The sequence below is a fragment of the Pan paniscus genome, chromosome 2 (assembly GCF_029289425.2).
Source record: "Pan paniscus chromosome 2, NHGRI_mPanPan1-v2.0_pri, whole genome shotgun sequence".
NCBI lineage: Eukaryota > Metazoa > Chordata > Mammalia > Primates > Hominidae > Pan > Pan paniscus.
In genome coordinates, this window is record NC_085926.1 from 181496804 (window position 1) to 182026818 (window position 530015).

A 530015-nucleotide genomic window follows, 5' to 3' on the forward strand; every position below is an offset into this window, starting at 1 on the left:
CCATAGAGTTACTAGGAAAAAAATTTTTACTCTGGGTTTGTTTTTATTTCACGTGACTTTGCAAAGTATTACCATATTATAATACCATATTATAATAACAGATAATGGTAATACTTTGCTAACTCACATCAAACAAAAACAAACCCAGGGTAAAATTTTTATGAGAACTATAAAGCAGAAATCTTTTTGTTTGTTTGTTTTATTTTCCATTAATACGGCAATTTTCACAAGTCTTGCATTATGAAATATTAACTCTGGCATTTGAATTAATAAATAAAAAGCAAGGTGCCCTCCAACTTCTTACTAGTCTTCGGGACAAAGATCACTCGGAGTTCATCCTGAAAAGCATCTAAATTTAGAGATTTGCTGCCGGAGCAAAACTTTCATGTACCAGCAATAGAACCAGGCAGGCTTTCCAAAATATGTCAGGCATGTGCTTGCGATGCTGTCACAAGCGGGGTCAAGAGGCTCTGTCCCTGTGTGCTGGTGACCTGGGAGCCCTCCTTGTTTTCTAGGCCAGTCTCAGAGCACTCTGGGGTTGGAAGCAAAAGAGATTGTGCAATAGTGAATACAGGCGCTTATTTTGATCACGAATCAGGCCAAAAAAAATTAAATATTTAAAAAAAAATTTGAATACTATATATATGCACATAGTTTTTGGGTTTTTGTGGTTGTTTTTTTTAATGTGAAAAGCTTACTGAAAGAAATGTAGGTTTCCTCAATCCATGACTCCTCATTCCTTGGTTGGCAACCCAGAGGCAATCAAATTTAAGCTCAGTTATTTGGCCTTTGAGTGTAGATATTTTAAGAACAGAGGCGATTGCTTCTCTCCACCTGGTTGACAATCTCTCTTTAGAGGGTAGGATCCTGGATGGGTGTTCAGAGAAGCTGGCTTTGGTTTCTAGGTTTTAAAATCATTTCATTTCTCCAGGGTTGTTTTTCAAATGTATATAATAGAGGTTATATATCCTTTTACTTTTCATTTCTGTCTTTCTTTGCCTCTCTTGTTCTTAAAGCAAAGGACAAATCATAGAGGACATAGAATTGGTGGAGGAGAAGATAACAACAACAATTTTGGTTGTTATTGAGCATTTGTTATAACCTAGGCATGAGATATATTTTTTCTTTTCATTTAATCCTCATAACAATTCTATAAAGTGTTTTGTTTTCTTTTGTTTTGTTATTTGGGGTTTTTTTTGTTTGTTTTTTTAAGACAGAGTCTCACTCTGTTGCCCGGCTGGAGTGCAGTGGTGCAATCTCGGCTCACTGCAAGCTCCGCCTCCCGGGTTCAAGTGGTTCTCCTGCCTCAGCCTCCTGAGTAGCTGGGACTACAAGTGCCCACCACCATGCCCGGCTAATTTTTTGTATTTTTAGTAGAGACGGGGTTTCACCATGTTGGCCAGGATGGTCTCAATCTCTTGACCTCGTGATCCACCCGCCTCGGCCTCCAAAGTGCTGAGATTACAGGTGTGAGCCACGGTGCCTGACCTATAAAGTGTTTTTAGCCCATTTTAGAGATGATAAAACTAAGGCTGAGAAAGATTGAGTAATTTACTCGGGGATGTATAGCTACTAGAAGTAAAGCTAAGTTTTGAGCCTAGACTCTTCAACTTTAAAGCTAAACTAGGAACACTGAGATTTTAAGTCTTTAGAGGGAGACAGAGGATATGAGTGTCAAATTGCTGAGTTTATGTAAGAGTGAAAAATGGCACCACATAGACTAGGGTAGTCCCTGGACTATCAGTGTGTGGAAACTGCTCTCAGATATGCACTGGAGGTTTTGGGTGGTTGCATTGTTCTGAATGGGTGCTTCAGAGGGAGCCTCTGATAAGCACAGCCCCAGGTGAGATTACTAAATTGATCATTCTTGGGCCAGAGATTGTTGTTTCAGCCTTAACAGATGATTTCTTAAGAAAATGGATGGGGTCTTTCAAGAACAGAAGAGGAGGTCAGCTGCAGATACCCTTGGATAGGTCCAATCCCTTCCCTTCATACCTACTGCAGGATTCCTGGGAGGGCTCCTGAAGCAATCAAGACCACAGGTGGATATGACACACTCTCAGAAACTGCAAGCAGTTGGAGGGAGAGCAGTGCCAGGCGCAGCAAAGAAAAATCAAGTTAAAGTTAGTGCATTCCTCCTAAGTGTCATGGCAGGCAGGGAGCCTTGGAGGCAAGAAACTGGGGATAGTCAAAGCCTGCTGGGATTCCAGCAGCAGGAATTCTTTTTTTTTTTTTTTTTTTTTGAGATAGAGTCTCGCTCTGTCACCCAGGCTGGAGTGCAGTGGTATGATCTCGGCTCACTGAAAGCTCCACCTCCCCGGTTCATGCCATTCTCCCGCCTCAGCCTCCCGAGTAGCTGGGACTACAGGCACCCACCCTCACGCCTGGCTAATTGTTTGTATTTTTAATAGAGACGGGGTTTCACCGTGTTAGCCAGGATGGTCTCGATCTCCTGACCTCGTGATCCACCCACCTCAGTCTCCCAAAGTGCTGGGATTACAGGCGTGAGCCACCACACCCGGCCAGGAATTCTATATGGAGATGAAATCAGATGTCCGTGGGGCAGAATAAAAGAGTGTAGCTAGGCCTGGCATCACAGTGGAGGAAGCATGCAGGTATGCCTTACCCCTCTGAAGTCAGAACTCGGGGCTCATGGTGATGACCACCACCTTATCTGCATCTAGATAGGTTTGGTCACACACAAAATCATGAGGCCACTGAGGCACCAATCGCCTGGCACCTCATCAACCTGTGAAGGACAGTTTTAGGGACAAACCAAGGATTGCCACTTCCCTCCCCTCCCCATGAGATGGAAAGGCCCACTTCCTTCAGTTGTGAGGAAGGACACCCTGTGGCAGATGGCACCCTTGAGGGAAAAAGCTCAGTGAAGGAGTCGGGGGAGCTCACCTTCCAGGTGGCAGATTTCCTTGTTACCCAGATCTCAACACAGAAAAATTTCCAGCTATGTCTTTCGTTCTTGAAATTTAATGTTGGTATCTCTGATCACAAGCTTTGCCTGGCCTAGTGGGGCTGTAAGTGGCTGGGCTGGAGTGGGAGTGAGGTCCCAGAAGGACAATTCAAATTTTTCCTGGAATCTACACAGCTAGGAAGGGTCAAACCTCTTCATCCAATAGGGCTTCAGAAATGCATCACCTGACCTCACCAGAGAAGAAAGGAGGGAGGGGTGGCCCTCAAGACTGAAGAGGCTCTGGTGCCTGCTACACAATACTCCCCTCTCCAGAGTGTTGAGCAACTAGGGTATTGTGTTTGCTTTCCCCTTCACTCAACACTCTGGAGAGGGGAGTATTGTGTAGCAGGCTTGCTGAGATGTTAAATATGTTTGAAGGAAAATGGGGTGGGGGTGGGGTGGGCAGGGATAATTTTATTTATGATGTTCTTTGGAGCTCTTGTTTGCAAGGTGATGAGTGTGAAAATATGTATTACAGAAATGGAGATGGGAGGAGGGAGTGTGTTTGGGAAGAAGGTGGCAGAGAACACGGAAAGGGAGGAAACCCAAGCGTGAGGTTGGAGAGAGGCCCAGAGAGAGAGTATCAGTGGGAAAAGAGGAGCGCTGAGGTAAGGAAGCAGAGGTGGGGATTGCTACAGAGTTTTGTAGCATGAGATGCCATGTAATTCTCTCTTCATGAAGCCTTCAGTAAAATCTCCATTCACCAATGCTTTTCAGCTGGGATTTGTTGTGAGAGAGGAGCTCAAAGTGCTGACCTTGTAGCCCATCAAAGGACCCTGGGTGAAAACAGTGCGGGTGCCACTTTCTAAAGGACTGGAAGGTGTGCACTGCTTCGTAGCAGGTCGGGGAGAGAGGAGTGAATCAAGAAGACCCCACCAAAGAGATGGCACCCGAGATGGGCCTTAAAGGATGACCAATGTTTCTGCTACAATTGGGGATAGGGGAGACCTTGGCTGGAGGCCAAGAGGGGAGGCAGGGAAGTCTGAAAGTATTGGGGATGCCTAAGAAGTGGTTCAGTCCACTGCATGGGGAAGAGGCTGCAGCGGGGAGAAATGAGTGGCTGGTGGAACTATGGATGCTTGGCCACCTTCAAATCTTAAGGGCTGTCATGGATGCTATGGAAAGCAAAACAAGGACTACTCTGAGGGGTTTGCAAGAAGACACAATATGGCATGATATACTCTATTCCTGAAAGGAGAGGGAATAGGTCTGAAGACCTTCTGGTTCCCCTGACTCCAACCGTCTACCTCCAGGCAGACTTGGGTTGTAAACATTGCACAAAATAAATCACATTATGGCTTCATCTCACTTGATTTCAGCAGATTCCCTCTGGACTTGACAGCTCTGCTTCTGTTCCAGCCCCAGCTGAGGAAGAGGCTGCTACCCAACCACATTAACTGAATTCTGGGGTAGGCATAACCCCAGGGCCCTCCACCAATGCCAAGACCACCCATATTCTGGCTGCCTGAGGAGCCCCCACCCGCTGGAGAGGCCCCTGCCTATGTGCCAGGCCTTCCGGTCTCCAAGGCTGCTTGCTTGTAGGTCCTCTTCCTCCCTCTGTCAGAGTTGTTTGATGACCCTGCACTGTCTGAGGACCTCATCGGGTAGGTGAGCCCCAAGTTGATCCCAAAGGGCCTACTGGCACTTTCTCGCTCTCTCAGTTCCCTTTAAGAAGTAGAGATCAGGGCTGGGCGCGGTGGCTTATGCCTGTAATCCCAGCACTTTGGGAGGCTGAGGCGGGCAGATCACAAGGTCAGGAGTTCGAGACCAGCCTGGCCAGCATGGTGAAACCCCGTCTCTACTAAAAATACAAAAAATTAACCGGGCGTGGTTGCAGGCACCTGTAATCCCAGCTACTCAGGAGGATGAGGCAGGAGAATGGCCTGAACCCGGGAGGCGGAGCTTGCAGTGAGCCGAGATCTTGCCACTGCACTCCAGCCTGGGCGACAGAGCAAGAGCGAGACTCTGTCTCAAAAAAAAAAAAAAAAAAAATTAGCCGGGCATGGTGGTGTGCGCCTGTAATCCCAGCTACTCGGGAGGCTGAGGCAGGAGAATTGCTTGAACCTAGGAGGTAGAAGTTGCAGTAAGCTGAGATCGCACCACTACACTCTGGCCTGGGTGACAAGAGTAAGACTCCTTCTCAAAAAAAATACAAAAAACAAGTAGAGATCATTCCATCAGTTAACAGATACATATTGAACACCTACTAGGTGCACTGGGATACAAAATGAATAAGATGATCCCTGACCTCAGAGGATCATCAGTTGGGAAAGGCACATAAATAAAGCTGGACAGGCTGGGCAAGGTGGTTCACACCTGTAATCCCAACACTTTGGAAGGCTGAGGCAGGAGGTTCACTTGAGGCCAGGAGTTTGAGACCAGCCTGGCCAACATAGCAAGACCCCCATCTTTAAAAAAATTTTTTTTAATTAGCTAAGCAAGGTGGCATGCACCTGTGGTTCTAACTGTTCAGGAAGCTGGGAGAGGAGGATCACTTGAGCACAGGGGTTCAAGGTTTCAGTGAGCCAAGATCATGGCACTGCACTCCAGCCTGGGCAACAGAGCAAGAACCTGTCTCCAAAAAATAATAAAATAAAATACAACAAACCTGGACAATTAGTGTGATAACTGCTGGGAAAGAGGTAAAGACAGGCTACTGTGGGAAGATAGAAGGAAGATACTTAGCCCAGGGGGAAATGGGGGGAAAGGAGAGTTCCCAGGAGAGCAATTTCCAAGCTGCCTCCTGGAAGGAGGGGCAGGAGCTAGCCTAGTGAATGGGGTGAAGGGAAGGAGGGGGCATAATACGCAAAGGGAGCAGGCTATGGCCGAGAATGGTCTGGAGACAGAGAGAGCAACAGTCCTCTGGGCAACTGTAGATAGTCCACTGAGGCTGTGTTCCAGCTGCAGAGGTAGGCCCTAGGGTGCATCAAGAAGGACCTTGTATGTATTGTCAGAGAGTTGGGACTTTATGAAGGTAGAGATGACCCACTAGGTGCTTTGTGGCCTCTCTCTCACCCCAAGACCCTCGCCCAGCTTAACGCCATGTACCTCTGCACATCCCCAGGCGTTCCTGCTCCCTGAGTCCCTTTAAAGTAAAAGTCACAAAGGCACACCTCAACCTGGCTTGAGCCAAAGCACATTCTTATTCTGTCGCTTACATCACCAGATTTTCCCACAAAGAATCCTGAGGTGTTAAGTCAAGATCTTCCTACGACCCTCAAATTCCTATGCAGGAGGACTATAAACTTCTGGCCTATACCACAATGAAGAAATATATGCATAAAAGTAAACAGGTGGAGAACAAGATAAAGTGTGACAACATCAGCAACATCCAGGTCAGCTGTGACTATTCAAAACTGGAAGGATCAAGTTCCAAAGGCCAGGCCGGGCGCAGTGGCTCACACCTGTAATCTCAGCACTTTGGGAGGCCAAGGCGGGTGGATCACCTGAGGTCAGGAGTTCAAGACCAGCCTGACCAATATGGTGAAACCCTGTCTCTATTAAAAATACAAAAATTAGCTGGGCGTGGTGGCAGGCACCTGTAGTCCCAGGTACTCAGGAGGCTGAGACACAAGAATTGCTTGAACCCGGGAGGTGGAAGTTGCAGTGAGCCGAGATCACGCCACTGCACGCTAGCCTGGGCAACAGAGCAAGACTCCATCTCAAAAATAAAAATAAATTTAAAATAAATAAATAAGTAAATAAAAAGTTACAGGCCGGGCGCAGTGGCTCAGGCCTGTAATCCCAGCACTTTGGGAGGCTGAGATGGGCGGATCACGAGGTCAGGAGATCGAGACCATCCTGGCTAACATGGTGAAACCCCGTTTCTACTAAAAATACAAAAAATTAGCCGGGCGTGGTGGCGGGTGCCTGTGGTCCCAGCTGCTCGGGAGGCTGAGGCAGGAGAATGGTGTGAGCCCAGGAGGCGGAGCTTTCAGTGAGCCGAGATTGCACCACTGCACTCCAGCCTAGGCGACAGAGCGAGACTACGTCACACACACACACACAAAAGTTCCAAAGTCCAGAAATTGTCTTAAATCACAAGGAATAACAAAACTGAAGAAGGCTAATCCGTGAGCCTGGGGTGCTCATAAGGAGCTGCTAAGAGAAGACCACGTGAACCTATTCAGCAGCTACCTCCTGAGGAGTGGGAATTATTAAGCATACATCAACAGATATAAAAAATCAGTATAAGAACAGCATTGTACTTCTCGACAGCAATACCAGAATCTAGGTGTTAATAAAGCAGTATCTTCGAAATCCTGAAAAAATATAATTTATAATCTAGATTGTATGATTATGCAACATCATCATTCAAAGGTAAAATAGAGTGATGATATTTTTAGACATGAAAAGTTCAAAAATATTTACTTCTCATGGACCTTTTCTTAGGAAGCTATTTAAGAGGAATGTGCTCTACCAAAATATGAGGCAATGCTCGAAATCACAGAAGAAAATGCTAGGATGCTGGAGAAGGGAAGACCCAAGACAGAGAAGCAAGCTTCCCAAACAGTCATTGGAACTGCGGACCAATGACTCTAAGAAAAAAGTACATACATACACACACACACACACACACACAAACACACGATGGATTATCTGATGGGTTTGATTATATGGAGTTGTATTGAAAGCATTTTATCGTTTTAGAAAAACTAAGAGGACATTGTGATAGATCCATAATAAAATAAGCAAAGAAAGAGGATAATTATTAAAACTCCAAGGAAAACCAAAAGCCATACAAGATGGGAAATTGTATACGATTTGTCTCAACAATGAATAATAAATACATGGTCTCATTAGCGTAAACATTAATGATTTAACCAGATTATGAGAAGGATAGCTTCCTTAATAGGAAATAGTCATACATTATTTGGAAATATATAAATACCAGAAGAAATAGCTCAAATAATTGAATAAGAGATGGAAAAGAGGCCTAAAAAGTATGTTTAAAAGGCCTGTATATAGGCCTTCCATATTATTTCCACCTCTGGTCATCAGAACACAACGCCTAATTTAATAGAGGCATGACTGTATTCATGACATGTAGAAGATAGAGATTTTTAAATTTGGTATCAGAAACCAAAAACTAGTTAAATGGTTGCAATCATCCTTTAAAAGAATACCTGCAGGCGGGGCGCAGTGGCTCATGCCTGTAATCCTAGTACTGTGGGAGGCCAAGGCAGGCGGATCACTTGAGGCCAGAAGTTCGAGACCAGCCTGGCTAACACAGCCTCTACTAAAAATACAAAACATTACCTGGGCGTGGTGGCGGGCACCTGTAGTCTCAGCTACTCGGGAGGCTAAGGCGGGAGAATCGCCTGAACCCGGGAGGCAGAGGTTGCAGTGGGCCGAGATTGCGCCACTGCACTCCACCCTGAGTGGCAGAGCGAAACTCTGTCTCAAAACGAAACAAAACAAAAAGCTTGCAGACACAAAACGACAACACAATGTCCTTTAGGAACTCCATCTACCTTGGAAAACAGGGATTTGTGACAGCTTTGGTCGACGTGCATGTGCGTTTAAAATAAAAAGGTAACCTAGGATTTGATACCAGGGACAGTAACAGCTTTATCAAAAAAAAGAGGTGGTTTTCCTTGCTCCTTATAAGGACTAGGGTTTTAGTCTCGTCCACCCTGCAGGCCCTCAGGCCTGATTTCCGATTGTCTATCAAAGGGTCAAATAAAAAGCTCTCTAAGCTTCGACCCAAGCTTTAAAGTCGAAGGGCTGATCGCGGGCTTTTTCCTTGGGACGTGGCAGGGGCCTTTGAAGGAAGGAAAGAAACGACTCTGGCTTCTCACTCGGCTCCTTACACAAGAGGCATTTTTTTAACTGTCTCTGCTTAAAACAAAGTGTTTTTGAGTCAGCAGCCCTTTGGGTGGGTCTCGTCCTCTTGGGCACCCGACACCCACCCCACGGCGGGAGCCCCAGGTGGCCCCGGAGGCCACCGGAAAGCGTGAACTACATCTCCCAGGGTTCCCCGGGGCGGAGGACGCCCACCCGGATTGGCCAGGGGTCGGTGACGCTCAGTGTTTTGGCCCGGACGGTCACATGTTTCCTTTGTTGTGAGCTGCGGCAGAGACTGGTGGCTGGAGGAGACGCCGGCGCTGGAGAGTGCGCTGCGCCGCCGGCCGCTGAGGGACCGCGGGGTTCGCCACTGCTGGCTGCTTCCAGTGTTCGCCGAGAGGTACCGGGGGTGACAGCTCCGGGACCGGCCGAAAGGCGAGGAACCGGCCAGAGTCTGAGTCCTCGGGGGCGGAGGGGCGACGGCGGTCCTGACCACCGGGGTGTCTGCGGGAGGGCAGCCAGCGGCGGCCGGCCTCTCAGAGCCAGACTGGCGGTCTGCGGAGAGGCTGCAGCTGGGCTGCAGGGCCCCTTTCTGAGGCGAGGGGCCTCCAGGGTTCACCTGGGGGGTCTTCCTCCCCCGCTTGGTAGCTACAGCCCTGAGGGAGGGCGCGCGCGCCTCCTGGCACTACGGCCCGGAATCGCGGCGCGGCTGGTGCGGCCTGGCGAGGGCGGGGTGGGAGGGGGTGGTTGCCGGGACTGGGGGTAGCCGCAGGTGCGGTAGGCTAGTCGCCGCGGGGCCGGGCGCCGCCGGGGGAGGCGGCTGGGCAGACGGGTGCTGCTCGTTGCCGATGGGCTGCGAACGGGGCGCTGCTTTTTATTTCAGGAAGCGCGGGGGAGTGCGACCGCCTCAAATCCAGCCTTCTTGTTTGGTGGGACGACCGTCGGTTCTGTCCGGGAGGAATGACGGGGTCAAGGTGGGGTCCCCAGGGCCGCGGGCCCGTGAAGCCCCATTAAAGCGATTGCGAAATGCGCTCGGCACTGTCACCTGACCGTTACCCCCGCCCCCGTCCCCTGCGAGCCTTTGTTTACCACGATCGCGACACCCGGCCCGCTGCGGCCGTCCCCGGGGAGCCGGGGCGGGCGGGGGAGCGGGCGTTCCGCCGGCGCAGTCCCCGCCTAACCTCCCCACCTTCTTACCACTCCAGGACTCAGTTTCTTAATTTAGTTCCTAATGGACCCGCCCTCAAGTTCTGGACACCCCGGGTGAAGACTGTTAACGCGGCGGGGATTGGGCGCCTGCGGCAGCTTGTGGGCGGTACCCGAGGGAGAGTTCGAGTTTTTATTGGCGAGTTTTTATTGTCACTAGGTGGGCCTGCCCTGGGCCATTCTTCCCGCCCCCTTGAAGGTGATCTGGAGGACGCGCGGGAGCGCGCGCTGTCGCTGCTTTTGCAGCTGCGGCCCGAGTGGAGCCGGGTGGCGCGGGTGCGGGAGGCGCGAGCTCCCGCCCCTGCTGCGGGCGGCTGGTAGCCTCGGTGGCCGCCGCCGCCGCTGCTGCTGCCGCCTGATCCTGCAGGCAGTTCTGGGCACGCAGCGATCAGCTACCGTGGCCCGCCCTCCGAGGACCGGAAAATTAACACCCTTTAACTAGTGTCGCGTTATCTGCCGGGTGGTTCGCAGGAAGTCCTGCGAATACGTTGTTGCCAGTTCTGTAAACGTGTTTAGATAGCTAAATATAGATCACAGTGCCACATCTTAGGGGGCCCCACGGTCACCCCTGAGGCAGTGGCTGTTCACAGTTGATTTTAGTGGATTTTAATGATTAATCACTTGCTTTTGTGGGCAGCTTTTGAAAAATCACGTCTTTGTATTTGCAGCTACAGACTGGGTCCACCAGCTAAGAGGTTGGTTTTTATTAGGGTTGTAAAATAGATTTAAAATCTGCTTGTTGTTGGCTGAGATTTAAAAGCAGATTTCTATTTAAAAAAGATAGTTTGAAGATACTCCCCTAAAAAGTAAAGATTCTTCCATACTCGGCTTGGATGAGTTGTTTTCATTGTTTGAGGGATTCTAGGTCACACACTTCTATGTTTTAATTCCCGTGGTAATTGAAAATGTTTGAGAAGTGGGTTGCGACTGTGTCGTTTTAAAATTGTACATTAAGCTGACGGTAATAAAATCTTCAAGACCAATCATTTTTAGCCATAGTGTGTTGAAAATGGTTTTTCTAATCGCTTGAGTTAATAGGGTATTTGCGTTTTGTCAGATTTTCTTCTGCAGATGTAGGAATTCACTCAAGACTTAATACACTTGTTTTGTTTTTGAGACAGGGTCTCACATTCTGTCACCCAGGCTGGAGTGGAGTGGTCTCACTCCGTCACCCAGGCCATCTCAGCTCACTGCAATCTCCGCCTCCCGAGTTCAAGCGATTCTCCTGCCTTAGTTTCCCGAGTAGCTGGGATTACAGGCGCCCGCCACTACGCCCGGCTAGTTTTTGTATGTTTAGTAGGGACGGGGTTTCACCATGTTGACCAGGCTAGTCTTGAACTCCTGACCTCAGGTGATCCGCCCGCCTCAGCCTCCCAAAGTGCTGGGATTGCAGGCGTGAGCCACCGTGCCTGGCAAAGACAATACATTTTTGTAGAAGGAAGTTTGAGCTCCCCTGGATGAAGCAGGAATTGAATATGAACAGTTCCTATTGGTTATGCATTCTTTAAAATTCCAGAGGAGATGGTTACACCGGAATGAGCATCTCCTGTGATCAGAACCGCCTCATCACTTGTGCATTGAGAGTATTTAATGTATCTAAATGAGTACAAAATGCAATCGTCTAACCTTTTGAAAAAGTAAAACCATCACTCAGTAAAGGCTTGCTTATTCAAACAAAGCCAGCAACCTAAGTCTCTAAACAGGAAGAAGAAATAAATTCTGCGTTAGGGCTGACTACCAGCTTTAACTTAAACTTTCCTGGCTTTTGTCCAAGTTGTTGAACCTTAATGCTTTTTCAATAACTTTTTTTAACTTCCTTTTCTCCCATTTCATTAAAACCCAAAGGTCAAGCCTGTGAAAAATAAATACTATTAATCAAATAAGTGACCACAGTTATTTTTGTCTATTTGACAAAAATTTGGGACACTTTTTTCAATAAATATTTGGGTATGGACTGTATAATGGAAAAATGTAAGTAAATATCTTCACAAGTATACGTATGAAAAATATATTTTTGTATGATTTTATTTCTGGTGTGACTGAAACAACTAGAGAGTATATAGCCACTTGACAACTGTTGACATTTAAAAACCGCTATTGTTTCTCCTATTAAAAACACATTAAGTGCTTGCCTGTCATCCCAGCTACTCCAGAGGCTGAGGCAGGAGAATCTCTTGAGCTCTGGAGTTTGAGAACAGAATGGGCAACATAGTGAGACCCTGTCTCAAAAAATAAACAATAAAACAATCGCTAAGCAAACTGTTTTAAATTGAAGAGTTTGGCACTCTGCCTATATTCGTCATCCCAGAGTTAAAATATTTCAACATTTGGCACATCTTAAAGACAACTAAACTGGTGTTTTAAAAGTAGGCTTTGGCTGGGTGCGGTGGCTCACGCCTGTAATCTCAGTACTTTCGGAGGCTGAGGCGGGTGGATCACCTGAGGTCAGGAGTTCAAGATCAGCCTGGCCAACGTGGTGAAACCCCGTCTCTACTAAAAATACAAAAATTAGCCGGGTGTGGCTGCGGGCGGCTGTAATCCCAGCTACTTAGGAGGCTGAGGCAGGAGAATCACTTGAACCGGGAGGCGGAGGTTGCAGTGAGCTGAGATCGCGCCATTGCACTCCGGCCTGGGCAACAGGAGCAAAACTCCGTCTCAAAAAAAAAAAGTGGGCTTTACTCTTAACTGAGGTTTCCAAAGGCTACCACTGTAAATAATTCGTGTCACTACTAAGATAAATATAAACCACTGACTATGTGCTTTTATTCATAGAGAAGTCATGTAAAATATTAGATCTCAAATTTGTGGCCGGGCGCGGTGGCTCACGCCTGTAATCCCAGCACTTTGGGAGGCCAAGGCGGGCAGATCACAAAGTCAGGAGATCAAGACCATCCTGGCTAACACGGAGAAACCCCGTCTCTACTAAAAATACAAAAAATTGCCGGCCGTAGCGGCGGGCGCCTGTAGTCCCAGCTACTCGGGAGGCTGAGGCAGGAGAATGGCGTGAACCCAGGAGGCGGAGCTTGCAGTGAGCCAAGGTAGCGCTGCTGCACCCCAGCCTGGGTGACAGAGCAAGACTCTGTCTCAAAAAAAAAAAAAAAAAAAAAAAAAAATCTCAAATTTGTTCAGGTGGCAGAGCTCCTTGCTGGCATCCTTGCAGATTTAATTTTAATTAAAAAACCAAAACCGGGCTGGGCGTGGTGACTCACGCTTGTAATCCCAGCACTTTGGGAGGCCGGGCCAGGTGGATCACCAGGTCAGGAGTTCGAGACCAGCCTGGCCAACATAGTGAAACCCCCCCATCTCCACTAAAAAACAAACAAACAAACAAACAAACCCAGAAAATATTAGCCTGGTGTGGTAGCACGCTCCTGTAATCCCAGCTACTCGGGAGGCTGAGGCAGGAGAATCACTCGAACCCGGAAGGTGGGGGTTGCAGTGAGCCAAGATTGTGCCACTGCACTCAATCCTGGGTGACAGAGCGAGACTCCATCTCAATAAATAAATAACCAAAACCATTTTTCTAACAGAAAACATAACTATATCATATATCTATAGGTGTTTTGATTATCAAATAAAACAATGCATTAAATACCTAAAATAAACATGTTAGCAAGATAAAACCAAACAACAGTAAATTTACACATCAAGTCTAGTCAGAAGCATGAGTAGGCTCAATAGGGCAGCTTGGTATACCACGTGTGATGTCTGATGGTTAACAAGTTTTTTTCTTCCTTTAGGGTTGGGGAATATCAGTAGCCAGAAGTTTTAAGTCGAGGGAGAGAAACACTGGAGAAATTCATATTTTTTTTCCTGTGATTTAAGAGACAATAGTATTCTTTTTTAGTTAAAGAACCATATTGTTTAGTCTGACACATTGTTTAAGCTTTCCTAAATTTGTCATCAACAGCTATCTGTTTTGTTTCTCATCAAGCAAAGTCATATAGTATATTGCCCATTTGAGGTTCTAATAAATATGGGGTAATCCCTAGTTGCTATCATTCTATCCAAAGAAACTCAAGGTTTTAGTTGGTTTCTGTTACCTTTTCTTTTTTTTCTTTTTTCTTTTCTTTTCTTTTTTTTTTTTTTTTTTTGAGACAGTCTTGCTCTGTCGCCCAGGCTGGAGTGTGGTGGTGCCATCTTGGCTCACTGCAACCTCCGCCTCCTGGGTTCAAGCGTTTCTGCTGCCTCAGCCTCCTGAGTAGCTGGGATTACAGGTGCCTGCCACCACACCCGGCTAATTTTTTTGTATTTTTAGTAGAAACGGGGTTTCACTATGTTGGCCAGGCTGGTCTCGAACCCTTGACCTCGTGATCCGCCTGCCTCAGCCTCTCAAAGTGCTGGGACTGCAGGCGTGAGCCACCTCGGCCAGCCAGTTTCTGTTATCTTGTGGTGGGTAAATATGGTCTTGGTGGTTCCATTAAGAAACTGGAAATGTTGAAAATAGCTTGAAGGCTGGGCTTTAAACATTACATTTGTAAAACATGGTCCAGGAACCACTGCTGCAGAGTAATTCTTTAAACTGAAATTTTGATAGTGCAAGTTTATGATTTTTAAAAAGTCATCAAATAAATTAGCTTTTGAGACTACAGGGTGAAAATATCTGAAATGTATAAAAATTGCTTGGTTTTGTATAGTACCTTATTATATATGATTTTCTGGTTATTTTTTAAATAAAAGATGTACTGGCGGGGCACAGTGGCTCACGCCTGTAATCCCAGCACTTTGGGAGGTCGAGGCGGGTGGATCACAAGATCAAGAGATCGAGGCCATCCTGGCCAACATGGTGAAACCCCGTCTCTACTAAAAATACATGGTGGCGCACACCTGTAGTCCCAGCTACGTGGGAGGCTGAGGCAGGAGAATCGCTTGAACCCAGGAGGTGAAGGTTGCAGTGAGCTGAGATCATGCCACTGCACTCCAGCCTGGCAACAGAGTGAGACTGTCTCAAAAAAAAAAAAAAAGATTTACTATATTGCAATTATTTTCTGACTTTCTTTCTTTTGAGTTACTATATATCTTTCAAGATAAACCTCTTGGTTAACCTTTCTTGTCATCTCCTGTGGTGTTCTTTCAAGGTGAAATTTGAGAAAATGGAGTAGCATAGAACATAGTATGCAGCAGTTCTCTACTACAAGTTTTAGGGGCCATGCTAGTCAGGATGTTGTTGGTTCCTTTGTTTTCTGGTATTAGTTTTTAGAAGCCCCTCATTAATCCATACTATCTTTAAGGATGTTAGTAACCTCATCGTATAGAATTTCTGCATTCTAAAGGAAACATAAGCTTGTTTCAGTACACTCACGCTGTAGATTAATTCTGATATTACATATCTCCATCAGACTTTGTACCCTCTCTCTTCCATCCCTTACCCTTACCAATTAGGTTGGTATTACCTAAAAATCCATAGAAAATGTCCAGGTGAATTGCCTTATGCTTTCTACCCCATAAGGTATAATTCTAGACCAGATCGGTTATGAGAGGCTCTATTCCAGTCTGCACCTGCTAAGAATTTGAATCTATTTTAGTACCAATCTTGGAGTTCTTGTTTGGCTCTACTCTTAGCCAACCCCACAGAGTCTAAAATTGGATCTGAATCCAGTATTTGCCAGCCAGTGACAGACATAAACTAGGTTCTTTATAAATGTTTCATGAATTGACCTGCATCCCTACATTGATTCAGGATCTTATTGTCCATTGGGAAGGAAGATTTACTTAGCTAGGAGTAACAATTCCCAAATTTGCCCTAGTTGCAATATTTTTTTTACCAAGGGTACATACAAGTCAGGTTCACTTCTGAAAGTAAGGAAACACAGGATAGCATTCACTTCATGATCATAACACAGTCTGGGTATACATATGTGTTTGTGTGTATGCATTTAAAAAAAAGGTCGTTTATATTTGGTTTTGGAATCAACTTTTGAATTTGTCTAAACTTGTTAAGAATTTACAAGTTCTATTTAAAGATATCTGGGCCAGAAACCAGAACCACTTGTGTTTAAATACTATTGCTATTCTGTACACAGCTCAAGGTTCTGGTATTTTCTCTTAAGCATTCCTCTTCTCCCCTTCCACCAAAAAAAAAAAAAAAAAAAAGGAATTGTGCCGAATTAGTTGGTTTCTATGGGGATATGGGGATTAAGTTTCTACAAGATTCAAGGCAGAAGAAATATACATTTATATATTAAAAGATAAAAAAATTATTTGCTAACTCTTAGAATTTTTTAATGGCCCCAAACTTGGATGAAACATCAATTTCCAGACACTCTTCAAATATCCAAAGCAGAATTATCACAGAGTGTATGTTTTTTCAGTGCTACCATTAGCTTGCTAGTGACATTAATTTTCTTTTACTCATTTTTCACTCAAGAAATTTTACTGCAGGATAAAACTCCAGGATAAAACTGTCAAGTGCCAGGCACGGTGGCTCATGCCTGTAATCCCAGCACTTTGGGAGGCCGAGGCGGGCGGATCACCTGAGGTCAGGAGTTTGAGACCAGCCTGACTAACATGGAGAAACCCTGTCTCTGCTAAAAATACAAAATTAGCTGGGCATGGCGGCACATACGTGTAATCCCAACTACTAGGGAGGCTGAGGCAGGAGAATCGCTTGAACCTGGGAGGCGGAGGTTGCGGTGAGCCGAGATTGCGCCATTGCACTCCAGTCTGGGCAATAAGAGCAAAACTCAGTCTCAAAAAACAAACAAAAAAACTGTCAAGTAAGGAAGTTGATAAATAAGAAAAACTAGTTATGTAAAATAGCATTAAATTATTAATTTACTTTAAGGAGATGTTATTCACTAATTATTTTTAAACAAAAACGAACTTCAGTTGGAAACTAGAAATTACTAAAAACTTTGTTCAACATATTAGTAAATAATGCCAGCTGTACATGAACTGACAACTATCTGATTTATATGTTGCTATTCTTCCTTTATTTTAGGTGTGGAAATTAAAAGAACACACATATTTTGACTGGGGCTTTGATCAACCAAATGCTAAAAAGGTATAATATTTATAAACTATCTAAATGTTGTTATTAGAGAATTTAAACCATTTTCCTTTCTTTAACCAGGGATCACTTAAGCCAATCAGATAACAAGGCACAACTCTATCCTTAAGATCACAAAAGATGGCAGTGTGACAATCATTTCTGTTACTAAGTATTTACCCACTCTTCTGTGCTTTCCTGAGAGCCTCATTCATGTCTGATCAACTTATATCCATTAACTCATGTAGATATAACTTTCAGTCATTATGTTTGTTTGGAAAGAAGCTTTTCCTACTTATTTTGTCTAGAGATGCCTACTTAGTTGTTTACTTTTTCCTGATGGGAATAATTCTGCTGTGATATTTGCAAAAATGTTATAATGGTTCAATCTGTAATCTTACGTTTTGTTTGCTTGATTATGCATTATGAGTTCATTTTGATCAATCTTGAACCTATATTAGTCACCGTACTTTGAGATAGGATAACATTTTTCTTTCCTTTTTTTTTTTTTTTTTTTTTTTTTTTTTGAGACGGAGTCTTGCTCTGTTTCCAGGCTGGAGTGCAATGGTGCGATCTCGGCTCACTGCAACCTCCGCCTCCTGGGTTCAAGTGATTCTCCTGTCTCCCGGGTTCAAGTGATTCTCCTGCCTCAGCCTCCTGAGTAGCTGGGACTACAGGCGCCCACAACCACGCCCAGCTAATCTTTGTATTACTTTATTGTATAAAATTGGAAGGCAAAAGCTAGCAAATTTCATGTGGAAGCCCAAAAGATACATTCTGAATGCATCTCACACTGCTAAGATGCCCTCCTGCAAATCATTTATACATAGGAAGTGTTTGCATTTGGTGTAGTTACGGAGACCAGTAATGGGAGAGTTCCCAGAAAATCCAGAGGAAGTCAAGATGCCCAAAAGTCAGGAGGCAGCAGGCTGAAGCTGTTTGGAAAGATCTATGAGATAGTCTCTCTTACATACAGAGCAGTAAACAAATATCTCATTGCTGTTGAAGACTTTGTAATACAAGGTGATTTTATAGGTGTTCTAGTCCAGGATTTTCCATTTTGTATTGGGTAAAAGTAGTGGAGAGGAAGACCTCTTTTGTCAGTGAACAAATCAAGGAGCCAACTATGAAAATAAGGGGCAGATAATAGCATAAAAAGACAGACCCTTAATTGATACAAAGCTTAATCAATTTTATATTAATACTTAACTCACTGTTCTCAAATTTATCTAATAAATATTAGATAGAATAAAATCATTGGATACATAAAACAAAGTATACTTTTATATTTGTTTTTCTACTTGTCCATTCTAGCCAGAGGGAAATTCTTAGTTCTTACAATGTGCTATTTTGTTTTGTATTCTGAACAAATTTTCATTTAAACATTGAGAAAGTGAAAATGTATGCAGGAAGAAGCTCACGATTTCCATTGTTGTTAATACCAATAATTGTATCACTAGTCAAAGTCACAATCACTTGTGTGAATTTTTTGAACCTGAAATGCAATAAGAATTTAAACTAGATTAAGCTGGAATGAATAGTAGGTTCTTGATTTGGGTACCTGACTTGTAGCTAATTCAACCATAATTTGAATCTAGATTAATAAGGCATTAAGATTAAAATATGAGTTATATTCCATGTCATCACAGTTTATGTTTATCATAATTGAAATGTTCCCTTTTTTAATTACTTGTGATATTACATACATTGAACTTTTTGAAGTTTCACCAACAACAAAAAATTGACATTCAGGTACAGTAGTGGTCTCTCTTGATATGGGGGATACATTTCTGTTTATAAAATGGTTATTGAGATAACTTCAAATTAAAAGCATATTTGATAGATACGCTACTGCTCATGTGTGGGAGCCTGGAATTTGGAAGTCATTCTATGCATTGTAAATGGAGTTGTAAATGTTAAGCTGTGTGTATGCACATGCATCCAGACATGCACACAAATATATGGGCAACTGTAACCCAAGTTGGGTGACGTATAATGAAGCAAACATGAACTCTGAGTAATCAGAAAAATCTTAAAAGAGATGGGAAGAAATCCATTTTTTTTTAGTTAGTGATAATAAATTTTAAAACTAATAAAATATTTTAGACTCAGATATATTTTTATTCATTTAGATATTAAAATTAATAAAATGAAATAGAGCTTTTATTTGTTCTCAGGCAAGTCTGTTACCTAAAATCTGCAAAACATAATTGGGTCGAAGTTAAAAATCTAGCTTGTTTGGACCATAACATACATGTAGAGGAAAATATTTCCTCAAATTTAAGAGAAACTAATTTTCCTAACTAAATTTGTGGGAGTTACTTTGTTGACATTTACTCCGAAACCAGCCATTGGTAAGCATTGTCTTGTGTTTATCTTTACTTTTATATGTGTTCATTTAAATAGGCCTTCTCCATGAGCTTCCATTGCCATAACTATTATATTACATCACAAAGCTTTGTTATATATTTAGAAAATGCATGTATATTTGTACATTTGAAATTTTCTGGGTTTTTTGTTTGTTTTTTTTTTTTAACTTAGAAATGAGGGTGGCCAGGTGTGGTGGCTTATGCCTGTAATCCCAGCACTCTGGGAGGCTGAGGCAGATGGACCACTTGAGGTCAGTTCAAGACCAGCCTGGCCAACATAGTGAAACCCCGTCTCTTCCAAAAGTACAAAAATTAGCCCGGCATGGTGGCATGCGCCTGTAGTCCCACCCGCTTGGACAGCTGAGGCAGGAGAATAGCTTGAACCTGGGAGGTGGAGGTTGCAGTGAGCCGAGATTGTGCCACTGCACTCCAGCCTGGGTGACAGAACAAGACTCCATCTCAAAAAAAAAAAAAAAAAAAAAAAATCAACATACTGCCTCTGACTCTCCACCCTAGTGATTTCAAATGAAAATATTATTTATTTCACTTTAGTCTTTATTCCATTTGACTGATAAAATTGCTTGGATTTTTTCTGACTTTACCTGCACATTTGGGGGATAGACAGAGAAACAGAAAAGATCCTGTATAGCATGCAAGCATTTAGGTGTCCTTCAGATGTTGTTATAGCCAGGTATTTTTCCCTGAATGGTCAGAATAACCTGGCATATATCTGTCCAGAGAAAATCCTATCACCTAGACTTCAGGAAGGTTAAGTGCTAATTGATATGAAGAGAATTTTTAAAATGTAATAGAAGTTTAAGGAGGAACTAGGCTGTCTGTACCAATGGGACATATTGTCTGTGCTACTTTATGTTATTATTTATGTTGTTTGAATATGTTTTATTGCAACTCTTTTTTGTTGTTTTTTTGATGGAGTCTCGCTCTGTCACCCAGGCTGGAGTGCAGTGGCGCGATCTAGGCTCGCTGCAAGCTCCACCTCCCGGGTTCACGCCATTCTCCTGTCTCAGCCTCCCAAGTAGCTGGGACTACAGGCGCCTGCCACCATGCCCAGCTAATTTTTTTTTTTTTTTTTTTTTTTTTAGTAGAGACGGGGTTTCACTGTTAGCTAGGATGGTCTCGATTTCCTGACCTTGTGATCCACCCGCCTCGGTCTTCCAAAGTGCTGGGATTGCAGGCGTCAGCCACCGCGCCCGGCCTTGTGGCAACTCTTAAAAAAAAAAAAAAGCTGGGCGCAGTGGCTTATGCCTGTAATCCTAGCACTTTGGGAGGACAAGGCGGGTGGATCACGAGGTCATATCGAGACCATCCTGCCCAACATGGTGAAACGTCATCTCTACTAAGAATATACAAGTTAGCTGGGTGTGGTGGTGCACGCCTGTAGTCCCAGTTACTCAGGAGGCTGAGGCAGGAGAATCGCTTGAACCTGGGAGGTGGAGGTTGCAGTGAGCTGAGATCGTGCCACTGCACTCCAGCCTGGCGACAGAGCGAGACTCCGTCTCAAAAAAAATTAAAAAATAAAAAATGAAAAGGATCACGCCTGTAATCCCAGCACTTGGGGAAGCTGAGGCGGGTGGATCACGAGGTCAGGAGATTTAGACCATCCTGGTCAACATGGTGAAACCCCGTCTCTACTAAAATACAAAAAATTATCCAGGCGTGCTGGCGCGTGCCTGTAGTCCCAGCTACTTGGGAGGTTGAAGCAGGAGAATCACTTGAGCCTGGGAGGTGGAGGTTACAGTGAGCCAAGATGGCGCCACTACACTCCAGCCTGGCAACAGAGCATCTGAAACAAAACAAAACATAACAGGCTGAGCGCAGTGGCTCACGCCTGTAATCCCAGCACTTTGGGAGGCCAAGGCAGGAGAATTGCTTGAGCTCAGGAGTTCAAGACCAGCCTAGCTAACATGGCAAAACCTGTCTCTACTAAAAAAGTACAAAAATTAGCCAGGCGTGGTGGCATGCGCCTGTAATCCCAGTTACTCGGGAGGCTGAGGCACGAAAATCGCTTGAACCCGGGAGGCGGAGGTTGCAGTGAGCCGAGGTCATGGCACTGTACTCTCCAGCCTGGGCAACACAAGGAGACCCTGTCTCAAAAAAGCAAAAACAAAAACAAAAAACTCCAATAACAATATCTTACATCTCTGTAAACCCTAGGCCTAGTACAGTATCTTGACAATAGTGGGCATATAATAAATATTTGTTGTTGATGATGATGGTAAAAGCTGCAATATTAAGTAAATTCAGTGAGAGAATTCATGAAAATTGCAAGTATCTAGTGAATATTGGAAGTAGGATATCTGGGGCATTAGAGTGAGAAGAGAGGATGGACATAAATAGGAACATGAAAAAGAAGAGAATACTATATATAAGAGAATGAGTTGCTTCTTGATTTTGATATTACGTATTTTATTTCCCTTTGTGTCACTTAAAAAGTGGGGTACAATTTAATATGCGACAGGGTACACAAAATGCAGCCTTAAGATGTTAACTTTCAAGTCTCAGTTTTATTTGTGGCTTGCGAATGTAGGATGGCATCTCATTTTTTAGATTATATTATCTGTGACATCCTTTAGCTGACTTCTTTTTGCTGCCAGTCTTAGGCCTGAATGTCTGACTTGAAATATTTCAAGAAGTTGGGAATGGTAGAAGGGATGTGTATGAAATTCTGAGAGTATGGCAATAGATGAGGTACCCTGAGTGATCTTAAACCAATTACTAATACACTTTGAATCATGTATCAGCTTCTGAAAATGTGGAAAGGGAGTAGAAGAATCGCCTTCAAATTAACCTTAAAGAGAATTGGGCTGGGCACCATGCCTCATACCTATAATTCCAGCACTTTGGGAGGCCAAGGTGGGCAGATCCCTTGAGGCCAGGAGTTCAAGACCAGCCTGGGCAACATGGCAAAACCCCTTCTCTACCAAAAATACAAAAATTAGCCGGGTGTGGTGGGTACGTGCCTGTAGTCCCAGCTACTCGGGAGGCTGAGGTAGCAGAATCCCTTGAACCTAGGAGGTGGAGATTGCAGTGAGTCAAGATCGCGCCATTGCACTTCAGCCTGGGTGACAGAATGAGACCTTGCTTCTAAAAAAAAAGAGACACAGAGAGAGAATTGATGGCTATAGCCAAGTGCCTCAATCCATCAGTTACTTACTGAAAGTCATTTCTGAGGGGGTTTTGGGATGTTTCTTATTAGTGAAAGGGAACAAGACCTAGATAACACACATGAAATTTTTTAAAATGAATATTAAATTTTATAATAGAAATTTTGGTAGAAAATAGAGAAGATAAATAAAACATTTTAGCATATGTACATCCTATCCCTAGATTCACAGATACATTATTTTTTCTGTTGGCATATGTTTTGTGATCTACTGTTTCACTTACTGTGTGGTTACTACTTCCCCATGTCGTTAAATAGTCATATATAATTTTTAATGGCTGCATAGACTTTGTTCTAGCCAGAAGATGTACTGTGGTTTGACCAATCCCCTCTTATAGGGCATTTAGGTTATTTTGAGTATTTTCTATCAGTACAGCATTGGACATCTGCATAGATAAATCTGTCGACATAATTCTGATTATTTCCTTAGGAGAGAGTGCTAAAAAAAAAAAGGACTTGCTGGTCAAACAATGTACATATTTTTAAAGGCTATTGATAGATACAGCTAAATTCCTCTCTAGGAATTCTATATTAAGATAATAATTATTTCACCAGGCATGATGGCTCATGCCTGTAATCCCAGTACTTTGAGAGGCTGAGGTGAGAGGATCACTTGAGGCCAGGAGTTCCAGATCCCATCTCTACAAAAAGTAAAAAAAAAAAATAGCCAGGCATGGTGGTACGCACACGTAGTCACAGCTACTCAGGAGGCTGAGGCAGGAAGATCGCTTGAGCCTAGGAGTTTGAGGTTACAGTGAGCTATGATCATGTCACTTTACTCCAAACTTGGTGACAGAGTGAGACCCTGTCTCAAAATAAAAAAGATTCTTAAAAAGAAAGATAACTGTTAGAATTCTAACTGTAGTCAAATTGTGTCTTACACCATTCTGACTTAACTCTACAGTCAATAGTATGAAACTCAGCTCTGTAAATGGGGAGGAAACGGAAGGTTATTAGTAACTCACGAAGTACATAGTATCCTTTCAGCTAGAAAAGGGGAGCTTAAGGAGTACTATTGCAAATTACCCCAATGTTCTAATTGTTCAAATGCAAATTTTTGTTGATCAGTTTTTATTAACATGAGATAGTGCTGTGTACCCTATATGAAATCTATTATGTGATTTTGTTGTAGTGTTTATATTAAAATGAAATTATGTGATTTGAATACTGAATTTTTTGCATATTGAAATGTTTTCCTTTTTTTACTTTTAGCCACATAAAGAAGATCCCTAATAGTCATTTCTCAACAATTATATAGTCAACTGATGTAACAATGGTACTAATATTGGGACGCAGACTAAACAGAGAGGATCTTGGGGTGCGTGATTCCCCAGCAACTAAGCGTAAAGTTTTTGAAATGGACCCCAAATCTCTGACAGGTCATGAGTTTTTTGACTTCTCTTCAGGATCATCCCATGCCGAAAACATACTCCAGATATTTAATGAATTTCGTGATAGCCGCTTATTCACAGATGTTATCATTTGTGTGGAAGGAAAAGAATTTCCTTGCCATAGAGCTGTGCTCTCAGCCTGTAGCAGCTACTTCAGAGCTATGTTTTGTAATGACCACAGGGAAAGCCGAGAAATGTTGGTTGAGATCAATGGTATTTTAGCTGAAGCTATGGAATGTTTTTTGCAGTATGTTTATACTGGAAAGGTGAAGATCACTACAGAGAATGTACAGTATCTCTTTGAGACATCAAGCCTCTTTCAGATTAGTGTTCTCCGTGATGCATGTGCCAAGTTCTTGGAGGAGCAACTTGATCCTTGTAATTGCTTAGGAATCCAGCGCTTTGCTGATACCCATTCACTCAAAACACTCTTCACAAAATGCAAAAATTTTGCGTTACAGACTTTTGAGGATGTATCCCAGCACGAAGAATTTCTTGAGCTTGACAAAGATGAACTTATTGATTATATTTGTAGTGATGAACTTGTTATTGGTAAAGAGGAGATGGTTTTTGAAGCCGTCATGCGTTGGGTCTATCGTGCCGTTGATCTGAGAAGACCACTGTTACATGAGCTCCTGACACATGTGAGACTCCCTCTGTTGCATCCCAACTACTTTGTTCAAACAGTTGAAGTGGACCAATTGATCCAGAATTCTCCTGAGTGTTATCAGTTGTTGCATGAAGCAAGACGGTACCACATACTTGGGAATGAAATGATGTCCCCAAGGACTAGGCCACGCAGGTGAGAAGACTGTTTTCAAATATAGTTAACAAAAGTTTTTAATATATCTTTAAACCTCCTGAATGCAATCTCAGTCTACCTGTGGCTGCTACAGGTAGACAGCCACTGTCTACCTGTGGCTGTATATAATTTTAGATTTATTTTGGATTGTATGTCACTAGAATGTCTTTCCTAGTGAATTCTAGATTCAACAGTAGCATTTTTTGTTATTGTTGTTTTGTGCTATCAAACAGTGTAGCAAAGGGTCTTTGCAACTGTGCATATCTCAACATATTTCTACTAATTTCTCTTAACCTTTGTAGGGCCCCAAACCATTCCACTTTTCTTTCCAAAGAGTCTTTGGATACAGGGTAGCTAAGACTTTAGTAGGCTCTCTTGGACTGCCTCTACTTATAAAAAAACAATTTGCTCCTGGGCACAGGGGCTCATGCCTATAATCCCAGTACTTTGGGAGGCCAAGGTGGAGGAGCGCTTGAGCTCAGGAGTTCGAGACCAGCCTGGGCAACATAGCGAGACCTCATCGCTACTAAAAATAATTAGCCAGGCATGGTGGCACGGACCTGTAGTCCCAGTTACTCAGAAGGTTGAGGTGGGAGGACTGCTTGAGCCCAGGAGTTTGAGGATGCTATGAGCCATGCTCTTACTGCTCTCCAGCCTGGGCAACAGAGTGAGACTCTGTCTCAAAAAAAAAAGAAAAAAAAATGTTTGCACATCCACAGACTGGCCTTTGTCCTAACACAGAAGCATGAAATATAGAGGTGAATTAAATAAGCTGGTATACATTGAGTGAATTCTGAGATGTAAAATCCAGGCCTCAAATATTACTTAATTGTCACAGTTATTATATTTAATGTCAATCTCAATTTTAAAAAATCTTTTTTCTGAATGTGAAAATTACATCATCATTATAGAGAATTTGGAAAATGTGTGCTTAGGGGGTAGAATGCAGTTAAATATTGTAGCATATTTGTATCTTCTTCCAGTATATTATTTCTATAAAATACTTATCGATTTTAATTCATAAACTATAGAAAAATAATCTCCATGCCTTAATAGTGGAAGGAATATTTATTGTGAATAAGCAAGAAATGCTTGTTATGAGAAATATGACAGTAAATTATCCTTTTAATCCTTTTAATATTTTTCTAACAAAGCTAATGTTGGTGTTGGTTTTTTTTTAATTGTGGTAAAAAACACATAACATAAACTTTACTGTCTTAATCATTTTTAATTATACATTTCAGTAATGTTAAGTATATTTACATTGTTGTGAAACTAGTATTTTTATTAGTTTATTATTGGTTTATTATTAAGCCATCTCCATTTTTTCTGTGAATTTACTATAGCATAGCTCATAAACCACATTTTTACTTAAATTTTGACTATCATTGTTTCGGAATGTTAAAAGTCAGCATACTGTGAGATAGCTTGTTTTTAAAATTTATACTAGTTTGAATAATGTATTAAGAAAACTAAACAGCTTCAGAGCTGTGTGACTATTAGTTCTTCGAGAACTTTTATGAACACACAGTATCCCTCTAAAGGGAAAATCACTCCTTTTTCCAAGACAAATACCCCTGTAGCAGACTGAATGGTCTGAGGTCAGATGTGGCTAATAATACTCAGCCTGCATATCTCATAGGATTAGAGTAGGAACCAAGGGTTATATGTTGTAAAATCAAAATAAGACATTGATTACTAATATTTATAAAGACATAATTTGAATGCAATCAGATTGCAGCCTAAGGGTCCCATCACTCCTTTGAAGAGATACTTCTCCTAACTTACTTAATTATTTGATTTCCAAAAATGTATTTTATATCCAATTTTTAAGGGAATGAATCTATTTCCACAGTGAAACATCTATTTATAAATTGCAGTATCACCGTTCTTTAAGAGACAAGTATAAAAACCAAACTATAGTTCTGTTGAATTTGCAGACTCTTAAAAATACGATAGCAGATATTTATTTTATGTGGGCATTACATGAGTAATCCTTTATTTTATAACTCTGCTATCACCTTCTGTCCCTTACATTTATCTTTCACTTATCTGTTACTGCATGTTTGCTGTGGGAATTAGGAGACTGGAGACACCACTGGGTGAAACAGGAGGATTTTATTTAGGTGGCCACCAACTTAGTGGATTAACACCTAAAGGCTGAGCAATGAACAAAGACAGGGCTTGACTTTTATTTATGCTGCTGAAGTGGAGTGGCTAGCCAGTGGCGCAAAATTTGCAGGGCAGGGAAACCAGGCTTGCAGAAGCAGAACAAAGGCAGTTAATTATACTGTGACAGGTTTTTGCAATTTAGGCATGTTTTGTGACTTTGCTGTGTTACAGAGAGAAAAACAGGAATGTATAAAACCTTTGCAAACTTGTAAAAATAGTTACAAAGCTAGTTAATGAGAGCAGAACAAAGAATGATGGTATGGGGAGAGAATTTTAGGGGGAGACTGATAAGAACTTGTTTTTCTCATACTTGCTTTTGGAACCCATTTTTGGGGGGCCTTTGCCTGGTTTTGCAGATAATGTTATTATAGCTCCAGCTGGACTTTGGATGTTGATCTGCTGAGTTGGTGGCCGCCTAAATAAATCCTCCTGTTTCACCCAGTGACCTCTCCAGTCTCCTGATTGCCACAACATGTTGGCATTAATCACTAGGAATTTCATTATCTGAACAATGTGTATTATTTGTACAGGTTCTCATCTTTCTGAGAAACTCCAAACTTCTTTGAAAGAGGAGTGATGTCTCTCTCCACTTCTTCGACAGCAGTTCATTCCTCTGACTTCTGCTCCAGTCACTCTACTGAAACTCCTCTCAATCAGGTCATCACTGACCTTCTATTTGTTATTTGCTAGCCTCTCTTCGGTCTTTATCCAGCTTGAGCTCTTTCGAATTTGATATTATTAATTGCCTTATCCATCTTGAAATACCTCCATTGGCTTCTGGAATGCCATTCTCCTCATGGTCCTCCTATTTCTCCAGTTGCTCTTTTTCAATTTAATGGTTCTTACTCCTACATCTAGTTTGAAATATTATCTGCCTGATTCACATCTCTTTGTCTTCCCTTATGTACTTGCCTAGGTGACCTTATCTCATCTATTTTCATGGTTTTAATTACCATGCATGCTGTTGACTACCAAACCAGCCCAGACTTTTCTCTTTCATTCATTCATTTATATTTCTTTTTCAAATTTTATATATCTTATTTATTTTTTATTGCATGTATATATTTCTTTTTAAATTTTTATATATGTTTTTTAGTTGACTGTGCATCTTTTTAAAATAACAGGCAAAATAACATTAGCACATTTAAACTTAATAATAATAATTCATATTATCTAATACGCAATCTGTATTCAGACTCCCCCAGTCTTCCAAACTGTTCTTTAATAAACCTGGATCCAAGCTAGGATTACTCATTACATCAGGTTATTTCTGTGAAATCTCTTTTACTTCAAAACAGTTTCTTTTTTATGATTCTGACTTGTCAATGGGGAAGTTGTCCAGAAAAATCTTCTACCTTTTGGATCAGTCTCATTGCTTCCTTATGGCATCATTTAGCTGTGTTTCCTGGAAACTGGAAGTTGGTTCTATGAGCTTCAGTTAGATGAATATAAGTTAAATATTTATAGCTAGAATTAATCCTATGTAATGTGTATAATATATTGCATCATATTAGGAGTCACAGCATATCTGGGTATCCCACCATTAGTGATGCAGAGATTAACTCTGGTTTAGGGTGGTGGCAGTCTGATCCCTCCAATGTACAGTTAAGTTATATGCTCTATATCAGCCAGTGTTCCTTTAGTATCTATTCTGTGCCAAGTATTGTCCAGAGCTCAACCCATAATAGAAATTCTCCCTATATACCCACGTGTCTCTTAAATGACAGAGAAATCCCGAAAATGCATTATATTAAAAACAGTGTGGTGGTAGTTTCCCAGAAAGAGGACATAGGCCAATTTAAGAGCACGAAAGCTTTGATAATCTGCCCTGCCAGTTGTAAACCCTTAGGTGTGTGGAAAAAACAGTAGAGACTAATCACAGAAGGAGTAAAGCTTAGAAACAATGGCTGTAGGCCAGGTGTGGTAGCTCACACCTGTAATCAAGCACTTTGGGAGGCCAAGGCATGGGGGTTGCTTGAGCCCAGGAGTTTAAGACCAGTCTGGGCAACATAATGACACCCTGTTCCTACAGAAAAAAAAGAAAAAATTAGCTAGGCATTGTAGCATGTACCTGTAGTCCCAGCTGCTTGGGAGGTTGAGGCAAGAGGATCACTTGAGCCTAGGAGTTTGGGGTTACAGTGAGCCATGAGCAGGCCACTGCATTCCAGCCTGGGTAGCAGAGCAATACCCTGACTCAAAAAAATTCTACTGGCCAGGTGCAGTGTCTCACACCTGTAATCTCAGCACTTTGGGAGGCCGAGGCGGGCAGATCATGAGGTCAGGAGATTGAGACCATCCTGGCCAACATGGTGAAACCCCATCTCTACTAAAATGCAAAAAATTAGCGGGCATGGTGGAGCGTGCCTGTAGTCCCATCTACTTGGGAGGCTGAGGAGGCTGAGGCAGGGGAATCACTTGAACCTGGGAGGCGGAGATTGCAGTGAGCCGAGATTGCGCCACGGTACTCCAGCCTGGCAACAGAGAGAGACTCCTTTAAAAAAAATTATTATTAATTAAAATTTTAAAAATTGACATTCTGCAAAAATGCTGATACTATATAACTGCACTACATCCTCTGCCTTTATTCAGAGTGCCCTTAGCATCTTTTTTTTTTTTTTTTTTTTTTTTTCCTGAAACAGGGTCTCACTCTGTTACTCAGACTGGTGTGTAGTGGTGCCATCATGGCTCACTGAGCCTAGGCTCAGGTGATTCTCCCACCTTAGCCTCCCAAGTAGCTGGGACTACAGGTGTGCATCACCATCCCTGGCTTATTTTTTGTAGAAATGGGGTTTCCCCATGTTGCTCAGGCTTGTCCTGAACTCCTGGGCTCAAGAGATCCTCCCACCTTGGCTTCCCAAAGTGCTAGGATTACAAGCATGAGCCACCATGCCAAACCGCCCATGGCATTCATAATTTCCTCTCTTTCCTCCTTTCTTCCTTCGGCCCTCTTCCTGACTCCCCAACATAATTTTGAAACTTGTTTCTAGGTCAAAAGTTTAATATTAGTATGGAAAACATTTGAGGTAGAAAAAGTTCATATTAATACTTAGATGCATGTTTGGGCTCAGAAATACTTTTGAACTCTGTAGAGAATTAATATGGTAGCTAACTTAAACAGGTCTTAAATTTCATCTAATAAATACTTGAGTTACCTTTATGTGCCATCTCAGTATGCTAAGTGCTAGGCTTCAACCCTTTTCATCTGGAGAAAAGTAACTTACCTTTCTGCTTGTGATGGGCCTCTCTGCCCCAACCTCATCCCAATTCATGAATAAACTGATATTTACTCTGTGGTCCCTGACTGATGTTTCACATTCCTGACTATTGTTTAACAATCTGATTCTGGGCCAGGCGCAGTGGCTCATGCCTGTAATCCCAGCTCTCAGGGAGGCAAGAGGCGGGAGGATAGCTTGAGCCCAGGAGTTCGAGACCTGCCTGGGCAATATAGCGAGACCCCGTTCTCCAGAAAAAGGAAAAAAAAAAAAAAGACAAAAAAAAATAAGCGTAACAATCTGATTCTGATCTCTAGTACACCTAATTTCCATTTCTTGCCCCTGCTTTACTCCAAATACTGATTTCCATATTTCCCATACCAGCCTAAATATCAAACTTTTAAACTCATGATTGCTTGGTAGTGTGGTTCTGATGCTGCTGCTTTTGCATCCTGTCCTGATCCACATCCTTAGCACCTACCATAATGATTCCCTGGAAAGAGTCATTTCCCCTGATAGATGCTAATTTTCCATTTTGGTAGGCCTGGGCTGCCTACAAAATGAGGTTCCCAAGAGGAAACATGGATGGCACTAAACTGGGCAAGTGTCTTCTGATATATTGACCATATATGGCAAGTTGTTCGTGTCTATGAAAAAAATTGATGCCCTTTGCCAGACTCCACTGAGCAATAGACATAGCTAAGACTTAATAAGTTCATCATTTTGAGGTTGGAATCAGCCATTAAGTACTTGTCTCTTCTTTCTGCTATCTCTTACCTGATAATCAGTTACTATATAGTGAATATAGGAATCTAATGGCCGTAATGAGGGCAAGCCTCAAGTTCTGTTGAAAACAAATGAGAAGACCAAGGGAGTTCTAAATATATTTTTCCTTAAGAAATGGTGTTTGTGATTATTTAATAAATCCCTTCATTCCATATTTTGCAGGTGATAAAACTGAGGCACAGTTAACTCACTTGCTCCTAGTCACAAAGCTAGTTAGAACCAGAGCCAGGGCTAGAAGTTAGTGTTCTGAATTCCTATTCCAATCCCACTGAAGAATACTGTTCTCCTATATTATAGGATGAGTAGCCTACCATTTATTGTTCATTGTTTTGAACTCGTTGAATTGTTTGAATTCATTGTTTTGAACTCAAATATTTTTACATAAAGAGTATACATTGTAAATCTCCCTCTTCTTAACCCTTCAGAGAACCATTGATTCTGCTTTCAAAGGATACCTTTATTACTAGTTTTTTGAACCTCTTTTAGAAGTATTCTTTGTCTAGCTGGGCATGGTGGCTCACGCCTGTAATCCTAGCACTTTGGGAGGCCGAGGTGGGCAGATCACCTGAGGTCACGAGTTCGAGACCAGCCTGACCAACATGGTGAAACCCCGTCTCTACTAAAAATACAAAAATTAGCTGGGTGTGGTGGTGGACACCTGTAATCACAGCTACTTGGGAGGCTGAGGCTGGAGAATTGCTTGAACCCAGGACTCAGAGGTTGCAGTGAGCTGAGATCGCACCATTGCACTCTAGCCTGGATGACAGAGCGAGACTCTGTCTCAAAAAAAAAAAAAAAAATTCTTTGCATAGTTGTAGATGAATGCCTCCCTACTTTTATGCAGATAGTAGGGTACAGCACTCACAGTTCTGCACCTTGCATTTCCCACTTAACAGTATCTTGGAAACTGTTCTATATCATCACACATAGATCTCATTATTATTACTATTATAGAACATTTCAAACTTGTTCTTTTGAAAGAGCTATATGGTATCCTATTTATGGATATACCATAATTTATTTTATTTAATCAATCTCTTTATGGATATTTAGGTTGTTTCTAATTCATTTTTTTGCCATTGCAAATGATACTTAGTGAATATTCTTGTACATTGTCTTTGCATACATACACTGTTAATTTATAGTTTGAATTACTGGAAGTAGACTTGCTCAGTCATAGGATATGTGCATTTTAAATCTTTACAGATATTATAAAAATTGCCTTTCAATTTATACTTCAACAAAAATATGAAAGTGCCTACTTCTGCACTCCTTTGCCAATATAATTTGTTTACATTAGTTTTTGTAAATCTTTGCTACTCTGCAAAGTGAAAGTGGTATCTCATAATTTTCATTTACATTTCCTTCCTTCCTCCCATTTTTTTTTTTTTTCAGGTTCTCGCTCTGGTCGCCCAAGCTGGAGTACAGTGACACAGTCGTAGCTCACTGCAGCCTCAATCTCACAGACTCCAGCAAACCTCCTGCCTCAGCCTCTCTCTCGAGTAGCTGGAACTACAGGCATGGGTCACCATGCCCTGCTAATTATTATTTATTTTTTGTAGAGACAGAGTCTCACTTTGTTGCTCATGCTGGTCTCAAACTCCTGGGCTCAAGTGATCCTCCCACCTTGGTCTCCCAAAGTGTGCATTTACTTTTTTAGTGTAGATGATTGAGCATCTTTTCCTGAGTTTGAAAGCCATTTGTAGGTTGTTGGTTTTTTTCTGCAATCCATTGAACTCTAATGTATCCAAATTCTGATTGCAAATAGAAACAAACTCACCAGCTCAAGCATAAAAGGGAAATTTATTAACAGGATACAAGAGGCCGGGCACAGTGGCTCACACCTACCTGTAATCCCAGCAATTTGGGAGGCCGAGATGGGTGGATCACTTGAGGTCAGGAGTTCGAGACCAGCCTGGCCAACATGGTGAAACCCCGTCTCTATTAAAAATACAAAAATTAGCTGGGCATGGTGGTGCATGCCTATAATCCCAGCTGCTGCAGAGACTGAGGCAGGAGAATGGCTTGAACCCGGGAAGAGGCAGAGATTGCAAGATCGTGTCACTGTACTCCAGCTTGAGCAACAGAGTGAGACTCCGTCTCAAGGAAGAAAAGGATACGAGAATCAGTGTCTTGTAGGACGTAAGAGCAAAAATTCAATAAGACCTCAAAGAAGACTGGAACAGGCTACTAAAAAGCTATCAGAAACCAAGCTGTGCCTTCTCTCTACCTCTTGCCTCTGCTTTTCTCTGCATGTCTGCATCATTCCCTCCCATTAGTCTGGCAGAATATGGCCACACATAGGTTTGGGGTTGACATATTACAAGTTCAGTCAGTCAGAGAGAATGAATCTCTCCTTCTCTTGGGGAGACATAATCTCTGATGTAGCCAGACAACATTTTGTGGATATTTACCTATGGTCATGGGAGCAGAATCACGTAGCAGAAATGTGATGACTGAAAATCCCATCCTGTGCTAGGTTGAGCAGATGCCCAATAGTAACCGTTAATAGTAAGGTGGTGGTGGTGGTTTTTTTTCTTTTGTTCTTTCTTAACTTGCAGCAGGGTGGGAAAGGAGCAATATGTTAATTGGAGAAAATTTAGAGAATGGGAGAAGCAAAAAATGCTAATTAACAAATTAGCAAATTTTCAGCTCGAAGAGGTAACATTGTAAACCTTTGGCGTTTTTCTTTCTTTCTTTTTTTTTTGAGACAAGGTCTCCCTCTGTCACCCAGGCTACAGTGCAGTGGCGCGATCATGGCTTGTTGCAGCTTAAGACTTCCCTGGCTCAAGGGATTTTCCCACCTCAGCCTCCTGAGTAGCTGGGACTATAGGCACGCCACCATGCCTGACTAATTTTTGTATTTTTTATAGAGACAGGATCTCACTGTGTTGCTTAGGCTGGTCTCAAACCCCTGGGCTCAAGTGATCCTCCCCCTGTTTTAGCCTACCAAAGTATTCTCTCTTTTTTTCTGTATGAATTTATTATTTCATTTACAGGGTTGTAATCTATTTCATAGTCTGTTTTTACCAGTTAGTGTATGGTGTCTTTCCATAACATGAGTATTCCATAACCCACCCTTCCCAACATTTGTTTTTAATTTTCTACCATTAAGTAAGATGAGCATCTTTGGTGGCTACATATTTAAGCATGTCTGTGATTAGTTTCTGATGATAAATTCTTAGATAATTGCCAATTTTGAAAAGTTGGCATTTTTAGTCTTTTGATCAATACAGCCATTTTCATATAGAAGCAGTCCTACCTATTGCCGTTTCAGGTGGAAAGCCTTACCACACAAATTGATACTGTGTCCTCACCAAGTTTAAAAGATCTGGCCGGGAGCCGCAGCTCACGCCTGTAATCCCAGCACTTTGGGAGGCCGAGGCGGGCGGATCACGAGGTCAGGAGATCGAAACCATGTGTTAGGAGGCTAACACAGTGAAACCCTGTCTCTACTAAAAATACAAAAGCAATTAGCCGGGCGTGGTGGCGGGCTCCTGTAGTCCCAGCTACTTGGGAGGCTGAGGCAGGAGAATGGCGTGAACCCGGGAGGCGGAACTTGCAGTGAGCCGAGATCGTGCCACTGCACTCCAGCCTGGGTGACAGAGCGAGACTCCGTCTCAAAAAAAAAAAAAAAAAAATTAAAAAAAGCCCTAAGGCTTATGGCTGGTATAAGTGTCTAATGGGGTCATTTATATTGGTGAATTCACCATGATCCAGTGATTCCTCTAGGCTCAGGAACTTTTTCTTTTTATACAGTAAGAATAGATCAGACTATTAGAGGCAGATTTAACATTAAGTATGACAGACCAATTAACTCATCTCCTAGTCTGTATATATCTGTTTGCAATAAGAAATGGAATTATCAAGGAGACTACCTATTTTAAGTCAACCTGCCCAGTAATATTCTCTAACTATGGACAAGTCACTACATGGGAAGCCAAAGTTTTCAAAGGTCATTTGGCAAGCAAGGAATTCAAACAGAGTTAGTAGACCTTTAGAACTGAAGTTCTCTCAGCTAGTATAGCTTGAGGAAGTCTCACCCACCATCAAAATATTCTTGCCAAAAAACCAATACTATTCAAGGTAGCTTAGCTTAGATTGTCTCTCCCTTGGATAATAATCTGAATGGGCACAGCAAATGTTTGCCTCGGTGATTATCATCTCTTTGATTCATTTCTTTATTCATTTACTTATGGCTTCTACAGCTGACCCATCCCCTTTTTTGATACATAGTTTCTTTTAGATAAATTAGTACATTGAGTTTGGTAACTGTCATATCTTACAGACTAGAGAACCATTCTGTCTCTTTAAGGCTTAAAGCCTCATATCTCTATTTTAGTTCATTATTTTGATTTGATGGTTTGATTTTCAGGTATTTCTGGGTTTTAGAATGGTGAACAGACTATATCACTAGTATCTCTCCCTTATCCTTCCCAATTTCATACTACATGGAAACATTTCCTTTCCTATTGTATATATTTTAAAAATATATATTCAGATATTCTTATTAGCCAGGATCACTTTTCAACCCTTTTCTTTTGGGCACTCCCCATGTCTAGCATATTTGGCATTAATTACAAGTAGGTCAGTTATTTCAGCCAGCAATTCCTCTGTTTCACCTTTCAAGATATTTAAACTGAATCCAATAATTATTTATTACATTTTAAAATGTGGTTTAGAATATCCTATGGATTTTTTTTTTTTCCCCTGCTCTGTCACCCAGGCTGGAGTGCAGTGGCACAATCTCGGCTCACTGCACCTTCCACCTCCCGGGTTCAAGCACTTCTGCCTCAGCCTCCAGAGTAGCTGGGATAACAGGTGCCCACCACCACACCTGGCTAATTTTTGTATTCTTAGTAGAGACGGAGGTTTCACCGTGTTGGCCAGGCTGGTCTTGAACTCTTGACCTCATGATCTGCCCGCCTGGGCCTCCCAAAGTGCTGGGATTACAGGCGTGAGCCACCACGCCCGGCCCTATCCTGTGGATTTATGATTGTTTTATCTTTCACGTAAATCAAAGAACATGAACTTTTAATTTGATATTTTCTCAAATTAATGATAAAAGAAGATTTTTTTTAGATGTATTACCATTGTAAAAAGGATAATTTGGTCATCACACTTTCTTAAAAGCAAGTGGAGATAATTAATCCTAAAGTAACAAATATTTGTTATTGCATCATAGCAAAAAATCAGATTTCTTTTTTTTTTTTTTTTGAGATGGAGTCTCGCTCTGTCACCAGGCTGGAGTGCAGTGGCACGATCTCGACTCACTGCAACCTCCTCCTCCTGGGTTCAAGAAATCCACCTGCCTCAGCCTCCCGAGTAGCTGGGACTACAGGCGCACGCCACCACACTCAGCTAATTTTTATATTTTTAGTAGAAATGGGGTTTCACCAGGTTGGCCAGGATGGTCTCGATCTCTTGACCTCATGATCCGCCCACCTTGGCCTCCCAAAGTGCCGGGATTACAGGTATGAGCCACTGCACCCGGGCTGGATTTTTTACTTTAAAGAATTAATGAAGCTGGGCATGGTGACTCATTCGGTAATCTTCGTGCTTTGGGAGTCCAAGGCAGGAGAATGGCTTGAGTGCATGAGCTTGAGACCAGCCTGGGCAACATTGTGACCCTGTCTCTACAAAAAAAAAAAAAAATGTAAATTCACTAGATGTGGTGGCATGTGCCTGTAGTCCCGACTACCTGGGAGGCTGAGGTGAGAGGCTCACTTCAGCCAGGAGTTGGAGTTGCAGTGAGCCACAATCTCGCCACTGCACTCCAGCCTTGGCAATAGAGTAAGACCTTGTCTCTATTTGAAAGAAAGAAAAAAAAAGAATTAATGAAATAGAGTGACAATGACATTCACTCTCTAGAAATAGATTACATGGGTGTCCAGAATTTTATTTATGCTATACTATCATCTTTCCTGCCATTTTGTTTTACTTGCCGTTATCAGCTGGAGTAACCTATTTCCTTAAAGGCCATTAGCTCCCTGCCTGAGATAAGTATTTCTCCAAGCTCAAGAAATAATGCTTTTATTGGGTTAACAGTCTGTGATGAGAACATCAGATATATCTAATTAAGCTAAAAACCATTTGGTTGCAAATAGGATATTTAATACAGGCAAAACTACTAGCTTGCTAATCCTTTCAGATAGACACACATTCTAGCAGACATTGAAGTTACCCTTTATTTATTGGTACTAAATGTTTTAGCAATTAGCTTCTCATGCTGTTTTCTCTTTCTGTTCCAAAGTACAAAAACAGATAACATATGTTTATTGGGCTAAGAAGTCTTGAAAAAGGCAAGCGAATTTAAGCAAAGGGAAAGTATAAACCAAGTAATGTACAATAAGGAAAGGATAAAACAAAATCCTATGATATATAATCATTACTCTGGATTTTATATTAAGACAGAAGTGATTTAACTTCAGTGACTAGCAGTGTTTGTTTTGATTGATTAATAAATAAGACTTTGAGGAATATCACCTTTTTTGAGGATTTGTCTTAGATTTTAAGTGTGTTTTAGGAAATACTTATATGGAAAGAATGATAGATAAGTCAGTAGTTATACTACTAAAGTATCTGGTGCTGTGCTCTCTTTATTTTTAATACTTTTATTTTGGAATTACTTGGAAAATAGTAAATATTACTGATAATATTTAGGTCCTTCTGTTAATGTTTTACTAAATACTAGGTAAAGGTTATATAATTTCCTGGATTCCTAAAAGTACTTTTGGTTGCATGTATAGAGAAAATTCTTTTCTCCCATATTTATTTCTGATTTTATAATGGAAAAAGTATGCCTGGCATAGAATAGGTACATGATTTGGTTAGTTGACATAGGTCTGAGTAAATGTAGCTAGAATAGCTCTGTTAAAAGAGACACGCCAATATTGCTTGTTTTTTCCTACTGTAATTGTGTAACAGCACACTGACTAAAATTACAAATCAGTGTCCTGATGTGGGTTTTTTTTTCCCCTCTATATTTAAGTAAGAGAAGAAGGATTGTTGGCATTTTTCTTTGTGAGACTTAACTTGTAGCAACCATAAAATGTAACTATAAAACATTTTCATTTAGATTATATTTGTGAAAAATATAAAAGCTAAAGAATTTTTAAATTCCTAAACTATCAATCGAATCTTATGAACAAAAAATTGTGGATAAGCTTTTGGTTATTCCTGTCTCTATTTTAAATCTAAAAAATGAGAGAAGCCAGTGATTAACAGAAACATTAGAATTCTTTTAGTGGTGTTAAATGCTGTTTTTTGCATTCTAAAAATAGCTCAGGCTCATTATTGGTTTGGAAATTTGTAATGATAGAAATGGGGGGAGCCAAACAATTCAGAGACAACTATCTTTAGCATTTTGGTATTTTCTTTCCAGATACATTTTTTAGATAGTATTGAATATGCCTAATGTACAGTTTTTCATCTTGCTTTTCTCCTTTAACATTCTTGTTATAAACTGTTAGCCTTTTTAGTGATTGCCCAACATTTTGAGTTGTATTACCTTAATTTACTTGACTTTGTATTTTAAAAATTAATTTCTGAACAAGTACATATACATATTCCTTTAAAGGGTGCTTGGATTATACTATGAATTAGTTTTTTAGAACTAGCAAGCTGATGAAAGAGCACCATTTTCCTACAGTTAGAAAAAAATGCATTATCTTACCTTGTGTGGTTATGCATATCTGAATCACTGCAAAACTGCATTTGAAAGTCATCCTTAATATTGCCAGGATTCTGATTGGGTTAGATAGGATCTTTGGACTTTTTTACAATTTTCAGGTCAAAACCAATAGAAAAAAATACCAAAAGAAATTTTCTGTGGAATAATGATGTCACTAGCTCCCCTATAAAGGTTCTCAAAGTAAGTAATTTCCAGGCTGTACCGTTTGGCACATGCACAGAGAAGAAACTTAACTGTTTATAATAGTGCGTGGTTTGTTTTTAGAGTTTTAAGAAAAAATCTGGAGTATATTTTAATGTAATATTATTATATTATTTATGTACGCTAATAATTATTATTTTAGGTCCACTGGCTATTCTGAGGTGATAGTTGTCGTTGGAGGATGTGAGCGAGTTGGAGGATTTAATCTTCCATACACTGAGTGCTACGATCCTGTAACAGGAGAATGGAAGTCTTTGGCTAAGCTTCCAGAATTTACCAAATCAGAGTATGCAGTCTGTGCTCTAAGGAATGACATTCTTGTTTCAGGTAAATATAGAATTATTACAGTAGCTACTTTTAATTTGGACACAGCTTCATTATTTTAAACATCAACAGTGTCTTAAAATAGTGAAATGTGAATACTCCCACTTGAGGAAGATCAGTTTACAACAAATAAAACCAAGAATGACTTTTTGCTCTTAAAAACAGGTACAAGGCCAGGCGCGGTGGCTCACGCCTGTAATCCCAGCACTTTGGGAGGCCGAGGCAAGCAGATCACCGGGTCAGGAGATCGAGACCATCCTGGCCAACATGGTGAAACCCCATCTCTACTAAAAAATACAAAAATTAGCCAGGTGTGGTAGTGGGCAACTGTAGTCCCAGCTACTCGGGAGGCTGAGGCAGGAGAATCACTTGAACTCGGGAGGCGGAGATTGCAGTAAGCCGAGATCGCGCCACTGCACTCCAGCCTGGTGACAAAGCAAGACTCCGCCTCAAAAACAAAAAACAAACAAAAAGCAACAACAAAAAAAACACAGGTACAAGATGACATGGAATGATTTACAAAAGATCCACCAGAAGATACCTTTAATCATGTCATATTTTAAATGCTCTCAAATGCATGTAGAATATGCTGTAATTTTTTAAACTTTACCTCTTTGCAAGTCAGAAGTACTCATAGAATTAAGCATTTCTAATTCACCCATGTTTTCTGAAATTCTCCGCAAAGTTTATGAAATAGGATTTGCTTTAAAATTCTTAACTTGAACTTCTTTATGATTGTGATATGTTACCTTTAAAATTAGAAAATAAAATGACAGACTTGTACAAAGTATAACTATAGTATCTATGATGGGAAGTCTGTTAATTGGTAAAATAATTTCACCAGCTTTGCAGATTATTTTATATATTATCCACACTGAGAAATATAACAATATATACTTTATTTTTTACAATAGTATGCTTTATGAAAAATCGATGAATTAAAAAAAAAACCTTTAGAATAATACCATTATTTGCATGCTTCTGATGTCTTACTCTTAAATTAACAATCTTTTATGTTTGTAAAATTCACATCCTATATTTAATTATTTTGGATCTATAATTATCACTTATCAAGATAACAACTGGTAAAGTTTAAATTTGCTCTGTAGAACTATTTCCATTAAATTTCAAGAGGTCTTTATTTATTGAGCTGAATTCTCAAATTCTTGAATTAGATGAATGAATTCCATGTTTTCTTTACCTATGCCTTGGTGGCACAGATCTCTTGGTGACAGCTATATCATGATAAATTATCGTGTGTGCATTGTTTTGCATTTCAAGGTGGAAGAATCAACAGCCGTGATGTCTGGATTTATAACTCACAGTTAAATATTTGGATCAGAGTTGCCTCTCTCAATAAAGGCAGATGGCGTCACAAAATGGCTGTCCTCCTTGGTAAAGTAAGAGAAACCACTTTTTATTACTATTGCTGGTACCTTTCCAAAGTAAATACCACAGCTGAATCTTTCATTTTACTCACCCTCTGGGTATTTTGGATTCAAATTGTATTTCCTTCCATTTCTAACCTCAATAGATAAACCAAAGATATAAACAATATGACACTGTACTTTTGAATGGATATTTTGTTCTCCTAATTTGGAATTCATGGCAGTGTAGCACATTTCTCTTCTCATGCATCACTGAAGTCCAAATGCCTAAGAAGCATTGGAAAATAAAGGAGTTACATCAAATACAGACAGGCCAATGTCTAACCCACGCAGTTTGTTTTCTTTTTACTAACTTTGCAAGTCAGGCAGAGATATATTTGTCCAAAGTCATGTATTTTATCTTTTTTATTTTAAATAAATATTAAGATAAACTCACTAACAGGCCAGGCACGTTGGCTCACGCCTGTAATCCCAGCACTTTGGGTGGCTGAGGCGGGCGGATCATGAGGTCAGGAGATCGAGACCATCCTGGCCAATGTGGTGAAACCCCATCTCTACTAAAAATACAAAAAATAAGCTGGGGTTGGTGGCGGGCACCTGTAGTCCCAGCTACTCAAGAGGCTGAGGCAGGAGAATCGCTTGAACCCGGGAGGCGGAGGTTGCAGTGAGCCAAGATCGCACCACTACACTCCAGCCTGGCAACAGAGCGAGACTCCATCTCAAAAAAATAAAAATAAAAATTAAAAAACTCACATTTTTAAAGAAAACCTATTTTTGACTGTAGCTAATGATTATTATAAACAATATATTATATGGGTTCTGAACCATCTACTGTCTGTAGGAACCTGAGAATCAAACTTTTTTTTTTTTTTTTTTTTTGAGACAAGGTCTCTTACTCTATTGCCCAAGCTGGAGTACAGTGGCATTATCTAGCTCACTGCAACTTCTGCCTCCCCAGTGCAAGTGATTCTCCTGCCTCCCCAGTGCAAGTGATTCTCCTGCCTCAGACACCTGAGTAGCTGGGATTACAGGTGTTCGCCACCACACCTGGCTAATTTTTGTATTTTTAGTAGAGGCAGGGTTTCGCCATGTTGGCCAGGCTGGTCTCCAACTCCTGAGCTCGTGATCCTCCCACCTCGGCCTCCCAGAGGGCTGGGATTATAGGTATGAGCCACCGCACCTAGCCAGTTTCCAAACTTTTTAAAAGCAACTACAGGTGGAGTTTCCAAAATGCTTGGGACCAGAAGTGTTTCTGATTTTGGATATTTTTTTTTCTTTTGTTTTTAGACAGGTTCTCACTCTGTTGCCCAGGCTGGAGTACAGTGGTGCCATCACTGCTCACTACAGCCTTGACCTCCTGGACCCAAACTATCCCTTCTACGTCAGCCTCCCAAGTAGCCAAGGCCACAGGTGTACACCACAATGCCTAGCTAATTTTGTATTTTTTGTAGAGATGGGGTTTCTCCATATTGCCCAGGCTGGTGTTGAACTCCTGGGCTCAAGTGATCTGCCTGCCTCAGCCTCCCAAAGTGCTGGGATTACAGGCATGAGCCACTGCACTGGGCCAAATATTTTGGATTTTTTTCATATTTTGGAATATTTTCATTATATTCGTTGAGCATCCCAAATCAAAAAATCCAAGATCTGAAATGTTCCAATGAGCATTTCCTTTGAGCATTAATGTCATCACTCATAAAGTTTCAGATTTGGAACATTTTGGATTTCAGATTTTTTAAGATTTGGAAAGTTCAACCTGTATATTGTCTTTTAAAAAGTCATATCTAATACAAAAATTTATTACATAACAGATGAAAATACAACAGTTGTACCAAGGATTACCTTGGAGTCTTTAGCTTCTCCCTGCCCCCATCTCCATCTGCTCGTCCAAAACCACCTCAAATTAATGAACAACTAAAAGCAGCACACTTGCTTTCGCATATATCTTTGGCTGATCTCCTAGCACCCCTTTCTAAGAAGATTGCTGTCTCATAGGCCCTCCTATGGAGACAGTTAAGTACCACCAATAAAAAAACAAAGCTCTAGCTGAGACAGAAATGGTGACCAGGAACCCTTCTTGGTCAGCCTCTTACTAGTCCTCCTTCCTCTCTTTCCCCACAGGGGTTTCTTAAAACTTCTATACTAGGCCAGTCGTGGTGGCTCACACCTGTAATCCCAGCACTTTGGGAGGCCAAGGTAGGTGGATCACGAGGTCAAGAGATCGAGACCATCCTGGCCAACATGGTGAAACCCTGTCTACTAAAAATACACAAATTAGCCGGGCATGGTGGTCTGCACCAGTAGTCCCAGCTACTCGGGAGGCTGAGGCAGAAGAATCGCTTCTGGCGGAGTTTGCAGTGAGCCAAGATTTTGCCACTGCAGTCAGCGTTCTGTTAGGAATCTAATTGCACAGCAGTAGGTGAGCAGCCACTGAGCGAGCTTTACCGCCTCAACTCCACCTCCTGTCAGATCAGCGCACATTAGGTTCTCATAGGAGCATGGACAGCACATATGAGGGATATCTAGGTTGTGGCTGCTTATGAGAATCTAATGCCTGATGATCTGAGGTGGAACAGTTACATCCCCAAACCATCCCATCCCCGACCAGTCCCCCACCAGCCCCCCACCCAGACCTGTGGGAAAATTGTCTTCCATTAAACTGCTCCCTGGTGCCAAAAAGGTTGGGGACTGCTGCGTAGAATACTAGAGCTTCTCAAAACAGTTTATATATTTTTATTTTTTGAGATAGGGTCTTGCTGTGTTGCTGAGGCTGTAGTGCAGCAGCACAGTCATGGCTCACTGCAGCCTCGACATCCTGGGCTCAAGTGATCCTTCTACCTCAGCCTCCCTAGTAGCTAAGACTGCAGGCACACACCATCACACCTAATTTTGGTATTTTTTGTGGAGATAATGTTTTATCCTGTTGCCTGGGCTGGTTTCAAACTCCTGGTTTTAAGCCATCCTCTTGCTTCAGCCTCCCGAAGTGCTGAGATTACAGGCATGAGCCACCATGCCCAGCTCAAAACACAGTTTAAAAGCTGTTAATTCCTAACGACCTGGATCTAGTGTGCTGCTGCTGTCTGCAAGGCCAATGAAATAATGAGGACCTTGAGACAGATTTACTGGAAATAAAATATTAATAGAATCTTTTCTAAAACCGTTTGGTTTGTTAGTACTTACTATATTATATATAGTGTTTGAGGCTGTGCCTCAAGAAGGACAAAATATTACTGGAAAAGAGGGGCTAAAATAATCCAGGGGTTGGAAGGAGATGCTGATACAAAGGCAAATGAAAAGTACTGATGTCTCGAAAACCGTGTATGTATTGGTAAACTCAAATTTATTTGACAAAATAGTGTACTTGACTTGAAGATACCCAAAGCTTAGAAGCACTGAATCAATAAAGAAAAGGAATCATTCCTATCTTACACAGCAAGTACTCAATTCATGGAAGTCATTTTGCTAAAATTACAATATAGATTTAATTCAAGCTTATAAAACATACTTAAATTTATAAATACTCTGTTTAAGGAAACCTGGGATGGTTTAGAATATAGAATCTTAGGGGAGCACTCCCCAGTGTAACTTAGAAGTGTGTCTTAGGCTGCAATTCTCAAGAAAAAATAAAAAATTACCGGGTGCGGTGGCTCACGCTTGTAATCCCAGCACTTTGGGAGGCCGAGGCAGGCAAATCACAAGGTCAGGAGTTCAAGACCAGCCTGGCCAACATGGTGAAACCCTGTCTCTACAAAAATAAAAAAAATTAGCTGGGCATAGTGGTGGACACCTGTAATCCCGGCTACTTGGGAGGCTGAGGCAGGAGAATCACTTGAGCCTGAGAGGCAGAGGCTGCAGTGAGCTGCCTGCTGCACTCCAGCCCGGTGACAGAGTGAGACTCTGTCAAAAAAAAGAAAAGGAAAAAAATCTTAGAGTAGGAAGGGATGATGGAATAATGGAGAATATTTAATATAACTTGGTCATCTTATACATAACCCCAAAGAGATCAAGTCACTTCCCAAGATTACACAAAAAATGATAAAGCAGAGGCAAAAGCTCAGACTTTTCTTAATCTAGAGGCCTTTTATCTTGATGCTCATGGCATGTATTATATTTTAATTTACACATGTAGGAATACGTATTAAAGTTTAATCCTCAAAATTATGCCATGTGATAGATACTATTATTGTCTACATTTTAAAATTGAGGAAATATAGCCAAGCATGGTGGCAGGCACCTGTAATCCCAGCTACTCAGGAGGCTGAGGCAGGAGAATTCCTTGAAGCCAGGAGGCAGACATTGCAGTGAGCTGAGATCACGCCATTGCACTCCAGCCTGGGCAACAAGAGCGAAACTCCGCCTCAAAAAAAAAAAATTATAAAATTGAGGAAATAAATTTGAGTCTCCAAAAGGGTAGATAAATTGCCCTTACATTGGATGGCAGAGCTGGTGATCAAAGCCTGTGCCCTTAATTGCTACATCGTGCCACAGGTTCCATACTCCATATAGCTGTGTGGACTTTTGTAAGTTACTTAACCTGTCTGAGCTGCATAGTGTTGGGGACACAAACTCACCAACAGATTATTTTAACATAATGTGAGAAATGCATGATAGAAGTGGCATTGAGTACTGTGGAAATTTGGGGGTGCACAGAAAGATAAATTGTGGACAAATTTGAAGGACAAGTTATGAAATGTGGCCTTGACCCTTAGACATTCATTGTTGAAATATTAAGAGGAACTGATAAAGTATTTTAGGAAGAATAATCTGTGGTTTAGAGAGAACAAGAGTGGAGGCCAGGAGGTTATTTGAGAGGAATGAAATGTTGTGGACCCTCAAGTGGGTGATGGCAGCGGGAAACGTAAAGGAAGGGGTATATGTGAAAGATGCTGTGGAAGAAGACTCAGTGGGACTTAATAGTTAATTAGCTATGGAGGGAAGAGTTAATGATGACAGTCCATTAAGAGAAATGTGAGCTGGGCGTGATGGCTCACGCCTGTAATCCCAACACTTTGGGAGGCTGAGGCAGGAGGATGGCTTGAGAGTGGGAGAATGGCTTGAGGCCGAGAGTTAGAGACCAGCCTGGGCAACAGAGGGAGACCCTGTCTCTGTGAAAAATAAAAATAAATTAGTAGGGTGTGGTGATACACACCTGTGGTTTCAGCTACTTGGGAGGTTGAGGTGAGAGGATTACTTGAACCTCGGAGGTTGAGGCTGTAGTGAGCTGTGATCATGCCACTGCACTCCAGCCTGAGCAACAGAATGAGACCCATCTCCAAAAAAAGAAAAAGAGAGAGAGAGAAACGTGGATGTTAAGCTGCTGGAGAGCTTTGTTAGGTTGAAAGTTCCCTATATAAACCATGGATTTTTTGTATATAAGCCATTTAATAAATATCTTACTGATTGGTTCACCTGTCATATAAAGATACTAATTTGCCCTACCTTTCTCATATTTGTGAAAAGAAAATGTACATAAAAGCTCTGTGAACTTTAAAGTTCATTTTGTGTCAAGTACTTTTCTAGGTATTGTACGGACTAAAAGAAAGGCCTGACCAGCACTCTCATAGTCTAGTAATTCTTTCCTAATATTTTAGTTTCACAGCTCTAATACTTTATAATAATCAAATATTTCATTACCCATAAGTGTGAATATTTAAGCTAAATTGTACCATTCTCAGTGTGAGCAATATTACCCCCAAGGGGGCAAAGATTGTTTCTTAGAAGATGAAAAAAAAATGTACCCTTTCATGTATAAAGAACAGATATACATACATTAAGGTAAATAGATACACAATTTCTCTGTGGTATTACAATTTTATTGAGGGAAGACTATTAGGAAGAAAATACCTAAAAAGGCTCCGTGGATTGTGATGGTGGTAGGGGATGATGATTTTTTAAAAGGTTCAGAAACTCTGAGCTAAATATATTGCAATTATATTTATTTAGCAAGGGCATTTTAAAGAGAAGAGATCCCTTAATTCTTTAACCAACTACTTCAAAATTCAGACTTTTGATAATTAAGATTTTTCCATGTATTTTCATATAGGTATATGTTGTCGGTGGCTATGATGGGCAAAACAGACTCAGCAGCGTAGAATGTTATGATTCCTTTTCAAATCGATGGACTGAAGTTGCTCCCCTTAAGGAAGCCGTGAGTTCTCCTGCAGTGACTAGCTGTGTAGGCAAACTGTTTGTGATTGGTGGAGGACCTGATGATAATACTTGTTCTGATAAGGTAAGCCATGCACTTTTAAAGAAATTACCAATATTAAGTACAAGAAGGGAAATACAGAAGGCTTATCAAGTAGGTAGCCAGGTCACTCAGTGTGAGGGGTCTTTTAAAAATTTTCTGGTACTATATGCTTTTGGAGAAAAACATTGAATTCTGGGTTGCTAAAGTGAGACTCTAGTATATCTAACAATTTGCTCTAACAAATGTGATCCAATCTTTTTGAAATGAGACTATCTGTGTAGAAATTTTCTACTAAATTGTTCTGAGCCTTTGCTGTCATCTACAAAATCTAAAAACTATTTATACAAAACACAGTTGAGAAGTGAATTAGCAAAGGGTAAGACATAGTAACTAAATATGCTGCTTCCAACTGGGTCATTTTCTACATACTTTTGAAGTATTTTTCAGAAAAAAGAAAAGGAAAGGAAACCTCCATAGTGTAAATAGAGGATGGCTCAAAGTTGTTCCGGTTCAGTAAACTTCTGGGACGAAAGAATATGTGCTATCCTGACATCTCAGGAAATGTTTATTCTGGAAAAAAGCATCTAATGCCTAGCTGGTTTAGCACTGTTAACTGAATTTTGTCAATCTATTAATTCTTTTTCTAAATTCAGTTTAAAATAATGTGATCAAATGTTACTTATTTAGAATTTGTTATTTCAGAATTTGTGATAATTCAGAGCATACTGACTGAATTGAGGTTTACTTGTTCTCTTTTGAAGAAAGGACTCCCTAAAAGCATTAAGAAGTTATATTCAGATGTGAGGCATAGTTATCCTACATAACACAATTGTGAAAAAATTTAGACTGTTAATTTTAGTGGACAAACCTGGTAGCCATTCATTCTAGAAACAATCTGTGTGTTTGGTACTCTATTCTGCTTGATAGTAATAAATTTGCATTTTATTTGAGAATGTTCATAATTCAGACATTTCACTATCAGGCTAACCTCTCTTAATTCTCTGAATTAATAGGATTTTATTTTAAATAATGTTTGTAGGTATTGGTAGATTCTTTATTAAGTACATTTCCATTTTTGTTTAGAAATTTTAATTATATATTTTTATATGTTATTAGGTTCAATCTTATGATCCAGAAACCAATTCTTGGCTACTTCGTGCAGCTATCCCAATTGCCAAAAGGTGTATAACAGCTGTATCCCTAAACAACCTGATCTATGTTGCCGGTGGACTGACCAAGGCAATATACTGTTACGATCCAGTTGAAGATTACTGGATGCACGTACAGAATACATTCAGCCGTCAGGTAATAACATAAAGCAGTACAAAAGAAAAATAAATCTAAGAGGGACCAAGTACATAATCATTATTAATACACTGGAATTTCAATTTTAAAATATTTCAGGCTGGGCGTGGTGGCTCACGCCTGTAATCCCAGCACTTTGGGAGGCCGAGGTGGCTAGATCACTTGAGGTCAGGAGTTCAAGACCAGCCTGGCTAATATGGTGAAACCCCGTCTCTACTAAAAAATTATGGCCAGGCGTGGTGGTTCATGCCTGTAATCCCAGCACTTTGGGAGGCTGAGGCAGGCCGATCACCTGAGGTCGGGAGTTCGAGACCAGCCTGACCAACATGGAGAAACCCCGTCTCTGCTAAAAATACAAAATTAGCTGGGCCTGGTGGCGCATTGCCTGTAATCCCAGCTACTAGGGAGGCTGAGGCAGGAGAATTGCTTGAACCCGGGAGGCGGAGGTCACGGTGAGCCGAGATCGAGCCATTGCACTCCAGCCTGGACAGCAAGAGTGAAACTCCGTCTCAAAAATAAATAAATAAATAAAAATAAAATAAAACAAAATAAAATAAAAAATTAGCTGGGTGTGGTGGCACACGCCTGTAATCCCAGCTGCTCAGGAGGCTGAGGCGGGAGAATCACTTGAACCTGGGAGGCAGAGGTTGCAGTGAGCCGAGATCATGCCACTTGCACTCCAGCCTGGGCAACAGAGCGAGACTCCGTCTCAAAAAAGTAAATAAATAAGTAAAATAAAATATTTCATGTTTGCTTGAATTATTTTATATATTTTTCAAAACTCCACATAAAGCATATGGTAACCTGTTTTGAACTCCTTCCAAGGGGTCATTTTATTAAAATAACTTCCTTTTTACCATCCCGTGGAGAAGTATCTGTTACACTTGGGCTGTTCTTTTTTTTTTTCTCTTGACTTTTCACAATCCTACTCCAGTATTTATCCCCTCTCTTTCATATTTCAGAAGAGAAGAATGTTCCCAAACTTGTTGTTTCTTTGGTTAGAGGCTGGGAAATCTGTTATTTCTGTTATAAAGGAAATGGCTGTGCTCACCTTTCTTTCATCCATGTATTCTACCCGGAGCCCTACTCCCTACCCACACTGCCACCTCCCAAAAGGCCTTTTCCCCACCTTTTGATTCATGGCTCCTTTTCCTTCCACCCCCAAAATGCTTGATGGTTCTGATGCTGAAAATCTGGCTCTACACATACCACTCTAGAGATGTACTCTCAAAGGTCACTGCTAATAATCTCCTCACTCTTGTTCATACTCTCTTGTTTTTCTACCCAGTCCTTAAATATGTTCCTTGAGCCTGTCCTCTGTCCTCTTCCCAGTTTATACTCTTTCCTGAATCATCTCATTTACTGCTCAGCACTGATGTCTTCCAAGTCTGTATCGCCATCAAAGCCTCTCTCCTGTGTTCCAAACTCAAATTTCTAACTGCCTATTTGATATTTTATTTGATATTTTACATGGGTATTTCAAGATTTTAAATTTCAAATAGAACTCACCTTCTTCCCCAAACCTATTTTTTCTATATTTCCAAATAACCTAGAAACTTAATTTATTAGATTATCTTTTTCTTCTCTTAAATTGGATTAATCTAGCCTATCAGTTCTCCTATTTTTTCCATTCCTATTGTTTCTATTTTTTGTTCAAGTTCTTACCAAGTTTTACCTAAACAAACAAAAATACTCTAATTAGTCTTCCTTTCTCTAATAGCTTGTCTTGCTAGCTCATTTAGCATCAATTTTCTTTCTTTCTTTCTTTCCTTCTTTCTTTCCTTTCTTTCTTCCTTCCTTCCTTCCTTCCCTTCTTTCCTTCTTTTCTTTCCTTCCTTCCTTCCTTTCTTTCTTTTTTTGAGACGGAGTTTCACTCTTGTCGCCCAGGCTGAAGTGCAATGGCGCGATCTCCGCACACTGCAAACTCCGCCTCCTGGGTTCAAGTGATTCTCCTGCCTCAGCCTCCCGAGTAGCTGGAATTACAGGCGCCCACCACCAAGCCCAGCTAATTTTTTGTACTTTTAGTAGAAACGGGGTTTCACTATGTTGACCAGGCTGGTCTCAAACTCCTGACCTTGTGATCCACCTGCCTCAGCCTCCCAAAGTGCTGGGATTACAGGCATGAGCCACCATGCCCAGCCTATTATTTTTCAATAAATCTACTTATTGTCTCTTCTTTGATTGGAAACCTATTAAATAAAATCCAAAACTTTTACCACTTCATTCTAGACCTTCTATTGCCTGACCTTCATTTGACCTTTCAGCTTCACATTCTATAACTTTACCTCAGGTACCTTAAGTATCTGTCATTTGTAGTCTCTAAACAGATCATAAATGTTCTTGCCCTGGTTCATGCTGTCTTCTTATCCTGTAATGCCTGTTTTACCTTCTCTACTTGTAATTCTACTTATCTTTCAAGGACCACTTCAGTACAACAGAGTTTAACTGGGGCAGAATGGATCTATTTTGCTTTCTGATCTGTTAAAGCACTCATACCTCTTATGGCAATTGTATATTCCCTTATGGGTATAAATGTTTATTTCCTATACTAGAATTTAGTCTTCTTGAGGACACTATTTCTTCTAACTCATCTTGTATGTATCTTGCATTTATTTCTGCATAGTAAATATATATATATTGAATAAGTAAACAAATGAGGAAGTACCAGAGGGACTTAATTTTAAGATAATCTTATTTGCAAGATACATTAGAGATACAGCATAGATTATAAGGATAGTGAATAGGGTTTGAATGTAAAACCACTTTTCTAAAGTTGTTGACATTGAGGTATAGTCTCCAATTAGTAATATATATGGAGTAACATTGCCCCAGTTAATGAAAGGGACATAATAGGCACTTCAGCTTCATGGTACAGAATGAGTATTATGTTTTCTCCCTCTCATATCACATGTAAGTAAAAATAAATCACATTTCTCCAGCTCAGGGACCTCCCCTGGAAAACCATTCTCCAGCCCTCCAGAGGTGACAGTGTACCCTACTTGCATGAGAATCCTCGTATGGTCAAGTATTGAGACTTATTTCTAATTTTTAAAAAATCGAAGCTGCTTTTTATTGGTTTATTTCAGTGAAGATTGTAAAGAATGATGCATTTTTATTAAGAATTACTGCTCAAGCTGGGTGCAGTGGCTCATGCATATAATCCCAGCACCTTGGGAAGCTGAGGCAGGAGGATCACCTGAGGCCAAGAGTTACGGACCAGCCTGGGTGACACAGTGAGACCCTGTCTCAAAAAAAATTTTTTTTAAAAAGAAAGAAAAAAGAAAAAGAATTACCATTTATTCGGAACTTTGCTATATTGTATAAAACGATAACAGTTTAGGAAGATAATTGCCAGTATGTAGCATATTGCAGGGCATACATGAATATTTTTTAACTAGGTTATTGAGATAAAACTGAGAAAAAAAATAATAATAGGACACACATGGCACATTTTCTCTAATTAAACAACATTCATTGACTTTAGAAATTTAAAGAAAATAAACATTTGGATCAGAAGTATATTAAGTCTAACAAAGACAAATCATTGAAGTTCAAATCTAGTACTGGGATTTAGGTGATTATTTTCTCTCCTCTGTTTATTGTTACCACCAATGCTACTAAATACATCTATGCACACATTGATCTCGGCTCACTGCAACCTCCGCCTCCCGGGTTCAAGTGATTCTCCTGCCTCAGTCTCCCAAGTAGCTGGGATTACAGGCGCATGCCACCACACCCAGCTAATTTTTGTATTTTTAGTGGAGACAGGGTTTTGCCATGTTGGTCAGGCTGGTCTTGAACTCTTGACCTTAGGTGATCCGCCTGCCTCGGCCTCCCAGAGTGCTGGGATTACAGGCGTGAGCCACGGCACCTGGCCTTATGCACATGTTATTGATAGGTAATTTTTGAGCCATGTGTGATTGTTTACGCTTTTAATGCCAACTGATGAAAAAGGATAAATCAAACTAATTTCATTGTATACAGTTAAATGAACCCAATACTGTTGCTTTTTTAAATGCTTAGAATATTAAATGCAAAAAAGAGCTGAAAAAAATGAGGTCTTTATTTTTTATAGTCCTAATGGACCCTGCCTATTTCTCTGTTTGTCCTTCACCATTTCCACGCCTCTTTTGACTTTGCATAATTCCTAAAAACACAGCTTATTATTCGAAACATATTTTGCTTTTTAACCTGTGTCAGGAACATCCTTTAAAAAAAATTGTGGGATTTTTTAAAAAGTCAATGATGAAGACTTTTTTTCTCTCTCTTCAGTAGACCAGGTATTTAAAATACCATTAAAGATTAGAATAATTAAATGAAATCTGATTCTTTTTGTCTATTGTTGACAGTTTAACATTTTAAGCATACAAAAATAACGAGAGGGTTTTTTGGTTTTTTTTTTTTCTTTGCAATGTTAGGATCATGTTTCGTTTCAGTCTTTAAAAATAACATTAAAACTTTATATATTGATAAATTATTGTTCCTACTAGCTGCCCTTACTCCTGAATGAAGAGTAAGTTTTTCATACAGTATAAACAAACAGAGTAAATGGTATTTTACTAGCATGAAATAAGCTATTATATCGGATAGAGGTAATTTCCTGATATGAATACTTGGTTTCAAGGTTCTTTGCTTTATTTAACTCTCAGCATTATTATCTGAAATGGTATTAATTACCAGACCATGTAATTATATATTGTTTTAGAATCATCCTCAAAATAACTAGAGGTTCAATAGTGGGAACTAGCTTATACCTGAAAACTAAGGTTTTTGTTTGTTTTTATTATATTCAGAACTTGAAGAATTTATAGAAAGCGCTTATTGTGCTTTAAATGAAAAATATTAGAGTTTGTTCCATAATTGGTGCAATTCATGGGGGTGTGGTATTCTGAATTAAAGTGTCTTTCACTATATGATAATAGGCTAAGTCATTCTGGGTGTCTATAAATTCTAATATAGGCATTTTTAAGTACTCACAAATTATTTCAGACCTAAAGATAGTATCCTTCTATTATATAAAGCCATCAAGATTTAATTTCTTCTATAAGAGCAAAATTTATATAAAGCAAATTTGGTCAAGTAAAAATGCTTATTGAACTCATTGGTAGAAACTATTTCATTGTTGGTTATGTGGAACCAGGATAATAAGGTGCAATAACTCTCTGAATTAAAGTGAAACTTTAATTGGAAATGGAAGAATATCTGGCCTGCAGTATAACCAGATGCATGTAATAGTGAGTCAGTTGTTAATGTAGGGTTTTTTTTTGTTTGTTTGTTTTGAGACGGAGTTTCGCTCTTATCACCCAGACTGGAGTGCAGTGGCACAACCTCAGCTCCCTGCAACCTCCGCCTCCCGGGTTTGAGCAATTCTCCTGCCTCAGCCTCCCGAGTAGCAGGGATTACAAGCACCCCCCACCACGTCCAGCTAATTTTTTGTATTTTTAGTAGAGATGGTGTTTCACTGTGTTGACCAGACTGGTCTCGAACTCTTGACCTCAAGTGATCCACCTGCCTCGGCCTCCCAAAGTGCTGGGATTACAGGCATGAGCCACCATGCCCAGCCAGGTTTTGTTTTTGAAGAATCACTCTCATCCTTGCAAGAATATTTGTTTTATATAGTAACTGTATTATTGACAGAGAATAATAAAATTTAGCTTAGAATCCCATTGTGTGGGAAGTTAACTGTAAGATGTTATTTGAGACATTTCTATGGCCCAGCCAAGGCTCCTAATAACAGTGTTTTGTTAACTTAGTTATAAATTTTTTCCTCATTCATTCATTCAATTTTTGGGTAATCCCATATAATGAATATTGTTCCTACTCCTTGGTCATGTAACCGCCACTTTCTATAATAACCTTCCTGTAATAGGAGAAGCAAGCCAGGCTCTTAAAAGATGCTTTTGCTTAACTACCATTAAGTTAAAACCCTTTTATCAGTCGACATCCTACCTCCCACATCTTGGCCCCAATTACTAACATATAATCTTTTTTTTTTTTAACTTTTATTTTAAGTTCAGGGGCACAAGTGCAGGTTTGTTACATAGGTACACTGTGTCATGGGGGTTTGTTGTACAGATTGTTTCATCATTCAGTTATTAAGCCCTAGTACCCATTAATTTTCCTGATCCTCTTCCTCCCCCAACTCTCCACCTTCTGAAAGGCCCTAGTGTATCTTGTTTCCCTCTATGTGTCCCTGTGTTGTCATCATTTGGCTCCCACTTATAAGTGAGAACATGCAGTATTTGGTTTTCTGTTCCTGTGTAAGTTTGCTAAGGGTAATGGCCTCCAGCTCCATCCACGTCCCTACAAAGGACATGATCTCGTTATTTCTTGTGGCTGCTACTGACATAGCATCTATCTTGAAATTCATTTCATTCATGCAAAGTTATCCAGCACTCACACAGAGAACAGAGTTGGGCCAAAGGACCTTAGCTTTTATCATGTCTCCCTTTTTTTTGACTGTGCTAAAGCATTATTTTGCTTTTCTGTTTGTTACCAAATCCTTTATCTTCAATGGTTAATTTTTTGTTTATATATTTGGTTAAACAGGAAAACTGTGGTATGTCTGTGTGTAATGGTAAAATATATATCCTGGGCGGAAGACGGGAAAATGGAGAAGCCACAGACACTATTCTCTGTTATGATCCTGCAACAAGTATCATCACAGGGGTAGCTGCAATGCCCAGGCCAGTGTCCTATCATGGCTGTGTGACTATTCATAGATACAATGAGAAATGCTTTAAACTCTGAAGACAGGATACCTCACCGAAGAAGCCACACTGATCCAAGATGGGAGGTTTTAAAAACTCTAGAGTGGGAACTTCACATATCTCCTTTGTGCCATATGCAAAAAATAGTAAAAATAATAATTTGGTGCCTTTCTCCTCAAAATATCAATCTTTCAAACTATAATAAAGCCTTTCCTATAATTGAAAAAAAACTTTTTTGTTAAAGGTAATGGTGGTTGTTACTTGGCCTTTGAAGAGTGTACCTTTGTAAGTATTTGTAAGAAGTCTATGTGAATTAGGAAATGTCTGTCTGCATACCTTTTAGGAACGTGTGAATGGTGTCTTCACTTATTATGTATGTTTATCTGTATGTATATTCCTTATTTTGTCATATATGTAGAGAAAATTGCATGACTTGAGGCATCATTTAGGTTGAAGAAGTTAATGCTTAGAATGCATTCTAGGAGAAAAAATCAGCTTTAAAAACCTTTGTTGTTAACAAAGTATATCCAGATTGGTTAATTTTATTGAAGGGTTTTTTTCTGTAATTGATAAAAATGTAATGACAACAATTCAGGCATCATAAAATACTGAACTATTGTGACTTTATTCTTAGAATTGCTGTCTTACATTAAACATGTTTTTAGGGGGAAGTTAGGTAGGAGATAGAAAAATAAGTGCCCCTACAAGGGGGATTAAAATTACAAGTTAATTCCTAAGAGAAAAATGGAATGGCCTTTGAAGGAAAAATGACCCACTATGGCTCTCAAAGTTTTTATGCATCATCTCTTCAATCCTCTAAGAAAGCTTCTTTTCTTAACTTGATAAAGCAGTTGAAACCCATTTTGCAATATTGTTTTGTGAAAAACAGGGACAGACAGCCAGGCACAGAGACTCACACCTGTACTCCCAACTACTCAGCAGGCTGGGGCAGGAAGATTGCTTGAGCCCAGGAGTCTGAGGCTGCAGTGAGCTATGAACGCACACGGCACCCTAGCCTGGGCAACAGGGTGCGACACTGTCTCAAGAGAAAAGAAAAAGAAAAATAGGGATAGGTTTTCCTTCCTAGCCCAGTAGAGTTTGACCTCATTAGTATGGTGCTTTGGGTGAGGACCTCTTCCTTGATTATCCCACTTTCTAGTGAACAGCTAAAATTCCTGAGAGTCTCTACTGTTAAGGTACCTTTAATAGGATAAAGCAGGGACCACCTATCTCAGTGGGTCCATTTTTCTTTTAAAATTAGTTATCTGAAAAAACTTAGCAGTAGTTCCCATCTTTAAGGTAAGTCTTTCATTTGGTCCCCATTGTGTAAAATACTAATCAACATTTTCAAGCTTCTGTACAACAGACTGCTTTTGTCTAGATTCTCAACTCCACTTTATAAAGCTTATCAGTTTTCAGAGAGGAATGTGAATTTTTTTTCTAATGCAAATAGATGGATATGGCAGGAACTACAGCATAAGTGATTATTGTGATTCTGGGTGGACGGATATAATTTACAACATTTAGGGATGTTCTAGGTAGCCTGCTGTAGTTTGACTTCCAGTCACTGTTGTCTTTCACATTATAATTTGTATATTTCTTGTGATAGAAGGGATGATGCAAATATGTAATTAGAGTGTCACCAGATTTCTGTTAAAACCAAGGTTGAAATAAAAAGCCTAACATTGGTAAGCTACATTGTTTTCTCATTTTAGAATGATTCAGAGATTTCAGATAGACATTTTTTAAACTTTAATGCTTAGCTAGAATCTACATTCTGAGGAAAACTCTAAAAAACTTAAAAATTTTTAGGGAATTTTTATTTTTCAAATCATAATTTTAAAATGATAGATACCATTTTGTGATAACAACAATTCAGAAAACAATTTTCTATCCTCTTAGTTGAAAGAATGTAGGTACAGTTTGGATACTTGTACTTTAATTTTAGAGTAAACATCTGCATTATACTCTTACAGATAATAGAATTATTTAGTTAAGAAATTCTTTACAGTAAATGAGATAATGTGTGAAAAAGTATTTTGTAAATGCTGAGGATTCTACAAATGATAGTTGTTATTTTCATGTGTATTTGTAAGATCATGTCCATTTCATGAATATAGGACTTCACATAAAAAAAGACTTTCTCAAGATAACTTTATATTCTAGTATTTTTCTGTTGTAAAAAGTATTAACTATTTACTTTTATTTTGTTATACATTTATTTTAATATCCATGTGTTTATTATAGTAAATTTGAAATGAAATCCTGAAAAACAGAATTTTTTTAAACACAGACCTCACACCAATATTAATTTTTTCTGTACATAATTTAAAACTACATAAATTAAGTACTTAAAATTTATATTGAAGGCCACCAAGAACTTAGGTTGAATCTTAGAAAATTTAAATAACTATTTTTAAAGTTACCCAACTTAATATTTTAATTTTTTAATATTTATCTTCCTTTACTAATTCTTGATAAAAATAGCATTAGACTTGATAAAATAAAAAAGAATTTTAGAGTAGAATTAATATATCAAAAGGGGTATATCAACCAAATTGGTGTCAGATTGTATTCATTCTCTCATCACATAAAGATTTTTCTTTTGATAGGTGATGCTCATATGAACCTTTGGTTCAGAATCTATATATGTACATGTGTATGTATGTAGATAGTATGGTTGTATATGCACATATATACCAAACACCATGAATTTTAGCAGTCTGTGATGATCAGCAAAAAAGCACATAAAGTAAAAATTAGTTGACCATGCTAAATTCAATTCTGGAAGATTTTTTTATTTGGGCATTTCTAGAACTTTTTACATTTGAAAGTATATGATGAGTATTAGTAACGATGACTTATGTATAATCAGAATCTTTGTGACAATTTAGTTTTACAAGGTCAGAAGAGATGAGTTTGCTAAACCCAGCTGTGATACCTCAGTTGGAAAGGGAATTCAAAGGTATGCTTTGTAGAACAGAAAAGTACAGTTTTTTTTCATGAACTTTAATCATGTTCCGTGTTTCCTCTGTGTGAGTCAGCTACAAAAGTGGTCTAATTTTTACAACAGTAGAACTTCCTCCTTTTCTACTCTAATCTTCCCACTGACTTTACTGCACAGGTATGAAATACTAGTGTATTGGATCTTCAGTAACCTTTTTATTTCCTAGATGATTGAAAGATAGGTATTTACTCCATTTAAACCAGGTGATAAGATGATGTAAATACTCAGGGAGGGTATTAACTTGTTACTTTTGCTCGTTTGGGGTGTAAAGTGCCATGACTGAATAATCTTCAATTCATGATTCTAGAGTAAGTTTAATTTGGAAAAAGGGGCTTCACACATGGTGGTGGTTGAACATTGATTCTTTTATACTTAAAAAGATGAAAATGTTTTGTGGACTGATACATTTTATCTTACTGAATATGAATTGTTTATGTATCTCTACTGTCAAATAGCCTTTTTGAAACTCAGGAAAGACAAAGGTTCAATTACACCACTTTTGTCAATAAGCAAACCAGGTATTTTTTTTTTCTCCTGTTGTCTGGATATGGCAATAGATTTTTTAAATTGCTGTGAGAATCCATATATGAAAAGAGAGGAGTTGAATCGTGTGTGCCTTTTATGTCTTGAGATTTATATGTGGAAAAGACGACATCTACTTCAAACTGTATTTTCTTTTTCGTTTTTTTTTTTTTTGTGGGGGTGGAGGACGGGGTCTTGCTCTGTCGCCCAGGCTGGAGTGCAGTGGCGCTATCTCAGCTGACTGCAACCTCCACCTCCCGGGTTCAAGGGATTCTGCCTCAGCCTCCCGAGTAGCTGAGACCACAGGTGCGTGCCACCACACCCGGCTAATTTTTTTGTATTTTTAGTAGAGACGGGGTTTAGTAGAGACGGATCACTCCTGACCACGTGATCCGCCCGCCTCGGCCTCCCAAAGTGCTGGGATTACAGGCGTGAGCCACCACCCCCGGCCTGTATTTTCAGAGAGGAGAGCTTGGTGTTTCTGTGGTGCCAAGTGGTAAGATAATGTCTCTTCGAGGCTTCCTATGGACTGCCTTTATTTTAGTAAACTCAAGACACCAGTTAACCTCAACAGAGTTTTGGCCTTATTAGAATTTGTTGTGCATCTTATTGAAAGCCAGGTTTACATCACCTCACCCCATTATTCTTTTTAGTTAAATAAATTTACCATGCCAAGTAACCAGAATGGAGCAAATTGGTTGATCTTTAAGGCAGTAGGTTTGACTAGCTAGCTATCATTATTGTCACATCTAATGCTAGGCACCAGAAACCATTTGAGCCAGGAGTGTGAATGAATGATTCCAGAGACACTTTAGACATTTTTTAATGTTTTATATGAACATTTTACATTTGTGTGATTGCCTTAGATATTAAATTTTCCTAGTGCTGAAAGTTATCATAAATAAATTTTTTAAAAACAGCAACATTCATAACTTATTTTATATATTGTTCCAAAGAAAAGAATTTGTTTTAATGGTTTCAAAATAACTGCACCTGAATTTGTTTATGTGCCTTAAGTTCTCTAGTGCTATTTCAACTTTTTTTTCAATCTAAATGAAGCTTACCTTAGATAAGGTTCATATTTGTTTCCTATAGAGTAAATAAACTTCCCCTTCTTAAATTGTGTAATAAGCACCAACGTGTGGTTGCTTGGCAGAATGAGAATGTTAAGGGAGATTGTTGGATGTTTGGAGTCTCATTATATTTTTTGTTTTTATTTTTTGATACCTAGGTGCTTTTTAAAATATTCAGACAAATATCTATCTTACATTGATTAAACCCGTGTAAATTCATTTGCAGTGTCTACATCGAATGTCAAAAAAGTATACTTATTTTTGTTCCATACTTATGTACAATTTTTTCCCTCTTCAGGCTTTTTCATTTAACTTTCTTGAAAAAGCACTTACTCTCCCCTTCCCTATCACCCCTCCCCCAAGGTTTCTTTATTTAAATTTTTATTGAGAGTTGTTGGAGCTCTAAGACAATACAAATTTAGAGTTGAACAAAAGTATAATCTGCTTTACAACTAGTATAGACCTAAGGTCATTTGCTTTCAATTAGAGGCTCCAGAGTCTTCATAGTGGAAAGAATGCTTTGTATTTAATTGTTCTTAGTTAAGTTGTAGCACGTGAATACTTACTTACATGTTTTGTTTAAATATACTTCTTGCATAGTTTAATTTTTTAAAAGTTGTATCTAATAAAATGTCTTTTAACCATTATTACTTGACTATATGGTTGTATTAAATTTCGTTTACCAAAAATTTGTTGTTCTGTTTTATTTTAAATATATTTAAGGGGTTGTGCAAAAAAGAGATGGGGAAAATACTGGATATATTAATATATGTGTGTATTTACTGGTATGTCCATAAAATAACTGGAAGGATAAATAAGAAACTGAAAATATTAGTGTGTAAGAGGAAAGGAAATGGTGGCTGAAGGACAAGTAAAAATGAAACTTTACTGCATACGTATATGTGTGTAATTATAAATACATATAAAATCAGTTTTTTAGTCTGAAACACACGAAAGTATTCCCTATTCAAAAAAAAAATTTTTTTTTTTTCTTTTTTTGAGACGGAGTCTCACTCTGTCACCCAGGCTGGAGAGCAGTGGCACAGTCTTGGCTTACTGCAACCTCTGCCTCCTGGGTTCAAGCGATTCTCGTGCTTCAGCCTCCTGAGTAGCTGGGACTACAGGTGCATGCCACCATGCACGGCTAATTTTTGTATTTTTAGTAGAGACGGGGTTTCATCATGTTGGTCAGGCTGGTCTCAAACTCCTGACCTTGTGATCTGCCTGCCTTGGCCTCCCAAAGTGCTGGGATTACAGGCATGAGCCCCCGCGCCTGGCCTAAAAATTTTTTTAATTAACACAAGGTAACCTATAACATTTGCAACCTAACGTTCTTTTGATTTGGTTCTCACATTGACGGGACTTAATTTATTTCAAAGAAAATTTTTTAAAAAGCATAGAGTTATCTTTTTTTTTTTTTTTGAGACAGGGTCTCACTGTGTCATCCATGGGCTGGAGTGCGGCGGCACCGTCATTGCTAACTGTAGCCTGAACTCTTGGGGTCCCAAGTAGCTGGAATTGCAGGTGTGTGCCACCACGCCTGGCTAATTATTTTTTGTAGAGACAAGCTTATATTGCCCAGGCTGGTCTCCAACTCCTGGCCTTAAGTGATGCTTCTGCCTCCCAAAGCACTGGGATTACAGACATGAGACCCCACATCCAGCCTAGGGTTATTATTTACTGGAGAGGCAATGTCTGAATTTGCATTGGCAAAAGTATATTTTTGAAAATACATAAAAACATTATAGAAGCACATAATATGCTTAGATTTTATGCTTAGTTTTAGAGTTTTGCCATCAAAATAAAATGGCAATTAGGGTTTTCATCTTGTTGTTATTATTTTTGAGACAAGGTCTCACTCCTGTCACCCAGGCTGGAGTGCCGTGGTACGATCATGGCTCACTGCAGCCTTAACTTGCCAGGCTTAAGCAATCCTCCCACCTCAGCCACACAAGTACTTGGGACTACAGGTGAGCGCCGCCACACCTGGCCTTTATTTTTATTTATTTATTCTTTTTGTAGAGATGGGGTCTCGCCATGTTGTCCAGGCTGGTCTCAAACTCCCGGGCTCCAGTGATCTGCCCGCTTCAGCCTCCCAAAGTGCTGGGATTACAAGTGTGAGCCACTGTGCCCAGCCCCTAGAGTGGTTTTTAATGTTACAGGTATTTTCATTTGACTTAATGCCTCTGTAGACATCTGTAAAATGCACGGGCTTCATCAGACCTGATTCCAACCAGTTCTCCGCTGTAGAGCCATTTACCTCTCTCAGTCTCACTCTTTTGGTTCTAGGAAATGTAACCATAATACTTACCTTACAGGCTTCTTGTAAGGAGATGAGATTATGCAGTGTATACTGAAGGGTGAACATAGTTCTCACACACAAGAGCAGCACATAACTTCATGCAGCTGGCCCAGGACAAAAATGCAAAGTGCAAAGGCAGGGAAGGAATTGAAAGAATTAAAAGTATTCATTGGATCATATTTGAGAAACCTTGGACAATGGATAAATAGGAGCCTCTTGGTTTTTTTTGTTTGTTTGTTTTTTTGAGTCAGAGTCTCACTCTGTCGCCCAGGCTGGAATGCAGTGGCGCGATCTCGGCTCACTACAAGCTCCGCCTCCTGGGTTCACGCCATTCTGCCCCAGCCTCCTGAGTAGCTGGGACTACAGGCACCCACCACCACGCCCGGCTAATTTTTCTTTTTATATTTTTAGTAGAGACAGGGTTTCACCGTGTTAGCCAGGATGGTCTCGCTCTCCTGACCTCGTGATCCTCCCGCCTCAGCCTCCCAAAGTGCTGGGATTACAGGTGTGAGCCACTGCACCCAGCCTCTTGTATTATACTTTAAATTTTCTGTTTTTAAAAAAATGACCTGGCTGGGCACAGTGGCTCACTCCTGTATTCCCAGCACTTTGGGAGGCCAAGGCGGGAGGATCACGAGGTCAAGGGATTGAGAACATCCTGGCCAACATGGTGAAACCCCATCTCTACTAAAAATACAAAAATTAGCTAGGCATGGTGGTGTGTGCCTGTAGTCCCAGCTACTTGGGGAGGCTGAGGCAGGAGAATCGCTTGAACCCAGGAGGCGGAGGTTGCAGTGAGCCAAGATCGAGCCACTGCACTCCAGCCTGGGCAACAGAGCGAGACTCTGTCTCAAAACAAACAAAAATAACCTGCTGTCTTAATGGAATGTGGAGGGAAATGGACTATACCTGTCTTCTGCTTCTCTGCTATTTATTAACTGATAATGGAGACAGAAGGGATAGTTTCCTCCTAATTATGTTAGGATCTTTTTTTTTTTTTTTTCGAGACAGGATCTCACTATGTCACCCAGATTGAACTGCAGTGGCACAATCATGGCTCATGGCAGCCTCAATTTCCTGGACTCAGGTGATTCTCCTACCTTAGCATCCCTAGTAGCTATAGGACTACAGATTCATGCCACCACGCCTAGCTAATTTTTAAATTTTTTGTAGATACAGGGGGTCTTGCTATGTTGCCCAGGCTGCTCTCAAACTCCTGACTTCAAGTGATCCTTCTGCCTTGGCCTCCCAAAGTGCTGGGATTACAGGCATGAGCCACAATGCCCAGCTCACATAAATCTCCTATACAAAATATAGATATCAACATTGTACAAGGAGTACAAATTAAGAGTCAGAAAAATCATATGAGCCTTCCCAGCTATCAGATTATCATATCAATCAATATTAAGATTTTTTCCTTTAAAACAGACTGCCTGCATTTTGGGTCACAAAAACTCAGACTCATTCAATATACAAACTCTGGTTACCCAAATACTCTACATGGTCTTATCTATAGCAAATAGAATACAAAGCAGCAAGGAAAATTCTCTGATAGTTTCTTCTCTTTTTGTTTTTGTTTTTGTTTTTTTTATAATGAGAACAGTTCTTTAGGCACATTTATGATGTAGGGTCCAAGGGAAAACAAAAGGGAGATTAATAGGAGAAAAGGCATACACGTTTATTAATGTGCACAGGGAAGAATCACAACGTAATTACCCCACTATGCAATGGGGTAGAGAATGTCATATACCCTTCTTAGGGGAAAGGGAGATAGGAAGTGTGGGTGATTTCAGGGAGGTAGTAAATGATTTTTTTTTTTTTTTTTTTTGGGACGGAGTCTCTTTCTGTCACCCAGGCTGGAGTGCAGTGGCACGATCTTGGCTCACTGCAACCTCAGCCTCCTGGGTTCAAGCGATTCTTCTGTCTCAGCCTCCCAAGTAGCTGGGATTACAGGCATGCACCACCATGCCTGGCTAATTTTTGTAGAGATAGGGTTTTAGTAGAGATGGGGTTTCACCATATTTGCCAGGCTGGTCTCGAACTCCTGACCTCGTGATCCACCTGCCTTGGCCTCCCAAAGTGCTGGGATTACAGGTGTGAGCAGTAAATGATTTTTAAGGGAATTCAATGGGTTTGTAGAACTTTGAATGGCCTGGGACAAAAGTCTGTTGGGCCTGCAGAGTAGACAATGGTTTGTGACAAAAGTCTGTTCAGTGTGTTAACAGACTTCAGTCTTTCTTCCTGCAATATGAGTTCACTTAACGAAAACTCGGGGAAGGGACGAGCGGTAATTGTTTTCATCTTTGGTGGGTCCAGACTTTAGGTAGATAAGGGAACTTCAGAGAACAACTTCATCTTGTGCTTTGGGAGAGACAAAGGATTGAGAGACAGAGACCTTGAGGCTTCTTCTTCAGTTCAGCATGTCAAAGTGCCATATTTTGGCACTTTGAGCCCCAACAATGACTGTTCTGACATTATCTGCTGCTCAATTGGGGAACACCAAATCTAGATGAGTTTATTCTGAACATATGAATAAAGCAGAGAAGGAGGAACATAATGGTCATACAAAAAAGGATTTTGGAGATGTTTGTAGATATAAAAGTCATCATACATGAAGTGTATCTCCCTGCCAAAGTCAAGTTATGGAAGAGTGTTCTTCCCAACCACAATCCCTTGTTTGCTGGCACTGGAGGAATCTGAGATATGATTATGCAGCAACATCCCACAAATCTGCCATTGGGTGGCCAATTGTGAAGATAGAGTAAGACTTCTAGGAACAGGGGCAACAGAATTGTACTCTGGGCAGTAATGAATTCATGAAACCTGATAAATGCAACATTATTTGTTTTGGACACACTCAAGTCTAGGCCACGAAACTCTTCTCATATTGGGAATCAGGGCTATTTACAGTCAGGACTATACCCCTTGACTGGGGAATTTATGGCCTATCTAGGCCATAAAATAAGAAAAGATTATGATGAAAGTTATCATAGGGTAACACAAGTAAATACCACCAAGGATATTAAAACTTCTGCCAACAAACAAACTCAGCAATAGTGTCAGTATCTTTCACAAAACAGAGCTGAAGTCCAATCTAAAATAATTGATATGGTTTTGTTGTGTCCCCACCCAAATCTCATCTTGAATTGTAACTCCCACAATTTCCATGTGTCGTGGGAGGAACCTGGTGGGAGGTGATTGAATCATGGGGGCGGGTCTTTCCCATGTTGGTCTCATGAGAATGAATAAGTCTCATGAGATCTGATGGTTTTAAAAAACGGGAGTTTCCCTGCACAAGCTCTCTTGTCTCCTGCTATGTAAGACATGCCTTTTACCTTCCGGCATGATTGTAAGGCCTCCCCAGCCACGTGGAACTGTAAGTCTAATAAACTTTCTTTTGTAAATTACCCAGTCTCAGGTATGTCTTTATTAGCAGTGTGAAAACTAATACTAATACAATACTAATACAATAATAAATGAATATATCTCAGTATTATATTAACTGGACACTTAAAAGCTGATTAAAGATGTAAATAATTGTAACCAAATTAAAATCAGAAGTCTTCAGTCTTTAAAGACTTGACCCAAATGTTTAAGTAAACCCATTTTTGTACACTCCCTGTTTTTACATCATCCATATTCCACCAGAACCAACTCATAAGAGACATGCTATTACAGCTAAAATTTCCTATTTTACCTTACATTTAGAAGTAATTTTCAGACATTTTTTAGTCCACGTCCACAGGCTTCTTTTTTTATTTGTTTCTGAGACAGAGTTCAGCTCTTATTGCCCAGGCTAGAGTGCCATGGCACGATCTTGGCTTACTGCAGCCTCCACATCCCCGGTTCAAGCGATTCTCCTGCCTCAGCCTCCCGAGTAGCTGGGATTACAGGCATGTGCCACCACACCCAGCTTGTTTTGTATTTTTAGTAGAGATGGGGTTTCTCCATGTTGGTCAGGCTGGTCTCAAACTCCCAACCTCAGGTGACCTGCCTGTCTCGGCCTCCCAAAGTGCTGGGATTACAGCCATGAGCCAAAGAGCCCAGACTTCTTTCTTTCTTTCTTTCTTTTTTTTTTGAGACGGAATCTTGCTCTGTCGCCCAGGCTGGAGTGCAGTGGTGCAATCTCGGCTCACTGCAAGCTCCGCCTCCTGGGTTCACGCCATTCTCCTGCCTCAGCCTCCCAAGTAGCTGGGACTACAGGCGCCCCCCCACCACACCCAGCTAATATTTTTGTATTTTCAGTAGAGACAGGATTTCACCGTGTTAGCCAGGATGGTCTCGATCTGCTGACCTCATGATCTGCCCGCCTTGGCCTCCCAAAGTGCTGGGATTACACGCGTGAGCCACCGTGCCTGGCCGGCATTCTTTTTTTTTTTTTTTAACAACTCCATTGAGATACAACTTTTTGCTATGAACATTTGTGTACAAACTTTGTGTGGACATATGCTTTCATTTCTCTTGGATATTTACATAGGCATGAAACTGCTGAGTCACATGGTAACTACATGCTTAACATTTTGAGAAACTGCCAAGCTGTTTGCCAAAGTGGCTGTGCCCTTTTATATTCCTATCAGCAATAAATGACATTCTTGACATCTAGCGGCTCTATTTTTATGTAAAACAAATGCAGAGAAACCAACTAGTTCTAGCTATAGAAAGATTCCTTCTGGGATAAATATCCATTTTTTAAAAAATAAATAATAACATGCCCTGCCCCCAGTGTTTGTATTCTGTGGATACTGCACAATCCACATGGAGGATGTCTTAGTCCATTTGGGCTTCTACAACCAAAAACCCTAGACTGAGTGGCTTATAAACAACAGAAATTTCTCACAGTTTTGGAGGCTGGGAAGTCCAATATCAAGGCACCAGCAGATTCAGTGTCTGGTGAGGGCCCTTCTCCTAATTCACAGACAGCCATTTTCTTGCTGTGTCTGCACCTGGCAGAAGGGGTAAGGGGGTACTCTGGGACCTTTTAAATAAGGGCATTAGGCCAGCCATGGTAGCTTATGCCTGTAATCCCAGCACTTTGGGAAGCTGAGGTAGGAGGATCACTTGAAGCCAGGACTTTGAGACCAGCCTGGGTAACATAGTGAGACCTCGCCTCTACCAAAAAATTTTTTAAAATTAGTTGGGCGTGGTGGTGCACACTTGTGGTCCCAGCTACTTGGGAGGCTGAGGGGGAGGATCGCTTGAGTCCAGGAGGTCGAGGTTGCAGTGAGCCATGATTGCACCACTGCATGCCTGCCTGGGCAACAAAGCAAGACCCTACAGTAAAAAAAATTAAGGCAGGCTGAGTGTGGTGGCTCACCCCTGTAATCCCAGCACTTTGGGAGGCTGAGGTGGGTGGATCACCTGAGGTTGGGAGTTCGAGACCAGCCTGACCAACATGGAGAAACCCCATCTCTACCAAAAAACACACAATTAGCCAGGCATGGTGGCGCATGCCTGTAATCCCAGCTACTCGGGAGGCTGAGGCAGGAGAATTGCTTGAACCCGGGAGGCAGAGGTTGCGTTGAGCCGAGGTCACACCACTGCACTCCAGCCTGGGCAACAAGAGGGAAACTCTGTCTCAAAAAAAAAAAAAAAAAAATTAAAGCTGGGCAAGGTGGTTCATGCCTGTAACCCCAGCACTTTGGGAGGCCAAGGCAGACAGATCACCTAAGGTCAGGAGTTCAAGACCAACCTGGACAACATGGTGAAACCCTATCTCTACTAAAAATACAAAAAAAATGAGCCAAGCATGGTGCCGTGTGTCTGTAATCCCAGCTACTTGGGAGGCTGAGGCAGGAGAATCACTTGAACTCAGGAGGTGGAGGTTGCAGTGAGCCGAGATTGTGCCACTGCACTCCAGCCTGAGTGACAGAGTGAGACTCCATCTCAAATTAAAAAAAAAATTTTTTTTTTAATTTAAAAGGGTGGCCAGGCACAGTGCCTCACGCCTGTAATCCTAGCACTTTGGGATGCCGAAGTGGACGGATCACCTGAGGTCAGGAGCTGGAGACCGGCCCGGCCAACATGGTGAAGCCCCGTCTCTACTAAAAATACAGAAATTAGCTGGAAATCACTTGAGCCCGGGAGACGGAGGTTGCAGTCAGCTGAGATCATGCTACTGCACTCCAGCCTAGGCAACAGAGCGAGACTCTGTCTCAAAAAAAAAAAAAAAAAAAAAAATTTAGAAAGGGCACTCCACCCTGAAGACCTTAATCACCACCCAGAGGCCCCACCTGCAAATACTGTCACATTGGGGTTTAGGTTTCAACATAGGAAGTTTGGAGGGCACAAACATTCAGTATATAGCATAGGAGAAGCACATTGCATGGCTCTTTTGGGGTATGATAGGGTCCATCTACAAGGGTGGGATATGGTTTTGCCAAAATCTTAATAGGCCAACTAGACATTTGGTTTCTCATTTGGGCCTAGTTGGGCACAATCATTTATTTTTAACAGCCTGATTGTAATTCCTAGGCACTAACTTTTAACAGTTTTTTTTTTTTTGAGATGGAGTCTCGCTGTGTTGCCCAGGTTCGAGTGCAATGGCATAATCTCAGCTCACTGCAACCTCCGCCTCCCGGGTTCAAGCGATTCTCCTGCCTCAGCCTCCTGAGTAGCTGGGATTATAGGGCGCCCACCACCATGCCCGGCTAATTTTTGTATTTTTAGTAGAGACAGGGTTGCACCCTTTTGGCCAGGCTGGTCTCAAACTCCTGACCTCGTGATCTGCCCACCTCAGCCTCCCAAAGTGTTGGGATTACAGGCGTGAGCCACCAAGCCCAGACAACAGTTTTATTGGGGGTATTAAGAAGTGGAGTTCTCATTTTACAAGTCTAATTAGTATCTGCATTCAGGTGGGGGTATTTCAGCACCTTAAGTGTCCCCGGGGGTCCCATTCCTGTGAAACTTAGAAAGGGACGTTGGTCTTCCCAGGAAGGAGGCTGGGATACTGGGTACTTCTGGGTCAGAGTCTAGCAACAATTTTCCAACTGAGCCAGCCTCCCCCTCCCACTGTCAGGCAGAGCTTTGGATCCACCATCCTTCTCAAGCTTTCCTAGTTCCTCTGATGCCCTCTTCCCCGCACGTTGAGGCCCTCAATCTGTTGGGCAGCAGCTCCCAGCAGAAGGACTCCCAGCCACCGGACTTCTTTTCCAGGGTCAGCGTCAGCATTCCTGGAACCTTCTGTACTAAATTTAATAACAGTTACTTTTCCACTGGATGTGGTGGCTCAAGCCTGTAATCCTAGCACTTTGGGAGGCCGAGGCGGATAGATCACCTGAGGTTAGGAGTTTGGGACCAGCCTGGCCAACATGTTGAAACCCCGTCTCTACGAAAAAGACAAAAATTAGCAGGGCATAGTGACGCACGCCTGTAATCCCAGCACTTTGGGAGGCCGAGGCGGGCGGATCACAAGGTCAGGAGATCGAGACCATCCTGGCTAACACGGTGAAACCCCGTCTCTACTAAAAAATGCAAAAAATTAGCCGGGTGTGGTGGCGGGCGCCGGTAATCCCAGCTACTCGGGAGGCTGAGGCAGGAGAATGGTGTGAACCCGGGAGGCGGAGCTTGCAGTGAGCCGAGATCGTGCCACTGCACTCCAGCCTGGGCGACAAAGTGAGACTCTATCTCAAAATAAATAAATAAATAAATAAATAAATAATAAAAACATTCACCCTCCCCACCCCACTCTCACCGTTTACTAACAGACTGGTGAGCAATCGGAACCACCCATTCTCCTTTCCCAGTTAAGAGTCTACAAGAGAAGCTGGGCACGATGGCAAGGACCTGTAGTCTCAGCTACACAGGAGGCTGAGACATGGAGGATCTCCCGGGCTCAGGAGTTCGATTCTAGCCTGCATTACATGGCAAGAGCTCTGTCTCTTAAAAAAAAAAAAAGTCTGTAAGACAAGAATCAGCCAGGTGCAGTGGCTCATGCCTGTAATCCCAATACTCTGGGAGGTCAAGGCGGGAGGACTGCTTGAGCCCAGGAGTTCAAGACCACCCTGGCAATCAATCCTAGCTACTCCGGAGGCTGAGGTGGGAGGATTGCTTGAGTCTGGGACGTTGAGGCTGCAGTGAGCACTGATTTTCAGCACTTTGGGAGGCCGAGGTGGGCGGATCACGAGGTCAGGAGATTGAGACCATCCTGGCTAACACAGTGAAACCTGTCTCTACTAAAAAATACAAAAAAATTGGCTGGGTGTGGTGGCGGGCGCCTGTAGTCCCAGCTACTGAGGAGGCTGAGGCAGGAGAATGGCGTGAACCCGGGAGGCGGAGCTCGCAGTGAGCCGAGATCACACCACCGCACTCCAGCCTGGGCGACAGAGCGAGACTCCATCTCAAAAAAAAAAAAAAAAAAAAAAAAAAAAGAGATAGGGTCTCTCACTATATTGCCCAGGGTGGCCTGGAACTCCTGGGCTCAAGCGATCTTCCTGCCCCAGCCTCCGGAGTAACTGGGACTACATGCACACACCACCACTCCCAGCTGTATCTTAATTGAATATTTTTCATTTTCTACTTGTCATGGGTATAGAGACATAATTCTCTGGTATCAGAAAACAGCAGTGTGAGTAAAACAAACTCACGCTCAGACTGGGATGGAGGAAGGTGTTAGGAAAACACTAGGGCTTGGTATGGGACCTTTGCCCTGAAGGTAATGGGGCTTCTCTAAGTAGGACTGCAGCTTTCCAGCTGCTTCCTGGTATGGCCGCTAAACTCTCAGGCCCTGGGGGCAGACTGCCTGGGTCTACAACCCAGCTCCACTCTTAGCTGTCTGACACAGCTAAATTACTCAACCTTTTCATGCTTCATTTTTCTCTTATTTAAAATAGGAATGATGGCCGGGCGCGGAGGCTCACGCCTGTAATCTCAGCACTTTGGGAGGCCGAGGCCGAGGCCGAGGCAGGCGGATCACGAGGTCAAGAGATTGAGACCATCCTGGCCAACATGGTGAAACCCCGTCTCTATTAAAAATATATTTTAAAAATTAGCTGGGCGTGGTGGCGCGCGCCTGTAGTCCCAGCTACTCGGGAGGCTGAGGCAGAAGAATCGCTTGAACCCAGGAGGCGGAGGTTGCAGTGAGCCGAGATCACACCATTGCACTCCAGCCTGGGAGACAGAGCGAGACGCCGTCTCAAAAAATAAATAAATAAAATAAATAAAAAATAAAATAAAATAAAGTAGGAATGATAATAATAAAGTTGTTACAAAGATTAAATTTGTGAAGTGCTTGGAGCACTGCCTGGTAAGTAGTGTTATTAATAGCTAATATCCAATTATAACAATGTATGGGCTGGGAGCGGTGGCTCACGCCTGTAATCTCAGCACTTTGGGAGGCCGAGGTGGGCGGATCACCTGAGGTCAGGAGTTCAAGACCAGCCTGGCCAACATGGCGAAACCCCTTCTCTACTAAAAATACAAAAATTAGCCAGATGTGGTGGCATGCCTGTAATCCCATCTACTCGAGAGGCTGAAGCAGGAGAATTGCTTGAACCTGGGAGAAAGAGGTTGCGGTGAGCCGAGATCGTGCCACTGCACTCCAGCCTGGGTTACAGAGCAAGACTTCATCCCCCCAAAAATAACAATAAAATAAAAAATAACAATGTATGGCCAGGTTACCACAGTTTCTGATTTTCCATAGAAGCAGAAATTCAGGGTATTATGTGAAATTTGTCAATGTTTGAAATGTTCGCTCATTTAAAACAAAATGTGACATCTGTAGGCTGTGACTATGCAATCTCTCTGAACTGTACTCTTTCACGGCAACCTCACCAGTGTTCATTAACTACCTGTTGACAACAGTACGTTGACAGTGCCACCCATCAGGTCTCTTCTGAGCCCCAAAGCCTTATGTACAGATTTAATATCTTCAGGGCTAGGTGTGGTGGCTCATGCCTGTAATCCCAGCACGTTGGGAGGCCAAGGCAGTTGGATCACCTGAGGTCAGGAGTTCGAGACCAGCCTGGCCAACATGGTAAAACCCTGTCTCTACTAAAAATATGAAAATTAGCCGGGTGTGGTAGTACACGCCTGTAATCCCAGATACTTGGGAGGCTGAGGCATGAGAATCGCTTGAGCCCGGGAGGCAGAGGTTGCAGTGAGCCAAGATCACACCACTGCACTCCAGCCTCGGCAACAGAGCGAGACTCTGTCTCAAAAAAAAAAAAAAAAAAAAAAGTCTTCGAGTGGATGCCTCAAACTTAAAATGTCCTAAAGGGAATTCTTGATTCTCCCACCCCCAACATTCAAATCTGTTCTTCCTTCAGTCTCCCTCCTTTCAGGAAATGACACCATCATCCACCATCAGCCACTGCTGGAAACGTATGAGCCAACCCCAGTTCTCCCTCCAGGCCCACCTCCAGTGGCTGTGCAGGTGAGTGCTGCCTAAGGGAGCCTGGCTAGCCAGGAGCCTAAAACCAGCCTCTAAACACTTGCCAAGCTCCAGAGCAGAGCTGAGTCTGCCTGGAGGAAGGGGCAGTTTATCTAAGAGGCCATTTTGACTTAGCAGAGGCCAGTCCCCTTCCCTTCTCTCCCCAGTCTCCTCCCAGTTCATCGTCATCAAGTCTTCTGGTATTTTCTCCATAGTTCTTGTATCTATCTCCTTCCCACCATCTCCACTGCCAGGGTAAGCCATCCTCATTTTTTTTTTTTTTTGAGATGGAGTTTCCCTTTTATTGCCCAGACTGGAGTGCAATGGCATGATCTTGGCTCACTGCAACCTCTGCTTCCTGGGCTCAAGCGATTCTCCTGTCTCAGCCTCCCGAGTAACTGGGATTACAAGCCACCACGACCAGCTAATTTTTTTGTATTTTTAGTAGAAACGGGATTTCACCATATTGGTCAAGCTGGTCTTGAATTCTTGACCTCAGGTGATCTGCCCATCTCCGTCTCCCAAAGTGCTGGGATTACAGGTGTGAGCCACCACGACCAGTGCCACCCTCAATTTTTGCTTGGATGACTGAAATTGCTTTCCAACTGTCTCACTGCTTCTATGTTCACACACCTCTTCAGTCATTCCCCACCTACTCATTGGGGCAAATGATTTTTTTTTTTTTTGAGACAGAGTCTCACTCTGTCACCTAGGCTGGAGAGCAGTGGCATGATCTCGGCTCACTGCAACCTCCACCTGCCAGGTTCAAGCCTCCGGAGTAGCTGGGATTACAGACATGTGTCACCACGCCCAGCTAATTTTTGTATTTTTTTTTTAGTACAGATGGGGTTTCACCATGTTGGCCAGGCTGGTTTCGAACTCCCGACCTCAGATGATCCACCCGCCTCGGCCTCCCAAAATGCTGGGATTACAGGCGTGAGCCACCGTGCCCGGCTGCAAGTGATGTTTTTAAAAGGGCAAATAGGCCGGGTGCGGTGTCTCACGCCTGTAATCCCAGCACTTTGGGAGGCTGAGGTGGGCAGATTACAAGATGAGGAGATCGAGACCATTCTGGCTAACGCGGTGAAACCCCGTCTCTACTAAAAATACAGAAAATTAGCGGGGCATGGTGGCACGCGCCTGTAGTCCCAGCTACTCGGGAGGGTGAGGCAGGAGAATCACTTAAACCCAGGAGGCGGAGGTTGCAGTGAGCCAAGATCATACCACTGCACTCCAGCCTGGGCGATAGAGCGAGACTCAGTCTCAAAAGAAAAAAAAAAGTTTCATTTTGGTGAATATTTGGGTAAACAGTTCAAAGTTGCAGTCTTATCAGAACTTTACCCTTCTCCCCCTTGACTTCCCAAGGTGGCCTACAGGATACAGGGGAAGCCTCAAGGCAGTGGTGGGAGGGGAGATCTGTGTGCAGGATTGCGAGCTATGGCCTGGGTTCTCACTGGCCTCTGCTGCTATGTCTCTGGTGACTTCTGGTCTCCACTGCCTTGCAGGCATCAGCTGCTGAGGTGGTTGGCTGGCAAGCTCATGACCTGTTGCTTTAGCAACTTCAGAGTTTGATATCTCATCTTTCATCCCCACTGCTCCATCCCCGCTCCTCTCACCAGCTGACTTAGGGGTGCTTCAGTTCCACTGGTATCTTCAGTACTGCCTATCCTTGGGGTCTTAGCTACATTCTGTAGCCATTCCCTGGCCATCAGCCCACCACAAGGCCTCTGCTTTAGGAAACCTGCCCCCTGGCACAGTGCCTATTGGTCTGTCCATGGCTCTTAACCATGCTACTTTCTGCACGCCAGGCAGGGAGCAACAAGAGAAGTCTGGAATTCTGACATACCTAAATGTGCAAGCTGCAGCGCTCCAGCAGCACTATTGCAGACTCCTCCCAACGCCATGGCCTGCTCCCAAGCCCTACTGTGTGAGCCTTCTCACAGACTTGGACAGCCTTCCAAGCTACACCAAGGGAAGTCAACTTCTAGCTTTCTTGGCACTTATCTGGGTATTTCTATGCTTTCCACCTCACTGTTAAACCCTAAGAGTAGGGGAACACCAACACACTCATCCTGACCTCTGACCTCACCCCTTCTCCATGAAATTTATGTTTATCTCCCCAGTTCTTATTATCTCTTGAGTCTTAGCTTAAGATTCAACGAAGCCTTTCTTAGTTTTTTTTTTTTTTTTGAGATGGAGTTTCACTTTTGTTGCCCATGCTGGAGTGCAATGGCTCACTGCAACCTCCATCTCCCAAGTTCAAGCGATTCTCCTGCCTCAGCTTCCCAAGTAGTTAGGATTACAGGCATGCCCAACTACGCCTGGCTAATTTTTGTATTTTTAGTGGAGATGGGGTTTCACCATGTTGGCCAGGTTGGTCTTGAACTCCTGACCTCAGGTGATCCGCCCGCCTCAGCCTCCCAAAGTGCTGGGATTACAGGCGTGAGCCACCGTGCCCAGCCAGGAGGATCTCTCGAGCCCGGAAGTGTGAGACTAGCTGTGGTGACAGTGAGACCTGTCTAAAAAAACCAAAATTAGGCTGGGGGTGGTGGTTCACGCCTGTAATCCCAGCACTTTGGGAGGCTGAGGCGGGCGGATCACCTGAGGTCAGGAGTTTGAGAGCAGCCTGGCCAACATGGTGAAACCCTGTCTCTACTAAAAATACAAAAATGAGTCAGGCGTGGTGGTGCGCGCCTTGTAATCCCAGCTACTTGGGAGGCTGAGGCAGGAGAATCGCTTGAACCCGGGAGGCGGAGGCTGCAGTGAGCCAAGATCATGCCACTGCACTCCAGCCTGGCAACAGAGGGAGACTCTGTCTCAAAAAAAAAAAACACAAAAAACAAAACACCATTTACATTTATTATGCGTTGATAAAAACATTAAATACATTAAAAATTTGGTAACATGTATGTAAAGTATAAAAAAAAAAGTGAACTTCCTAAACCCACCACTCAGCTCCAGTAGTAAATCGTTATACAGTGAGAAGGGATTGAAGGGGAACAGAAGATCCCCGAAGACCAGTTGGGAGGCTATTCATAGTCTTGGGCAGAGAGATTACAGGGTCGTGGGTAGGGTGGTAGAGTTACAACGGAAGAGAATGTTGGCCTCAAGAGATATTTAGATGGAAAACTGGACTTGGATTGTCACTAGCTAGTGTGACTGAGATAAGTCTCAAGCCTTCCCTGCCTCAGTTTCTTCATCTGTAAAATGGGCTAGCAATAACTATTGTTATTTTGTATACCCAGCACTTAGCACATGGGTTGGCACAAAGATGGCACACACAAACATCATAGTTACTATTGTGATTAATAGGGAAGCTCATACATGCCGGCAGAATGAATATTCTGTCAAACTTGGGGTTGAAATTCGCCATCTTCTGGGGCAGGAAAGTGATGGACGACTGTGCCTTTGCAAGAATCGACGCCCACACTGCCCAGGAAGTGCCCTCGCGGGCCGGGGTCGCCGCCCGGACCAGCCCCGCCCCGCCCCGCCCCGCCCCGCCCTCATCCCTGGGAGCTCCGCCCCGAGGCCGCGCGCGCCACCGCGCGCGCCCCGACGCGCCCAGCTGCTGACGTGCGGGGCGGAACGGGCCGGGCGGGCTTCGCCGCGCCGTGTGCTTCCGCGGGTTGCGGGGGTCGCTGGGGCCTCGTGGCGGGGCAGCTCCGCGGGACTTCGCCCGCTCTCTCACCTCGCCGTGCTCTCTCGCGGCGGCCGGCGGGGCCTGCGCTGCAGCCGGAGACCCGGAGAAAGGGTGAGTGTTGGCGGGCGCAGGAAGGGACCGGCCGGGAGCGCGCCCCGCTCTCCGGGGCATTGTTTGGGCGGGGGCGGCGCGGGCACGTGCGCGCCCCTCCCCCATCGGCAGGCAGCGCGGCAGCGGGACCCGGTGAGGCCCCGGGGCCGAGGGGAGGGCAGGGAGGATCCCAGGTGCGGGCCGGGGAGCCGCAGAAGCGGGAGCCTGGCATTGGAACGTGAGTTGGGGGCTTCCTCTTCAGCGGGGCGCTGCGCTGAGGGGATACGGGACCCCGAGCCACAGCGGCCGGAGCTTTTAGGATGTTAAGCTCTTGGCCTTGGAGGCAAGATTTGGCCCCAGCACCAGAAAGTCGTGGGTTTACCGAAAGGATCCTGGAATGCCCCTCCAACCTGTCGCCATCCCCACCGGGCCTCCCTGGGATGGAGGGGAGGTGTCAGAGTGGCTTTGGGGGTCCAGGGATGGGGCCGGGGCCAACGCGCCGGAGCTGCGGGCAGTGCGGGGCGGAGTGGAAGCCTCGGAAAGTGAGGACTCCTGCAGGAAAGGCTGGCTTGAAGGGCTGTGGCCAGACTGCAGAAGACAATGAGGTTTTCTCCATCATGAATGTGATTATGTTAAGAAATAGAAACCAGAGGAAGAGAAATGCCATCAGCAATCTTACAGGCCTGACACATCATTTTTTTTAGTTTGATGTTGGCTAGTATTTTCATCTAAGCATTCAGCAGTTACAGAGTTGACCCACGTTTTCCATTCCCTTTTCTCGCTCACATGTAAAAAATGCGGTATAATATTATATAGAATTCAGCAATATCATTTCCCCTTTCTTAATAAGTAGAGGGTATTCAGCGTAGAAAAATTTAAAAATACAAGCAAAGCCAGAGAAAAATGCCCGCAGTTTTACGATCTAGAGATACTACCCTTGGATGTATATTCCTGTTTGTGTATACTCTTTAAAAGATAGGGCAGATGATGCCCTGATAAGGAGTTTAGTTTTTCCCGGGAAGCCTTTGAAGGTTTTGAGAAGGCGAGTAGCATGATCCGACTGCTGTGTAGAGGAAGAGGGCTGGGGAGGAACCTACGAGGTCAGTTACTGTGCTCTTTGCAGTAGCTTGGACTAGGCCCGTGGCAGGGAGATGGGGAAGTATAAACAGATTTTTAAATGTTTTAAGGTAGAATGAACAAGACTTGGATTGGTGAGGGAATGGTGGGAATCTTTGCTTTTTTGATTTTTGTTTTGAGCAACTGAGTAGGTGGTGGTGCTGTTTACTGAGATGAAGAATGGAAGAGAGAAATTTGAGGTGGGAAAAACGAATTCTATTTTAGATGTATTAAATTTTAGATGCATGTTAGTTATGAAGTCGGTGTGTTGAGGCAGTTGGATGTAGAGGGCTGGAACTCAAGGAGGAGAGAGGCTAGAGCTAGAGATAAAAATCTGGGAGTGGCTGGGCGCGGTGCTCACACCTGAAATCCCAGCACTTTGGGAGACCGAGGCGAGTCGCTTGAGCCCAGATATTCTAGACCAGCCTTGGCTACAAGGCAGGAAGGACCCCGTCTCTTAAAAAAAAAAAAAAAATTGGGAGTGATCTGTACGTAGATGATATTCAAAGGTATGGTGCTGTGTGAGATCACTGAGGGGAAAGAGTGTAGAGAAGTGAAAAGGGCTCAGACACTCAAATACCTCTAGGTCTGGTAGAGGAAGAAGGTTGAGGAAAGGACGCAGGAAACAGCAAGTGAGGTAGGAGAAAAAGCTCCTACCAAAATGGCATGTATCATGGCAGCCAAAAGAGGTGTTTCTGGAAGATGTTGAATTGGTCCTTTTATCAGGGCTTCTGAGATGTTCATTAAGATTGTCAATTGGATTTAGCAACACGGTGGTTATTGGTTTTGGTCATTGGTCTTACTGTCCGTAGTTCTGGAAGTGGGAGGTGGGAACCAGATTAGAATAGTTTAATGGGATGTGAGGAAATGAAACTAATGAGTGCAAATTAGAAAAAAAGTGCCCCATTTCCATCTGCCCCAAAACTAAACTTAATCGATGAAAAATGGTGTCTTGTGTTTTTTCATTTATTGATTACTAGTATGTTTGAACATTTTTTTCCCATTTATTGGCTGTTTGTGAATTTCTTTTCCTGTTCTCTGTCATCTTTTGTTATTTCCTAATTGATTGTCAAAAGTTCTTTAGATATTAAAAATAGGTAGCTTGACATACAGCATGCAGAGTTCTCCCCACATGTTTCTCAGTTTCAAATGCTTCATGTTCATTCAGCGGATGCATGATAGTTTACTGTGGGTTTTTTAAATTATAAAATCCATAGGAAGAGGAGAATTAACATTTAGATTGTAGATCTCTGAGTGTAGCCCACATACGATGTACATTACCCTGTATTTTCTTAGGATAGATTCTCAGAAATAGTTGGTCCTGTCCTCTTCTCATCAACTACGGATTTTTATTTGAATGTTCATTGCCACGTTCTTGGATTGTTCCCTATCTCCCTGCCTTTGGTCCTGCTCTGCTTTCAGTCTGTTTTCTGTCGTGATACCCAGTAGATGGTGGGAGTTGATGCAGTTTTCTCACAGAAAGCAAGACTTGTGAAGCAGATTTTTTCTTTTTCTTTTCTTTTTTTTTTTTTTTTTTGAGACAGAGTCACAGTCTGTTGCCCAGGCCTGTAATCCCAGCTACTCGGGAGGCTGAGGCAGGGGAATTGCTTGAACCCGGGAGGTGGAGGTTGCAGTGAGCGGAGATCGCGCCACTGCACTCCAGCCTGGGCGACAGAGGGAGACTTCGTCTCAAAAAAAAAAAAAAAAAAAAAAGGGCAGATACAAAAAGCCACGTGCTGTATGATTCTATTTATACGAAATGTCCAGAAACAGGCAAGTTTATCCACACAAAAAGTAGTTGCCAGGGGGATGAAGGGAGAGGAGAATTGAGAGTGACAATTAAGAGGTAAGTGGTTGCTTTTTGGAGTGATGAAAACATTATGGAATTAGATAGTGGTGATTGTTGTGCAGCTTTGTGAATATACTGAAATCCACTGAATTGCACTCTTTTAACTGGTGTGTGTATATATATACGTGTGTGTGTGTATATATATATATATATAAATTTTTTTTTTTTTTTTTTTTTTTTGAGAAGGAGTCTCGCTCTGTCGCCCAGGCTGGAGTGCAGTGGCGCGATCTCAGCTCTCTGCAAGCTCTGCCTCCCGGGTTCACGCCTTTTCCTGCCTCGGCCTCCTGGGTAGCTGGGACTACAGGCACCCACCACCACGCCTGGCTAATTTTTTTTGTTTTGTATTTTTATTAGAGACGGGGTTTCACCATGTTAGCCAGGATGATCTCGATCTCCTGACGTCGTGATCTGCCTGCCTTGGCCTCCCAGTGCTGGGATTACAGGCTTGAGCCACCGCGCCCGGCCGGTCAATATATATATTTTTTGAGACAGGGTCTGTCTCTGTCGCCCAGGCTGGAGTGCGGTGATGCAGCCGTAGGTCATTGCAGCCTTGAACTCCTGGGCTCAAGCGAGCCTCCCACCTCAGCCTACCAAGTAGCTGGGACTGCAGGTACACACCACCATGCCCAGCTAATTTTTTTCTTTTTCTTTTTCAGTAGAGACAAGGTCTCCCTATGTTGTCCAGGCCAATCTTAAACTCCTGGGTTCAAGCAATCTTCCTGCTTTGGCCTCCCAAAGTGCTGAGATTACAGGCACATGAGCCACCGTGCCTGGCCTAAAACAGTACCTTTTAAGTTAAGTGAATTATATTTCAATTAAAAAAGTATATCCACACTCTCAAATAAATTAAAACTTAAAAACAAAATACATAACAATCGCCAGTAGAAGCACTGCAGGTAAAGTTCAAGCCCCTCCCCACTGCATTCTCCTCACCCTCAGCTTTCATTACAACCACTTGACAGGTTCCCCCACAGCTCACTCCTCAGACAAGCAGGATAAACAGCCCTTGCCTAGAACTAGTTCTACCTCTCCATGTCTGCAGTCATCAAAGTTCACATGCCTGAACATCTCACAGTTACTTTCCAATGGGCTCATATTTCACCTCTACCTTCTCCGCTTACCGAAATGCTCTTCATCCTTCAAGAATCAAATACCGACTCATCCATGAAGTGAACTCCAGCCTTCGAAAGCTTTTTTTCCCCCTAACTACTACAGAACAGATGATATGGAAACAATCTGCATCAGGCCAGCCGCGGTGGCTCATACCTGTAGTCCCAGCACTTTGGGAGGCCAAGGCGGGTGGATCATTTGAGGTCAAGCATTCGAGACCAGCCTGGCCAACATGGAGAAACCCCGTCTCTACTAAAAATACAAAAATGAGCCGGGTGTGGTGGTGCGTGCCTGTAACTCCAGCTACTTGGGAGGCTGAGGCTGGAGAATCACTTGAACACGGGAGGCAGAGGTTGCAGTGAGCCAAGTTCGTGCCATTGCACTCCAGCCTGGGCGACATAGTGAGACACTGTCTCAAAAAATTAAAAAAATTACCTTAAAAATCTCAAACCCCTTAAACATCCCACATGCCTCATTCTTCCAGAAAAAGTAAGTTGAACCGGTGGGGTAAAGGAATGGTAAAAGTGGCCGGTCGCTGTGGCTCACGCCTATAATCTCAGCACTTTGGGAGGCTGAGGCGGGTGGATCACCTGAGGTCAGGAGTTCGAGACCAGACTGACCAATATGGTGAAACCCCGTCTCTACTAAAAATACAAAAAAATTAGTCAGACGTGGTGGCGTGCGCCTGTAGTCCCAGCTACTCGGAAGCTGAGACAGGAGAATTTCTTGAACCCGGGAGGCGGAGGTTGCAGTGAGCCAAGATTGCGCCACTGCACTCCATCCTGGGTGACAGCAAGACTCTCTCTCTCAAAAAAAAAAAAAAAGGGGGGGGAATGGTAAAAGTTACCTAAAGTCAGCTCTCCAGGTGCATTAATGGAGCGAAGCAGTGGCATGGATAATTTAGAGGAGCCGTTTTATCCTACAGTCTTCTGTGTGCTAGTTTGCAAGGTTGTAGACAGCGTACTGGCCAGAATGGATTCTGGGGGCTGACCATATTAGCAAATTGTGTAGTCTTAAAGCCGTTTTATTTATACGAGAGTTGGTGTTTTTGACCTGGAAATATATAAGACTGAAATAATGAGACAGTGTTTTTGAGCTCAGCTGTCTTTTGCTCAGCTCTTTACATGTTATTAGAAATGTCCCACATCACGTCAGTCCTAATGACCAGATCTCTCAGCTTCTCGCCATTCAGGTCTAGTATAAAATTTTGATTATTTTTACTTTAAAGACCTGTTTTTGTTTTGGATGCCAGATGAGTTAAAGAAAAAGTGATACGTTAGCCAGCAAATGGGAACATATTCAAAAGGTTTTGTGTGTCAGACCTGACTTAGAATAATTAGGATAGCATTTTTTTTGTCGGTACTAACTCTGGTGAAAATCATAACAGAATCTTCTGTCTCCTAGAGTTCCCTTGGTCTGAGTCTGTCCTTTAATAGAGGTTGGTGCAAAAGTAGTTGTGGTTTTTACTTTTGCACTAACCTAATAGATAACTTCTCGTTCCTTCTGTTACAAAATGAGCATAATTTTGGAAAGACGATCAGGTGTATTTTATTTTTTCAGTTCTTTGTATCAAAGGGAGGTGACAGTGTTATGAATAATGTTTAAATAGGTGGAGAAATTTTAATTGACATTGAAATATAGATTTTGATTTTTTTGGTAGGGCTTCTGCATGCCTAATGATTTTCTCAGTATAATATTAAAATGGATATATATCCTTAGAGTGTACATTGAACAGTCTTTGGGAAGAGTGGATGGTGTTGGGGTGAAGCTGCTGCCATATTTAGTTTTCAAAATAGAATTCAGGAAATGGATCATATGTATTTGGATTCCTGAAAGTCAGTTTCATTAAAATGTTCCTAAAGGGGCCAGGCGTAGTGGCTCACGCTTGTAATCCCAGCACTTTGGGAGGCTGAGGCAGGCGGATCACCTGAGGTCAGGAGTTCAAGACCAGCCTGGCCAACATGGCAAAACCCTCTCTCTACTAAAAAAATAAAATAAAATAAAATAAAAAATAGCCAGATGTGGTGGTGGGTGCCTGCAGTCCCAGCTACTTAGGAGGCTGAGGCAGGAGAATCACTCCAACCTGGGAGGCTTGGGCAACAGAGTGAGACTCCATCTCAAAAAAAAAAAAAAGCTTCCTAAAGCTTCAACAGTAGACTTGTGTAGTACAAATCCCCTTCATTCTAGATCTCCCCACTTTGGTTTTAGGATTTAGCCTTTGTTCGTTCTGCTTGTTTCTTTTTCTGTTGCTGGCAATAAAACTTTCCAGTTATGATGCATTATGCTTTTAATACCCTGCTGGATTGGATTTGTATGTGTATTTGCAGTGAAAGCTTGTTTGCCATTTTCCTCTGATGGTGACTTTTGACCACATTTCCGTAGGTTTGGACATACTGTGTTCTCATTGTTGTTAGTTTTTAAATAGTCTGTTACTTTAGTTTTAATTTCTTCTTTGAGTCATGAGTTATTAGAAGAGTGTCTTATTTTCCATATCATGGTGAGCTAATATTAATTTTTATTAAGATCAGAATGTGGCTGTAATATTTCTACATTTTGCAGTAATTGAGACTTTCTTCATATCTTATTGTATGATTTACATTTTATGAACTTTTTTTTTTGAGACAGAGTCTCACTCTGTTGCCTAGGCTGGAGTGCAGTGGCGTGATTTCGGCTCACTGCAACCTCCACTTCCTGGGTTCAGCAGTTCTCCTGCCTCAGCCTCCCAAGTAGCTGGGATTACAGGTATCCACAACTATGCCCAGCTAATTTTTGTATTTTTAGTAGAGACGGGGTTTTACCACATTGGCCAGGCTAGTTTCAAACTCCTGTCCTCAAGTGATCCACCCACCTTGGACTCCCAAAATGCTGGGATTACAGGCATGAGCCACTGCGTCCGACCTTAATGAACTTTTATAGATATTTTTAAAAGATTTTTTTCTGTTGGGTTCAGAGTTGTGTGTATTTGTTAAATCTGGCTTGTTAATTACCAGATATATATCTATATCATCTTTTTTGTTTGTTGTGTTTGTTTTGTTTGAGACGGGGTCTGGCTCTGTCACCCAGGCTGTAGGTGCAACGGCGCGATCTCAGCTTAACTGCAGGCTCCATCTCCTGGGCTCAAGCAATCCTCCTACCTCAGCTGCCCAAGTAGCTGGGAGTACAGGTGCTCGCCACTACTCCTAACTAATTTTTGTATTGTTTGTAGAGACAGGGTTTCACTGTGTTGCCCAGGCTGGTCTTGAACTCCTGAGCTCAAGCGAGTCACCTGCCTCAACTTCCCAAACTGCTGGGATTACAAGCGTGAGCCACCACGCCCGGCCTATCATCTGTATTTTTATAAATTGTCTTAATCTTTTAAATTTTATATAGAGATGTGTGATTTCTTAAACTTTCCTTTTTCTGTTTGTGTGTATGTATTTTGATACTATATTGTTGGATGTATAGTTTAAGATGTATTTTTGTGATTGTGCCTTTAATAACATCATCTTTATCATATTATTTTTTTTGCCTTGAATTCTGTTATTAATATTGCCTTGCTTACTGTCTTTTTGTTTGCATGTGTCTGTGTATAATAACTTTGTACATTCTTTTAAACATTTAGCTAAAGAGCCTTTAAAGATGTAGCAATATCAACAAATAGATTAATGATGAAAACTAATGTAAGGTAGTAGTTATGTTCCCTGTGGTCATTTATATTTTGGCAGATATTTTAGTTAATCCTTCATTTATGGCTGGGCGCAGTGGCTCACGCCTGTAATCTCAGCACTTTGGGAGGCCGGGGCAGGCAGATCACGAGTTGAGGAGATCGAGACCATCCTGGCTAACATGGTGGAACTCCATCTTTACTAAAAATACAAAAAAATTAGCCGGGCATGGTGGCGGGCGCCTGTAGTCCCAGCTACTTGGGAGGCTGAGGCAGGAGAATGGCCTGACCCGGGAGGCGGAGCTTGTAGTGAGCCAAGATCGCACCACTGCACTCCATCCTGGGTGACAGAGCAAGACTGTTTCAAAAAAAAAAAAAAAAAAATCCTTCATTTATTTTTCCAGATAGTAATATTGAGCACTTCCAGGAACTTTGGAGGGAGAAGGTAGGGAGAGCTGTGTTGGATGGGGCACGGTCAAGGAAGGCCCCTGATAAGGGGGAGATTTCAGCTGGAATCTGATTAAGCTAACCTAAGAAAAGAGCATTCCAGGTAGAAGGAACCATGATTCCAAAAGCTCAAAGGAAAATTGGGAGTATATTTGAGGGATAGAAAACCAACCTGTCTGGATCTTAAAGATTAAGGATGGAGAGGGAGACAGGGTGCAGTTCACATCTCTTAGGTCATGTTAAGGAATGGAAATTTGTTCTAAATGTTATGAAAAGCTATTTGAAGGATTCAAGCAGGGGATGACATGATCAGAAAAATATTCTTATTGTCCTTTTCTAAAGTGAGGTATAGTTTACAGACAGTGAAATACAGATTTTGCGTGTACAGTTGGGTGTTTTTGCAATTGGATATACATACCCATCTAACCTACGCTCTTATTAAGATTAGTGGAGCACTGTGGGAGGCCAAGACGGGCAGATCACCTGAGATTGGGAGTTCGAGACCAGCATGACCAACATGGAGAAACCCCGTCTCTACTAAAAATACAAAATTAGCCCGGCGCGGTGGCGCATACTTGTAATCCCAGCTACCCAGGAGGCTGAGGCAGGAGAATCACTTGAACCCGGGAGGCGGAGGTTGCCGCGAGCTGAGATTGTGCCATTGCACTCCAGCCTGGACAACAAGAGCGAAACTCTGTCTCAAAAAAAAAAAAGTTAGGTGGAGCATTGGTAATCCAAAAATCTGAATCTTAAACGCTCCAAAATCTGAAACTTCTTAAGCACTAACATGATGCCACAGTGGAAAATTTCACACCTGACCTTGTGACTGGTCAGTTAAAACATAGTCAAAACTTTGTGTTATGTTTTGAATTATTTAAAATGTTGTATAAAATTACCTTCAGGCTCTGTGTGTAAGATATTTATGAAGCGTAAATGAATTTCATGTTTAGATTTGGGTTCCTTCCCAAAGATATCTTACTATGTATATGCAAATATTCCAAAATCCAAAACAGTATGAAATCTGAACCAGTTCTGGTCCCAGGCATCTTGGGTAAGGAATACTCAACCTGAATAAAATATTTCTAAGAAAAAGCCTTCATTCCTCTTCCCAGTCAGTCCCTAACACCAGCACCTCCAACTATGATTCTCATTTCTTTCACTATAGATTAATTTGTCTCTTCTAGAACTTAAGTGGGATAATTTAGCTTGTACTCTTGTGTTTGCCTTCTTTGGCTTGCCATAATGATTTTGAGGTTCATTTCTGTTGTTGCCTGCATCAAGAGTTCATTGAGTATACCACGATTTGTTCGTCCATTCTTCTGGTTTGGACTTTTGAGACATTTTTGAAATATCATTGGCTAATGGAAAATGGATTGTAGAGTCTTATTCAGATATTTAATAAAGGAACACTGGTTGTCTTGTTTACAAAAGAGAATATATTTTCTTTTAAGACTGTAGAAAGGACAGGGCCGGGAACTATAAAATCATTATCAGCATCTTAGGAATGCCTGTCTGTATGGAAGCAGATAGAAAATGATTGTACTATTCCCCTTCCCCACCTATTTTTTTTTTTTTTTTTTTTTGAGACAAAGTCTCACTCTGTCACCCAGGCTGGAGTGCAGTGGCGCAATCTCGGATCACTGCACCCTCTGCCTCCCGGGTTCAAGCAATTCTCCTGCCCTGAGTAGCTGGGATTACAGCGCATGCCACCATGCCCAGCTAATTTTTTGTATTTTTGGTAGAGACGGGGTTTTACTGTGTTGATCAGGCCGGTCTCGAACTCCTGACCTCGCGATCCACCCGCCTCGGCCTCCCAAAGTGCTCAGATTATAGGCGTGAGCAGCCAGCATGCCCGGCGTTCCCCTCCCCAACTTTAAACCAGATGGGAAGTCTTGAGTGAGAGCCCCAAGTTCAGTGGTTCTGATATTCAAATGATGTGAGGCGCATAGAATTATTGAGATGATACCTCATATGATATATGGCAAATCTTTCAAGTGTCTAATTTATCAGATTTTACTCCTTTCTCCTCAAGAATTGGCCACTTTTTTTTTTTTTTTTTTTTTTTGATACGGAGTCTTGCTCTGTCACCAGGCTGGAGTGCAGTGGCACGATCTCGGCTCACTGCAACCTCTGCCTCCTGGGTTCAAGAAGTTCTCCTGACTCAGCCTCCCGAGCAGCTGGGACTACAGGCACTCGCCACCACATCCAGCTAATTTTTGTATTTTTAGTAGAGATGGGGTTTCACCATGTTGTTGGCCACATCTTATATGACGTGTTTGCAAAACACAATGGTAGAGTTCTAGGACTGGCTTCTGGGGTTCTACATCTTCCCTGACTCGAGAGCTAAGACCTCGAATTTCCCGTGACTGTGCATTACATCATCTTTATGGTTTTTATTATACAATTTTCTTTTCAAAATTATTTTTCTCTTGGGTTTTATTTTAAAGTATAAAACATTAAATGTTTTGTTTGGGGCCAGGGGTGGTGGCTTACAAATCTCAGCACTTTGGAAGGCCAAGGCCAGAGGATCTCTTGAGGCCAGGAGTTCAAGACCACTCTGGGCAACATAGTGAGACCCCCGTCTCTTCAAAAAATAAAAAGATTAGCAGGTATGGGCACACACCTGTAGTCCCAGCTACTCGGGAGGCTGAGGCAGGAGGATCACTTGAGCCCAGGATTCCAAGGTTGCAGTGAGCTATGCTTGTGCCACTGTACTCCAGTCTGGATGGCAGAGTAAGACTCTGTCTCTAAAAAAATTTTTTTTGGCCAGGCGCGGTGGCTCACACTTGTAATCCCAGCACTTTGGGAGGCCAAGGTGGGCGGATCACAAGGTCAGAGATTCGAGACCAGCCTGGCCAACATAGTGAAATCCCGTCTCTTCTAAAAATAAAAAAATGAGCTGAGAGTGGTGGCACACACCAGTAATCCCAGCTACTCAGACAGTTGAGGCAGGAGAATAGCTTGAACCCAGGAGGCAGAGGTTGCAGTGAGCCAAGATCGTGCCATTGCAGTCCAGCCTGGGCGACAAAAGTGAGACTCTGTCTCAAAAAAAAAAAAGTTTGATTTTCTTTTTGGTTTCTAACCTTTGTCAAAAACTCAGACTTGGTTATGTTATTTGAATGGATATGGTATGTTTTAATTGATGGCATTTACTTCTATAAAGCTTTGTTTTCTTGTGTTACTTATGGAAAAAATCATTTATTTTCTATATTTAAATTGAAAGCATTTACTCTTTTTTTGAGATAAAGTTTCTGTCACCCAGGCTGGTGTGCAGTGGCGTGATCTCGGCTCACTGCAACCTCTGCCTCCTCACAGGTTCAGGAGATTCTCGTGCCTCAGCCTCCCGAGTAGCTGGGACTATAGGCATGCACTACCATGGCCGGCTAATTTTTGTGTTTTTAGTAGAGATGGGGTTTCACCATGTTGGCCAGGTGGGTTTCAAGCTCCTAACCTCAAGTGATCCACCTGCCTTGGCCTCCCAAAGTGCTGAGATTACAGGCCTGAGCCTCTGCATCTTGCCCACATTTACTTTTTATAATGAGGCTGTTTTAATGAGATAATTTTTTTTTTTTTTTTTTTGAGACAGAGTCTTGCTCTGTCGCCCAGGCTGGAGTGCAGTGGCGTGATCTCGGCTCACTGCAAGCTCCACCTTCCGGGTTCATACCATTCTCCTGCCTTAGCCTCCGGAGTAGCTAGGACTACAGGTGCCCGCCACCACGCCCGGCTAATTTTTTGTATTTTTTTTAGTAGAGACGGGGTTTCCCCATGTTAGCCAGGATGGTCTTCATCTCCTGACCTTGTGATCCGCCCACCTCGGCCTCCCAAAGTGCTGGGATTACAGGCGTGAGCCACCACGCCCGGCCCGAGATAAAAAGTTTAAATTGGAGAAATGGATGACAGTAGTCTTATTTTAGTTGCAGCATTACATTTATTTCCGTATTCAGTTTTTGTCTCAGAGTATAGAGAAAATTCTTTCTCACAGTCAAATTGTATATGGTAACAGATTTTTTTCCTAACAGTTCCTAGTACCATCTCAGTATTTTCAATTTCAACTGATTCAGAAGCTATAGAGGATTAGCTGGACATTTTGTTTCAAAGTTGAATTGACCATATCTAACAACTGCTCATGTTTCCTTTTCATAAAATCTACAAGTCAGACAAGAAGAGTCCAGAAGGTAATATTATCATTGGTCATTTGTTACACATTCTGTTCACTTATTTATTATATCATCATGAGAGCATGCCTCAGCAGATGTGCCTAGTCTTAGCTAGCTAGCAGTTACTTGCATGTGACATGTGCACATTACACATTATTATTCTTGTGAGACAGAAGCAGACCTGGATTATTTTTAAATGCCCAGTATAGAGCTTAATCCTCTTAAATGTGTTTATAAGAAGCTCAAATATATGCCCACATGCAACAAGAAAAGCTTTATTCTAAAGGCTGTGTAAAAAATGAATTATCTTGGCAGCACAAATGAACTCATTGTTGGTTTCTTCCTTTCTGCCCACCCCCTCCCCAAATTCCTCTCTTTTCTCTTCCTAGTCTTCCAGTTTTACACCAAAAGTCAAAGAGAGGGTTTTTTTTTTAAGTCCCTTAAGTGAGGATAAAATAAAAATAACTTTTCTTCAAGGATCCCCAGCCATTTTAGTGGGAGCCACCGTTATTCTTGAGATTACTTGGGAGGTAGGATAAGAATATACAGATTATGAAGTCTGTAGAATGGATAAGTGAGGATGATGCTGGAGGGGGACTCATCTTTGTAGATAATCTCCTATGACTCTTGGCAAACTGTGGAAGACAGGTGCCTGATGAGGAAGTAGTATGGTACAAGGACAAGTTTAGGTATCTGCTGGGCTATATCCACCTCTGATTCTAGGTTTATGTATAATTAGGTGTTTTTAGATTCCTATCTGCATTAAGGAAGAATAAATTAAGTTTATTTTTTTTAAGGTTGTCTTTTTTATGTAACAGCCCAAGATTTTCTGAGGCTGTCTAAAATTAATTGCAGACCAAATGGAGAAGGCTGAAGAAACAAGACCTTACTTTTACTTTTTAAAAGCTTTAAACAGCCGGGTGCAGTGGCTCATGCCTGTAATCCCAGCACTTTGGGAGGCCAAGGTGGGCGGATCACGAGGTCAGGAGATTGAGACCATCCTGGCTAACACGGTAAAACCCCGTCTCCACAAAAATACAAAAAAAAAAATCAGCCGGTCGTGGTGGAGGGTACCTGTAGTCCCAGCTACTCGGGAGGCTGAGGCAGGAGAATGGCGTGAACCCAGGAGGTGGAGCTTGTAGTGAGCTGAGATCGCGCCACTGCACTCCAGCCTGGGAGACAGCGAGACTCTGTCTCAAAAAAAAAAAAAAAGCTTTAAACATAAAACATAATAGTTGGGTTCTGGGCCTGTCCAAAAATAGTCATTTATATTCTGAATTGTAGCAGGTAACGGATGAATATGAACAAACATTAAATGGCTTGATTCATGATGTTTATAAATTCTGGGGGTTTTAGAATATTTTTAAGATTAGTGATATAACAGCAGATAACAGCTATAGGAAAAGTGTTCTCTCAGATGTGGGACTTCCATATGTAACATTACATAATGAGCCACTCTCCTAGCTGAGTCAAGTGAGTCTGTTTCTGAGATGGGTGAAAGAACTGGACTAAGAGCTGAGGGACTTTTAAATAGTGTGGTTTTTTTTTTCTTTGTTTTTTGAGATGGAGTCTTGCTTTGTCACCCAGGCTGGAGTGCAATGGCATGATCTCGGCTCACTGCAGCCTCCACTTCCCGGGTTCAAGCGATTCTCCTGCCTCATCCTCCTGAGTAGCTGGGATTACAGGCTCACGTGACCACGTCTGGCTAATTTTTGTATTTTTAGTAGAGATGGATTTTCACCATGTTGGCTAGGCTGGTCTCAAACTCCTGACCTCATGATCCGCCTTCCTTGCCCTCCCAAAGTGCTGGGATTACAGGCATGAGCCACTGCACCCGGCCTAAATTGTTATTTTTGTTTTAACTTTGAGTGAATACAAAATGAGTATTTTTAGTTAGCATTTTATGTTATGTTATTTTATTTTATTTTATTTTATTTTTTGAGACAGAGTCTCACCCTGTCTCCCAGGCTGGAGTGCAGTGGTACAATCTCGGCTCACTGCAACCTGTGTTCTGGGTTCAAGCGATTCTCATGCCTCAGCGTCCCGAGTAGCTGGGATTACTGGCATGAGCCACCATGCCCAGCTAATTTTTTTGTATTTTTAGTAGAGACGAGGTTTCACCATGTTGGCCAGCCTGGTCTTGAACTCCTGACCTCAGGTGATCCACCTGCCTGAGCCTCCTAGAATGCTGGGATTACAGGCGTGAGTTACCGCAGCCAGCCTAATTTTATTTTAAAACATGTTGTTACCTCAGTAATTCTGCCTCTGGCTAGGCAGTCTTCCTTAGTGGTAGAACAGAGATTTGGAAATCAGAGAGCTATTCTGGTCTCTTTCATAGATTAACACTGTAAGGGATAATCTAACCACCCTGGACCTGTTTCCTTATCTTAATCAATAGATCCAGGCTGTGAAGAAAGGGAGCCACCAGCCACAAGTAGTTATTGAGCCTTAGGATTGTGGCTAATACTAATACAAAATTTTTTTTTTTTTTCGAGAGAGAGTTTCGCTCTTGTTGCCCAGGCCGGAGTGCAGTGGTGTGATCTTGGCTCGCTGCAACCTCTGCCTCCTGGGTTCAAGTGATTCTCCTGCCTTAGCCTCACAAGTAGCTGGGATTACAGGAGCCCGCCACCATGCCCAGCTAATTTTTGTATTTTTAGTGGAGACGGGGTTTCACCATGTTGGCCAGGGTGGTCTGGAACCCCTGACCTCTAATGATCTGCCTGCCTCAGCCTCCTAATGTGCTGGGATTACAGGCGTGAGCCCCCTTGCCTGTACATGGCCTGTACAGGCCGCTAATACAAATTAAGATGTCCTGTAAGTGTAAAATACACACCAGATTTTAAAAACTTGGTAAAAATATAACGTAAAATCTAATTGCTGATTTATTTATATCAATTACATTGTTGGGGTGATAATATTTTAGATATATTGGTTAGGTAAAATATATTGTTAAAATTGGTTTCACCCATTTCACTTCCCTTTTTCAAACGTGGCTGTGGCTGGGCATGGTGGCTCACACCTGTAATCCCAGAACTTTGGGAGGCCAAGGCAGGTGGATCATGAGGTCAGGAGTTTGAGACTAGCCTGGCCAACAAGGTGAAACCTTGTCTATACAGAAATTACAGAAATGAGCTGGGTGTGGTGGTGCATGCCTGTAATCTTAGCTACTCAGGAGGCTGAGGCAGGAGAATTGCTTGAACCCGGGAGGCGGAGGCTGCAGTGAGCCGAGATTGCACCACTGCACTCCAGCCTGGGCAATAGAGTGAGACTCCGTCTCAATCAATCAATCAATCAATCAATAAGAAACCTGGCAGCTAGAAAATTTAAATTCTGTATGTGGCTCATGTTATATTTTTATTGGACAACACTAGTCTGGATGATATTTCTGAAACTGACTCATGAAATATGTATCATTGCTTAATGAAGCACTTTGGAAGAGGAGCACTGTCCAATAAACTCGTGCAGTGATGTGAATGTTTCATATCTACACTGAACAATGTAGTTGCTACTAGCCACGGTGACTCTCGAGCACTAATTTTTTTGAGACGGAGTATTGCTCTGTCGCCCACACTGGCGTGCAGTGGCATGATCTCGGCTCACTGCAACCGCTGCCTCCCGGGTTCAAGCAATTCTTCTGCCTCAGCTCCTGAGTAGCTGGGACTGCAGGTGCCCACCATTATGCCCGGCTAATTTTTGTAGTTTTAGTAGAGATGGGGTTTCACCATACTGGCCAGGCTGGTCTCGAACTCCTGACCTCGTGATCCATCCACCTTTTATTCCCAAAGTGCTGGGATTACAGGCATGAGCGACCACACCTGGCCCATAATTTTAAATTTTTTTAAATTTTAATTTAAACAGCCACATAAGGCTAGTGGTTAATGTACTGGGACAGTGAAGGTCTAGAGGATTTATGGGATTTTTTTTTTTTTTTTTTGAGATGGAGTCTCGCTCTGTCTCCCAGGCTGGAGTGCAGTGGCGCGATCTCAGCTCACTGCAAGCTCTGCCTCCCGGGTTCACGCCATTTTCCTGCCTCAGCCTCCCGAGTAGCTGGGACTACAGGTGCCTGCCACCACGCCCGTCTTTTTTTTTGTATTTTTAGTAGAGACGGGTTTTCACCGTGTTATCCAGGATGGTCTCGATCTCCTGACCTCGTGATCCGCCCACCTCGGCCTCCCAAAGTGCTGGGATTACAGGCGTGAGCCACCGTGCCCGGCCGGGATTTTTTTTTTAATGGGATTGTTTTATTCAAAGACTTGTGTATGCGGGACTTGTTTACCGTATTGCAGACTTGTTAATTAGTTTAATATAAGTCTATAGATTTGTGTTTATTGTAATAATGATCAGTAATAGTGATACCTGCTAAGTACCAGAGAAAGGATCTGTATAATCAATTATTTATTGAGCCTTTAACTATGTTGCTTATATTTTCTAATATGCTGAATGCTTAGTGAATTCTAAGACACTGTGTGGGCTAACCATGTTTTCATCAAAGTCTGGTTCCTTTTCTTTCCTTATGAGGGCTCTTCCGTGAAAGCCAGGCTCCTTTTGAAAAGTCTGAACAATGTGCTACTTTGTTCAAGGATTTTTCTCTTGAAAGGGAAACCCATGCTTGTTAACAGATGATTATGATTTTTTTTTTTTTGGTGGAAACTTTTAAACTTAGGCTTTTGGCCTTAAAAGAAATATGTATATGTGTGTATATACACATACCCACAGACTTGCAAGTACCAGTATTATGTAATATTTATTTATTTATTTTGTTTGTACACATACATTTGTAAGTACTGGTATGCAGTGTTACTACAACCCAACTATTTAACTTAATAATTAAAAATTATTAATTTATCATTGCTTCACAGTGAAGAACTGAATGTCATCATGTCTGGAATCAAGCGAACCATCAAAGAAACCGACCCTGATTACGAGGATGTATCTGTGGCCCTTCCAAATAAGCGGCATAAAGCAATTGAGAATTCAGGTAGAAATCCTGCCTTAGGAAATTATTTCTTTATTGATATATGCCTCCGCTAGAAAACTTACAGAAACTAGAATGAAATGAATTTCCATTGTTATGTATAATTTGAAGGGGTTCGTGAGAGAGATTAGCTAAGGGATCTGTTTAATAGTAATACACCATGTGTGCTGTAAAAAGTGGAAGAAGATCTGGCAGGAACATGATCAAGCAGACAGTGAAAGCGAGACAAACTGTGAGTTTTAGCGATCACTGTATGTTAGGTGTAATCATAAAGTCTATGATATGTATAAAGGTGTGCTATAATCGTGAGATGGTCATAGGTGGTACATGGATTAAGGTTTTTAATTTTAATAGGTAACATTTTAATGTATATAGAAAAAAGAATGATCTCATCAAACTTGTAGTTTCATAGCTACAAGGATAAAGCTAAAATTATTTTTAAATGCTTGTGTTAATTAAATGTGTCATATGGTTCTCAGATGTGGTAGGTATCTTGAAGGCATATGAATGGTAGAAGATTAGGAAACATCGATCTAGTTCAACCCCTGTACTTAGCTAATAGTAGATAAATTAAGGTTCAGAGACATCAGGTTACTTACCTAACATCATATAAGTAGTTGAAGAGCAAATCATCAACTGGGTGTCTGTTGTTCCTCAGAATGTCTTAAGCAAGCTTAAAAAAATTGCTAACTTTACTTTTTTATTTATTTATTTATTTTTTGAGACAGAGTCTTGCTCTGTCCCCCAGGCTGGAGTGCAGTGGCGTGATCTCGGCTCACTGCAAGCTCTGCTTCCCCGGTTCGCGCCATTCTCCTGCCTCAGCCTGCCGAGTAGCTGGGACTACAGGCACCCGCCACCACGCCTGGCTAATGTTTTGTATTTTTAGTAGAGACGGGGTTTCACCGTGTTAGCCAGGATGGTCTCCATCTCCTGACCTCCTGATCCACCCGCCTCGGCCTCCCAAAGTGCTGGGATTACAGGCGTGAGCCACCACGCCCGGCAACACTAAATTTACATTATTAAAACAAATTATTACTGAACTTCATTAATGTTTATTTAAATAATCTACCTAAGTTAATACTTTTAACAGGGTAAAGAAGGCGTCAGTCATAGCTCAGATGTTGCAGTTCCACATAGGATCCGTAGAGTGGAAGTGGTGAAGAAAATTCCTATTTCTGTAAGAGCAGTGAAGTCCTACATATCCCCAGAAGATCTGTATAGAAGGAAAATTGTTAAATCCAATCCCAAATAGTGAAAACATTTTGCTGCAACTTTCCCTCCTCATTCAGCTGTAATTTTAGAGGAAATACCGTTTCCTTTCAATAACAAGCCAAATAAATGTTAGAGTGTTATGTAACTTAATTCATTGCCCAAGAGCTTCACATGGCATAACTTTTTAAAATAAAAACAAGAACAGGGAAAAGTGATTGTTTTAATAACACTGTAACTCAGTTTAAATTGAATGTAAGTTCCAAAATACCCCCATTCAAGCAGGGGCAGTTTTTTGTCTGTTACTGAGTGACAATCTGCTATTCTTTTTCTTTGTGTCCATGCTCTACCTAATGCTAACCTTTCTCCCCCCACCAGAATTTTTCTCAAAGTAGATTTGGTGGGATGCTTCTCTTTGCATATGTTATTTTGTTTTGTTTGTGTCTTTTTTTTTTTCGCTCTGTCACCCAGGCTGGAGTGCGGTGGCACAATCTCGGCTCACTGCCACCTCTGCCTCCCAAGTTCAAGCGATTCTCCTGCCTCAGCCTCCCAAGTAGCTGGGATTACAGGTGCCCCCCACTATGCCCAGCTAATTTTTGTATTTTTGGTAGAGACGAGGTTTCACCATGTTGTCCAGGCTGGTCTCAAACTCCTGACCTCAGGTAATCCACCTGTCTGGGCCTCCTAGAGTGCTGGGATAACGGGTGCGAGCCACCATGCCTGGCCCCCAGTGTTGTATTTTATAGCTATTTCCCTCCCCGCAGGATCCAGTCCAGGACATACAGGGCATTTAGCTGTCATATCTCTTTAGTCTCTCTCAGTCTCCTCAACCCTTTCCTTGTCTTTCTTTCTTGTCTTTAATATTTAAATAGAATAGGCCAATAATTTTATAGAATGTCTTTCAGTTTGAGTTTGTCTAATCTTTCCTTGTGAGTAGATTCAGCATTTTTGACAAGAATACCATAGAATGGTGTCTTTTTAGGGCATGATACTAGAAAGTACACGAGATCACTTTACGCCAATATTAGTGATTTCAGTTTTTCATCACTTGGTTAAGGTGATGTCCACTAGGTTTCTCCACTTTAGAGTTACTATTTCTTGGATTTCTTTTGTTGCTTGCTGACTTAAATAAAGACAGTCACTGATTAATTAGGCCTTGGATGTATTTTATGTTCTTTGTACAGCTCGAGATGCTGCTGTGCAGAAGATTGAGACTATTATCAAAGAACAGTTTGCTCTTGAAATGAAGAATAAGGAACATGAAATTGAAGTCATTGACCAGGTATAATGATGATAAATTGAAATAAACACCAAAGCCATTGAAAAAAATGTATACATGATTGAAAAATAATCTATTGAGATGGAGTCACAGTTTGCTTTATCCTCCTTTTTTTTTTTTTGAATAGCTTTCTTGTTTTGGGGAGAGAAAAATGCTATTTTTTAAATAATGCAATTGCAGAAAGGATTGAAGAAATATTACCTGGAATTCCATTCAAAAAGATAATCTTCTGATAGCACAGCAGGGTGACTTCAGTCAACAATAACTTATTGTACATTTAAAAATAATTAAAAGAGTAAAATTGGATTGTTTGTAACATAGAGAAAGGATAAATGCTTGAGGTAATGAGTATCCCATTTACCCGGATGTGATTATTATGCATTGTATGCCTCTATCAGAATATCTTACGTGTCCCATAAACGTGTGCACTGTGTACCCACAACAGTTAAAAAGTGTTTTTAAAAAAGATAATCCCTCTTTGCTCTTGTGTTCAGTGTCTTTGTGGATTTTTCTCAGTGAATATACACATAAATGTACATATTCATTGCAACACTTTTGTCTTTCTCTTAAATCTTTGCGAATCTGATGGGTGGAAAAGGTCACTTTTATTTGTTTTTCTTTTGATTGTTAGAGAAGTTGAGCTTTTTTTTTCACTCATTCATGTTTCTTATTTTGTGAATTGTTTGTACATCTCTTTTATAATTGCCATTTTTTAAAGTAATGAGTTAACATTTGTTTTTAGCGACTGATTGAAGCAAGGAGGATGATGGATAAACTGCGTGCCTGCATTGTAGCAAACTACTATGCTTCTGCAGGTCTTCTAAAAGTTTCTGAGGTAAGCATTCCTCATACCCAGTCATTTTCCAGCCACTCATATTTGTTGTCTGAGGGGAAGTTATGTCAATATGGAATCCCTGCATCTGAAACATTTCTTTCTGTTTGTTTTTTGTTTTTTTTTTTTGAGACGGAGTCTCGCTGTGTCACCCAGGCTGGAGTGCAGTGGCACTTGCTCACTGCAACCTCTGCCTCCCAAGTTCAGGCGATTCTCCTGCCTCAGCCTCCTGAGTAGCTGGGATTACAGGCGTGTGCCACCATGCCCAGCTCATTTTTGTATTTTTAGTAGAGACAAGGTTTCACCATTTTGACCAGTCTGTTCTTGAACTCCTGACCTCAGGTGATCCACCCACCTTGGCCTCCCCAAGTGCTGGGATTACAAGCATGAGCCACCGTGCCTGGCCTGAAATACTTCTTACATTGACCTTCAGAATCCAAGAAGCCTAGCCTACTTCCTGGGAATATACATAGACTATACATAGACTTATCAGTCATTGTGTCCAACCATAGTCCTTCAGTTGTGACTTTCCGCATTGTCAATAATCCTAAGTAATATTTTTTCCTTTTTTTTTTTGTTTGTTTTTTTGAGACAGAGTTTCGCTCTTGTTGCCCAGGCTAGAGTGCAGTGGCCTCCCAGGTTCAAGTGATTCTTCTGCCTCAGCCTCCCAAGTAGCTGGGATTACAGGCATGCGCCAACATGCCTGGCTAATTTTTTTGTACTTTACTAGAGACGGGGTTTCTCCATGTTGGTCAGGCTGGTCTTGAACTCCCAACTTCATGTGATCTGCCTGCCTTGGCCTCCCAAAGTGCTGGGATTACAGGCGTGAGCCACCGGGCCCAGCCTTTCATTTTTACGTAACTCTTTTCCTCCTAATTGTTAGCATTATGCTAGGCTTTGCAGATACAAAGATGATTGAGACCTCATTGAACTGGCCCTAGTGCCTCACTTGATTGTGGCCTACTTTGGAGTAATTTATAAATTGATTGAGTTTTCTTTGACCTTTTAGTCTAGTGAATGGCAATTTTTAGTTTCAGATTTACCCTGTTTAATGAGCCCTGAGTTCTACTTTTTGTTTTCTTTCTTTTTTTTTTTAAAAGAGACATGGTATGTGGCCAGGCTGGAGTGCAGTGGCTATTCACAAGCACGATCATAGCTTCACTTATAGCCTCCAACTCCACATAGCCTCCACCTTCACATAGCCTCCAACTCCTGGGCTCAAGCAGTCTTCCTGCCTCAGCCTCCTGAGTAGCTAGGACTGCAGCTTTGTTTCTCTAGTTTTTTAAGATTTAAAATGGTCCTCCTACCTTTTTCCCTCCATGATCCTGACTTTTCGGAGAAACCAGGCCATTTATGAATATCTCAAATTTTGGATTTATGTTTTCCTTGGATTACTTTTTCATCCTATTTTCTTGTAAACTGGAAGTTAAGTCTAAAGGCTTGGTTATTATATATATTATATATAGATTTGGGTTAAATATTTCTGGCAAGAATACTTCGTAGTGATGCTGTGTACTTGATATTCTAGCATATCAGCAGGCACCTAGTTCCAGGTTGTCCTGCTGGTGATACTAAGTTTGACCACTTGGTTAATGTGATCACCACTAGATTATTCCAATTATAAAGGAATGTTTTTTCCCAATTTAGTTTTTGACATGTAAATGAAAAATATCTGCTCTTTTATCCTAGTAATCTGTCTAAATTCAGGCATAGGGGTTAGGATTGACCTGAAATAGGAGTATTTCTTCCTATTTGATATTTTGATAATTTCAGCATAACTTTCGTTTTTTTCTCTTTTTACTTTCTTTTTCCTAAGTGTTTTCAGCTGGAGTTAGTCTCAGCTGAATCACCTCTGGAGGAGTGCTGGCTCACTGGGAACCAGGGAAGGGCTGGAGGGTAACAGTAAATGGTGCTTGTCATGTTTAGGCCTTCATGTTACCCTTGGTGCTCTAGGGACACCTGGTATTGGTGCTGCTCCTAATGCTGTCTTATAGAAACTAGAGCATTATTTGAGTTGAATTTTAAACGGTAGACAGGTGCTTCTTTTAGTGTGGCACAGTTTCCCAGATGCATGTTAGAATCGTATTCATTTTCCTAGGGCTACCATAACAAATTACCTACCATAAGCTTCGTGATGTAAAAGGACGGGTTTATTATCTCACTATTATGAAGTCTAGAAGTCCAAAATCAAGGTGTCAACAGGGCAGCGCTCCCTCCTAAGGCTCCGGGGAAGAATCTTTCCTTGCCTCTTCCTAGCTTCTTGAGGTTGCTGCCAATCCTTAGTATTTCCCGGCTGTAATTTCTGCCTGTGATGATGTGGCTGTTTTCCCTCTGTGTGTGTCTTCTCTGTGTGTCTGTGTCCAAGTTTCCCTCTTCTTATAAGTGAGGAGGACTTCATTGACTTCACCTTAACTTGATTACATGAGCAATGATTCTGTCTTTGAATTGTTAGCAGTTCTGATCTGTGCTATTTGATAGTCTGGAAATATGCTGATTTTATCCTCTTATGTTTTGATTAGGATTTATTCAGGGATATTTAGGTATGCTTTTGTCTCATGATCAACCATTTAATTATTTTTAGTTTTCAGTGGCAAAACATTTATAGCTCTGAAAAACCTTTATTTTTGAAATTCAAGAACTTTGTTGCTTTGAAACACTAGCTTCTACCTCCTTTTTTCTCTCTAGAACCATTAGTTTAATAACACAGTTTTTAAAAGCTAGGCTTCCTAGGAACATAACTACAGTGTTATCACATAATAACAGAATACACTGTATTTTGTATGCAAGTAACTAAGACACAGAAAAATTCCATAGATGTCTATACTGAACTGAAGGCAAACTTCATACAATCAGTATTAGTCATTCAAAAATATTCTCTATTACATTTTACTCTTATGTGCGGACCATTTTATATATACAGCTTTTTATTTGTATTTTTATATTTCTTTCAGGGATATTTTATTTAGAGCAGTTGATATGTTTGTGTAAAGCAATATGAGACTTTTAAAGTCATTTTATTTTCTGTGTTAACATATATTATTTCTCATTTACCTCCGGAAGACCCTACATCTCTAGCTGTTAGTGTTAGAAACTTTACATAATTATTCATCATTCTAGTTTTTGTTTGGTTGGTTCAGGCTGTGCTAAGGGGTTGGGATATCATTTTATGGATGTGGGGAGATTTTGAAAGATTTTAAGCATGATCCTGTAATAGATAAGGTTTTGGAGAGATCAGATTTTTGCCTGCTTTTGATGGATTTGATTAAAAATTTATTTGCTTGCTTTCATTTTTTGTAGGGATCAAAGACATGTGATACAATGGTTTTTAATCATCCTGCTATCAAGAAATTTTTGGAATCACCATCTAGGTCATCATCTCCTGCCAATCAGAGAGCAGAAACACCATCAGCCAATCATTCAGAAAGTGATTCTTTATCTCAGCACAATGACTTCTTATCTGACAAAGATAATAACAGCAATATGGATATAGAGGAAAGACTCTCAAACAACATGGAGCAGAAACCAAGCCGAAATACTGGAAGGGTATGTAGATGGGTGGATGTGGGAGGGAGCCACAGGAGAAGGGAACTAGTATTTACTAAAGTATGCGCTTGTTATCTCACTGAACTGTCACAGGAATCTTAGGAAATAGGTTTGTTTTCCTTTTATAATGGGGAAACCAAATCTTTTTTTTTTTTTTTTTTTTTTTTTTTTGAGACAGAGTTTTGCTCTGTTGCCCAGGCTGGAGTGCAGTGGCAGGATCATGGCTCACTGCAACCTCCGCCTCCCGGGTTCACGCCATTCTCCTGCTTCAGCCTCCTGAGTAGCTGAGACCACAGGCGTGTGCCACCACGCCCGGCTAATTTTTTTGTATTTTTAGTAGAGACGAGATTTCACCGTGTTAGCCAGGATGGTCTCGATCTCCTGACCTCGTGATCTTCCCGCCTCGGCCTCCCAAAGTGCTGGGATTATAGGCGTGAGCCACTGCACCCAGCGGGAAACCAAATCTTGATGTGGTTTTACTTGCCCAAAAGTGTCAGAACTGCGAATTAAACCTAAGTGTTTCTTTTTTTTTTCTGAGACGGAGTCTCGCTTTATCACCCAGGCTGGAGTGCAGTGGCGCAATCTCGGCTCATTGCCACCTCTGCCTCCCAGGTTCAAGCTATTTTCCTGTCTCAGTCTCCCAAGTAGCTGGGATTAGAGGCATGTGCTACCACGCCTGGCTAATTTTTTGTATTTTTAGTAGAGACGAGGTTTCACCATGTTGGCCAGACTGGTCTCGAACTCCTGACTTCATGATCCGCCTGCCTCGGCCTCCCAAAGTGCTGGGATTATAGGTGTGAGCCACCGCGCCCAACTTAAACCTGAGTGTTTCTAATTTTACAGCCTGGAGATTCTGTGCACAGCACAGCTCCTGGATGCTGTTTACGTAGGTGTGAAAGAAATCTTCCAGCTCGGCAATTCTGTGATCTTGCTCAAGGTCTTTCCACTCTGTCATGTTTATTCTCTCGAGAGCAGCCGTTCTTCAACGGTTTCCTCTGTGAGACTTTATATTCTAAGATGCTTTAGTACTTTAGTAGATGGAGGAAATTTGACAAATAAACAGAATTGAAAAACATTGCTCTTTGATCCTGCCAGTTTGTAATTTGAGCTCCCATCTCAAGCTACTCTGAACTTCTTGAAAAATATTTGGCTATAGAGTCATTATTGGATTAGAGCAGCGATTTTTCTCAGCCAGGTGTTCTGTGATACAGAAAATTTCCAAGTTACTTTCCACATACTTAGACGTCAAGGGTTTGATTTATTTTTGATAAAAATAAGTTTGTATTTATTTTTCAGATTATAAATTCATATGTGTTCATTTTTTGAAAATTGTTAAATACAGAAAAGTAAAAAAGAATAGAAAAGTTCATTCGTGAGGCTGCCACCCCCAAAATCAGAACTCTTCACTGTTTGGATTTACCTTACCTTTCCAGTATTATTCCTGAGCAAATATTACATGTGTTTTTCTTTTTTTTAGTTAAAAAGAATTTAGGAGGCTGGGCGCGGTGGCTCACGCCTGTAATCCCAGCACTTTGGGAGCCCAAGTGGGGGATCACCAGAGGTCAGGAGTTCGAGACCAGCCTGACTAACATGGTGAAACTCCATTTCTACTAAAAATACAAAAATTACCCGGGCTTAATGGCCGGTACCTGTAATCCCATCTACTCGAGAGGCTGAGGCAGGAGAATCGCTTGAACCCAGGAGGCAGAGGTTGCAATGAGCCAAGATCATGCCATTGCATTCCAGCCTGGTTGACAGAGCGAGATTCTGTCTCAAAAAATAGAATTTAGGGCATAATGGTCATAGAAACTTAACATGTTTTATACAATATGTGGTCATTTCTATATGTATTTATATAGCAAACATTTAGCATTTACTATGTACCAGGCACTTATTTCTCATTGAACAGTTTTGAATATTACAAAAGGTTAAAAAGAGGGTAAATTCCATTGACCCCTTTCTCTCTTTCTATTCCTGTTTCCCAGAAGTAACCACTGTAATAGTTTTCTGTGTATCCTTCCAAATCCTATTTGCATATTCAAAGCAGATGTATATGACTATTAAAAACACACCGGGAGTTACAGTATATAAACTTTGTATAAATTAAGGCAGCATTTATAGTAACTTTTTTAATGCTTTGAGAGGTGCTATGAAGCCAGAAAATTTTGTAATTTTTTAAAAAAACTTAGTTATTCCATTTATACTTTTTACAATTCTGTGGTTTCTGTCCTATTGAAAGTTGTTCAAAATGAGAATGGATGTTGATTATGATTTTTTTCAGGATACTTCTAGTGTTACTGGCTCCCATAAAACAGAACAGCGGAATGCTGATCTCACAGATGAGACTTCACGACTTTTTGTAAAGAAAACAATAGTAGTGGGCAATGTGTCCAAGTGAGTATCCAGTTGAATTTATTTTTATTTGTCCATTTGTGTTAATATTTTGGCATTAATACTCTTATAATGTTACAGTAGGAAGCAGCCTCAGGGATTCTTTTTCCCAAGCCCTTAGTTGTTTAAAAAGTAAACCACAGTCTAGAGACTTTATTAGGGTAATTTTTCTCCTTAGTGAGCAAAGTCAGAATTTGAATCTAGGTCTCCTATTTTTCTTTTCCTTTTTTTGAGACAGAGTTTCGCTCTTGTTGTCCAGACCAGAGTGCAATGGCATGATCTTGGTTCACCGCAACCTCCCCCCTTCCCGAGTTCAAGCGATTCTCCTGCCTTAGCCTACCGAGTAGCTGGGATTGCAGGCATATGCCACCACGCCTGGCTAATTTTGTATTTTTAGTAGAGACGGGGTTTCTCCATGTTGGTCAGGCTGGTCTTGAACTCCCGACCTCAGGTGATCCATCCGCCTTGGCCTCGCAAAGTGCTGGAATTACAGGTGTGAGCCACCGTGCCGGCCTTTTTTTTTTTTTTTTATTGTTTTATTAGTCTTTTTATACAAATAGCCAGGGGACCTAGGTATCCTATTTTTCATTTGGATATTATTTTCTCTGTACTGCCTCTATACTGTGACATTTTGCCTTGCCTTGCACAATATCCACAAAGGATAAATAAGGGGAAGATGTTTGTTCCAGAATATTGCTAGAGAAGAGGCAGTATAATAACCCCTACCCTTGCTTGTGTAGTTTGTAGAATATGCTAATTGTTAGGTATTTGAAAGCCAGTAGAGAATGGTAAATCCTCAGATACTGCCCTCAGCTGGAATGTTCAAATCTTCATTTTGTCTCTCCATTTACATTCCTGCATTTGCCATTGTATTAGTCTGTTTTCACACTGCTAATAAAGACATACTTGAGACTGGGTAATTTATAAAGGAAAGAGGTTTGATTGACTCACAGTGCCACATGGCTAGGGAGGCCTCACAATCCTGGCGGAAGGCAAGGGAGAGGCAAAGCCATGTCTTAAGTGGAGGCAGGCAAGAGAGCTTGTGTAGGAGAACTACCCCTTATAAAACCGTCAGATCTTGTGAGACTGATTTATTATCACGAGAACAGCATGGGAAAGACTCACCCCCATGATTCAGTTACCTCCCACTGGGTCCCTTCCAGGACGTGTGGGAATTCTGCAAGCTACAATTGAAGATGAGATTTGGGTGGGGACACAGCCAAACCATATCGGCCATTTACTTGTGATTGGCACGTCCAAAGCTGAAACCAGATTCTTCTCCCTGGAAAACCTATTTCCTGTTCTTTTGTTTTGTTTTGAAATGGGAGGATGTAAGTGTGATGGGTTCCTTTGACTTTTTGTTCTTCTTCAAAATCTTACTTCAGGTCTTTTTCTGGGACTCTTAAGGCAAACCAGAGAGGTTTGTATCTAACAAGTCATTGGGACATGAGAATAAAGTAGATAAGTCTTTTCGGTCACCCATTTATGTTAATACTTGGGCGTAATACTCTTATTATCCTGGTGTTACAGTAGGAGGAGGCCTCAGGGAGTGTTTTTTCAAGCTCTTTGTTGCTTCAAAAGTGAACCAAGGTCCAGAGATTGGAGTCTCTGCATTAGTGTGTCTGTCAGTCTTTCCCTGAGAATAAAATAGGGCTTGGTAAAAATTTCTAAGACATGAGCTCTTACACAAATATATTTCACCAATTGTGTCAATGTGTGTAAGTTTGGAAGAACTTTTGACTACTCTGAACCAGTTCTGTCTTTAGGGGCCTTAGCGAATTCCTAAAACTGTTGATTTGCTTGCCCAAACTGAGATGTTTTTAGTTCATAACAAAAGGTTGCTGAGCAGATCTTAAAGGCAGAATTCCTCCAAGCTCCAGAGCCATGTACTTGAACAGTATGATCTCAGGCTGTCTTGGAGCAGCTTCATCATTTTTGCCAAGTGTCTAGGGGTAGATTAGGACGTTATAAATCCTCTAAAAACATAAAAATGTTAAGTAAATATTTGGCCCAGATGTAAATAGATGGAAGGGATTAAATTAATTTGATGGAGGAAAATCGATTGGCTAGGATTCTAACTGGTAACGTTTTAAACTAATTTTCTCATGAAGTTTTATTTGCTGATCCCCTCCCTCATTAGGCATATTCCCTCTATGCTCTCTCTGTGATTTTTATCATATTATATGGCCATTTTCTATTTTCGTATATTTTTCTCAAATCAGACTGGAATCTCTTTAGGGTAGAAACTATGTCTTGTCTGGTTTTGTTTTGTTTTGTTTTTCCAAGACGGAGTTTTACTCTTGTTGCCCGGGTTGGAGTGCAATGGCGCGATCTCAGCTCACTGTACCCTCTACCTCCAGGGTTCAAGTGATTCTCCTGCCTCAGCCTCCCAAGTAGTTGGGATTACAGGCATGCACCGCCACACCTGGATAATTTTGTATTCTTAGTAGAGATGGGGTTTCACTGTGTTGATCAGGCTAGTCTTGAACTCATGAATTTGGGTGATCTACCTGCCTTGGCCTCCAAAAGTGCTGAGATTACAGGCATGAGCCACCACGCCTGGCCTTGTCTGGCTTTGTACCTTAACAGTATATATTTAGTAAGTATTTGATTGATGAATACATTGATATACGTATGAAAGGAAAAAATAAACATAACATACACAAACCTGGCGAAATTAATTTTAAAAATTACTCAAAAAAAGAGAAGGCACAAATAATATTAGAAATACAAAAGAAGACGTAACTACAGATGCTGTACTATTAAAGAGATAAGAAACTATTAACTTCTTTATGCCAATACATTTAAAAATTTAGATGAAATGATTGTTTAGCCCCAATTTTCTTGTGGCCTAGTGGGTCTGCCTGAACTTCCAGGCCTGGTTTTCTCTGGGCTGACCTGTCTTGTAAAGTTGTCATCTCTCCCCAAATCGATCTGTAGGTATTCCTGTAAAAATCCCAACAGGGTTCATGACTTTCATAGGCTGGAAGAGTAAAGGGCCAAGATTGGTCAAGAACACTCCTCAAGAGCTAGGCTGGGCAACTTGGCCCCCCCATATCACTAAGGATTAGCACTAGGCATAGATGAGCATATAGAAGGCCTGACTATATTTTCTACATGAATCTAAGAAGGGGGCCTCATACTGAAATAAAGACAGGGCCCATAAAGGGGAGCGCTAAAGATGCTAATTTTACCATGATCAGGGTTTAAGGGAAATGGCACGTTTTGGCTTTCAGAGGGCAGGAAACTAGGTGCAGTCTTCTTGGCAACCATGAAAGTCACCAGAAAGGCGCAGAGCTCTAGCACCCTGAAACCTGAATGAAATCAACCCGAAGGCTAGAGGTTCCCTAACCTAAGAATAAAAATATGCCAGTTTATTTCCACCTTATGTCTTTATCTGGCAGGAAAAACAAGTTTGCCTTTTTTTTTTTTAATTGCACACCGAATAAGTAGAACAACACAAACTTTTAACAGAATGTCCCTTAAACCAAATTCATGTTTTATTTATTTTATTATTTTATTTTAGTTCATTAATTTTATTTTAATTTTTTGAGATAGGGTCTTGCTTTGTCACCTAGACTGAAGTACAGTGATGTGATTGTAGCTCACTTCAGCTTCGAACTCCTGGGCTCAGGCAGTCCTCCCACCTCATCAGCCTCCCAGCAAGCTGGGACTACAGGTGTGGGCCACCATGTCCAGCTGAGTTTAAAATTTTAGGTGGGATGATTGTAGTTGTAGTTTACTCTTTGAGATTACTGTCTCACTAAGCAGGCATTGTCTTCTTCTATCCAATTGTTACCACACTATATTAGCTGATTTTGCTCCCCTCTGGAAATAGCTAAACATGGTGATGGGGTCTTGCTATGTTGCCCAGGCTGATCTCTAACTCCTGACCTCAAGCAGTCCTCCCGTTTCAGCCTCCTGAAGTGCTGGCATTACAGTGTGAGCCAGCCACTGCATCCAGCCCCAACTATGTTTTAGAAAGAAAGAAAAACAAAATGATTAACTTGCAAAGACTCATTTTGCTTGTTTAGGTGATGTAGTTGTTAAATATTGCAGGAATTTTAACCTTGTTTTTAAATTTAAGTAGGACTTAATTATTTAGTTAGGTTTTTGAAGGACGAAAAGAATTCAGGTTTCTTTTTTCTTCTTCCCTAGGTATATACCTCCGGATAAGAGGGAAGAAAATGACCAGTCAACTCATAAGTGGATGGTATATGTCCGAGGGTCCCGTAGAGAACCCAGCATTAATCATTTTGTCAAGAAGGTTTGGTTCTTCCTTCATCCCAGCTATAAACCAAATGACCTTGTGGAAGTTAGGTAAGCACGCTTGAGGTATTTAACCTAAATTGAAATGCAGACTTATTTTTGAAGTGGAAGAAAAGTGATTTAACTTCAAAACATTTCCTGGAAATGCAATAGTAATTGAGAATTGGTTCTTAGTCAAAATGTAGTTGGAGGCCGGGTGGGGTGGCTCACGCCTATAATCCAAGCACTTTGGGAGGCCAAGGCAGGCGGATCATGAGGTCAGGAGATTGAGACCATCCTGGCTAACACGGTGAAACCCGGTCTCCACTAAAAATACAAAAAATTAGCTGGGCGTGGTGGCGGGCGCCTGTAGTCCCAGCCACTAGGGAGGCTGAGGCAGGAGAATGGCGTGAACCCGGGAGGCGGAGCTTGCAGTGAGCTGAGATTGCGCCACTGCACTCCAGCCTGGGCGACAGAGCGAGACTCTGTCTCAAAAAAAAAAAAAAGGTAGTTGTAGTTCACTCTCTCAGATTACTGTCTCGCTGAGCAGGCATTGTCTTCTATCCAATTGTTACCACACTAATTATATTAACTGGTTTTGCTCCCCTCTGGAAACAGCTAAACTTGTTTATATAGATACAGATGCATATGAAAATGTTACTTCTTTTTATGAATATCAGAATGTAACAGAATTAAATATAGTATTCTAACATGGTAGACTAATTAATGTTGAAAGTTTCCCATGATCTCACTCTCTTAGAAGTAACTCCCAATCATATTTCTTCTGTGCATATTTGAATATAGTTGTTTCTTGTGATTATTTCACCAAGATGGAATGATTATATATATTGTTGTGAAATTTGCTTGTACCATTTAGGTGTGTTCTTTACATTTTTTTTTTTTTTGAGACGGAGTTTCACTCTTGTCACACAGGCTAGAGTGCAGTGGTGCGCTCTTGGCTCACTGCAACCTCTGCTTCAGGTTCAACCTCTGCTTCAGGTTCAAGCGATTCTTCTGCCTCAGCCTCCCGAGTAGCTGGGATTACAGGTGCCCGCCACCACACCCAGCTAATTTTTTTGTGTTTTTAGTAGAGACGGGCTTTCACCATGTTGGCCAGGCTGGTCTCGAACTCCTGACCTCAGGTGATCTGCCCGCCTTGGCCACCCAAAGTGCTGGGATTACAGGTGTGAGTCACCATGCCCGGCCTTATTCTTTACATCTTTATATGATGTTACACACATATATATTAATTGTGTGGTTTTTTGTTTGTTTATTTTATTTTATTTTTTTTTTGGAGACACAACCTGTCGTCCATGCTGGAGTGCAGTGGCACGATCTTGGCTCACTGCAACCTCCACCCCCCGGGTTCAAGCAGTTCTCATGCTTCAGCCTCCCAAGTAGCTGTGATTACAGGTCCACGCCACCATGCCCAGCTAATTTTTGTATATTTTGTAGAGACGGGGTTTTGCCATGTTGGCCAGGCTGGTCTTGAACTCCTGAGCTCAAGCCCCCTGCCCGCCTTGGCCTCCCAAAGTGCTGAGATTATAGGCATGAGCCACCATGTCCGGCCCATATTGATTGTATAAATGCACTGTGGAAGTGGTTGTTGGTTATTATCAGTGAAATCTCTATTCTCTGCTCTGTTCAGAGCCTTTCTTCACCCCCGACTCTTAAACAAAACATGGCTGCCTCCTGAGAACTCTGCTTCTTCTTTAACCGTTTCAAGCGATGGTGGCTGTTTTTTTTGCTGCCACACACCACTGGGCCTGGGGGTAGGGTGGATGTCTTCCTTGATCACATTTATGGCTTCCAGACCACCTTTCCCTGCCAAGGGTGACTGGGGAAATTAGTAGATAATTGCAACAGAGGACAAGCAGCAGCCTCAAAGGAGTTGAGGGTTTTTGGAAAAGGGGGAAAGGTTTCAGCACCTGGTTGACTGATTTTCTCTCTACCATAACTCTTGCTGTCATTCTTAACATCCATATAGACAATTCATCCAAAACCCTGGTCTCTTGGTTCTTTGATTTCTTCACTTTGATGCTTAGGTTATTGTAGTGATATATCATAGACTGTAAGCTGAGTAAGGAGAGAATATACGTATATAAGAGCAGTGATGGCTGGTGAAAAGTTTTGTGGGCAAGAAATAGAAGTCTCCATGAAGTCAAAGAATAGTTGGATTGGGGTGAAACTGGAAAGATAAGGGTTGGTGGTCAGAAAGTGGAATAGGCTGGGCGCGGTGGCTCAGGCCTGTAATTCCAGAACTTTGGGAGGCTGAGGCGGGCGGATCACGAGGTCAGGAGATCGAGACCATCCTGGGCAACATGGTGAAACCCATCTCTACTAAAAATACAAAAATTAGCTGGGCGTGGTGGCTCATGCCTGTAATCCTAGCTACTCAGGAGGCTGAGGCAGGAGAATGGCTTGAACCAGGGAGTCAAAGGTTGCAGTGAGCCAAAATCGTGCCACTGCACTCCAGCCTGGAGGCAGAGTGAGACTCTGTCTCAAAAAAAAAAAAAAAAAAAAAAAAAAGCGGAATATTTGGAAATAAGATTTTTGTAGGTAGGTACAGTATGTTTTTCTTCTTATGTATTATATTTTTATTGATGATAGAAATCTAATATACCCAAAAGGGTGGGATTAAAAACTAATTACATAAAATACTTAAAAATGCAACACAAGTGCCTGTTTTATTTCTCTGTTCTCATACCATAAATGAGAATTTGTAAAACACATTATTTCTTTTAAATTGCAAAGACTATCCCTGCAGTAATTTATGAGATTTATTTGCTAAGAAGTCTTTACTAATCTGCGGGCAGAGGTGTGGCAAGTCACTTATCAAGATGTATTATAACAGTGAGAAAATCCAAAGAAAGGATTGTGCTGCAGCTCCTTATCCAGTTTCTCTTTCATCCTGGACACCTGGAGTGTTTTCTGTTAATAGTAAATGAACTTTGTTTCATTACGTGTATGAGGTTTGACATCATCGAAATAGCCTGTGTCTTGTTTTCAGCCTGATCTGTGCCACTCTGACAGTGTTGCAAAGATTGTCTGCTGTGCCACGCCTGAGCAGTTAGCTGTTCACAGCCTGGCGGCACATACCTTTACCACATACTTTTCCCATAGCAAACCAAACTTTATTAACAACAATGTTAGGATTTGTAAATAGTATTTTAAAAGAGATTATTGCTTACGTGCTTCTGGTTTTTAAAATTCCTGGAGAAATCATATGCTGTGATCAACCATAGCGCTGTTTTTTTTTTTTAATAGCAGGAAATGTATATAAGTCTATTACTGCATTTACTTATTTACATGTATGTCTCACCAGATTTAGAACTTCTCGATGTTTAGGACCTTATCTTGTCTTAATATCCCCAGGGTCAGCTGGGCACGGTGGCTCAAGCCTGTAATCCCAGCACTTTGGGAGACTGAGGCAGGTGGATCACGAGGTCAGGAGTTCGAGACCAGCCTTGCCAACATGGTGAAACCTTGTCTCTACTAAAAATACAAAAAAAAATTAGCCATGCCCGGTGGCGTGTGCCTGTAGTCCCAGCTACTCGAGAGGCTGAGGCAGGAGAGTTGCTTGAACCCGGGAGGCACAGGTTGCAGTGAGCCAAGATCATGCCACTGCACTCCAGCCTAGGTGACAGAGCAAGACTCTGTCTCAAAATAAATAAATAATAAATAAATAAATAAATAAATATCCCTAGGGTCTATCATAGTTCCTAGCATGTAGTAAATGCTCATTTTGTGTTTTTTAAAATTTTATTTTTTATTTTTATTTTTATGTTTTTTGAGACAGAGTCTCGCTCTGCTGCCCAGGCTGGAGTGCAGTGGCGCAGTCTTGGCTCACTGCAAGCTCCGCCTCCCGGGTTCACGCCGTTCTCCTGCCTCAGCCTCCTGAGTAACTGGGACTACAGGCGCCCGCCACCACTCCCGGCTAACGTTTTTGTATTTTTAGTAGAGATGGGGTTTCACTTATTAGCCACGATGGTCTCGATCTCCTGACCTCATGATCTGCCCACCTCGGCCTCCCAAAGTGCTGGGATTACAGGCGTGAGCCACTGCACCCGGCCAATTTTGTTTATTTTTTTAGAGACAAGAGTCTTGCTCTGGCACCCGGGTGGGAGAACAGTGCCATGATTATAGCTCACTGCAGCCTCGAACTCCTGGGCTCAAACTATCCTCCCACTTTAGCCTCCTGGGTAGCTAGGACTATAGGTGTGTGCCACCTATGTCCAGCTAATTTTTTTACCCAGGCTGGTCTCGAACTCCTGGCCTCAAGCAGTCCTCCCGCCTTGGCTTCCTAAAGTGCTGGGATTACAGGCGTGAGCCTTGTACCCAGCCTCATTTCATGTTTGATACTGAGTGAATTATTGAATTCATGAAATGGGCCATTCCATTTGGAGGTGGCTGGTTTTGTTTGGAAGTTTTTAATTATATTGAGCAGAGATCTCACTTCCTCTAACTTCTAAACAGTAAGCTTTTCATATGCTTTATGTACCACTCAGAATCATCATAATCCCTTTTCCTTGTACAGTTGTTTAGATACTTGAAAACTGTTATTGGGTCTCATCCATATTTGTTTCAGTTGTCACTTGTGTGACTTTGTTTTATGTTCCTTTGCCATTCAGGTTATATTCTTTGGTATACTCCAGTTTATCTATATTCCTTTTAAAATAACCTTTTTAGAACTGAACCTAAAACTCCAGATGTGGTATAACCAATATAAAGTAGGTGAGGACTATTAACAAAAGTCCTAGGTTTAATTATAACTCTTAGTTCTTTGCAGGACTCTTAAGATATTTGTTGTGTTAGGTATCTAAAGTAATTTAACGAATAAGGGAGGATTTTTGCAGCTGCCTTCAAACTTGGGGTTAATCTTATTTCTGGATCAAAGCACAAACGTTTTTCTTACACACCCTGAATCTCTTCATCACAGCACATTACCTGACAAAGAGGTGGGTGGATTCTGCTCTTGTTGAAGCACTTTTTTCCACGTTTGTTCAGTTGTCAGGACGACCCTTAGCCAACTTCCTAAAAGCCGTGATTGTAAACTTTGCTTTTTTTTTTTTTAGGTACAAGATAGTGACTATAGGTACAAGATAGTGACTAGATATGTGCTAGGCTCAGGGCTTGATAGAGGGATTGTGAAGATGAGCACGGGGCCTTGGCTTTGGGAAACCCCCTGGAGTCTTCCTGCCCTTGGTGTGTGTGAAACTGGAGCGGGCCAGCTCCCCAGAGGAATCCTAGTGAGCCTCTTCCAAACCTTCGTATCTGTTTTATTTCACTCAAATGTAGAACTCTCTAGAGCAGCACTGTCCAATAGAAACATACTGTGAGCCACATCTGTAATTTGAAATTTTCGAGTAGCCACATTAGAGAAGTAAGTACCCAGAAGAAGTGATTTGACATTCTATGCCCTGCACAGTCGGACAGTGCCCAGTCATATTACTGTGCGTAATGGGGAGAGTGGTCTGGGAAGTGAGGTCTGTCACCTTGGGGACATGGACTAGCACACAGTGGCTAAAGCATGGCCCTGGAGCCTATTGCTTGAGTTTGAATTCTGGTTCCATTGCTTATTTGCTGTGTGACCTTGGCAAGTTAGTTATTCAGCCTCACTGTGTCTCAGAGGGGCTATTTCATAGAGTGGTTATAAGGATTAGGTAAGTTAATAGTTCTAAAGGGCTTAGAACACTGATTGGGTCATAGCAAACAGTGAAACGTAGGAATGCAGTGTTTGCTGCTACTGCTGTTGTGAGGAACAGAGATTTTCATTCCGAAAAGACTTGAGGGAATGCTTTGGTTCTTTTAAAGGGCTTTCATGTGGAGGAAGAATTTACTCCTTGTGATTCCAAATGGCATCTCTAGAATTAACATGCAGGAGGTAGAAGAAGTCATTTTGTAATAGAGCTGTTCAGAAACGTAACACAGGGTCTCATGAAGTGGTGAGTTCAGGGTCACTCGGAGTGATGCTAAAAGAATGATTGGCCATATGAATAAATTAGTCGAGCAGGGAGCTGTACTCCATTCTGTGTTTCTAATAAAGCCATTTTTGTTTAATCCCCATAGTCTTACGGTTTTTCCCTCTTGGTGTCAATGGTTTATTTCACCTTCTATGAGGAATCTAGAAGTATTGAAGTTTGTTCGGGGGAGGCAGTCCTTTATTGTGTGAAGTAACGTCTTTTGAAGTATACCATTTCCATAAATAATGTTGTTGTAGGTCTTAGATTCTTTTTTTGCTTCTAAAAATATGGTTATGGAGGAATTTCCTGTTAAAAACCATTGTTCATTTTTCCTGACTTTGTGCTGTTTGTCTGTCTTCTCTGGCAGCAGTCTTTCCTGTCTATTCACTAAAGGTTAGGCCATGTACATAAATTGAGAAACATACCTAATTTATCATAGTCATTGTGAGAGAAGTTCAGCATTCAGTGTGATTGAGGCATATTGCAAATGAGTTTAGACTTACCATTTAGCTTTACTGGAATTTAAATGACCAAACTTCACATCAGTAGAATTTCCATTAATTGACTCAAGTCCACCATGCCTCTAGGCTACACTGTATCTCTGGCTGTGGGTCCCGTTTCAGACTGTCTCAAGTCTACCTTCTCCTTTGACCCCAAGCGTGAATCTATACCAGCGTCACAGCTGCTTCTCTTAGCTCCTTTGCAGCTGATTTCTTCCATCCAGGGCACTCTAGTTTTCTTTGCTTTCTTTTCTCTTTGGTTTATAAGGTATTTATTAATTTCTCTGCTTTCTAGGCTCCCCTCATATCTCAGGGATTTTTCCTGTCCTGGGCTCCGTTGTTAGCTGCTGGCTCTGTGCTCGTTAATTCACATCTGTTACACTCTTCTCAGGTTGTGTTCTTGAACTCTGCACTCACTCAATTCAATTTTCCAAAAACACTATCTGTTGAGTTTCTTTCTCCTTGTCATTTTCTTTTTTTTTTTTGAGATGGAGTCTTGTTCTGTCTCAGGCTGGAGTGCAGTGGTGTGATCTCAGCTCACTGCTGCCTCTGTCCCCCGGGTTCAAGCGATTGTCGTGGCCTCTCAAAGTGCTGGGATTACAGGCATGAGCCACCGCACCCAGCCTCCTTGTAATTTTGATATCTTCTCTCATTACTAATTCTAAGCCAGTATTCATAACAAATGTTTTCATTTTAAAAGCATTCTCTCTCTTCCCTATGCACTTAAACCATATTGTTTTGAGTACTTAATGATATATCAATTAAATTTCTAAATTTTTTTATTATGGAAAATTTCAGACATATATGGAAGTAAAGAATATAATGAACCCTCATGTGCCCATCACCAGTTATTAACAATTTGCTCTTTTCCATCAATTCCCGCCCCTCCTTTTTTCTTCCTTCACAAATTACATTGTGCTGAGAATTCTCCAATCCAGTTAGCATGCACACACATTCCTTTCTGCCCACTAAAATCAGTCATAGTCACTATTCAGGGAAGGTCATATTGTGAACATACGATCTTTCTTTAAGTCTTCTTAGCAGAGAGTTTCAAATAAATTGTCTCAATTAAGCATGTTCATGATTTGTTTTGTTTCTGCCTCAGTGGAGGAATAAATACAAGGGTTTAGGGTAGGGAGCATACCTCATGGCCTGTATCTGTCAAATGCCAATTAAAGATCCTCGCTCTCTAGTGACATTCATCAGATCAACCTAGTTCCCTCGTCTGTGAAAATGACATTGGATTATATGGTCTAAGTTTACTCTAGCTGTTAGCATTCAATAATTGAAAGTTTAATAGAGGTTTGAGTTGAATTTTTTCTTTTATAATTTAGCATTTTAGCAAACAAAATTCGGCATGTTGATTTAGTTTTAAATGAGGAAATCTAAATGATTCTCAGAAGACAGTGAATTTCTGATTTATGCATTATCAGGAAACTTTTTCTGTGTAGGATGAGAGAGTGAACATGGATGAACGTGTTAATATCTGCTTTTCCATAGAGAGCCTCCTTTTCACCTGACCAGAAGAGGCTGGGGTGAGTTTCCCGTCAGAGTTCAAGTTCATTTTAAGGACAGCCAGAACAAGCGGATAGATATCATACATAATCTGAAGGTATTGTAACAAAACATTGCTCCCTAGTTTTGAAGTCTCTTTTTACCAGCTACAATTGATCCTTGAATAGCATGGCGGTTAAGGACCCCCTCGCATTAAAAAATTCACATACAACTTTCAACTCCCCCAAAACTTAACTATTAATAGCCTACTGTTAACTGCAAGCCTTACTAATAATGTAAACAGTCAATTAACACATATTTTGTATCTTATATATATTATGGACTATATTCTTACAATAAAGTAAGCTGGAGAAAAGAACTGTTATTAAGAAAATTATAAGGAATAGAAAATATATTTATTATTCATTAAATGGAAGTGGATCATCTTAAAGATCTTTATCCTCGCCATCTTCACATTGAGTAGGCTGAGGAAGAGGAGGGATTGGTCTTGCTGCCTCGGGTGGCAGAGGTGGAAGAAAATCCATGTATAAGCAGATCTGTGCAGGTCAAACCCATGTTCAAAGGTCAGCTGTATTCAAAGTGGGAGTGTTAGGTCTTCTGCAAGAAGTGGCTAAGAATAGTGGGGGGAAGAGATACTATTTCTGAGTATGTTTATGCTTACTGCTACAACACTACTTTGTCCTCTGATGCAACCATCAGAGAGAGAGAGACTCAGTTTAGAGGACAATGCATATCCTTTAAAAAGATGAACAAAGTGGTCAGATAATCAGAACACATGAATCTTTCATCAGACCTCACCATCAATGTGTTTCTTGGGGCTAAGTTACTGAAATCTTTTTAAAATCTGTTTACTTTTCTATAAAGTGGGGCAAATAATAATGTTTGTCTGTAAAGACAGAAATGAACGTGTTTTGGAACTGATAAAGTACTATACAAGATTATAATGCTTTTGTATTGTAAGAAATCCTTTAATGATAAATGTAGCCATGTGGTTTATGGTGCAGCCATTGTAAATTATATCTTATGAAGTGTTGTCTTTCCACGGGGAGAACTGCCCTTATAAGAAGTGAAACACAGAGTACAGGCATACTTTGTTTCATTGCACTTTGCTTATTGCTCTCAGTAGATACTTGATTTTTTAAAAAATTGAAGATTTGTGGCAACCCTATGTCAGACAACTCTGTGAGTACCATTTTTCCAACATCATGTGCTCATTTTTGTCTCTCTGTCACATTTTGGTAATTCCTAAAATATTTCAAGCTTTTTTTTAATTAAATCTGTTTTGATGATCCTGTGATCAGTGGTCTTTGATGTTACTATTATTTTGGGGCACGACAAACCATGCTTATAGGAGGATGAAAGTAATTGATCAGTGTTGTGTGGATTCTGACTGTTTCAGCAACCAGTCATTCCCCCATCTCATTCCCTCTTTTGGGGCCTTCCTATCCTCTGAGAACAACAATATTGAAATTAGGCCAATTAATAACCTTATAATAGTTTCCAAGGGTTGAAGTAGAAGGAAGAGTCACACATCTCTCACTTTAAATTAAAAGCTAGAAAGGATTAAGCTTAGTGAAAAAAGCATGTTGAAAGCCAAGATAGGCTAAAAGCGAGGCCTCTGTGCCAAACAGCCAAGTTGTAAATGCAAAGGAAAAGTTCTTAAAGGAAATTAAAAGTGCTACTCCAGTGAACACACAAATGATAAGAAAGCAAAACAGCCTTCTTGCTGATTTGGAGAAAGTCTCAGTGATCTGTATAGAAGATCATACCAGCCATAACATTCCCTTAAGCCAAATGCTATTCTAGGGCAAGGCCCTAGCTCTTCAATTCTGTCAAGACTGAGAGGGGTGAGGAAGCTTCAGAGGAAAAGTTTGAAGCTAGCAGATGTTGGTTCGTGAGGTTTAAGGAAAGATGCCGTTTCCATAACATACAATTGCAAGGTGAAGCAGCAAGTGCTGATGGAGAAGCTGCAGCAAGTTATCCAGAAGATCCAGCTAAGATCATTGATGAAGGTGGCTACACCAAACAACATATTTTCACTGTAGGTGAAACAGGCTTCTGTTGGAAGAAGATGCCATCTAGGACTTTCATAGCTAGAGAGGAGAAGTCAATGCCTGGCTTCAGAGCATAGGATTGACTTCTTGTTAGGGGCTGGTGACTTTATTTATTTTTATTTTTATTTTTTGAGATAGAGTCTTGGTCTGTGACCCACGCTGAAGTATAGTGGCGTGATCTCGGCTCACTGCAACCTTTGTGTCCTGGGTTCAAGCAATCCTCCCACCTCAGCCTCCCAAGTAGCTAGGATTACAGACGCCTGCCACCACGCGCGGATAATTTTTGTATTTTTAGTAGAAATAGGGTTTCACCGTGTGTTGTCCTGGCTGGTCTCAAACTCCTGAACTCAAGTGATCCACCCGCCTCAGCCTCCCAAAGTGCTGGGATTACAGGCATGAGCCACTGTGCTTGGCCACAGCTGGTAACTTTAAATTGAAACCAGCGCTTATTTACCATCCAGTAAATCCTAGGGCCCTTAATAATGATGCTAAATCTACTCTGCCTGTGCTTTATAAATGGAACAAAAAAGCCTGGGTGACAACACATCTGTTTATAGCATGGTTTACTGAAAATTTTAAGCCCACTGTTGAGACCAACTGCTCAGAGAAAGGGATTCCTTTCAAAATATTATTGCTCATTGATAATTCATCTGGTCACTTAAGAGCTCTGATGGAGGCCAGGCATGGTGGTTATGCCTGTAATCCCAGCACTTTGGGAGGCCGAGGCGAGTGAATCACTTGAGGCCAGGGGTTCGAGACCAGCCTGGCCAACGTGGCAAAACCCCGTCTCTACTAAAAATACAAAAAGCAGCTGGGCGTGGTGGGTCACACCTGTAGTCCCAGCTACTAGGGAGGCTGAGGCAGGAGAATCGCTTGAACCCAGGAGGCGAAGTTTGCAGTGAGCCGAGATCGTGCCACTGCACTCCAGCCTGGTGACAGAGCGAGACTCCATCTCAAAAAAAAAAAAATAGCTTTGATGGAGATGTATAAGGAGATTAATGTTGTATTCATGCCTGCTAACACAATATCCATTCTGCATCCATGAGATCAAGGAGTAATTTCAACATTCAAGTCTTACTGTTTTAAGAAATATATTTTGTGGCCAGGCACAGTGGCTCATGCCTGTAATCCCAGCCCTTTGGGAGGCCAAGGAGGAAGGATTGTGTGAGCCCAGGAGTTTGAGACCAACCTGGGCAACATAATAAGACCTCATCTCTACAAAAAAAAAAAAAAAAAAAAAAAAATTAGCTGGACATGGTGGTGCTTGCCTGTAGACCCAGCTACTTGGGAGGCTGAGGTAGGAGAATCAGCTTCATGGTCCCAGGAGGTTGAGGCTGCTGTGAGCCACGATCAAGCCACTGCCCTCCAGCTTGGGTGAGAGAGCAAGCCCCATGTCAAAAAATAAAAAATAAAAAAAAGGAAAAAAAATATATTTTGTAAGGCTATGGATGCCATAAATAGTGATTTCTCAGATGGATTTGGTCAAAGTAAATTGAAAACCTTCTGGAAAGGACTAACCATTCTAGATGCCATTGAGAACATTTGTGATTCATGAGAGGAGGTCAAAGTAGCAACATTAACAGGAGTTTGGAAGAAGTTGATTCCAACCTTCGTGGGTGACTTAAGTTCAAGACTTCAGCGGAGGAATTAGCTGCAGGTATGGTGAAAATAGCAGGAGTACAAGAATTAGAAGTAGAGCCTGACAATGTGACTGAATTGCTGCAGTTTTATGATTAAACCTTAATGCATGAGGATTTGCTTCTTACGGATAAGGAAAGTAAGTGGCTTCTTGAGATGGCATCCACTCCTGGTGATGATGCTGTGAACACTGTTGAAATTGACAACAAAGGATTTAGAATATTACATAAACTTACTTAATAAAGCAGCTACAGGGTTTGAGAAGATTGACTCCAATTTTGAAAGAACTTCTCTTGTGGATAAAACACTGTCAAACAGCATTGCATGCTACAGAGAAATCTTTCATAAAAGGAAGTCAGTCGAGGCAGCAGAATTCATTGTTGTCTTGTTTTAAGAAATTGCCGTAGCCACCCAAACCTTCAACAAACAGCCATCAGCATCAAGGCAAGACCCTCCACCAACAAAGAGATTAGTTCACTCAAGGCTCAAGGTGATCATTAGCACTTTTAAGCAAGAAAGTATTTTTAAATTAAGTTATGTATATTATTTTGTTAAACATAATGCTGTTACATACTTAATAGATGATAGCATAGTATAAACATAATTTTTATAAGCACTGGGAAACAGATTCATTGTGACTTGCTTTATTGCAGTATTCACTTTATTGCAGTAGTCTAGAATTGAATCTGCAGTTATCTCTGAGGTATGTTTGTATAAAACTGTATGTACATGAAGTCAACCACGATCTTTGAAAGGTAGAAAAAAAACAAACAAAAGAAATATACCAAAAAGTTGGAGCAACTGAAATAATGACATTGTGAACTATTTCTCATGCCCTGTTTTTGGTTGGTTTTCTCAAATATTTTTGCAATTTTATATAAATAAACGTTTATTTTTTATTTTTTTTGAGACAGAGTCTCACTGTTGCCCAGGCTAGAGTGCGGTGGCGTGATCACGGCTCACTGCATCCTTGACCTCCCCCGGCTCAGGTGATCCTCTTATCTCAGCCTCCCAGGTAGCTGGACCACAAGCGCATGCCACTACACTCAGTTAATTTTTTTATTTTTTGTAGAGATGGAGTTTTTTTTCCACTGTGTTGCCCAGGCTGGTCTCAAACTCCTGAACTAAAACAATCTACCCTCCTCAGCCTCCCAAAGTGCTGGCATTAGAGGCGTGAACCACCTTGCCCGGCCCATATTTAATTTTTATAATGGAAAGACCATTTCTTAGTGTTCCCTTAGACCCTTTTTATAGTATTATAGTTTTGTGTACATTTTCTCTACATGTGACATAATCCTGATACTGTACATCTCCAAAGCACCCTTACTTTGTGGTTTATCACATTGTTCCCACTAATGGCTTCCAAAACTGGGCTAACTGAAGCTGAGTATATCTGTAGAATTCCTTTTTCATTCCCTTTCTTCTACAAATGGACCTCTTTCAAGCTTAAGGCATGCTGAAATTTCTCTTCCATTGGTGATAGGTGGGACTGCTTAACCTGCGGCTTAAGTTATTTTCCAAAGATTAGCGTAAGACTAGGTTGCCTTATGACCTCAGAGAAGCACTGGAACCAAATAAAAGGGCACACAGCCACTTTATTAAGGGGCAGAGTACTGTCCTGTTACTTAGAGGAAAGTCTTTTAGTTGTGCCTTTTTTTTTTTTTTTTTTTTTTTTTGAGACAGAATCTCGGTCTGTTGCCCAGGCTGGAGGGCAGTGGTGCAATCTCGGCTCACTGCAACCTCCGCCTCCCAGGTTCAAGCGATTCTTCTGCCTCACCCTCCCAATTAGCTGAGATTACAGGTGCCCGCCACCACGCACGGCTAATTTTTTTTTGTATTTTTAGTAGAGACGGGGTTTCATCATGTTGGCTAGGCTGGTCTCAAACTCCTGACCTCAGGTGATCCACTCACCTCGGCCTCCCAAAGTGCTGGGATTACAGGCATGAGCCACTGCGCCTGGCCAGTTTTACTTTCTTTTAATCTTATTTTTAACACAGCACATACTACCTTATGTTGCACTGGGCTCAGACCTAGTCTCTAAACAAAAGGAATTCTTTACATACTTTTCACATCTTATATTGTACCTATCACTTAGAGCTTTTGGTGGAAGATTATTGGAGACAGTGTTTTAAAATGACAATAAAATGTTTCTTACCAGTTTTCTGGAAAACATCATTTTATTGTTTTGCTGTGTATTGGCCTTGAGACCCTAAACACCTGTGTTGTAGCCTTGTGATCCTTATTTGCACTGTAGTATTATTTTTCCTGTCATTTTTTAGTTAACTCTTGGAGCCATCTTTGATTCTTCCCTCTTCTAAATATTTGTTTAGTTGCAGACCATTATTCTTTCTTCATAATCTCTTTTACATTCCGTCCTCCGCCCTTCCCACTATTCTTTTTTTTGTTGTTTTTTGTTTTGAGGCAGAATCTCACTCTGTCACCCAGGTTGGAGTGCAGTGGCGCAATTTCGGCTCACTGCAACCTCTACCTTCTGGGTTTAAGCGATTCTCCTGCCTCAGTCTCCCAAATAGCTGGGACTACAGGTGCACGCCACCATGCCCAGCTAATTTTTGTGTTCTTAGTAAGAGAGGGTTTCACCATGTTGGTCAGGCTGGTCTCAAACTCCTGGCCTCCAGTGATCCATCTGCCTTGGCCTCCCAAAGTGCTGGGATGGCATGAGCCACCGCGCCCTGGCCCCTGCCCACTATTCCTAGGCTGCTATTCTGCTGTCTCCTGATAGGCTTTTAAAAATCCATCTCCTTTCTTCATAGGGCATCCTACACAACGGTATCTGATCAGTCTGCTTAAAACCGCAGAACCTTTCTGCTATCCCTTTCAGAAAACTTGATTGAATTCCTGTTAAAGTGCGAACACCCCCGCCTGCTCTCAGGGCTCATTTTGACTCGATTTACTTCCCCTAGATTGTCTCGCACAAGTCCCCTGATGAACATTCTGCTCTAGCCATGGCAGTCTATTCATGTCATAGAGATGCCTTGGGCCGTCTTTCCTTGGGTCTTTTTTAATGCTCTTCTCCTCCTCAGATGCTTGTCTGAATTCTTTGCATTCTTCAAGTTCTTATGTAGCTTTTCCTGGCTGTTAAAGCCTGAAGTGATCTTTGTATTTTGTACAGTAAATAATGATGTATATTTGATTCTGTAAATATACATTAAATATTAAATACTCTAAATATTAGAGTTACATAAAATTTAAAGTTCCTAGAATGTGTGAAATTACTATATCCTGCATTTCTGACAGGTAGTCATTTACTCTCTCCTTACCCATCACCCTAGAGCACAGCACTTCCCAAGCCAACACATTGATCCATTTAGTAAAACCTTGACCCCGTTTGTCCTTTTGTCCTAGTGTTTCTTTTTTCTGTTTTGTTTGTTTGTTTGTTTGTTTTGAGACAGGATCTCGCTTTGTCACCCATGCTGAAGTGCGGTGATGCAAACACGGTTCACTGCAGTCTCAACTTCCTGGATTCAAGCAATCCTCCCGCATCATCCTCCTGAGTAGTTGGGACCACAGGCATGCGCCACCATGCCTGGCTAATTGTTTAATTATTTTTGTAGAGTTGAGGTCTCGCCATGTTGCCCAGGCTGGTTTTTTTGTTTGTTCGTTTGTTTGTTTTTTGTAGATGGGATCTCCCTTTTTCACCCAGGCTGGTGTGCAGTGGGGCGATCATGGCTCACTGCAACCTCAACCTTCTGGGCTCAAGAGATCCTCCTGCGTCAGCCTCCTGAGTAGCTGAGACTACGGGAACATGCCACCACACCTGGCTAATTTTTGTATTTTTTGTAGAGACAGGATTTCACCATGTTGTCCAGGCTGGTATTAAACTCCTGGACTCAAGCAGTCAGTCTGCCTTAGTCTCCTAAAGTTCTGGGACTACAGAAGTGAGCCACCAAGCCCGGCCTCAGGCTGTTGATTTTTGAAATAATACAGAATAAGGCTTAGTTTTATAAGAACGCTAAAAATGTTTAATGATAGCCTTCATGTCTCCTGAAATCATCTCTACTCCAGGCAAAACCTGTTCCTGTTACATTTCTTGTATGCTTTGTTTTCCAGTTCCTCTTCTTGTTTTGATACTAGTTCTGTCCTATCCAATGTCCCTCTTGAAATTTGGTCCCAACAATGAAAGATACACCCGTGCGGATTACAGAGAGACTATTATTTCTATGCTCTGGAGACTGTGAAAATGGATGTAACCTAAAATTGCCTTTTTTTTTTTTAGCAGTCATACTGTTAGCTAAGGTTTAAATATTAAAACTCCAGATTTCTTCCATGGAACCACTATTAATCCACCCTGTATTGCTTTTTATCTTGTGAACACTAACTCTTATAACTGACTGAGTTGTCCTCTCTGTGTTGGCTGCTAAGAAACTCAGCCAGATGTGACACCTACCTCTCATAAGCCTTTAAAACCTTGTATTTACTAACCTACCCTGGCTTCATTTTTTCCCTCTCCTTTTTTTTCTACCCAATTTAATACTTTTCCCTGTTAATCTTATTGTATGTTTATATTGTTATCACAAGTTCTTTTTTTAGTGGTGGAATATAAATTTACAAATAAGAACTTAACCTTTTTCTGTGTAATTGTAAACTCGTTTATATTATTAACATTCCCTCAGTTTGTATTCCTCTCTCAAAAAACAAATCATGATGCCAGTATATTTGAAGTCATTAGCATAGCCTCTACTGCCTATGTTTTCATTCTTTTTTTTAAGTGCTTAGTAAATATACTCTGAGTATATAATTGTGTCCAAGAATGTATGCATTTAAAATACGTATAGCCTGTCATTTAAAATATCTGTACACAGTCTTTGCAAACCTCATCTATGTGGCTGCATGATATTTCAGAGATTGATGGTCCATGGTTTACTTACACATTCCTTTATTCTGGATTTTTATGTTGTTTTTAGTTTGGTTATAGATAATGCTGCAGTAAACATCTTTTTGTGTAAAACTTCCTCCATTTTTACATTGTCCTTAGAATAGGTTTTTTAAAATGTATAATTTATATTAAAAATATAGTAACTATATGTCTGAGGTTTTTATTGATTTTACTCAACTTTTTATTGAAGTGATGAATTTATATTTTACATTATGAAAAAGTAGATCCTATGGTATGAAGACTTGCAAAACAGCTGTAGATAAAGATTGTATCCTATGATAATATGTAAGTAAGTGCAGTGAAATTTAACACTCTCCCTTTTGTCTTTCCATAGCTGGATAGAACTTATACTGGCTTGCAGACTCTTGGAGCAGAGACGGTAGGTTTTTTTCCTACAGTATTATCTGGGAATGAGTAGGATGAAAATTGATCTTCATTTTTTGTTTGTTTGTTTGTTTTGAGACGGGGTCTTCGCTCTGTCACCCAGGCTGGAGTGCAGTGGCATGATCTCGGCTCACTGCAACCTCTTCCTCCCAGGATCAAGTGATTCTCCTACCTCAGCCTCCCAAGTAGCTGGGATTACAGGCACGCACCACCATGCCTGGCGAATTTTTATATTTTTAGTAGAGACAGGGTTTCACAGGTGTGTGCCACTGCACCTGGCCGATCTTCATTTTTAATTAGGGAAAAGATTAGTGTTAGTTTTTTTTTTTTAAAGTTTGCCTTTCTGTGTTAGTCCATTCTCACACTATTATAAATAACTACCGAAGACTGGGTAATCTATGAAGAGGTTTAATAGACTCACAGTTCCACAGGCTTACCAGGAAACTTGTGGCTCCTCTCCCCTTGTCTCCCCTCCTTCCTCTTCCCTTCCTCCTCCCTTCCCTTTCCCCTTCACCTTCCCCCCTCCCCTTCCCCTCCTTTTTTTTTTTTTTTGAGAGGGAGTGACGCTCTGTTGCCCAGGCTGGAGTGCAATGGAGCAATCTTGGCTCACTGCAACCTCCTCCTGGGTTCAAGCGATTCTCCTGCCTCAGCCTCCCAAGTAGCTGTGACTACAGGCACGTGCCACCACACCCAGCTAATTTTTGTATTCATAGTAGAGATGGGGTTTCACCATGTTGGTCAGGCTGCTCTCGAACTGCTGACTGCTCTCGAACTGCCTGACCTCAGGTGATCCACCCGCCTTGGCCTCCCAAAGTGCTGGGATTACAGGCGTGAGCCACCACACCAGGCTTTCTCCTTTTCTCTTCTCTTTTCTTCTTTTTCTCTTCTCTTTTTCTTAATTGAGACAGGGTCTTACTCTGTCAGCCAGGCTGGAGTACAGTAACATCATGGCTCACTGCAACCTTGAATTCCTAGACTCCAGCCATTCTCCCACCTCAGCCTCCCAAGTAGCTAGGACTGTACACCTGCACTAGCAAGCCCAGCTAATTTTTACATTTTTTATAGAGACAGTGTCTTACTATGTTCACAGGCTGGTCTCGAATTCTTGGCTTCAAGCAGTCCTCCCGCCTCAGCATCCAAAAGCACTGGGATTACAGGCATGAGTCACTGCGCCCAGCCTTGGTTCATATATATATGTGTGTGTGTGTGTGTGTGTATATATCTATATATATATTTTTTTTTTTTCTTGAGACAGAGTCTCACTCTGTCGCCCAGGCTGGAGTGCGGTGGTGTGATCTCCGCTCACTGCAAGCTCCGCCTCCCGGGTTCACGCCATTCTCCTGCTTCAGCCTCCCAAGTAGCTGGGACCACCGGCGCCCGGCACCACGCCCGGCTAATTTTTTGTATTTTTGGTAGAGATGGGGTTTCACCGAGTTAGACCAGGATGGTCTCGATATCCTGACCTTGTGATCCACCCACCTCGGCCTCCCAAAGTGCTGGGATTACAGGCGTGAGCCACGGCGCCCGGCGGGTTCATATATTTTTTTAAAATTGTGCTTAAAAAACACGTAACACAAAATTTACCGTCTTACCGATTTTTCAGTGTACGGTCTAGTGGCATTAAGTATATTCACATTATTGTGCAGCCATGACCTTAGTCCATCTTTAGAACTGTTTTCATCTTGCAGAGCTGAAACTCTGTACCCATTAAAAATGACCACCCACTCCTCCCGCCCCCCAGCACTGGCAACTGCTGCTCTACTTTCTGTCTGTGTGAATTTGACTACTCTAGGGTACCTCATATAAGTGGAATCATACCATATGTGTCTCTTTGGGATTGCCTTATTTCGCTTTGCATAATGTCCTCAGATTTCATCCATGTTGTAACGTATGTCAGAGTTTCCTTCCTTTGTAAAAAAATTTATTTTTATTTATTTATTTTTGAGAAAGGGTCTTGCTCTCTCTCACCCAGCCTGGAGTGCAATCACGGCTCACTGCAGCTTTGAACTCCTGGGCTTGTAATCTGTCCTTAGCCTGTCAGGTAGCTGGGACTGCGGGCGTGTGCCACCATGACCAGCTAATTTATTTACTTACTCGTTTATTTATTTATTTATTTTTTGAGACGGAGTCTCGCTCTGTTGCCCAGGTTGGAGTGCAGTGGCTCGATCTTGGCTCACTGCAAGCTCCACCTCCCGGGTTCACGCCATTCTCCTGCCTCAGCCTCCTGAGTAGCTGGGACTACAGGCACCTGCCACCACGCCCGGCTAATTTTTTTTTTTTGTATTTTTAGTAGAGACGGGGTTTCACTGTTAGCCAGGATGGTCTTGATCTCCTGACCTCATGATCTGCCTGCCTCGGCCTCCCAAAGTGCTGGGATTATAGGCATGAGCCACCGCGCCCGGCCTACTTGTTTATTTTTTGTAGAGACAGGGTCTCACTATGTTGTCCAGGCTTGTCTTCAACTCCTGGGCTCAAGCTATCTGCCTGCCTTGGCCTCCCAAAGTGTTGGGATTATAGGCATGAGCCATTGTGCCCCGCCCCTCTTCCTGTTTTAGGCTGAATAATACTGCATTGTATGTATATACCACATTTTGTTTATCCGTTCACCTGCTGATGGACACTTGCGTTGCTTCCAGCTTTTGGCTGTTGTTAATAGTGCTGCTATGAACGTAGGTGTATAGGTATCTATTCAAATCCTTGCTTTCAGTTCTTTTGGGTATATATCCAGAAATGGAATTGGCTGGATCCTATGGGAATTCTGTTTTTAGAGGAACCACTGCTATATTTTTTCGTGGTAGCCGCACCATTTTACATTCCCACCAGCAGTGCACACGTATTCCAGTTTATCCACGTCTTCACCAGCATTTGTTAATTTTTTTTGTATTTTAATTTATAGTAGTTATTCTGTTGTTTGTGATGTGATATCTTGTGGTTTTGATCTGTGTTTCTCTAATCATTAGTGATGTTGAGGATCCATTCATGTGTTTGGTGACCATGTGTTTATCTTCTTTGGAGAAATGTCTATTCAAAGACGTTCAGAAAATGTCTTTGCCCATTTTTAAATTAGGTGGTTTGGTTTTTGTTGTTGCTGAGTCACAGGAGTTATTCATATATTCTGGATAGTAACCCCTTACCAGATAGATGATTTGCAAATATTTACTTCCATTCCGTGATATATTTTTGCCTTTTCACTCTGTTGATTGTGTCCTTCGATGCACAGAAGTTTTTAAGTTTGATGTCCCATTTGTCTATTTTTTATTTTGTTGCCTATGCTTTTGGTGTCGTGTCCAAGAAACCATTACCAAATTCAGTGTCATGAAGCTTTTCCCTTATATTTTCTTCTAGGAGTTTTATTGTTTTAGCTTTTATGTTTCGTTCTTTGATCCTGAGTTAATTTTGGTATATAGTGTAAGGTAAGGGTCCAATTGCATTCTTTGGTATATGGATATCCAGTTTCCCTAGCACCATTTGCTGAAAATACTGTCTTTTCCCCCACTGAATGGTCTTGGGACCCTTGTCAAAGATCATTTGACCATATATGTGAGGATTTATTCTGTTCCATTGGTCTGTATGTCTGTCTTTATGCCAGCAGCATACTGTTTTGATTACTATAGCTTTGTAATAAATTTTGAAATCAGGAGTCTGAGACCTCCAACTTTGTTCTTCACCTTCGCTCCCTTTTTTGGTATTCATCATATAATATCAGCAATAGCCATTTAATCAGAGTTCACTAATTAAATCTTACTCTGTCTAGAGAAATCTGCTGTATTATGTCAGAAGGTACTTATTGAGCACTGGTCCAGGTGCTGGGAATACAGAAATGAACACAGTAGCTTCTTCCTTCAGAGTCAAATTCTTAGTGGCATTGAAAATGGGGAGGGTAGACAGTAAACACAAAAGCAAATAAAATTACTTCAGTTACAAATAAGTGCTGTGAAGATAAGAGTAGCTGGGGGATAAGGAAGTAGCTTATTCTTGGGTGCTTAGGCATGCTCTCTCTGAGAAGGTGATACTTCATTGAGACCTGCTGGTGAGAAAGGCAGCCATGCAAAGATTTGGAGGAATACTGTTGTAAGGAGTAGCAACAGCAAAATCAAGAGGCCCCAATTTTGTGAATCATTTCACTGAGATTTGTATGTTAAACCAGATTAGATTTTCACTGAGGTATGTGTCTGTTAAGCCAGATTAGATTACCTTCTAGAATAATTCCTTTAGTTCTTCAGATTGAAATTGTCTTTGAAGTGTGATTAGAAGTTATCTCTCACATCCCTGAGATTACATTCTTGGACGGGACTTGAGCTTTCTGTGACATTGATGATGGACTCATGAGCCTGATTGTTGCCCAATTGTCTAGGTAGTGGATGTTGAACTCCATCGCCATTCTCTCGGAGAAGACTGTATCTATCCTCAGTCCTCGGAGTCTGACATCTCTGATGCCCCTCCATCTTTGCCTTTGACCATTCCAGCCCCAGTGAAAGCTTCTTCACCAATAAAGCAGTCACATGAGCCAGTACCCGATACCTCTGTGGAGAAAGGTAATACAGCAGTTTTCCTTGCATAACGTTGTTCTGAGGCATTCCTTTCCCATTTGCTGCTTTCAGAGACCTATAGTATATGGAAAATAACTTTGCTATAAGTAGACATGCTGCCTCTACTACACAGTTCTGTTATGAAAGCCAAATTTCCACTCGTGTCAAAAATATTTTTCCGGCTGGGCACTGTGGTTCACACCTGTAATCCCAGCACTTTGGGAGGCCAAGGCGGGTGGATCATGAGGTCAGGAGATTAAGACCATCCTGACTAACACGGTGAAACCCCATCTCTACTAAAAATACAAAAATTTAGCTGGGTGTGATGGTGGGTGCCTGTAGTCCCAGCTACTCGGGAGGCTGAGGCAGGAGAATGGCTTGAACCCGGGAGGTGGAGCTTGCAGTGAGCTGAGATGGCACCACTGCACTCCAGCCTGGACAACAGAGCGAGACTCCATCTCAAAAAAAAAAAAAAAAATTTCCATGAAGTTTTACTGACATTTTATAAAATGTAAAAGTCGCTAAAAAATATTAGATTTTTAAATTTATTTTTATTTTATTTTATTTTGAGATGGAGTCTTGCTCTGTTGCCCAGACTGGAGTGCAGTGGCGTGATCTCGTCTCACTGCAACCTCCACCTCCTGGGTTCAAGCAATTCTCCTGCCTCAGCCTCCCTAGGAGCTAGGATTACAGGCGTCCACCACCGCTCTCGGCTAATTTTTGTATTTTTAGTAGAGATGGGTTTTCACCATGTTGGCCAGGCTGGTCTCGAACTCATGACCTCAGACGATCCACCCACCTTGGCCTCCCAAAGTGTTGGGATTACAGGCATGACCCACCACGCCTGGCCTAAAACAGATTTTTATCACTTGATAATTCCTTATAATGTATTACAGGAAGACTTTCTGGTTCAGCTTCTGATTGTGCGAGCAAGAAACTTGAATATTAAATACCTGATTTTACTTAAAAAAAGATTCATCACCAACAATGTATTTTGACCATGCCATTTTTAAATTTAACAAATATATGTGTATAAATACATATTTAAATGTTCCCATATATAAGCATAAAAGATATAAAATTGATCTTAAATGTTTTATTTCTAAGCCTATATTTTAATGTGGTTAGTATTACAGTTCTTTTATAAAATCTCAACTTTATTCCTCTTTAGATTTCAATTGCATCTTTTTTATGGGCATTTAATAAGATACAAGAGGGGCCGGGCACGGTGGCCCATGCCTGTAATTCCCAGCCTTTTGGGAGGCTGAAACCATCGGATCACCTGAGGTCAGGAGTTCAAGACCAGCCTGGCCAACATGGCGAAACCCCGTCTCTACTAAAAATACAAAAATTAGCCAGGGATGGTGGTGCATACCTGTAGTCCCAGCTATTCCGGAGGCTGAGGCACAAGAATCGCTTGAACCCGGGAGGTGGAGGTAGCAGTGAGCTGAGATCACACCACTGCACTCTAGCCTGGGTGACGAGTGAAACGATGTCTCAAAAATAAGTAAATAAATAAGAGAGGAGGATATCATTAGATTTAGTGAATGCTTTCTAAGATTTTTTCTTCTCTAAACAGTTTTTCAGTTTATATATTAAAAAATGGAGGAACATAAGAACTTTTGTTCTTTTTATGTTATATATGGTTTATAGTTAATAATGTTTTCAAGTTTTTTTAAAAAAGCACTTTAAACATTATTCTAAGCATATATATTTTTCACCAAAAATATGAAGGGCTGATTGATTGTATTTATTTTGCTACCAGTACATGGTTTAAAATGGGTGTTGAAATAATGCATTTTTATTCTTTTTCCACAATGGTAAGGTTTTATTTCAAAGCGATTGATGACTTGCCATTTGCCTGTTTCATCTCAAGCAGGATTCCCAGCTAGCACTGAAGCTGAACGACACACTCCGTTTTATGCTTTGCCATCTTCATTGGAAAGAACACCCACCAAAATGACTACAGCCCAGAAAGTTACCTTTTGTTCCCATGGCAATTCAGCTTTCCAGCCAATAGCATCAAGCTGTAAAATTGTTCCACAAAGTCAGGTTCCTAATCCTGAGTCACCTGGAAAATCCTTCCAGCCCATCACCATGAGCTGCAAGATTGTGTCAGGTATGCAGATGTTTTGAAGACAGTGTATATGGAGTTGACTGGTTGTTAAAATTGTTGGAACAACAAAACAAAATACTTGGCTTTTTTTCTCTTAAGTTCTTCTAAGCAGTGTTTGTTTAACAAAAGGAAATTTATCACTGTTGATTGGCAAAGCTGTCACAAGGCAAAAACAAAGCTCATTCATACGGAAATGAATGGAGGAGATAAATGAAACTCAAATGGTCAAATTTTTGTCTGCTAGAATCAGCACAGGTAAAATGTTTGCTAGGATATATGGCTGAAACTAAGGTGTAGGAATCGTGTTTGGGGATTATATACATGGAAACCACAGTGACTAGTAATAGAAAAAATTTAGAGGCCTTTGGCATGGAGTTAAATTTTAAGGGTTAGAGTTGGTTGGGAATTGAAATGCTTTATTCTGTCTGTAACCACACTAGAAAATTATTCATTCCTATTGTCAGTAGGTAGTTCTGAGTTGTCTTGTTCACTAAGATTGGATTATCTTTTGCCTTGTGACAGTTTCATTTTATGTTAAGTAAAATTTAGTAGGAATATATACTTTATGGTTTTGACTGTTCCACCTTAGAACAAAACATGTTTGTTAAAAGGCAATTGGAAATACCCAGGAAGTATGAGGACTTCTGTATAATACTTAAATGAAGGGGGGAAAAAAGAATGTTTGGTGTTATAAGTAGACAGCTAAGCAGAAATAGGATCCAAATCTTTGATGAGAGATAAATAGCTTCTAATTGGTAGGCAGTTTTTTTTTTTTTGAGATGGAGTTTTACTCTTGTCACCCGGGCTGGAGTGCAGTGGCGCGATCTCAGCTCACTGCAGCCTCCACCTCTCTCAGGTTCAAGTGATTCCCCTGGCTCAGCCTCCCAAGTAGCTGGGACTACAGGCACGTGCCACCACTCCCAGCTAATTTTGTATTTTTAGTAGAGACGGAGTTTCACCATATTGGCCAGGCTGGTCTTGAACTCCTGACCTCGGGTGATCCACCTACCTCAGCCTCCCAAAGTGCTCCGGTTACAGGCGTGAGCCACCGTCCCCTGCCATTGGTAGGCAATTTTACCTACCAGGTAGAAAAATTTTGGAACTTGCTACTTCAGAGGTGGAATAGGCTGAACATATAAATTGATTTGAAGTTTAAAGAAATTCATGGATGACAAGTTTGATCAATAAAATACAGTAGAGGATGTTTAACTGTCAGTAACTTTTGAGAGTATTTTGCGGGAACATGAATCTTTCTGGGTTATGGCTGTGACATAGTATTGACAGAGACTTTTGCTCTGGGTAGGTGAATTTCATATTTTCCTATTCAAAACAAGACACCAGGTTCTTAAATCCAGCTGTTTACTTACTGATTTTCTTCCTTTTTTTTTTTTTTTTTTTTTTTTTGAGACAGAGTTTTGCTCTTGTTGCCCAGGCTGGAGTGCGATGGCGCCATCTCGGCTCACTCCGCCACCCGGGTTCAAGCGATTCTCCCGCCTCAGCCTCTCGAGGAGCCGGGATTACAGGCATGCACCACCACACCCAGCTAATTTTGTATTTTTAGTAGAGACAGGGTTTCTCCATGTTAGTCAGGCTGGTCTCGAACTCACAACCTCAGGTGATCCGCCTGCCTCGGCCTCCCAAAGTGCTGGGATTACAGGCACGAGCCACTGCACCCGGTGTCTCATGCCCGGTCTCTAATTTTAGTGTCTTTGAGTATAACCAGTACTATAAAAGCCTGCCTATGGTGTTAAAAGATTTATCATATCAAGATTCAGCAGTTACAAAAAAAGGTTCAGCAGTTTCGCACTGCTGTGTAAAGTACTGCTTTCTGAACTATAACGTGCATACCAGGAGATCTTGTTGAAGTGAGATTTATGTTTAGTAGGTCAAGGATGGGACCATAAAATCTGTTTCTTACAATTTCCTCGATGATACTGATGCTGTTGATCCAAGGATAAGGATGCAGAGCATGAAACATACATCCTCTGCCTCCCCTGTACCTCTGTTGCTGCTCAGTACCGGGAGCACGCAGTTTCCATTTTATTTTCCCAATTTGTTACCTTTGTCCTGGTGGCACTGACCTTCTTCCTTGTCCTCAACATCTTCTTACGTGAGTTGAATATGTGTATTTTGTTTGTATTCTCTCTTTTTAATTAATAAGGTTCCCCAATATCAACTCCAAGCCCATCACCATTGCCTCGAACCCCGACTTCCACTCCAGTCCACGTGAAGCAAGGCACTGCCGGCTCTGTTATTAATAATCCTTATGTTATCATGGACAAGCAGCCGGGGCAGGTGATTGGAGCCACCACTCCCAGTACAGGTGTGTATTAGATCCATATTTGTACCATCTAAAGGGTTTGATCTTTTATTAAAAATGTAATCCTGCCATGACTTGGTAGCCATGTAATTGGAGAATGAAATCTCCCGTAAACGAGAAGCGAGAATACGTAAAAGGAAAGCCAATACTCTTTCTCTGAGGGGAGATTTACTCTGTAAAAGTTGCATTTTTTAGAATTTACTTGAGTTTTCTTTTAATTTCTAAAAATTCAAAATAAGCCATAATGAATGTTCTTAAGAGAATAGTTGATTTTGTTTTCATTTGGAAGACTTACTCTTTGGGGGACTGTAAGCAATGTGGTTACTACCTCTTCCAAAGAAGCTTTTGCTAACCTTGTGGGCCACATACCGTTCTCCCCAGTCAAATAAAAATGATATTATTTTCTTCAAGGAAGACCCATTCTGCTTGTGGGAGGGGAAATTGAAACCTGCAGTTTTAAAGAGAACTCTAATAGGAAAAAGTCATCCTTGGGTTCACCGTGTTCCTCACTGTAATCCCATGCAACTATATCATGCTTTTTAGGTTTTTTTGAAATGCTTTCTCTAACATTATTTTATTTATTCCCTTCAGTTAACCTGTATTTATTGTTAATTAATTAATTTATTAATTTATTGAGACAGAGTCTTGCTCTTTTCACCCAAGCTGGAGTGCAGTGGCGTGATCTCGGCTCACTGCAACCTCCACCTCCCGGGTTTAAGCAATTCTCCTGCCTCAGCCTCCCATGTAGCTGGAATTACAGGCGTGCATGACCACGCCCAGCTAATTTTTGTATTTTTAGTAGAGATGGGGTTTCACCATGTTGGCCAGGCTGGTCTCAAACTCCAATCCACCTGCCTCAGCCTCCCAAAGTGCTGGATTTACAGGCGTGAGCCACCACGCCTGGCCCCATTCAACCTGTATTTAAACACACGCTCCTAACTATAAACTTCCCTGAAGTTTTCACTTCTAATTAAGAGAAATAGAAGATAAATTAAATAAAAGGGATGATTATAAGATAATGAGACTGATTTTTTTGTTGTTGTTTGTTTGACCTATTGGATTTAACACATGAATGTATGTTGGGCTTTTCCAAGCAGTTTTTTTTTTTTTTTTTGGAAAGGCTAAATTTTAATAGTGATTGTAATTGTGGAATGCCCTTAAAAATTACTGTGTTCAAGGCTTACCCAGTACCTTTCGAACATACTTAAGGATGCCAAATAGGTGTTATTTCATGACATTTTGTTTTAGGAATCAGCTAGAAGTCTTTGGAGGCAAGTTTGGTAAATGGAGTAAATGATTAAATACTATTTGGGGTCTTGACTTGTTGACTATAGGTAATATATGACTAAATTTTTTTCAGACTCTAAAGGCAGTTGTACAGATGGAGTATAAAATGTTTAATCTTGGCCAGGCGTGGTGGCTCATGCCCATAATCCCAGCACTTTGGGAGGCCAAGGTGGGCGGATCACCTGAGGTCAGGAGTTCGAGAGCAGCCTGGCTAACATGGCGAAACCCATCTCCACTAAAAATAGAAAAATTAGCCAGGTGTGGTAGCGCGTGCCTGTAGTCCCAGCTACTGGGGAGGCTGAGGTGGGAGAATCACTTGAACCCAGTAGGTGGAGGTTGCAGTAAGCCGAGATCAGTCAACTGCACTCCACCCCGGGTGACAGAGCAAGACTCCATCTCAGGAAAAAAAAAATAATAATAATAATGTTGGCAGCATTTTGGAATAGGCATAACTTTCTGGTGAAACTACTTTGAAGGAGCTAGCAGAATGCATATATTCTGGCACATTTGTTAAACAGTATCATTATGTTGTAGTGTCTATTATTGTATGAGGAGTAGAACATACAAGTAGAATACGTTATAGTGTCTTTTATTGTATAAGGAGTAGAATATACAAGAATATGCTACTGTTTATTGTACAAGGAGTAGTCTAAAACAAGTGACTTTACTACTTATTCTTCTGCATGCCCTTACCAGCTTCTTACCTTCTTCAGGTTGAGCATGAGATCAGCTTCACAGGGATGGGTCCTTAAGGGTTTTTTCCATACTAGTTTCAGCCTTAACAATGAGTTTTCAACCCTTAAACATGAAAAATAAATAGTGCGAAAGAGGGGAGGATGGTAGAAATGCTTTAAAATTACCTTTTGTAAATTTTACTTTGTTTATGTTTTACTTTTAATTGTGCCTTGCTTATCAGGAAGTCCTACAAACAAGATCTCCACGGCTTCTCAGGTCTCCCAAGGAACAGGTTCCCCTGTTCCTAAAATTCATGGAAGTAGTTTTGTAACATCTACTGTCAAGGTAACATTCTTACTGCGTTATTACACTTTGCTAGCTTCTTTTTCTTTTCATTTTTAAAAAATAATTTTTCAAATGGAGATGGGGTCTCCCCGTATTAACCAGGCTGTATTGAACTCCTGGCCTCAAGAGATCTGCCACCTCACCTGCCAGGGTACTGCGGTTACAGGCATGAGCTGCACCCCGCCACTTTGCCGGTTTCTGAACATCGTATGTTCAGCCTCAGCAAGAATGTGTCAGTTGATGACGCAAATTTCATAAAATGGAATCTTCAAGCTGTTAAGTGTCTAGACTTTACTACCCCCAGACTTTACTAACTTACTTGGATCTACTCCAGACTTTACTACCTTACTTGGATCTTTTCATAGTGTCACAAATGCTTCACAACACTTGTGTGAAATAGTCACCCAGTATCAATTTAAAAACTTACTGTGATAAGATTATTTATTTACTTATTTGAAAAGTTTGTTAAAAATACTTGCTTATAAAAATATTCATCTGACCTCTTCCCTTTTGGACACCTCTCTCTCTCGCAACAGAGAGCTGCTGTCCTCTCCCCTTTCTTTTGCTTATTAAACTTTCTGCTCCTTAACCCATAAAAAAAACAAAAATTTAAAAATATAAAAACATTCATCTGACAGCACGTTCCTATCTTTTCTATGTTTGCATCACCAAGAAGTAAATATACAAATGGCTCCCACCTTACAGTGGTCCAACTTAACGATTTTTTGACTTTACCGTGATGCAAAAGCAATATGCATTTAGCGAGCCCTCAGCTTACGCTGGGGTTATATTCAGATAAACCCACCATACGGTGAAAGTGTGGGAAGTCAAAAATGCACTTTTGGCCTATGATGTTTTCCCCTTATGATGGGTTTATCCAGACGTAACCCCATCCTAAGTCGGGGAGCATCAGTGTTTCCTTTTCCATGTGTTAACCGTTTAGTTATCTGAAAATAATGCTTACCTCCACAGAGTCTCTCCCCTGCTCCCCTTTTTCTGGGTAAGCAGTCCTTTAAAATTTACAACTCCAAATATGATCTGACCTGTTCCAGTCAAATGACTGGTGCCTGACACAGCATTTCTTTTATTTAGACACTAATGATGATATTGAATGACTTCCTGGTCCAAGGCAAGGCTGTTCTCTAAGTTCTGTGCAGTGTGTTGGCACTGTTATATGAATGTCTGAATTATAGTAATCTTGAAAGTCTTAACTCTGCTAGTTTAATTTTTATTGTTTGTTGGTGATCATTTTACTTTACAGCCAAGAAGTGTTCTTCGTTTCCAAATTTTGACAGATTACCTCTGAGATTTGCATTTTGTGTTTGAGAATTAAAGAGAAACTACAGAAGTTTTTTTTTTTTTTTTTTTTTTTTTGGAGACAGAGTTTCGCTCTCGTTGCCAAGGCTGGAGTGCAGTGGCGCAATCTTGGCTCACTGCAACCTCCTGCCTCCTGAGTTCAAGCGATTCTGCGGTCTCAGTCTCCTGAGTAGCTGGGGTTACAGGCATGCGCCCCACGCCCAGATAATTTTGTATTTTTAGTAGAGACGGGGTTTCTCCACGTTGGTCAGGCTGGTCTCAAACTCCTGATCTCAGGTAATCTGCCCGCCTCAGCCTCCCAAAGTGCTGGGATTACAGGCGTGAGCCGCTGCGCCTGGCCAGAACTACAGAAGTTTTGAATGTTGACTTTCGTTGTCTTTGCCTGTGCCAAATTATTCAAGTTTTTTGTTTGTTTGCTTGTTTTTTAAGTTTTTATTGAAAATTTTTCCTTTGTATTCTGGGTGTTCATTGAGTAAATTTTGCAAATCAGTTGTGAGTACTATTAAAAGAGAGTATATACTGAAACATTGCAGCTGCCTGTTTCTTTCATTTATTTATTTAGTGCCTAGGCTCCAGGGATATAAAATTAAATACAGTCCCTGTCCTTTAGTGGTTTACCAACTATCGGGGAAGACCAATAAAGTCAGCCAAATGTTAGGGGTAGTAAGTTAGAAGTCTTTCCAGCGTACAGCAGGACACAGATGAGTAGATTCTTGCCAAGTTACAGCTTTTCTTTGCATTTCTTTTCTAAAACAATATTCAAATGCAGGTGTAGAGGCTTGGAAGACCCCAAGGAATTTTAGGTTTTTTTCTTTCTTTCTTTTTTTTTACGGAGTTTTGCTCTTGTCACCCAGGCTGGAGTGCAGTGGCGTGATCTCAGCTCACCGCAACCTCTGCCTCCCTGGTTCAAGTGATTCTACTGCCTCAGCCTCCCAAGTAGCTGGGATTACAGGCACCCGCCACCACACCCGGCTAATTTTTGTATATTTAGTAGAGACAGGGTTTCTCCATGTTGGTCAGGCTGGTCTTGATCTCCCGACCTCAGGCGATCCACCCACCTCTGCCTCCCAAAGTGCTGGGAGTACAGGCGTGAGCTACCGCACCCAGCCAGTCTTTTTATTTCTTTATATTGCTAGAGAATGTCACAGGTTTGTATTAAATATAAGTGACTAGATATCTGAAATCACCCATTTCTCCTGATTGTAAAATATGTATTTTTACACACACAGCAGGAGGATTCTTTGTTTGCATCTATGCCACCTCTTTGCCCAATTGGGAGTCACCCTAAGGTTCAAAGCCCCAAACCTATAACAGGAGGACTTGGAGCTTTCACAAAAGTGAGTATGTATTAGGGCATTGTCCCACAAGTCATAATACTTTTTGTGGCATGTTGGAGTTCATTGCCACTACCCCTACAACATGTTACTTTTTAGTGGGTCTCAACTCCTCATTCTGAGACGTGCTTCCATGTATTTAATGATGTCCTCAGGGCAGCCCTTGGAGTCCAGCAAGATGGGGATTCATGGAGCACATTGTGTTTGTTTCTCTCTTCTGTCATTTGCCACAGTCTCTTAAACAAGTGACTGTGTTATTACAGGAGCACAGGATCAAGTTCAGATCCTACTTTTGGTCCCTTTAATAGCTGGTATGGACTGTATTTAAGCAGTATGTGTATTTACCCTTCTGGTGGAGTCATTCTTTACGTATCGAGTTTCATCAATTCATTAATCCCTGCAAACGGAAAAGAGTCAGATATTAGCAGCTTTATAAAATGGGATGTTTATGGATGTTTATTCAGTGTCATTATGTTTGTTGCAAGGTGATCATCAAACAGGAACCTGGTGAAGCCCCTCACGTGCCCGCAACAGGAGCTGCCAGCCAGTCACCACTCCCACAGTATGTGACTGTGAAAGGGGGTCACATGATAGCTGTGTCCCCTCAAAAACAGGTCATAACTACTGGAGAAGGGATTGCCCAGTCAGCAAAGGTTCAGCCCTCCAAGGTTTGTGTTGGGTGGAGATGGGAAGGTTCACATGTAAATGATGTTGTTTGCCTAAATAATTGACAAGTGCTGAAAAGATTCAGGGTGACAGGGTTGCTGATCCCATAAGAACCTGTGGGTGAAAGCCCAGTTGGAAAAACAAGTCTGTTGGTGTGAAACTCTTCTACTCCTGTAGTAATCATTGGCAAGAGCCGCGTTATGTATTGCAAAGGATCCCGGAATGGGCCAAGAGGCAGGGGAACACTGCTGTCTCTGGCGGTGGAGGCAGAGCTGACTCATGGGCACAGCTTTCTACTTGATTCATCTCTAAAAGGGATCCGCTGTTGACTTGTTTATTTCTGGTAGGAGAATGCTGTAGTTTATACCTCTGATGTTCGGGCTGTTACCTATTTAATGATTCTTAGCTTTCTGTAGAGTTCGTTTTTTTTTTTTTTAAATAATTTGGAGGTACGGGAGAATTAATGTATTGAGAGAATTTTAAAATAGCACATAGAGGCCGGGCATGGTGGCTCACGCCTGTGATCCCAGCACTTTAGGAGGCTGAGGCGGGCGGATTACCTGAAGTCGGGAGTTCGAGACCAGCCTGACCAACATGGAGAAACCCCATCTCTACTAAAAATACAATATTAGCGGGGTGTGGTGGCACATGCCTGTAATCCCAGCTACTCAGGAGACTGAGGCAGGAGAATCGCTTGAACCTGGGAGGCAGAGGTTGTGGTGAGCTGAGATCGCGGCACTGCACTCCAGCCTGGGTGACAGATAGAGACTCTGTCTCAAAAAAATAAAAATTAAAAAATTAAAAAAAAAATAGCACATAGAGCCACGTTTTCCTGAATCAATTGGAAATGTAGCCATGCATCACCTGATGATGGTACATTCTGAGACGTGTCATTAGGTGATTTTGTTGTGTGAACATCACAGTGTACTTAAATCCAGATAGAATAGCTAACTACACACTTAGGCTGTATGGTGTGGCCTATTGCTCCTAGGCTGTAAACCTGTTCCGCATGTTACTATTGAATACTATAGGAAGTTGTAATAGAACAATAAGTATTTGTGGATCTCAACATATCTAAATATAGAAAAGATACTGTAAAAATACAGTGTTATAATCTTATGGGACCACTGTTAATATATGCAGTCTGTCATTGACTAAAACATCGTTAATGTGGTAGATGACTATGGTATCAATATTGAGTGCTTCTGTGTATGCCATGCTTGTATTTATGCATTTTCTATAATCCACACACAACCCTGGAGGGTGGGGATTTTCATCCCTGTTTTACAAATGAGGAAACTGTGGCTCAGAGGTTAAACAGTTTCCTTGGGAGCATTACAGCTAATAAATGACAAAGTGTTTCAAGTCAGGCCTGCTAACTCCAAGCTCCCCATTTCAGTACTAATGAAAAGTGGTTGTCTCTAACCTCGGTATGCTTTCAGAACATCGGGGTTAAATTACCTCAACTTTTGGCAGGTATACTCTAAAGCTATTAAGTATATTATATGGGCTGGGCGTGGTGGCTCACACCTGTGAGCCACCTAACACTTTGGGAGTCCAAGGCGGACAGATCACTTGAGGTCAGGAGTTTGAGACCAGCCTGTCCGACGTGGTGAAACCCCATCTCTACTAGAAATACAAAAACCGAGTGTGGTGGGTGGCATGCACCTGTAATCCCAGCTACTTGGGAGGCTGAGGCAGGAGAATCACTTGAACCCAGGAGGTTGCAGTGAGCCAAGACTGTGCCACTGCATTTCAGCCTGGGTGACAGAGGGAGACTGTCTCAAAAACAAAAAAACAAAAAACAATGGCTGGGCACGGTGGCTCACGCCCGTAATCCCAGCACTTTGAGAGGCTGAGGCGTGCGTTATCACCTGAGGTCAGATGTTGAAGACCAGCCTGGTCAACTTGGTGAAACTGTCTCTACCAAAAATACAAGAATTAGCTGGACATGGTGTCGGGCTCCTGTAATCTCAACTACTCAGGAGGCTGAGGCAGGAGAATGGCTTGAACACAGGAGGTGGAAGTTGCAGTGAGCTGAGATCGCACCATTGCACTCCAGCCTGGGCAACGAGTGAAACTCTGTCTCAAAAAAAAAAAAAAAAAGATATCATATAGATGTTTTTCAGCTTGAAACCCATCCTACCTATCTAAGGAGAATGAATTGTTTTAAGAATAGCCCAAAATCGAAAAAGATTTTAGATATCAGATAGAGATTAGGATCAAGTTAAAAATTCATAGGGCTGGTCGCAGTGGCTCACGCCTATAATTCCAGCACTTTGGGAGGTCAAGGCGGGTGGATCGCCTGAGGTCAGGAGTTCGAGACCGGGCCAACATAGTGAAACCCCGTCTATACTAAAAATACAAAAAATTATTTGGGCGTGGTGGCGGGCGCCTGTAATCCCAGCTACTCGGGAGGCTGAGGCAGGAGAAACGCTTGACCCCGGCAGGCAGAGGTTGCAGTGAGACGAGATCTTGCCATTGCACTCCAGCCTGGGCAACAAGAGCAAAACTCCATCTCAAAAAAAAAAAAAAAGAAAATTCGTGGTGTTATTGGTGGTTCTAAAATCTGTTAAGTTTATTAACTACTTTCTCAGACTTACCTGGTTATAAGAATCATCTGCTGATAGCTACCTAGGCCACCATCTCAAACTTACTGCATCGGATTCTTCTTGAGATCCCTGGGAATTTGGGTTTTTAATAAGTGTCTGCTGATTCATCTACTTAGGCAGCAAATTTAGGAATCATGGTGCTACAGCATCTCATTTGACTTTGAGGCATTTGTAGCCAGAATGACTAAGACAGGCATCCCCAACTGCTTCCTAGTGCTCCCACTGTGGTTCTGGCTTCAGGGGTAAGAATTCTGCCAAAATCCCTTAGTAAATCAGTTATTGTCATCTGAACTTCCTACTCAGGCTTGTCCTATATGTACCTCAAAATCTGTTTTGCTTCACAAAATAGGGATATGTGGTTTTACCGATTTCTGCTTTGAATCAACTTAGCATTGCTGTTTATGTTAGAAGCTCTTGGATAAGTTCGTTTCCGTTTTTTGCCGCTTTGCATATTGCCAATCCACTCCTCCAGTGATGCTGAACAACTGTACTGACTTGTCACATGGCCACCTACTTAATGGTAAATGTAAGGTTGGAGGAGATAGATGGGTCTGTGCCACAATGCCCTAAATATGGTTTAAGGGCATCTGAAAAGAAAAACCACAGCGAAGTGTGAAGGAACTGCAGAGAAGCAGTAGTGCGTGAGATGATACCACTGTTTACCCAGGAAATGGAATCCATGATTAGCAGTTGAGATAAGGAGCTGTCTGCGAGTACAGACTGTTCCTGGTTATTGCTGAAGTGCATTCCTAGAAACTATGCCAGAGAACAGGCTGGGTGTGTGGTTCATGCCTGTAATTCCAGCACTTCAGGAGGCCGAGGTGGGCAGATCACCTGAGGTCAGGAATTCGAGACCAGCCTGGCCAACATGGTGAAACCCTGTCTCTACTAAAAATACAAAAATTAGCCAGACATGGTGGTGTGCACCTGTAATCCCAGCTACTTGGGAGGCTGAGGCAGGAGAATTGTTTGAACCTGGGAGGTCAAGGTTGCAGTGAACTGAGATGATGCCACTGTACTCCAGCCTGGGAGATAGAGCAAGACTCTGTCTAAAAAAAAAAAAAAGATATGCCAGGAAACAGGAGGGTGGCAAAAAATGGCACTGTTTTACCCTCCATACAACTTTGGGACAACAGAAACACAGCTGATCTTTTTCCTCAAAGTGGGAAGAGGTGCTGCCTTTGACATGAAAAGGGACAACTGAGGAATAAGTAGTTCCATATGGGAAGGAAGCAGTGTGTTAAAGTAGAAGGAGCATGAGCTTTGCAGTTAGAGCTTGTTGCAAATCTCAGATCTCAGCCACTCATTACTGGTGTAACCTGTGCAGGTTCTGAGCCCTGGTCTCTCAGGGTTGTAGAAGAATTAGAGATTGTATATGAAGGACCTACCTAGCACAGAGCAGGTGCTCAGTAAATAGTAACTAATGTGAGTATCAGGCGTATCCATGCCTAAGTACCATTGTAATGGTTATCAGTGAGCATTTAACTTGTAAACAGCCATATTTTTTAATATCTGGAGGGAAAATCTCAGATACAGACTCTTCCCCTTCAGTTTGCTGAAGTAAATTCTGACTTGCCACAGGTATGTGTAGGAAACAGGGAGGGCAGAAATAGAAACATTTAATCAAAGCATGAATCGAAGTTAAGTGTATAACAAATACAAAACAATGGGTGTCTGCTTTCTCAAGCTAGCAGGAAATTAGCAACAGAGAGAGAATTATTGAATGGGAAGAGAATGAGGAAAGTCAGTAGGTGAGTTCAGGCTCTAGGCCGAAATACGTTGTTTTTTGGTGGTTGTTGCTGTTGTGGGTTTTTTTGTTTTGTTTTGTTTTATGATCATAACTCACTGTAGTCTCAGCCTCCCTGGGCTCCAGCAATCCCACCTCAGTCTCCCAGGACTACAGGTGATACCACCACACCCAATTAGGTTTTTTGTTTTGTTTTGTTTTGTTTTCTGTATTTTGTAGAGACTGGTTTTCACTATGTTGCCCAGGCTGGTCTTGAACTCCTGGGCTCAAGCAGTCTGCCTGCCTCAGCCTCCCAAAGTGTTGGGGTTATAAGCATGAGCCACTGTGCCTGGCCAAAGTATGTTGTTTTAAAAAAATAACAAACTAATTTTGGGTAATACAGTCTTATTTAAGAGGCCTTACACCTTCTTAGTGGTGTCCATAATCAGCTGCAGAGTTTTTCCCAACAGAATGCAGATTTCCTCATTCTCCTGTTTTCCAGAAGGAAGGTAGGGAGGTAGTGACAGTCATCTCCCAGGCGGTGTGCACAAGGTGGGTAAGCTCTGCTGGTAAAGACTGCCCTCCAGTGGCTGACTTGGGATACCAGGTTTTTGTTTCTGTTTTGAGACAGCGTCTAGCTCCGTTGCCCAGGCTGGAGTGCAGTGGTGCAGTCTTGACTCACTGCAACCTCTGTCTCCTGGGCTCAAGCTATACTCCTACTTCAGCCTTAGCTGGGATCGCAGGCCCACACCACCACGCCCAGCTAATTTTTTTTTTTTTTTGAGCTGGAGTCTCGCACTGTTGCCCAGGCTGGAGAGCAGTGGCGCCATCTCGGCTCACTGCAACCTCCGCCTCTTGGGTTCAAGTGATTCTCTTGACTCAGCCTCCCAAGTAGCTGGGATTACAGGCACCCACCACCATGCCTAGCTAATTTTTTTGTATTTTTAGTAGAGACAGGGTTTCACTATGTTGGCCACACTGGTCTCAAACTTCTGACATTGTGATCCGCCCGCCTCGGCCTCCTGAAGTGCTAGGATTACAGGTGTGAGCCATTATGCCCGGCCATTTTTTTTATTTTTTAATAGAGATGGGGTTTTACCATGTTCATCACCACGCTGGTCTCAAACTCCTGACCTCTAATGATCCGCCCACCTCGGCCTCCCAAAGTGCTGGGATTACAGGCATGAGCCACCACGCCCGGCAGGATACCAGGTTTTACTGGGTTCTTGGAGAAATTACGTGTCATATCCTGAAAACTCTGAAGCACTTGGCACAAGAAAGGAAAAGCAAGTCAGGTGCATGTAATGTGGGGAAAGAAATTGAAGTAGGTCTAAAAATGTGTGTATTGTTTTCCCTAAGTTATTTGCTTTCTTTGTTTAGGAACATAAAAGTAGATTCTGTGTAATTTAACTTGTGAAATAGGTTATTAAGTTTGATACGTTTGGGAGGTTTGAAGACTGCTATCTTAGTTAAGAGAAAAGTTCAACTACTGCAACAGAGAAATCTGAACACCAGAACTTTAAGTAAGTTTATTTCTCATACAGTCATCGAGAATCTAGATTCCTGGCTTTCCTTTTTTTGCTCTGCCATTCTCAAAATTTGGCTTTCAGCTTGTGGACTAAGAAAACACTTCATCTCATACCTCCACGTTCACGCTTCTTGCCAAGAGGAAGGGAGCAGGGGGAGGGAGAGCTGAGGGCAGACAGAGCCCGAAAGTCGCGCTTACTTCTGCACACATCCCGTTAGCCAGAAAGCAAATGGCCACGCCTAGGTCCGGGAGGGCTGGGAAATAGAGTTGTGATTCCATGTGGCCATTGCCCCAGCTGAAAACTGGGGGCTCTGTTACTATGAGAGGAGAAGGAAATAATAGATATTGGGGTTCAACTAGCAGTTTCTGCCACACCCCCAAAAAGTTTTGCTACATTAAGAAGGGTTTTTTTTTCTTTCATAAATATACAGAAAAGTTCTTGATCAGCAAGAAGGGTTTCCGTATTTCCACATCACTGGGAGGATGACCCTGCCCTGCTCTGTGGCTACAGAAACTCTACAGGTCCCCTGCAGAATGAAGTTCATGCAGTTAGAACACAGATGAAGGCCAGGTGCCTGTAATCCCAGCACTTTGGGAGGCCGAGACAGGTAGATCGCCTGAGGTCGGGAGTTCAAGATCAGCCCGACCAGCATGGAGAAACCCCGTCTCTACTAAAAATACAAAATTAGCCAGGTGTGATGGCGTGTGCCCGTAATCCCAGCTACTCAGGAGGCAAAGGCAGGAGAATTGCTTGAACCCGGGAGGCGGAGGTTGCGGTGAGCTGAGATCGTGCCACTGCACTCCAGCCTGGGCAACAAGAGCAAAACTCCGTCTCAAAAAACAACAACAAAACAGAGATGTAGATGTGGGTAATAAGGGGTATTTCAACCAAACCAGGAGAGCCGGGGGTGATTTCTTGTCTTCATTCTAGGTTAACTTGCTTTTTAAAATTGGTTCTTTTATTCTTTTGTTTCTTCTTTTCTTCTCTCCTTAAACATACAGAAAAGTAGGGAGAAGAGTGTGATGAATCCCACATGCCTATTACCCAGTTTTAACAATTACCAGCATTTTACTCATCTTAATTTATCTCCCTGGAATATTTTAAAGTAGCAGGCGGATCCCCATGTTGTATAATTCACTCAAGATTAATTTCTGTTTCACCTGCTGAATCCAGAGGTTAAGATCAAGGTCTCTGCCTTGGCCGAATGCGGAAGACAGCCACAAATGTCTGTCCTTTGGCTGTCCTTTGCTGGTCTCCACATCCCCTTGTGGATTATTATTCTTCAGTTGAAGTGTTGTGATGAGCAGCAACAGCTGTCATGTTAGCTAGGCATCCTATATACTCTTTCTCATTTTGCTTCATGATTTGGAGGGTAAATGTTACCCATATTTTATAGATGAGGGGGTTGATGGTAAAACTCAAGAGGGGTTAAATAACTTACCTAGCTACTAACTAAAAACAACTAACCTGGGAAACCAGATCTGTCTGCTTACCGAAACCTACACTGTTTCCTCTTTGTGACGCTATAGTTTATAATATTTGATTAAGGGACTGTTTTCATTTTATTTATTTATTGTTTAGACAGAGTCTTGCTCTGTCGCCAGGCTAGAGTGCAGTGGCACGATCTCAGCTCACTGCAACCTCCGACTCCCAGGTTCAAGCGATTCTGCTGCCTCAGCCTCCTGAGTAGCTGGGGCGCCCACCACCACGCCCAGCTCATTCCTTGTAATTTTAGTAGAGATGAGGTTTCACCATGTTGGCCAGGACAGTCTCAATCTCTTGACCTCGTGATCCGCCCACCTCAGCCTCCTAAAGTGCTGGGATTACAGGCGCGAGCCACCATGCCCAGCCAAGGGACTGTTTTCTTTATATCAGCTATATTATCCAACTACATGGTAAATGTATTTTACTGTACTCACAGTCTTTGAACAGAAACCGTGTATGGTATAGTAATATTTTAATTTAAAACTTCTGGCCGGGTGCGGTGGCTCACACCTGTAATCCCAGCACTTTGGGAGGCCGAGGCGGGCGGATCACGAGGTCAGGAGATCGAGACCGTCCTGGCTAACACGGTGAAACCCCGTTTCTACTAAAAATACCAAAAATTAGCTGGGCGTGGTGGTGGGCGCCTGTAGTCCCAGCTACTCGGGAGACTGAGGCAGGAGAATGGCGTGAACCCATGAGGCAGAGGTTGCAGTGAGCCGAGATTGCACCACTTCCTGGGTGACAGAGCGAGACTCCGTCTCAAAAAAAAACAAAAAACAAAAAAACAAAAATTTCCTACTTATCAGTTGCATATGCTTTATCATTTCATTCTACCTTCTAAATAATCTTATTTTAAAATTTAGAAATACTCTAAAATTCCAGTAACATATGTAGAGAATTAAGTAATCAATACCCCCATATCCTCCACCCCAAATTTACTTATTCATGTTTACTTCAGATCTTTTTTCTCCAAACAAAACATTTCTGGTAAAGTTGAAGTCCACTTTGTTCTTCCCAGAGGCAGCAAGCACTGTCATGGCTTTGATGTGTAGCCTTCCACTCCATGCGCTTATTACATGAATACATAGTCATAGGAAACGTGATGTTGTTTGTGTTTTGAAGGTTTACGTAAAAGATATTCCTACTTACATTTTTCTGCAACTCCCTTTTCGCTTTCTTATTTTTCCAGTCTGTTTACACTAATATATCACTAATATATATAATTCTAGTTCATTTATTTTTAGTATGACCTTTCGTTGTCTGTTTTATGTCACAGTTTGTCCATTCCTCTATCTGTAGACGTTAAGAATGTTGTTGCATGCTGCAGACATTAAGGTTGCTAACAGTTTTTGGTAAAAATAATGCTGTGTTGGGCATTGTTGTATATGTTCCCTTGAACGCATGTCTGTTTCTCTAGGATATATTCCTAAAAACAACTCCTACTATACGGGGGTATGTGAATTTTCAGTTTTAGCAGATAGGCCAGTGCCTCTCTGGAATGGCTGTCCAAATTTATCTTCCTACCAACAGTGAGCACAAATTCCTATTTTCCCCACAGCCTCTAGTAACTTCTTGGTTTTAAACTTTTTTTCCCCCAATCTGATGGGTGAACAGCACTTCCTATTTTGTCTTTTTTGCCTTAAGAAGGTAGATCATTTGCATTTCTTCCAACCTTGTGGAAGTCTGTTCATCTAGTTTCTGGTGAGAAGTTCTTTTTATGAAATAAGGTGCTGGGAGTGGAAAACACTGCTCCAGTTTGCCATTCATTCAGTGTTTCCTTTAATTTAACATCCTACTGTTGACTTTGTTTTAAAAACACTCCTGAGTATTTTCTTAAAAGAATTCATTTTACTTTTAGAACTAGATACTTCTAATTTTCATTATTTGGGTACTGGGGTCTTTTTTTTTTTTTAATACAGTTAAATATTATTCTTGCTTTTTTTTTTCTTTTCTTTTCTTAGGGTCTTGCTCTGTCACCCAGGCTGGAGGGCAGTGGGGTGATCACGGCTCAGTGCAGCCTTGAACTCCTAGGCTCAAGGGATCCTCCCCTGCCTCAGCCTCCTGAATAGCCGGGACTACAGATGTGTGCCACTGTACTGGCTAATTTTTTTTTTTTCTTCTTTTTTTTTAAAACAGAGTCTCACTCTGTCACCCAGGCTGGAGTGCAGTGGCATGATCTTGGCTCACTGCAACCTCCACATCCTAGGTTCAGGGGATTCTCCCACCTCAGCCTCCAGAGTAGCTGGGACTACAGGTGTGTGCCACCATGCCCAGCTAATTTTTGTATTTTTAGTAGAGACTGGATTTCACCATGTTGGCCAGGCTGGTCTCAAACTCCTGACCACAAATGATCCTCCTGCCTTGGCCTCCCAAAGTGCTGGGATTACAGGCGTGAGCCACCACACCCGGCCAAACTTTTTTCTTTATACTTCTGAATTTCCCAAATTTTCTATTAAAGTAAATTATAAAAAGTAGCCGAGGCAAGACAACAATTGTTAAGCTTCTATTATTCTAATACCCAAGTGTAAGAAATACGGTTGCTGTTCACACCTGTGTAGGTAGCTTTCCTAGATGACTGAATTAGGCTGCATGTATTATGTGCAGGCCTTTGTTTTGCTCTCTGCCAAAACGGTGACTGCTGTTCTAAGAGCTCTCGAAGCACCGTTGGACTCTGCTCTGTTTTGAACAGGTTGTCGGAGTACCGGTTGGGTCTGCTTTACCTTCGACAGTGAAGCAGGCTGTGGCGATCAGTGGTGGCCAGATCCTGGTAGCCAAGGCCAGCTCTTCTGTCTCCAAAGCAGTTGGGCCAAAGCAAGTTGTGACCCAAGGAGTTGCCAAAGCAATTGTGAGTGGAGGTGGAGGAACCATTGTTGCTCAGCCAGTGCAGACCTTAACCAAGGCCCAGGTTACTGCCGCTGGTCCTCAGAAGAGTGGATCCCAGGGTTCAGGTAAAACGGATCATCACTGGGAGCCCTTTCAGCAGAAGCTCTGTCCAAAATTTCCTTTGCTAGTGATTTGATTTGCTATTTGATCTTGTCTAGAAAGCCTAGTTAGGTTGATGCTGTAAGAAGTGTATTGAAATGTTTGTTCTTTTTTGTGGGACATTTCACATAAAGGTCTGTGTGTATTTAGCTTTAAGTTTACACACACACACACACACACACACACACACACGAACAAATCATTTCTCAGTACTGTGGGGGATTGGTTCCAGGACCCCCTGCTGCAGACAGCAAAATCCACAGATGCTAATCCACAGTCCCCTGTGTAAAGTGCTGTACTGTTTACGTATAACCTATGTACATCCTCTGATGTACTTTATATCATCTCTAGGTTATCTTAATACCTAATAACAATGTAAATAACAATGTAATAACAATGTATATGCTATGTAAATAGTGTTACACTGTGTTGTTTAAGGAATAATGACAAGAAAAAAGTCTGTACATGTTCAGTACAGATGTACTCATCCTTTTGTCTCCCAAATATATGGATATTTTTTATCTGAGGTAGGTTACATCCATGGATGTGAAATCCACAGATACAGAGGGCCAATGGTACTTGTCAGTTAGGAGCACACATTTGCCCTAACTTTGACTTTAAACAAATGGGGGAAAATATGTAATCCTCCATAGATAGGGTGATTATTTCATTAATCGTCCAAACCACAGTACTTTGGAGAGTAAAAAGAGTCATTATTAATAATTATAGTGGGACAGGTGTAACCTAGAACTGTTCTAGGCAGAACCAGGACATATGATCATCCTATTATATACAGATATAAAGAGCCTCTGGCAGGCTCTTCTGGTCTATAAATTATTTTTTAATTAGCAAGATATTTAAGAATATCAGTTTTTAAAGCGTTGTGCATCTGGGAAACAAACTTTGAATTTATTGCTTGTTAGTGTTCTAAAATAAGAATTTATTGCCTTGTATTTTAATTTTAGAGTGTTGCCCTTAGTTTCAATTTATCTTACAATTTTTTCTCCTTTACCATTTTAGTAATGGCAACGTTGCAGCTACCAGCCACTAATTTGGCCAACTTGGCAAATTTGCCTCCTGGCACTAAACTCTACCTGACTACAAATAGCAAGAACCCTTCAGGAAAAGGAAAACTGCTGCTGATCCCTCAAGGAGCCATCCTGCGAGCTACGAACAATGCTAGTTAGTGAAACCATTGGGTTGAATCATTTGGTTTTTGGTTCTGTGTGTGTGTTCATATTGTCCATCTGAGGGCAGTTCTTACCTGTTTCAGGAAGCATTTCTGTAACTCTGTTGGGTGGTGTAATGGTAGCATTTGCCCAGATGGATTTAACACATATGATAATTTAACTAGAAGTGGGTTTGCTCCTCAGTGTTTGCAATCAGAGATGAATCACTCTGGAGAGAGATGGCTAGTGAGGCTGTTGGGAGAAAGCTGTCTACATGAACCATGAATGAAGTGGTGTCTGAAAATTATCTGGTGATACCTGAGGGAAGATCCATCTACTTATAGAAGCTGGAAGTCTGTTTTTGGGGATAGGTTGGCATAGGATTGGAATCGAGTGTGTCTGTTTGACTTCATTTAGATCAGGGGTCCCCAACCCCTGGGCCGCACAGCAGAAGTTGGGCGTGGACGAAGAAGCATTACTGCCTGAGCTCCGCCTCCCGTCAGATCAGCAGCGGCATTAGATTCTCACAGGAGCGCGAACCCTGTTGAGAACTGTGCATGCGAGGGATTTAGGTTGTGTGCTCCTTATGAGAATCTAATGCCTGATGATCTGAGGTGGAACAATTTCATCCCCAAACCACCCCCCGCCTCCTGTCCCAATTCATGGAAAAGTTGTCTTCCATGAAGCTGGTCCCTGGTGCCACAAAGCTTGGGGACAGCTGGTTTGGATGTATTCCTTACTTCTGCTAGGTTTGGAGATGGAAAGAGAAATACAGACTCTACCTAGGTGTGTAAGTCTTAAAGCCCCATGGAAATGAGGCAGTTTATCTGCAGTTAAAGAAACTTTTGCTTTGACATATAGAGAAAAACCGTTTGGGCAGTGTTGAAAAGGATAGGATAAAAGGAAGTTATTTCCCTCTGAATCAGAAGTAGAAGGGTACAGCATTCAGGGTCATTGGAAGTTAACTGCCCTTGCCAAAATGCAGTGTGTCAGCTCATCGTCCTTGCGTTCATTGACCATGATGGCTCAGTTCCACTCTCACTTGGTATTTTTTCCTCATACCTAAGCAGTGGTATGTCCAAAAGTTAAATGTGTAAGAAAAGGACAATGTAAATATTTCAGAAGTCATCCAGGGAGCTACTTAGATTCTTGTGATATCCTTGGTGCAAAAATAAACCATTGGGAAGGAAGCTATTCCAATAATCACTGGAATGAAGGTGGAGAAGGAAATTGGAAGTTAGTATTTGTTGAGTGAATATTCATAGTCCAGGTAGTTCAAATGCATTATCTCACCAAAAGAGAAGTAAAAAGACTTCAAGGCTTTGAAGTGGGATTTGAAAGGCAAAGAAGAATGGGGTCCTGGAGTCATTGTAAATGAAGGAAAGCCTTCATTTTTCCTGAGACAGGGAGACAACATCGAGCACTGTAAAGTTACACTAAATTCCAGCAATTCCCTGACATTGAATCAGATGCCCAAAAGTTGGGAAGCACCTAGCTGAGCACATTTAAGTGTTGATTAAAATACTTGGCTAGAGGCTGGGTGCAGTGGCTCACACCTGCAATCCCAGCACTTTGGAGGGCCAAGGTGGGCGGATCACGAGGTCAGGAGATCGAGACCATCCTGTCCAACATGGTGAAACCCCCTCTCTACTAAAAATACAAAATTAGCTGGGCATGGTGGCACACGCCTGTAGTCCCAGCTACTTGGGAGGCTGAGGCAGGAGAATCGCTGGAACCCGGGAGACAGAGGTTGCAGTGAGCCAAGATCTTGCCATTGCACTCCAGCCTGGCGACAGAGTGAGACTGTCTCAAAAAAATACTTGGCTAGAAAATGTCAGTAGCAAGCCTTCTCTTGATCTCCCATGACCACGTCAAAGTATCTTCATTGTACTCAGAGCCGAAATACAGTCAGTTGTCATGCAGTTGAAAGGAAATAGATTTTGATCTAAAATCTAGGAAGTTCTCCTCACTCTTGTCACAGGGTAGGTAGATTACAGAAAAGATGGAGGAAAATGGGAAAGAAGAAGGAATGGCACTAAAAGGGGAACATCTCTCTGGGCTCATTTGTTTTTTATGTTAAAGCTTTGCTTGATACTTTTTATGATGTTGCTGTCATTCATTGTATTTTTAGATCTCCAGTCTGGCTCAGCTGCCAGTGGTGGGAGTGGTGCCGGAGGAGGAGGAGGTGGAGGCAGTGGCAGCGGTGGAGGCGGCAGCACAGGAGGAGGAACAGCAGGAGGAGGAACTCAAAGTACTGCTGGCCCTGGAGGGATATCTCAGCACCTGACTTACACATCTTACATCCTCAAGCAAACTCCCCAGGTCTGGTTCTCTGTAACTGATATTTTAAATCATTTAGCTATTGGATAACTATGCTTAATTATAATTGATTTACCTTTACAGCTCTGGGATCAGGGTTCAATACTAACACCTTAACCGTGTTATCTATATCTATATCTTGGCTGGGTGTGGTAACTCATGCCTGTAATCCTAGCACTTTGGGAGGCCAAGGTGGGTGGATCGCTTGAGCCCAGGAGTTCGAGACCAACCTGGGCAACATGGCAAAACCCCGTCTCTACTAAAAATACCAAAATTAGCTGGGCGTGGTGGTGCACGTCTACAGTCCCAGCTACTCCGAAGGTTGAGGTGGGAGGATTGCTTGAACCTGGGAGGTTGAGGCTGCAGTGAGCTGAGGTCGCACCACTGCACTCCACCCTGGCTGGGTGACAGAGTGAGACCCTTTCTCAAAAAAAAAAACTATATGTTTTTATCTTTTTTGCTTGCTTTGAGAGAAGAGGAAGTAGAGATTGAGAAAGATTTTAGTAACTTATCCAGGATCTTCCTGCCAAGCCAATGGTAGAATTTGGGTTTAAGCCAGGCACGGTGGCTCACGCCTGTAATCCCAGCATTTTGGGAGGCCAAGGCGGGCAGATCACCTGAGGTCAGGAGTTCAAGACCAGCCTGGTCCATGGTGAAACCCTGTCTCTATTAAAAATACAAAAATCAGTCGGGTGTGGTAATGCATGCCTGTAATCCCAGCTACTTGGAAGGCTGAGGCAGGAGAATCACTTGAACCCGGGAGGCAGAGGTTGCAGTGAGCCAAGATCACTCCATGGTACTCCAGCCTGGGGGAAAAGAGTGAGACTTTGTCTCAAAAAAAAAAAAAAGGAAAAGAATTTGGGTTTAAACCCAGATCTTCCTGCCTGAAAGATTTCTACTATGCTAATTGCCTCCGAAATCCATGAGGTAATAAACAGTATTAATGTACAGTTGAAAAGTTGCTCATAGAAGGGAGTGATCAAAGAGATGGTATCAAGTTGTAATATTTAGAGTTAAGTTAGATTTGATTAGGAACAGGTTTCCTCCTCCTCTCCTCTTGTCACTGAAGTCTTGGCTCTTTTTGAAGGAAAGTAATAGAATTTTGGTTCCAGATGTTCTTATTGAGAAAGATGATATCAGTCTGAATGATTAAATCCAGCTTTGAGGACTAAATTGCAAAACATGAGTTTTCAACAGGCTGCTCTGTAACTACGGTGCAGTTTGAGAAGTGGGGATAACTAATGGAAGTAACACTTAGAGCACAACTATTCTTTTGAATTATTTTGCCTACATTGCAGAATTAAAGGGGAGAGCGTTGTAGCTTGTAACATGGGACGTTACATGTGATTTAAGGGATCAGAACAGCCCATCTGAATTTAACAAATTACCAATTCTTTATATTTTTTTCTAACTTAGGGCACATTTTTAGTTGGCCAGCCATCACCCCAGACTTCTGGAAAACAACTCACCACTGGGTCAGTGGTCCAAGGAACACTGGGAGTCAGCACATCTTCTGCACAAGGACAACAAACGCTAAAAGTCATCTCTGGACAGAAAACCACATTGTTTACACAGGTAAATACGCCCATGCACACACCCCAAATATGGGGTGATTATGGCATTTATTTACATATTTACATGTAGTTTCTCTCTTTTCACAAAGAAATTAAGGTTACATAAGAAAATGAACAATAAGGCCAGGAGTGGTCGCTCACGTCTGTAATCCCAGCACTTTGGGAAGCCAAGGTGGGTGGATTGCCTGAGGTCAGGAGTTGGAGACCAGCCTGGCCAACATGGCCAACATAGTGAAACCCCGTCTCTACTAAAAATACAAAAGTTAGCCAGGTGCAGTGGTGCGTGCCTATAGTCCCAGCTACTCGGGAGGCTAAGGCAGGTCACTTGGACCCGGGAGGCGGAGGTTGCGGTGAGCCGAGATCGTGCCATTGCACTCCATCCTGGGCGACAGAGCAAGATTCTGTCTCAAAAAAAAAAAAGAAAAAAAAAAGAAAAAATGAACAATAAAAAATATAGAAAAACAAAAATGAATCTTGAGGTTTGGGAAAATACAAGTAGAATGAGAAAATTAAGGCCCCAGGTGTTATTCTCATATGCAAACACTTAAGATATCTTGCACATTTAAAAAAATCAAGATATAAATGTGATAGCAAAGACAAAATGAGAAGCATGGTCAGTTTTAAAGTCACACTATTTGTGAGAAAAAAAACGCATATTTCTTTAGAAGAAACAAAGCTTTCTTGACACTTTGTTGTAAAATTTCTCCAGAGGGGCTTCACGTAGAAGATCCAGAATGGGCCAGTTTCAGCTATAGTATCCAGACAGTGAGTGAGTAGCTGGGATTACAGGCATGCACCACCATGCCCAGCTAATTTTGTGTTTTTAGTAGAGATGGGGTTTCTCCATGTTGGTCAGGCTGGTCTCCAGCTCGTGACCTCAAGTGATCTGCCCGCCTCGGCCTCCGAAAGTGCTGGGATTACAGGCGTGAGCCACCGCGCCTGGCCTTGTTTAGAGTTTTTGCAAGTGATACTGGTCAGTAGTTTTCTTAGTAATTTCTGTCTGGTTTGGTATCAGGGTAATACTGGCCTCATAAAATGAAGTGGAAGCTTTTCCTTTCTTTTCTCTTTATTGGAAGAGTTTATATAGAATTGGTACTGTTTCTTAACTGTTTAATTGAATATACCTGTAAAAGCCATATTAGCCTGGAGTTTTCCTAATTGAGAAGGTTTTTATACTACTGTTTTAAACTACAGTTTCAGTTTATTTACTAGATATGGGACTGTTCAGGTTGTTTATTTCTTTTCTTTTTATATATATTTTTTGAGACAGAGTCTTTATCTGTTGCCCAGGTTCCTGGGTTCAAGCAGTTCGCCTACCTCATCCTCCCGAGTAGCTGCGATTACAGGAGTCCACCACCATGTCCAGCTAATTTTTGTATTTTTAATAGAGATGGGGTTTCACCATGTTGGTCAGGCTGGTCTCGAACTCCTGACCTCGTGGTCTGCCCGCCTCGGCCTCCGAAAGTTCTGGGATTACAGGCACAAGTCACCACGCCCAGCCCGTTTTCATTCTTGCTTTTGGTAATTATGTGTCCTCTTTTTATTGATCAGTCTAGCTAGAGGTTTATCAGTTGTATTGATCTTTTCAAATTACCAGCATTTGGTGTCCTCTTTTGTTCTCTTTTGTCGAATGTCCTTACCCATGTTAAACAGATACAAGGCCCTGCAGTTTACTGTAGGCAGTTCTTTTAAATCTTCCTCAGATTTCACACCTGCTTGTGTTGCAGCAGTGCACAGGTGAGACAGTTCCTGTTGCCCCTCCCTCCTTGCAGGGACTGGCTATCTTTAATCTTCAGGTTACTTGGCTACTTTGAGATTTCAGCCCTCCAATATGTTTCAAAAAAATAAGATTTTGTAGTGTATTCAGCCTTTTCTTGTTAGGGTAGGAGCAACCGTGCTTTATAGCCCTCTGTTTCCTATGTGGAAGCAAAAGTCCCTGACCAACGGATTGTAACTTGACAGAGAAAACTTTATTTTTATTTATTTATTTTTTATATATTTTTTTGAGACAGAGCCTTGCTCTGTCACCAGGCTGGAGTGCAGTGGCACGATCTCGGCTCACTGCAGCCTCTGCCTCCTGGGTTCAAGCAATTCTCCTGCCTCAGCCTCCCGAGTAGCTGGGATTACAGGTGCCCGCCACCATGTCCAGCTAATTTTTGTATTTTTACTAGAGACGGGGTTTCACCACGTTGGTCAGGATGGTCTCGATCTCTTGACCTCGTGATCTGCCCGCCTTGGCCTCCCAATGTACTGAGATTACAGGCGTGAGCCACCACACCCGGCCTTTACTTTTTTTTTTTTTTAATTTTTTATCTTTCTGACTCAAGATCTAACAGAGAAAACTTTAAATTGCTGTGGTTTCAGATTGCATAATACAACTAAACTTGAAGAAACTTCCACTTGTTGAGCTTTAGTGTAGCATCAGAAAAGAGTAACAACAGTATTTGAAAGAGCTGTTAAAATACTCTTCCCTTTTCCAACTACATATGTGGATATATCTCACACCAACACAGCAAGCACCACAGGAAGGAGGAAGCGGGGGCGCAGGGCATGGAGAACACTGGAAACAATAGAACTGGCTGCTCTTGCCGCAGTACCCAACACATCACCCTTCTGGTTGCCTCAAGCTTCTGCTGTCTCCAGGTGTGGAGCTTATCTAGCGTTTTTCCACGCTTCTGTGGCAGGTTCTCCTGGCGTGTCCCACGTAAGGCTTTTATCACTTGGCGAGGCTTTCTTCTGCAGCCTTTTGTCTGTTTTTCATAGTTGCTTGTCCACTATTGGGCTCCTCAACTAGTTTTTGAACACAACCACTAGAATGCATTTATTTATTTATGCCTTTTCTGGTTTTTTTGGATTTGGTGCTGAGAGGAGTATTGCTGTCCACAATGAAGATAAAATGGCACAAACGTTTATGCAGTGAACTCTGTGGCAGCAAAATACATAAAGTGCAAAGACTATTAGGAATATGAGGAGATTTGATAAAACTGCAGTCACAGAGAAGAATTTTAACATGTCTCTCAGCATTTAGCTAATCAAGTGGATAAATCTTTATTATAAAGGATTTGTATTGGAATAACAGTACTAACAGGCTTAATTCTGTATCATTGAGACACAGAATACATATTTTGCTTGTATATCTATGGAACATTAACAAATTGATTATATACTTGGCCACAAAGAGAATCTCTTAGCATATTTCAAAAGTAGCATCCAATGTGCTTCATTCTGTTACTCAATAAAAAAGTCAAATCAATAACAACCAAAAAACTTGACAGTTAAAATACTCTTCTAAATTCTTGGGTTGAAAAAATCCAAATAAATTACGGATGATTTAGCTGTTAATACAAATGACAATTTTATTAGGGTTCTCCAGAGAAACAGAACAAATATTATATATATAGATATTAAGAGGAAATTTATTATGAGAATTGGCTCCTGTGATTATGGAGACCAAGGAGTCCCACGACATGCTGTTAGCAGGCTGGAGATCAGGAAAGCTAGTGGTGTGATTCAGTCTGACTACAAAGGCCTGCGAACTGGTGGGCATGGGAGTGAGGGGCACACGGGCATTAAGTCCTGGAGTCTGAAGGCCTGAGAACCAGGAGCTCTGATGTCTAAGGGTAGGAGAAGATTGATGTCTCAGCTTAAGAAGAGAGAGAGAATTCGCCCATTGTCCGCCTTTTTGTTCTATTCAGGTCCTTGACAGATTGGATGATGTCTGCCCACGTTGGCGAGGGCGGATCTTCTTTACTCTGTCTGCTGATTCAAATGCTGATCTCTTGCAGAAATATTTTACCAGGTATCTGGGCATCCCTCAGCCCACTCAAGTTGACATAAAATTAACCATCACAACAGTACTTGATATTAAAACCTATGGAAACAACCCAAACCAGGCTCAAGAAAATTCAAAGCTTTAAATGCTTTTTCCTTTTAGCCCCACATCCTTAAAGATATAATAAAATAATGCATAGATCATAAGCGTAGATCTCCAGCCTGGCGACAGAACAAGACTCCGTCTCAAAAAAAAAGAAACTACCTGGGCCATGGTGGCACATGCCTGTGGTCCCAGCCATTCAGGAGGCTGAGGTGGGAGGATGGCTTGAGCCTTTGAAGTTGAGGCTACAGTGAGCCATGATGGTGCCACTGCTCTTCAGCCTGGGCGATAGAGCAACACCCTGTCTTAAAAAAACAAAAAAATTTTTTTTTCTATCACCATTTTTCTGTTTCTTTCACCATAGATTAGCTTTTGTCTTTCTTGAACTTCATGTCAGTGGAATTATATAGTATGTAGTCTTTTATGTCTGGCTTCTGTTATTCAACGTAATGTTTCCAAGATTTATCTATATGTGTGTTAATCGTTTATTCTTTTTTATTCTTGAGTTAATTTTTTAATTTTTTTGAGACAGAGTTTCACTCTTGTTGCCCAGGGTGGAGTGCAGTGGTGCGATCTCGGCTCACTGCAACCTCCGCTTCCCAGGTTCAAGCATTTCTCCTGCCTCAGCCTCCCGAGTAGCTGGGATTACAGGCGCCTGCCACCATGCCCAGCTAATTTTTGTATTTTTTGTAGAGACACGGTTTCACCATGTGGGCCAGGCTGGTCTTGAACTCCTGACCTCAGGTGATCCGCCTGCCTCGGCTTCCCAAAGTGCTGGGATTTCAGGCGTGAGCCACCGCACCCAGCCAGAGTTATTCTATTTTTGTTCCATGATTCCACTTTCCTGTTGATGGACATTTGGATTATTTCCAGGTTTTTTTGTTTGTTTGTTTGTTTTTGCTGTCATGGATAAAACTGCCATAAATATTCTTACACAGATATTTTTCTGCAGAACAGCCTGATCATAGGGTACATATATGTTTATAAGAAACTGACAAATGGTTTAGTAAAATGGTTGTACTGTTTGACTATCCCAGAGTAATATGAGGAAGTCTGATTTGCTCTACATCCTCACCAACACGGAGGATTGTCATTCTTTTTAATTTTAGCCATTGTTGTGAGTGCAAAGTCATATCTCATTGTGGTCTTTATTTGCATAAAGCTCCAGTGCAAATTATGGCATGGCTATTACTTGTGGAATCTAGTCATAACTTTTTCAGATAGTGCTAGCTGTGTGACCCTGGTAAATTAATCTCTTCATCTCTAAGACAGGACTAAAACCTACCCTATACAGTTAGTGAAAATAATGACTTACGATGACATAAGATATGTACAAGTGCTTTCTGTTCTTCCTGGCACATAGTAAGATCTCAGAAACTGATAAATGGTGTCTGCTTGTGGAGTGCATTAATTTGGGACACTGAGCAGTCACTTAGACCAGATTTCAGCAAACTACAGCCAAGGCTTCCTGTTTGTGTTGTTGCTGTTGTTTTTTATAATTTCAACTTTTATTTTAGATTCAGGGGGTACATGTGCAGGTTTGTTACATGGGTATATTGCATGATGCTGAGGCTAGGGTCATGATTGATCTTGTCACCCAGGGAGTGAGCATCATACCCAATAGTTAGTTTTTTAACCCTTCCCTCCCTGCCCCATGTCATAGTCCTCAGTGTCTATTGTGGCCATCTTTGTGTCCATTTACCCAACGATTAGCTCCCACTTGTAAGTGAGAACATGTAGCCTTTGGTTTTCTGTCCTGCATTCATTCACTTAGGATAATGGCCTCCAGCTGCATCTGTGTTGCTTCAAAAGAAATGATTTCTTACCTTTTCATGGCTGTGTGGTATTTGATGGTGTATCCAGGTACTGCTGAAGGGTACCTAGGTTGATTCCATGTCTTTGCTATTGTGAATAGTGCAGTGATGGACATAGGGGTGCATGTGTCTTTTTAGTAGAATGATTTATTTTCTTTTGGATATATACACATGGATTGCTGAGTCAGATGGTAGTTCCGTTTTAAGTTTTTTGTTTTGTTTTTGAGACAGGATCTCACAGTCACCCAGGCTGGAGTGCAGCACCCTCGACCTCCTGGGCTCAAGCAGTTCTCCCATCCCAACCTCCCAAGTAGTTAGGACTACAGTCCTGTGACACTATGGCCAGCTAACTTTTTATTTTTGTAGTGACAGGGTCAAGGTTGCCCAGGCTGGTCTTGAACTCCTGGGCTGAAGTGGCCTCCCAAAGTGCTGGGATCACAGGCATGAGCCACTGCACCCAACCTTTGTTTTCTGTTCTTTGAGAAATCTCCAAACTGCCTTCCACGGTGGCTGACCTAACTTACATTCCCACCCACAGTGTGTGGGGCTTTCCTTTTCTCCACAGCCTATCTGGCGTGAGATGATATTGTGGTTTTGGTTTGCATTTCTCTGGTGATTAGTGATACGGAGCATTTTTTCATGTTTGTTGGCTACTTGTATATCTTCTTTTGGAGAAATATCTGTTCATGTCTTTTGCCCACTTTTTAATGAGGTTTATTTATAATGAGGTTTATTTATTTGCTTGTTAAATTAGGTTCCTTATAGATTCTGGATATTAGACCTTTGTCGGATGTATGGTTTATGAATCTTTTCTCCCATTCTGTAGGTTGTCTCTACTCTGTTGATAGTTTCTTTTGCTGTGCAGAAGCTTTTTAGTTTAATTAGGTCCCACTTGGTTTTCCTTTTTGTTGCAATTGTTGTTGATGCTTCCTGTTTTTTGTAAGTAACATTTTATTGGAACACCGCCACACTCATTTCACGCTGTAATCATAGAGCCGAGGAGTTGCAACAGAGGTCCTATGGCCTGAAAGCCAAAATTGCGTACTCTTGCCATTAAAAAAAAAAAAAAAAGCCGGGTGTGGTGGGTCACGCCTGTAATTCCAGCACTTTGGGAGGCTGAGACGGGCGGATCACCTGAGGTCAGGAGTTTGAGACGGGCCTGGCCAACATGGAGAAACCTTGTCTCTACTAAAAGTACAAAATTAGCCAGGCATGGTGGCGCATACCGTAATCGCAGCTACTCGGGAGGCTGAGGCAGGAGAATCGCTTGAACCCAGGAGGCAGAGGTTGCAGTGAGCCAAGATCGCACCACTGCACTCCAGCCTGAGCAAAAGAGCAAAACTCTGTCTCAAAAAAAAAAGTTTGTTGAGCCTTTATTTAGACTACTGAGACTGTCATTTATAATTTGTATCCAGCCTGGGCAACATAATGGTGACCCTGTCTCTGAAAAACATTTTCTGGTTTTAAATTAACCAGGTGTTTGGCCGGGTGCGGTGGCTTCACGCCCGTAATCCTAGCATTTTGGGAGGCTGAGGTGGGCAGATCACGAGGTCACGAGAGATCGAGACCATCCTGGCCAACATGGTGAAACCCCATCTCTACGAAAAATACAAAAATTAGTTGGGCGTGGTGGCACGTGCCTGTAATCCTAGCTACTCGGGAGGCTGAGGCAGGAGAATCGCTTGAACCCAGGAGGCGGAGGTTGCAGTAAGCCAAGATTGCGCCACTGCACTCCAGCGTGGGCGACAGAGCGAGACTCTGTCTCAAAAAAAAAAAAAAAAAAAAAAATCAACCAGGTGTGGCACATGCCTGTAATCCCAGCTACTCGAAAGGCTGGGGCAGGAGGATCACTTGAGCCCAGGAGTTAGAGGCTGCAGTGAGCTATGATTGTGCCATTACACTCCAGCCTAGGTGACAGAGCAAGACCCTGTCTCTAAAAAAATAAAATAAAATAAAAAATATGTAATTTGTAAATGGTTCTCCAGTACTAAAATGCTAAGCCCATATCTAATTTAGAAGACCATTAACCTTACCCATTTAAATCTGGCCCTGTCTAGGGTTGATTTTCATGTTTAAAGATTATACGTACATTTAAGAGCATGTTGTAATCAAGTATTTTGAAAACAAGTGACCTGTTACCTTTAAAGATACTGCTGCCAAATAGTAACTTGCAAATGCATTTATTTACTTGTTCTATATTGGGGTAAAGGGATATTTATAGGTGAAAGGTCATAAAATTTGGAGCTTGTTAGAAAGGTGTGTAAACACCTCATGTAGGTTGGATTGGTAAGACTTTCTTGTATATTCTCCAAGTCATGGGGCGTATCTCAGCTGTCAATAAGGAATGAGTTATGTCTATTATCCAAGGCAACATGATTATTTCTGCCCATTTTGTTTCTGCAGGCAGCCCATGGAGGACAGGCATCTCTAATGAAAATATCCGATAGCACCTTGAAGACTGTGCCAGCCACCTCACAGCTCTCGAAGCCTGGAACCACAATGCTGAGAGTAGCAGGAGGGGTTATCACAACTGCCACTTCCCCAGCTGTGGCCCTCTCAGCAAATGGTCCTGCACAACAGGTGAGAAATAGCGTGTCAGTAGAGAATCCTAATGAGACATGAAAGTGGTGTAGATACAAGGAAGATGTCCAGCAGGCACACCAGTGGACCTTTTAAAAATACTCAACTATTGCTTTTTTTTTTTTAAAGAAATATTCACATACCGTAAAAGTCCCCATTTTGTAGTATATAGTTCAGTAGTGCTTGTCATTCACATGGTTGTGCAACTGTGATTACCATCATCTAATCCCAGAACATTTTATCATCCCAGAAAGAAGCCCAGTACCCACCAGCAGTCACTCCCATTCCATCCTTCTGTTCTAGGCGACCGCTGACCTACTTTCTTTGGATTTGCCTATTTTAGACATTTCATATAGAGGGAGTCATATAACATGCCCTTTTGGGTCTGCTTCTGATGCTTAGCATTACTGTGCAGAGTTCATCTACGTTGTGACTTGCATCAATACTCCTTTTCATGGCTGGATAATACTCAGTTTGATGGATATACCATATTTTGTTTATCCATTCATCAGTTTGGGCACTTGGATTATTTTCTACTTTTTGACTGTTGTGAATAATGCTGCAGTGAATATTTGTGTACAGGTTTTTGTATAAACACGTTTTTATTTCTCTTGGCTGTATACCTAGTGATGGAATTGCTGGATTATAAGGTAACTTTTTTGTTGTTTTTTGAGATGGAGTCTTGCTGTGTCACCAGGCTGGAGTGCAGTGATGAGATCTCGGCTCACTGGAACCTCCATCTCCCGGGTTCAAGCGATTCCCCTGCCTCAGCCTCCCAAGTAGCTGGGACTACAGGCACGCACCACCACGTCTGGCTAATTTTTTGTGTTTTAGTAGAGATGGGGTTTCACCATGTTGGCCAGAATGGTCTCAATCTCCTGACCTCGTGATCCACCTGCCTCATCTCCCAAAGTGCTGGGATTACAGGCGTGAGCCACTGCGCCTGGCCTATGATAACTCTTTTTAACATTGTGAGGAACTGCTAAACTGTTTTCCCAAGTGGCTACATCATTTTAGATTCTCACCAGCGATATACAAGGGTTCCAGTTTTTCCACAAACTCACCCAAACTTGTTCTTGTCCTTTTTTTTTTAATTATAGCTATTGTAGTGGGTGTAAACTAGTATCTCATTGTGGTTTTGATTTGCGATTCCCTGTTGATATTGAGCATCTTTTCACGTATTTATTGGCTATTTGTATATCTTTTATCCATTTACATCCTTTGCCCATTTTTTAGTTGGTTGTCTTTTAATCGTTGAAGTGTAGGAGTACTTTATATATTCTAGATATGTCTCTTACCAGATTTGCAAAAATTTTCTTGCACTCTGAGCTGTCTTTTCACTTTCTTGATAGTATTGAACCACAAAAGTTTTAAATTTTGATTTTCATTCCTTTTTAAATTTTTTAAATTAGGCTGGGCGCAGTGGCTCATGCCTGTAATCCCAGCACTTTGGGAGGCCGAGAAGGGCGGATCACGAGGTCAGGAGATCAAACCATCCTGGCTAACAAGGTGAAACCCCCGTCTCTACTAAAAATACAAAAAAAAAAAATTAGCCGGGCATGGTGACGGGCACCTGTAGTCCCAGCTACTCAGGAGGCTGAGGCAGGAGAATGGCATGAACCCAGGAGGCAGAGCTTGCAGTGAGCCGAGATTGCACCACTCCACTCCAGCCTGGACAGCAGAGCGAGATTCCATCTCAAAAAATATATATAAATAAATTATTATGGGTACATAATCAATGTGGATATTCACAGGGTACATGTGATGTTTTGATGCAGGCATACAATGCGTAATAATCGCATCAGGGTAATTGGGGTATCTGTCACCCTAAGCATTTATCTTTTTTTTAAACCAATTGTATTCTTTGTGACTGTAAAATATATAAGAAATTATTGTGAATTTTGGCCACCCTGTTGTGCTATCAAATACTAGATCTTACTCATCCCTTCTAACTATATTTTTGTACCCATTAACCATCCCCACTCCCTCCCTCCCTGCTGCTGGCCTTCCCACCTTCTGGTAACCACCATTCTTCTCTCTGTCTTCATGGGTTCAGTTGTTTTAATTGTTAGCTCCCACATGAGTGAGAACGTGTGAAATGTGTCTTTCTGTGCCTGGCTTATTTCACTTAACATAATGTCCTCCAGTTCTATCCATGTTGCAAATGACAGGATTTCATTCTTTCTTATAACGGAATAATATTGTATTGTGTATATGTACCACATTTTCTTTATCGTTCACCTGGTGATGGACACTTAGGTTGATTCCAAATCTTGGCTATTGTGAATAGTGCCGTAATAAACATGGAAGTGCAGACGTCTCCTCGTATACTCATTTCCTTTGTTTTGGGTATATACCTAGCAGTGGGATGTGGATCATATGGTAGTTCTATTTTCAGTTTTTTGAGGACCCTCTGTACTGTTCTCTATCGTGATTGTACTAACTTACATTCCCACCAGCGGTGTACGAGGGTTCCCTCTTCACATCCTCGCCAGCCTTTTGGATGAGAGTCATTTTAACTGGGTGGGATGCTTTCTCATTGTAGTTTTGATTTGTGTTTCTCTGACAATTAATGATGTTGAGCATTTTTTTATATGCCCCTTGGGCCATTTATGTGTCTTCTTTTGAGAAATGTGTGTTGAGATCTTTTGCCCATTTTCAAATGAGATTGTTTGGCTTTTTTCTATAGAGTTGTTTGAGCTTCTATATTCTGATTATTAATCCCTTGTCAGATGTGTATGTAGTTTGCCAGTATTTCCTCCCATTCTGTGGACTGTCTCTTTGTTGATTGTTTTCTTTGCTGTGCAGAAGCTTTTTAACTTGATGTGATCCCATTTATACATTTTTGTTTTGGTTGCCTGTGCTTTTGAGGTACTACTCAGGAAATCTTTGCCCAAACCGATGTCCTGGAGAGTTTCCCTAATGTTTTCTTGTAGTAGTTTCGTAGTTTGATGTCTTAGATTTAACTCTTTAATCCATTTTGATTGCATGGTGAGAGCTAGGGGTCTACTTTCATTCTTCTACATAAAGATATCCAGTTTTCCCAGCACAAGTCTTTAATAAAGTCCCAACTTACCTATTTTTCTTTCATTGCTTTTTCTTTTGATGTCACATCTGAGAAACCATTGCCTAATCCAAAGCCACAAAATTCAAGCCTTTGTTTTCTTCTAAGTTTTATACATTTAGCTCTTACATTTAGGTTTCAGATTCATTCGAGTTAATTTTTTTTTTTTTTTTTTTTTTTTTGAGACAGAGTCTTGCTCTGTCACCCAGGCTGGAGTGCAGTGGCGCGATCTCGGCTCACTGCAACCTCCACCTCCCGGATTCAAGTGATTCTCCTGCCTCGGCCTCCTGAGTAGCTGAGATTACAGGCACCCACCACCACGCCCAGCTAATTTTTTTTTTTTTTTTGTATTAGTAGAGATGGGGTTTCACCATGTTAGCCAGGAGGGTCTTGCTCTCCTGACCTCGTGATCCACCCGCTTTGGCCTCCCAAAGTGCTGGGATTACAGGCATGAGCCACTGCACCTGGCCGCTCTAGTTAATTTTTGTACGTGGTGTGAGGTAGACACCAAACTTTATTCTTTTTTATGTAAATATCCAGTTGGCCTAGAAACATTTGTTGAAAAACCATCTCTCAATCGTCTTGGAAGCCCACAGACTTGAATGATGTGGCTTGACTTCTCAAGCTTCATCTCCTGCAGCTGCTGCTTCCCCGGGCCTCTTCACAGGTGACACCACTCTGCTTTGCAGCTTCTTGAACATACAATGTTCTTTCATGCCTCACCAACTTTCTACATACTCTCCTCTGCCAGGAAACACTGTCATCTCTCCCTTTCTCTGTCTTAAATCTGGAAGATTCCTCTAAAGTGCCTAATGTTTTACCTGAAGCTTTTTCCTGTACCCTCCTGTTTCTGTTCCTAGGCAGAAGCAGTGCCTTTCTTCTTGGTTGTGTTGGTGACATTTGCCTGTGCTTGCCGTAGCATCATCATACTTAGGTGACTGTTTCCTTGGTCGCTTTTCTCTCAGAGCCTTAGCACTTAACCATTATGCCGGCCATGTAGTAGATGTTTGTTCAATGAAGTGACAGACTTTAAATCATTGTCATGTGTTCTTAATAAAGCTCATTTTTAGTCCATGTGTATATTCTGAGAATATGTCCTCCTAGTTTTTTGGTGATGAAGTTGCCTTTTATAAAGGGATATAATAGGTGGTGAATTTTAAAAATATGATGACCCCCATGATACTTCCTTGTTTTAAATTTTTTTAATTTTCTTGGTCCATGAAATGTAAAGGTATAGTAACCACTGAACTAGAGAAGTAATCTTTTTTAAATGGTATGGCATTTACTAAGTAGTCACTAACACCTAATAGATGATATTTAGTGTGTGTGCTGTGTGGCCGTCACCGCCGTCAGTCATCACTCTGCTTTCTTCCTGAACTGTGTTGTTTCGGACCCCATGGGTGAGCAGTCTGAGGGAATGGCTCCCATGTCTTCATCTACGGTCAGTTCTGTAACGAAAACTTCTGGGCAGCAGCAAGTGTGTGTGAGCCAGGCCACCGTGGGAACCTGCAAGGCTGCCACCCCCACCGTCGTCAGCGCCACGTCCCTCGTGCCCACACCAAACCCCATCTCTGGGAAAGCCACAGTATCCGGTGAGTTGCATTGTGATATTATTTCTCTCTCTTTTCTCTCATTGGGCTAGAATATTTTTGGAGGATCTTTTTTGTTTGTTTGTTTGAGATAGCGTCTCACTCTGTCGCCCAAGCTAGAGTGCAATATCACAATCTCGACTCACTGCAACCTCTGCCTTCCAGGCTCAAGCTATCCTCCCACCTCAGCCTCTTGAGTATCTGGGACCACAGACACATGTCACCACACCCAGCTAATTTTTTGTGTTTTTGGTAGAGATGGGGTTTCACCACGTTGCCCAGGCTGGTGTTGAACTCCTCAGGTCAAGCAGTCCACCCACCTCAGCCTCCCAGAGTGCTGGGATTACAGGCATGAGCCACTGTGCCCAGCTATTTTTTTGGAGGGTCTTAAGCAATATTTTGTATGGTAAATTGTTAAAAGTAATTAACCCAGCAGCATTTTCTGAACAGTTGCTTTTTAGATGAATTATTTTTGTTTAAAATCTACGTATCAGATTTTGTCTGAGACTTTAAATTATCATTTGAAAGTTACTATTTGAATTTTTGAATGATATAATAAACCCTTAGCCACGCAGAACCCTACTGGGTATTTTAGCTTTTTTTATAACGTAATTTTGTGGAGAGCCAAGAGTTTGCTTTCCTTAAAGTACTAATTTCTTTTTTCCTATAATCAGTGTCGAATAGAATTCACTATAAAATGTATACCTTTCTTTGCTTTCATAAAGTATATAAAATATATCTTAGCCTTGTTGACTCCAAGTCATAATTTTTAACATTAGTTATTATCTTGGCTAGTGTTAGAGTGATAGGCTGGAGATCCAGTAAGAGCTATGGTGTCTTTGTGCCTGCACTAGAGGGCCTCAGAAAAGTGTACCTTTTGTTTCTGAGTAACAGAGAGCACACATCCTGAGACCACATTGCCTTAGTTGAAGTGATTTGCTTCAGTTTCTCAGCTGTAAATGAGATTGATAATAATACCTACTTCATAAGGTTGAGAGGTTTAAATGAGTTTGTAATATATCAGTGCTTAGAATACTATCTGGTGTGTAGTGGCCATTATATAAACAATTGCCACTGCCATTATCATGTGTGATCATTTTTGTTGTCAGTCCATAATCCTTTATCTGCAATTCTAAAATCCCAAAAGCTGTGAAAACTGAAGATTTTATTTTTTTAAATTTTACTTTAGGTTCTAGGATACATGTGTAGAACGTCCAGGTTCGTTACCTAAGTATACATGTCCGTGGTGGTTTGCTGTACCTGTCAACCCATCATCTAGGTTTTAAGCCCCACATGCATTAGGTATTTGTCCTAATGCTCTCCCTCCCCTTGCCCCGCACCCCCCAAACAGGCCACGGTGTGTGATGTTCCCCTCCCTGTGTCCATGTGTTCTCATTGTTCAGTTCCCACTTATGAGTGAGAACATGTGGTGTTTGGTTTTCTGTTCCTGTGTTCGTTTGCTGATGAGAATGATGGCTTCCAGCTTCATCCATGTCCCTGCAAAGGACATGAACTCATTCTTTTTTATGGCTGCAAGATTATATTGTATTGTACTGTATTATTATTATTATTTTTTTGATGGAGTCTTGCTCTGTCGCCCACGCTGGAGTGCAGTGGCATGATCTCGGCTCACTGCAACCTCTGCTTCCTGGATTCAAGCGATTCTCCTGCCTCAGCTTCCCGAGTAGCTGGGATTACAGGCACCCGCCATCATGCCTGGCTAATTTTTGTAGAGACAGGTTTTTACCATGTTGGCCAGGCTGGTCTTGAACTCCTGACCTCAGGTGATCCGCCTACCTTGGCCTCCCAAAGTGCTGGGATTACAGGCATGAGCCACCCTGCCCAGCCAGATATTTTATTTTTTATAACTAATTTTAGGGCACAATTTGACCTCCATTGACAGCCTGTTTGTATTACTTAATGTGAATATTTGTGTGTTTTGCCATAGAATATTGATGTGTTTGATTACATGATACTGTCTCAGCTGCCAGGAAGCTAATATAATATATGGCTTTGCTTCTCAAACTTGAAAGATCAGTTTTGTTTTTGTTTTTCTATAATCTGGTATAGACAGATACTTCTGTAAAATATAATAAAAATGTCGCAGCACTATCGAACTGTTAAAGTTTCTAAATACTGTATTATCTTGTTGCAGATTGATACCAGCCAGCATACGGCTGGCACTGGTCTACCGGAAAAACTGAATATCACCGAGATACACACACACACTCACGCATGCAGACAACACCCCTTACTGCCTTTGGATAAGAGGCTGTGGATGTTGTTGTTGTCATTACTATTATTACTTCATTCATATGTAGCTCCACACCAAGCCCCTTCTGTCTTGTTTGGATAGAGAACAAAAAATTAAGGCTGATTATATTTTTCTCTTGATTTCTACCTCCCTGTTAAAATTGACCAACTTCTAGTATAGGGAGTACTTGTTCTCTACTGTTTTATTTGAGGCCCTGTGTTGGATACTGGAGTAGAAATTGTAGAAATAAAAGGAATTATTATAATAATGAATACCCTTCCCTTGTCTCTTTTCTGATCATGTTTTTGGCATGCAATAGATGAAGTCTCCCTGCGTAAGTTCTGGTTTCCTAAGATGCTGCTGATGGAACTTTCTGTATCACATTTTCTTTCTTTTTTTTTTTTTTTTTTTTTGAGATGGAATTTTGTTCTTGTCGCCCAGTCTGGAGTGCAGTGGAACAATCTTGGCTCACTGCGACCTCTGCCTCCCGAGTTCCAGCGATTCTCCTGCCTCAGCCTCTTGAGTAGCTGGGATTACAGGCGTGTGCCACCACGTCCCACTAATTTTTGTATTTTTAGTAGAGATGGGGTTTCACCATGTTGACCAGGCTGGTCTCAAACTCCCAACCTCAGGTGATCCGCCTGCCTCGGACTCCCAAAGTGCTAGGATTACAGGCGTGAGCCACCGTACCCAGCCCACATTTTCATAAAAGGATCAAACTATTTCCTACTTAAAACCAGCAGTTTTTCAATTAAGTTTTTTGTGTGCATCGTAAACTGCATTAAACTTAAGGTCTCATTGGGACAGAAGCTGCGTGAGCAACGGAGAGAGCATAAGGAGATTCCGTCAGAGCACACAGGGCCTGTGTGGGGTGTTGGAACTTTGACTCTGGGGGTTTTAAGCTAAGGTGGAATATGATCTGCCTTACCTTTTAACAGGGTCATTGGTGCAGTATTGACAGTAATTTCTGGGGCACAAGGTGGAAGCAGGGAATGGACCAGGAAGTAGACACTAAGAAAGAAAATTTGATGCTGTATCAGGGAACTCTGGCCAGACAAGGATTTTTCCCAGAAGTGAAGGGCATGAACTGCTACTTTCAAAAGGCACAGTGTAAAGAAATGGAAAATTTCAGAAATTACATTGTCATTGAGCTTCTCAGTGGCAGTGCTAGAAGCTAGCATACTGCTGCTTTTCAAAATGCAAGAACATTACTTTCAGTCTAGAATTCTCTAGTCAAGGAGATCATTACAGAGTGAGGGTAGAACTATTTCTGACAAAGTTTGAAATGTATTTCCTGTGTACCCTCTCCAAAGACATTCCTAAAATATGGGATGGGGTTATGTCCCGGTCAGCTGTTGTAAGGTGAAAATATTCTAAGTATTAAAAATGCGTGACCGGCTGAGGGCTGTGGCTCGCTGCCACTGCCCAGCATCACGAGAGAGGTAGTTTCTACTGAGTGCCTGTTGCTTTCATACCATGCCAAAGTCAAAAACTCCAAAGTCAACCATTGTAAGGGAACATCTGTATAGGGAAGAAAGGGTATATAAGTGCCGTAAAGGGGGCACTTTTTAAGGCATTTATACCCTTTTCTGGGCCCCATCTAGGGCTAGATTTGACTTTGACTCTGGGGGAAGCCACTGAAGACCCCATCTAGGGACCGGGTGCAGTGGCTCACGACTGTAATTCCAGCAGTTTGGGAGGCCAACGCAGGCAGATTGCTTGAGCTTGGGAGTTGGAGACAAGCCTGGGCAATGTGACAAGACCCCATTTCTTAAAAAAAAAAAAAAAATTAGCTGGGCATGGTAGTTGTGCCTGTAGTCCCAGCTACTTGGGAGGCTGAGATGGGAGGATTACTTGACCCTGGGAGGTCGAGGTTGCAGTGAGCCATGATTGCTCGCATCACTGCACTCCAGCCTGGGTGAAAGAGCAGGACGCTGTCTCAAAAAAAAAAAAGGAAAAAGAAAAAAAGAAAAAACCATCTACCCTAATAGTAAATCAGTAGGTAAAATTAAAAATTGATGAATCAAGGCCTACAACATATACATTCCTTTTAAAATTATTTTTATTTCATTTTTAGAGCAGAGTCTTGTTCTGTTACCCAGGCTGGAGTGCAGGGGCGTGACTATAACTCATTGTAGCCTTTGAACTCCTGGGCTCAGGCTGTCCTCCCACCTCAGCCTCCCTAATGGCTGGTACTACAGGGGCATGCCACCACACGGGACTAATTTTTTTTTTTTTTTTTTTTTTTTTAAGAGACGGGGTCTTGCTTTGTTGCCAAGGCTGGTCTCAAACTCCTGGCCTCAACCAGTCCTCCCTTCTTGGCCTCCCAAAGTGCTGGGGTTACAGGTGTAAGCTGCTGCACCTGGCCCTACACATTCTTTTACATATACTGAGATAAACATTAATAAAAAGAACCGACAGGGATTAAAGTGGCTACCAGTAGGGAACTAGATGAAAATAGGGAGGTGGAATGGGGTTGGCTATATTTAGTTATAAGCCTTTTAGTACTTTCTAACTTGTCAGCTGATGAGCATGCATAAAAATATGGGAACTTCAGATCATTGTTAAACTCCTCAAGATCCTGTCTCTGGAAGTATTACTACCTGATGATTTAACACTCTTCTATTCCAAAGAAAGATTTTGTTTATTTAAGGCCTTGCTCTAGAAAGTATTTAAGATTATTCCTTTCCTTAGCTCAGACCAGCTGCTTTCCGGTGCCTTAAAGTATCTTTAGCTCCTGATGCTGGTTTTTTTTTTTTTTTTTGAGACGGAGTTCCACTCTCGTTGCCCAGGCTGGAGTGCAATGGCGTGATCTCGGCCTACTGAAACCTCCGCCTCCCGAGTTCAAGTGATTTTCCTGCCTCAGCCTCCCAAGTAGCTTGAATTACAGGCACCTGCCACCATGCCCGGCTATTTTTTTTTTTTTTTTTTTTTTTTTGTATTTTTAGTAGAGACAGGGTTTCGCCATGTTGGCCAGGCTGGTCTCGAACTCCTGACCTCAGGTGATCCACCTGCCTCAGCCTCCCAAAGTGCTGGGATTACAGGCGTGAGCCACCGCACCCGACCACTGTTTTTAAGTATTTCTTAAAATCTGTTTGTATTGTTTGTGCCTTGTATGCTCCTTCACACTAAAGGCCCTTTTTGATTTTTTAAATGGCCCTCCGAATGCCTAGAACAGTTTTACGTGGAAATGGGAATATAGAAATCACCTTTAAGATAAAATGAGAGAAGGTGATCCTTTCTAAAACGATAGAGAACATCTGATGTTTGAAAAACAAGGGCTGCTGCACAGAGCTAGGAAACGATGAGGTGTGTAGACAGATGGACATACTAGATATGTAGGGACAGTGGGAAGGAGATGCGCATACATTGGCACCAGATTAAAATGGACCCTGAATGCTTGAAGCTAATTTTGGAAATACGTTTTAGGCAGTCAGGAGCCAGCATAGGTTTTTAAGTAGGAGAATTACAATGTTTCACATCAAAACACGGAATTTTATATCCAGAGCTATGTAAAAATCCAAAATTTTGTACACAGAAGAGCTATGTGCAAAATAAATAAATTGTCATAGAAAACAAACATGGAAGAGTACTATCTGAAAACATTAGTATTGATTTTCTCTGCGGTAGGACTTTGGGTGACTTTTTATCCTTTTTACTAGCAAAAATGTGTTACTTTATGGTTGTGGGACGAGGATACTTAATCATTATGGGCAGGCACAATGGTGCACATCTATAATCCCAGTGCTGGCCAGGCGCGGTAGCTCACGCCTGTAATCCCAGCACTTTGGGAGGCCTAGGTGAGTGGATCACTTGAGGTTAGGAGTTCGAGACCAGCCTGGCCAACATGGCGAAACACTGTCTCTACTAAAAATACAAAAATTAGCTGGGCATGGTGGCATGCGCCTGTAATCCCAGCTACTTGGGAGGCCTAGGCAGGAGAATCACTTGAACCTGGGAGATGGAGGTTGCAGTGAGCTGAGATGGAGCCATTGCACTCCAGCCTGGGTGACAGAGCAAGATCCAACTCCGAAAAAAAAAAAAAAAAGCCCAGTGCTTTGGGAGGCCATGGTGGGAGGATCGCTCGAGGCCAGGAGTTTCAAGACCAGCCTGGGCAACAAAGCAAGACCCCCATCTCTACAAAAACAAATTAAAAATTAGCTGTGTGTCATGGTATGCCTGTAGTCCCAGCCACTCTGGAAGCTGAGACAGGAGGATCACTTGAGCCCAGGAGTTCAAGGTTACAATGAGCTATGATCCGTACCACTGCACTTTTCAACCTGGGCGACAGCCTGTCTCTAACACAATAAATTAAATAAATAAATAAATAAATAGGGGCCGGGCACGGTGGCTCATGTCTGTAATCCCAGCACTTTGGGAGGCCGAGGCAAGAAAATCGCTTGAACCTGGGAGTCAGAGGTTGCAGTAAGCCGAGATCGCGTCAGCCTGGGCGACAGAGCGAGACTCCATCTCAAAAAGTAAATAAACAATTATTGTCATGCCGATGTTTTATTGTGAAATCCACAGCATCTGTTGTCTCCTGCTGCTTGCTCTTTGTTTACTGGAAGGTTAAATGTCCTGGGAACTTCCTCCATGACAAAATATGGGTAGCACAGAGGATAAGAGACTTTCCCGAAGCACCTGACCTTCAACTTGGCTTTATCTTCCAATTTGTTCTAGGACTGTTAAAGATTCACTCCAGTCAGTCCAATCCCCAGCAGGCCGTCCTGACGATTCCCAGCCAGCTCAAACCACTCAGCGTAAACACATCTGGAGGGGTGCAGACGATCCTGATGCCTGTGAATAAAGGTGAGTTCCTTGCCCACGGGTCGTCTGTGCTGTGGCTGCCTCCACATCTCCCCACATTTACCAGGTGGTGACTGCTCTGCCTGTGTACAGCCACCCTTCAGCTGTCATGGTATTTCCCAGCGCCTTGAACGCTAGGGCACCAACGCCAGGACCCAAAACCCAAATGTTCGTTGGCTTCTAAATAGCTGCCCCTATCTAAAGTTGAGTTGAGGGGGAACATTTTAAGTGTTTATAAGAATTTACATTAATTGGATTGTTGTTTTCCTTTCCTTTTCTTTTGAGACAGAGTTTTGCTCTGTCGCCAGAGCTGGAGTGCAGTGGCAAGATCTCGGCTCACTGCAACCTCCACCTCCTGGGTTCAAGCGATTCGCATGCCTCAGCCTCCCGAGTAGCTGGGACTACAGGCGCGTGCCACCACACCTGGCTAATTTTTGTATTTTTAGTAAAGACGGGGTTTCACCATGTTGCCCAGGCTGGTCTTGAACTCCTGACCTCAGGTGATCCACCCGCCTCAGCCCCCCAAAGTGCTGGGATTACAGTTGTGAGCCACTGCGCCTGGCCTGGATTGTTATTTTCTTAGTTTAGTGACAGGCTCCCGTTTCTACAGTTTCTACATCCCGTTTCTACATCTCAGTTACCCTCATACCTAATAATCGCCCACTATTAAAAAGGGACTTTGCAATTCCTGTTGTCCTCAAGTTGCCTTTGTGCTGTTAGTCTAATGTGGGGTTGTCACCTGGAAGTAGATCACCCTCATTAAAAATAATTTTTGTATTTGTTATATCCCTCCCTCCTTTTTTCCCTTTAGTGGTTCAGTCATTTTCTACCAGCAAGCCACCTGCCATTCTGCCTGTAGCTGCCCCAACTCCAGTTGTCCCCAGCTCTGCTCCAGCAGCTGTTGCAAAAGGTACGTAGGATCTCACAGAGTTCTTGTCCAGAAGTTTTGTTACTTTTTTATTTTCGTTCACGTTCTCTCCTGATGTCCAGAAGTTTTATGCGGGACATTACCATAATCTGAATCTTTTGAATTTTCAGCATTTGTGAATCAGTCACTTGGCAAATATGTCCTAAATGCTCATATGGTAGACTTAACATTGAGGGAAACACAGAGATGTATAAAGGATCATTTCTGCCCTTCAGTAATTTATAATTAGGTTGAAAACAATTGCTGTAGACAGCAAGCAATCATTGATAAAAACAAGACATTTGGCCAGGGAAATGATTGCTGAAATATTGCAGCTTGGGATGTCTGATCAGGGTTGACAGGGGGGTGTGGAGAAGGGCAAGACTTTGTACTGAGTATGGATTATAACCTGGACTTTAAAAGAGTAGAGGTTTTTTAGCTGTGGGGAGTCAAGGGGTAGGCCAGATTAAGGGCACAGGAGAGACAGACTCAGCTTCCCCTTTGGGCAAGTGGCTAGCCAGTTAGAGGGATTCATTTGGGGAGTATACTCATGGTAAAGGAGGTTTAGGTAGGGGCCAGACTTTGGCGAGCTGGCAGTGGGAGACATGCCTGCCCACAAGAGTAAATCAGGATAGCAGGGTGGATTAGAGCAACACGTGTGACATTGATAACACCAGTGTCCAAGCATAGGGGATCTGATTTTTGCTTTCTGCCTTGTGTCTCAGAACACTAAGATAATGCTGAAAGTTGATAAACTAGCTGGAGAGATGATATTGAAACGGTCCCAGTATTAGAACGTAGAACAAACCAGCATTGTACTTTAGAGTAGCATTGTTTTTTTTTTGTTGTTTTGAGATGGAGTCTCACTCTGTCGCCCAGGCTGGAGTGCAGTGGCACAGTCTCGGCTCACTGCAACCTCTGCCTCCCGGGTTCACGCCATTCTCCTGCCTCAGCCTCCTGAGTAGCTGGGACTACAGGCGCCCGCCACCACGCCCGGCTAATTTTTTGTATTTTTAGTAGAGATGGGGTTTCACCATGTTAGCCAGGATGGTCTCGATCTCCTGACCTCGTGATCCGCCCACCTCGGCCTCCCAAAGGGCTGGGATTACAGGCGTGAGCCACCGCGCCCGGCTCAGAGCAGCATTGTTAAATCACATGTGTGGGGAGGGGAGTGAGGAATCTTCCATAGCAGTGTGGGTGGCCCTTTAAGAAATATCTAAGGAGCCACTTTATTGCCGCCGCCCTGTCATGAGGCTGGAGTTGTCCTGAGGCCCAGGCTAACAGTTCTTCCCTTGTCTGATGACCCTGGGATGATAGGAGCCATCTCAGTCCCCTGGCTGTGTCCCCACAACAGCTGGAGTGGCAGTTTCCTTACTGAGCTTCACTGTAAGAGCTTTGTTTGTGCCTGCACGTGTCCTTCCACCACTGACCCCTAACAGCTGCCTCTTTGTTGCTCTTCCCTTGTAGTGAAGACTGAACCAGAAACACCTGGACCGAGCTGCCTCTCTCAGGAGGGTCAGACAGCAGTGAAAACAGAAGAAAGTTCTGAGCTGGGAAACTATGTCATTAAGTAATTCTTCCAATCTTTCCTAAAGGAATTCCGCTTCGGGTGTTTGTCACGCCTGTGACAGCTGAGTATGTGCAGAGTTGTGTGTGTGTAGCTCTAAGCCCTTGACGGGAGGAACTGTCTGTCCCTGTGCAGTGGACAAGTGTTACCACTTGATGCACAGCTGAGGGTCATTATTTTATACAGTGATGTGACTGGAGGTGGCACTTGATTTGTAGCCTTAGAAGCCTCAGGTGGGATTAGACCTCCCTTCAGTTGAAGTTGCCAACATGGGCTTTCTCTGCTGAGCCCGTAGGCACAAAATTTCTCCTGTTGCCATCACTCAGGTGTGTACACGCTTTGTGACTGGGTGTCCACACACCTGCCTCATCTTAGCTGCCTCTTCATGGGCTATATACACTCTTTGCTTCTTCTGAAAATGCTTCCTAAGGTTTCCTAATTTCTAAATCAGGAAGCCACTTCTGACCAGCTACTTTTAAGTATCTCAGACTGCTGGGGACAACAGAAACTTAGCCACTCTAACATGGTAGATGGAGGCGTGAACTGTAATAACCCTAAGATGGTATACAGAATTTTTCTCCCCTAGTAGCAGTCACATTGCAAAAAGATTATATTGCTATTGAATTTTAAGGTGTAGATTAAATGTCTGTAATATGTGCATAATCTTCCATTCCTGGGATCTTAGTCTTGACATTGTCTTTTTAAGCATAGAACACCCCTCCTTTACAAAGAAGGTAATCTGTGGAAGGAAAGACATGCTAATATGATGGTTTTACATTATAATTCCCTCAGAACGGAATATATCCATTAAGTACATGGCATATATGTGGCTATAGAAACTGCTACATGTATTTAATTTATTGCCTTTTTTTTTACCCCTCTCAGGATAGACCATTTAGAAACTATCCAGCAACTCCTAACTGCAGTAGTAAAGAAGATTCCATTGATCACTGCAAAAAGTAAGACAATTACACTGAATACAGGGGTGCATTTTTGAAAGCTGTGAACTTAAGGTATTGAGTCGACTGAAATCACTTGGGATTGTAAATTAATATTGATATGGCGGTTACCTTATAAGGTTTCAGCTAGAGATACAGCCCATTTGCAAGGGTTTTAGAATTCACATCCAGTTAGTTTTTTATTCTTTTTACAGTGTTGATCTGTAGAAGGAATGTTTTACATTTTTCATATGTAAATCATAGATTGTTTTGTATGCAGTTAAAACTCTGCATTAGCATTTGGTGTTTATGAGTGAGGAAAGCATTTAGCGTTTGCCTGCAGTGTACCAGGTCCTGTGCAGGCTGGGTGCGTTCACTGTCTCATATAATCCCAGCCTCCTGTGTGATAGCTGGTGTCACCTCCACTTACAGATGAGGAAACTGAGGATAAGCAGGGTTGAATAACTTGCTCGAGATCACAGAGCCACGGGTGGTGAAACAGGATACAAACCTGGTTCTGTTTGACTCTAAGACCATTCATCTTTCCTCTGAAACTCAGTATTGCACAGTATAGAAATGCAGTTTTTAAGACCTCCCAAAGTGACGTGCTGTGTCACTGCCCATCGTTAGCTAGATTGAGTAAATTGCTGCTTAGCCCCAGTTGTTTTGACAGAATCAGTAGCCCTTGCTGAGGGGCCAGCAGCCTACGGACACAGGAGCATGCTCATGGGCAAGACCACCGTGCACACTCAGAGGGAAGCCACAAGGCAACCTCCACGCCACTCAGATTTGTAGGGCTCTGAACACATACACCATGTACAGACCACCTACTTATTTTTTCCAACTGTAATAGCAAAGCAGTAATCTCTTTCTGTAAGGTAAAGTTTGGGGGATCATTTTGATGTCTCTCAGAGTAAACTTTTGGTGACAGTTTCCCAGCCTAACATAAGAAATTCAAACAAAAAAATCTCTCTCATATATATATGTGTGTGTGTGTATACATGTATATATATATATACACATATATATATACATGTGTATATATATACACACACATATTTTTCTCTCTCCTTAAAAATACAGAATGTAAGAGCTGGAAGGTAGTTCAGAAACCATCTTCCCAGCTTTCTCAGTTTATAGATGAGAAAACCGAGCTGGGCTTGGTGGCTCACGCCTGTAATCCCAGCACTTTGGGAGGTTGAGGCGGGCGGATCACCTGAGGTCAGGACTTTGAGACCTGCCTGGTCAACATGGTGAAACCCCATCTCTACTAAAAATACAAAAATTAGCAAGGCATGGTGGTGCCTGCCTGTAGTCCCAGCTCCTCGGGAGGCTGAGGCAGGAGAATCGCTTGAACCTGGGAGGCAGAGGTTGCAGTGAGCTGAGATCACACCACCACACTCCAGCCTGGGCGACAAAGTGAGACACCATCTACCACAACCACCTTGTGAGTTAATGGCAGGTCCAGGGCTCCTAGTGGAGCACCAGTTCCACAGACTTTAATAGCCTATGGCAGTGATTACCTTCTCTGCCAAAGAAGCAAAGTTCCCAGGAAGGTGTGTTGCTTTGAGTACACACAACAAGACGCCTTCTCTTCTGAGGAGACGCCCTCCTGTGTTAGGCTGCATCTGAGCTTGCCCAGTAAGGAACATACATGCGATAAAGAGGTCTGAAGAAGTGACTGGCTTGCCTCCAGCAAATGACATGTGGTTGGAATCGTAAGAGCTTTATTCAGGCTTTGCTGGGTGTGTGCATTCTAGGTGAAGATGCCAGCTGCTTTTCTGCAAAGTCTGTGGAGCAGTACTATGGCTGGAACATTGGAAAAAGGAGAGCCGCTGAGGTAACCCACGTCTGCCTGTCCACTCTGGCTGCCTCCAGAAACCTTGTCTTATGGAACAGGGATAAGATTGCAGCATATTTGGTTGAAATATTTGATGGCAGAATATTTTCCTCAGTTAAAAAAAATCTCATTTTTCAAAGACCTGTATCCAGCTGACTTTCAGGCGTGCCTTCTTTTTCTGCACTGGCAGAAACATCCCTCACAGTTTCTAAATTTTTTTCTGAGTTTCAGAGTTTTAAATGAACTCGAGTATTGAGTCCTTACAGTGGGAAGGTGCTGTGGTGAGTTTAGGGAAAGCTGGGGTAGGAGGGGAGTGGGAGAGCGCAGGTGGAGACCAGGTGAAGATCCTTAAAGGCCAAACCTAGGAGTTGCTGTTTTTTTGTATTAGCATTAGGGAAGTTCGACTTTTTTTTTTAATGGGGAGTAACACAACCAGGTTTTTTTCTTTAAAAAAAAAAAATTCTAACAGGTTAGGTTAGGATGGTGATTTATGGTTGCATGATACGTAGTTGTGTTAAGTGGAAGGATTTGATTATGGTTCCAAAAGAAAATTTTTTTTTAAGTGGCAAAGAGCAATGACAATGCGAAAAGTCTTACAAGAAATCCTGGAGAAGAATCCGAGATTTCACCACCTGACTCCCCTCAAAACCAAGCACATCGCTCACTGGTGCCGCTGTCATGGCTACACCCCACCGGACCCTGAGAGCCTGAGGAATGACGGGGACTCCATCGAGGACGTGCTGACCCAGATCGACAGCGAGCCCGGTAAGCCTTCAGTGGCACTGCCCAGAGCGCCTGGCAGCCTGGGGGCATTTGCTGAGGTAGAGAGAGGTGAGGACTTGGAAGAGTTGCTGTAGGGAACGAGAGCCTTTCCTACCTCCTGCCGTGTCCTTCGTGGGACCGTGCAGTCCCCATGTTGCTGTTTGTAGCCAGATATCTCAAGTGTTGTGCCCCAGCCACACATGTTCCGGCCTGTGCCATGCAGCGGGCACACACTGTCCACTCAGGAGTCCCTGCTCGGCATCATTTCTTCTTTGAAGACTCCTAATCCATCTCCTTTCCTGCAGATTGAAGCGGCTTTCACATCTTTTGTGACCTTAGGGACACCCCCCATGCCCCAGACAAGTTTGTGCTACTTCTGTGAAAATGAGGCCCGTGTCTCATCTGTTACTTTATCTCCAAACCCAGCTCGGAGGACGCCACCCAGTGTGGGAGGCACTTGTAAAAACTAGTAATGTTGCAGGTGAAATGAATTGTTTCACGATAAAAAAACAGACCACTGGGCCAGGCGCCGTGGCTCACGCCTGTAATCCCAGCACTTTGGGAGGCCGGGGCGGGTGGATCACGAGGTCAGGAGTTCAAGACCATCCTGGCTAACACACTGAAACCCCATCTCTACTAAAAAAACAAAAAAATTAGCCGGGCGTGGTGGCCGCGCGCCTGTGGTCCCAGCTACTCTGGAGGCTGAGGCAGGAGAATTGCTTGAACCAGGGAGGCGGAGCTTGCAGTGAGCCGAGATCGCACCACTGCACTCCAGCCTGGGCAACAGAGCAAGACTCCGTCTCAAAAAAAAAAAACACACACACACACACAAAAAACAGACCACTGCTGCAGGGCCATGGGGTGTAGGAGCAAGGGATTAAAGGTATATAGGCAGAAGAAGCATTTTGAGTTTCACCTCAAAGAATAAGAAGGGTTGGGCCGGGCATAGTGGCTCATGCCTGTAATCCCAGCACTTTGGGAGTCAAGGCAGGAGGATCACTTGAGCCCCTAGGAGTTTGAGACCAGCCAGGGCAACATAGCAGGACCTTGTCGCTACAAAAAATACAAAAATTACCCGGGTGTGGTAGCTCGCCTGTAGTCCCAGCTACTTGGGTTACTAAGGTGAGAGGGATCACTTGAGCCCGGGAGGTCGAGGCTGCAGTAAGCCATGAGCACACCACTGCACTCCAGCCTGGGCAACAGAGCCAGGCCCCGTCTCAATAAAATAAAAAGAAAGGTTGTTCTCTGCCCCCAGCCCCATTTATATAGAAAAACAGAAGCTCCACCCCCCTGTCCAAGGAAACCTGGAGCACAGAGGTGGGGTTCCTTTAAGACTTAGGGCTGGGCTCAGTGGCCTACCACTTTGGGAGGCTGAGGCAGGAGGATTGTTTGAGCCCAAGAGTTCAAGACCAGCCTGGACAACACGGTGAAACCTTGCCTCTACAAAAAATGCAAAAATTAGCCGGGCATGGTGGTGCATGCCTGTAGTCCCACCTATTCGGGAAGCTGAGGAGGGAGGATTGCTTGAGCCCAAGAAGTTGAGGCTGCAGCGAGCTGTAATCATGCCACTCCTCTCCAGCTTGGGTGACAGCGCAAAACCCTGTCCAAAAAAAAAAAGGGGGCAAGTCCCAGTTTTGCCATTAAGCTTCTTGAGAGCCTAATGCAGGATGGCCTCTCCTTTCTCTCGTCTCCTGCAGCGCTTAATATCAACAGCATGAGGGCTTGTCTGACTTCGCTGTGTAAGCTACTCGGAGAGCAGAGACCGTATTGATGATCCCCGGGCTTCACTGACACTGTGTGGAAAGCACAGTACTTGCACATACTAGGCTTCCTTTTAATCTGACTGATTCCAAACGGCCCCTAACCTACAATGGTTTGACCTGTGATTTGATGTTGTGACTTTACAATGGTCTGAAAGCTGTAGGCATCAGCACATGCCTTGACTTATGATGGCCTTGTCCAGATAAGGCCATCGTAAGTTGAAAATATCCTAAGTCAAAAATGATATTTTCAACTTATGATGGGTTTTTCAGGATATAGCCCCAGCCATCATAACTTGAGGAGCAGCTGGAGCTTGTTAGAGCCCAGTCAGTAAAACAAAAGGCCAGGAGCTGGGTGCCCTTAAATCTTGTACCTGGTGTGGACCTCACACACTCATCCAGAAAGTGGAAGGGCACTAGTGCCCTAGATCTGGCCTTAAGGTCCTCACACTCCTGATTAGGCTTTGTATAAATCACCTTATTAGAGACTGGACCCATAATATACATTGAAATGTTAACAGTCCTGCTCTCTGAGCAGTGAGAATAGGGGTGATTCTTTTTATTTTCTTCACTCTGCATTTCTAAATTTTCCAGATTTGAGATGAGGAAAAATCAGGTCAGTCCTTAATACTCAGAGGGAGGGGGATGGCCTGGTTTTTGGTGGCAGAAGTGAGAATTCCTATTCTTTCATCTTAGATGGCAGTTACCTTACATAGATCACACACAAGATGCCTGTGTTTTTTATGCCTTTCTCCCTCGTGAATTACTAGTTCTCATCATTATAGATCCATAGAATGTTAGAACTGGAAAGAAGGTCAGCTCCCCTGATGCTTATCCCCCTTCCTCAGACCATGGGTCTCTTGGAGACGGAAAGTCCTCTTCTGTGGGCCCCACAGCTGTTGTAACACTGCTTGCCTTTCATTTAGAGTGCCCGTCATCATTCTCCTCTGCTGACAACCTCTGCCGCAAACTGGAGGACCTGCAACAGTTCCAGAAAAGGGAACCCGAGAATGAGGAGGAGGTGGACATCCTCAGCCTCTCCGAGCCAGTGAAGATAAACATCAAGAAGGAGCAGGAAGAGAAACAAGAGGAAGTCAAGTTCTACCTGCCACCAACCCCAGGGTCTGAATTTATTGGGGATGTCACACAGAAGGTAGGGGCTGTGGTGTTAATAGTTCATGCGGCAGACCAGCTCAGAGCTAGATGTTCAGACGCTCAGCCTCACAGACCCAGACCCAGACCCAGACTCTTCTGGTGCCGTAAATGCTTGACTTCCTTCTGCCTGGTTGACCCAGGTGTGCTCTCAGGGCTCCCACCTTCCCGCATCAGAGCTCTTGGGCAGAAATGCTAATTACATGTGAAAAGGTTGCTTGTTGAACGCAGACTTGAAGCAAAGCTGGCTAGATAGAAATGGTTGATTACTCTTCATCTCGTTTTTCTCATCTGCCTCAGTAGAAGCACCTTTCCCTCATGAGGCACGTCGTACTCTGAGTTGCACGTCAGCGCGTAATCCTCCCCTGATGTGTTGATAGCTCCTGAGTGCCCCGCCTGTGGTGCAGATGGCGTGCACCTGCCTTACTATATAGGAGAGAGGTATTTATCCACCCTGCTGGAGCCTAACAGCTCTTCAGCATCTGCCAGTTGCTCAGGGCCCGAGGTGAAAGACAGTGTGCTTTCATTGGATGCCATGAAGAATGGGCAAGATGCAGTTTCCAAGTGCAAACAGGACGTTGGAGTCTGATTCCAGACCTTTCAAAGTGTTGATCGCTTATGAGAACCCAGGCAGATCCCAACCATGTTCTCCCACGAAGGAGATTTGAGAGATTTTAATAGGATTATAGTCATATTTTAAATATCAGCCAGAAATGTGGAAAAACAAGATAACATTCTTCTAGATGTTATATTCCGTGTTCCTTTTCCCGTGAATTTTGCCCAGCATGTTTGCAGAGTCGTCCTTCCAGCCAGGCATCGCTTTGCATGTCAGGGAGGTATGCTTGTTTGGAGAGAGGCTGTTTCTAAAGCAGCGATACGAACAAACGGCTTTCTTCTGCTTTTCCAGATTGGGATCACCCTGCAGCCCGTGGCACTCCACAGGAACGTGTATGCGTCCGTGGTGGAGGACATGATCCTGAAGGTGGGTGCCTGCAGGGGCCGCCAGCCAGGAAGGATGGTTGCATCCCAGGCGGATTGGAGTAAGGGGCAAGCACAGAAAAGGAACAAAGATAACAGGCTTTAAAATGTCTCGTCTTATTTGGGCTTAAGTTCTCTCTTTTTGTTTTTTTGTTTTTTTTCCTTCTGATTTTTAAATGGACTAAGTTATGTTTCCTCTGAGTCATGTGGTTTCAGGTGCCTCCTAAGACGTATTCTGGGGGTGGTGGTCAGTGTGCTCGTTGCTTTAGGAGGTGGCAGAGACAAAGCCTATGGTTTTCTGTACACATCACAACAGCAAACAGCCCCAGCTGTCCTGACCCTGGCAAGGGGACGAAAATGCCGCAGCCTCCTTCCCCAGCCGGATCCTAGCTCAGCAGTTCCTTTCCTCATGGATCCTCTCCAAGAATAGGGATACCTCCGTAACAACTGCTTTCCTTAAATACAATGTCTAGGGCTGGGCGCGGTGGCTCATGCCTGTAATCTCAGCACTTTGGGAGGCCGAGGCGGGCGGATCATTTGCAATCAGGAGTTGGAGACCAGCCTGGCCAACATGGTGAAACCCCATCTCTACTAAAAATAAAAAATTAGCTGGGCTTGGTGGCGCTCACCTAGTAATCCCAGCTACTTGGGAGGCTGAGGCAGGAGAATCGCTTGAACCCGGGAAGCGGAGGTTGCACTGAGCCAAGATCGTGCCACTGCACTCCAGCCTGGGCGACAGAGTGAGACTCCATCTCAAAATAAATAAATAAATAGAATAATGTCTGATTAATGAAAATCACTCCAATTCATAATTTCTCAGAATCATGGCCTTTATCATTATGGTCTATTATTGAGACCTTTAATTTTTTCTTAAGGACTTTTTAATCCCTAGTTGCAATTGTTTCAAACATTTGGGGTAAGGGATGGGGTTAAATGTGTCCCTTCTTGCCAGCAAGCAGATGGCCATTTGAAGAATAACAGCATCTTCCATTGTAGGCTACAGAACAGCTGGTGAATGATATCCTGAGACAGGCTTTGGCAGTTGGATACCAGACAGCTTCTCACAACAGGTATTACTATCTCTGCAGTCTGTGGTGTGAGGCTTACACTTCTTTCCTAACAGTTGAATTGCCCATGAAGGTGTTTTATACTTATATCAATCCAGTAGGAGATGGAGTGAGTGCTTAGGACACTCTTAGAGCCAGATGAGCTCAAGGGTCTGCTTTGTCATTTTTAGAGAATCTCATGGTTGTGAAAGCTCACTCAGCTTTGCTTAGAGGTTTATATCCTCCTCATTACTTCACAGACACCCAGGACTCTGTTTTATTACAGAGTTGAATAAATACTAGCTTTGCAATTAAAGATAACAGTGTCCATTACATGTCAGACATGAGGGCCAAGCGTTGCATATATTACCTAATTTGTTTTTCATTGCAGAACTATTATTCTCTTTTTAAAAATCAGGAAACCGGGCTTTGAAAGGTAATCTTACCCAGCTTACCCAGCAAATACACTGTAGACCTGGACTTCCGACTCAGGTCTCATTGGCTCTGAGGCCCCTGGGCTCGCCACTGCTCTTTGCTGACTCGTTGTCTTTGATTAAGACACTGAGTTTCAGTCTGTTCCTAGGCCCTGAAAGGATGGTAGATAGGCCACATCTGCTTTTCTTTCAGAGGAAACAAATATTATTTTATTGCATTATGCTAAAGGCTGTCACAGATTTATAAAATTGTAGCAAAGTGCCTGAGGACATGAAGGGCCTAAATCAGAGGAATAGTAGATGAAACTTCACAGGAATATATCAGACAACATAGTCGTCTTTAGAGAAAAGGAAGGGGAACCAAGAGTTCCGGTCCTGCTGCCCACTGTCCTGCTTGGACCCACAAGTGAGCCAGGGCCTCCTGTGGCCCCTGCTTACCTCTGTGCTCCCTGTTCTGGAGGGGTAGAGTGACTTAGGTGCTTTTGATGGAACGATTAACATCACGCCTGGCCTGGCGTGGCTCCGTCTCCCGTCTTTCCAGGAGATGGGAAATAAGGTCCCAGAGTTTTGTGGTGCTTTGACTCAGCTTTCGGTCTGCTGAGACTCACTCACAAATGTGTCATTCCATTCTGCCATCCGCTTTGTTTTCTTTCTCTTTTCTCAGTTCTCAGAATCTTTTTTCCTAATCATTCAACCAACTTGTTGACATCCTTCTCATGCCTATGACAGGAAGGCAGTCCTCACCCCAGAGTGGCCCTAAGCTATGTCTGTGGCTCAGGAGCCCTCTCCACGGGGCCTCTGCCTGGGATGGTCCCTGTGGTGAGTTAAGTGAATAAATGATGAGATATACGTGAGAGAATTTCACCTGGTAACACCCTTTGTGTTTTGGACCAGGATTCCCAAAGAAATTACAGTGAGTAATATTCACCAGGCCATTTGCAACATTCCTTTTCTGGACTTCCTCACAAACAAACACATGGGAATATTGAATGAGGACCAGTGAGCGGAGTGAGGTGCCCTGGAGAAGCAGGCTTTGAAGGCGCAGCGAAGCTGTAACTGAGGACCCTGCTGCTCGGGAAGGAGGTGGTTTCCAGTGTGACTCGGCATGTCATGGCTACCCAACCTTTGCCGCTGCCTGTTCCCGCGTGTCACCAGCACACTCCACTCCAGTTGAAATCCTCCTAGGACAGGAGTTTGTTTCCTGAGTGTGGAGTGAGGCTGTCAGTGGATCCGTGCTTTGTCGGCCAGCGTTTCTGCAGTCTTTGTAAAGGCCCCACGAGAGCGGGCCAGACCGTGTGCCTCAGGCCCTTCTCCCTGGGTGTGCTTAAGGGGGCTCCTTGGGCCCGCCTCCCCAGGAGGTAGAAAATGAGTGGCAAGCTAGAGATTTCACCCATTTTGTGGGCTGGAGTTACCAGTAGCTCCAGCAGTTACCCTGAGGAGAGATTGGGCTTCAGCCTTCAGCAGGTGGTTCTCTCCCATGCCTGGCCTTGGTGTGGAGGGGCTGTACTCTGAGCCCAAGTGAGTCAGCTATAGGAAGAGGCCATACCTAGAGCCAAGAACCATGAAGGCCTGAGAGACAGCAGACTGAGCAGAATTCCTTTTTTGAGCACGAGAGCATTACTAGAACCATTGTCAAAGCAGTGGCAAGGGACGGAGAGGTCCCAACAGGAGTCAGGAAGAGGTTTGATTATAACCAAGAAAACTCACTATGCTAGGAATAGACAGTGTGCACCAGTCCCAGACACTTGGCAGAAGTGTAGCAGCGTTACACATGTGTGCGAAGCAGATCGCAGGTTCCACGCCATCTGCATGGCCTGCAGGAGCTTCTGCTGCTGACCCCATGCTAAGTGGCCAGTGGGGAGCAGCGCCCGGCAGGCTCTTCTGGGGTCGTCTGTCCTATCTGTGGATTGTGTATACTCTTCTCTGTTAAGGAGTTTTTCCCAAGAAGAAAAGTATTTAAAAGAAATACCAGTGAGTGCCTTAAAGTTGGAGAAGTAACTGCCCATACCCAGAAATAAGGATGCCAGTGCCCAGAAGCAGTGAGATTAGGCTGTGTCCACAAGCAGAGGCCCCCTCGATGGGAGGGAGAAGCAGAAGACCCCTCGATGGGAGGGAGTGGCAGGCAGGAGAAGGTGGCGCTGCCAGGTGCCCGGGTCTATTGGAGGCGCCCCATCTCAGACTTCCTAACACAGCCTGTGTGGAAGGCAGAACAAAGAATGCATGCCCAGTCAGAAATCTGTTCTATTCTGCTCCAAGAAAATCGGAAACCTGTGAGTCAGAGTCAGAGAAACTTACCCAAGCAACGTAATTCCTGTTTTCGTGGGTCCTGTAGATGTTTGAGTCAGGAAGGTAAGGCGGGGAGTGACTGAATAAACTCTGCCTTTTAAATTGAGCATCTGGGCCGGGCATGGTGGCTCACGCCTGTAATCCCAGCACTCTGGGAGGTCGAGGTGGGTGGGTCACCTGAGGTTGGGAGTTCGAGACCAGCCCGACCAACATGGTGAAACCCCGTCTCTACTAAAAATACAGAAAATTAGCTGGGCATGGTGGTGTGTGCCTGTAATTCCAGCTACTCGGGAGGCTGAGGCAGGAGAATCACTTGAACCCAGGAGGTGGAGGTTGCAGTGAGCCAAGATCATACCACTGCACTCCAGCCCTGGTGACAGAGGAGACCCCGTCTCAAAAATTGATTGATTAATTCAGCATCTGAGGGCTGCAAGTACAGAAGGAATCTATTCTCAGCAGGGCATAGGGCACGCACTGGCTTAACAGTTTAGTATATAAGGCTCGAATAGTCTATACGTGAACTGCTATAAGCAAGGTCGATAGGGAAGTGGATAGATTGCTTCAGCAAAGTGAACTGTGAGATCTCCAGGACAGAGGGAGACCTGATCCAAATGAGAACAGATTCGTTATTGCAGGTATCACAGCCTAAAGAAATTATCTTTTTGCAAAAGAAATATTAAATGATTTAGCAGTCTCCACGTGTGTTAATGTTTCAGACGTGTATCATAATGTGTATAATTGTGTAACAAAATTGTCTACAATAAATCTTTTGGTATTTGTGGTGGGTGTTTCTGAGTTTGAAGCATGGTACTCAGGCAGGGTTCTCCCTGCACTGGGATGAGGTGATGGTGTAGATTCTTATTGATATGTTTAAATTAATTCCTCTACTTCTTGCCAAAAAAAAAAATGTTGCAACCGTATAAGATAAAGGATTACAGTTACATAAAAGTCTAAAAAAAATTTGGAAATGGACATAATTATTCCTGACAGCTTGGGGCAGAAGAAAACTGCATAAATGAGCTCAGAGCTTCCTTAAAGCCAAGGCAGAGAGAGAATCAGCTCCTCGTGTCTAACAAAGAAACATACCGGGTTATCTGGCAGGGTAAAATTGGACTGTGTTGAGGACTGAAAGAAGTCACTCCTGTGACACGGTCCTTATGCTGTGACCATCTGCTAGCATATGGCTCAGAAATAGTGAAAAATCCAGAAACGTAAGAGCTGAAAGATTTTGAAAGCTTTGGTTCTTCAAAGGCATTATGATACAGTCCAAGTATGTAACTTTCTGGGGACCAGACTTTGCTGAGAGTCATAATGGAGAGTCAAAGAGTCTGATGGCTGAGAGGGGTGTGCCTAGGCTTGCCTTCATAAATGTTCATTGTCTCAGCCAAGGTTTTGGCAGGAGCGAGAGCAGGCTCAGATCAGTGTCACAGGCAGTACCTTACGTGACTTGGACTCCAGGTTATTGATTGAAGGAGTCCTGTGTGAACGGGGCCAACAGAACTGGCTTTGGGGCTTCATCATCTTGACCCTGTTCAAAGGGGAGTTTCTTCCATTTGTCTGGGGTGGGCTGCAGGGCCTAGCTTTTCTCAAAAGCTGCTTTTGGGAACGTGGCCTGAGTCCTGGAGTTCTGTACCATGGAGCACAGAGAGGCGAGACCTTGTTCTAAATGCCTGCAAACCCCCTCGACTTGCGGAAGGACCTTTAGGACTTTCCACCTGCAGAGCGTCATAGTGCAGCCCGTGGCTGCTTGAGGCAGCTCCCGCAGTGGCAGCTTGGGTTGTGAAATAATTAAAAAGTTAACATTTTCTTTTGTCTGGAATTTGCTAACAGGTTGAACTGCTTTTTATTTATTTAGAGACAGAGTCTGGGCCGGGCACGGTGGCTCATGCCTGTAATCCCAGCACTTTGGGAGGCCGAGGCAGGCAGATCACAAAGTCAGGAGATCGAGACCATCGTGGCCAACGTAGTGAAACCCCGTCTATACTAAAAATATAAAAATTAGCCAGGCGTGGTAGCAGGTGCCTGTAATCCTAGCTACTCAGGAGGCTGAGGCAGGAGAATCGCTTGAACCTGGGAGGCGGAGGTTGCAGTGAGCCGAGATCGTGCCATTGCACTTCATCCAGCCTGGGTGACAAGAACAAGACTCCATCGTCTCAAAAAAAAAAAAAAAAGAGTCCGCTCTCTCGCCCAGGCTGGAGTGCAGTGGCACGATCTCAGCTCACTGCAACCTCCGCCTCCTGGGTTCAAGCGAGCACGTCTGGCTAATTTTTGTATTTTTAGTAGAGACAGGGTTTCACCATGTTGACCAGGCTGGTCTGAAACTCCTGACCTCAAGTGATCCACCTGCCTTGGCCTTCCAAAGTGCTGGGATTACAGGCATGAGCCACCATGCCTGGCTTGCTTTTTATTTTTAAAAACTTTTTCTTTACAGAATTATTATAAAAATGTTTATAGAAACTTTAGCAAGCATAAAAAATGTGTTTGAAAAACTACTCATAATTCCTCCTCTGAAAGATAATCACTGCTAACATCTCTCAGTGCCTTTCTTTCAGTCTTATATGCGTATTATGTATGTGTGTGAGAGATAGCTATGAGTTGGGACCACATGGTTGAGACTTGTCTGTCTCAGTTGCTTCTTGGGTCACTTGCTGAACATGTTAGGCCTGATTATTTAGACCTAAGTGAGTGGGAAGGAGTTTCAGCATAACCCACATCATCTCCTCATAAAGAGGCCAGGCTGGGTGCAGTGGCTTACACCTGCAATCCCAGTGCTTTGTGGAGGCTGAGGCAGGAGGATTGCTTGAGCCCGGGAGTTCAGGACCAGCCTGGGCAACCATAGGGAGACCCTGTTTCTACAAAATGTACAAAAATAAATAAAAAATGGCCGGGTGTGACAGCTCAACACCTGTAATCCCAGCACTTTGGGAGGCTGAGATGGGCGGATCATCTGAGGTCAGGAGTTCCAGACCAGCCCAGCCAACATGATGAAGCCCCGTCTCTACAAAAATTAGCTGGGCATGGTGGTGGGCGCCTGTAATCCCAGCTACTCGGGAGGCTGAGGTGGGAGAATATCGCTTGAACGTGGGAGGCAGAGGTTGCAGTGAGCCGAGATTGCACCACTGCACTCCAGCCTGGGTGACAGCAAAAAAAAAAAAAAAAAAAAAAAAGCCAGGCATGGTGGCATGCCCCTGTGGTCCCAACTACTCGAGAGGCTGAGGCGGGAGGATCACTTGAGCCCAGGAGGTTGAGGATGCAGTGAGCAGTGTTCACACCACTGGGTGACAAAGCAAGACCTGCCTCAATGATGATGATGCACCCTCAGAGCAACACGGGAGTTGGTGAAAAGCTGTCTGCTGTGCATTGCAGAGACTCTTGACCATCTGTTTGTCTTGCAGTCAGGCCTGTCTGGTGTGGTGAGGCCTCCATTGCGGCTGCCCCACCAGCACTGCCAGGAAGGGGCAGGCCCGGTTGGTCCTGGCTGAGCTGCAGCAGAGCTGACCAGCCCATTACAGGAAAAGAACAAACCAGCATCCGGGCGCTGTGCAGGGTGACATTGGCCAGGGGTGGTGAGGGGCTGGGAGCACATGGCATCAAGCTAGAGGATGCTGGGAGCTGCAGGTGGGAACACAGCTGGCTCCCAGGGAAAGTGAGGAGGGGGGACTAAGGCAGGAAAGAATAATCCTAACAAACACCTGTGCCTCAGTTATTTCCTGTACTGAGCACCCCACCTGTAAACACGGATGCTCTTGGCAAGCCACAAGGTGTAGCTGGTAGCGTCGTCACTTCTCAGTAAAGAAACGGAACCCCAGTTGCTCACAGGTAGCAAGTGAAGCTGGGATTAGAGCCTGAGGAGCTTCAGAGAGAGGCGCCTGGGTGAGGGTAGGGGACGGGTGGGTTCTGTGGGCTGCACCTACCACATGTGCCCTGCAGCCCACAGCAAGAAGCGCTCAGCATCAACAGGCTTCTGAGGTGTGGCGGCAGCTGGGCCACACTGAAGTCCTTAGCACCAAGAGACCGGAGAAAACAAGCGTGAGAAGACTCGTGCTTATAATTTAAGAAACTGAAACTGTACATTTTTGCATTTTAGTAAAATCTGAGATTGTACAGTTTAATCTCATTTCCACAGACACCCAGCAGGCAGCCTCTTTTCTCTTAGAAAAATCAAACATGCAAGCCGTGAAGTCAGGAATAGCTGAACCCCTTGGATAAGCACACGCTTTGGGCTTCTTTAAAGCGAGCTTCTCATCAAGAGCATTTCCTTTGCTGGCATGAGGGGAGGGCTGTGCCTGCCAGGGCTAGCACCTGGGAGGGACGCTGACAGGCAGCCGGAGCTGGAACCACTGTCCCACCTGCACGTCTGGTGGCTCTGAGACCCGAGTGCCACCACCTGCAGCTTAAATGCTCGTCTCACTAGAGCCACTTGTGGGCTGGAGAGGAAGAAAGATCCAAAGGGAAATCCACCAATTTCCTTACTGAAGACTGTCCCGAGCTTGTACCTCTAAGCTTTAAAAAGAGACGAAGACCCTTCAAATGTGTGAAGGCACCAGGCGTGACCCATGTGGCCATGCTGGCTGGAATTTACGGAGGAAGTTAGGAGAGAGCTTTGCAAAGAAAATGAACTGCCTCTTCAAAAGGTGGTGAGTTCCCCGTCACTGTACATGTGAGCAGGGTAGACGGAAGGGTTGGTGTAGAGGACATTTTAAGGTATTTCAGGGAATGAGACAAATGCCACCTTCCCAAAAACAGTTCCAGTGTGTATGATAGTTCCCTGCTCATCATCCTTATGTTAGCGGGAAAATCATTAGTAACAAAATGTGGATTCAATCTTTAGAACCTACCACAAGGTAAATGTGAGTCATTCAATCCCAAGAACTGTTTTGTTAAAACATGAGGCTCATCTTGGCCATAAGGAGGTCTGTGAAGTGGAAGCCCGTGACTGACAGTCTGTTTCTTCTGGAAATTTCCTCCTGGATACTCAGCATCACCATGAGTCATGCAGGTGACGGCCCAAGATTCCAACAGCTTCAACTGCAGGGGCCATCTGTAGGAAGAGCCAAGGGTCCCACTGTAGGTTATGAAATTAATCAAGTGCTCACGCATCCTGGGAAATCCACCAAAAGTGGACATAACTGGTTCTTTCAAGGGCCGGATGTGTCCACATTCCTCAGCTTCCATGGACCAATTCGGTTCCCAACTGACTTGATCCTCAGCCTCCTCAGAGATTTCAAAACTGAGAGATGGCCAGATGGCAGTTAACGAACGCGGGAGCCTTCCATAGGCTTCTCAAGAGGATGCTTGAGGCTGAGCTGAGCTGGGTGTGCCAAGTCCATCGGTGCATCTGCCCCACACCAGCACTTTGGCCCTGGTGACAGCTTTGAGAGGGGCTGTGCCCTCCCGCAGGGGCCCATGCCATGCTCTCGCCCAGCCCCACGGCAGTGGGTCCTGAGGCCGCTCCCCAGCCCTGTCCTGTCGGCAGCCATGGTGTCACGGTGCAGGCAGTCACACGTTGAGAATCCGGGGAGCTGAGGCCTGAAAGATGGCGGAGGGGTTAGGAGTGAACTTCTTCCTCACCTCTGGGACCTGAAAAATGAAGTGTGGCCACATATCAGTGGGACTTTTCCTTAACTCCCTACTCTTCCCCCCTACCCAGCTCCAGGAAAAAATCCCCTCCCATCCTCTGCATCCTCCAGGAGTTGAGACCTGAAGGGTCAGAGGGGACTTGCCCACCGTGAGCCATAGGTGTCACTGCATTAGCAGCTGAGTGGTACACGGACCTTCCATTCTGCTCCCTGAACCACTTGGGAATCGGAGCTGAGATGCCCCCACTCCCTTCCATCATCTCTTTCCTCTTACACAAATGCTGTGGTACTCAGGCCAGTCACTAACGTTCAGTGGCCAAGGGTAAGATGGGGATTTAGGAGGCAGAGAGACCCTGCTCACCAGAGAGGCCAACACTAGAGGGCCACCCAGCTGGCTAATGATGAAGAAGTACCTTGGGTTTTTGTTCGGGACATCTGGTTGGCACTGCTGTCCCTGGTCATAATTGCATTTTACACCATGAAAATCTGGCTCCTAATCCCTACCCGGGGAAAGAGGCCTCTATACCCACACCCCTGCTGCACCAGCTTCTGGCTGACCTGGAAGCCGGCCCCAGGGCTGCTGTCCCATCCCGAAGTGTGGGTTGTGATGACTCGGGCTGGTTTTGTCTTTGTGGATCTTGAGGGCTTCACTCCAGTCCAAGCCTGGAATTCCTGTCTGGAACAGAGAACACGGTCACAACCTTGCACAGGGTCAGCCATCCCTTTACCGACTCCCCGGGGGCTGCTGCTCTGCCCCATGCACGGCCCTGCCAATTGCTGAAACCCTCGGCTCCAGGCAGTCCTTGTCATCTTCCCAAAGACAGAACTGGCAAGGCAAGCGCACTCCCGTGCAGGCCCAGCTCTAGGAGAAAGGTGTGTGGCTGCCTGGCCCCTCACCTCAGCGATCCACTGGGAAATCTGGGCTCACCCCAGTCCCTAAGGAAGTAGGAGAGGAAGCTTATTCTCGCACTGCAGGCGAGTGGCAGGGTCAGGGCAGAGCTCAGTCAGCACCTGGGTCTCATTCAGAACGCACCAGCACCTGGCACTGCTGGGTCCTGTACCTGTACCCCCTGCAATTCTCCCACACCTGCCCCTCCAGAGCCAGGCTGCTTCAAGAGACCCAGGTCATGGTGGCTGCTTATGCCTGAAGAGGAAATGCCCTCATCACCGGGCACAGCCCTGGCTTGCCAGACCCGCTTAAGACTGAAAAGAAAAATAAGGCTCAGAACTTTTAGTTTTTTTATACTTTGTCTCATTAACTCATGCAGAAGAATGGATCACAGTGACCATCTCAAAAGACTCCAAGGTGGCCTGGCCTTTGCACAGCTCTGTCCATGGTGGAGGCAGTGGATCGTGCGCTCTTGCTGAGCCTGTGGCGGGGAGGGTGGTGTGATGGGGGAAGGCGGGCCCTGGAGGGAGAGGATGAGGCTGGCACCGCTAGCTCCATGTACCGGGAGCAGCTTTCTCCATGAAAAGACAGTGCTTCCATTTCTCTGAACAAAAGGGACCTCCTTTAATTCTACCCACTCCTCTGCAAGATGGGGAGCTCAGAAGGCAGAACTCCCTGTGTCCCAGGAGCACCTGGCCAAGGTGGAAGTGTCCAGCTAGCTGGGCCTGGCACCCACATGTGTGCGGGGTTGCTCCTGCCCAGGCTGGACACTGCCGGGGTTGGGCTTCAGGCGCTGAGGTCAACAAAGCTGCCTTTCTCCTTGGCAGCTGCACAGCTGGGGCACCACTGGGCAGGCTGCGTGGGCAGGGAATGGCTGTGTCCATGGCCAGCACTGGGGTGCCAGGAGGAGAGCTGGGCCGGCGCCCCATCAGGTAATTTTCACTCCCGAAGCCGCGAGCTTCTGAAGACCAGCTGCCCAAACCATATGCTGCTCTGTTCCTCCTGCGGAAGCAGGTCCTCCCCTGGGCGCGCCCTTCTGTCCCCAAAACACTTCACATGCCCACGCTGAGCCTTGGGCCTGGCATCCTGAGCCTGCTGCCCTGAGGTGGCTGCAGGGGTCTCAGAGCAGGAAGCGACCAGAGCCACAGACTACAGCAATCCTGGTGGCCGCCAGAGGAGGAACCCAGGGCTGGAGCCCAGATGGGAGAGGGGATCTTAAAGATGGAATGGGCAGGACCCGGTGACTGCCTGGAGAGAAGGAAAACAGACTCATGGCTCAGGCCAAGATTAGTAAGAAATACAGGCCTCCCTGCCTGCTGTGCCCCCTTACAGTGCTCAAGCATGTTCTGGCATCAGCCCCGGACGGAGGATTGGGAGGCCTGGGTTCTCAGCCCGATATGGCTTCAGACACATTCCTCAACTTCCCTGAGCCTCAGTTTCTTCTGAAAAGTGGGGCTGCTGACCCATGTGCCTGAGGTTGTTGTGAGTCTTCGTTTCGGGCACTCAGTACAGTGGGGCCAAGTCTTGTGGAACTTGAACATCAGCCCTTTAACTGCCCCACCTAGGAAGGAAGGAGGGAAGCAACCAGGGAGCAAGGACTGCCTTCCAGAAGTGGGCGGGGCTAGCACCTGGGCCAAAGGTGCCCAACGGCCCAGAGAGAATTCAGAGGGGGCCTGTCAGGTGGAAGGAGCCAGGCTGGCTGTGGGTAGGACCTGCTGTGCCCATGTGGCCAGGCAAGCAAGGCAGATCAACTCACATGCAGACCAGAAGCCAGCAAGGCAGGTCCCGCAGGGGTGAAGAAGCTGAGGCCCGGGGATCCTGGGTACTCCCTCAAGAACCTTGAGTTAGGAGTGGCCTCACATCTTCAGGATTCCTGGCTCTGTTCGTTTCCTTGGCTTTCTGAATTTCTTAAGTTTGCTTAGATGATGTGCATCTTACAAGACAAGGCTGGAGGGAGTGGCTTGTATCAGGTCCCAGAGCTGGAAGGTGGGGGTCCCAGAGGCCCACTGGCATGGCGCTGGGAGGGTCAAGTTCAACAGTGATCCTGTGTTTCTGCCCGAATTGGGGGCAGGGGTCCAGGCAGCCAAGCTCTTGCTATTCCTGCTTTTCGGATGAAGAAAGGGTCAGAGAGGCTGACCCAGCCAGGCGCAGTGGCTCACGCCTGTAATCTCAGCACTTTGGGAGGGCAAGGCGGGCAGATCATGAGGTCAAGAGAACGAGACCATCCTGGCCAATATGGTGAAACCCCGTCTCTACTGAAAATACGAAAATTAGGCCAGGCACAGTGGCTCATGCCTGTAATCCCAGCACTTCAGGAGGCTGGGGCGGGCGGATCACGAGATCAGGAGATCGAGACCATCCTGGCTAACACGGTGAAACCCCGTCTCTAGTAGAAAAAAAATACATAAAAATTAGCCAGGCATGGTGGCGGGCGCCTGTAGTCCCAGCTACTCGGGAGGCTGAGGCAGGAGAATGGCGTGAACCCGGGAGGCGGAGGTTGCAGTGAGCCAAGGTCGCACCACTGCACTCCAGCTTGGGCAACAAAGCAAGACTCCATCTCAAATAAATAAATAAATAATACAAAATAAAAATACAAAAATTAGCTGGATGTGGTGGTGGGCGCCTGTAGTCCCAGCTACTCTGGAGGCTGAGGCAGGAGAATCGCTTGAACCCAGGAGGTGGAGGTTGCAGTGAGCCGAGATGGCGCCACTGCACTCCAGCCTGGTGACAGAGTGAGACTCCGTCTCAAAAAAAAAAAAAAGAAAAAGAAAAAAAGAGAGGCTGACCCACCTGAATTTACACACCAGGAGGTAAGAACCCCAACAAGCCCCGACTCCTGTCTGTCAAGGCTTTTCCACAGCTGGCCTCAGGACACAGTTCAAGAAAGCAAGTGACTCCAAGGAGGCAGCTCTTAAGGGATGAAAACCCATGGGGGCTACAAATTTTATCTCTGGGGCAAGTCACACGGGTTCCACTCCCTTCTCTGCCATTCAGAGCTGTGCCAGCCACTCAGTTTCCTTGTCTGTAGAATGGGGACGGCAAGCACTACGCGAAGGCTGCAGGGGGCTAACCTCAGGGAGTGCTGAGCCTGGTGTGCGTTAAAGCAGAGAAGGCGACAGCTAGCACCTTTACCGCCACCAGAGCTGGGAGGGCCCGGCAGGACATTCACTCACCACATGTTCCACACAGATGAGGGATTGCTTTTTTTTTTTTTTTTTTGAGATGGAGTCTCGCTCTATTGCCCAGGCAGGAGTGCAGTAGCTCTATCTCGGCTCACTGCGTCCTCCACCTCCTGGGTTCAATGGATTCTCCTGCTTCAGCCTCCCGAGTAGCTGGGATTACAGGTGCGTGCCACCACGCCCAGCTAATTTTTAGTAGAGATGAGGTTTCACTATGTTGGCCAGGCTGGTCTCGAACTTGGGATCTGCCTACCTCATCTTCCCAAAGTGCTGGGATTATAGGGGTGAGCCACCACGCCCGGCCTAATTTTTATATTTTTAGTAGAGACGGGGTTTCACCATGTTGGCCAGGCTGGTCTTGAACTGACCTCAGGAGATCCGTCCATCTCGGCCTCCCAAAATGCTGGGATTACAGGTGTGAGCCACTGCGACCGGCCTCTTTTTAACTTTAAAATAAAAAAAAAGTAACTTCTGTGATAAGCATCCTTACAGCTAAATCTTTGTTCATATCATCATTTCTTTGGGATAAATTCCTACCTGTGGAATTAAAGAGCCAAAAAGTATGAACTTATCCCCCCAATTTTATTAGTTTTAAAAACCAAGCTGGGCACAGTGGCTGATGCCTTTAATTCCAGCACTTTGGGAGGCTGAGGCAGGAGGATCGCTTGAGCCCAGGAATTTGAGGCCAGCCCGGGCAACATAAACCCCATCTCTAAAACACACACACACACACACACACACACACACACACACACACACACACACACAACCCCACGTGTAGTGCCCACCTGTGGTCTCAGCTACTCGGGAGGCTGAGGTGAGAAAATCACTTGAGCCTGGGAGGTTGAGGCTGCAGTGAACTGAGATCATGCCCCTGCACTCCAGCCTGGGCAGCAACAACAACAACAAAACAAACAACAACAAAAAAAACCCCCAAAAACCCAACTGTATCAAGGCATTATTTCCAAACCATACAATTCATCCATTAAAAACATACAGCTGGATGACTTTTGACAAATGTAACCACTTGGGTACCACCACCATTATCAAGACACAAAGAACATTCCATGTCCCCAGGAGAAGGCTCCCTCATAGGTTGGCACTTTGTAAGGAACTCGCTGGGGGACAGTGGTTGCAGGGTGGGTCTTGCATTCACTGACACGTCCTCAAGCTGAGCCGCTGAAACTGGAGTGGGCAACACTGAGCCGCAGCGCTCAGGCCCTAGACTAGCCAGCTGGAGGGGCCTGAATAGCGGAGAGTCTGGAAGGCCAGGGGTCCTGAGCGTGCAGCGCATTCCAGCGGCTGAAGTTCTAGGCACCAGAGCAGGGCAAGGGGTGGAGCTTGCAGGGAGACAGCTTCAGCTCCCGGAAGGAAGCGCTTTCTGTCAGTTACAACAGTCTGCCCATGGAGCGAGCTGACTTGCATGGCGCTGGGCTCCTCTTTACTAGGGATGTTCTAGCAGAGGCTTAGCTTTTATTTATTTGAAACAAGGTCTTGCTCTGTTGCCTAGGTGGAGTGCAGTGGCACAAACACTGCTCACTGCAGCCTCGACCTCGCAGGCTTGAGGGATCCTCCCACCTCAGCCTCCCAAGTAGCTGGAATCACAGGCAGGCACCACCAAGCCCAGCTAATTTTCTATTTTTTGTAGAGGCAGGGTCTCACTATGTTGCCCAGGCTGGTCTTGAACTCCTGGGCTCAAGTGATCCTCCCACCTAAGCTTCCCAAAGTGCTGGGATTGCAGGTGTGAGCCACCATGCCTGGCTGGCTTAGCTTTTAGAAGCAGTCCCTCATCCGGGCATGGTGGCTCATGACTGTAATCCCAGCACTTTGGGAGGCCAAGGCAGGCGGATCATGAGGTCAGGAGTTCAAGACCAGCCTGACCAACATGGTGAAACCCCATCTCTACTAAAAATACAAAAAATTAGCTGGGCGTGATGGCACACACCTATAATCCCAGCTACTCAGGAAGCTGAGGCAGAAGAATTGCTTGAACCTAGGAGGCGGAGGTTACAGTGAGCCGAGATGGCGCCACTGCTCTCCAGCCTGAGCGACAGAGCGAGACTCTGTCTCAAAAAAGAAAAAAATCAAAAATCAAAATAAATAAAAATTAACTGGGCATGGTGGCACAAGCCTGTAATCCCAGCGACTCGGGAGGCTGAGGCAGGAGAATTGCTGGAACCAGGGAGGCAGACATTGCAGTGAGCCGAGATTGCACCACTGCACTCCAGCCTGGGTGACAGAGCGAGACTCCGTCTCCAAAAAAAAAAAAAAAAAAAAAAGTTAAAAAGATAGGCAATACATGGACATGTTACAAAGGCAAAAAAAAAAAAAAGCAATCGTTCAAAAGAGCAGAGTGAAAAGCCTTCCGCCCCTGGCAGTCCCTATCAAGTTCCTCTCCCTAACGGTACCATCTCCTCAGACATCCATCAGGGCATCCTGTGCTTATTTGAGCATATGTGTGTATATTAATACCCCTTTTTAAAACACAAATAGCCTACGTGCTGCTGGGCACCTTGCTTTTTTGGTATGCGTATATTTAAGATCCGCTGGGTTTCAGTATCCCATTTCACGGCTGTGCTATAATTAACCAGTTCCCTACATCAGCAGGACAAGGGGGTTGCTGTGCAATGTCTCCACCTATCTTACGCTCCTGAGCTCCCACCCTACCTTGTAGGATACCTGTAGGGAAAATTCCTAGTAGTGAAATAGCTGCATCAAAGGAAAAGTAGTGCTTTTAATAGTCCCACATTAGAAACACCCTAAATAGTCAATGGTAAGGAAGTAGATAAATAAAACTTGAAGATATAAAGGCATATCCATAGGATAAATACCGCACGTTTATTAAAATTCATGTTGCAGAACATGTAGTAACACGGACAGACTTCTACAACTGGTGAAAAAAGTGTACAGTAAGAATCTAACCACGTAAAAATATATCAGTGCATATGCACCAAATGCACATTACGGAGTAGAAAGAACTCGTCTGGGGAGGGATCAAGGAGATACGTATTTTGTTGTAATTTCTGTACTTTCCCATTTTTCTACAGTATGAATTACTTTTGTGGTAAGAGGAAAAAAGGGAGAAAGCCCTCGGCTGTCCAGGAGCAGAGCTGGGCTGGGAGGTGGGGAGGGCCCGCGGACCCGTTCTCCCTGAAAGCCCCTGTCACAGTGGGACTCTGAAGGGCTCACCCACACGGGACCCTGCGCTCGGTCCTCACCACCAACGCCCGCACAGAAGGCAGTGACCGGAGAGAGCTGGGGGACATGGTCTGCGCGCACCCCTCGCACGGCTAGGCCCGGCGGTGGGAGTTAAAGGGAGGCCGGTTCCAACTCGGCTGAAGGCAGGCCATTCTGACGGCTGCCCCCAGGAGGGCGGCTGCGAGGTCGGCGGTGCGCTCCCGGCACGGGGGTGCTCGAGCACTGAGTCCGGGCATGGAGCAGCGAAGGCGCCGCCTGCAGTGCCCACGGACCAAACGGGGGTGACCTCTGAGGCCGCCGGCAGCTCCGAGGTCGCGTGGGATCCGGGCTCCAGGCGCCTCCGCTCTCCCGCCCACCCCATCCCTCTAGCTCCGGGCCTCCGCGTCCTCCCACCACAGGGTGGGGACTCGTTGCGGTCCCTACCCAGCCCATACCTGTACGACGTGGTCGCTGCTGCAGCCGCGTCCGCGTCGCCGATGGGCAGCACGTAGACCCCGCGGGCGCCGGGCGCAGGTGGCGCGGGGGACTGCGCGGAGGATTTGCCCCTGCGGCCGCCCGCCCCCGGTCCGCGCCCCGGCGTCGGATCCTTGGGCCCGGCGGGCGTGGTCCACAAGCCGAAGTCCCGCTGGTACTGAGTGAGCGGCACGTCCCGGCCGGAATCCCGGGCGCCCGCGGGAGGCTGGCCCCTGCGCGAGGCGGCGCCGCCCGTGCCCGGCTCCTCGCTGTCGACGTCCGAGTAGCCGTGCAGGGTGAGCGGCACCGCCACGTCGGAGCGGTCCAGCTGGTTCCAGCGCCGCGCCAGGCAGCACAGGCGGCTGATACAGGGCCACGCCATGCCAGCCCCGGCGCCCGCCGCCCCGCTCCCGGCGCGCGGCGCTCCCGGCCGCGCCTCCTGCGCCCAGCGTCCCCGCCCCCGCGGCCCGCCCCGCGCCGCCGCAGCACCGCCCCCCGGCACGAGGGTGGGCGTCCCGGGAGGGGGCGCACTCGGCGGCAGCCCCACTTGGCCGGGGCCGGCTGCGCACGGCTGGAGCTGGAGGGAGCGCGGATGGGGGAAAGGCTGCACCGTCGCCAGGGGGCACCGGAAACCGCCTGCAGTCATTTACAAGTGTCCATCTCGAAGAATGCCTCAGAATTGAATCCAAAGTTCCCTCAGTGTCATCTTATAAATGGCCCCGGCTTCGCAGAGGCCAAGGGCCGGATGGTCGCAGCTGGGAGCAGTCCGCCAGCCGGGAGGTTCTCCATGTGGCCTCGGGACGCCCGGCGACTGCTGCATTTGTGCCAGGCTGCACCGCAGGGACTCCGCGGGCACAGGGGCAGGTGCAGCAATGAGGGTGTCAGAGAAGACTCGGGGCCCTGCTTCCCGGACAACACGTGTTTCAGTCAGCCTGTGAATCGCCGCCTATTTGCCTTTAGGATGCTAGTCTACATTTGTGACAACCAATCCACTTTTCATTAGAATTGGCATTGGCCACCAATCGACCTTTCCCTGGGTTCTGAAATTCCTAATTTTAAAGCATGGCCATTTGCAAAGGCTTTAGTTTGATAAAGCGGCCACAGAACTGGCCACTAAGCTATCAAGTTCCTTTCCTCCTGTGCATGCGTGGCTGTTTTCAGGCAGAGCTGTTGAGGGATCCTCCAGCGTAAAGGCAGGTCTGTTCAATGCAGGACACCGTCTCAAACAACTCCCTGACCACCCACAAACGCCTTTCTGAATATTTGACACATGCTCTCGGTATACACTGCAGACCAATTACTAATAACACTACTGAGACAGCATTAATTACCCAGAGCTCCATTTCAAGGTTGTACTTGGAAGGTATCCAGTCTGCGCCTGGAAGGGGACTGCAGCACATCCCTGGTCAGTCAGAAAACAGATTCATCTCCCAAAACATTGCCTGTCTTAGCTTGAAGTTGTAGCAAAGTGACATGACGGCTGCCTAGAAGTGGCAGCAGGTCAGCTGAGCAGGCCAGGCCATGTCCCAGCAGGCAGCAGGCGAGGCGCCACGTGTAGGGGGAGATCCTGGAAAATGACACACAGGCGCCGGGTCAGAGTGAACTCTTTGTGGACTGTCCGCCACGGCCCTGGGTTAGCCAGCCTGGCAGATGACGGTTGGGACTAAAATTCTCCATCTCGCAGGAAAAGAGAACAGCTCTCTTTTTATTACTTCATTGATCAAACAACAGTCAAAGAGCACTTGCTATGTGCTAGGAATAATTCCGGGTGCCTTCAGGAGGTTTAGTGTGGTAGTGAGGGACGGAAGTAAGTGTAATTGAACTGACAAAGCCAGGTCAGCATGAGAGGGAGGCAGGCTGGGGAAAGCTGGACTCGCCACCTGTTGTGAGGGAGGGTGGTTGGGCCAGGTGGGAATGTAGGTCACAGGGGAGGAGGGTTCAGCTGAGGTAGCAGACCATGGAGGGTCTTGGTGGCCACACTAAGGAATTTTAGCTTTTCATATGGCCGGGTGCAGGTGGCTCATGTGTGGAATCCCAGCACTTTGGGAGGCTGAGGCAAGAGGACTGCTTGAGCCCAGGAGTTTGAGACCTGCCTGGGCAACACAGTGAGACCCTGTCTCTACAAAAAACTTTTAAAAATTAGCCAGGCGTCGTAGTGTGTGCCTGTAGTGCCAGCTACTTGGAGGCTGAGGCTTGAGCCCAGGACTTCAAGGCTACAGTGAGCTATGATTGCACCACTGAACTCCAGCCTGGACGAGAGAGAGAGAGAGAGACCCTGTCTCAAATAAATAAAAGTTTTTCACAGGTGACAACAAAGGAATGACAGACGTGTTTTTAGCACTCTGGCAGGCATATGGAGAAGCACAGGGTTGCTTTGGAGACCAGCTGGAAGAACAGGCTCAACAGTCCAGGGACTAAGAAGTGAGGACCATCACGGAGTCACAGGCACTGGGAGGGCTGAGGGGCTGGATTCTAGAAATAAGAGGCAAGAGAGGGAGATCTCGAATGGCTCCGGGTTTCAGACTTCACCGATTGCTCGTGTCACTCCTTAAGCCGAGTGCTATTTGAGGGGCCTGTGCAGGGCGGGGGGTGGTCCCAGCGCCTGGAACCATGCGTGTGTTGCAGTAGACACATTTACTAAGAGTACAGAGAGATTCTGTGGGTCTGGAGCTCAGAATCCTCACAGATAACTGAGGCTTCAGGAAGTGCACCCACTCAAGAAGTGTATGGAATGAGGGAGATGGCAGCCACGGCATGTTCCTAGGTACCCCACACTTCAGATGCCGGTGGAGGCGGCACAGCCCAAGAGGCCCACGGGCCAGGGAGGGCATGGCCTTGAAGGCAGTGATCACGGGTCCCCAGAGAAGCCAAGAGGAGAAAGTGAAGCACCCTCGTGGGCAATCAGGCGGGGGCTGTGGACAGCAAGGCTTCTCCGGCCACAGCCAGGTTCTGGCCTCCCCAGGCCACGCACAGAGGCTCCAGCATTGAGGGGTTTTAGGGACCAGGAGGTGCTACAGGGACTTCTAACTTTTTCCCAGTCACAAAGCAGGGACACAGAGATGTCTTCATTGCCTCTGCCTGGTCTGCCCAAAGCACGATGTGAATTAATGTTGGGCTCTAGAGGGAATGTCCCTATGAACTCAGCCTCCTATCCCATCTCTGGAAAACGCATCTTGCCTCATCTGTGTTGCAGAGTTGTTAGCAGATGTCAGAGCAAAGCATTGTGACCTTGGGCAGTGCCCCTACACCACGTGTGCCGTTTCCTCGCTGGCAAAATGATGGCTAAGATAACTCTCTCCCCTAGAAGTGATACGAGTTTAGAACAGAACCCTGTGCCTGGGAAGAGTAACTGTAAATCATAGTAGAAACAAGTCCAGCCTGATGGAAGAAGGATATGAAGGACTGCCAAACACTGGACAATTTCTATGTGCTGGGCGGGTGCTGCCATGCAGTTCTCACCTGCCTGGTGAGGTGGGCACCACTCCCACTCCTTTTCCAAAGCCGCCATTCCCATCCCCCACGGCGCACAACCTGAGTCCGATCGGCCACAGGAGGCTGAAATCAGGGCCTTCGATCCTCCCAGGACAAAGCTGCAAGACTTGGTATAACATTTTGAGGCCATCAAAAGACTAAAAATTCTCCTGTAAATCACTTCAAGAAGAACAAACTCTCAAACTGCATTTCCTAGATGTCATTCTCAATCACGAGGGTAACATGAATTCCACAACAGTGAGGCTGTGACGACGACAGCCACTATCTGCTATTTCAGTGAGACGCTTCAATTAGAACATACACTTTCAAACAGAAGATAAAATTCGGCTCAGATTCAAGTCTGAATTTACCCAAATCACTTCTTTCTACCTCTTAATTTATCTACAAATTGAACCTAGAAAGCAAAACCTGAAAATAGCTTTTTGTATATGCCACTCACTGCCAGAAAACACTACCTTTCCTGAAAATTGAGAAAATACTGCAGCTGTTATTTCAGATCATGCTGGAGAGGGGATACTCTTGACTTTTATGTGCAGCCAACGCAGGGAAGGGGGAGGGCAAGGAAGAGTGAAGGCTAAGCAGAGGCGCTGGAGGGTCCAAAGACAGGCAACCAGCACCTTCATGTTCTGATCAGGCCTCTCAGGGTGCACTCTCCCCAGGTCCTGGCTCAAATGATGTCAATGCAACAACCAAAGCAAAATGCCAGAGCCGTGTCAGCCCCTTAAAGAGAGAACACACACATCTGCTTACAAACTAGATAGAAACCTTTATTTCACAACTTTATCATCATTCACATTCTAAAAAGACACGGACTGGGGGACACAGCTGAAAACAGTGGGAGGCCAGATGCTGGCATCTTCCAGACGGGAGCATAGCCATGGTCACTCTAGCCGATGTCTCCTGGGGCTCTCAGGCGGCACGGACCAGATGCACCACTACTGTCCAATCCCAGTTTTACTTAGAGCCACCTCCTTTTTTGGGGCCATTAGTCCTTATTTCATGCCAGATTTTCACTAGCGGCTCCCTGTTCTTCCAAATCAGTTCATGACCGTAAGTAACATACCATCTGGAGAAAAACAAACAAACCAGGTCCGACATTCAAACAGTGTGACATACAAATGGTAAGTAGCATGGTGACAGATCCCAAGTTGACATTTTTAAAATCGAATGCCACTATGTAGCCGATTAAAACTGACTCACATCGAGAAATGGTTTAGCTTTCATATTACAATATGTAACAGGGAGAAGTAGGAAGGGACGATGGCTGAATGCTCTGCAGTGTGAGTACTTCACATATACTACTTCTGATTCACCACTATCTGCAAGTTAAGTATCAGTTTTCCCATCGCAGACATGAAGCAACCAGGTCTGAAAGAAAGTAGTTTGTCCAAGGTGCTAATAGTTTCTAAGTGGTCAATGAAAGCTCACTCACAGGTCAGACTGACTCGATGTTCTGAAGTGTCACAATTAGCACTGACTCAGGATGGCTATCCCAGCTTGCATGCCTCCCGTCATCTTCCTCCTAACTATACGAAGGGTGGCCGGCTCATCCAAACTCTGCCCCGCTTTAAGATACCTAGTTCCCATCCCCACTCTCCTGTTCACACAGCCTAACTGAGGCCTGAAGCAACGAGCCTGGGAGGCTGACACACACAGAGGTTTAGTAACTTCGCCTGCTCAGGTTCCACAACTAGGAATCAGCAGACTGAGACTAGAACCCGAGACTGCTGCTGAAGCCTGTGCTGCAGGCACTGGACTTTCCTGCAGCGTGTAGGGAGCATCTCCTGTGAGCTGGGGAGCACACTGCGCTCTGGGAAGGGCCTGCCTTGGAGAAGCTCCCGAGGGCACTGCGGGTAGAGAAAGGCTTCCTGGAGGACGTGGGGTGGATTTCCAGGGGCAGTTAGTGAGAGCTTGCTACTGAAACCTTTATTTTTGCTCTGGCTTCCCCAAACAGATTTCATGTTCCCTGAGGCAGAGAGCAGATTTTGTTATCTTGCATCGAGCTCCCAGACACCTGACTGAAAAAATGCTATTTGACTTGGAGTGGATGAGAAGAGCAGTTTAATGTTTTAATATTTTAAAAATGTTCTGAATGTGTATGTTTAATTATAAAGGGCTTGATTTGTACCTGAATCTTAATATTCACTAAATATAGTTAAAATCTGATTATACACATTAATAGGCATGTAATAAAAATTCTCTATGCTTAAGTCTCTGGTGAATTTAGAATGAGAGAAAAAGGAGTACCCTAATATTCAAATGCAATTATAAAAATTCTCCCCAAAAAAATCACTTTGTCAGGAACTCTTCATTAATAAAGTGTTTTCCCAAATCTTTTTTGTTGTTAGACAGAGTCGTGCTCTGTTGCCCAGGCTGGAGTGCAGTGGCGTGATCTCAGCTCACTGTAACCTCCGCCTCCTGGCTTCAAGTGATTCTCCTGCCTCAGCCTCCAAGTAGCTGGGATTACAGGCATGCACCACCACGCCTGGCTAATTTTTGTATTTTTAGTAGAGACGAGGTTTCCCCATGTTGGTCAGGCTGGTCTCGAACTCCTGACCTCAAGTGATCTACTTGCCTCAGCCTCCCAAAGTGCTGGGATTACAGGCGTGAGCCACTGCCCCTGGCCACCCAAATCTTTTTAACCTACTCATTTCAAGCAAAGAGTCAAATACTTTAATTTCACAGGTATACTGTCTGATTATACTCATAAATCCAAAAGGAATTTTTCATTTGGCTAAACTAAAATCGGGAAATGCAAGATGACCGATTTCTAGGGCACTCTTTTCTGTAGCGGCAGCGCAAGCCAGCCCTCATCTGAAACTCCAGCTCTGCAATTCTTACTTGTGTGACCTGGATAAGTTACTTTCTTTAAGCAGTTTCTTTTTCTGTAAAATAAAATACCTCACAGGATTTTAAGAGAATTAAATCCTTAGCTTAGGCACACAGCAAATATTCAGTGTATTAATATGTTAGCTATTATTATTGCAACAGTACAATGTGAATACTGTAAGGTTTGGTCAGAGGCAAAGTCAGGGAAATGTATAAGTGGATACTAATGGAGTCTTTAACACCAACAAAATCAGGGCACTTCAATGAAAAATAAATAAATAAAAGATTTTAGATTTCTAAATCTAGATTAAAGCTTTTAGAGAAGACGAATTCTGGACATGACTGAGATCTAGTAAATGAAAAGGAGTTTAAATTAGAAACAGTAAAGAGAAAGGATTCCTCCACCTTTCAGACCCTGGACTTTAAAATGCATTTGATCCAATTATTTTCAGAATGGAAAAAGGCCACCTAATTATAGTTCAGATGAATAAAAATCTACTGGGGAGAAGAGCCTTGAAGTATACATGGAAGATAAATTTAGAGCTCACAAAACAGAACCCCTTCATGTTTCTCATACTGTAATATCAGGTCAGTTTCTACTATTTATACTGCACTGCTGTTAGAGCTAGACCTTGCATATACTACATACTACTCCTCTTTAATCACTTAAAATTATAAATGGCATAATGGCATTTAGTTCTGCCACCTACTGGGAAAAACTGCTTCACTTAGAATAGATTTTTCTTTCTTTTTTTTTTTTTTTTTTGAGACAGAGTCTCACTTTGTCGCCCAGGCTGGAGTGCAGTGGCGCGATCTCGGCTCACTACAAGCTCTGCCTTCTGGGTTCACACCATTCTCCTACCTCAGCCTCCCGAGTAGCTGGGACTACAGGCGCCCGCCACCACGCCCGGCTAATTTTTTTGTATTTTTAGTAGAGACGGGGTTTCACTGTGTTAGCCAGGATGGTCTCGATCTCCTGACCTTGTGATCTGCCCGCCTTGGCCTCCCAAAGTGCTGGGATTACAGGCGTGAGCCACTGCACCTGGCCAGAATAGATTTTTCTTTTTAATAAAAAAAAAAAAATTAAGTTTTCCATTGTCGCGGAACAAAATAAAAACCAAGTAAGGGCAAAAGGCAACATTTATGTAAGAAAAGACAGGCCCCGAGGGGATCCAGCTCAACAGACTCATGCTGAAGGGTCTCCCACGGTCAGATGGACGCCAAGAGTCCTGACCATGTTTCCGTGATACAGTTGCTACTAAGCACTAGTCTAGGCAAAACCCCATTGTCTGAAGCACACGTGGAAGGTCTTGTAGCCACAATGCCATTTGCTGTGACCCAAGGAAGCAGTTTAGCAACCAATTCCATATGGTGTGGTGGGGGTGGAAAGGGCTTATAGAGGTGGGTTTACAGCTCTGCTCTGCTATTGAAGAGCTGTTTGGCCTGGGGAAGATGATGTCTGAGCCTCAGTTTCCCATCAGTAAAATGGGAGTAGTAATAGTATAACATAAGGGAACTAGCTTGGTGCCTGCATACAGCGGGTACTCAGTAAGTGGTCCACATTGGTTTGCAGTCACCGGCCTCTACTCCAGTCATACAGAGTAATGGCTCCGCCAACTCAGCATGTCTAAACAGCACTGGCGAGACAGAGGTCGGGGTAGCAGGGTGGGACGCCAGGCAGGGGAGAGGAGGGCAGGAAAGTCTGAAGGGGAAAAAGACGATGTCAGCACAGACTGGGGGCCAGGCTGCAGTCTTCTAAGAGGGGGCTGGGAATAACAGGCCAAGAGTTGGGGCAACTTAAGGTTAAGCGTAGGGTAAAGGCACAGACTGTCTATACAATGAGCCAGGTATGCTGGGTAAACCCAAAGCAAGCCATGTTGAGGTTTCCTCACCCTCCCAAGCCCACCTGCTTCTGCTTCCGTTGCATAGTTCAATGTCTCTGCCATGGGGATGGGGGGTAGGGGTGAGGCTGGGGTAGGAGGAGGGCATGACCCAAGGAAGCAGTTTAGCAATCAATTACACTCAAACTTACATTCCAAAAAGAGCTCCCCCAAGATGTGCCGCATGATCAAAAAATTTCCATCCCAGGATCATTCCTGCTGTATCCATGGCGATAATGGCTTTCAGGGCCTGAAAGGCAGCGAGAAACAAGCAGCACAACTTTGATTCCTCCAGCACTGACATTTCTAACTTAAGGGCAAGAACCCACTCAACATAAAAACATCACCACTATCCCCAGAACTGCACTTCATAAAAATACTTACATTCCCTGCTGTGAACGTGAACATCGGAAGGAAAATAATGGCAAGCCTCCCTTCTGGGATCTTAGTGCAGACAGCTGCGAGGACTGTCATGATGGCACCAGACTGCAAAGTAACACAGCAGGGAGAATGGGAAACTCAATATGCAACTGCTTAGTGGCTACAAGGTCTAAAGAGCAGCACATTTTCTAGAAAGTTTACATGCTGCACATTTTCTAGAAAGTTTACATGCTGCACATTTCTAGGTGAGCACAAAGCTTAAAAGCTTTCAGTTACTTAGGTCCCCAATAATAGGTGAAGGAACTAAATGTCCTTCACACAGTAATCGCTTGGAAAGACTGAATTTTTACTACGGGGCAGTAAGATGTATGTGCCTCATGAACTGCAAGGACAGTGCTAAGCGTGTCATGCGCATCTTTCACCTACGGCCTAGGAAAGAACTGCTCACACTTCTCTGACAAAGCTCCAACCAGAGGGAGTGAGCATGAATACGCCCAAAGAAACCTGCATGCATGAAGCATGTTTCATCTTAAAAAATTCATGTGAAATCTTTATTCATCTTCATAAAGAAACAAAACATTGCCAGTGTGGTGGCTCACGCCTGTAATTCCAGCACATTGTGAGGCATGAGGATCCCTTGAGCCCAGGAGGTCAAGGTTACAGTGAGCTATGATTGCACCAGTGCACTCCTGCCTGGGCAACAGAGTAAGACCCTGTCTCAAAAATAATAAAGGAATAAACTGATACACAGAACATGGATGAGTCTCAAAGTAATTATACAGAGTAAATGAGGCCAGGACAACAACAAATAGTAGTATATGCTGTACGGTTCCATTTGCAAACTAATTTATCTTTACTAGAAGTAGGTAAGTTGTCGCCAGGGGTAGAGGAGGGGCAGGAAGGAGTGACCACTAGGAAGCTTTTGGGATGAATGTGTTCATGATCTTGAGTGTGGTGATGGTTTCATGGGTGTCTACATGTCAAAGCTTACCAAACTTTAAATACGTGCAGTTTTTTGCATGTTAACTAGTAAACCTTAGTTGCCTGCTTTTTAAAAAGACTACATGGGGCTGGGTGCAGTGGCTCACGCCTATAATCCCAGCACTTTTGGAGGCTGAGGCAGGTGGATCACCTGAGGTCGGGAGTTTGAGACCAGCCTGACCAACGTGGTAAAACCCCATCTCTACTAAAAATAAAAATAAAAATAAATTAGCTGGGCGTGGTGGCGGATGCTTATAATCCCAGCTACTTAGGATGCTAAGGCCCGAGAATTGCTTGAACCCGGGAGGCAGAGGTTGCAGTGAGCCGAGATTGTCCCACTGCACTCCAGCCTGGGTAAAACAGCGAGACTCTGTCTCAAAACAAAACAAAACAAACAAACAAAAAAGACTCTATGGGAGTCCTCTGTACTATTTCCTGCAACTTTCCATAAGTTTTTAATTATTTATGAATGAGATGTTTAAAAAAAAAAAAGACACCTAAGAGCAAAATAACTTTTGAAAGAAGCCCCTATCATTAAAAAGAAAGGTTCCTACCTTTTCATATAAAAACGGTTGTTTCTGGAAAATAGCATCTACCTCTCTTAATCAATGTTTTCTTAATGTCTTCTATGTGACGGGTTGCTTCAGAATACAAGATTATCTTACATTTGGGGAATTACTAAAACTTTAAAGAAAATTATTATGAGTCCCAGAGATCTCAGATGTCCCCAGTCCCTCATATAACTGCCAAGTGGCCTCAACAGGGAAACAAGCTCGGGTTGCATTCTTAGAAGTCAGGGTAACTGCAAGATGGAAGGACAGCATGAACACTCCTCAAAAGGAGAACCCAAGAAGACCTGAATTTTGACCAAGCTGGCTTCTGTGCAAGAGACTATAATTGTAGCTGGGCACGGTGGCTCACGCCTGTAATCCCAGCACTTTGAGGGGCCGAGGCAGGTGGATCACCTGAGGTCAGGAGTTCAAGACCAGCCTAGCCAACATGGTGAAACCCCGTCTCTACTAAAAACACAAAAATTAGCCAGACATGGTGGTGGGCGCCTGTAGTCCCAGCTACTCGGAAGGCTGAGGTTGTGGTGAGCCAAGATTGAGCCACTGTACTCCAGCCTCGGCGACAGAGTGACACTTTGTCTCAAAAAAACCCCAAAACAAATCAAAATTACACGTTTCCCCAAAATGAAGCAAATATAATTTGATTAGTTGATATGAAAGAGCATTAAAATTCTATGAAGTTCTGCCAGGCACAGTCGCTTACACCTGTAATCCCAGCACTTTGGGAGGCTGAGGCGGGCAGATCACCTGAGGTTGGGAGTTCAAGACCAGCCTGACCAACATGAAGAAACCCAGTCTCTGCTAAAAATACAAAATTAGCTGGGCATGGTGGTGCATGCCTGTAATCCCAGCTACTCAGAAGGTTGAGGCAGGAGAATCGCTTGAACTTGGGAGGCAGAGGTTGTAGTGAGCCGAGATCGCACCTTTGCACTCCAGCCTGGGCAACAAGAACGAAACTCCATCTCCAAAAAAAAAAAAAAAAAAATTCTATGAAGTTCTTCTAAACTACTATTCCATAGATGATTATTCTCCATCTGTTAAAAAAAATTGTCATTATCTGTACAATTCCATGGAACGCTGGTTTTTTTGTGATTATAACTTATTGTAATTATTACATATGCAGTTCCATCATCCTTCTAGAATTTTCTCAATGTGGCTTTTATATAAATTTAAATATTTATATGTCTGAATAAATCACAACTTGTTTTTTGACAAATATTTGGGCTTACTCCCATGCAGAGAGACTTTTTTCACTTTTTCGAGTCAGAAAGAAGAATTTAATGAAAATGAACCCTTCTCTTCTCAGAAAACGCTCACATTCATACACAGTTTAAGTACAGTGAGTCATGATCCAACAGACCTAAGAGGTGTGGGTCCATGGGCAGAGGTGAAGGTCTTTTGTTCTCCATCAATATTTTTATGTACTGGTTATATACCTGTAATCAATATGCACATCTGATTTTTTTTACTTATTTCATAAACATATATATATTTTTTGAGACAGAGTCTCGCTGTTGCCCAAACTGGAGTGCGGTGGCACGATCTCACTGCAACCTCCGCCTCCCAGGTTCAAGTTAATTCTCACACCTCAGTCTGCCAAGTAGCTGGGACTACAGGTACACACCACCATGCCCAGCTAATTTTTGTATTTTTAGTAGAGATGGGGTTCCATCATGTTGGCCAGGCTGGTTTCGAACTCCTGGCCTCAAGTGATCCACCCACCTCGGCCTCCCAAAGTGCTGGGATTACAGTTGTGAGCCACTGCGCCTGGGCTCATAAACATTTTTCTGTATCTATATAATCTTCAAATCTATCATACTTATGTTTTTTAACTTTTTTTGGTATTATAATTTAAGTGAATCTGCTCCCTCTGCTTACAAAAGCTAAGTACAGCTAAAGACCCTGGGTGTTACATATGAAACAAATGTAAGAGGACTCTGAAAGGAAGAGAGAGGAAAGCAGACCAGCTAGGAAGCCTGAGATTCAATGAATGTTGTGGTGGTGAGTTCCCTGGGCTTTCTTTTGGCCTCATATCGATCATCTCTCAACATGTTCTCTCTAGTCAAGGACCAAAAAAAGATAGCCTAGCAAAAGAGACCTTTTAGACAATATTTAGAGAAACGGGTGCCCAGCAAAGGCTGAGCAGAGCCTAGACTTCCACCCTTGCCACACTGTAATGAGGCATCCCAATACGCCTAACAGGCGGTGTCAGTGGAAAGAAGCACCCTTGCTCCTCCTCGCCACAGCGACATTAGCAGAGGCACACTAGGTAGCCCGCACGCCCTCAGCTCCCATCCCTGCCCTGCAGTGACAAGAGCCCCTATCACTCAGGAGGCAAAGGCGGCTGAGTGAGGAACCTGGACGTCTACTCCTACACCCAGCAGTAATGAGTCACGGCACCCCCTCTCCTCATGAGAACAGTGTCAGAGGAAGACTACTGAAACAGTAGATTTCAGTAAGATCCAAAGTCTCATCATATCCAAAATGATCAGGCTTCAACTGAAAAATCACTCATCATATCAAGAACCAGAAAAATCTCAACTTGAATAAGAAAAGACAATTGGCCGGGTGTAGTGGCTCACACCAGTAATCCCAATACTTTGGGAGGCCCAGGTAGGAGGATCACTTGAGCCCAGGAGTTTGAGACCAGCCTTGGCAACATAGGGAGACCCTGTCTCTACAGAAACGTTTAAAGATTACCCAGGATAGTACCAATACAGTAATTTACAAACATATTTTAACAGTCCCATTCAACTTTTTTTTTTTTGAGATGGGGTCTCGCTATGTTGCCCAGGTTGGAGCACAGTGGCATGCTCATGGCTCACAGCAGCCTCACCCTCCTAGGCTCAGGCATTCCTCCCACCCTCCCACCTCTCCTGAGTAGGTAGGATTACAGGTGCATGCCACCATGCCCGGCTTAATTTTGAAATTTTTTGTAGAGATGGGATCTCACTATGTTGCCCAGGCTGGTCTCAAACCTCCTGGGCTCAAGTGATCTTCCTGCCGTGGCTCCCAAGTGTTGGGCCTACAGGCGTGAGCCACTGTGCCTGGCTGTCCCCTGCATCTTATAACATCTCACTAAACCAAGAGCACTAACGCTTTACATTTTGTAACAACACAACTTTGTTAATGGTGTTTTTTCCCCAGATTTCTCATTAAAAATGCCATTATAGCTGGTGATTTAATTTCCTTGAATTTTAATCCCAGATTCATTAAGATATTTGGGATAATGTTATCCTACCGTGGCGCTATAGGATGTTGATGACTGAACAGGAACTACCATGTCCACATTTCTTACCATGTGCTTCTTATTGTGCTAAGCACTCTAAATGTACTTGCTTTATGCCTCAGAAACAGATGGTGTGATCCCCATTTTATATAGGGAAACTGAAATTCAGAGTTCAGTAATATGTCCTAGAAATCACACATAAATAGCAGAACCAGGATTCACCCCCACTCTAACTCCAAATACCTTATTGCCATACTTCATTAATTTTGCACTCCAGTTTCTTATCTATAAGATGAGGACAACAGCTGTCCAAGAGCACATCAAAATGCCCTCGCAGGTCCTTTCAGCTAATTAGAAAGGTCTCTTCACTCTTAGAGCCCCCAAAGTCCTCTAGAGAATCCTCATTCCTTTCAGTGTGTATTAGATGTGTGTATGTTTTCTCCCCAGCTAAATTCGAATTCTGAGTCTCTGATTCATCCTAGTGGTCTTCACTGCCTTCATATATTAGGTGCTTAGCTATTGAATGAGGTAGACAATATGATTCGAAATATATAAATTATATCAGAGCGAAATTTTATAAAGAAAATAAACATTCCACGAAGGAAAAAAAGGGGGCTTAAGAAAGCATGTAGTCATAGGACAGAATACGGGCCTCACTAGGAAAATTAAGTGTAAACAAATTTGGGGAACATACAAATTAGGGAATGGTTATTTTACATAAGAATTCTTTTCAAAATTGAACCTTTTTAGAGTTCCTTTAAATAGGAAATTCCCTATTTGAATGCATTTAAATGAATTAGTATTTAAATATGTACAAACTGAATGTGTAAGGAAATATTACATAAAGATTTCCATGTGCCCAGAAATCTGCCATTAAACTCAAAAGACACTTAAAAAAAATTTTTTTTCTTTGAGACAGGGTCTTGTTCTGTGAGACAGGGTCTTGTTCTGTCACCCAGGCTGGAGTGCAGTGGTGCAATCTCAGCTCACTGCAACCTCTACCCGCTGGGTTCAAGTAATTCTCCTGCCTCAGCCTCCCGAGTAGCTGGGATTACAAGCATGCACAACCACACCTGGCTAATTATTGTATTTTCAGGAGGGACGGGGTTTCACCATGTTGACCAGGCTGGTCTTGAACTCCTGACCTCAAGTGAGCTGCCCACCTCAGCCTCCCAAAGTGCTGGGATTACAGGTGTGAGCCACTGCACCCAGCCTCAAAACACACTTAAAAAAAAATTTTTTTTTTGAGACAGGGTCTTGCTATGTCACCCAGGCTGGGGTGCAGTGGTACAATCACAGCTCACCGCAGCCTCAACCTCCTAGGCTCAAGCTATCCTCCTTCCTCAGCCTCCTGAGTAGCTGAGACTACCGGCATAAGCCACCACCCCCAGTTAATTTTTTAAATTTTTTTGTACAGATAGGATCTTGGTATGTTACCCAGGCTGGTTTCGAATTCTTGGGCTCATCCTCTCACCTTGGCCTCCCAAAGTGCTGGGATTACAGGTGTAAACCACTGCATCCAGCCTAAGAAAATTTTTTTTAAGCAGCCAGAATAGAAGAGCTCTGAGGGCAGAAGCCTTTTTTGTTGTTGTTGTTCCCCACTTTCTAAAACCAACACAAATAATCGTGATCATCTTGCTCACCGGCTGTATCCCCAGGCTCTAGCATAGCACCTAGTAGGCACTCCAATATCGACTAAATAGGAGGATAAAGTACCAGATTCAAATCTATAATTAGAATCTTCCAATACTGGATTAGGCTCTCTGGTTTACAAGGATTGCACACTTACTGTTCTGAGATATACTCTGCTCTGGTAAACATATATATATGACCAATGGTTAAAAGCTACAGCCGGACATTTACAAAGCTTTACAAATGTATAAATTCTAAATTAGTCAACTGTATTGTTTCAATGTTAATTTCTTGGTTTCGATGTTAGTTTACAGTAGGGTGAAGGGTATATGAGAACCTCTTATCAATTTTACAACATTCTTCTAAGTCTAAACTTATTTCAAAGTAAATTTAAAAATTAAATTAAAAAAAATTTACAATAGAAATACTTACTGCACCAAGTGATGGTCCATATCTTCCTGTGGCAACTTTACCCACGTAACTGACAAAATTGGAAATAACACCTGAAAAACAAGTCACATTACAATAATTTAAGTGAGGTATAAAAATGGTTTACTTTTTTTTTTCTTTTTTTTTTTTTTTTGAGACAGAGTTTCACTCTTTCGCCCCGGCTGCTGAAGTGCAGTGGTACAATTTTGGCTCACTGCAACCTCTGCCTACCGGGTTCAAGTTATTCTTGTCCCCCAGCCTCCTGAGTAGCTGGGATTACAGGCGTGCGGCACCACATCCAGCCATGAAAATGGTTTTCATTTCTGATTTCTACACAGATAAACAGTGTCGGGTTTCAATCTGGATCACTGTGAGGGTACAGGCATGAATACTTCTCCTGCCTATCATTTCAGCAACTTTACAGGGGATGAAAAGTCTGACCTGCCGCATGATCTGCTGAGCGACACAGTCATTCACTCTACTTCACAGTTACCATCTTCCTCAACTATAACATGAAGACTCATTCCCAAGAGTATATTCTCTGGCTGTACTCCAGACACACGAAATCAGAATATCTGGGGTGGGACAACAGACTGGATGATCCCGTAAGTCTCTTTGGCTTCAGTGCCATTTGAGTCAACGTGGCTCATTTTTAAAAACCTCCTATGGAGCAGGAATTAATGTATCTGAAACAGACCCTCTGTAACTACAACATAGCTAGCGCTTGGGAAAGAACTATACACTTATCTTACAAGCCAAACACAATGCTCAGCTTCTTTTTTTGAAGGACTAGATACACATAAGTATTCGATGAACACTAATTAAGCATCTACTCTGGGGCTTGTGGTAGATGCTTTTATTTAGTCCTTTCTTTAACCCCTTGTCATGAGGAGGTAAGTATCATGAGGTTTAGTCATTTTTGCAACATCACTCAGCTGGTAGTAGAAATAGGATCTGAACCTGGGTCTATCGCCAAGCTCAGTGTTTTTCACTACATCACAGCACAACTGCCAGATATACTGTTTCTAAATGTAGAGATTTTAGAAATTAATTTTTATATTGTATTAAGTAAGTACATTTTACAAACAGAGAGGTAAGTAAAATTTGACCAACTGTCACGTTAGCAGCATCTAGGGACCTGGATTCATGCATGAGAATTTCCTAACTGAAATAAGAAACGATACCATCTTCAAGACCATGGCTAGGGAGTGGTTCTGTGCTACATTCTTGCAAAGAAGACAGAACAAACTCACTCTTGACAATCATATTGTATAGCTCTGATTTAAAGCTTTCTGTGAACTGAACACACTGGGGGAAATGAGCTTGCTTAAGGTTATTTAACAAAGACCCAGGAGATTGAGGCAGCCGGGAGGTCTGGGAACCACTATCTATAAAATGGAGGGCCTAAACTAATGAAATCAAGGCCCGATGAGATTACAAAAATGACGTGCTTAAATTCTACACTAACCCTTACTTAACTCCTGTTTATCCTAACTTAAAATTAAACATACCCACATAATTCATATGTAAGAGGAAATCAGCAAAATGAACAGAAAAGGCAACATCTCCACCAATCTGTGGCTCCCTTCTCTACATACACTGTGAGAAACAAATATGTTCTGAGCACTCACTACGTGTAGAATATGGCAGTAACCATTCCCTTTGTCCGTTTTGCAGATAGCTTAGAGTGCTTATACTCTCAAAGGCCCCGAGATTAAAGCATATTACCTGCAGATAGGTACACTGCCATGAACTGCTCTTGACCCAGAATGTTCACTATGCTGGAAGAGAAGCTCCACAAAACATACATATTTGCTGCCATGTGAAATAAGGAGAAATGACTGAATGTTGACAGCAACATTGGAGAACAAAGGACCTCTACAAGAGAGAGAAACATAGTCTGGTAATCATGAAACACACAGCCAATAAAAATTATCCATTTAAAACTTTTAAAATTAGGCCGGACGCAGTGGCTCACGCCTGTAATCCCAGCACTTTGGGAGGCCAAGGCAGGCGGATCACTAAGTCGGGAGTTCAAGACCAGCCTGGCCAACATAGTCAAACCCCATCTCTATTAAAAATATAAAAATTAGCCAGGTGTGGTGGCGCACGTTTGTAATTCCTGCTACTCGGGAGGCTGAGGCGGGAGAATCACTTGGACCCAGGAGGTAGAGTTTGCAGTGAGCCAAGATTGAGCCACTGCACTCCAGCCTGGGCCATAGAGCGAGACTCTATCTCAAAAAAAAAAAAAAAAAAAAATTTATGAAACAAATTAAACATGGAAAACAAAAACAGCTATTTTTAAGACTTTTTTTTTTTTTTTTTTGGAGAGAATCTTGCTCTGTCGCCCCAGGCTGGAGTGCAGTGGCACGATCTTGGCTCACTGCAGCCTCAACTTCCTGGGCTCAAGTGATCCTCCCACCTCAGCCTCCTGAGTAGCTGGGACCACAGGTACATACCCCATGCCCAACTAATTTTTGTATTTTTAGTAGAGATGGGGTTTCACCATGTTTCCCAGGCTGGTCTCGAACTCCTGAGCTCAAGCAGTTCACCTGCCTCAGCCTCCCCAAGTGCTGGGATTATAGATGTGAGTCACTATGCCCAGCTTAAGACATCATTTTTAAAAGTGACAAAAAGCTGTCTTAATAAATCTCTTTTCTACTTAGTAAGCAACCAATAAAAACTCTCAGTTCAATGAAAGCAACTTGTCCTTATGGCAAAAGTTGATTAGAAAAAAATAAGCAGTCTGGGCAACATGGCAAGACCTCATCTGCACTAAAAACAAAAAAAATTAGCTGGGCATGGTGGCATGCACCTGTAGTCCCAGCTCCTGGGGGCTGAGGTGGGAGGATCACTTGAGCCTGAGAAGCAGAGGTTGCAGTGAGCCAAGATCGTATCACTGCACTCTAGCCTGGGCAACAGAGCAAGACCCTATCTCAAAAATAAAATAAAATAAAATAAAAAGTAAATTGGCCGGGCGCAGTGGCTCACGCCTGTAATCTCAGCACTTTGGGAGGCTGAGGCGGGCGGATCACGAGGTCAGGAGATCGAGACCATCCTGGCTAACATGGTGAAACCCCGTCTCTACTAAAAATACAAAAAAATTAGCCGGGCGTGGTGGCGGGCACCTGTAGTCCCAGCTACTCAGGAGGCTGAGGCAGGAGAATGGCATGAACCCGGGAGGTGGAGCTTGCAGTGAGCTGAGAGCACGCCACTGCACTCCAGCCGAGCCAGGCAGATCACCTGAGGTCAGGTGTTCGAGAACAGCCTATCCAACACGGTGAAACCCTGTCTCTATTAAAAATACAAAAACTAGCTGGGTGTGGTGGCGGGCACCTGTAATCCTAGCTACTAGGGAGGCTGAGGCAGGAGAATCACTTGAACCTGGGAGGTGGAGGTTGTAGTGAGCCAAGACTGCACCACTGCACTCCAGCCTGGGCAACAGAGGAAGACTCCGTCTCAAAAAAAACAAAGAAAAAGAAAAAGAGAGGTGAGGTCCCTGTCCTCAGTGAAGGAGCTTACAGCCTATCCTCTGCATTTTGCTTGTAGCTATTGATAGGTAACTCGTCTTTTTTACAGCACTTCCATTAACTAAAGCATATTTCTTTCATATTATTTCTACCTTAAAATAAATTCACACAAGTTAGACTTACTTGAGGCTGGATTCGATGTGAAATATCTGATCATTGTCCGCTGCAGAGAAGGTACTCTCCATAAACAGAATACAAGGACATTTGCAGCTATAATACCTACAAAATAAATATTTATAATTTAGGGAGGTTAAAAATGAAAGCAAGAAAGTCTGATCTACATTACCCCCTTGTAAGATTCTTCCACAATTATGTAAGAGTACTGTATACCTGGGGGATAGGGGGTGAGCTAAAAAAAAGCAAGTGAAATGAATGCTTTTTAAAGTATCAGCACTGCCTAGGGTTGGTAAAGTCACAGAATTCCTGGGAAATTGTAAATGCTCTGGGAGCTAACTTCCTTTCCCTAGATCCATATTTTACTTCTTCAGAACAGCTTACTTTTCTCAATTATAATCAGATCAATAATTTATTGTCTATAATAGCCAAACCAAAGACAGAAGTAATATACAGAATTAGGTTCTTTGGCCAAGAGTAGAAGAGCTAACGTTACTTCTTTTTCCTCAGGGCATGGTATGCTTCTTAAACTTACTGCCGGCTTATGGAAACACATGGGAGTCATCTGTGTAGGTGAAGGTCAACATGTCTGAGAAAAATACTCATGTGATAGGAATTCAGGGATAATTTAGAAAACCTCTGCAACTGCTTCTAAAGTCTGTTTACATGTGGGAGTTGGCTGACTTTCCTTTTTCTGTAAGTGTTGATGTTGTTAGTACTACTATGAAATTGAGGTTTGTTCGATAATATAATTAACTTGTTACATTTTAGATAAGAAATTAAGTTATTATTGAAAACTACAAACTTCAAAAAATATATTGATTTTATGAATTGCCACAACTCCTTCACATAGCAGGTATTCATCTACTTGTTGAATTAAAATAATTTAAACATTTGTCATTCCTCCAGTCTCTGTAGGCAACAGGCAAGTAGCACTTTCACCTTCTTCAATGCCAATAAGGACTGATTTGAATAACATACTGGTAAGAGGATTTACTTTAGAAAATATTCTTTGTCTTGTCCCTGGCAGCTGCTACATCTCAGTGTTACCTGTGGCTTCCGCAGTTGCTCATTCTGTAAGGTTCTCAGCTAGCCCCTGGCATTTCTAGTCTGTCCAGTTTTTGCTCTCCCACTTGAGAGGTGGGAAAGGAAGCTACATTTTTCACAGATCTTAAGACATTTTTTCCATTTTAGTATCTGAAATCAGGATGCATCTTATAACTGGTAGCATTTTTTCTTTCTCCATAGTACATTAAATAAAATTTTACTGCATTTTGTTGAACTGATTCCATCAGTTGTATCAGATGTCTCACTAGCGGGGACTGTGACAGCATTATACCACCTTTGGTAAATAATTACCCAGAACTCTTTCAAAGATGGTGAGAGGGACAGCATTTATGCAAAGATGGGAAAAGGGATCATACACAAGGCAATGAAGAGCGAAGAGCACTGTGTACACCTCCCATTGTGGAGCCTGGAACCCTGGGAAGGGCAGGCGGGCAGAGCCTCCTCACAGGGACTGGAGTCTTGGGAGGTTTATCCTATAGGAAGAGAGCAGTGATTTGTGTTGCCCAGGATTCCTTAGTTTCCTTTGGGAGAGTTAATCATCTTTACTACCCAGAGTGCACCCTTAGGTCTAGGTTGTCATACCCAGTGATTGATATCTTAGGGTAAAGACGACCTGAGAATGGTCTGGCCATGATCATAAAGATCGGATTGCTATGATCATGATCAGTCAGGGCTTTGGTGTTTTACTCTAATTGTGGTTCAAGGCAAAGAGAGCAAGATGGGGTCCCTGATCCTGCCTACTAGGCTGAAAAATGGCAACGACTACTCTGCTTCCTCTGTCAGTTCCATGGGCAACTTCCTCAAACCACGGACACACAGCACACCCAGCTTCTGGAAACCACAGGCACCACAGCACTGTCAAGACGAGGATATGTTTCTGGATAAAGTGATTACAATAAAGGAAAATACATGAAAAAAAATGAAAGATAAAGGCCGGGTGCGGTGGCTCACGCCTGTAATCCCAGCAGTACTTTGGGAGGCTGAGGCGGATGGATCACCTGAGGTCAGGAGTTCGAGACCAGCCTGACCAACATGAAGAAACCTCGTCTCTACTAAAAATACAAAATTAGCTGGGCGTGGTGGTGCATGCCTGTAGTCCCGGTTACTCAGGAGGCTGAGGCAGGAGAATCACTTGAACCCAGGAGGCGGAGGTTGAGGTGAGCCGAGATCACGCCATTGCACTCCAGCCTGGGCAACAAGAGGGAAACTCTGTCTCAAAAAAAAAAAGCAGGGGGGAAGATAACCAAAGACATTGAGGTTAACAGTAGACAAAGAGTTAACACTGCTAAGTTTTCAATCCAAACGCAAGAAGCTTTTCTGATAAATTATGAGTACTGGCACTGAAACAGACTGTAGCCAAAATCCCTGACTTCATAAGCCAGCGGTCACCAAACTGCTTTCATGGGGCACCGCATTAGTAAACACCATCCATTAGTAACAGACACGTCCCATATATGTATACAGATTAACAAATTATGTACGTGAACCACTATAAATTCATCGTAAGACACTTAACAAATTTAAAAGAAATAAGAAAAGTGAAATGCACATACTTTCTTCTTTGTAAACCCTATTCTGAAGGCCAATTATAGATGAGAAAAACAGGCTCTAAAAGGTACAAGTTGTCAGAGGGCCAAATTCAGTGGCCAAGCCAGAATTCCTAATCTAGTGCTCTTTCTACTATACATCAAGACGTGGGTAGCCAGGAGGATTTATTTTGACCTTGGTCACTCTAGGACTTCAGACACCACATAAAAACGGCTTCCTTGCTGGGAAACAGCATATGCTGGTCCCCAGAAGTGGATGAGCATGAGAGGATGTGTGGCAATCCTAGGCCTACTGAGGCAGTACTGCATTTTGGCTAAAAGTATGGGTGAAGGAGTCCAGCAGAAGTGACTCTGTCCTACTTACATTATAACCTGGGGAAGAGGCCTAACCGCTCAGCTTGTTTCCTCTTCTGTAAAATGATAATAATAAAATCTACCTGAAAGGGTTGAATGGGCCGGGTGTGGTGGCTCACGCCTATAATCCTAGCACTTTGGGAGGTCCAGGCAGGAGGATCCATCCCTTGAGCCTAGAAATTTGAGACCAGCCTGGGCAACATAGTGAGACCTCCTCTTTACAAAAAAATGAACAAAATCAGCTGGGCATGGTGGCACATGCTTGGGTCCTAGCTATTTGGGAGGCTAAGGTGGGAGGATTGCTTGAGCCCAGGAGGTCAAGTCTGCAGCGAGCCAAAATTGCGCCACTGTACTCCAGTCTGGGCAACAGAGGGAGACCCTGTCTCAAAAAAAATAAATAAATAAAAAGGAAAAAAAAGGGCTGAGTGATGATGAAATGAGAAAACATGATGAAATGTAGCAGTCACACAGCGACGAACCAACAAATGGAAAACATGGTGAAAAGAGAATGGCCTTTTCAAGTCTGAATCCTAAGTATGTCACTTAGCAGTTTTGTGGCCTGTGGCACTTTATTCCCTCATTTGTAAAATGAGGACAATACCTCCTACCTCATAAAGGTTGTAGTGAGGCTTAAATAAGATAGTACATGCACCTAGCATGCAAATGATCAAAGAATAATGGTTTCCTCCTCTCTCCTTTTCCTTTGAGAAATAGAAGAGCTTAAGTTTTGTATATCTCCACTTAGGAGGGATGTCACCTGCTTCTTCCTGACTCGGTAACTCTTGGACAAGCTTGGCACTACTGATTCAGGAAGGCGCTGCTGTCCTAGTGCCTACCCTCACACCTGTGTAACGCACTGGACTATGTCAGTGAAAAATAACAAAGTAAGGAGCTCTGAAAACTCTCCTTCATAAGAGCAATGAAAGAACTGGCAAAAAATGTCAGAATCAACTTTTCCAGAACTCTGGAAACTAATCAAAGGCTTATACCAAACCAGGGTGTATTTACTTAAGAAAAACAGCTGAATCTCAAAACACCTAGTTTTCCAGCGTTTTTTGTTTGTTTATTTATTTTCTTCTTTTTTGAGACGGAGTCTCGCTGTCTCCCAGGCTGGAGTGCAGTGGCGCAATCTCCGCTCACTGCAAGCTCTGCCTCCCGGGTTCACACCATTCTCCTGCCTCAGCCTCCTGAGTAGCTGGGACTACAGGTGCCCGCTACCACGCCCAGCTAATTTTTTGTATTTTTAGTAGAGACCGGGTTTCACCATGTCAGCCAGGATGGTCTCAATCTCCTGACCTCGTGATCTGCCCGCGTCGGCCTCCCAAAGCTTTGCAGCATTTTAACTTGGCCTAGTCCAATCCCCCACTCTCTAGTTACAAGGTAGTCTTGAAAACCGAGGTAGCTGGTAGAATGGAGCTGGAGCTCTTTCAAAGCCTCATTCCCAAAGAATTGTCATTATTTGACCTGGCTATTGATTCCATGCAAAACCCACTTTCAAGGCTGTCTGTTTAACCTGACTGGGAGCTCCCCAAGTACAAAACTTTTCACAGAGGGCATTTGTCAAAAACAACGACAGGTAAGTGTTTTAAGTTTGAGGCTGCCTGAGATGATGGATGACACTTGGGGGCAAATAAGAGACTAATCAAAAATCTTATGAGGAAAAGCAGGGGAATAAGATTTCCATAGAAACTCTGAAAACCTCTAACATATTCCTGGACTCTACAAGGCCACATGCATAGTAAGACAAAATAGACCTTAAGACAAAATTCATTGCTGGAGAAAAAGGAGGATATTATACAATGATGAAAAGGTCAATCCATCAAGAAATAGCAATTAGAAACATACGTACCTAACAAAAGAATCTCAAAAATGAAGAAAAATGGACAGAACTAAAGGAATAAATAACTCAACAATAATAGCTGGAGACTTCAGAACTCTATTTACAATAATGGAGAGAATAATCAAATGATCAGCAAGGAAGCAGAAGACTTCAGCAGCTCTATAAAACGACTAGACCTAACAGACATCTATAGAACACACCACCCAACAAAAACAGAATATACATTCTTCTCAAGTGCACATGCAGCACATTCCAGGATATGTTCAGTCACAAAACAACTCTCAATAAACTTAAACTAAAACACTAAAATTATACAAACTATGTCCTCTGATCACGTGGAATGAAATTACAAATCAATACAGAAATAAATTCAGAAAATTCACCAGTATATGGAAATTAACAAACTCCTAAATAACCAATGGTTCAAAGAAGAAATCACGAGGACAACTAGGAAACTCAGATGAATGAAAACAAAAATACAATATACCAAAATTTATAGGAGGCAACAAAAGTGGTGCTATGAAGGCCGACATTAAAAAAAGAGATCTCAACTCAATAATCTAACTTTTCACCTTAAGAATGTGTAAAGAGAAGAGCAAACCAAAACCAAAGCAAGCAGAAGGAAAGAATGAAGAACATACGTAAATGAATAGAAAAATAACAGAAAAATTAACAAATCCAAAAGTTGGATTTGTTTGAAATGAACAATAAAATTGACAAACTTTTAGCTACAGTGACAAAGAAAAAAAGACTCAAATTATGAAAGTCATCTCATACAGGTCTGAGATTTGCTAAAAAAAAGAAAAAGAAAAAGAAAAACAAATTACTAAAATCAGGAATGAAAGCAGAATGTTACTACCAACCTTATAGAAATCAGAATTACTACAAAATACAATGAACAATTATATACCAACAAATGAGAATAACTTAGATGAAATTTAAAATTCCTAGAAAGACACAAACTACTAAAATTGACTCAAAGAAATAGAAAATCTGAACAGACCAAGAGTAAGTAAAGAGACTGAATTAGTAATTCAAAAAACTTACCAGAAAGAAAACCCCAGAGCCAGATTAAGGTGTTAGGTGCCTATGTTTCTCATTGGCTTCACTAGTATTTGAGTTTCCTACAGCTGTTGTAACACAAACTTGGTGGCTTAAAACAAAAATCTATTCTCTTCCAGTTCTGGAAGCTAGAAGTCAGAAATCAAGGTGTAAAGTGTCAGCAGGGCCATGCTTCCTTTTGAAGGGTCTAGGGAAGTGTCCTTCCTCCCCTCTTCCTAGCTTCTGGTGGCTCTCGACAATTCTTGGCATTGTTTGGCTTACAGGTGCATCACTCCAATCTCTGCCACCATCTCTTTGGTCTTGTTTTCTGTATCTTTCTTTGTCCTCTCTTCTTCTTATAAGGACATGAGTCAATGGATTTAAGGTACATCCTAATGTAATATGATCTCTCTGTAACTAATCAAATCTGCAAAGACCCTATTTCAAGTAAAGTAACATTCTGTGGTTCTACGTGGACACAGATTTTGGGGAAGCACACTATTCAACTTACTACAACTGGGAAATTCTACCAAATATAAAAGAGAATTAACACCAATCCTTCTCAAACTCTTTCAAAAAATAGAAGAGGAAGGAACATTCCATGTAGCCACTATCACCTCTGTATCAAAACCAAAGACATCACAAAAAACTATCAATATTCCTTTATGAAAAGAGATGCAAAAATCCTCAAGAAAATATTGGCAAACCAAATCCAGCCATATATAAAAAGGATTATAAATCATAACCAAGTGGAATTTGTCACAGGAATGCCAGCTTGGTTCAACATATGAAAAATCAATGTAATATTTCATATTAACAGTTGGAAGACTCACAATTCATAGTTTCAGAATTTACAACACAAACCTACAGGAATAAAGACAATGTAGTATTAGAATAAGGTCAGATATATAGATCAATGGACAGAATTGACAGTCCAGAAATACACCCATAAGATTACGGTCACCTGATTTTTGACTAAGGTTCCAAAACAATTCACTAGGGGAAAGAATAGTCTTGTCAAAAAATGGTGCTCAGACAAGTGGATATCCATAAGTACAGAATGAGTTTGGACCCCTATCTCAAATCTCAAATACAAACATTAACTCCGAATTAATCAAATGCCTAAATTTAAGAGCTAAAATTTTAAAGCTCTTAGAAGAAAACATAGGTACACATCTTTGTGACTTTGAATTAGGTCACGGTTTCCTTGACATGACACTTAAAAGTACAAGCAACAAAAGAAAAAAATAGATAAAATGAACTTCAGCAAAATTAGAATGTTTATGCTTCAGAAAACACTGTGAAGAAAGTGATCAGACAACTCACAGAATGGGAAAAATATTTGTGAATCATATCTCTTAATAAGGGTCTAGTATCCAGAATATATAAATAACTTTTACAACTCAATAAAAAGACAAATAGCTATTTTTAAATGGGCAAAAGTTTTGGAAAAAAAGGCATTTCTCCGAAGAAGAATAAATATACAATAAGACATGAAATGATGTTCATTAGTCATTAAGGAAAGGCAAATCAAAACCACAGTGATACACCCCTTCACACTCACCAGGATGGGTATTATAAAGGCAACAAAATGGGAGAAAATGTGCAAATCATATCCAATAAGGGATTAATATCCAGAATATATAAAACTCAACAACCCAATGTAAAAATGGGAAAGGAAGTAAATAGACAGTTCTCCAGAGAAGAAATACAAATACTCAATAAGCACATGAAAAGATGCTCACCATTACTAGTCAATAGTAAAATGGAAATCAAAATTATACCCATTACGATGGCTATTATCACATTTAAAAAAAAGGAAAATAGGCCAGGCACAGTGGCTCACACCTGTAATCCCAGCACTTTGGGAGGCCGGGGCAGGAGGATTATTTGAGCCCAGGAGTTCGAAAGCAGCCTGGGCAACTTGGCAAGACCTCATCTCTACAGAAAATTAAAAAATTAGCCAGGTGTGGTGGCGCGTGCCTATGGTCCCAGCTACTCAAGAGGCTGTGGAAGGAGGGTTGTTTGAGACCAGGTTGAGGTTGTAGTGAGCCATGTTCATACAACTGCACTCCAGCCTGAGTGACAGAGTGAGACTGTGTCTCAAAAAAATTAAAAACAGTATTGCCAAGGATGTGGGGATGTCAGAACCTTTGTACATCACAGCATTAGTCACAATAACCAAGAGATGGAGACAACCCAAATATCCATCAACAGATGAATGGATAACCAAAATGTGGTAAATACATAGAATGGAATATTTGAGCTTTACAAAGGAAATTTTCATCATGCTACAATATCAACGAACCATTAAAACGCTATGCTACGCAAAAGAAGCTGGACCAAAAAGAAAAAAAATTATGGTTCCACTTACATGAAGGATCTAGAATAGACAAACTCACAGAGACAGAAAGTAGAATGCGGTTACTAGTGGCTGAGGGGAGGGGGTAATAGGGAGCTATTGTTTAACAGCTTCAGTGTTTCTGTTTGGGATAATGAAAAAGTCCTGGAAATAGATAGTAGTGATGGTTATACAACACTGTGTGAAACTCCTGGCCTCAGCCAATCCTCCCACCTCCGCCTCCCAAAGTGCTGGGATTACAGGCATGAGCCCCCATGCCCAACCTACAACACTGTGAATGTACTTAAAGCAACTAAAGTGTGCACTAAAAAATGTCTATAATGGTAAATTTTATGTTATATATATTTTACAATTAAAAATACAAAAAAAATTGTAGTTGCTGATAGAAAAGACAGGCAATAACAGATGGAATCCTCACACTACTTGAAGGAGTGGAAAATGGTGTAGCTACCTATGGAAAACAATTTGATAGTTCTTCAAAAAGAAAACAAAGGGAAAACTGGATACCCACATGCAAAACACAGCAGCTAGATCTTTATCTTATACCAATATACAAAAAGTAACTCAAAATGGATTAAAGACCTAAATGTTAGACCCTCAACTATAAAACTCCTAGAAGAAAACAGAAGAAAAGCCTCATGACACTGGACTTGGTAATGATTTCTTGGCTATGACACCAAAGGCACAGGCAACAAAAGAAAAAATAGACAACTGGGACTACATCAAACTTAAAAACTTTTGTGTATCAAAAGATACATTTGTCAAAAGAGTAAAAAAGCAGAAATAAATCATAGAATGGAAGTATTTGCAAATAATGTATCTGAAAAGGGGGTGATATCAAGAACAAATAAAGAATGCTTATAACTCAGGCGGGTGCAGTGGCTCATGCCTGTAAACCCAGCACTTTGGGAGGCTGAGGTAGGTGGATCATTTGAAGTCAGGGGTTCGAGACCAGCCTGGCCAACATGGCGAAACCCCATCTCTACTAAAAAGCACAAAAATTAGCCAGGCATGGTGGCACACGCCTGTAATCCCAGCTGAGGTGGGAAGAGTGCTTGAACCCAGGAGATGGAGATTGCAGTGAGCCGAGATCGCTCCACTGCACTCTGGTCTGGGCGAAAGAGCAAGACTCTGTCTCAAAAAAACAAACAAACGAAAAAGAATGCTTATAACTCAACAACAACAAAAAATCAAATAACTCGAGTACTTGAAATACATTTTTCCAGAGATGATAAAACAAATGGCCAACGAGCATGTGAAAAGATGCTCAACATCACTAATCACCAGAAAAAGCAAATCAAAACCACAGTGAGGTATTATCTCACACTCATCAAGATGGCTACTGTCGAACACCTACACACTCACACAAAGAAAAAATAACAAATGTTGGCAAGAATGTGAGAAATTGGAAGACTTGAGCGCTGTTGGCGAGAATGTAAAATGGTACAACCGCCATGGAAAACAGTATGAGAATTCCTCAAAAAATTAAAAATACAATAACCATGTGATCCACCAATCCTACAACTGGATATACATCCAAAAGAATTGGCCAGGTGTGGTGGCTCATGCCTGTAATCCCAGCACTTTGGGAGGCCGAGGCAAGTGGATCACCTGAGGTCAGGAGTTCGAGACCAGCCTGACCAATATGGTGAAACCCTGTCTCTACTAAAAAAAAAAAAATACAAAAATTAGCCGGGCATGGTGGTGTGCACCTGTAGTCCCAGCCACTCGGTAGGCTGAGACAGAATTGCTTGAACCTGGGAGGTAGAGCTTGCAGTGAGCTGAGATCACACCACTGCACTCCAGCCCGCGCGACAGAGTGAGATTCCATCTCAAAAAATAGAATTGAATGCATGGTCGGTCTCAAAGAGATATTTGCACACCCATTTTCATAGCAGCATTATTCACAATAACAAGAGGTAGAAATAACTCAAATGTCCATCAATAGGTGAATGGATAAACAAAATGTGATATACACACAAAATAAGGTATTATTCAGCCTTAAAAAAGGAAGTAAATACTGTCACGTGCTCCAACATGGATAAATCTTGTGGACATCATGAAATAAGCCAGTCCAAAACACCAAGTATTTCATGATTCTACTTGTATGAGGTATCTAAAGTAGCCAAATGCATAGAAAAAGGAAGCAGAATGGTGGCCATCAAGGGATGAAGGGAGGAGAAGAAGGGGACGTATTGTTTAACGAGTAGAGCTTCAGATCCGCAAAACGAAAAAGTTCTAGAGATTGGTTTTACAAAAATGTGAATATACTGAACTCCATTGAACCATATGCTTAAAAATGATTAAGATGGTACATTTCATGTTTTGTTTTGTTTTTTTTTACAATTAAAAAAAAAAAAACAGTTACCATATGACCCAGCAATTCCATTCCTGGCTATATATACTGAGAAATGAAAACATATGTCCAACAAAAATGTGCACATGGAGGTTCATAGCACCATTATTAATAGCTGAAGAATGGAAGCAACTCAAATGCCCATCAACTGATGAAGGAATAAACAAATGTAATATATCCATACACTGGAATATTATTTGGCCATAAAAAGAAACAGAAGTACTGATGATATATACTGCAACACGAGTGAACCTTAAAAACATTATGCTAAGTGAAAGAAACAGACACAAAAGGCCACATATTATGTGACTTGATGTATACGAAATCTCCAGAAGAGGAAAGTCCCTAGAGAAAGCAGGTTGATGGCTGCCTAAGGCTGAGGGGAAGGAGGGAAGGAGGGAATGGGGGAGTGACTGCTAATGGGAATGGGGTTTCTTTCTGGGATAATGGAAAGGCCCTGGGATTAGATGATGATGATAGTTGCACAGCCTTTTAAATATAATAAAAACCACTGAATTTACTTTGGCTTTCTATTTTTATTTATTATTATTTTTAGAGAGATGTGGGGGGTCTCACTATGTTGCCCAGGCTGGTCTAGACTCAAACAATCCTCTGACCTCGGCCTCCTAAGTGCCAGGCCTCCCAAGTGGTAGGATTACAAGTATGGGCCACCACACTCAGCCAACTGTACATTTTAAATCAGTGGTCTCCAACCTTTTTGGCACCAAGGACCGGTTTTGTGTTAGACAATTTTTCCATAGACCAGGAGTGGGGGGATGGTTTCAGAATGATTCAAGTGCATTACATTTATTCTGCACTTTATTTCTATTATATCATAATATATAATGAAGTAATTACACAACTTCTCATAATGTAGAATCAGTGGGAACCCTGAGCTTGTTTTCCTGCAACCAGACAGTCCCGTCTGGGTATGATGGGAGACAGTAACAGATCATCAGGCATTAGATTCTCATAAGGAGTACGCAATCTAGATCCCAGCCTGGCCAACATGGCAAAACCCTGTCTCTACTGAAAATACAAAAGTTACCCAGGTGTGATGACAGGTGCCTGTAATCCCAGCTACTTGGGAGGCTAAGGCAGGAGAATCACTTGAATCCGGGAGGCAGAGATTGCAGTGAGCCAAGATCACGCCACTACACTCTAGCCTGGGTGACAGAGCAAGACTCTGTCTCAAAAACAAAAACAAAACAAAACAAAAAAACAAAAAAACCCCCACAAATGAAGTTTCACTTGTTCCCCTGCCGCTCACCTCCTGCTCTGCAGCCCGGTTCTGGTACCAGTCCCTTGCCCAGGGCTGGGAACCCCTGCTTTAAATGGTGAATTTTATATGTGAATTATATCTTAATTTTTAAAAAGGCAGATGCACTGATTTGGAAAGCACTACTTGGTTCAATGACCTCAGGTTATCTTCCTCCTCAGCCCGAGAAAGGTAGTAAAACCCTTTTTCTCATTTTCCTATAAAGGACTTACCATACCACTTGGGGTCTAAAAGCTATTCACAGATCCCCTCTCTTTCTGGGTGGGCCAATTCACCCCTCCAAAGCTCCTTTATCTGAAGGGGCTACTATACCAACCCAGACCTGGCCAGTCCAGACACTGACAAGCAAGTACATCCACAGCAGCCAAAGAACTAGGCTCAAGCCATCCTTACCTCAGGTTCTCTGGGAACCAGGCAGGTGCAAAGATCAACCTGTTGGCCTCACACAGTGGCTATCATTTCTTTTCCTAGGCAGTATCCACCAAACTAATTAAGGACTGGGTCCACAGCTACCTGGAATCAAGAAGAAACCCAGAGAGACTGTCCATCTTCCATCCTCCCACTGGGATAGAGACAGAAAGTTTGAAACTAATACGGGTAAACAGAAAGGGCAAATTCACAATGAGGGAGGCAAAGGCCCTTATAATTGCTAACCACAAAAAAGGATTGTTATTTCTCTGTACTCTCCCTGCAGATGAGAATATCTAACCTCCCCTGTGGGCAACTTTTAGAAATCAATCTGATGTATTTATACTCTATACATTGTTGGAGGACATTTAAAATGGTACACAACTTCTTTTAAGACAACTTTGCAATACACAAAATTTTAAATGTACATATTCTTTGACCCAGCAATTCTATTTCCAGTAACTTATCCTAAAAATATACTTGTACAAGGTACAGAGGTCTATATATAAGGCATTTCACTGTAGTAATATTCATAGAAGCAGAAGACTGAAAACAACCTAAATATCTGTTAATAAAAGATTTGTTAAATAATACTCATTCACATGGAATACCATAATGCCATTAAAAAGAATATGCTGGCCAGGCACAGTGGTTCACACCTGTAATCCCAGCAATTTGGGAGGCCAAGGCAGGAGGATCACTTGAGCCCAGGAGCTCAAGACCAGCCTTGGGAGGTTGAGGCTGCAGTGAGCCGTGATCATGCCACTGCACTCCAGCCTGAGTGACAAGGGACACGCTGTCTCAAAACAAACCAAAACAAACAAAAAAGCCTGATGTGCTGGTAATTTCCATTTATCAATCCAGGTGCTGGTTACATGGATGTGCTCAGCTTGTGAAAATTAATTAGTTGAGTTGTACATCTGACATATTCACATTCTTCTATGTATATTATACCTCAATAAAATATTAAAAAGAATGTAACAGACCTACTTGTATTGATATAGAATGTTCTTTAAAATATTAAGTGAAAAAAATCATGGTGCAGAAGAGTATGTATTGCATGTTACTATTTTTGTGTTAAACCACAGATAGATATAAATGCCTATATATAAATAGATGTTTTGGAAGAACACACAAGTAACTAAACATGCAATGGTTATTATGGGAAAGGAAAAGTGCAGAACTGGAAGTTCAGAGTGAGAGAAAGACTTATTTTTCACTTTATGTATCCTCTATTCCAATTTTCATCTGCTACCATCCATATTTATTCATTTTACAATGACAAAATCTAGTCTAGGCAGTCAAAAAGGGCTCCCTTTCCTCCCTGGGGGTAGGCTGCTACTTTGGAACAATTTGCTGCAATTTGTGCTGTGAATCAGCACCCAGATACTTGATAGGGGGAGGCAGTGTGGTTTATCAGAAAGGTAATTAATGGTGGTTTGCTATTCTAGAAAAGTGAAAGGACATAATAAAAACCCTATTCTTTGATATATGAAGTGGATTTGATTCCCGAATCCACCCAGTTCTAGCTGTGTGATTGCAGTTACTTGGCCGTTCCTTGCCCCATCTGAGAAATGAGGATAACAGGGTTCTTATGATGATTAATAATAATAGAAATGCATGTAAAACACATAGCATGATACTTGAAGTGTGGTTGGCACTCAAGGATTAATTTTGCTATTCTTCTACAAAAATAACTTGTTTGCAGACTGGGAAGTCAGGAGTTACAGAAAAACAGTGACTGATTCTGATTAAAAGGTAAAGATGGGCTATAAGACCAAGGAAAACATTGCCTTACCAGCAACATCAGGAATAGGTAAGGAGGCCTTAGTCTGGGAAGACAGCTCAAAACCTTGAAAAGGTACAAGGAGAGAGAGAACTGAAATGAAAAAGAATAAGCCTGGCAGAAACAGAACAGCAAAGAAAAAAGAATAGACTTTAGAAGTTGGGGCAAGGGGTCAAAGACTGGAGAGTAGTAGTGACTAAGCTTTGGAGCTGACAAAAAATACACTAGTAGAGGAACTAGGGCACAGTTTTCTTGAGATCTCTCTCCCTATCCTTTTCTGTCCTTGCTCCTTCTTGATCAAAAATAATAATTTAGCTGATTCTTTCCTGTGGCTTTACCTGAATCTCAATACAGTAAAGTCAGCATTCTCTTGAACTAACAGGAAAACCTGGCAAGTGCCTCAAAGACAACCCTGAAAGCTAGAAAGGGAGGAGAAAATATTCTCTCTGGGGGTTGCCTGGGGACCTCTAGGAGAGGCTTAAAAGGCTGACAGATCAGGGCAATAGAACAGAAAATTAGGTGAAATATAAAAGCACCAGGGATGACAAATTTAAGTTTGAAGAATGCCACGTTATACTCCCCGCTTGCCCCACAAATACCCAGTGGGCTTATAAACACTTTTTCAGAGCAATATGAAGCCTGGGGAGATTATTTCTGTGTAATAAAAATTAAGACCAAAAAAAAAATCCCCAAACAAACCAAAAAAAAAGGATTAAAACAAGTTTCCTAGCATAGCTTTAAAAAGGGATTTGCACAGACAGATTGAGACAGAACAGTCAAAAACTACAGACTCGCCGGGCGCGGTGGCTCACGCCTGTAATCCCAGCACTTTGGGAGGCCGAGGCAGGTGGATCACGAGGTCAGAAGATCTAGACCATCCTGGCTAACGCGGTGAAACCCCATCTCTACTAAAAATACAAAAAAATTAGCCGGGCGTGGTGGCGGGCGCTTATAGTCCCAGCTACTCCGGAGGCTGAGGAAGGAGAATGGCGTGAACCCAGGAGGCGGAGCTTGCCGTGAGCAGAGATCACGCCACTGCACTCCAGCCTGGGTGACAGAGCAAGACTCCATCTCAAAAAAAAAACAAAAAACAAAAAAAACTACAGACTCCAAACCTGGCATCAGCTGTAAGAAAGGGAGGTTTTTGTTGTTGTTGTTTTGAGACAGAGTCTCACTCTACTGCCCAGGCTGGAGGGCAATGGCATGATCTCGGCTCACTGCAACCTCTGCCTCCCAAGTTCAAGCGATTCTCCTGCCTCAGCCTCCCAAGTAGCTGGGATTATAGGCATGCACCACCACGTCCAGCTAATTTTGTATTTTTAGTAGAGATGGGGTTTCACCATGTTGGCCAGGCTGGTCTCCAACTCCTGACCTCAGGTGATCCACCTCCCAAAAGTGCTCCCAAAGTGCTGGGATTACAGACATGAGCCATTGCACCCAGCTAGAAAGGGGTTTTTTACCTCACCACCAGATGCCACCTTAACAATAAAATAAATTATGGGTATGCCTTACAATCTGACTGTTCTTACCTATACCTAGGAACCAAAGAGACATGGATAAATTTGAGATACCCCTCATTCTCTGAAACTCAGAAACTATGTATATTTGGATTAACACTTTACCGTCTGAACTTACTGTATCCAAAATCTTTCCATCCAAATTCAAGAGCTCAACAGATTCAACAGCAAGGAATACTTACATGAAGTGCTTGGTGTAGCAGTGAGAAATCTTTAACCGACTAGAGCTTTCATGCTGCCATTGTCTAGGTATGAATACTACAAAGCAGAGAGGCACACTGGTCTCACAAAGCTTTAAAAACTCTCTAGGTCAAACTTGTCAAGTTCTTTCAAAATATAAAACGAAAAAAAAAAAAAACCCATTCGGAAAACATCTCCAATCCAAGGAAAGAAAGTGGGACGGAGTAGACCTGTCACCCCATAAATCTATCACTGATTAAAACCAGAAGCTGAGCCAACTTCACTTTGCAGTCTACAAGAAGCAATCAGGAGTGCTCAGCAAGGAAAGCTGGACTAATTGGCACCCCAGGAAGACAAGACATACTAAATAAACAGTTTATTCTTGAGACTCTCATATATAGGTAATTGATTAAGCACCACTTACAGACATTGTAAAGCTAGAATCACTATTACTAGAATAATTATTTCCTACAAGAAAAGTCTGAGGTGACACAAGACAGTTCAAATGGCATTTCCTGAGGTTAAAGTCACTTGGATAATCTAACAATAAAGATTTAAGACCTGCAGCATGACCATTCACATTTATGTTGTTCAAAGCAGCTTACATTCAAGTTGCAAGACAGATCACAAGCATCTCTCTCCACTGCTACGCTCTTCATGCCAAATGGCTGATTTGATTTCAAAAAAGAAAAAGACTAGGGGGAAAGAATTCTGATTTTTAATTACCTCTAGCTTCTTTGAAGAAAGTATTCACCAGCATGAGAAAAGGTTTTAAACTCTGATGCTAGGCTTCTTCATATGTTACGTGGCATAAAATCATGACCACCTTCGAAGAATGTGAGGTATAAACTAATAGTGAAATGCTTTGAAAATAGTGAAGGCAAAACCTTGCCACCCTAAAGAAATCTTAATTTCGTTACTTTTTTTTTTTTTTTGAGACAGAGTCTCGCTCTGTCGTCCAGGCTGGAGTGCAGTGGCGCGATCTTAGCTCACTGCAACCTCTGCCTTCCAGGTTCAAGCAATTCTGCTTCAGCCTCCCTAGTAGCTGGGATTAACAGGCGTGCACCACCACGCCCAGCTAATTTTTTGTATTTTTAGTAGAGATGGGGTTTCATCGTGTTGGCCAGGCTGGTCTCTGACTCCTGACCTCAGGTGATCCGCCTGCCTCGGCCTCCCAAAGTGCTGGGATTACAGGCGTAAGCCACTGCACCCAGCCTCATTACTTTCATAAAAGAAGCAAGCAAACAAAATACATTAATCTAGTGGAAACAGATGTGCTACTAAAGAGCTATCTTTGAAGTAATCATTTTAAGATGTCACTGACCTATCAATTCTATGGTCTTAGTTATGGCAACACTGAAAAATCTCAATCCCTTGGTTAAGATTCCATTCAACATTCATTCACTCAACAGATTGTTTTAACTGAGTGCCCTTACTGTGTACATGATATATGCTAGGTGCTGTCACAAAATGAAAGATGTCATCGTTGTCCTCCAGATGCTTATACTGCCCTCAAGGATGTTACACATACAATTACATAAGGCACACTGCATTATCAATGATAAAAACTGCAATGAGTTCAGAAAAAAAGAAAGCACTTCCTAAAGGAAGCAATGTCTGAACCATAAGCCTGAAAGCTGCATCGGGTTCCAATAAAGTCAGAAAAATTAAGCCTTCCAGAGAGAATAAACAGTTTGAATGAAGAAAGATAAACATCCTTTCTCCACTTAAGTACGAAAATTAAGAGTACAAAATAAGTCTTAAATGCTTATTTAAGTCTAATCAATTAGACTTTAAGTCTAATCAAATTTGAGCAAAAGCAATATTTTGCAATTCTCTAGAAATAATTTTTTCTTTTCTATGCAATCGTTAAAAAACTTAAAAAACATTTTTTTGTTTTTGAGAGTCTCATCTGTCACCCAGGTTGGAGTGTAATAGTAGGACCAGAGCTCACTGCAACCTCTGCCTCCCAGGCTCAAAATTCTCCTGCTTCAGCCTCCCAAGTAGCTGGGACCCCAGGCACGCACCACCACACCTGGCTAATTTTTTGTATCTTTGGTAGAGATGGGGTTTTGTCATGTTGCCCGAGCTGGCCTCGAACTCCTGAGCTCAAGGAATCCGCCCACCTTGGCCTCCCAAAGTTCTGGGATTACAGGCATGAGCCACTCTTCCTGGCAAAAATCTATTTTCAAGTTTCTCAAATAACTGACTCCATGAAATACTGCAGAGGTGTTACCTTGAAGAGCCAAATCTGTCTTTCCATAACAATTTACAAAGAAAAAAAGTTATCATGGTGACATGCATGTCATGCTTACATTTAAATGGGGTTTTATAAATAGCATGGGGGAGAAGAGTGAAAACTGGTTTTCGAATGGACAGACTTGGGTTTTGAAACTCAGCTCTATTGCTTACTAGCAGTTTGACTTTCAAAAGTTCCTTCTCTGAAAGCCGGTTTCCTTATCTGTAAAAAGGGAAACAACTACTCTGTAAGCAACTCCAAGTAGGGACAGAATGTGTATTACAGCATCCTGAATATAGAAGGTACTTAATGTTTCCATTAGTTTCTTTAATAAGGGAAGTAATAATAAGCTATTCCACAAGCTGGAATTCTACAACAAAACTGATCAATCAGTATCATACTAAATCAAAATTAGAAAGTAACTGACCCAGAGCATCATGTAAACCTTTATACCTCACCACTTTATATACTATTACATTAGCCTATCGGTACAGAGACTGTCTTCTAAACCACTGGTGAGCATGGTACAAGAGCCATTGCTTGTGACATACTGTACCTTTTGGTTTGATTTCTCTTCCCTTGAATGGTTAAAACGTGTAAGCTAACACAAACCTGTCACAGTCCGCTGGCCATCACTTAGGTTATTCCACCACTTGTTAATCTAAAACAGACGGAAAATTGCATCACCACATGTGAGAAATTTCAGGCTACAAAAACGAAAAACCAGAAGAAAATGCCTCGCACATAAGAGGAATTCCTCTTCTGCAAAAATCACTGGTGGTCACAGACATAATATACGTGGTAGAGTGGAAAAGGCACGTGTTTTATAGTCAGGCAGCCCACATTCTCCACACAGAACCAACCACTGGATAGCTCTGGAACCTCAGACAATTATTTCTAAACTTCAGTTTCTTGACACATGAAATGGGACAATAATAGGTACCCAGCAGTGTTATCACAAGGAATAACAATAATGTAAAGCCCCTAGCACACTCGCAGATACAGACAGGTACCAAGGAAGTGATTATTCATAACAAGGTCTTATGTTTTAAAATTCTGAGAATATTGTCTACTAAATTGCACTTTTTTAAAGATATAGTAATGGTACTGGAGTGTAATAAAAAGAGGATAATTTTTCAGGGATACATGTTGAAAATGTTATGCATGAAATACGTCTAGAATTTGCTTTACAATAATACAAGGGTGGAAAGGGAAGGGAAAAAAAGGGAAATAGATGAAAAAAAAAATTGGCCCTGTCTTGGGGAACACTGAAGCTGGACGATAATGATTCATCATACTATTCTCTCTACATTTGTATCTGCTTGAAATTTTCCATGATTAAAGTTTTAAAATAAAAAATATATTCTAACTATGAAATTGAACCAGATTTTGTTATTAAAAGAAAAAATCCAAGGTAAAAGAAACTACAGATTAGTATGTATAATTCCATTTATTTTCTTTTTTTTTTTTTTCTTTTTAAGAGACAGGGTCCCCCTGTGTTGCCAAGGCTGGTCTTGAACTCCTGGGCTGAAGCAATCCTCCCACCTCAGTCTCCCAAGGTGCTGGGATTACAGATGTGAGCCGCCCCAGCCGATTCCATTTCTATAATTATAATCGCACTGTGTATGAACTCCCAGAACTTCATGTATAGTGGCACGAAAGGGGTTCCCAGGACTTTCATGCTTCCATGTTAAATTTACATATTGTTTCAAACTTCTTTAATGGGCATAGGTTTTATACATTAAACTTATCATTTAATTATATTATAAACAAATCAATCTTTAAATGAAGATTATGTATACTGTTTGTATCATTTTTCACCATTCTCAAGAACCATTTGGGTACATTTGGATATCAAAACTTCATGTGCAGACATGTGCTGGAAACCTATAGCTTTGTAAGAGATCCAGGATAATGGAATAGGTCAGTTTTACTATCTTCTCAAACACATTGACTGAACAGATGCCGATGGCTAGTTATTGTCATTTTCACCTGCAAATATTATCCACTGTTCTGGCATAAAGCCTCTCTAACACAGATAGGGCTCATGCTTCTTGCATGTGCCCATGGGAAAACAAGGAGGAATGAATCCCTTTCCCTACTTAGAGAAAACTCAAAACATCGTTAGCAAAAAGAAAATGCATGGCTTCCTTCTCAGGCTCTTGCTGGCCAGGATCACACTGTTCCAAGGAAGGGGAAAAGTAAAGAAGATATCAACCTACTCTCCAGATTGGAAGGGCAATGTGTCATAAAAAAAACAGAAGTGCTTGAAAACCAAATGGGCCTGAAACCACATATTAACTAAAATCTCAGTGTTCAATATGTATTGGTGAATAAAAGAAATAAAATATTGGCTGGGCTCGGTGGCTCATGCCTGTAATCCCAGCACTTTCGGAGGCCGAGGTGGGCAGATCACGAGGTCAGGAGATCGAGACCATCCTGGCTAACACGGTGAAACCCCGTCTCTACCAAAAATACAAAAAATTAGCCGGGTGTGGTGGTGGGCACCTGTAGTCCCAGCTACTCGGGAGGCTGAGGCAGGAGAATGGCGTGAACCCGGGAGGCGGAGCTTGCAGTGAGCAGAGATCGCGCCACTGCACTCCAGCCTGGGCAACGAGCGAGACTCTGTCTCAAAAGGAAAAAATAAAATAAAATAAAATACATGTTTTATCTAAAAGCAAACATTTTTAAGAAATCAGTTAAGAAAGAGGGCCATCAACTTGCATATAAAGTAAATGAAAAGCTCTAAAAGCTCCATATTTCTTTTTTTTTTTTTTTTCCCCGTATTTCATCTCGAGCACAGTTAGAGACACTCAACAGCAGGTATTTACCACAGGTGTGTAAATATCATGTCACTGAGAAACGTTTAAAACTCCTCTTGGGGCCAGGCACAGTGGCTCACACTTGTGAAATTCCAGCACTTTGGGAGGCCAAGGTGGGAGATCACTTGAGGCCAGGAGTTTGAGACCAGCCTGGGCAACAAAGTGAGACTCCTGTCTCCACAAAAAATGAAATAATTGGCCCAGGATAGTGGCACATGCCTGTAGTCCCAGCTACTCAGGAGACTGAGGCGGGAGGACTGCTCAAGCCCAGGAGTTTGAGGCTTCAGTAAGCTATGATCCCATTACTGCACTGAGGCCTAGGTGACAGAGTGGGACACTGTCTCTTAGAAAAAAAAAAAAAAAATCACTTGCTAGCTCTATCCCTACGGCATGTATATTTTGAAAAATTCCCTGCAGTTCAAATACGTACTCTAAAGCCAGGGTCCCCAACACCCCGGCTGCTGACCACTAGTGGTCCGTGGCCTGTTAGGAACTGGGCCACACAGCAGGAAGTGAGCAGTGGGAGAGCATTACCACCAGAGCTCTCCCTCCTGTCAGATCAGTGGCTGCATAAGATTCTCACATGAATGCAAACCCTACTGTGAGGTGCACATGCGAGGGATCTAGGTGGCACGCTCCTTATGAGAATCTAATGCCTGATGATCTGAGGTGGAACAGTTTCATCCCATAACCATCTGCCCCCCTGCAACCCCGACCTGTGGAAAAATTGTCTTGCACAAAACCAGTCCCTGGTACCAAAAAGGCTGGTGACTGCTGCTCTAAAGCAATCCATCAAGGTGATCCAAGTAAAACAGTGGCCTTTAAACTTTAGTAGAGCTGAGATCCACTGAGATCCTTAAACTTTAGTAGAGCTGAGACATCCTCCACGCAGAAGCATTAACAACTATTAACATTAATTTCTTTTTCTTTTTTTTTTTTTGAGACGAGTTCTCACTCTGTCGCCCAGGCTGGAGTGCAGTGGCACAATCTCGTCTCACTGCAACCTCTGCTTCTTGGGTTCAGGCGATTCTCCTGCCTCAGCTTCCTGAGTAGCTGGGGCCACAGGCATGCACCACCACGCCTGGCTAATTTTTGTATTTTCAGTAGAGATGGGATTTCACTATGTTGGCCAGGCTGGTCTCCAGCTCCTGACTGCCTTGGCCTCCCAAAGTGCTAGGATTATAGACTTGAGCCGCTGTGCCCGGCCAACGTTAACATTTTTAACAACTATCCGTGGTGATTTTTGATGCATGTGGGTAGAGGGACAGAATTCTGGAACACTGTTAAGTACAACACCAGATATATAAAACAGTAATCAATACTTACTGTGAAGAATATTAAGTGCACTGACTTGACATCTATTAATCTGATGTTGCCATTAACTAAAAGCACTTCATAAATAACCAGGCTTCAAAACTTGGGATTACCAGTAGAGTAACTACGGTCAACTATAATCTATAGTATATTTCAAAATAGCTAGTGGAGAACAATTCAAATATACCTAGCATAAAGATAAATGTTTAAGGTGATAGATATTCAATTACTCAGATTTCATTATTACACATTATGTGAATGCATCATGTACACTGAAAACACGTGCATCTATTAAGTATCAGTTTTTTAAAACCGTGATTAACTAGAAGAAAGAAAGCAGTGTTTATCTTTACCTCCTTTCTGAAGTCTCCTTCTTTTTGTGGTCTTATGCTATCCAACCAATCAGCTTTTATACCATCAAAATAACTCTGGACCCTGGATTTCAGTGATTCATATTGCCAAATAGCAGCTGATCCAAATGCACAGCCTGTAAACTATATAAAATTAGATATATTACAAAATAGATTTAAGAGGGAAATAGATCTATACATTATTTCCAAGGAGAATTCTTCACTGTCATTGCTTTTTACAAACCAACAGAAGGGAATACTTGGCACAGTGAAACCTAATAAGTGAAAAGGGCTTTTTTTTTTCTTTTTGAGATGGAGTTTCACTCTTGTCTCCCAGGCTAGACTGTAATGGTGCGATATGGGCTCACTGCAACCTCTGCCTGCCAGGTTCAAGTGATTCTCCTGCCTCAGCCTCTAGAGTAGCTAGGATTACAGGTACCTGCCTCCAGGCCCAGCTAATTTTTGTATTTTTAGTAGAGACGGGGTTTCATCATGTTGGCCAGAGGGGTCTCGAACTCCTGACCTCAGGTGATCCACCCACCTTGGCCTCCAGTGCTGGGATTACAGGCGTGAGCCACTGTGCCTGGCCAAAAAGGACATTTTATTGTTTCCCATTGTATTAACTTCACAATACCCTGGGGCCTGTTTCCAGCTATAAATCCTCAAATAAAACTGAAAATACCAACTTAGCACCGCTTGAAATGCTGTACCAAACAAGGCCCATATGTTTATTCTCTAGGGCTTACATAAGTAAGCCAGAATTTAATAATAAAAGCAATTTTTAAGTTCAGACTCTAGGCCGGGCGCAGTGGCTCACTCCTGTAATCCCAGAACTTTGGGAGGCCAAGGCGGGTGGATCATGAGGTCAGGAGATCAAGACCATCCTGGCTAACAAGGTGAAACCCCGTCTCTACTAAAAATACAAAAAATTAGCCAGGCGTGGTGGCCAGCGCCTACAGTCCCAGCTACTTGGGAAGCTGAGGCAGGAGAATGGTGTGAACCCAGGAGGCGGAGCTTGCAGTGAGCCGAGATCGCGCCACTGCACTCCAACCTGGGCGACTGAGTGAGATTCCGTCTCAAAAAAAAAAAAAAAAAATTCAGACTCTATAATTAGAATTCATGAGCCCAGCTCCTTTTGATCCCCCCTCCACCTGTCCTTACTTTAAGGGAGCCCAAATGGGACAAAGTACTTTAACACTGCATTTGTAGCAAGGTAGGTAACTCCTAGCAAAGTGAGCTCTTACCCCAACAGTAAAAAATAAAGGTTTTATGAGACTCCTTATAGGATAGGGAGAAGGATAAAAGACTGTTTCTTCCACAGGAGGAATCAAAGCACTTCTCTTATATGCTTCACCACTTGTCCCTGTGTCTGATCTTCGAGGTTCAACCTTCCTGGGTGCTTTTCTGAATCCGCATTTTTGTTGAATAAAGAAGTTAAACCTATGGGGCAAAAATAACAGATTAGAAACACAGTGGCGTCTTGCAAACATCAACTTCTATGAGCCTCCACTTGGCCTGCATCATCACCATCTCAATTTATTCTCACTCTACAGTCCAAAAACAGCCAAGACTCCTACTCTCAGACAGAATTCAAAGTCACAAAATTCAACCTTTCTGGAAAAGGTGACACACAAACTACAGCAACTTCAGAGGATACTACTTTGGGCTATTACTTTCTATCAGTCAACAAAATAATTTGTACCCATCCTCCACACAGAAAGAATCTGAAGACCTGGTAAAAAGCTAGAGAACTCTAAATCGTCAGTTTCTTTTTTCTTTTTTTTTTTTTTTCGAGACAGGGTCTCCCTCCCTCTGTCGCCCAGGCTAGAGTATGATTACTCCCTCCCTCTGTCGCCCAGGCTAGAGTATGATTACTCCCTCCCTCTGTCGCTCAGTGGTACGATCATGGCTCACTGCAGCCTCCACGTCTCAGGCTCAAGCGATCCTCCTGCCTCAGCCTCCCAAGTAGCTGGGACTACAAGCGTAGGCTACCACATTGTTAATTTTTGTACCTTTTGTAGAGATGGGGTTCTGCCATGTTGCCCAAGCTAGTCTCGAACACTTGGGCTCACACAATCCTCCTGCCATGGCTTCCCAAGGTGCTAGGACTACAGGCATGAGCCATGGTGCCCCACCAGTTGTCAGTTTCAGTCAGAATGACTTCTGGTTTTTTGTTTAAAGTTTGGTCAATTTCTGGAACAAATATTTAAATGTATTGTCCTTGAAGCCACTCCAAATTCAATAATTATTTTCTTTTCTAAGTATTGCCCATTATAAATTAAAACACTCCTCTCACCTCTCCCCTTTATTTCACTGTTTTGGGGACATCCACCAAATTATTTGTGAGCTGTTACCCCAACAGTAAAAAAAAATTTTGTTGAGTCTTTACAGCTTGACCTCCTCAAAATATCTGACACTACTGATCATGCCTCCTAGTCCTAGCTTCTGTAACAGCACTTCCTACTCTTCAAATTCATCTTTAACTCCCGGTATCTTCCCCTTTTCCTCTACCCCATTCAAACTCAACCCATATAAATTCTTGAAACAGTCTTCTTTTTCTTTTGTAAAACTGTAACTTTCCCAGGTCACAAAGTAAAGATCCCTTTCTGTTTGTACCCTGAACATATTATCCCTTCTTATTATTATTTTGAGACAGAGTCTTATTCTGCCACCCAGGCTGGAGTACAATGACATAATCTTGGCTCACTGCAACCTCTGCCTCCCAGATGCAAGTGATTCTCCTGCCTCAGCGTCCCTAGTAGCTGGGATTATAGGCACCCACCACCACACCTGGCTAATTTTTGTATTTTTAGTAGATATGGGGTTTCACCATGTTGGTCAGGCTGGTCTCGAACTCCTGACCTCAGGTGATCCACCCGCGTTGGCCTCCCAAAGCGGGATTACAGGCATGAGCCACTGCGCCTAGCTATCCCTTATTATTATAAGGGATAATAATGTATATTATTATTATTAAGGGATATTATAATATCCCTTCTAGAAGGGTAGGTCTTTTGTCTTTGTATCCCAGCCCCTAAAACAAGCTATTTGGTTGAATTTTTGTGACCTGAATGACTTCTAAGCACATAAATGATTCAAATTTATTTTAGTCCTAACCTGAACTTTCTACTCCAGTATTTCCAACTCTATACTGAATAATGCTACTTGGATATGCTCCCCATTACTTTAAAACCAGTATATTCAAAATAGAATTAACTCATTCTCCTCTACAAACACCTCCATTTTCTGACGTACTCTTTCAATAAGACCAGAGTTCTCTCAGTTACTGAGGTTAAAAATCTAGGCTGGGGGCCGGGCACAGTGGCTCACGCCTGTAATCCCAGCACTTTGGGAGGCTGAGGCAGGTGGATCACGAGGTCAGGAGTTTGAGACCAGCCTGGCCAATATGGTGAAACCTCGTCTCCACTAAAAATACAAAAATTAGCCGGGTGTGGTGGTGCACACCTGTAGAGTCTCAGCTACTCGGGAGGCTGAGGCAGAAGAATCACGTGAACCTGGGAGGCAGAGGTTGCAGTGAGCCGAGACTGTGCCACTGCATTCCAGCCTGGGAGACAAAGCGAGACTCCATCTCAAAAAAAAAAAAAAAAAAAAAATCTAGGCTGGGCACAGCGACTCACACCTGTAATCCCAGCATTTTGGGAGGCCGAGGCAGGCAGATCACCTAAGGTCAGGAGTTCAAGACCAGTCTGGCCAACACTGGGAAACCCTGTCTCTACTAAGAATACAAAAATTAGCTGGGCGTGATGGTGTACACCTGTAATCTCAGCTACTCGCGAGGCTGACGCACGAGAAGTGCTTGAACCCGGGAAGTGGAGGTTGCAGTGAGCCAAGATCACACCACTGCACTCCAGCATAGGTGACAGAGTAAGACCCTGTCTCAAAAAAAAAAAAAAAAAAAATCTAGAAGTCATTTTGGAGTTATCTTTCCTTTATTCTTATTCAATTAAAAGCCAACTCTATCAAAAATACTTTTAAAATTCCTAGTCTAGTCCCTTATCTCATGCCTGGATCATGGCAACACTTTCCTTAACTTCAAACACTTTAACCTGTTGCATGTTCTTCTGGCCTCACATTGCTTTTCCTCAACATTCTATAGTTTCTCAAATGTCCCTCACAGGGCCAAAAATCTCTTCCTAATTCTAATGCAACTCCTTAGCTCATCCCTTCTGGCCTGGAATACGCCACCATTTCCTAGCAGATCTCCTTGCTTCCAGTACTGCCCCACTCCAAGTGCATCCTTCACATTGTATTAAGCACAAATGTAATGTTCCCTTGCTTTAAACCCCACAATAACTTTTCATCACCCCATCAAACTCAGCACACATCCCTTCAATCCGACCCCTTCCTCTCTCGCCACTTCCTCCCTCTGCCACCTCAAATCCTCTCTATACCTGTTATACTGACTTTCTTGCAGTTCCTATGATCTGCTTTGCTCTCTTAACTACGACAATGCTACTCATATTTTGGTATATACTTCCCTTTAACTTTTTTGGGCCCTTCAGATTTCAGTTAATATACCTCCTCCTCCAGGAAGTCTTCCCTAGCTGCCCCAGGCTGGGTACTTCTCTCCTTTGCACTTCTAGAGTTCCAAAGCAGTTTTTTAATACTTATCTCCACTACTGCGCACGCCCCCATTAGATTACAGTTTTATATTCATTATATCTCTATCACCAAGTCTAGTCCCTAATAAAAGGTCAATAATTATCTGTCAGAATAAAAAAGGGATCAAAAAATGATTAAGCTTTATTCTGAGTAACTCAAAGTAAGATGGTACTATACTCAAAGTAAGGTGGTACTATACTCAAAGTAAGGTAGTACTATACTGAAAGTAAGGTGGTACTATTCTCAAAGTAAGGTGGTACTATACTCAAAGTAAGGTGGTACTATTCAATAAGATAAGGAAAATTGGAAGCCTCAAAATAGGCAACTGGGAGGTAAGAGACGAACAATTCCAGCTGGGGTACTGTTTAAAATGCTTGCAGTCATGGCAGCTTCATTCCTCTAGCTAAAAACTGAAACTTAAATTTCCATTAACAGGAGAAATTCTGTGGTATATTCATATAATGGAATATTACACTTGGCCAAAAAAAAAAAAAAAAAAAACAAAGGCTGGGGTGGGGTGGGGAAAAACTAATCATACATCATGGATAACTCTCAAAAACACTTTTGGCAAAAGAAGTCAAATACAAAAGAGTACATGATATGTGATTCTGTGACTTCCATTGCTAAGAAGTTGACAGACACACTAACCTGTAGTGATAAATATTAGATGAGCGATTGCCTGGAATGGGTGGGGCTTGACAGGAAAGGAGCAAGAGAAAACTTGCTGGGATGATGGCCATCTTTATCTTGATTTAGGTGATAGTCACACAGGTGTATACATTAATCAGAATGCACTGGCTGTATATTTAATACTTATACATTTTACTATATGTAAACTATATCTCAATAAAGTATTTAAAAGAATGCTCATAGGACATCCAGGTGGAGGTATCTTAATAGGCATTTTGGAAATAAATGAAACTCAGAATAATAGTATAGCTGCTACTACTATTACTTGCCTAGAATGCATTTTTTTTTTTTTTTTTTTTTTTTTGAGATGGAGTTTCGCTCTTGTTGCCCAGGCTGGCATGCAATGGCGTGATCTCAGCTCACTGCAACCTCCACTTCCCAGGTACAAGCGATTCTCCTGTCTCAGCCTTCCAAGTAGCTCGGATTTCAGGCATGCACCGCCACACCTGGCTAATTTTTTTTGTATTTAGTAGAGACGAGGTTTTACCACGTTAGTCAGGCTGGTCGCGAACTCCTGACCTCAGATGATCCACCCGCCTCGGCCTCCCAAAGTGCTGGGATTACAGGCATGTGCCACCATGCCTGGCCTAAGAATGCCCTTTCTCTTCAACACTGAGTCCACTCAATTCAACTCAGAAATCACAGTGAGGAAAGTGATTATAAAGTAATTTGACTTGAGATTTTAATTTCAGAATTTATACTTCCAAATAAGTGATATTCCTTTCAAAGAAATCTATTACAGAAAAAGCAGAAAAGGTTTGAGTAAGTTCATCTATTTTGGAAAGTTATAAACTTATGCAACCAATGGTACTGCTGCTCTAAATGGCTCTTAACTCCCTTCAGAGCCTGTTACCAGTCTTATAATGAATATCCTTTAGCAAACGCTGTTGAATAGCTAATCCCAAATCTATTTCCAACCCTTTCCCCTTGCCTGCTTTTTCTGTAATAGGAAATATCTTCACTTTTCCAGGCTCCCCTAGAGCTAGCGGTAACCATATCACACAGGATTACAGCCAAATGAAACATAAGAATTTTTCAGGAGCCCCTTGGAAAGGTTTTGCTTACCTGATAAAAATGGACACATCACTGATGTCAAGCACGCCCCCTTCTTTCTGCCTTAAATAAGAATAGAATGCCTAGAGACGAGGCAGTCATCTCAAATGCCAAGAGAAAGGCCAAGGGATTCAGACACTAACCTTGACATTTTTGAGCCACTGAGCAGACACTAGCCACTTACCTCCCATCATCCTATATTTGATAAATAACTCTCCTTCTTATTTAAACAACCACCAGTTTATTTACTGCCAAATGTATTCCTGGTATAATTTTTAAAGTGGCAGATGTTAACTTTTTGCAACTGGATTTGATTTAAAGATCCCAAAGTAACCTGGAGATAGGTCTAGTAAGTAAAGTTGCAATTAATTGATCAAAACAAGTAATGCCACTTTGGGCCAAAACAAAGGTGTATCATAAAGTAATAGGAATATATTTACCATAAAGATGACAAGTTGACAGCCGGGCATGGTAGCTCACGCCTGTAATCCCAGCACTTTGGGAGGCTGGGGTGGGAGGATCACCTGAGGTCAAGAGTTCGAGACCAGCTTGGCCAACATGGTGAAACTCCATCTCTGCTAAAAATACAAAACTTAGCTGGGCATGGTGGCGCACGCCTGTATTTTGATTACAGGCGTGGTGGCACATGCCTGTAATCCCAGCTACTCAGGAAGCTAAGGCAGGAGAATCTCTAGAACCCAGGAGGCAGAGGTTGCAGTGAGGTGAGATTGCACCACTGCACTCCAATGTGAGAGCTCCTGAGTGACAGAGCAAGACTCCGTCTCAAAAAAAAAAAAAAAATTAATTAATTAATTAAAGATGGCAAGTTGTAACCCAGTAATCTTGGTTCCTAGCATTTGTCATGTACTGGACTGAGAAATACAAAGGATAAGAAATACAAAGGATTTGTATTTCCAACAGCTTAATACTACACAATCAATTCTAATAAAAAATTACTTCTACCTGTCACCAATTCACTTAAAATTTTGAAGCACAAGTTTTAAAAGGAACATAAACACGCTAGGTTGGGAATCTGGACTTGAAGCAAAGCCAGACCTTTTTGCCTAAAATATATACCTCGAGGATCTCACCAGAAGTGTGCGTCAAGCTGAGGACATTAAGAGTACATTACACAAGCTGGCCCCAGGGTTAAGTTCAGAACTTATCAGTAGGTACACATACTGAATACATCACACACAGGCATACCTCCATTTATTGTACTTCACAGATATCCCAAGTTTGTTACACAAGTTGAAGGTTTGTGGCAACCATACATCTAGCATGTCTTTTGGCACCATTTTTCCAACAGCATGCACTCACTTGGTGGCTCTGTGTCACATTTTGGTAATTCTCACAACACTTCAATTTTTTCGTATCTGTTATGGTGATTTGTGATCAGTGACCTTTGATGTTACTACTGAAATTGTTTTGGGTGCCATGAACCATGAGACAATGAACTTAATAATGTTGTGTAGGTTCTGACTGCTCTACCAACCAGCCATTGCCCACCTTTCCCTCTCCTTGGACCCCCCTATTCCTTGGAACACAACAATATTGACACTGGTCAATTAATAACCCTACAATCACCGCTAAGTGTTCAAGCTGAAAGGAACAGTCACATGTCTCTGGCTTGAAATTATTAGAAATAATTTTTTTTTTTTTTTGAGATGGAGTTTTGCTCTATCACCCAGGCTGCAGTGCAGTGGCGCGATCTCAACTCACTGCAACCTCCACCTCTCGGGTGCAAGCGATTCTCCTGCCTCAGCCTCCCAAGTAGCTGGGACTACAAGCACCTGCCACCACACCGAGCTGATTTTTGTATTTTTAGCAGAGATGGGGTTTCGCCATGTTGGCCAGGCTGGTCTCGAACTCAAACCTCACGTGATCCTCCCGCCTCGGCCTCCCAAAGTGCCCAGCCAATTAGAAATAATTAAGCTTAGTGAAGAAGGCATGTCAAAAGCTGAGATAGGCCAAAAGCTAAGCCTCTGGCACAAACAGCCAACTTGCAAATACAAAGAAACAATTCTTGCCGGACATGGTGGCTCACAGCTGTAACCCCAGCACTTTGCGAAGCTAAGGCAGGAAGATCACTTGAGTTCAGGAGTTTGAAACCAACCTGGGCACCATAGTGAGATCCTGTCTCTATAAAAAATTTAAAAATTAGCCAAGTGTGGTGGCTTGCGCCTATAGTACTAGCTACTTGGGAGGCTGAGGCAGGAAGATCACTTGAGCCCAGGAGGTCAAGGTTGCAGTGAGCTACAAATGCATTGCTGCACTCCAACCTGGATGACAGAACTAGACTCTGTATCAACAACAGCAAAACTACTGAAGGAAATTTTAAGTGCTACTCCTGAGAAGAGAAAAATAGTAGGCTGGGTGTGGTGGCTCACACCTGTAATCCTAGAACTTTGGGAGGCCAAGACGGGAGGATCAACTGAGGTCAGGAGTTCGAGACCAGCCTGGCCAACAATGTGAAACTCCACCTCTACTAAAAATACAAGAATTACCTGGGCGTGGTGGCAGGCAACTGTAATCCCAGCCACTGGGGAGGTTGAGGCAGGAGAATCGCTTGAACCTGGGAGGTGGAGGCTGCAGTGAGCTGAGATTGTGCCACTGCACTCCAGCCTGGGCGACAGAGCAAGACTCCATCTCCAAAAAAAAAAAAAAAAAAAAAAAAAAAAGAGTAAGAAAGCAAAACAGCCTTATTGCCAACATGGAAAAAATTACATGAATAGAAGATCAAATCAGCCACAACATTACCTTAAGCCACAGCCAATCTAGAGCAAGACTAACTCCTTCAATTCTATGAAGGCTGAAAGGATTGAGGAAGCTGCAGGAAAAAAGTCTGAAGCTAGCAGAGGTTGGTTCATGAGGTTTAAGGAAACAAGCTGTCTCTATAACACACAAGTACAACTTGAAGCAGCAAGTGTGGATGTAGAAACTGCAGCAACTTATCAAGAAGATCCTAAGATGAAGGTGGCTACACTAAACAGATCTGCAAAGCAGACAAAACAGCCTTCTATTGGAAGAAGATGCCATCTAAGACTTTCATAGCTACAGGTGAGGAGGCAATGCCTGGCTTCAAAGCTTCAAAGGACAGGCTGACTTCATTAGGCACTAATGCCGTTGGTGACTAAGTTGAAGCCAATGCTCATTTACCATTCTGAGAATCCTAGAACCCTTAAGAATGATGGTAAACTACTCTGCCCGTGCTCTATAAATCGAACAACAAAGCCTAGATTACAGCACTCCTGTTTACAGCATCGTTTATGGAATATTTTTTATTTGTTTATTTTTACTTTTTGAGATGGAGTCTCACTCTGTCGCCCAGGCTGGAAGTACAGTGGCACTATCTCGGCTCACTACAACCTCCGCCTCCCAGGTTCAAGCAGTTCTCCTGCCTCAAGCCTCCGAGCAGCTGGGATCACAGGCGCCTTCCATCATGTCCGGCGAATTTTTGTGTTTTTAGTAGAGATGGGGTTTCACCGTGTTGGCCAGGGTGGTCTTGAACTCCTGATCTCAGGCGATCCACCCGCGTTGGCCTCCCACAGTGCTGGTATTATAGGCGCAAGCCACTGTGCCCAAACGGTTTACCAAATATTTTAAGCCCAATGTTGCGACCAAATGCTGAGAAAAAAAGATTCCTTTCAAAATACTACTGTTCATTGACAATGTACCTGGTCACCCAAGAGCTCAGATGCACAGGTACAAGAAGATGAATGTTGTTTTCATGCCTGCTAACACAATGTCCATTCTGCAACCACCTACATCAAGCAGGAATTTCAACTTTTAAGTCTTATTATTTAAGAAATATATTTTCTTTTTTTATTCCCCTAAGAAATACATTTTGTAAAAAAAAAAAAAAAAAAAAAAAAAAAAAGAAGAAGAAAAAGAAAGAAAGAAAGAAAGAGAAATACATTTTGTAAGGCAATAGCCACAGAGTGATTTTTCTGATGGATCTGGGCAAGGTAAACTGAAAAGCTTCTGGAAAGGATCTACCATTCTAGATGTCATCGGGAACATTCATGATTCATGAGAGGAGGTCAAAATACCAACATTAACAGGAGTTTAGAAGAAGTTGATTACAACACTCGAGTATGACTTTGAGGGGCTCAAGACTTGAGTGGAGGAAGTAACTGCAGATGCGGTAGAAATAGAAAGGGAACTAGAGGCTGGGTGCAGTGGCTCATGCCTGTAATCCCAGTACCCTGGGAGGCCGAGGCAGGCAGATCACCTGAGGTCAGGAGTTCGAGACCAGCCTGGCCAACATGGTGAAACCTCATCTTTTTTAAAAATTCAAAAAAATTAACTGGGCATGGTGGTGGGCGCCTGTAATCCCAGCTACTCAGGAGGCTGAGGCAGGAGAATCGCTTGAACTAAGGAGGCAGAGGTTGCAGTGAGCCAAGATCGCGCCATTGCACTTCAGTCTGGGTGACAGGAGTGAAACTCCATCTCGAAAAAAAAGAAAGAGCAAGAGAACTAGAATTAGAAGTGGAGCCTGAAGATGTGATTGAATTGCTGCAATCTCATGATCAAACTTGAACAGATGAGAAGTTGTTTCTTATGGATGAGCGAAGGAAGTGGTTTCTTGAGATGGAATCTACTGCTGGTGAAGACACTGTGAACACTGTTGAAATGACAACAAAGGATTTAGATTACATAAACCTAGCTGATAAAGCAGCAGCACGGTTTGAGAGGATTTACTCCTACTCTGAAAGAAGTTCTACTGTGGATAAAATACTATCAGACAGCATCACATGCTACTGAGAAATCTTCTGTGAAAGGAGGAGTCAACCAACGTGGCGAACTTCATGTTGTCTTATTTTAAGAAATTGCCACCGCTACCCCAACCTTCAGTAACCGCCACTCTGATCAGTCCACAGCCATCAACAGAGGCAAGACCCTCCACCAGCAAAAAGATTATGACTCACTGCAGGCTCAGATGATTATTAGAATTTTTTAGTAATAAAGCATTTTAAAATTAAGGTATCTACATCTTAACAAACCACACTAAAATGCACTGGCTTAAAACCATAATTTATTACTTTTTTTTTTTTTTTTTGAGACAGTGTCACCCAGGCTGGAGCGCAGTGGCATGATCTCGGCTCACTGCAATCTCCACCTCCCAGGTACAAGCAATTCTCCTGTCTCAGCCTCCTGAGTAGCTGGGACTACAGGCACACACCAGCACACTTGGCTAATTTTTGTATTTTTAGTAGAGATGGGGTTCCATCATATTGGTCAGGCTGGTCTCGAACTCCTGAGCTCAAGTGATCCACCCGCCTCGGTCTCCCAAAGTGCTGGGATTACAGGCGTGAGCCACCGCGCCCAGCCCCAGCCAGTACTCTTGACTGCTTAATCAGAGCTGGAGAGTCTCAGATGGCTTCACTCGTACCTGGAGCCTTAGTGCTGGTTGTTGTCTGCTTGCTCTTTCACTGCCCAGTCCTTGGTGTTCAGTAGTCTAGCGGGGGCTTCTACCATGACAGAGGGAGTGTTCCAAGTGGGCAAAGGCAAAAGCTGCAAGGTCTTCTGAGGCCGACTCTGGACCTTGCACAATATTACTTCCACCACATGCTACCGATCAAACTAAGCCGCAAGTCCAACCCAGCTCCAAGGAATAGGGAAGTTGACTCCAACTTCGGATAAGAACTACAAAATATTGTGGCCATGGTGTTTTATCTACCACACTAGATGTGGCAGAGGCAGTTATGCTTCCTAGTCTAGAGCAGTAATTCTCAATTCTGGCTATACATTAGAACTGCCTGGTGAGCTCTTAAAAGTCCTACACCATGGCTCTACCTTATAACAAATGAGAATCTCCAGGAGTGGACCCAAGGCCTTAGTAGTTGTAAGACCTCCCCAGGTGATTCTCATGTGCCGCCAGAGTCAAGATCTATTCATACCACAGGTTTGGGGAAACTTTAGTCTACATACAAATCACCTGGAAATCTCATTAAAAACATTGTAATTTAGTAGGTCTGGGGCAAGGTGAGTCTGAGATTTTGCATATCTAAACAAGCGCCTAAATTAGGGGTTGTCAAACTGCGGCCTATAGAGTGGATTTGAGTCTCCAACTAAGAATGGTTTTCACACGTTTAAAGAGTTGTTAAAAAGAAAGAGAAAGAATATGCGACAAAGACCACATGTGGCCGTATTTTCTATCTGACCTTTTACAAACTAAGTTTGCCAAACCCCTGTCCTAGATGATACCCAAACTGCTAGTTCATGAACCACTTGGAATAGCAAGGAGCTAGAACCTGATTCCTCACTCTTCCAATAATACTTGTACTTAAATTAGAATGGTTTGTTGTCCCACAGATTAATCCTATCTAGGTAACCAAATAAAGAATTCCAATACAAATGTTTCACTAGGACTTACTCCCAGCATCCATGCCCTCTTCTCCTTTTCCAAACCATACTCTAGAATTTCCAGCCATTTCATTTGATGAGACACACCAAGCCCACGATTGGCTTAAGCCAAATTTCACATCCCATTCCTTGGCAACATCAAGGGATTCAAGGATGGGCACCTGTCCCAAGTTAGGCCAATCTGGTCCAGTGAAATTCAATTTCAAGATTTTGTTTGTGATAACGGAGAAGACAACTTTTTTTTCTGCTAGATTTGCACCTAAAAATATATAGCCCCAAGAGCTGCTGGCAGCCATCTTATAACCACAAGGAGATAGCATGCTGAGAGAATAAAGCCAACATTTAGGAAACAGAGACAAGCCATGGCGAAAATGGTGTCTGGTGACAATTTGAGACACTGGACTTGTCTCGCTAGAAGCCAGTCCTACCTCTACACTTTTGAACTTCATAAACCAATAAATTCCCCTAATTGTTTAGGTCAGTTAGAGTTTGGTTTTCTATTGGAATAAGGATGCTTTTAGATGTAGTATGTTTATTACATATTATATAAGGTACATTTTCTCTTTTTAGTGAGCTTTCATTTTAAATTTCCTTTTTTTTTTTGGTGGGCAGGGGGGAGGTCCTCGCTCTGTCACCCAGGCTGGAGTGCAGTGGCACCATCTCAACTCACTGCAACCTTCGCCTCTCGAGTTCAAGTGATTCTCCTGCCTCAGCCTCCCAAGTAGCTGGGATTACAGATGCCTGCCACCAGGACCGACTTTTTTTTTTTTTTTTTTTTTGTATTTTTAGTAGAGACAGGGTTTCGCCATATTGGCCAGGCTGGTCTCGAACTCCTGACCTCAGGTGATCCGCCTGCCTCGGCCTCCCAAAGTGCTCCCAAAGGATTACAGGAGTGAGCCACTGCACCCAGCCTTAAATTTCTTAAAGTGTGAAACAAGGAAAAGCATGATAAATGTCCCTAATTGCAAATGTTTGCTATCTTATTCACAGGTTTAGGTTATTCACCTCTTCCCAATCAGATGGGTATATAAGACAGGGAAATAAATTACTTACCTGAATAAGTTGGAAAACAAAGTGAAGCGCCGCAATAAAATGGATGGGGATGGGAAAGAGGGTCCCTTGAGGCATATGACAACTCACGACAGCAGGCCTGCCTTGACTCTGCTGCTTTGGTCCTTCTGCCAGGAACTAGTGATTTGGGGAAGCAATCAAATGTGCTCAAAGTGGGAGGATGTCATGAATACTTAAGTTGCCACCAGCCACAGTTATAGTTCAGTTTTTTTTTTCCGTTTTTAAGACACAGTTTTGCTCCTGTTGCCCAGGTTGGAGTGTAATGCCGTGATCTCGGCTCACTGGAACCTCCGCTTCCCGGGTTCAGGCGATTCTCCTTCCTCAGCCTCCCAAGTAGCTGAGATTACAGGCGCCTACCACCACACCTGGCTAATTTTTGTGTTTTTAGTAGAGAGGGGGTTTCACCACGTTGGCCAGGGTGGTCTCGAACTCCTGACCTCAGGTGATCCGCCCACCTCAGCCTCCCAAAGTGCTGGGATTACAGGCATGAGCCACTGTGCCTGGCCAGCTCAGATTTTTTTTTTTTTAATACAATCCTATAACTTTTAAGTAGAAAAAGTTACACCAATATATGTGTTCACCTAATAGTGACAACACAGTCTCATAAATGTTTTGGTTTTTTATTTTTTGGGTCTTTTTTTGAGACAGGGTTGCACTCTCTCACTCAGGCTGGAGGACAGTGGCGCCCTCATAGCTCACAGCAACCTTCACCTTCCGGCCTCAAGCAATCCTCCTCCCTTAGCCTCCCACGTGGCTGGGACCAGAGGCAAGCACCACCATACCCACTAATTTTTTTTTACTTTTTGTAGAGACAGGAGTCTCCCTATATTGCCCAGGCTGGTCTCAAACTCCTAGACTCAAGTGATCTTCCTGCCTCAGCCTCCCAAAGTGCTGGGACTGCAGGCCTGTGCCACCGCACAGCCTTTGTGCATTTTTTTTTCTTTTTTCAGATGAAGTCTTGCTCTTGTCCCCCAGGCTGGAGTACAGTGACGCAATCTCGGCTCACTGCAACCTCTGCTTCCTGGGTTCAAGGGATTCTCCTGCCTCGGCCCCCCGAGTAGCTGGGATTACAGGCCCCTGCCACCGTGCCTGGCTAATTTTTGTATTTTTAGTAGAGACGGGTTTTCACCATGTTGGCCAGGCTGGTCTAGAACTCCTGACCTCAGGTGATCCACCCGCCTCGGCCTCCCAAAGTGCTGGGATTACAGGCGTGAGCCACTATGCCCAGCCTGTGCATTGTTTTTAAGAGTGCAACGGTAAAGACAATACAACTTAAATATACAGGTCAGTGTTAATGGTTATGTTACTCAAGATTTGTATGAACAAATTAAGTAGAAATGGCCTAATGTTCAAATGGAGACAAAATGTGTCTAAGCACACACAATTGATTAGATTCATTCCACTTAAAACAAAATAGAGCCCGAGGCATGGTAGTGTGTACCTGTAGTCCTTGCTACCAGGCAGGCTGACGGGGGGGATCCCTTGAACCCAGGAGTTTGAGGCTGCAGTGAGCTATGATAGTGCCACTGCACTTCAACCTAGGTGACAGAACAACTCGCCTCTAAAAAATACAAAAGATACTGGGCGGGAGGATGGATTCTACATAAACTCTGGCATAACAAAATTATTTTCTTGACCCCATCTTGAGTTAATAGATGGTCAGTTAATAGATGGTCAGTTAAAACAAAATATAATATATACGATTGACTAATATGTCAAGTATCTTACTTAAAGATATTTTGAGGCTAGGCATGGTGACTCAAGCCTGTAATCCCAACACTGGGAGGCAGAGGCAGGCAGATCACTTGAGACCAGGAGTTCGAGACCAGCCTGGCCAACACAGCAAAACCCCGTCTCTACAAAAAACACAAAACTTAGCTAGGCATCATGGTGGTGCATGCCTGTAATCCCAGCTACACGGGAGGCTGAGGCAGGAGAATCGCTTGAACCCGGGAGGCGGAAGTTGCAGTGAGCTGAGATCGTGCCACTGCACTCCAGCCTGGGAAACAGAGCAAGACAATGTCTCTAAAAAAAAAAAAAAAAAAATATATATATATATATATATATATGTATACACACACACACATATACACACATATATACACACACATATATATACACACACTTATATACACACATATATACACACATATATACATATATGCACATATATACACACATACACACACTAATATACACACACATATACACACACATATATACATATATGCACATATATACACACATACATATATATGCACATATATATACACACACATATATATAGAGAGAGAGAGACAGAAAGAGACTATCATCTCAATATAAACTTTCCATACAAACGGCAAGTTTTTTAAAAATATAAAATGTTAAGTGTTACAATTCAACTATTTTCTTCCCTTGGATAGTTTCATACAACTGGCAAATTAAACAGGTTTCCACTTTCAAGCCTCAAACCTTGGTAACAGTAAAGTTTACGAGGAGCCCAAATAAGATTTTTTTTCCCTTTTGTGTAAAAGGCCAGATAGAAGATATTTCGGTCTTTGTGGACTACTGAAATCTGTCACATATTACTATTTTTGTTTTACAATCCTTTAAAAATGTAAACCATTCTTGGCTGGTGGGCCGCCTTGGGCCTGCAGTAGTCTTCAGACCCTAGTATCACCACCTAGAGTGCTTGTAAAATGCAAATTCCTGGTCCCACTTCAGGCCTATTATTAATACATCAAATGACAAGGATTGGGTCATTCTTCTGCACGCTAATTTCAAAGCCATAAGAAGCCAACATACAGCTAATAAAGGTTATATATAAGGTAAACTGGTACTATTAACTTTAAGAACTTATTTCCAGAGGCAAATGCTCTATTTCAGGCCTACATTCTCATGTATATTTTTTATGCAACCACGAAAATGTCATTTTCAAACTTTCTATACAAATGGCAAGCTTTTCAGACATTAAATACTAATCTTCAACATTTCATGTGTTTCTGGTTCACTGTTTCAAATGGTCATTATACTCAATTTTTACTAGAGGCTCATTAGTTTTCTTTTGCTTCCCCTTCCTAAAACCAATACGGTGATGTGTACATAAATCTTAAATGTTTAACACACTTCCTGTTGCTTCCTAATACACGTACAGTATTTATTTATTTTACATGGAGTCTCACTCTGTTGCTCAAGCTGGAGTGCAATGGCACGATCTCGGCTCACTGCAACCTCCGCCTCCCAGGTTCAAGCCATTCTCCTGCTTCAGCCTCCCGAGTAGCTGGGATTACAGGCGCCCGCCACCATGTCCCCGCTAATTTCTTGTATTTTTAGTAGAGACGGGGTTTTGCAATGTTGGCCAGGCTGGTCTTGAACTCCTGACTTCAGGTGATCCACCTGCCTCAGCCTCCCAAAGTGCTAGGATTACAGGCGTGTGAGCCACCACGCCCGGCCAGTATTAATCTTTTCTTCCCCCCTTAAACCATGCAATCTCAAATGGGATTACCACCTCCATCTGTCCTCTTCCACTTCCCCAGGAGTTTAAGATTAGTGCCTGACAGATCTATGTTAGTGTATGAAGATACAATGTATGTAAAGTTTTCACAAGTCCCTGATAAAATTCACCTGGAATGCTTGTCGGACATACAGGTTCTTCCACTCCACCCACCCCTCTCCTGATTGTGATTTGGGAGGACTGGGGTGAGGCCTGGGACATAAAATCCATACAAACTCTTCAGGTGATCCTTGAGATTAGGCAATGGCTCCGCCACATTACAGCCTCGATTATTTACCACTGACTATCCCACGTGTTGATAAACAATGTTTCTTATCAGCAATCAGGTGGATTCGAGGCACCCATCTAACCAAGTCAGAAATTGGAAAGAATGAAGTTTTGAACAAAAGAGGAGGAAAATTTTCAAAGCCAAATGCACATCAGATTCTTAAACAGGTGAGGAATTTCTCTCTTCTCTCTCAAATTAGAAATGAATTACTGTGATGCAAAAATCAGCAATACTGATCAACCACACGCTTCACACTTCTACTCGGAAGGTTCGGCAGTTTTCTTTCCAAATCAACCGGAAACGAAATCTTCCACTGTCTCAATTCAACAATAAGCCTCTCCTACGACTTCGCCAGATACAAAGTGATACCTTCCATCAGACCCCGTCCTCCCTTAGATCACAAGCTAAAGAAGGCGACTGGTTGTAATGGAACACAACCTTTATAATTAGATGGAAAAAGAATAAAAACCGCCATTCTGCCAGCTGTACTAACTGCTTCACTTCAGAAACTGGCTCAACAGTTTCCACTCGCGATTATGAAGTGTGGCACGCAATGAACCTTCAGCTTAGTTCCCCTTCCAGTCACGTCCTTCCCAATGGGAAAGGAGAAAGCGCAGGCTCGCGGGGGGCTGGGCTGGGCAAGGGGAGCGAGAAGCGAGGACTGGACGGAGGCGAGAGAGGAGAGAGAAGGGGCAGGTAAGGTGAAGGGGGTGAGCTAGGGCCAGCACAAGAGGCCCAGACGGCCTCCGCCCCTGAGGATACACGGCCAGAGCTCAGGGACCAAGAGGCGAGAAGACCAGAGCGCGGCGGCTATTACCTGCGTCCGAGGAGCTGCGGCGGGGTTAGGACCGCAGTGAGCTCCTCGCAGCTGCGGCCGCCCACCGACGCACCCCACGCCTGGCCGCAGCCCCAGCCTCTCTGCGCCCAGCCTCGCCACGCCATCTTCCCAACCTCTGCCCCACCATGGCCCGACCTTACCAACCCCAGCTGCGCAACTACTTCCGGGGCGAAGGCAACACCATAGAGCACGAGGAGCAGTCTAGAGCGCCCCCACGCGGCTGAGCGGCAGCCGAACCAGCCACGGTGCCCGGAAGACTGGCTGGCGCCCTTCTGTCCCACCGCTTCCCCTCCCACTGCTCAGCTGGCTCCGGGAGCGACCTGCGAGAGTGGCCCGGCCTCCCCGCATTTGCAGATGAGGAGGATGGGGCCAGAGCGAAGAGGGACAACTGACATTTTTTCGAGTAACGGCACATACCAGGCGCTTTGCCTAAGATCGCATTTAATCGTCACAGCACTGCTAGAGGTAGATGTCATCACTGTTTCACTTTGCCTCTGGTCAGAGGGGATAGGACTTGCCCGGAGTTGCAGGGCTGGTCCCTAGAGGAACCAACGTGGCAAGCCAAGTTTTCTTAAATTACTACTTTTTTCTGCATCTCACCACTTCGTGTTATTCTGTATGCCTTTAACAAAGTCCAAGCCTATCGGGCGGGGTGGCTCACCCCTTTAGTCCCAGCACTTTGGGAGGCCGAGGCCGGCGGATCACCTGAGGTCAGGAGTTCGATACCAGCCCGGCCAACATGGTGAAACCCCGTCTCTACTAAAAATACAAAAATTAGCCAGGCATGGTGGCAGGGGCCTGTAATCCCAGCTACTCAGTTGGCTGAGGCAGGAGAATTGCTTGAACCTGGGAGGCGGAGGTTGCAGTGAGCCGAGATTGCACCACTGCACTCCAGCCTAGGTGACAGAGCGAGATCCGTCTCAAAAAAATTACAAATACAAATACAAAAATTAGCTGGGTGTGGTGGCGCAAACCTGTAATCCCAGCTACTCGAGAGGCTGAGGTGGGAGAATCACTTGAACTCGGGAGGTTGCAGTGAGCCGATATCGTGCCAGCCTGGGCAACAGAGTGAGACCCTTTCTCATAAATAAATAAGTAAATAAACACAAAATCCAAGCCTGAAATGAAAAGCAGGCTTTCACTTTTTCATAATCCATCCCTCAACTACCTGTCAGTTAGCTTGATTCCCTGCCATTCCATTCCCCCCGACCCTAGCTGCAGCCATACAGTCATTGGCCATTACTCAAAGGCACCATCCACGTTCCCACTGCTGAGCATTCATGCTACCGTTCTCACCACTGGAAACACCTAACCGACTTGTCCTTCAGGTCAGCCTCAAGTGTCACCTCTTCCAGGAGGCCTTTCCCAGACCTCCACTCCAATTTAGATTCCCTTCCTTTGTACTCACATACCACTTTATGCTTATCTCTGCAATAGCACTTCATTCATTCCATAAGCTCTTATTAAGCACCTACAGTGTGTCAGGTGATGTGTTAAACCTGGGGATACAATTGAGAAGACGCTATATCTGACCTCACAAAGATTCTATTGTATTGGGGGAGAAGGCTCTGTAGGAGTCTAGAGAGGGAGGGATATAGCCCAATTGAAGGAAGGGGCATAGGAGGCTCAGGGAGAAGGCTTCCCAGAGAAACTGATAGAGGTCACCAAGAGAAGAGGATTGAAGTGTTCCTCAGAAAGAATAGCATTTGTGATGTCTCCCAGCGCACGACTTGTTTGAAAAACTAAAATAAATTCACGCCTTTTCCACACAACCCAGAGAGGGGCCCATACGGCATTGTTCTAGATTCTCTGTGGGCGGCAAGCCATCCACGTGCCGAGGCAAGAGACCAAGGGCACGAGCTGTTCCAGTATAATAAAATATATAAAACAACAAGAGTTATACTAGATCTAGATCATAGACATGATTATATATGAATATCATTAATCATCAGTTTGTAGCAATTACTCTTTATTCCAATATTATAATAATCCTCGCTCTATAATCATAACCTAGGAAAAACCGGGCCATACAGAGGCAGGAGCTGAGGGGACATAGTGAGGAGTGACCAAAAGACAAGAGTGTGAGCCTTCTGTTATGCCCAGACAGGGCCACCAGAGGGCTCCTTGGTCTAGCGGTAATGCCAGCGTCTGGGAAGATGCCCCTTGCCAAGCGGACTGTGGTCTAGCGGTAGCGTGTCAAGGAAAAACACCTGCTACTTAGTAGTCCCCGGGGGAGTTTAGAGAAGACTCTACTCCTCCACCTCTTGTGGAGGGCCTGACATTAGTCAGGCTTTCCCGCAGTTATCCGGAGGCCTAACCGTCTCCCTGTGATGCTGTGCTTCAGTGGTCACGCTCCTAGTCTGCCTTCGTGTTCCATCCTGTACACCTGGCTCTGCCTTCTAGATAGCAGTAGCAAATTAGTGAAAGTACTAAAAGTCTCTCATAATGGTGTAAGTTGTTTCTCTCTTTGTCTCCTCTCTCTCTCTGCCTCGGCTGCCAGGCAGGGAAGGGCCCCCGTCCAGTGGACACGTGACCCACGTGGCCTTACCTATCATTGGAGATGGCTCACTCTCCTTATCCTGCCCCTTTGTCTTGTATCCAATAAATATCAGTGCAGCCTGGCATTTGGGGCCACTACCGGTCTCCGTGTCTTGGTGGTAGTGGTCCCCCGGGCCCAGCTGTCTTTTCTTTTATCTCTTTGTCTTGTGTCTTTATTTCTATGCTCTCTCGTCTCTGCATGTGGGGAGAGACCCACCGACCCTGTGGGGCTGGTCCCTACAATTCTCACTGTAACTTATAGGGAAACTTTCACAATGTCTAGAGCCCTTGATGTCCTGCAAATGAAGGAGGAGGATGTCCTTAAGTTCCTTGCAGCAGGAACCCACTTAGGTGGTACCAACCTTGACTTCCAAATGGAGTAGCACATCTGTAAGAAGAAAAGTGATGGCGTCTACATCCTACATCTGAAGAGGACCTGGGAGAAGCAAGAAGTTTCTGCTGGCAGCTCGTGCCATCACTGCCTTTAAAAACCCTGCTGATGTCAGTGTCATGTCCTCTAGGAATACTGGCCAGAGGACTGTGCTGAAGTTTGCTGCTGCCACTGGAGCCACTCCAATTGTTGGCCGCTTCACTCCTGGAACCTTCACTAGCCAGACCCAGGCAGCCTTCAGGGAGCCACGGCTTCTAGTGGTTACTGATCCCAGGGCTGACCACCAGCCTCTCACAGAGACATCTTAGTTAACCTACCTACTATTGCTCTATGTCACACAGATTTTCCTCTGCGCTATGTGGACATTGCCATCACATGCAACAACAAGGGAGCTCCCTCAGTGGGTCCGAGCTGGTGGATGCTGGCCCTGGAAGTTCTGTGCGTGTGTGGCACCATTTCCCTCAAACACCCATGGGAGGTCATGCCTGATCTCTACTTCTACAGAGATCCTGAAGAGATTGGAAAAGAGGAGCGGGCAGCTGCTGAAAAGACTGTGACCAAGGAGGAATTTCAGGGCAAATGGACTGCTCCAGCTCCTGAGTTCACCGCTATTCAGTCAGGTTGGAGACTGGTCTGATGGTGTACAGGTGCCCTCTGTGCCTATTCATCAGGTCCCTACTGAAGACTGGAGTGCTCAGCCTGCCACAGAAGACTGGTCTGCAGCTCCCACTGCTCAGGCCACTGAATGGGTAGAAACAACCACTGAATGGTCTTAAGCTGTTCTTGCACAGGCTCTTAAGCAACATGGAAATAACGTTGATGGAAAATACACATCAGTTTCTAAAAAATAAATTCACTTTGGTTATATCAGAGGTGTCAAGTCTGGGATTTGGTTTTACCCTATTTGAAAGCTAAAAGATTGGATGTTGGCAAAAGACAGGAGACTCCTGGGTCAGACACAAAACCCTTTATATTACCACGGCATGTTCTCCAAGTCCCATGGTGGCAATGCCATGAGCCAAATGGATGCTGAACATGCAGTGGATTTGCATCTCAACCAAAGAATACTGAGCCTGGGGAATCTACTGTTTAATAGTGAGTTTTTATAGTAAACAAGCGAACAATCTTGAAAGGTAGAGATGTTTTCCTCAAGAGCAAAGGGCAGTTGGCTTATAACCTTGGAAGAAAGATAATATCACCCTAGAGAGCGCAGGCTTGTGTGCTGCCTATTGTAAAAGATTCTAATGCCATGGCGGGGCATAGGGGCTCACGCCTGTAATCCCAGTATTTTGGGAGGCCGAGGTGGGTGGATCACTTGAGGCAAGGAGTTCAACGCCAGCCTGGCCAACATGGTAAAACCCCATCTCTACTAAAAATAGAAAAATTAGCCAGGCTTGGTGGCACACGTCTGTAGTTCCAGCTACTCAGGAGGCTGAGGCAAGAGAATCACCTGAACCCAGGAGGCAGAAGTTGTAGTGAGCCAAGACTGTGCCACTGCACTCCAGCCTGGGGGACAAAGCGAGACTTTGTCTCAAAAAAAATAATAATCATTAAATAAATAAAAGATTCTGATTCAGCCAGGCACGGTGGCTCTAGCACTTTGGGAGTCCTAGGTGGGTGGATCACCTGAGGTCAGGAGTTCGAGACCGGCCTGGCCAACATGGTGAAACCCTGTCTCTACTAAAAATACAAAAATTAGCCAGGTGGTACACGCCTGTAATCCCAGCTACCCAGGAGGTTGAGGCAGGAGAATCACTGGAACCATGGAGGCAGAGGCTGCAGTGAGCTGAGATCATGCCGTTGCACTCCAGCCTGGGCAACAGAGCAAGACTCTGTCTCAAAATAAATAAATAAAAGATTCTACTTCCTCAGTTCAGAATTCCTCTCCTTAATGCAACCCACTGAGTCCGCAGGTACAGTCCAGCCCTCTTCACATTGCTCCATGAGAATTGGGACTCAAGGAACCAGCACAAAAATTCTAATAGTCTGGCTAATGCTATTGCTGTGGGTAATAAATTGTCCTTCATTTCTGACCCAGGAGTCTTGTATTTTCTGCCAGCACCCATAAAACTATACCAGGCTAACTTGTTAGTTTTCAAGTAGGGTGAAATATTAGACCCTTCATGATTCTCTATAGGGATCTGTGAATTTACCATTTCAGAGGGTGAGAGCTTCTCTTAGGGACTGAAAAGAACTTGGGTGTGGCCACAGGGCTGATGGCTGAAGAGGAACGAACTGAAAATCACTAAACATGAGGGAGCTCAGAAACGGAGAGGTCCTGGACGTTGACTGCATTGCTCACATGAACTTGAGGTCTTCAGGGTGATGGCAGGACTTGGAATGAAATCCTAACATTTCAGTGAAGAAGAGGGTGACTAGAAGGCTATTAATAGTGCTGAAGAGGTGCTAGAGATAAAAGAGACAGTTTCAGCAGAGGAGACATATGTGGTCAAGGTGGTCTTTGGGCAAGTAATCTGGAAGAATTATGAGGGCATGAGGAGGATGCTCACCTCCGGAACCTAAGGGGCCTGGGGCTGGGGTGTGCTGCATATCCTCCGCTTGCCCCTCCAGCTCACTCTCATACACTGCTCCAGGCCACCGGAGGCTGACTTTTTTTTTTTGAGACGCTCTCTCGCCCAGGCTGGAGCACAGGGGTGCGATCTCTGCTCACTGCAACCTCCGTCTCCCAGGTTCAAGTGATTCTCCTGCCTCAGCCTCCCGAGTAGCTGGGATTATGAGTGCCCCCTACCACGCCTGGCTAATTTTTGTATTTTATTATTTTCTTTTTAGACAGAGTCTCACTCTGTCGCCAGGCTGGAGTGCAGTGGCACGATCTCAGCTCACTGCAACCTCTGCCTCCCGGGTTCAAGCGATTCTCCTGCCTCAGCCTCCTGAGTAGCTGGGATTACAGGCACACGCCACCACACCTAGCTAATTTCTGTATTTTTAGTAGAGATGGGGTTTCACCATGTTAGCCAGGATGGTCTCGATCTCTTTACTTTGTGATCCGCCTGCCTCGGCCTCCCAAAGTGTTGGGATTATAGGCGTGAGCCACTGTGCCTGGCCTAATTTTTGTATTTTTAGTAGAGACAGGGTTTCACCATATTGGTCAGGCTGGTCTTGAACTCCTGACCTCAGGTGATCCACTCGCCTCGGCCTCCCAAAGTGCTGGGATTACAGGTATGAGCCACCGCGCCCGGCCAGGAGGCTGACCTTTATGGACTACATCAATGGGCTCTCTTGCTCTCTGGCTCCTAGCTGGGCTCAGCCAATTACAGCCACAAACAAGAGATTGGAGCATAAGGGAAAAATGAGTTTAGAGCACTTATTCTTCCCAGTCCCTCCCTTCTTGAGCCACATGCATTGGCTTCTGTGTTCTCTGTTCTGAAACTCTCCTCATTGCTCCATTTGAGAGAGTGAGCGTGCCCTTTCTGATCAGAACCTGAACTGGCGCAGGAAACAAGCACCCAGAGGCTGCAGGAGCAGCCTCAGGGGACAGCCAGGGCTCAGTCAGCTGACAAAGGGAAGGACTGGGTAAGGTGTGCTGACCATGAACCAGGCGAAGGAATATTTATTGATTATTGTTAGTAGTTGCAATTTATTAGGCACTTAGCATGTACCAGGGACTGTGCTAGGCATTCTTCATGCATTATTATATTTTTAAATTTATTTTTATTTATTTATTTTTTTGAGATAGTCTCACTATATTGCCCAGGCTAGAGTGCAGTGGTGCCATCTCTGCTCACTGCAACCTCCGCCTCCTAGATTCAAGCAATTCTCATGCCTCAGCCTCCCGAGTAGCTGGGATTACAGGTGCCCACCACTAAGTCTGCCTAATTTTTGTATTTTTAGTAGAGACAAGGTTTCACCATATTTGGCCAGGCTGGTCTCGAACTCCTGACCTCAAGTGATCCGCCCGCCTTGGCCTCCCAAAGTACTGGGATTATAGGCGTGAGTCACCACACCTGGCTGCATTATTATACATATACACATATATATGTGTGTATATATATATACATATGTATATATACATATATATACATATATACACATATATACATATATACACGTATATATATACATATATACATATATATACACGTATATATATATATATATACGTGTATATATATGTATATATTTTTTTGAGACAGAGTCTTGTTCTGTCACCCAGGCTAGAGTGTTGTGGCGTGATCTCAGCTCACTGCAACCTCCGCCTCCCGGGTTCAAGCGATTCTCCTGCCTCAGCCTCTCAAGTAGCTGGAACTACAGGCGTGCGCCACCACACCCAGCTAATTTTTGTATTTTTAGTAGAGACAGGGCTTCACCATGTTAGCCAGGCTGGTCTCGAACTCCTAACCTCAGGCAATCAGCCCGCCTCAGCCTCCCAAAGTGCTGGGATTACAGGCGTGAGCCACTGCGCCTGGCCGCATTATTATATTTAATGTTAATATCAATCAAATCAGTTAGCATTATTATCTCCACTTTGCAGATGAGGGAACTGAGGCTTATTGATATTCTGATACTTTCTAACTAATTCACCGGCTAGCTCCTGACTTTTATTCCTATAAATTCAGGCTGGCCCGGTGGCTCACACCTGTGATCCCAGCACTTTGGGAGGCCAAGATGGGCAGATCACCTGAGGTCAGGAGTTTGAAACCAGCCTGGTCAACATGGTGAAACCCTGTCTCTACTAAAAATACAAAAATTAACCAGGCATGGTGGTGCGTGCCTATAATCCCAGCTACCTGGGAGGCTGAGGCAGGAGAACTGCTTGAACCCGGGAGGCGGGGGTTGCAGTGAGCCAAGATCACTGAACTCCAGCCTGGGTGACAGAGTGAGACTCCATCTCAAAAATTAATTAATTAATTCAGATAATTGTATCTACCTTGTCACTTTGGTATTTAAATGGCTTCGTCTATGTTAGGTGCCCAGTGCACTTCCTAGCACACGGTTGGCAATCAACACATGGCAGCTATTGTCATATCGTCATGAGGATATGGAAGCTGAAAGGGAAGCCTATCCACAGGGGAAGGGCTCCCTGCAGCATCATCATTTTAGAGCTAAAAACAAAGGTGCGAGTGCCTTTGGATGCTGTCTAGGGGAAGGAGAGCCCTGCCAACATAAACAGAGCATTCATCACCCGCCAGGCCCTGTGCTGGGCATTGTCACTCCCGACAATCCTAAAGGAAGCCTCCATTTGTCATATGAGGAGACCGAAGCACACAAGGACTGGGTTATCGAGAGCAAAACTGGGATTTCAACCAAGGCCAAAGCCCAAGTGAGGGAAAGCTTCCTGGAGGAGTTGGCCTTTCAATGGAATAACACGCAGAGGGCTGGACAGGATCAAAGACAGGAGGCTGAATGGTGGAGAGGATGAGTGTTAGAAGGGGCTGCAAGCTCCAGACAGGGGCTCTAACAGAGAAAGGGTTAGGAAAGTGAGGTAGGAAGCAGGTGAATTAGAGCCTGGCTTTGTTTTCTCCGCCCCAGATCCTGCCTGGATCACAGACAGCTGCCAGCTCAGGGTGGGACCTCCCAGGCCCGAGAACCCCAGGCTGTCTCCTGCTCTCTGGGACCCCACTTGCCTAGTGCTTCCCAGTCTGGACTCCCGAGGCCCTGGATATGGCACCGCACAGAAAATAAGATATCTATGAGAAAGCTCCAGGATTTCACAAAGCCTGAAGAAAGGCCAGAGGCTAATTCATACATCATGGTTTTTGTTTTTTGTTAGGTTTTGTTATGAGACAGGGTCTTACTCTGTCAGCCAGGCTGAAGTGCAGTGGCGCGATCTCTGCTCACTGCAATCTTCGCCTCCTGGGTTCAAGCGATTCTCCTGCCTCAGTCACCCAAGTAGCTGAGACTATGGTGTGCACCACCACGCCCGGCTAATTTTTGTATTTTTAGTAGAGACGGGGGTTTAACCATGTTGCCCAGGCTGGTCTTGAACTCCTGGCCTCAAGTGATCCACCCACCTCAGCCTTCCAAAGTGCTGGGATTACAGGCGCAAGCCATTAAGCCTGGCCAATACGTCATGTTTTATTTCTGGCTAGACTCCTTTCAGCCTGGTATAGCAGTAATGATTGATCTCCTACTAATTAGAAACATTGGTTCATTCATATGTACGACCTTTAAATAACACAAAAGAGAGCGGTAAGGCATTTCCTTTTTCTTTTTGAGACAGAGTCTCATTCTGTCTCCCAGGCTGTAGTGCAGTGGTGCAATCTCTGCTTACTACAACCTCCGCCTCCCAGGTTCAAGTGATCCTCCTGCCTCAGCCTTCAGAGTAACTGGGATTACAGGCACGTGCCACCATACCCAGTTAACTTTTTTGTATTTTTAGTAGACAGGGCTTCACCATGTTTGCCAGACTGGTCTCGAACTCCTGACCTCCGGTGATCTGCCCTCCTTGGCCTCTCAAAATGCTAGGATTACTGGCGTGAGCCAACGTGTCTGGCCCGAGGCATTTCCTTTTTAAAGCTCAGATATATTGAGGCATGGCTTATATACAATAACACTCATTTAAGTGTACAGTTGTATGAGTTTTGACAAACACATACAGTTGTGTAACCATCACCACAATCAAGATACAGAACATTTCTATTACCCCAGAAAGTTTCCTCATGTCTTTTTACAGTCAACCCATAACCCTGCTCCCGAATCCTGGCAGCCACTTATCTATGGAATATTTTCTGTCCCTATAGGTTTGCCTTTTTAAGAATATCACAGAAATGGAATCATATAATTCACAGATATGCATTTGTGTGAACATATATTTTCATTTCTTTTGGGTAATACCTAAGATTGGGACTGCTGGGTTGTGTGGTGTAATGTTTAATTTTACAAGAAATTGCCAAACTGTTTTCCAATGTAGTTGTACCTTTTTACATTTCCACCTGCAGGGTATGAGAATTCCATTTGCTTCGCATCTTTTCCAGTACTTGGGATTATCAGGGTTTTCTTTTTAGCAGTTCTAATCGGTATGTAATGGTATTTCATTTGATTTTAGTTTGCGTTTCCTTGATGCAAGTCAGTCTTTTTTTTTTCTGAGACAGAGTCTCGCTCTGTCACCCAGCTTGGACTGTAGTGGTATAATCTCCACCCACTGCAACCTCTGCCTCCTGGAACTCACAAGTCATTCTTTGTTTTTGCTTTTGTTTTTTTGTGTGTGTGTTTTTGTTTGTCTGTTTGTTTGTTTTTGAGACAGTTTCACTCTTGGATCCCAGGCTGGAGAGCAGTGGTGCGATCTTGGCTCACTGCAACCTCTGCCTTCTGGGTTCAAGCGATTCTCCTGCCTCAGCCTCCCGAGTAGCTGGGATTACAGGCGCCTGCCACCATGCCTGGGTAATTTTTGTATTTTTAGTAGAGATGGGGTTTCACCATGTTTGCCAGGTTGGTCTTGAACTCCTGACCTCAAGTGATCCACCTGCCTCGGTCTCCCAAAGTGCTGGGATTACAGGTGTGAGCCACCATGCCCAGCCACAAGTCATTCTTTTTTAATAAACAAGGCTTGTCTGGAGATGCAAGGATTCAAAATTTAGGGACCCTTGTGTGGAAACTAAAGTGGGTCTTTGGTGAAGAATTTGCTGGAAACAGTTATATGGTCTGCTGGCTTTGCTGGATTGAGATGGTGAGATGGTTCTCTGCCCCAGGTCTGCAGAGAACTGCAGTTCTTCTTTCTGGTCAGGAGAGGGCAGGAGAAGGCAGAAAATAAGCTGCCCCCGCTTCACTTTTTTTTTTTTTTTTTGGGGCTTACCAGTCCCCGGCATCCAGAGTATTCGCATTTGCATGCATTATTATATTCATAGTTTTGCTCGAAAGTTTGCCTTTTCCTCTGAACCTAGTTAGCTACTGCCTTGTGAGGCTTGATTCCCCAAAATTAACTTTGTGGACTGATTTAATGCCAAACTTAACCAATCTTATAAAACCTTCGCCTGCCAAAGCATAACTAACCTAATTTAAGAATTGAACCACCCAAACTGAGCTACCTCTGTAGAATCCTTGCTAAGTCTATTCTCCAGTGTCACCCCACAGAGCTTGTGTTAGGGGCAACCATGAGCAGCTGAGCTGCATGAACCCCTGGTCCTCCTCTTTTCTAACTTTGCAGGAACCAAAAGAGACTGAGGAAGGACTTCATGGGGGACAGGCCTCCAGACCCCCAGTGGCTACAGGCCATCCTCCCTAGGACCAGGGCTGGGGCTGCTCAGGCGGGGCACTGCGCAGATCTCCTGGGGCTGGGGTTGCCAAGTGCCCCCAAAGATGTACTCCAGCTTGAGCCCTGGGCTCCCTTCTGGCAGTTGGAACCGAAAGGTCCTGAGGAGGGTGGCAAACATCAGGAAGAGCTCCATTTGAGCCAGCTGGTCCGCTGGGTACACACGATGCCCTGGAAACAGAAAGAAAAGTCAGAGGTGGCAGCTGTCCCTGTGTCTGTCCCACCACAGCCCCACCCACCACCCAGGATCCAGCTCTGTGCCTAGTACCTGCAGAGAATGGCAGGAAGGCCTCATTGGCCACAAAGTTTGCATCCTTGTCCGAGAAGTGGCCAGGGTTGAACTGTCGAGGGGTCTCCCAGCTCTCAGGGTCATAGAGCACAGAGGCCAGGTTGGGTAAGATGATGGTGCCCTGCAGAGAGATGCTGGTGTGGCTCTGGGAGCCTCAGATGGTACCCAGTACCCAGCCCTGACACTGAGCCACAGTGAGCTTGGAGAATACCCAGTGTGTTGGTGGGAGTAGTCCAGGGGCCTTGAGGAGACTCAGCAGTCGGCCCTCAGGCTGCCCTTCCTCCAGGCTCACATCAGAGAAGGAGCTGAGCAGGACACCCTCCTGGCTAAGGACTGCCCAGCTTTGTCCTGAAGACTCCCAGCCACATCTAGGGACATGAAGCCATTGCCTCCTACAGAGAAGGCCAACAGCTGGGGGCATGTCTGGAAGGGGCCAAGGACAGCCCAGGACAATACACACTGGGGCAGGGGATGTGTGCACACGTGGGTGTTAAGAGGAAGAGACAGAACGAGGAGAAATGGAATGGCAAACAAGCAGAGAAAGAGGAACTGAGTGATGGAAAGACAGAGAGGAGACAGCAAGCTTCACTCTTTAGGGTTGGGGAGAGGAAAACATGAACCATAAGCCCAACTCTAACCTTCAACCTAACCCCAACCCTCACCTTCCCCCAAACCCAAACCCAAATCTTCCCTCTCATCCTCACCCCAGCCCTCACTCTATCTCAAAGGAGAAGTGAGTGATTAGAAAGAGAATCAGACCAAGCAGATGGGAGCAGGGTAACATCTGCTCCTTACCATGTGGACCCTGGGCTGACCGGAAACAGCATAAGGAGGCCAAAGTGGAGCCAGGATGGGGTCGGTTATGGTCCCCAGCCCTAGAACACTCAGCTCTGGGATTCCGGGGAAGGCCTCATACCCCAGGGCTCATTTACCAAATACCACAAAATTAAACCAGCTATCCCTGTAGAGACCAGAGGGCTGACTACAGAATTCTTGATTCTGACCAAAAAAAAGAGCTTGAAATTAAAAAAAAAAAAAAAAGCTTAGCGAGTTTGAAGCCTGCATTCTAAACAGAAACCAATAAAGAATGCAGAAATGGAGCAGATGCTGGCTGGTCGCAGTGGCTCACGCCTGTAATCCCAGCATTTTGGGAGGCCAATCAGGGCGGATCGCTTGAGGTCAGGAGTTTGAGACCAGCCTGGCCAACACGGTGAAACCCCATCTCTACTAAAAATACAAAAATTAGTCGGGCGTGGTGGCACGTGCCTGTAATCCCAGCTACTCGGGAGGCTGAGGCAGGCAAAGGTTGTAGTGAGCCAAGATCACACCTCTACACTCCAGCCTGGGCGACAGAGCAAGATTCCATCTAAAAAACAAAACAAAACAAAACAAAACAAAAAAACAGAATGCAGAAATTGTTTTCAGGGGAAATTGTTCTTTTTTGCTGTTGTTGCAGTACGGCAGGCTTAGGCAAGGTGCCTCATCCTAGCCATGTGTACCAATAGGGCACCCAGACTTGCTCACTCTGTAGCTTCAAGCAGAGGTGTTGGGGAGGCCTGTGTTCTTGCTGCTGCCTGAGTGAGCTATAGATTTCCCAGTTCTAGTCATGGGAATTCCCCCATTTTCTCTACCTGGGATTAAGTAACCTCTGCATTGCAACAGTTCTTACTAATCACCTTCAGAGCAGGAGGCTCCTAGCAAGATGCTCTTTTCCCTCCAGAATTATTTGTGTCCTTTTTTGGGTGATGTTCTGGCCTCCTTGCAAAGGAGGATCTCAGCTCATGGAACAGGTTCAGAGCACAGCCTATCCAGTATGCAAAAAGGACAGCGCCCCCCCCCCTCCGCCCCGCCCAACAACCGCCCTCCACTTCCCCAGACTGTAGAGCCATCTACCTGCTGGGTACCTCCTGGGGTCGCTGTGCCAGTTTCTGCCCAGTAAATGGCAGTTTGGAATTCACAATCAAATAGAATGTCTGAGAAGAGAGACAGGCTGGAAGTGCAACCATCGTATCAGGGACTATTGCTGTTGTCACGATCACTCAGCTGATGAAATGGTTAGGAACCGTTTAGGAATATCTGTAACATTTAATGATCTACTGTCAAGCTTTGATTCCACTTTCAGCAGACATCTCTCGTCCAAGTTGTAAAAGCTCAATATTGATTTCAGCTCGTTAATGGGCCCCTGGAGCCTTTATCACAGAACAAGTCCTAGAATCAAATTGGCAGGAATGAGCTCTTAATAAGGAAATTTCTAATCCCAAACGGCATAACACAGAGCAGTACCCTGGCCCCCTCTTTTCAACCTAAGTTGGCACAGCTTCTAGACAACCTGGGCCTGGGTCCTTCTGCCACGCCAGCAGCAAGATGACCTGATGTCCTGGTCCTATCCACTTTCCCAGAGACTCTTGACAAACCTGTAAACTTGCTGGCCAATTTCTGCCAAGGACAGAATGACAGTGTAAAACATCTCCGTTGAACACATTGGTTCACTTACCTAGAGTGGCATTTTCGTATAAATACAAACAGCAGGGCATATGGTAGGAAAAGAAAACACTTTAGAGTCAGAGGGACATGCATTTGAAACTCAGCTAAGTCACTTACTAGCTGTGTTTGGGCGGTTTCTTAAGCTGCCTATGTTGAAGTTTCTCTATCTATGGAAAAGAAACAGCAACAAAGCGTCCGAAGGATAGGGCTGCTGTGAAGAAAAAAATCTGTGGAGGAAGGAACCTCAAGTCTGGGCAAATTAATAATAAGTTAATAATGGGGCTGGGCATGGCGGCTTATGCCTGTAATCCCAGCACTTTGAGAGGTAGAGGCAGGAGTTCAAGACCAGCCTGGCCAACCTGGTGAAACCCCGTCTTTACTACAAATTTAAAAAAAATTAAAAATAATAAAAATTAGCTGGATGTGGTGGCACGTGCCTGTAATACCAGCTACTTGGGAGGATGAGGTGGGAGAATTGCTTGAGCCCCGGAGGTGGAGGCTGCAGTGAGCTGAGATCACACCACTGTACTCCAGGGCAGTACTCAGGGCAGAGCCAAAGCTCCTTTCCGAGGAAAGTCTCAGGGCTCCCGCCACCACCTCTATGTACAGAGGCATCACCCTGCACCAGGGCACCAAGATGAGTCGCTCTGTTTCATTTTCATTAAAATGGCAACCTCACCACCTACACATGTTGGTATGTTACCTGTTGCGGGAAGTCAGGGACCCCGAACGGAGGGACTGGCTGAAGCCATGGCAGAAGAACGTGGATTGTGAAGATTTCACGGACATTTATTAGTTCCCCAAATTAATACTTTTATAATTTCTTATGCCTGTCTTTACTGCAATCTCTAAACATAAATTGTAAAGATTTCATGGACACTTATCACTTCCCCAGTCAATACCCTTGTGATTTCCTATGCCTGTCTTTACTTTAATCTCTTAATCCTGTCAGCTGAGGAGGATGTATGTCGCCTCAGAACCTTGTGATAATTGCATTAACTGCACAAATTGTAGAGCATGTCTGTTTAAATGATATGAAATCTGGGCACCTTGAAAAAAGAACAGGATAACAGCAATTGTTCAGGGAATATGAGAGATAACCTTAAACTCTGACTGCCGATGAGCCGGGTGGAACAGAGCCATATTTCTCTTCTTTCAAAAGCAAATGGGAGAAATATCATTGAATTCTTTTTCTCAACAAGGAACATCCCTGGGAAAGAGAATACGCGCCTGGGGGTATAGGCCTATAAACGGCCCCCCTAGGTGTGCCTGTCTCTTATGGTCGAGGCTATTGGGGTGAAATAGACCCCAGTCTCCCATAGCACTCCCAGGCTTATTAGGAAGAGGAAATTCCCACCTAATAAATTTTTGGTCAGACCGATTGCTCTCAAAACCCTGTCTCCAGATAAGATGTTATCAATGACCATGGTGCCCGAAACTTCATTAGCAATTTTAATTTCACCCCAGTCCTGTGGTCCTGTGATCTTGCCCTGCCTCCACTTGCCTTGTGATATTCTATTACCTTGTAAAGTACTTGATGTCTGTGACCCACACCTATTTGCACACTCCCTCCCCTTTTGAAAATCCCTAATAAAAACTTGCTGGTTTTTGCGGCTTGTGGGGCATCATGGAACCCACCGACATGTGATGTCTCCCCCAGACGCCCAGCTTTAAAATTTCTCTCTTTTGTACTCTGTCCCTTTATTTCTCAAGCTGGCCGACGCTTAGGAAAAACAGAAAAGAACCTACGTGACTATCGGGGCAGATTCCCCAATAGTTACCCCAGTTAGCCTTGACTCCCAGGATACACACCTTTGTGTAATCCCCTCCCCTTGAGGATAGGATGGATTTAGTAACTCACTTCTAACAAATAGAAAATGGGCCAGATGCAGTGGCTCATGCATGGAATCCCAGCACTCTGGAAGGCCAAGGTGGGAGGATCACTTGAGCCCAGGAATTTGAGACCAACCTAGGCAACATGGTAAAACCCCATCTCTACCAAAAATTTAAAAATTAGCCCATTGTGGTGGCACAATGTGGTGCCTGTAGTTCCAGCTACTCAGGCAGCTGAGGTGGGAGGATCACCCAAGCCTGGGAGGTTGAGGCTGCAGTGAGCCATTATTGTGTCCCTTCACTCCAACCCAGGCAACAGAGGGAGACACTGTCTCAAACAGCAACAACAACAACAAACCCAACAAATAGAATATGGCAAAAGCGGCCGGGTGCAGTGGCTCACACCCGTAATCCCAGCACCTTGGTAGGCTGAGGCAGGCCGATCACTCGAGGTCAGGAGTTCAAGACCAGCCTGGCCAACATGGTAAACTCCATCTCTACTAAAATATACAAAAATTAGCCAGGCATGGTGGCACATGCCTGTAATCGCAGCTACTCGGGAGGCTGAGGCAGGAGAATTGCTTGAGCCCAGGAGGCAGAGGTTGCACTGAGCTGAGATTGCACCACTGTACTCCAGCCTGGGGTGACAGAGCGAGATTCTGTCTCAAAAAAAAAAGAATATGGCAAAAGCAATGGGATATCACATCCAAGATTAGGTTACAAAAAGACCGTTGCTTCTATTTTGGGTGCCCTCTTGCTTGCTCTCTCTGATGGGGGTCAGCTGCCATGTTTCGAGCTACCCTATGCAGAGGCCCATGTGTCAAGGAACTGAAGGTCTCCAGCCAACAGTTTATGAGCAACTGGGTCCTGAAGACCTCCATGTAAGTGAGCTTGAAGTGGAGCCTCCCCTAGGGGAGTCTTCAGGTGACACTGTAGCCCCAACAACAACTTCATGGTAACCTCATGAGAGACCTTGAGTCAGAGGCATCCAGCTGAGCCACACCCATTTTCCTAACCCTCAGAAACTGTGAAATGATAAATGCTGTTGTTCTAAGCCACTAAGTTTTGGGGTAATTTGTTACACAGTAAGATAGGTAAGTAATTCAGCATCTGTCATCTAGAATCTGCAAGGCTCCGTCAACAATACAGAGCACCATTTTACCGAATGACACTGTGGGCACAAAGCCCTCAGCACACAGCAAGCCTGGGCAAAGAGCAGGTGTCATCATGTTATTGTCCAGCTCACGTCAAAAATCTGCTCGGAAAGCTGTCTCAAGCTGGATCACCAGAGAGCTATCATCTTCAACTATGCTCGAGACCAACCTGGGCAACATGGTGAAACTGCATCTCTGCAAAAAAACAAAACAACAACAACAAAAACTATAAAAATTAGCCAGGCATGGGGGCTCATGCCTGTAGTCCTAGCTACTCGGGAGGGTGAGGTGGGGAGATCGATTGAGCTGGGAGGTAGAGGCTGTGGTGAGCCGTGATCGTGCCAATGCACTCTAGCCTGGGTGACAGAGCAAGACTCTGTCTCAAAAATAAATAAATATTGGCCGGACGCGGTGGCTCACGCCTGTAATCCCAGCACTTTGGGAGGCTGAGGCAGGCAGATCACTTGAGGTCAGGAGTTCTAGACGAGCCTGGCCAACATGGTGAAACCCTATCTCTACTAAAAAATACAAAAATTAGCCGGGCGTGGTGGCACGCACCTGTCATCCCAGCTACTCGGGAGACTGAGGCAGAATAGCTTGAACCTGGGAGGTGGAGGCTGCAGTGAGCCAAGATTGAGCCACTGCACTCCAGCCTGGGTGACAGAGCAAGACTCCGTCTCAAAAAAAAAAAAAGAATAGAGGTTAAAAATAAATAATTATTTATATAAACTTCAACTGTGTTATTTTGGCTGACTGTAGGAATGAAAGGAATTTTATCTCTTAAAAGGAATTGAGATAAGAAGCAGCTGCCATCTTGAAGAATATTTCTGCATCTTTTAAAAACTCCTGCTTAAAGCACTGCCACTACATGGTCCACTGGCCCACAAAAGAATATTGTGAATGATGATCCTTGTCATAACTTACAGGCATGTGATAAGCCAAAGCTTTCCTGATACAGGCATGCTTCCTTTTATTACATAAGAACTCATAATTAATTGAGATTTCCTTTTTTCCTTTCACTCCAGTGAAAGGAGTTTTATGTACATATGTGGCAACCGTTCTTGATTTGACTTATTTTTATAACTTTCTTCCTCTCTCCTTATTTGGCACTTGTTTTCTTAACCTTGCTATAAAATGAAAGAAGCAAGAAAGGCATTTCTGCTAGAAACCAGTTTTAAGGAGATAATACAAAATGCAGACCAAGCCTAAGGCACATAAATTGCAAATGGCCTAAATGTTCACCAACAAGGGTTAAAATTGCAAAACATCCATTTGGTGGAACATTAGGCAGCCATTAAGAATGATGTAGATGCCCAGTGTGGTGGCTCACACCTGCAGTCCCAGCACTTTGGGAGGCCTAGGCAGGCGATCACCCGAGGTCAGGAGTTCGAGACCAGCCTGGCCAACATGGTGAAACCCCGTCTTTACTAAAAATACAAAAAAAAAAAAAATTAGCCAGGCATGGTGGCACACCTGTAGTCCCAGCTATGTAGGAGGCTGAGGCAGAAGAATCGCTTGAACCTGGGAGACAGAGGTTGCGGTGAGCCGAGATCACACCACTGCACTCCAGCCTGGGAGACAGAACAAGACTCTGTTTCAAAACAACAACAACAAAAACAAAACAACAAAAAACAGAATGATGTAGAGCAGTGGTTTTCAAAGCGTGGTCCCTGGACTCACAGCATCAGCACCACCTGGGAGCTTGTTAGAAAGGCAAATTCTCAGCCCACCCTAGACAGATAATGTCTGGAGGAAGAGTCCAGCAGTGTCTGCTTTCACAAGCCGTCCAAGTGATTCTGATGTACCTGGAAGTTTGAGAACCACTGCTATAGGAGAATCTGAATATTAAGTGCAATGAAGGATTCAGAATGATATATTCAGCAGAATTGCAACTATGTAAACTATATGTGTGCAAAAAAAGATTGGAGAGTGGTGGATTATCATGTCTGCAAAGGTTATCTCTGAACAACAGAGAACTTTAAAAATTATCCCTCAGTGAGTACATTCTTTATATTATACATTTTTTTTTTTTTTGAGACAGAGTCTCACTCTGTCACTCAGTACGGAGTGCAGTGGTGCAATTATGGCTCACTGCAGCCTCAACCTCCCGGGCTCAAGCGATCCTCCTGCCTTAGCCTCCCAAGTATCTGGGACTACAGGTGTGCGCCACCATGCCTGGCTAATTTTTTTTTACGTTTTATAGAGACGGGGTCTCGCCATGTTGCCCAGGCTGATCTTGAACTCCTAGGCTCAAGCAATCCTCCCACCTCAGCCTCTCAAAGTGCTGGGATTGTAGGTGTAAGCCATGGCACCCGGCTACATTCTTTTATAATCATAACCCCCATCCCAAACGCCACAGAGAGAGAGAGAGATTAAGTGACTGATAGCTGGCAGGTTGGCAGAAGCTATAGCAGATGGCTGTGCTAGGCAGGAAGGATGCTTTCTGCAGGCACTGGGTTGGGTGTGGGGCTGCGTAGGGCCACCTACCTTGCTCATGGGATAGCTGCACACACGGGTGGAGGTCACACACTGGCGCACAGCACCCACGGCCACGACGCTGCTGAGGCGCTGCACGTCATGGAGGACAGCATGGTGTAAGGCAGTCGCTTGCGGTCTTCATAGCAGACAACCTGGGCAGCACCCAGCACCTCGTCCAGCTCCAGCTGCACCGTCTCCGCAGGTGGCTTAGTGTGGGTCTGGGGAGGGTGCCTGTGCCCTGGCCCACCATCCTCCCTCACCGCCTCCGTCCCCACCCAGGACACTGCTGCCGAGGCTTGCGGCCCTTAGGTCACCCCAAACCACCCTGCCACCCCTGGTCTCACAGGAGCAGACCCTTCTCTGAGGCAGAGCTTGCTTCTTATGAACAAGGTTTTGTAGGGTTTCCTCCTCCAGGGGGCACTGGAGGGAAGAGAGAGCACCCAGATTTGAGAACCTGCTATGTGTCAGGTGCTCTATATGAACAGCATTATGGCCGGGGGCAGTGGCTCACACCTGTAATCCCAGCACTTTGGGAGGCCAAGGCAGGTGGATCACCTGAGGTCAGAAGTTCGAGACCAGCCTGGCCAACGTGGTGAAACCCCATCTCTACTAAAAATACAAAAAAATTAGCTGTTTGTGGTGGTGCGCCTGTAATTCCAGCTACTCAGGAGGCTGAGGCAGGAGAATCACTTGAACCCAGGAGGCAGAGGTTGCAGTGTGCCAAGACTGTGCCACTGCCCTCCAGCCTGGGTGACAGAGTGAGATACCATCTAAAAAAAAAGCATTATGGAGGAGGGACTGTTGTCTCCATTTTACAGATGGAGAAACTGAGGCTCTAACAGGACAGGTACTTTGCCCAAGGTCACGAAACTTGTGGCACCAGATTTGAATTCAGGTCATAGTCAGTTTGTCCTTGAGAGAAATCCAGCTACATTTTCCCCTCCATAGTTGTGATCTTGAGGTGGACATCGGCACAGGGCCTGGCACTTAGTAGGTGCTGAATCATTACTGAATGAGTAGAATAGTGTTGTCCATTGTACACTGGGTCTGAGAGGTGGAATGACTTGCCCAGCATTACGCAGTAAGCAGCAGGGTGGGAACTGAAGCCCCTCCTGTCTGACTCGAAGCCATGGACACTTCCTGTACCACAGTGGCGAGAGCAGGACCCACCCCTGGGGCCACAGAGCAAGGAGAGCGATGGAGGCAATGCCCGTGGTCCAGAAGCCCCATGCATTGGGCAGTCAGCCAGAGTGTGACCAAGGGCCTCTCACCCTGGACAGCTCTGTGCTGGATCATGTGGATGAGTGCCCAGCACAGGGTGGTGGCTGTGGTGTCGGTGCCTCCCAGAAACAGGTCGATCACCACTTTGACCAGGTTCTCCTGGTTGAATGTGGAGACAGAGTCATCCATGGCCTGGCGAGTCGGGGGTGGGCGAGTGGGGGGCACAGCTCCAGGTCTAAAGTTCTCTCCTGACAGAGCCCTGGGGTTTCCTTGAAGCCTGATCTGAGGCCTGTGCGGCCAGAACTTGAGGTTCCAACCCCTCCAGAGGGCCTGATTCTCAGGACTGCATTGATGTTGGTGGGTGGCTGCCCTGGTGTTCTGGCCCTGACATCAGCCAGGTCTTCTGCTTCCCACCCTACCCATGTCTGCAGAAGCCAGCCCTGCCCTGGGAAAAGGTAGGGAGGAAAACCCTGTTTTAACTCACATTTTCAGGGTGCTTTGGAAGCTTGTAGATGGAGTCAAAGATGAGAAACTGAGACCATGGCTTAGAAAGGAGGTGCTCAGAAACGAGGTGCAGCCCAAAAAGATGGCCCCTCCTTTCCTGAGCAGCTGTTCCAGGCTCACCTTGGAGATCTGGGCCAGGTAGCAGCTGATGAAGTCCATGGGGGCCTCCGGTGCCCTGAGTTTGTGCCTGGTGATCTCCTGGCGGATTAAACTCCGCACGACCTCTTGGTACCTAAATATCTCCTGGTGGGGTCCTGGGAGGTGGCAGAGGGCCCAAGGAAACACGTCATACAGCTGTGGAGACAGAGGCCCACCCAGGGCCTACTCAGGAGCCAGCCTCTGAGTCGGGGGGCTCCAAAGTGGGCTGGAGCCTTTGACTTGAGTAACCCAGGGCTGCCTCTCATCTGGAGACCCCCCAAATAATTTAGACAGAAATGAGAGCTGTGGTCAGAGCAGCTGTGCTTAGGGCTTCGCTGGGATGTTGCAGGTCCAGAAAGCTGTATGTCCTAGGATATAACCAGCCTCTGATTCCTTGCCCATGCATTCATGCTGAACCACAACAAAGGTTTGATGCTCTGAATGTGTCAGCTCACCAGGCAGAAGCCACGGTCTCCCTCCTGCCCACCTTGCACCCTCCCTGCCAGGCCCTGGCTGAGGCCCCTGCCTGCCTCGGGCCCCTAAGGTAATGGCCTGCACACCTGCCTCCCCAAATGCCAATTACCCGGCGCCACACAGTGCTGACAAAGGCCAGGCCAAAGTCGATGGCTTGAGTCAGTTCCTGGAAGATGGGATCCTCCAAGAGGAAGTGGTGGCCAAACACAAGGGCCCCGATGACTCTGACTGTGGACCTGACAATGGATACCTGAGGGTCGAAGGGTCTACCTGAGGGTGGAGGGGCAGGGCTCAGGACGAGGAGGCACGAGAAGCACTACCCTGAGCACCCATCTGATCTCGTATCTAGTCGCTCATTTACTAACTCAGTCCTCCATTCCCATTCCTCACTCATGCACTCAGCAAATGCTTACCAGCCGGGCGCAGTGGCTCATGCCTGTAATCCCAGCACTTTGGGAGGCTGAGGCAGGTGGATCACCTGAGGTCAGGAGTTTGAGACCAGCCTGACCAACATGGTGAAACCCTGTCTCTACTGAAAATACAAAAATTAGCTGGACCTGGTGGTGCACACTTGTAATCCCAGCTGCTTGGGAGGCTGAGGCAGGAGAATCACTTGAACCCGGGGGATAGAGGTTGCAGTGAGCCGAGATCGTGCCACTACACTCAGCCTGGGCAACAAGAGCGAAACTCCGTCTCAAAAATAAAAACAAAACAAAACAAACAAAAACAAAAAAACCCAAGTGCTTACCAAGCACCTTCTACGAGCCAGGTCAGAGAGAGGCATGGGAGACAGACAACAATTTGAATGACAACAGAATAACAACAGAATGTGGGGCAGGTATGGCACAGCAGGGAATAAAAAAGGTTTGGGGGCCTGGCATTCAGGAGGATTTCTCAGGGCAGGTGACCGCAGCTGGTCTGGAGGAAGGAACAGTGGTTTCTCATGGGGAGGGAAGGGACATGGGCTGGGGCGTTCTGGAAGGGGAAATGCATATGCCAATGGCTGGAGATGTGAGACGCCTTGGATGATTTGTTTGTTTGTTAGTTTTTCGTTATTTTATTTATTATTATTTTTTTGAGACGGAGTGTTGCTCTGTCGCCCAGGCTGGAGTACAATGGCATGACCTCGGCTCACTGCAGCCTCCTTCTCCCAGGTTCAAGCGATTCTTCTGCCTCAGCCTCCAGAGTAGCTGGGGTTACAGGCACGTGCCCAACACGCCAGGCTAATTGTTTGTATTTTTAGTAGAGACAGGGTTTCACCAGGTTGGCCAGGCAGCTCTCAAACCCCTGACCTCAGGTGATCCGCTCACCTCGGCCTCTCAAAGTGCTGGGATTACAGAGGGGAGCCACCGCGCCCGGCCACCTTGGATGTTGATGGAAAATCCCCAGCTATCAAGGAGGGCTGTGGCTTTCCAGTGACCTTGGCCATTCCTGGACCTCTGTCTACCCACCTTGGAGAAACTCCCACTCAATGGAGCTTAAAACGGCTGTTAACGTTCTGAGGCTTAATGGACACACACACGCCTATGCAGTGAAGCTCGCCTGTTCTGCAGGGGTGTGCGTGTGCGTGGGGAGAGGGGGTGAGGGTTGGCCTGCCGCCAGCCTGCTACTTACCCTGCTCCTGGCGGAAGGCTTCTGCCAGCTCTGCTGCCTCTTTCTGCAGCTGCACCTCCAGCGCCAGCTTGCCTAGGCCCAGCCCTCAAATCATCACCAGGCAGAAGCGTCTCTTTTGCCGCCACGTGTGCCCGCTGCTGCAGATGATGCCTGGGTCCGGGGCGGGGTGGGGTGGACAGTCGCCAGCCCCTCCCAGCCTCCCAGGCCAAGACCACTTGGCTCTCACCTGGGCCAGGCCTGGAGGGCAGACCCCAAAATCACCTCTGGGAAGATGCTGTGTCCCAGGGCTGAGGGGCATTTGAGGGAGTGGTCAGTGAGCTTGGTGCCCTCAAGGTGGTCTCAGCTATGCCCTCCCCCAGCCCACCAACCTGATTTTTCCTTTAAAAGTCCCCACAAGAAATGGAAGAGGAGATAAACAATGGGGGCTGGGTGCAGTGGCTGACACCTATAATCCCAGCACTTTGGGAGGCCAAGGCAAGTGGATCACCTGAGGTCAGGAGATCGAGAACATCCTGGCCAATATGGTGAAATCCCATTTCTACTACAAAAAAAAAAAAAAAAAATTAGCCGGGCGTGGTGGTGCCTGCCTGTAATCCCAGCTACTCAAGAGGCTGAGGCACAAGAATTGCCTGAAGCCAGGAGGTGGAGGTTGCAGTGAGCCGAGATTGTGCCACTGCACTCCAGCCTGGGCAACATAGCAAGACTCTGGGTCAAAAAAAAAAAAAGAAGAAGAAGGGGAGGAGGGGTTCTGGGGAGAGGGAAGGAGGGAACAAGGGCATTTGCTGAGCCAGGCACTGAGTGGGCACTCTCAGGTGTTTTGGCTACTTAATCCCCTCCCCACATTCTCAGGATATAAAGCCATAATTATCCCCATCTACACAGGAGCCCACTGAGGGGCAGAGAGTGAGGCCGACTTGTCCGGGGTCCCAGAGCTGGCCAGGGCTTGGGTTGAGACTCGAATCCAGGTCTTTCAACTCCCAGAGCTGGTTCCTTGTCATCCCACCCCCACCCCTCACGCAGGTCCTCCTGGGCAGTCCCCTCTCTGTTAACAGCTCTGAGCCATCCCCGACTCCCTGAGTGTAGTGACCATCTAGCCGCCTCCCCTTCCCCAGCAGGAGGGGCAGCCCTGCCTCGTTCTCCAAACAGGTCCTGGAAGAGTGGGGTGAGGGACCTGCCGGAGAACTGCTCCGAGTTGGAGACCAGCGCTTCCTTCACCGCCTGGAAGCCACTCAGCACCGCAACGGGGATCGGGCCCACCCACACGGTGAACACACTCTGCGCCAGCTGTGGAGAGATGGGGGACACTTACTGCAGGAGCACCTTCTCAGAGTGCCTCCAGCCCCGTTTCCCAGGCAAGCCAAGCCCTGGGTCACAGGTCCCCTGTGCACTTGGAATAGTCGGGGGCCATTAATCCTGGGAGGTGGAATGTTCTACCCATTTTACAGATGATATTAAATAACCAGTTTCTCAAGGGCTTGGTGTCCCACGTGGGCTTTACATATTTTGCTTGAGTCCACCCTCAGTATAAGTGTGCAGGTAGGCAATTTATCTCCATTTTATGAGTTTAAAAAAAACAGAGGCCAGGCCGGGTGCAGTGGCTCACACCTGTAATCCCAGCACTTGGGAGGCCGAGGCGGGTGGATCACCTGAGGTCAGGAGTTTGAGATCAGCCTAGCCAACATGGTGAAACCCCGTCTCACTAAAAGTACAAAAATTAACAGGGCTTGGTGGTACACGTCTGTAATCCCAGCTACTCGGGAGGCTGAGGCAGGAGAATCGTTTGAACCTGGGAGGTGGAGTTTGCAGTGAGCTGAGATTGTGCCATTGTACTTCGGCCTGGGCAACAGAGCAAGACTCCGTTTCAAAACAAAACAATAAACAAAACCCCAAAAAAAACAGGCCAAAAAAGACAGTAAAAGATGAAGACCTAGAACCCAGGTCTCCTGACTCCCAGTACAGTGCTCTTTCCACTGCGTGGGAAGCCTGAGGATCATAATTGTCTGATAGCGCCAGCCAGATATTTTTTAAAAATTTGTTGAGTGTGAATAAGAAGAGGGCTGAACATGGCCTTAGGAGAGACAGTGTCCTGCCCACCATCATTCTCAGCAGCACCCCAGTCCCACCCACTCAATCCAACAGCGCCCTTCAGCTGAGGCTCCAGCTACCCTGGTGGTGGCTTTGTGCAGAGATTCCTTGAGTAACGTCACTTGAATGTGCCCTTGTGGGGGTCCCATTCCCCCCAACTCCCATCTCAAGTGGCTTTTCAGAAAACTTCTTCCAGCTGCACACAGTGCTCTCCTGGAGTTGAGCTCTGTTCAGTGGTTTTCGCCACCCTGTTCCATTGGCAGTGGACTTCTCCTGCACTCAGAATTTCTTAGATTAGACTTCTTAGATTCTGCACGAAGTCCACAATTTCTGCAATCCCCCTCCCACCCTGCATGTGACAGGCGAGGAAACTGAGGCTCAAAGCCTCCCAGCTAATGAATGGTAAGACCAGGATTCACCCCACACGTGTCTGACCTCTGTTCCTTCTTTCTGTCTCCAGTGCCGCTGGTCTGAGAGAGAAGAGGGGTTCATCTGTCCACCCCTTTAGGGCCTCCAGCTTGAGCACAGGCTTCCTACCTGGAGCAGTGTCTCTGGGTGCAGCTGAAAGCATAGCTGCCACAGGTTTCCAAGGATGGGGAAGGGGAGTGGGCCAGGAGGAAGACAGCTCCTGTCCCAGCAGAAGGTGCCAAGTTTCAGGAGCAGGAAGGAGATGGCCAGTAAAGCCAGCCCACTGAGCAGGGAGAGCATCTCCCTGGTCCTGTGTCTCCTCTCCTCACTTTTGCTTCTCGGTCCCAAGGCTCTGACACACTGTGGCCACCACTCTCTCCCCGCTCTCCCAGGCGCCTGGCCTTGCTTTTATGCTGGTGCTCCCAGGCAGCATTGTGGAGGGAGGCAAACCCAGGAGCCCTTCCCCAGTGGAGTAAATCCATTTGGTCACATCAGTCACACCCGGGCCATGCCACTCACCAGGGTGGCAAGGCTGTGGCCTGGGACAGGTTGGGACACCTTCACTCCTATATCAGCATCATCCTCACCTCTGGCCCTCGGAGCTCATCCCTGGTGAGGCTCCTCACAGCCTCTTCATGGCAGGGTCAGCTGACTGCATGGCTCAGCTCAGGGAGGGACAAGGGGGCAGGCAGCCGCTAGCAGTGGCAGTGTCTCCCATCAGGACATGCTCTTCCATCTCAACACGCCTGAGGCTGGGCTCCTACTGCTGCTCTCCTCCGCCCAGATGCGCAGCAGCCTTCCTGAGGTCTCTTCAGCTTGTGCTGAATCCCCATGTTTCTCTGTAGCCTTCTCTCTGTCTCTCTCTCCCCTCGCCCCCTCTGCCTTCTCTCTCTCTCTCTCTCTCTCCTCTCTCTCTCTTTCTCGGTTCTTTCTCCTGCCTCAGCCTCTCGAGTACCAAGTGCTGGGATTACTGGCGCCCACCACCATGCCCAGCTAATTTTTGTAGTTTTAATAGACATGGAGTTTCACCATGTTGGCCAGGCTGGTTTTGAACTCCTGATCCGCCCACCTCAGCCTCCCAAAGTGCTGGGATTACAGGTGTGAGCCACCATGCCTGGCCTCTTTCTTTCTCCTTTGTTTTCTTTCTTTCTCTCCTTCTCTCTTTCTCTCTCTCTCTCCCATTCGTTTGTTCTTTCTTTTCTTTTTCTTTTTCTTTCTTTCGTTCGTTCTTTTTCTTTCTTTCCTTCTTTCTTTTCTCTTTCTTTCTTTTTCTCTCTTTTCTTTTTCTTTCTCTCTTTCTCTCTCTCTCTCTCATTCTTTCTTACTTTCTTTCTTTCAACAGTGTCTCACTGTGTCACCCAGGCTGCAGTGCAGTGGCATGATCATAGCTCACTGTAACCTCAAATTCCTGGGCTCAACCAATCCTCCTGCCACAGCCTCCTGAGTCTCTGGGACTACAGCGGCACCACCATATTCAACTATGTAGCCTTCTCTTAGGTTTCAACTATCTTGGAACCAGACTGCTGGAGTTTAAATCCCAGTTCTACCTCTTACTGGTTTTGTGACCTTGGGCAATTATTTAGCTTCCTCTTGCCTCAGCTTCTTATTTGTACAATGGAGATAAGATCATTTTAGCAAATTGCATCATAGAGCTACTGTACCAATGCCCAGCAAGAGAAAGATGTCACAGTCCAGTGGGGTACATTGAGGATAGTTTAATTAAGAGACTGTTTGCAGGCCTGGCGCAGTGGCTCACGCCTGTAATCTCAGCACTTTGGGAGGTAGAGGTGGGCAGATCACGAGGTCAGGTGATCAAGACCAGCCTGACCAACATGGTGAAACTCCGTCTCTACTAAAAATACAAAAAATTAGCCAGGTGTGGTGGTGTGTGCCTGTAATCCCATCTACTCAGGAGGCTGAGGCAGGAGAATCACTTGAACCTGGGAGGCAGAGGTTGCAGTGAGCTGAGATCGCACCACTGCACTCCCGCCTGGGTGACAGAGCGAGACTCTATCTCAAAAAAAAAAGACTGTTTGCAAAGATGTGTTAGGGAATCCATAGGCATAATGCCAGTAATGACGGAGACCCATTTCCACTTGAGGCTTAGAGAGTCAAGGGACAGTGTTCAGTGGGTACAGAGTTTCAGTCTGGAAAGATGAAAAAGTGTTCTGGAGATGGATGGTCATGATGATAGCACAATGATGTGAATGTACTTAATCCCACTGAACTGTTCATTTAAAAATGGTTAAAATGGTAAATTTATGTTGCATCTATTTTACTAAATTTTTTAAAAGTCAAGGGACAGAGAGATATCAGAGGCCTGGAGCCCCTACCTGTTTGGAGAGGTTGTTAACAAGCGTCTGCAGTTCCTTCTGCTCAGAGCACCTCACCCCTGCATCTCCATCTCTAGAATTTCTACCTACCTTATCTCAGGTTGGGGTGATGATAACAGTGCTTACCCCACAGGGCTGCTGGGGAATAAGCTGAGCTGGTGTGAAAGTGCTATGGATTGTGCTATGGAAGTGCTATTTGTACTATGCTTGTGCAGATAGTAATACTGCTGCAATTTCCACAAACCCCTGCCTTCTGTTTCCAACAAATCACGTTCCTCCCTCCTCAAAATACTGCTGAAGAGACTGCAGGCCTCTGAAAGCTTCACTAGCTACTCCGCCAATCTCTACTACCTCCAAACACACCAACCGTCTCCCACAGTGGCCCTTGCTTTGTTCTGGGCTGAGACTTGCCCTGTTATCACTGCATTCGCTCCGCCTTGATTACACAGCATGAGCAGTTCAAGGGCAGGCGCCAGTTCTCACTTTTTTCGGGTTTACAGGCGTGAGCCACCACACCCGGCCTGTAGCTGTTTCTTAAAGTTTATCATCCCAAAAGGAGATTTGCCTGCTCAACATTTCCAAGTGTGTTGAACTTTGACAAACTTCCTACCCTCCCTCCGTGCCCAAGGGTGACAGCATGCTGGCAGCTAAGGCTGGGACACGGTACTGGGAACAGAGACTACCCAGCACAATGGGCCAGGGTGCGATCAGATTCCAGGGTGGCAGGTCACAGGAACACAGATTTGGAGCAGAGGCCCTGGGTGACCCGCCCCTCCAGCGCCCAGCCAAGGCCCTCCATGTCTGATTGTGAGCTGCGGCCTCCTCAGCGAGCAGGTGGAGGTGGGCCACACGGTCCCCTTACAGGAGTTCCCATGCAGAGTGGCTGACCCTGTGGCAGCCCCTGTCCAAGTTGCACCTTCCCCCCTCAATGATATCCCTATGATTCCAGCCACGCCTGCCCCCCAGACCATGGGCCTCTCTGTTTCCTTGTTTGACTTCTAGGCCAAGAATGGACAACACTCAGCCTCTGCTCCTCTAAGAACAACTCAGGCAGGGCGCAGTAGCTCACACCTGTAATCCCAACACTTTGGGAGGCTGAGGTGGGTGGATCACCTGAGATCAGGAGTTCGAGACCAGCCTGGCCAACATGGTGAAACCCCATCTCTACTGAAAACACAAAAATTAGCTAGGTGTGATGGGTGCCTGTAATCCCAGCTACTCAGGAGGCTGAGGCAGAAGAATCGCTTGAACCTGGTAGGCGGAGGTTGCGGTGAGCCAAGATCACACCACTGCACTCCAGCCTGGGTGACAGAGCGAGACTTCGTCTCAAAACAAAACAAAAACAATTCAACTAAGATGACAGATGACGTGGCTGCGCCCCTTCCCTATATGAGGTATTTCCACACCAAATTTCTAAATCTATCCCCTCTACAGCACGGTGAAGGCTGTTATGTGAAGGCTTCATCCCCTCACAGATGAAGGCAAGGCTCAGCAGGTGGAGTGATTTGCTCAAGGAAGTGGGAGGGCGGCCACAATTCTACCCAGGCCTTCAGTCTCCAAATTCAGTGTTCTCTTTCCACAGCTGCCTCCCAGCTGTGACAGGCTGGCATTCTCACAAGGAAGGTTCCTATAGGCTAAGAGAACACACACACGAGGAAGCAGAGCTAGTCACACTTCCAGAGGTTCCGGCCTGGCCTCAGAGGTCTCCGTGTGGCTCAGGCTGCCCCCGGGCCTGGCATGTACTTCCCGCCTGAGGCTGCCCCAGGGCCTCAGAGCTGGTGTATTCTTTCTTCTCCTCCCTTGTCTGTCTGCAGACCCCATCCAGGGGAGGGCCCCTTCCATGGCCCTTGGAGAAACAGTGGTTAAGGAATGCTGGATCAACAGCTTTAGCCATGGGCCTGTGCCCAGGCAGGGGCCGTTTCCCATAGCAGACTGACCCTCACTGTAGATCCCGCAACACCCCCTCCTGTGGATAGATCTCAGAACAAAAGGACACCCCTTTCCCCTTCTAGAGCGACCCAAACCCAGTACCCACTCCACACTCAGTGCCCGGAAGTTGCTCCGCCCCACACCCCCACTCCAGCAAGGTAGGCCCACCCCCTACTTCTCCCTGACTAGGAAAGGGAGGAGATAAAAATAAGGAGCTACAGAGACCACTAGAGGTGGAAGGAATGAGAACTAGGCAGAAGAGACCCCCCCCTCCCGTTACCCCCATGCACCTGAACACAGAAGGAGAATTCCATTCCTTGCGGTTGTGTTTAACTTGTCCAATGTGTCCCAGTGCCCATGGGAGTGAATGGGAACAAATACAGGGGGCCTGCCTGCCTCTAGACATTATGTGAAGGCCCCAAAGGACAGGAGCTATTTCTGGGGAGGGCTGGGAGACCCAGGAATCCTCTAACTGAAGGAGGGGCAGACTCAGGGACCACATCCAGGCAAGCCAGGGCACGGGCCAGCGCTAGAGGACATAGCCCTGCTTTGCATATTTTATTATCAATAGTTCCTTCTTTCACTCTTGGTGCGACTCTATGACCAGTGGTTCTGCACATCCCCAGGTTTCGTAGATGAAGAAAGGATGACGTGCTGCCTGACAGCTTGCAATGAACTCAGCACCTAGAATTTTGCAGAGTGTTCCAGTGGAGTTCCCACGGGGAGCTGCTTTCCTTCAAGCCCAGCCTTGAGTAAGGGGAGCAGGGCAGTGGGACTCACCACTGCCATGCTGTGCTCCAGCCAGGATGATCTCAGGGCACAGGGAGAGGCTTCGTGTCCGAAGAGTGTGGCAAAGGGCAGCCAACATCCTCCTGCTCCCTGCCCCCAACACACACACCCATAACCGCACCCCATCAAGGGCAGTAGAATTAGCCATCCAACCAGAATGATGTCTTTATTGTTCCCAGGATATTCATCTTATCCGAGAATGATTCATGGCAGCTATTATTTAAAATATTAAAAATATTCAAGGCTGGGCACAGTGACTCATGCCTGTAATCCCAGCACTTTGGGAGGCTGAGGCAGGTGGATCACCTGAGGTCAGGAGTTCGAGACCAGCCTGGCCAACATGGCGAAATCCCGTCTCTACTGAAAATAAAGAAATTAGCCAGGCATGGTGGCACGGGCCTGTAATCCCAGCTACATGGGAGGCTGAGGCAGAATTGCTTGAACCCAGGAGGCGGAGGTTGCAGTGAGCTAAAATCGTGCCACTGCACTCCAGCCTGGGAGACAGAGCGAGACTCCATTTCAATAAATAAATAAATAAATAATATTCAAGACGGTCAAAAGGGAAGATCAAAATTTTATGAAGGATGAGGGAAACAAGCTGAGATAAACATACAGGGCCCTGAGCTTCCTGTCGGCTAAAATAAGAAGGAGGAAACAATGTGTTCCAGAATCCTCACTGAGAAGCAGAGAATTTTCCCGAGATCAGATTCTGAAAGGGATTTCTTGTGTGGACACAACTGCCAACAGAGATTTTTTTTTTTTTTTTTTTTTTTGAGACAGAGTTTCACTCTTGTTGCCCAGGCTGGAGTGCAGTGGCGCAATCCGCTCACTGCAACCTCTATTTTCCGGTTTCAAGTGGTTCTCCTGCCTCAGCCTCCCACGTAGCTGGGATTACAGGTGCCTGCCACCACGCCTGGCTAATTTTTGTATTTTTGTATTTTCAGTAGAGACAGGGTTTCACCATGTTGGCCAGGCTGGTCTCGAACTCCTGATCTCTTGATCTGCCCACCTTGGCTTCCCAAAGTGCTGGGTTACAGGTGTGAGCTACCACGCCCGGCCTGCCAACAGAGATTTTATGGAAGATGAAGTAGCAGCTTTCTTCATGTGCCCATTTCCGAGAGTGACTCCAGGACTCGCCAAGGGTATTGAAACTGAAGGATTGGTAGTCTTTCTCCAAGTACAACACGGCTCGGCTGGGGATTGAAGGGTAGAACCTGATCATACGTAGGCATGGCGGGAGGGCATGTATGTTCCCAAGGTGTCACTTCTCTTAGCCAAACATTGTTTTGCTTATTATCTAAGTATGAATGCCAGTGATTATACCAAATGGTAGGTGGCTGGGATGCAGCCCCTGTATTTTGATCAGCTGTCAGGATCCCAGAGAAAATATACACAGAGGCTGCTCTAGCAAAGCCCTTCTGTTGATGACTTCACGCCTTTGGCACTGCGAGGCAGCGTGGTGGGCTAGTCCGGAGAGTCTGGTGCCTGAAGACTCCTGTGGCTGGAGGAGTTGCCCAGGGCCCAGAAACTACCAGCCCCAGGCCCACATCCTTATTACAATGGACCTTTAGATCTTACCACATCCTAGGAAAGGAAGGGAGATCGGAGGTAGGGAATACCAAGGACAAGAGAGAAAGGGTGTCTCTGAATAACCCAGGGCAGGACTGGCCAGGTGCCATCCCTGGACTCCTAGGTCATGACCGAGAAACTCAGAGGAGGAGAAAAGGTGAGAAAAAGTGAGCAAGTTACTTAAAGTTTCTCTTCTCCTTTGGACCATAATCTCCCTGTGTCTTGTTTCTGGTCTCCTGTGCCCAGCAGAAGGTACGGGACCTAGTGAATGTTCAATAAATAGTTTTTGGGAAAAGAGCCCAAGGGGGCTGGAGTCCAGGTATTGGGAGGCTGAGGGAAGCGGCAGTTGGATCAGTAAGTCTGGAAGAAGTGGGGAGCTAAAGTTCCCGGAGGGCAGGCCACTCTCAGAGGCCCATGGGAATGACATCAGGTGGAGACTCCCAGAGTGGGCCTCATGGCACCTTTTTTCTCACCAGTGGTCAGAATGGCCCCAGGACTGCAGCCCACCAGATTCTTTGTCAAGGACACAAAAAATGAGTCAGAGAAGTCTCCCCCAGCCCCTAGCCCCGTGAACCAACCATTCCAGGCAACGTCAGTATCTCTGCCTCAACAGGTGTGTGCCCACGGTCCTAACTGCCTGGCGCTGGCCCGTCCTAGCTGGGTATGGAGCTCCCCTTTGAGAACAGGGCTGTGCCAGGTCTGCGGGAGACCAAGTACTAGCTCTGATGGTTCTCACTTGGACAGCAGCCAGCTTAGTCCTCCTAAGCTGAGTCCACCTGAGCGGGTAGAAGGGAGTTTGCCTGATCCAAGGAAGAATGCTGAATTCAGGCCACAGGCAGAAAGAAACAGGACACAGAAAAGATTCCAGGAAAAGAGGAAATCTGCTCCCAGTACACACCACCTCCCTAGTGGAAGCAAAGAGGAAGAGGCAGAGTTCTAGAGCCGTGTCCCAAATGAGGTGAGCGGGATCCAGGTTTTTCAGGTCCTAGTTATGGACTCACACTAGTCATGGAGTTAGAGCTGGAAGAAATCTTAGAGGCCATCTGATCTAGCACATGCATTTGATGAAATTGAATTTGCTGATGAAATTGAAGCTCAGGTCATGAGATGAGGAACAGCTTGAACTCTGGGAGCAGGCTGTTTGGGTTTGAATTCTGTGTGATTCACTTCATACTGGATATTGGTTTGAGACAAGTTAAATCTTCATGAGCCTTTCCTCATCAGCAAAATGTGCTTAATTATAGCTACCTTGTAAAGTGGTTGAGAAAATCACGTAAGGCCATGCTAGAAGTACCTAGTACAGTGCTTAGCTTACAGGTGCCCCTGAGTTCTAGCCAAGAAAACAAGCACAGAAGCAATGTCTACTGTTTTCAGGCCTGGTTCATAACTTTCTGCTCAACATTCTGTGCTCTCTTCTCTGATGAGCACAGTGGATCCAGCAGAGAAGCTCAAATCTAGAGGTTTGCAGGGTGACCAGGAGGGAGGCAGACTGGGTTCCTGAATGCACGGGCAGAACCTTCATTCCACCCCTCCACAGACCACACTGCTTTGCTACAGGAGTTTGGTTACTGTGGTAAACTGCTGAAAGTCTGGGCTTGTTTCTTACACCTGTTAGCCTACTCTACTTGGCAACAGAGAATTATGAGCTGGGAAAGCACAAAATGGCAATATGGAAATTGCTTTTAAAAATCCTATTTAGGCTGGGCACAGTGACTCACGCCTGTAATCCCAGCAGTTTGAAGGGTCTCGTTCTGCTGACCTTGTTACCTTCTTGGAAGATAAATCTAGTGCCTCAGTAAAAGTGGTTACCGTTTAGATTGGAGCTACCCAACAGAACTTCCTGCAATGATCGACACGTCCTATATCTGCACTGTACATTACTATGTGGTACATTACTATGTTGTACAGGTCGCATACAGCTACTGAGCGCTTGAAATGTGACACCCTAGGAACTAAAGTTTTAACTTTAGAGTCAAGCCCCTGGGTTCTCACGACAGCACAGGTACTTTAGAAAAATTAGTATAATTTCTACTGATGGCCAGCGAACTAATACCAGTTTAAAAGCTTTCTTGGCTGCATTCAACACAATATAGTCAGAAACTTTAGAATGAGTACCCTTTGCTTTTTTTTTTTGAGACGGAGTCTCACTCTGTCGCCCAGGCTGGTGTGCAATGGCACGATCTCAGCTCACTGCAACCTCCACCTCCGAGTTCAAGTGATTCTCCTGCCTCAGCCTCCTGAGTAGCTGGGACTACAGGCGCCTGCCACCATGCCAGGCTAGTTTTTGTATTTTTAGTAGAGACGGGGTTACTAATTTTCAATGGGTGAATCTGAATGAATTGGCTGAAAGGGTGATTATATTGTTTGAATTGCTAAGAATCCTCGATAAACTATTCATTTTAAATACATCTCACCACGACCACCCACCTCACCACAACCACTCACCTTTCCACTCCCCACCCTCTTATGGGCAGCCAAAGAGCTTTATTTGGGGACCATGCCCAGGAATACAGGCAGCGGGACTAAGGCCCACAGAGATGATTCCAGGTGTTCAGGGCCCCATGGCCCTTGCAACCAACCAGCTTTGCTACCAGTCCTTCCCAGATGCAACTCCATTGCTGGATATGCAGGTCCCAAAGCCATTCAAGGATATCTCACTCCCTTCCCAGAGAACTGTTTGATACACGAAGAGTTTTACAAAATCCAAAATAATTTTATTCACATTTTCAGATTTTTGCTTCCACAAGGTGTTCAGCAAACATGCTAAGGCGACAGAATGTCTAGTTGGTCACGACATGCAACGCTGACCATTCAACTGATGACAGCAGTGACCACGCCCACCTGAGCTACCAGCCCCACAGCACAAAGGGGGTTTGCGGGAACACACCAAACCACACAGCAACCAGCAACCTGAGGTAGGTCTCTTTACAGTACAAAAACTTCTACGCCAGTGTGAGACACTGATTAGCAAGAGCTGCTTAAAGTTGCAGACTTTGAGGGGAGAGAGAGAGAGAGACTGTGCGACGACTGCGGTGAGAAAGGAAAACAGACCCACGAAATCCTGAGCCCTGCCACTGAACTGTGGAGGTGTGGGAATAGGCAAATGAAAAAGTGCCACCTCAAAAAGCAGCAGTTGGCTCCAGGGCTTGGAACCAACAGGTCTTGGAGCTGGAGAGCTCTGTGCAGTGGCCAGCCGTAGGAACCTGAGGCAGTGGGACTCTGTGGATAGACTGATTCTTGTTTAGAAACAACAGCAAAAAGAAGAAGGCAGGAAAGAAACTCCCCAGCTCGGAGGAATGTCTCTGTGATCCCCATTCCTGATGGAGGGAGTGAAAAGGGGCCTGGGCTTCGCCCCGCTGCTCTCCTGACAGAAACAGTAAGTGACACCAGGACAGAAGGCAGGAGCCCTGAGAACTCACGGCGCTCTGCATGGTCTCCAGCCGCCCACCCGTCTCCAGCCACCCCTGGAGCGGCCGTGGGGAGGCGGCAGAGGGGGCTGTCGGAGGGCCCACTATTGCCACACGTCTTCCTTTGGACACCCAGAAAACCTGGCACCGTGAAACCACCAGCTAGAGAAGAATGAAATGCTACTCTTCCTACAGTCTAATAGCAAAACGAGATCTCTAGTACAGCAAACTGTACAAAAATGATAGAAAGGAATATGCACTGTTATTAGCACAGTGCTTATTTTAATATAAAATAAACAGCTTACATTTTCACTGTAAATATAGGCTATGTACAGAATTATATATAGATATAGCTACACGTATAAAGCTTCATTATAGGCCTCTGATACAATTATAATAACGGTTCCCTGAACCTTTTAGAGTGCAATTAAGAACAAAAACTAAATTTTGTTTACATGAATATGGAATAAATACAATAATCAAAATATGACTCTCCCTAAAAGTGAAACACACAAGCCAATCCGGAACTGCTGTGCGAAAGATAAAATCGAGAAAGGCAAGGTTTCGGTAGGAGGACGCGATGAGGGGCCCGCCCCAGGCAGGGAATGGCAATGCTCTAAAGAAAAGAGACTTCGTCAACAGGGAGGAGTCAGCCCTTGACAGCGACCTTGTTCTCTGCAGCAGCAAACATGGCATAGAATCGGGAACTGTCGTTGGACAGAAGGACCGATGGGGTGTCAAACTCCACCACCTGCAAAAGAAGGAGACGCCGTCAGGACGCAGCTCTGGGTCATGCAGGATGATTCAGAGGATCCACGGCTCAGTAAGTGCCAGTGCCCCCTGAGGGTAGAATCTGGGGACAATTCAACTAGCCCTGCGTGCACCTCCCCCTTTATTTTTTTATTTTCAACTATCCAGGGAGTAAGGGAAAGGACAGAGAAAATGACTTCCAGCATTTTAGTAGTATGCGGTTTTGCCTAATAAAGTATTCTCATAGCAAAAAAAAAAAAAAGAAAACGACTTCCAGACCTCCTTCACATAAATCCAAATTCCTTCAGCCTTGGGAATGAAGGAACCAACCAACCAGGTCTATAAACTGCAGGAGGCTGGTGGCTCACGCCTGTAATCTCAACACTTTGGGAGGCTGAGGTGGGCAGACTGCCTGAGGTGAGGGGTTCAAGACCAGCCTGGCCAACATGGTGAAACCCTGTCTCTACTAAATATACAAAAATTAGCTGGGCATGGTTGGTGGGTGCCTACAATCCCAGTGACTTGGGAGGCTGAGGCAGGAGAATTGCTTGAACCCAGGAGGTGAAGGTTGCAGTGAACTGAGATTGTACCACTGCATGCCAGGCTGGGCGACAGAACGAGACTCTGCCTCAAAATAAATAAATAAATAAATAAAAAACAACAGGCTGGGTGCAGTGGCTCATGCCTGTAATCCCAGCACTTTGGGAGGTCGAGGCAGGCGGATCACCCGAGGTCAGGAGTTCGAGACCAGCCTGACCAACATGGTGAAACCCTGTCTTTAGTAAAAATACAAAAATTAGCTGGGTGTGGTGGTGCATGCCTGTAATCCCAGCTACTGGGGAGTCTGAGGCAGGAGAATCGCTTGAACCCGGGAGGCAGAGGTTGTGGTGAGCAGAGATCGTGCTATTGCACTCCAGCCTGGGCAACAAGAGCGAAACTCCGTCTCAAAAAAATAAATAAATAAATAAACAAAATAAAATAAATAAACTGCAGGGGAGAGAAGTTGCAGCTCAAGTCAAGGGCACACCAGACAAATGCCATTTTGTTACGCAAGCTGATCTAACCTTATAGAGGGAAATGGAAGAGCTCAGAATGTCTAGTTGTCAGGGGAAAAAAAGGAAGTCAGGGAGTGACTTAGTCAAGTGGCCATTCCTATGATGGACTTCTATGTAGCCATGGAAAATCATGTGGCAGCAGAACCCTGAATGATATACTGGCGGAACCCACCTCCTGTGGCAGAGGCTGAAATGCATGTACTCAACTTTCTCAGCCTCCCCCGCCACAGGGCAAAGGCATAGAACATAACCTTGTTTAAGGAGATGTAAGAGGAAGTCTCCTTAGTGCTTTAGGAGAGGGTGTCCTGCTCAGTGGACAGGCCACAAGGAGAACATAAGCCTGTCCTTCCTTTGGACACGTGTCCTTCCTTTGGCTGGGTGCCTGAGCAGGCATCCTGTACCAGCAGGGGAAGGTGAGTACTGGCTGAGAGTGATACAGATCCCCACACTGCTGAGCTGCACAAAAACCAACCCATGTGGGATAACAAAATCCCATCCTCCAAACCCCTTTTAGTCTGGTATTTTGTGTCTGCGGCAGAGAGCATCCCATCTGTTGGAGTCTGTGTGTGCAGATGCAAGAAAAACACAGCTGGGGTAAGTCAGTGTATTACAATGCTCATCTCTGGGAGTAAATGGCTTATCATCCTGTTTTTGCCTTTATGCTTTTTTGGTGTGTGTGTGTGTTTTTTTTTAGGCTTTCCTAAAATTACAAGGAAATTTTAATTAGCAAGAAAAAAATTAAGGGAAGAGAAGGATAGAGTCCCTCATAAAGAGTGAATGGGCTCCCCACTCCAAAACATCAAGCCACCTATCGAAAGAAAGGGGTCTCAATTTGTGTCCTTAAGAAAAAATTTCCAGCTGGGCACAGTAGCTTCTGCTTGTAATCCCAGCACTTTGGGAGGCTGAGGTGGGCGGATTATCTGAGGTCAGAAGTTCGAGACCAGCCTGGCCAACATGGTGAAACCCTGTGTCTACTAAAAATACAAAAATTAGCCAGGCATGGTGGCACATGCCTGTACTCCCAGCTGCTCAGGAGACTGAGGCAGGAGAATCGCTTGAACCCCAGAGGCGAAGGTTGCAGTGAGCCAAGATTGCACTACTGTACTCCAGCCTGGGCGACAGAGCGAGACGCTGGCTCAAAAAAAGAAAAAAAGAATTTCCCAGAAGATGTTCTTGGTCCCATCTATTATACCTTACTAGTCTCTATTTTAACACCTACTTACAAAGTAGTAGCTCAACGTATCTTATGTATGACAGAATCTCAGTAAACACTTAGTTTAAGGCAAACAAAGATAGTCACAAAACACACTAGCGTGAAAATAATTTCAAGATGAGGAGAAAAGTCCTTAGCCCCCAAGTTCTCTCAATTCAGCTTTGAAGCCCAGGCTGAACCTGCCCTATTTAACACTTTTCTCAGTATTTCTCCACAATTTAGACAGTGTGCTGGCAGTGGGGTTGCTGGCCTGAGTCCTGTCCCATCTCCTCTGCTTCCTTTTTTTTTTAAATCCCACCAATTTTTACTGTTTGCTTTTTTTTTTTTTTTTGAGATGAGGTCTCACTCTGTCACCCAGGCTGGAGTGCAGTGGCGCTATCTCGGCTCACTGCAACCTCCGCTGCCTCCCAGGGTTAAATGATCCTTCCACCTCAAATTCCTTAGTAGCTGGGATTACAGGTGTGTGCCACCACGCCTGGCTAATTTTTTGTATTTTTGGTAGAGACGGGGTTTCGCCATGTTGCCCAGGCTGCTCTTGAACGCCTGAGCTCAGGCAATCTGCCCGCCTCGGCCTCCCAAACTGCTGGGATTACAGGCATGAGCCACCGTGCCCGGCCTACTCCACTTCCTATGGACTTTCCCTGAGACTTTGTCTCCTTATCTGTAAAGCAGAATTCAGGCTATGTCTCTCTCTAGGTTGTTGTGATGACTGATGGTATGTTGAGAGATTATATGTAAAGCACTAAGCACAGTGCCTGAAACATAGTAAACATTCAGTAGAAGTAGCTATTATATTAGCTGTCACTGTGGGAGCTTCTACAATAGAAGACATGTTACCCATTATAAATGGCTTGTTATTTCCTCCAAATTATTAATTTACTTGTATCCTAGGGGCATGCAAAAGAGGTATTTGTCTAACATAAATGTACTTAACATCACCTGTACAAAGAACTGTAGTACTAAGCACTGCTGGGGCCCTAAAGATGAATGAGCGGTGACTCTGCCCTCAGAGAGCGTTCAGGGAGTTCTCTAGGGAGACAGGGCATTGCACAATTCCTATCAACTGAGACAGAAGAACTACAAGAGAGGTACAGATACAGTCTAGGGCGGCTGAGGCAGCCAGGGGGTTTCATGGAGGCTTTGGCATCTGGGCCATGTCATTCTTCAGGGACAGGCAGGTTGTGAGCAGGTGGATATGGGAGAGAGAAGGGCAAAGGGCCTTTTAGGTAGATGGAACTATCTGAGTAAAGACAGATAAAAAGCTTGGAGAATGCAAGATGTCTATAGCCAACGGCACCTGCAAGGGAAGAGTGGAAAATGAAGAAGGCAAGGCTAGGGCCAGGCTGTGGGAACGCCTGAAACAACAGGGTAAGAAGTTTGGTGCCGCTACGTGATTGCAAAAAAGCAAACATGTGCTGGCTGGTCTCAATAGGCCTCCGGGGGGGTGATCATTGTGTATGTGAATGAATCACTAAGTACATGTACCAGGGATGATAATTGTGTATGTGAATGAATCACTAAGTATCTATACTCTCTGGCCCAAGTATGCCAGGGGTGACCATTGTGTATGTGAATGAATCACTAAGTACATGTACCAGGGATGATGATTGTGTATGTGAATGAATCACTAAGTATCTATACTCTCTGGCCCAAGTATGCCGGGGGTGATCATTGTGTATGTAAATGAATCACTAAGTACATGTACTCTCTGACTTAAGTCAGTGTCGCTACTCACAAGCAACAAAAGGACAAATTAGTAAAGTAAAAAGAGAACCCCATCAGAGGTGCCTGAGTAATCTTGTGATTCGGAGGCTGTATCCCTCCCAATAGCAAGTAAATAGCGTTGCTGCAAGTGCTTATCTGAATGCCCAGAACCCTACAAAGATGGCAATCAGTCCATCCCTGCCAGGGGCCAGGTTCCTCCCAGACATGCCAAGCCAAAGTTCCTGAAGGACTCGGTACCTGTCCCTGGGCCAGCACCATAATCCTATCGGAGCCTAGAACCGTGTGCAGGCGATGGGCGATGGTCAGCATGGTACAGTCTGCAAATGCTTCTCGGATGGTCTCTTGAATCAATAAGTCTGTCTCTGTGTCCATGGCAGCTGTGGCTTCATCTAAAATCAGAATCTGCCAGAGAAGCAGAGGAGAAAGAAACTCGATTAAATTCCTTTAGCATTCTGGTTAATCTAGATTTTACTAAAATGTATTTCATTATTTAAGTTTTACACTATCTATTGTTTTCTTTTCTTTCTTTTTTTTTTTTTTTTGAGACGGAGTCTTGCTCTGTCGCCCAGGCTGGAGTGCAGTGGTGTGATCTCGGCTCACTGCAAGCTCTGCCTCCCGGGTTCACGCCATTCTCCTGCCTCAGCCTCCCGAGTAGCTGGGACTACAGGCGCCCGCCACCACGCCCAGCTAATTTTTTGTATTTTTAGTAGAGACGGGGTTTCACCATGTTAGCCAGGATGGTCTCGACCTCCTGACCTTGCGATCCACCTGCCTCGGCCTCCCAAAGTGCTGGGATTACAGGCTTGAGCCACCATGCCCGGCCTATTGTTTTTTTTTTTCTAACAAAGCACACATATATGTAAAAACATCCTTTTGCTTAGAAGTGATACAATTTCAAAACCAAGTTTGCCTTGATTTCCATAACAGCATATTTGTAAAATACTGATCTAGGCCGAGCGCACTGGCTCATGCCTGTAATCCCAGCACTTTGAGAGGCCGAGGCAGGCGGATCACGAGGTCAAGAGATCGAGACCATCCTGGCCAATATGGTGAAACCCTGTCTCTACTAAAAATACAAAAATTAGCCGGGCGTGGTGACGCGCACCTGTAGTCCCAGCTACTCGGGAGGCGGAGGCAAGAGAATCGCGCGAATCCAGGAGGCGGAGGTTGCAGTGAGCCGAGATCACACCATTGCACTCCAGCCTGGGTGACAGAGTGAGACTCTGTCTCAAAAACAAAACAAAACAAAACAAAACCACGGATCTAATCAAATACTTGCCCCTACATGCTCTGTGACAGTGAGCATGTACAATTAATTCTTTTTTTCCCTTGAATCCAATATGGCTGGTAACATACTGGACAAAAGGACATTCTTTTCCTGTTTATAAAATGAAGGGGCTGGATTGGATGACCTTAAAGTCTCTTGCAATTTTAAAATCTATGTCGGCCAGACACGGTGGCTCACGCCTGTAATCCCAGCACTTTGGGAGGCCAAAGTGGGCAGATCACGAGGTCAAGAGATCGAGACTATCCTGGCCAACATGGTGAAACCCCATCTCTACTAAAAATGCAAAAATTAGCTGGGCATGGTGGTGCACGCCTGTAATCCCAGGTACTCGGGAGGCTGAGGCAGGAGAATCGCTTGAACCCGGGAGGTGGAGGTTGCAGTGAGCCGAGATTTGGCCACTACACTCCAGCCTGGAGACAGAGCAAGACTCCGTCTCAAAAAAAAAAAAAATCTTCTATGTCTATGGTTTGCAGTCGTACAACTACTCAATGGCCAGAAACAAAAGTTGGTCTTGGATGAAGGTAAAAACAAAGCAACCCTGTTCTCCCTCCCCAGAACCAATATACCCAAATTGTGTCAGGGTTAGAGTTATCTCTGGTCATGCTCTTAGAAAGTGCCAACAGGGATCAGAGCCAGGAATACCTTTGGACCCCAGTGTGTCAGGGCAAGGCTGCACTAAAACATTCCCATTCTCTGCTGCTGCCAACCCCAAACTGCCTTACCTTACAGTGGCGGAGCAGGGCTCTAGCTATGCACAAGAGCTGCCGTTCCCCCACTGAGAAGTTATCCCCATTCTCCATCACTTCAGATTCAAGTTTCAGAGGTAGCTGAGCAATCTAGGGAGAAAGAAACTAGAGATCAGAGGGATAAGAAACTAAGCTGAATTTCCTGAAAATCCAAGGACAAAAAGAAATGATTCTGAAAGCGATGAAAGAACTATTAGCCAAGAACCTGTCTCATCTGGAATGAAGGTGCAGGTGTACTGATCATGCGTGCTAGGACCCACTTCCAAGGCAGTCCCTGATTCCAATAGACTATTCTGTTAGCTTTATACCATTAAAACATCCCAGAAATTCCAACGCTTTCATGTCCCCAAAATCCAGTCACATAGTGGGCCTTAAGTTTTGGTTCTGAAAATATGGTCTTGCAATAGGAAATAGTATAGTAAGGAAAAGTACTCTCCTTCTGAAGTCCAAAGCCGTAGGCCCGTGCCTGTGAAACATTTTTTGTAAGCTGCAGAACTTATTCTTCAAATGAGAAGAATCCCGATAGAGCAGAGGAAAAAACAGAACTCATCTACTAATAGTTGAATTAGGGCAGGGGATCCTGGATCCTGACTCAACCCAGGCATAACAGAAGCCTCACCCTAGGCCAGTGGTATCAACCTATAGACTGCAGCTGCTCGTGAGGGCCTGTGAGGGCCTACTGAGTTGTCCCAAAATGTCTGTGGTCCATGGTCCATATGCACACTGTGTGCTTTCTGGAGACTCAATATGTTATGTATCTTTTTTTTTTTTTTTTGAGACAGAGTTTCGCTCTTGTTGCCCAGGCTGGAGTGCAGTGGTGCGCTCTCGCTCACTGCAACCTCTGTCTCCTGGGCTCAAGCGATTCTCCTGTCTCAGCCTCCCGAGTAGCTGGGATTACAGGTGCATGCCACCACACCCGGCTAATTTTTGTATTTTTAGTAGGGACAGGGTTTCATCATATTGGTCAGCCTGGTCTCGAACTCCTGACCTCAGGTGATCCACCTGCCTCGGCCTCCCAAAGTGCTGGGATTACAGGCGAGAGCCACTGCGCCCGGCCACGTTATATATCTTTTGCATATATGTGGACGCTTCAAAGTATGTTACACTGTTATGACTAATAAATTAAAAGCATCACTTAATTCTAAGTAGTTGTCATTACTATGTTCAATCAATGGATAGTGCAAGGCCAATATGACCGTGGGCAGTATGGGCGGTGGGGTTGAGAGGGATCAGCTTTTCCCAGGTATCTGAAAGACTTGGAGAGCCCTGCCACAAAGCCTTTGTCCACAGGCATCCTGGAGGCACGGCCAGAGCAGACGGGGTGTGGCAAGGGCACCGCCGTGCTTCCACCCTCACCATCTCAGCACGGCTTCCCCTAAGCTCTTCACTTACACATTCTTTCATGTGTGTCCTCTCCAGGGCATCCCAAATCTGGTCTTCAGTATACTGGTTGAAGGGGTCCAAATTTGATCTAGGAAGAAACACAGGAATTTCTCAGTGGTCCCACCCTGAAGCGACCCATTGGCAAAGGCTGTCTGTGGAAGATGTTTAACACACATGCATAGGGAGAGAAGACTCCAAACCCTGATGGTCACAGACGGCTCATTCCACAACCAGACAGATGGGAGCTCTGACAGCACACTGGGCCACCTCCTCAGCTCCATAAAACTTGATTTATTCTTTTACTATTTTTACTATGTAAATAATACTAGTTATAGAACAATTTATAAATGCAAATATCAGCAAATATCCTTCTAGATTTTTTCCTGTGCGTGTATTTGTTAAAATACATCTTTTGGCTGGGTGCAATGGCTCATGTTTGTAATCCCAGCACTTTGGGAGGCCGAGGCGGGTGGATTACTTGAGGTCAGGAGTTCAGGACCAGCCTGGCCAACATGGTGAATCCTTGTCTCTACTAAAAATACAAAAATTAGCCAGGCGTGGTGGTGGGCACCTGTAATCCCAGCTACTCAGAAAGCTGAGGCAGGAGAATTGCTTGAACCCAGGAGGCAGTGGTTGCAGTGAGCTGAGATCACACCACTGCACTCTAGCCTGGGCAACAGAGTGAGACTCCATCTCAATAAATAAAATAAAATAAAATAAAATAAAATAAAATAAAATAAAAAATAAATCTCTCCATACGTACAAACTTAGAAATGCACCCTCTTTCTCTTGGTCTACCTGGTTCACAACCCTGTCATTGAGTATGGGGCTCCAGGACAGCTGGCCTGACCAGGGAAAGAAACTGATCCAGTAGAAGGGAAGAGGAAGGAGGAGAGAAAGAATAAAGGACAAGTCAAGAAAAAGGAATTTTCCTGGCACAGAAGACCAGTTTGGGGGCCATTTGTGCTTACTGTGCCAACAGTAGCTACCTCAAGGAAATCAGAGGTGATACCAAAAGAACGAGACTAGAAATTTTTTTTTTTTACAGGCGCATGTCACGTAATTTTTGTGTTTTTTGTAGAGATGGGGTTTTGCCATGTTGCCCAGGCTGGTCTCAAATTCCAGTGCTCAAGCTCAAGTGATGAGCCTACCTGGGCCTCCCAAAACGCTGGGATTACAGGCATGAGCCACTGTGCCCGGCCAGGACTAGAAATGTTTAGGACAGGAGAAAATTATCTTTGCCACTGAGGATGAGGGTGGAGAACTGGTGGTGGAACAGGTATTTGGTGGAAAACTGGGATGTTACAGTAATTTTGGACGGCTTGTCTTGATCTACACATAACATTTGGAGGTCTAGTAATCTGAAAAGTATATTTGCTTTGCTCATAAAATTATGCCTGGCATGTGGGAAACAGGAAACTCTCTGGGAGAAACATGGACTTTTACTCTATGCCACACACCTGTCTCCATATCTGGGGTTACTTATTACAGGCACGCAAATACAATCACGTCATTATCACAGAACTCTAGTGAGAGGACAGCAGGCCGGCACCGCCTCATTCCTGCTATCTGGGCATCTCTCGATCTCCTGGGAGATTCTGACCCGCCCTGCTCTCCAGCGCCTCTTGCCCTTTGCACGGCATTTTTCCCGCTTGGAACATGCTCGCTTCTCACTACCCTTGGCCCAGGAAGTGTTGTTTAATATGGTACAGTTTAACGGGTTGACCTGTGTCTCCCCAAAAGACACCTAAGTACCTAAGAATGTGACCTTATTTGGAAATAGGGTAATTTGCAGATGTAATTAGTTAAGATGAGGTCATACCAGAGTAATAGAGAAGGGTGGGCCCTTAATCCCATATGACTGGTCCTTATGAGAGATGGCCACGTGAAGGCAGAGAAACACTGGGAGGGCATCATGTGACAATGGAGGCAGAGGCCAGAGGGATGCATCCAAAGCCAAGGAATGCCAAAGATGGCCACAACTACCAGAAGCTGGAAGAGGCAAGGAAGCGTCCTTCCCTATAGGGTTCAGTGGCAGCATGGCCCAAATGACACTTTGATTTTAGACTTCCAGCCCCCGGAACTGTGAGATAGTACATTTCTGTTGTTTGAAGCCATCCAGTTTGTGGCTTAAACTGTTTATGACAGCCCCAGGAAACACATACAGCAAGTAAGTCCATCAGATGCCTCTGGATCAAAGAGCGGGCATGGAGCCCCCCTTCATCCACAAGGATATGCTCCAGGGAGCCCCGGTGGATGCCTCAAACCACAAATAGTACTGAACCGTATAAATGCTATGTTTTTTTTCCCTATATATACATACCTATGATAAAGTTTAATTTATAAATTAGGCACAGTAAGAGATTAACAATAATGAAATCAAGCAATTATAACAATATGCTGTAATGAACATTATTTGACTGCGGTCTGTCTCTTGCAAAATATAGTAAGTAATATTTTTGGACCCTGGTTGATCATGGGTAACTGAAACTGCAGAAAGTGAAACCATGGAGAAGCGAGAACTGCTGTACACAAAAGCGCGGTCTCCTGCCCACTGAGTAGCCGGCCCTATCAGATTTTCTATGGGCAAATACGACAACAGGCTTAACATTTTTTTTTTTTTTTTTTTGAGACAGAATCTTGCTCTGTCACCCAGGCTGGAGTGCAGTGGCATGATCTCAGCTCACTGCAACCCCTGCCCCACCCCCCAGGTTCAAGCAATTCTCGTGCCTCAGCCTCCCAAGTAGCTGGGACTACAGGTGTGCGCCACCATACCTGGCTAACTTTTGTATTTTTTGGTAGAGACAGGGTTTTGCCATGTTGGCCAGGCTGGTCTTGAACTCCAGGTCTCAGGTGATCCATCCGCCTTGGCTTCCCAAAGTGTTGGGATTATAGGCGTGAGCCACTGTGCCCAGCCCAGGGTTAACATTCAATTCACCCAGGTCCATCACACCAGCTGAAGGAGCCTCAGACCACTAAACAATGGGTTCCAGATAGAAAATGAATATTTGCATACACTCGTAGGTGGTACACAGTAAGGCAGACCAGACCAACCTCAACAGGGAGCTCAATCAGGAATGGAAAAATATCTCCCCTCATTAGAGAAGCCAGACGGTCCTGGGTCTGACCCACAGACAGAAATGAAAGCAAAGTTATGCATCCACTTAATCAAAAGGATTCAGTTAAGTGATTGGATAGAAAAGTGTCTGAACATGAGGGCAATTATTTTTTAACAATCAGAACCCCTGGAGTCCTGATCTTGCCAAAGGTACATTTTCATCTTTGGTTCTTCATATTTTATTTTTAGCAATAGTCAACACTGACCACTGCTAAATGAAGCCAAGAATATCTCCCAAAGTGTGAGACGACACAGCAATTCACCCTCGGTATAGCAGAAAACACTGCAGTAAACCATGCTGCCCTGTCATCTGTGCTGGGTGCTTCATAGTAGCCTTGGTTTTCAGAGCAGGAGATTTTGGGACTCACATACCTTCTTCTATCAGGAAGCAAAAGGAAATCTTATTTTGAGGTATGCAGAAATACGGACTGATTTTGGCTTTTAGTTGTTAAGAGTCAGATTAGGTGAAAAAAGTTAAGAGGAAAAAGTAGAGCAAATGAAAAATACTAGAGAGAACGGCATAGATTGTGTGACTTCTTTTTTCGTTTTTGAGATGAGGAAGGCAGCCGAGACTTTGAAGATGCTGGGAAAAGAAATGTAACTAAAGGTCAAGATCCACAAAGAGGCACGTCTAACTGTTTTTTGGAGAGATGGAATATCAAGGTTGTGGTTAACAGCGGGGTCGTGACACACGCTTCAGGAGGCAACGCAGTGAGTGTAATGAGTAGAGCCAGCCGGCCAGCCTGGGTTCAAATCCTAGCTCTGCCACTTTTAGCTGTGTGTCTTTGGGCAAATTACTCTCACTCTCTGGATTTCAGTTTCATCATCTATATAAAACAGGAATAATGGCCAAGGGCGGCATCTCACACCTATAATCCCAGCGCTTTGGGAGGCAGAGGTGGGAGAATCTCTTGAGCTCAGGAGTTTAAGACTAGCCTGGGCAATATAGTGAAACCTCACTATTTGGTAAAATAAAATATGTGTAACAATGGTGTCTGTCTCATGAAGTTTTGAGCATTTGTTAAATAAAATTAAGATGGTTATGACAGGCGGGGCATGGTGGCTCATGGCTGTAATCCCAGCACTTTGGAAGGCCGAGGTGGGCAGATCACCTGAGGTCAGGAGTTCAAGACCACCAGCCTGGCCAACTATGTGAAACCCCACCTCTACTAAAAATACAGAAATTAGCCAGGCGTGGTGGCGGGTGCCTGTAATCCCAGCTACTGGGGAAGCTGAGGCAGGAGAACTGCTTGAACCTGGGAGGCGGAGGCTACAGTGAGCAGAGATCATGTCACTGCACTCCAACCCAGGTGACAAAGCGAGACTCTGTCTCAAAAAAAAAAAAAAAAAAAAAATTTAATGAGCAGATCAAAAGGAGAAGGCACCTGAAGAAGAAATGAGAACACTGCTTCTTGCTAATGAATGGGCACCAGGCAGAAGTGCTCTGGGTAGACAAGGTACCCATCACTCACAGGGGACCAAGACTCAAGAGACATACCAGAGTGACAGCTGGGGACAGCTCACTGTCAGCCTAGCCAGGCTCCAGACAGTCCTCAGGATGAAAAACACTCCAGCTGCGGGGGATAGGACAGAGGCCAGGGCTGGGTTTCCTGGGTCCAGGAAGCACAGGGAACTCTGGGAGAAGGTGGGGAAAGCTAGGGCCATGAGACAGAGGCCAGCAAAAGTGTTCTAAGGCCTGGATGAAAAGGGGCCTCTCTTCTTGGAGGCAATCATGAGGGCAAAACAATAGGGAGCTGCAGAAACACAGGCTGGAGAGCTCAAGCCCACACAGGCAGATAAAGGAGGGCCAGGATGCAGGTACTAGAATGACATTCTGGCTAATCTAAGGAAGGGGTGTGGTCCCAAATTATCTGGCCTATGATTTAGATTAGATTATATTTGTACACAGAACAACTCAATTTTTATCTTGTGACTTTCTGAGTTTTGTTGGTTTGATTTTGGTTTTACCTTGCTTTTCCTCTAAGAATTCCTTTCAAGCTTTAATTGTTTACAGGTATCTCAAGAAGAGGTACCCACCCTCAATACTGGCTAATGGTGGTGGAGGCACGGTTTCCAGATTCAGAGTCTCTAGGAGGCAGCTGAGGAAACAGCTTATTTATCCTGTCTTTGCCTTGGGAAACTCATCATAGGCTTTCTATCTTCTAACTAAAGCAAAAGAATACTGGCTGGGCACGGTGGCTCACACCTGTAATCCCAGCACTTTGGGAGGCTGAGGTGGGCAGATCACCTGAGGTCAGGAGTTCGAGACCAGCCTGGCCAACATGGTGAAACCCCGTCTCTACTAAAAATACAAAAATTAGCTGGGCATGGTGGTCCGTGCCTGTGGTCCCAGTGACTCAGGAGGCTGAGGCACGCAAATCACTTGAACCCAGGAGGCAGAGGTTGCAGTGAGCTGAAACTCTAGCCTCGGCGACAGAGCGAGACTCTGTCTCAAAAACAAAAGAATACCAAGAGCTGAACATTCTCTGGAATCCGTAACAAACCTGAGAGGATAAAAGGAAACCTTAGGGGATAAAAGACAAGTCCAGCATTTAATTCTTCCTCAGTGTCTACTACAGACTAAAAAGCCAAAATTAGAGCTGGCAAAAATTTAACTGAAATGATTTTCTCACTTCGCACAGCTGACTTCCTAAGCTGCACTCTAAGCTCAGTAGCTACAAACCCAGGACAGCAGTGTACCAACTACTGAGCTAGCCACAAAGCAGTCAACATTTCTTTCTCTGGAGACAAATGGTTCCAATTCCACTAAAGCTACAGGTGCACGATGTTCTACCCACACCAGCTGCACGCGCCCACGGTCAATTCTTTTTCTTTTAACATTAAATTTAAAAAGGCAGAGACGACGTCTCACGATGTTGCCCAGGGTGGTCTCGAACTCCTGAGCTCAAGTGATCCTTCTGTCTCGGCCTCCCAAAGTGCTGGGATTACAGGCATGAGCCACCGCACCTGGCCTCATGGTCAATTGTTAACCACTAACTCTAGAAGCCCCCATTTCACAAACCCAAATGAAATGCTATAAAATTGTTAAATTAAAACTGAGGCTTCTTGGTGGCAGCAGTTTCAAAAGAAATCTCAAGTTTAACATGCTTTATTTCTTAATTCTCTTCCAAATGATGATTTAAAAAACTAGTTCTTATGGCCAAAGCCAAATATTGTAAGGCCAATTTTTTTTTCAAGGTGTTCCTGCAGCATCTAAAAATAGGGAGATTTATGGGAAGAGCCAATTTGGCAACATTTTCCTTATTTATTTATTTAGAGATGGAGTTTCACTCTTGTTACCCAGGCTGGAGGGCAATGGCACGATCTTGGCTCACCACAACCTCTGCCCCCCGGGTTCAAGTGATTCTCTTGTCTCAGCCTCCCAAGTAGCTGGGATTACAGGCATGCAACACCATGCCTGGCTAATTTTGTATTTTTAGTAGAAAGGGGTTTCTCCCTGTTGGTCAGGCTGGTCTCAAACTCCTGACCTCAGGTGATCCACCCTTCTCAGCCTCCCAAAGTGCTGGGATTACAGGCATGAGCCACCACGCCTGGCCAAGCAATGGCTTCTTTTTTTGAGATGGAGTCTCGCTCTGTCGTCCAGGCTGGAGTGCAGTGGCATGATCTCGGCTCACTGTAACCTCCGCCTCCCAGGTTCCAGCAATTCTCCTGCCTCAGCCTCCCGTGTAGCTGGGACTACAGGTGTGCACCACCACGACTGGCTAATTTTTGTATTTTTTAGTAGAGACGGGGTTTCAGCATATTGGCCAGGCTGGTCTGGTACTCCTGACCTCGTGATCCGCCCACCTCAGCCTCCCAAAGTGCTGGGATTACAGGTGTGAGCCACTGCACTCGGCCTATTTTTAGGCTTTCATCTTCAATAAATTCTAATTTTCTTTTGAGACAGAGTCTCGCTCTGTCACCTAGGCTGGAGTGCAGTGGGACGATCTCAGCTCACTGCCACCTCCGCCTCCCAGGTTCAAGTGATTCTCTTGCCTCAGCCTCTGGAGTAGCTGTGACCACAAGCATGGGCCACCACACCTGGCTAATTTAGTAGAGACAGGGTTTCACCATGTTGGCCAGGCTGGTCTCGAACTCCTGACCTCAGGTGATCCGCCCACCTAGCCCTCCCAAAGTGCTGGCATTACAGGCGTGAGCCACCACGCCTGACCAATAAATTCTAATTTTCTTCTCATATTGCTTGTCTGACCTTATTACCTCAATACCCAAAGAGAATGGTTTATTATCAACCACAGATACAGTGCATGCTGTCCAGATTCAATTACAGAAACACCAAAATAAACGTACTCTAGGGTGTTGACGCTACACAAACACAGGTGAGAATTCTGCTGATTTACTGCTATGGACTACAGGTTTGTGTGCCCCTAGAATTAAACTGTTGAAACACTGACCCCAATGTGATGGTGTTTGGAGGTGGGGCTGTAAGGAGGGGATTAGGTTTAGATGAGATCATGAGGGTGGGGCCTCAAGAAGAGGAGACACAAGAGCTCTCCTTTCCGCGGGCACACACCACAGGCATGCACCACAGGCACACACCGAGGAAAGGCCACATGAGGACGGAACAAGACAACCATTTGCAAACCAGGAAGAGGGCCTTCAGCAGACACCCATCCCCAGCCTTCCCAGCCTCCAGAACTGAGAGAAATAAATTTCTGTTGTTTAAGCCACCCAGTCTATGGTATGTTGTTATATACAGCAGCCTGAGCAGACTAAGATATCTACCAAAGTTCCTTGAGTTCAAAATGCCATTTCCAAAGGTGGAGGGGATAGTTTTAAAACAAGTCTGAACACTGCCTATGATTATTTGAAATTAGGTTGGTACCAATTTTTCTGAAAACTGCTAAAAATTACTTTTAGAATGATTTTTTTTTTTTGAGATGGAGTCTCACTCTGTCACCCTGGCTAGAGTGCAATGGCACGATCTCAGCTCACTGCAAGCTCTGCCTCCCGGGTTCACACCATTCTCCTGCCTCAGCCTCCCAAGTAGCTGGGACTACAGGCGCCCACCACCACGCCCGGCTAATTTTTTGTATTTTTTAGTAGAGACGGGGTTTCACCGTGTTAGCCAGGATGATCTCAATCTCCTGACCTCGTGATCCACCCGCCTTGGCCTCCCAAAGTGCTGGGATTACAGGCGTGAGCCACCGTGCCAGGCCAGAATGATTTTTTAATAGACAGGGACACAAATGATGGAAATCCACTGTTTTCAGGAGGCTGAAGCTTAAGGCTAAGGGTAGGATCAGATAAGCTTAGGAAAGATAATGTGATGCTTTCTCCTTGGTCTGTTTTAATAGGCCAAGAAGAAGGATTTTATCTCTGGCAACCTGGCAGATTTCAAAAAGCGACATAATTCCAGAGTATCAAAGGTAGGGGAAGATACTAGAAAATGAAATAACATGAGTAGTAATAATGCCTGAAAGCCATCATTGGAACTGGAACTTTTGGCCAGGTGCAGTGGCTCATGCCTGTAATCCCAGCACTTTGGGAGGCCGAGGCAGGTGGATCACTTGAGGTCAGGCATTCAAGACCAGCCTGGCCAACATGGTGAAACCTCATCTCAACTAAAAATAGAAAAATTAGCTGGGCCTGGGGGAGGGCGCCTGTAATCCCAGCTATTCGGGAGGCTGTGGCAGGAGAATCACTTGAACCCAGGAGGCGGAGGTTGCCGTGAGCCAAGATCGTGCCACTGCACTTCAGCCTGGGTGACAGAGTGAGACTCCATCTCAAACAAACAAAACAAAAAAACTGCAACTTTCAGCGCACCTAGGAGAGATGACAGAATGGAGTGGGGGGCAGATGAGGATGATGTCAATGAGGCTGATGACAGCAGCCACCATTTGCCGAATGCTTACCATTTGCCAGGCCCTGTGCTTATATAATTTACATGAACTTATTCAACCTTCACAGCAACAGGTCTTTAAAGCATCCCCATCTTATGGGTGAGGAAACAGGCACAGGAGTGGTTAAATAACTTGTCCGAAGTCACGGAGCAGAGCTCTGGGCCCAGACCTCTCTGGCCTCTTCAGCACTGTGTTGCAGGCCTCCCTGCACCCTTCAGTCAACCAAGTGGCATTGTGAGTGGTGCTGCCTCTCCCTTCTGCACCAGCAAGCACATGGTGCAGTGGGAAAAGCACCAGACTAGAGATGGCGAGCTCATGGTCCCAGGGGGCGGTGCTAGCATCATGTGGTCCCACATGCCCATCTGGCCTCTAAGTGACGCACGAGGCACGCAGGTGCTCAGGTCCTCACCTGACAGTGCCACTGAACAGCACTGGCTCTTGAGGAATGATGGAGAGTTTGCTTCGGAGGTCGGCAAGGCCAATATCACTGATTCTCACTCCATCAATCTTGATGCAGCCTCCAGATAACTCCACCAGACGGAAGAGGGCCATCCCCAGCGAGGACTTCCCTGATGAGTCAGAAGACATGCGAGAGAGGAGCTGTTAGCAAAGTCTGTGAGGACAATGCTGGTTTAGCCTCAGGGCAATGCCAACTATTTTTCCATTTCTATTCAGTTGTTATTTCAACTGATTAACTGAGATAATGTATAAAATGATAGAAAAATGCAATTAACTTTCCTGAGATACCAGGCAGACACCTTCAAATTACACAGCTTCAGCCTGAGAAGGAAGGGAAGGGACCATTCCATTTTCATTTTTTTTTTTGAGACGGAGTCTCACTCTGCTGCCGAGGCTGGAGTGCTGTGGCGTGATCTCAGCTCACTGCAACCTTCGCCTCCTGAGTTCAAGTGATTCTTCTGCCTCAGCCTCTCAAGTAGCTGGGACTACAGGCACGCGTCACCATGCCCAGATAATTTTTGTATTTTTAGTAGAGATGGGGTTTCACCATATTGGCCAGGTTGGTCTCAAACTCCTGATCTCGTGATCCACCCACCTCGGCCTCCCAAAATGCTGGGATTACAGGCGTGAGACACCGCGCCTGGCCGACCATTCCATTTTCATGAGAGTAAAATGGAAAAATGCCTCCTGGTCACCTTAGGAACAGCTGCACAGAGCCGAATGCTTCTTAGGCAAAGTTAGGAGAACAGAGATCTTACAGCAAGCAGTTGAGGGGCAAACCAGAGGACAAGATGTCTTTTTTCTCCCTACCCCCTTATTAGGGCTGAGAGAGAGACTAAGACAAGGCCTCCTGTTGCCACAGCAGCAGCTGGGGAATTGAAGAAGTTCCAGGGATAAATAAACACATACGGGAAGGAGGTTTTGCCTCGACTCAATGAGTAGCTGTCAATGGCCCTACCGTGATTGGAAACTATGGCAGAGAAGCAGGTTTGGGGGATCAGTGTTATTACAGTAATCAGCAGAACAGGTTAACCAAATCTTCATTTGAAAAGTTTACATAAGTAATACGAGATGACATCATCAATCTCCCATAATCTCACTTCTATCATTTTAGGCACACTTCCTTTCGGTCTTTCCTCAGAGTTGAGATCATATCAGAAATGCAATATTGTAATTGCTTTTTTCACTTAACACTGCATTGGCCAGGCACGGTGGCTCTTGCCTGTAATCCCAGCACTTTGGGAGGCTGAGGCGGGCAGATCACCTGAGGTCAGGAGTTCGAGACCAACTTGGCCAACATAGTGAAACGCTGTCTCTACTATAAATACAAAAATTAGCCTGGCAAGATGGCGAGTGCCTGTAATCCCAGGTACTTGGGAAGCTAAGGCAGAAGAATTACTTGAACCTGGGAGGCAGAGGTTGCAGTGAGCCAAGATCGTATCATTGCACTCCAGCCTGGGCGACAGAACGAGACTCTGTTTCAAACAAAACAAAACAAAAGCATTGTATAACACTCAGTCAACCATCTTTAAAAAAAATTTTCAAGATAAAATTTTAGTGGTTGCATTCCATCATGTGCATGTATTCTTGTTCAGCCAGCCCTCTAAGGGTCAACATTTAGTTTATGTAAAACTTATAATACTGTTATGTCCTATTATCTTAGTGCTGAAACTTTACTGCCACCTCAGACAATTTCCTTGGGAAAGAATCTTAGAACTGAAATTACTGTGTCAAAGGACATAAACATTTAAAAGGTGCTCTCTCTACAGAGCCAAAAAGAAAAGAAGTTTGCCATAGTCCTGTCTACCTTTCTGCAACTTGGTTCCATGGTTTAGATTTAGAACTACGGTGTTTTAGCTGTTGAATCACTTTTCCTTGGCTGAACGCCTGGTTCTTGACCCTCCTACCTTTCTCGTGCCACCATGTCACGAAAGACCTCTTGTGAGGGCCTCATCGAGATCACCACGATGCTGTCTCTTCAGCACTCATGGAGGGCGCAAACAGCCTGCCTTGCCCCAGTGTCTACAGCCACGACCCCACTGTTGGGATCTACCCCCTGGGCATACCTCTGTCTAACAGCCTAATGGGAACCTGAAAAACACCCATAAGACTTAGAAGAAGTAACGCCCAGGAAACTTGGAAAAAGCTGTATTAGGACCCATCTTCCTAATGCAACAATCCTCACATCCTTCTACCAGAAACGAATTAGGAAACCTGGTCCGTCTAGCAGGATAGTTCTCCTCCTAGAAATGAGTGACTCCAGGCCGGTGGGCGCAGCGGTTCACACCTGTAATCTCAGCACTTTGGGAGGCCAAGGTGGGTGGATTACTTGAGGCCAGGAGTTTGAGACCAGCCTGGCAAACATGGCAAAACCCTGTCTCTACTAAAAAATACAAAAAAATATATATATATATTAGCTGGGCATGGTGGCATGCGCCTGTAATCCCAGCTACTCCAGAGCCGAGATCGCACCATTGCACTCTAGCCTGGGCGACAGACTGAGACTCTGTCTCAGGAAAAAAAAAAAAAAAAAAAGAAATGAATGACTCTGTTCAGGGTTGGGGGACTCAGTTACTGGCCCCTTTCCCAGATAGGAGGGGAGGAGACATTCCCTCTGGGCCGAGGCAGGGCTTTAAGATCTAAGCTAAGGAAGGAATGGTGCCCGAAACAATGGGTCGAGTTGTTCCACTTTAACAAAAGGTGCCTAGGTTTGGACCACCTGGACTGGAAGACTTTAGAGTCCTCTGAATCTGACTACCTTTGCACTGATGGAATGTGCTGGTAAGAAAGGCAGTGAAGTCCTCAAGATGGTGTCCTTGACTGACATGACCACAGGAGAGTTTCCAAGTTACCCGTGAAACTTGGAAGAAGCTCTATTAGAACCGGAGTGTAAATCAGGTTATTATTATTATTATTTGAGATGGAGTTTCGCTCTTGTTGCTCAGGCTGGAGGGCAATAGCGCAATCTCAGCTCACTGCAACCTCTGCCTCCTGGGTTCAAGAGATTCTCCTGCTTCAGCCTCCCGAGTAGCTGGAATTACAGGCATCCACCACCACACCCAGCTAACTTTCTGTATTTTTAGTAGAGATGGGGTTTCACCATGTTGGCCAGGCTGGTCTTGAACTCCTGACGTCAGGTGATCCACCAGCCTGGGCCTCCCAGAGTGCTGGGATTACAGGCGTGAGCCACTGCGCCTGGCCACTATGTTCTTTTTCTTGTTTCTCTTCTGTCACTAACTACTGTTTAATGAAGTTGTGGTGCTTGTTTTGGCCTATCTCACCTGTGTTAAAGGGAAATCATAACAAAGGACATCAGTCAGCTTTCAGGGGAGCAGTGTACCCCTGGGGACGAATGCAGCAGAGGGGCTCAAGGGAGAGAACAGTAAAAAGGCTTGGGGACAGTCACCCTGCTTGGCTAAAGATTCCCTTCCAGCATGAAAGACCTGGAGCAATGTCTTGTTTTGACGTGAAGTAATTCCCTCAAACAGAAAGCAGGAAATGGCTTTTTCCTTTTCTTCCTTAGAAAGTTCTTTAAAATCAATTGGCCAGAAAAGACGAAAGGTTTTTTTTTTTTTTTTAATGGCAAGGAAAAAAGCTAGAAGAGTTTTGATGCTCTTCCAAAGAAGCATGGAGCCTAGAAAACTAATGAAAACTGAATCAAAGATACCTCTTATACAAGGATAAAAACGACAGTAAAAGAAGACAAGTTCAGTCTTTGGAATGCTATTCAGGAACGAAAGTGAGAAAAAAGGGGCCGGGTGCGATGGCTCACACCTGTAATCCCAGCACTTTCAGAAGCTGAGGCGGGTGGATCATGAGGTCAGGAGATCGAGACCATCCTGGCCAACATGGTGAAACCCTGTCTCTACTAAAAATACAAAAAAATTAGCTGGTGCCCCTGTAGTCCCAGCTACGTGAGAGGCTGAGGCAGGAGAATCGCTTGAACCTGGGAGGTGGAGGTTACAGTGAGCTGAGATCGTGCTACTGCACTCCAGCCTGGCAACACAGTGAGACTTTGTCTCAAAAAAAAAAAGAAGTAAATTACTCAAGTCCTGACCCTAGAAATCTAAAGAATCTACAGTTAACCCATTTCTTTTCTTTTTTTTTGAGACGGAATCTCACTCTGTCACCCAGGTTGGAGTGTAGTGGCGTGATCTTGGCTCACTGCAACCTCCGCCTCCCGGGTTCACGCCATTCTCCTGCCTCAGCCTCCCAAATAGCTGGGATTACAGGCATGCGCCACCACACCTGGCTAATTTTGGACTTTTAGTAGAGATGGGGTTTCACCATGTTGTTCCGGCTGGTGTTGAACTCCTCAGGTGATCCACCCGCCGCGCCCTCCCAAAGTGCTGGGATTACAGGCATGAGCAACTGCGCCCAGCCTACTGATAGTTTTAAAAGAAGGCCATGAAACAGCATGTGTCAATGACCTCATTTTTGTAAACCTACATATTACTAGAGGAAGCCTAACAAGATAGCTACCAAAATGTTACCAGTGCTTCTCTCTGGGTAGCAGAGTTGTGGGTGCTGCTCCTCTTTCGTACTTGGCTGTGTGCCCCAGTGTTCTGCATTGAGAATGTGCACATTTATGACTGTGAAAAGCACTCAACGTCATCAAAGTGGGGTCAACAGTAAACCTAGAAAATTGGTTTCAGTAGGGGGCTGAGACACTAATTGCTTATCAAACAAACAAGGATCCGGTTTCAAGGGGTGAAAGTGATATTTCATAAACTGCTACGTTCCAATGGATTCAAAGAAGGCTTTGCACATCCTTACCTGATCCTGTCCGCCCCACAATGCCAATCTTCTCTTTAGGTTTGATCGTGAAGGATACTTTCTTTAGGACGAGAGGGAGGTTTTCTCGGTACCTCATCTCTGCGTTCTCGAAGGTCACCTCTCCCTCCTGGGGCCAGTCAGGGGAGGGAGCCTTGTTCTTAATTCTGGCAGGTGCTTCCAAGGACAGAGTCTGGGGAGACAAGGGTGGCCGGTTCAGACTGACCACAGATTCTTGGGGAGCTGCAGGCTTTGTCACAGAGAAATAAAACCAGGACAACCATAGCAGCCACACAGAGGTAGCTGCCACCCTGTCACCTTGCTAGGAAATAATCCCTTGGAAGTGAATGCTTATCATCACTAAACTCGACAGAGACAGAGCACAATGGCTACTAAGTGTCATGGCTACTAGCAGCAGCCTGGGGAGGGAAGTGGTGTTCAGACTACCTTTTGTCTCAAGGAATTATTCCACAAAGCTGCCTTGGGGGCCAAAGGAAAACCAACACGGGCAGACATGAGGCCTTCCACCCCTCCACCACAGCAGTTTTTACTGAAATTCTTTGAGATAGGATTCTACCATTTGATAATCATTGGCTTAAATCCAAAGGAAGAAAACTAATATTTACTGAACATCTGATTGGATCCTGGCATTCTGGCATGTCTTGGTCAATCCAGGAGACACAGACTCTAATTCTAATTTTGCCACTGTGTGACCTGGACAGATCACCACTTCTTCTGCATCTTAGTTTCTTATCTGCAAATTGTGGAGACTGGATTAGATGATCTTGAGAATCTATTCCAGCTCAAAATGCTGTGATATAACTGCTTGGGTAATTTTTGTCATCAACAATCATATCTCATGATCTTTTAAAACTCTCTGGCAATTGGCCATGGAGTATATAGCCTTATGGGGGAAGTAAGGGCCAAAGACTGTAGCACTCTGGGGGGTTAAGCCTAAAGTCTAAAACTCCAAGCTGGAAGGACTCTGTGTTGGGACAGTCAGTGGGAGGGCAGGCCTCTGAAATGTGACCGGTTTCAGCAGGGTCCACTTTGTACCACCACTGACCGTAATCCTAACCTCTCCAGCACAAGGCTCTCGCCAACCATAACATTAACTCGAACACTGCACATATGTACACACACGGGTCATCTACACACCAGGACAGTGTGCAAAGAGGCTAACTTCTAAACATTAAAGAAGAGCTATTACTAGATACACTGGGCAGCCACCTGCCATCCTTTCGGAGAATAAGAAAGTTATTCATTTATAAGCTTAAGAAATATTCTACCACTAATGAGGCTCACTGTCAAAACAATCAGTGAAGCACATCTCTATTAGAGAATACAGTTTACATACACTCAGTTCCCAATTGAAAGAGTAATTTTTCAGGCCGGACACTATGGCTCCTGTCTGTAATCCCAGCATTTTGGGAGGTGGAGGCAGAGGCAGATCGCTTGAGCCCAGGAGTTTGAGACCAGCCTGGGCAACATGGCGAAACCTATCTCTATAAAAAATACAAAAATGAGCTGGGCCTAGTGGCGCAAGCCTGTAGTCCCAGTTACTTGGGGGTGCTGAGGTGGGAGGATCACTTGAGCCTGGGAGATCGAGGCTGGACTGAGCCGTATTCACGCCACTGCACTCAAGCCTGGGTGACAATAAGACCCTCTCTCAAAAAAAATAAAAAAATAAAAAATAAATTAAAAAAGGAAAAAAAGAAAAAAAGTTAACTTTTCAAAACTATGTTTCAAAGTCAAGTGTTGAGAACTCAGAATATACTCTTCACATATAAACAATGACACAGATGCTTGTACAGTCTCACAGCAGTTCAATAAAATAGACAACTCTTAAGAATTGAGTTCAATTTGAGAATCTAACTACTCATGATGCTGCTTCATAAGCAAATTTGTCCAATCTGTGGCCCTTGAGCCACATGCAGCCCAGGACAGCTTTGAATGTGGCCCAACACAAATTCGTAAACTTTCTTAACACATCATGAGACTTTTTTTTGCAATCTTTTTTTTTAAGCTCATCAGCTATCGTTAGTATTATTTTATGTGTGGCCTGAGACAATTCTTCTTCCAATGTGGCCCTGGGAAGCCAAATGATTGGACACCCCTTGTTATGGTTTGGCTCTGTGTTCCCACCCAAATCTCATCTCGAATTGTATAATAATCCCCATGTGTGAGGGGAGAGGCCTGGTGGCAGATGACTGAATCAGGGGGGTGGACTTCCCCCTTGCTGTTCCCGTGACAGTGAGTTCTCAGGAGATCTGGTTGTTTGAAAGTGTATGGCACTTCCCCCTTCTCTCTCTCTCCTGCTCTGCCATGGGAAGATGTGCTTGTTTCCCCTTCACCTTTCGCTATGATTGTAAGTTTCCTGAGGCCTCCCAGCCATGCGTCCTGTTAAGCCTGCGGAACTGTGAGTGACTTAAACCTCTTTTCTTCATAAATTACCCAGTCTCAGGTAGTTCTTTACAGCAGTGTGAAATGGATTAAGACATCACTGTAGGAAATTGTTTAAGAGTTCCAGTTAGGACAGCAGCAAGATGCCTGCCACCCACGGCGAGATGGAAGGGGTTCCTGGGGAAAGGTGGGAAGAGCTGGATACTCTGGTATCAATTAAATTTACTCGTTTGTAAGTTAGGAGAGCAGTTTAGAATTAGCTATGGAGCTTTTCAAACTATAGAAGCCTGGGTCCCACCCCAATCCACTGCAACAGAATCCAGAGATGAGGCCACGTTTGTCCTGCCAAAAGCTCAGCAGGGGGTCCTGATGGCCATCCCTGATTAAGAACAATTGGACTATAGTACGAATTAAAAGAATACATGGTTTTAAACAGTGTAAGGAAAATGCTCCATTAGTCAGTTAAGCTGAACTGACAAGGTTCTGAACATTCTGGAAATTAGCCAATGAAGTTCTCAGCCCGACATAATTTACAAATATACTTAGAAACTCTTACGGTAATCTCTTTCCCATTCCAAGCACGGTTGAGAGATTGCTGGAGATTCTGTGGGATTAGATAGGCAGAGAACACAAGCCTACTCCTTGTACACCCAGCTGAGGCAGCAAAGGGTAAACCGACTCCAAGAGGAGTCAGATCACGGTAAAAGGCCTACAGCAGTCTGACCTTAATGTAGTGATTGATCCTCTCCACCGAGGTGAATCGAGCTTCTGTCTCAGATGCCAGTCTGACCGTAAACTGGAACAGCCCCGTTAACTGACAATGGAAAACAACAATCAAAGAGATAATTCATTATCAATACACGCCAGGCCAATGCTGGAGAACTTCCTTCATCTAGAGGACCACTAAGAACTGAGCACACGCAGCAGCTGGTCTTAGGGACCTAGTCATTCTCTTAGCTTTTAAGACATACCTGTTACCACATCAACTGCAATGCTCAGTGAATGCGGGCAGTATCATGGCACTGCTGGAACCACTTTCTTGTACCCAAAGCCTTTCTATTCATCTTTACATTTCCAATAACACATATCTGCAACTGATTCACTTCTGGACTTCCTACTTGTATCTGAGCCTGTTTGTGGGAGTCACAACAAATGGAGATATCAACCTATGAGCAACTAGTAAGAATGTTTCCAGGAAAGTCAAATCAGATACATAATGCTGGGAAATGAGTGAGTCTGGAGCCCCTGTGCTCCATAGACTGGGGAGTCTAAAAATAGTCTATATAACGCATTGTCTTCCCCAACCAATTGTCAAGTAAATTGCAAAATGTGGCTGGACATCTCGGGGTATCTGTGAAGACACATATCTCTGGGGTTCCTTTGACTATTTATTTTTATCTTTTCAATACAGAAAAATGTCAAACACACAAGAGTAGAAAGAGTAGTATAATGAACTCCCAGGTACCAAAACTCTACCATAAAAATGATCAACTTACAGTCAATATTGTTTCATCTGTATTCCCTTCCATTCCTACCCCCACCCCCTATATTATCTGGAAGCAAATCGCAGAGAGCTTATCTCACCCAAATATTTCAGCTTGTACCTCTCTAAAATATAGACTCCTTAAAAACATAATTCCAATACCATCATTTTAGAGGGTAATAATAATCACTCAACATCTTAAAATATCTAGTCAGTGCTCAAGTTCTCAACTATTCTCTGAGCTATTTGAAGATCCTCAATCATCCCTAGGGGCTAGAAGGGTTTATGTATATAACAGTATTGGGAAAATCAGGGCCCTGAAAAGAAAATGCACATAAGAAGCATATTGAGTCTATAACATTTCTTAGAAGACTAGAAAGAGGCCAGAGATGAAATGGTGGTGAACACAGAAACCCACAATTAAGAAACTATTTTCAAGATCATATTTCTTTTTGAAGAAAATAGTATCTACTTCTTACACACATGCAACAGACTTCAATTCCTTTATTCCTAGATTCCACACTTACCTCTCTCCTATCCCTACCTGCCCCAGTCAAATCCAGATTGTTACGGTCAAATCAGACCATGAGCAACTCTAGGGGTCCAGAGGTGAAATAATGGCTCAGGGTGGAGCCCCCCACAATCATCCCGCTTTTACGTCAGCACAGGAAGGGCTCAAACAAGCAAAGACGACGCTCCTATCCCAGAGACTGACCTGGACAGCATAAGAGATGGCGAGACCCGCATAGGCTGGGGGAATCTGCCCGTGCATAAGAACGATCATCAGCCCCGTAGTGGTGATGAGGGCGATGCTGATGAGGTCCAGCCGCACAGCCAGCCACCGCATCGCACACGTAAACAAGAAAAAAGGAGCTTGGTTGTCATCCAGCAGCTCCTGGTACCTGTGAGAAAGACAACACTTAATGGGCAGAGAAAGTACCACACAACCCCGCGCATGGTCAAAGCTTCAGTGAGTCACATGATGGAGGGCACGTGTTTAAATACTTCCTGTTTCTAACTGAGAGAATGCCCTGGAAACTCCAGGAGGGTATTCTAGGAATTCTGGAGGTATTCTAGGCCGCATGCATAGGAGGACATTAAGTTTTTCTAATCTTAGTTACTCTTTAAAAACAAAAAAAAATCCTATTAAAGATGTTAGGGAAAACATCTATCTCAGCACAGAGTAAACATGGGAAAAGAGACTGAATAAAGAGGCTTGTGTTAAATTTTAGAAAAATATCTTAGGTCAGAGGGCATTTTCTGAAAGAAAGAAAGGTTACAAACGCCAACAGCAGAAATGGTTCAAGGCGAGGAAAAAGAAACTCAGAGTGAATATGGGAACACCGTAAGTGTGTGCACATGCCGCCACCGTGCAGAATGGCACTTGTTCCCCAGCTATGGAGCCAAGCACCAGGAGAAGCAAGCTAAACCACAGCAAAAGGGACTCAGGCAATGTTTACTGCTGCTACTGAAGGAGCATGGCACGGCCATCAGTAGGGGTCCCAGAGAGCAGACCAGACCCCTCTGAAGGCTCAGTGCACCATGTACAACTAGAACTCCAGAGCAGGAAGTTTTGCTGCGCAGATGTGCTTTGCTTTGAAAAATCACTTTTCCTCTTTCCAATAAAATATGTAATCTTTAGAGAAAATTTAGAAAATGCAATAAAAATAGGAAAATGTAAAATTCCAGTAATCTCATCACCCTGTTAAAACCAGAGTTGATATTCCGCTGCATTTCCTCCCAGCAGTTTTTTTCAATGCACTGACATTTACTGTGTGTAGGTATATACACATGTACGTATTTAGTACATTTCACTTTCTTTTCTGCTTAAAGTTTAGGAATTATTTTTCTGAGTCATTTAACATTTTGAAAACAATTTTTTCTAAACTTTCTATTCTAAATTTTCTCTCTAAAAATAATCACCCAACTTTTGCAATAGGCAACATATATACAGAATAGAAAATTTAAAAGTTACCAAAGGTTTACCATGAAAGGTCAAGTCTGTCTCATTCCCATCTTCCAGCTACCCAGTTCTCCCTTCCAGTGGCAACTAACAGGTTTTTTTTTAATCCTTTCAGAGATATTCTAAATTTTTATTTTTATTTTTTTTGAGACGGAGTCTCGCTCTTGTCGCCCAGGCTGGAGTGCAACAGCATGGTCTGGCCTCACTGAAACCTTTGTCTCCTGGGTTCAAGTGATTCTCCTGCCTCAGCCTCCTGAGTAGCTGGATTACAGGTGCCTGCCACCACGCCTGGTTAATTTTTTTGTATTTTTAGTAGAGACAAGGTTCCACCATGTTGGCCAGGCTGGTCTCGAACTCCTGACCTCAGGCGATCCGCCCACCTCGGCCTCCCAAAGTGCTGGGATTACAGGCGGGAGCCACTGTACCCAGCCTGATATTCTAAATGTTATACATAAAAACACATACTCAAAGGTAGCATACAATATATTAATACACACATCTGTACTCTGCTCTTTCACTAATATATGCTGGAGATCATTCCCTATCAGTACCTATAGAGCTGCCTCATTCTTTTTAAGGGCCACATAGTACTCTATGGATATACCATAGCTTATTCAACCTGTCCTATATTGAAGAACATTTAAGTTAGTTCCAATCTCTTATTAATACAAAGCTCCACAATGACAATGTACATAAGTTTCACAAATAAACAATACTCGATGCTTAAATAAAATCTACTCAAATGTCATGACTACCTTTTACTACTTAAAAGAAAAAGCAAAACTCTATGAAATATAGCTTTTCAGGGCCAAGGCCAATAGACTCCTAATCTGTGGGGTTTGTTCCTTGTATTTTCTTTTGAGATGGGGTCCACTATATTGCCCAGGCTGGACTTGAACACCTGGGCTCAAGCCATCCTCCAGCCTCAGCCTCCTGAGTAGCTGTGACTATAGGCACGTGACGCCGCATGCAGCCCAAATCTGTATGTCTGTTTTCTCACTTGCTCAGAAAGGAGTCCCGCCAAGCAATTGGATTTTAATCAGAGATTATTCCATTAAATCATGAATACCCTTGGTAATGAGATTTATAATCCCCATCTCTGGCCTTGAAGAGCCTCCCGGACAAGTATCAAACGCTGGGATGCTGACTCCCCTTTGAGGCCTCTAGCCCCCATCAGGACAAACCTGTGCAGAAACTCCTGCCCTTTATTGTAGGCGTGGATGGTGGCAAGGCCCTGTATGCTGGACGTGATGTGGGAGAGGAAAGGTGACTGCGTGATATTGTCCAGACGCTTCAGCTCCCGAATCAGGACCCTGGAGAGAGAATGAGCTCCGTGTCACAGCACCTGCCCAGCAACTCAGGCTTCTCCGTGGCCCCAGCAGACATGAACGCTTCCTATTTACCTGGAGACAATGTGCAGGACTGAAAAGAGGATGACAAGGGGTCCCACTGCCACAAGGAACCACGGGAAGACTCCTGCGATCATTCCCACGCAGAAGAACACCAGGATAACGTTCTGGATGAACATCTCCGCCTGGAACGGCAGCCGCACGTCAACTGTGGAAACAAATAAAGGAGCAAGTGTCAGACGGTTTGGAAAAATGGAACTGAAAATTGAAAAAAACAAAAAGGGGTTCCACAAACTCTCTATCTGAAGTTTGTGATGTTGTCTTTAAACAGTCTGATCAAAGAAAAATTTAGAAACCTGGATGCTCTGATTTTTTTTTCGTCTCAAGAAAATCCTCTTACTCCACTCCCTTTTCTTGGTTCCCTTCCTGCCCCACTGCTTTAAACATTTTCCCCCTTTACAAAGTAACATATGCTTATTTTAAAATATTTGGAAAATAAATATGTGAAGAAGAAAACAAAAACTATATTCTTACCAATACCGATGAACTGCTGTTAACATTTAAGACATTTTTTGTCTTGCAAAATTTTTAAACATACATAAAAGTTAAAGGAAGAGCACAGACCCTTCAACAGTTATCAACTTTCATCTCTTTTTGGCTGTCTCCCCACCCCGCCACCTTTTTTCTTCTGGTTAAAGTATTTTCATGCAAATCCCAGACATGTTGCTATTATTTACTTTTTTTCTTTTTTCCATTCATGTGTGAGCACACGCGTGTGTGTTTAGCAGAAATGGGAACATGTTATGTATCAGTTCGAGTATCAGGGATAGTTCTGATTTCTTGTTACCTCTGGCCATGGGTTTACAATGGCCTATCAATGCCTGAAACAAACCCCTTCCATGAAGGCAGCTACAGTGCAGCAATTAAAAACATTAGCTTTGGGGTCAAAAAGATCTGGGTTCAATTTCCAGCTTTGTCACTCAATAGCTGTAGATCTTGGGCCAGTTCCTTGACCTTTCCAGATAGCAGCTTTCTCATTATTCAAGGAGTGAAACAACACCCGCCTGACAGGCCTGCTGCGGAGATTAAGGTAACATGCATAAAACACTGAGCATGCTGCTTGCTACACAGGAAGCCCCCTGTCAATGTCAGGGGCTTTACTGTTACTCTGAACTGTGGGGGTACAGTATTTCAGTTCTGGTGCAGGCACAGCCCATACAACAGCCAGAAAACCTGCCAGGTTGTAGGCATCCAAAACCAATGCATTGCTTTAAAATCTGTGTGTGTTTCAGAATCTCAGATGCCTCTGTTCAAAGCCTTTCTGCTAACTCAATTCATTGAATTTATTTTCAGGTCAAACAAGACAGAAAATGCAGTTGCAATGTTCCTGGTGAAAACACCAGCAGCCACTGTGCTCTCAGGATCTACAGACAGACAGATCTGCACATTTGGAGAATCATCTAGAAGGCTGGAAGCACAGTGAGCTCCAGAGTATTAAAAAAAGGCTCAGTGAGAAATACCTTCATCCATGTCTTTGGAAAACCTGTTGAGAATCCTCCCTGTGGGGGTTGTGTCAAAAAACTTCATAGGGCTTCGAAGGATCCTTCGGAAAAGCTCGTCATGCAGCCGGGAGGAAGCTCGCAGTGTGCCCTGAGGAGGAGAGCACAGAGTGGTCAGGGCCCAGGGACGGCTCTGTTCCTACTGGTCCAGAGAACCGCTCCGCAGCACATCCACTCCCAAAGCGGGAAGGTGCGAGGGGTCAGGAGGCACGGGTGGCAAGTGAGAAAAGGTGGAGGCTAACGGAATATGAGTCATCTCAGCCAGGGCCATCCTGGTTAAGGGAGCTCCCCTACTCAGCATGAACTGAGAGATGCCACACCAAAGCCTGACCACAGGTCACCAGGGAGGAGGGCAGAGACCACCCACCAATGCATACCTTGACAAAGACAACTCCTCGAATGGCTTTCAGGATCAGCATGACTGCCATGGAGAGGGCGTAGATGCTGGCGTAGTACTGCATATGAGGATTGTCCTTCATGCTGTCACTCACCGAGGTCTCGTTCCCTCGAGTCACAGTGGTGTTCTGTTTGGAGCCAAAGTTCTATGAGGCCAGACTCCTAACGACTGCCAAGAGCCCCTGCTCAGTGCCATTCTCAGCTCAAGGGCAGGGCAGGGTACAGGATAATGACCCACCCTGGGACCTGGTCATGGCTTTGTCCACCTTTTTTTTTTTTTGAGACAGTGTCTCACTGTGTCACCCAGGCTGGAGTGCAGTGGCGCAATCATGGCTCACTGCACCCTCTGCCTCCTGAGTTCAAGAAATTCTCATGCCTCAGCTTCCCAAGTACCTGGGATTACAGGTGTGCACCACCATGCCCAGCTAATTTTTGTATTTTTAGTACAGACAGGGTTTTGCCATGTTGGCCATGCTGGTCTTGAACTCCTAGCCCCAAGTGATCCACCTGCCTCGGCCTCTCAAAGTGCTGGGATTACAGGCATGATCCACCACACCTAGCCCTCTTTCTCTCTGTTCTAATGTCATATGGTTTGGCTTTGTGTCCCCACCCAAAGCTCATCTTGAATTGTAATTCCCAGGTGTTGAGGAATTGTAATTCCCAGGTGTTGAGGAATTGTAATTCCCAGGTGTTGAGGAATTGTAATTCCCAGGTGTTGAGGAATTACCACCCGGTGGGAGGTGACTGGATTGTGGGGTGGATTCCCCCATGCTATTCTTGTCTTGACAGTGAGTTCTCACGAGATCTGACGGTTTTAGAAGTGTCTGACATGTCCTCCCGCACACGCTGTCTTGTCTCTCTTCTGCCACCTTGTGAAGAAGGTGCCTCCTTCTCCTTTGCCTTCCACCATGATTGTAAGTTTCCTGGGGCCTCCCCAGTTATGTGGAACTGTGAGTCAATTAACCCTCTTTCCTTTATCAAGTACCCAGTCTTGGGTATTTCTCTGTAGCAGTGCAAAAATGGACTAATACATAACGGATGAGAGCAGATAGCCTGCAGGTGTCCTACTGCACGCCCCACTGCCCTGTGGGTTGGTCAGGGTTTTTTTCCTTCTGGTGAGGCTACATTAGGGACTCATCTTTTCATCCTGCAAAAATCTCTCTTTACAGCTTCTTTTAAGTGAAAACTAGAACAATTTCCCTAAGAATAGCCAGGGAATAGGGAGAAACGGCCACATTCTTAGACACAGAACTTTCCCATTTATGAGTAACCTTACCCCGCTTCCTTGCTTGATCCAGTAACTCAACCACCAGGTGCTGAAGGCGGTGCTGCCTACATTCAGCATGAAAAGGGCCATAATAACCAGGAATGCCAAGGGGCCCCCAGCAGCCTGGATGTAGACACCATATACTGACCAGGGCACTGAACCCTGCCCTTTCTCTTCCAGCTGCACAAGCTGCCCTAGGTAAGAAAAAAAGAAACATGGACTCAGAAGGGAAGAACTATTTCCACAAAACTAAGTCACCTGCAGAGCAACAGAATCGGACAACCTGCAGCTTCACAGGGGTCTAGATTAGATTTCCTCTTTGTCAGAAGCATTCATTCATCTATTTAACATTTACTGAGCACCTACCACGAACCAGGCCCAGGATGAAGCCCAGGAGCAGCAAAGAGGATGAAGACCAGGTCCCCACCCCTAGGGACCTGGCTGAGGAGCCTGCCACAGACTGGTAGGACAGGCAGATCAATAATCACATAATTACAGTGAAATGTGCTCAATGTGATGATAGAGCTATACGCAGGGCAGCATGGGAACCCCTGGGAGGTATACTTGACCTATTTGGCTTAGGTGTGGGGTGGTTGGCAGGCATGTTTCAGGTAAGACTTTCTGTATTGCTTCTCAAAAGGTAAGCCACAGATGACCGGGTGGGGAAAGGAGAGATAGCAGGCAGAGAAAACAACACGAGCACAGGCACAGGGGTAGCAAAACACACCACCACAGTGATTCGGCACAGCTGGAACAGATGTGCACTTAAAGAATGGCAGGAGATGAGGCCGACTAAGCAGGCTGTGGTCACAGAAGAAAGGCTTTGAATTTTGGCCCCACAAAGAACTTCTCAACAGAAAGGGTGACAGGTGTGTCTGACTTCTGTTGGGCTAGGAAGGACCTGGCATGGCTGATATTGCCACACCAGCTGCCTCTGGGAGCGAGCAGCCTCTTTCATGCCTCCTGTGTTCCACACAAATAGCCTTTTCTGTATGTGTCCTATCAGGAAAAATATTTGAAAATGGAAGGTTACTGAAAGACTCCATGCAGGAAAGTTGGTTGGTCTCATGTTTTGTGTGTTTTTTTTTTTTTTGAGATAGAGTCTCACTCTGTCGCCCAGGCTGGAGTGCAGTGGTGTGATCTCGGCTCACTGCAACCTCTGCCTTTCCGGGTTCAAGCAATTCTCCTGCCTCAGCCTCCCAAGTAGCTGGGATTATAGGCGCCCGCCACCACGCCTGGCTAATTTTTGTATTTTTAGTAGAGACGAGGTTTCACCATGTTGGCCAGGCTGGTCTCGAACTCCTGACCTCAGGTGATCTGCCTGCCTCAGCCTCCCAAAGTGCTGGGATTACAGGCATGAGCCACCGCACCCAGCTGGTCTCATGTTTTTAACTAGATCTCGCAGCTGACCGTGTGGAAGACAGGTTCAAAACGAGGCAGCTGTAACACTGTAGGTAAGAGATGATAAAGGCCTGAACTGGGGTTGTGATGGTGGGATGGAGTTTTGGGAGGTAAATTCAGTAGGACATAGTAACTGGCTGGCTGCTGGAGGAGAGAAAAGGTTCAAATATATTCCTGAGGATCTCCCTGGCACACTCAGATTCTTGACACTAATATGAGAATACAGAACGTAAACCAGAAAGTACCTTGAGACGGGTCTCAATCAATTTAGGAGTTAATTTTGCCACGGTTAAGAATCATGACCAGTGACGCAGCCTCAGGAGGTCCTGAGAACAGGCCCAAGGCAGTTGGATTACAGCTTGGTTTTATGTTTTAGGGAGACATGAGACATCAATCAATATAAGTGGGGTAATCACTGGTTTGATCCGGAAAGGTGGGGCAACATGGGGCAGGGAGGTGCAGCTTAAAGGTCAAAGGTGAATTCAAAGATTTTCTGATTGGCAATTGGTTGAAAGGGTTAAGCTCTGCCTGAAGAGTTGAAATTAGCTTGAGTGGTGTGGGACAGGGTGTGGACGCCAAGGTTCTCGTCATGTAGATGAAGCCTCCCAGTAGCAGACTTCAGAGAGAATAGATGTGAATGTCTCCTATCAAAGGTGTCGGACCCTCTGGAGAGACCTAGTAAAGGAAGGAGATTCTCTACGTAATGCAGAACTTCCCCTTCAACAGACAGCTTTGCAGAGACATTTCAAAATATGCATTTCTTCCAGGGCCCTGCAATCTGTCCCGTGATGCTCTATTATTTTAATAGAGTGAGGTTGGAATTAGGTATCTTACAGCTACAAAGAGACTCTTCTGTCAGTCTTAGGATCTCTATATAAATGTTAATGCTCGTCAGTTGTGTGCCTGAACTCTAAAGGCAGGGGAGTATAATAAGGCACGTCCAACATTGTCTTCCCTTCATGGTCTGAATAGATTTTCAGGTTCCATTGGGTACCCTTGGCTTACAGGAGAGTTTATTCAGTTAGTTGCAGGGCACAGAATTTAATTTTTCATTTGCAAGAGAAACAGCTATACAGGAAGATTTTCCCTGTTTTATTTTTGAACTTTTATTTTAGATTCAGGGAGTACATCTGCAGATCTGTTACATGCAGATCCGTGTGTATATCACATCGGTTACATGCAGATCCGTGTATATATCACATCGGTTACATGCAGATCCGTGTGTAAATCACATCGGTTACATGCAGATCCGTGTGTAAATCACATCGGTTACATGCAGATCCGTGTGTATATCACATCGGTTACATGCAGATCCGTGTGTATATCACATCGGTTACATGCAGATCCGTGTGTATATCACATCGGGTACATGCAGATCCGTGTGTATATCACATCGGTTACATGCAGCTCCGTGTGTAAATGACATCGGTTACATGCAGCTCCGTGTGTAAATGACATCGGTTACATGCAGCTCCGTGTGTAAATGACATCGGTTACATGCAGCTCCGTGTGTAAATGACATCGGTTACATGCAGCTCCGTGTGTATATCGCATCGGTTAATGCAGCTCCGTGTGTATATCGCATCGGTTACATGCAGCTCCGTGTGTAAATCGCATCGGTTACATGCAGCTCCGTGTGTATATCGCATCGGTTACATGCAGCTCCGTGTGTATATCGCATCGGTTACATGCAGCTCCGTGTGTATATCGCATCGGTTACATGCAGCTCCGTGTGTATATCGCATCGGTTACATGCAGCTCCGTGTGTAAATCGCATCGGTTACATGCAGCTCCGTGTGTATATCGCATCGGTTACATGCAGCTCCGTGTGTATATCGCATCGGTTACATGCAGCTCCGTGTGTAAATCGCATCGGTTACATGCAGCTCCGTGTGTATATCGCATCGGTTACATGCAGCTCCGTGTGTATATCGCATCGGTTACATGCAGCTCCGTGTGTATATCGCATCGGTTACATGCAGCTCCGTGTGTATATCGCATCGGTTACATGCAGCTCCGTGTGTAAATCGCATCGGTTACATGCAGATCCGTGTGTAAATCGCATCGGTTACATGCGGATCCGTGTGTATATCGCATCGGTTACATGCGGATCCGTGTGTATATCGCATCGGTTACATGCGGATCCGTGTGTAAATCGCATCAGTTACATGCGGATCCGTGTGTAAATCGCATCGGTTACATGCGGATCCGTGTGTATATCACATCGGTTACATGCTTATCTGTGTGTAAATCACATCAGTTACATGCAGCTCCATGTGTATATCACATCGGTTACTTGCAGATCCGTGTGTATATCAAATCAGTTACATGCAGATCCGTGTGTATATCACATCGGTTTCATGCAGATCCGTGTGTAAATCACATCGGTTACATGCAGCTCCGTGTGTAAATCACATCGGTTACATGCAGATCCGTGTGTACATCACATCGGTTACATGCAGATCCGTGTGTAAATCACATCTGCTACATGCAGATCGGTGTGTATATCACATCGGTTACATGCAGATCCGTGTGTACATCACATCGGTTACATGCAGATCTGTGTGTAAATCACATCGGCTACATGCAGATCCGTATATCACATCGGCTACATGCAGATCGGTGTGTATATCACATCGGTTACATGCAGATCCGTGTGTATATCACATCAGTTGCATGCAGATCCGTGTGTATATCCATCGGTTACATGCAGATCCGCGTGTAAATCACATCGGTTACATGCAGATCCGTGTGTATATATCACATCGGTTACATGCAGATCCGTATGTATATCACATCGGTTACATGCAGATCCGTGTGTATATCACATCGGTTTCATGCAGATCCGTGTGTATATCACATCGGTTACATGCAGATCCGTGTGTATATCACATCGGTTACATGCAGATCCGTGTGTATATCACATCGGTTACATGCAGATCCGTGTGTATATCACATCGGTTACATGCAGATCCGTGTGTATATCACATCGGTTACATGCAGATCCGTGTGTATATCACATCGGTTTCATGCAGATCCGTGTGTATATCACATCGGTTACATGCAGATCCGTGTGTATATCACATCGGTTTCATGCAGATCCGTGTGTATATCACATCGGTTACATGCAGATCCGTGTGTATATCACATCGGTTACATGCAGATCCGTGTGTATATCACATCGGTTACATGCAGATCCGTGTGTATATCACATCGGTTACATGCAGATTCGTGTGTGTATCACATCTGTTACATGCTTATCCATGTGTACATCACATCTGTTACATGCAGATCCGTGTGTATATTACATCTGTTACATGCAGATCCATGTGTATATTGCATGACACTGAGGTCTGGGTTACTAATGATCCTCTCACCCAGGTACTAAGCATAGTACCCGGCTTTTCCCTCTTTACACAAATAATGTTTACAAATCTCGGAATAAGCCTCCCTCATGCCTTGAGCACTTTATGAGTTGTGAGTAGCCAGGTTAGTGACTATGTACAGAAGAACATATGTATGCTAATGATATTCTGATTTTTTACTGCCTGTGGTAAGAACTAACAAATGTCTCAGCCTTCTGTGCTGTTTGTTTTTTCAGGTGTGTCAATAAGGTATCATAAACCACACCTGAATTCAAAATCCCATAACTTTTAAAAAAAGAAATAAAAGAGGCAGTAAGTCAGGATGATCAACTCCCAATACCAAATATCTCCTGCAGTTTCTTTCTTTTTTTTTTTTTTTTGGTCAGGATCTCACTCGGTCCCCCAGGCTGGAGTGCAGGGGCTCACCTCGGCCTCCCAAGTAGCTGGGACTACAGGTATGCGCCACCACGCTTGGCTAATTTTTATATTTTTTGGAGAGAAGCGGGGCTTGCCATGTTGCCCAGGCTGGTCCTGAACTCCTGGGCCCGAGCAATCTTCCCACCTCAGCCTCCCAAAGTACTGGGACTACAGGTATAAGCCACCTGTGCCTGACCTCCTGCAGTTTTAAGGATAAGGAAGTAGCAACAGGCTCCGTCTCCAAAGCAATGGCAAACCCAAGAAAGTCCCTGGATTCAAAAGGGTGAGGTAAGGAGGTGAAGCAACAAAGAGATTAAAACAAGACCACACATGTCTACATCTATACAGTACACACACACACACACACACACACACACACACACAGTGTTTGTGTGTATTTAAATTGACATGCAACTTAAAATTCAAAGGTGAAAATGCCCACATTACTGCAAATATCTTCCCTTAACTCTCAAGATTTGTTACTGTTGATAACATAAAGGGCTTAAGAAACAGGATCAAGGGCTCTGGACAGGAAAAGCCAAGTAGGAAAAACCCCTCTCTGTCACTCTTACTCATAGTCCTGGTGCTATATTGTCAAGACAAGGTGACGAGTCTACTGTTCTAACACGGGTGCTTCTGAGGACACAGGTATTCTTAGAGCCAGAACACCTCTGATTTGGTTGGGACTTTTCATGAGCAGAGGCGAATCACTGGATGGAAGGGTGTACCTGTACCCACCATTCGATTTTTCCTTACTCAGGATGACTCAGTTCTAATTACTTAAACCTGACCCCACCCTGCACAGGAGAAGACATGGGTCTGAAGGTGACTCTTACTGCCCTGGTCTGTTTAAGCAAACAGAAGGTGCCTCGTGGTCTCCCAGTATTATATAAGAACTTTGTTTTCCAGAAATGTAAGACCAAGTATTTATATTGTACACACACTGCTATCAAACATCATGAATTACTTACTACACAAGTTATTTCTGATAAACTTTGATGACAAATCTAAAAATTTCAAAAAAGGCCATTACCTTCCTCTGGCTTTACTGCTTTTTCCTTCTTTACTGATCCTGTTTTAGGACCCTTGTCTTGTGACTTCTTCTGTGAACCACTGGTTTCCTTTTTTGAATTGATCTAATAATATTAAAAAAAAAAAAGTCTCCAGTCATGTTAGCCATCCAGATGTATGTCCACAGGATACATATTAGGGAATCATCAATTAAACTGCTATTACTGAAAAAAGATACATCCAACTTCTTAAAAGGGTCACCTATACTCATTTCTTGTACTTCCTCATCTCCTTAAATTTTTAAGATTTAAAATTTAGTCCACTGACATTTGCTCTCCCCAGTCACTAAACTCCAAACACAGTAACCTTTATTCTGTTCTTGTCCATTCCAAGTTGCACAAAGTATTAGGCATGGGGTCACTTCCATTCCTCCTCTCTGAGCCCACATCACTAAACCAAATCCATAGATCTGATCATTTCCCACTGCTACCACAGGATAAACATAAGCTTTTCCACCTGGTTCTGTAGGACCTCCATATTCTGGCCCTGCCCTAATCCTGCAAGCTCCTCTCCCATCTCACTGGTGTCCACGGCCCCTACTCTCAAGCCACACTGGACTTCACATCATTCCTTACACCACACTGCAATTTCCCATTTCTCTACTTTAGTCCACACTCGTTCCTCCACTTGGAATGCCCCTCCCCTTGTCCCAATCGCAGTCACAGTTGTCCCCATTCAGATAGATTCAAGTCTTCCATTCTTCATGAGGCAACATACACTCCCTGGAAAGCTCACCCTCCCATTCGTCCTTAGGACTCCATTAGTACTATACATGTGATGTGGTGTTGTAAGCCACATTTGTAAGTGCTTGTAAGAGCATAAAAGCATCGGTCTTCCCTATAGAACACTGTGAGTCCCTCAAGGACAGAGATGATGTCTCTCACATGGTTACAACCTGCACAGGCCCTACCCCTGAGAACTGCCTATAACAGGGCACAGAGGGACTCAATAAACAGCCATCAGGGTTCTACCTGAGATAACAGAAACTACTTAATGCTCTCCTTTCCAAGTTTCTCTTATGTCTTTTTTTTTTTTTCTTGAGATGGAATCATCCTCTGTCACCCAGGTTGGAGTGCAGTGGTGCAATCTTAGCTCACTGCAACCTCTGCCTCCTGGGTTCAAGCGATTCTCCTGCCTCACCCTCCCAAGTAGCTGGGATTACAGGCGCCTACCACCACACCTGGCTAATTTTTGTATTTTTTTGTAAAGACGGGGTTTCTCTCTATGTTGCCCAAGCTGGTGTCGAATTCCTGGGCGCAAGCGATCTGTCCACCTCAGCCTCCAAAAATGCTGGGATTACAGGCAAGAGCCACAGCACCTGACCTGAGTGCTTTCAAATGTATGCAATATTTAATTTCCCTACCTTGGCACTTTATTCACTTGTTTATTTAAAAAAGAGCTTCATAATGCTTCAATCAGGTGGATGGAGCTTAGGAAACTAAGCTGTGAATGAAGAGCAGCATACATCTTCTCTGCCCTCACTGAGCCCATATCCTTCTCCCTGCCATTGTCATATTAGTAAGTTCTCAGTGACAGAAGACCTCAGCTCACCAGCCCCACAATCCTGCTCTCCTAGAGCAGAATCAGTATGTGAACTAAGGCACAGCAGTCTGTTCACCAGAAAACAGGGCCCCTGCCAATAAGACATAGACACTGGATTCAGCTGAGGTCTCTCCATCACTCACTCCGGCTGTGTTTCCCTTGCAGAGACAGAAGGGGACACACGCAAACACCATAAGATCTTACCTCAACTGGCGGTGTCTCTCCCAGCAACAGGTTATTAAAAATGGTAGCATAGTCACCATTTAAATTCATCAGTTCCTCATGGGTGCCTCTTTCCGTAATACAGCCCTCTTTCATGAAGATCACTTCATCACAGTCAACCAGGTACTGAAGGCAAAGGCAGAGACAACACAATATGCTAACTGTTTGTGCAAATACATTCAAACACCCAAACATTAGTTCAGTAGTTCTCTACAGGAGGCGAGTTAAGCTCCCAGAAGACATTTGGCAGCATCTGGAGACATTTTTTTTTTTGAGGCAGAGTCTTGCTCTGTCGTTCAGGCTGGAGCGCGGTGGCGCAATCTCGGTTCACTGCAATCTCCGCCTCCTGGGTTCAAGCGATTCTCCTGCCTCAGCCTCCCGAATAGCTGGGACTACAGGCACGCAGCACCATGTCTGGCTAATTTTTTTGTATTTTTAGTAGAGACAGGGTTTTGCCGTACAGGTAATCCGCCCATCTCGGCCTCCCAAAGTGCTGGGATTACAGGCCCGAGCCACCGCGCCCAGCTGGAGACATTTTTGGTTGTCACAACTCGGGGGAGAGGTACACAGATGCTCCTCAATTTACAATGGGCTTACATCCTGATAAACCCAACGTAAATTGAAAATATCAGAGCTTAGCCTAGCCTACCTTAAACATGCTCAGAACCCTTACATTAGCCTACAGTTGGGCAAAATCATCTAACACAAAGCCTATTTTATAATAAAATGTTCAATATCTCATGCAATTTTTTTCAATACTATGCTGAAAGTGAAAAACGGAATGGTTGTATGGGAACCATCATAAAGTCAAAAAACTGTAAGTTGAACCGTAAGCCAGCTACTGTCTGTACTGGTATCTAGTGGCTAGAGGCCAGGGGTGCACAAAGCAGCCCCACACAACAATGGACTATCTGGCCCAAAACGTCAGTGGTGCCAACACTGAGAACCCCACTTTAGTGTATTGTGCCTCGTGACATAGTATAAGGAGCAGTTCCTCCAGTTTTTTTTTTTTTTTTGTGATGGAGTCTTGCTCTTGTTGCCCAGGCTGGAGTGCAATGGTGCAATCTCAGCTCACTTTAACCTCCACCTCCTGGGTTCAAGGGATTCTCCTGCCTTGGCCTCCTGAGTAGCTGGGATTGCAGGCACATGCCACCATGCCCGGATAATTTTTGTATTTTTAGTAGAGATGGGGTTTCACCAGTTGGTCTCAAACTCCTGACCTCAGGTGATCCGCCAGCCTCGGCCTCCCAAAGTGTAGGGATTACAGGCGTGAGCCACTGTGCCTGGCCGAGTCCCTCCAGTTTTTCACATGAATCTGCTGATGGAGCCACATGAGCCCTGCATTAAATTTACACCCTTTCACTGCACTCACAAATACACATAATTATGACTTTCTTTGGCAGAATGGAGGGTTTGCCCCCTAAACGTGACAACATATGTGAGCCAGATGGCAACATCCTTGAGCTGCTCTCCAAAGTGGCTGCTTATGATGGAATGGCAGAGGGAGAAAAGCTTGTTTTCCCAAAACAGTTCCCACTTGCATAGAGATGTTAACACAATGCTTTCCAAGCTATCTTATACCCAAACTCCATTTTTGGCCCGCTCCTCTCAGCCCTTTTACTTGCTGATCTATATGCAGAAGCTGATATGCTCCAAGGATCTCTGATTTAGATGGCCATCTGTTACACTGGTACAGTGAGCTTTATTGGTACAGGGGGCTAATTTGCTAAGAAAATGAAACCTTGATTCCAAGAATTTCTAGTTATAACACAAGGATACCTGGAGCAAACCTACCTCCCTGTTTCTGATTTCCCAAACTCAGGCAGGCAGCCGAGGGAAGAAAGAACCATACCTGTAACTGGTGGGTAACAAACAGAACTGTCTTGGACTTGAGATGTTTCCGGATAGCACTATTGAAGATGTGGTTGCCCACATGGGCATCTAAGGCACTGAGGGGGTCGTCCAGGATGTAGATGCTCCTGTCACTATACAAGGCCCGGGCAAGGCTGATCCTCTGGCGCTGCCCACCGCTCAGGTTGGCTCCTCGCTCTCCAATCTACAAGAGCCCAGAAGCGTGGTGAAGGCTCCAGCACAAGTCCAGAAAAGCGCGGAGGGGTCACCCAGTCACTTCTCTTCTTGCCCACCCAGACCAGCTCCTTCTGTCAATTCCCTGCAGGTGAACGGCCATGCTGATTCCCCGCAGATGAACTGCCATGCTGATCCTTCAACAAAGTGGGGGAGTTGGCCCAGATGCCTCTTCCTCTACCACTGCCATCTGGGTACCGATCAATCCTACATCTGGTCTTGCCAGTCCACCCGGATGCTCCCCCTCCAATCCATTCTCCACATGGCAGGAAGATCTTTCCAGAACACAAAGCTGACCATCTCCCACCCTTGCTTAAAATTCTTCAAGAGCCTCAAAGGATAAACCTTGAGTATCCAAACATGGCATACAAACCAGACCCTTTGCCACCCAGTTCCCCAGCAGTTCTCAGCCTCCAGTGCACAATCCCCCTTCCACGTCCTGGGACCTAAGCCATTTGAAATTATGTGTATACTATGAACATGACAATGTCATGTGCTTGCCTCTACTTTGTCTGCTCAGTTCTGGCATCATCTCCTCTGAAATCTCCCCCAACCTCTTTCCCGCTAGTACCCCAAAGAGATGGGGCTCTTTTCATCAGATTATTTTGTGCCTATTTGTTTGGGTATCTCATCCTCTTAACTGTACACTTCTTTACATGCAGATTATTGTCTTATTCCTTTATATTCTTAGTGCCAAACAGTGTCTGCACATGTCACTGGCACATAATAAACACCTAATAAATGTTACTAAATGATTAAAAGAATAAATCAGTTGTCAAATATTCAATTAATTCAGAGGTTTTCAAACTGGAAGTTGCATCAGAATTACCTGCAGGGTTTGTTAAGACAGACCTTTGCGCCCCACCCCTAGAGTTTCTGATTCAGTAGGTCTGGAGAACAGCCTAAGAATTTGTGTTTCTAACAAGTTCCCAGATGATGCTGATGCTGATGCTGCTGATCTGGGGACATGGATTTAAGGACCTCTAAAGTAATTAAACCATTCACCAAATCTGGTTTGAGGGATTTAACTGAAATCAGCTAAATAAAGGTGCCAATCCCAGAGACCTTCAGGGCAATTCATGGGAGACAAGTTTTAACACTGAAGAGCACAAATTAGTTCCAAAGACAAGCCTCTGGAAACTGCTGCAGGGCAGAGACCCAAAGAAATGTGGATTTGTTCTAAGGGCTCTTTCTAATAGAAAAGGGCTCTCTACAGACTATCTGAGTTAAGGAGGTTGGCAAAATCAAGTTCAAGGAAGACGCTCAACATGCACACGCTTACTTGTAGTTTTAAAAATATCTGGATAGAATAAAAAACATCAACTCTGAGTCAACAATGGGATTTTGTTTACAATCCCCGAGACACAGAAAATACTTACAACCTTAAAACAAGCAGTGTTAACATCCCTGCCCTAATGGACACATGCTTTCCTAACACAAAGGCCTAATGACAGCCTAACTCCCTGTGAGGCTCTTCTCCCAAGCATTTCAGATGCACTCCCAGGAGCAGCTCTGGCCCAGCTCTGCCACTCTGCTAAACGCCTGGTCAAGGGCAGAAGGCCTGTACCTCTGTCAGGTCGCTGCTGGGAAGAATGGCCAGGTCAGGCCTCAGGCAGCAGCTGTTCAGCACAGAGTTGTATCTGGAGGACACAAAGAGACAGCGTCAGGGACACGGCGGGAGCACAGCCTGCTGACTAGGGCTGCCTTGCATCTCACGCGGCCAAGATGGAAAGCATGACAGAAGCCAAACATTCCTTGCCTTTCTTCATCATATTCCTTCCCAAACAGGATGTTGTCTCTCAGAGTAGCATTGAGGATCCAGGCCTGCTGGGCCACATAAGCGAAGGTTCCACTGATTGCAATGCTGCCCTCTAGAAGCGTCATCTAGGGAGAGAGACACCATCCAATGGCATCATAACTCAAAACCATCACCCTATGCCAACGGAACCCCCACCTTCCACAATGGAATCTAGCTCTCGTAATTTCCCGGGATGCTTTTTGGACCCAAATCCAGATTCCACCTTTAATTCCAAAGAGAGCTAAGCAGCAAAGAAAATCAAAGTTCTCCTTGCTTATGTGTGATGGGAGCTCAGCATAACCCGTAACTTGAAGGAGCAAACACTCCCCTCTGCAGCCCATTTGCTGTGTGCAAACTGTTTAAATTAGGAGAAGCACAAGCAAGAGGTTCTTGCAGAATTCTCCTGGAGAGGATGCTGTAGGGGTTTCCAGCTAATACCTGCCTCAACATGGGGGCAGGCCAACTCATCCAAGGCAATTACCTAGGATGCTGGCTAGACCAGTTGCTTCTATGAAATGAGGACCAAGGGAAAAAAAAAGTCCAGGTTAGACATCACCTAGTATTTATAATATATACACAGTGTCCATTTACCAATGATGGACCTTGCCTGCCCACAAGCAGTGATGAACCATGTGCTTTGAAGTTTGTGTTCAGTTGCAATGGTTTGATATGAATTGACATCCATTTTACCCTCTTCCATGATTTCCTTTGTTTGGGACTGATAGTAGACATTTGTCTTGGTTTAGGGATGCTACAGCTTTGAAGCAAAGTTTCACTAACCAGCCTGTGCAGTACTTGTTCATATAAGCTGGTCTTCTTAAACACCCTCACACAGCGTGTACACACACAGGTGTACCTATGTACACCACAAACTGGTAGCACTCTGATGTGCACTTCAAAGGGTTCAGAAGCCCCCAGGGGGTCTACTGTGGAAAGGCGGCACTTCTGGCTGCTGCACAAACACCGCACATTGCAGCGCTATCAACAGAGGTAAACTACAGTTAAAGCAGGGCTGACCAGCCCAACCCGTTTCCCTGCCAGAGACAGGGTTGCCAGGATTTGTCCAGAAGCAAAGCCTGACTTGGTTTTCAACCTAACCACTGCCTAGTCAACCCTGGAAAAAGGAGCACATTGCTAGATGGCAGAGCAGCACTTACGAATTGACCTTTTCTTTCCTTCTCCCCCTCCCCCCATCTCTGTCTCTCCTCATTGGCCCTCCAAATCTGGTTGGTCATCATAAATCACCTAGGAAGTCTGGTGCTTTTTACAAGACCAATGGCTGGGCCCAGCCACTGGAGAGTGTCATAAAGCAGAAGGTGGAGGTGATGCCTGCCATGATCTGACTCAGACAGCCCCAGGCACCACCACCCTCAAGGAGGACCACAACTCACCAACTGTGACAGCTGATGCCAAACAAGACAAGAAAGCATTCCATAATCTGGGGGCTACAAAAGCACCCCTGCTCCCCATCTGTTTCATTTCAATTCAGTGGACCTTATCCATCAGGGTGTAGAGATAATCATAAGTTTACGCTCATCTCAACCATCTAAGTCAAGTTAATTTAATTCTAATGTAAAAGCATGTGGGCACCTTGTTTTTTTTTTTTTTTTTTCTGGATTGTTTGATTCTAAAACACAGCAATGATAGTGTGTCTCAGTGGGATGACTCCGGCCCCATCCTGTCCCTCACTCTCAGCACTGGCCACCGTGTGCTGGGCCCTGCACGCTGTTCACTCCCTGCCTGGAGATGTGCTTGTTGTGTTCTCAAGGCCTTGCTCCCCACTGGACCATGAACTCCCCAAGGGCATGACTCTTTCAGGGATTAGGCAGAAAACAGAGGGGCTTTGCTTCTAGATCAAACCCTGACAGTCCTGTCTGACAGAGAGGCTGGGAGTGCTGGCCGCCCTGCTTCTTTACAGGTTAACTCTGTTGGCAGCGCTGCAGTGTAGGGTGTCTGTTCATCTCTTATCTCTGACATTTTCAATACACGGGCATACCTGTGGCACTCAATAGATACATGCTGAATGAAAGAAGGCATGAGACCAAATGGCTCCAGCTGGGACAACAGTCAGTCATCCATCAGGCGCCCACCAGGCCTCCTTCCAGGCAGAAGGCTGTGAAGGGGGAGAACTGGGGGGAACTGCGGGGGATTGGGGGCATACAATGCAGGCTGAGGGTTCATTTGTTTCCACCTTTCCTGACTCTCCAGGAAATTTGTTCGTTTTTCCTGAGACTCTTGCGAACCAGAGAAAGCAGCAGAAAAGGACAATAACAAAAATCTTACCTGGCCTAAAATGGCTGAAATGAGAGAGGTTTTTCCACTTCCCACACTGCCGCAGATTCCAACCAGTTTACCCTGGACAAGGCACACAGAGAGGAGGGTCATTTAGAGACTACTAACCACTCATCGCTAAGGACTTGAGGAAAAACACATTAACTGTAGTCTACCCATACAGAACTGTCACCCTGATGACTCAGCAGGCCACTTACCTGTTTTCTCACTCATTAGCTGCCTATCTCATGGGTTTCTGTGGAGACACCTGAGATAACAGGAATGGAAGCCCTTTGGGGAAAGTAAACATGCCGCACACATTCCAGTATCCCACCGTCATTCTTAGGCCCAGCCTCTTTCCTATTCTGCTGCTAACCCATGTTCTTCATTTACTTGTTTTTGTTGTTTTTTAGAAGACAGGGCAGGGCTTTTAAAAATCATTTTATTATTATTATTATTATTTTGAGATGGAGTCTTGCTCTGTCAACCAGGCTGGAGTACAGTGGTGCGATCTTGGCTCACTGCAGCTTCCGCTTCCAGGTTCAAGCAATTCTCCTGCCTCAGCCTCCCGAGTAGTTGGGGTTACAGGCATGCACCACTACACCCAGCTAATTTTTATATTTTTAGTAGAGACAGGGTTTCGCCATGTTGGTCAGGCTGGTCTCAAACTCCTGGCCTCAAGTGATCCACCCGCCTCGGCCTCCCAAAGTGCTGGGATTACAGGCATGAGCCACCATGCCTGGCCACCCATATTCTTTATTTACTTGTTTTTGTTGTTTGCCAGAAGAGAGGGCAGGACTCTTAAAAATCATTTTATTATGATTTTTCTCCAGGGTGTATACATAATTAATTTCCAGTAAAAACCATGGACACTGTTGCATGCAAAACATTTCCAAAAATCTGAGGAATATTTATACCATCAATCCCACAAAAAAGTAGAAAACCAAGTCTATGATTAACTGAGTATCCTTAGGCAAGATAAAGAGTTCTCAAAGTGGTGTTGAAAGTTTTCAAGGGACAGACAGATGACTTCAAAAGGGTCACTTGTTTACAACCCCGTGCTGGTTCAAGTGTCCCCAGGAAGGAAGGGAGAGTGGTAGTGTGGACGGAGCATGGATTCTGGAGGCAGATGGGTCTTTATCTAAATCCCAACTTCACTAGCACTTGCTAACTGTGTGATCCAGGCCCTGTGACTTAACCTAATACTGTGTCTGTCTCCTTTGGACTCTGAGCACCTTGAGGAAAGGCAGTATCCTCATAAAACTAAGTACAGTGTCTGATAGTTGAACAAATAGTTTTTGACATGGTCCACGAGTACTGAATGGTTTACTGCCTGGTGGCAACAAGGAGGTCAAGTCACAGGTTCAACCTCTGCTCAGGCCAGTTAGATTTACATGAGAAAAATGCTATTCTTATGATTAAATGATGACTAAATGAGACATCAAAAATGAGAAAAATGCCTGGTGCACAGAAGACACTTGGCAAACATTACCTCCCCTTCTCTTCCCTAAAGCAAAGGCCCAGGGAGAATTAAGGCATCTCTCTTCAAATGGCTAAAGGTCTCCCATTGTCTGTGGGCTCTGAAGGGCAAAATGAGGGTCAACATACAAAGCAAAAGAATACATTTTAGCTGCACGTGTGGAATCATTTTCTAATAGAGCTGATAGCAATGTATTAGAGCTGCCTCAATAATCAAGCTAATAGTTACTAAATAAAAAGCCTGTTAGGCGTTAACTGAAGTAAGGCCAGATGCAGCGGCTCACGCCTATAATCCCCACACTTTGAAAGGCCAGGCAGGCAGACCACCTGAGGTGAGGAGTTCGAGACCAGCCTGGCCAACATGGTGAAACCCCGTCTCTACTAAAAATACAAAAATTAGCCAGGCACAGTGGCACGTGCCTATAATCCCAGCTACTCGGGAGGCTGAGGCAGGAGAATCACTTGAACCCGGGAGGCAGAGGTTGCAGTGAGCTGAGATCGTGCTACTGCACTCTAGCCTGGGCAACAGAGCCAGACTCTGTCTCAAAAAAAAAAAAAAAAAGTTAACTGAAGTAAAAACCTGACTTGCATGCCCTTCAATGACACTCATAGTTTCAAGTGGTGTCACTAAAGACTGTGTCCCCTTCTTGCTCATAGCTTTCAAGGGCTGGAAGCTTTTTGTCCTCTTCTCAGTCTAGTTCTGGATTGGCTTACCATGCCTCTGGTCAGTTGCTGATTTTCATATACACTGCATTCAAACCTCCTCCTCCCTACTTCCAGTTACATGGACAAACATTTCTTACTACCTCCCACCAGCAACCTTGATCTAAGACATCCTCATCTTTCTCCCGGTTACTGTGGTAACAGAGCCTTGACTGTTCTCCTTGCTTCCTTGTCTCCCCTGCAGCAACCAGAATGATCCTCTTCATACATAAGTCCGATCATGTCATTCTGCTGTGAATCCTCCAAAGGCTCCTCTTCCCACTTGGAGTAAAGCTGAAGTCTCACCAGAGGCTCTGGCAGGCACCACCTCTGCCCTTGGCATCCACTACTCTCTCCCATGCTCATTCCACTCCAATAACAGGCACACTCACCACTTGCGGCCTCTGTGTTTCTGTTCCTTTGGCCCAGAATGTTCTTCCCCACCCATCCCATACCCAGGTAGCTCTCTCCCTCATCTCCTTTGATCTTTGCCCAAATACTACTTTTTAAATAAGGCATTCCCTCAGGCAGCCTATTCAAGTTGTAACCACACCTGCTCCCTGCCCCAGCACACTCTCTCCTCACCCACCTTTTTTTTTTTTTTTTTTTTTTTGAGACTCACTCTGAGTCTCACACTCGGCCACCCAGGCTGGAGTGCAGTAGCGCGATCTCAGCTCACTGTAACCTACACCTCCTGGGCTCAAGCAATTCTCCTGCCTCAGCCTCCCAAGTAGCTGGAACTATAGGCGTACAGCTGGCTAATTTTTCTAGTTGTTGTAGAGACAGGGGTTCAACATATTGGCCAGGCTGGTCTTGAACTCCTGGGCTCAAGTGATCTGCCCACCTTGGCCTCCCAAAGTGCTGGGATTACAGGCATGAGCCACCATGCCCAGCCTCTGTCCCCTTCTGTCATAGCCCTTATCACCATCTGATATGCAATATATTGTATTTGCTCATGACCTGTCTGTGCCTGCTAGAATGTAAACTCCAAGAAGGATGGGATTTTTGTCTGTTTGGGTTTTTGTGGCTCTGTGCCCAGCCCTATCACAGCATCTGGCATGGAGTTTGATACTCATAAAATGGCTGTTGAATGAATGAATATATACACATCTGGGGCCCTCTAATGACACGGACCTGTGAATATGGTGCTGGTTCCGAAATACATAGTCTGTATTTTAAAAGCCTTGAACCTGGCATCTCTGTTCCACCATTCCCTATAGGAGGCCCTCTGAGACTAATCTTATGCTACCTGGTCTGTGACATCATCTACCGTAACGATCCTTAACTTATATTAAGAATAAATCATTACAACACAATTGTTGTCACAGTAGCACTGAGAATACCTATCATGTGCCAGGTATGATGCACAGCCTAGTGCACAAGGGCGCTCACAGACTTGTAACCATCAGAAATAATTGTCACAGCTCACATACAACTAAAATAGAATCCTCTTTGGGGAAAAATCCTGGAAAATCCTCTTGAATGTTTCATTTCCTTGCTTATAAAACGATCACCTCATAAGATTAGTTGTTATTCATTTCTGTTGCTAAATGCTTAGTTGGTTTTTTTTAGAGTTAGAGCTGGTCTAATTTGCTCTTTAGTTCAAAATCACTCCTAGCCACAAAGCACTTTGTGAAAAGGAACAGCAGCCGCCTATTGGTGGCAGATCAGCATGGGGTGGCGGGGTGCGGGCAGGGAGGCAGGGGGCGGACCACTTACCTCTTGGATCTCCAGGTCGATGCTGTGCAGTGTCCTCTGTAAGCGCAGGTGGCCCAGGTGGATGTGCTTGCCTTCTTCCTCTTCGGGACTGGGCCGCTCGTCACTGTCCAGGAGGAGGTGGCCTTTCTGCTCTGCCAGCACCGCCTGATGCTCAGTGCGCTGCAGCTGCCTCACCTTCTCTTTCTTGCCCCTGGAAGCCCTCTTGTCTTTTTTCATTTTGGGGGTCAGCTTGGGCGAGTTCTGGATACTGGAGTGGGAGGAGTCCCATGCCAAGGTGGCATTTTTCATCTCTATCTTGATGTGAGGACTGGCTGGTTTGTTCTTTATCATGTGAACCTCTTCCATTAGAAACAAACTCTGATAGGAGTTGTGAGAGAGGTGCAAAGATGAGACACTGGATCAAGACCAGGGAGACAAGCCTAGGGCGTACACTCACGTAGCAAAACACATCAGGCTATACAGTGGAAGGAAGCTGAAGGGCAAAAGGTAGCTCATTAGTGCAGCCCAATCTCAGGCCCATCAAGGGGTCACGGGAGTGTGGGGCAACCTCAAGAGGTCCAGGGGCCTTATCAATGACCCAATATTCCACATGACAAATTACATGCTAAACTGCCTTTCCCCCTCAGCCAGCCTAAAGCGGACCTAATGACATTTAACTGACTGGCATGTAGCCCCTTGTTCTAAGGAGTAGTAAAAAGCAGGTAGGAAAAGCAAAGGGCATGCTGACCTCCAGTACAGATGCTCACTACGTGTTTTCCTTCCAGACCCCTCCTGCAGAATGCCAAAGCCTGCCCACTTCCCACACTCACAGCGCCGCACGTATCTAGGAGTAGAGACTGTCACAGGCTTACATTGCTACTGTCAGAAAAGAGTATCTAAAGTTTCATCTACCGCAGAGAACATCTTCTTGCCAAGAAACTCTCATGTCTTCAAAGCCTTGCCTTGGAACTTGAGAGTTCAAACAACCAAAGGAACAGGCTTGCATGGAAGTGAAGGGTATCTCCCTGAGAAACAACCCGTGGGAAGAGAACAAGACACTTTCCTCCCACTCATTCCCAGAGACCCCTGAGTTATGTTAAAAGAAAAATAATCTTTTTTTTGAGATGGAGTCTCGATCTGTTGCCCAGATAGGAGTGCAGTGGCACGATCTCGACTCACTGCAACCTCCACCTCCCAGGTTCAAGAGATTCTGATGCCTCAGCCTCCCAAGTAGCTGAAATTACAGGCATGTGCCACCATGCCCGGCTAATTTTTGTATTTTTTTGTAGAGATGGGGTTTCACCATGTTGGCCAGGCTGGTCTTGAGCTCCTGGGCTCAAGTGATCTGCCTGCCTCAGCCTCCCAAAGTGCTGGGATTACAGGCGTGAGCCACCGCACCCAGCTGAAGAATGAACTCTTGAAGAGGGAAATGTTTCTGAAATTAAGATGTAAAACACTGATCATAATAAATCACAGCCCAGATTTTCCCGTAAGACTTTGAATCCACTTTTTTTTTTTTTTTTTTTTTTTGGTGAGATGGAGTCTCGCTGTGTCGCCCAGGCTGGAGTGCAGTGGTGCAATCTCGGCTCATTGCAAGCTCCACCTCCTGAGTTCACGCCATTTTCCTGCCTCAGCTTCCCGAGTAGCTGGGACTACAGGTGCCCGCCACCACGCCTGGCTAATTTTTTGTATTTTTAGTAGAGACAGGGTTTCACTATGTTAGCCAGGATGTCTAGATCTCCTGACCTCGTGATCCACCCGCCTCAGCCTCCCAAAGTGCTGGGATTACAGGTGTGAGCCACCTTCTAACAATCCTCTTAAGCCAGTGATCTTCTCTACAGAATGCTATACCAGTTGGATTCACAGTATGATTTAAAATATATTTATCTTAATTTAAAAAAATTTTAAACATTACAAAATCTTTAGAGAAAAGATAGCTTTTAGGGTCAGGACCTTCCTTAGTTACTGAGAACCCCCCAGCTATCTTAAAGTTTGCAGGTGCTATTAAATATCATACATAATCCCTCTCCCCAAGAACAAACCCTTTCTCTCTTAGATTCTAAACTTCTAAGCTCTCCCTTAAGCCCCCGTCTCCCATTCATCCCTGATCCTATCTTCCCCGAAGTGTCATGATTCTAAACTTCTGAGATAATCTTCACTCTCGAGTAACCTTAGGTGTGGCCCCCGCTTGCTGAAATGGCTGCTGGTTTCATTTGTTCAAAGCCTTCCTGAGAGATTGAGCTAAGAGTAACATGCCAAACATTTTGATCACCTTCATAGAGTAAAACCACATGCCGACAGAATTTCCATCATTTCTCTCCCCTAAAGAGTTATTCAAAGGATGAAGGTCTTTTAGGCCTCAATGAACTATTAAGAAACATGCCAGTACCTACTGGTTTTCACAGCTCCAGCCCCATGTTTCCTTCCTACTCCCCGCAGCCTTACCCTCCCTTCTACCAGGAGAGTTTCGGCTTCAGATCACTCTGCCCTGACGTGCTAAGAGGCAGAGAAGGGCCTCCCCATACTTGAACTTGTATCTACTTGAATTTGCACCTGTCAGAACAACAGAATCTTAGATATAACATAAACCTATAACCATATAAACCTATAAACCATAAGCCTCAACTTTATCACAGGACACTAACCATGAAAACACTATTCATTCACTAGAAGAATCAAATCAGAATGAATCTGTTGAGAACAGAAGAGGGGACTACTCACACTGTTGCCAGATAAATATAAGATGCCCAGTTAAATTAATTAATTAATGTATTTATTTATTTTTTGAGACAGGATCTCATTCTGTCACCCAGGCTGGAATGCAGTGGCGCAATCTCGGCTCACTGCAACCTCTGCCTCCCAGGTTCATGCCATTCTCCTGTCTCAGCCCTCCCGAGTAGCTGGGATTACAGGTGCCCACCACCACACCCAGCTAATTTTTGTATTTTTAGTAGAGACGGGGTTTCATAATGTTGGCCAGGCTGGTCTCGAACTCCTGGCCTCAAGAGATCCACCTGCTCAGCCTCCCAAAGTGCTTAGGATTACAGGCGTGAGCCACCATGCCGGGCCCCCGTTAAATTTAATTCCAGAAAAACAATAATAATTTTTCAGTATAAGTATATTCCATGCAGTATTTCACTGGGTGTCCTGTGTCTGTATTTGCTAGAGCAAGCCACCCTATTCCACTGGTGACAATCAGTGCAGCTTCACACTGCCTTTCTACAGGTTATCAAATCAATAAATTACAGGTTACATAAATAAATTTTATATCTCTTTTCCTATTCTTTATGCATACTACCCAACAGGAAGCAACAAGTTCTCCTGCCAGATGCACTTGCAGGGTAGGTGAAATAGAGAAAAGACTATACTTGCAAATCTGTCAGATCTCCAACTCCAATTTAAAAAAGAAAGAAAGAAAATGATGTAAAACAAGACACAGGGTGAAAAGCAGGGCTCTGCAACATCGTCAGTGAGTTTCAAGGTCTGTAAAATGAATCAAAGAAGCAAGTCTCATCCTTGTTATTCTATATTCCATCTTCTAAAAATGATGGGAGGGCAGATGCTTTTGGGGAGATACAATCCCAGGAACAGTTCTGTTGTTTTCAAAAGGCTGCCTTAGATGGTCCCCCAAGATTGAGGCAAACTTCCTTTAACGTACTCAGAAACATAATAAACAGTTGCCTTACACCTAAAAAACAGCCCCCCAACCCTCATAAAGTCAATGTAATTCTAATTAATAGACATCTGAAGATAAGAAGAAAGAACCGGCTTAGAGTTCGGGAGGAATTAAGTAATAAACACTCGTTATCTTTTTTTTTCTGAGACAGAGTCTCGCTGTGTTGCCCAGGCTGGAGTGCAGTGGCGCGATCTCGACTCATGGCAACCCCTACCTCCCAGGTTCAAGCGATTCTCCTGCCTCAGCCTCCCGAGTAGCTGGGACTACAGGCACACACCACCACACCTGGCTAATTTTTTGGATTTTTAGTAGAGACAGGGTTTCACCATGTTGGCCAGGCTGGTCTTGAACTCCTGACCTCAAGTGATCCAACCACCTGAGCCTCCCAAACTGTTGGGATTACAGGCGTGAGCCACCAAGGCTGGCCATAAATACTTGTTATCTTGTGCCAAGCATCTAATTAAAAAAAGAATAACAAGGAAAAAAAGAGACTGAGACCACCAAGAGAAGTAAGATAGAAGGGGTCTAAAGTCTCATGGGGCATCAAATAGAGCTGTGGGTGGTGCTGCTTCTACTATTAATTCTGAGGCTTCCTGGAGAGAGGAGGGACCTATGATGTGAAAGCCACCTGCTAATCCAAGTCCTCACTAATAAGCAGGAGATGAGAGCCCTCGAAAAACAAGGGGAGGACCAACCTACACTACATGCCCTTACTTTATCCAAAGTGCTACGAAATCCATTCACTAACAAGAATATAGAAATGAACAGCAGGGAGAACTTATGGTCAAACATTTGCTTTCATCCACGACTGGTTATTGCGGATTCAGCAAAATAAAGCTCTGAGTCCCATTAGGCCATTTTTTTTCATATGACTCAGCTCTTGGTTTTCTAAGAAGTGGCCATGTTGGGGTGGGGGAGGGGCACATTCAAAGACTAGCTTTCTTCCTTTCTCTCTTCTCTCCTTCCTTCTTTCTCTCTCTTCCCTCCCTCCCTTCCTTTTTCTTTCTTCTCTTTTTGTAAGAAACAAACAAACAACAACAACAAAAAAAACAAAAACACAGATAAGAGTCTCATTCTGTTGCCCAGGCTGGAGTGCAGTGCCATGATCATAACTCACTGCAGGCTCGACCTCCTGGGCTCAAGCAATCTTCCCACCTCAGCCCCCCGGGTAGCTAGGACTGTGGGCGCACACCACTGCACCTGGCTATTTTTTTATTTTTTTGTAGAGACGGGGTCTTGCTGTGTTGCCCAGGCTGGTCTTGAACTCCTGGGCTCAAGTGAGCCACCTGCCTCAGCCTCCCAAAGAGCTGGGATTACAGGCGTGAGCCACCACACCCAGCCAGGACTAGCTTTCTTGACCAAATAAAAGTCACCCGGTCAACTGTAAACAAGTAGAATACAAACAAATCTCAGGAACTGAGTTTCCATGTTTCTTAAGAAGAAAATCCAATTTGTTTTCTCCTGAACCTCCAAGATGATTATATTCATCCCTCAAACATGTGAGCTTCAAGCCTTCACATCACCAAAATTGCTTTCTTATTCCTCTCACTGGCCAATAAAGACAAGCAGGGACATAGGAGCTAATCTATGCAGTGGCAACATCAAGGAATTCCAGCCCACATGGCATCCCTTTTTTTTGTTAAGTATTAACCACTATCAAATATCTATTTCTCTCCACCCTCCCAAATATACTCCCTTTTGTATCATGTATGTGTAGTATCCTGAAGGAACAAAGAACACAGCCAAGGTATGATCAACTAACCACCTGCAAGAAAAGAAGCTGAGACTTACTTAACTGCACTTCTCAACATGACCTAGTTTTATGACTATTTCCATGTAACTGCTTTCCCTGCATCGTGAGTAGCACCACAGGGCAGGAAAAAGAAAGTATCAAAAAGGATTCAGCATGTCAATCAATCAAAGTGACAGTAGCAAAGATCAAGGGGAAGATGCCCCACAGTGCTGGTCTTCTAGGTTTAAGCCACTTCAAGGCCCAGTGAGTTGCGACACATCCATGTCAGGCCCAGGTGGAAGGGGCTAGCTCTAAAGGGGAACTCTGCAATCCTGGGAGCCCAGATCATGGCCGTCCACAAAAGGTAAAAATTCACATTAATTAAAAAAGGTGACAAGTCTCATCCCTCAATTCAGTCTCCTCCACTGCCCCCTTTTTCTTACCAACTTGCCAAAAGGCCAAAGCCAAGCTTAAGCCCAGTGAGGCCAGCCTGGGTGGCCCCTTGAACAGAGCCAGCAGTTAGTTGTGTGGGGAGGGCTCCTGACACGGGGGCAGGGGAAGGAGCCACTTACCTTAAATCTGTCAACAGCCACTGAGGCTTCTGAGAGGGACTTTACTGAAAACGGTGTTACTTTCAAAGCAAAAGTCATGGAATTGAAGACTGTCACCACTGTGAAAGCCTGAAAATAGGAGAAGAGAAGAAACTGTGCCTAATGATGCTATGCAACTGAAGTAACCTGACACCATGAATTTCCTCTCAGGCGCTAGGAAGGCTGCAACTTCACTGTCAGCTGTTATTACAAGTCAATTACTTTTTTTTTTTTTTTTTGAGACGGAGTCTCGCTCTGTCGCCCAGGCTGGAGTGCAGTGACACGATCTCGGCTCACTGCAACTTCCACCTCCCAGGTTCAAGCAATTCTCCTGCCTCAGCCTCCCGAGTAGCTGGGATTACAGGCATGCACCACTATGCCCAGCTAATTTTTGCATTTTTAGTAGAGACGGGGTTTCACCATGTTGGCCAGGCTGGTCTCAAACTCCTGACCTCAAGTGATCCGCCCGCCTCGGCCTCCCAAAGTGCTGGGATTACAGGCGTGAGCCACCATGCCTGGCCACATTTTTTTTAAGTAGAGTTTTTGAGACCTTCAATTAAAATTGTCAGTAAATATGAACCACAGGATGATCTGTAATTTCAGAATTAAACTCAAACTTATGTTGACTAAAAACAACTCATACACTATTTGTGCATAAGGGCTGGCTCCCCACTCTTCTGCTTCTCAGCTTAATCCCATGAATGAAAAAATACCTACTAATTCTTGGGGGAACCTCCAGGTCCAGTAAGGAGAGGAGCAGAGCATCATCTCCATATGTGGTATTTTTGTTTGTTTGTTTGTTTGTTTTGTTTTGAGATGGAGTCTTGCTCTGTCCCCCAGGCTGGAGTGCAATGGCATGATCTTGGCTCACTGTAACCTCCGCCACCTGGGTTCAAGTGATTTTCCTGCCTCAGCCTCCAGCAAATGTGGTATTTCTAAAATGTTCCCCATCCCTGAGGGTTCCCTGACCTGTGCTGCTGTCAGATCGAAGCCCAGGGTCATATGAACAGAGAAGGTCACCACGCTGGCAATCACCACCACAATGGGAGCCACACCCACAGTGATGCTCTGGAAGTACCCGGCTTTTTCCAATATCCGACGCTCCTCCTCGCGGATTTCTATGAATAAAAAGCAAGCCAATTTCAAAGCAAGTTAAAAGAAGCCTAGGGATGTTGTTCCTCCACCTCCAAACAAGACTCTGTAGGTCTCCAGCCACCCTTCAACACCTATGACTATCAACTCTACCACTAAAGCTGGTATAAAAGGCTGAGGTTTGAAATGGATCAAGTGACAGGAATGAATCTAACAGAAAGCAGTCACTATATATGAACTCAATCATCATCTTCTACGATACCTTTTTCTGATTCTTCTTGTAAATTTCTTAGGTTGAGAAGGAATGAACACATTAATTGTATCTATAATTGGCAGTTGTGTTTGCTTACCTGGTTGTTGTTGACTTTTTGCCTAAGGAATTAATAGGAAAGACAACACAATGGCACTGGAGAATTAAAAAGGGAGGGACTAAGAGGCCAGGCGCGGTGGCTCATGCCTATAATCCCAGTACTTTGGGAGGCCCAAAGCAGGGGGAATCACCTGAGGTCAGGTGTTCGAGACCAGCCTGGCCAACACGGCAAAACCCCGTCCCTGCTAAAAATACAAAAATTAGCCGGGTGTGGTAGTACACGCCTATGATCCCAGCTACTTGGGAGGCTGAGGCCGGAGAATTGCCTGAACCTGGGAGGTGGAAGTTGCAGTGCACCGAGATTGCACCGCTGTATTCCAGACTGGGTGACAAAGCCAGACCTTGTCTCAAAAAAAAAAAAAAAAAAAAAAAAAGGGGCAGTGGGGAGGGAACTAACATTTCCCAGAGTGCCTGCTGTATGTTGGCAGTGGGATAGAAGCTTCCATATAAAAATGCAGTAATGACAACCGGAAGAAGATAGGTGAAATACAATTTCTATAGGCAGAATGATTTTTCTTAAATATTTGCAAAATCAACCCCCATATTAGCAAAGCAACCATAGTGTACTGAAGACCATGGAGCAGGAAGCAGAACAATAAGATACTTTTTTTTCAGACGAGGTCTCGCTCTGCTGCTCAGGCTGGAGTGCAGTGGCACAATCACGGCTCACTGCAGCCTCGACCTCCATGGCTCAAGTGATCCTCCCATCTTAGCCTCCCAAGTAGCTGGGACCACAGATGTGCACTACCATGCCCAGTTAAGTTTTATTTTTTGTAGAGAGGAGGTCTCAGTACGTTGCCCAGGCTGGTCTTGAACTCCTGGGCTCTAGTGATCCTGTCTCTCCTTCCAAAGCGTGGAGACTAAAGGCATGAGCCACCTCGCCCGGCCAATACTTTTTTTTTTTTAAGACGGGAGTCTCACTCTGTTGCCGAGGCTGGAGTGCAGTGGTGTGATCTCAGCTCACTGCAACCTCTGCCTCCTGGGTTCAAGTGATCCTCCTGCCTCGGCCTCTTGAGTAGCTAGGATTACAGGCTGTGCCACCACGCCTAGCTAATTTTTGTATTTTTAGTAGAGACGGGGTTTTGCCATTTTGGCCAGGCTGCTCTTGAACTCCTGACCTTAGGTGATCTACTCGCCTAGGCCTCCCGAAGTGCTGGGATTACAGGCATGTACCACTGCACCTGGCAAATACTTAATTCTTCTAAGAGGCTATACACTGACCTTAAAGGTATTACCACTGCCTAAGGCATTGGGAACTATCTTCACAGCTAGCTTGTAAGTCACATAAAAACACTGAACTCCTTACTTTAACATGTATTATACACCTTGGCCATGTCTATAATGAGTAAGAACACTCTTTTCAAATTAATACATATAGGTAAAGATAACCAGTCAGGGGCTGATGGATGAGGGAAATTTCAGAAAAAAGATCATAAAACTATAGAATCAGAGAGCCAGAAGGGACCAGTGGCAGCCATCCTGCCATCAACCTGCTGGCAGATGTCCATTCAGAATCCATTTGTTCCACTCTAGTAGAAACAAACTCACTGCTTAACAAGGCAGCCCCGTCCACTGCTGGGCACCTCTTGAGTGCTCATCTCCTCTGGATGCTTCTTAGCTTAACAGCCCTCATAAATCAAATGTAGATCCCAGAATTGGACATCATGTTCCTGAAGGTTACTCAATGAAAGGAAAACAACAGCTGCCTTGCTCTGAACACTGATTTTTTTTTTTTTTTTTTTTTTTTGAGACAGTCTCGCTGCGACACCCAGGCTGGAGTGTAATGGCGTGATCTCAGCTCACTGCAACCTCCGCCTCCTGGGTTCAAGCGATTCTCCTGTCTCTGCCTCACGAGTAGCTGGGATTACAGGCATGCACCACCACACCCAGCTAATTTTTGTATTTTTAGTACAGACGGGGTTTCACTATATTGGCCAGGCTGGTCTTGAACTCCTGAACTCAGGTGATCCACGTAATTCAGCCTCCCAAACTGCTGGGATTACAGGCGTGAGCCACTGGCGCCTGGCCTGAACACTGTATTTCTACTCCAACTATAATGCATTGACTGTTTCACAGCACTGGACTCAGCTCCCGATGAGGTTATGGTCCACCAACAGCCCCATCTCTTTTATTTAAATTAAGTATCTATGTGTTTGTTTTTAATTATCTCCTACTTAAATTTCACCTGTTTCAAGGCACACTGGTTCAATTTGTGTTGAGATCTTTCTGAATGCCCCATCTGTGCCATTTCTCCTAGCTTTGTGGGCACTTACACGTTTGACAGAGCTAGGACCAGCATCCAGCCATCCTGACTCCCAGTTTACCTCAAGGGCCACAAACTATTTCCCGTGAAACCACAGAGTAGAGTGGGCAAAGGTGGTGCTCTCAGTAGTAATTTGATATTGTCTTCTGTGAAAGCCTCATGACCAGGCCGGAAAATCATGGGCAGAATGAGAATATACACAGGGGGCTTCGAAACTGGATTATTCCTAACTAGCTGTGTTTTAACTGGGAAAAATCAACATTTTCCCAGGTCTCAATTTCCTCATCAGTGAGATGAGGTTATGGGTTCAAACCTCTAAGATCCCTTTTGAACACAAAGATTCTATGATATTATGTCCTACGATACTAGACACTAGTCCTAGTACGTAATGTGCTCAGAAAGCGAAGTGTATGAATTATAAGACCCAAAGAATCCAAGGTCCTTCTACCACATGCACATACAAAATCTTTAAACTCACTTTGAACACTCTGAGAAAATGCTTTGACCCAGGCATACATTTTGATAAATTTAATGTAAGTAAGAACTTCATTCATCTTCTGGACACGTTCATCCGTGGCGGCCACGCATTTTCTCCTGAAATATGCTGTGAGCCGTGATGCAAACATCTGAAAGGAAAAGCGATGCCATGCCAAATTAAAGCTCATTCAAACTTGAGAACTACCTAATCTGCTTAAGGTCATTCTCAATAAAATGAGCATATAATCCTGCTTGCTAGGATGGGCCAAATGTTATGTAATTGTACTGTCTTTAATAAAAGTGACCTATTGAATTGTAATAAAATATTACTGAATTCTTATCTCTTTATAAGGCAATGAAGACAAGAAAGTATTTATTCTCAATAGTGACCACAGAGACTGAGTGCTTCCAAAGGGGAGGCAGGAGGGCCCCATCACTTAGCACCAACTCCAACGCAGTGACTCAAACACTCCTATGTCAAGTGGGACAGGGTTCACCAGCTGACCTTCTCATTCAGACTCTCTTTCATGCAAGTGACACCTTACCTCCTCTCAAGTCAAAATTCTGTCCCTATAGAGCAAGCACTATCTAGCTCTAGATTGAACCTGCTTTGAGGAAATTTCCAATCAGAGCTGTGAGACCTCAGCAATGCCTACTATAACCCAATGGAAGTAACTCATCTCCTAAGGAGAAGCTGCCAGGATTCAGCTGGGAGGCTTACTCACCATTGCTGGGTAAAAGAGGATAAAAACAGCTGATCCCAGGAAGCCTGTTGGTCCCAGAATAATTACATTATAAATCATGCCTAAGATGGCAACAACGGGTCCTCCAGCCAGCAGGCTGCCAACGGCTGCTGCCTCAAACATTCTCTGCCCGTCGTTGGAGCAAATGTTGATGAGCTATAAGATACAAAGAGTAGTGAGGGGACCCTGCAAGGACACGGTTCATTTGTCTCAGGAGGAAGATAAAGGATAAGGCAGGGCCCTAGAGGAATGAACCTCAAGCTAGGAAGTTGCTCTCTGCTGTGAAGCAAACACCCCTCACTCACCTCACCCAGGGATTTCTCTTTAATGTTCTTTAACTTAAGAATCTTCTTAAATGCCATGGTTAGGATGGCCCCCCGCAAGCGGACACCGGTTCGGTAATTCAATGCCCAAGTCAGTGCAAGCGACCAAGACCGCACGATTTCCGTCAGGAGGAGGCCCAGGACTAACAACAAGCTGTACTGCAGGTTAGACTCTGTTGCCTGGGTATACTCCAAGAGGTGTTTCACCATGAAGGCCTACAGGGAGAGACACACACCACTGTCAACATCTCCACGGCACTCACACACAATGCCATAGTTTTATGTTAAGTTAGAAAGAGTAGGCAGCTCCACTCAGGGACCAGTGCGCAAGCAAAGCAAAACTTTGGAGGACCCAATTATTACAAGCTGCCTGCAGTAACTTACTCAGGGCATTCTGCAGGAGCTAGGTCTAATTGCAAACTTTCTTCCTTACAGGACATCATCAAAACCATTACTCTTTCTAATGTAACATAAACCTATCAATGAGCTGAAATTAACTCTAAACACATGGTCATTCAAAAGTATAGCTTTGACCTTATTCCAGTATCTCCACACATGGATACATTTCTTTACATGAAATTAAGACCTTTTTTTTGGATCGTTTCAAACGTGCTTATTTGATAAAAAGGAACAGTGTACCTACAGTTGTACTGGGGAAGAGTGAGAAGTGCATTTGCAAAACATTCCTGAAAATAAACATCAGCAGTTTAATAGTACAGAAGAGAGCAAACAAAGCAGGCTATCAAAAATCCAGAGACCCTCCCATGGGCCCGCCCCACTCCCGACTCCCTCCCAAAAATGAAAACATGTTACCTCAGGTAGCATATGTCTAACACCACCTGCAGAGGGAAGGCGGCCAGCCCCCAAGAACCACCGAGTGCCACCTCCAGCTGAGGTCCTGCAACGCCGGAGCACACACTCACACAAGGCACATTCAGCAACAGTATTAAATACCAGGAAGTGGGAAGGAATGTACTTTTATTGAAAATGAAAAAATATAAAAGTACCATCTTCAAAGAGCATCTCACAAACACTGTACAGCAGGTGAAGCATTGCAGTAACATACATTGAAACATACAGAGTCGAGTTATACAGGACTAGCCATCTAACAGGTCATCTGGTCTCCGACGGTTGTTTAACGACACACAGTAGAAATAGAGAACAGAACCCATATCTGTTTCCAGAGTCCAAAGTAGTATATCAGGCTGACAGCACTCAATCAGTGAGGGCTCCTGAGGTTGCAATGATTCTGCAACGGAGTAGATTCTCTAGGAAAAAAGACCTTGCTGCTAAGGAAAGAGAATTAAAAACAAAACAAAACGAAAAGCTCCCCAAAGAGGTACTCTGCTCAAAATGGCTGGTGCTACTGGTGCACTAAGTTGTGAGGAATTACCTCTGCTCGGGACAGAATAAAAAATCCTAGGCCTCAAGGAAAAAGTGGTGGCATCCTTCTGGGTCTTTTCAAGTCCTTGCATCTAAAAATCAATCTTGACAAAAATAAAACAAAAAAACCACACCAAAAGAAAGCCAAACCAATCCCCCACCCTAAAGGAAGAAAAAAATTGATGTGAAGCCCATCCACCCTTCTACCCAGGTGCCTTATAGCAAAGGTGACTGCAGCTGTAAGTCAGAGCTGAATGACAGACAAAAATGGAGGCCAGACACCACGGTCTGGAGGTAGCTACGCTGAATTCCAGAACCCAGACTCTCTCTGGGTTAATTTCTTGTTTTTCCTGAGATTAAATTAATACCAGATGTCCACTAGGTCCTAGGAGATCCCCACCAATCAGATTTTTGCCAAGTCCCAGGAAATAACCTGATCAAATAGGAGACTTCAGATTCCAAGAACTACTGTATTCCACCTCTCCCCTCCCTCAGATTTTTAGGTTTATATCCATTGCTTGGGTCACCACTGTATACAGCCGGGTTGCTGGTTTACTAGCAAGAAGATTGGCTTCTTTTCCAGTATGCAATCCAAAATGTGGAACTGAGTCACAGGGCCAAAGCCCCCTTTTCCTCACGTGAAGCAACTCAGTAAGATGGCGGTGCAGTGAAGCCTGTTCCCACACACCTCGGCACTGATGGAGCAGTCTCCAAAGGAAGGCTGAAAGGACAGCAGGTGGTTGCCTTGGGCTCCTTCCTTCCCATACCTTTAGAGTGCCATTTTTCAGCACTGGGTAATAGCATCAGCGCCTCCCAGATGGGAGGAGCAGGGAAGGTAAAAGACATAGTGAATGTTTACACTATGCGAAACTTTCAAAGGGGGGGAAAAAGAGGAAACAGCAGATTAAAGAAGTTCCAACACATCGGGTTTTTAAATAACAATGACATTCCAAACCATTTTTAGGGGATAAAGAAAAAAGAGGTTTTCATGAAAAATCCAACCAAAATTTAGTTTTTAAAAAGTTACAAATGTATCATTTAAATCTAAACAAACTGGAAGAAAACTTGAGACTGTTAGCATAGCTGTCTGGCTGTGGAAAGCATTCCCAGTGAATAAACATTACCTTACCTGAACTCTTGGCGAGAGATTCTGCCCAGCTTGACTCTCTCATTCTGACCGCAGAATACAGCCATCCTGAAAATTCTAAAGAACAGCTTCTGTCACTGGTTCCACTACAGAGAGACTCCCCCCAAATCCAGATCCTGACAGCACCACGCAAGTTGCAGGTGGAGAGAGGTTGGAAGGGTGGGAAACTTACCTCTCTAAGGGTTTTACACTGTCCTTTCCCCAAAAGGCCCTCGAGCAGAGTTAGCATTCACCAAGAGAGAGCACTGCAGGAGGCGGCCTTCTCTTGCAGCTCTACGGTGCGATGCTAATTCTTTATACACAGATCATAGGTGAGGCCTGGTCTTTTAGAACTGTCTTAATCCAAAAAGGCCCCAAAGCATCTCTATAAGTGTAGCAATGTGGCTACACAGGACCACACTGTTAGAGATTCTGGTACTCCATTAACATTACTATGACCCCCGGGCACCCTGCACATACAGCGGCAGTCCCCACTGGCGTCACCAAAACCTTGGATCATCTTGGTGTATAAATGTCAGCATCAGCTGGCTGGCAGGTAAAAACAAACAGAACACAACTTGACTGTGTTTCATTTGTTCTGTGTATGGCTACCAAGGTTCGGTGAAACACAAGCGGGGACAAGAAATAAAAATGCCGTTTTATTTGGGGAGCCCGTATGTGGGCAGTCTGTCCTTACACAGGTTTCTGTAAGAACAGATTAAGCTAGTTTGAAAGTCATGCCAGATTAGAAAACTTGTAAAAATCTAAAACGAAATGTTCCTCAAAAGGATTTAAGTCCACAGACAGGAGGTTTACTCACTGCTAGTACTAATCTCAAAACCAGCCTGGTTTTTCAATTTCCAATGAAAAAGAAACATATTAGAATCGGAGTTCCAAAAAAGGAAGTGTGTATTGTTTACACTTTCAAATCTATAAAAGAGATTATGGATGAGTCCATTACTTTCTCAGCTCTAGGACAGAATCCCATGAAATAACACTGGCCTTAAGGTGCTCTTCCCTGAAAGGGCAGAGAGAAGAAAAAGCATGCTGCTGCTTTCCTGTTAAAGGAGGGCTCTTAGCTTTCCCTGGCAGCTAGAACAGTTTCCTAGAGGTTAGTACCCCAGTGTTCTGCACCATAAATGAGAGAATAAGGAATATACGGATGTTCAGGGGAGGGACTGTGAAGCCACCAAGCTGAATACGGATAGGTACCATCTTTTTCAAAAAATAAAAAATAAAAATCCCAGCAATCCATGGAATTTTTTTTAGAGGGGAGCCAATGAAGTTCTTGCATTGTCCAAATGGAATCAAGAAAGCCCATGATCACTTTATTCGCAAAGCCTGCATATGGTGCTACCCAGAGGAATGAATTCTATGAGATCAGAGCAGCCACCAGCCCTGTAGTGAAACAATGACAGAAGCTCTTCTTGGGGGAAGCTGGCTCTATGAAAATGTTTGCCATTTTGGTAAATTACATAACACAACATTTCAGTTACATGGTCCTTCTTACTTAAAACTTTTATATAAAGTATGTTAGTTGGTCAATTATTAATAATATAGAAACCCAATACCAGAAAAGTAGTGTTCTCTGCTTCAGAAAAGAGATCAAAACTTTAACAAGAGGCATCAAACGTTAAAAAAATAAAAACAAAAACAAAACTGCAAATTAGTTTTACCTAATTGCCATGCATCTTAGGCACATACTTACCAAAACCATGAACCTCCAGCTTACCCACATATGGAAAACGCACAGTACAAGCAGTACTGCTCCGATGCCTCAAGGCAAATGTGTAGAGAATAGATTTAATCAAGGTCTCAAGTGTAAGGCAGCACAGCAGGTGTAAGAAACAGGTGCCCAGGAAACAGAGTGAACGTCAAAGGCTCTCTTGTCTACTCTGCATCAGTACAGACTGGGGAAAACCACGGCTGCCACCCCAACACTTGCCACACAGTCACACTATAAGCCAAACTTAAACGGACTCCAGGTCAGACTCTAAAATCCTCGACAGTCCTCTAGTTTTCTCAGGGCTTATTTGCCACAGACCTGCCAAACATGTGATAACTGCCTCCAGGCACTTGGTATGTCCCCGGCGCTGGCTCACCAGCCCGGGCCACACAACGTGCTCTCACCCACTCATAGCACTGCAAGACACATCTGCCTGCACCGACTGTCAGTTCATGTTAACACATAACCGAGAAGCACAGTCCTGTGCAGAACTGGAGTCAGTTCCATTTCACCCCCACCCAGAAATCAAGCCAGTTCCATTTCTTCTCTGGCAACACTGCCCTTTCATCCTTCCAGCTGTTGCCAAAATCCATCGACCCCTTTCAACAGACCTGAAGGCATCTCTGAGACTGCTACCTAGCCCAAAGCTGAGCACAACCTCTGCAACAGAATAAGAGTGTTAGAGCTGGCCGTGGCCGGGCCCCTGGAGACTGTCGGAAAGGATGGTTAGAACTTACTGGTCCACTGAAGCCAGCCAGCTGCGTGATCATCAGGCACACGATGGACAGGATGAGCCTGGTGCGGCAGAAGATCCACACAACCCTTCGCAGGGAAGCAGCGTCTGGCCCAACTTCATTCAGCTCTTCTTGCCACAGTCTCTCTAGTCTTAACAAGGGCACACGTCCTCGTTACACATCTCCTCGGGGGAAAGGCACACCTAGCTCCCCGCCTGCCACCACTTTTTGTCTCCAGGTTTTGCCACCACTCACACAAGTCTCTCCTTTAAAATTACGTACATAGTCTTCACCTTCTGGGAAAAAATACCCTTCCTAGGGAACTACACATTTACCCTGTATAAGGAGCCTCCCAGGATACAGAAAATGATGAGAGCAAAAGCCTTTCTTTCCACCCAGGAAAATGATCCCTGAATGCAATTTGTGAATAAGAACTTTCTTTTTCAGGGGCCCCCAACACTTTCTGAAGGTTCCTGTGGTAAAATGTAAAGTTGTAAACTAGATTTTAATCATGACAATCAGCTACCACAAAAATGTATTCTGTCACAAGGCAGCAACATAATCTCCCTGCAGACTCAGGAAGAGAAGCGGGGCTGAGAGAGAGAGAGAAAGCCCGTGGTTAAAACAGGATCAAAGGTGAAATAGGAGATAAAGCAAAAGAGCAAAGAGAAAGTCATCCCCAGGCCACCCGCCCTCCACTGGACAGCTCGGCTCTTTAAAGACACAGAGCTGTGGACTTCACACTCCTAGCTCAGGCCCTGCCCACCCGGCATGGGGGAGATGAGGGTGGACCAGAGGCGCCTACCTTCTGCAGTTCACGTCAGAAGACTCGTGCTTGGACAGAGACCACACGTCTTCCATTGAGAGCTCCCCCTTCTTGTGGGCCACACGGGCCAGAGAAGAAAGCCACGAAAAAGTCATACAGGAAAAAAGCCCAGCATTGTCCACTGGGTGCTGGTGTCTAAGGAGAGAAAACCGAAATCACAAAGCTATCAACACGCACAGAGAGGGCAGCCCGTGTTTAATGGACACTGTTTAGTGAACACAGCTCTTAGCTAAAGACCAGTCTTCCCAGCTGATCTAATCTTAGCCTGAATGTTCTAAAATGGCTTTGATGGGCCGGGCGCGGTGGCTCACACCTGTAATCCCAGCACTTTGGGAGGCCGAGGCAGGCAGATCATGAGGTCAGGAGATTGAGACTATCCTGGCCAATATGGTGTAACCCCGTCTCTACTAAAAATACAAAAAAATTAGCTGGGCTTGGTGGTGGTGCACGCCTGTAGTCCCAGCTACTCAGGAGGCTGAGGAGGCAGGAGAATCGCTTGAACCCAGGAGGCGGAGGTTGCAGTGAGCCGAGATCATGCCACTGGCGACAGAGCAAGACTCCATCTCAAAAAAAAAAAAAAAAAAAAAAAAAAAGGCCTTTGATGCTTCACTGTCATCACTCAGCACGGCATCTTACTTGGAAGTAGTCCGGATGGGCTTCAGAGCACTCAAGCCATGATGGTACTTTCCCTTGGGATGCTCCTCATCCAGGATTCTGAGCTGAGAATGCATGGAGGCATCAAGAGAGAGGCCCTCGGCTCGGGCTGCTGTTTCCAAGGCATCTTGGCATTCCAACTGTTCCAGCAGATAGGGAGAAAGGCAGGAGCACAGTTAATACAGAAGCGAGAGGCAAACGGAACTGATGAAACAGCTCAAACTGCAAACTGGACTCATCTTAACTAAGAAATTCCAAGCAAGGGTCAGGAGGTTAAACACTAACTTTGTATGATTTGAACCCATTGGGGAACATTAAGCTAGATATTTAAAAATTTTAAACAGTTTTCTTTTTTTTTTTTTTAGCATCTTTAGGTTTTACAGAAAAACTGATCAGATAGTACAGAATGCTCCCATATACCTCTGTACCTCTCCCGTCCTCCTCATCTGTTTTTCCTATTATTAACATCTTCCATTAGTGTGGTACCTTTGTTACAATTGATGAGCCAATACAGATTCATTATTAACTGAAGTCCATAGGTTACATTAGGGTCCGCTCTTTGTTTTTTTGGGTTTTTTTGAGATAGAGTCTCGCTCTGTCACCCAGGCTGGAGTGCAGTGGCGCAATCTCGGCTCATTGCAACCTCCACCTCCCGGGTTCAAGCGATTCTCCTGCCTCAGCCTCCTGAGTAGCTGGGATTACAGGGATGTGCCACCATGCCTGGCTAATTTTTGTATTTTTAGTAGAGGTGGGGTTTCACCATGTTGGTCAGGCTGGTTTCGAACTCCTGACCTCATGATCCACCTGCCTCGGCCTCCCAAAGTGCTGGGATTACAGGCATGAGCCACCGCGCCCGGCCCTGTTTTTATTTTATTTTATTTTTGAGATGGAGTCTCGCTCTGTTGCCCAGGCCGGAATGCAGTGGCATGATCTTGGATCACTGCAATCTCAGCCTCCCCGGTTCAAGCAATTCTCATGTCTCAGCCTCCGAGTAGGGGGGTTACAGGCGTGCACCACCATGCCCAGCTAATTTTTGTATTTTTAGTAGACACGGGGTTTCACCATGTTGGCCAGGATGGTCTTGATCTCTTGACCTCGTGATCCACCCACCTCAGCCTCCCAAAGTGTTGGGATTATAGGTGTGAGCCGCCGCGCCCAGCTTATGGACCACTCTTTGTGTTCTATGTTCTAAAATTTACATTTTTATTACCAAATGTTTTATCTTCTGTTTCCCAATATGGATTGAGAGTCAATTATTTCACTACTAACTGCAAATCTGATTGCCCATTTTCTATGACAAAAATTTCCATCAGCCCCAATTAAACAGCCCTGCCACGCAGAAAGAGCCTGGATGTACACGTGCCTCCCCTGTCGCAGCAGCAGCAGGGAGAACAGAACGTGAGTTCTCATCCTGGCTGCACAGCTGAAGAGCTCTACACTTCCCTGCAGCATGCGGCAAAGGATCTCATGAGCTGAAATATAAAGTTACACGTATTTACTAACTAGAAAGCATATAAATGTTCGTTCATTAGATTAACAAAAGTGCATGCAAAAGTGCATTCTAAGTCTGACTGTGGCAGAAGAGGGTGGGTCAAGAATCTAGACACACTTATCCCCCGTTTACTCTAAAAGTAACTCAAACGTTTATGCTTTCCTGTTGTAGAAGCAGAAGCTTCATTTTCCTCAATTTCCTTATCTTCCTTTTCTGTCTTAGCAGTGAAAGTCACATTATTACAAATATTTCCAGCAATTATTGTGAAACAGTAAAAAACAGATCTCAGCTGGGCATGGTGGCTCGCGCCTGTAATCCTGACACTTTGGAAGGATCGGTTGAGCTCAGGAGTTCAAGACCACCCTGGGCAACACAGCAACACACCATCTCTACAAAAAGTAAAAAAAATCAGCCAGGCATGGTGATGCGTGCCTGCAGTACCAGCTACTTGGGAGATGGAGGCAGGAGGATGACTTCAGCCCAGGAGTTGGAGGCTGCAATGAGCTATGATCGCACCACTGCACTCCAGCCTGGGTGACAGAGCAAGACTCTGTCTCTAAAAGAAGGAAAAAAAACCCAAAAAACAAACAAAAAAAAAAAACCAAGGAGAATAGATCCCCAAATCAAGAAAAAGTTAAGTGGTTTAGCACCTAACACACCAAGCCTTATACAAAGCAGTTGATTTTTATACATCACCTCCTTTCCCACCAAAGAACAGCGGGAACTTAAACATTAACGAACTGAACGGGTAGAATTTTGTATCCAGGGGTCAGCTGGATGCCTGGGCAGATCAAACACAATAGCTTTAGTTCACAGCACAGTTAAGTATCTTTAGATAACTTCTGGTATTAGGAAAGCACATAGCCCTGCAAAGCACACTCCTTTCCTTTTGTCAAAGGCAAGTCAGACCAGTTTCAAGAGAATAATGGTACAACATGACAGGAGTCAACAACAAGAACGAACTCGCTCTTAAATGAAGTCCATATGTATAAGGTCAACACTTAATTTAGTGGTTAGGGACTACGGCACTTGATAATGAGCTGAGGACTGCCGAGATTTAAGTACATTACAAAGGTTTTTCTTACCTATGAGCTGCATATAACCACAAGGGGAAGGAAAAAACCTCCTGGATTGAGAGAGAAAGATACACTAAAAATACAAGCACACCTACTTTAAGTGAGTAGAAACTGGGAATCTGTACAGAGTAGGTACAGAATGTTACAGGGACCAGCCTTATTTGGATATCCAAAGCTTCAGAAGATGACAAAAGATCTGAAAAATGTCACTTCAAATACATTGCCAAAATGGACTATACGTTGGGCTATAAAGCAAACCTCAACAAATCTCAAGACTGACATCATGTATACATGCACTCTGACCACTTTAGGATTTAATTAGAGTTCAGTAACAAAGATTTTTAAAATATCTGAATGTTCAGAAATTATGCAATATACTTCTAAGTAATGTAAGTGAAAGAAAACATCAAACGGGCATGACAATTTGTACCTATATAATCTCAACTTCTCAGGAGGCTGAGGTGGGAGGATTGCTTGAGCTCAGGAGTTTGAGGCTGCAGTGAACTTTGATCTCACCACTACACTCCAGACTGGGCAACAGAACAAGACTCTATCTCTTTAAATTAATAAATAAAAAGAAGGCATTAAATGGAAACCAGAACATATTCCATGCTAAACAGTATGAAACTGCAATACATCAACATCTCTGGGATGCAGCTAAAACAGAGAATAAGGTGAGATTTTCATCGCTTTCAAAGCATATACGCCTGTAATCCTAGCACTTTGGGAGGCCAAGGTGGGCGGATCACGAGGTCAGGAGATCGAGACCATCCTGGCTAACACGGTGAAACCCCGTCTCTACTAAAAAAAAATACAAAAAATTAGCCGGGCGCCATGGCAGGCACCTATAGTCCCAGCTACTCGGGAGGCTGAGGCAGGAGAACGGCGTGAACCCGGGAGGCGGAGCTTGCAGTGAGCCAAGATAGCGCCACTGCACTCCGGCCTGGGCGAAAGAGCGAGACTCCGTCTCAAAAAAAAAAAAAAAAATTAAAAAATAAAAGAAGAAAAAGAGAAAAATCAATGCTTTAAGCTAGGGGTTGACAAACATTTTCTGTAAAAGGCCAGAGGTAAATATTTTCAGTTTTGTGGGCTAAGAGGCAAAATCAAAGATATTAAGTAGGTACTCCTATTACAAGAGAAAACAAATCTCCACAAAATGTTGACACAATTCAGATTATAATAATTGAGTACAATTTTTTGTAATGCAGGTCTACTGATGAGAAGAATGAAATTCTTTTATGGGGGAATAACATTTCACTTAACTGGGGTTTAAAATAGTTTTCCCTTTCATCAAAATTGATTGCAAATCTTCATCTATGAATGCTGATTTGCAATGAGAGTCTACAATTCCACTTTTGCAAATGTCTTCGTGAAGGTACTGCCAGGCTGGGCGCAGTGGCTCACACCTGTAAGCCCAGCACTTTGGGAGGCAAAGGCAGGCAGACTCCTTAGGTCAGGAGTCTGAGACCAGCCTGGTCAACATGGTGAATCCCCATCTCTACCAAAAATACAAAAATTAGCAGGGCGTGGTGGCACACACCTATAGTCCCAGATACTCAGGAGGCTGAGGTAGGAGGATCTCTTGAACCAGGGAGGCAGAGATTGCAATGAGTTAAGATTGTGCCACTGCACTCCAGCCTGGGTGACAGAGCAAGACCCTGTCTCAAAAAAAAAAAAAAAAAAAAAAGACAGGAACTTCCAAATACTGAGCTAAATCCAGGAATACACACTTTTAATTGAGCCTTTTATCTCATGGAAGACATTATAGAATTCTATTAGATTCCTCTCTTGACATTTACCTTTATCATATCATTACATGCATGCACCCCACTGCAGATTAATCACTTTCAATGGAAAGTTATGTGGAAGCAACTAAATGCCACAGTTAAATGGATTATTTCTATGTGGCAAAATATATATAACATAAAATTTGCCATTTTAGCCATTTTAAGTGTATAGAATTCAGAGGCATTAATTATATTCACAATACTATACAACCATTGCCACTATTTCCAAAATACACGGATCTTGAAATATGGAAATTTGCTTCATACATCATCGAGGTCTAAAAATCACTACTAGAACTGTAATTTCAGTTTGAAAAATATATCCACTACAAATTTGTACTGGAATGGAGATCTCACTTTTTTTTTTTTTTTTTTTTTTTGAGACAGCATCTCGCTCTGTCACCCAGGATGGAGTGCAGTGGCGCAATCTTGGCTCACTGCAATCTCCGCTTCCCGGGTTCCAGCAATTCTCTTGCCTCAGCCTCCCAAGTAGCTGGGATTACAAATGCCCACCACCAACCCGTCTAATTTTTGTATTTTTAGTAGAGATGCCATTTTGCCCAGGCTAGTCTCAAACTCCTGACTTCAAGTGGAGATCTCACTTCTTGTTTAACTTTTGATAGCACAAGAAGTATATAAAGCAGCTTGACATTATTTATGATTCAAATATTAGTTGTCATTGAAATTACTTGACCACAGTACCATTTTACATTCCCACTAGCAATGGATGAGAAATCTAGTTTCCCCACATCCTCACCAGTGCTTGGTATTGGCATTTTTTTTTACCCCCAAGATGGAGTCTTGATCTGTCGCCCAGACTGGCGTGCAGTGGTGCAATCTCGGGTCACTGCAACCTCCTCCTCCAGGGTTCAAGCAATTCTCCTGCCTCAGCCTCCTGAGTTGCTGGGATTACAGATGCCCACCACCATGCCTGGCTAATTTTTCTATTTTTAGTAGAGACGGGGTTTCACCATGTTGGTCAGGCTGGTCTCGAACTCCTAACCTAGTGATCCGCCTGCCTTGGCCTCCCAAAGTGCTGGGATTACAGGCGTGAGCCACCGCACCTGGCCAGTATTGGCATTATATTTTATTTTAGCCATTCTAATAGGTGTGGTATGGTATCTTATTGTGGTTTTAATTTGCACTACCCTAATGGTGAACGAATAATGTTTAACATCTATGTGTACTTATATGTCACCCCTACATTCTTTTTGCTGAAGTATCTGTTCAAGTCTTTTGCCCATTTTCTATGGTTTTTTTTTTTTTTTTTTTAAGACAAGGTCTTGCTCTGTTGCTCAGGCTGGGAGTGCAATGGCATGATCACGGCTCATTGCAGCCTTGAACTCCCAGGCTCAAGTGATCCTCCCACCTCCCAAGTAGCTGGGACTACGGGCACGTGCTACTACACCCAGCTAATTATTTTTATTTTGTGGAGACAGCACTATGTTGCCCAGGCCGGTCTTGAACTCCTGGGCTCAAGCGATCCTCCCACCTTGACCTCCCAAAGTGCTGAAATTACAGCTTATTTTCTAAGTGAATTTTTTTTTTTTATTATTGAGTTTAGCAAGTTCCTTATATATTCTGGATTAAAGTTCTTTGTCATATGATTTGCAAATATTTTCTCCCATTTTATGGCCATGTTTCATCCTCCTAATTAGGGCCATTCATGCAGCAAAAGTTTGTAATTTTGAAGTCTAATTTACCAATTTTTTTCTTTTACAATTGTGCTTTTAGTGTCATGCCTAAGAACTCTTCTTCCAACCCCCAGGTCATGAAGATTTTCTCCTATGTGCTCTCTTAAAAGCTTTATAGTTTTACATTTTATATTTAAATCTATGGTTCATTTTGAGTTAATTTTTGTATAAAGTGTAAGGTTTCGGCAAAGGTTCACTTTTTTGCCTACAGATGTCTGGTTGTTCCAGTACCATGTGTTGAAAAGATTACCATTTCTCCAGTGAGGTGTGCTGCACTTATGTCGAAAAGTTGGCCATGCCTGTGTGAGTCTATTTCTAGACTCTATTTCATTGATCTATTTGTCTACCCCTACATTGATACTACTGACTTGATTACTGTAGCTACAAACTAAGTCTTAAAATTGGATAGTGTGATGCCTTCAACTTTATCCTTCCTTTTCAAAATTGTTTTAGCTATTCTAGTTCTTTTGCTTTTCCAGGTGAACCAAGTTCAAGAGTTAGAAGGGGTTTTTTTGTTGTTGTTGTTTTTTTAAGACAGAGTCTCACTCTGTCGCCCAGGCTGGAGTGCAGTGGTGCGACCTAAGCTCACTGCAAGCTCCGCCTCCCGGGTTCACTCCATTCTCCTGCCTCAGCCTCCCGAGTAGCTGGGATTACAGGCACCCGCCACCACGCCCGGCTAATTTTTTGTATTTTTAGTAGAGATGGGGTTTCACCGTGTTGGCCAGGCTGGTCTCGATCTCCTGACCTCATGATCCGCCTGCCTTGGCCTCCCAAAGTGTTGGGATTACAGGCGTGAGCCACCGTGTCCGGCCAGAAGGGTTCTATAAACATCTTTGATGTTTGAGAAGCATCAGAAGAGGAAAACTTGGCATGCAATCCATCAGTATATTTACATGAGCATGGCATATTAGCATTAATAGGAAACCAGAATCTTCACAGCTTTCATCCATTCTTTCCACAAATAACTTACTGAGTGCCTCCTATCTGTAAGACTATTCCAGATGGTGGGAACCAAAAAAATGCCAGTTCCTATGTGTATAACACACTGATTTCATTTTCTTCATTTCTAAAATGCCTAGTGACAGTTTTCACTAAAACCTATTCATAGAAAACTAAATGGACTTAATATTTTTAAAATCCTCTGATTGCATGGTTTTTGTTCTTTTTACTATATGTAACTATGTCATGTTTCACCACCTCCTAGGTAGTAAGTTACTTCCTATATTGGAAAACATCAAAATCAAAGGCTCTTTTTAAAAAGATTCAAATGAAAGCTGCCAGGCAAGTCTTCATTCCCCAGGTTTCTCGTGAGTACTGCAGTGGCACTACTGATGGCAGAGACTCAGGGCTCTCCTGCTGCCTTTGGTTTTAGAACAGGCACTCAGTGCAATTTTATCCTAACAAACCCCCATAAAAGTGGTTGAAATAGCACTAATCTCAGAATTCTCATGTAACAAAGCATGGAGTAGAAATTCTCACAGTAAGAGGATGGAAAAGTCTATATTGTTGATCAAAAAGAATCAAACCTTGCTACTCTAAGCAACGAACTTTCCAAGTCACATCCTGTCCCTGTTATTCTTTCCTAAACGTTTTCCCAAATTGTCAATCTTGTTGTCATATCTTTACACATTGCCCAAGTCAGGAAAATGAAATATCTGATGGAAATACAGGATATGATATAGGATCTTCTCCTTTGAAGGAACCACTGTCCTACTCCATATTTGCACCTACCTCCTTCAGAGACAGGTCTCTCAAAACAATAAGCAACAGATATTCAGCTGTTGGCAAGAACTTTCAAATGTTAACATGAAAAATAAATAAATAAAAAATAAAAACAAGAGAAAATAATTCTCTTACTCCAACAAAACTATTTTTTCTTATGGCCTTAAAGTATGAAGATCTCCACAGGCAGAATTTTCCCACAGCTGGAAGCCATAGTAAATACAGTGATTTCAAACATGAATTTTAGAAGACAGATACAGATTTAAGTTTCAGTTTACTCATTTTTACAATGATACATGCATCTACCACATAGGGATGAGAGGAATTAATGGGATAATTAAAAGTGCTTAGCAAAATATTGGGTATATAATAAACATTCAATACATGTTAGCTATATTATCCCAATTTACCTAGCCAATAAATCTTAGGGTCTGTCTCAACGATTTCTTCTTTCCTTTAGTTTTCCCTGACTCTTTCAAGGTCGGGGAACTTCCTTCCTTCCTCCTATGTCTTCCCTGTACCTATACCACCACAGCCCAATGCTTCTGGTAAGAGCTCCTAGAGGGCAAGCTGTCTTCCTCTTGTTTATATCCCTGGCCTCTGGCATAGTAGAGAGTTTGGCACCCAGTATTCAAACGTCAATGAAAACACCTTCAAAATACCTTCTTTCCCTTACATTCTACATATCATCAATTAATGCTACATGATATACCACTGAGGCAATCTTACCCATTCCACTTCTGTTTAGATTCTCTAGCTGTTTTGCTTATTATTATTTTTGTCTGAGACAGGATTTTGCTCTGTCACCCAGGCTGGAATGCAGTGGCACAATCATAGCTCACTGCGGCTTTGACCTCCCTGGCTCAAGCAATCTCCCACCTCAGCCTCCAGAGTAGCTGGGACTACAGGCATGCACTACCACCATGTCTGGCTAATTTTTTTATTTTTTGTAGAGACGGGTTCTTACTATGTTGCCAAGGCTGGTCTTGAGCTCCTGGGCTCAAGCAATCAATCCTCCATTCTTGGCCTCGGAAAGTGCTGGGATTACAGGTATGAGTCTCCACACCCAGCTTTTGCTTATTATTAATAGTATAATATACAATTATAGTTTTATTTTTCTCCTTCTAGATTATTTAGGATAAATTCTATCCCTGGGGTTACAGGATTAAAAAAATGTAGCTCCTAGCAATTAGACTTCTACCCAGTTTGCCCCAATTAACTTTATTACAGGATATGTGCTCCAGTATTATTGCAAAAGAGAATTGCTATTAACTTTAGTACTTTCACTTCTATTTTGTGGACCTCAGGTTGTCTTGACATTAGCAAGAAATAAAGGAAGCTATAGCAATCTTCCTTGTGTACAGCCAAATCTCACGACTAGTATGCATTTATAAAGGCAAGCTTTTCTCTTAAAGGTAATTAAGAAAATTTATACAAATTTATAACAAAACAACATAGCATGTACTATGTGCCAGACACTGTTTTAAATGGTTTACAGATATTAACTAATTTAATCCTCATAACAACCCTTTGAGGTAGGTACTAGTATCCCTGTTTTACAGCTAAGGAAACTGAGGCACACCGATGTTAGGTCACAGCAGGGATTTCAATCCAGCCTTGAGCTAAGGGTCTTAATCACTATGCTATGGGCCTGTCAAAAAAAACAAAAAAACAAAAAACAAAACCAAGCAAATAAACCATAACTGTACAAAATGATCCCAGGTGTACCTCATAAACGGCTCTTCTCTCTTCCCCAGGGTGAATACCAGATTAAGATAAACAATGACTCAGGGCCAGGCGTAGTGGCTCACGCCTGTAATCCCAGCATTTTGGAAGGCTGAGGCGGGTGGATCACCTGAGGTCAAGAGTTCGAGACCAGCCTGGCCAATATGGTGCGACCTCATCTCTACTAAAAATACAAAAATTAGCCGGGCATGGTGGCACATGCCTATAGTCCCAGCTACTCGGGAGGGTGAGGCAGAAGAATTGCTTGAACCTGGGAGGTGCAGGTTGCAGTGAGCTGAGATCGCGCCACTGAACCGCAGCCTGTGTGACAGAGGGAGACTGTCTCAAAAAAAAAAAGAAACGTAAAATAACAGCATCTTTATACTAACCTGCCAGTAACTGCACAGATGTCTCCCACTTGAAACTAACTATATGCTTGGATGTCTAACTTCTCTTCCTCTCTAGGCTTCCTAAAAAAGCTCACATGGCCAAGCATGCCAGGAAAAAAAAAAAAGTATGTCTATTTGAAGGTAAAAATAAATATTTTCTACCACAGTTAACATTCCATAAAGTGAGTTATCAACATTCTAAGGTTGAATGGATTAAAAATGGCAATGAACCAAGAGAAAAGACTTAATGTATTCAAGCTATAAGGGCTTACTATACAAAAGCATAAATAATATAACAAGGTAGGGAATCATGAGTCAGTGAATATTGTTGGGACAAATAAATACCAGATTGGGCCAGGTGCACTGGCTCACACCTGTAATCTCAGCACTGGGAGGCCAAAGTGGGAGGATCGCTTGAGCCCAGGAGTTCAAGACCAGCCTGGGCAACAAAGTGAGAACCCATCTATATACAACATTTTTTAAAACTAGCCGGGCATGGTGGTGCACACCTGTGGTCCAGCTACCTGAGAGGCTAAGGCAGGAGGATCGCTTGATCCTGGTAGGTCGAGGGTACAGTGAGCAATGATTGCACCTCTGCACCCCAGCCTGGGTGACAGAGACAGTCACTCACATCCTACCTACTACCTACCTTCCTACCAACTAACCAGATTGGAGATGAATTAATTGAGATCTAGGTTTCATATCATACATTAATCCATCTGGAATTAACCTCCCAAAAATTACATTAAAAATGATGACATAAATTATATAGCATACTTAGTCCAGCTATGATGGGGGACAGCCTCCATTTACACCCAACAAGCAGAAATGTATCAAAGGGAAGAGAGGTTCAAACATGAAAAGGAAACTTTTTTGCTAAGGAAATTAGCATTAAGAGAAGGGAAGATAAAGCTAAAGAAGTGACCAAGTGGCTGGGCGCGGCGGCTCACACCTACAATCCCAGCACTCTGGGAGGCTGAAGCGGGCAGATCGCTTGAGCCTAGGAGCTTGAGACCAGCCTGGGCAACATGATGAAACCCCGCCTGTACAAAAAAATACAAAAAAGGGACACCGTTAGCCCCAGCTACTCAGGAAGCTGAGGTGGGAGGATCGCTTGAGCCAGGACCATCGGGCTGAAGTGAGCCAAGATCATGCCACTGCACTCCAGCCTGGGTGACAGAGTGAGACCCTGTCTCTAAATAAATAAATAAAAATAAGAAGTAACCAAGTAGCTAACATAATAATATATTTCGAGTAGTGGACTTGTACTGAAAAAGTAAAATACAGTATTTTTTCATCCATTCATTCAACTAGTCCTTATTGAGGGCCTAGTATGTGCCAGGCACTGTTCTAGATACAGGAGAGAACACACAGACCCAATGTCACCAATCGAGAAATACAAATTAAATTTAAGATACAACCACATAAGCCTTAAAAGAGATAAAATCTAATATGGAAAAGAAAATGCAATATGGAAAGGAGAGAAATATAGACAAACATACACGGTCCGAACATTAAACTGATTTTTAATATGCTACCAGCAGGGATTCAGGAGAGCAAACTGGTAATATGTAATACTACATACTCTGTGTCTCCATAATTTTACTGCATAAAGGAAAATCTTCCAAAGGAAAAAATCATTAAACCCAACAGCTTACAGGGATCTAAATGCCTAATACAAAATCAATGGCTAACCTACAGTAGATCAACACTCTAGCTCAGCACTGTCCAATAGAAATATAATGCAAGCTGAAAATGTAAGCCACATAATGTAATTTAAATTTTTCTAGTAGCCACATTTAAAAAGTAAAAAGTAGGCAGTGTACAGTGGCTTATGCCTGTCATTACAACACTTTGGGAGGCTGAGGTGGGAGGATGGCCTCAGGCCAGGAGTTTGAGACTAGTCTGTGTAACCCTCCAAGACCCCATCACTACAAAAAATTTAAAAGTTAGCCAGGCATGGTGGCGCGAGATTGTAGTCCTAGCTACTCAGGAGGCTGAGGCAGGAGGATCACAGGAGCCCAGGTGTTTGACGCTGCAGTGAGCCATGGTCATGCCACCGCACTACAGTCTGGGTGACAGAGTGAGACTCTGACTCTAAAAATAAAAAGTAAAAGGTAAATTAATTTAAATAACATATTTCATTTAACCCAATACAAAGTATTATCTTTTTTAACATATAATCAATGTGAAAAATTATTAGGTATTTTACAAACGAGGTATTTCTTTTTTCGTTCTAAGTCTCTGAAATCAGGTATTTTATGCTTACAGCACATCTCAGTTCAGACTGGCCACAGGTCAAATGCTTAATAGCCACAATAGTACTGTGTCGCACGGTGCAGCCCAGGAGTTCACAAGTGAGGGTGTTTTGCTTGCCCAGAGGACATGTGGCAATATCTGGAGATGTTTGAGGGGTGCTACTAGCTCTAGCAGGTAAAGTCCAGGGACGCTGCTGAACATCCTACAATGCACAGGATAGCCCCCACAACAAAGAATTATGTGGCCCAAAATGTCAATCGTACTAAGGGAACCCTAGATAGCTGAAGAGCTAACACAGTTAGTACTGATATAGGCTGACCTAGAGGAATGTATTTTATGAGGCCATTTGTTTTTTGTTATGATGCTTTCAATCCCTTTTACAAGTAACTTTTTAAAGTTTCCCCTGAAACAAGATGAGGGGACCCATTTCTCTTAAGGAGCACAGCACACTGAAAGGCTGTCAGTGGCCAGACGGCCCAGCCACACAGAAAGGCACCCACAGCAGCTGCTTTGTCTTAAAGGGAAAAATACTGGCAGATCCAGGAGCTGAGAAAAATATCAAACGAGGAAGTATGACTGCCATTTATATCTTCCCCATGACTATGTGACTAGGATACTCAGCATTTTTCCTACCAAGGTAATGGCAATGGGGCAGGAGTAAGGTCACAGGGAAGCTAAAGAGGGACAATGAAGTTCAGATTCTGCCGGGTGGGGTGGCTTATGCTTGTAATCCCAGCATTTTGGGAGGCCAAGGTGGGAGGATCACCTAAGGTTGGGAGTTCGAGACCAGCCTGGCCAACATGGTGAAATCCCGGTCTCTACTAAAAATACAAAAATAAGCCGGGTGTGGTGGTGCATGCCTGTCATCCCAGCTACTCAGGAGGCTGAGGCAGGAGAATTGCTTGAACCAAGGAGGCAGAGGGTGCAGTGAGCCAAGATCGCACCACTGCACGCCAGCCTGGGCAACAGAGCCAGACTCCGTCTCAAAAAAAAAAAAAAAAAAAGAGAAAAACAAAAACAACAATAACAAAAAGCAATTCAGATTCTGTCAAGGTTCAAACAAAGATCAGGGAAACACACATTCATAGACACCTCTGGTATGAAAAACAGGTAACATTCGATTCATAAGCAGACAGATCTGCTCTTGCAAAAGACGCCTCTGCGGGCGCTAACGCCATCCTCAGGCCTCAGATAATCAGCGCACCTATCACACCCCATGGCCACCACTTCTCCAGCTGTCCCATTTCATTTTAACAGGCTGCCAGAGCAAATGCCTGCTGACAGGGCAACCAAGGGCTTTTCCCCTGCACGGAGGCCTCTGGGACAGATACCAGGGGCCAGAAATCGTTCCCCGTCTGAACAATCCAATCCCTTCCTGGCGGCTGGACAACAGCAGGGTAGCCTGCCTAATAAGCCTCGGGCTGAGGATTCAACCAAGTTGTTCCTGAAGGCAGAGACTGCAGGTGTCAACTGGCAACAGAGAGGTACCTTGGTTTCCAAGGGGGTTAAAGGCTGCCTGCTCCTGTCTGGCACACCCCTCAAATAAAGCGGTATCTGGGGCACAATCGGAATCAACAGGCCTCAGATCTCACAACACTGTCTTCCTCTCCTCTCCTCATTCACAAGACCTTAAGACAAACAAGACAATGGGTGCCTCTTCAAATACATCCTTCTGGCCAAGAAAACCATTTCTACAGATGTCCCAGGCCCACGCAGCCTTTATGACAAACATCTAGAAAGACAAACTTTTAAGGGGAACTGTTGTGCCACTAGATACACTTCTTAAGGGACTCAGAATATTAGAAATTAAATTTAAAAGTGAATTAAAATTCACTTTTAAATTTAAAAAGATCAAAAACTGAGGTCCTCCCAAGACCGGCTGACTTCAGGCCTTCCCGCCCTTCCTAATCTCCAACAAGTTAAAGAAACCTACCAAGCACGTTTCCTCTGCAATTCCCACCACATCCTTACTCCCCAGTGGGTTGTTATCACAACCCTGACCATCTTAAGCTCTTCCCTTAAGAACTTCCAAATAGTAGCCATTTCAGTCAAGAGGATCAGCAAAATTCTAGAACCCAACCTATATGGGGAAGAAGCAGAATACAAAAGAAAGGGCTATTATTCCAAGTCAGGGAAGCTGCTAAACTCAGTCCTATCACTCAACAGCTATACTACACTGAGAAAAGAATTAACTTGAGCATCAGCTCACTTATCTGTAGCTGTGCTATGTTACTCTCAAGCCGATGATCAGCTAGCAATACAATTCACAAACATATCTCCACCACCACAGTAAAACAGGTATTTGTCTGCAGTTGATAATCTAGCATTACTCCATAATCACCAGGAATTTGAGGGCTTTCAGTTGTTTCATAAGCTAAATTCCAAGGAACTTATTCAAAGTTCCTATTACGTTGGGTCTAAGATTAACTTTGTTAATAGCATGGTAAGGTTTCAAAGGATTAAACTGAAAATGAATTACAGGGGTAAAAGGGGATTTACAGGAAACACTTGGAGCCATTGAGTGAGGGGAGAGAACAGACTTTATTCCATGAGATCTAGAGATTCCCAGCACTGCCTACCTACTAGAATCACCAGAGGAGTTTTAAAACAATACCAATGTCTGGGTTCTATCCCAGAGACTGATTTAATTGGTCTGGAATAGGACCCCAACACTGGTATTTGTTGAACGTTCTTCAAGTGATTTTAACATTCAGCCTGGCCTGAAAACCACTGATTTAGAGAGTTGTGAATATTGGTCTTTTGCATTTGACAAAATCCCTTCAACAAGATTTTCAGGCTTTAGCTAAAAAAAAAAAAAAAAAAAAAGGCCAGGTACAGTGGCTCACACCTGTAATCCCAGCTCTTTGGGAGGCCCAGGCAGGTGGATCACTTGAGGTCAGGACTCGAGACCAGCCTGGCCAACATGGTGAAATCCTGTCTCTACTAAAAATGCAAAAATTAGCCAGGCATGGTGGTGCACACCTGTAATCCCACGTACTTGGGAGACTGAGGGCAGGAGAATTGCTTGAACCTAGAAGGCAGAGGTTGCAGTGAGCCAAGACCATGCCACTGCACTCCAGCCTGGGTGACAGAGACTCCGTCTCAAAAGAAAAAAAAAAAAAAGGCCAAAATATAATTTGTAGATGAAACTTCCTCCAGTGCCTAACACAATGTGTGTTAAATGCTTAGTACAAGGCTTTCTGGGTTCCATCATGTGACCACCATACTGCAGAGCAGGCCAGAACTGCTGATCACCGTGAGAAGCAAACAGAAAGGTCAGGGGCTGAGTGGTTTGGCTATTTTTCTACTGTGAGACACAACATTTAAGAAAACTAAGTGACTGCTCAATATCATACCTGCATAATACCAAAGAAAAGTAAACACAAGGTTGTCAAGTTCACAGGATTCTTAAAAAAGCCAAACAATTATAAGCATTTATTGTAACCCATTCTGTGTAGTTTATCTCTAAAAGCCTGAGTGTGTCTATTTCTACCACATAAATATAGATTTCATAATAACATACAAATCCTTTTTAGCGAGATTTGCTTTTGAAAACATATCCTGAACCCTCAGGTCAGGTACAGCTGTCAGTGTCGTGGCGTCTCCTGGGTGGTTCCATGCTCTTTTCAGCAGCCCAGCACACTGGGCCAGAGACAGGCAACAGAGCCATCATGCTTCAAAGAGGAGCCAAGTGCTGTATTCTGAGCCACCGAATTCCAGAAAGAACATCCTTGGGAAGCTCACCCAGCCCCAGCATAGTCTGCCTAGTAAGTGTCTCTCCTGGGCCTCACCTACAGAGAGGTGAGGCTAAATGGGGACTGGGCAAGATGGCCTTTGAGGTTCCATCCATCTTTTAAAGTACACATGTCAGTCTTGCTTTCTGCCTCCATGAGCAGGCTTTGGTAAGTGGAAGTTCTCATCTGATATCTAGTAACAATTGATTCTTTGAACAGCTAATTCATAAAATAATCTTAAATAGTTAAAACATATATAACATCTAATTATCTAAATAGGCTAACTCCTTAAAAGGGGGGCAGGGAGGAAAAGGATAAATTTAATTCTGCTCATTAGTGGACTTCAGTGCACCAAATTAACTTCACATTAGTCTGTGAGTTTAATAATGACAGGTTTAACCATTGCAAAGCCTTCTGGAGTCCCTGTTTCTTTGCGTTGACCTTTTTATTTTTGACTAAAAGAGAGGGAAAAACGGTAAGACATTAAAAAAAGCATGAACAGGGAGGGGGGAGGGATAGCATTAGGAGATATACCTAATGTAAATGACGAGTTAATGGGTGCAGCACACCACCACGGCACACGTATACATATGTAACAAACCTGCACGTTGTGCACATGTACCCTAGAACTTAAAGTATAATAATAACTAAAAAAAAGAAAGCATTAACGGAAACCCACCTAACTGTGGAAACAATATTTCATTGAAAAAGTTTTCATTAACCATTTGTAACTTCCAAGTTATCTTAACCAAATAAAGATTTAGGTACTTAAAAAAAAAAACAGGAAGCTAATTCCAACACTTTTCTTCCCCTTTGACAGAAAGTTCCTTTAACTCATGCCAACAGGCTATATTTATTTCCCTTAAGCAGCACTTCCTAGGAAAGCCGCGGCAGTCTTGCAGCAGACGGCATAAGAGAGCTGATGATCCCGGCAGGAGCCCAACCTCAAGAGCCCCAGCGAGCTGTCAATGCAGTTACCAAGCATGAGAGCCACCTGGGCTCCATACCAATCGCAGCACTGTTGTTATCTCAGCCGGAGAGCTCTGGGCTGCTATTGGAGACCAACACCTGGCACCAGACCAGATACGGTGTCACACCCAGCAGTGCCTAAGAGACTACTGTGCCTCATAAAGCTTTATGGATGCCTACAGGGAGAGAAGAAAAAAAAAAAAAAAAAAAAGGCAGGTATTCTTACTTATCTTAACCCTGTCCAGAAAATCTGCTGAGTCACCGAGTATCAATCAAGAGAAAAATAATGCAGAGCTGCAAAATGCTAATCTCCTTCCTCCTGCTCTCCTTCCTAACAGCAAGCCCACTCACAGGTAATACCCTTGACTTGGAAAACACAAGGGCATAGACAAATTCACACGTCCTTAGTCTGTAAAGAAAAGCTTTCAGGAGCAAACTCTAAAAGTACAATGTACTAGACAAAACTATTTTTATGAAAACAATGGCTGTCTCTGGGTAGAGGAATTAAGGGTGGTTACTTTTTTTCTACAACTTTACACACTTTGTACATTTTCTATAATGAGCCCATATTTCTTTCCTAACAATACATCTTCGAATCATTTCTGGTAAGAGATTAGACCCACATCTTTGATCCCTAAGATACAACTTGAGCTCACCAAAATATTTCAAAGCACTAATTATGAAAACTCCAACCAAGATTAAAGGGTCAGCCTACCACAGAACTAAGGAAATACTAAGTAAGAGCCCTGGATTTTATGAATACTTGCTTTGTTACCTTTCCTAGACACAGGATATTCTAATTTGGTAGGAAGAAAATCCCACCAATGACACACTTTTGAGAGAAGGGGAAAAAATAACTAAAGTTCATGTGCCAGTAATAATGGTACATGAACTTTAGTTTACTTCTGCTTTTTTTTTTTTTTTTTTTTTGAGACAGAGTCTTGCTGTTCCCCAGGCTAGAGTGCAGTGGTGCGATCTCGGCTCACTGCAAACTCTGGCTCCCGGGTTCAAGCGATTCTCCTGCCTCAGTCTCCCGAGTAGCTGGGACTACAGGTGCATGCCACCATGCCCAGCTAATTTTTTGTATTTTTAGTAGAGGCAGGGTTTCACCGTGTTAGCCAGGATGGTCTCAATCTCCTGACCTTGTGATCTGCCCGCCTCGGCCTCCCAAAGTGCTGAGATTACAGGCGTGAGCCACCACGCCTGGCCCACTTCTGCTTATTTTTCCATTCTTCCTTCTTTCCCAGATTAGACATGCTAATGAAAAACAAGGCACCCTTACCTTTGCCTGAGAGCACTAAGAAAACAAACCACCACCACAATAAAATAAAGCTCATAAAAGCATCTGACAAGCTTTGTCTTGCTTTTGCTTAAATATTAAAGCAATTAAAATCCAAACTCCTTGGCTTATTATTCAAGAACACACATGCCCAGGCGCAGTGGCTCACACCTGTAATCCCAGCACTTTGAGAGGCTGAGGCAGAGGGATCACCTCAGGTCAGGAGTTCAAGACCAGCCTGGCTAACATGGTGAAACCCCATCTCTACTAAAAATACAAACAATTAGCTGGGTGTGGTTGCATGTGCCTGTAATCCCAGCTACTCGGGAGACTGAGAGAGGAGAATCGCTTGAACTTGGGAGGCGGAGGTTGCAGTGAGCCAAGATCGCACCACTGCCCTCTGGCCTGGGCTACAGAGTGAGACTCTACCTCAAAAACAAAAAACAAAAAAACCCCACACATAATGTGAAATTCACTGAGGTATTGCACTATAGCTAAGACTTCACACATTTGATGCTCAATACCAACAAGGACTAGGTATCCCTATCCCACAACTCTTTCTTTTGCCTGGCAAGTTCTTCATTTCTCCAAATTCTATCCATTCCTCAAGTTTCCAGCCAAATGATACCTCCTCCTAAAGAGTTCCCTGAGAGAGAAGCACTTTCTCCCTTTACTAATTCCCACAGCATCTAAATTACAGTCATCTATGTAGAGTACGTGTTTGTGAGTTTAAGCTTCTATTGGTGGACAAGCAGGCCCAGCACCAATTTATCTTTATCTGCACCAGACCACTTGGTTCAGTGCTGTGCACGCATCTTGAAGAGTGTTCAAATATTTGCTAAATTAAAAAAAATGAATAAACACTGACTGCATCTTAAAAAAAAATCAGGGCTCGTGGAGTCATATGATCTACATGTGCATATATAAATAGGATTAAAAAAAGGAACCATGCCTGAATAATCATGCCTCAGGCAAAGGAACAGTGTTTAGGAGCAGCCTAGGTATAACACTTCATGTTAGCTGAAGTAACGCCAGCCTAATGCCAGCCAAAGTTAGTACTCAGGCTCAAAGAACTAACAGCAACAGAAACCACCACTTTATTAACACTTCAGGATTAAAGGATGCCTGCTAAGCCTCAAATTGTGTGTGGCCACAAGCATTAACATTACAGTCCCGAAGAAAGTGGGTAGGTGTGCGAATGCTTTATTTCAACCCTAATTATTTCTAAGCATACGTGAGAAATTACAAATATTTGAAAATGTGACTAATAGAGCAATTTTTCCAAGTCATATTCCAAAAGAATGATTTGGTCACAATACTGAGAAATGGGCAAACCATGTAATCTGCATCTTCACTTACACCTTGAAGAAGAAAAGCACTGGCCTGCTCAAAGTCAGAACTTATTCTTTGGTGCTTTGCTTCTGACTTCTGTTTGACACCATTTCTTTTCTTTCTTTCTTTCTTTTTTTTTGGTGAGACAGGGTCTCGCTGTGTCACGCAGGGTGGAGTGCAGTGGCACAATCACAGCTTACTGTAGCCTGGACCCCCTGGGCTCAAGTGATCCTCCCACCTCAGCCTCCCAAGTAGCTGGGACTACAGGCACAAACCCCCGTGCCCAGCTAATTTATTTTTATTTTTTTTTTTTTGTAGAGACAGGTCTCACCATGATGCCCAGGTTGGTCTTGCACTTCCGGGCTCAAGCGAGCCTCCTCCCTCGGCCTCCCACAGTGCTGGGACTACAGGCGTGAGGCACCAGCAGCACAGGTCTCCTGCTTCTCGGTTAATTCCACGCGTTAAAAGCTAATAGTGCTGAATGAAACCTTGCTTTCCACATAAGAGCCATAGATGTATCCTTATCTTTTGTTACTTAGAGGCTTTTTTGTTGTTTGTTTTAAATTTTTGACAGGTAGTAGGCATACCTGGCATCCTGGGAGATCCTGTCCCAGATTTCCTCTCTAACAACTAATATAAAAATGATGGTTATGATGATGTGACATGAAATTGCAATCTCTGCCCAATTAACTGCTTACTTTAAAAAAAGAAAAACTATATGCTTATACAGGAATTCTGCTTCCCAACTACTTACATTATCCATTTTATACCACTTATACAATTTTCTCAGACCACAAAATTTCTTGTCATCTTGCTGGTTCCCTCTGTCAGCAAACTTGTAACATGAAGACAAGTTAAAGATAAATACATCTGAGAAATTTTGTTTTTTGACAGGTAACGGTCAAGCAGATTCTAGATGGTGTCTGAACTTACAAAAATACTTAGTAGCGATGCATTCATTTTAATGTATATACAAAAATAGCTTGAATAAACCTATGGGCTTATTGTTGTTGTTTTGCTAGGTCTAGACTAAGTAACAGAAAGAGAGTAGAATAAAAGAAATCTTTTTAAAAAGTTCAGAGATTACAAGGATACAGTAAAAATCAGGAAAACAGTACTCAAATTTCAAAGTTTAGGGGCAGGGTGTGGTGCCACATGCCTGTAATCCCAGCACTTTGGGAGGCTGAGGCGGGAGGCTTGCTTGAAGCTGGGAGTTCAACAACAGCCTGGCCAACAGTGAGAGTGCCTCTACAAAAAAACAAACAAAAAAAAATTTAATAAAAAATAAAAGTTCGTGGCCAGATGTGGTGGCTGACGCCTGTAATCCCAGTACTTTGGGAGGCCAAGGCAGGCGGATCACTTGAGCTCAGGAGTTCAAGACCAGCCTGGCCAATATGGTAACAGAGAACAGCAGGTAGGCACCTGCTGTTCAGGAGGCTGAGGCAGGAGAATTGCTTGAGCCCGGGAGGTGGAGGTTGCAGTGAGCTGAGATTGCACCACTGCACTCCAGCCTGGGTGACAGAAGGAGACTTCGTCTCAAAAAAAAAAAAAAAAAAAAAAAAAGTTTTGGAAACATGAAAGAATAATAAAAATAAAATTCATGTGGATTCCTGAAATTTTATAAAAGTGGTATTAGCCTTCATATTTCTCTGAGATAAGGCTTCAGTGGCATGTTGAAAACCTGCTACAGTGGTGGCTGACTCCATATCCTTTAGGGTACTCAAAGCCCAGCGGTGCCTACCTGCTGTTCTTCTCCACTTCGTAGAGGAAAAGCTCGCTGCTGCCACTGCAAACCCTGATGTCAACTCTACTCTCACAAGCTGGGGACCCTATCCCCAGAAATTTCACAGGACCACACACCAGCTCCACAGCCTCCACCTTCTCCTGCTCTGCAAGCCATCCTTGGGTAAGCCTGCTCACTCTCACAGCTTCACCTATGTGGACACACTAAAGGCTCTAAATGTTTTTTCCTACACTACTTCTTGTCTATGCTCTACCTACTGATAATTTTACCCATATGCACTTCAAATTCAACATCTTCAAAATCAAAATCATTCTTCTTCTTTTTTTTTTTTTTTTTGAGATGGAGTCTCACTCTGTTGCCCAGGCTGGAGTGCAATGGCGCGATCTTGGTTCACTGCAACTTCCGCCTCTCAGGTTCAAGCGATTCTCCTGCCTCAACCTCCCAAGTAGATGGGGTTTCACTGTGTTGCCCAGGCTGGTCTCAAACTCCTGAGCTCAGGCAATCCACCCGCCTCGGCCTCCCAAAGTGCTAGGATTACAGGCGTGAGCCACCGTGCCCGGCCCAAACTCATTCTTAATATCTCCCCAATCTCCTTTTCTTATGCCCACGAATAGGTTTAAATCCTTACCATCAATCCCAGACACCCCAATGCCTCCCTATCTTCTAGAAACGCCTTTCCTCCATCCTCACTTCTGTGCTTTACAACAGAACCCTGGCCTCTCTGACATGGATAGGCAGAGCCGCTTCCTGACTGCTCTTTATATTTGGTCTCTTTCTCCTGTACAGGTTTTTTTCTGCATTGCTTCAAGACTAATCTAAGATAAAAATCTACTCTCAAACATCGTAGCCATTAGGGAACTGCAAATTAAAACCACAATCAGATACCAGGCACATCTATAGGAATGGCTAAAATAAACATTATAACATTGAGTACTGGCAACAATGTGGAAAAACTGGATCATTGCTGGTGGGAATGTAAAATGGCACAGACACTCTGGGAAAGAGTACTGCAGTTTCTTACAAAACTAAATATGCACTTACCATATGACCCAGCAAGCGCAGTCCTGGGCATTAATCCAGAGAAATAAAAGCTTATGTTCACACAAAATCCTGTAACTGAAGGTTCAGAGCACCTTTATGTATAATTGCCATTAACTGGAAATGACCCATATGTCCTTTAACAAATGAATGGTTAAAGAAGCTATGGTACATCTATAACATGGAATGCTACTCAGCAATACAAAGGAAAGAACTATTGATGCACACAACAAAATTAGATGGCTATCAAGGGAGCTCAGCTGAGTGAAAAAAGCAATCTCGAAAGGTTATATACTATATGATTCAATGTATATAGCATTCTTAAAATGACAAAATTACAGAAATGGAGAAAAGATTAGCAGTTGCCAGAGACTGGGGTTGAGGGCACATGACTGTGGCTATAAAAGGGTAACGAGAGATCCTTGTGATGGAACCTTTGCATCCTGACTGTGGAAGCGGTCACACAAATTTACACCTTTAAAAAATGCATAGAACACAACACACACACACACACACACACAAATGAGTGCATATAAAACTGGTGAAATCCTAAAGTCAATGGATTGTATCAATGTCAATCATTATCCTGTTGTGATACTGGACCATAGTTATGCAAGATGTTACCACTGGGGGAAACTGGATGAAGAATATATAGGATCTCTATATTATTTTTTATAATTGCATGTAAATCTACAGTTAGCTCAAAATAAAAAGGTGTTTTTTTTTAATCTCATTAACTTCCAATAGTTCCCTAATGCCCACAGTGAAATATTTCTTAGCATGGCATGCAGAATTTCACCCGACCTATAATCTCTTTACACATCCTATGCCCTGAACAACTAGTTCTAAGAGCTAACATTTATTGAGCACTGGCCATGTGCCAGGTACCATTTTAAATATTTTATATGTACTATCTCATTTACTCCTCAGTGATCCCATGAGTCAGGTACTACTGTCAACCCCATTTTATATACAAATGACGTAAGTAGCTTATCCAAAGTCCCAATATGTCACACGCTCTTTCCATACCTTTGGGTCTATACTTGTACTGCCTAAAAAGCCTCCCCACCTAATCACCCTTTAAGGCCCTGCCCCAATGTTACCTTCTGACTTTTTCCAGACTTAACTGTTAACACTAAATGTGTCTAGCACTCAGATGTAATGGATAGATGTTTAATCAACATAAGGTCTAGACAAAAGGACATGAGGAAGTTATAAAACTGGCGCCACGAGAAGCATTTGACACTGATTACATTAAGCCTGTTTCTCTGAAGTTAAACCTGAATGGAAAAGCATTCTATAATACACAGTAGGGTACAGAAAAGACTCATTAGCAAGAAAATGTTCATTAATAAAGCAATGGCTTTAACACAACCAAAGAGGGAAAGGTAGTATCAGGCTAAGGAAAGGCCAGTGTCAGCTGCAAAGTCCATTATCTTTCTCAAATTTTCACATAACAAATACACCAACAAAAACCTCAACTTCCTAAACCTAGTCCATTCTGCCTTATTAGGTACTTTTGTAAGAAAAGGTATAATGCTTTTTTTCCTCAGGAAAAAGAATATTTTCTCCAGGTGAAAACACATCTTCATTATTTCCCTTGGAGGAAATTAGATTATTATCTAAAGACTGCTTAACTTATGAATTCGCTTGAAAAACATACTGATAATCCCACAACTATCTAGAATTGTTCTGAAATCTGAGTCTCTCCAAAGGATTCACATTTTATTTTATTTTTTATTTTTTTGGAGACGGAGTCTCACTCTGTTGCCCAGGCTGGAGTGCAGTGGCGTGATCTTGGCTCACTGCAACCTCTGCCTCCTGGATTCAAGCAATTCTCCTGCCTCCCTCCTGAGTAGCTGGGAGTACAGGTGCCCACCACCACACCTCACTAATTTTTGTATTTTTAGCAGAGACAGGGTTTCACCGTGTTGGCCAGGCTGGTCTCAAACTCCTGACCTCAAGTGACCCACCCACCTCAACCTCCCAAAGTGCCGGGATTACAAGCATGAGCCACTGTGCCTGGCCAGATTCACATTTTAAACACAGATGACAGAAAGTAGAAGAAAACACCAATTTTGTTTAGGTACATGAATGAAGCTTAATTGGCTTTATATTCCCTGTCATTGACCCCATGACCCCCTCCCCCTCAATAAGTTGTCTTCTGTTAAGTATAGCCTTTTCAGAAGGCACCAACATAGAATAAAAGTGAAAAAGAGGAGAATGCTCAGAACAGACCGGGTGAGAGGGTGACAGCCAGCCTCTCTTCCACTTATTGAGTGCTTACTATGGACCAGAGACTTATCAATAACCATAAATTCTTAACAGTAACCTAAAGCCAATAAAGAAAAACACATTCTTTTTTGAGACTGAGTCTCGCTCTATCGCCCAGGCTGGAGTGCAGTGGCATGATCCCAGCTCACTGCAACCTCTGCCTCTTGGGTTCAAGCAATTCTCGTGCCTCAGCCTCGCAAGTATCTGGGATTATAGGCGCCCGCCACCACGCCTGGCTAATTTTTGTACTTTTAGTAGAGACAGGTTTTCACCATGTTGGTCAGGCTGGTCTCGAACTCCTGACCTCAGATGATCCACCCGCCTCAGCCTCCCAAAGTGCTGGGTTTATAGGCGTGAGCCACCGCGCCTGGCCAAAAAATAAGTTTCTAAATTACCCATTATATGAAAAAAGATGTGTTTTAGTACAACAAGCAGGTAAGAGACTCTTAGGAAAGGAAACTGACCGGTCGAGTTCTCCTGAACTTGGAATCTTCACGGTCTCTGTGCGTCCCAGAAGTGCTGGTTCTCTCCCTCACACTTCTATACCCAGGACTGGGGATGATATACTCTTTTCCTATGTCAATATCCTTCATCTTCTCTGAGTGGAGGTTCCAGGGCTCACAGACTGTTAGTTTCACATCAGAATTCCTGAAATTAAAAATTCATCAAGAAATAGATTATTTCCTAAACAGTACTTAACCATAAGCTCAAGTGCCTTAAAAATAGGGGGGGAAAAAAAAGGCAAAAGTACTAAAGCTTTCTACTGTTATAGCTACAAAAATTAATTTTCAAAAAAAGTTCAAAGATTTTGATTTCACTTTTTTAAAGAAAAAGATTCAGTAGAAGAGAATCAAGAAAAATTACCTTCTCCCAACTCTAAGGGAAAAAAAATTAGAAACAGTAAACACACTAGTAAAGAGACACCCATTCTCTTCAACTAAGCTCAAATCCAGTGTATACAATAGAAAGGTTGGTTTTTTTTTTAAAGACTTTCTAGAAACAATTTCAGTTTGTCCCAAGTATTAAAAACTCCACAATTTTAAAGTGGACATCATTTCTTCTACTAAATTTTACTAAATAAAAACTTACCAAACACTTATTCTACCAATGATATATTCCATCTCTGCCTTTTTATAATTAACTAATGGGTTAGCTGGTGTTATTTTAAAGCTCCATGAAGTTATCCAGTTAAAACAATGTTATAATTTAACTTCAAACACAAATTCCCTGGGTACTGAAAATGTTCTAAAACTAGATAGTGGTAATGGTTGCACAATGCAGTGAATACATTGAAAAAAAACACACTGAATTTATACTTTAAAAGAGTGAATTTCATGTCATATAAATCCTATGGCAACAAAGCTGTTAGTAAAAAACAATAACAAAAACAAATTCTCCACCCTGTATTACTAAGTCTTACCTAGTTTTTACCTGAAACTCTATTCTAAACCACTGCTTGCCTGGCTAAGTCTAATCAATATGCTGTATCAACTCAGGTCACTTAAAAACAAAAAAACACATACATACTTCTCCAAAATGTTTCCCCCCTCTAAGAAGGGTCACAGCCTCCCAGAGACAAGCTGAGAAAACACCTTTCATACTAGCCTCCAACGGAAATTAAAGACGTGTAGCCGTGTCGCCTTCTGGATTCCATAAATCGCTGGCTATCGCTGTGACTTAAAACTACTACTTCTGCAGCACAAAATTCTAACCATTATAATGCAATTTTTAAAGCGTCAGATAAAAAGAGAACACTTACTAATCCTCTGAATAAAAAGGACTAAATCTCCTACGCAAAGACAGGTTTCCAGTACAAAGAAAGCTTGATTTCTTGCCTTTCAGAATTCTGGTTCAAGTACCCTAAGTTGATATAGCTGTTACTTATCTTTAAAAAAAAAAAAAAAAAGTCACCTTGTCCAATGACAAACTACACCATAAAGAACAGCGGCTCACCAAGCCAGAGTGCAGCAATCACGTCATTGAGACCTCATTAAGGCTAAACTATAAACAGACCTGGCATCTGCCAGTGTCCCCAGTGTTGAGCTGTAGCTGTAGATCAGAGTAACCTTCTTAGGGGAATCACGAAATTCTAACCTTCCCCTTCAAGGGTTCCCTAGCTTAGCTGATTATCTGGAAGAGGAAAAGATTAGTACTACCTTTTTAAAAGGTGGGGGTTGGGGCGGTGAGCAGTTTGAAACGGAGGTGGTCACTGGAACTCATCCACAATATGAAATGCCACATCAAGAAGAACACGAACGTAATCTTAATTATCTAAGCACCCATGATAACCAAAGATTCTTTCAACCACTTTTATTTCAAAGGGTAAAGTAGAATCAGTGGAGCACAGGAGCAGAGAGAGGCAGGGACAAAACGACTTCCCTGTTATGACACAAATAATGACTGTTTTGTGCCTACAGTGACTGCTGTGGTAGACACTGCTAAACTATCCTAAGGGACTAAGTTATTCTATGTATGAAGGGTGTGGGGAACAGTGTTCCATTATCTCTAACACACTCATCTCTACTTTCCTGGAAAAAGAGGCACAATCAGGAGAGCAGGCAGGCCCAAAGTAGGCACAAAGTTACTGTCTGTGGCCTTGAACATAAGGACACCATCGTCTGTGTATCTGGAACATAAAAGAGGGCACCCCACGTGGAGGCCGGCGAAGAGCTGGGAATCCTGACAGGTTTGGAAAGAAACAAAGCCCCAGTCTGAAGCAAGCAAGCAAGCAAGGATGGATCCCCAGGCCAGCCATTTTACTGATACTATTTATATTTCCCTATCTTCTCGTGTCCTCCTTTAAAGTTGTTGGAATATCTTTTTTAAATGCTCACTTGCCTCAGCTATCAAGAGAGGAAGAAAGAGAAGGGATTTTTGTTTGTAAAAAACAAACCTGTTGTCCAGACATGTACAAGGGTAGAAGCAGAATAATCAACGTGGGAGAACCCCAAAGAAGTGCCCAATAGGGTTGAGGCCACTTAGTCAGCTGCCCTTTTTTACCAAGATTCTCTTTCCACTGATAAAAGTGTAGACACTCCCCCTGCACAATGATACTGATTCAACTGCATGGCAGGAGGAGAGTTGCACGGGATTACCAGACTGGTGTGTGCAAGCTGCAGTCATCCCAACACTCATGAGTAGGTTTCCATCACCTCCAGGCCCTCAAGCTGCACGAGGAAGACACCACGCTAAAGGGATACGTATTTACCACACCCACTGTAATCCACTTGTTGCGTCTCCAAGCAGCCTCACCTTTCATACACGCTGCACACCACAGTAAAACCTAGCCATCTCCTCCTCCAAGACCTCCTGAAACTTTCCCCGTCGTTCCTGTGCCCACCTGCCTCCAGCCTCTCCGTCTGTGCAGAAACCAAATGGCCCCTGCGTGATAAACACAAAGCCACCCGCGGCTCTGTGTGGCAGAAGCGAAAAGAGCACTGGATGACCGTGGAGAGATCTGGGCTGCGTTCCCGGCACAGCCACGGGTTTGCTGCGCGTGCTTATGTCACGTACCTCCATTTACCCGCTTGCAAAAACGAAGGGGATGACTTACTTCGAAGGTCGCTGGCGGCTCCGCTGCGGGTTGAGCAGGGTGCCCCGAGCCACCCGCTGCACAGGCTTCCAGGTGGGCGTTTCTCTCAGACCCGCTTCGCCTGGGATGCCCGGGCCCTAGGGCGTTCCCACAGCCCGCTCCGGCCTGGCCAGGCGAGCGCGACCCACACCCACGGCCCGCGGGCGCAGCGCCCCCTGGCGGCCGCGGCCAGGGACGTAGTCCGCGTCCCTGCCCGCTCATCCCGATCCTACCTGCCTGTCTTCCAGCACACGACCCCGTCACCAGACCCCGGGCTCACAGGCCTAGGAGGCGGCGGCAGAAGACCAGGGGGAGGCCATACCCCGTTCCCCAAGTCTCCAGTGTCCCCCGAACTGCTCGTAGCCCTGGCCACATCCCGCCACGCCCCGAGGAAATGCAAAGGGGTGATCCCCGTGACAACCGAGCTGGAGGGCAGGGGTGCGGCAGCAGCCATCACCTACCTGCGCCCCTGCTCCAGGACAACCGCGCCAGCCGCTCAACCACGCTCCCGAGCATGAGCCCCGCAGCAAAACAAGCCTTTATAGCGGCATCGGCCGCCACACCGCGCAAGCGCGCTGCACAAAGCATTCCCAAGGCTGAAGGGAACTGTAGTCCTCCTTCCGAGTGCCCAGGGCTGCGGACGCGGCGAAGGACTACATTTCCCAGAAGCGCCGGTGACATCCCGGGGGCGGTGCGGGCTGCCCCTCTTCCCACCGAGCTCCCGGCTCTGTTCCATCCTTGCCCGTGCCTCTGCGAGACTGTCTGGAATCTTCTCCGGGGTCGTGTTCCCTGGGGGAGGCAGCTGGGAGGCTTAACCGTGGCCCTGTGTTCGCACACAGTGCTGTTCGTAGGCAGAGCAGTCCCGACCCTGCGTGGCCGTGTAGCTGCCAGAAAAGATCGTGAAGGTCATCGTAGCCCGCGTCTAACCCGTTGAGAGTCGTCAGGCCGGCCAGCCCCAGTTCTTATCTGTTGTGGCAGATACGATTGCTTGCTCATGGTTCGACCCTGCAGTCTGCGCAGATACCGCCTTTCTCACTTTAACACCAACTGCCCATCAATGTCGCGCTGCCTGGTCTCTAGATAATAAAATGCAAGGATCACAGTCTTAGAAGTGGCAAGAGCCTTAGAAATGGTATGCTAACTCATCTTCTTCTTTTTATAAATGAAACTGAGGCTCCCAGAAAGATTGATCCCTTTACTTCTCTGTTTCATCGGTACCTTCAGCATCATTAAATAAAAGCCACTGTTGAGTTCTTCCCTACCCTGTATCCGATGCTTTACCTACCATTCTTGTTTCCTTTAATCTCCATTACAGCCCTATGAGTAGGTATTATGAGTTTGTTTTTTTTTAAGGAGTCTGGCTCTGTTGCCCAGGCTGGAGTGCAATGGCGCGATCTCGGCTCACTGCAGCGTCCGCCTTCCGGGTTCAAGCAGTTCTCCTTGCCTCAGCCTCCCGAGTAGCTGGGATTACAGGCGTCCGCCACCACACCCGGCTAATTTTCGTATTTTTTAAGTAGAGACAGGGTTTCGCCATATTGGCCAGGCTGGTCTCGAACTCCCGACCTCAGGTAATCCGCCTGCCTCGGCTTCCCAAAGTGCTGGGATTACAGGCGCGAGCCACCTCACCCAGCCGTATTTTTTTTAATTCAAAGATTAAAAAAGAAGAAGAAGAAGAGGAAGAGGAAGAAGGAGAAAGTAAAGTGACTTGTCCATCTTTATAACAACTAGCTAGTTAGCTAGTGTGAAGACACTACTGTATCGTAAAGCAGCATATTCTTGCACACGGATTGATAGACTAATGCAATAGAATAAAGAGCCCCCAAACAGACTGGTGCATCCATGTAACTTGATCTGTGACAGAAAACCTTACGAATCTGTGGGGAAAGCAAGAAGAGTCAGTAAATAGTACTGGAACAATTGGTTATACATATGAAAAAACAATCGGGGATTACCGCTTCATACCACAAAACCCATTTCAGGTAGATCAAACGCTTAAATGTGAAAGGGAAAACTTAAAAACTTTTAGAAGATGATAGGAAATATCTTTATGAACTTGGGAGTAGGAAAGAACTTTTTAAACAAGAAACAAAAAATAAAGGAAGAAAGATTGATAATTTTTGCCATATTAAAAGATGGCATAAATTGAAAAGATAAACCACAAGTTATAACTGACAAAGGTTTTGAATAAAAAATATTCAAAATAATTTCTAAGTTCAGTAAGAAATGGCAGATAACCCAATAGGAAAATAGGTAAATGACATGAACAGACAGCTCACAGAATAAGAAACCTGAGCAGCCACTCAAATATGAAAAGACACCCAATCTCATTCATAATCAGGGAAATTGATTTTTTTTTTTTTTTTTTTTTTTTGAGACAGAGTCTTTCTCTGTCCCTCAGGTTGGAGTGCAGTGGTGCCACCTCAGCTTACTGCAACCTCCACCTCCAGAGTTCAAGTAATTCTCCTGCCTCAGCCTCTGGAGTAGCTGGGACTACAGACACCAGCCACCACACCCAGCTGATTTTTATATTTTTCGTAGAGATGGGGTTTCACCATATTGGCCAGGCTGGTCTTGAACTCCTGACCTTGTGATCCATCCACCTCGGCCCCCCAAAGTGCTGGGATTACAGGCGTGAGCCAACACGCCTGGCCTGGAAATGTAAATTAAAATAGTAATGAGATACCACCTCACCAAAGATTCTAATACCTTCCAACAATGCCTCAAACACTGTAACACCCACAACTGCAGATCTGATATCATCATATTTTTTAAAAAGCTTCTAAATCCCGCTGAAATACTTCATATATGTTGATTATAGTTTGTTTTTTATTAAAAAAGAATAGATGAACACCAGACAGCCCTGGTGGCAGGCTTCAATACACTGTAGTACTACTGTCTTGGTCTGTCCAAGTATAGTCTGAGTGAAAGAATTATACTTACAAAATTACCCCCTCAAAATGTGTTTGTGTTGTGAACTGTTTAGAGGGGCGATACTTCCCAACCCTCAGGCAAGGGGGCTAGAGAATCTATGTTGCAGTGGAGAATTGTGTGTCTTTTCTTTTCTTTCTTTTCTTTTTTTTAGATCTCGGCTCACTGTAACCTCCACCTCCAGGGTTCAAGTGATTCTGATTCTCCTGCCTTAGCCTCCAGAGCAGCTGGGATCACAGGCATGTCCCACCACACCTGGCTAATTTTTGTATTTTTAGTAAAGACGGGGTTTCACCATATTGTCCAGGCTGTTCTCGAACTCCTGAGCTCAAGTGATCGGCCCACCTCAGCCTCCCAAAGTGCTGGGATTACAGGCGTGAGCCACCGCGCCCGGCCAGAATTGTGGGTGTTTCTAAATAATATTTATGTTGTGTAATGTACTAAACATATTCATTAAATATTTGGTGGAGATGCAGTGGAGCTAAAACAAACACGGTTCCAGCCCTCATGGGGCTTAGACTCCCAAATAAACACTAATCAAAATTTAAATGATAATTGTAGTAAGTGCAAGGAAAGGAGGTGTGTGTTTCATCTGAAGGAAGTAGGAGTGTGTGAAGTGAAGACAGTGGAAGTGGGCAGCAGAGACAGCAGTTGAAGCAGAGGAAACAACGAAGACCAGGTTGTGGTAGAATGAAGGGGAGCATCTCCAAACATGTAGATCTTGTTACAGGTCTTTAGGAGCAAAAGGCAACCACTAAAAAGTTTTAAAAGGGTGAATATGTTAGGAGTTGAGAAATTAAATTTACATTTTGGGGCCGGGCGTGGTAACTCACAGCTTGTAATCCCAGCACTTTGGGAGGCTGAGGTGGGTGGATCACCTGAGGTCAGGAGTTCGAGAACAACCTGGCCAACATGGTGAAACCGCATCTCTACTAAAAATACAAACATTAGCTGGGCGTGGTGGCACACACCTGTCATCCCAGCTGCTCGGGAGGCTGAGGCACGAGAATCCCTTGAACCCAGGAGGCAGAGGTTGCAGTGAACCGAGATCTGGCCACTGCACTCCAGCCTGGGTGATAAAGCAAGACTCAGTCTCAAAAAACAAGCAAAAAAACAGAAAAAAAAAATGTATCTTTTGGAAACTGCACTGTGGCTGGCAGACTGGGAAAGAATTTGAGACCACTAGAATGGGAGAGAAGGGGCCACCTAGGAGTGACTGTTGTTATGTAGGAAAGAGATCATGGTGGCTTGGATTAAGGTTGTGATGGAAAAGATGGAGAGAAAAAGATGAACTCGAGAGAAATTTAAGAGGTGATATCAACAGAACATGTGGATAGATTAGATACAGGGCAATGAGAAAGAAATGTCAAGGGTAACACGTAGGTGGTTGTGAAACTGGATAGATGGTGGTCCATTCATTGGCAGAAGTGCTCTACTGCAATAGCCTGACACCGTCCTCTACCCAGCTTGTCTAGAGCTAATGTCACATGCTAACAGTCACCCCATATCCGCTATGGTACTCACGTTGAATTCTTCTAACAGTTATCAAGACAGAAGCTCCCTTTGCAGTTCAATTTTTCAATGAAAGGCATTTTCATGGAATAAGACCTTTTTTAAAGTTAGTTAATAAATCAAGTTTTATATTTGTTTTTTGTTTTGTTTGTTTTTTGAGACATTGTTTCGTTCTTGTTACCCAGGCTGGAGTGCAATGGCGCAGTCTCGGCTCACTGCAACCTCCGCCTCCCAGGTTCAAATGATTCTCCTGCCTCAGCCTCCCAAGTAGCTGGGATTACAGGCACCCACCACCGTGCCCGGCTAATTTTTGTAGTTTTAGTAGAGACAGGGTTTCACCATGTTGGTCAGTCTGGTCTCAAACTCCTAACCTCAGGCGATCCGCCCGCCTCGGCCTCCCAAAATGCTGGAATTTACAGGCGTGAACCACTGTGCCCGACCTAAGTTTTATATTTGACATCATGGAAACCATGTAGTGTGAAAGAATAATGCACTCTTTAATGGCCTCAGGCAAATTAGAAGACAAGAGAATTTAAGTTTTAAATAATGCCAGATGAAAGCCAGATGACATGACAGCATGTTATACAGCCAAAGGGTTCACATATTTTCATAGAGAAGCCAAGTCTTCCTAAAGTACACAGAAGTATAGGCATGTTATGAGCAGTCATATTGCACATTCATCATTATAAAGGAAAGCATTGCACATTTCCTTTGTGGTAACAACTTCCCTTGTTATTTCATTGTTACATTACTTCATTAGTATGAAGTAGTTAGTATGAAGAGTTGCTTTTAAAATTTTTTTTTTCTTTTGAGACGGAGTTTCGCTCTGGAGTGCAATGGGGTAATCTTGGCTCACTACAACCTCCACCTCCCAGGCTCAAGCGATTCTCCTGCCTCGGTCTCCCTAGTAGCTGGGATTACAGGCGGATGCCACGACGCCCAGCTAATTTTTGTATTTTTAGTAGAGATGTTGTTTCACCATGTTGGTCAGGCTGGTTTCGAACTCCTGACCTCAGGTGATCTGCCTGCTTCGGCCTCCCAAAGTGCTAGGATTACAGGCGTGAGCCACCATGCCTGGCCTGCTTTAAAAATTTTTTAAAGTACTGTTACATTGAGATGCACTATCAGATTCATTGGCCCAACAATAACAGATAGCTATTCAAAAACTAGCTCCTTGTTAAAAACAGGAAAGAAATTGACAGCAATTATCTAATTTTAGCAAAACAATATTTGTAAATTAATTTTAACTTTATAGTGCTATAAGAACTATAAGCATAATGACTTTGCACACAGCTTTATGAACGGATTTATTTAAGTAATATTCTAATGTAAATAAGAAGTCAACATCAGGGGTTTGAGAGAATTGTTTCTCTTAAAAGGGGTCTGAGCCTTATTTGAGTTAGGGAAACACTGGGCTATAAAATAAAAGCAAACCTTGGCTGGGTATACAAGGTCTTCCGTGATCTGGCCCTCAAAATACCACTGCCTCATCTCCTGTCACTCTCCTAGTCAAACCTGAGGTCCTGCCAACACTGTATTTTCCATGTTGTTATTCCAGCTGTTCCCTCTCTCCAGAACACCCTTCTAAATCTACTCAGCTAAAATAATAATCACAGCCCATAGGCAGGTCTTGGGATTTTAATCCTCCCAGAATGACAATTACTTACTTATTCAACGGAATAAAATGGTACAATATGTCTAACATCTCATGATGAGATGTATATGGAGAATTCTCCCACATTGTATTGTGAAGAATGGACTGAGCACCCACTACCTGAGAATCAACAGGATCCCTCTAAGCCAGAGAAGCAGGACCAGTAGTCCAGAAAAAACAGAGCCTTCTCCAAAAAACAGGACTTGTCAGACAGAATGGTCAATCCCAGTCATTCCCCAATACTTCTCTTAAGCGTTTTGCTTGATAAATATGGACTTTTGACCAGAAGAAGAGATAAACAACTTTGGTGTAAAGGTTGTTATCACTAGTAATCCCTCCCTCCTTCCCTCTCTCCCTCTCTTTCTGTCTTTCTCTCTTTCTTTCTTGAGGCAATCTCACCCTATCACCTAGGCTGGAGTACAGTGACATGATCTCGGCTCACTGCAACCTCTGCCTCCTGTGTTCAAGTGATTCTCCTGCCTCAGCCTCTGGAGTAGCTGGGATTACATGCATGCACCACCACGCCTGGCTAATTTTTGTATTTTTAGTAGAGACAGGGGTTTTGCCATATTGGCCAAGCTGGTCTCGAACTCCTGAGCTCAAGTGATCCGCCCACTTCGGCCTCCCAAAGTGCTGGGATTATAGGCGAGAGCCACCACACCTGGCAGGCTGCAGTTGCTTTCAATCAAAACAATTCAATTGTTGAGACCCTGAGGAAAAAATGTGTATTCTTAAAACAGAAATTGTGTACTTTATTGATTATAGGAGACCACCAGTGAGAAAAAATCAGCATTGCTTTTCAGCAACTAAAGTTGCCGTATAGGTGTATTTGATAAGTCGTGATACCAAAGCATCTTTTTAAACTTTCATCCTAATATTAGGTCTAGGTAGATGGCATGTGGCCTGCAGCTGTCAGGTCATTGATCTAAAGGAAAAGGGAAGAAAAGATTCCTCCTTGAGTCAGTCTAAGTTTAAATTGCTCAAGGATTCAGGGATTAAAATTTATGTCTGTTTTACTTTCTACTTGCTTGCAGCTTATAGTTTTCAACAATCTTTAGGTTTTAAAATACTTATCAGGTTTTTAAAAATTTCTTCATTTATTTGTATATATGCTATTTGCATTTTATATTCTATATGTAGCATATTTGAGATAATTTTTTCAAGTTTTTTTCTAGATTCCTATTTACTTAAAACAGTATTTCCACAAAATAACCCATGAAATACTAGCCCTGCAAGATATTCTGAAAAAAAAGGGAGAATTTCCAAAATCAAAAAGGTTTGGAAAATTGTGTATATCATAGTCAAAATTTACTTTAATATATTAGCTAGGCCAAGTGCAGTGGCTCATGCCTGTATTTCAGCATTTTGGGAGGCTGAGGCAGGAGGATTTCTAGGAGCCCAGGAGTTTAAGACCAGCCTGGGCAACATAGTGGGACTCCATCTCTAAATACATATATATATCATATATACATATAATAAATATATATCATATATACATATAATAAATATATATCATATATAATATATATTATATATTAAATCATATATAATATATATTAAATTATATATAATATATTTTTAAATATATATTATATTTAAATTATAATATAATATATATTTTAAATATATATTATATATTAAATTAAATATAATATATATTTTAAATATATATTATATATTAAGTTACATATAATATATATTTTAAATATATAAATATAAATATATAATATATAAATATATATTTATAATATAAGCTAAATACTCTGAGAAATCCTGCAACAATGAAAGCTGGTTAGTCTTGTTTAGTTCAGCATTTCTCAGACTTATTTGAACATTTTATCAGTCCATTTTCATACTGCTATGAAGAAATACCTGAGACTGGGTAACTTATAAAGAAAAAAGTGGTTTAATGGACTCAGTTCCACATGGCTGGGGAGGCCTTACAATCATGGTGGAAGGCAAAGGAAGGACAAAGGCACGTCTTACATGGCAGCAGGCAAGAGAGTGTGTGCAGGGGAACTGCCCTTTTTTAAGCCATCAGATCTCGTGAGACTTATTCACTATCAGGAGAACAGCATGGGAAAAACCCGCCCCCATGATTCAATTACCTCCCACCAGGTCCCTCCCATGACATGTGGGGATTATGGGAGCTACAATTCAAGATGAGATTTGGATGGGGACACAGCCAAACCATATCAAACATGAAATAACAAAAATAATATTTTAGAAACAGCATTTAACACCCTCTGGAATTAGTGTTTTACAGAAAATGCTTTGACAAATGCTTATCTAAAGTCACTTTTTAGGCTGGGTGCGGTGGCTCATACCTGTAATCCCAGCACTTTGGAGGCCGAGGTGGGTGGATCACCTGAGGTCAGGAGTTCAAGACCAGCCTGACCAACGTGGTGAAACCCCGTTGCTACTAAAAATACAAAAAATGAGCCAGGTGTGGTGGTGGGTGCCTGTAATCCCAGCTACTCGGGAGGCTGAGACAGACTTGAAACCAACTGGGAGGTGGAGGTTGCAGTGAGCCGAGATTGCGCCATTGCAATCCAGCCTGGGCAACGAGCGAAACTCCATCTCAAAAAATAAAATAAAATAGTCACTTTTTTTTACTCATTAAACTTTGTTTTAATGGGTCTCAAAATTCTGTGACAGATTTTTGGTCAAGTGTTTCCATTAAAAAGTACTAATTTTTAAAACTAATAATTTAAAACTGCCACACACACAAAAATAATACCAAAGTGGTCCACAAAACATTCTTCTTTCCTTCGGAAGATTTTACGATGCATTGTTATCATTAACCAGTCTTTTACTATTAAACTTAAATGGCCAGTCGAAACGAACAGTTCTGAGACTGTTCTTCCACCACTGATTAAGAAGACCAGGGAGGCAGGTATTACGGATAACATTCATTTAGCCTTCTGAGCTTTCTGGGCAGGCTTGGTGACCTTGCCAGCTTCTGCAGCCTTTTTGTCCACTGCTTTGATGACACCCACGACAACTGTCTGTCTCAGATCATGAACAGCAAAGCGACCCACAGGTGGATAGTCTGAGAAGCTCTCAACACACATGGGCTTGCCAGGAACTGTATCAACAATGGCAGCATCACCAGACTTCAAGAATTTAGGGCCATCTTCCAGTTCTTACCAGAACAGCGATCAATTTTTTCCTTCTGCACAGGAAACTTGCATGCAATGTGAGCCATGTGGCAATTCAGTATAGGGGCATAGCCAGCGCTGATTTGGCCTGAATGGTTCCGGATAGTCACCTGAGCAGTCAAGCCAGCTGCTTCCATTGGTGGTTCATTTTTGCTGTCACCAGCAACAATGTCATGACGAACATCCTTGACAAACACATTCTTGACACTGAAGCCCACATTGTCCCCAGGAAGAGCTTCACTCAAAGCTTCATGGTGCGTTTTGACAGACTTTACTTCAGTTGTAACGTTGACTGGAGCAAAGGTGACCACCATACCAGGTTTGAGAATGCCAGTCTCCACTCAGCCAATAGGAACAGTACCAATACCACCAATTTTGTAGACATCCTGGAGGAGCAGGCACGAGGGCTTGTCAGTTGGACCAGTTGGTGGTAGGACGCAGTCCAGAGCCTCAAGCAGTGTGGTTCCACTGGCATTGCCATTGTTACCGGTGACTTTCCATCCCTTGAACCAAGGCGTGTTAGCACTTGGCTCCAGCATGTTGTCATCATTCCAACCAGAAATTGGCACAAATGCTACTGTGTCGGGGTTGTAGCCAATTTTCTTAATGTAGTGCTGACTTCCTTAACGATTTCCTTGTATCTCTTCTGGCTATAGGGTGGCTCAGTGTAACCATTTTGTTAACACCAACAATTAGTTGTTTCACACCCAGTGTGTAAGCCAGAAGGGCATGCTCTCGGGTCTGCCCATTCTTGGAGATACCAGCTTCAAATTCGCCAACACCAGCAGCAACAATCAGGACAGCACGGTCAGCCTGAGATGTCCCTGTAATCATGTTTTTGATGACGTCTCTGTGTCCTGGGGCATCAATGATAGTCACGTAGTACTTGCTAGTCTCAAATTTCCACAAAAGAGATACCAATGGTGATACCACGTTCATGCTCAGCTTTCAGTTTATCCAAGACCGAGGCATACTTGAAGGAGCCCTTTCCCATCTCAGCAGCCTCCTTCTTAAATTTTTCAATGGTTCTTTTGTCAATGACACCGCATTTGTAGATCAGATGGCCAGTAGTGGTGGACTTGCCTGAATCTACATGTCCAGTGACAATAATGTTGATATGTGTCTTTTCCTTTCCCATTTGGCTTGGTAGTTTTCATGACACCTGTGTTCTAGCGGCAAACCTGTTGCGAAAAACAGTAATGTCACTTTTTAAAAAAAGAAAAAAAAAAAACAACAAACTTTCCAAAGGGGCAGGGATTCTCCAGTGATAAAGAGTGATGCTGAGGACAGCAGAAGGGTGAATCCTATCAGTATCCAGCTGAGTGAGGCTAAGAGAAAAGGGCCTTATGCTTACAGGAACTGGGGTTGCTGCAGTCAACCCAGACATTTTAAGTTCAGAATATTCCATTTAGGCTGAAGCAACCTGGGCGATCTTAGGCTGGACAGGATAACCGTTACTGCCATTTTTACTGTTATTTCTGCTTCAATTTACTGCTATGAATTGCTTAAGATGGGCAAGGCACTATACATACATTATCTCAAACCACATAAGACTCCTGCAAGATAGATTTTACCCTCCCAATTTTAGAGATAAGGAAACTGAGGCTGAGAGGGTGACGTGATTCTCGTAGAAAGGATTTGGTCTTAGACATTTCTTACTGCATTGTGCTACCTCAATCTGTAAACCTTCATTGAGGCGACTGCTCTCTCTTTGCTCTGTAAGCCACTTATTACTTTCCCTAAAGCCTTCCCTGCCAGAAATAATTCTAGAATAAAACAGGTTAAACCACTGATGACCTTGGCCCAATTAATCTTATCATGTCTGGCTCCCATCATGAACCAATTAATTACATACATTAATCTGATAAGACCTGTGATTACCTACACATGGAATGGTATTTTGAAATTACTTCCCAAGGCTATTTAAGAATCACTATTATAAAGACACATGCACGCATGCGTTCACTGCAGCACTATTCACAACAGCAAAGACATGAAATTGACCTAAATGCCCATCAATGATAGACTGGATAAAGAAAATGTGGTACACACACACCATGGAATACTATGCAGCCATAAAAAGGAATGAGTTCATGTCCTTTGCAGGACCATGGATGGAGCTGGGGGCCATTATCCTTAGCAAACTAACACAGGAACAGAAAACCAAGTACTGCATGTTCTCACTTATAAGTACCAACTAAATGATGAGAACACATGGACACATAGAGGGGAACAACACACACTGAGGCCTATCAGAGGGTGGAGGGTGGGAGGACGGAGAAGATCAGGAAAAATAACTAATGGGTACTAGGCTTAATACCTGGGTGATGAAATCATCTGTACAACAAACCCCCACGACACAAGTTTACCTATGTAACAAATCTGCACATGTACCCCTGAACTTAAAAGTTAAAAAAAGAGGCTGGGCGCAGTGGCTCATGCCTGTAATCCCAGCACTTTGGGAGGCCAAGGCGGGTGGATCATGAGGTCAGGAGATCAAGACCATCCTGGCTAACATGGTGAAACCCCATCTCTACTAAAAATACTAAAAATTAGCCATGCGTGGTGGTGGGCACCTGTAGTCCCAGCTACTTGGGAGGCTGAGGCAGGAGAATGGCGTGAACCCGGGAGGCGGAGCTTGCAGTGAGCAGAGATCTTGCCACTGCACTCCACCCTGGGCGACAGAGCAAGGCTCCATCTCAAAAAAAAAAAAAAAGTTAAAAAAAGAATCACAAAAAAAATTCTTAACATTGAAAGCCAAAGTCAAACACCTACAGAGGCCAACCAGGTAACATAAATGAGGAGAGCTGCTCAGGAATAAGACAGGAGGGGTGATGGAGACTGTGGTGATCTAGAGTGAATATGAACCATCCAAAGGGTTTCACTACTTCTGAGCTTTGGCAGATTGTTGTCAAGCAGAAACATGAGCCTCGTGTTGCTAGATCTTATTTTTCAAATGAAGCCAGAAACAGTTTTCATGTGAAATCTCAATGTTTAAGTGTTACGCAACTAACTTTAAAAAAAGAAAAAAAAAAAAAAACACTAGCAGGGCCAAAAATAACATAAACTTTCAGGCTAATAGCTCATGACCTTTTCTTTAAAATCATAAGTCAGCAGCTGGGCGCAGTGGCTCATGCATGTAATCCCAGCACTTTGGGAGGCCAAGGCAGGCAGATCACCTAAGTTTGGGAGTTTGAGACCAGCCTGACCAACATGGAGAAACCCCATCTCTACTAAAACAAAACACAAAAAATACAAAAAAATTAGCTGGGCGTCAGCCATCCCATTACTGGGCATATACCCAAAGGATTATAAATCATGCTGCTATAAAGACACATGCACATGTATGTTTATTGCAGCATTATTCACAATAGCAAAGACTTGGAACCAACCCAAATGTCCATCAATGATAGACTGGATTAAGAAAATGTGGCACATATACACCATGGAATACTATGCAGCCATAAAAAAGGATGAGTTCATGTCCTTTGTAGGGACATGGATGAAGCTGGAAACCATCATTCTGAGCAAACTAGCAAGGACAGAATACCAAACACCGCATGTTCTCACTCATAGGTGGGAATTGAACAATGAGAACACTTGGACACAGGGTGGGAAACATTACACACTGGGGCCTGTCATGGGGTGGGGGGAGGGGGGAGGGATAGCAATAGGAGATATACCTAATGTAAATGACGAGTTAATGGGTGCAGCACACCAACATGGCACATGTATACATATGTAACAAACCTGCACGTTGTGCACATGTACCCTAGAACTTAAAGTATAATAAAAAAATGAAAAAAAAATTATCTGGGCGTTGTGGTGCATGCCTGTAATTCCAGCTACTCGGGAGGCTGAGGCAGGATAATCGCTTGAACCCAGGAGGCAGAGGTTGTGGTGGGCCAAGATCGCGCCATTGCACTCCAGCCTGGGCAACAAGAGAGAAACTCCGTTTAAAAAAAAAAATCATAAGTCAGCTTTTATTTTTAAAAAGTATTACCTCTGCCACCACCCCCTACTCCACTAATCACTCCTTTCATTGGGTAGACCTGGGTCCAGATTGCTTTTGAAACACTAAAAAGGCATAGCAAATCAGCTTTGAGAAGAGGAAGCAGAAATATGTCATCACTGGAGCAGTGCTAATGGCTTCCTCATACTTTAAAGTCTTAACTATACTGAAGTCATGTTTAAAACCTCAGTGTATGAAGTTGCTTATATTAATAGGGACCCACCCCCCAACAACACGCTTTCTTTTTTGAAAGACGGCAGTAGGGGGCCGGGCATGGTGGCTCACGCTTGTAATTCCAGCACTTTGGGAGCCAAGGTGGGCAGATCACCTGAGGTCAGGAGTTTGAGGCCAGCCAACCAACATGGTAAAACCTCGTCTCTACTAAAAATACAAAAACTTAGCCAGGCATGGTGGCAGGCGCCTGTAATCACAGCTACTTGGGAGGCTGAGGCAGGAGAATCGATTCAACCCGGGAGGCGGAGGTTGCAGTGAGCCAAGACCGCACCATTGCACTCCAGCCTGGGAGACAGAGGGAGACTCCGTCTCAAAAAAAAAAGGAAGGGAGGGAGGGAGGGAGGGAGAAAGAGAGAGAGAGGGAGGGAGAGAGAGAGAGAGAGAAGGAAAGAAAGAAAGAAAAAAGAAAGAAAAAGAGAAAGAGAAAGAAAGAAAAAGAAAGAGAAAAGAAAGAAAGAAGAAAGGAAAAGAAAAGAAAGATGACAGCAGGGTCTAACAAGTTCACATGCCACCTGGAGGCAGTGGTAGTCATCCGTGCCTTCTCGGTGAGGCACTGTACGCCAGAGTGACTTTAAAGTATGAGGAAGCCATTAGCATTGCTCCAGGGACCACATATTTTTGCTTCCTCTTCTCCAAACTGATTTGCCATATTACTTTTGGAGGCTAGATTCAGGCCCAGTTAAAGCACAGGGTGAGTTATTCCTCTGTGACATTCTTTTGTCACCAAGGGGTCTTGTTAGAGAGGCGGTTAATGCCAGCTGATATATGTATTATTCAAAGGTAGGGCTCAAGGTGTGATCTGAGGTTTTTTAAAGGTTAACATCATCATCAAGTACCCAGAGAAGTGCTAAAGAGAGGAAGATGGAAAGAGGCTGGTTCCATGGGAAAGGATTCCTCCTTGGCTTCATCCTCCACCTGCTGCTGCAAGTACCATAAGATAAGAGCAAGAGCTGAGCAGACATGTAACTCCTGGGAAGCAGAGAAAACAGGCTAATATTTTTTATTCCGAGATAGTCAATGATTGGATGTTCGTTATGGTAAAAATGATGCTCATGACACTGACGGCTTTGTACCTCTTCCTAGGATCCTAACATTTAGTTAATTCTTTTCTCTTCTTTTTTTTTCTTTTTGAGATGGAGTCTCGCTCTGTTACCCAGGCTAGAGTGCAGTGGCACTATCTCAGCCCATTGCAACCTCCACCTCCCAGGTTCAAACGATCTCGTGCCTCAGCCTCCCAAGTAGCTGAGATTACAGGCACCTGCCACCATGCCTGGCTAATTTTTGTATTTTTAGTAGAGATGGGGTTTCACCATGTTGGCCAGGCTGGTCTTGAACGCCTGTCCTCAGGTGATCCGCCCGCATGGGCCTCCCAAAGTGTTGGGATTACAGGCGTGAGCCCCTGAGCCCAGCCTGGGAACTCTCTAAGATAATCCTAGTGATGAAGACTACTAAATGTTAGAACAATCACAGCACATAGTAAAGACACAGTAAATACTCATCAAATTGAAAAACTGAAATTGATTTGTTTCCTTAAGATCCCATATATCTCACACTACCTATCTGATTACTCCCCTTATCATTAATTTATTAGCATCTATGCCATATTAATACAGCGAGGCGGAGAACTGTGAGTGCAAAATTTGTCACTGACATCACCCACATGGCTCCAGGTTGGAGGTAAGCAAGAGAAGGACACTGGCAGAAGGTGGAGAGGTTGCAGTGAGATTGTTAAGGACATGGCAGGACACTGTAAAGTGGCGGTCGGGGTTGAGTTTGCATACACATCTGGACAGGTTTTGCATGGGGACAAAACAACGGCACTGAGGATGGATCCTTGACTCAGCTCACCTCATCAGTTTCCACCATTTGCCTACCAGCTCAGCCCACCCTTCCTGGACCAGGAAGGAGGAGCTCACATGCTTCTCCCAGTGCCGCCTGTTTTCTCTCCGTGCAGAAACACTCTCCAGGCCCCCCAGCCCTGGCCCTCCTCTCTCAGTCTCTGCTCACTACAGGAAATGGCGACACTTTGATTATCAATTGCCCAGGCTTTGGCCAGCACAGGGTGGACCCTGCAGCCTTTCAAGCAGTGTTTGACAGAAAGGCTATTGGTCCAGTCACCAACTACAGTGTCGCCACTCATGTCAACATCTCCTTCACCTTGTCTGCCATCTGGAAGTTGTAAGTCCTCACCCAACATTGCAGTGGTCTAGTGGTGAGCAGTGGACCCTCTGACTGGATTTTTTTTTTTTTTTTTTAAGATGGAGTCTTGCTCTTGTCACCCAGGCTGTAGTGCAGTGGTGCAATCTCAGCTCACTGCAACCTCTGCCTCCCAGTTTCAAGCGATTCTCCTGCCTCAGCCTCCGGCACGTGCTGCCCCACCCAGCTAATTTTTGTATTTTTAGTAGAGACAGGGTTTCACCATGTTGGCCAGGCTGGTCTCAAATTCCTGACCTCAAGTGATCCACCTGCCTTGGTCTCCCAAAGTTCTGGGATTACAGGCATGAGCCACCGTGCCTGGCCCTTTGATTGGATTTTGTAAAATTAGTTACTCACAACAAAAAAATCAAACAACCCAATTCAAAAATGGGCAAAGGACTTGAATAGACATTTCTGCAAAGAAGAAATACAAACAGCCAATAAGCACAAGAAAAGATGTATGTTCAATGTTACTAATAGTTAAGAAAATGCAGATCAAAGCTACAGTAAGATATCTCACACCCACTAGGATGGCTAGTATTAAAAAACAAACAGAAGCTGGGCGAGGTGGCTCATGCCTGTAATCTCAGCACTTTGGGAGGCTGAGGCGGGTAGATCATGTGAGGTCAGGAGTTCAAGACCAGCCTGACCAACTTGGTGAAACCCCATCTCTACTAAAAATACAAAAATTAGCTGGGCGTGGTGGTGGGCACCTGTAATCCCAGCTAGTCGGGAGGAGGAGACAGGAGAATTGCTTGAACCCAGGAGGCAGAGGTTGCAGACAGCCAAGATTGTGCCACTGCACTCTAGCCTGGGTGACAGAGCAAGACTCTGTCTCAAAAAAACAAAACAAAACAAAACAAAAAAAACAGAAAATAACAAGTGTTGGTGATAATGTGGAGAAATTGGAACCCTTGTGCACTACTTGTGAGGATGTAAAATTGTGTAGCCACTGTGGAAAAACAGTATGGCTGTTTCTCAAAATATTAAAAATAGAATTACCATACAACCAAATAATTATACTTCTGGATAAATACCTGAAAAAAGTGAAAACGGGGTATTTGTACACTTACGTTCATAGCAGAATTACTCACAATAGTTAAAACTCAGAAGCAGTCTAAGTGTCTATTGACAGATGAATGGACAGATTAAATGTGGTACGTACTTACAATGGAATATTATGCAGCCTTCAAATGGAACAAAATTCTAACACATGCCACGATGTGGATAAGCTGTGAGGCCATTATGCTAAGTGAAATAAGTCAGTCACAAAAAGACAAATAGTGTATTTGTCTAATTTTATAGAGACAGAAAGTAGAATAGCTGTTGCCAGGGGTTGGAGAGAGGGTGAAATAGGGAATTACTGTTTAACGGGTGTAGAGTTTCCATTTTGCAAGAAGAAAAGAGCTCTGGTGATGGAGGGTGGTGGCTGGACAACAGTGTGAATGTGTTTAATGCCACGGAACTGTACACTTAAAATGGTTAAGAGAGTACATTTTATGTTATATATTTTTATCACAATAAAATATTGAAAAAATTATTTTTAGCCTGGGCAACATGGCGAAACCCCATCTCTACCAAAAATACAAAAAGTTAGCTGGGCCCATCTCTACTAAAAATACAAAAAGTTAGCTGGGCGTGGTGGTGTGTGCCTCTAATCCCAGCTGCTCGGGAGGCTGAGGCAGGAGGCAGGAGAATCACCTGAACCTGGGAGGCAGAGGTTGTAGTGAGCCGAAATGGTGCCACTGCACTCCAGCCTGGGCGACAGAGCAAGATTCTGTCTCAAAAAAAAGAAAAAATTATTTTTAAAAGTGTTTAAAAAATTAGAGGTGCATTCGGCGGGGGTGAGGAGTAGAAAGGCATGATAAGAAATGCTGTAATGACATTACTGCAGGTAAAATCTGTTCTTTTTGGAATACTTGTCAAAACATATTCCCAATGGACCTTCATACTGTGTTTTTCATTTACATTTTCCATGTACCTTGAATTGTTTTGATCTACATCATTTTTCAGTGGCTTAGATCAAAAATCATTATTGCCACATGGACCAGCCTTGGAAGTGAACAAGGAGAGGGTGGTGGCATGGGACCTGCCTTCCTGGAGTTAATCATCTAGATGAAAGCTGCTATTCCAGGATTCACACCTTCAACTGGTGACATCGTTCCTGTGGCTAAATATGGTATGACAGACTCAGTTTCCCCTTTCCTCTACTCTGGTGCCTCTCTTTTTTCCACTCCTAGGTCCAGCTTTGCAGATTATATTGGTTAAAGCTGAGAATATCCATAAATTAGACAAGTTCAAATAGACCAATAATGAAAATACAAAACTTTCTGATTATTCTGCTGGTTTAGGAGGGCAGAAAATGGGCACAGGGAGAAGGTGGTATACACTAAGGCCATAGGAGTCAATACTTATGTGGCTCCATCCCAGGGAATCCTGAGCCAAGCTGAAGCTCAAGCTCTGTCTTGAGAAAACTGAGGTAAGCAAGTGTTAGTGTGATGGCTGTCACCAGAGAGGTGGCGGGAGAGTGAAGAAATGGGCGAAAAAAGGAAGGGGAAGGTGCAGAAGACAGAGCAAAACTAAAACTAGTTCCCTCCCCCTGTTTCTCTCATGCCATAGTTTCCTACAGACCTAGCACAATCAATTCTTTTTTTTTTTTTTTTTTTTTTGAGAGAGTCTCACTCTATTGCCCAGGCTCAAGGGCAGTGGTGCGATCTCAGCCCACTGCAACCTCCACCTCCTGGGTTCAAGCGATTTTCCTGCCTCCTGCCTCAGCCTCCTGAGTATCTGGGATTACAGGGGCCCACCACCACACCCAGCTAATTTTTGTATTTTTAGTAGAGATGGGGTTTCACCATGTTAGCTAGGCTGGTCCTGAACTCCTGACCTTCAGTGATCCCCCCGCCTCAGCCTTCCAAAGTGCTGGGATTACAGACAGAAGCCACCATGCCCGGCCTTGGCACAATCAATTTGTGCAGTGGAACCCAGATGAATGCGGAGGCATCAAGAAGTCCGGCATGGCAACTGAGAACCTATGGCTTTCAGATGTCTTCATCGAGCAGTCGTGAGTCTCAGGCCAAAAAAGCAGAATGGAAACCATGTCTACAGGCAAGGACACAATGTTACCGATAAGGCCACACAAAGACTCAACTTAGAAAAGAGCAGAGTCTGAATTGAAGAGCTTACAAACCCCCAGAATATGATTATAGGTAGAAGAGAGAAGTCATCTGAGTGGGGCTGGAGCTCAAGAATGGGATGACCTGACAGAGAAAGAAGGCCAAGTCTGATGGGGAAACCCATAGCACCTACCTTCCTGTCCTTCTCCCACACAGCATCAGTGTGGATCAGACACCTGCAGGTCTCATGGCTAGTATGTCAATAGTGAAGGCCACATCAAACACAATAAGCCAATGCGGGTGGTCAGCATCTGCAAACTGGACACCTTCTACTTCCCCTTCCATGGACAGAGCTGAACGCTCTCCTTCAGCCCTTTCACCTACACAGGTAAGTGGGGCTCACTAAAGTAGACTGTTGAGAGGCAGAGAAAGGGCTTTGAGTGAGAAGAGGACAGAAAGCTGGGAACAGTGAGGGAATCTTGCTGAAAAGGGCCTGGAAGCTAAGCAGTGAGGGATCCAACAGTCTGGGCAAGGGACTTGGGAGCATTTGGGGAGGCTGAGTCTTCTGGGCCTGCTTTGCAGTGGAGAACACGAGCCTGGGCATGGAGAAGGATGTCCAGGAGCTTTCAAATACATCACAGAACCTCATTCAGAACAAGGAGGGAGTGGGTACTGCTGGGTATCCAAAAAAGAACAATAAAGGTGACCGTGGCCACTAACCAGTATGAACAAGCCATCTTCCATGTGAGCTCAGGGGCCAAGACAAGGTTTCACCATGTTGGCCAGGCTGGTCTTGAACTCCTGGCTTCAGGTGATCCGCCCGCCTCGGCCTCCCAAAGTGCTGGGATTACGGGCGTGAACCACAAAGCCCAGCCTTTGTCACTCTTTTTTTTTTTTTTAATTTGAGATAGAGTTTTGTTCTTGTCGCCCAGGCTGGAGTGCAATGGCGTGATCTCAGCTCACTGCAACTTCCACCTCCTGGGTTCAAGTGATTCTCCTGCTTCAGCCTCCTGAGTAGCTGGGATTACAAGGGCCCACCACCATGCCTGGCTAATTTTTGTATTTTTAGTAGAGATGGGGTTTCACCACGTTCACCAGGCCGGTCTCAAAGTCCTGAACTCAGGTATCTGCCTGCCTCAGCCTCCCAAAGTTCTGGGATTACAGGTATGAGCCACCGTGCCCAGCCTTTTGTCACTTTTTTCACTGATAAACCTTCAGTACTAAAACAATACCTGGTACTCAGTAAATAGTTACTAAATAAAGCATCCCTTGAGGAAGAAACAAAGGCTCTATGCCAGTGATTCATAGTGAGGGTGAGCCCCGCCTTCCCCAATGGCTGTCAGAACTTTTTGGAAGGCAGGAATTTTTGTTTATTTTTAAAAAGATATGGTAGAAAGAGTTAGGAAACACTGCCTTAGGGATATGATGATTCCAAATCCTGATAACCTCAAAATATCTGATACTGTCTGCTTTCCCTCCCACTGGTCTCAAATGTTCCCCTGCAAAGTCACTAGAGATTAGAACTTGATGAGAAAAGCAATTAGAAATGAAAAGATAAAACACACGCGACACCTAAGTCGGTGGTTCCATAGTCTTGCTAAGAGCACGTCGGTAGGAATAAAAATTTAAGTGGAGAAAGTTGACACCTTGGGCCAAAAGGAATGAGATACATTTCAGAGGTAAGCAGCATGGGAGACTCTAACCTGTGAGACGCCTTTGGATGAAAAGACCGGATGCTGAAAGGGACGGGAGGTAATATTTCCTTACTAGACAGTTTGGCTTGGGACAAATCCCAGTTCTTACTCTTACCTGTCTTGACAGCCTCCCAGCCTACTTCTCACTTGCCCCTCCCTCTCCTCCCCACCAGGTGGCCATCAGGCGCAGGTGCAGGCCCAGCCCCTACGTGGTAAACTTTCTGGTGCCCAGTGGCATTCTGATTGCCATCGATGCCCTCAGTTTCTACCTGCCACTGGAAAGTGGGAATTGTGCCCCATTTGCCCTCAGTTTCTGCCTGCCACTGGAAAGTGGGAATTGTGCCCCATTTGCCCTCAGTTTCTGCCTGCCACTGGAAAGTGGGAATTGTGCCCCATTCAAGATGACTGTTCTGCTGGGCTACAGCGTCTTCCTGCTCATGATGAATGACTTGCTCCCAGCCACTAGCACTTCATCACGTGCTTCACTAGTATGTCCTCATCCATCAAGAGACCAAAAGCGAGGTGTGGGTTGGATGGGGAGAGGGACGGGCAGAACCAGGCGAAGTGAAAAGGGATCCTGGAAAAAGATCCTCTGGGAAAGAAACAAGAAATTCTAGGTGGCGCCTCTGGCCCTCATGCAGACCCCCTTGCCTGCAGGTGTCTACTTCGCCCTGTGCCTGTCCCTGATGGTGGGCAGCCTGCTGGAGACCATCTTCATCACCCACCTGCTGCACGTGGCCACCACCCAGCCCCTACCTCTGCCTCGGTGGCTCCACTCCCTGCTGCTGCACTGCACCGGCCAAGGGAGATGCTGTCCCACTGCGCCCCAGAAGGGAAATAAGGGCCCGGGTCTCACCCCCACCCACCTGCCCGGTGAGGGAAGTCACACTTCCTCTTCCCCCACCTCCACTTCTCTGCTCCTGCCTCCTTCCCTGTCTCCCTCCCTCCACAGGTGACATTTGCAGCCCATGGCTGAGTCTTTGTCTTTCTGTAGGTGTGAAGGAGCCAGAGGTATCAGCAGGGCAGATGCCAGGCCCTGGGGAGGCAGAGCTGACAGGGGGCTCAGAATGGACAAGGGCCCAGCGGGAACACGAGGCCCAGAAGCAGCACTCGGTGGAGCTGTGGGTGCAGTTCAGCCATGCGATGGACGCCCTGCTCTTCCGCCTCTACCTGCTCTTCATGGCCTCCTCCATCATCACCGTCATATGCCTCTGGAACACCTAGGCAGGTGCTCACCTGCAAACTTCAGTCTGGACTTCTTTTTGCCAAAGAACTCCAGAAACCAGTCAGGCTCTCATGTCTGTCCAAATTTCAGCCTTGTGGCCCTGTCAACCACCTCATTTTTAACCCGGTCCTCTGTGTAGTTTCAGACCAGACCTGAATAGTCTCCTATGCCCTCCAAAAGTTGGGTCCTTGCTCCTGCATACCATCAGCCCCACTCAGCCCTCCCATACCTCCCTGGCTCCTCAGGATTCAGGTTCCTAGGGTACGTCCTTGATTAAATCACCCCAATATGCCCCTTTGCAGAAAGTATTGGCTTTTCCCTGAATTCTGTTATGGTAAAAAAAATCTTGGGATTGAGAGTCTTCTTGCAGAAACTTCTCAGCCAAAGTAAAAAGGATTTTCTCTTACGTGTGTGTTTTTTTAAGTCTATCAGACAACATGTGAAATGTGGGGGAAGAGAAAGAAGAGGCCAAAATCTATTAGAAGGAATTATAGTAAAACAGAGATTAACTTCCTAAATCCAGTTACTCTGGACTTAAGCTTCAGAAATTAATGTGCCAAAACTAGGCCTCTCCTGCTTAAAGAGCGCAGCCTTTTGTCACACCCTGACATATGACTCATTCATCATTAAGTACTTAGAGTGTTAACATAATCCTGCATTACCGTTAAAGTGTCTGTGTTGCAATTTGAGTTGATGTACCCTTAATCATGCTAAGAAAAGAACATAAGGCCAAGGGAAGCACATTTGAAAATGACATCTACTTTTACTTGAGAGGAACACAAATGCCCCCGTATGAACTGGAAAGTGCCTTTTCCTAACACTTGTCTTATTATTTCGAAGGTCTTTGCCTAGGGAGCACTAGCTGCCTTGCACAAGTTGAGGCTCTACTGTGCCCTTGGACATGAGAGCTAAGGCATTTGTTGGTTCAGAAAGCACCTATTTGAGAGCAACTTAACTACACTCAAACATCATATTTTCTTTTTCGCAACGATTTATTTCCATTTCTTTCATTTATTCTACTACTTTCTATCTGTAGCTCATATTTCCCAAATCATGACCATCTAGGAGTAAAAATAGACTCACAAAATGGTTCACTAAATAATATTTCTCTGGCTTCTCCTCTCCACTGCTCTTTCCCAAACTCCTTCGGCTCCCTCTGGTCACTGTAGATGCCCAAAGGGTGGCAAGGTTGCTAATGTCCACTAGAGGTAGTGCTAGTGCCTGCCAAAGGTTCTACCCCACATTAGCTGCAAGAGTATCTGCTCTCTCAGAGCCATAGCCATGGTCGGGACTGGATCCTGGAGCTACAGAGGCTCCCAGCTGGATGCTGCAACCCCAGGACCAGCTGTCACTCGCTTTTTTCTTTCAGTTCCACTGGGACTCCAGAGGGGCCCTTGGGCATCTGGGGTGTTAAATCAGAAATACCCTGCAATACTCTGAATCCCTCCTGTCACTCAGGCCCATGGTCTTCAAACCAAATTGTGTCCCTTCATTCTCTTTTTAGGATGCATTTTGTTTTTGTTTTTGTTTTTCCAAGAAGATCTTTTGCTCCTCAGTTTCCAGAACGCTGCCAGCATTCTTTTCACCATTACCGTCCTCCAGGCATGTCCACAACCTGGGGAATACAGCCCTCACATTCACCTAAGTAAATTGCTGTGTCTGTCATTATTTTGGCAGTTCCTCAACTCACAGATTTCTAAAAGGTGGGCCTTCAGGAAAGACACGGTAATAGTAATAATAACCGCCAGTTACTGAGTTATTAATACGCGGCAGGCACTCTAAGTGCGCCGTGTGAATGCTTATAGTAACGCTATGAAGTAGGAACCATAGATTCAAAAACCTTTGGAGCCAAATGTGTTTTGGAGTTCGGAATTTTTCAGATTTTAAAAAGGTCATAAGTGTGCATTTATTTACTATATGTTACTGACGCCCCAACTGGGGTATGGAGCAGCACCCTGTAACCAGCAGATTAATATTTCTGCAATGAAATCTATGAATATTCACATTCGGTGGAAAAAATAAAACTATGAATAGCTTTGCATCAATTCTGGTCTGTTTTGCCACCAAATATTTGGTGTATTTTTTTTTTTTTTTTGAGACCGAGTTTCGCTCTTGTTTCCCAGGCTGGAGTGCAATGGCACAATCTCAGCACGATCTCCGCCTCCCGGGTTCAAGCGAGTCTCCTGCTTCAGCCTCCTGAGTAGCCGGGATTACAGGCACCCGCCACCATGCCCGGCTAAGTTTTTGTATTTTTAGTAGAGGCAGAGTTTCACTATGTTGGCCAGGCTGGTCGCGAACTCCCAACCTCAGGTGATCCACCCGCCCCGGCCTCTCAAAGTGCTGGGATTACAGGCATGAGGAACCACGCCCGGCCGCCACCAAATATTTGTAAAAAATCATTTAGTTTTCCAAGCTCTTTAGATTTTAGAACTGTGGTTTTGTATTATTGTCTCCATTTTTTACCTGTAGAACATGAAGACAGAGAGGCCAGTTAGTGGCCTCACAAGGTTCCACAGCTAGTTAAGTGACAGAGCTGCAGTTTGACCCGAGGCTGGCTGACTCCTAGAGGCTGGACTCCTAACCTGTCTGCTACATTGCTTTCCAAATTGAGGAGGAAACCCAGAGAGGTGCTCAGAGTCCCATATGGAGACATCAGTATCACTTCAAGTCTCTATCAGCTGACACTTTAGGAGAATTAAAACAGCAAAAGCAAGGCCCTGATCAGGGTCCCAAAGACAAACTTTCTTTTACATTTCCTTTTACTCCCTCCCCCATTTTCCCGAGTCCCACCTCTATCCCTTACTCACTACCTCCTCACCCCGTCATAAGGCCCAGCACCTAAGTTCACTATTTATACTTTCTCCATTCCTTTCTGGAAAGTGTATTTCCCAAATCGACTCTGACCAATTCATCTTTTCTCTGTGCTCCCTCTGGATTTAGTTTTTTGGCTGCTAATGTATGTTGTACTGCCAGACCCTTGCGGACCTTCCACTCCTATAACCCCATACTGAGATGGTCATTCTCACTTGAAAACTCACCCTCAACTTTTTCAGAGTAGCTTGTTTACCCAGCTTTTGAGGGGCTCTGAAATTATTTAAGATCAATTTGCATTATTTTGTCTTCCCCCCCATCTTCAGGTACATATTTCTTTCTTTTTCTTTCTCTTTCTTTTTTCTTTTCTTTTCTTTTCTTTTTTTTTTTTTTTTTTTTTTTTTTGAGACAGAGTTTCACTCTGTCACGCAGGCTGGAGTACAGTGGTGCAATCTTGGCTCACTGCAACCTCTGCCTCCCAGGTTCAAGCAATTCTCCTGCCTCAGCCTCCTGAGCTGGGACTACAGGCCTGCGCCACCATGCCTGGCTAATTTTCTTGTACTTTTAGTAGAGACGGGGTTTTACCATGTTGGCCAGGCTGGTCTCGAACACCTGACCTCAGGTGATCTGCCCAACTCGGCCTCCCAAAGTGCTGGGATTACAGGTGGGAGCCACCATGTCTGGCCAGGTACATATTTCTCTGCTTCGTTTCTTCACATTTTCCCCAAAATGTAGCTTTAAGTTTTATTTTAACAGAAGTGTGCAGTTTATCTTTTTTGACACATGGATTAATATTCTATATATCTCCTTTTAGTAAGAGAAGGCATGATATAATTACAGTGATTTTATTTTCTCCACAAGCAAAATCTGAACATGTGATCCTAACATCAATGGTAATCATACAGAACCTTTGAATCTGGAGCTCTCCCACAAAATTAACAGGTGTGCCTGCTGCTTTGCTGTTCCATCTATAATAGAATCATATGATAAGTACAGTTTGTGCTAATGACTTTCCTCTTGTTATCTGGCAAACCTCTGAAAGGCTTTGCAAGGTAATTTATGACCTCTTTAGAAACCTTGCTGACAGGCACTGGTCCCTCCTGTGCCACCTTGCATTTGACAGCCTGTTTCTGCCTGGCAGCTCCTCACTTTGTCCATTCATCTGCAGTGCTATCCTGTGGTTCTCACATGTTCACTTTCTCATTATCTAAACCATTATAAACAGTATTTCAGCCAGGTATGGTGGCTCACGCCTGTAATCCCAGCACTTTGGGAGGCCAAGGTAGGCAGATCCTTTGAGCTCAGGAGTTCGAGACCAGCCTGGGCAACAGTCTAAACCTCATCTCTACAAAAACTACGAAAAATTAGTCATGGCATGGTGACATGCACCTGTGGTCCCAGCTACTTAGGAGGCCAAGGTGGGAGGATCTCTTGAGCCTGGCAGGTCAAGGCTGCAGTGAACCGAGATCACGCCACTGCTCTGAAGCCTGGGTGACAGAGTGAGACCCTGTCTCACAAAAAAAAAAAGCATTTTTCCATGTTTAATCTACTGTCTTTTGGTTCCATATTAACTTCACACTAGAATATTTGTCTTGTTATCGTGTTTCAGGGCAGGACCTGAAGGACCTGAAGGAAGGCCCTGCCCCTTCCTTCAGGTCTACTCTACGATGTGAAGCCACAGGCATTGTTTCAAACCTGTCCTTTTTCTCCTCTTCTATTTCTGATTCTCCCTTTGATAACCTCTCTTATTTGACAGTTCATTGGCACTGGTTCTTTTATACAGCAGGAAAAAAACGAAGGTACAGTAGAGAGAAATCTGGCATCTGGCTGTCCTGGGTTTTTAGTCTGATGCCATTACTTGCTAGTTGGATCATATTGGCCAAGTGGCTTAACCTTATATATTAAAAATTTTTTTCATTTGTGAAGTAGAGCTAATAACACAGATTAAATTATGTTTCGAATATTGCTATTGACAATTATTAATAAGTTGATAGAAGCTGCAAAACTGAATGTGAAACACCAGAGAGCGTCCATTTTTCACACAGGCTGAAATCTGAAGTGCAAAACAGTCTTCTAGGTGGGAGGCAAGAGACATAAAGAATTACAGATTTCCAGCTCAACCCCCTCCTTTTTCAGATGGGAAAAATGAAGTGGAGAGAAGTGAAGTGACAAGTATGAAGTTATCATCATTCAACAGTGCCTGGGAAAAGAGCCTGGGCCTGTGAAAGTGGCAGCCACAGGTGAAGGCTTGTCCATCAGCCTTTTATCCCAGGTGCGGCTCAGGAGGCCCAGGACGCTCCCACTCTCCTGCTCCCAGGCACTATAGCAGCCTGACCTCAGCTGGTGACCCAGCTGGCGATTTGGGTGCTTTAGATACCTCCTGCTCTCTCCTGCCCTCTGCATGTGATTGCCATCTATCCGGGATACAGAATGGCAGCCCTCACAGCCTCCTTCCACCATCAAATTCTGCCCTTGCCAGCTAACATCTATATTCCAAATCTGATCTCCCAGAGTCCCAGATGAACGGAACCACCAGGGGCCATGCAGTGTGAACCTCTTGGGATAAGCTGAGGAGCTAGATATTGGTACCTGTGATTTGCAAAACTATAGCTGCTGCCCCTGCTATTTACCTTGGGATCCAAGCACTGTTCAGGCCCAGGGATTTCACTGGTGAAAACCTAGGAACATAATGAACCAGTCAACAAGATTCCCTAGCTGTGAAATATAAAAAGAGCAAAGAAAGAGCAATAGAATCAGATTAATCTGGCTTTGAATCTGGATTCTACCAATTTCCACCTGAGTGGACACTGAGCAAGTTTTTTTTGTTGCTGTTTTTCTTGTTTGTTTGTTTTTTTGTTTTGTTTTGTTTTGCTTTTAGATAGGGTCTCACTCTGTCGCCCAGGCTGGAGTGCAGTGGTGCGATTTCAGCTCACTGCAACCTCCACCTCCTGGGTTCAAGTGATTCTCCTGCCTCAGCCTCCCGAGTAGCTGGAATTACAAGCACCCACCACCATGCCTGGCTAATTTTTGTATTTTTAGTAGAGACGGGGTTTCACCATGTTGGCCAAGTTGGTCTCGAACTCCTGACCTCAGGTGATCCACCTGCCTCGGCCTCCCAAAGTGCAGGGATTACAGGCGTGAGCCACCATGCCCGGCCTGAGTAAGATTTTGGACCTCTCTGCCCCTCAGTTTCCTTTCCTTTCTTTCTTTATTTGCTTCCTTTCTTCTTTCCTTCCTTCTTTTTGTTTCTTTTTTGACAGGGTCTCACTCAATCAACCAGGCTGGAGGGCAGTGTGATCTCAGCTCACTGCAACCTCCACCTCAGCCTCCTAAGTAGTTGGGACTAAAGGCATGCGCCACCACACCTGGCTAATTTTTGTATTCTTTGTAGAGATGGAGTTTCACCATGTCACCCAGGCTAGCCTCAAACCTCTGAGCTCAAGCAATCTGCCTGCCTCAACCTCCCAAAGTGCTGAGATTACAGGTGTGAGGCACCCCACCCAGCCTCTTTCTTTTGTAAGACAGGGTCTTGCTGGAGTGCAGTGGTGCAATCATGGCTCACTGCAGCCTTGAACTCCTAGGCTCAAGCGATCCTCCTGCCTCGGCCTCCCAAGTAACTGGGACTACAGGCATATGTAGAAATGGGGTCTCACTATATTGCCCAGGTTGGTGTCAAACTCCTGGCCTTAAGCGATCTTCCCACTTTGGCCTCCCAAAGTGCTGGATTACAGGTGTGAATCACTACACCCCAGCCTCAGTTTTCCAATCTGTAAAATGAGAATTCTGTCTGAAAGCAGTCATGAGGATAAGAATGCTGTAAGTAAAGTGCTTAGCACAGTATAGGGCACATGGCACAAACTCAGTTGGTGGTGGCTCTGGTAGACTATTCTGAGCCTGGCATTTTCTGGAAAGTTAGAGAAGCATTCAGAAATAAAAGTCTGGGGCTAAGCGTGGTGGCTCATGCCTATAATCCCAGAACTTTGGGAGGCCGAGGCAGGTGGATCACTTGAGATCAGGAGTTCAAGACCATCCTGGCCAACATGGCAAAACCCCATCTCTACTAAAAAAAATACAAAAATTAGCTGGGTGTGGTGGTGCGCACCTGTATTCTCAGCTACCTGGGAGGCTGAGGCAGGAGAATCACTTGAACCTAGGAGGCGGAGGTTGCAGTGAGCCGAGACCATGCCACTGCACTCCAGCCTGGGTGACAGAGTGAGACTCTGTCTCAAAAAAATAATAAAATTAAAAGAAAGAAAGAAAGAAAAGGCTAGGCCCTGGCTCCAGCCCTCTGGATCCCACCTGCTGCAGACTGCAGTGCTTCTACCTACCCCTATCTCTACCAGACCGCACCCAAGACAAAGGCCCACACCCCAGCCACACCACAGAAACAGCAGCTAACTTCTCTGATATGGCCTCAGGACTCCCGTGCAGCTCCCAACCACCTCTTACATCCTCCCAGGGTGCCTGTGTCCCCTCCGCTCATGCATAGTGAACTGGCAGTCCAGGCATTTAACAAACATTTATTGACTGCCTACTATTACGTGCCATATACTGGGGGTACAAAGAAGAAGAAGATGTGATTCCTGCTCTCCAAGATGTTACAGAGTAGTAGGGGAGATGTACATGCAAAGAGATGCTTCCAATGTAGGGGTCATGATAGAGTTCAGGTGTGTGCAGGCATGCATGTGCATGCAACAGGAAGGCTTCACAGAAGACCAGACACTTGAGCTGAGCTGAATCTTTAAGAATTGATTGGCTGGGTGCAGTGGCTCACGCCTGTATTCCCAGCACTTTGGGAGGCAGAGGCAGGCGGATCACCTGAAGTCAGGATTCAAGCCCAGCCTGGCCAACATGGTGAAACCCCATCTCTACTAAAATACAAAAAAATTAGCCAGGTATGGTGGCCCATGCCTGTAGTCCCAGCTACTCAGGAGGCTGAGGCAGGAGAATTGCTTGAATGCAGAGGCAGAGATTGTGCCACTGCCCTACAGCCTGGGCGACAGAGTGAGACTCCGTCTCAAAAGAAAAAAAAAAGAACTGATTAGGCCAGGCATGGTGGCTCACACCTGTAATCCCAGCACTTTGGGAGGCCGAGACGGGTGGATCACGAGGTCAAGAGATTGAGACCATCCTGGCCAACACGGCGAAACCCCGTCTCTACTAAAAATACAAAAAAAATTAGCTGGGCGTGGTGGCACGCACCTGTAGTCCCAGCTACTCAGGAGGCTGAGGCAGGAGAATTGCTTGAACCTGGGAGGCAGAGGCTGCAGTGAGCTGAGATCGCGCCACTGCACTCCAGCCTGGGTGACAGAGCGAGACTCTGTCTCCAAAAAAAAAAAATAATAATAATTGATTAATAGCACAGGAAAACAATGGTAGAAAGTGTATTTTAGATTGAGAAAAATATAGAGGTGTAAAATCATGTATTGTGTGGTGGGGGGTGCTGTTTAGTAGTATGTTTCTCCATGTGTGGTCCATGGCCCACCCATATTAGAATCACCCACGAATGAAATGGAAATTCCTGAGCACAACTGCCTGCACTTCTGATTTGGGGCCAAGACTGTGATTTAGGGACAGAAGGGTGAGGGTAGAGCACATGAGGTAATTCTGATACACGTTAAAGATAAGAATAACTCTTTTAGAACATAAAATTCTGGGCAAAAATGATGGGGAGCCAGGTGAGAGTTAAGTCGGGGAGTGTATTTTACATCATGCTCAGGAGCATTTCATTGTGTAGGCCTATGGTTCTCCAAGTGTGGTCCCAAGACCAGCTGGCTGCAGCAGCAGCAACACCTGGAAGTTCACTGGAAATGCAGATTCTCAGGCCCAACAATTTTAACTGCTATCAACAATGGGAGCCATTGCAAGATTTCAAGTATAAGAAAGACAGGGTCAGCCGGGTGCGGTGGCTCACGCCTGTAATCCTAGCACTTTGGGAGGCTGAGGCGGGTGGATTGCCTGAGCTCAGGAGTTCAAGACCAGCCTGGGCAACACAGTGAAACCCCATCTCTACTAAAATACAAAAAATTAGCCAGGCATGGTGGCGTGAGCCTGTAGTCTCAGCCACTTGGGAGGCTGAGGCGGGAGAATTGTTTGAACCCGGGAGGCGGAGGTTGCAGTGAGCCGAGATCACACCACTGCACTCCAGCCTGGGTGAGAGAGCAAGACTCTGTCTCCAAAACAAAGGAAAAAAAAAAAAAAAAAAGAAAGACATGGTCAGATCTGCATTTCAAACAAATGAACTCAGAATAATCTAGAAGGATAGATAATGTATAAAATACCAAACTAGGAGTGAGACCACTAAGGAGGTGACCAGGTGTGAAGCTGGAGGGTTTTGATGGTAACGCACGGTTGCCAGAGAGATTCTTCGCCTTAACTTTCTACCCTCCTGGGAAGGCTGGCTATGCTGCACAAGGCCATTCTCCAACAAGGGGCACCTAAAGGATGGGCAGCTCTAGGCTGAAGGAAATGCTTTTCCAGTCAACCCAGGCATAGCTATTGCAGACCTGCAACCAGGGTTTAAGGAATCCCAAGGAAACACAAAGTTTTCTGGAAACACCCACACCTGATTTGATGGTATTCTCTAACAGATCTAGGGCTGCACCCCCAAACATGAAGGCCTTGGAAACCCAGCCCAGCAGTGTCCTTAGCACTGACTCAAACCACCTCTGGCTCTCCTGAGCCTCTGAAGGCCCACGTGCTCCTGTGTCCAGCCTCTAGCCTTTCTGCAATGTCTGATTCTGACTATTCAGCCACCCTGGGTACCCTCAGCCAGAGCAAGCTATGCATCCCAGGCCAGGACAATACTCACACGGTGCCTCACCGTGAGTTTCATACTCACAGGGCTTATGAAACTGATGAAAGGTGACACTTGCCCTCATTTCAGAGTAGAACAAGCTCTCGTGCCTACTCACGCAGGCCTTACTGGCTGGCCTGGCGCCGGAGCCCAGCACTGTGCCCTAAATCCAGTGTCTGTGTTCCAGCCCTTCTGAAGAAGTTCCACCTTGATGTCCTAAAGTCTTAGGGAATCTATTGCCTAACCTCCCTATTTCCGATCCCCAGAGTATGGCCCAGCAGACACCCGGTACCAATACTAAAGTGCCTGGACAGGAGTCTCAAGTGTCTGCTGCCAGTCCATACTGGGAGTTTCATGAGAGAGGCCAGGAATTGTCTTGTCAGTCAGAACAGGGGGTGGGAGGAGAGGAGAGGACATGATGACCACCCTATTGTCGTTTGGGATTTTAAAAAGCATTAAATTTCTAGAATCCCAACTTGCCAAGTGTTCTCAAGTGCAGGCAATTTTACCCCTAAGAAGAGCTTTGGCAATCTCTAGAGACATTATTAATGGTTGCAGCTAGGGCGGGGGGATGCTACTGGCACCTGATGGGCCAGAGTTGCTGCTAAACATCCTACAATGCATAGGACAACTCTGCAAAGAATTACCCGGCCCCAAATGCCAACAGTGCTAAGGTTAAGAAACCCTGCTCTAGGTAACCCCAGGCTCATAAGAATCCCAACTGGACCCAGAATTACCCAAGGAGCCAGTTAAAGCCTAAATTCAGAGGCTGTATTTCTAGATGTTTTCCTGGCCGAGTGCCCAAGAATTCTAGAGATATGTAAACCCAAGACATAAGCTCCAAAGATGCGCAGAGAAAGAAGACAGTGTGGAGGAAGTCCCTGACCCTTCCGCAGTGACCTCTGAGTCAGAGAAGAGCTTCTGAGCCACCATGAAAGCCCATAGCTTGGCTTAGGAAGGACATGTGCTGGGAATTAAAATGGGAGCCCTAAAGACTGCCCAGGATATTCCAGAGAATGTAGGAATGTAGGGAACAGGTAATCCTGATGGCCTTAGAAAAATGATATCCGGGCCAGGCATGGAGGCTCATGCCTATAATCCCAACACTTTGGGAGGCCGAGGCAGGCGGATCACCTGAGGTCTGGAGTTCAAGACCAGCCTGGCCAACATGGTGAAACTGAAACCCCGTCTCTACTAAAAATACAAAAATTAGCCGGGCGTGGTGGCACGCACCTGTAATCCCAGCTTATTGGAAGGCTGAGGCAGGAGAATCTCTTGAACCCTGGAGGCAGAGGTTGCAGTGAGCCGAGATCACGCCATTGTACTCCAGTCTGGGTGACAAGAGCAAAACTCCATCTCAAAAAAAAAAAAAAAAAGATATCTCAGCTACTGAAGCTCTGTCTAAATATGGCTGACCTCCCCTTTCTGAGAGCCCACTGGAGAAGGGACAGAGGAGGCAGGCACTCCCAGGAGACACTCTCCAAGTCACATGGTGACATTGTACTTTGGTCCTAAATGGCATGATGGGTCAAATCTAAAGGATAGATTTCACGCTCAATTTCTACCAGCTTGTTCAGTCATCCTCAGCCCCAACCTCCCTCCTTTTAAGCTGAGAATCACCCTGATTATAGCCCATTGTTTTCCAGGGCGCCTATCCCCCAGATTGACGCCTTGTATAGTCCAAAACCAAGGGTCCTAGGATCTCATTTGCTGCTCTCTCTTCTTCCATCCACTTCCAGGGCCATTCACACACCTGGCTTTCCAGATCTGTCCCAGATCGCACCTGTGTTTGACTTGCTTTAAAGGTACATTATGTATAGAACCACCTGGCTTCCTGGCTTGGAAAGGCATCTGTAGCCTGGCCAGTTGCCCCAGCCCTCATGACAACAACTTCCTCCTTGTGTCAGCCAGTACCTTATGTTTCAGAGGCTAACGTGTCTCCCAGCTGAACCCTTTCAAGCCATGAAGGAGAGCTCTAAACCATCAGCAGGTTTCCTTCCTTCTTTCCTTTCTTTCTCCTTCCTTCCTTCCTGCCTTCCTTCTCTCTCTCTCTCTCACTCCTTCCTTCCTTCCTACCTTCCTTTTTTTTGAGATGGGGTCACGCTCTGTCACCCAGGCTCAAGTGCAGTGGCATGATCTCAGCTCACTGCAACCTTCACCTCCCGGGTTCAAGTCATTCTCCTGCATCAGCCTCCTGAGTAGCTCGTGTCTTTCTCCCTCCCTTCCTTCTCTTTCTCTTTCTTTCTTTCTTTCTCTTTCCTTCCTTCTCTCTCTCTTTTTCTTTCTTTCCCTTTCTTCCTTTCCTTTCCTTTCCTCTCCTCTCCTTTCCTTTCTTACAGGGTCTTGCTCTGTTGCTCAGGCTGGAGCATAGTGGCACCATTATGGCTCACTGCAGCCTTCACTTCCTGGGCTGAAGCAATTCTCTCACCTCAGCATCCCAAGTAGTGAGAACTATAAGCACATGTCACCACACCTGGCTCCTTTTAAAAATTACTTTTTGGCCGGGTGCGGTGACTCAGACCTGTAATCCCAGTAATTTGGGAGGCTGAGGCGGGTGGATCACGATGTCAAGAGCTCAAGACCATCCTGGCCAACATGGTGAAACCCCATCTGTACTAAATATACAAAAATCAGCTGGGCGTGGTAGCGCGTGCCTGTAGTCCCAGCTACTTGGGAGGCTGAGGCAGAGAATTGCTTAAACCCAGGAGGCAGAGGTTGCAGTGAGCCGAGATTGCGCCACTGCACTCCAGCCTGGGTGACAGAGTAAGACTCTGCCCCAAAAAAAAAAAAAAAATTACCTTTTGTAGAGATGGGGTCTCACTATGTTGCCTAGGCTGGTCTCAAACTCCTGGGCTCAAGCGGTCTTCCTCGGCCTCCCAAAATGTTGGGATTACAGGCATGAGCCACCGTGCCTGGGCTGGAGCAGGTTTTTAAACAATTCCTCTGTTCCCTTCTCTTCCTCCCTTTCTCGCTCCTTCCACTCCAGTACTTCTAGCCACCTTTCTGCTTCTCTTTCTCCCCTCTTGATTCTTTCTTTCCCTTCAACCTCTGGCTCAAGTTGGCCAAGTTTCCAAGTCAGGGAAGAAATTACTTGCAGAGGTGGTAGGTCTGAAGGACTGCAGCTACCGCAAACCTCAAATGGAATCCACTGCAGCCCTCTCCTGTGCCTTCCTACTTTGGGCCTCTAAGTCATTCCTGCATTTCTCAGCACTTTCTACTTAGGGCTGTCATGATCACTGATTCTGAACAAAGTTTCTTTTGTATTCTACATCTGGCCCTTCACCCTTTCTGCAAGGAAAAACTGTCCAAGTCTTTCTGGAAATGCAGCTAAGATACTTAAAATAAAAATGCTCCAATTCATTCATTTGAGCCAATTTTTTTAATAGGAATGTGGTGACATAAGACATAATATTAACACATGCCAATGATATTGATGTTAGCTGAGATTACTAGTTTACAATAACGCTATATATTAACACTATTGACAGCACAAAGTGTTACTATCTTAATTTTATGAGTTCTATTATCATGTAATCAATGCATAGCCTAAAAATTATACGGAGAACATTGGTTTGGAGAGAATAAATCAGAAAGGCAGAGACGCTGTAAAGAGGAAATCTAGTTAGGGGCTACTGGAAAAGTATAGACACTAGATGATGAAGGTATGAACCAAGCTTTATAATTTGGCATTTGGAATAATTCCAATGTCAACAAAAGCTGTAAGATACTTTGGTAAGGGGGCCAGGCGCGGTGGCTGGCTCACGCCTGTAATTCCAGCATTTTGGGAGGCTGAGGTGGGTGGATCACGAGGTCAGGAGATCGAAACCATCCTGGCTATCACAGTGAAACCCCATCTCTACTAAAAATACAAAAAATTAGGCGGGTGTGGTGGCACACACCTGTAGTCCCAGCTACTCAGGAGGCTGAGGCAGGCAGGAGAATCGCTTGAACCAGGCAGGTGGAGGTTGCAGTGAGCCAAGATCGTGCCACTGCACTCTAGCCTGGGTGACAGAGAGAGACTCTGTCTCAAAAAAAAAAAAAGATACTTTGGTATTCATAACCAAATCACTAAGTATTGCACCTGGTCTTGGTGCACACAGATTCCCTGGTCTTGGAAGCACACAATCCTCATTTCCCCAGCCTACATTCTCTCATTAAGGCACGTTATTTTGTTTTGGATCTCAGCACACAGCTGCCAAATAGAATGCTTTTCCCCTAGTGTCCGCCCAATTTCCTGCCTGCCTGGAGCCCGGAAGGTGCATCTGGGCAGAGCCAATGCAGGACACTTGGCTGGGACCTCTCTGGTCACAGGCTGTCACAGGGAGTGGTCACTTGCCATGAGTAGTATTCAAAACCAGCAACCAGGGTGTGGTCTGAGCTCCTTTAAGCTTCAGGGTTTGGGAGCTCCTGGTGAATCCCCAGAGAAGAGTCCAGAAAGAAGAATGGAAGGAGGGTGGCCTGCAAGGCAGAGTGCCCTCCTCTGCCTCACTGTCAGTCTTCTGCTTCAAGGTAAGATGGGATGAGAACAGGGAAGACCAGAGTGTGGTTCCGAGGGACACCTGGACTCACCTCTAGCACTTGGAGGTCATTCAGAATTAACATGTTAAATATTTCTTCCATAATGTCTGTGTCCTGATTTCCTTTTGGTGACAGATAGAAAGAGAGTTCACTGATGAGTGCACACAGACTTTCTCTGTTCCTGCCTGCACAGGGATCTATCAAACTGTCTCATTTCACCACTTCTCCAATTCCACCTTTTCACTGACTTCTGATGCTCCACTACCACACCCTTCTTCCCCCTTTCCTTGTCTCTGTTTCTCCTGATATGATATCTATGAGAAGAGTAGCCACTGATTTTAAACATGCCCTGAGGGAGGGGACAATCTGAGGTGGAAATGAGCAGATATTTTGCTTCCATGAGGTAATATTTGTTCCCAATCTGGACACATACCTTAAATATTATGGAAAGAGATGGAGATAGAGAGAAGGAGGCAGAGAAAAGGACCATATAATGATGGCGATGGGGCAATGATGGCGATGGGGCAAAGATGCCACTCAGGTACTACCCAGATGACTCCCTGGCCATGGCCGAGAGACAATATCTGCACCGGCCTCACTTTGTGGTTTTGTTGTTGTTGTTGTTTGTTTTTTGACATGAAGTCTCGCTTTGTCGCCCAGGCTGGAGTGCAGTGGCACGATCTTGGCTCACTGCAACCTCCGCCTCTCGGGTTTGAGCGATTCTCCTGCCTCAGCTTCCTGAGTAGTTGGGATTACAGGCGAGCGCCACTATGCCCAGCTAATTTTTGTATTTTTAGTAGAGATGGGGTTTCACCATGTCGGCCAGGATGGTCTCGATCTCTCGACCTTGTGATCCGCCCACCTCGGCCTCCCAAAGTGCTGGGATTACAGGCGTGAGTCACCACGCCCGGCACACCGGCCTCACTTTGTGACTGAACAAATGCTGTATGCTCAGTGATGTCACCTCATGATCCCGATGCTAGAAATAACCCACGAGACAACTGAGGTCACTAAATCTGAGAAGAGCAAAATAAATGCATAGCACCAAGGTAAGCACCTAGTCAGATACCTACCGTGTTTCTCATATCTACCTGGTGAGCGCAGTTGTGTAAAATGTCTCTTATCCTCTTGATAAATCAGTTCTTGCCTTCAGTAGACTTAAGATCCTAAGAGTTAGAGAGAGAAATACATTAGCATCGATTTTTAGGTGACTTGGACCACAAGTTTTGGGCAGTTCTACTGCTAGATGAGCCAAGAGTCTTGTGATGGGTACATTAAAGGACTCCTGGAAGTAGCTGCCATTGTCCTTAGGCCAAGTTTTCATACAGATTTGGGCAAACTTTGCATGAGGATGAAGCAATGGGAATGAGAATAGAGCCCTGACCTCAGCTCACCACATCCACTTCCACCATTTGCCTACCAGCCCAGCCCATCCTCCCCAACCATGGCCTTGGGGAGTCTTGGCATGGGAAGGAGGGGCTCACCTGCTCCTCTCAGTACGTCCCCTATTTTATCTCTCTGCAGAGAGACTCCAGCCCTGGAAATAGAGTCCCTCTCTCACGGAGTCTCTGCTCTCTATAGGAAGAGGCGACGCTTTTACCATCAATTGCTCAGGCTTTGACCAGCATGGGGTTGACCCTGCTGTCTTCCAAGCAGTGTTTGACAGAAAGGCCTTCCGTCCATTCACCAACTACAGCATCCCTACCCGTGTCAACATCTCCTTCACCCTGTCTGCCATCCTGGGAGTGGTGAGACTTAGTCCCTGCATCTTTTCCATGGCTTCTAATAAGGAACGAGGACCCTCTGCCCTGTCAACCCAACATGGCCCTGGCCCTGTGGTGAACAATAGGCACCCTGGATGGATTTAACGCAAGTTAGATGGTTTTCCTATGCAATGGAGAGGCACGAAGAAGAATACTGCGGTGATATTTTTTCAGGAAGCCATTTGTCTTTGAATCCTGTCATTTCTAGAATGCTCTAGAAAAAAGTAGTCTGTATATTAATTAAAATCAGAATTGCCCATAGACACAGGGGAAACGAGTGAGGAAAAGACAATTCAGCATCTACAACAATGACTGGCCCAATAAACTAGTAAATATTGGTGGGAATATGAGGTGGGCATTGGCCAAACCTTTTAACACTAATAATCCTGAGTGGAAATTTCCTTGTCAGGATGCACAGCTCCAGCTGCTGACATCATTCCTGTGGATGGATTTGGTAAGGCAGATTCAACTATCTCCTCCCCACTTCATTTATAATTTTAAGCCTGAGGAGTTAGAAGTGACTTAAAGGGGCCAGAAGCAGTGGCTCACGCCTGTAATCCCAGCACTTTGGGAGGCCAAGGCAGGTGGATCACCTGAGGTCAGGAGTTCGAGACCAGCCTGGCCAACATGGTGAAACCCCATCTCTAATAAAAATACAAAAATTAGCTGGGCATGGTGGCAGGTGCCTGTAATCCCAGCTATTCGGGAGGCTGAGGCAGGAAAATTGCTTGAACCGGGGAGGCAGAGGTTGCAGAGAGCCAAGATTGCGCCACTGCACCCCATCCTAGATGACAAGAACGAAACTCCATCTCACACACACACACACACACACAGAAAAAGTGACTTAAAAGTTTTCTAGTTCAAAGCTCTACCCAAAGTATAACTTTTTCTGGGATCTGGGACAAAATAACTCCATGTAGAACTGGACTCACCACGGGGACCCAAACCTCCCTGGGAATCTCAGGAAGGTTGAAATAGCAACTCAAAAAAAAAAAAAAAAAAAAAAAAGGCCAAGTGCAGGCCAATATATTGGTGTGGTCCTAACTCCAAGTGGTTTTAGGCCATATTTAATATCTGCCTGCCAAAAGGCTCTCAAGGGGTACTTTTCTGGTGACACCTTGTTAAATCAAGAATGGGGGGATAGGCTGTCGTTATTAGGGTCACAAATGGGAGTGGGAGGATCAAGGTTTAAAGAAGAATGGAAAGGGTGGGAGAGGCCGACAGGACAAGCTCACCGTCACTCACCTCTGTCCCTCACTGCCCTGATGCAGGTATGGGACAATCCTTTCATTAATTGGAACCCAAAAGAGTGTGTTGGCATCAATAAACTCACGGTATTAGCTGAAAACCTGTGGCTCCCAGACATCTTCATCATGGAATCGTGCGTATGCAGGCTGGGGAAGCCAGCGTGAAACCTCATCTGCTGAGAACAGCCTAGGGTCAGCACAGGGCATGGGGCCACCAAAAGATTCAGACAGGCACACAGTCTCAACGAACGGACTTCCACAAATCACTACGAGTAGAAGAGGCGAGAGAGTGACATTAAAGAAAGAGCCCAGGGCCAGGCGCGGTGGCTCACGCCTGTAATCCCAGCACTTTGGGAGGCCGAGGCAGGTGGACCACCTGAGGTCAGAAGTTCGAGACCAGCCTGGCCAACATGGTGAAACCCCATCTCTACTAAAAATACAAAATTAGCCAGGCGTGGTGGCACATCCCTGTAAATCCCAGCTACTTGGGAGGCTGAGGCAGGAGAATTGCTTGAACCTGGGAGGCGGAGGTTGCAGTGAGCTGAGATTGCGCCACTGAACTCCAGCCTGGGCTACAAGAGTGAAACTGTCTCAAAAACAAAAATAAAAATAAAAATAGAAAGAGAAAGAGCCCAGAAGGAGAGCACAACAGGGGAGACCCCAGAAGGAAGGGAGACAAGAGCTGATTAAGCCTCCATCTCTTCCCTCCCTTCCCCAAACAGCATGGATGTGGATCAGACGCCTTCCGGTCTCACTGCCTATATCAGCAGTGAAGGTCGAATAAAGTATGATAAGCCAATGAGGGTGACCAGCATCTGTAATCTGGACATCTTCTACTTCCCTTTTGACCAACAGAACTGTACCTTCACCTTCAGTTCTTTCCTCTACACAGGTAAGTGTGACACATTTTGGTAGCTGTTTAAGATTCAGGGAAAGACATTTGAGTGGTGTAGGTATCATTAGAAAAGGTTTTGGATCAGTGTTGCTCCACTCCGGTGGCCTAACAAAGCTTTTTGAAAATACCAATAACTGGCCAGGCACAGTGGCTCACACTGTAATCTCAGCACTTTGGGAGGCAAAGGTGGGACAAATGCTTGTGCCCAGGAGTTGAGACCAGCTTGGGCAACATAGTGAGACCCCCATCTCCACAAAATATAAAAAGAATTAGCCCCAGCTACTTGGGAGGCTGAGGCAGGAGGATTGTTTGAGCCAGAGAGGCTGAGGCTGCAGTGAGCTGTGATTGCACACTGCATTCCAGCCTGGGTGACACAGTGAGACTCTGTTTTTAAAACAAAAAACAGGCAGGGCGCAGTGGCTCACGCCTGTAATCCCAGCACTTCGGGAGGCCGAGGTGGGCAGATCACGAGGTCAGGAGATCGAGACCATCCTGGCTAACACAGTGAAACCTCATATCTACTAAATATACAAAAAATTAGCCTGGCCTGGTGGTGGGCGCCCGTAGTCCCAGCTACTTGGGAAGCTGAGGCAGGAGAATGGCGTGAAACTCAGGAGGTGGAGGTTGCAGTGAGCCGAGACTGCACCACTGCACTCCAGCCTGGGCGACAGAGCGAGACTCCGTCTCAAAACAAAACAAAACAAAACAAAACAAAAAACAAAAACAAAAGCCTAATAACCGCACATCACCCCAGATGCCGATTAAATTGTTCCAGGTGGGGCCCAGGTGATGCTAACGTGCAGACGGGGTTACGACCTGCTGCTTTACAAGCTGAGTGGCCCTTGTGCCAAATGAGGCCCAGCTGACTCTGAGCTGCTGCACACCTATAATTTTTAGCTCAAATCTTTTAACTCTAATAGCTAACACACTTAAAAACCGGTAAATTAATATAACCGAATGCCACCAGGTGTCATGTGGCAGATTTGGATAAACTAAAACCATCAAAATGGGCATGCCTATAATTATTAAAATATTGAGCTATTCAAGCTTGATTCCACTAAAACACCAGCATACGACTGGGGGACTGAGAAGGAAAATAGGAATGACTCCAAAAGTTCTTGACTCACGTTTCAGTCATATCCAATATTCCCATAACGAACTTGACTCACTCTGTTTTCAACAACAAAAGAAATTAATGCCGCTGCCCACACACATATGAATTGCTAGTCGGGTAACCCACTTCTGAGAAAACCAGGATACCCTGCTTTAAAAGGATAGAGGAAAATTTGGTTTAGAAGCTCAGTGGGGGAGGACTCCAATTTCATGGGCGGGAGGCTTGGGAAAACGTCTGCAATGAACTGACCGGCCTCCCTTCCAGTGGACAGCATGCTGCTGGGCATGGACAAGGAGGTGTGGGAGATCACAGACACGTCTCGCAAAGTCATCCAAACCCAGGGGGAGTGGGAGCTCTTGGGCATCAACAAGGCCACCCCAAAGATGTCCGTGGGCAACAACCTATATGACCAGATCATGTTTTATGTGAGTCCAGGGGCCCCTGTTTGACTTCTGATCCCAGCAGCTCTTTGATTGTCCTCTTGACCTATGGCTCTTTGGGAAGTAAAAAAGAAGCTCCAGGCCGGGTGCAGTGGCTCACACCTGTAATCCCAGCACTTTGGGAGGCCGAGGGAGGCGGATCATGAGGTCAGGAGTTCAGGACCAGCCTGGCCAACATGGTGAAACCCTGTCTCTACTTAAAAAAACACAAAAATTAGCTGGGTATGGTGGCACATGCCTGTAGTCCCAGCTACTCGGGAGGTTGAGACAGGAGAATCGCTTGAACCCAGGAGGCGGAGGCTGCAGTGAGCTGAGATAATGCCACTGCACTGCAGCCTGGGCAAGACAGAATAAGACTCCGTCTCAAAAAATAAAATAAAATAAAAATAAAGCTCCAGAGGGTTGGACACCTGCTCCCCACTGCCCCATCTACCTAATTGCCCTGAAGCAGGATCCCCAAGGCCTCCCCCACTCCCCATTTGCCCACTCCTCATTCACCCGCTCCTGCTCTGGAGAGGGCAGGAATGGCTGGACTGTAATAAGCCCTGCTGCTCAGAATGGATCAGCTCACCCCTACTGCTCAGAATGACTTAAAGGGCCCACTTGCACCTAAAATTCTACAGTCATTGTGTTCCTAGTAGGTTAAAAATGAATAAAAATTAGACAACAAATCAGAGGCCCCTATGTAGGCGAGCACAATTATATGCAAAAGTGTTACTTAAAAAGATCGTCCCCAGCAGCCTCACAGCACATTGGCAAAGATTAGGGGTCAGATATACAAATTGAGCCCTCTGACATCTATTTATTTGCCATCTTCTCTGGTCTCTCTCCAGGTGGCCATCAGGCGCAGGCCAAGCCTCTACATCATAAATCTGCTGGTGCCCAGTAGCTTTCTGGTTGCCATTGACGCCCTCAGCTTCTACCTGCCAGCAGAGAGCGAGAATCGTGCCCCATTCAAGATAACACTTCTGCTGGGCTACAATGTCTTCCTGCTCATGATGAATGACTTGCTCCCTGCCAGTGGCACCCCCCTCATCAGTATGGCTCCTCCCACTTTCAGGAGGAGAAAGGGCACCCGGGGCCAGGGAGGAGGGCCAGGAGAAATGGCCGCTGCTCCATTGAAGGAAGGAAGGGGCTGTGAAAGAAGATTGGATTTAGGAAAGAGGCGTGAGGAATGCTTAGAGATAAATTTGCCTGGTTTATTTATAATTTGCTCTGCCCTCAGGTGTCTACTTCGCCCTGTGCCTGTCCCTGATGGTGGTCAGCCTGCTGGAGACCGTCTTCATCACCCACCTGCTGCACATGGCCACCACCCAGCCCCCACCCATGCCTAGGTGGCTTCACTCCCTGCTGCTCCACTGCACCAGCCCAGGGAGATGCTGTCCCACTGCGCCCCAGAAGGGAAATAAGGGCCTGGGTCTCACCCTCACCCACCTGCCTGGTGAGGGAAGCCAGCACTGTCCATACTCGCCCTTCACGCTGGGCCCCGCACTCCTCTAATCCTGTCCCCTTCCCACTCCATGACTGAGCCTCTGTCCTCTCCACAGGCCCAAAGGAGCCGGGGGAGTTAGCAGGGAAGAAGCTGGGACCCAGAGAGACCGAGCCAGATGGGGGCTCAGGATGGACAAAGACCCAGCTAATGGGGCTGTGGGTGCAGTTCAGCCACGCGATGGACACCCTGCTCTTCCGCCTCTACCTGCTCTTCATGGCCTCCTCCATCCTTACTGTCATTGTCCTCTGGAACACCTAGGCAGATATCCCCCCTCTCTGGCAAACAACAGCTTGGAGTCTCTGCTGGTCTTGGGCCAGCCGGACTCATTTTCCTAATCTTAGCCACTTATCCCCAGTGACTACCATGTCCCCTTCTAAATTCCAAAAACTCCAATGCAGCACTAGCAAGCAGGTTCGGGACAGCCCTGGACGATTTCCCGACTGCTGCTCAGGCTGCTCATTCCTGCTCACCCTCAGTCTCCCTGAGCTACCACCTAACTCCTCACTCCCTGATCAATGGAAGTCCAGGTCAGTGGAGTCTCTCCTTGATTGATCACCCCAATAAACAACTTTCCAGGAAGCACTGGCTCTTCAGTTTATTTGTTTGTTTGTTTATTTATTTATTTATTGAGACGGAGTCTCACTCTGTCACCCATGCTAGAGTGCAAATGATGCCATCTCAGCTCACTGCAACCTCCGCCTCCCAGGCATGATTCTCATGCCTCAGCTTCCCAAGTAGCTGGGATTACAGGTGCACACCACCACACCCAGGTAATTTTTGTATTTTTAGTAGAGACAGGGTTTTGCCATGTTGGCCAGGCTGGTCTGGAACTCCTGACCTTAAGTGTTCCGCCCGCCTCGGCCTCCCAAAGTGTTGGGATTACAAGCGTGAGCCACCTCGCCCAGCCCTCTTCATTATATTTATTATAAGTCTACAAACTCTGCGGTGGAGAGTCCTCTTGCAGAAGCTTTGATACTTCCCCCTAAGCAGGTGTAATCTGATGTGATTTTAAGGGTTTTAGACACTTTCAGAGTTTTATAAGAATAAGAAGGCCAAGTCTTATTTGCAAGAAATTATTTCATTTGCAATAAAATATTTACAAATGCAAAGTGTTCCTTTCAGCAACCATTTCTTTTTCACTTTCCTTTACCTCTCATTCCTGAAATTGCTCTTTGAAATAAATCATATCTTGTGTCATTCTTTTTTATTCTAACAGGTTTCTCTTACTTCACAACATCAAACAGAGTGGGCTTTCTAAGTATGTGTGCTTGAGGCTGGGTGGTTCATGCCTGTAATCCCAGCACTTTGGGAGGCCGAGGAGAGAGGCTAGGAGTTTGAGACCAGCCTGGGCAACAAAGCGAGACCTTGTCTCTACAAAAATAATAATTAACTAATTAATTAATTAAAAATTAGCCAGGTGCAGTGGTACATGCCTGTAGTCCTAGCTACTCGAGGGACTAAGGTAGGAGGATCGCTTGAACCCAGTTCAAAGTTACAGGGAGCCACGATCGCACCCTTGCAATCCAGCTTGGGCAACAGAGCAAGAACCAGTCTCTTAAAAATAAAATGAAACAAAAAAAGGTTTTTTAAGTTCCCTGTTAATAGTAGTTCACAGCAGGGCTCGGTAGCTCACACCTGTAATCTTAGCACTTTGGGAGCCCAAGGTGGATGGATTGCAAGGTCAGGAGTTCGAGACCAGCCTGGCCAATATGGTGAAACCCCATCTCTACTAAAAATACAAAAACTAGCTGGGCATGGTGGTGTGCACCCGTAGTCCCAGCTACTCGGGAGGCCGAGGCAGAAGAATTGATTGAACCTGGGAGGCAGAAGTTGCAGTGAGCCGAGATTGTGCCACTGCACTCCAGCCTGGGTGATAGAGCAAGACTCTGTCTCAAAAATAATAATAATAATATAGTAGTTCACACCTTCATCAACAGCTATAATCATGGGAGAATTCTAATAGCTAGCTGCAAGAAAGACCCTGAGGAGAAACAGAAATTGAAAGAGAAAGTCAAAAAACACCAGCGACAAATTTCTGGATGATATTTCAATTGGATAAACACATTTCAGGGATTTATTTGTTGGCCCTTCTGCCTCCCCTAAGAGTATGCTTTCATAAAGATCAGGGTCAACGTCTCATCCATTTTTATAGTTTAGCACATGGTACCACATCTGGCACATCATGGATACTTAACACAGACTTGGGGGGTTTTTTTTGTTTTTTTTCTTTCCAACTTTTAGGTTCAAGGGGTACATGTGCAGGTTTGTTACCTGGGTAAATTACATATCGCAGGGGTTTGGTGTACAGATAATATTGTCATCCAGGTAATCAGCTTAATACCCGACAGGTTAGGGTTTTTTTTGTTGTTGTTGAGATGGAGTTTTGCTCTTATTGCCCAGGCTGGGGTGCAATGGTGCGATCTTGGCTCATGGCAAATTTCGCCTCCCAGGCTCAAGCTATTCTCCTGCCTCAGCCTCCCAAGTAGCTGGGATTACAGGCATGTGCCACCACGCCCAGCTAATTTTGTATTTTTAGTAGAGATGTGGTTTCTCCATGTTGGTCAGGCTGGTCTCAAACTCCTGACCTCAAGTGATCCACCTGCCTCGGCCTCCCAAAGTGTTGGGATTACAGGCCTGAGCCACTGCACCTAGCAGTACTAGGTTTTCTGTTCCTATGTTAATTGTCTTAAGATAAGGCCTCCAGCTCCAACCATGTTTCTGCAAAGGCCATTATCTCCTTTTTTATGGCTGTGTAGTATTCCATGTGCATATGAACCATATTTTCTTTATCCAGTCCACCACTGATATGCTTCTAGGTTGATTCCATGTCTGCTATTGTGAATAGTCCTAAAATGAACATACATTTGCATGTGTCTTTATGGTAGAATGGTTTACATTCATTTGAGTATATATCTGTAATAGAATTGCTGGGTCAAATGGTAGCTCTATTTTAAGCTCTTTGAGAAATCTCCACACTGCTTTCCACAGTGGCTGAACTAATTTACATTCCCATCAGCAGCATATACATGTTCTCTTTCCTCCACAACCTCTCCAGCATCTGTTATTTTTTCAACTTTTAAATAACAGCCAATCTGATGGGTGTGAGATGGTATATCATTGTGGTTTGGATTTGCATTTCCCTAATGATTAGTGATATTGGGCTTTTTCTCATATGCTTCTTGGCCATGCATATGTCTTCTTTTGAGAAGTGAATACGGCATTGTTGAATGAGTAAATGTGTGAATGAATGCCAGCCAGCCAAAATCCACATTTTACTAGCTCTAGCTGTAAATCCCTTCCCAATATATTTTCTTTTCTTTTCTTTATGGAATGTGGACAATTAGCAACACATCTTCATGTGTCAACTATCTCTGAGTTCTTGGAGATGTTACTTATATCCTGGCAAAGGCAGTTCTGATATCGGATTCTCTTGTTTCCTTCTCCTTTCCATTACTTGGAACATATCTCCCACTCAGAAACTCAATTGGTTTTCCCCAATAACTTAAAATGAAGAATATCTGTTAAGCCTTTGAGGAATTTCAAATTTCTTAAGATCAGTTTTGTATCATTTCTTTTTCCTTCCCCATTTCCATGTTTATATTTCTCTAGATGTCATCTTGCGATTTTTTCATACATATGCAACTTTAGGTTTTCTGTGCTAAGACTTTTGTTTGACAATGCCCTTTGCAAAAGAACATTCTGCTGATATGTTCAGGTGGAAGTACGATTTGTGGGGTAAAACATGACCTGACAATGAGGCAAAATATATTAAACTACTACTAGCCAACATAGGTCAGCAGGAACGTTACAGGTGTTTCACAATTTGGGAGGGAGTGGTTCTGGTTTCTGATACCTCTCATTTTAAGAAAGAGAAAAGGACGGATGTGGTGGCTCATGCGTGTAATCCCAAAACTTTGGAAGGCCTCGGTAGGAGGATTGCTTCAGCCCAGAAGTTTGAGATCAGCCTGGGCAGTATAACAAGACTTCGTCTCTACAACAACAACAACAATCAGCTGGGTATGGTGGCGTGTGCCTGTAGTCCCAGCTACTTGAGGGACTGAGGTGGGAGGATCGATTGAGCCCAGGAGGTCTAGGCTGCAGTGCGCTGTGATCGCACCACTGCACTCCAACCTCGGCGACAGAGTGAGACTCCATCTCAATAAATAAATAAATAAATAAATACACACACATACACACACACACACTAGCCCTTGTGATAATAACTTTATTTTTTTCCTCTATTTTCTATTAAAAACCTCTGTAGGAGGGTACACTGGAAATTTATGAACTCTGTAAAAATCAGACGATTGGCCCTGGATACACTACTCTCATCAAATGCTTGATTATTGTCTAACTTCCTGGGTAATTTCTACTCATGTCCCACTCTCTCCTTTCCTTGGCAGCATCTAGGGTTACGCTCACAACCTCTTCACGTCTCATTATTTATTTTCTTTCTTTCTTTTCTTTTCTTTTTTCTTTTTTTGAGATGGAGTCTTGCTCTGTTGCCTAGGCTGGAGTGCAGTGGTGCGATCTTGGCTCACTGCAACCTCCGCCTCCTGGGTTCAAGTGATTCTCCTGCCTCAGCATCCCAAGTAACTGGGATTACAGGCACCCACCACCAGGCCCAGCTAATTTTTTTTTTTTTTTGTATTTTTAGTAGAGACACGGTTTCACCATGTTGGTCAGGCTGGTCTCAAACTCCTGACCTCAAGTGATTCACCTGCCTCAGCCTCCCAAAGTGCTGGAATTACAGGCATGAGCCACCATGCCCAGCCTCTTATGGTATGTTTTTGTCTCATCATTATCTTTGATTCCTTCCATCTTCTGGAAATCCAAAATGTCTATGGACAATACCGTATTTCACAATTATCCTCTCTCCTTTCATCTCTATTTGTTTCTCCAAAAATCAAGCTCATCTGTCAGCTCTTCACAACCACTCCCTCTCCCTCTCTCCTTCCTCCATTACTCTTCCTGTATTTTTCCTTTTTTTTTTTTTTTTTTTGAGACAGTTTCACTCTTCTTGTCCAGGCTGGAGTGCAGCGGCGCAATCTTGGCTCACTGCAACCTCTGCCACCTGGGTTCAAGTGATTCTCCTGCTCAGCCTCCCAAGTAGCTGGGATTACAGGCACCTGCCACTGCACCTGGCTAATTTTTTTTGTAGTTTTTGGTAGAGACGGGGCTTCACCATGTTGGCCAGGCTGGTCTTGAACTGCTGACCTTGTGATCCACCCTCCTTGGTCTCCCAAAGTGCTGGGATTACAGGCGTGAGCCACCGTGCCTGGCCCATGTATTTTTCCTTATACCAACCCTTTCACTATCATTTCACCTTAATGATTTTACTAGCTCTGTTGCAAACCTCTCATCCACATCTGGCATTTAGGAAAACTAGTGTATATCATCATCCTTAATAATTCAAAGGTGATGCTCATGATATTGATTATTCCATATATATAGCATAGATGTCAAAATCTATACAAAATAAGTAGCACTTAAACTACACTATGACGGCCAGGCGCGGTGGCTCATGCCTGTAATCCTAGCACTTTGGGAGGCCAAGGGGGGCAGATCACCTGAGGCCAGGAGTTTGAAACCAGCCTGGCCAATAGGGTGAAACCCCGTCTTTACTAAAATACAGAAAATTAGCCTAGCACAGTGGCAGGCGCCTATAATCCCAGCTACTCAGGAGGCTAAGGCAGGAGAATTGCTTGAACCTGGGAGGCAGCAGTTATAGTGAGCCAAGGTCAGGCCACTGCACTCCAGCCTGGGTGACCGAGTGAGACTCCGTTTCAAACATAAATAAATAAATAAATAAAAATAAAATACACCATGAGAATGTTCTACTACATGTGTGGCCATCTGTTGCAAGGAACACTGGGAGGTTTGCAGTTTCTTATGAGCAAGCATGATGACTTATAAAGGTACAATTTAGGAGATAGAAGATAAACACAATTAGGAAATAAGTCATTCTTTAAGATTCTTCCCTTCAGGGTAATTTGGTAATTCTGTCAAATTATCCAAAGCCAACATTTTCCAGATCTGGGTCTCTTTTTACTCCCTAGCTTTTGCTCCACACTTTTTTTTTTTTTTTTTGAGACAAAATCTCACTCTGTCGCCCAGGCTAGAGTGCAGTGGTGTGATCTCGGCTCACTGCAACCTCCACCTCCAGGGTTCAAGAGATTCTTGTGCCTCAGCCTCCCCAGCTGAGATTACAGGCATGTGCCACCAAGTCCAGCTAATTTTTATATTTTTAATAGAGATAAGATTTCACCATGTTGGCCAGGCTGGTCTCGAACTCCTGGCCTCAAGTAATCCACCTGCCTTAGCCTCCCAAAGTGCTGGGATTACAGGCAAGAGCCATCATGGCCAGTCTTCCTCCATATTTTTAAAATTTTCTATAATGAACATGTGATCTATAATGATTTTCTAAATTTTCTATAGTGATCATTTTTTAAAGGGAAGAAACATAAAAAATATCGATATATCAAATTAATAAAAGAAAAATGCAAGGGAAAAGTTGTATCTCTCTGAGCAAGCCAGAGGTTTTATAGCAAGAAAGGCATTTCTCGATTTGGAAATCAGGCTGCCCACACATAGCAATTATTTATAACAGACACCTCATCTTTCTAAGACTCACTTTTCTCATTTTTTATATATTATCACTAGCTTGGGTTTTTTCTGACTTTCTTTACTAGAATCAAAAGAAATCCCCCCTCCCCATTAAAAATAATAACAGGCTGGGCACGGTGGCTCCTGCTCGTAATCCCAGCACTTTGGGAGGCCAAGGCAGGCAGATCACCTGAGGTCAGGAGTTCGATACCAGCCTGGCCAACATGGTGAAACCCCATCTCTACTAAAAATACAAAAATTAGCTGGGCATGGTGGTGGGCGCCTGTAATCCCAGCTACCTGGGAGGCTGAGGCAGGAGAATCGCTTCAACCTGGGAGGCGGAGGTTGCAGTGAGCTGAGATCACGCCATTGCACTCCAGCCTGGTGACAGAGTGAGACTCCATCTCAAAAATAAATAAATAAATAAAACAATAACTCTTTCCTGCAATTCATCTGGTGTTTATTCTTCTTTTCAGAGTTTCAAACACAAAGGAGAGGAAGGTTCAGAAGAGAACAACCCTTGCTTCCCAGTTATCAGCTCTTATCTCCTCCTCCTTATCCAGCTAAAACAGATGTTCCAGGGTTGAGGGGCTATTTTAAGTTCCTTGTGGCTACTGCCTCACCCTCTCCAATCCATGGGCCTTCCAGAATGGAGGTCAGTAACTCCTCTGGGAGTATGCCTCAGAAGTAGAGGGATTTAGCCTTCCTTTTCCAGACCATCTGCGGATCAGTCACCACCAACCTTTACCACTCTGTTAGCAGGGAGGGGACAATGTGCCAGTCTGCACAGGCCATCAGCTCAGGCATTCTTCCCAAATGATCTGCAGCATGAGCCCAGGCCAGAAGCTGGAAATAAATGCCCCAGACCCAAACACACGGAGACAACTCCACGCCTCAGCACTCACCCACCGTGCAGCTGAGCACAGGCCTGAAACTTCAGTGAAAACAAAACGTTGGTGGGGAGAAAAGCCTTATTTTCCCCTCAATCGACCACGAGTATGAGGGAAGAAAATTGTGAGGCTCCTTTCTCAACAGGTCCATGAGCTGGGCAGGATCAGTCAGTAGAGAAGACAGCACACCTGCCTTTCAGTTAATGTTTGGTTATTAACCATCCAATGCAAGAATGGATGAGTTCATAGTTTTATATCAGGAAGGACTGTCAGGAAATGTATTTTTCATTTTCCTTGAGCTCTGTGACAACTTCTTGAGGATCCCCTATGATGACAGATTATGCCGGACTGTCCAGGAGCATGTGGACAGAGCCACTCAGAGGCAGAAGATGGCACCTGGGTTGCTCAGACTCTGCCATGTTCACTGAGAAGCATCCACTCAGTTCCCCTGGCTTTTCCTCACCAGGTACAGCCTTCTCCTCGCTGGGCCCAGCCTCCTGCCCTCAAGCACAGCAGCCTCACCCCCAGTGGACTGAGGCTTAGCTGTGGCCTGAGGCCTAACACACTGGCCTGACCAGGACCTCCTGGTCGCCCACAGGAGGGTCCTCTCTGCCACAGTCCCCATATGGTAGACTCTTTGGTTGTTTTTGTCTTTTGTTATACAAACGATACTGTAATTTATAACCTTGTAAAAACTGTATGTCTTTATTGTGCAGGTAAGAAAATTTCCAGAAGTGTGATACCGAGTCAAAGAGGATATACATTTGTAATGCTGATAGATATTGCAAAATTGTTCACCAAAAGGCAGGCAGTATGTGAAAGTGCTTATTTTTCCCACAGCCTCTCCAACAGAATGTGTAGTCAGACTTTTAGATTTTTACCAATTAGGAAGGTGAAACAGTGGTATTAGTGTAATTTTAATGTGCAGTTCTCTGATTATGGTTGAAGTTAACTTTTTACATATTTAAGGGCCATCTATATTTCTGATAGAGACAGGAGGCAGACAAATTCCTAGGCAGACAGGGATGGTCCCTGGTGAAACTCAACCTTCAAGCCAAGGACAGCCTGAAGCCTGAACACCAAACTACCAGTTCCAAATAGAGTCCACAGACCAGAGTGAGAACTTCCATTCCCATATGGTGTGCTCAGCCCCTGACTGGTCCTGGGCCAAGGTCCCAGGCCAAGCCTTCACTTCAGCCTCTGATTGGTTCTTTAAACTATGATACCTCTTTCTGAATGGTGCTTTTTCCAAGCCTACCTATAAACCAATCAGCACACATTTCCCCATTCTAAGCCCATAAAAATCCCAGACTCAGCCTCACAGCCAGCAACCCAGTCCCGGGTCCCCTCTCACTGCTGAGAGCTTTCTTTCTGTTGTTCAATAAAACTCTACTCTGGGCTGGGTGCAGTGGCTCACACCTGTAATCCCAGCACTTTGGGAGGCCGAGGTGGACAGATCACCTGAGGTCAGGAGTTTGAGACCAGCCTGGCCAACATGGTGAAACCCCATCTCTACTAAAAAATAAAAAAAATTAGCTGAGTGTGGTGGCGTGCACCTGTAATCCCAACTACTCAAGAGGCTGAGGCAGGAGAATCGCTTGAACCTGGGAGGCAGAGGTTGCGGTGAGCTGAGTTCATGGCATTGCATTCCAGCCTGGGCAACAAGAACGAAACTCTATCTCAAAAAAAAAAATTGATTAAAATTAAAAATAAAATAAAATTCTACTCTGTCTTACTCACTCTCCAGTGTCAGTGTACCTCATTCCTCCTAGTCATGACATAAGAATTTGGAACTTGCCGAACTGCAGGAGTGAAAGAGCTGTAACACTCCATCCCGCTCACCAAACTATGGGAGCGAAGAAGCTGCAACATTTCTTTTCCTGAATTGACTGTAGCTGGACTTTTCCTATTTTTTTTTTTTTTTTTTTTTTTTGAGACAGAGTCTTGCTCTGTCACCCAGGCTGGAGTGCAGTGGCACAATCTCAGCTCACTGCAAGCTCCGCCTCCTGGGTTCACGCCATTCTCCTGCCTCAGCCTCCCGAGTTGCTAGGACTACAGGCACCCGCCATCATGCCCGGCTAATTTTTCGTATTTTTAGTAGAGGCGGGGTTTCACCATGTTAGCCAGGATGGTCTCAATCTCCTGACCTCGTGATCCGCCCGCCTCAGCCTCCCAAAGTGCTGGGATTACAGGCGTGAGCCACAGCGCCCGGCCCCATTTTTTTATTGAGTCTTTTCTTTCTTAATTTGTAGGAGGAGTGCCTTATATTAAGATTAGTCTGTTGCTAGGATACGAATTGCAAATACTTTTTCCTAATTTGTAATTTGCTTTTGATTTAGCTAAAGAGTTTTTGTCATGCAGAAAGCTTTTCTTTTTCAGTATAATTGGATTTATTAATGCTTTGTTTTATGAGTTCTGGATATTGAGATGTAGTTAGAAAATATGTGACACTTTCTATTGGAAATTTGGCTTTATAGATCAAAATTAAATATGACCTAGCAATTCCATTTCTAAGAATTTATCTTACATTTATACTTAAATATACATACACACACACCCAAATGTTTGTTGCAGTGCTGCTTTCTATATAAAAAATGGGAAATTTCCATTAATAACACACTAGTTAATAAATCATGGTACATCCATATAATGGAATGCTACGCTACTGGTAAAAAAAAGAATGAGAGGATTTGTGCTTCAAGCAATGTGGTGAGTTAGGAATTCTAAAACAGTCTTTGGCTGGTACAAAGTACTAAGTTGTTGGACAAATTATAGTAAATATGCTGTAAAAAGTACTCTTGACACCAATAAATGAACAGGTAAACAAAATGTGGTATATGTGTTCAATGAAATATTATTCAGCCTTTCAAAGGACAGAAGTTCTGACCCATGCTACACCATGGATGAAACTTGAGGACATTTTGCTGAATGAAATAAAGTCACGAACAGACAAAAAATGTATGAGCCCATTTATATGAGGTACCTACAGTAGTCAAATTCACAGAGACAAAAAGTAGAATGGTGGTTACCAGAAGCTGGGGGAAAGGAGGAGAGGGGATATAGAGTTTTAGTTCTGAAAGATGAAAAGAGTTTTGAAGATTGGCTGTGCAACAATGTGAATGTACTTAACACTACTTAGCTGCACACTTAAAAATGGTTAAGACAGTAAATTTTATGTTATGTGTTGTATTAGTTCGTTTTCACGCTTCTGATAAAAACATACCCGAAACTGGGAACAAAAAGAGGTTTAATTGGACCTACAGTTCCACATGGGGAGGCCTCAGAATCATGGTGGAGGGGGAAAGGCACTTCTTACATGGTGGCGGCAAGAGAATGAGGAAGAAGCAAAAGTGGAAACCCCTGATAAACCCCTCAGATCTCGTGGAACGTGTTCACTATCACGAGAATAGCACAGGAAAGACTGGCCCCCATGATTCAATTATCTCCCCCTGGGTCCCTCCCACAATGCATGGGAATTCTGGGAGACAGAATTTAAGTTGAGATTTGGGTGGGGACACAGCCAAACCATATCATGTGTATTTGCCACAGTTACATTTTTCTTTTAATTTTTAAGAGTTTTAAAAATCTGCACTTCAGAATAAGCATATCTTTATATTTCCTGAGAAAAAATACAATAATGTTAATAAAGTTTTCAAATAAATTGGTATGTTAATAATCAAAAAACAAAAAGCATTAAAAAGTAAATTGTTTATTTTTAGGCATTTTCATTTCCATATATACTTTAGAATCAGCTTGTGAAATAAAAGTCATAGCATGCTTAAAAGAAGAACAAAGGTGGAGGAATTACACTATTTGACTTTGTCTTACTATAAAGACACAACAATTGAGATGATAGGGCATTGGATAAGGATAGACATCTTTTAGCAATAAAGTATTTTTTAATTTTAAAAAAGAATAGTCAAAGTATAGTCAAATATATATTTTTATAGACATAGTCAAAATTATAAATACCATATTATATATAAAATTATAAATATATATAATAGTCAAAGTATTGAATAATCAAATTCATAAAGACAGAAAGTAGAATAGTGGTTACCATGGGCTGAGGGAGGGGGAGTGGGAGTTATTGTTTAATGGGTACAGAGTTTCAGTTTGGGATAATGAAAAAGTTCTGGAGATGGATAATGGTGATGATCACACAATAATGTGAATGTACTTAATGCCCCTGAACTGTATACTTAAATGGATAAAATTGTAAATATTATGTTACACATAATACTCTATTTCTATTTTAGAACAATAGTAAAAAACTAAGTTTAAAAAAAACCAGCTAGAGAGAGAGAGAAAAAAAAATTCACTTTAAAAAAGAACAACTGAACTGACAGCCAACTTCTGAAAAAAAAAAAAAAAAAAAAAAGGAAGCCAGAAAACAATAAGATATTTTCTAAATGCCAGGAAGAAACAATTCCATCTAGAATTCTATATGTAGCAAAATGATCTTTTAAGAATGAAGACTGGCTGGGCATGGTGGCTCACACCTGTAATCCCAGTACTTCGAGAGTCTGAGGCAGGTGGATCACCTGAGGTCGGGAGTTTGAGACCAGCCTGACCAACATGGAGAAACCCCGTCTCTACTAAAAAATACAAAACTTAGCCAGGCGTGGTGGTGCATGCCTGTAATTTCAGCTACTCAGGAGCCTGAGGCAGAAGAATTGCTTGAACCCAGGAGGCAGAGTTTGCAGTGAGCCGAGATCGTGCCATTGCACTCCAGCCTGGGTAAGAGTGAAACTGTCTCAAAAAAAAAAAAAAAAAAAGAATGAAGACCAAATAAAGGGTTTTACAAATAATGAGAGAAATTTAAGTAGGAGACTTTCCCAGAAAAAGATCCCTTACCAATAGAGCTTTCTTTTTTCTTTATTTTATTATTTTTTTAAAAATACGGATGGGGTCTCACTCTGTCACCCAAGCTGGAGTGTAGTGGCATGATCATAATTCACTGTAGCCTCAAACTCCTGGGCTCAAGCAATCCTCTTGCCTCAGCCTCCTGAGTAGCGAGGACTATAGTTGCACGCCACCACACCCAGCTATTTTTTTTTCTTTTTTTTTTGTAGAGATGGGGGTCTCACTATGTTTCCCAAGCTGGTCTCAAACTCCTGGGCTCAAGCAATCCTCCTGCCTCAGCCTTCTGGGTTTTTGTTTTGTTTTGTTTTGTTTGAGACAGAGTCTTGCTCTGTCACCCAGGCTGGAGTGCAGTGGTATGATCTCAGCTCACTGCAACCTCTGCCTCCTGGGTTCAAGCGATTCTCCTGTCTCAGCCTCCCAAGTAGCTGGGATTACAGGCCCGTGCCACCATGCCCAGCTAAGTTTTGTATTTTTAGTAGAGACGGGGTTTCACCATGTTGGCCAGGCTGGTCTCGAACACCTGACCTCAAGTAATCCACCCACTTCAGCCTCCCAAAGTGCTGAAATTACAGGCTTGAGCCACTGCACCCAGACAGTTAACTACTGTTAACATATATTATGTTCTATGGAAGGACATGGGAGAAGAGAAGAAAAAAAAACTGGCTAACATATACACAAATATATTCATATCAAAATGAGGAAGAAATAGGAATAACTATCACAGTTTTCATGACTGTGACTGGTTATATGGTTATATCTGGTACTTACAATGACCTTCTTCCACAGCCTAGTCCATATTCCTTTTGTTTTCAACAAGCTCCATGGCTGGCCATGGTTTCTTGCCTGATAGAGTGACCCAAATCTTCACCCCTCCAGGGACTGAGCATTTAGCAGTCCTGCGTGTTTTAGGTTGCTGTAGTTTTCCACTGACTTTAGTCACAAGACCTGAGAGTGCTAAGAGGCACCTCACGGCATCTGCATTCTTGTCATTCTCCTTCTTCCACCATCATATTGTAGTAACCCAGTTTCCCCAGGATAGTCAGGATCAACCACCCCTTTTGTTGCCTGTCAATTCAAGGGCATGCGGAGTCCAGATTGGTCAAGTGGTAGTCTCAGCTTCCAGTTTAATGGAAACATTGTTGTATCACCTGGTGGAAGCCTTCCTCTAAGACTTCTGAAACAGCAGAGCCCGAAGTTGCCGGGATGAGAAGCAGATTTCATGGGTTCATTCTTGAAAGAAATTAAGAGTGTTACTCCCGAGTGAGTAGATGAATGTTAAGAAAGGGAAACAGCCTTTTTGCTAATATGGAGAAAGTTAGACTGGTCTGAATAAAGATCAAACCAGCTATAATAGTCCCTTAAGCCAAAGCCTAATTCAGAGCAAGACTCCAACTCTCTTCAATTCTGTGAAGGCTAAGAGAGGTGAGGAAGCTGCAGAAAAAAGGTTGATGCTAGCAGAGGTTAGTCCGTGAGGTCTAAGGAAAGAAGCCATCTCTGTAACATACAAGTGCAAGAAGAAGTGGCAAGTGCTGATGAAGAAGCTGCAGCAAGTTATCCAGAGATCTAGCTAAGATCATTGACAAAGATTTGCAACATAGATGAAACAGCCTTCTCTTAGAAGAAGATGCCATCAGCCGGGCATGGCGGCTCACAACTGTAATCTCAGCACTTTGGGAGGCCAAGGCGGGCAGGTCACCTGAGGTCAGGAGTTGGAGACCAGCCTGGCCAACATGGTGAAACCCTGTCTCTCCTAAAAATACAAAATTAGCCGGGGATGGTGGCACGTGCCTGTAATCCCAGCCATTCCAGAGGCTGAGGCAGGAGAATTGCTTGAACCCGGGAGGTGGAGGTTGCAGTGAGCCAAGATGGCACCATTGCATGCCAGCCTGGGTGACACAGCGAGACTCCGTATCAAAAAACAAAAAAGATGCCATCTAGGACTTTCACTGCTAGAGAGGAGTAGGCAATGCCTGGCTTCAAAGCTTTAAAGGACAGACTGACTTTATTAGACACCAAGGCCATTGGTGATTAAGTTGAAGCCAATGCTTATTTGCCATTTAGAGAATTCTAGAGACCTTAAGAATGATGCTAAATTTACTCTGTCTATGCTCTATAAATAGAACAACAAAGCCTAGATGATAGCACACCTGTTTACCGCATAGTTTATGAATTTTTTTTCTTTTTTTTTTTTTTTTGAGACAGAGTCACTCCGTCGCCCAGGCTGGAGTGCAGTGGTGTGATCTCAGCTCACTGCAACCTCCACCTCCCGGGTTGAAGCAATTCTCCTGCCTAAGCCTCCTAAGTAGCTGGAATTACAGGTGCCCACCACCATGCCCGGCTAATTTTTTTTTTTTTTTTGAGACGGAGTCTCACTCTGTTGGCCAGGCTGGAGTGCAGTGGCACAATCTCAGCTCACTGCAAGCTCCACCTACCGAAATCACGCCATTCTCCTGCCTCAGCCTCTCGAGTAGCTGGGACTACAGGCGCCCGCCACCACGCCTGGCTAATTTTTTGTATTTTTAGTAGAGACAGGGTTTCACCACATTAGCCAGGATGGTCTCGATCTCCTGACCTCGTGATCTCAGCCTCCCGAAGTGCTGGGATTACAGGCATGAGGCACCATGCCCAGCCAATTTTTGTATTTTTAGTAGAGACAGAGTTTCACCATGTTGGCCAGGCCGGAGCTGGTTGGGAAGCTTTTAAACACACGCACACACACACACACACACACAAACACACACACACACACACACACTTCTCAATGGGGGTGGAAGCATGTGTGTGCAGGTATTTCAAAAAGTTCATCAAATGATTCTCTGCCCATACATACTCCCTAGTGGCCCCAGGGCTATAGGCTTTAGAGATACTAGACAAGAAAGGGTAAGCTGGAAAGTTCTGTTTTAGGAGAATGACAAAAATGAAAGATTCAACTGGGGAGAAACCAGACAGAGAACACCCTATGGAGAGGCTACTGCAATAGTGCAAACAAGGAATGATGCAGATCTGTGCTTCAGTGCTAGCTGTGGAGACAGAGATCTGTCACTTGGGTTTATGTAATGAAATGGAGCTTACCTTCTGAACTGAGCTTCTTAACTCAACATTGATGATAATTCCTAATGTCCACAGTAAAGAATACATTTCTATGTCTGCAAGAAAATTGTTGCATGTTCTTGCCTTCTAAAATTAGCAGGTGTCCCCACCACGAGACAGCATAACCATTCCTTTCCTGGTGGCCCATGCCCTTTCCCTGAGGCAGTTAGTTCCACAAAGATGTGATAAGGCCTTTGTCAATGGCCTCACCTGCCCCATTTTCTCTGAAAGGTACCTGGAACACAGATTTAAAGCCACTCATCTAGGCCAGGCACGGTGGCTCACACCTGTAATCCCAGCGCTTTGGGAGGCCAAAGCGGGTGGATCACCTGAGGTCAGGAGTTCAAGACCAGCCTGGCCAATATGACGAAACCCTATCTCTACTAAAAATACAAAATATTATCCGGGCGTGGTGGCAGATGCCTATAATCCCAGCTACTTGGGAGGCTGAGACAGGAGAATTGCTTGAACCCAGGAGGGAGAGGTTGCAGTAAGCCAAGATCATGCCATTGCACTCCAACCTGGGTGGCAGAGCAAGACTCTGTCAAAAAAAAAACTCATTTAGACAGTAGTGCCAAATAGGTGCTTCTTCCCTCCTCTTGGCCCAACTTCCTGCCTGCCTGGAGCCCAGAAGGTGTACTTGGCAGGAGCATGGCAGGACACTCTGCTGGGATCCCTCTGGCCACAGCCTCTCAAAGGGAGTGGTCACCTGACAGGAGGATTCAAAACCAGCAACCAAAGTGGTCCCAGCTCCTTCAAGCTCAAGGATCTGGGGGGATCCCGATGAGTCTCCAGATAAGAGCGCAGGAGAGAAGGACGGAGGGAGGTGGCCTGCTGGCCTGGGAGTGTTCTCTTATGCCTCACTATCAGCCTTCTGCTTCAAGGTAAGATAGGACAAGCACAGAGGAAGATGGGGATATTGTTTAGGGCAACATCCAGGAAACTTCTCATTCTCCAGAGCTGCAGAAAATTCAAAACAGACAGGTTAAAATTCTCTGTAGGATCCATGTTTTGGCTTCCTCTTTGTTGCAGATGAAACACCGATTTCACTGGTCAGTACATACAGCCCCACTCTCATTTGCCAGCAAAGGTATCTACCAAATTGTCTGTCCCTCCACTTTCCCACCTGTCCAATTCCACTCTTATGTAACGTCCAACTGTGCCTTTCTACCAAACTATAGTTATAGAACATAGCTCAGGTCCTATTGACAATAATTTAACTCCTTTCCGGTGTTGCTTGGGAAGATCTTGTGGAGGAGGTTACGTGGAGCGAAAGAACGTTCACTTCCCCTGGGATGTGTTTCTCTCTAGTTTGGAGATGAACCTATGAATCACCTGGTATGGAAAGACAGTGGAAGAGGCATGGGAAAGGACTTGCTGGGCTATAGTTATAGGAATAACCAGAGGTGGGGTGTGGGTGAGGTGGGCAGAAGGGCTTTTCACTTCATTGTGTGGCTCCACCAACCACATGGTGGATAGATGGTCCAAGAGATCTTTGCAAGTTGGTGGTGATAAAAATGGCGCCCACAGATCTTAGAGGAACTTGAGAAGGGCAGTGAGTACCACACATAAGAAGTAGTCAATAAACTCACATTGAATACAACATTCCTTTATTCCCCACATGTTTTATGTCACACTCATGTTTACTTCTCTCTAAATTTTCCTTTCAGGAGTCAGGAAAACCTGAGAAGAAGAGGGGAAAATGGAGGAAAAGCATATTAGGGAAATTTTGTCCAGTGACTATAAGGAAGAATCACAGTAGAGCCAGAGGGGAAAAAAGGAAGGTCAGATAAAGGCCAAAGCCTTAGAGTTGTGTGGATGGAATAGGACTCCCTGGAGGGGCTCTCTGCATGCAAATTTAGGTAGGTTCATATGAGAGCAAAAACACAGGAAGAAAGGCCTGGGCCGGGACTCAGCTCACCACATCAACTCCCACCATTTGCCTACCAGCCCAGCCCATCCTCCCGCCTCCGGTAAGAAGGGAGTCTTGGCCCAGGAAGGAGGGGCTCACCTGCCTCTCCCAGAGTTCACGTTGTTTTTCTCTGCAGAGAGGCTCTCAGACCCCAGCCCTGGTACCTCTCTCACCTAGCAAACACAGAAGGTCTCAGCCCTCTACAGGAAGGACAAATACTTTCACCATTAACTGCTCAGGCTTTGACCAGCATGGGGTGGAGCCTGCTGCTTTCCAGGCCATATTTAACCAGAAGGCCTTCTGTCCAGTCATCAACTCCAGCCTCCCCGCTCATGTCAACATCTCCTTCACCCTGTCTGCCATACTGGAAGTGGTGAGACCTGGTCCCTGCATCCTTTCCATGGCTTCTAATAAGGAACAAAGACTATTTTTTTTTTCTTTTTTTTTGAGACACAGTCTCACTCTGTTGGCCAGGCCAGAGTGCAGTGGCACAATCTTGGCTCACTGCTATCTTTGCTTCCCGGGTTCAAGCAATTCTCCTGCCTCAGCCTCCCGAGTAGCTGGGATTACAGGCGTGTGCCACCACGCCCGGCTAATTTTTTTATTTTTAGTAGAGATGGGGTTTCACCATTTTGGCCAGGCCGGTTTCGGACTCCTGACCTCAGGTAATCCGCCTGCCTCGGCCTCCCAAAGTGCTGGGATTACAGACGTGAGCCACTGCGCCCGGCTGGAACGAAGACTCTTTACATGGTCAACCCAGCATTGCCCTGGTTCGGTGATGAGCAATGAATCCCCTGAATGGGTTTTGTGCAAGTTAGATGCTCATCCTATGTGGCGGGGAAACATGAACAGGAATGCTGCAGTAATATTTCTGTAGGGAACATTTATCCTTGAGTCCTGCTCTTGTGGAAATATTCTACAAAAAAATGCATTCCCAATGGGCTCCCATACTGTTTTTTCACCGACATTTTCCATGCAACCTATATTTGTCTGACCTACCCATCTTTTGTGACTTGTGATTGAAAAGGTGAACTGTCACTGGGGACCACTTAGGAAACAATGGCGGGAGGTAGATTAGGTCCTGGTTTCACGCCATGAATGATCCTTCATGGGAATTTTATTTATTTATTTATTTTGGACAGGGTGCACAACTTTAGCTGATGTTGTCATTTCTGTGGTTAAATATGGTATGTGAGATTCAGTTTCTTTCTCTTCTCTTTCTCCTACCCTTTTTTTTTCTGGCTTTGCTTGCAAAATCACATTTATTGAAATTGACAGTGCCTGAGGGCATAAATAAATACAACCAGAATGGGGCCAGTGTTGACGACAAATAGCTTCCTAGGCTGCCAATCAACTTTGAAAGACATAGATAGAAAATACAGGGAGAAGGAGGGCATATAGTTGGAAGTCCCGAAGTAAGCTTCAGGGCCCAAATGTATCCAGCATCCAGCTTAAGATTTCCCTAAAGTGGGAGGTGAAAGGTCAATAAGATTTTGTTAGTAGAAAAGGGGAGACAGTTAACACCAGGGAGAGAAAAGAAATCAGAATTCAAAAGGAAATGAGGGGCCAGGCACAGTGGTTTACACCTATCATACCAGCACTTTGGGAGGCTGAGGTGGAAGGATCACCCAAAGCCAGGAGTTTGAGTCCAGCCTGGGCAACACAGCAAGATCCCATCTCTATAAAAAAATTAAAAATTAACCATGTGTGGTGGTGCATGCCTGTAGTCCCAGCTACTCAGGAGGCTGAGGTGGGACGATTGCTTGAGACCAGAAGGCTGCAGTGAGTCATGATTAGGCCACTGCACTCCATCCTGAGCAACAGGGTGAGACCCTGTCTCTAAAAATTTTTTTTAAAAAAAGGGAAATGAGGTGGAGTCATGGCCAAAGTGCACCAAAAAAGAGAACAAAAAAAATTTTTTTTTCAGGAAGGGAGGTCAAAAAAGCAACATGCATAACAATCTGCATAGTAGGATTCTATCTATGTAAATAAAAATGAGTGCTGAACCAGGCACGGTGGCGCACTCCTGTAATCCCAGCTACTTGGGGGGCTGAGACAGGAGAATCGCTTGAACCTGGGAGGCAGAGAGTGCAGTGAGCCGAGATCGCACCATTGCGCTCTAGGCTGGGCAACAGAGTGAGGCTCTGTTTCCAAAAAAAAAAAAAAAAAAGTATTGGAATATGTATTATTATTTATTTTTGATGATACACAAGAAAGTGTTAATATTGAGACTGAGGTGGGACAGGGACTGAATTGGGGTGAATCGAGGAGGGAGAATGTTGCTTTATGTATTACACCATTGTGGAATTGTTAAAGTTTCATCATAAGCCCACAGCACCTACATTTAGAAAAAAATACATATGTATATATTTGTAAAGGAATGGAAGGGCAGGAGATGGCTGACATAAGCCAGTTCCAGACTTCAAACATACCACATCCTTCTGTGCCCTGTGCTCTAGATCTGGGAAAACCCACTCAGCAGCTGGGACCCAGAAGAATATGGTGATATCAATAAACTCACTGTGACAGCTGAGAACCCATGGTTCCCAGACATCTTCATCATGGAATTGTGGGTATGCGGGAGGGCTAGGGAAGCTGGAGGGAAGCCGTGTCTGCAAGGAACAGGCCAGGGCAGTGCAGGGCAAACTCATTCAGTATGGCCACTAAACACGTACTTCAGAGAGAAGCAAGATCACAGCTGATCAACTTCTCCCCTAGAAATGAGAAAACGGCTGGCAGAAAAGATGGTGGCAGGTGAATTGCTTGAGCCCAGGAGTTTGAGACCAGCCTGGGCAACATGGCAAAACCCTGTCTCTACAAAAAAATACAAAAATTAGCCAGGCGTAGTAGTGCACACCTGTAGTCCCAGCTACTCAGGAGGCTGAGATGAAAGGATCACTTGAGCCCAGGAGTTTGAGGCGACAGTCAGCTCTGATTGTGTCACTGCACTCCAGCCTGGATGACACAGTGCAATCCTGTCTCAAAAAAAAAAAAAAAAAAGGCAAACTCATATTTTAAAATACATAAAAAGAAAAGTAGGGTATTTGCTGATTGGGTATGTATGGATGGTGAGGTGGGAGTTGAACTTAGTGACGGCAGCAGTATCCTGTCTAGAGCACCACTGCCATCATGCTGACTGCAGCAGGGAGGCGCGGCTGGGCTGCGCACTCCACTGAGCAGGCAGGAGCCCCACCCTCCTGGGTGCAGCTGCAGCTGCCCAAACCATGGCTGCAGACCCAGGTATCCCTGTACTCCTGGAGGCCCAAGAAGGCCCCATCCCTGCTCTCACAGGCTTGGGAATGCCTGCTCTCACTGCCTGGCTTCTCCCTGCTGTTGGTGACTGCTCCAATCTCAAAGCAAAGTCGGGGCTGAGCCCAGGTGCTGGTTGGGTGTGCACGCACTCAGAGCAGTGCTGACATGCCAACCCCCTGCCACCTAGGTCCCCTCTGGAATTTGGGCACCAAGGAGCATAGGAGGGAAGCCAAGGGGGGCACTGAGGGCATCTCGGTGCTGGCCTGCAGGCGCCCCGTGGCACCTACAGCCACCCCGTGGCACCTACAGCCACCCCTTGGCACCTACGGCCTGGGCACCACGAACAGCAGTGAGAGGCAGACAGGTTCCTGGGCAGAAGGGGGCCATTTCCTGGTGAGGCCCCATCTTCAGGCCAGGGAGTGCCTGAAGGCTGAGGATCAGGCTGCTAGTCCCACGTACTGGAGTGAGAACTTGTGGTGCCTTTTCCAGGCCTGCCCTTGGCCACCCATGGACCAATCGGCATGCACTTCCTCACCTCTGAGGCCCATGAAAGCCCCAGGCTCAGCCAGAGCTGAGCAGATATCAGAATGACCGGCTGTAGAGAGGAACTACTCACTCCAGGGCCTCCTCTCTGCTGAAAGGTGCAGATGGCAGGACGACCAGCTGCATAGAGGAGCTATTCACCCCACGGCATCCTCTGAGCTATTCTGTCACTCAATAAAGCTCCTCTTCTTCTTGCTTACCCTCCACTTGTCTGCTTACCTCATTCTTCCAGGACACAGGACAAGAACTTGGGACCTGCCGAATGGCAGGGCTGAAAGAGCTATAACACGAACAGGGCTGAAACATACCCCTTGCTCACCATGTTGTGGCTGAAGAGAAGGAGAGAAGAGCTGTGGCCCTTTGGGGACCCCAGAGCTGGGAGCTCCCCAAGCCAGGGCTGGGACTCCCTCTTTGAGGCCCTGCAGTTCCTGGAATCTCCAAGCTTCCAGGTGTCACCGTGTTCCCTGGCAGCAGCCATGGAAGCTGCTTACGGTGCACCTGGTCCAGCCGCAGCCTTGCAGAGAGCCAGCAGCCGTGTCAGCACCTGGAGCTGCCCACCACAGCCGCCGGCGTGCCTGACTGTGCACAGCGGCCAGACCCCACACTCGCTCGCTCACACACTCCTCGCCACTCCACACCTGGCTTGCCCTTGGAGGGGTGGGATCCAGGCTGGTAGCTGAGCCAAGTGCAGCCTGCCAGGCCGAGTGGGCAGAATGAGCCCAGTGGGCCCAAGCAAAACTCAGACAAAGGCACCACTGGCCACAGAGGTTTCCAGCCAGAAAAGTGACACCCCAGCAATCCTGCAACAGAAAGGAGTGAGGCTCTGAGACACCCCAGCATAGAAAGGAGGCAAATGAGCAGCAAGGAAGTCATTGTATTGGGCAATCTGGAAAAGGTAGCTAAATTAGTTTTCTAATTCATCACACCTGCATGAGTAGGTGTCATGCAGATGTGTGTTGAATAAATGTTTGTCTCCCCTGCAGTGGATAACATGGGCGGGGACAAGGAAGTATAGGAAATAGCAGATACTTCAAGTGACACTGTGCAAACACAGTGGGAGTGGGAGCTCCTGGGCATCAACAAGGCCACCCTGAAGATATCTGTGGGTTCCAGTCTTTTTGACCAAATCATGTTGTCTGTGAACCTAGAGATTCTGGCATAGCTGTACCCCTCACCACCACCTCCTCCCTCACCAGACCCATCTGAGTCCAAGAGCCAGATCCTCTTACTTCTTGCCCCAAGACCAGACAATCCCTGGGCACCATAACCCTCAGAGCCTTCCTCTCTCCCGAGTCCCTTAAAGCATCACCCCCTTTGGAACCTGCCAGCTCTGGCCTAGGGTTTGTTTGGAGGTATGGGGGCGTCTTGTTAGTCATATGAAAGCTGTTTCTTTTTCAGCCCCAGAGAGAGAGCCCTTGCTGGGGTGAGGACACCAAAGAAGGATGGGGCTGGAACCAGCCTTTGGGCCCCCTTCAGGGCTGGCTTTACCAGTTCTTTGCTCATTCCTCCTCACCAGGTGGCCATCAGGTGCAGGCCCAGCCTCTATGTGATAAACTTTCTGGTGCACAGTGGCTTTCTTTTAATTTATTTATCTCTATATTTTTTAGAGACAGGGTCTCACTCTATTGCCCGGGCTGGAGTGCAGTGGCACAATCACAGCTCACTGTAACCTCGAACTCCTGGCCTCAAGAGATCCTCACACATTGGCCTCCCAAAGTGCTGGGATTACAGGCCTAAGCCACCGCGCCTGCCCCCCACGGGCTTTCTGGTTGCCATCAATGCCCTCAGCTTCTACCTACTAGCAGAAAGTGCGAATCATGCCCCATTCAAGGCCACCCTTCAGCTGGGCTGCAGCATCTTCCTGCTCATGGTGAATACACTACTCCCCACTAGTGTCACCCCCTCATCAGCACAGCTCCTCCCACAGTTGGAAAATGGAAAAAGAAAAAGAAGTATTTTCTTTTAGGGTTGCTGGGGCTACTGAGGCAGAAGGGAGAAAAAAAGGCGTCTCAGGAAGGGCCCTCTGTGTGAAATAGGGAAAAGGGGGGCTTAGTAGTGGTACCTATGGACCTGCCTCAAGCCTGCTTCTTATCCCCACCCCAGGTGTCTACTTTGCCTGTCCCTGGTGGTGGTCAGCCTGCTGGAGACCGTCTTCATCACCCACCTGCTGCACGTGGCCACCACCCAGCCCCCACCCATGCCTAGGTGGCTTCACTCCCTGCTGCTCCACTGCACCAGCCCAGGGAGATGCTGTCCCACTGTGCCTCAGAAGGGAAATAAGGGCCTGGGACTCACCCCCACCCACCTGCCTGGTGAGGGAAGCCAGCACTGTCCATACTCGCCCTTCACACTGGGCCCCGCACTCCTCTAATCCTGTCCCCTTCCCACTCCATGACTGAGCCTCTGTCCTCTCCACAGGCCCAAAGGAGCCGGGGGAGTTAGCAGGGAAGGAGATGAGACCTGGAGAGACTGAGCTAGATGGGGGCTCAGGATGGACAAACGCCCAGCTAGTGGAGCTGTGGGTGCAGTTCAGCCACGCGATGGACACCCTGCTCTTCCGCCTCTGGAACACCTAGGAGTTGAGTTCTGAGTGTGCGCGAGCAGCAGGGTTCAGCTTCCCTCGGCCTCAGCAGGCCGTGCCAGGCGCCGCTTCTGCACTGCAGTCCGCAGACCCAGCCCCAGCCATGCCATGATCCCTGCTCCAGCCCTTCCTGTGGTTAAATAGAACCACTGCTAGCACTCCCAGAAACGAGAATGTATTTCCAAAATAGAATACATTCAGAATATACATGTTTATGTTAGAAATATAATTTAATAGAAAAGAAAGACTTTATCATAAGTGACCGCAAATATGTACCAGAAAAGTAATTCACGTTATTGGTATGGAGGAAAAGGATTCGTTTTTTAAACATAGACTAACACATGTCATTCTCTTTTAATAAATATTTATTGAGCCAGGTGTGGTGGCTCACACCTGTCGTCCCAACACTTTGGGAGGCTGAGGCAGGAGGATCACCTGAGGTCAGGAGTTTGAGACTAAGCCCTGTTCGAGACTTGAGGATGAATCAAACACAAGCTCTGTCCTCAAAGAGCTTCTAGCCCAGCAGAAGAAATGAAATATGTGTGTTAAATAATTTCAATTAGATGTAGAACATGTTTTTAAAGTTCTGCTTCCCACCAAAGAAGTCCTATCTCACTTTACCTGATAACTCTTAATCTCAGAGTGTCAGTCTCCACTGTGGCCGCCATCAGCCTGTGGACTGATCCATCTTCCCCAGCTCTCAGAATTTCCTTGCCTCTCATGGCTTATTCACACGCACTAATGAACGCATGTATAACTAGTGAGTTCTGAATAGACTCTATGGATTGTACTGTTAAAAGCTAATTTTCAGAAAAGGGCAAAATCATTAATCTCATATGAATGTAAAAAGGAGTACGTGTTAAAGAATTGGTTAAACTCAGATGATACGAGATCATCAGGCAGATGTTATAAAAGGCTCAAAGGAAACATCAAGAACCATCCATTTACATACAGTAAAGATAGCAAATTGCAAATGGAGACAAAACTGGTTTTTCCTCGGGGGTTAGGGAGAAAGTCAACTGGAAGTCTACAGGACAAGATAGAGTTTGCATATTGACAATGTCCAACTTTACCTGAGTCCTGCGTTCCCAGAAAACAGCAATGGTTAAGAAATCCCCCAACCCTTTTGTGCTCTGGGAAATGACTTACTGCAAAGAACCACTCTTCCCCCATATAACTTAGACAAGACTCTGTCCGTTCTTCCTCCTGGTTCCCACAGGACTCATAGGTGACTCCCTTGTCCTGTGATAAGGCCAAACACAGTCTTTTCCCTTTTTGCCTGAACCTGCCAACAAGACCAGACACAGACCCTCCAACTCCCCATTCTTTGTCACATGAATGATTAGCTGAGATTAGGATGACTCATCCCCTGAAACAAGCTAGACATAGAGGTAAACATTTCCTGTTCAGCTAAGTGGCCAAGACTTCCTCTGATTGCAAAACAACCCCAACTGTAAATCACCCCACCAATAACTTGTCTGCTCCTCCCTATAAAAATCTAAGACAAAACCACCCTGTCGAGATACCCTGTCCTTCAGATCTGGGTAACCTTCATATTGCAATAGCCTGAATAAAATTAGTCTTCTTGAATAGGAACAGCTCCAGTCTACAGCTCCCAGCGCGAGCGACACAGAAGATGGGTGATTTCTGCATTTCCAACTGAGAAGACCATTTTGCTTGTTATACTGTGGATACAGATGGACTGGAACGTCATGGTGAGCCTGGACTATGAAGACAAAAGCAACATCTTACAGAAGGTTAAGTGACAAGATAGAAAGATCCTGGGGCCCTGAGGACTTCACAAAGCAGAGCCCCTATAACTGCTCATATGTTTACACAAAAGAGAAATGGCTATACCAGGGGTTGGCAACAATTTTCTGTAAAAGATCAGATGGTAAATATTTTAGGCTTCGCAGCCCATACAACCTCTGTCACAGCTACTAACTCTACAACAGTTACAGACAATTCATAAAAGAATGGGTGTTGCTATATTCCAATAAAAATTTATTTACAAAAAAAAAAAATTAGTCTTCTTGGCCGGGCGCGGTGGCTCATGCCTGTGATCCCAGCACTTTGGGAAGCCAAAGCAGGTGGATCATGAGGTCAAGAGAGACCATCCTGGCCAACATGGTGAAACCCTGTCTCTACTAAAAATACAAACAATTAGCTGGGTGTGGTGGTGCATGCCTGTAGTCCTACCTACACAAGAGGCTGAGGCAGGAGAATCGCTTAAACCCAGGAGGCGGAGGTTACAGTGAGCCGAGATCGCACCACCGCACTCCAGCCTGGAGACAGAGCGAGACTCTGTCTCAAAAAAAAAAAAAAAATTAGTCTTCTTATTGGTTGGTTTTTGTCTTCTACAAAATTCCTCAATTGCCTGTAATTTAAAAAGAGCTGCAAAATAGTTCAAAGACAGTAAACAGGGCTAGAATCCAACAGCCGGAATAGTTGCTATGGTCAATGCATAGTTTCTCATGGAAGTACAAAATTTTTTTCTATAATCTTCTCCATTTTTGATAATCTCCCTCCTAACCTCAAGGGAAGATTATAATTTTTTCTGAAGACTAGTCAAGTGCAGTAGGCAGAAGAAGGGAAGGAGTAGAACAAGGAATTCCGTCTGTAACTGACTATGGACAATTGAGATAACTCACTACCTTCAGGCCAGCCAGGAAAATTATTCTTTTTTCTTTTTTTTTTGTTTTGTTTTGTTTTGAGATGGCGTCTCACTCTGTCGCCCAGGCTGGAGTGCAGTGGTGCAATCTCGGCTCACTAAAACCTCCGCCTCCCGGTTCCAACCGATTCTCCTGCCTCAGCCTCCCGAGTAGCTGGGATTACAGGTGCCCACCACCATGCGTGGCTATTTTTGTATTTTTAGTAGAGATAAGGTTTCACCATGTTGGCCAGGCTGGTCTCAAACTCCTGACCTCAAGTGATCCATCTACCTTGGCCTCCCAAAGTGCTGGGATACAGGCGTCAGCGACCACGCCCAGCCTTTTTTTTTCTTAAGAGACAGAATCTCACTCAGTCATCCAGACTGGAATGTAGAGACACGATCACAGCTCACTACAACCTCAAACTCCTGGGCTCAAGTGATCCTCTCACTTTAACTCCCAAGAACCTGAGGTTAAAGTGTGTACCAATACATCTGGCTAATTTGTTTTATTTATTTATTTTGAGATGGGGCCTTGCTATGTTGCCCAGGCTGATTCTGAACTCCATGATCCTCTCACCTCAGCCTCCTGAGTAGCTGGGATTACAAGTACATGTCGCTGTGCCTGGCAAGAAGATTCTTTCTGGTCACAAAATGAGACTGGTCTCAACATTTGGCTTCAAGTCTTTACATGGGTACAACAAGAGTGGTAAAGTACCATTTAGGGCTTCTTAAGTTTGCCTTGCTAAAAGTTTTCAAAAAATCCCAAACTTGACTTTCAAAAGCCTCTTGAAGCCAGATAGCCGCACCAAGAACTCACCACCAGATTTCACCTGAAGGACCCCTAAATTTGAGTGAATTTGTCTCTTCTTAAGGTCCTCAAAATATCCTAGGGTTCTTGGGTCTACCTGGACCTGTAAGACTGGCAACGCTATAAGCCAGGTACTAGGCCAGTTTTCATGGAAGGGGTTTGTAAGCATTGGTTCCACAAAGTCAACCTTAGTTCTTTAGAAATGTCTAACCATATTTGATTAAATGAGCATCCTTCTAAAATATGATACTCCAGGCAAGGCCTTGATTGCATAACCAACGTTTCCAATTCCATCCTGGTAAAAAGGAAGACAGAGTCATCGAACCTATACCAATAACTACATTGTCATGAAAATACAATAATTATATTGTCATGAAATTAAGAATATTTTATAAGAGTTTGCAAATCCTGTAGAGGTCAGGCAGGGAGAAGAAGTATCATTTACAAATGTTTCACTTCAGTGTAAAAAACAGAGTCTTTTTAAAAAGCAGAGTTATAATTACTAAATTGTTGACTTATAAATAGCTTAAGAGGAAAGAAAATGGGCTTCCTTAAATATCTGGAAAATAGAATATTACAACAATGGCCAGGCATGGTGGCTCAGGCCTATAATCCTAGCACTTTGGGAGGCCACGGTGGGTGGATCACTTGAGGTCAGGAGTTCGAGACCAGCCTGGCCAACATGGTAAAACCCTGTCTCTACTAAAAATACAAAAATTAGCTGGGCATGGTGGTGCACACCTGTAATCCCAGCTACTTGGGAGGCTGAGGCAGGAGAATGGCTTGAACCCGGGAGGCAGAGGTTGTAGTCAGCCAAGATTGTGCCACTGCACTCCAGCCTGGGGGATGGAGCAAGACTCTGTCCCAAAAAAAAAAAAAAAAGAAAAGAAAAAAGAAAATATATTACAACATGAACAGTATTTCAAATGAAAACTGCAAGTGTCCCTTCTTAGTTCATTTGGTCCTATATAATTAATTATTATTTGACTAGATCTTGGGTTAACAATCTCATGAAATCCATTGGCTTCTCAACTAGAGTTCTAGAAATCCTGACTCAGTCCACTAGTATGATCTCAAAGCTGTTTAAGTGTTGCCATCAGACACTATGCCCAAAGTATCCAGCATAGTCCTTTCCCACAGGATTTTGTAATAATCCTTTATTGAAGACAGACCGCTCTGGCCCGTAGCTGATTGTTGAGCTTTCAAGGAAGCATCAGAGTAAAATAAAAAACTATCTGTAGGTAACAAAAGACTTAAAATGGTTATGATTAGTTTACTAACTTATTAATGATAATTTTAAAACATGAAAGATCCGATGAGAGTTCATTACAAGAACTACACAGCTGGCAAGGAAATTTGATTGTTTCTGTGAAATGCAAAACAAGATAATAAAGTCAATCCAACAACAGCTTTTGGGCTGGGCACAGTGGCTCAAGCCTGTCATCCCAGCACTTTGGGAGGCCGAGGTGGGAGGATCACTTGATGTCAGGAGTTCAAGACCAGCCTGGCCAACGTGGCGAAACCTCATGCCTACTAAAAATACAAAAATTAGCCAGGCATGGTGGTGCACACCTGTAATCCCAGCTACTCGGGAGGCTAAGGCAAAAGAATCGCTTGATCTCGGGAAGCGAAGTTTGCAGTGAGCCAGGATCACACCACTGCACTCTAGCCTGGGCAACAGAGAGAAACTCCATCTCCAAAAAAAAAAAAAAAAAAGCTTCTGACAAAATCATTATAAATGTGACAATTAACTAGATTTTCAAAAAAGACAGTGAACATTACATCTAATTTATAAAAAGGGATGAACATGATCTTTACAGAGAAAAAAATGAAGATATAACACACAATAATCCTGACTTAATATATCATATATATAAGAAGTGGACCAGGAGTATTCAGGAGTCTTTGAATGGCTATTCTTAGGCAAACATTTTTAAAAATCATATATCATGAACTTGCTAAGTTTATAGCAAGAACATACAAAGAACATATTGAGAACATCAAGAGATTCAGTAAGTCTGAATTTCTGAGTATCTGTATATTAATAAAACTACATAAATAAGTTATCTGAATCCCTAGTTGAAACCTACTGGCCTGGAAGATGCTAGATTCAAATTGAAGAAGTAAAAAGGTGACCATGTTAACATTAAAAAGAAATTAAAATGTAACTGAAGGCTCCAATCACATGGCCAGAGGTCTGCTGCACTCTCCTGGAGGCCAATACCCAATTCAGTTCTGGTCCAAAGGAAAGAGATTTTGGACATAGATTCACACAGTTCCTCTGGACTTACTTTTTCTTTTTCTTCCTTTCTTTTACTTTTTATTTTTATTTTTATTTTTATTTATTTATTTATTTATTTATTTTACTTTTTATTTTTTAATGATTTTTTAAAATTTTTTTGAGAAAGAGTCTCACTCTGTTGCCCAGGCTGGAGTGCAGTGGCTCAATCTCGGCTCACTGCAACCTCCACCTCCTGGGTTCAAGCAATTCTCCCTGCCCTAGCCTCCCAAGTAGTTGGAATTACAGGCATGCACCATCAAGCCCGGCTAATTTTTGTATTTTTAGCAGAGATGGGGTTTCCCCATGTTCGTCAGGATGGTCTGGAACTCCTGACCTCAAGTGATTCACCCATCTTGGCCTCCCAAAGTGCTGGGATTACAGGCATGAGCCACCGTGCCCAGCCAAATTATTTAAAATTTACATAAGTGTTGTGAAGCTTGTACAAAGAGCTCCTGTGTGTGCTTCACCCAGATTTTCCAAATGTGGATATTTCTTTTCTTTTCTTTTTTTTTTTAAGATGGAGTCTTGCTCTTGTCACCCAGGCTGGTGTGCAATGGCCCGATCTCAGCTCACTGCAATCTCTGCCTCCCAGGTTCAAGAGATTCTCCTGCCTCAGCGTCTCAAATAGCTGGGATTACAGGCGCCCACGACCGTGCCTGGCTAATTTTTTGTATTTTTAGTAGAGATGGGGTTTCACCATGTTGGCCAGGCTGGTCTCGAACTCCTGACCTTAGGTGATCCACCCCTGTTGGCCTCCCAAAGTGCTGGGATTACAGGCGTGAGCCACCATGCCAGGCCAATTGTGGATATTTCTAAATCGTTGAGAGTGAGCTTCATAATTGATGACCCTTTAACCCTAACTACTTCAGTGTATATTTCCTAAAAGCTAGAACACTCTCCTATATAACCATAGTACAACCATCAAAATCAGAAAATTAGTATCAATACAATGTATTGTATCGTCTAACTTATAAGCCCTATTTGAACTTTGCCAATTCTTCCAATAATGTCTTTTTTTTTTTTTTTTTTTTTTGAGGCAGTCTCGCTCTGTCGCCCAGGCCAGAGTACAGTGGCACAATCTTGGCTCACTGCAACCTCTGCCCCCTGGGTTCAAGCGATTCTCCTGCCTCAACCTCTTAAGTAGCTGGGATAATAGGCGTGCGCAAACACACCCAGCTAATTTTTGTAATTTTAGTAGAAACAGGGTTTTGCCATGTTGGCCAGGCTGGTCTCGAACTCCTGACCTCAAGCGATCTGCCTGCCTTGGCCTTCCAAAGTGCTGGGATTACAGATGTGAGTCACCACGCCCAGCCTCCAGTAATGTCTCTTATAGGTGTAGGACCCAATCCAGGAATACACACTGCATTTAGCTGTTACATCTCTTCAGTCTGTCAATCTGGAACACTGCCTCAGTCTTTTCTTGTCTTTCGTCATCTGGATATTTTGAAGAGTGTAGCTAGTAATTTTGTAGTTATTTTGTCCCTCAATTTGGGTTTGCCTAATTACTTCTTCAACTACTCATGACTTATGCCTCTTTAGTAGGAATACCCCAGAAGTGGTGCCAAGTTCTTCTTAGTGCATCACAGAAAGTACACAATGTCAATTTGTCACTTTACTGATGATAACTGTTATCACTCAGTTAAAAAGATGTCTGCCAGATTTCTCCACTGTAAAGCTAATTAGTAAGTATGGCATATAGGTAACTTTTTTGTGGAGCACTACTTTGAGACTATATAATTATCTCATTCCTCATCATGGGTTTGAACTGCAAGGATCCACTTATCTTCAGATTTTCTTCTGCCTCTGATACCCTGAGGCAGCAAGACCAACCCCTTCTCAGCCTACTTACATGAAGATGAAAAGGATGAAGACCTTTATGATGATCTACTTCCATTTAATTAATAGTAAGTATATTTTCTCTGCCTTATGATTTTCTTAATAACATTGTCTTTACTCCAGTTTACTTTATCATAAGAGTACAGCATATAATACATATAATATACAAAATATGTGTTAATCAATGGTTCATGCTATCAGTAAGGCTTCTGGACAACAATAGGCTATTAGTAGTTAAGTTTTAGGGGAGTCAAAAGTTATACACAGATTTTTGACTGTTCGGGGTGTTGGTGTTCCTAAACCCCAGTAGTGTTCAAAGGTCAACTGTACATTTGTTGAAAGATTATAATAGATGATCTCAAAATTATCTAAAGATATAGATTCTCATCCTTTCAACCAAGAAGTATAAATTACATGAAGGAACAAACCACAATGAGACAGTTATCAAAACAGTCAGCATACCAAGAACTAGACATAATAAAACAATCCGAAAGAGATTATAAAATAACTATGTTCCAACTTCTTAACTCATTTAAGAGATCATTATTACCCTGATACCAATGCCAGACAAAGGCACCATCCCTTATGATCATTGATTCAAAAATCCTCAATAAAATACTAGCAAACAAATTCAGTAGCATATCAAAAGAATTATATACCATAGCCAAATGGGATTTATTCCTGTAATGCAAGGATGGTTCAATATACAACAATTGATCAATGCAATACACCACATTAACAGAATGAAGCGGAAAAAATGATCATCTCAATTAATGCAGAAAAACATTTGACAAACTTCAACACCCTTTCATGACAAAAACACTTATAGAAGGAAACAACCTCAACATAATAAAAGCCATATATGAAAAACCCACAGCAAACATCACACTCCATGGTGAATGTCTGAAAGCTTTTTCTCTAAAAATCAAGAACAAGGCAAAGATGCTCAATTTCACCACTTCTATTCAACGTAGTTGGCCAGGTGCGGTGGCTCACACCTGTAATCTCAACATTTTGGGAGGCCAAGGCAGGCAGATTGCTTGAGGCCAGGAATTTGAGACCAGCCTCAAACTCTGTCTTTAGTAGAGACATGGCAAAATCCCATCTGTACTAAAAATACAAAAATTAGCCAGGCATGGTGGTGCATGCCTGTAGTCCCAGCTTCTTGGGAGGCTGAGGCATGAGAATCGCTTGAACCCAGGAAGCAGAGGTTGCAGTGAGCCAAGATTGTGCCACTGCACTCCAGCTTGGGCAACAGAGCAAGACTCTGTCTCAAAAAAACAAATTAGCTGGACATGGTGGCACATGCCTGTAGTCCCAGCTACTTAGGCTGAGGTGACAGGATCACTTGAGCCCAGGATTTCTGGGCTGCAGTGAGCTATGATCACGCTACTGCACTCCAGCTTGGATATCAGAGCAAGACCCCATCTCTAAAAACAAACAAACAAAAACAAACTAAAAACCACATAGTCCTGGAAGTTCTAGCCAGAGCAAGTAAGCAAGAAAAAGAAACAAAAGCCATCCAAATTGGAAAAGAAAGAGTAAAATTATCTCTGTTTGCAGATGATGTTATTTTATATGTACAAAATACAAAAGATCTCACAAAAACTAGTAGCACTAAAACTAATACATGAATTTAGCAAAGTATCAGGATACAAAGCAAACAAACATCAGTTGCATTTCTAAACATTAGCAATGAATGATCAGAAAAGGAAATTACAAAAATCAATTCCATTTACGATGGCATCAAAAGGAAAAAAATACTTGGGAATTAACTTAGCCAAAGAAGTAAAATTCTTGTACAATGAAAACTATAAAACATTGCTGAAAGAAATTTTTAAAAAATATAAACAAGTGGAAACACATCTCATGTTTATGGATTGGAAGACACAAAATTGTTAAAATGTCAATACTACTTAAAGCAATGAACAGACTCAATGCAATTCCTATCAAAATCCCAATGACAATTTTTGCAGAAATAGAAAAACCCATCCTAAAATTCATATGGAATGTCAAAGGACCTTGAATACTTGAAACAATCTTTAAAAAGAAAAATGAAGCTGGAAGATTCACACTCCCTGATTTCAAAACATACTACAGGCTGGGCACGGTGGCTCACACCTGTAATCACAGCACTTTGGGAGGCTGAGGCGGGAAGATCACCTGAGGTCAGTAGTTGGAGACCAGACTGATCAACATGGTGAAACCTCGTCTCTACTAAAAATACAAAAATTAGCTGGTCGTGGTGGCATGCACCTGTAATCCCAGCTAGTTGGGAGGCTGAGGCAGGAGAATCACTTGAATCCAGGAGGCGTGGGTTGCAGTGAGCCAAGATTGTGCCATTGCACTCCAGCCTGGGCGACAGAGTGAGACTCTGTCTCAAATAAAAAAAAAAAAGGCTGGGCACAGTGGCTCACACCTGTAATCACCGCTACACAGGAGGCTGAGGCGGACGGATCACCTGAGGTTGGGAGTTCAAGGCCAGCCTGACCAACATGGAGAAACCCCATCTCTACTAAAAATACAAAAAATTAGCCAGGCATGGTGGAGCATGCCTGTAATACCAGCTACTCGGGAGGCTGAGGCAGGAGAATTGCTTGAACCTGGGAGGCGGAGCTTGTGGTGAGTGGAGATCGTGCCATTTCTCTCCAGCCTGGGCAACAAGAGTGAAACTATGTCTCAAAAAAAAAAAAAAAAAAAAAGAGAGACAGACATGTATACCAATGGAATAGAATAGAGAACCCAGAAATAAACCGTCACACAAATGGCCAAATTATTTTTGCAAGAGTTCCAATGGGGAAAAGACAGACTTTTCAAGTAGTAGTATTGGGAAAACTGGATATCCATATGCAAAGGAATAAAGTTTGACCCTTACCTAAAACCATATACCAAAATTAACTCAAAATGGATAAAATATTTTACATGTAGGGCTGGATGCGGTGGTTCACTCCTGTAATCCCAGCACTTTGGGAGGCTGAGGCGGGCAGATCACCTGAGGTGGGGAGTTCGAGTCCAGCCTGACCAACATGGAGAAACCCCGACTCTACTAAAAATACAGAATTAGCTGGGGGTAGTGGCACATGCCTGTAATCCCAGCTACTCGAGAGGCTAAGGCAGGAGAATCACTTGAACCCAGGAGGTGGAGGTTGCAGTGAGCCGAGATCACGCCATTGCACTCAGCCTGAGCAACAAGAGTGAAACTCCGTCTCAAAAAAAAAAAAAAGAAGATTTAAGTGTAGACCTAAAACAATAAAACTCCTAAAAGAACACATAGGGAAAAAGCTTCAAAACATTGGAGTTAGCAGTGATTTCTTGGATATGACACAAAGGCATAGGCAACAAAAGAAAAAATAGACAAATAGTACTTCATGAAAATATTAAACATCTATGAATCAAAAGACACTATTAACAGAGGAAAGAAGACAACCCACAAAATGGGAGAAAACATTTGCAAATTATATAGCTGATAAGGGATTAATATCCAAACTATACATAGAATTCCTGAAACTCAACAACAAAAAACAACTTGATTTAAGAATGGGTAAAAGGTTAGCCATAGTGGTTCATACCTGTAAATTCCAGTGATTTGGGAGGCTGAGGCAGGAGGATTGCTTGAGGCCAGGAGTTCAACACCAGCCTGGGCAGCATAGCAAGGCCCTGTCTCTAGAAACAATAAAAAAAAAATTAGCCACACATGGTGGCATGCACCTGTAGTCCCAGCTACTTGGGAGGCTGAGGTGGCAGGATTGCTTGAGCCCTGGAGTTCAAGGCTACAGTGAGCTATGATCATACCACTGTACTCCAGCCTGGGAGACAGTGAGACTCTGTCTCTAAAAAAAACAAAACAAAACAAAAAGCAAAACTCAGTGGACAGATTAGACACAGCTGAGGGCCGGGCACGGTGGCTCACATCTGTAATCCCAGCATGGTGGCTCACAGTTGAGGGCCAGGCATGGTGGGAGACAGTGAAATCCTCTCTCTAAAAAACAAAAAAACAAAAACACAAAACCAAAACTCAGTGGGCAGATTAGATGGACAGATTAGACACAGTTGAGGGTCAAGCACAGTGGCTCACTCCTGTAATCCCAGCACTTTGGAAGGCCGAGGTGGGCAGATCAGCTGAGGTGAGGAGTTCAAGACCAGCCTGGACAACATGGTGAAACCCTGTCTCTAATAAAAATACAAAAATTAGCTGGGTGTGGTGGCACAAGCCTGTAGTCCCAGCTACTCAGGAGGCTGAGACAGGAGAATCGCTCAAATCAAGGAGGTGGAGGCTGTAGTGAGCCAAGATCACGCCACTGCACTCTAGCCTGGGCAACAGAATGAGACTCCATCTCAAAATAAAATAAAATGTGGAAGGCATCCATACCTGCATTTTGCATTCTTCGTATGTAATCATATTGTCAAAGACAAATTATGTCATCATCTATTGTAAATAACACTTTTCCCCAGACCTACCATAAAGTTTCTGCAATGTATTGTCTTCCAGTTGCAATAAAAATTACTGAGTTGCATCAAAAATTAATTAATTAATTAATTAAAATAAACACAGTTGAGGAGAGAATTTTTTTCCTGGAAGCTAGATCTGAAGAAATCATTAGGGACAGAGATAAAGAGGTAGAAAATAGGAAAGAGAGGTGTGCTAGGCAGAATAATGGCCCCCAGAATTTGTCCACATCCTAATCTCTGGAACCTTAGGTTATATGGAAAAGGGGAGTTAAGGTTGCAGTTGGAATTAAGGTTGTTAATTAGCGGACTTTGAGATGGGGAGACTATCCTGGATTATCCAAATGGACACAATGCAATCACAAAGGCTCTTATAAGTGGAAGAAGGAGAGAGAAACAAATAAGAACCAGAGAGATGAGATGCCTTGTGAGAAACATTGGCCTGATGTTGCTGGTTTTGAAGATGGAGAAGTAAAAATAATGAACCAAGAAATACAGGCAGTTTAAAAGCTGGAAAAGGCCGGGTGCAATGGCTCATGTCTATAATCCCAGCACTTTGGGAGATCAAGGTTGGAGGATCACTTGAGGCCAGGAGTTGGAGACAAGCCTAGGCAACAAAGCGAGACCTCATTTCTACTAAAAAAAAAAAAAATAGCCAAGCTTGGTGGCTCACACCTGTGAGGTCCCAGCTACTTGGGAGGCTGAGACGGAAAGATCCCTTGAGCCCAGGAGGTCAAGGCTGTAGTGAGTCGCGATTGCACCGCTGCACTCCAGCCTGGTCAACAGAGTGAAACCCTGTCTCAAAAAAAAAAATCTGGAAAAGGCAAGGAAATGGATTCTCCTCTAGAGCCTCCAGAGGGAATGCGGTCCTGCTGACACATTCATTTTAGCCCAGTGAGACCCATTTCAAACTTCTGGCCCACAGAACAGTAAAATAACAAATAGTGTTTATTTAAGCCACTGGGTTTGTGATTTGTTACGACAGCAATAAAAGGCATGTAAGATAGAAGGAAATCATTCAACACATGTCTAATAAGAAAAATAGAGGAAGTGAAACATTTATAAATGTCTGAGAATTTTCCAGAATTGAAGAGATGAGTCTTCAGACCAAGGGATCTCACCAAGATCTGCAAGTTGATCACGTATGAGCTATCTATAACCATTTACGTTGCAGTGAAATAGCTAAGACTAAGATAAAGTCTTAAAAGCAGACTGAACCTCAAGCATAGGCAAGAACAAGACAACCAGAACACTCTTTGAAGGAAGGTTACAAATGTCAGTGGTCAACCAATGCTATTAGTATTCAAAGTCAGACTCTAGGTGTGGCCTGTGCTGCTTTAATCTGGGCATTCCTGGGTCCCAGTACATGTTCAGAGAAGAACTTAGACAAAGAAGATGGAAGGAAGCTGGTTCCACAGGAAAAGATTTTCCTTCTACCTCCTTCTCGGTTTTCTGCTTCAAGGTAAGAAAGGAGCAATGATGAGGGAAGGGGGAAGAAGGAGGACCTCTCCCTAGTAGAACATCTAGGAACTTTTTTTCAAATTTCCAACTCCTAGAGATTGTCTAAGATGGATAGAGTTCTTTCATAGCTACATTACCAAGATGCCCACATAGACTTTCCTTTTCTGAAAGACGGAAAATCCCCTTCCAGTTACATGCCAAACAAGAGCACTTTCATTTTCCTTCTCGAAAAATAGAGTTCAACACCAGCAAACTTTATCCTTTCACATGTGGATATCCAGTTTTCCCAATACTACTTGAAAAGTCTGTCTTTTCTCCATTGGTACTCTACATGGAAGACAACCATCCACGATCGTCTTCTCTTGTATTTAGCTTCTATATCCATCCATCTTTCTATCCACAGGTGTAATTCTTTCTCTCTACAGGTATGAAACCCAAACGATTGTAGCAAAGTGCCCACCTCCTTTAGCCATAATTTCCCTGTCCATCTGCTGGATCCAAGGGCTCTAGGTTAGGTAAGGTGCCAGAAGGCAGCAGGTCAAGGGTGAAAGTAGAATGTGCTTCTCTTCCAGGGGGTCAGCATGGTAGAGAGACAAGAACATGGGATTTGGAGACAGGTGGACCTGGGTTTGAATCTTGGTGTCTCACGTTGCTAGTTTTATAAACTTGGATGCACTGCTTAACTTATCTGAGCTCTGGTTTCCTCATCTGTAAAACAGAACCTACCTTGCAGGGTTGTGAGGATTCAGTAAGAGAAGGAGGGAAGCACAGTGCCCGGCACTTGGTAAGAGTGCCAATAACTGTCATCTCTCTTTGTTAGATTATTCCATGACTTTGAATAAGGAGGCACAGAAGAGGACTGAACCAGAGGTGGCTTTAAAGGCCAGCACAGGGAAGAGACACAAATTGTACACCTGGTCTAGGCAGTATAAATGGTTATGAAAGCTCCTCTGGGCACTTGCACACAGGGGTTGACAAATGAATACTCACTGTTCTTAGAGTGGTTTAAGAATTTGCCTGGAAAGCACTGTGACGTTGGGAATGGATAAGGCTCAGTGTCCTTGGCACAGAGGTTATCAACCATCTCTCTCAGTCCAAGTTGTTGCTCCTCCAACACATTTTCATGAGTAGAAAATTTAAAAATTTATTAGTCAGAAGAGGGTGGGACGGGTCAGGTGAGGTGGCTCACACCTGTAATCCCAGCACTTGGGAGGCTGAGGCGGGCGGATCACCTGAGGTCAAGAGTTCAAGACCAGCCTGGCTAACATGGTGAAACCCCATCTCTACTAAAAATACAAAAACTAGCCTGATGTGCTGGTGGTGCCTGTAATCCCAGTTACTTGGGAGGCTGAGGCAGAAGAATCGGTTGAACCTGGGAGGCAGAGATTGCAGTGAGTCAAGATCGCGCCACTGCACTCCAGCCTGGGTGACAGAGTGAGACTCCCTCTAAAAAAAATTAAAAATTTAAAAAAGAAATTAAAAAAAAATCCCACCCACACTTCTAAAAATAGCTATGTGGCTAGGAATGGTGGCTCACACCTATAATTCCAGAACTTTGGGAGGCCCACGTGGGAGAATCACTTGAGCCCCGGGGTTTGAGACCAGCCTGGGCAATATAGTGAGATCCCCGTCTCTACAAAAATTTTTTTAAAAAATTAGCCAAGTGTGGTGGGGAGCGCCTGTAGTCACAGTTACTTGGGAGGCTGAGGTGGGAAGATCCCCTCAGCCTAGAGGCTGAGGCCAAGTGATTGCGCCACTGCACTCCAGCCTGGGCAGTAGAGTGAGTCGCTGTCTCAAAAAAACCCCCAAAAACCCCAAACTAAGAAATATGCACAATTATTATATGTCCATTAAAAATAAAATAAAACTTTTTTAAAGCCTCAAACTAGAACGCTGGTGGTAGAGTTGGGTAAAGTCAAGTAAGAAGGAAGGTTGGGGCAGTCGGGGTGAAAACAGGTGTGTTCTCTCCGGGGCCCCGGGACTGTAATCCTATCGGATGACTATCAACATTCCAGGCTCAGTTTGCATACAGATTTGGGCATGCTTTGCATGGAGACAGAAATATTAGAAAGGAGGCTGGAGCTCTAGCTCAGCTTTGCTACATTAGCTTCCAGAATTTGCATTCCAGCTCACCCCATCCTCCCGGGCCTCGGAAGGAAGAGCCCAGCGTCTGGACCCCTCTCGGTGATCCCCTCCCCATTCTTCATCTCATCCCTGGGGACGTATAGCACAGCAGCAGCAGACAAACCTGGGTTCAGAACAAGTCCGGCTTCTGCCTTTTATTGGCTGTCTGACTGTAGGAAGTTACTTCCTCTTATTGCACCTTAGTTAGCTCGTTTATTACATGAGGGTAAAGCAGTATCTACCTGATAGGGGATGGGAGGATTAAATGAGGTAATCCATTTTTGAAGGGCTTAGAATATACCTGACACACAGCCAATGCTCAACAAATGTTAGCTTTCATTTTATCACGGGTGACCCCAGGCCCTGCCTTGGGGCCCCTCTCATATAGGGAGCACAGGGTTGCTCTCCTTCATCTCACACATTGGATGTCCACTACAGGAGGGGGCGTTACTTTCACCATCAATTGCTCAGGGTTTGGCCAGCACGGGGCGGATCCCACTGCTCTGAATTCAGTGTTTAATAGAAAGCCCTTCCGTCCGGTCACCAACATCAGCGTCCCCACCCGAGTCAACATCTCCTTCACGATGTCTGCCATCCTAGATGTGGTGAGTGCTGACCTCTCTAGCCCTCCTTGGTGTCCTGAACCTTTTTCCAGCCCCTGGCAAGGTGGCCTCCCAAAGCCCTTATCCACATTTCTGCTTCCTCCACCACTGCTGGATGGCATTTGCCTGGCATGGGGATCTCAAAGAAGCTCTGTCCAGTGCAGCAGGGTGAGGTATAACAGCACATGGAAGAGAATCTTTTCTTCTCTCTCTGGCTGTATACCAGTGACCAGGTTCTAATCTCAGAGGTTTTGATTGGATGAAACCCAAGCCTCGTTTTTGTTTTGTTTTTGTTTTTGTTTTTGTATTTTTTGACATGGAGTCTCACTCTTTTGCCCAGGCTGGAGTGCAATGGCACAGTCTTGGCTCACTGCAACCTCCACCTCCTGGGCTCAAGCGATTCTCCTGCCTCAGCCTCCCGAGTAGCTGGGATTTCAGGCATGCGTCACAACGCCCGGCTAATTTTTGTACTTTTAGTAGAGACGGAGTTTCACCATGTTGGCCAAGCTGGTCTCAAACTCCTGACCTCAAGTGATCTGCCTGTCTCGGCCTCCCAGGCATTACAGGCATGAGCCACCGCGCCCAGCCACATTGATATTTTTAAGCTTCTCGAGTTATTCTCATATACAGCGAGGGTTGAGAAGGACTACTTTACTCCCGCCCTGCTGTGAACTCTCCTGTCCGTAGCCTAACACATCTGTTTGGATAGAGCTTTTGTCCTTGATAACATATCCCCTTTATATACCTTGGGAGTTGGTAAACAAGCATGGGAAGTGGGGGAGATGAACAGACTTCTTACTGGCAACATGATGGAAATAGGAAATTCTTTTGGCAGAATGAACAGCTGCACCTCTTGTCATCATTCCTGTGGCTGGAAATGGTATGGACAACACTTTATTCTCTCCCTACAGTTACAGTCAAAAAGGATTTTAAACAAAGATATAATAATTATGAATTTTTATGTCCCTAACATTGGTTTGAAACACATGAAGGAGAAATTGAAAAATCGACCATAATGGTGAGGGGCTTTAATACACTGCTTTCAAAATCAAGGAGAGGCTGGGCACGGGTGGCTCACGCCTGTAATCCCAATACTTTGGGAGGCCGAGGTGGGCAGATCACTTGAGATCAGGGGTTTGAGACCAACCTGGCCAACATGGTGAAACCCCATCTCTACTGAAAATACAAAAATTAGCTGGGCATGGTGGCGGGTGCCTGTAATCCCAGCTACTTGGAAGGCTGAAGCAGGAAAATCACTTGAACCTGGGAAGCAGAGGTTGCAGTGAGCCGAGATCGCGCCACTGTGCTCCAGGCTGAGCAACAGAGTGAGACTCTATCTCAAAAACAAAACAAAACAAAAATCTAGTAGAAAAGGAGTAAATATATAGTGATTTTCACAGCACAACTAAGAAGCTTAGTCTAATAAACATGTCAAACTTTGTATCAATGACCATACATAATTTTTTGTCACACACATAGAGTATTCTCCAAAACTGACCACATTTTTAACCACAAAAAGGTATCAACGCCAGGCAGAGTGGCACATGCCTGTAATCCCAGCACTTCGGGAGGGCAAGGTGGGTGGATTGCTTGAGCCCAGGAGTTTGAGGCCAGCCTGGGCAACACGGCAAAACCTCGTCTCTACAAAAAAATACAAAAATTAGCTTGGTATGGTGTTTCACATCTGTAGTCCCAGCTACTGGGGAGCCTGAGATGGGAGGGTCACTTGAGCCCGGGAGGTCAAGGCTGCAGTCAGCCATAATTGTGCCACTGCACTGTAGCCTGGGCAACAGAGTGAGACCCTATCACACACCGGGGCCTGTTGTGGGGTGGGGGGAGTGGGGAGGGATAGCATTAGGAGATATACCTAATGTTAAATGATGAGTTAATGGGTGCAGCACACCAACATGGCACATGTATACATATGTAACTAACCTGCATGTTGTGCACATGTACCCTAAAACTTAAAGTATAAAAAAAAAAAAAAAAAAAAAGGCTGGGCACAGTGGCTCACACCTGTAATCCCAGCACTTTGGGAGGCCGAGGCCGGTGGATCGCCTGAACTCAGGAGTTCAAGACCACCCTGGGCAACATGGTGAAACACCGTCTCTACTAAAATACAAAAAATTAGCCAGGCATGGTGACATGTGCCAGTAGTCCCAGCTACTCGGGAGGCTGAGGCACAAGAATCACTTGAGCCAGGGAGACAGAGGTTGCAGTTGGCCGAGATCACACCACTGCACTCCAGCTTAGGCTACAGAGTGAGACTGCATCTCAAAAAAAAAAAAAAAAAGAAAACCTTATTTCTTGGGAATTTAAAATTAAACTTCTAAATATTTGAGGCAAAGGAGAAAATAAAGCAATTAAGTAGAAATTATGAAGTAATTAGAAATGAAAATTATACATATGAAAATCTATGGAATGTAGTCAAAGCATAACTCAGTGGAAAATTTATATCTTAATTGCATTGATAAGAAAACAAGGTGTGTGGGAGGATGGGGGGAAATAAAAGCAAATGAATTGAGTTTCCAACTTGAAAAGCCTGCTTGATGGCTGGGCTTGGTGGTTCACACCTATAATCCCAGCTCTTTGGGAGGCCTAGGCAGGTGGATCACTTGAGGTCAGGAGTTCGAGACCAGCCTGGCCAACATGATGAAACTCCATCTCTACCAAAAATATAAAAAAATCAGCCGGGTGGTGGCCGGGCGCGGTGGCTCATGCCTGTAATCCCAGCACTTTGGAAGGCCGAGGCGGGTGGATCATGAGGTCAGGAGATCAAGACCATCCTGGCTAACATGGTGAAACCCTGTCTCTACTAAAAATACAAAAAATTAGCCAGACGTGGTGGCAGGCGCCTGTAGACCCAGCTACTCGGGAGGCTGAGGCAGGAGAATGGCCTGAATCCAGGAGGCAGAGGTTGCAGTGAGCCAAGATCGCGCCACTGCACTCCAGCCCAGGCAACAGTGCAAGACTCCGTCTCAAAAAAAAAAAAAAAAATTAGCCAGATGGTGGCACACACCTGTAATCCCAGCTACTCAGGAGGCTGAGGCAGGAGAATCGCTTGAACCCGGGAGGTGGAGGTTGCAGTGAGCCGAGATCACGCCACTGCACTCCAGCCTGGGTGACAGAGCAAGACTCCATCTCAGAAAAAAAAAAAGAAAGAAAAAGAAAAGAAAAAAGAAAAAAAGAAAAGCCTGCTTGGAGGAAAGGAAGGAAGGAGCTGGAGAAAGATAATACAATCATCTAACCTCACTCTCAAAGTGTGGTTCCCAGACCACCAGCGCTGGCTGATCAAAATTTATGAAGAATGGTCCCAGGCAGGTTCGATTTTATCTATAATTCTCATTTCTTGAAAAAAAAGCAAGTAAATTTAATAAAATATTAATGCCACAAAGTTGGGTTGTAAATACATAGATGTTTGTCATAGCATTTTATATATTTTTCTATATGCTTGAAGTATTTCATAACTTTTTTTTTTAAAGAAGAAATTAAAAGGCAGGAGACTCACCTCTCCTCCACCTGGGCTCTAGGTTTGGGATAACCCATTTATCAGCTGGAACCCAGAGGAATGTGAGGGCATCACGAAGATGAGTATGGCAGCCAAGAACCTGTGGCTCCCAGACATTTTCATCATTGAACTGTGCGTATCAAGGGCTGGTCAGAGGGAAGTCCCATCTCCTGGTAGCCACAGAGATCACAGTTTACCATTGGGGCCACTTTAAGTGGTCTTTAGATGGCTAAGAAACAACCAGAGAGATAAGAAGAGAAACTGAGCCAGGCGCAGTGGCTAATGCCTGTAATCCCAGCACTTTGGGAGGCCAAGGTGGGTGGATCACTTCAGTTCAGGAGTTTGAGACCAGCCTGGGCAACATGGTGAAACCTCATCTCTTAAAAAAAAAAAAAAAATTTGCCAGGCCTGGTGGTGCGCCTGTAGTCCCAGCTACTTGGGAGGCTGAGGCTGAGACAGGAGGATCATTTGAGCCCAGGACATGGAAGTTGCAGTGAGCCGAGAGCATGCCACTCTACTCCAGCCTGGGTGACAGAGCAAGATCCTGTCTCAAAAAAAAAAAAAAGAGAGAGAGAAACTGCAGCACCTGCCTCTTGCGTTATCTCTCCTCCAGCATGGATGTGGATAAGACCCCAAAAGGCCTCACAGCATATGTAAGTAATGAAGGTCGCATCAGGTATAAGAAACCCATGAAGGTGGACAGTATCTGTAACCTGGACATCTTCTACTTCCCCTTCGACCAGCAGAACTGCACACTCACCTTCAGCTCATTTCTCTACACAGGTAAGTTGCAGTGAGGTCTCAGGGATGGGGTGAATGAGAGCAACCAACAAATATAAAGAAACTATGAGTAAATGGTGACCAAGGAGTATGGGTGGGGAGAAGAATAAGGCTCTATGGATGCTAAAATATTTTCCATAAAGGCAGAACCCAAGTCTGTCTTGTTCCTTACCATCCCAAGCTCCTGGCAAGTTTCCTGGCATGTGGGAGGCACTCAAAAATATTGAAAGAAAGGATGGAAAAAGAGTGCAGTTGAGCCACCAGGAAACTATCTCCTTGAAAAATGATTCAGATGGTTCTCATTTTCAGTGGACAGCATGTTGCTGGACATGGAGAAAGAAGTGTGGGAAATAACAGACGCATCCCGGAACATCCTTCAGACCCATGGAGAATGGGAGCTCCTGGGCCTCAGCAAGGCCACCGCAAAGTTGTCCAGGGGAGGCAACCTGTATGATCAGATCGTGTTCTATGTGAGCTTGGAGGCTCTTGCTCTTTCCTTCCTCCCGCACTTTTACCCTTGCCTAGAATGTCCATCAAATATGTATCTCCCAAGTTTCAGGGTCTCCCAATGTTACCCTCTCTCCTGGCTTCCCAGCCTCATTCTCCATCCTAAAGCTCAGGGCTCTGGCCTAACTGTCTCTTTGCAGGTTCTATACCCGATTCTAAAGCTGCATTCCCCACAGCTCCAGATCCCAGGGTGATATCAGGCCAAAGAAAAAGGCAGAGACAGAAATTGTCACTGCTATTCCTGGATTTGAGGGTTCCTCTGACCCCATAACTACTTACCACCCTCTCCTACCCCACCAGGTGGCCATCAGGCGCAGGCCCAGCCTCTATGTCATAAACCTTCTCGTGCCCAGTGGCTTTCTGGTTGCCATCGATGCCCTCAGCTTCTACCTGCCAGTGAAAAGTGGGAATCGTGTCCCATTCAAGATAACGCTCCTGCTGGGCTACAACGTCTTCCTACTCATGATGAGTGACTTGCTCCCCACCAGTGGCACCCCCCTCATAGGTATGGCTCCTCCCACCTTTTGGAAGAGAAGGGTGGGAACTAACTCAGGAAGGGAGGTATATTGGAAAAAGGAGGCCGTATGCCTGCCAGGGTGGGATTGGAAGAGAAGAAAGAAATTCTAGGTGGTGCCTCTGGCCCTCAACAGGCCCCCCTTCCCTCCAGGTGTCTACTTCGCCCTGTGCCTGTCCCTGATGGTGGGCAGCCTGCTGGAGACCATCTTCATCACCCACCTGCTGCACGTGGCCAACACCCAGCCCCCACCCCTGCCTCGGTGGCTCCACTCCCTGCTGCTCCACTGCAACAGCCCAGGGAGATGCTGTCCCACTGCGCCCCAGAAGGAAAATAAGGGCCTGGGTCTCACCCCCACCCACCTGCCCGGTGAGGGAAGTCACACTTCCTCTTCCCCTACCTCCACTTCTCTGCTCCTGCCTCCTTCCCTGTCTCCCTCCCTCCACAGGTGACATTTGCAGCCCATGGCTGAGTCTGTCTTTCTGTAGGTGTGAAGGAGCCAGAGGTATCAGCAGGGCAGATGCCAGGCCCTGGGGAGGCAGAGCTGACAGGGGGCTCAGAATGGACAAGGGCCCAGCGGGAACACGAGGCCCAGAAGCAGCACTCGGTGGAGCTGTGGGTGCAGTTCAGCCACGCGATGGACGCCATGCTCTTCCGCCTCTACCTGCTCTTCATGGCCTCCTCCATCATCACCGTCATATGCCTCTGGAACACCTAGGCAGGTGCTCACCTGCCAACTTCAGTCTGGAGCTTCTCTTGCCTCCAGGGACTGGCCAGGTCTCCCCCCTTTCCTGAGTACCAACTATCATATCCCCAAAGATGACTGAGTCTCTGCTGTATTCCATGTATCCCAATCCGGTCCTGCTGATCAATTCCAATCCCAGACATTTCTCCCTGTTCCTGCATTTTGTTGGCTTCCTTCAGTCCTACCATATGGTTCTAGGTCCCTCTTACGTCATCTGCATAGCAGACTATACCTCTTCTGTCCGCTGACTTTCCCAATAAATAATTCTGCAGAGATTTCTGGCTCTTTGTCAGGTCGTAGGGTAGAAACTTAACTAACCACCCAGGCGCAGTGGTTCACGCCTATAATCCCAGCACTTTGGGAGGCCAAGGCAGGTGGATCACCTGAGGTCAGGCATTAGAGACCAGCCTGGCCAACATGGAGAAACCTCATCTCTACAAAAAGTACAAAAAATTAGCCGGGCGTGGTGGTGGGTGCCTGTAATCCCAGCTACTCCAGAGGCTGAAGCAGGAAAATTGCTTGAACCTAGGAGGCGGAGGTTACAGTGAGCCAAGATCGTGCCACTGCACTCCAGCCTAGGCAACAAGAGCAAAACTCCGTCTCAAAATAAATAAATAAATAAATATTAATTAATTATCCAGGTGTGGTGGTGCACACCTGTAATCCCAGCTACTTGGGAGGCTAAGGCAGGAGAATCGCTTGAACCCGGGAAGTGGAGGTTGCAGTGAGTGGAGATCCCGCCACTACACCCCAGCCTGGGTGACAAGAGTGAAACTTAGTCTCAAAAAAAGTAAAAATAAAAATAAATAAATAAATACAAGAAACTTGGCTGGGCAGCAGTGGCGCATGCCTGTAATCTCAGCACTTTGGGAGGCCGAGGCGGGTGGATCACTAGAGGTCAGGAGCTGGGGACCAGCCTGGCCAACATGGTGAAACCTTGTTTCTATCAAAAATACAAAAATTAGTCAGAGATGGTGGCGCATGCCTGTAATCCCAGCTACACAGGAGGCTGAGGCAGGAGAATCACTTGAGCCCGGGAGGCGGAGGTTCCAGTGAGCCAAGATCCTGCCACTACACTTCAGCCTGGGTGACAGAGTGAGACTCTGTGAAAAGAAAGAAAGAGGCTGGGTGTGATGTCTCACACCTGTAATCCCAGCACTTTGGGAGGCCAAGGCAGGTGGATCACCTGAGGTCAGGAGTTGGAGACCAGCCTGACCAACATGGAGAAACCACATCTCTACTAAAAATACACAATTAGCTGGGTGTGGTGGTGTGTGCTTGTAATCCCAGCTACTCAGGAGGCTGAGGCAGGAGAACCCCTTGAACCCGGGAGGCAGAGGTTGCAGTGAGCCGAGATAGTGCCATTGCACTCCAGCCTGGGCAACAAGAGCGAAACTCCATTAAAAAAAAAAAAAAGAAAGAAAAGAAAAAAGAAAGAAAACTAACCAGAACTGATAGTTTTAAAACATAACCTGTACATTTCTTTGACTCTTTGATTGTGATAAAGCTTCCATATCATCAGGAACGATCCTCTCTCCCAAGACTGAAGTGACAACTGTTGGGTTTGAGAAGTTTTAATTCTCTCAGGTGTTTTCAGAAATATTTTCTTACTAGTAGATTCTTTTGATTTATCTTTTCCATTATCTTGTACTGATCTCATTTTAGCACTCTCCTAATTTATTATGTTTCATGTTATTCTTTTTCTGGTTTTCCAAGTTGAATTCTCCATTAAAGTGTTCTCAGTCTATTGATTTTACTCTGAACAGCTTAAGCTGTATCCCATAGGTTTTAGAATAAGGTGATCTCCTCTTCATTACTTTGTAGACAATTCATAATTTGTTTTAATTCTCTCTGATATAAAGGCTATTTGGGGCCAGATGCAATGGCTTACGCCTATAATCCCAATAGCTTGGGAGGCTGCGGTGGGAGGATTGTGTGAGCTGAGGAGTTCAAGACCAGCCTGGGCAACATAGTGAGACCCCATCTCTACAAAAAAAAAAAAAATTAGCCAGGCATGTATGGCACACATATGTAGTCCCACTGTGCAGGAGGCTGCAGTGGGAGGATTGCTTGAGTCCAGGAGATCAAGGCTACAGTGAGTTCTGATTGTTGCACTGCACTCCAGCCTAAGCGACAAAGCAAGGCCCTGTCTCAAAAAAAATAAAAATAGAAATAAAGGCTATTTGGGAGAATGTGTCTTCATATCCATGGATAACGGATTTTTGTTATTGTTATCCTTTCATTGTTAATTTCTAGTTTCTTGGTTTATGATCAGAGAGCATGGTGTATAAATTTAAACCTTTTTGGATTTATAAAGCTTTCTTGGCCAGGCGCAGTGGCTCATGCCTGTAATCCCAGCATGGAAGGCCAAGGCGGGTGGATCACGAGATCAGGAGTTCGAGACCAGCCAGGCCAATATGGTGAAACCCCGTCTCTACTAAAAATACAAAAATTAGCTGGGCGTGGTGGCGCATGCCTGTAGTCCCAGCTACTCGGGAGGCTGAGGCAGAAGAATCACTTGAACCCAGAAGGTGGAGGTTGCAGTGAGCCAAGATCACACCACTGTACTCCAGCCTGGAAGACAGAGGGAGACTCTGTCCCAAAAAAAAAAAAAAAAAAAAAAAAAAAAGCTTTTTCTCTGGCTGAATGCATGATTGGTTCTGTAATAAGCTTTGTTTCAGGACATTTAAAAAGTATATATTTGTGTTCTTAGGTGTTCTGTCTTTTTTTTTTTTAAAGTATATATTCTCTCTATATGCATCTACTAAATAGAGCTAATTTATTACATTATTCAAATCCTCTATATCATAGCTTATTTTTGTCTGTGTGGTCTGTTAAAGTTCAAAAGTATTTTATCCATGTTCTCTGGGTACTTGTAGTTTTCCTTTTATATGTTTGACAGCTATGTGATTTGATGCATAAAAGTGTATGGTTATTATATCTTCTTGAATTGTGCCTGATTTTATCCTCATATATTGTCACTATTTGTTCTGTTCAATGTGTTTTGAACATGATTTCCATTTGTAGGATAGTGTTGCAAATCTTGCTTTTGCCTAGTATATTTTTGCACATCTGTTTCATTAATTCTTGATTCATTTTTGGAAGAGTAATATACATACAAGGTACAAATATCAAAAGGTACAGTATGGTCCGGGCACAGCGTTTCATGCCCGTATAAAAATAAAAATAATAGACCAGCCTGGCCAATATGGTGAAACTCCATCTGTACTAAAAATACAAAAGCTAGCGGGGCATGGTGGCACATACCTGTAGTCCCAGCTACTTGGGAGGCTGAGGCAGGAGAATCACTTGAACCCAGGAGGCAGAGGTTGCAGTGAGCCAAGATTGTGCCACTGCACTCCAGCCTGGGCAATAGAGGGAGACTCCGTCTCAAAAATAAATAAACAAAAATTTTAAAAAAATTAAAATTAAAAAATAAATAAAATAAAATAAAAACGATAACAGCCCTTTCCCAAAACAAACCTCCTTCTTGCCTGGGGACTAGACTGCCTTTATAGGACTAACGAACTAGCCACAAGATTAGAAATTATGGTTTAGGAGTCATGCAGGTGGAGGCTACAAAATTCTGACCCTCCCTAAACTGCTCCTAAGATCAGTGCTTAAGGTATTTTGCAGACCCTGCACTTAATGAATCAGCTGGCCACCAAGATCGATAAACTGACTCATCTGATCTTGTGGCCCCGACCCAGGAACTGACTCAGCACAAGAGGACAGCTTCAACTTCACATGATTTCATCTCTGATCTGACCAATTGGCACTCCTGGCTCACTGGCTTCCCCCAACCCACCAAGTTGTCCTTAAAAACTCTGATCCCCGAATGCTCAGGGAGGCTGATAAAATTCCAGTGTCCCGCACAGCAGGCTCTGCATGAATTACTCTTCGTCTATTGCAATTTCCCTGTCTTGATAAGTTGGCTCTGTCTAGGCAGCAGGCAAGGTGACCCCATTGGCGATTACAGACCCTTGAATTTCACTAGGTTATGTCAAATGTGTGTTTTCACTAATCCTTTCTGTGTCTCAGTGACCTTTTTCAATGTGAATATTTAAATCTTTCTTCTGTTTGGGGAATTTTTTCTAGGATATAAGTAACACTCTACTTATCTCTTCCATCTGTTCTTTCTCTGTTCAGGCATTTCTTTTTTTTTTTCTTTTTTTTTTTTTTTTTGAGATGGAGTCTCGCTCTGTCACCAGGCTGGAGTACAATGGCATGATCTCAGCTCACTGCAACCTCCACCTCCTCAGTTCAAGCGATTCTCCTGCCTCAGCCTCCCAAGTAGCTGGGACTACAGGCGCACGCCACCATGCCCATCTAATTTTTGTATTTTTAGTAGAGATGGCGTTTCACCATGTTGGCCAGGATGGTCTTGATCTCTTGACCTCGTGATCTACCCGCCTCAGCCTCCCAAAGTGCTGGGATTACAGACATGAGCCACCGCACCCAGCACTGTTCAGGCATTTGTGCTATTCACAAGTTAGGTCCTATGGATCTGTTTTCTAAACTGTCTTTTTCTCTTCCAGCTTCCATTTTTTGTGGCTTGGCTTTGTGTTGTGACCAATCTTTCAGACACCAATTCAGTTTTCAGGAGTGACCATTTCTATTCTCAGTTCATCTACTGAATGTTTTAATTAAAAATAATTTTTAATTTCATAAAGTCTTTTTTTATTTTTTTGAGATGGAGTCTTGTTCTGTTGCCCAGGCTGGAGTGCAGTGGCACGATCTTGGCTCACTGCAACCTCCACCTCCCGGGTTCAAATGATTCTCCTGCCTCAGCCTCCCAAGTAGCTGGGATTACAGGTGCATGCCACCGTACACAGCTAATTTTGTATTCTTAGTAGAGATAGGGTTTCACCATGTTGGCCAAGCTGGTCTTGAACTGCTGACCTCAGGTGATCCACCCACCTCGGTTTCCCAAAGTGCTGGGATTACAGGCATGAGCCACCATGCCCAGCCTCATGAAGTCTTTTAAGTGTTCTAATCACAGGTCCTAGAAATTATCTTCTCTCCTTTCTTAATCCTACTTCAGAAGGAGCCCTTGTCCTCAATATTCATATTGGTCATTGACATGGTTTATTTATTTTATTTTATTTTATTTTATTTTATTTTATTTATTGAGATGCAATCTTGCTCTGTCTCTCAGGTTGGAGTGTAGTGGCACGATCTCGGCTCACTGCAACCCAGTGAGGTTCAAAAGATTCAAAAGATTCTCCCAGGTTCAAAAGATTCTCCTGCCTCAGCCAACCGAGTAGCTGGGATTACAGGCGCCTGCCAACGTGCTTGGCTAATTTTTGTATTTTTAGTAGAGAAGGGGTTTCACCATGTTAGCCAGGCTGGTCTCGAACTCTTGACCTCTCAGGTGATCTGCCCATCTCAACCTCCCTAAGTGCTGGGATTACAGGTGTGAGCTACTGTGCCCGGCCTGACATGGTTAATTTTAAATGTCAATTTGGCTAGACTGTGGCGCCCAGTCGTCTGGTCAAACACTGGTTTAGATGTTGCTGTGAAGGTATTTTGTATATGTGATTGACAATCAGTAGGCTTTTTTTTTTTTTTTTCCTTTTGAGACAGAGTATCTGTTGCCCAGGCTGGAGTGCAGTGGTGCGATCTCAGTTCACTGCAACCTCCGCCTCCTGGGTTCAAGCAATTCTCATGCCTCAGCCTCCTGAGTAGCTGGGATTACAGGCATGTGCCACCACATCTGGCTAATTTTGTATTTTTTTAGTAGAGACGGGGATTCACCATGTTGGCCAGGCTGGTCTCGAACTTTAGCCTCCAGTGACCCACCCACCTCGGGATCCCAAAATGCTGGGATTACAGGTGTGAGCCACTGCGCCTGGCCCCGTTGTTTTCATTGCCTGCTCATAATTTTTTGTCCTCTCAGCACCTGTATAGGTCAAACTGTAAGGTTCTTTTGAAGAAGAGCAAACCAACTTAACTGTGGAGGCCTGGGCCAGGCTGCTTATATGAACCAGTGGTGAAACACTGTCATTCTGCTGAAGCACATGGAGGGCATGCCTCAATTCCCAGGTCAATCCAGGAACAAGTAGCAATCCTCTCCCATCTGCAGGGAATGGAAATAATTGAATGTATTCGTTCAATTTCCCCTGCCTTCCAACATGAACCAGTCAGGCTGTCCAATGACCACAGCAGCAAACAGTTAGAGGCAGCTCTTCCCCAAGCTCACAGGTTTCTACTTGAAGTCTATCTGCTGGACTCCTTCGGAGGACTGTAAAGCTCTGATCTTTACACCAGCCTCAAAGAGAGACAAGCTTTTTCCTCAATACTGGTCCATATCATTCAATTGGAACCCAAAGAGAGGAAACAAAGGCATAGACCTGACCATCATTCTTCTTTCCACTCTCTTACCTCTTTTCACTCCTTTATTTTCCCCAAACCCCCTACAATGTCAGGGGTGAGGTTTTCCCCTGCATCATATCATCATTCTTCCTGACTCTAGTTTCTTGACTAAATGGTAGACAAAGTTGTCTTCTAGATTATGGGGAAAACTCATAATTTGACCAACTAGGTCAAATTATGCTTGGTATGCTTAAGAGAGATCTAAAAGTATATAGAAATTCCTTTCACTCTCAAACTATTATCTTGCTGAATAATCACAGTTTTAATATGAGCCATTAAATGTTACCTTTTTCAAAACATGGGTTTTTCATTTTTCATAAATTACAAGTTTATAGAGAGGGAGAAGGAATCTCTCAATTAAAAAAATTAAGGTGCATAACTTCACACTAGTCATGATAAAATGTTAAATAAACTTAAGTTGATTCTAATACTTTGAAACAGCTTCCCATAGGCATTGACAGCTTCACTGGTAAATTTTATCAAATACTTAAAGAAGAATTAATACCAATTCTACACGGTCTCTTTCAGAAATTAAAAGAAGAGGAAACATTTTGCAACTCATTCTATGAGGCCAGTATTATTATCCAGATACTGAAACCAAAGATGTTATATTTAAAAACAAAAAAACTACAGACCAATATCTCATATGAATATAGATGTAAAAATCCTCAACAAAATACTAGCAAACAGACCAGGCACAGTGGCTCAAGCCTATAATCCCAGCACGCTGGGAGACCAGGGCCGGTGGATCACCTGAGGTCAGGAGTTCGAGACCAGCCTGGCCAACATGGCAAAACCCCATTTCTATTAATACAAAAAAAAAAAAAGCCAGGCACGGTGGCGTGCACCTGTAATCCCAGCTACTTGGGAGGCTGAGGCAGGAGAAATACTTGAACCCAGGAGACAGACGTTACAGTGAGCTGAGATTGCACCACTGCACTTCAGCCTGGACAACAGAGTGAGACTGTCTCAAAAAAAAAAAAAAATACCAGCCAACTGAATCCAGCAACATATAAAAAGGGGTATATGCAATGAACAAGTGGAACTCATCCCAAGAATACAAGATTGGTATAATATCAGAAAATCAATTAATGTAATACACTATATTAAGAGAACAAAACCCACATGATCATTTTAATAGCTGCAGAAAAAGCATTTGACAAAATCCAAAACCTTTTATGATTAAAAAATAACACTCAACAAACTAAAAATAAAAATAACTTCCTCAATCTGTTAAAGGGCATCTATGAAAAATCTACAGCTAACATCATACCAAATGGCAAAAAATTGAATCTTTTCCCCCTAAAAGTGGGAACAAGACAAGAATATTTATTCTCTCCACCTCTATACAACATTGTACTTAACATTATTCAGGGCAGGCCGGGTGCGGTGGCTCATGTCTCCCAGAACTTTGGGAGGCCAAGGTGGGTGGATCACTTGAAGTTAGGAAGTGGAGAACAGCCTGGCCAACATGGTGAAACCCCATCTCTACTAAAAATACAAAAATTAGCCAAGCATGGTGGTGGGCACCTGTAATCCCAGCTATTTGGGAGGCTGAGGCGGAAGAATCGCTTTAACACAGAAAGTGGAGGTTGCGGTGAGCCAAGATGTCACCACTGCACTCCAGCCTGGGCGACAGAGTGAACAGTCTAAAAGAAAAAAAGAAAAATAAATAAAAAGGCATCCAGATTGAAAGGAAGAAGTAAAGCAATCTCTGTTTGCAGATGATATGATCCTGTAAATAGAAAATCCCAAGGAATTCACTAACAATCTACCAGAACTAATAAATGAGTTCAGCAAGGTTACAGGACACAAGATCAACATACCAAAAGTATTGTATTTATATATACTAGCAATAAACATTCTGAAAATAAAATTAAGAATCATTTTTAAAAAAATAAGGCATTTAGGGATAAACTTCACAAAAGAAGTGCAACACTTGTATACTGAAAACTAAAAAACACTGTGGAAAAAAATTAAAGAAGATCTAAATAAATGGAAAGATAAGATATACCATGTTTAAGATTTGGAAAGCTTAAATCCTCTGAAGATGCCATTACTCCCCAAATTGATCTACAGATTCAATGCAATCTGTATCAGAATCTTGGCTGCCTTTTTTTTTTTTTTTTTTTTTTGCAGAAATTGACAAGCTGATTCTAAAATTCGTATAGAAATTCAAGAGGCCTGCATGCTTTAGTATCCTGGTGCTGCTATACTGCAGAGCCCTGTGGTCCCTTAGCCAAGCTGCCTGAGGAAACCCAGACCCAAAACCAACCAACGGAGGAAGAAGAGGTTGAGATGTTTGCCTTTCAAGCAGAAACTGTCCAGTTGATGTCACTGATCATCAATACTTTCTACTTGAACAAAGAAACCTTTCTGAGAGAGCTCATTTCAGCATTTTTTTTTTAGGTTTTTATTTTTATTTTGGACACAGCATCTCACTCTGTTACCCAGTCTGAAATGCAGTGGGGTGATCTCGGCTCACTGCAGCCTCCACCTCCCGGGCTTAAGTGATTCTCATGCCTCAGCCCCTGACAAGCTGGGACCATCGGCATGTCCGTCATGCCTGGCTCTTTTTGTATTTTGGGTAGAGATGGGGTTTCACCATATTGCCCAGGTGGGTTTCACCATATTACCCAGGCTGCTCTTGAACTCCTGACCTCAAGCGATCCACCCACCTTGGCCTGCCAAAGTGCTGGGATTACAGGAGTGAGCCACAGTGCCTGGCTCAAAAGAGCTCATTTCAAATTCATCAGATGCTTTGGACAAAACCTGATATGAAAGCTTGACGGATCCCAGTAAATTAGACGCTGGGAAAGAGCTCCACATTAATCTTATGCCAAGCAAACAAGATCAAACCCTTACTATTATGGATACTGAAACTGGAATGACCAAGGCTGACTTGATCAATAACCTTGGTACTGTCACCAGTCTGGGACCAAAGCATTCATGGAAGTTTTCCAGGCTGGTGCAGAATCTCTATGATTGGCAAGTTCGGTGCTGGTTTTTATTCTGCTTATTTGGTTGCTGAGAAAGTAACTGTGATCACCAAACATAAACATGAGCAGCACGCTCGGGAGTCCTCCTCAGGGGGATCACTCACAGTTAGGACTGACACAGTGAACCTATGGGGCATGGAGCAAAGGGCACCCTGCACTTGAAAGAAGACCTGAGTATTTGGAGGAAAGAAGAATAAAAGAGATTGTGAAGAAGCATTCTCAGTTTATTGGCTATCCCATTACTCTTTTTGTGGAGAAGAAACGTGATAAACAAGTCAGCGATGATGAGGCTGAAGAAAAGGAAGATAAGAGGAAGAAAAAGAAAAAGAGTCCGATGACAAACCTGAAATTGAAGATGTTGGTTCTGATGAAGAAGAAGAAAAGAAGGATGCTGACAAGAAGAAGAAGAAAAGTAAGGAAAAGTACATTGATCAAGAACTCAACAAAACAAAGCCTATCTGGACCAGAAATCCTGACGCTATTACTAATGAGGAGTATGGAGAGTTCCATCGGAGCTTGACCAATAACTGGGAAGATCACTTGGCAGTGAAGCACTTTTCAGTTGAAGGACAGTTGGAAGAGTTGAAGGACAGTTGAAGAGTTTAGAAGAGCTCTTTTTGTTTCAAGATGTGCTCCTTTTGACCTATTTGAAAACAGAAAGAAAAAGAACAACATTCAGTTGTATGTACGCAGAGTTTTCATCATGGGTAACTGTGAGGAGCTAATCCCTGAATACCTGAACTTCATTAGAGGGGTGATGGACTCAGAGGATCTCCCTCTAAATATTTTTTCTGAGATGTTGCAACAAAGCAAAATTTTGAAAGTTATTAGGAAGAATTTGGTCAAAACATACTTAGAACTCTTTGCTGAACTGGCAGAGGATAAAAAGAACTACAAAAAGTTCTACAAGAAGTTATCTAAAAACATAAATCTTTGAATATATAGACTCTCAAAATCAGAAGAAGCTTTCAGAGCTGTTGAAATAGTGCACATCTGCCTCTGGTGATGAGATGGTTTATCTCATTGTGTTTTCCAGAATGAAGGCAAACCAGAAACATATCTACTACATTACAGGTAGTAGCTAACTCAGCCTTTGTGGAATGTCTTCAGAAGCGTGGCTTAGAAGTGATCTACATGATCGAGTTGATTGATAAGTACTGTGTCCAGCAGCTGAAGGAATTTGAGAGTAAGACTGTAGTGTCAGTTGCCAAAGAGGGTTTGGAACTTCCAGAAGATGAAGAAGAAAACAAGAAACAGGAAGACAAAAAAACAAAGTTTGAGAACCTCTGCAAAATCATGAAAGACATGTTGGAGAAAAAAGTCAAAAAGGTGGTTGTGTCAAACTGGTGACATCCCCATGCTGTATTGTCACAAGCACATATGGCTGGACAGCAAACGTGGAAAGAATCATGAAAGCTCAAGCCCTGTGAGACAACTCAACAATGGGCTACATGGCAGCAAAGAAACACCTGGAGATAAACCCTGACCATTCATGATTGAAACCTTAAGGCAAAAGGCAGAGGCTGATAAGAACAACAAGTCAGTGAAGGATCTGGTCATCTTGCTTTACTAAACTGCACTCCCATCTCCTGGCTTCAGTATGGAAGACCCTCAGAGACATACTAACAAGATCTATAGGATGATCAAACTTGGTCTGGGTATTGATGAATATGATCCTACTGCTAATGGTATCAATGCCGCTATAACTAAAGAAATGCCGCCCCTCAGAGGAGGTGATGACACATCACGCATGGAAGAAGTAGGCGGCTCTGGCTGAGGAATGACTTGTACATGTGTTCAATACTCTATCTTCATTCTCTCTGATAATATATTTTCAGGATTATTTTAGTTATTTTTGTTAACATTTAAAATGTCTGTATGGTGGCCGGGCGTGGTGGCTCACACCTGTAATCCCAGCACTTTGGGAGGCTGAGGCAGGCGGATCACCTGAGGTCAGGAGTTCGAGACCAGCCTGGCCAACATGGCGAAACCCAATCTCTACTAAAAAAAAAACCCAAAATATTAGCCGGGTGTGGTGGTGTGCACCTGTAATCCCAGCTACTCAGGAGGCTGAAGCAGGAGAATCATGTGAACCCAGGAGGTGGAGGTTGCTGTGAGCTGAGATCACGCCATTGCACTCCAGCCCGGGAGAAAGTGGGAGACTCTGCCTTCAAAAAAAAAAAAAAAAGTCTGCATGGCATGACAATAACTATTTCAGGGGGAAGGTAAGGTTTCTTTCTACTTCTAAGTGATTTTGTGATACTTCTAAGTGATTTTGTGATACTTCGGGCACTAAAACAGAGCTAGCAATGCTTTTCTAGTTTCACATTGGCTTATTTTAACAGATTGGGGTAATGTGTGTTGTAAGATGTATGTACGCTGGGTGTGGTGGCTCACGCCTGTAATCCCAGCACTTTGGGAGGACGAGGCGGGTGGATCACCTGAGGTCAGGAGTTCAAGACCAGCCTGGCCAACATGACAAAACCTCGTCTCTACTAGAAATACAAAAATTAGTTGGGTGTGATGGCAGGTGCCTGTAATCCCAGGTACTCGGGAGGCTGAGGCAGGGGAATTGCTTGAACCCAGGAAGTGGAGGTTGCAGTGAGCCAAGATCGCGCCACTGTACTCTAGCCTGGGCAACAGAGAAAGACTCCACCTCAAAAAAAAAAAAAAAAAAAAAGAAAGAAAGAAAGAAAAGAAAAAAAAAAGATGTATGTAACCTAACATTAACTTTGTGATCTAAACTGTTTAAGCTATCAAGCCAGATTCCTTAGTAGGCCAAATCTTTTGTCACTGAAGTTTTCTGAGAAATACCTTGATGTTTAGAGGAAAAGTATTTGTTGCATCTTCTAGGATCTACTTTTTAAACTTTTCATCCTCTAGTTGCCAATTCTGCATGTAATTGTCCTCTGGAGATATGTTAAACTGAAGCAACTTGATGGAAGGAACTCTCCACAGGACTTGTTTTCCAAAGGAAAATATTGTTTGCAGGAGCAAAATTATAAGCCTACCTAGGCATATTGTAAAGCTGTTCAGAAATAACCCAGAGCGAGGCTTGTGAATGGAACTGTAGTACCCAAGTCACATTCTGCTTAAAAAGGTTGTAACAAATACAGATGAGTTTAAAAGAAAAAAAAAAAAGGCAGAAATGCAACAGGCCCAGAATAATCAAAACAATCCTGGAGCAGAACACAGTTGGTAGACTCACACTTCCTCATTTCAAAACGTACTGCAGGCCAGGCGCAGTGGTTCATACCTGTAATCCCAGCACTTTGGGAGACCGAGGCGAGGGGATCGCCTGAGGTCAGGAGTTTGAGACCAGCCCGGCCAAAGTAGCAAAACCCCATCTCTACTAAAAATACAAAAATTAGCTGGACATGGTGGCGTGTGCCTGTAATCCCAGCTACTCGGGAGGCTGAGGAAGGAGAATCGCTTGAACCCAGGAGGTGGAGGTTGCAGTGAGCCGAGATCGTGGCACTGTACTTCAGCCTGAGAGACAGAGCAACACTCCATCTTAAGAAAAAAAACTTACTACAAAGATATTGTAATCAAGATAGTGTGATACTGGCATAAGGACAGACATATAGGTCAACGAAATTCGAATGGAAAGTTCATAAATAAACCCTAACATTTACGGTCAATTTATTTTCTACAAAGGGAACAAAATAATTCAATGATAAAAAGAATAGTTTTTTTCAGCAAATGGTGCTTAGACAACTGGATATCCACATGCAAAAGAATGTCTTTGGACCCCTATCCCTCACACCATACACAAAAATCAACTCAAAATGGATCACAGTCCTAAACATAGGAGCTAAATGTTTTCTTAGAAGAAAACATAGCAGTTAATCTTCACGATCTTGGGGTGGGCTATGATTTCTTATATATGACTATTATAAGCACAAACGATAAAAAAGAAAGATAGATAAGCCTGGGCGCGGTGGCTCACGCCTATAATCCAAGCACTTTGGGAGGCCTAGGCAGGCGGATCACCTGAGGTCGGGAATTTGAGGCCAGCCTGACCAACATGGAGAAACCCTGTCTCTACTAAAAATAACAAAATTAGCCGGGCGTGGTGGCGCATGTCTGTAATCCCAGCTACTTGGAAGGCTGAGTCAGGAGAATTGCTTGAATCCGGGAGGCGGAGGTTATGGTGAGCTGATTGCAATCTACCCTGGGCAACAAGAGGGAAACTCTATCCCAAAAAAAGAAGAAGAAAGAAAGGAAGGAAGGAAAGAGGGAGGGAGAGAAGGAAGGAGGAAGGGAGGGAGGGAAGGAAGGAAGGAAGGAAGGAAGGAAGGAAGGAAGGAAGGAAGGAAGAGCAAGGAAGGAAGGAAGGAAGGAAGAGCAAGGAAGGAAGGAAGGAAGGAGAAATTGGACTTTATCAAAATTTAAAACTATCATGCTTTAAATAAACCATCAAGAAAGTGAAAAAAGAACCCACAGGCTGGAAGACAATATTTGAAGGTCATATATCTGATACAGGATATATACCCTGAATACATAAAGAGCTCTTACACCTGAACAATAAATAAACAAATAATCAACTAAAAAGAGCAAAGAATTTGAATAGTCATTTCTCCAAAGAAGATACACAAATGGCCAGTAAGCACATGAAGGCCGGGCACAGTGGCTCATGCCTGTAATCCAGCTCTTTGAGAGGCTGAGGTGGGCTAATTACTTGAGGTCGGGAATTCGAGACCAGCCTGGCCAAAAAACCCCATCTCTATTTAAGAAAAGAAAAAAAAAAAAAAAACAGCAGGCCAGGTTGGGTGGCCCACGCTATGGGAGGCCAAGGTGGGTGGATCACCTGAGGTCAAGAGTTCGAGATCAGCCTGACCAATATGGTGAAACCTGGTCTCTACTAAAAATACAAAAATTAGCCAGGTGCAGTAGTGTGAGCCTGTAGTCCCAGTTACTCAGGAGGCTGAGACAGAAGAATTGCTTGAACCTGGGAGGCGGAGATTGCAGTGAGCCGAGATCACACCAGTGCTCTCCAGCCTGGGCAACAGAGTGAGACTCTGTCCAGACAAACAAACAAAAAAGCACATGAAAAGGTGCATGACATCATCAGTCATTAGGGAAATGCAATACACTTTACCCTCCTGAGGATGGATGTTTTTTGTTGTTTTGGTTTTGGTTTTTGCTTTTGTTTTCAGACAGAGTTTCACTCTTGTTGCCCAGGCTGGAGTGCCATGGTGCGATCTTGGCTCACCGCAACCCTCGCCTCCCGGGTTCAAGTAATTCTCCTGCCTCAGCCTTCCAAGTAGCTGGGATTACAGGGATGCACCACCATGCCAGCTAATTTTGCATTTTTTAGTAGAGATGGGGTTTCTCCATGTTGGTCATGCTGGTCTCGAACTCCTGACCTTAGGTGATCTGCCCACCTCGGCCTCCCAAACTGCTGGGATTACAGATGTGAGGCACCATGCCCAGTCGAGGACGGATATGTCTAAAAAAAAAAAAAGATAGATAATAACAAGTGTGGATAATAACAAGTTGGAAATCAAAATGGTGTAGACACTTTAGAAAATAGTTTGGCAGTTTTTCAGAATGTTAGACATAGAATTACCATATGACCAAAAAATCCACCCCAAAGTGTATGTTCAGAATATATGAAAACAAATGCTTATACGGAGACTTTTTTGGCCAGGCGTGGTGTCTCACGCCTGTAATCCCAGAACTTTGGGCGGCTGAGGCAGGTGGATCACAAGTTCAGGAGTTCAAGACCAGCCTGGCTAACATGGTGAAACCCCGTCTCTATCAAAAATACAAAAATGAGCTGTGCATGGTGGCGCACACCTGTAATCCCAGCTACTCGGGAGGCTGAGGCAGGAGAATTGCTTGAACGGGGACCTGGGAGGCGGAGGTTGCAGTGAGCCAAGATGACGCCACTGCACTCCAGCCTGGGCTACAGAGCCAGACTCCGTCTCAAAAAAACAAAAACAAAACTTTTCACAAATGTTCATAGCAGCATTATTTATAACACTCAAAAAATAGAAACAACCCAAATGTTCATCAATTGATGAATAGATAAACAAAATATGGTATCTCCATACAATGAAATATTATTTGGACATGCAAAGGAATGAAGTACTGATAACATCACAAATGGCTAAACCTTAAAACCATTATGCTAAATGAAAGACAAACATACACAAAAAATTGTACGGCCAGATGCAGTGGCTTATGCCTGTAATCCCAACCATTTGGGAGGTTGAGGCGGGCGGATCACCTGAGGCAGGAATTCAAGACCAGCCTGACCAACATGGTGAAACCCTGTCTCTACTAAAAATACAAAAATTAGCTGGGCGTGGTGGCAGGCACCTGTAATCCCAGCTACTTGGCAGGCTGAGGCATGAGAATCGCTTGAACCTGGGAGGTGGAGGTTGCAGTGAGCTGAGATGGTGCCACTGCACTCTAGCCTGGGCAACAGAGTGAGACTCCGTCTCAAAAAAAAAAAAAAAAAAAAGAGAAAAAGCTGCTTTTTAAAAACCACATTGAGTGACATTTTACAAAATAACTGGTCGCTACTTATCAAAAGTATTAAAGTCAGAGCCTGACGTGGTGGAGCCCACCTATAATCCCAGATAATCAGGAGGTTGAGGCAGGAGAATACCTTAAGCCTAGGAGTTTGAGTCTAGCCTGGGCAACATAGTGAGACCCCCGTCTCTAAAAAAAAAAAAAAAAGAAAAGAAAAAGAAAAAGAGTGTCCAAGTCATAAAAGACAAGGAGAGACTAAGGAATTTTCACAGATTGGAGGAAACTAGGAAGAAGTGAAAACTATATGCAATGTGAGATTTTGATCTAATCCTGGAACAGAAAACTGATACTGAGGGGGGAAATTGTTGAAATTCTAAAAAGGTCTGTAGTTTATTTAATAATTTTATATGGCCGGGTGTGGTGGCTCACGCCTGTAATCCCAGCACTTTGGGAGGCCTAGGCGAGCGGATCACCTGAGGTCAGGAGTTGGGGACCAGCCTGACCAACATGGAGAAACCCCGTGTCTACTAAAAATACAAAATTAGCCCGGCATGGTGGCGCATACCTGTATTCCCAGCTACTCAGTAGGCTGAGGCAGGAGAGTCACTTGAACCCAGGAGGTGGAGGTTGCGGTGAGCCGAGATCACGCCATTTTACTCCAGCCTGGGCAACAAAAGCGACACTCCGTCTCTAAGAATAAGAATAAGAATAATTTTGTACTAACGTTAGCTTCCCGACTTTCATAATTATACTATGGTTACATAAGTTGTTAACTTTAGGCAGAAAATATTAGGAAACTCTCTACACTATTTTGCAACTCTTCGGTAAATCTAAAATTATTTGAAAGTAATTTTTTTTTTTGAGACAGGGTCTCACTATGTCACCCAGGCTGGAGTGTAATGGTCCAATCTTAGCTCAATGAAACTTCTGCCTCCCAGGCTCAAGTGATCCTCCCACCTCAGCCTCCAGAGTAGCTGGGACTACAGGTACCCACCACCATGCCGGGCTAATTTTTGTATTTTTTGTAGAGACAGGGTTTTGCCACATCACCCAGGCTGGTCTCAAGCTCCTGAGTTCAAGTAGCCCACCCGCTTAGACCTCCCAAAGTGCTGGGATGACAGGCATGAGCCACCATGCCCCTCCTATGAAAACTTTTAAAGTGAGAAATTTAAGAGACATTTCAATCAATTACAATATATAAACATTATTTTGAGCCTGAATAAAACAATAAACATTTATAAGAAAAAGATACTGATGGGAAAATTGGGGAAATTTGAGCAGAGTAGTTAATGATATGTAAAACTATGTTAATTTTCAGTAGAATAATGACACGATTATTTTTGCTAAATGATCATTTTCTTCTAGAGATAAATGCTAGAACATTTACAGATGAAATGATAAGATGTCTAGGATTTGCCTCAAAATAATCCAAAGGGAGAGAGGAAAGTGTAGGGGCAGGTACTGATGAAACAAGATTGAATTGATCATTGTTCCACATGGTGATGGATACATGTGTATCCATGTGTGCTTTTGTACATGTTTAGACTTTTTCTTTATAGTAATAGAAAGTTTTTAAAATTGTTTGTTTCTTTCTCTTTGCCTCCTTTCTGTTACAAATCCTAATTTCTTTGGCACATTCATGCCTCAGGTCAACCAGAGATAACATCACGTATTTGAAAAGGTAAAAAAAAAAAAAAAAAGAGGGGGGCACATTAGTCACTCTCAAGACATCACCTACAGTAAACTGGTATTGTTGACAGAAAGTTCGGCCGGGCGCGGTGGCTCACGCTTGTAATCCCAGCACTTTGGGAGGCCAAGGCGGGCGGATCAAGAGGTCAGGAGATTGAGACCACGGTGAAACCCTGTCTCTACTAAAAATACAAAAAATTAGCCAGGCGTGGTGGCGGGCGCCTGTAGTCCCAGCTACTTGGAGAGGCTGAGGCAGGAGAATGGCGTGAACCCGGGAGGCGGAGCTTGCAGTGAGCCGAGATTGCGCCACTGCACTCCAGCCTGGGCGACAGAGTGAGACTCGTCTCAAAAAAAAAAAAAAAAAAAGACACAAAGTTCAAGGTGGTAGTTCCCAATTTCTGGGTTATGGACCTAGGGAACCAATCCTATGGGGTTGGCAAATACACAAATATATCACGTGATCTGTAGATGAAACAAACAGTATCATAAACACACACATACATAGCTATTTTTTTAAATAGTTTTTTTTTGCAAAGACAGGGTCTCACTATGTTGCCCAGGCAGGTCCTGAACTTCTGGTCTAAAGTGATCCTCCTGCCTCAGCCTCCCGAAGTGCCAAGATTACAGACATGAGCCACCGTACCTGGCCAGTTAGCTATTTTTAGAGGTGTTGTAATTTTTATTTATTTTATTTATTCATTTTATTTATTTTTTAGTTTTTTTGGAGACAGAGTCTCCTTCTGTCACCCAGGTTAGAGTGCAGTGGTACGATCTCAGCTCACTGCAACCTCTGCCTCCCGAGTTCAAGGGATTCTCATGGCTCAGCCTCCTGAGTAGCTGGGATCACAGGCACCCACTGCCATGCCTGGCTAATATTTTGTATTTCAGTAGAGACAGGGTTTCACCATGTTACCGAGGCTGGTCTCGAACTCCTGAGCTCAGGCAATCCGCTTGCCTTGGCCTCCCAAAGTGCTAGGATTACAGGTGTGAGCCACCATACACACCTGGCCTAATTTTTAAATATGGAGTTTTCTTAATTATCTTTGTGTTACCGATTTTTAACTTAATTATACTGTGGTCAGAAAATATGCTTTGTGTCAAAGCATGTCAAACTTTAATGTACATGTGAATCCCCTGGGGATCTTGCCAAAAGGCAGGAGGTCGGGGGTGAGACGTGGGCGTCTGCATTTCTAACAGGCTTTCGTGTGATGCTGCTGCTACTGCTGTATGCACCATACTTTTAGTGGAAAAGGTCCATATGATACATGATACCAATTCCTTGAAATCTGTTGAGATTTGCTTTATGTATAATGTTTACAAACATTCCCCAAACATTTGAAAAGACTGCATATTATCCAATTAATGAATGCAGAGTTCCACATAAATTCATTAGATCAAGATGTTTAATTATGATATTCTAGTCTTCTGTTTCCTTATTCATTTATCTGTTTGATCTACCAAATACTGAGATATATTTAAAATGTTTTACTATAATAATGGATTCGTCGATTGTTTATTTATTTATTTATTTATTTTGAGATGGATTCTCACTCTGTCGCCCAGGCTGGAGTACAGTGGCACAATCTCAGCTCACTGCAACCTTCGCCTCCCAGGTTCAAGTGATTCTCCTCCCTCAGCCTCCCAAGTAGCTGGTATTACAGGCACGTGCCACCATGCCCAGCTATTTTGTGTGTTTTTAGTAGAGGATTCACCATGCTGCCCAGGCTGGTCTTGAACTCCTGACCTCAAGCAATCCACACGCCTCGGCCTCCCAAAGTACTGGGATTACAGGTGGTGAGCCACCGAGCCCATCCTGAATCCTTATGTTTTAAGGGTATTGCTTGTAAACAATATATTGCTGAATTTTATTTCTTGGCCCAGACTTTATGTGAATAATAAAAAAGATCTTAGAATGTTTTTAACTCTAATCACTTCCTGTCTGACTTAACATGTATAAGTAGTTTAGCATTTTCTTTTTTTAGCCGCCCAACTTAGACATTAATATTATTTTATATCATCAATGTTTGTTTATATTTACTCACATGCTTAGCATTTTATTTACTAGAACTTTCACCTTGCATCTCAGACCTTTGTTCTGGAATTTTTCTCCTTCGGCTTGAGGTACATCTTTGAACAGTGCTGTTAATAGAACTTTCTGCAATAGTGGAAATATTCTACATCTGTGTTGTCCAATATAGTAGCCAGTAGCCACACATGGTTATTAGGCGCTTGAAATGTGGCAAATGTGACTGTATTACTGAATTTTTAATTTTATATAATTTTTATTCACTTATTTATTATTTATTTATTTATATATTTTTTTGAGACGGAGTCTCGCTCTATCGTCCAGGCTTCCAGGCTGGAGTGCAGTGGCGTGACCTTGGCTCTCTGCAACCTCCACCTCCTAGGTTCAAGCAATTCTCCTGCCTCAGCCTCCCAAGTAGCTGGGATTACCGGCATGTGCCACCGCACCTGGCTAATTTTTTGTATTTTTAGGTGATCCACCTGCCACAGCCACCCAAAATGCTGGGATTACAGGCGTGAGCCACTGTGGCCGGCCCTATCTTTCTTTGTGTTGGGAACATTACGACCCTTCTCTTCTAGCTACTGTGAAATATACAATAAATGATTGTTGGCTAGGTGCAGATGCTCACACCTGCAATCCCAGCACTTTTGGAGGCTGAGGCAGAGGATTGCTTAAGGCCAGGAGTTTGAGACCAGCCTGAGCAACATGGTGAGTCCCCATCTCTACAAAAAAAATTTAAAAATTGGCTGGGCATGGTGGCACATGCTTGTAATCCTAGCTACTCAGGAGGCTGAGGCGGAAAGATTGCTTGAGCCCAGAAATTCAAGGCTACAGTGAGCCATGATCATGCCACTGCACTCCAGCCTGGGTAATGGAGACAGACTCTGTGTCTAAAAAATAAATAAATAAATTGTAAAATTATTAGCTATAATTTCCCTACTGTACTATCAAATACAAGAACATATTCTTTCTATCTAACTGTATTTTTGTTCCACTTAGCTTCTCCTTAATCATCTTAAGGCCAGGATTGCTGGCCTTAAGCAACTCTCCTGCCTCAGCCTCCAAAAGTGCTGGGATTGCAGGTGTGAGCATCTGCACCTAGCCAACAATCATTTATTGTATATTTCACAGTAGCTAGAAGAGAAGGGTTGTAATGTTCCCAACATAAAGAAAGATAGGGCCGGCTGCAGTGGCTCACGCCTGTAATCCCAGCACTTTGGGAGGCCCATTCAGGAAGCTCAAGCTGTCTTCAAGAGGGCTGGTCTGTGCATGTCTGGATCTCAGTAAAGGTCTTTCAATGATCAGTTGCCTATTTTTGTTTATCTGAAAATGTATTTATTTTACCCTTGTTCTTAAAATATAATTTTTCAGCTTGTCATGATGGCTCATGCCTGTAATCCCAGCACTTTGGGAAGCCGAGGTGGGAGGATCACTTGACCTAGGAGCTCAACACCAGCCTGGGCAACATAGGGAGACCCTGCCTCTATTAAAAAAGAAATAAATATTTTTTTAAATAAATTTTTTTTTGAGATGGAGCCTTGCTTTGTTGCCCAGGCTGGAATGCAGTGGCGCCATCTCGGGTCACTGCAAACTCCGCCTTGCAGGTTCAAGTGATTCCCCTGCCTCAGCCTCCTGAGTAGCAGAGATTACAGGCGCATGCCACCGTACCCGTCTAATTTTTGTATTTTTAGTAGAGACGGGGTTTCGCCATGTTGCCCAGGCTAGTCTCGAACTCCTGACCTCAGGTGATCCACCTGCCTCAGCCTCCCAAAGTGCTGGGATTACAGGCGTGAGCTACTGTGCCCAGTCTAAAAATAAATTTAAAAAAAGAAAGAGAATTTTTCTGGGAAGACAATTCTACGTTGACATTATTTGATCTCAACGCCTTGAAGATGTTATGCCATTTTCTCCTGGCTTCCATTTGTGCTGTAGTGAAGTCAATCTTATTTTTGTTCCCTTTTAGGTAATACTGTGTATATTTTCTCTCTGGCTGTTTCTAATTTTCTGTTGTTGTTGTCTTTGGTGTTTTGCCAGCAATAAGTGCCACAGTGTTGCTAACCTGTGACCCACCAAACTAAGGGACTCCTTCCTGCCCAGGCATTGGGGAAACTGGCTATTTCTCTTGGTCAACTGTTTAGAAAGGAGTTTCCACAGCGGAACTCTTGGCACTGGGTGACCCTTATCTATGGTGACCATTCATTCGAGAGGGCCAGGAACTGAGCAGCTTCCTTCAGCCCAGGAGGCAGGATTTTCAATTGCTATTTTTAGTAGAGATGGGGTTTCACCATGTTGGCCAGGCTGGTCTCGAACTCCCGACTTCAGGTGATCCACCTGCCTCGGCCTCCCAAAGTGTTGGGATTACAGGCGTGAGCCACTGTGGCCGGCCCTATCTTTCTTTGTGTTGGGAACATTACAACCCTTCTCTTCTAGCTACTGTGAAATATACAATAAATGATTGTTGGCTAGGTGCAGATGCTCACACCTGCAATCCCAGCACTTTTGGAGGCTGAGGCAGGAGGATTGCTTAAGGCCAGGAGTTTGAGACCAGCCTGAGCAACATAGCGAGACCCCATCCTCCCTCTGGATTCAAGCCCCTGATGTTTCAGCTGATCCATTCAGCCACACCTTTTTCTCCTGGCAATACTCTCAGGAACTTCATTGTCTCTCTCCATTCCAGCCCCATTCAGGAAGCTCAAGCTCTCTTCAAGAGGGCTGGTCTGTGCATGTCTGGATCTCAGTGTAACCAGGTAAAATTTGTTTCCACAGGGCTCTTCTAGGCTCCATGAACATCATGGATGTGGCTGGCTCCCACTTCACAATCCCGGAATGCTCTGTATCAACAGGGATCTGAAGAGTCTAACAATTGTTGGGGAGGTTGGAGCGCAGCACAGCAATTACCTCTAGGGGGCGGTGTTGCCAAACTCCACAAGCCACTCTGGCCTCTCATGAGGCAGGGCCCAGTCAAAGTAGTGTATTTATTGTTAATGACTTTATTTTCATTTTTTCTCCCTTCTCTTCCCTTAGGATTTTGTGTAAAGTCTCTTCTGAAAAATCCAAACCTGTTTCAACTCAACTATGGATAAAACTTAAAGGACATTTTTTTCCCTCAAACCTCAGCCTAGAAGACAAAAAGAATTGTTATACCCTGGAGACTAGGTATATCTCTGGACATGCTAAGAAAAACAGGGAAGAACTCAGTTGTTTTTTTGTTGTTGTTGTTTTTGATTTTGTTTTTGTTTTTGTTTGAGACAGAGTCTCGCTTTGTCACCCAGGCTGGAGTATAGTGGCGTGATATCAGCTCACTGCAACCTCCGCCTCCCAAGTTCAAGTGATTCTCCTGCCTCAGCCTTCCAAGTAGCTGAAATTACAGGTGCACACCACCATGCCTGGCTAATTTTTTTTTTGGGGGGGTTTGTTTTTTTTTTTTTTTTAGCAGAGATGGGGTTTTGCCATGTTGGCCAGGCTGGTCTCGAACTCCTGACCTCAGGTAATCCACCCACCTCGGCCTCCCAAAGTGCTGGGATTACAGGCGTGAGCCACATATCCAGTCCAGAACTGTATTTCTTCTGTCATTTTCTAGCAACCTAGGACACGGACCTCAGCTATCCCATAGTATATTTAGAACTCAACTACTACTGCAGACCCAAAGTAACTAGAAAAATAAACGATACTCACAGCAGTGAACAAGCTCGGTCCACTAAGCAACAAGTGAGCCCAGCTGAGAAGCACAAAAGGCCCCAAGACTTACCCTCAAGGTGCTCCACCAGTTTAATGCTTCCTGTCACCAGAGCCCTGGCTCTTTAGCAGTGCCTAGAAAAGGCCAGCTCTTGTATACGCATCAAGGGTGCCCTGAAGGGGACATATCCTACCATTATTTTAATATATTTATAAGTAGAATTTTGGAAGGGGAAAAGTGCCACTTAAAGTTAGAATAAAACAGGCCAGGTGCAGTGGCTCACACCTGTAATCTCAGCACTTTGGGGGGCCGAGGCGGGCGGATCACTTGAGGTTAGGAGTTTGAGACCAGCCTGGCCAACACGGTGAAACCCTGCCTCTACTAAAAATAGAAAAATTGGCTGGGTATGGTGGCACTTGCCTGTAATCTCAGCTACTCAGGAGGCTGAGGCAGGAGTATTGCTTGAACCTGGGAGGCGGAGGTTGCAGTGAGCCAAGATCACACTATTGCACTCCAGCCTGGGCAACAGAACAAGACTCCATCTCAAAAAAAAAAAAAAAAGAAAAAAAATAGAAGTGTTACTAAGGATGTGAAGAAATTGAAACCCTTGTTCACTGCAGGTGGGAATGTAAAATGGTGCATCTGCTGTAAAAATTATATATATGGCAGCTGAGTGTGGTGACTCATGCCTATAATCCCAGCACTATGGGAGGCTGAGGCAGGAGGATCGCTTGAGCCCACGAGTTTGAGGCTACAGCGAGCCATGATTGCGCCACTGCACTCCAGCCTAGGTGACAGAGCAAGACCCTGTCTCAAAAAATGGGGGCCAGGCACGGTGGCTCACGCCTGTAATCCCAGCACTTTGCACACCTGTAATCCCAGCACTTTGGGAAGCCAAGGCAGGTGGATCACCTGAGGTCAGGAGTTTGAGACCACTGTGGCCAAAACAGTGAAACCCCCGTCTCTACTAAAAATACAAAAATTAGCCAGGCGCAGTGGTGTGCACCTGTAATCCTAGCTTCTAGGGAAGCTGAGGCAGGAGAATTGCTTGAACCCGGGAGGCAGAGGTTGTAGTGAGCCGAGATCGTGCCACTGCACTCCAGCCTGGGTGACAGAGTAAAACTCCATCTCAAAAACAAACAAAAAAGAAAAAAAAGAAAAGAAAAGAAAAATGAAAAAAAGTATGGCAATTTCTCAAAAAAATTAAATGTAGAGTTACCATATGATACAGTAGTTCCATTTATTTCAGTGAAAACAGGGACTGGAACAGATATTTGTACGATCACATTCGTAGTGGCATTATCCACAATAGCAAAAGGGGGAAGCAACCGAAATGTCCATTGACAGATAAATGGATAAATAAAATGTGGTATCTACAGCCAATGGATTATCATTCAGCCTTTAAACGGAAGGAAATTCTGAAACATGCAACAATATGGATGAACCTTGAGGACATTATGCTAAGTGAAATAAGGCAGATACAAAAAAAAAAATACTATGTGATTCCTCTTATATGAGGGACCTAGGGCAGTCATATTCATAGAGACAGAAAGTGGCATGGTAGTTGCCAGGAGCTGGGCTGAGTGGGAAATGAGGATTGTGTTTAATGGGTACAGAGTATCAGTTTTACAAAATGAAAAGAGTTCTGTGGGTGGATGTTGGTGATGGTAGCACAATAACGTGAACATAAGTAACACTACAGAGTTGTATACTTAAAAATGGCCAACTTCGATCAATTTTCCATGCCAAGGTTAAAAAATTGTTAAGATGATAACTTTTATGTTTTGTTGTATTTTTACCAAAATCTCTTAAAAACAGCCTCAGCCTTGGGACAGTCAGGAATTACTTTTGTTTGTCTACAGTTGATCACATACTCAGTTACTGACTAGCAACAACCAGTCATTCATTCAACAAATATTTAGTGAGCATCTGCCATGTGCCAGTTACTCTTCTAGATACCTGGGGTATAGTAGTGAATAAAATAAACAGAAAGCCCACAGAGCTTATATTCTAAACTGATTTCATATTCAGGACTCATTTTGAAACCTAAATTCAGAGAAAGAACCAGAACTAGCCTGAGCAACATAGAAAGACCCCATTTCTACAAAAACTACAAAACTTAGGTGTGGTGGCAGGTGCCTGTTGTCCCAGCTACTCTGGAGGCTGAGGAAGGACTGCTTGAGCCCAAGAGTTTGAGGCTGCAGTGAGCTATGATTGTGCTACTGTACTCCAGCCTGGGCAACAGAGCACAACTCTGTTTCTAAACAAAAAGAAAGAAAAGAAAAGAAAAAGAGGCTGGATGCGGTGGCTCACACCTGTAATCCCAGCACTTTGAGAGGCCAAGGCAGGTGGATCACCTGAAGTCAGGAGTTTGAGACCAGCCTGGCCAACATGGCAAAACCCCACCTTTATTAAAAATACAAAAATCAGCCAGGTGTAGTGGTGTGAGCCTGTAATCCCAGCTATTCAGGGGGGCCTAGGTAGGAAAATCACTTGAACCTCAGAGGCAGAGGTTGCAGTGAGCCAAGATTGTGCCACTACACTCCAGCCTGGGCGACAGAGTGAGACTCTGTCTCAAAAAGCAAAAAAAAAGAAAAAGAACCAGAACTGGCAGTTGACCAAATATATGAAAAAATGTTCAACCTCACTGAAATAGAGAAATGCAAATTAAAACTACACTTATTTTCCTTTATAGATTGGCAGAAACTCCAAACTATTGACAAAATACTCTGTTGGTGAGGCTATGGGGAAACAGGCGCTCTCATACATTGCTGGTGTAAGTGCAAAATGACACATTGTCCAGGGAGAGCAATTAAGCAGTATCTCCATGAATTCCACCAGTGCCTCATCAGGCTTGCCAGTGAGTTCAACAATGTACCTTCTGCCATGGGAATTGCATCCAATTTGAACCAGTTACTCTAATTCAATAATAAATTCTAAGAAATAAATGCAAATTTATAAAGACTATATGTAGAAAGATGTTTATTGCAGCATTATTTGTAATCGTAGAAACTGCAAAAAAAATCTGCAATGTTTCTCAAGAGAGAAATGGTTGGATAAACAATGGTATACTCGTGCTATGGAATATTATGGAATCATTGAAAATGGCTATGTTTGTCTACTTTCCCTCATATGTTAAATAAAAAGTTGCAGACAAAATGCATAATCATCAAAATAGCTAATACATTACCTTCACAATGTGTCAATGCCTGTTCTAAGGGCTTTTCATATATTATTTCATTTAATTCTCACAAGAACTTTATGGGATAAGTATTATTATTATCCCGTTTCAAAGATGAAGAAGTCCAGGCATAGAGAGGCTGAGTAGCCCAAAGCTATCCAACTAGGGCCTGGAACCGAAGCCAGGCAGTCTGGCTCTGGCATACCAGCATATAACCATAATTATCTAAACATAATTCTGTGTTTGAATACATGTGGATATACATATATTATGTTTGAATATATATGTATGGGTGTGTGTGTGTGTGTGTATGTAGGCATACACTCTAGCTCTAGTTCTAGACATATAAATTTAGGGAAGAAATGAATACCCATCAAATTATTAAGAATGGTTATGACTCTACAAATTGGATAGGATGAAAGAAGTAGGGAAAGGAATTTTTACTTCTTTATGTAGTGTGTGTGAGAGATTATGTATATGTGGTTTCCAATATATTTCAAGTAAGTTTTTAAACAACAACAACAAAAAACAGTTTGAGAGAGTCTTCCTGAAACTCATCTATTAAAATCATATCCATATAGCTACCAGTCTACAGAATTTTAAGACCTGGATTTACCATAAGCACAAATGCCTTTCGGCAGCGGATTCACCACTTCCCAACTTCCCAAGGTTGCGGGAATCATTTAAAATAAATTCTGCGATCGGACCTACTTTCCATACCCAAACACCCCCCCCAAGAGTGAGTGTGTGTGTGTGTGTGTGTGTGTGTGTGTGTGTGTGTATGTGTCCTATTTAATTCCTTCCCCCCTCCCCCATTTCTACCTCTGGATTTGTAGGGCAGTTGAACATTCCTTTTCTACAACGTGCATTCATTTAATGGAAAACTTTTACTTAGTTGGCTTCAACCTTTCCTTTTCTAGGATAAATCAAATGGTTTTCGTTCCGCACCCTAACAAGGCAAGAAATGACAAACTCCTCCGTCCCCCTACGCGGGCGCCGGAGCACGACGGGTCAAGTCGGAATCGCCACGTGGAAACAACTCTCAGCATCGCGAACTCCAAATCCCGACGTGCAACGCGGGGCGGGATGGGAACAGTTTGCAGGAACTGCAGAAGCCTGTGGCGTGGAACCTGGACAGGTCCCGTGCAGAAAGGGCGCTATGCCTTACAGAAAAGCTCCTTGCCTCCCAAATGACGCCCAGCCTTCCTGCCCCGTTCCACCGCTTTCACACGGCCCCGCCCCTCTGCAGAGTTGGTTTATTCCCCGCAGCCACCGCTTCTTTCCCCAAAGAGAAAAAGGTGCTGCTGCGCCTTTTCAAGCCTTGGACCTTTACGCCCGCACTTTCCTCTGCCCAGAAAGCTTACTGCTTAACTCCAGTACAACTTACTGGTGCGCCTGGATCCACCCCCGTCTCCACTCTGCTTAAGACACAGGAGGCTGATAGGCTGGAAGAATGAATAGATGACATAAAATAGTCATTGTTATCCCCACATAACTTGGCAGCAAGATTGTGGAACTCTGCAGTCAGACAGATCGGGTTCCAATACCAGTTCTTCCACTTACTAGCTGGGTAAACTTCCTTCATCCTTCTGAGAGTTCAAGAAACGTTTGCTGAACGAATGAATAAGATGTTTTGCAGAGATTGTGCTTGTATCGTGCCTGGCCCAAAATCAGCGCTCAATGGAATTACTGGTCTCCCTACTATATGCCACCTTCTCTATTTATGCAGGTTCTGAGTTCCTCGCAGCGGGGGAACATCTGGCTCGGTTCTATCTCCCCAAGGCGCTGGGTTCCCAGAAGTTTCTAGAATGAATACGGAGGGCTACATATTTCACATGCGCGGGGCGGGGAAACTGCTGGGCGATTACAGATTCCCGATGGAGCTGGCCCCTTCGTGGCGACCACAAGTCCTATCACGCCGCAAGAATCTCGGCTTGTTCACCTACAAATGAAGGCCGACGATACTTGCAGACCGAGTCTGACATCTATGGGACCCCACTCCTACCCTGCGCCTCCAGGGGCCGGGACAACCGTGACCCGTACCCACTCCTCGCGCCTCCGGGATCAACCTCAGAAATCTGTGGGCCCCCGGGGAAGACGCATGCGCACTGCTCCCTCCTCGTCTCCTTCCCTTCGTTAATTAGTCCGTCGCATTTCAAGTGCTGGATCCTTTTTGTCCCCTACTGCGTGCGGTGTCAGCTTCCTTGCGGAAGTGGTGACCGTGAGAGAAGAAGATGGCGGCCCCTGTAGTGGCGCCGCCTGGTGTGGTGGTTAGTCGGGCAAACAAGCGCAGCGGCGCGGGGCCGGGAGGCAGCGGTGGCGGGGGAGCCAGAGGGGCGGAGGAGGAACCGCCGCCGCCCCTACAAGCCGTTCTGGTGGCCGATAGCTTCGATCGCCGCTTCTTCCCCATCTCCAAGGACCAGCCTCGGGTGAGCGCCGCGCACGCGAGCAGCCAGAGGGCAGGAAGGGTGGCAGGGCTGGAGCAAGTTCTCATTTCGGCTAACTACTACAGCATGCCCTTGAAGGACCTGTGTCTATGCTGTTATCCTAAAACCGGAGGCAGAGGGACTGTCTAAACCCTGATGACTGCTGACCAAGTTAGTGGCCGGCAGATTTGGGCATTCGTAATGCTGTCCACCTCGGGTTTGAAAGGAATGAAGAGAGCTAAATGTAGAAACAGCGCTTGAGAGAAGCCTTCACGCGGGGATTCAGTGCCCCTAGAAGAGGCTGCGCCGCTTTTAACCTTGCCGATGACGGTTGCTTAGGTGAAAAGAAACGACCTTTTGCCTCTGAAAGGGCGGTAATATGCCTTAAAAAGAGCGGGCTAGATCTCAGGCAGTGTATTTTTTTTTTCCTTCCAGGTTCTAATGATAGCCGGTGCTATCTGTCGAAAGGACAAAATGGGTTTAGTGGTTGATTGCCATCAGCCCCCGAGTTGTCTAGACAATGGGGTATTGGACTCAGCTGGGTCGTTCAGCAGTCAGTTCAGAAAGAGGGAACTGCATTGGATTTAAGGAAAATCCTCTCTAATTCCCTCGAAAAAGCCTAATGGCTGTTCATTTTTGACAAGTGACAGGAGATGGCTAACCTCTGACACTTAGAAAGGGATCAAGGAAGGAAATCTTATGGGGAAGAAGGCCTTAGCAATGCTTAAATTTATGGAAATATGATTGATTTCCAGTATTATCCTTTGCCAGCAGTGAACTGCCATTCTGTCACAGCTCTGTGTCTGATACAAGGCACATAGATTCTGTACTTACCATCCCCAAATTGCAATGTCTCAGACTCAGGCTTAGAGCATGGCATGAACATCAAAGGCAGGAACCTGTTTATCTTTGAAGTGGAAAGATACAGCAAAATTACACTGTTTGGAAATACTAATAGAGGAGTGAAAATTGTTGCAGTGGGGTACCCAAAGGGATTGGAGACCTCAAGTTTTTTTTCATCTTGTATCCTTCAGGTCCTCTTGCCCCTGGCCAATGTGGCATTAATTGACTACACTCTGGAATTCCTGACTGCCACAGGTGTACAGGAAACATTTGTCTTTTGTTGCTGGAAAGCTGCTCAAATCAAAGAACATTTACTGTAAGGCCCTGCAACTTTTCTTTCCATGTTTCGCCATCTTTTTCCAGTTTTTTCAGGATGAATGTAACTAAGGGGAAATGTGAGAGGGGAAAAATGTGTCTACTTAGATGTCATTGTAAGTTCTAAGGGTATTTTCTACGCTTATCAGGAGGTGAGCAGCTGAAACTTTGTATCTGTCTGTCTTGGGTTTTCTGTGACAAAGATTAAAGAATAAACTTGGGTTTTTTCTGAATCTCATTATAAAGTTTGGTGCCAGTGGACTTTGCTTTTATTTAATGGCTTCAGTATGGAAGTTACAATGATAACATCTTTGTTTTCCCACTGAGTTTCTAAATCTTGTTTGTTCTCACCTTCAAGGATATAAATGAGCTCCTTGTCATCTTTGTATTCCCACTGCCTAGCTCAGTCCCAAGCATATAGTGAGCACTTACATGTTTGTTGAAATCTTGAAAACTAGGGAATCACATTGCTTATGGAAGTCCAGGATGTAAAGACTAGGACATTAGCATGGTCTCCATCAGACAGTTCCTAAATGTTATATGGATTGCAGAAGGGGAAAGCTGACGTGAAGCATGTTCCCGGGCTACTTTGTGTACCCTAGGCTTCAGCAGGATTTTGAGTTCAAATTGATGTTTAGGGACAAGGGGTCAAGGTATGGAGAGGAAATAACCATGTTTCCTAACCCATAAAACAAGACTGGTGACACAGGATGCTGAAAGCATTCATTATAGTTCATAATACTCTTTGAAGTTGAAGATGCTGGCAAGAACCCAAAAAAGCCATCGAGAAGGACTGTGAATGCTGAATGGGGGTGAAAAATGGGGAAGGCTCAAATGATCTTTATGCTTGATATACTCATTCCCCTCACCCTCCCTTCCTTTAGGAAGTCAAAGTGGTGCCGCCCTACATCTCTCAATGTGGTTCGAATAATTACATCAGAGCTCTATCGATCACTGGGAGATGTCCTCCGTGATGTTGATGCCAAGGCTTTGGTGCGCTCTGACTTTCTTCTGGTGTATGGGGATGTCATCTCAAACATCAATATCACCAGAGCCCTTGAGGAACACAGGTCAGGATGGGAAAATGACAGGAACAAGGGTTAAAGACCAGCAGAGCCCTGAGACTGCTTTTTTGCAGTTCTGTCCCTCCTGTCCTTTATAGGTTGAGACGGAAGCTAGAAAAAAATGTTTCTGTGATGACGATGATCTTCAAGGAGTCATCCCCCAGCCACCCAACTCGTTGCCACGAAGACAATGTGGTAGTGGCTGTGAATAGTACCACAAACAGGGTTCTCCATTTTCAGAAGACCCAGGGTCTCCGGCGTTTTGCATTTCCTCTGGTGTGTGGATATCTGGGGTCCTTTGAGATGGGGAAGTGACAGGCTTCAGTGGGAGAAACAAATTAAAGTCCTTGTAACTTCTCCCCACAGAGCCTGTTTCAGGGCAGTAGTGATGGAGTGGAGGTTCGATATGATTTACTGGATTGTCATATCAGCATCTGTTCTCCTCAGGTGAGCTCTTTAGGGCTGGGGCTGCACACCCAAAGAGTAGAACTCTGTGGGTCTGTTACTGTCCCCTTAGAAGGCCAGGGTATATTTCTTCTCCCTGTTTATTTTCATTATTTTTACTTTTATTTTTTGAGACAGAGTCTCGCTCTGTTGCCCAGGCTGGAGTGCAGTGGTGTGATCCCAGCTCACTGCAGACTCTGCCTCCTAGGTTCAAGTGATTCTCCTGCCTCAGCCTGCTGAGTAGCAGGGATTACAGGCACACACCACCATGCCTGGCTAATTTTTGTATTTTTAGTAGAGATGGGGTTTCACCATGTTGGCCAGGCTGGTCTCGAACTCCTGGTCTCAAGTGATCTACCTGTCTCAGCCTCCCAAAGTGCTGGGATTACAGGCATGAGCCACCACACCTGGCCTTATTTTCATTTTTATTTATATATATTTTTTGAGACAGGGTCTCGCTCTGTGGCCCAGGCTGGAGCACAGTGGCACCATGACTGCTCACTGCAGCCTCAGCCTCCCGGGTTCAAGGGAACCTCCTGCCTCAGCCTCCTGAGTAGATGGAACCACAGGCGTGCACTACCACTAATTTTTGTATTTTTTTGTAGAGACGGGGTTTTGCCATGTTGTCCAGCCTGGTCACGAACTCCTGAGCTCAAGCAATCTGACCACCTCGGCCTTCCAAAATGCTGGGATTACAGGCATGAGCCACCAGTTTTTTTTGTTGTTGTTGTTGTTATTGTTGTTTTGAGACGGAGCCTCGCTCTGTCGCCCAGGCTGGAGTGCAGTGGCACGATCTCAGCTTACTGCAGCCTCCACCTCCTGGGTTCCAGTGATTCTGCTGCCTCAGCCTCTCAAGTAGCTGGGACTACAGGTACGCACCACCACACCCGGCTATTTTTTGTATTTTTCAGTAGAGATGGGGTTTCACCATATTGGCCAGGCTGGTCTCTAACTCCTGACCTCAGGTGATCCTCCTGCCTTGGCCTCCCAAAGTGCTGCAATCACAGGCGTGAGCCTCTGCACCCAGCCTTTTTTTTTTTTTTTGAGTCGGAGTTTCACTCTTGTTGCCCAGGCTGGATGCAATGGTGCGATCTCAGCTCACTGCAACCTCCGCCTCCCAGGTTCAAGCAATTCCCCTGCCTCAGCCTCCCAAATAGCTGGGATTGCAGGCATGTGCCACCACACCCAGCTAATTTTTGTATTTTTAGTAGAGACGAGGTTTTACCATGTTGGTCAGGCTGGTCTCGAACTCCCAACCTCAGGTGATCTGCCTGCCTCGGCCTCCCAAAGTGCTGGCATTACGGGCGTGAGCCACTGCACCTGGCCTTTTTTTTTTTTTTTTAGAATCTATTGTAAAGCAAAGATCTTGTCTCCAGTATCCCACTGGGAGTCTCTTTGGAATTCTGGTCCATGTCCAGCTGTCATAGGGTTTGCTAGGTCTCTGGGGGATTATCTGTGCTCCTAGAGAATAGTACTTAATCCTGGCCAAGGATGGTGGCTCACGCTTGTAATCCCAGCACTTTGGGAGGCCGAGGTGAGTGGATCATGAGGTCAGGAGTTCAAGACCAGCCTGACCAACACAGTGAAATCCCATCTCTACTAAAAAATAAAAATACAAAAATTAGCTGGGCGTGGTGGCGGACGCTTGTAATCCCAGCTACTTGGGAGGCTGAGGCACGAGAATCACTTCAACCCAGGAGGTGGAGGTTGCAGTGAGCTGAGATCATGCAGCTGCACTCCAGCCTGGGCAACAGAGCTAGACTTGTCTCAAAAAAAAAAAAAAAGAATAGTACTTAATTCTAGCCCACTCCACTTCCCTTCCACAGGTGGCACAACTCTTTACAGACAACTTTGACTACCAAACTCGAGATGACTTTGTGCGAGGTCTCTTAGTGAATGAGGAGGTGAGAAAAGTCTTCCAATGCCTCTTTAGGAGAGAGGAGAAGGCTATGATTGTATCTCATGCTGGTAACTTTTGATCTTTTTTGTATTTTATTGAGGCTTAGGAGGGAGGAAAAGCAGGGGGCAGGAGGAACAGTACACAAAGAAGAATCTTTGTGGCAGTGAGAGGCAGAGGGGAACTTAAAAGGATTAGAAAAGTTGTACTTGGGGGCATTCTTCCTGTCTTTCTTGCTTAGGTGACCTCCCTTTCCTTCTCATTCAGATCCTAGGGAACCAGATCCACATGCACGTAACAGCTAAGGAATATGGTGCCCGTGTCTCCAACCTACACATGTACTCAGCTGTCTGTGCTGACGTCATCCGCCGATGGGTCTACCCTCTCACCCCAGAGGCGAACTTCACTGACAGCACCACCCAGAGCTGCACTCATTCCCGGCACAACATCTACCGAGGGCCTGAGGTCAGCCTGGGCCATGGCAGCATCCTAGAGGAAAATGTGCTCCTGGGCTCTGGCACTGTCATTGGCAGCAATTGCTTCATCACCAACAGTGTCATTGGCCCCGGCTGCCACATTGGTGAGCACAGGTGGGGAATCAAGCCAACTATCCTAGGAACAGGAACCTGGGGGGGCCACGTCTCCAGAAACACAAGGGATGGCTACACAAGGGACAGTCCCTGGGAATAAGGAATTATAGAGTGGCTACCTCAGGAAAGGAGGAAACAGGGATTTGAAAACAGCAATACCTTAATTTGTAGCCTGTGAGCCTCTCATTGGATGACTCTTCACATTCCAGGGTACCCTGTAGTCACATTCAGGAGGAAGTAGATAATTAACATGCAGTAACAACATCTATTTAGCACATTACAGTTTACAAAGGGCTTTTATATACATTGTTTCATTTAATCTTCATAATTTACAAATAAACAGGCTCAACAAGATTTTCTTGCCCAAGGTCATTGGTAATAATGGTGGGACCTGAATCTGGGTATTCTGATTGTAAGTCCAGTGTTCTTTTGAGTCTACCATAACTGCCTGGTTGGCCTCTTGGTAACTCATTTTGGTTGCAGGAGTGTGATGCTTCTAATAGTACTGCCCCTTTCCAAGAACAACAGTAAGGCTCAGATTCTAGGGGCTGAGCGTGGTGGCTCATGATTGTAATCCCAGCACATTGGGAAGCCATGGTGGGAGGATCGCTTGAGCCCAGGAGTTCAAGACCAGCCTGGGCAACATAGCGACACCCCTTCTCTACAAATGATACAAAAATTAGCTGGGCGTGATGGCGCATGCCTGTAATCTCAGCTATTCGGGAGGCTGAGGCAGGAGGATTACCTGAGCCCAGAGGTCGAGGGTGCAGTGAGTCATGATCATACTACTGCACTCCAGCCTGGGTGACGGAATGAGATCGTGTCTCAAAAGAAAAAAAAGACTTGGTTTGTAAAATGTACCAGAAGAGGTGGAATTATTTGGTTCTGCTTGTAGACATGGATATGATTCTAATAAGGTTTTTTGAGTTCAGAGGGTCCCCAGAAATCCTGAAAGTTCTCGGGTTCTTAAGCTCTGTGTGTAGTCTGTAATTGTTGTAAACTTGGTGAAGTATCTTCTCTTCTCAGGCCTGGGCTTAGGGGGTGAGTGGGTGTTTCTAGTGACTTGCGGGATGGGGAGTGAGAGCTAGGTGGGAGCTGTGCTGGTGTCAGTCAGCCCTGTCCTCTATGAAGGGCTCTGCTCTGCGGTTGGAACCCTGAGTGACCCAGAGGTCTTCCCATCCTGAGCCAGGTGATAACGTGGTGCTGGACCAGACCTACCTGTGGCAGGGTGTTCGAGTGGCGGCTGGAGCACAGATCCATCAGTCTCTGCTTTGTGACAATGCTGAGGTCAAGGAACGAGTGACACTGAAACCACGCTGTGTCCTCACTTCCCAGGTGAGACCTGATCTATACTGTGCACAGGCCCTGAATTGCATGGCAGTCACACTGAGCCAGAAGGGGCATTATTTCCACCCATAATCCTGTCTGAGTTGAGAGAACAAATCCAGTGGTTTCATTTGCCGTCTAGCCTTAGTTTAAAAAAAAAAAAAAAAAAAAGTTGCTCTCATTATCAGGATGCACTTTTCCTCCACACCCTAATGGTTCTGTGTTTTTTTTCCCCTTAGGTGGTCGTGGGCCCAAATATCACGCTGCCTGAGGGCTCGGTGATCTCTTTGCACCCTCCAGATGCAGAGGAAGATGAAGATGATGGCGAGTTCAGTGATGATTCTGGGGCTGACCAAGAAAAGGACAAAGTGAAGATGAAAGGTGTGAGACTCGACAGGTGTGGGGCATCTGTGTGTCTCGCTGCCTCATAGAAGAACCAGTGTTTCCTCCTGGAGGGATTGGTGCTTCCACCGGGCCCTCTCTATAGATCATTGCCTTTTCCAGGTTACAATCCAGCAGAAGTAGGAGCTGCTGGCAAGGGCTACCTCTGGAAAGCTGCAGGCATGAACATGGAGGAAGAGGAGGAACTGCAGCAGAATCTGTGGGGTGAGCTAGGCCTGATGCCTGCCCTTCTCCTCCTGAATCGGAATATTTTGAAGGATAATGAATACTTCAGAGTCACATTACTTATTCACTCCTTTATTCATGCAGACAGGGCAGGTATATTGCTCTCTGTCAATGACTCTTTTTTTCTTTTTCCTCACCCATTATGGCTTCTCAGGACTCAAGATCAACATGGAAGAAGAGAGTGAAAGTGAAAGTGAGCAAAGTATGGATTCTGAGGAGCCGGACAGCCGGGGAGGCTCCCCTCAGATGGATGACATCAAAGGTGAGTGGCAGGGGAGAAATGCGCTGGACCAGTTTATTCTCTGCCTGGATCAACTAGCCAGAGGCTTACGTTCCTCAGAAAGGGTTTGGTATCGAGTCAAGACTAGATGACTTAGAGCATTCTGAACGATGTTGGCCCATAAACTTATCCTTGCTTTGATTTCAGTGTTCCAGAATGAAGTTTTAGGAACACTACAGCGGGGCAAAGAGGAGAACATTTCTTGTGACAATCTCGTCCTGGAAATCAACTCTCTCAAGTAAGAGCAGCCCCTCCCTGTTCTCCTCGGGGTGATCCCGGGAAGGTAGAGGCTTTCTCGTAAGTGTTTTGTCTCCAAATAGGAACCTATTCCTTCGACATCCCAAATGGAAAGACCAATAGTATTTGGAGCAAGGAGAGCATTATTAAGTTCTAGCCTCAGCATAGACTTTCTCCTTCCTAAACCCTCCCCTTCTATATTGTTCCATCCAGATTCCTCTCCAATGTCTATCAAAGTCATAGTTCTAAGCCTGCTGAAAGGCCAGTGAAGGCCCTGGTGTCACCCCAGTCTCCCCACAGGTATGCCTATAACATAAGTCTAAAGGAGGTGATGCAGGTACTGAGCCACGTGGTCCTGGAGTTCCCCCTGCAACAGATGGATTCCCCGCTTGACTCAAGCCGCTACTGTGCCCTGCTGCTTCCTGTGAGCAAAGATTGGAGCTGAGTACAAGGGATTGGGTACAGGCAAAGGAAATCAGGAGTAGACTGTCTTGTTATATTGGGTGTATGTCACTTCTGGTTCCTTTCTCCTTGCCTCTGGAAGCTGGTTGGGCTCTAGAGCAGCCTTGGCTGGTTCAGAGGGGTCAGGTTGAGTTCAATACTGACTGGCCTTTGAGACTCCAGGATTTCATACCATCCTAGGCCCACAAAGGTATATTCAGAATGGACCTGGACATTCAGACTCTATGGCAGCAATTTGACCCAACACAAGATCAGCCTCTGGGGTGGGAATAGGTATTTTGAGGCAGCCTATAGCATCTGATCCCCTTTCACCTTCCCTAAGGAATCTCTTTTTCCCAAACCCTGTCAACAACTCCCAAGTCCCTCTGACATAATTCCACAGAACCTGTATCATCTCCCTCTTGTCCACCCATGTCATCAATATGGATTTGCTTGGATGTCCAGGTATAGGTGAATGCTCAGGAATATACTGCAGCTCCCTTCTTTCTTCCATAGCTGCTAAAGGCCTGGAGCCCTGTTTTTAGGAACTACATAAAGCGCGCAGCCGACCATTTGGAAGCCTTAGCAGCTATTGAGGACTTCTTCTTAGAGCATGAAGCTCTTGGTATTTCCATGGGCAAGGTGAATACGACCTCAAGCCCCATTCTTCTGCACTTGCTTTCAAACAAGGGTTGGTGACCCCCTTGGGAGACATAAAATAGAAGCTAATGTGAATCCAGTATGGACCATCCACTCCCAATATGCTTATTGCTAGAATAGTACAGCTTGGAGCCGGGCTAGTAAGGTAGCCATCTGGGGGGTGGTCTGGAAATGTGCAAAGCTCTCCCCAGCGATAGTTCCAGAAGTTAGACCTGCCCCAGGAGCAGAGCGAAGAGCTCACTCTTGTCCGTTTTGGAGGAGGCTACTCAGTGCATAGAGGGATCTGAGGGCCTGGTAGAGTATCCTGCTGGACTTTCCAAGGCCCCTGAGGTCCCCTTTATTGGCCTTTTGCAGGTACTGATGGCTTTCTACCAGCTGGAGATCCTGGCTGAGGAAACAATTCTGAGCTGGTTCAGCCAAAGAGATACAACTGACAAGGGCCGGCAGTTGCGCAAGAATCAACAGGTGCGTCAGGCTGTCCTCCTCTTGCCAAGACGGTTATCTCATTCCCAGGTCCTGGCCCCTAGACTCTAGGGTGGTTGGTTTCTGGGGCTCTGGTTGTTAGAGCTGTTTATCTGCCGAGGGGAGCAGGAGAGTTATGTGCACCTCCCCCAGCCGATCTCTCCTCTGCTTCTTTACAGCTGCAGAGGTTCATCCAGTGGCTAAAAGAGGCAGAAGAGGAGTCATCTGAAGATGACTGAAGTCACACTGCCTGCTCCTTTGGGTGTGACTGAGTGCCCTCCTGGCTCCTGGGCTGGGACAAGTGAGGAACTAGCTGCAGAGGGATGAGTGACCACCATCCAGGCTGAGACTGAAAGGAGCAGAGGCTGGAACTACAGTATTCTTTCCCCTGCTAGCAACCATGTGCCTCCCATCCTGACTGTGGAGTTGGGATGTGGAAGTGGGGCTGGAACAAAGCTTCTGCCTAGGGAGGAGCTAAGCAGGCCCGGCAGTTGGAGGAAGGCCAGAGGAACAGCTTTGTGCTCCGGCTTTCCCTCAGGGAACAGCAGAGAGCAGTTGGCTCTTTCTGCTGCTTGTATATGTTAATATTAAAAGAGAGAGTGGTGTATTTGGTTTGTCTCCATCCCTGACTAATCAGCCAGTGAAGTATGTGACCAGAGTCACATGATAGCCTTTCCTTAACACCTGGGGGAGAGGGAGGACGGGTGTGCCAGCCACTAGGTGGTACTGTGGTACCTTGCTAATTAACCTTTCCCATGGCTCATGGGTAGTGGAGGGCGGAGGTTCTTTTCCAGCCTCTGTGGACCAACTTGTGATCCTGGGGTGGTGTGCCTAAGCCCGTTTCCATAGAGTCCCATTTTGAACACTTTTCTGCCAGAGGGTTATGTTGCCAACCATATGTAAAGCCCATTAGACATGCCAGTTCCTCTCACATGCCTTTTGCAGTTGATCTGGTACTCGTTCTGTCAGGAAGCTGGGCCACTCTTCATCAGAAATAAGGAAATCAGCTCAAGGTCACATGACTCTTGAGGGGTAAAGCTAAGGACTTGACCCTCAGAATCCAGAACTCTGTCCTTCAGCGTATTGTGTTTCAGTGAAGGGGAAATTGGCCCCACAGACAAATATAACCCAGAGCCAGTAATGGAGGTCCCAAGAACACAGGAAGGCCATGTGAAGGGTGCTTTCCCTTGAGAGTGTTTACTATGTGACAGGCAAGCAGTTTTCACATATTGTTTCATTTAATCCTCACATGAGCCCCATGAAGTCTTATCCCCGTTTTCAGATAAGGTGCCTGAAGCTCACAGAGCTTCCCTAGCTAGTAACTGACAGAGCCAGGTGTGATATTGGACACTTGACCTGGAGGTTGTTACTTTGCTGTATTGCTTTAACCTCAACCAAAAGAGACATGCCTTTCTGTCTTTTCTTTTTGAGTTCCTTGTCTTCATATAGAGTGAGTCAACAATTCTGGCCGCGTGCAGTGGCTCACGCCTGTAATCCCAGCACCTTGGGAGGCTGAGGCAGGCGGATCACCTGAGGTCAAGAGTTCAAGACCAACATGGCGAAACCCCGTCTCTACAAAAATACAAAAATTAGCTGGGCATTGTGGCGGGCGCCTGAAATCCCAGCTACTCAGGAGGCTGAAGCAGGGAGAATTGCTTGAACCTGGGAGGCGGAGGTTGCAGTGAGCCGAGATTGTGCCACTGCACTCCAGCCTTGGTGATGGAGCGAGACTCTGCCTCAAAACAATATAATAATAATAATTTCCTTTAGTGGTACTTAAACGGTGGCTAATGTGACTGTTGTAACAAGTGATGCTCTACCCCTATCCCTACCGTCCCAGATGTTACAGAACAAATGGTTGCCTTTATTCATTTTAGTTGGATAGAAAGACATAAACTGGCCTAGGCGCGGTGGCTTACGCCTGTAATCCCAGCACTTTGGGAGGCTGAGGTGGGCAGATCAGCTGAGGTCAGGAGTCTGAGACAAGCCTGGCCAACATGGTGAAACCCTGTCTCTACTAAAAATACAAAAATTAGCCGGGCGTGGTGGTGGGTGCCTGTAATCTCAGCTGCTTGGGAGGCTGAGGCAAGAGAATCGCTTGAACCCAAGAGGCGGAGGTTGCAGTGAGCTGAGATCACACTATTGCATTCTAGCCTAGGCGGCAAGTGAAACTCTGTCTCAAAAAAAAGGATATAAACTGAGGATGGGCTGACTGAAGTCAGCTTGTGGGTATGAAGGCATCACTGGAAAAGGAAAAGACAGGCTGGCCAGGGTTTGGCTTAATTTTCTAGTAAATCTCAGTTTCTGTCTTGTTAGGTATAGGATCTAGTGTCTAGTATGAAGATTCTGGCATTATGGCATGGACCTAGTACAGTGAGACATCCCTGTATCTGTACTGAATGTATAGCAGAAATCAGAAGTAGTCTACAGAGCTTTTTCAGAAAGAGAGATTACTTCCAGTTAGGGTGATTAGGGAAGGCTTTACAGAAATTTGATGCTGGAATGGCCTAAAAAATAGAAGAGGCTGGAAGGATGCATTAAAAGCAAAAAAAAAAACTTTCCAGTTAAATACGGAAAATTAAACACATGAGCTTTTATGCCCCCTCCAAAAATTCTATTGAAATACCAGTAAAGGAATTATTTTAAAAAGGCACGTGCTGGCTGGGCTCAGTGGCTCACACCTGTAATCCCAGCACTTTGGGAGGCCGAGGCAGGTGAATCACCTGAGGTCAGGAGTTCAAGACCACCCTGGCCAACATAGTGGACCCCCATCTCTATTAAAAATACAAAAAAGCCAGGTGTGGTAGCTTACGCCTGTAATCCCAGCACTTTGGGAGGCCAAGGTGGGTGGATCCCCTGAGGTCAGGAGTTCGAGACCAGCCTGGCCAACATGATGAAACCCCATCTCTACTAAAAATAGAAAAATCAGCTGGGCCTGGTGGCAGGTGCCTGTAATCCCAGCTACTCAGGAGGCTGAGGCAGGTGAATCACTTGAATCTGGGAGGCGGAGGTTGCAGTGAGCCGAGATCGCGCCATTGCACTCCAGCCTGGGGGACAAGAGCGAGACTTCATCTCAAAAAAAAAAAAAAAAAAAAAAACCACAAAAATTTAGCCGGGCATGGTGGCGGGCACTTGTAATCCCAGCTACTCAGGAGGCTGAGGCAGGAGAATTGCTTGAACCCAGGAGGCGGAGGTTGCAGTGAGCTGAGATCACGCCATTGCACTCCAACCTGGGTGACAAGAGCGAAACTCTTTCTCAAAAAATATAATAATAAAGCCACATGACCCAGTGATAAGGAAAATAGGAGGTGACAATGAATGAGAGATGCCAACATTTTGGAAGATGAAAAACAGAACAGTCAACAGTCACTTAACAGAGTAGAATGAGTTGGGTTCTACCTGCTGAGGGAGTTAATGGCAAGAAGTAAGCCAATGTGCCCTTCTGAACCCATAAAAGGTTCAGCACCTCAGAGGAGGGTATGGACTGACGCTGAGAACTAGGGGTGGGGTGGAAGGAGATTACACGATGATCTGTATAAGAAAAAGCCCCACCAAGTCCCAACCTCATCTGATCCAGCCAAGTGATTACCCCTACTCCCTTGCATAAAATGGGAGATTCCGTCTCTGGAGAAATGGTAGGGAGGAAGTTAGCAAAGATAGACTTAAGGTTTCCTAAGCCCAAAGGTCACAAGTTTCCAGACCAACTGTCCATGAGTGCCCAGCATAACGAATGAAAAAGCCCATGAAATTTCAGAATGTCCAGGGGAACTTAAACTATCAGAGCCTCTGCATTCAGCAGCAGGCATAGTGGGGATAGAGGTGAGGTATTAGATTGAAAATGAAGAATTAAGTGAAAATATATGAGCGGTGAGACTCAACATCAGCACACACTGACAGAACCTCCAGTATGAAAAGAAACAACTGCAGGGAAAAAAATGCCTATGCATACTGACACTGACATTTTTGGTTTCTTCAACAACAAAATGTCAGCTTTCCCCCCACATGATCACCCTACAGTGAAGCCTATTCATTAATAATAAGGCTTGTAAATAGACTGAGCTTCCAATCCACTTTTTGGTATCTCACTGTTAAATATGAATAGACAGCAAAGGACCATTAAACATCTGAGTAACCTTCCAATATGAAAGACCAAAACAAACAAATAGAAAATTGAAACCAAGGAAACAATGACAAAGTAGGGAGCTTTCTGAAAACTTCATGAGGAAAAAGCTACAATAACTATTCTCAAAACTCAAAGAAAAGATATTGTGTCTATGAAGTACTTTAAAAAGGAAGAATTGGAGAAGAAAGAGTTCTTAGAAATTAAAAATAAGTAAACTAATTCCTTCTCTTGAGAATTGGAGGATTCGAGGATCAAATAGCAGGGTAACGTTTCACTGTATTTCCATTTTTACATACTTCTTGAATCTTGAATCATGAATATATTATCTATCCAAAAAAAAAAAAAAGTAGTAAAGGATCAATCCATAAGGCCCAAAATCATCTACTGGGCTGCGGAAACAGAATAGGAAAAATCGGCTGGACGTGGTGGCTCATGCCTGTAATCCCAGCCCTTTGGGAGGCCAAGGCAGGTAGATCGCTTGATGCCAGGAATTTGGGACCAGCTGGGCAACATAGCAAGATCCCATCTCGACAAAAAATTTTAAATTATCAGCCAAGGGTGGTGGTGTGTGCCTGTAGTCCCAGCTACTCAGGAGACTGAGGTGGGAGGATCACTTGTGCCCAGTTCGAGGCTGCAGTGAGCTATGATCACACCACTGCACTCCAGCCAGGAAGACAGAGCAAGACCTTGCCTCCAAAAAAAAAAAAAAGGCTGGGTGTGATGTGACTCACACCTGTAATCCCAGCACTTTGGGAGGCCAAGGCTGGCAGAGGATAACTTAAGCCCAGGAGTTTGATACCAGACTGGCCAATGTGGTGAAACCCTGTGTCTATTAAAAATACAAAATTAGGCCTTTCCTTTCAGTGGAGCGTGGCGGCAAGATGGCTGTGCAAATTTCCAAGAAGAGGATGTTTGTCACTGATGGCATCTTCAAAGCTGAACTGAATGAGTTTCTTACTCAGGAGCTGGCTGAAGATGGCTACTCTGGAGTTGAGGTGCGAGTTACACCAACCAGGACAGAAATCATTATCTTAGCCACCAGAACACAGAATATTCCTGGTGAGAAGGGCCGACGGATTTGGGAACTGACTGCTATAGTTCAGAAGAGGTTTGGCTTTCCAGAGGGCAGTGTAGAGCTTTATGCTGAAAAGGTTGCCACTAGAGGTCTGTGTGCCATTGCCCAGGCAGAGTCTCTGCGTTACAAACTCCTAGGAGGGCTTGCTGTGCAGAGGGCCTGCTATGGTGTGCTGCGGTTCATCATGAAGAGTGGGGCCAAAGGCTGCAAGGTCGTGGCGTCTGGGAAACTCCGAGGACAGAGGGCTAAATCCATGAAGTTTGTGGATGGCCTGGTGATCCACAGTGGAGACCCTATTAACTACTACGTTGGCACTGCTGTGTGCCACGTGTTGCTCAGACAGGGTGTGCTGGGCATCAAGGTGAAGATCATGCTGCCCTGGGACCCAACTGGTAAGACTGGCCCTAAGAAGCCCCTGCCTGACCACGTGAGCGTCGTGGAACCCAAAGATGAGATACTGCCCACCACCCCCATCTCAGAATAGAAGGGTGGGAAGCCAGAGCCATCTGCCATGCCCCAGCCAGTCCCCACAGCATAACAGAGTCTCCTTAGCAGCTGTATTCTGGAGTCTGGATGTTGCTCTGTAAAGACCTTTAATAAAATCTCATACAAAGACAAAAAAAAAAAAATACAAAATTAGGGCTGGGCACGGTGGCTCACACCTGTAATCCCAGCAGTTTGGGAGGCTGAGGCGGGCAGATCACTTGAGGTCAGGAGTTTGAGACAATCCTGGCCAACATGGTGGAACCCTGTCTCTACTAAAAATACAAAATATTAGCTGGGCATGGTGGCGCATGCCTGTAATCCCAGCTACTCAGGAGGCTGAGGCAGGAGAATCGCCTGAGCCCAGGAAGCAGAGGTTGCAGTGAGCCGAGATAGCTCCACTGCACTCCAGCCTGGGTGATAGAGTGAGACTCCTTCTCAAAAAAAAAATTAGCCACATGTGGTGGTGTGCACCTGTAATCCCAGCTACTCAGGAGGCTGAGGCACGAGAATCGCTTGAACCCAGGAGGTGGAGATTGCAGTGAGCTGAGACCACACCACTGCACTCCAGCCTGAGTGACAGAGTGAGACTCTGTCTCAAAAAAAAAAAAAAAAAAAAAAATTTAATTACCATTTTTCCTTTTTTTTTTTTTTCTTTTAGACTGAGTTTTGTTCTGTTGCCCAGGCTGGAGTGCAGTGATGTGGTCTCAGCTCACTGCAATCTCCACCTCCCGGGTTCACGCGATTCTCGTGCCTCAGTCTCCTGAGTAGCTGGGATTACAGGTGCTCACCACCACACACGGCTACTTTTTTGTTTGTTTGTTTTTTTGAGGAGTGTCGCTCTGTCACCCAGGCTGGAGTGCAGTGGCGTTGGGATTACAGGCATGGACCTGGTCGTAATTCAAGAATTTATTGTTGGCTGGGTACGGTGGTTCACACCTATAATCCCAGCACTTTGATAGGATCGCTTGAGCCAAGGAGTTTGAGGCTGCAGTGAGCCATGATTACCTCACTATACTCCAACCTGAGCAACAGAGCAAGGCCTTGTCTCAATAAACAGGTAAACAAAACAAAGGAGTAAAGTATCCAGGAAACAGATTCAACACAGAGACAGGTAAAGGGAATTTTGAGGATGCAGAGAAGTCCCAGGATGACAGCTGTGCACAGGCTGAGATAGCCGGCGGTGCAGAACAGAGCAAAAGAATGGAAGGTTCCACCAAGCGTGGTGGCTCACGCCTGTAATCCCAGCACTTTGAGAGGCTAAGGCGAGCGATCACCTGAGGTCAGGAGTTCCAGATCAGCCTGGCTAACATGGTGAGACCCTGTCTCTATTAAAAATACAATATTAGCTGGGCGTGGTGGCGGGCGCCTGTGATCCCAGCTACTTGGGAGGCTGAGGCAGGAGAATCACTTGAACCTGGGAGGCAGAGGTTGCAGTGAGCCAGAATCTCGCCACTGCACTCCAGCCTGGGCGAGAGTGAGACTCCATCTAAAAAAAAAAAAAAAAAAAAAATGGAAGGCTCCAGGGAAAAATGGAACTGATGGATTATCTAATAGCTTTGACTGAGTGAACAAAATGTGAGTTGAGAAACTATTAGATTACATGGGAAAAACTAATGATAGGTATAATATATTAAAACAAATGAAAACACAAGGCAATGATTAAAGTCAGAGGAAACAAAAAAGTTGTAAAGGAAATGATTATAAAACACACGAGGCCGGCGCGGTGGCTCATGCCTGTAATCACAGCACTTTGGGAGGCCAAGGCAGGTGGATCACGAGGTCAAGAGATTGAGACCATCCTGGCCAACATGGTAAAACCCTGTCTCTACTAAAAATACAAAAATGAGTTGGGCAGGCATGGTGGCACGTGCCTGTAATCCCAGCTACTCGGAGGCTGAGGCAGAATTATCGCTTGAACCCAGGAGGTGGAGGTTGCAGTGAGCTGAGATCACATCACTGCACTCCAGCCTGGCGACAGAGTGAGACTCCATCAAAAACAAAAACAAAAACAAAACAAAAAAAACCCCACATGACTTAGCGGTGAACATTTGCTCATAGTCAAAATAAGGTCACTACTAAGTACTATATTGACTTAGCCAAAAAGTGTGCTTTCACTATTTTAAGAGGGAAGGGTAAGGTGGAAGAGAGAGAATCATCAATCAAATTTGGAAATCAATAAGCAATGTCTAAAATGTATAAATCAAGAACAAGTATTATGAGCTAAAAAAAAGTACTAAGAGTGGTAGGGAAATAGGACAAAGAATTGCTGGGGTTTTTTGTTTTGTTTTTCTCACCACTATACCAATAAGGAGGACTGCTGTTTTGTTAAAAAGCTTTTTAAGGGCCAGGCACGGTGGCTCACACCTGTAATCCCAGCACTTTGGGAGGCCGAGGCAGGCGGATCACGAGGTCAGGAGATCGAGACCATCCTGGCTAACACGGTGAAACCCCGTCTCTACTACAAATGTAAAAAATTAGCCAGGCGTGGTGGCAGGCACCTGTAGTCCCAGCTACTCGGGAGGCTGAGGCAGGAGAATGGCATGAACCCGGGAGGCGGAGTTCACAGTGAGCCAAGATCGTGCCACTGCACTCCAGCCTGGGCGACAGAGCAACACTCCATCTCAAAAAAAAAAAAAAAAAAAAAAAAAGCCGGGCATGGTGGCTTGCGCCTGTAGTCCCAGCACTTTGGGAGGCCGAGGCAGGCGGATCACGAGGTCAGATCAAGACCATCCTGGCTAACACAGTGAAACCCCCGTCTCTACTAAAAAAAAATACAAAAAATTTGGCAGGCACCTGTGGTCCCAGCTGCTTGGGAGGCTGGCGTGAACTCAAGAGGCGGAGCTTGCAGTGAGCCGAGATTGTGCCACTGCACTCCACCCTGGGCGACAGAGTGAGACTCCATCTCAAAAAAAAAAAGCTGTTTAAATACTATTTGACTTGCAAACATATTACTTTGATAAGAAATGTAAAGAAGGTGAAGGAAAGGGTATGAAGTGACGATATACATAAGGTGTGTGCAGGGGCTAGCAAGTGGGTTCATTTTCCTGGAGTCAAAAATTTGGCCAGGATATGAGACAAAAGGCTGTAAAAGTAGGTAGAGGTTAGATTATGGGGGGCCTTGAATAGGGATATTTGGGGGCTTTGGGGAATGTGGAAAGGTTTCTGAGTAGAAGAGGTATCTGAAAGATGTTGTTATTCTAGTGTTAATTTGGCAACACTGTATAAAATGGAGTAGAAGGAGCCCATACTTAAGACCATAGCATCCAAGGCCCTATGTAATCTGGCGGGTCTATGTTTCCAGCCTCACCTAGGACTGTTCCTTTAGTCATGATGGCCTTCTTATTCCTCAAATGTAACATGTTTATTCCTGCCTTGAGCCTGTATATTGGCTGTGCCCTCTGCCTAGAAGGCTGTCACCCCAGATCTTCTCATAGCCACTTCATCCTTGCTATTTCTAGGTCTTTTTTTCTGGAAGAAGTTTTCTCTAACCAATCAGAAACCTCTTTCTCGTTTTGTTTTGGTTGTTTTGTTTTTGTTTTTGTTTGAGGCGGAGTCTCGCTCTGTCGCCCAGGCTGGAGTGCAGTGGTGGGATCTCAGCTCACTGCAAGCTCCACCTCCCGGGTTCAAGCGATTCTCCTGCCTCAGCCTCCCGAGTAGCTGGGACTACAGGCATGCGCCACCATGTCCAGCTAATTTTTGTATTTTTACTAGAGACGGGGTTTCACCATTTTGGCCAGGCTGGTCTCGAACCCCTAACCTCAGGTGATCCACCTGCCTCAGCCTCCCAAAATGCTGGAATTACAGGCATGAGCCATTGCGCCTGGCTTCCCCTGTCACTATCCCATCACTTTGTTTTACCTTCTTCATAGCAGTGGTCACTCTGAAGTTATGTATTTACAAGCCTGTGTGCTTCCCTCCAGCTGAGGGAAGGTCCTGAGAGCAGCCTTGTCTGTCTCGCTATCGCTATATCTCATGCGATATGCCTTATACACAGTAGGCCTTCAGTATTTATTAAATGAATTAAAAGTTAAGGGGTGAGGAGATCTGTGAGGAACCGGCTATAGCTAGTTCTGGAGTTCTGGTTTGAGACTTACTGTCTTAGGCATGCATGCATCCACTTATCTTTTTTTTGGGGGGGGGCGAGGGGGGATGGAGTTTCACTTTTGTTGCCCAGGCTGGAGTGCAAAGGCACGATCTCGACTCACCAATCTCGGCTCACCGCAACCTCCGCCGCCCATGTTCAAGCGATTCTTCTGCCTCAGCCTCCCGAGTAGCTGAGATTACATGCATGCGCCACCACGCCCGGCTAATTTTTTTGTATTTTTAGTAGAGACAGGGTTTCTCCATGTTGGTCAGGCTGGTCTTGAACTCTCGACCTCGGGCGATCCGCCCGCCTTGGCCTCCCAAAGTGCTGGGATTAGAAGCGTGAGCCACCGCGCCCGGGCCCCACTTATTCTGCATTCAACCCATTTATTAAACCACTACCTTGCAACTGGACGCTAAGGTTATAGGGAGGAATCAGAACTGGATGCTGTCCTTCTCTCGAGATCAGTTTAGTAGACTCAGTGACAGCAGTTGTGCTTCTCAAGAAACACTGAAGGGCCATGTTGAGGTCACTCTCCTCCAGGGATCCAGAGTCAGACCCACCCTCTTTCCCCAGACCATTTCTGGGGACCAAAGCAATCCCTGCATTCCACTCT

At 44.3% G+C, this 530015-nt stretch overlaps 11 protein-coding genes and 4 pseudogenes across 45 annotated transcripts; 10 read left to right on the plus strand and 5 right to left on the minus strand.

The window, feature by feature from the left end:
* The first annotated feature begins 8959 nt into the window (after nt 1-8959).
* On the plus strand, nt 8960-72894 carry KLHL24 (kelch like family member 24). 17 transcript variants are annotated; one of them, XM_063602626.1, is made up of 10 exons: nt 9032-9155; nt 9639-10656; nt 16902-16964; nt 23715-24695; nt 38902-39086; nt 40365-40483; nt 42590-42664; nt 46512-46700; nt 47775-47963; nt 54513-59964. In XM_063602626.1, the coding sequence occupies exons 4-10, from the start codon at nt 23776-23778 to the stop codon at nt 54711-54713; spliced, it is 1878 nt and encodes a 625-aa protein (XP_063458696.1). In that variant the 5' UTR covers nt 9032-9155; nt 9639-10656; nt 16902-16964; nt 23715-23775; the 3' UTR covers nt 54714-59964. The 17 variants fall into 17 exon arrangements, with proteins under 17 accessions (XP_063458687.1, XP_008955616.1, XP_008955614.1 ...); XM_063602619.1 differs by lacking the exon at nt 42590-42664 and having other exon boundaries at nt 9639-9729; nt 9961-10656; XM_063602620.1 differs by lacking the exon at nt 42590-42664 and having other exon boundaries at nt 9639-9729; nt 10122-10656.
* Nucleotides 72895-75448: 2554 nt separating this feature from the next.
* Nucleotides 75449-187838, plus strand: YEATS2 (YEATS domain containing 2). 8 transcript variants are annotated; one of them, XM_008957370.4, is made up of 31 exons: nt 75449-75694; nt 92855-92973; nt 95364-95461; nt 96201-96293; nt 99588-99833; nt 102115-102227; nt 106383-106544; nt 114436-114547; nt 123371-123415; nt 127775-127955; nt 129826-130068; nt 132227-132388; nt 134589-134692; nt 137239-137346; nt 137829-138011; nt 148051-148309; nt 149364-149525; nt 151644-151834; nt 153248-153406; nt 161497-161673; nt 166146-166329; nt 173261-173389; nt 174198-174296; nt 175761-175863; nt 176746-176819; nt 178559-178638; nt 179202-179403; nt 182087-182313; nt 183220-183294; nt 184287-184360; nt 185665-187838. In XM_008957370.4, the coding sequence occupies exons 2-31, from the start codon at nt 92874-92876 to the stop codon at nt 185771-185773; spliced, it is 4254 nt and encodes a 1417-aa protein (XP_008955618.1). In that variant the 5' UTR covers nt 75449-75694; nt 92855-92873; the 3' UTR covers nt 185774-187838. The 8 variants fall into 8 exon arrangements, with proteins under 8 accessions (XP_008955618.1, XP_003832056.2, XP_024784039.1 ...); XM_003832008.5 differs by having other exon boundaries at nt 75456-75694; nt 129829-130068; XM_008957369.4 differs by lacking the exon at nt 75449-75694 and adding an exon at nt 75768-75911.
* A 3248-nt stretch (nt 187839-191086) lies between these two features.
* Nucleotides 191087-200805, minus strand: MAP6D1 (MAP6 domain containing 1). Of its 6 annotated transcripts, none has more exons than XR_010111479.1 (5): nt 200336-200805; nt 197492-197589; nt 195281-195624; nt 193194-193311; nt 192571-192585 (listed from the first exon to the last, which is right to left on the minus strand). XR_010111479.1 is itself a non-coding variant. In XM_034957802.3 (3 exons), the coding sequence occupies exons 1-3, from the start codon at nt 200734-200736 to the stop codon at nt 192556-192558; spliced, it is 549 nt and encodes a 182-aa protein (XP_034813693.2). In that variant the 5' UTR covers nt 200737-200801; the 3' UTR covers nt 191087-192555. The 6 variants fall into 6 exon arrangements, 2 of the variants coding, with proteins under 2 accessions (XP_034813693.2, XP_003832057.3); XR_008624949.2 differs by having other exon boundaries at nt 192574-192585; nt 193194-193307; XR_008624948.2 differs by lacking the exon at nt 192571-192585 and adding an exon at nt 192616-192636.
* Nucleotides 200806-200848: 43 nt separating this feature from the next.
* PARL (presenilin associated rhomboid like) lies at nt 200849-260462 on the minus strand. Of its 4 annotated transcripts, none has more exons than XM_034957796.3 (10): nt 260268-260462; nt 243128-243323; nt 241887-242027; nt 238010-238058; nt 219430-219525; nt 217505-217654; nt 215780-215850; nt 208940-209041; nt 208708-208805; nt 200853-201921 (listed from the first exon to the last, which is right to left on the minus strand). In XM_034957796.3, exons 1-10 carry the CDS (start codon nt 260390-260392, stop codon nt 201765-201767), a joined length of 1185 nt encoding a protein of 394 aa, XP_034813687.1. In that variant the 5' UTR covers nt 260393-260462; the 3' UTR covers nt 200853-201764. The 4 variants fall into 4 exon arrangements, with proteins under 4 accessions (XP_034813689.1, XP_034813687.1, XP_034813688.1 ...); XM_034957797.2 differs by lacking the exon at nt 200853-201921 and adding an exon at nt 204593-204912; XM_034957798.3 differs by lacking the exon at nt 217505-217654 and having other exon boundaries at nt 200849-201921; nt 260268-260448.
* A 2621-nt stretch (nt 260463-263083) lies between these two features.
* Nucleotides 263084-264009, plus strand: LOC106634632 (small ribosomal subunit protein uS2-like; annotated as a pseudogene).
* Nucleotides 264010-269722: 5713 nt separating this feature from the next.
* On the minus strand, nt 269723-286408 carry LOC100967659 (cytochrome P450 2J5-like). Its single transcript, XM_014344456.3, is given in 10 exon segments — nt 269723-271597; nt 271695-271836; nt 279674-279777; nt 279780-279870; nt 280922-281077; nt 281510-281683; nt 282111-282271; nt 283616-283687; nt 284746-284899; nt 286238-286408. Coding segments are annotated over 10 exon segments (1443 nt in total). The 3' UTR covers nt 269723-271379.
* Nucleotides 286409-295420: 9012 nt separating this feature from the next.
* On the minus strand, nt 295421-394848 carry ABCC5 (ATP binding cassette subfamily C member 5). 2 transcript variants are annotated; one of them, XM_003831994.4, is made up of 30 exons: nt 393239-393392; nt 389671-389854; nt 364675-364832; nt 364018-364173; nt 363216-363363; nt 358226-358459; nt 357903-358076; nt 357179-357326; nt 353945-354093; nt 352958-353065; nt 346999-347355; nt 343111-343182; nt 340789-340913; nt 340597-340669; nt 338797-339000; nt 336927-337070; nt 335143-335245; nt 328936-329120; nt 327641-327787; nt 327225-327354; nt 325759-325912; nt 325540-325668; nt 323108-323294; nt 321634-321723; nt 318510-318699; nt 313684-313843; nt 304305-304383; nt 302889-303002; nt 301116-301280; nt 295421-296886 (listed from the first exon to the last, which is right to left on the minus strand). In XM_003831994.4, exons 2-30 carry the CDS (start codon nt 389797-389799, stop codon nt 296785-296787), a joined length of 4314 nt encoding a protein of 1437 aa, XP_003832042.3. In that variant the 5' UTR covers nt 389800-389854; nt 393239-393392; the 3' UTR covers nt 295421-296784. The 2 variants fall into 2 exon arrangements, with proteins under 2 accessions (XP_003832042.3, XP_054966712.1); XM_055110737.2 differs by lacking the exons at nt 295421-296886; nt 301116-301280; nt 302889-303002; ... (20 more) ...; nt 357903-358076; nt 358226-358459 and adding an exon at nt 359205-360830 and having other exon boundaries at nt 393239-394848.
* A 5793-nt stretch (nt 394849-400641) lies between these two features.
* LOC112439278 (putative elongation factor 1-alpha-like 3) lies at nt 400642-509543 on the minus strand (annotated as a pseudogene).
* Nucleotides 407140-414508, plus strand: HTR3D (5-hydroxytryptamine receptor 3D pseudogene; annotated as a pseudogene).
* On the plus strand, nt 424678-436164 carry LOC100982404 (5-hydroxytryptamine receptor 3C). Its single transcript, XM_003831995.4, has 9 exons — nt 424678-428625; nt 430216-430382; nt 430807-430851; nt 431669-431778; nt 432367-432536; nt 433918-434078; nt 434927-435131; nt 435319-435534; nt 435641-436164. Exons 1-9 carry the CDS (start codon nt 428454-428456, stop codon nt 435841-435843), a joined length of 1449 nt encoding a protein of 482 aa, XP_003832043.3. The 5' UTR covers nt 424678-428453; the 3' UTR covers nt 435844-436164.
* Nucleotides 449914-459320, plus strand: LOC100968348 (5-hydroxytryptamine receptor 3C-like). Its single transcript, XM_063602697.1, is given in 12 exon segments — nt 449914-449971; nt 451838-451921; nt 453156-453322; nt 454092-454136; nt 455409-455646; nt 456389-456594; nt 457080-457401; nt 457728-457882; nt 458261-458307; nt 458497-458658; nt 458848-459056; nt 459163-459320. Coding segments are annotated over 12 exon segments (1851 nt in total).
* LOC100971854 (5-hydroxytryptamine receptor 3E) lies at nt 472279-481865 on the plus strand. Of its 3 annotated transcripts, XM_057301962.1 has the most exons (9): nt 472279-472811; nt 475373-475539; nt 476372-476416; nt 479067-479176; nt 479658-479827; nt 480134-480294; nt 480632-480836; nt 480999-481214; nt 481334-481865. In XM_057301962.1, exons 1-9 carry the CDS (start codon nt 472745-472747, stop codon nt 481561-481563), a joined length of 1371 nt encoding a protein of 456 aa, XP_057157945.1. In that variant the 5' UTR covers nt 472279-472744; the 3' UTR covers nt 481564-481865. The 3 variants fall into 3 exon arrangements, with proteins under 3 accessions (XP_057157945.1, XP_057157946.1, XP_057157947.1); XM_057301963.1 differs by lacking the exon at nt 476372-476416; XM_057301964.1 differs by lacking the exons at nt 472279-472811; nt 476372-476416 and having other exon boundaries at nt 473688-475539; nt 479067-479254.
* LOC100972199 (heat shock protein HSP 90-alpha-like) lies at nt 484643-496169 on the plus strand (annotated as a pseudogene).
* Nucleotides 509544-510053: 510 nt separating the features above from the next.
* Nucleotides 510054-520238, plus strand: EIF2B5 (eukaryotic translation initiation factor 2B subunit epsilon). The gene is made up of 16 exons (XM_003806589.6): nt 510054-510448; nt 511480-511604; nt 512488-512673; nt 512766-512943; nt 513034-513114; nt 514938-515015; nt 515276-515588; nt 516788-516933; nt 517164-517305; nt 517429-517530; nt 517706-517813; nt 517979-518069; nt 518369-518492; nt 519026-519151; nt 519524-519634; nt 519811-520238. Exons 1-16 carry the CDS (start codon nt 510254-510256, stop codon nt 519868-519870), a joined length of 2166 nt encoding a protein of 721 aa, XP_003806637.1. The 5' UTR covers nt 510054-510253; the 3' UTR covers nt 519871-520238.
* Nucleotides 520239-520815: 577 nt separating this feature from the next.
* Nucleotides 520816-525527, plus strand: LOC100981339 (small ribosomal subunit protein uS3-like). The gene has a single exon (XM_063602628.1). The coding sequence runs from the start codon at nt 524636-524638 to the stop codon at nt 525311-525313; it is 678 nt and encodes a 225-aa protein (XP_063458698.1). The 5' UTR covers nt 520816-524635; the 3' UTR covers nt 525314-525527.
* Nucleotides 525528-530015: the final 4488 nt, after the last annotated feature.

Coding starts and splice junctions, on each gene's coding strand:
- KLHL24 (XM_063602626.1), top strand. CDS start 23,776: ATGGTACTAATATTGGGACGCAGACTAAACAGAGAGGATCTTGGGGTG. Junction 39,087..40,364: donor GAATGACATTCTTGTTTCAG/GTAAATATAGAA, acceptor TTGCATTTCAAG/GTGGAAGAATCAACAGCCGT. Junction 47,964..54,512: donor AGAATACATTCAGCCGTCAG/GTAATAACATAA, acceptor TTGGTTAAACAG/GAAAACTGTGGTATGTCTGT.
- YEATS2 (XM_008957370.4), top strand. CDS start 92,874: ATGTCTGGAATCAAGCGAACCATCAAAGAAACCGACCCTGATTACGAG. Junction 102,228..106,382: donor GTAGTGGGCAATGTGTCCAA/GTGAGTATCCAG, acceptor CTTCTTCCCTAG/GTATATACCTCCGGATAAGA. Junction 176,820..178,558: donor TCCATTGATCACTGCAAAAA/GTAAGACAATTA, acceptor TGTGCATTCTAG/GTGAAGATGCCAGCTGCTTT.
- MAP6D1 (XM_003832009.5), bottom strand. CDS start 200,736: ATGGCGTGGCCCTGTATCAGCCGCCTGTGCTGCCTGGCGCGGCGCTGG. Junction 193,312..200,335: donor GCAGCGACCACGTCGTACAG/GTATGGGCTGGG, acceptor TCTCTGTTCCAG/ACAGGAATTCCAGGCTTGGA. Junction 192,637..193,193: donor GCCCTGGGGCCGGCTTCCAG/GTCAGCCAGAAG, acceptor TTCATTTTTCAG/GTCCCAGAGGTGAGGAAGAA.
- PARL (XM_034957796.3), bottom strand. CDS start 260,392: ATGGCGTGGCGAGGCTGGGCGCAGAGAGGCTGGGGCTGCGGCCAGGCG. Junction 219,526..238,009: donor TGGCCAGCGGACTGTGACAG/GTTTGTGTTAGC, acceptor TTTATTTTGTAG/GTATTATAGCTGCAAATGTC. Junction 208,806..208,939: donor TCACGTTCACAGCAGGGAAT/GTAAGTATTTTT, acceptor GCTGCCTTTCAG/GCCCTGAAAGCCATTATCGC.
- ABCC5 (XM_003831994.4), bottom strand. CDS start 389,799: ATGAAGGATATTGACATAGGAAAAGAGTATATCATCCCCAGTCCTGGG. Junction 325,913..327,224: donor TTCCAAAGACATGGATGAAG/GTATTTCTCACT, acceptor TTGTTTCCACAG/TTGACGTGCGGCTGCCGTTC. Junction 304,384..313,683: donor CTGTTCAGTGGCACTGTCAG/GTGAGGACCTGA, acceptor GTTTCTTCCTAG/ATCAAATTTGGACCCCTTCA.
- LOC100982404 (XM_003831995.4), top strand. CDS start 428,454: ATGAGTAGTATTCAAAACCAGCAACCAGGGTGTGGTCTGAGCTCCTTT. Junction 428,626..430,215: donor TGTCAGTCTTCTGCTTCAAG/GTAAGATGGGAT, acceptor TGCTCTCTATAG/GAAGAGGCGACGCTTTTACC. Junction 434,079..434,926: donor ATGACCAGATCATGTTTTAT/GTGAGTCCAGGG, acceptor GTCTCTCTCCAG/GTGGCCATCAGGCGCAGGCC.
- LOC100971854 (XM_057301964.1), top strand. CDS start 475,261: ATGTTAGCTTTCATTTTATCACGGGTGACCCCAGGCCCTGCCTTGGGG. Junction 479,828..480,133: donor CAGCTCATTTCTCTACACAG/GTAAGTTGCAGT, acceptor TCTCATTTTCAG/TGGACAGCATGTTGCTGGAC. Junction 480,837..480,998: donor CAGTGGCACCCCCCTCATAG/GTATGGCTCCTC, acceptor CCTTCCCTCCAG/GTGTCTACTTCGCCCTGTGC.
- EIF2B5 (XM_003806589.6), top strand. CDS start 510,254: ATGGCGGCCCCTGTAGTGGCGCCGCCTGGTGTGGTGGTTAGTCGGGCA. Junction 511,605..512,487: donor CAAATCAAAGAACATTTACT/GTAAGGCCCTGC, acceptor CCCTTCCTTTAG/GAAGTCAAAGTGGTGCCGCC. Junction 515,016..515,275: donor GTCTCTTAGTGAATGAGGAG/GTGAGAAAAGTC, acceptor CTTCTCATTCAG/ATCCTAGGGAACCAGATCCA.
- LOC100981339 (XM_063602628.1), top strand. CDS start 524,636: ATGGCTGTGCAAATTTCCAAGAAGAGGATGTTTGTCACTGATGGCATC.